At 50.8% G+C, this 568,942-nt stretch overlaps 11 protein-coding genes, 1 long non-coding RNA gene and 2 other non-coding genes across 36 annotated transcripts; 5 read left to right on the top strand and 9 right to left on the bottom strand.

Annotated features, from left to right (window-relative positions):
• The first annotated feature begins 93,625 nt into the window (after positions 1-93,625).
• On the top strand, positions 93,626-113,373 carry OPRD1 (opioid receptor delta 1). The gene is made up of 3 exons (XM_030539281.1): positions 93,626-94,145; positions 109,940-110,289; positions 112,692-113,373. The coding sequence occupies exons 1-3, from the start codon at positions 93,910-93,912 to the stop codon at positions 113,222-113,224; spliced, it is 1,119 nt and encodes a 372-aa protein (XP_030395141.1). The 5' UTR covers positions 93,626-93,909; the 3' UTR covers positions 113,225-113,373.
• Positions 113,374-179,425: 66,052 nt separating this feature from the next.
• Positions 179,426-210,866, bottom strand: RCC1 (regulator of chromosome condensation 1). Of its 9 annotated transcripts, none has more exons than XM_030539346.1 (13): positions 208,717-208,757; positions 208,279-208,312; positions 207,278-207,310; positions 206,254-206,284; positions 189,695-189,779; positions 187,840-188,027; positions 186,460-186,639; positions 186,284-186,380; positions 185,457-185,579; positions 184,485-184,640; positions 183,204-183,323; positions 182,227-182,379; positions 179,426-181,214 (listed from the first exon to the last, which is right to left on the bottom strand). In XM_030539346.1, exons 3-13 carry the CDS (start codon positions 207,286-207,288, stop codon positions 181,039-181,041), a joined length of 1,320 nt encoding a protein of 439 aa, XP_030395206.1. In that variant the 5' UTR covers positions 207,289-207,310; positions 208,279-208,312; positions 208,717-208,757; the 3' UTR covers positions 179,426-181,038. The 9 variants fall into 9 exon arrangements, 7 of the variants coding, with proteins under 7 accessions (XP_030395206.1, XP_030395207.1, XP_030395203.1 ...); XM_030539347.1 differs by having other exon boundaries at positions 207,278-207,307; positions 208,717-208,747; XM_030539343.1 differs by lacking the exon at positions 208,717-208,757 and adding an exon at positions 208,641-208,671.
• On the bottom strand, positions 206,417-206,622 carry LOC115637812. Its single transcript, XR_003997365.1, has one exon. It is a non-coding gene; the product is annotated as a small nucleolar RNA SNORA73 family (small nucleolar RNA).
• Positions 207,432-207,638, bottom strand: LOC115637811. Its single transcript, XR_003997364.1, has one exon. It is a non-coding gene; the product is annotated as a small nucleolar RNA SNORA73 family (small nucleolar RNA).
• Positions 210,867-211,019: 153 nt separating the features above from the next.
• On the bottom strand, positions 211,020-308,859 carry PHACTR4 (phosphatase and actin regulator 4). 6 transcript variants are annotated; one of them, XM_030539342.1, is made up of 15 exons: positions 308,786-308,853; positions 268,083-268,129; positions 264,905-264,975; positions 230,044-230,220; positions 229,390-229,470; positions 225,865-226,029; positions 225,378-225,746; positions 220,538-221,120; positions 219,316-219,545; positions 217,818-217,974; positions 216,216-216,271; positions 214,763-214,824; positions 213,619-213,756; positions 212,738-212,814; positions 211,020-212,048 (listed from the first exon to the last, which is right to left on the bottom strand). In XM_030539342.1, the coding sequence occupies exons 4-15, from the start codon at positions 230,189-230,191 to the stop codon at positions 212,033-212,035; spliced, it is 2,082 nt and encodes a 693-aa protein (XP_030395202.1). In that variant the 5' UTR covers positions 230,192-230,220; positions 264,905-264,975; positions 268,083-268,129; positions 308,786-308,853; the 3' UTR covers positions 211,020-212,032. The 6 variants fall into 6 exon arrangements, with proteins under 6 accessions (XP_030395202.1, XP_030395200.1, XP_030395199.1 ...); XM_030539340.1 differs by lacking the exon at positions 264,905-264,975 and adding an exon at positions 268,710-268,818 and having other exon boundaries at positions 308,786-308,847; XM_030539339.1 differs by lacking the exon at positions 264,905-264,975 and having other exon boundaries at positions 308,786-308,859.
• A 14,710-nt stretch (positions 308,860-323,569) lies between these two features.
• On the bottom strand, positions 323,570-331,127 carry LOC115637743. The gene is made up of 2 exons (XR_003997342.1): positions 327,925-331,127; positions 323,570-327,445 (listed from the first exon to the last, which is right to left on the bottom strand). It is a non-coding gene; the product is annotated as an uncharacterized LOC115637743 (long non-coding RNA).
• A 7,329-nt stretch (positions 331,128-338,456) lies between these two features.
• On the bottom strand, positions 338,457-400,562 carry LOC115637739 (protein FAM76A). Of its 6 annotated transcripts, none has more exons than XM_030539298.1 (18): positions 400,424-400,558; positions 399,882-399,946; positions 398,312-398,366; positions 397,588-397,740; positions 396,341-396,498; positions 395,056-395,142; positions 394,227-394,358; positions 387,023-387,158; positions 385,831-385,932; positions 349,854-349,919; positions 346,798-346,995; positions 345,701-345,883; positions 345,143-345,355; positions 343,843-343,993; positions 343,218-343,336; positions 342,679-342,869; positions 342,088-342,232; positions 338,457-341,553 (listed from the first exon to the last, which is right to left on the bottom strand). In XM_030539298.1, the coding sequence occupies exons 1-18, from the start codon at positions 400,502-400,504 to the stop codon at positions 341,467-341,469; spliced, it is 2,322 nt and encodes a 773-aa protein (XP_030395158.1). In that variant the 5' UTR covers positions 400,505-400,558; the 3' UTR covers positions 338,457-341,466. The 6 variants fall into 6 exon arrangements, with proteins under 6 accessions (XP_030395158.1, XP_030395159.1, XP_030395160.1 ...); XM_030539299.1 differs by having other exon boundaries at positions 345,158-345,355; XM_030539300.1 differs by lacking the exon at positions 394,227-394,358 and having other exon boundaries at positions 400,424-400,557.
• Positions 400,563-403,153: 2,591 nt separating this feature from the next.
• LOC115637740 (heat shock 70 kDa protein 1A-like) lies at positions 403,154-407,783 on the top strand. Its single transcript, XM_030539304.1, is given in 2 exon segments — positions 403,154-407,605; positions 407,608-407,783. Coding segments are annotated over 2 exon segments (1,836 nt in total). The 5' UTR covers positions 403,154-405,846; the 3' UTR covers positions 407,685-407,783.
• Positions 407,784-414,351: 6,568 nt separating this feature from the next.
• On the top strand, positions 414,352-419,094 carry IFI6 (interferon alpha inducible protein 6). Its single transcript, XM_030539309.1, has 5 exons — positions 414,352-414,494; positions 415,869-415,975; positions 417,154-417,216; positions 417,581-417,742; positions 418,283-419,094. The coding sequence occupies exons 2-5, from the start codon at positions 415,903-415,905 to the stop codon at positions 418,387-418,389; spliced, it is 405 nt and encodes a 134-aa protein (XP_030395169.1). The 5' UTR covers positions 414,352-414,494; positions 415,869-415,902; the 3' UTR covers positions 418,390-419,094.
• Positions 419,095-421,355: 2,261 nt separating this feature from the next.
• Positions 421,356-431,842, bottom strand: LOC115637741 (ryncolin-1-like). Of its 3 annotated transcripts, none has more exons than XM_030539306.1 (8): positions 431,572-431,842; positions 429,217-429,357; positions 428,163-428,216; positions 427,719-427,754; positions 426,329-426,462; positions 425,061-425,190; positions 424,192-424,326; positions 421,356-422,448 (listed from the first exon to the last, which is right to left on the bottom strand). In XM_030539306.1, the coding sequence occupies exons 1-8, from the start codon at positions 431,672-431,674 to the stop codon at positions 422,201-422,203; spliced, it is 981 nt and encodes a 326-aa protein (XP_030395166.1). In that variant the 5' UTR covers positions 431,675-431,842; the 3' UTR covers positions 421,356-422,200. The 3 variants fall into 3 exon arrangements, with proteins under 3 accessions (XP_030395166.1, XP_030395167.1, XP_030395168.1); XM_030539307.1 differs by having other exon boundaries at positions 426,329-426,456; XM_030539308.1 differs by having other exon boundaries at positions 431,695-431,841.
• Positions 431,843-436,322: 4,480 nt separating this feature from the next.
• On the bottom strand, positions 436,323-446,935 carry LOC115637747 (digestive cysteine proteinase 2-like). The gene is made up of 11 exons (XM_030539318.1): positions 446,884-446,935; positions 445,479-445,535; positions 443,907-443,999; positions 442,940-443,112; positions 442,022-442,262; positions 440,916-441,117; positions 439,933-440,126; positions 439,260-439,351; positions 438,503-438,664; positions 437,366-437,555; positions 436,323-436,510 (listed from the first exon to the last, which is right to left on the bottom strand). Exons 1-11 carry the CDS (start codon positions 446,933-446,935, stop codon positions 436,323-436,325), a joined length of 1,644 nt encoding a protein of 547 aa, XP_030395178.1.
• Positions 446,936-452,253: 5,318 nt separating this feature from the next.
• LOC115637748 (digestive cysteine proteinase 2-like) lies at positions 452,254-472,976 on the top strand. 2 transcript variants are annotated; one of them, XM_030539319.1, is made up of 13 exons: positions 452,254-452,325; positions 454,457-454,525; positions 456,345-456,404; positions 458,175-458,267; positions 459,413-459,585; positions 460,437-460,532; positions 460,980-461,220; positions 463,670-463,862; positions 464,544-464,737; positions 466,864-466,955; positions 467,667-467,828; positions 469,830-470,019; positions 472,348-472,976. In XM_030539319.1, the coding sequence occupies exons 2-13, from the start codon at positions 454,462-454,464 to the stop codon at positions 472,533-472,535; spliced, it is 1,746 nt and encodes a 581-aa protein (XP_030395179.1). In that variant the 5' UTR covers positions 452,254-452,325; positions 454,457-454,461; the 3' UTR covers positions 472,536-472,976. The 2 variants fall into 2 exon arrangements, with proteins under 2 accessions (XP_030395179.1, XP_030395180.1); XM_030539320.1 differs by lacking the exon at positions 460,437-460,532.
• A 5,558-nt stretch (positions 472,977-478,534) lies between these two features.
• Positions 478,535-496,765, bottom strand: LOC115637749 (digestive cysteine proteinase 2-like). The gene is made up of 11 exons (XM_030539321.1): positions 496,560-496,765; positions 493,761-493,820; positions 491,480-491,572; positions 490,772-490,944; positions 484,923-485,166; positions 483,363-483,558; positions 482,376-482,569; positions 481,290-481,381; positions 480,694-480,855; positions 479,918-480,107; positions 478,535-478,814 (listed from the first exon to the last, which is right to left on the bottom strand). Exons 1-11 carry the CDS (start codon positions 496,609-496,611, stop codon positions 478,627-478,629), a joined length of 1,644 nt encoding a protein of 547 aa, XP_030395181.1. The 5' UTR covers positions 496,612-496,765; the 3' UTR covers positions 478,535-478,626.
• A 10,340-nt stretch (positions 496,766-507,105) lies between these two features.
• Positions 507,106-544,020, top strand: FGR (FGR proto-oncogene, Src family tyrosine kinase). 2 transcript variants are annotated; one of them, XM_030538935.1, is made up of 13 exons: positions 507,106-507,602; positions 528,715-528,774; positions 532,735-532,998; positions 533,308-533,410; positions 533,882-533,980; positions 535,157-535,260; positions 535,611-535,760; positions 537,432-537,596; positions 539,348-539,527; positions 539,684-539,760; positions 540,010-540,163; positions 540,460-540,591; positions 541,121-544,020. In XM_030538935.1, the coding sequence occupies exons 3-13, from the start codon at positions 532,746-532,748 to the stop codon at positions 541,327-541,329; spliced, it is 1,626 nt and encodes a 541-aa protein (XP_030394795.1). In that variant the 5' UTR covers positions 507,106-507,602; positions 528,715-528,774; positions 532,735-532,745; the 3' UTR covers positions 541,330-544,020. The 2 variants fall into 2 exon arrangements, with proteins under 2 accessions (XP_030394795.1, XP_030394796.1); XM_030538936.1 differs by lacking the exon at positions 537,432-537,596 and adding an exon at positions 538,589-538,744 and having other exon boundaries at positions 507,108-507,602.
• Positions 544,021-568,942: the final 24,922 nt, after the last annotated feature.

The raw sequence follows: 568,942 nt of genomic DNA, 5'->3' as shown, positions 1-568,942 counted from the left end.
AAGGGCAGCCAGAGAGATGGGAACAGAAATCTGTGGGGGGGAAGGGGGTGGTCAGTAGGGTCAGGTGGCCTTGGAGATGAGAACATCCCTTGGATGAGTCTCGGGAGGGTGAGGATGCCCATCAGCCCAAAGACAAAAGGCTGACCCCCGCGCCCAAATCTGAGTGGGTGATGGACACTGGAAACAGCTGGGTTCAAAATGCCAAAGAACGCTGGGCTATATTTTCAGGAGGAAAGGCGGTAGATAAATGCAAGGCAATGTTAACTGCAGGCCAGATACAGCAATCAGAACTCCTGCCAACCACTTCTCAAGAGGGGGATCCTCTCCAGGTCTGTACCCACCCTTCAACTTCCCTCCCCACTGTTGGGTTTTCTGAGTATTTCACTCGGTGCCACACCCTGAAGGACTCAGTAGGTTAGAGCTTGAGAACCTCTGCTTGCTTGCTTGACATTGTAAGCACTTTGGGGCAGGGGCCATCTTTTTGTTCCATGCTGCCTGTACAGCCCAGTGGGCTCCTGGCCCATGACTGGCATTCCTAAGCTCTACTACCATAATGATTGTTTGTCCTAATTATTAGGAGTCTTTTTCATCCCCGGAGGAAGCCGATGCTTTTCTGTGACTGCAGGAGAAACGTTCAGCAAATGAAAGAGAGGCTAATAAATTCAAACAAAGGTCCATATCCACAAAGGGATTTGGGGTCCTTATGCCCATTCATTTCAGTGGCAATTAGGAGCCTAAATGTCTTTGATCTGTGCCATAGTGCGTTTCCCAGATCTTATCGGATGACACGCACTCCTGTGCCGAGGGCCAGCAAAAGACCAATGGATATGTAGGGCAGCTCTCAAAAATTATCCCGGAGTGAGATTCAGGTGATGCATAGAACTAGTGATGGATAGGGGAAAAAGCATAGAGTAAATTTCACCTACTCTGTATGGATTCAACTACGGCTGAATTTAATGGGTCAGATTCTTCTCTGTTACTTCAAATGCATCGGTGTAACTCCTCTGAAGTCCGAGGAGTCACTCTGGATTTAAATCCGCCTCATTTGGAGCATAAGTTTGTCCCATGCGTTGTATGAAAACAAAAAGTGTCACAGTTACCAAGGCTGATGTATATTTCGCTGGGCACCTATTTAAATGAATGTCTGGTATATGATGCTAGAGCACGTAAGCACAACACACCTGATCCTGACAAGGATGTAAGTCAGCGAAGTACCACTGACGCCAAGGGAAGTGTGCTGATTTACACCAGCTGAAGATCTGGCTTGTAAGGTAGTTGTCACCCTTGGTGGTGGCTTGTTTAAAGTTTGCCTGTCGCTCAGCTTTGACAGTGAAACTAGACAGGTCAGTTTCACCTTTTCATCCTGATTCCCTGTTCACTGACACCAGTGGAAATCCAAAACGATCTGATTGAAGTCAATTCGATTCTAATGTCGCACTATTTTTGACACCAGTGCAACTCCATTAACTTCAGTTACTCCTGACTTACATTTCTGTAAGAGCCTAATCCTGCTCCCATCTAAGTTAATCACAAAACTTCCATGGTGCAGCTCCAAGAGAGGAAAAATCAGACCATTATGGAGTTAAAATCAGTTTAAAGTAAGAGGAGAATTGGGCTTACTGGGCCAGATCCTCAGCTGATGTGAAGCAGTGTACTGCATGGGTTTCAGTGGAGCTATCCTAACTTACACCAGCCGAGGATCTGGCCCCACAAGAATTTGCTTGGTACGGTTGGTCTCTGAGAGTTTGGGCCTCATAGGCAGTAATGGTAAGTGCTTCTGCTAGCTTGGCTCAGCATCGCTTCGGTAGCTACTGAGTTTTGCAAGGCAATTCAGCTAGACCCACCAGGGTTCGCTGCCGTGGGCATCTCTGAAGCTCTGATGCATTCAGTGGGATGGTTTGCACATAGGACAAACTAATGGCTGTAATGAGATGGAGACATTCCGGGGGGGAAGGATAATGAGAACATCCACAGTTACCTTAGGGAGGGTCAGATATACATGATCCTCTCTAATGTACATGCCCCACTGCTGTCAGGGTACTAGCTCAGTTTCTCTGAGTGTGGATAGGGACCCCTGCTATTTATCTAGATAATATAATGAGTTGCTGTAAATCAGTGTAGCTGCCTTGGCTTCAGTGGATCTATGTCCATCTACACCAGCTGAGGATTTGGCTTAAAAAATATGACTGTGCCCTGAAGCAGCCACTGGGCGCTGTGGGGGGCCGTGCCTGCGGATGGTCAGGGTAAACAAAACATCTTGCGGCCCGCTAGCGGATTACCCTGATGGGCCGCGTGCCGAAGGTTGCCGACCCCGGCTCTGGTGGCTGGGCGTGAGCAAAGATAGGTGCCTACTACTGTTACTAGCTAATGGAGTTACTCCTTTAGCACGAATTATAGAGGGCTGTGTTGTGGGGCTGAAGTTCCTGAAGTTAAATCCCTGCTGGCACCCCATAGCGGTTGTTGTTACACTACCAAACACCCTGTTTAAGCCCATGAGTGTGCAAGGATGCTGATCTCATGTATGCACACTCATCTGGGCCAGGATCCTACAGGCAGGGGTCCAGCCGGAGTTATGGTACCACCTCTGCTCGGAGGCGTGACAAAGTGCTTGCTGGAGCCATTCAATAGAGATCTGTCCCTTTGTACCTCCCACTCTTTCAGCAACTCTGTTCCCTCTAATGAGCGCTAATAAGTATGCACAGGCCTTTTCCACTCTGCGAATAACTAATACGTTTCCCTTGAAGTACTCATTAAAGTGCAGATGAATGTACAGAGAGAGGTCAGGAAAGGTCCCTGGCACCCACTCTGGTGACTAACAGACAGATTAGCTAAATGCAGTGCATGGAACTTGCATCAGTTATGTCCTCTGTGTTCCATCTTTCAGCATAGACATAGGCGCCAACTTTGTGGGGGATCAGGGACTCGAGCACCCACGGAGAAAAAATAGGGGGTGCTCAGTATCCATGGGGCTGACTGGGGTGGCTACTGTGACAGTCTTGGGGCTGGCCATCAATCAGCTGTTCAGCAGCTGGTCCTGCGTGAACCAATCAGCTGTTGAGTGGGGCTGCCACGCCACTCAATCCTCTCTGCTCCCTCCTCTGCTCACTGCCCTTAGGGCAGGAGGGGGCAGAAAGAAGTGAGCAACAGTGGGCGGGGGGCCACTCAGGAGAGGGAGTATTGGGAGAGGGGGCGGAGCTGTATCAGGGAGAGGTGGAGCTGGGGATGGGGCCTTTGGCGAGGCCTCAGGGGAGCCAGAGTGGGGTATCCACCGGCAAAACCAAAAATCAGCACCTCTGGATGTAGATAAGTGTCCCCTTCTCGCTGCACGGACAGATGCCGTATTGTGGATGCAGCCTGATGCAGACAAAGACACCCACCCACCGTGTGCACACTGTCTTTATTCTAGTTCACTCTCATTTGATCATTTGTGGACCATCAAATAGATCTCCTGCAGACCCTGATCTCTGCATAAGCATGGCAGACACTCAGAGAAAGCCAGCGTTGAGCTGAAGACTGGAAATTCAGATACCGTGTAGTCTTGTGAAGAAACCATAAGCAGTAATATTTTGTGTGTGTGTGAGTGAACAGGGTATATAGACTCTTAGTGTTGGTGGCGTACTATATCTTGCAATGTCTATGGCGAGGATGTGTATGGGAAGGATGAGTGTGGGTCTAGACAGGACCGTGTGCATGTGTGTATAGCTAGCCATGATGACACCTGGTCATCATACTCCTGGTGAATTGATGCATTCTGTCCTGGCTATTTCAGTGCCTCTTTCTTAGCTGAAAGAAGCACATGTGGCAGGCAGATGCGGGTGTCTCTTTGGTACTCGGTTCCACAGCCAGGTGTCACCCTAGCATGCTGCATCTCTAGCACCGAAGCAGAAGGTTACATTTGAGTTAGTAACTGGGGGGAAGAAGATTGAGACCCCTTTCCAATGGGGCCAGGCTTTTATGCTTAGTTTTATGCAGTAGAGGCCTGTGCTTTTTAGATGTAAGAGTTCTAGGTTCAAATCCTGATTATGACCCAGCCCACGGGGGTCTCCACAGTAAGCATAAAAGTTACATGAAAGTAGAAGCCAGCAAAAGAATTTCGCAAACTCTACGAACAAACCAGTGTTCTCTTTTCTGAATCTTGGACGTCGCCAGCCCAGCCCCGAGTGCTCTCCTGAGCCCTGATGTTAGCACATAACAGCCAGTGTTTATTAATGGTCATAAAATCACCCAGTTGTTTCAAAAGCTGACCGTGCTCTTTATTTGCTTGGGAAGCTCTCGGCTGGCACTTGCCTGGGAGCTGTTCCATCGCTGAGCTGGCTGCTGACTGTCCCCATGGCAGGCACGTCTGTCAGCAGTTCAACACCTGTGTTTGTGACTGCCTTGCAGTTCCGCACAGCAGAGGGGGTGTGGGAGGGCTCCCAGGTGCCCTGTCTTCTGTAGAACCATGGAGGCTTTGTCATGTCCCACGAGCTGCTTGTTTCTCCTGCAGTGGGTAGATAACGGCTCTTCTTGACAAACAAGAACATGAGGAAGGATGTGGCCAGTCCCCTTGGGATCAACTCCACTGGAAGACGGGCTGGTTTCAATGAAGATCTGCAGGAAACCAGTGGTGTTTAGACTCCAAGAACCTTATGCTGAGGTAAATCAGACCATTTCCCTAGACACTAAGGAGCATTATGCAAGTGTAAAGCTGACACGAGAGTGGCATCTAGGGTGTCCAGATGTCCTGATTTTATAGGGACAGTCCCGATATTCAAGGCTTTGTCTTATATAGGCACCTATTACCCCACCACCTCCATCCTGATTTTCCCACTTGCTGTCTGGTCACGCTAGTGGCATCACCTTTTAGGCCTTTCAAGTATCAGGGGGTAGCCGTGTTAGTCTGTATCCACAAAAACAACAAGGAGTCCGGTAGCACCTTAAAGACTAAGGGATTTATTTGGGCATAAGCTTTCGTGGGTAAAAAAACCTCACTTCTTCAGATGCATCTGAAGAAGTGAGGTTTTTTATCCACAAAAGCTTATGCCCAAATAAATCCCTTAGTCTTTAAGGTGCCACTGGACTCCTTGTTACCTTTTAGGCTGTCTCCTTCCCCCTTTGCTTCTCCAAAGATTTCACTTTAATGTTGCAGGGGCCGTGCATGGATCTAAGAAAATCGAAGGCACAGAATAGTTCAGGAGTGGTGGCAGTTTCTCAAGAAGACAATATTAAAGGCAAAACTGCAGACTCTCCCAGTGTGAAGAAAAGAGAGATTCATATTGGCCTCTTACTATTCTTCCAGTCAGGAGCTCTTTACTGTCCTGAATATCAACAAGGAATCCTACAAAAAGTGGAAACATGGTTGAATTGCTCAGGAGAAGTACAAAAGAACAACACAAGTGTGTAGGGACAAAATCTGAAAGGCTAAAGCGCAAACTGAGTTACACAGAGTAGGGAACATAAGAGGCAATAAGAGGAGGCTCTTTAATTACTTTAGGAAGAAAAGAAAGATGAAGGAAAGTGGAGGCCCTCTAATTAATGGGCAAGGAGAGCTAATAACTGATGACATCAAGAAGGCTGAGGTGTTTAATGCCTATTTTGCATCAGTCTTCTCTAAAAAGGTTAATGGTGACCAAGATACTCAACACAACTAATATTAACTACAAGGGGGGAGGAATACCAACCAAAATAGGGACAGAACAGGTTAAAGAATATTTAGATAAGTTAAGTGTATTCAAGTCCGTAGGGCCTGAAGAAATTCACCCTAGGGTATTTAAGGGACTAGCTGAAGCAGTGGCAGAACTGTTGGCAATTATCTTTGAGAACTCCTGGAGGATGGGCGAGGTTCCAGAGGAGAAGGGCAAACACGGTACCTATCTTTGACAATGCGAACAAAGACAACCTGGAGAATTGGACTAGTCGGCCTAAATTCAGTACCTGGAAAGATTCTGCAACAAATGATTAAACCATCAATTTGTAAGTACCTAGAAGATAATGGGGAGATGAGACGAACCAGCATGGTTTGTCAAGAACAAATCAGGCCAAACCAGCCTAATGTCCTCTTTGACAAGGTTATTGGCCTAGTGGATAGGAGGAAAGCAGGAGGCAGGATATATCTTGATATTATTAAGGCTTATAACAGTCTCCCAAGGAAATTAGGGAATTGCAGTCTAGATGATATTACAATAAGGTGGGTGCACAACTGATTGAAAGGCCATGCTCAAAGAGAAATTGTCAGTGGTTTGCTGTCAAACTGGAAGGGTGTATTGAGTAGGGTCCTGCAGGGATCAGTTCTGAGTCTGGTTTTGTTCAATATCTATCAGTGATTTAGATAATGGCATAGAGAGTACACTTATAAAGCTTGTGGATGATACCAACCTGGGAGGGGTTGCAAGTCCTTTGGAGGATAGGATCAAAATTCAAAATGCTCTGGATAAATTGAAGAAATAGTCTGAAGTAAACAGGATGAAATTCATGAAGGACAAATGCAAAGTACTCCATTTAGGAAGGAACAATCAGTTGCACACATACGAAATGGGAATTGACTGCCTAGGAAAGAGTACTGCAGAAACGGATCTGGGGGTCATAGTGGATCACAAGCTAAATATGAGTTAACAGTGTAACACTGTCGCAAAAAACCCAAACATCATTCTGGGATGTATTAGCAGGGGTGTTGTAAGCAAGACAGAAGTAATTCTTCTACTCTTCCTGTCAGGATAGGTAAGGACTGGAATCAATTGCCTAGGGAGGTGGTGGAATCTCCATCACTGGGGATTTTAAGAGCAGGTTAGACAAACATCTGTCAGGGATGGTCTAGATAATACTTAGTCCTGCCATGAGTGCAGGGGACTGGCCTAGATAACCTCTTGCGGGTCTCTACCCAGCCCTACGATTCTATGAAAATGGGGAATAACTGGCTAGGTGGTAGTACTGCTGACAAGGATCAGAGGGTTAAAGTGATTCACAAATTGAATATGATTTAGCAATGTGATGCCATGCAAAAAAGGCTAATATCATTCTGGGGTCTATTAATAAGAGTGTTGTATGCAAGACACAGGAAGTAATTGTCCTGCTGTCCTTACAGTGGTGAGGCCTCAGCTGGATTACTGTGTCCTTTGTGGGGTGCCCTGCTATAGGAAAGAGGGGGACAAATTGGAGAGAATCCAGAGGAGAGAAACAAAAATGATAAAAGGTTTAGAAAACCTGACCATGAGGAAAGGTTAAATTACTGGGTGTGTCTTAGAGGGACCTGATAAGTATTCGCATATGACACAGGTGTCGACTTTTCAAAGTGCCAGGGGGTGCTTGACCCCCCAGCTCGGCCCCGCCCTGCCTCTTCCTACCTCCCTTTCGCCTCGTCCCTGCCTCTTCCTGCCCAGTTCCTGTCCCCTCCCCGGAGCACATTGTGTCCTTGCTCCTCCCCCCTCCCTCCCAGCCTCTTGCATGTTGCGAAACAGCTGATTGGGGTGGGTAGGTGGCTCGGGGAGGGAGAGGGAGATGCTGATCTGTGGGGTCTGCCGGTGCTAGGGGGGGAGCTGATGGGGTGCTACCGGTGGAGCACCATGGAGTCGGCACCTATGCCATATGATAAGGGCTGTTATAAAGAAGACAGAGATCAATTGTTCTCCATGTCCACTGAGGGTAGGAGAAGAAGCAATGAACTTAATCGGCATCCAGGGAGATTTAGTTTAGCTATGAGGAAAACTTTCTAACTAGAAGGGGAGTTAAGCGCTGGAATCGGCTTCCAAGGGAGGCTGTGGGATCCTGGTCACAGAAAGTTTTTAAGACCAGGTTGGACAAACACCTGTCAGGGTTGGTCTAGGTCTACATGGTCCTGCCTCATGGCAGGCAGCTGGACGTGGTGACTTCTTGAGGTCTCTTCCAGCGCGACCTTCCTATGATTGGTAGATTAATTCCCTGCATGGCTGGCTTTAAAATTCCTTTCAAATGTTTTGAAGAACAGGGGTTGCAGGCTAAGCCAGGGAGCAATAAGCTGGATGTGGTCCCCATGTGAAATGAGCAGGGGAGGGTGTCAGTGTGGTGTCGGAGGAGGGTTTGTGGGGAGGGAAGTGGTCAAGGGGACAGTCTATCATTTATATGGTAGTAGCACTTGGGAGGCCTCTTATGGGGGCGTAAAAATCCCCACAATGGACAGGAAGGGGGTAAGGAACTGTTATGGGTTCAAGCAGCCCTGCCTTGCCACACCTGCAAGGCACCTTGGGCCAGAAGGAAGGGCCTTAAAAGAGAAAAGCCCTGTTCAGTTGGTGGCTGGCAGCTCTGGTAGGAGAGCAGCCTCTGCTTGTGCAGTCATGCAGCTTGCAAGACCATAGCCTGGCTGAGTCCCTGGAGGGAAAGGGTTAGACGCTGCACGGTTCTTGCAGAACTCTTACCACTACCGGGCCTGAAAGTGCTTAACTCTGCTCTGGCCTGCAGCGGGAAAGAGAGGGTCACAGTGGACTAGTGGTGGCTGCGGTGTTCTCTCCGTGTTGTTGAATAACCCTGGGAAGAGTTGACTCTGGCAGGATGCAGCTGGAGGGCTGAGTCTCCCACCCGTGAGCCTGGGCTGACACTGAAGAACTGGAGTCTGGGTGGCGGTAAAGCTATTGTACAAATGTATTAAATGATGGCCCCTGCCCCATAGATGCCTGTAGTCTTTTAAACAGAAAGCTCTTGAGTTGATGGGGGTGACGATGTCACATTAGCTAGTCAGAAACAGAGGCGAGGTGAAGAAGGAGAGGATGAAATTGCAATGGAGGAGGCCAGCACACTCCTGTGACTCCCTCCAAAGCCCGGAGCAGGGTGAAAGCAGGGCCAAAGGTAATGAATGTGGGGAGAAGTTACTCCGAGATGGACGTTAGTTGTAGAGAGGGCCGTTATAGATGAAACACTTGCTCTGCTGCTTGTGCTATTCCCCCTCTTTGGAGAGAGAGGCTGTGCTCAGTCGCCTTCAGCCATTCTAAATTCATTGGGTCACATCCTCCGTCAGTGTAAGTTGTCATAGCTCCGTTGAAGTCAATGGAGCTCTGTTGCTTTATATCAGCTGAGAATCTGGCCTATTAACTATTGTTGTGTGTAATATGTATCGACATGTAATTAGAAAGTCAGTCAAAAAACTCCTGTGACTCGCAGTCAGACCTTAAAACAACAGCAAATATTGAAATGTTAGACCTGCTCTCCTTCCTGAGCAGCCTTGTCTTTCTGGGGACTGCTGCCGTCAGTGGGCTGGACTCTGCTCTCTGTCGTCCAGGTGTAACTCCACTGACGTTAATGGAGTTACTGTGGAATTGCACTGGGTTCAGTAAGGAAGATCATCCATGCAGCAGTTACTGCGACCTCGGTAGTTGCTAGGTCAGCTAGTGACAGCTGGTCTGATGACCACATGTTTCTCTGGCCGGAGAGTGTGACTTGATATCCTGGAGAGGGGTGTGATTGGCGTTCTGTGGGGAAAAGAGTATGACTTGACCACACTGCTTAGACAACATCCCTGCCCATGTAATTGAATAGAGCGTCTTCATAAAGCAGTTGGCCTTTTTCTAATTCACCTCCAGATTTTAAAGGCCTGATTCCCCGCCCTTCCTTTCCCAGAAGCGCCAAGTGCCTCCCCCTCCATTTGAAGTTAGGGACTCACCACCTTAGAAAATCAGGCCCTAAGTCTAATTCCAGACACTACACCCTACCTGGGAGAGGCAGGATGGTCTTGCGGTTATGGCAACACACTTCTTTTGTGAGATCTGGATTCCGACCTCATCTCTGTCATAGGCTTCCTCTGTGACTGTGACAAGTCACTGAATCTTCCATCCGTAAACTGGGGAGAACACTCCTTCCTCACCTGTCTCATCCATTCCGAAGATAAACGCTGTGGGGCAGTCCAGACACAGTCACTGCCGCCCGTCTTGGCACTACAGTGTTATAACGGGTGATAATAACACTGTGATGTCATTATCAGTGGTCTGTGAGCCCACCTTCTGTATCCAGGAGAGTGGATTATTATGATACCACAAGCAACAGACTCTGGCAGCCTTCAGTTGATGGAGCAGAAGGCTGGTCCCCAAGAAGCGGGGCTAATTTTGCACTTGTTCCTTTGCAGGCAGCAATGACGGGGAAGAAAATGCAGAAAAATGTTCTCGACGGGTTTGGCTTTCAAATGTATATTTTTCAGAAATGACTCATGCTAGTGAAAGACATCAGCCTGACGGCTCTGGAGACCTCTATCTAGCCACAGAACAAGTACAACGCCCACTAAAGCTTCTCTTTGCTTTGCCCTGGTCATATGCCTCAAGCCTGACACCAAGGAACTGCCTCTGGGAGCAAGTTCCATTTTCACGCTGACACGAGCCCCAGCATCTCTGCAGAGGCTTCCAGTCATATGAAGGTTACAAGATGGGAATGTTGTAGTGTGGTCCAGGCCAGGACTTAAGGAGACACTTTGTGGTGACACCAGGCTGTGACAGTCTGGGAGCTAGAAAGAACCAGAAGATCTCTCTCTGACCATCAGTTTCTATACAGAACCCCCTGTATATTCATTACAGCTCAGCTCTGTCTCGTCTCTTTTTCAAGGGACACAATAGACACCTTTTAGGTCTTTTTCCATCTATGACTTCTGAGCCTATAAGGTCACCCAGTCCATCTCCTGATCAAAGCAGGGTTGTTCCTTATGGTGTTTGAGTCCCGAACAATGGGTCTTCCACCGTTTGCCTTGGAACTGAACTTTGATCTCATTACTTGTGTTACAGGAGCACCATGAGGCTCTCAAACGTGATACAGGATTGTGCTAGATGCAGGCTGGGTGCAGACAAAGCTCCAAAGAATGACAGTCTCATTAGACAATAGTTGGAGGAAAGGAAGTGGTGTCATCACCATTTTACAGACTGGGAACTATGACGCAGAGTAAAGACAAAATTTTCAAAAGCGCCTAAGTCCCATTTTCAGAAGTGGCCAAGGTACTTACGAGCCTAAATCACTTAAGAGAAACATTTTCAAAAGTGACTTACTTTTCAGTGAAAGTTGACAGGACTTAAGTCACTTTTGAACATGGGACTCAAGCTGCTAAATCACTTAAGTAACGTGATCCAGGTGGGAATTGAAGCCAGCCCTCTTATGTCGGAGGCAAGTGCCTTAACCAGGTGCCCATCCTCTTTAAATACCTGCTGCCTGACGCACACTTTGACTGCAAGAGGACAACAGCATCCAAAGTCAAATCCTTCTCCACAACGGAGGCTTATGGCAGAAATAATTGAACAGTGAAGTAGCAAAATCAAAAAGCAACCTCCCCGTTTCCAAAATATGGGGAGGGAAAAAATGCTGATTTATGCCGAGGTCAGAGAACATGAAGGGTTGACGACAAAATCTGAATGGGACTGATCAGTATCTCCAAAATAGCAAGTAGATCTGGCTCCAATCTAGGACGTTCTGTGAATACTTTAAAGGAAAATGTAATGCATTTGGTGGGGAGGGCAGGGGGAAGAAATTGCACGCAAGGTTCTGAAAATTTGAGATTGTGACTGATACTCTTGCCAAAATAGCACTAGAGAAAGAGGGAAGTATAAAATTGTTTATGGAAACATATTCGTGACGGCAGGAAATGATTTCAGTGTAATCACTTTTTTGTAAATCTTTCTGTTCGAGTGAGTTCCCATCTGATTGTTCCAGATAAGAGAGAGGGAGAAAACGGCTTCTCTCCTTTTAAATAACAATGTGTCTTTGGGCACTGAGAAATTTGATAAAACATGAAAGCATCTAATAACAATGGATCTGGCAGGAAGTTTTAATCAGGTCTTGGAGAAAAATTATTGTTTCACACTTCACAAGATGAATCGGGTCTGATTTCCCTCTTCAAGATGAGTGATAAGTTTGATGTTACACTTCACGTTGGTTCCTTGCTAAACAATTTCCCTGCTAAATAGGGTCCCTAATCACCCCCCTTCCCCCCCAAAAAGCCCCATCTCACCCTTAATTGGGTACAACCTGCAGAAAACAACTCTATTTCTTGGCTTTTTATGACCAATTCTGTGCTGTCCAGAACAACAAGTCATTCAATTTAGGCATTCCGGTTGTTCATGAGCTCTCTGCTTTTAGCTTCAGATCAAACACAGCATTTCAGTCCAGTCAATTGCTACTTTATTATTCAATAAAAAACAAAAGTTCCCTTATTCTAAAGTAATGATGGTTGCAGGGTGTGAGGCTGTAGTTCGAATGGCACTGTCACTTCCATAAAGGGATGCTGAATGTGTCCAAATTATGAAGTTCCTCATGTAGAGAACAAGGATGATCTAGGGGTTATGGCACTAGCTTTGGAGTTGGGTGACCTGGCTTCAGTTCCTTGGTCTTCTTCAGACCCCTTGTGTGGCCTTGGTCAAGTCACTTAGTCGCTCTTCTGTTCCCCATCTGTACAATGGGAAGAACAGCAGTGTCTGGCCTCACAGGGGCTTGTGGGAGTGATCTATATGGAAGAGGTGGTTGTGAATGTGGTTAACCCCCATCCTACTGAGAGGATGGTTCTTGTACCAGTGTAAGACCTGGGGGAGCCCAGTTCACTTCCCTGCTATGCTGCAAATTTCATATGTGATCAGATACTCTGGTGATGGGGGAGGATCTAAGCACCTTCATAGGTTATATGCTTGTAGCTGTTTTTTCACTCACTAACAGCCGTTTAACTTCATCGACTTCCAGACCTCCAATCGGATTCTCGCTGAAGTCGATGGCTGGACTCCCAGTGGGGTGAGACCAGGTTCTGGCAGGCTATCTGCCTGTATCTGTGTTTATATGGCCCAAGGCTCCTGAGCTGGGGATGTAACAGAGTCTCATCCTCTGCAGATTGCTACAGGTCCCTCTCTTTGCCCACACACTCACCAGTGGGTTGCACAAGCACCTCACAGTCATTCACAGACTGGAGCCTCACAACCCTGCTGCATGGTTGGGAACTGCCATCCCCATTTTACAGATGGGGAAACTGAGGCACAGCATAGCATGTAACTTGCCCAGGTCACACAGGAGGTGATAGCTGATCTGCGAATTGAACCTGTATCTCCTGAGATCTAGTCCAATACCCCACCCGTTGGATGCACGCTTTCCCCTTCTCGTAGCTGGAAATGTAATGAACAATCAGATTCATGCTGAAGAAAGATGCTGGCCACTCACTGTATAGCTTTGAGTCCATCTCCTGCCAACCCTCTCCCCTTTCAATGCAGTGATCCCCACTCTCCCTTGTCTGCTGTTCCTTGCCTTTAGGGTGACCAGACAGCAAGTGTTAAAAATTGGGATGGGGTGGGGAGTAATAGGAGCCTATATAAGAAAAAGCCCCCAGAATCAGGACTGTCCCTATAAAATCGGGACATCTGGTCACCCTACTTGCCTTTCTTCTGTTGCACTGACTCAGTCCCTCTCAGACCACGTGTTTTCCCTCCCTAGGATGTGGTATTGATTTACGCATGTGGATGAGAACTGTTCTTTCTTTAGAATTGCTCTAGAACTGGATGTGATGCCTCTTATGGTGTGGCCGGCTGGCTGCTCTCCCAGATGCACAGCACCATTAGCAGGCCAGTTGTGGAGAAGAATTCATTTCCAAAGGGTCATGCTGCTAATTCAGCTGCTCTGAGGAGTCTAATCCCCCATTACACGGGCATAACCTCGCCGCTGAGCCGATCAGTCACCCTGTTAGCTGAGCACTTTGCTTCCCCCTCATCTCTGAACCACGGAGGCTCCCTCCGCATTCTTTTTGTCGCATCAGCAAATTCAGGTGCTGCCTCGTCACACCAGCATTGCACTTGTGTTAGTCCAGTAGCATGAGGCAAGGGTCCCTCTCTTTTAATCCACGGTGCAGTCTTGGGGTGCCTTTTGTCTGTCGGTCGCCACTTTGAATCCAGCGCAGAATGTGAGGCACTAGAAGTGGGCGCTATGGGATGACCCACATGAAATGCGTTGGTATGTCTCTGTGCACTCGTGAAAAGCCCCACCGTAATAGGAAGGAAATGCATTAGATTATCTTTTGTTTTAGCTTGTGAATTGTCCCTATGCTATGAGGGAAGTTTATTCCTTTTTTTTTTTTTTGTAACTTTAAAGTTTTGCCTAGAGGGGAATCCTCTGTGTTTTGAATCTGATTACCCTGTAAAATTACCTTCCATCCTGATTTTACAGAAGTGCTTCTTTTACTTTTTCTTTATTATACAGTTCTGCTTTTAAGAACTTGATTGGTTTTTAGTGTCCTAAAAACCTAAGGGCTGGTATGTGCCCACTTTGTTAACCTATTTGGTTGGTATATTATTCTCAAGCCTCCCCAGGAAAGGGGATGTAGGGGGTTGGGGGGTGTTTTGGGGGAGGTAGGGCTCCAAGTGGCCATCTCTGAATGTTTGCTTAAATCACTTGGTGGTGGCAGCGATACCAAGAGCAAGGAAGGAATTTGTGCCTTGGGGAAGTTTTTAACCTAATCTGGTAGAAATAAGCTTATGGGGTCTTTCATGCAGGTCCCCACATCTGTGCCCCAGAGTTCAGAGTAGGGAGGGAACCCTGACACCTGTCTTCTGACAGTGGCCAGTGTCAGGTGCCCCAGAGGGAATGAACAGAACAGGGAATCATCGCCCACTCCCAGCCTCTGGCTAACAGAGGCTCGGGACGCCATCCTTGGCCTTCACAACAACCTCTGGCAGAGAGTTCCACAGGTTGACTGTACAGAAGCTCCCTGGGTTACGCAAACCCTACTTACAGACATCTGCACTTACGGAAAAAGTTCAATAAGCTTTTTTTTTTTTTGCGTAATTGTTGGATATATGTTCCCAACTTACTTAAAATCCCACTTATGCAAGGAGTTCTGGAACGGAATGCTTGCGTAAGTCGGGGTGTCTGTACAGTGTGCAAACAAATACTTTCTTTGGTTTGTTTTAAACCTGCTGCCTCTTAATTTCATTTGGTGACCCCTAGTTCTTGTGTTATGAGAAGGAGTAAATATAACTTCCTTATCTACTTTCTCCACACCGGTCATGATTTTATAGACCTCTATCATATCCCCCCTTAGTTGTCTCTTTTCCAAGCTGAAAAGGCCCAATCTTATTATTCTCTCCTCATATGGAAGCTGTTCCATATCCCTAATTATTTTTGTTGCCCTTTTCTGTACTTTTTCCAATTCCAATATATTTTTTTTGAGATGGGGCAACCAGATCTGCATGCAGTATTCAAGATATGGGTGTGCTATGGATTTATATAGAGGCAATATGATATTTTCTATCTTATCATCAGTCCCTTAATGATTCCCAACATTCTGTTTGTTTTTTTGACAGTCGCAGCACATTGAGTGGATGTTTTCAGAGAACTATGGGCAATGGCTCCAAGATCTCTTTCTTCAGTGGTAATAGCTAATTTAGACCCCATCATTTTACATGTATCGTTGGGATTATGTTTTCCAATGTGCATTGCTTTACATTTATCAACATTGAATTTCACCTGCAATTTTGTTGCCCATCACCCAGTTTTGTGAGATCCCCTTGTAACTCTTCGCAGTAGCCAACCCAGCCTGACTCCAACTCTCTACCCACTAGACAACACTGTCTCTCAGGCAGGGCCGGCTTTAGGAAATGCGGGGCCCAATTCAAACAGTTTCGGCAGGGTTGACTTAAAAAAAAACATGTAAAAAAACACGTGGGGCTTGTATTCACAGGGTGGTGCTCTCAGTCTTTGGAGGCACTTCGGCGGTGGGTCCTTCACTTGCTCCAGGTCTTCAGTGGCACTGAAGGAATCGCTGTGAAGTGTCGTCGAGGACCCAGAGTAAGCAAAGGACCCACCGATGATGTGCCATCGAAGACCCGGATAGAGAAAGGACCAGCTGCTGAATTGTTGCTGAAGACCCAGAGCGCCACCAGGTGAGTAAAAATTAAAAAGCGCCTCTAGCCACGGAAGGGATTCTTACTGGGCGGGGGGCCCTCTTAGGCGCGGGGCCCGATTCAGGGGAATTGGTGGAATAGGCCTAAAGCCAGCCCTGCCTAAAGGTAGGGCAATAGGAGCTAGGGTTAGGGTTCCTATGGGTAGGGTACTTGGACCTAGGGTTCCTATGGGTAGGGTACTTGGAGCTAGGGTTAGAGTTCCTATGGGTAGGACTTCACACACTAGGGTTAGGGTTCCTAAGGGTACGGCACTTGGAGTTAGGCTTAGGATTCCTACGGGTAGCATGCCCTACTCTAGGGTTCAGGTTCCTATGGGTAGGGCACTTGGAGCTAGGGTCAGGGTTACAATGGGTAGGGCTTCCTGCCCTAAACTTAGGATTTCTAAGGGTAGGGCACTTGGAGCTAGGGTTAGGGTTCCAATGGGTAGAGCACTTGGAGATAGGGTAGGGTTCCTATGGGAAGGGCTTCCCGCCCTAGGGTTTGGGTTCCTATGGGCAGGGCTTCCCACCCTAGGGTTAGGGTTCCTATGAGTAGGGCACTTGGAGCTAGGGTTTGGGTTCCTATGGGCAGGGCTTCCCACTCTAGGGTTAGGGTTCCTATGAGTAGGGCGCTTGGAGCTAGGGTTTGGGTTCCTATGGGCAAGGCTTCCCACTCTAGAGTTAGCGTTCCTACGAGTAGGGCATGTGGACCTAGGGTCAGGGTTTCTAAGGATAGAGTGCCCCACCCTAGGGTTAGGGTTTCTATGGGAATGGCACTTGGAGCTAGGGTTAGGGTTACTATGGATAGGGCACTTGAAGCTAGGGTTATGGTTTCTATGGGTAGGGGTTCCTGCCCTAGTGTTAGGGTTCCTAAGAGTACGGCACTTGGAGCTAGGGCTAGGGTTCCTAAGGGTAGGGCACATGGAGCTAGGGTTAGGGTTCCTACGAGTAGGGCTTCTCACCCTAGGGTTAGGGTTCCTACGGATAGGGCACTTGGAGCTGGAGTTAGGGCTCCAATGGTTAGGGCACATGGGGCTAGGTTTAGGATTCCAATGGGTAGGGCACTTGGAGATAGGGTTAGGGTTCCTATGGGTAGGGCTTCCCACTCTAGGGTTAGGGTTCCTATGGGTAGGGAATTTGGAGCTAGTGTTAGGGTTACTATGGGTAGGGCACTTGGAACTAATGTTAGGGTTTCTATGGGTAGAGGTTCCTGCCCTAGGGTTAGAGTTCCAATGAGTAGGGCACTTGGAGTTAGGGTTAGGGTTCCTCTGGGTAGGGCTTCTCACCCTAGAGTTAGGGTTCCTATGGGTAGGGCACTTGGAGCTAGGGTTAGGGTTCCTATGGGTAGGGCTTCCCAACCTAGGATTAGGGTTCCTATGGGTAGGGCACTTGGAGCCAGGGTTAGGGTTCCTATGGGTAGGGCACTTGGAGCCAGGGTTAGGGTTCCTATGGGTAGGGCTTCCCACCCTACGGTTAGGGTTCGTACAGATAGGGCACTTTGAGCTAGGGTTAGGGCTCCAATGGTTAGGGCACATGGAGCTAGGTTTAGGGTTCCACTGGGTAGGGCACTAGAAGCTAGGGTTGGGTTGCTAACGGTAGGGAACTTTGAACTAGGGTTAGGGTTCCCATGGGTAGGGCACTTGGAGCTAGGGTAAGGGTTCCTATGGGTAGGGCACTTAGAGCAAGGGTTCAGGTTCCTATGGGTAGGGCTTGATGCCCTAGGTTTAGGGATCCTAGGTGTAGAGAACATGGAGCTAGAGTTCGGGTTCCTATGGCTAGGGCCTCCCACCCTAGGGTTAGAGTTCTCAAGGGTAGGGCACTTGGAGCTAGGCTAAGGGTTCCTATAGTTAGGGAGTCCCAACATATGGTTAGGGTTCCTACGGATAGGGCACTCGCAGCTAGGTTTAGGGTTCCTACTGGTAGGGCTTCCCGCACTAGAGTTCGGATTCCTATGGGTAGGGAACTTGGAGCTAGGGTTAGGGTTCCTGTGGACAGGGCACTTGAAGCTAAGGTTAGGGTTCCTATGGGTAGGGCTTCCTGCCAGAGGGTTAGGGATCCTAATGATAGGGAAATTGGGAGCTAGGGTTAGGATTCATACGAATAGGGAACCCCACCCTATAGTTTTGTTTCCTATGGTTAGGACACTTGGAACTAGGGTTAGGGTTCCTATGGGTAGGACTTCCCTCCCTAGGGTTAGGGTTCCTAAGGGAAGGGCACTTGTAGCTAGGGTTAGGGTTACTCTAGGTAGGACACTTGGAGCTAGGGTTAGGGTTCGTATGGGTAGGAAACTTGGAACTAGGGTTATGGTTCCAATGGGTAGGGCATCCCACCCTAGAGTTAGGGATCCTAACGTTAAGGCTCAAGGAGCTAGGATTAGTGTTCCTATAGGTAGGGCTTCCCGCCCTAGCGTTAGGGTTGCTATGGGTAAGGCACTTGGAGATAGGGTTTGGATTCCTATGGCTAGGGCTTCCTGCCCTAGGGTTAGGGTTCCTAAGGGTAGGGCACTTCGAGCTAGGATAAGGGTTCCTGTAGGTAGGGCTTTTGAAGGTAGGGTTAGGGTTCCGGTTTATAGGGCCTTTGAAGCTAGGGTTAGGGTTCCAGTGGGTAGGGCCCTTGGAACTAGGGCTAGGGTTCCAGTGGGTAGGGCACCTGGAGTTAGGTTTAGGGTTCCTGCGGGTAGGGCCTTTGAAGCTAGAGTTAGGTTTCGGGTGGGTAGGGCCCTTGGAGCTAGCGTTAGGGTTACAGTGGGAAGGGCCCTTGGAGCTAGCGTTAGGGTTACAGTGGGTAGGGCCCTTGGAGCTAGCGTTAGGGTTACAGTGGGTAGGGCCCTTGGAGCTGGGTTAGGGTTCCTGTGGGTAGGGCCCTTGGTTCTAGGGTTAGGGTTCTGGTGGGTAGGGCACCTGGAGCTAGCGTTAGGGTTCCTGTGGGTAGAGCACCTGGAGCTAGGATTAGGGTTCCTGTGGTTAGGGCCCTTGCAGCTTGGGTTAGGGTTCCTGTGGGTAGGGCACCTAGAGCTGGGGTTAGGGTTCCTGTGGGTAGGGTCCTTGGAGCTAGGGTTAGGGTTCCTGTGGGTAGGGCACCTAGAGCTGGGGTTAGGGTTCCTGTGGGTAGGGTCCTTAGAGCTAGGGTTAGGGTTCCTGTGGGGTAGGGCCCTTAGAGCTAGGTTTCGGGTTCCTTTGGGTAGGGCACCTGGAGCTAGGGTTAGGGTTCCTGTGGGTAGGACACCTGGAGCTAGGGTTAGGGTTCCTGTGGGTAGGCCCCTTGGAGCTAGAGTAAGGGTTCCTGTGATAGGGCACCTGGAGCTAGGGTTAGAGTTCCTGTGGGTAGGGCCCCTGGAGCTCGGGTTAGGGTTCCTGTAGGTAGGGCACTTGGAGGTAGGATTAGGGTTCCTGTGGCTTAGGCACCTGGAGCTAGGGTTAGGGATCCTGTGGGTAGGGCACTTCGAGCTAGGGTTAAGTTTCCGGTGGGCAGAGCACCTGGAGCTAAGGATAGGGTTCTGGTGGGTAGGGCCCTTGGAACTAGGCTTAGTGTTCCTGTGGGTAGGGACCTTGAAGCTAAAGTTGGGGTTCCTGTGGGTAGGGCACCTTGAGCTAGGGTTAGCGATACTGTGGGTAGGGCCCCTGGAGCTTGGGTTAGGGTTCCTGTGGGTAGGTCACCTGGATCTAAGGTTAGGATTCCTGTGACTAGAGCCCCTGAGCTAGGGTTAGGGTTCCTGTGAGTAGGTCACCTGGAGCTAGGTTTAGTGGTCCTGTGGTTAGGGCCCTTGGAGCTAGGGTGAGGGTTCCTGTGGTTAGGGCATCTGAAGCTAGGTTTATGATTCTTGTGGGTAGGGCACCTGGAACTAAGGTCAGGGTTCCTGTGGATAGGGCCCTTGGAGCTAGGGTTAGGGTTCTTGTGGGTACATCCCTTGGAGCTAGGGTTAGGGCTCCTGTGGGTAGGACCCTTGGAGCTAGGGTTAGGGCTCCTGTGGGTAGGACCCTTGGGTTAGGGTTTCTATGGGTAGATCTTGTCGCCTTAGGATTACGGTTCCTAAGAGAAGTGCACTTGTGTCTAGTTTTAACGTACCTATGTGTAGGGGTTCCCGCCCTAGGGTTAGGGTTCCTAAGGGTAGGGCACTTGGGCCTAGGGTTACGGTTCCTATTGGTAGGGCACTTGGAGCTAGAGTTAGGTTTCCAATGGGTAGCGCTTCCCGCCCAAGGTTAGGTTTCCTAAGGGTAGGGCAGTTGGACCTAGGGTTAGAGTTCCTATGGGTAGGGCTTCCCGCCCTAGGGTTTGGGTTCCTTTTCAGGGCTAGATTTCTAAAAGACCTCACCCAGTGTCTTTCACTGTTCTCAGCGTGGGCATAGCTTCTCCATTGTTCTCAATCAGAGCTTCTGGATGCTAAGCCTGTCTGAAAATTCTGTCCCAAGGGCCCACCTTGGCCAGTTATACAGTGGTGACCTGGTAACATAAATGAGCGCCAGCTAACGGGAAGTGTGGCTGTGCTGCATAAAGACAATGTCCATGGAGCTTGCCTAGATTAGAAAACATTGCACTGATTTACCAAATTAATCTTAACTATGAAATGAAGCTGTTAAGTGTGTTGGTGTTAAGTGCTTATAGCAGCCTAACTAGATAGATTTTTTAAATTGAGCTGAGGAGGGACTTTCAAAAGTTGTTTGGTGATTTAAGAGCACTGAGACTTGTACACCAACTCACTGAAGTCCTTCTGAAAATCACACCCTTTTTCCTGTGTCGGCCTTGCGAAGTCAGGTAATTTATCTTTGTCTTGAGACGCTTCCCAGAGCTGTGCTGACATCACTGATGACGCTGGTGAGGAAAATACATCAATAAATCAATGGTTAATTTCAGATAGCGTCGGAAACAGGGTTCAATCATGCACTGATGCAAACTGGGGAAGCTTCATTTACACCAATGGAGCTGTATTGATTTGGAACTGCTGAGGACCTGAACTACAGGGGGGAAGAAGAGTCAATTGTTTGCCAAGTGCAAATCAGGAAGGGAAAGAAAATGCTATTTTCAGCGTTGCAAGTGGGCATTACAAACAATGCAGAGTAAAGATGAAAATGAAAAAGCATTTAAAAAATAGCTGAGCTGCCCAGACTTCCATAAAATTCAGGGGTTTAGCTGCAATCTGAGCAATTTCCTTGATCCCTTATTGTTCAGGGAAATGATTTTAGTGGCTCAGCTGTTTTGCAGCGTCCCCCAAAACAATATAATGATCACCAAAGCCTGCCCCCTTACCAGCAGTCTGAATGTCTCTGTTTGCTTTGCTGATTAGCACTGATGCACTGTCACAGCTTTAACAACCCAATTCTGTAGTGACTATCCAAGAAAAATTCCCAGTGATTTCAAAACTCCTGCAAACCTTATACACCATAACATAAGAACACCCAACACCTTCTAGCCCAGTATCCTGTCTTCCGACAGTGGCCAATGCCAGGTGCCTCAGAGGGAATGAACAGATCAGAAAATCATCAAGTGATCCATCCCCTGTTGCCCATTCCCAGCTTCTGGCAAACAGAGGCTAGGGACACCATCCCTGCCCATCCTGGCTAATAGCCATTGATAGACCCATCCTCCATGAACTTATCTGGTTCTTTTTTGAAGCTTGTTATAGTCTTGGCCTTCACCATGTCTAGTGGCAAGGAGTTCCACAGGTTGACTGCATGAAAAGTGGGAATTCCTAAACAAAAAAACTTTGTAAACAAGGAATCCAAGTAAAAATATGTTGAAAGTGTGTTTCAGGGGAGTCCACCTCATTTCCGTCCTCCTCCTACCCTAAAAAGAATTTTATTTTGGCACCAACACTGATTTAAGCGATAGTGTGATGAAGCCACGAAACTTCACACTAGCAGAAAGAGGGTTACAGAGAGAGAGCCTATGGGCCCAGCTAGCCCAGGACTGGTATACCTGTAGCCAGTGCCAGGCCTGGAGGGGGAAGAAAAGGAGAGCGAGGGGAGCATCACTACGAGCCAGGACAGCCACCGGGGGCGCAGCGCTGTGACCCTGGGCGAGAGAGACTGTTGAGGAGACCGAGGAGCACCCAAAAGTGAGTGAACTTTGCTATTAGACTATAAGGACATTGTGGGACTAGGCCCTCTCCACCCTTACATCCACCCCGAGGGACCCGAGGCTGCAGCAGGAGGCTGCAAAAGTTCCGCAAGGGGGCGCTACTCCAGGCAAGCCCCTATGGACTGTTTGAACTAAAAGGCCACTAACCGCTGGGCTGCCTGGTCCTCCGAGACGAGCACCCTATTGCAGTTACATTCCTCAGTTACAGAGATTCCTGTGGCACCTTTAAGACTAACAGATGTATTGGAGCATAAGCTTTCATGGATGAATACCCACTTCATCAGTTTTATCCCCTAAAAAAGTGGCTCAGATGGCAAAATGTCCCTCCCGTCCTCTGCAGCGAAGGCTGAGGCAAATCATTAATTTAGCTTCTCCTCAAGGGCCTTGTCTTCCTGGAGTGCTCCTTTAGCACCTTGCCCATCCAGTAGCCCCACTGATTGTTTGGCAGGCCTCCTGCATCTGATGCACTTATAAAACTTTGCTATGAGAGAGAGAGAGAGAGATGGTGTGTGTGTGTGTGTGTGTGTGTGTACGCACACACGCACGCACTATTTATATGCCACAATGCTACTTACCACAGACATCCCCAACTTAACAATGTGTTAGTGGCTACAAAAAATATGATTAATATAGTTGAAAATCAAACTTACACCTTCTCCACCCTGACACGTCTCATTCCAATTCTATTCCTAAAAATACTCCTCTGCACAAGCAACACCTCCAGCAAAGGCAAAATGGACAACCCGCTGGTGTGGTTTAATGTGCCCTGGGATTATATTCCTTTTGAAATATTTATGACTTAATAAACAACACGTGAAAGCTGTTGATCTAAGGGACGGATGTGGCCCCCATTCCGCAGCATGGAAGTGCCTCGCAGTCTTTAACATTATCATTTTTTATATGAGAAACTGAGAAACATAGAAGCCAAGGGCTAGATTTTCAAAGGTATTTCAGTTCCTAAAGAGGCAGATAGACACCTAACTCCCACTGAAATCACCAACTCCTATGGAAACCAATGGGAGTTAAGTTGGGGTAGGATTCACAAAAGCATTGAAGTGCCTAATTCCCTAGACCACCCTTCCTCTTGATAATATTCAATTGGATTTAGGCACCTAAATAGCTTTGTCAATCACACACTAGGTGTCTATCTGCATCTTTGGACACCTAAATACATTTACAAGTCTGGCCTTAATCCACACAAGAAGCTGGTGGCAAAGCAGTGATCGGAACCCAGGTCTCCCATGTCCACCCTTCCTCTTGATAGTGTAGATTCAACAGCCTACTTCTTGCACAGAACAAAACAAGGGGCAGAGTTAAGGTTGGGTGAGTGATATAAGCCAGAGGTGATAGTGAGTGATGAGGATTTATGGGACTATAAGGAACTGGCTGGATTATGCCTGAACTGTTCAGGGGCGGTGCTTGAAAAAACGTCAGGTGGCCCCCAGTGCTTTAACTACTGTGTCCTCTTAACCTGCTCAGAGAAGATCCACATAACAAGATGGTAAGAACACCAGTGCCTTGTCTACACTTCTGAAGGGGCTGTCCAACCCTCCCGGGACTCCGAGTCCTTACTCAGGCTGCCTGCCTCAACCTTAATTACAAGGCCCAGATCTGTTAACCAAGGCTGTGAAAAGCTCCCGTGTCTCTCGATGTGGTCCAGCCATTGCAGCAGCAGGACAGAGGATCACACTGAGTGGGTTTGGGTGACATTATCGCTGGAGAAACTGCTCAGATGTTCGCCTCCATGGGAAATGGTTCTGAACAGATGCTGCTCTCTATTCCCATTTCCTGCTGAAGGGGCCCAACAGCAAATGCTCATTTCACATAAATCAAGCCAAACACTCACTGACTAATCAGCTTCTTGGAACAGTAGCAACCAACGGAAACTTGGCCTTTCTCCTTCTCCGCCCGGCCAGTGCTAGCAGCATCCATGCCGTCCAGGGCCTCCAAACCCACAACTGCCTGAACTAGACTCACAGGGGGAACCCATTGTGATGGGGTATGTAGGCCCCACACTCACCGGTGAGCTTGGTCAGCCGGTCTTGCTGCACCTGTGAGAGGTGTCAAGCCTAGACGGAGGGAGTGAAAGGGGGGAAAACCCAGGGGAAGGAGTGGACCTCTTGTGTTTACCCTTGGAAAGAAACCCTGGTCCTTTCCAGAGACTGCTGGAGTCAAAGGCTATGTGATCCTGGGATCTTCCTTGATGCTGTTAGATGCCAGCGCCTCCAGGGGCAGGTAGGTCTGCCAGGGGACTTTCGCATCTGCCTGTTCCCTTTGACTAATCTCAGGTTTCAGAGTGGTAGTGACTAATTTGTTTCCCTTTTTGGCTCTGTGGATCCTGGGAAGGGGCTGTCAGAGAGGCCTGCAGACAGGCTGAGGTGGGAGGTAGCCCAGGGAAGAAGCAGGGGGTCTGAGCAGACCTTGCTGCAGGATGCCCGGGCTGGACTCCACAGCAGAGGGAGGGCCTGAGTTCTGCAACAGGCCCACTGTGGTGCGAAGACCCCAGAGAAAAGGGGTGAAAAATCTCTTGAGTCTGAAATGGGGCTGAAGACCCAGCACGAGGCTGCTGGATAATTGTTGTGTTGGACTCTCTGTTACCCTAGAGGAAGACCTGACCAGAGGACCCAGTCATGAGAAGTAGGTGACCATTGTTGGCCTGGAGTGACTGTCGGCAAGGGGCATCAGAGAAGACCCAGCTACCCCATGCCCAGCTATGGGGGGGTGCCATAGCCGGCGAGTCTCACTTCTAGATTCTCTTTTCCCTGGAAACGAGGGCATTGCTTCAATCCTGTACAGCATGCGCCCTTCCCTCTCCGGGCTGTAATTAACACGGTGGCTTTGATGGAAGTTGCTGCTCGGTGGGATTGGTTCTGTATTAATATTCCATCAAAGTTGCCTGTTTGTCCTTCAGTATCCAAGCTAATTGCCCCGCTCTGCCTGCCAGATAAGTGGAGCTCACGCTAATGAGCGTTTATTCAGGGACACGGACACTGGCAGCGTTCTGTTCTGGGAGCTCCTTCCCCACACGATGCATCCACTGTAGCAATAACTAGGACCCCACACCTGGCCCATCACCTAATGCACCATCTGGACCAGCTTGTTTAGGAGAGCACTGTCTTTCTGCAGCTGACTGTCTTCCAGTGTGTTGCCCAGGTTGTATAAACAGCACGACCCAGGTGAAGGATGCGAGAGATTTTTAAAAAAACGTATACTGATTTTAACAAAAAGAAATTTCAAAATGGGTTACGCGACTGCAGTAAACATCGGGTGAAGTTCTGGCCCCACTGAAGTTGATGGCAAAACTCCTGCTGATTTCAAGGGGGCCAGTAGTTCACCCAGAGCTTCAGTCCCAGCTTGGGACAGTGCAGCAAGCTGCTAGCTCTAATTACAGGAGTTCCTGCTCTCTTGTAGCTTCCCAGTGCAGCCCTGGTTGGAACTCGGCCGCTGTTGAGGTCCTCAGCGAAACTGATCCAGCCAGTTATCCTCACCCGTTGGGAGGAAACAAGAATCTTTACAAAACACCAACTCCCTGCTGGAACGGATTCCATAACTCCCATGACGGTAATGCAACCTTAATAGCAATATCACAATATATACCTGGCTCTTACATAGCCCTGCTTCTCTGTAGATCTCCAAGCACTTTACGATTATGGGTGGCATTGTGGTCCTCACTGGTAAAGTGAGGCTATTTACCGCAGGCACAGTTATTCACATGTGCGAATCTTTGCAGGACCAGACCTTTAGGCTGTAAGCTCTTTGCAATAGGGTCTGCCATTTGCTATAGGTTTGTACAGCACCTAGTGCATAAGGGGACCCACCTTTTTTGGCCTCTAAGACACTATGAGAGTTTACTAATAAATAATTTTCCCACATAGCTGAGGGGGTACTTGGAGGGGAAGAATGGGGAGGGTATTGCAGGTGGTTCAGTGGGTGCATTGTCTGGGGGGTAGCTAAGGAGGGGGAACTAAGGGGGGCTTGCAAATTTGAGGAGGGTATTGCTGCTAAACAGTAGTGGGTGGGGGTCCCAGCTCAGCGAGTGGTGGCTATACAGTTGGAGGTAGGGGATAGGCTTTGGGTGGGAGCATTGTCGCAGATGGCTGGGAGAGGCTCCAGAGCTGGTAGGAGGTTGGGCCCCTTTAACTGCGAAGTCCTGGTATCTTTGTGGATCATGCTGCAGATTCACATGCATCCATTCTAACAAGCTCTCCTCTGCATTACTAATCCAGCGCTTGGGGATGGCTCACGGCAGCCGGTATCCGTTCACGGGAAGGAAAGGGGCGTGTGCTGATCAGGCAGCATTTCTGAGCTGGACACCTTGCGGGTTACTGATTACTGGCAGCATTTTGTCTCCCCGCAAGGCATAGCCCCCTTTAACACAGACCCAGCTTGAGGAGAGGACGTTGTTCAGAGAAATGCTGGTTCCCTGGAGACAGGCCTTTCTCCTCGCCCGTCTGGCGAGTTCACATCTGCGCCAGTAAGTGACATCTGCCAAGGGCAAGAGGAGGCCTTGTTCTTTGCTGGGTTAAAGCTCTTCCTTGGAAGGAAGAATCTATGGTTTCTCTGGAGTTTAATTTGCAACTAGAAAACTCCTCCTCGTCCTGCACCAACAGCAGCCTGCTTTTTTCAAACCCCCAGATCTCGGCTTGCTACCTGAAAACTGCCTCCAGGTCCCCAAGCATTCGAATCCACTGGGTTTGGCTTGAAGCCCTCAAACAAAGACAAATCAACATTCACTCATTCTTCAGCAGGAAGACTGCCTCTCCCCCAGGCCCCATGGGGGCAGGACTACTGGGTCCGCAGTGGCTGCTGCGGTCCTGATTTGAGAGTGACTGAGCAGAGCCGAGTGAGGCCTGATACAGCAGGTGGGGGCTGCTGATTGATTTCAGGGGCGTGGGGGGGAACCAGTCTCTGGAATAGCTGGGGGTAGGTCTGCAGGTCAAGAATCAGGTGCAATGACTGGAGTGTGGCCCCCCCTAATTCATAAGCTATTCATTTGAGCCATTAGGGCACTTACATCGCTGGTCTCAGAGAGTGACTCAAACTCACAGAGGGCATAATGCAGATTACCGGCTAGATTCTGTTCTCATCCATGTAAATTTAGACTAACTCCATGGGAGTCCATCAGTCCAGGGAGCTTTTCCAAGACATCAGTGACAGCAAAGCCCCCTCAGTGGGGCACCTCACTACCCTCTCGCTGGGCCTTTAAACTCTCCCCACCCCTACTAGAGCCCATTCCTCCTTAGCCGGGCACTCGGGCTGCAGCGGAGAGCTGGCGCCTGCTGAAGGGTGTGAAAAATCCACATTGCTGAGTGATGGAGTTCTACCAACTTCACCCCCCGTGTAGACAGAGCAAAGTCATTGGGAGAGCATCTCCCCAGGCCACCGCCTCTCAGAGCAGTGGGTTAACTACACTGCTGGGAGAAGTTATCCCATCGGTGCAGGAGTGTCTTCACTTCAGTGCTACAAGCTTAACTTAAGCTATGCTCACATGACATTTTAAGTGTAGACCTGCCTTTATACCGGTACAAAACACAGATTTTGTACTGGTGTAATTACTGGGGTTAGGATGTAATTATTTTTTTCTTAAAAAACTGGAATAATTATACTGTACAATCCCTAGTGTGGGCACAGTTATATCAGATGCCATATAGCTTATTCCCCTTCCCACAGCTATAGCACTATAACTGCATCTGTTCCAGGAGCAGCTCTACCACGCTACCTATATGGCCTAGTGGCTAGAGCGCTGGACCGGGACTCAGGGGACCTGGATTCCAGTCATGGTTCTGCTACTGGCCTGGTGGGTGACCTTGGGCAAGTCACTGCCCCTGCTGTGCCTCGGTTTCCCCATTTATAAAATGAGGGTAATGATACCGATTCCTTTGTAAAGTGCTTTGAGATTGTAGCAGGGTGGTCACCCCGCTCTGGCCCTGAAAGAGTTAAAAGCCTGCCCTTGGAAAGGACTGGGGCTGAAAGCGAATAAGAAGAGGCTGGGTGGCAGCCAATCAGGGCCAGGCTGGGCACTATAAAAGAGCTCCCAGGCCAGAAGGCAAACAGTTTCTCTCTAGCTTCAGAGAGAGATGGACCTAGCTGCCTGAAGGAGCAAGGGTACCTGAAGTCCAGCAGTGCTGGGGAGCTCCAGCCTGGCAACTCTGAGACTGTGGTAAAGGCCTAAGGAGATACTGGGGCTGCAGAGGCAGCTGGCCCAACCCCCTTGCCAATGATGAGTGGCCATGACAGACTGCAGTCTGCCCCAGTGAGAGGGGGCTAGATGACTACTGGCAGTAGCCACTGAGGCAAGGTGGCCATGGAGGGATTCCCCAGGGAGAGGAGACCCAGAGTGTGGGGGTATTGCTGTGGGCACCAGGGTCCAGGAGGGACATGAGAGCCTGAGGCAGGCGAGAAACCAGCCAGCAGGAGGTGCTCTGGGGCTGAAAGAGCTAATTCCCGAAGCAACTAGCAAGCAGGCACCGCCCCGGTGAGTGCTTGATCTGCTATAGAGATCTACTGATGAAAAGAGTGAAGTCTAATTTTATTAAACAAGTGCTCAAGTCCCATTGACCAACGTAGCTGATTAGGGAGGGACGTAGATCTGTGTTTAAAGTTAAACATGTACTTTGCTGCCTCAGGCCTTCAGTCCTGAGCGCTTGCTTCCTCTCCTGGCGTTCCCTGGGCATCTTCCTTGGCGTCGCTCCTGATTTGCCGCAGTGTGAAAAGAACAATCTGTCACTTTCCTGGTCTTCATTTTCAGTGCTTGTTTGGTTCACTGTTAAATGGTCTTAATCTTTTGAAGTATCAAAAGAATGGATAGCTGGGCAGGGGTGGAGCTGTGTGACTTCCAGGGCTGCAGCTGTAAATCAGGATTGAGGGGTATGGACAGAGCTAGGCGCGGGGCGCCCAGGGCTAGAATTGTGAGCAAGGCGGCAATACTGACTGTCCTTCAAACTGCAATGTTTCTCTTCTTGCACAGGTAAATGTCTCCTCCTGTCCCTACAGAAATAAACACATTCTGAAGTTTGACACATCTAGAGCTGAGAAAATAATTGAGCAGGTGCGTTTTGCCTCTTTCTGCTTGCAGAGTATCCACGAGCCGGTCACGATTTCGCTGGGTTTATTTATTAATCAAAAGAACTCAACACATCTTGTCTTGTGCAATTTATTTTAACCCCATGGGCTGCCTGTAAACGTGATTACGGGGTTAGTTGCAAGTGGAATCGGGAGTAGGAGTAGAGAGGCTATGTCATCCCGCTGTTTAGCACGACTGCTGGATATCCTGGGTCCAGTTCTGGTGCCCACAATTCAAGGACGTTGATCCACTGGAGCGGGGTCAGAGAAGAGCCACGAGAATGATTAAAGGATTGGAAAACCTGCCTTATAGTGATGGCTCGGGTTGCTCAATCTGCTTAGCTTAACAAAGAGAAGGTTAAGGGGCGCCGTGGTTACCATCTATAAGAATCTACGTGGGGAACAAATATTTAATAATGGCCCCCTTAATCTAACAGAGACAGGTCCAACCCAATCCAATGGCTGGAAGTTGAAGCTAGACAAATTCAAATGAGAAATAAGGCATGCATTTTTAATGATGAGAGTAATGAATCACTGAAACAACTTATCGCGGGTCGTGGTGGATTTTCCATCACTGATAATTTTTGAATGAAGACTGTGGGGTTTTTTGGGGGGTGAGGGTGGGGGGTGGTTAAAACTCTGCTCTAGGATTTATTGTGGGGAAGTTCTGTGGCCTGTGTTATCCTGAGAGTCAGACTAGTTTAGAGACTACAAATCCACTCAGTCCTACTTCTTGGTCAGCCAATCGCTAAGACAAACAAATTTGTTCATGTTTTACAGGAGACAATGCTGCCTGCTTCTTGTGTACAATGTCACCTGAAAGTGAGAGCAGGCGTTCACATGGCATTGTTATAGGTGGTGTCACAAGATAGTTACATGCCAGATGTGCTAAAGATTCATATGTCCCTTCATGCTTCAACCACCATTCCAGAAGACATGAGTCCATGCTGATGACGGGTTCTGCTCGACAACGATCCAAAGCAGTGTGGACCAACGTATGTTCATTTTCATCATCTGAGTCACATGCCACCAGCAGAAGGTTAGTGGTGGGGTTTTGTTTTTTGGTTGTTTGGTGGTTCAGGTTCTGTATTTAAAAAAAATCCAAAAATATTTAAGAAAGGTCAATTGGTATTCTATTGCGCAGCTGTGCAATTAAAACGGCGATTAATCATTATTACATTTTTTAATCACGATTTTTTTTGGAGTGAAGCGTGTGAGTTAACTGCGATTAATCGACAGCCCTAATATTATTATCGTGCCCAGTGATTCTCTGTCACACTCACTGCTCATTCTCTGCATCAGCATCAGCACAGCCCTACCTCTCAAGTGTCTCCCATTGGGCAGGATGCCCCCTGCATCTAGCCCCGATTTGTAAAGCTGTCACTGCAAAGTCCCAGGGTGGCTGCCCCAGGCTATCCCTGGCCAGGTGCTGGAGAGCTCTGCACAGTCTATGCGGAGGGCAGGTGGTGGGTAGGATTTCTTCCACTCCACCCTCTCCCTCACTCCTTACCCTAACCTGTGGCTGGAGCAGAAGTGGGCAGGCGGGTCATCAGGGCTGCAGAGAGATCCCAGAGCCCTGGGGAGCAGGGCCTGTGCCCTAGAGCATGCCAATGCTATGCCCTCAGGAAGCCGGTCAGGAACACCAACACCTACAGAAAGGGGCAGCCACTGCCATAGCAGGGAGAGAGACAGGCTCCTGTTCCCAAAGTTGGTCTTGTGATTCCGATGCCCCATATGGGGTTCCACCACTTCCTAGGGGAACCCCTCTGCCATCCCTGCCAGCCCCAGGGTTCCTTGTGCCATCACTGCCAGTGTGTTCAATTAAAAGAATGCGACATCCTTCATTTCGAGGTGCAGTGTGTCTCGTTGCAGTCTGCGGGGTGAGAGATATAATCATGGTAAATGCCAAGGGGCTGCGGCCCAACCTACACAGCAAGCGCCCCCTGAATCCAGCACTGGCACAGGGCTTACAGGGTCTGATTGTATGTTCAGTTTATGTCCATCTCTGGCAATGGTGCTGTGCCCCCAAAGCTTCTGATGCCCACATGATCGCTGGCAATGTAGTAGCCTTCCTTGGTACGCACCACTCAAGTAATACGTGCATCCCAAGAAAGCTGCTGAAACCGAACCAGTGCTGCTGGAAGCTGCTGCTGGATTTGCCTTCGAAGAGACTTTTTCTGGACTTGTCCTGCCACGGAATTTGTGATACAGCTGCCGACAAGGGTGAGCATCAGAAATGTCAGGTGGATGTTCTTCAGTGTGCCTCTGCACCCCCGTTTTATTTCCATACTACAAAGAGTACAGCTCCCACGCAAGCCTTCATTCTGTATTGCCCTGATTTTGAACATCCATCCCAGCCGGCTATGCTATTGAAACCGTCCCGGGTACTTTCCAAAATCCAAATCCGGGTCCGTAAGGAAGCTGCGCCACCCTCAGCACACAATAACATTGCTTGCAAAAAGTCCTCCTGTAGCAAAGCATTACCCATGCCAACTACATGCTCCAAAATTTTGCAGGGTAAGCAGTTAACCAGAAAACGAGCATTGATCAATGGCATGCTGCAGGGCACGCTTGACATGCACTGTGTGAACAATTAGCAGGCTAACCATCTTAGCACCACGGTCCAAGAGTGTAGATCATTCATAAAGTGGATGCATGGCAAACAGCCACCCAGCTCCCATCTGCTGAGCTGAAGCGGGCGCAGCTATATCTTCTCTAAGGTGAAAGAACTCAACAGCTCCTGGGTGGTTGTAGTCCATTTCTTAGTGGGCAGGAGCTTGCATCACAGAGATACTTGGTACTTTGCACCTGAGGATCTAAAAGTGCTATAGGGTTGTTAGCTGTATTTTACAGTTGGGGACACAAAGGCAGAGAGAGAGAGAGATAGTGTAGTGCTGTCTGGTCACCTAATTTGAGACCCACTGCAAGTGTGAAAAATCGGGACAAGGGGTAGGGGGTAATAGGAACCTATATAAGAAAAAGACCCAAAAATCAGGACTGTCCCTATAAAATTGGGACATCTGGTCACCCTAGTCCCAAACGTTAATAACCTATGAACCCCTTTCACTAAAATGTCATGTCTCGCAAACCCCCTCATAAAAATGAAGATTTCCAGGGATTTTCTCTTTTACCTGAGTATAAATTATAAAAGCGGTGACCTTGGAAATATAAAATTTGTTTTTATGACACGCTTATTACACACTATTATTAATTATTGATCGTTACAGTATTTTTATTACATTAGGAAAACAGCAACACTCTTCCAAGATTTCACTTTCGTGGCTTGTATCACTTTGAATAAGCCTGTTCTAAGACAAGGCTCCTATGTTTCGTCAAGGAGTGTCAGATGTGAAACAGCAGGAAGGTATTTAAGAAGCCAACTCAGAGTTTCTCCTATACAAGCATTCAGGTCTTGAGCAGTCCAGGCAAACAACGCATCTTACAACAAAGCTTAAACTTGTTCTTCAGCATAAGTTTAAAAACAAGACTAGCTGCCTATTTAATTTTAAAAGCAGCAAAAAATATCCGCCTCCCTTTCCATTTCTTATAACGTGTCTTGAAGTTTAAATCTCCGCAGTGTGATACATACTCTTGCTTTGATCTGCTTAGATCTTGGAAGTCCAGGGGCTCCAGGTTTCTGGCCCCATGCTGCCCAGGGTCCCTAGGGACAGCTCTGTCCGCCACTAGGTAATTTTTTTCCGAGAACCCCCTGTAACATTTCACAACCCCCCAGGGATTCATGAACCCCAGTTTGGGAACTACTGGTGTAATGGAAGCTTGAAATGTGATTGTCCATGCTGTCCGTGGTCTACAGTAGAAGGCTTGGTGATCCAGCAGCAAATTTCAGGCACTATGGATCCGGGCTGTATTTGAACTGGTTGGCTGGAAGGGAAAGAATCCAAATTGCTGTTAGGTGGCCATGTCCATTATCTGTTTGTAGTGAAATAAAACTGCTGGGTGAGCGAATAACCTGTAACTCCTACATTAGCAATATGAACAAACCTGTGTCGCTGGCCGGGACTGCTCCAGAGGAAGCCACCATTGCAGCGAGCAGCGTAGGGGACACAATGATTACCAGAATGTGATTGAGACATCGGTGGTGAAAGTGATAGGAAGAGGATGCTGGAAGGACACAATTCCAAATTTGCCTGTGAGGCAGCTGCCAAAAAAAAGGTGCGACCAATTCAGGCTGGGCCACGATTGCTACCAACTGTGCATTCTGCATTTGTTTGAACTGTGTAACGCAGGTGAGTGACGGCTCTCTGGAAACAGTCCAGCACACGTGCTTATGGGCTGGAAGGGCCATAGAACCAGAGGGGTCTGAGTGAATAGAGAGGACCATTTATGGACAGCAGATTCTGAAGCTTCACAGTGGAAACCCGATTCTAAGAGTTGCCTTCCCCAGTCAGGAAAAGAGAAACAATCTCATGGAGCCAATCAAACAAGAGCTGGTTTCACACAGTGCCTGGCTACATTCAATACATCATTGATGATTGACATGCTACAGCCTGAGGGCTAGACTGTGTGCTGAGCTTCTCACGAGGCACAGCGCTGATCTAGGGGCTGGTGCTATTCCTTGGTGTAAGTTAGAGCAGCCTTCCTGGCTGCTGTAACTTATGGCAGCCTTCGTAGTTGCCTATGGACTGCAGAACGATGGGGGGTGGGGATGTTGTCTGGGAGGTCAGACTCTGATCATAATAGTTCCTTCTGGTCTTAAATCAATGAGTGACTCTGCCCCGTCTCTTCCTAGCCTAACCCCCAGCCCATCCCTACACCAGGGCTCGCACAGCCCCATGTGTTTAGGAATTTTCCCAGAGGCTGCTCCTCATCCCCTTTGCTATCCCTGTTGGCTGCTGGAACAGCCCTCTGGCCTTGGAGCTGTAGCAAGAGGCAGTCTCTGCACCAAGAATTACTCCTGGAAAGCAGTGGGTTTGACTTACAATGTGAATTAATCAGGATCTGCTCGCAGGCAGTTTGCTGACATGACAAGGGGGTAGAGTTCATGGACACACTGAGGGCTTCTGAGTTATGTGCCCAACTCCCCCTGCTCCCATCTCAGAAACCAGATGAAATAAAAGCAAAATAAAAAAGAATGCCCTCTCCAAAGGAGGGGGGGGGATCAAAATTGCCGTCAATGCTAATGCAGAGTCGTAATGTACATTAGGGACTCCAGTTCTATTTAGCTGCCCATTGACACTACCCTTGGAAACCGTGATTCACACCAGCGCTTTCAAGAGCTGGTGAAGTGGGGGAGGAATTCATTTTTTTAAGAGCCAGATCTAGGAAGCACTATTCCCCCCCCCCCCACCCCATGACCATCTTTATAGCATTCAGCTGCTAAATCTTTATAAGGCAGCGTGTTTCAATGGGCAGGGCGCTGCCCAGGGGCTCGGCATTCAGCACCCACCTCTGCCGTTGACATCCTGTTACCTTGGGCAAGGCCATTCAGCCCCTTTCCCTGTCCACTCTATATTTAGTATAAGTTCTTTGGGGCATGGACTGTCCCGTATTCTGTGTATGTACAGAGCCTGGCACCAGGGGGCCCCATCTGTAACATTAACAAGTTTCAAAATAGGCATAGACATTATTTTTAAGAGACTGTTTTTTGTTTGTTTACAGTACAAATGTTCCTCCTTCCCAGATCACAGTTCTAGTTTCCTGTGCTACGGCAGGCCAGAGGCGGATTAAGGTTTCCTAGGGTCCTGGGCCAGAGCAAGTGAGGGAGCCTGAGTCCCCCATGGCCCTACCTTCACCCCTTTCTGCCCAGCAGAAGCAATCCAGGAGCTGGAGTGTCGCAGGCTCCTTAATGTAGGTTCAGTGTCCCTGGCATTTTGGCCCAGAGGCTCCTTTGCACTGCAGCCTACGTCATCGCTTATCCCTGTGCAAAGTGCGTGTGAAATGCCATCAGCTCAGCATTCACCACTCATGTCACCAGTGCTAGCATTGTACAGCCCCTTGTGGCAGTGGTTATACCAGGTAAAAGGCAGTGGAGAAGCAGGCCCCTCCTTGATCAACGCATTGACCATGATGCTGCCCAGACTCAGAGCTGGCACCTTTAGTACCCAAAGCCGGGCTCAGTTTTACGGCTGGCTCTGACGTGTGCCAGGCAGCAAGGGCTGAGGGATGCAGCCCTGCTTAATCCAGTCCGCTCTTGTCTCAGCGTGTGGTTTTGAACTGCACCAGGAATTCGCGCAGCGACAACAAAACCGCAGAGTCATCCAGGCCTGGAGATTGTTTAATATGGACATCCAAGGGTGCTGACCACTTCCAGGGCAGTCCATGCTCTGGGCCCTGTGGGATACCACATGAAGGGGCGGGCAGGCATTGTGACTTGGAGACAATGAGTTACACAAGCGTTGTTCAGCCTGTGAGTATCTGTTGGGGGTACACAGCAGCGTTATTCCTGCGGCTGGGACCCTGGTGATGGGCAGGGTTAAAACACCTAGGCTAGAGTAGGGCTGACCTGGCAGTCCCTGTAATTGCATGCAGTTGGCCATAGCTCCCAGGGTCTTTTTTCCCAAGCCCCTCCAGGCAGCAGCTACCTTTGCCAAAAATCATTCTGCAGGCTCCATGGCTCTGCATACTCATAGTAGTTGGGCACACGCTGTTGGGCATGCAAGGTTATGTGTAGGGTGACCGTATTTCCCCAAAGGAAAACGGGACACCACGTAGAGCTAGCCCAAGCCCCACCACCCCCCTCTGCATGGGGCTGACCCAAGCTGTTCACCCAAAACTGCATGGGGCTGGCATCACTGCCCGTCCATCCCCCCCTCCCTGCACAGGGCTGGTGTTGCTGGAAGTTGCTCGAGCCCTGCCTCCCAAAAAGACTGTCCTGGCCAAAATGGGACAGATGTGTGCAAAAGTCGTGATTCCAGGCTAGACATTTGCTAGTGTGAGCCAATGGCTACAGAGCCAGACTGGGAGTTATGAGACCTGTGATTGGTTCCTGAGTTGGACACATCACTATTGTTCTGTGCCTCAGTTTTCCCACAGGTAAAATGGGGGCAAATGATTCCCTTTTGGACAGAGATTTGGGGGCAAAAAGCTCCCTGTAGAAGAACTGAGTATGGAGGATGCAGAGGTTTGTTTCTGAGTTTGGTCAAAGAAGCCACTTGGCAACTCTGGGTTGGCAGGACAGAGTGCTCTATGCACAACCCATATGAGTAGCGTGGGTCTAGAGACCTTGCACAGAGTAAGAGTCTCTTCTACCCCCAACCCCCTGCTCTTTTTCCTGCCTAGAGATTTATGGCTTCTGTATTGTATTGGTATTTCAGGCCTTCCCCCCGCTCCCCGTTTGCACACAGTGCTGCTTTAAAAGAGGAGAGATTAAAAATTAATGCTGGCTCCAAAGTGTGGGCAGACCAGAAAGATGCTGCTGATGGAAGAGATCAGTGATGTCCCACGTCAATACAGGCAGAAGCCGATCTTTCTCCAGGGAGGATAGAAGGAGGAGAGGTAGCGCTACTGACACGTTATTTGCTTCACATGTTAGTTGCTGGGGCATTCAGGCAGCAACAGATCAATTCCTTTTATTCTGGGATAGGAGGGCTGGATCAATGGTGTGAACGGCTTAGGGCAAGGTGCTGATGAAAATAACAAGCAAAGGATTGGCCCTCAGGGGATGCCTCCATGTATGGGAGCTGTACTAATGGGTGACCTTCAGAGCATCTGTGTGCAAGGGTGTATACACAGTGGACAAGCATGAACTAATGAAGCATCACTTGCCCTTTGAGGTAAGCCTTGCTTTCACAGATAGGGAAACTGAGCCACAGAGAAGCCAAGGTCAGCCAGAGCTGGGAATAGCCTCCCAGAATCCGGACACACGCTCCTGCTCTAAACTCTGCACATGCTCCTTGCCCCTCTGGCAGTGTGACATGCCCAAGGGACAGTCTAGACTGGTGAACAGCTGCATCATCCCAGCACCCTAAGCTCTGTATTCTGCATACACTTTGCTGCTGTAGCCTCCAGTCTGGATGGCTCACATGCAGCCTCCAGCATGTAGGTCATTCAAAGCTATAGAATCATAGCAGATTAGGGTTGGAAGAGACCTCAGGAGGTATATATGCTCAAAGCAGGGCCAACCTCAACTAAATCATCCCAACCAGGGTTTTGTCAAGCCGGGCCTTAAAAACCTCTAAGGATGGAGATTCCAACACCTCCCTAGGGAACCCATTCCAGTGCTTCACCACCCTCCTAGTGAAATAGTATTTCCTAATATCCAACCTAGACCTCCACCACTGCAACTTGAGACCATTGCTCCTTATTCTGTCATCTGCCATCGCTGAGAACAGTCTAGATCCATCCTCTTTGGAGCCCCCCCTTCAGGTATTTGAAAGCAGCTATCAAATCCCTCCTCATTCTTCTCTTCTGCAGACTCAATAACTCCAGTTCCCTCCGCCTCTCCTCATAAGTCTTGTGCTCCAGCCCCCTAATCATTTTTGTTGTCCTCTGCTGGACTCTCTCCCCAATTTGTCCACATCACTTCTGTAGTGGGGGGACCAAAACTGGACGCCATACTTCAGGTGTGGCCTCACCAGTGCCGAATAGAGGGGAATAATCACTTCCCTTGATCTGCTGGCAATACTCTTACTAATACAGCCCAATATGCTGTTGGCCTTCGTGGCAACAAGGGCACACTGCTGATTCATATCCAGCTTCTGGTCCACTGTAATCCCCAGCTCCTTTTCTGCAGAACTGCAGCTTAGCCAGTCGGTCCCCAGCCTGTAGCAGTGCATGGGATTCTTCCCTCCTAAGTGCAGGACTCTGCACTTGTCCTTGTTGAACCTCATCAGGTTTCTTTTGGCCTAATCCTCCAATTTGTCTAGGTCACTCTGGACCTTATTCCTACCCTCCAGCATAGCTACTTCTCCCCCTCCTTTTAGTGTCATTTGTGAACCTGCTGAGGGTGCAATTAATCCCATCATCCAGATCATTAATAATGTCGAACACAACTGGCCACAGGACCGACCCTGGGGCACTCCACTTGCTACCAATACATAAACAACTGAAGCCAAACATTTGCCCCTTTCTTTTTGATTATACATAGCAAGCCAAAATCAGTGACACTACACAGATTTTCAAGTTTTAGACAGCACCATTAGATCATTGGCTGACTTCCTAGATAACCCAGGCCAGAGAATTTCAGCCAGTTAGTCCTGTAATGAGCCTAATAATAACTTCTGTTTGACTAAAACATACCAGCCAGAAAGGCATCTACTGATTGGAATCCATCACTTCCCTTGGGAGTTGGCTGCAGCGGCTAATCACCTTGTTAAAATGTTATTTTTTTGCCTCATTTCTCATTTGAATTTGTCTGAATTTGAATTCCAGCCGTTGGTTCTTGTTCTGCCTTTTCCTGCTAAATTAGAGAGCTCCTTTAGCACCCAATATTTTCTGAAGCTATGTAGATACTGTAATCCAGTCACCCCTTGATCTTCTTTTTGATCAGCTAGTCAAAAGAGGAAGAAGGAAGGCCTGGAGGAGATGGCACTGAACTAGGATCTATTCTAGAGAACATGGGTTTGACACACAGCTCTGTCATAAATTTCATGTGTCAGTTTTTGGCAAGTTGCTTAATTGCTGGGTCTCAGTTTTACAAATGAGGATAATTTGTCCCAGCTCAATGAGGGTGAGATGAGTAGAAAATCCATTACGGACTGAGAGGCACTCAGATACCAGAGTGATGAAGGGCATACGAGTCCATCGATAGAAATTCTCTGCTTCAGAGTTAGAGAGCGTAGCTACAGCCAGAAAAACATCCCATCTACATCCACCTACGCCAGCATCAGCTCTGCCAGCCTGAGTGCCTGATGTGCTTGCTTTGGCTGAACTGACACAATAGAGGGAAAATTATTAATTTAGCAGTGCTTGTCGTTTACAGGTGGAACACATAAAGATGCTCACTTAGCAGAGAAATGGAAGAGGTTTATCTCAGGAACATTTCAGGCCATTACAAAGTAATGCAGTTATGTTTTTTTCCTCCTGCAATAACAAAAGCTTATTAGTTTTATGAGGCCACAAATTATTCTCGTCCCAACAGGTAAATTGGCTACATGAAAAATATTAGTTAGCCAATTACTTTGTCCCAGAAAACTGCATAAAGGTTAATTAAGATCTATGCATTTACATGACCTCCATTACCACAGCATCAGAGCAACCTGCAGTAGGGTGACCAGACAGCAAATGTGAAAAATTGGGACGGGGTGGGGGGTATAGGAACCTATGTAAGAAAATGACCCCCAAATCGGGACTGTCCCTATAAAATCGGGACATCTGGACATCTAACCTGCAGCCATTGGTTGGGTCTTGAAATAGCCCAAAGGGGTATGACAGGATTTTTAGCCACATCTGGAAGAGGGGGAGAAGAGGCACAGAGAGATCTTGTGTCTTGCCCAGGTGCACCCATTCTTTAGAAGGCAGTCTGATGGCTGGCTTCTGTAGTGCCTGCTTGCTGGAGCGGGAAATCTGCTCCATCCAGAAACAAAGCTTACAGGACTTCATTATACTGCTGAGGTCCTTTTACCTGGGCCAAAGGGGCCAGATGGGGGTGGAAGGGGAGCTAGATCTCACCGAGAGCATCCATCGCACAGCCAGGAGTGGAACCCGGCGGTGCCACCTGTGCCTTAAACACAAGAGGGTTTTTGCTTTCATCAGACTCTATGCGGGAACATTTTTGGCTAACAAAAGCCCATGTTTCCGGCTGCTTGAAAAACGGTGACAGTTTTTTTTCATGGAACGTATAAACCTTTCCAGCATAAAAAAAAATCCGGCAGCGTGTCAAACAGCTGTCAGCCCACCCTAGTGACTGCACGCCTTGGGATCACTACGCCTTTGCCTGTAGGACAGTGGTGCGCTGTGGGGTTTTCCCCTAGGGATACGTTGAAAGTCATGCTGTAAATGTAAGCGGATTGTATTACTCTTATTATTACTCATTCATTTCTTTGTCATAACACTGGCATTTCCAGGCTTGTCAGCCAGCCTGCAGGCTGCGGGTGACAGCTGTTGGTAGCTGTAGCTCTATCGCCCGAAATGGTAGTGTCTTGGTGATTTTCTTCCAGTGTTACATGTGCAATGCAGTAAAAATCCCGCTTGCTCTGATAACCTTATGCTGATCCTGAAAGGACTGTGAAGGTTGCTGTTATCAGACTTTCAGGTCCCTGCTGTTAAATTAAAGATGAGCTCACAGATGGGGAGACGGGGCACCTTACCAGGCCTGTACTGGCCGGTCTGTTTCTGATACACCTTTGCCTCAATGAGCAGGTGCATTGTTCGGGAGTAGTGATTGATCTATCGGATCTAGTGTAGATGCGATAAAATTGATCCCCGATTGCACTCCCCATTGACTCCGGAACTCCAGCTCGCGAGAGGCGGAAGAGGAATCGATGGGGGAGCAGCAACGTATCTTTCGATTGCGTATCTTAGGTCAACCCCCTGCTAGTGTAGACCTGGGCAATGACACAGATAACCTGCCCCATCCAAACATGATGGTTTTATTGATCAGTAGTCAGGAAGTTCTCTGTTTCCTTTGGGCAAGATTTTCAAGATAGTTCAGCTCCTATTTAGGCTCCAAAAAAAGGCCACGGACCAGATCCTCTAAGGGGCTTAGGGCCATAACTCCATTGAAATCAGTCCTGCATACTCATGCATGTCAGCAGGGCTACCTGTGTGCTCCAAGTTAAGTGTTTGCCAGTTGAGGGCCCATAGACGCCGACTCCGTGGGTGCTCTGGGGCTGGAGCACCCAGGGGGAAAAATTGTTGGGTGCTGAGCACCCACTAGAAGCTCCCCCTGCCCATCGCAGGCTCCCTTTCCCCCCCCAGCTCTCAGCACTTGCGCCGCAAAACAGCTGTTTCGCATGGCTGGGAGGGAGGGTGAACATGGCGCTCGGGGGAAGAGGTGGGGAGGGGATTTGGGGAAGGGGTCCAATAGGGGCAGGGAGGGGTGGAGTGGAGGTGGGGCAAGAGCACCCACCGGCCCAGGGAAAAGTTGGCACCTATGAGGACCTTCAGGATTTTCCACAGGTCAGCCCGTTGGGTGCTCAGGTCCTTGGAAAACCCGGCCCTAAATTAAAGCTAGTCTTTTGAGTGAACATGGTCCTGCCTGTGTGTGCACCAGAGCCTTTCTGGATGTGCACCTGAGAACTTCTCTTATTCATCACTTTTCACTCTTACCTCTTTTACCTCTGCCTCCTTTTCTTTTTGGCTTGGCTCTGTTACGAGCCCAGACCTTGAACCTCCCCCTTCCTCCAAACACAACCAGCACCCGCCAAGGAGAGTATTCCCACCAGTGCAAATATCCCCAACTCACGCTGCCCTCCATCCCACCCCAAAGCTCTACTTCCTACCCCCAGCAGGGCACCTACGCCACCCCCTTGTGAGGCCGCACTTGGGCCAGCCTTGCTCTAGATGCTCACGCTGGAGAAGAGGAGAATCCAGCCCGCGATAGAGTCCCTGGGCTGGGCTATCAATTAGTTTCAGCCTAAGGGCCAGGAGGAGAAAACAACCCAAGAAGCATAGAGTAAACAATCTGTGGAGAGCGGTGAGGCATCCGGCTGAGGAGCTCGGGGATTTAATGCTTGGTTGATCGCTTCCCCTCAGCAGAACAGCATGTCATGGAAAAGGGAAACCCGGGGAGCTTGCAGTGCTGAGATCCAGTGTCTCTGGTGCATCCCACTCCCTGCCATTCACTCTGCGGATCCTGTAGCCTGCCAGTTCCCGCCGACTGGGTTTTAGCTTGGGGATGGAATTCAGCACTGGGAAAAGGGGAGGGAGCAAATGGACCCAGCTAAAGCCAGCTGCAGCGCATGGGTCCTTCACACTGCTCTGACGGCCCATGCACCTCTGGCCTGACTGGCACACCTAAAACAGTTCTAGACCTGCTTGACTCGCTCCTGATGAAGCCTCACTCCTGAGCAGCGTCGCCCAGCAGCTCTGCCAATGCACCTCAGTTCTAACCTGCAGTAGCCTCTAATATTCCATCCCAAACTTTTCAGGGTCATGCCCCCCCTTGCTCCTGCCTGTGGGCCCAGCCTCCCCGCTGGAGCAGGGCCGAGGCTTCTGGGAAGTCGGAACGTGGACAGGGGTAAGAGGGCTGAGGCTGGGGCCACAGCTGGGGGTGGGAACGGAACCCCAGATGGGGGCCAAGGCCATGAGCAGAGCCCCGGCTGGGGGCCAGGGCTGGTGCAGAACTGGGGGCAGGGCGGCAATCCCTCCCTGCCCCCCATGAGGGCTGGTCTGGGCCTCCCCCCAGAATATGCCTCCATGCCCTCCTAGGGGGGCACGCCCTACTGCTTGGGGACCTCTGCTGTAACCCCACAAGCTGTTCTGCCTGTGGACCTCAGTCCTCACCTGCAGCACCACTACCGGTGGTACACACACACAATGCTGTACACACATACAATGCTGTCCTTCTTTCATCTCTCCCCTCCCCTGCAAGCCTCCCTGCTGAATTCAGTACTCAGCCCCTACTAACTTATGAATGCTACAGTAGCATCAGTGTTGTTGATTTCAGGTACCATCATCAAGCATGGACGTCTGAATCTGCTTTCTGGCTGCTTCTAGTATTTAGCTGAATTGTACCAAGCGCAGTTCCTTCTCTTGACTGTTGTTAATTTCACCCTATTGAGGCACTATACCAGGATCGAACACTCTGTAAAAGCCCTAGTCTCACATCTCTTCTATAGCACAATGGCACTCCAATTCCCATGCCGCAACACCAGAAATGGAGTTTCCAAATCCCTGCATCCACATGACCCCTAAAACGCCAGGCACCACATCAGTTCACCTTGTCTCTGACGTGAGTTCTGTCAATATGGCAAGGAACGTTTGGGAACCAACAGCCCACCAGCAGCAGAGAGCTGAGGCTGGGACGTTAAGATCTGGCTCTGAACTTTCCCCCAGTTCAGGAATCTAGGGTGGTGTTGAAACACCTCTTTACCCACCCACCCCCATCACAAGTACAGGAAAAACTACAAAGGGCATTATTTCTTCCTACGATGTCAGGTGACATTAGTGTCGGTGACGCTAACCTTCCAGACACACACTTCCCCTCCCCAAATACACTCCAGCTCCTCTGCTGGCATAAACTGCCTGCCATAGCTCCCTTGAAGCCAACAGTTCTACACCGATTTACACCAAGGATCTAACCCCCAGGAAGTAAATTCACCCTTTTGTTCCAAATCCATTAAACGCTCAGCAGCTGCCCGTTCGCTCAGTCTAGACACGACACTCTGTTCCAGGTGGCAGCTACATGGCGGAACCAGCTGGCGGCAGCAGCTTACATGGCCATATTTTTCAGGAGATAGAGCTTTGGCTCCACGGAGCTCGGAATAATCACTGGCCTTCTAGGTTTGAGTTGCGTGCAGGATACACTTGCTGTTTGCACCAGCACAAAGCTCTTGAAGCAACACCATGGAGCTGGGGTAGAACACAACCCTTTTAAAGGAGCCTTCTGCTGGGGTTGGGGGAGAGAGAGAAAGCAGAGGAAATAGTAAATCAACAATGTTTAAGCAAAAAAATATGCCTCCCTCTGCCCACTGGGGCAGCGTTTGCAATTTTTATAAAGTGCTGGAAGCTCCAGAAAATGAAAATAAGGGCTGCTTTGCAATGTAACCGTACTCCCATTCTCCTTCTCACTCTGTGCTCAGCAGAAGAACTGGGAGGGAACTGGCTTTCCTGGCCCAGGGAAACATTGCAGATTTCAAATGTTTGCTCCATACCAAGTTGGGACAGAAATAAAAAGAAAAGAAAAAGAAAAAAAATTCAAAATCTCAACCAGTTTCATGAATTGACATAACAAAAAAATATTTAGTTGCAGGTGAAACAATTTGCTTCAATAATTTTGAACCTTATTATTATTATTTTTTTTTTGCTTTTTGACCGTGATTAGTTTAAAACATTTTTTCACTATAATTTGCTTCATTTTGAATGGGGCAGTAGGTATTTCAGAGAAACGGGCTGTTTGGCCAATTTCAAAACCTCTTTTCAAATTGTTCTGAGGCGAGACATGAGCCAAACCTCACCCTTTTCCACAACCAGTTTTGGTTTTGACGCATCAACATTTTTCAATGGGAAAACTGTTGTTGGTACAGTTGTTGGCTGCATGTGTGTTCTCTCTGTATGCTGTCCTAGCTCTGGCCAGGTAGCCGGCCCAGCAGACCTTGAAAGGCCTACCCAGAAAGACCGCGGACTCAATTCTGAAGGCGCTCGGCCACGTTTATTGCTGACAAAGCATGGTACTAGCACCCCATAGACTCTACAGGACACTAAAACATGCCCGTGACAATGGGCCAGCTCAGTCAATGGTGGGACTTTCCACTGACCCCCCAGGGCCAGACAAAGCCAGTCCTTCTGTGACCGCCCCCTCTTTAATACACTGATACAAGTAAATTACATATGACCCTTCTGATGTGGGTAGCTACTACCTGGCATCCTGTACCTGTTGGTTGGAAGAAAACATCTCCATCCATTATCCTGTCATCCTGATCTTACCTGTGGGAGGGGATCAATGTGTCCCTGTACCATCTTTGGGGAGTGTGTTTATACCAGTGGCCCCCCCAAACTGTGGGGGGCGCAGAGGAACATTCAAGGGGGCACAGAGCAGGGCACGGAGCCGCCAGCCCCCTCTCCTAAAACATGTGATCCTGTATCACCTGTACACACCCGTCTTCCAAAGAGGAAACTACCTGATGGGTCTTCTGGGCCTGGTTCCTTGTTGTGCTGCATTTTATATAGTCGGTTAGAGGTGTGCAAAGTGTAAACGACTCCAGCAGGTGCAGGGCAGCGGTGGCTCAACCCATCGTGTGCAATGGGGGTGTTGCGTGGCTTGTCTGGTTTCTGTGTGCGTGGGCAGTAGAAAAAGATGTGGGTGGGGTCTTCCAAAAGCATGGCATGGCCAATACCAAGGGCCTTCTTCAATATGCTGCATGCCAGGACCAGGGCAAAAATCAGAGCCATTTCCAGCAGCTTTTAGTGGAATCTCTTCCGCTCAGCAGCAATGACTGTTGCCAGCTTGAGTCATTGCTCCTCAGGGATGATGTGACTTGTGATGAGCTGAAAATATGACATGTTAGTGATGTTCCCTTAATAGGCATCATGTTGGTATCCTGGCACTAGTCATCCAGTACATGCACTGGGCTGTGGTGTTCAAACTCCTGGTCTTCTCTCCACAGCCCCCGGCATGCAAGTAACTCCCCGATATATTGTATGAGTGCTGCAGCCAGCCACTCTTGCATTATACTGGAGAGTGACGACAGTAAATTCCCAGTCCCTGACTTTCCCCACAAATGTCTTTTTTTTACTGCCCAGCCTTCTCCTGGGCAATATAGGTTCATATAAAGTCTGTCATTTTATTAATATAAGATGATATGCACAAATCCTGTTATGTCAAATGGAGTTTCCCAGACACTTCGATCCAAACGCACTGGTTTAAATGAAACAATAAAATAAGTTTATTAACGACCAAAGGATAGATTTTAAGTGACTACAAGTAATGAGGCATAAAAGTTGGAATTGGTTACAAGGAAATAAAAGTAAAACACAGCTAATACCTCACTTGACAAGCTAAGTGAATTCAAATCAGTCTCTCTCTCTCTCGCCACATGTTCTAGCACTCTTACTAGCTGAATTTCCTTCAGTCAGGATCCTTCCTCCACTACAATGCTGTTTCCTTTGTTCTTTGGGTGTTGTGGATGCCGTGGGTAGAGAGAAAGGGAAGAATAATTTGAGGCATCTACTCTCCCTTCTTATAGTTCTTTCTCATCTTCAGGAAGCATCTCCAGTTGAGGTTCAGGAGACATATAGTCTGTGTGGCTGGGAGCCCCAAGCTGTCAAGATGTAGATTTTTCACCCACACCCTCTTTCCTGCCGAAGAGTGGCCACTTAACCAGGTGATGGTCCATTTGATTTGTTGACCCCTGGCTGAGGCATCAGTTTGCCTTTTGTCTCTGAGAAACTGGTTTGTGGCTGCTCCCCAAACTCGGAACATGTCTTAGTAATACCATTCAGAGGAATCTTATAACTTTACGTACAATATTGCCACACATATTGTACCAAGACAATAATGATCAGCAAATTATGAGTTTTCAAATACCTCACAAGGCATACTTTGTACAAAATTTACCATAGTCCTGTAAAAGGGGTAAATATAGGGGTACAGGCTGTTACAAGGTGTCATGCTGGGAGGTGAGCTCTTTCTGGCGCTTTCATAGATTTTTAAGGCTAGATGGAACTATTAGCCCAGCTAGGCTGACTTCCTGTGGAACACAGGCAGAGAATTTCATCCACTCCCTCCTGTATTGAGCCCCATAATTTGTGTTTGCCTGATGCCTTTTCCAGAAAGGCAGCCAGTCTTGAGATGATGACTTCACCAGTTACGAATCTATCACTTCCCTTGGGAGTTTGTTCTAATGGCTAACCAGCACCTCTGTTGAAAACGTGCTCTTTGTTTCCAATCAGCCTGTGTCTGGCTTCAGCATCAGCCACTGCTTCTTGTTCTGCGTCTATCGCTTTGGCTGTGCTACCTGGTAACGGGAGCAGAGCAATTGCACTATCCAGCTGACTAGCCCCCCTTAGGCCAGAAACCCCTCATCCAAGGCAAAGATAGTACCATCTGTGAAGAGCCACACATCAGCATGGCATCACACTTGGCACCGTTGGCAGGGGAAGCAAGTACCTGCAGGAAATTTTGAAAGACATGGGTCAGTCTCCCAGGCTGAGCATGAAGACAAGAGACATCCTGGCCCTGACACATTTGTTGAACATTCACATAGGGCAGGGGTCCCCAGTGCGGTGCCTGCAGGTGCTATCGTGCCCTCTGGGGCATCTAAATGTGCCCTCGTACTGGCCGGGGGATGAGCATCTGCTGAAATGCCGCCAACAATCTATGTCATCCAAAGGCATCGCCGCTGAAACGCCACCGATTTTCAGCGGTATTTCGGAGGCGATGCCTCTGGATGACGCTACTTGGTGGCATTTCGGTGGCGACGCCAATTGATGTTGCCGCTTGTTGGTGGAATTTCAGCGGATGCGCATCTGCCACCACGGTCCTCCATGGCTCGTCATCTGGTGCCCACCAGACAAAAAATGTTGGGGACCACTGACATAGGGGACGTGTACAGTACAAACAGAGGGGGTGACTGGAGCAAGCTAGCGCCAATAACAATAGCAGTGAAGCCACGGCTACACGGGTTATTTTACAGGACCCTGGGGATGTACGCTAGTGGTTAGCCCGTGCCGTGGTAGCTCCACGGCTATTGTTATTGGTGCTAGCTAGATTGCTCCCATTGGACTCTATGGTAAAACTCCTACTGCCTGCAATGGGTGCAGAGTCTGGCCAATGCCAAGTGCCGCTGAATAGTCCACCCCGGCAATGGCTTCAAATCCTCTTAGTACAGACGGGAAAGGGGGCCTCAGGGAGCTGCCATCTGGGGCCATGGCACACAGCTTCCAAACCAGCCATGGCAGTGAAAAATAAAGCTCTTGTCCTTGGTAAAGTGTCACCTGTTGGCACATGGCCGCGGATCAGCATTTACGTTTTCCATCTCTGCCCTCTTCCCGCTTGCTGGCCATTTCACCCACTGTCTTCCCTGAAAGGCAAGTGCCACGCCAGAGCCTTTGCAGCTCACAAAGCGGGCAGGCGCTGGAGTGGAAATGAAAGGCTGGAGTTTAAACTCGGGGTGGGTGGGGAGGGTGTATATGTGTGTGTCAGAGAGAAAGTGAAGGGGAGATGAGTGTGAGTTACTAGTGGGTGTTTCTGTGAGTGTCTCTGGCTTAGTCTCTATTTCTGTGTGTGTTTTTGTGTAACTCTCAGGCTGAACGTAGATGTGTGTGTGTGTGTGTGTTGTTGACTGTGTGTATATATGCATGCGTGAGTGTGTGTGGTTGACTGTGCGTATATGCATGTGTGTGTGTGTGTGTGTGTGTGTGTGTGTGTGTGTGTGTGTGTGTGCAGGAGTGTGTGTTTGTGTGTATATGCATGCATGCATGTGTGTGTTTGTGTGTTTGTGTTGTTTGTGTGTATATGCAGGAGTGTGTGTGTGTGTTGTTGACTGTGTGTATATGCATATGTATGTGTGTGTGTGTGTGTGCACGAATGCTTGCACATACCACTGTGTGTGTTTTTGGGGTGACTGCACTGCATGCATTTATGGGCATACCTGTGTGTGTTTGTGCAGATGTGTGACTTTTGCATGCCTCTCCACACGCAGCGCTGTGTCTGTGTTCCTCAGGAGCGTTGTGATGTGCACCAGCTGCCGTGTGCTTTGTGTCTGTTTAATAGCGCAGACATGGCTAAAATACAGCATCATCATAAACAATAATCATGATAAACACTAGTAAGGCAGCGCTTGGTAATTGCAGAGCACTTCACAACACTGCTTGAATTAATCCTGTATGTCAAATCTAAGGCTCATTCCTTTCCTTGCAGTTCTTCAGCGTCACACTTAGACATGCGACTGTGCCGCTCTCCTCGCCACTTCTGTCTTAAAACCTGACAGTCTGGCCGGTGGCTGAGTTCACGGCAGCTATTAAAGTGCCAGGCTGTGATGACACCCTGTTCAGCCTTTGCCATCCCCACACCCCACCCCAAGGACAGCCATAAATATGCTACCGAGCCAGAGAAAACACGAGGTCTGTCAAGGAGCCGCTAAAGAAAGCGAGCTGGGAGAAAGGAACAAAGCAGGTAACGGCCAGGCAGAATAGCACTGAGATTGCTGCCTCTCCCACACGGTCCCTCTCCAGCCTCTGTAGTCAGGTACCTTCGCGTTGCTAGGCTACGAGTGATGGGGGATGCGGGTTCTTGTCTCAGAATCTGTCTTGGAGCCCGGACAGAGCTCGCCAGGAGGAGGGGGCGGGGGCTGAGCAGCCCACGGGTGGGTATTCCAGTTGAGACAAATGCTGACGAGAAACAGAAGGGGGAGGAGAAGGTAGAGCACAGGCCTCTTTTCAGCAAATTCAGAGGTGGGGGCAAAGTTGTGTCAACCACTAGAACATTGAGGGAGGGCAGGTAAAGAGTGTAAGACATAATAGAGCATATTGACCTAGGAAAAGTCTGATCCCCACCCCATTGCTCCTTTGCAAATGAGCCCCTTGGGTAGCGCTTGCCGTGTTCTTCAGACCAGGGCTCCTCGCTGGGTGCAGAATGGGGTTAAGGGTGACCTGGGATGAGCATAAATCTGTGTTTCCCCCACATCCTGTGGGGCAGGGGAGCTAGATTTGTCCAAGGGGGGAAGCGGGGAGAATAGGTCACTGCTGCTGCTTTTAGCCCCTTCTCCCCCCACTGGTGGTACCCAGCTCACTGCCTGCCTAGGAAGGGGGCGTGCCACAGAGAGAAGCCGGGTGTCGCCCCCCCAGGAGGGGGAAGGGAGGCAGTGCAAAGAGGACAGCCAGCTGTGCAGCATAGCAGGGTGCCCTTGCAAAGGGGATAGCTGGCGTAAGAGGGAAGACGAGCACGGGAAGAGGAGAATGGAGGAAAGAATGGACAGGAAGGACGGAGCCCTGGCCCTAAGGGACTCTGTGCTGAGGACACAAGAGAAAGGGGCATACGGGATCAGAGCAGCGATTCCTCAGCTCTCTGCACATGAGCCAGGAATCTGCAGGGCTGAGAGGAGGGGAAGCTGATATTCTTGGGGGCCTGATGGTTTGTAAGGGGGCCCGGAGCCTGGCTTCATTGGCTCTGTTTAGCCGGTCCGCCCTTTTCACCGGAGTCCGAACCCCCTCTCGGAGACCCTGAGTCCGCCCTTCTCAGAACGTGATTCACGCTGTGGAGGTCTGAGCCAGATTCACCACCAGCGTGAACTGGTGCACCCAATGCACCAGCTTATTCCAGTGGGAAGCGGGGCCAGTATGGCCTGGTGCAGCCTCACCTCCTCTACAGCAAAACAGAGCCCCTCGCGAGGGGGCTCATTCCACCCGTCCTGGCAGAACAGTCCTGCCCTCAGGGCCGGCTCCAGGCATCAGCTAAGGAAGCAGGTGCTTGGGGCAGCCAATACAAAGAGGCGGCACGTCCGGGTCTTTGGCAGGAATTCAGCGGCAGGTCCCTCAGCCCCTCTCTTCCTTTTTGAGCTGCTGCCCAAGTGCCACCGAAGAGGGAGAGAGGGAGTGAAGGATCTGCTACCGAACTGCTGCTGAAGAATGGAGCAGAGTGATTGAACTGCCGCCGAATTGCTGCCGATCTGCCTTTTTTTTTTTTCCACCACTTGGGGCAGCAGAAAATCTGGAGCCGGCCCTGCCTGCCCTGTGTGCAAAGGGTTACATGCTGGAAACTGGCCTCAGTTTCACCCCAGTCTCTGTGAGTCACTCACTTTCTTCCCAGCTGCCTGATCGCTCTCAGCTGTACCCGCCAGTCTCACAGGTCTTCGCTCGACCCTCGGTATCTGACACAGATGAAAGGAGCTGCCAGGTGGTAAAGAACGGAGGGGGGACTGTCTGCTGGATTCACTGGCAATTGTCTGGCACTGCCAGGGCCCAGGCCCCAAGAGTGCCAGTGCAGGGGGCTACTCCTATCCTAAGGAGAGGCCTGATTGTGTTCCCAGTGCAGCTTTGTGTGTACGTCATCTCTGCAGGGGAGTTCCACTCAGATGCAGCCCTCAGCTCTGAGGGAGGTGGCTGACGTTTGCTCCATGAACTGGCTGGGTTGACTGAGGTTTAACCCATTGGTGAGCGTGTGTGGCAGGTGCCCCTCCATGCCTGATACACAGAGGGCACGAGGCTTTTGCACCCACGGCTAGGGAGCCTGGGCATTTTAGTTCTGCGGGGCCTGGTGTCACAGCCTAGAAAGCAGGCGCCGTACACGCACCAGAAGTGACGCTGCTTAGGGGCATGTAGGGAAATCAAGGGACTTCACCAAGGGCTGGGAATGTCTTTGCCGAGGTCACATAAGGAGTCAGTCACATGGCCGGGGCTAGAAGCCAGGCTCCTCAGTCCTTAACTCTGACCCACAAGGCTACCCAGCCCCCTCCTGCTGATGATTAAGGAGTGTCTAGCCCGCCGTCAGCAGGCGTGACAGCAGCTCAGCTGGATGCACCTCAGTTTTACTCTAGCTTTCTCGGGTTTGGATTTCAGACACTCAGATCTCACAGTGGCAGAAATCAGACATCACTGTGAAATTTTGGCCACATCTGACCCCAAAAAACTGGCCCCTGGCTCTTTCTGGCTTTTGTTCCCACCTGGAATCAGGGGCGTGTTAGTCTCTGAACCGAGCTCCTCCAGAAACTCCAGTGGGGTGGGGGAATTTCTTTAGACCCACTTCTACAAGGAACTGAACTAGGCTCACGAAAAAACCACTAAGCTGGAAGAGAAAATGGCGCACTAGCCCATTCCCAAACCAGCCAGCCATCCTCCTCCTGCTGAGATCTACCTCTCTATGTGATGATCAGCTGAGCCTAGTCCTAAAATGTTTCCCATAAGCTTTTCTTCCCTTCCTATCCAGGCATAATTAAAAGCTACACTAGAGGAAGATCAGAGGTAGTGGGGGTGGGGGGAAGAAAAGAAACAGAAGCCTCTGGATTTAGCAGAAGGCCGAATACATAACTCGCTGTGTTTAATCTCCCCTTTCAATTCCCTTTTATATTCTCGGTGACAGAGAGACTCACTTATTAAAGATTTTTAAGAGCTAGCCACAGGCTCCGGCTGCTCACACATAATTTCTACCCATTGAATGCGAGCGAGTTTATTTTTACGTCTTTCAGAGAAGAAAGGAAGGAAAAGAGGGGGACGGGGAAGAAGACATCACCTTCTCAAATTGCCTTACTGAGACTTTCCAGAGTGATGAGAAAAGAGACGAACAGGGGGAAAGAAGGGTGGACCTTTGGAGAGCTGAAATATGGTAATTAGGAGATGGGCAAATTCGAGAGCAATCATTAGCTGTTGCTGTCTTACAGCACAGCACGCAGCAAACGTCTTTTCCCTCCCCGCCAGCCGGTGGGGCCAGTGCCTAGGCTGGTGGAAATCAGCATCATGCTGTTAACTTTGATGGAGTTACGCGCATTGACACCAATTGGGGAGCTGGCTGTGTGTGTGAATAAAGCCTCAGAGAGACCATTTTGGATTGACTGGCACTGCCCTTTCTTTGTGCGGGGAGCATGGCCTAGAGGTTAGAGCAGCAGCCTGGGCACCAGGGTTCTAGTGATTCCCAGTGTGATTGTGGACAAGTCATTTTGCCGCTTTGTGCTCCAGTTTCTTCACCTTTTCTCAACCCAGGGTAGTAAAATTGGTCCTGCCTCATCCTGTGAGCCTGAACTGACAGTTACCGAGAACCTTGGCCTAAAAGAGCTATGCCAAGGCTGCAGAGGGCTGAAGCAAGGGGTAATCCTTGCAAGCTCAGGTTTGCAAGCCTTTCCCCCTGTGTTCTAAGCCCCTGGGGGTGTTACGGCTGAGCCAGCTGGTGGAGGGGCTGTTAAAAATTTGCATCTTATTTCTAGCCTGAATTTGTCCAGCTTCCCTTTGGATCCTGGTGTACCTTTGTCTGCTGGCCTGAAGGGCCCTCGATTATCCAGTTCCCATTCCCCACATAGGTACTAGGCTCCAGTCAGCCCTTAGCCTTCTCTTTGTTAAGCTTGACAGCTTGAGCTCTTTGAGCCTTCCACGGTCAGGCCTGTTTTCCAAGCCTTTAAACAGTCTCATGGCTCTTCTCCGAACCCGCTCCAATTTCTCAATCTCCTTCCTGAACTGTGGCCACACTATTCCAGCCGCAGTCACACCCGTGCTATATACAGAGGTAGCAGAATATCTCTGCTCCTACTTGAGAGTCCCCCCCAGGAGCTCGCATTCAGCTGATTAGCCGGTGTGACCCCCCCCACCCCAAGTCCTTTTCAGAGTCACTGCTGCCCAGGAGAGCATCCCCCGTGCCTATGCTCAGTCAGCGCTTTGCAGGATCTAGCTCCATATTTTACCATTGCCTCCTCTGCTCCTTTCTTGGCTGTCTCTGTGGATTTGGTTTGCACCCTTCCCACTCTCAGCTCTGATCACTCTCTGGGTCAGATCCACAGCTGGCAAGAGTCAGCACTGAAGCCAATGGAGCTACATCCCTTTACACCAGCTGAGGATCTGGCCCTAGAATTTTCCTTCTCTTTCTTCCCTTCATGGCTTCTGTTTCCATGTGGGTGGGAGGGGTCCCCTCTGTGCCTAACAGGGCAGTACAGCGATATCCAGTCCTCGCTCTTATTTTAAAGTCCAAATGCCCCCGACCTCTTAGCCTCTCTGGGATGTTTCTGGAGCTGAGGCCCTGTTCCCTACCTACCTAGAGCTGAATCACGCTGAGGCATCGTCTTGGCACGACCCACGCCAAGCCAAGGGCCAGCAGCTACCCAAGGCAAGTCTCCTATGCACAGTGTGCTGAGTGGGCTTTAACCAAAGCAGCTTGGGGGTTCAATTCCTCACCCCAACCCCCTCCCTGGCCAAAATCCAAGGGCCTCTCGATGGGGAAAGCACAGAGGCGAGCAGAGTGGCTCAGAGGCAGCAGGTGAGCATTGCATTGAGCAGCTCTCACAGGGCGCCACCATCCCCTGACCGCATCTGTGACTCTGTCTGGCCAGGCCTGCTGCCCAAGCTCCTGCACGTTCTGGGGCCGGGAGCACGTGAGCTTCTGGAAGGGAGAGCTGCTTCGTTTTCCAGGAGGATTATTATTTTTAATGCCCATTTAACGCCAGTTACAGCATGAGAGGCAGCAGCCAGAGCTGCTACAGAGCCCCTTGGCAGCTCCCATCACGTGGTTCGCCCTGATCACCACAGGCTGCTGTATAACAGCCCATATTTCCCTGCCTCCATCCAGCAGGCTCCTCGCTAAAGCTACCAAGGCGGGGAGTGGGGCGTGCCATGTCTGAGCAGAGATTTCATCAATAAAGCCTGGTTCTTTCTCTCAAGAACCCTACATGGGGCATTGCTCAGAGGAGGGGGGGAATATCACGAGCACCTCTGATTACCCTGAGAAAGAAACCCACAGGAGCGGGGGGTGGAGGCTCAGCTGGTGTGATGCATGTGCTGTGCAGTCAAGGGATCGGACTTGGCCAAGTGAAAGCGAGTTAGAGGCTTGCTCATCTTTGTCCCTAGTGAGCATTTGCCTGCATAACAAGTGCCTCGGCCAACGTGGGCGGCTGGGTTGCTAAGGCTGGGTCTCTCTCAGCAGGAGGTGTCTGGAGTGCATTAGCAGAGCTGTGGAAGGTGCCAAGGGCTGGAATAGCAGAGGGTGCTGCAGGACGGGACCAAGGTGCATTGGCAGAGCTGGGGTTGGAGCTGGTGGGGAGGCGATCCCAAGGCTGGAATAGCAGAGTGTGCTCCAGGATGGGACCGATGTGCCCTGGGAGAGCTGGGGTCAGAGCTGGAGGGGGAATCCCATGGTTCGCTGCCAAACTGGAGGGAAAGATCTAGTGGGCTCCTGTAAGGATCAGGCCTGGGACCAGTACTGTTCAATATTTTCTTTAATGACTTGGCGAACAGAACGGACAGTGTGCTTGTGACATTGGCGGATGACACCAAGCTGGGAGGGGTTGTCAGCACTTTGGAGGACAAGGATTAGAATTCAAAATGGCCTTGACAAATGGGAGAATTGGTCAGAACTCAACAAGACGAAATTCAGTAAAGACAAATGCAAAGTACTACACAGAGGAAGGAAAAACTGAAACGCTACAAAATGGGAGGTGGCAGTACGGCTAAAAAGGATCTTGGGGTTCTAGTGGCTCACAAATTGACTTTGAGTCAACAACGTGACGACACTTGCGAAAAAGGTTAATATTCTGGTGTATACTAACAGGAGCGTCCTACATAAGACACCTCCCAGTCTATTCAGCTCTGCTGAGGGCTCAGATGAAGTAGCGTGTCCCATTCTGGGTGCCACACCTAAATGTTGATAAATTGGAGAGCGTCCAGGTTAGACAAACATCTGCCAGGGCTAGTCTAGGTTTACTTGGTCCTGCCTCAGTGCAGGGGGCTGGACTTGATGACCTTTCAAGGGTTCTTCCATCTTGACATTTCTCTGATTCGATTATTATTATTATTTATACTGTGGTAATGCCTAGAGACCACGAAGCAGAGATCAGCACCCCATGTGCTCAGAGCTGTACAAACATAACAAAAAGCTGCTCCTTGCCCCAAACAGTCTACAGTCTACGCACGAGATCATGAGACAACTTTGAGGACTGGAATAAGCAGAGGTCACAGCACCCCAGCTGGCGAACCCCTCGCCTGTGTTTTGTGATCATCATGACAAGGGTGAGTTTTAAGGAGAGATTTAAAGGACTCAGTCCTAACTGGTGTTGTACTCATCACCATGGGCTCTCAGCCCAACGAGCGTTGCGCCCACCTGTATGAGAACAGAATTTATCCAACATTGGCAATTGTTTAGTAACTACCTGCTCCTGTTTCGCCAGCAGGGGGCAGACAAGAGAATAAAACATCATCTGGAGGATATTGTATAAAAACAACTGCTGTTGTGTTTTCAAATTTCCCAGGGATCTTTTATTTTCCCTGCCTGATCAGAATATTTGAGGGTAGGTCAAATTTTTGTATTCAGACTAAATCAGCAGTATCCTATTAAAGCTCCCTCCCTGGACAGCTTTTCCTTGGTAGACAGGAGAATATATCTTAATTGTAACTCGCTCTGGCTGCCCTCATTCGCCTCTGCTTCTCTGTCAACAGATGGGCTTTTAGTGCAGATGGAAAGTTGTTCGTCTCACCATGGAACACGAGGGCCTGTGTGTGCGTGAAGCACCCTCCTCAGTTTATTCAGCCTCGCTGCTGAGCTATCTCTCTTTCCATTAGGTAGGGTCAGCGTCATTTCCCAGAGAGGCTAGAACAGGATGAGTTTCACCACATGTGGAAACAGAAAGCAGGTGGCACTGACAAGGGCTCAGGCTACGAGGACGGGCTAGGCCTGTCCTCGCGCGCGACTCAGCTAAGCAGATGCATCACATGCTGACCTACAGCATCCCCAGCTGTTCCATTCCTGAGACCCTACCCAGCTCTGCCAACACACGATCGCATTCCCGACCTCCAGCCCTCCCACTGCTATACCCATCCTGGACCTGCTCATGCGTCTCTGCAGAGCCAGCAATTCCAGTGCTCTGCAATAAAGATTCCTATGGTACAGTCAGAACAAAATGGTACTTTATATCCTGAGGCCCAGTCTAGGAAAACCAGACTTGTGTCATTCGTTGCTGGAGCAGATCTGGGCCCGTATCTCAAGAGGAAAAAGCACCAGGGACTTACAAACTCTTTGGGGCAGGGGTTATTTTCTCTGTGTATAGCCCCTGGCACAAAGCAGCCCCAATCCTGAGTGAGGCCTCTGGGTGCCACTGCAATGCTAATAGTAAGGACGATGATACTAAATACCCACTCCCTGCTGTTATATATTAGCAGCATCACCACTGCAGCTAGAGGTTGCAACTGAGATCAGAGCTGCATTGTACTAGGAGCTGTAAAAACAGAGTGAGAGACAGTCCCGGCCTCAAGGCGTTTACAGTCTAAGCAGACAAAGGGTGGGTGACAGGGAGGGTCTTTATCTCTATTTTACAAAGGGGAACGGTGGCAAGCAGGTTAAGGGTCTGATTCCCAATGAGCTCAGCTCCCATTGATTTAGGCACCGAATTGGATGGCCAGATTGTCAGAGTTTAACGCGGCAGGTTATCCTCTCTGACACTGAAACCATTCAGTGCCACATGATGGGAAAGTCAAGTGGAGGAGATGAAGCCTATCAAACACCAAACTGGGAGGATAGATGATGCCATAGTTGCCTTTATGGAGGATAATGATATGACAGGAACTGTTCGTGGGAGAACAGTGGCAGAGGGAAATGGAATCACCAGAAACCTATATAACTTCACATTTCTGTGTGGCTTAGAGTGGTATAACGTACTGTTTGAAATAAATGTTGTAAGCAAAAGACTCCAAAGTGGTGTTGACCCTGATATATCTGGAGCAATGAAACAGCTGGACAAAGCAAAGTCATACCTACAGTCTAACCGGTCAGATGAGGGATTTCAAAAATGTTCTGAAGAGTGTGCAGAAGTTGGCAGAGGAACTTCACCCTGAAGCTATTTTCCCACCCATTCAAGAATACAAGCGTCACCGAAGAAAAGACATTTTGATTATGAGGTATGGGATAATCCCATAAGAGACCCCAAACAACAATTCAAAGTTGAATTCTTTAACCAGGTGCTAGATTGTGCAACACAGTCAGTTGAAGAACGTTTCATGCAGCTCAAGGAACATAGCAGTATATTTGGGACGTGGTACAATATTCCAAAACTCCTCATTATACCTGAAGAAGACCTACACCAGCAATGCAGGGCACTAGAGACAGTGTTGCCCCATGATGACATGCGCGATATTGATGTGAGTGATTTAGGCGATGAACAGAAAGCCCTTTCAAGATACATTTCAGCAGGATCAACTCCAAAGGCTGTTCTGGAATATACACAGATAAGATGACCACCCTCTTTCCAAATGCTTTTGTTGCTCTGCTCATACTTCTAACAGAGAATGCAGCTTTTCTGATATGAAGTTAATAAAAACACATCTACGCTCCACAATGACATAGGAGAGGCTTGTTGGCCTTGCAACCATCTCAATAGAGCATGAGCTGGCCCAGACTGTGGACCTTCAGCAGGAAGCAGTGCAAATCTTTGCAACTAAGGCATGGAAAGCATCACTTTGATTATTCAACCAGATAAAAATGGCAGTTTTTACTATGCAGACAAGAAAAGTTACATTTGCTGTTCAGGTGTTTGAAAGTGAAGTGTTACTTAAAATTTTTGAACAAGGCATTTAAAGTTGTTAATTCTCCTTTACTGGGGTAGGTAGCAGAGCAGAACCATGAGAGGAGTAGAACAGGAAGAAGGCAGAATTGAGACCTTTCAAAGTTTTGGCCCAAGCGAGGGGATATGGGGGCGTCATTTGAGCTCCCTGCCTCAGGTGCCAAAATGTTGTGGGCCGGCCCTGAAGAGAAACCTTCTCAGCTCACCATTAAACAGCAGCACCAAACCCGAATTCACTTCCCCTGAGCAGACAGGAGAGAAATCCTTTTTGAGCCTTATGACATCTCTTGTTTTTTAATATTTTTCCAAGCAACTCAATTTCTTTTGGTTGCCGTCGTGGTTGGATAATGGCAACTCAGTTCACTTGTGTCCGGAGGAGGTTTTTATTAAATCCCTCATTTTATTCGCTCCTGCTCTATATTATCTAATAAAGTGCAATCTGTACCGCAGTGCAAGCACTTTATTACCGGGCAGATGGAGCTGTAAACAGCAGAGAGATGGAGGAGAGTTCTTGTACTGAGGAGTCTGTAGCATGCGTGATTTTGAACTGGCCTGTGTTTGAGGCTGACCCAATGTCCTAGTGATACCAAATGCCGAATGTCCCATGTGCAGAAGCTCGGTTGTAGATACTGCTGGGAAGGGTGCATTTGCGGTGTGGTGTTCTCACACTGGGCCAAACGCTGATCCTAGTTACGATTCAGAGGACCACCAGTGAAGTCAACAGGCTGGGTCATCAGCTAGTATAAATTGATGCAGTTTCATTGACGTTACTGGTGCTGCCTTAGTTTACACCAGGTGAGGATCTGGCACCTACAGATCTCCAATAGTACACATGAAATCAGAACCTGGCCCATTGAGTCTGAACAGAAGGGAGGAAGGAGATGTGTAAACACAATGGGTTTGATTCTCCTCTCACTCATACCAAGATAAATCCAGAGTAGCTCCATTGAACTCAGTGTAAAACTCATATAAGTGAGAGCAGAATTAGACTCAATGACAGTATCTATGGCTGGCTTTCAAGAAGAGCTTTTATATTGGGGGAAGCCATCCAACACACCACTCAAATATACAGACAGAGTCTGCTGTCTAGACAGTCTGGCTTGCTGGGCACTCTTGTAGGAGCACCAGTGATCTGTATGCTCTGTATAACCTGTATGCCCAAAAGGTCTGTTACACTCTCCCCCTTTTGTCTCCTTTCCCTCTCTGAATACCTGTGAAGTGGCTTTTCCCCCTCCCTCTCCCTCCTGGAATGCTTGTGGGATAAATGGGCTGGTTGAACAGCTGGAAGATCAGAAGAGCTCCCAGGTAGACAAGGTGTCTGGGACTCACACACCCAATGCATGGACGCTGCATGGACACTGCCCAACGTGGAGTGTGACCAACCAGATGCAGCCAAGTCATCTCTAGTCACAGGCCATGAGGAGCAGGTCCTGAAAAGGGGCAGGGGCCATGTGCTCAGCTGCGCACTCCCAAGCTTGGACCTCCCGTGAAGACCCTTCGCCCGGACCACCTGGCCAGTGGTTCGCCTCGTTGCATTCCATCGTGCCTCGGGAAGACTTACCTCATCGCACTGTCCATTGCTATTCTGTGGGACACTTACCTTGAACAATCCTGACATCTCCAGGGCCGAGCCTGCCCTGACAGCATGAGTATGCGAGTGTAAGTGTTACCCTCCCACCTCTTTTAAGCTTAGCTGCCAGTATAATAAACATGCTACTTTCTGCCAAACTCTGGTGGGTCATTAGTCCTCCCTAAGCTTACTAGCTGGCCCAATTTCGGGTAACATGCACATCACAGGGAAGGCTGGGAACTACAGCCTGGAAAACCCCCTGTCAGGGAAGGAGGCAGGTACGCAACTCTGCCCAAGGGAGATGTTGCCTGGAAAATGCCAGGTCCAGAGGAACATACAGACTGGCTCAGAGCCAAGGTCTATCTAGCCCAGTATGCTACTTCCATCGCCGGCCAACACCAGATGTCGCAGAGGAAAGTGCCAGACCCCCCACAACAGGCCGATGTGGGATAATCTGTCCCCATGAAGGTCTCGTCCTAATAGGCAGACACTGGCATGAGGATTCTGCGCCTTCTGGACTTTATGCTTCCAACCTGTCCCAACCTTCGGGAGTTGAAACCTGAGCCCCACTTGCCCCAATGTCCTGCTGACCAGGGCATGGAGCTATGTGGTCTCTGAGCTCGCTAACCCCTAACCCCTTTAGGCTTTAAAGTTAACTTTCCAATGGACCTGGAATTTGATTAGGTGGTTCCAGGACCGGCTCCTGGATTTTTGCTGCTCCCAGCAAAAAGTCTGCCACCCCAAGCTTCGAGAGTGCAACTGCTGAAGCAAAAAACAAACAAACAAACAAACCAATGGAATGCCGGCCCTGGAATTGTGCCGCCCCGAGCACGTGCTGCCTTTGCTGGTGCCTAGAGCTGGCCCTGGGTGGTTCCTTCTGTGGCTGCATTCCCAGGGTCTGATTCAATGCTCAGCACTGTCAATGAGAGACTTTCATGGAATCATAGAATCTCAGGGTTGGAAGGGACCTCAGGAGGTCATCTAGTCCAACCCACTGCTCAAAGCAGGACCAGTTCCCACTAAATCATCCCAGCCAGGGCTTTGTCAAGCCTGACCTTAAAAACCTCTCAGGATGGAGATTCCACCACCTCTCTCGGTAACCCACGCCAGTGCTTCACCACCCTCCTAGTGAAATAGTGTTTCCTAATATCCAAACTAGACCTCCCCCACTGCAGCTTGAGACCATTGCTTCTTGTTCTGTCATCTGCCACCACTGAGACCAGCTGAGCTCCATCCTCTTTGGAACCCCCTTTCAGGGGATGTTGGATCAGGTTGCTAGCTAGGAGTTGCCCAGACAGGGGCAGAGCCTCCCCCACCTTCACAGGGAGCTGTCCTGAGCTAGGGGAGTGAAGACACAAACAGGGAAATGCCCAGAGAATGTTCTTTACTGCTGCTCATGATGCTGCTGATTAATTCCCATCACTGCTGCTGGGCTGGGTATGTCTCATCCTGCACTGTGAGCCAAATGCCTCTGGGCATGAACAGACCTCAGGGACCACTAATTGGTCTAGGATGAGCACCTTCCTCACAGGGGCCCAGGACTGCAGAGACTAAGAGCTGACCCTTTGCAAGCCCAGATGCAGCGACGGTGGGAGAGGGACCCCTCTGGGCCACATGGATTGGAGCTTGCTGGGATTGTTAAAAGGAAAAACATGGGCCCTGTTAAAGCCTTGGAAGCCTTACAGGACACAGATGGAGAAGGGAGTGAGTAGGAGCTCCAGCGCGGAAAGCCTCGAAAGCAGCGGCATTCAAACACAAGCCACCCCCGCAAATAATGGCTTAGCAGGGCTCTTCATTCAGAGTTTACCAATCCTCTGATGAGCGGCTAAGGATCTGGACAGCAGACACCAGCCCTACGGAGGGAGCAGCTCGCCGAGCAGTGTCCCCCCCATGCCACAGACTGGCCTCAATCCTGCACTGCATCCTTGCGGGTGAACCCACAGCGCTGCGTATGTCCCATTGCAGGATCAGGGGCAGTGGAGCTGATGTCCCATGGGTGGGCAGTCAGTCTGCAGCAGCAGCATGGGCTAGTGGGTGCGATATTAGGCTAGACGTGAGCAGAGCTGAGTTCGGCTCCTGTTTCTACCATGGAGCTGCTGGGCGTGTCATGTCGTCTCTCTGTGCCTCTGTTTCCCCTCCTTCCTTTTGTCTAGGTAGACTGTCAGCTCTTTGGCACTGGGACAATGTTTGGACAGCTCCTAGCACAATGGCGCCCGATCGTGACAGTTCAAAGCCTCTATTCCGGGCCAGCATGGAAAGAGTTAAACCCTGTTCAATCCCTCTAGTTAATCTGGGCACATAGCTACGGCACCGGGGGATGTGGTTCTTTCACACCCCTGACTGACATTGCTATGGAGATATAACTGTCTAGCGTAGACCAGGCCTCAGACCCTACAGATCATTCTCAAGGTGAAACAGCAAAGCAGTGGCAGAGCTAGGAATTTAGTGCAAGAGCCTTGACTTCACCCCACTCCCTCCCCGCCTCCCACAGTCCTTTGCTGTAGCCGCTAGATCACTTCCCCTCCCAGTCGCATTCAGAACCCAGGAGTCCTGACTCCCAGCCCTGCTCTAACCACTAGATCACTTCCCCTCCCAGAGTCGAGTTCAGAACCCAGGAGCTCTGATTCCCACCCCTGCTCTAACCACTAGATCACTTCCCCTCCCAGTCGCGTTCAGAACCCAGGAGTCCTGACTCCCAGCCCCTGCTCTAGGGTGACCAGATGTCCCGATTTTATAGGGACAGTCCTGATTTTGGGGTCTTTTTCTTATAGAGGCTCCTATCAACCCCGTCCCAATTTTTCACATTTGCTGACTGGTCACCCTACCCTGCTCTAACCATTAGATCACTTCCCCTCCCAGAGCTGCATACAGAACCCAGGAGTCCTGACTGCCAGCCCGCTGCTCCAACCTCCGGATTACACCTCCCTTACAGCATATAATGCTTCTCCCCAGGGGATCCTGCAGGATGCTGCTGTGAGCTGCTTTGTTGCTGCAGCCGGCAGGTCTGTGTGTTCTCTGGACTCTTTTGAAGCCCCAATGAAAGACCGTCCCTACCCCAGCGAAGGCACCGCTGCCCCGCTAGGAGCCAGTCGCTCTGCAGGGTGAGCAGAGAGGGAGGACAGGCAGTGATCCCAAGGCAGGTGGCACCCTCTGTGCATCTGGAAGGGCAGCACCTCTGAGGCGACCCTATTCGCCGGCAATGTGTGAGGTGAGGGCTGCGTGAGAAAGGAGCTGTCCGTCCAAGAGCTGGGGTCTCTCTCCTGCCCAGGTGCTGCTCCTAGCAGTTATTTACCTGGGAAACCGGAGCCCAGCAGAAGTGGTCACAGGGCAGGCCTGAGGTCCAGCCCACCAGCCAGGATCGCCCCTGGCTGAATGGGCTGGAAGTAGAGCGGGCAGGATTCTGTTGTATGAATACAAAGGGGATTCGTCCTTGAGGCTGCTGGACACAGACAGGGCCGGGGTTCTCTCTGGCTATCCATCACCGCCCATGCTGCCTAGAGTCATAGGGTGACCCTAATTCCTGGCCTGGCCGCCGCAGTCATGCAAAGGGTTGAAGCCAGTGCTATATCTGGGAAGGAGGCTTGGGTGCATAGAGGGAGACAGAAGACAGGACTTCACTTCTGCGTGCTACATGAGCAAGAAGGGAAGCTGCTGTCCCGCTCCTGAATCCCAAAGAGGAGTTGGGGGCGATGGGAGAGGGCGGAGGGGGTGCATTCTGAGCCCCAGCTCCTTGGCATCAAGTTCTCTGTGTCCAGCTGCACCCGCTCAGTGGTATCTGGGCGTTCACTGGAGTATTGCACAGCCTGGCACTGATCCTGGCTCTCAAAGCCCCCAAGTGGCTCTGAGAGCCCAGTGAGTGAGGGGTGGGGGGTACCCACAAGGAAGAGCAGAAGCAGGACCATTCCAGTCGCTATGTCACCCTGGCGACAGGGAGTTGTCCTGGATCTGCCATCAGCCTGGCTGGCCCTGCTCAGAGCTTGAGTCCCCAGAACCTCGGGAAATCACTGGAGCTGTAGCAGCAGGAGGATTGATGTCCAAGCAAGAGGCCAGATGCTTGCTGGGGGAACCACCCCCCAGGCTTTATCCATGTATGATAGGACACCCACCTGGCACAGACATTGGATTGGATCAGGCTAGGCCATGTGGAGGGCCGGAGCATGACGCCAGCAACAGCGCAGGGCTGTCTCACGTTGCACAAGCTTCCAGGAGCGAGCATGCCAGGGCTGCCGGGGGGGGGCTGTCTGGGGCAAGTGGGGCGATTTGCCCCAGTCTCCGCAGGGGGCCCGCAAGCCCTGGCCCGGTGGCGCTCTGGGTCTTCGGTGGCGGGGGGCCCTTCAGTGCTGCCAAAGATGTGGCTTGACTGAAGGGCCCCCCCCCACCGAAATGCCGCTGAAGACCTGAACTGCTGCCTTGTGAGTACAAGCGCTGTAGCTCCCCCACTTTGCCCTAGGCCCCCTGAATCCTCTGGGCAGCCCTGCAGCGTGCTCGGCGCTGATGGCTGCACTCCGAGAGGGGACTCGCTGGGGCATCACGTGCCCATCTCTGGATGTGGAGACACAAGGCTGCTGCTCATGCCACTGCTGGTGGCAGGTCGGCGGGGCTGAAAATATCTCCCCTGGCTGCCCCTACTAGGCAATACTTCCCCACTTACTAGCATCTGAAACAAGGGATGGAGGGAAGAGGGGACGCAGCATCCGCGCGAGAAAACCCAGCAACAACAAACCGACACTAGATTGATAAGAAGTAACATGCCCACCCTCGTGGCATCGTTGGAGGCAGTGCTTTACCGCAGCTCCCCAGATGCCCGAGTGCACATCCAACCACTGTCAGTGAAGATCAGGCCCAGTGTGACTGGACAGTAGGCCTGGGGTGCGGCGGGGAGGTGGCTAGGTTTGCGTTTACTTCCCTTTTAAAGAAAAGATAATTTCACTGAAAACCCTACAATGTTAGGGTAACTCCTGACGGATTTTGCAAACGAAAAACAAAGAAAGAAAAAACCAGGAGGCTAAATGAGGCTGGAGAAAAGGAGTGATGTGATTGGCTCAGGAGGCTCTCCAGGCCTTGAGTCTCCAGTAGTTCATGGTGTGGTATTTCAGCATCCTCAGGAAAACTGTGTGTTGTGTGGTGAGACTATGATGCGGGGAGTGGTTAGATGTACTGATGGCTGCTTCCCCACAAAAGCCCCCTGGTCTGAGGGCAGGACCAGAGACAGGAAAACAGACAGATTCCCCCTCACGCAACCACTGCAACCCCTTGGCACAACTGCAGCACTGCAAAGGGGTGAAGGGGTCCCTACAGTGTTCCCTGGTGCAGGGGTGTTCATGACCCTACAGCCCCCTGTGACTATGGGGACATTTGGGGTGAGCGGGGGGGAGGAGGAAGAAGGAATAGTTGGAATCCTCTGCCATTTTGAGTTGCAGAGCAGCCCAGAGGCAGCTGTGGGGAAGCTGCCATAAGTTAGAGCAACCCCTAGGTGGCTCTAATGAGACGTCTACACTGCAGAGTTACCCTCAGTGATTGGCACCCAACTTAGCCTGTTAGCTCCCGAGTGATTTAGCCTGTGTCTTCACAATGAAAGCAACACCCAGGCTCTAATAACCCACCCAAGCTGGGCCAGCTAGCCTGGATTCAAAGCTCCCCCACACTCGGGTGAGAGGGCTTTGGGTGTGGAAAGCAGGCAGGTTACATGCTTCTTGGGGCAACACCCATGTAAGACTTCAGGTTAACTCTGCAGTGAAGACATATCCTGACTTATACTGGGAGTCACACTCCCCCAGAGCAGCCCAGAATCAGGAGGCAGAAAGGTGGCTCTCTCTCTCCTTTGTGCCTGACAGGCACAGTATGTACCCTGGCCGCTGGTCTGGGGGAGCCAAGGAAGATCTGGGTGCATTCACAGGTAGGGAACCCCCGTTGCTCTGAACAGAGAGCATACTCCATAAACTCCAACCTTACCCTCTTGGCCACTCTGATAACGGCACAACAGAAACTTCACCCTAAACTTCCTCCCAGTTTAGCTCTTCCTAAAGTTTTCCCATGCATGGTCCAGATCATAATTCCCTCTGCTCTTGAGAAACACCCTGACCCCTTAATAGCCTGGCTGGAGTGAACAGAATCCACCAGCTGCTATGAGTCAGTAATGATACCTCAAGCATCTGCTCACAGGATGATTCAGCAGCAAACCCATTTTTGTACAGAGGCACCTGGTGCGGATACTGCTGGAAATAGGGCAGCATATTTCAATACCCTTAAAAATGCGTGGGTGATCCTTGTCCTCAGCGAAGTAAGTGACTAAGAAATTAACAATAATGAGTTAGTCTCACAGCTTAGCTCTAAGTATGTCATAGAAACCACTCTAAGATCACAGGTTTTTCTTTATGTCTTAGCTTTGCTATGGCTCCCATTGCTACAGTCGCTGAGAAGTGTTAATTAATTTATCACAACACCCCTCTGAGGCAGGGATATCTTATTATTCCCCAATTTGCAGACAGGACTCGAGGGCAGAGAGGAATACAAATTTCAAAGACGCAGGCCGAGACCTTCGAGTGGCCAGCACCATCCCTGAAGCCTGACTTTTCAAAAGAACTCAGCTCCGGAGCTGGTTGGGGAATCAGATCTGTGGCCATGACAATTTTCAGCAAAACCAGAAAAGTTTTCCTCCAAAGTTTTGGGGTTTTAATAAAATCATTTTTCAGTTGCCAAAAGCCAAAAATATTCCTGTTTTGGAGGTGGCTGTTTGGAGGGGGGTTTTTTTGGTTTTTCAACCAAAACTTGAAGAAAGAGGGAATGTCTGTTTTTGGTAAAAAGGCTGGGAAAACCATTTTGAACTAAAACAATTCCACTCGCTTTGTTCACCTTTGCTGTGCAGGCTTCTCTGAAGAGCTCAAGACCCCAGCGTTGCTCGGCTCTCGTGAAAAGTCTGGCCTGAGATCACTTGCCTGAGATCACACAAGAATTGTGTGGCAAATTGAACCTTGAGGTCCTATGTCCAACCCTTAGCCACAGTTCTCACACAAGGAAGCAAATGGCAACTGAATTTCACCACGAATCCCGTAGCATCTTAAGGAGTCAGGAACTGACTTACAACCTATTTTTAATGGCGTAGAGAAGGGAACAAAGCTTTACAAGCTCCCCATCCCTTCCTCCTGCATCTTCCAATTCAACCACGGAGGAAGAACTCTTAGCTTTGTCCCAATGCGAAGAGTCCATATTAACAGGCTGTGTTTAAAATGACGGGATGCCATCTTAAATCCATGTCTCTCTTGGTAGAAAGAACACAGGGTTTGCTGCTAACCCCACATCCACTCCATGCAGCGCTGTGTCACCACTTTCAGAGGTTGCTGAAGCAACTACAGGCTTAGGTCTTTCAGCTCAGGTTAGTAGAGACTCATGCAGAGGTCCCAGGTTTAATCCCAGTTAAGGACAACCCAGCAAGGGGCACAGTTATGCTGAGCTGCAGCTGGTGTTTCCTTTTATTTATCCCAGCGTCTCTTTCAGTTCCCAGCATCACAGAATGGCCTGTGTTATGCAAATCTTGCTAAGTCTGGGGGCTTCTCGCAGGACATAAATCCAGACGAGTTTTGCCTTGTTTGGGCGTTGGTGACAAAGATTTCCTCAGGGAATAGACTCAAGAAGGTGGAAGAAGAAAGCAGCTAACGGGCTGAGGTGTTTATTATTATTTGTATTATCCTAGCGCCCAGAGGCCCTGGCTGAGAACACGGCCCCTAAGTGCTGACCAAACACGTCATAAACGAAGAGTCCCTGTCCCAACACTTTTCCAGTCTAACCAAACAAGAGGAAGGCTCAGCTGCTCAAATGTAGGTGCTGGATGGCTGCTGAGAGTCTGGGGCTGAGAGATTAAGTGAGATGCTGACAGTCACACGGCAGGTTGGTGCCAAAGTGGGGAATAAAAACCAGGTCCCCTACATTCCAATCCGATCTCAGTCACCCTGGCTCTCTTCTGCCTGATGGTGGATCCAGGGTGTGGATCCAGAAGACAGGTATGCAGAGGAGTTTTGACTGGCGAGCTCAACAGGCGAGAGCTACATGTTTCAGTGCATTTATGGAGCTAAAATGTGAGCTGCTTTTCCTGGCGGAGCTTAATTTATGGTGGCATTTAAAAATAAAATGAATAACAAATGGCACTACGGGCATCTCCGAGCTGCCGTTTGGCTGGCGAAACACGGCGATGTGTAAGCAGGGCCATAAATGAGGCAGCCGGCGACCAGAGGACTTGGCTTTTTCTCAAAGAAGTGCCTGGTGCTGCCTGATAAACAGCATCAGCTTAATCAAAATCAGGACTGGCCTGAGGCATCGAGGGAAGCGAGCGGACACAGTGGCTTCTCCCTTCTGCCCCAGCCCAGTCTGCGTCCAACCAGGATCCGCCAGTCTGCAGCTCGTCCTTTCATCTGCTCCGGGTTCCAGGGCTTCCACCCTTTCGTTCCAGGTGAAAAGGATCAAAAGTACAGGAAAATGAGCCTGGGCCTTGCTCAGGTAGACCCTGATGCAGCAAAGCCCATGATCTGAAGCAACTGTGGGGCCCGGTATGAGCCACAGGAAGCAGGAGAGAGATGACCAGCATACAGTTAGCTCTGAGGTAGCATGTCCAGCAGTGGAACGCAAAGCACTTTACAGACTCAGCGAGGCAAAGTGACTTGCTCAATGTCAGATTGGGAAGCACTGGCAGAGCTGGGGAAAGAAACCTGGTCCCCTGACTCCCATGCCTTCTTTCCGTCCATTGCACCACACTGCCTCTACTGAAGCCAGTGCTTTTACACTGGGTTAATTTGGCCCACTGACCACACTGGAGTCACCCCCTTGTACCAGAACAGAATCTAGCCACCTCTCACGCTGGCCTCCTTTCGTACAGGATATGCAGCATTTATCCATTACCGATCGGCCCGACTCTGTGCAGGAATAAATATATACAGGAATATGTTGATTTCTTTTTTTTTCAGACATTTCACTGACGTGATGACTCATGGGCTGTTAATGCTCATGATGTGCTCTGACTTCCACATCAGCTGCAGAGCAGGAATGCGGCTTCTCAAAGGGATGCAAAGCGGGGGGGCGGGTTGCGTGTGGTGGGGATGGGGAGAGGTGATATCTGAGTCTTCTTTTGTCCAAATCTACCTTTCAGGTGCAGCCGATAACCCCTTTCCTCACTGCCCCCAGTCCTGGAGGAGATCTGCCAAGGTCTAATCAATGTCTCATTGTGAGGAACAGAGACTAAAGAGCGGAAATCAACCCAGGGTGTCTTAAATAAATAAATAAACAGCAATAAAAAGATTCAGCTTCACATCTAGTTCCCGGCGCTCGGCCCATGTCGCGATGACATTCGTTCTCACTGTCGTTCGGGGCGGGGGGATGTCGAATTAGGCACCACCTTTTCTTCTCCTGCCGCTAAAGCTGACCTTCTTCCTGATGGGCTTACGTCCACTGCGCAGCCCACATCACAGGACAGGCACGTAGCCTGGCATAACGGGCAGCCTCTGCTTGAGAATGGCCTAGAGAGAGGCTAGCTAAGATTGAGATACTTTGTGGGCACCGCTCCCATAATAGCAGCAGGTGCTGTGTGCTGGGCTTGAGGGCTGCCAGCCACGTGTATAGAATAGTACGTCCGGCTCCAGGGGTGTTTGCAGAGCTGGGGGAGGAGGGGGCAGGATCAGAGGCTCCTGCAGGTTAAGGACTGAGCTGCATTGTCGGAGCGGCGTGGGAGCCCAGATGCTGGAGTAGGAGGGGCATTGCGGGTGAGGCCCAAGGTGCGGCGCAGGAGCTGTGTGTGGGAGTCACCTGCCCACGTTCAGCCTGGGGATCTCGTTAACGCTGTCAGTCTCACATTGTCATGAGTGCCAGGCTCAACGACAATGGAAAAGGGGAAAAAGAAAAAAAAAACCTAAACCACCCACATCTTTTCCTTACAAAGGAATGTTCCTGCCTGTCGCGTCTCCTTGGCCTCCGCTTACACTGTAAAAAACCTGATGGTCAAAACCACTCCCAGGGATTCAGCCTAGGACAGGGGTCCCAAATTGTGTCGTGTGGAACACATCTTTATAGAGAGTTTCTTGTGGACACCTCCCCTGCCATTGGTGATCGCCCAGCCCCCCACCCTTCTCCCACTGGTGATCATCCAGCCCTCCCTTCCCGCACTAGTGATCACCCAGCCCCCCCTTCTCCTATTGGTGACCACCCAGCCCCCCCTTCTCCTACTGGTAATCGCCCAGCCCCCCACTAGTGATCACCCAGATCCCACCTCTTCCCCCACTGCTGATCACCCAGCCTCTCCCTTCTTCTCCTACTGGTGATCACCCACCTTCTACTCCCCTCTCACTGGTGATTACTCAGTTCCCACCTTTTCCCCCACCACTGGTGACCACATAGACCTCTCCCGTCCAATCAGAGAGAAGGAGGACACCCCTCCCCTCCCACTGGTGTTTGTGTGATTTCCCCCTTGGTAATAGTGCAGACCCACTTCACTTCCCACTGGTGATCAAGTAACTTCCCTGTGGCAGGTCTAGCACTTCTGTATAGAGAACATTAATATTAGGAATGTATTTGCCAGCCTGCTACTGTTCCTTTGGGAGCTGATGGCAGATTCCTATTGACGTTCAGGGGAGCAGAGTCAGATCCTATGAAAGACTGAGGTGCCGGTGGAGTGCTAATCTTCTAAACGGTCTTTCTTCTGGGCTTTTTGAGTGAAATGACAAGATTTTGGTGCCCAAACCCCATTGACATTCTGGGTGCCTAACTCCCCTGGGCTCCTTTCACAATCCCAGCCAATGGCATCACATATTTCCTTCCACATCACCTTTGTCATGGGTGTTTGAGAGTCGCGACACTTAGGGCCAGATTTTTAAAGGTATTTAGGTACCTAACTCTCATGGATTTCAGTGGGCGTTTGGCACGTAAGTGCCTTTAAAAATCTACCCCTTAGGTTGTATCTGTCATTAGCTTATTGTGAGGCCTTGGCCTAGTCACTTCCCCGCCCTGGGGCCTCAGTTTCCCCATCTGTACAATGAGGCATGTTGCTGTCGCCCCTCGTAAAGCACTGGAGCCCTACAGATGCAAAGTGCTAAGTATTATTTACTATTAAACTTTCTGAGTTATCATAATCCAGTCAGATCACATAACTCATCAACCACTATGCAAATAGTTAGTTAAACTCCACTCTGAGATATCCTTCCAGCACATAACACAGGGGAAATAAAGCTGAAAAACCCTCTCCATTCAGCCAAGTACAATGGTGACGGAGAGAAGAATCTATCATAACACCGGTGCAGGAAACCTATTGTTTGTGCTCAGCCGATGAAGCACGAGGGATGAGAACTCTATCATTCAGCTGACGTGAAAACAAAATAAAAAATAAGCCTAATTTCATCCTCAAGGCTGATTTACTGGCCACGCATTGTTGGCAAGAAGAGAAAGGAATCAAAACAAGGAACCACTTATAATTTGCTGAGGATTATGTGAAAAGAGTAAGGAGGACGGCGTCGCACGAGTCAACCTCATTATTCCCTTGAAAGTCACTGGGCCTGTTCCACAGCTGGTCCATGCTGGAGGAGCTGCATGGACATCAAGGAAGCTGATTTACCCCAGCTGAGCATCGAGCCCTTTCCTTACTGATCTAGCGCCATGCCACCCAAGCACATTCTAGGGGTACAAAACGTGGGGGACAAATTCGGCTTGGAGTTCTACCAGGGCAATTTCATCCGGGCCTGATCCTGAATTTAGACTGGCGTAAATCAGGAGTAACTCAAATCAAGGGATGTTGCACAGGTCTAAATCCAGACCAAGGGAAACCAGAATTGGGCCCATGGACTTCCATGATGTCACCCTCTGAGCACAACAGGGATCTTTTCACCCACCTCTGGGGTGGGGCGTGTCAGCACACGGCAGACGCTATGCAATGATCGGGAAAGAAGTGACGAATGCCTTTGCCAGGTACGGGAATGGGGAGGTGGAATGTAATGAATCATATGGGGATGCAGAGAGGACACGTCTCTTCTTGTGAATGGTCCGCAGGTGAGTTTGCATCTTATCTGAAAAATGCTAGCCCAGACTGCGAAGCACATGGGTATGTAAGAGGATAGATAGATAGATAGATAGATAGATAGATAGCGGGTGTGTAAGAGGATAGATAAATAAATAGATAGCAGGTGTGTAAGACAATAGATAGACAGATAGAGAGAGAGAAATGATGTGTGAGAGGATAGATAGTGGATGTGTAAGAGGATAGACAGAGAGAGAGAGAGAGATGGTTTGTAAGAGGATAGATAGATAGATAGTGGGTGTGTAAGGGGATAGATAGATAGATAGATAGATGATAGATAGATAGCGGGTGTGTAAGAGGATAGATAGATAGTGGGTGTGTAAAAGGATAGATAGACAGAAAGAGAGAGATGGTTCGTAAGAGGATAGATAGATAGTGGGTGTGTAAGGGGATAGATAGATAGACAGATAGTGGGTGTGTAAGGGAATAGATAGATAGATAGATCTCCTTTCTGATTCATATATCATCACCATCAGTAAAGATTCTGGAGCCACAGCTGAGTGCTCCTGATGCATGAGGCAGACTAAAATACCGCTCCCTCTTCTGCAGCTGCCAGAAATCAGGTGTGAGGGGTTGGCCATAAGGGGAAAAAGCCCCAAACCCTTCTGGCCTGGTTGTGAAGGTGCCGAGCACAAGATGCCAATAGGAAGTCTGGGCATTAGCAGCTTGTTGTGTATTTGGTTGTCATGGGTTTTTTTCCTATGGCAGCTGAGTTCGATTATTAGGGGACAGCCCAGCCAGCTTCGGCAGGTTAGGTGAGCTCTGTATCTGTAAATAAATGGTAGTTTTGTTAGCAGTCTGCTGTCTGTCCTCAAGTGATTTCTTCCTAAACCAGCTGCCCCCAAGAATATAACAGCTCAGCTAAGCAAGGCCCTTAGGGTTCTGGCAGCTGTGACTCAGAAAACATATGGGATGAAATTTTCTGCTGGAGTCAGGGGTGAAGCTCCATTAACATCTGTGGAGTTTTGCTGATTTGCACCAGCGGGGAGCTTGCCCCCTAGGGACTGAATATGTGCTATAGAAAGGAACATTTTACCAATCAGGACCATACTCCAGGGCTCTGTTATTCCCTATAAGAAGATGCAACATCGACAAGTTCCCAGGTGGGTCTGAGAAGCCAGAGAACTTCGAGGTGCCACAGCACTTTTCAGGACAATATTTCAAAGCAGGAAGCCCCAGATGCAGGGCCCAGACCCTGCCTTTTGATGGCTGAGTGAGTCATATGATGCTGCGTGAGTGGCACATTTAATCTGTACTGCCTCAGTCCCCACTCTCCTTCCCTTGTGTGGATTTCGAAACATGCAGAGGGCTAAAGAGTGACTTGGGCTATAGATGGGCCTATATAGGGGAATAAGAAACCCCTTCTACTTCTGTTCAGCTTCCCTGCATCTTGGATCCAGCCAGGCAGGTATAAAAGGGACAACACCCACAAGTTACTTATCTGGCCCCCTTTATCATTGGATATGAGGACCTCACAATCTGCTATGTATGTACCCTCACCACACCCTTGGGAGGGAGGGCTGGGCTATTAGCCCCAGAGCACAAAAAACGAACCGAGGCACAGAAAGGCTAAATGACGTGCCCAAGGTCATGTAAAGAGTCGGTAGCGGGGCAGGGAAATGAACCCAGATCTCAGCTACAGCCCTCACCATTGAACAAGCCTTCCCCTCTTACCTGCCTACACCCTCCCCGGAGGTGGGTGGGGAATGATCACATCTCAGCACGATCTCTCTACTTTCTGAGTCCCTGCATACAGGAGGTGGGAATTTGCTGCCCATAGAGACCAGCAGCTTGATCCTGGAGTGAAGAGCCATCAGGGAGGGGACTGTGACTTCGAGGTGTCTTGGCGGCACAATGCATCACAGGGCGATTCTTGGGGTGGGGCAGCTTCCCCCTACCCTGGCACAGGGCTGTTCCTCCAGCCCATGGAAACCACCCACTCACCCCTGGACTTAGACAAGTGAGTGCTAAAACATGCTACTCATCAAGGAAATACCACCACAGAACAGTGGACATCCCAGCTTTTTGACACGTGTCCCCCCATGCTGCCAGCTATGAAATAAAGCAACCTTACCCCCTCGCGAAGCTCTGTTTCATGCTCTGCTGGGGTGGGTTTAATTACCAGCAAAGGTAAACGTGATGCTCAGCAGCCAAACGAGATGCGTAATAAACTCCCTTCTCTGGAACATTTCCACTCCGAGTCCAGCCTGGAGGAAGTTCAGCATGTAAGGGGATGAACATTTCATTGTGTTGGGATTTAATATGGCACCTGACGGCTTCACACACACGCACACGGAAGAATCCAAAGAGGAAAGAAAAAAACAAACCAACCCCATAACTGAGGCAACTGAAAAAAGATCTAATAGGTCCCTTTTGGGGAGGGGGAAGATACTCTTCCCTTTTGGGGGGGTTCGTAGCTCATCTGAGGCTGAGGCATTGCATTATAGAATGACAGTGTGACGAACTGGGACTGTTCTTGATGTGGTCTTTGAATGCTGAGTTGAGGGTGTTGGCCTGGGAGTTCGGTCTGAACTGGAAGATGGGAGACTGGCCTTGAGGGAGGATATCTGAGCATGTACATGAGAACCTAGGAAGGGGTTAGAGGCCAGGTGACACCTCTGCCAGGGAAACTAAAAAAAGGCTGAATGAGAGGCTGGGGGGAGCTTTTCAGCTTGGAAACTGGCTGGGAAATAGAGGCTGTGGCCTCTCTGGGGCCCCAGATGGACCTAACTAAAGGGGGTCCTGTTGTCTGTACCTGCAAGACCTGTTTTGGACTGTGTTCCTGTCATCTAAATAAACCTCGGTTTTACTGGCTGGCTGAGAGTCACGTCTGACTGAGAAGTGGGGGTGCAGGACCCTCTGGCTTCCCCAGGACCCCGCCTGGGTGGGCTCGCAGTGGGAAGCGCACGGAGGGGCACATGCTGAATGCTCCTAGGAGAGACCCAGGAGGTGAAGCCGTGTGAGCTTCTTGCCATGAAGACAGTCTGCTCCGAGGGAGAGGAGGCTCCCCAAAGTCCAGACTGGCTTTGTGGGGAGCAGTTTCAGAGCATCGCTCGGGGACTCTGTGACAGACAGCAACTGGCATTCCAGAGGCAATGGGCCATTTCTCCCCTGATTTACCAGCTGGGAGGATTAGAGGAAAAGAAACCGTCTGTTGACGAGTGTTGGGAAGGCAGCCCCTGCTCATCCTCCACCATCACACCTTCACTACCACCACCATACAGAGAAAGTGATAGAGTCGTAGGGCCAGACCCTCAGCTGATGCAAATCAGAGTTGTGAAGGCCAGAACAGACTGTCACAGAGGCCCCAGAATTTCACCCACTGGCTCCCACCTTGAGCTCAACAGCTGGTAGTTGAACTACAGTGTATCATAGAAGTGAATGGAGCTTCTGTGAACCTGGTTTGTGGATTCACAGGCCAGGAGGGACCAGTATGATCAACTAGCCTGAACTCCTGTGGAGAATTCCACCCACAAAACAAACCAAGTGTCAAAGCCTCCCTCTTTTGATCCAAAGGTGACATCTTCGCCATGTGGCCATGCTCAAGAGAATGGACCGTGCTCTCTGACGAAGAAGGGAGCTCTGGACACATAGCAGGCGCTGATGAGACCCTCCTTTCTGTTGCTCAGAAGTTAGTTGGCCATAACCACTGTATTAGGTCCTACCCCAAGTTGGGGGAAATCTGTGCCACTCCACCAGGGCAAAAGCCACCTGAACTGGCCCCTGGAGGCTCACCTCTGGAGAAGGGGAATTTCAGTTGATGCAGAGCTGCCATAGCAAGTCTGAGGTTTCTCCCTTCATGTGGCCAGCTGGGGAAAATGGGGCAGGGCCAGAGCTCCCTCCCTTCCAGAAATCCTCTGCTGCTGTCCTCGGACTTATCCAGCTCAGGATCAGGGAATGCGAAGGTGGGTTAAGTCATGAACTGTACCGCGAGCGCCTCAGCTGCAGCTGGGAGTGTGACTCAAGGTACGTCATCAAGCACGAAGGTGTGTGCATCTGAGGGGGGCTGGTCTGAGACCGCGTCCTGTCCCAAACACTTGGTGTGAGTGTGTCTCCATCTAGAGTCGACCGGCCATGAGTCCACGCCACAGAACTGCCTTCACCTTTGCCGGCAATTTCAACAGGGAGGCCAAGGGCTGAGGGCGCCCTGAAGGCTGAACCCCCAATCTCAGGATTGAGATATCTGCCAAGCAGCACCCACACAGAGCCTGTGTTACACACAGGCCTTCAGTTTCCAGGACGGGTCAGCCTGGTGCCTTCCACCCACAGTGAATTCCCTACCAAACATGAACGAGTTTTTGAACAGAAACCGACCTTCGCGAAGGTGGGGCAGGGGCTCGTAAACACCTAACCGGAACGATCTGAAAAGAGCCGTGTAACGCAAGTCGCTGGACATAGTTACACGGTGTTCCATAGCCAGCACGCTGCCAGGGATCCTCCAGCATTTTGTTATTATTAGGTATTTGGAGCGACTAGCGGCTTGGGGAGAGAGAATCAAAAGCACAATAGTCAATGAGACTCATGCTCCTCAACCACTTTGCTGTTTCTGCAAATCCCACCCTGGACATGTCTAGCCCTCGCAGTCGTGTAGGAAAGCTTGTCCCTGGTTTCCTATAGTCTGCCTGAGTCCACAGAGGGCCTGAAACTGTAGCTCCGAGATGTGTGAACTACCATATTCACTTCGGTGGATTGTTAACGCTGAAACCTGCTGGCCGCCCCCTAGCTGACACCAGCCCAGCAGAGGATTTTGTTTGCAAGGGCCCCTCGCTGCTACCGCTCTAGTTTGGCTGCGCTGGGGTGATGTCAGCACAGACCCCCCACATGCATGTGTTAAGTCCTCTGTTCAGTGGACGTAGAGTCCTCCCTTCTCTGAGAGGAACCCTGGTTCGCTTGAGGAAAGGCAACGGTAGTATGGGGAATTGAGGGAGGGGTCCCCAACAGACTAGCAGACAGTTCTTGCAGGGGTGACTCCTGCCACTAAAACCCCCAGGAGGCCACAGCACAGGGGCAAGGCCATGGATCTGTGCCCAGGGTCTTGGTGCGACTGAATCCGGCTTCGGAATAACGTACCAGAGAAATCTGGCCGGATGGTTTTTCCTTCCTGTCGTGACCAGAAGAGTTTGCGACGCTTCCCCGCAAGTATCTGAGCAGGTGCTGAATTTGCTGGCGAGCTGAGCACCAGCCCGGGAGGCTCAATAGCCTGCAGTCAGCATGTAGATTTATAGCACTGCCATGAGAAGGGCTAGACGCTAAACCGTGCTCCCAGAAGTCCCATTAATCACAGGGAATTAATATGGCATTAATAAAGGCTAGGGATTATATGGAAATTCATCTGCAATTCAGTATTAGCTCTCGTGTCAGGATTTTAACGTGCTGTCACCCTCCATTTAGTTAGAGGTGTCAGGCAGGCAACAGCAGTGGATATTGGTCTAGGTGAGGACATGTGTCTGGTTCTTTTCCCGACCCAATGTGTCACTTGAGCAAGTTGCTTTGCTTCCCACTCTTTGTCTGGTTTGACTGTGAGCGTTTTGGAGTAGGGACCATCTCTCACTATGAGTCTGTCCGTACAGCGCCTAGCACAATTGGGCTCTGATCTCGGATGGGGCCTCTGGGTGCTCCCATAGATGCCTGGTGCTTTCCACATTAGCCTTTTGGTAACAGAACCATCATGGGCCAAACCCATCCCCGCTGTAGCACTAGTGAAGTTACTGAGGCGCATTTGGCCCAGTGTCTGCAGGCAAATGGAGATTTAGAAGCAGATCTCTAGGCCCTCAGCTTTCCTTCTGGCACCCGCAAATAATTCTGAGGGCCAATTTCAACCTGCAGTGATTTGTGGGGGCATTTTGAAGCCATGCCGGTGTTCAAAAACACCTCCCTGCACCCAGGTCTTTAGATCTCGGCATGGCCTAAATTTGCAGTGGTTTGTACCTGCAAACCTGTTGGTGCAAAAAGTACTGAGCTGAAAATCCGAGCCTAAAGGCAGGTCTTCACTACCCGCCGGATCGGTGGGTAGTGATCGATCTATTGGGGATCGATTTATCACATCTAGTGTAGACGTGATAAAATCAATCCCCGATGGCTCTGCCGTCGACTCCGGAACTCCACCGCACGCGAGAGGCGGAAGCGGAGTCGACGGGGGAGCGGCAGCGGTCGACTCGCCGCCATCCTCACGGCCAGGTAAATCGACCTAAGATATGCCGACTTCAGAGTAGCTGAAGTTGCGTATCTTAGGTCGACTCTCCCCCACCCCCACCCGCTGTAGCTCTAGCCTTAATGAGGATGAGTTAATTCTTCATTTATTTTGACTTGTATTACAATAGTGCCTAGATGCCTCAGCTAAGCTTGAGGCCCTGTTGTGCTAGGAGCTCCAGTGGGAGACAGACAACCCCTGCCCTGGAGAGTTAGAAATCTAACTAGACCATACACTCCCCTAAAAGGGTGGAAGGGGGAACAAAGGCAAAGTGACTTGTCCAAAGTCACATAACAGGTCAGTGGCAGAGCTGAGACTTAGCTGTCAGATCCAGGAGGTGAAGCCGTGTGAGCTTCTTGCCCTGAAGACAGTCTGCTCTAAGGGAGAGGAGGCTCCTCAGAGTCCTGACTGGCTTTGTGGGGAGCAGGTCCAGAGCATCGCCCTGGGACTCCGTGACACAAGGGCACAGCCTGCCGTGCGGTGGCCACCAGTGAGCATGAACTCTAGCTAGCCTGGTACAAGAGTAACAGCCTCTGTGGGAACAGGCCACTTGTTCTTTCTGATCATGTCCAGCCTGCGGACACTGGTGCAATAGTAATGCCTGGCCTGCACTTCTGCCTGGAGGAGGATTTTGTACAGGAGTCAGCCATTCATTGTCCTCCCCGAGAGAGAGGCGAAAGCAAGCGCTGGATGTAAGCACAGCAGGAGGTTTTTAATTTGAGGTGGGCAGACTGGGAGACAAACCACACCAGTCACAATTTCACCCCCGGAGGAAGACTGGAGAAATGTAAACAAAGTCCCCAACTGGCTCAGATCCTCCCCGGGTGTAAATCAGCTCAAATCAGGTAAAGCACCTGGTGGAATCCTGCTGCCAGAGCAAGGACTGCGGGACTGATCCCACTGATTTTAAGGCATCAGCGCATGCAGAGTGTGTCCTTTGCTGTCTGATGCACCCTGTGCAACGGGGCCTCTTGGGTGAGACATGAAGAAGGTCCCAGGTCCAAAGGAAGAGGTGATGTTTATGGCAGTACAATCAAGGAAAAGAAAGTGAGAAAGGGCAGGAAGAGATGTTCCCTGGAGGGGAGGAGGGGCAGGTTATCCTACAACCTTGCACCTTACACTGCGGCATGTGATGCCAGCCCCTCGTGGACACAGGATCCTGGACTAGATGGGCCACTGGTCTGATCCAATCTGGAAATCATCACATTCTCCTATGGCTGATCCAGGGAGTGATGCTATCAAACATCCCGGAACATCACCGGAGTTTTTCTAGCCTGTTCCTTTGTGCATCGGTTGCCATCTGCCTTAATTACCCCATCTGTCTTCTCATTTAACTAATCTCTCCTCCTGTCTCTTCCACTGTCATGTTTGCTTATTATGCTTAAACTTCTATTTATAGCCTTTCCTTACAGAACCTAATGATTGGTTGAAGGACCCATCAGGAGAGATGGATTCCTAAGACCTGAAGGGGAAAGAACTGGCGGGTTTGACATGCAGCTTTCTTGTGGGTGCCACATGTGACTCCTTCCCCGCAAGAGAAGCTGCGTTTGCTGGAGGAAGGACATGCACTCATATAAAGCTCCCCCCTCTGCAGGGGGAGGATTAAAGGTTGAGCAAGCTTTCCAAGGGGCTTTTTATTTTTACATTCACTTGCTGCCACAATGAGGTTATCCCCCCCACACCTCCTTCTCCCGATGCAACCGGGCGACTGCGCTCCGCTGTGTCCAACAAGTGCATCGTTACGAAACACAACACGGTCCATTCACAGGCAAATGGGAACGCATGTGAAGAGCCTGAGACAAAGGCTGCAGCAAGATGTGTTTCACGTCCTTGCTGATGCCCTAATGAATACACGTTACCGAGAGGCACACCAGCCTCCATTATGATTTGATTAAGAGGTTACACAAGACAAGGAGATCGGACCCGTATTTGCTGCTTGGGCCTCCAGAGATGGCAGGACTGGGACCGTGGGAGGGATGTCACCCCTCCTCAAGGAGACGAGGCTGGCAGGCAGGTTAGACAAGCCTGAAGAAGCATAGAATCAGGTTCACATACAAGGTACGAGAGTCTGATTTGGTCACATGACCGAGCACTTCCTGATAGGAGTTGTCCCACCAAAGGGACCAGATCATCAGCTGGTGAACAGGCCATCGAAGCCAATGGAGCTACACAAGTTTACACCAGCTGAGGATCCAGCCCTGTGAGACTGCTTGTGGGAGTAAAGGGTCCCCGTTGGGACTGAGAGCTTGCATGTCCTGCCTCACCGTTTGGCAAACCGGGGACCCGTTCCGCAGCCCAATGCGCTCATGGGAAGGTCACGCAGTGTCTTCATGCTACAACCCAATGTCATGTCAGAGGCCCCAAAGAGGCCATGTCCCTGGGGTTGTTTGATCATTTGTACCAGTTGCTTGACGGCGCTTTGGCTTGTGATGAAATATAGTCAAGGGATCAGCATCAGTCAGATTTTTTGCTAAAAGCCAATGCGAATATAGCACAAGGAAAGGTTCAACGTGATCCCAGTCTCTGGGAAGCTGGATCATGCAGTGTGGTCACGTTCCCCTGACAGAGAAGGTGTGCTCCCAAAGCTACAGCCCTAAAACTATCTTTTGATACCCAACCTATTTACAATTAAGAGGCACTGTGTACGTCATCTGAAACTCGATTTAGCCAATCAGCTTTCCACCTTGGTTTTCAGTTATCAAGGAGAACCCCTTATCTCACTGTTCTGACCACATGCATTCCAGGTACCCAGGGGCATGAAGGCACCTGCTAGGTCTGTACTATGGTAGAACAATTATGTGTCTTGTCATCTTCCTTTGGGGCATTCCAGTGCCGGCCTGTGAGAATAACTCCCTCTTTGTTGCTAATGGCAAAGCACTCATCTGTCCTGATCTTGACAGCTTCCCTATTTGCTCAAGCCAAAATATGCTTCAGTGAATGCAAGAAATTATGGGATATTTAACATAAGTGAGCAGGGTTATAGTAAAAGCATAGGCCAATTTAGGCTATATAACTGCTATTATATTACTATTATGTGCTTAATCCATACTGATATATGTATAGTGCAAATAATACAGACTGGGAATGTGCTATACATATATGCTGACCCAGCATATATTAGCTAACAGGCTCACCAAGAGGGAAAAGCTGACATTATGGTCAGATGAACAGGGCTCGTGGTTTTACAGCCCAAAGCACTGTACAAATATTACTAACTGCTCAGACCATAGGTCAGATCCCAAGCTTCATTACATGGGTATAAATCCAAATTTACTCCACTGACTTCATGGTGTAACTGACCCCCTGTGCAGAGGAATCAAACTGTCCACCACCAAAATGCAGCAGCTGTTTATCGGAGCATGAGAATCATAGAATCATAGAATAGCAGGGTGGAAGGGACCTCAGGAGGTATCTAGTCCCACCTCCTGCTCAAAGCAGGACCAATTCCCAACTAAATCATCCCAGCTAGGGCTTTGTCAAGCCTTAAAGACCTCTAAGGATGGAGATTCCACCACCTCCCTAGGGAACCCATTCCAGTGCTTCACCACCCTCCTAGTGAAACAGTTTTTCCTAGTATCCAACCTAAACTGGATGGGTTCTCTGCCTTGCTGATCACAGCTCTCCACAGGGCTAGCCCTCCCTGATCCCACACTCAACACCACCCCCACACATGCATCATTCGAAGTCCCCCTTGGAGAGGGGAAAGTTGATTACAGACGCCCCACACTGTGCTGCTGGTCTCCCTGCTCCAAACTGGCTCCTCGTTGGCCCAGCAACCCTGTCTATATAAATTGCTCTACCCAGCTCCCCACAGGCTTGTGGAGGCATTGGCAATCTATGCTGTCCCCACCCCAAACCCTAAACAGGCTGGGCAATGGTGTCTGGAGGCTCTGGGGCCGTTGTTTATGTAGTCCAAAGAGTAGGACCCCCGAGAAGCTCAGTTTAGCATTCCAGGAGCTAGCAAACTCCAAAGTGGTAAGTGATCCAGGAGCTCAGTTCTATGGAAAGAAGTGGAGCCTGAATCTCACACCTATGAAAAGCAGGCATCAAGCGCTGCCACGTCAAATGGGCGTGTTTTACACCCACCTTGTACCAGTATAAATAACTCCACAAGGTGCAGGGCAAAAGGAGAATCAGGCCCAGTTCCTCCAACCTCCTGGCCACCTGCTCTTCCCTTGAGGTTTCCATCTATCAAGCGGGCCCATCTCTTGTTTTGCTTATGAGATCACACTCCTAAGTGGCCTGGCCACTGGCCACCTTCCCAGGGCTTTGTGCTCAATGCCACATGGAAAGCGACCCTGTGCTTCTCTGCAGCTTGTGGATTCTGTCTTTCAAGTCCCTCTGGCTTTGATCTCTTATGCGGCACTCCGTGTCTGAATGGCATTTGCTTTAGAAACCAACCACCAGGCAGACAAAGTGTGTTTACTACTATAAAGGGATCACATCATGATAGCACTTGTGTCTCTCTGTACCCAGACAACTTCCAGTTATGTTTAATGGCCACTATATCCAACTGGCTTTGGGTCGCTCTTAAAAAAGCTACATCCAGTCGGGGAGGGTCTTTCTCAGTAAAAATCTAAAGCACATCTCAGGCCAGTGGAAGAAACGGCAGCTCCCCCTGTACATACTACTGTAGCAAATTGCTACAGCTGGGTCAAAAGCTTCCTGGAAAACAACCTTGCCAGCCCAGCTTCCCAACACTTCCTTGATTAAAAGTTCCAGTAGGTGCTGAGTCACTGATGCAATGTTAAGTGAAGGTCTGGTCACTGCCAGGCTGGTACACGGGCCAATCTGCAGCTTGAGTTATTTACAGCACCTTTTGCATCTAGCAGCACAGAAAAGACACAGCCGCTGCAGCAGGTTTCAGACATTGCAGAACCGAGATTAAAGAATAAACCACCTGACGGAAATGGCAACTCCCCAGCCCACAAAACACTTCCAGCCCCTCCTGACAAATGCCTAGGGTAACACCCAGGCTCTGCAATGAAGGTAGGTCCAGGGGGGCAAGAGTGTGTGTGAATTGCTTAATCCAGGCCAGTGGTTCTCAACCTATTTACCATCTACGTGTTATGCGGCCACACAACATATATAGGCTACCTGTATGGCCCTGAGGAAGTCACGTGGGCAGCAGCTGAGTGCTGATTAGGCCGCAAGCTGCCTGTAGGTTGAGAACCACTGGTCCAGGGCAACCCCTTTGAGACCTCCTGGTACCTGCCTCCCTCAGGTCCTGCCAAGGAGACGCCTAGTTCCGGGGGCTGGTTTCTAGCTGCCAGATAGGAAGAGGAGCAGCCCTGGTGAGCCAAAAGAGCCCATCTCGCAGCCCTCGGCCCCAGTGAGCTGTGGTAGGGCTGAGCAATGGGCGCCCGTGGATCAGGGTCGGGTGTGTTGTAGCCACGGCTCGGGCCTGCTCCTGCACTACGGAGATCAACGAGGCCTTTGCCATTGACCCTGATTTCTGAGCGGGGCTGAACTGGCCTCAGAGCAGGATCCAAAGGCGCGAGGAATAAAGGTGACTATTCCCCCGCCACCCAATGAAAATTACAGCAACCCTGAGCTCCACCCCACTGTCCAGAGCCCGAAGGCTGGGTGGGCAGCCAGCAAAAGCAGGAGCTCAAAGATGTGCTGGCCATGTCCCTTTCCCCCTGACTATTCCCCCTATGCCAGCTCTATATTACCCAGGGATTCCCCTCAAGGCGAAGGAAATTCCCAGGTAGCCAGTTACGCTGGCATAGGGCCATTTTGCTCCACACTGAAGCAATGAAAAGGGGACACAGCAGATCTGAGAACTGGTCCATTGAGTTCAATAGGTGCAAGATCAGGACCTTAGTTACTTAGTTACTTATTGGGTGACCTTGGGAGAGTCATTTCGCTGCTTGGTGCCTCAGTTTCCCCATATAGCAAATGAGCTTATATACCTATTTCCTAGCACTGATGTGAGGTTTAATTAATCACTAATATACTTAGATATAGATGCTTTATAAGTACAGAGTATTATTACTGTTATTAAGATAAATTATTAAGGGCAGAGGAAATCTTTGGAGAGAAATCAACTTCCATTATGTTTCCCTCTTTATTAACATTTAGAGGTTGCTCCTGGAACTTGACTGAGATCCCTTAATGGTGTTTCTAAGCATTTTAATTAAAGCCAATAAATTTCTGGGTGGGGGGGAGAAGAGGTCTTCCCAGGGTGACATATTCTGTCTTTGTCAAACATGCAACCTTTAAATAAATCCAAGTGCCACTTTTAACAACCGAGGCCATAAATCGTTTCTGGCGTAAAAGCCTGGGCTGATCCATCACCGCTGATCAATAGAAGTTTTTTCCCTGCAGCTCCAAGACTGTCTCAGAAAACATCATTTAAGTCCAGGTGGATTTCACGCAACACAGCAGTCTGAGCACCTGTGACTCCAGAGGAAGTCAATGGGAGCTGGGAGAGTGCTCAGAGGCTATGGTTAAGAAGGCCCTATAAATATACACGATGGATGGATCAATGGATAGATAGATAATGGAAGTGTAAGACGATAGATCAGGGGTGGGCAAACTTTTTGGCCTGAGGGCCACATTGGGGTTGCAAAACTGTATGGAGGGCTGGGTAAGGAAGGCTGTGCCTCCCCAGCCTGGCCCCCACTCCCTATCAGCCCCCTCCTGCTTCCCACCCCCTGACTGCCCCTCTCAAAACCCCCAATCCATCCAACCCCCCTTCTCCTTGTACCCTGACTGCCCCCCAGCCCTTATCCACAACCTCACCCCCTGGCAGCCTCCCCAGGACTCCCACACCTATCCAACACCCCCCGTTCCCCATCCCCTGACCCCTATCCACACCCCCGCCCCCTCAAGGCCCCCCTGAGACCCCATGCCTATCCAACCCCCACATTCCCCATTCCCTGAACATCTCCCCCCAGCAGAACCTCTGCCCCATCCAACCGCCCACTGCTCCTTATCCCCTGGCTGCCCCCCAGGATCCTCCGCCCCTGGCTCCCTAACCATTCCGCTCAAAGCAGCATGTCTGGCAGTCACGCCGCCCAGCTGGAGCCAGCAGTGCTCCCCGTGTGGCAGCATGGCTGTGGGGGAGAGGGGACAGCAGGGTAGGGGCTGAGGACTAGACTTCCTGGCCGGGAGCTCAAGGGCCAGGCAGGATGGTCCCGCGGGCCGGATGTGGCCCGTGGGCCATAGTTTGCCCATCTCTGGGCTAGAGAGAGATTGGATGTGTATGAATATAGATATATGGATTTATGGATAGATCAGGCCCTCGGTGTTTTCAGCTGGACACCCAAAAACTAAGGCTCTCAAGTTGGACACTTGTGAAAAAATAGCCTCCAGGTCACACAGCAAGCCAATGGCCGAGTCTGACGGGCAGAGAACTCAGGCCTCCGGACTCCCAGTGCTAGGTTCAGGCCATTTGACCACAGCAGACATTAAGCCATAAATCGTCTGGTGATATTCACTGGGCTTGTGCAAGCTTTTAATCCATGCTTTGTTCTGTTTTCTCTTCCTGGCTCCTGCTGTGGGCTTCCCCTCTCTGAACAGGCCCTGGCTCTGTAAATCACTGTTAATTCACATATAACCTGACCCCCGAGCTCAGCCACGACACACTGGAAACGGGCCAGAATCCAAAGTCCAGATCCAAAGCACCTCATGCTTTGGAATTGTTTGGGTCCAGAGGCAAGCCTCCCAGCTGGCCCCCACGTCTCTAATGGGCCAGTGAAATCCCACAATCTCAATTCAGAGCCAAACTTCGTGACTCAGGCCCATAAACACCCATGCACTGGAATATTAGACAACAACCCTGATTCACCCTCGATTTATGCCAGTTCCCATGTAGACAACAACATGGGGACCCAGATGGCAGATCATCTGAAGCTGGTCACAGCCTCTGCCACAGAGGGCAGACAGCCCAAGAAATGGGTGGTTCTGGCTGTAAAGTGGGCACAGCCATGCCAGCCTGGATGCATTGGTTCCTACAGAGCACCCTGCCCAGCTGAAGCCACGGGAAGGCTGTTGCGTTAACATCTCCTACCTTCTCCTGAGATTGCTGCCAAGCCAGTGCAGGGAGATTCACCCTGGCCCTAGGAAGAGAAGCATCAACAGCTCACATCAATCTCTCACAGGTGCTGCTGTTGAGACAGTTTTTTCAGCCTACCCAGCACCTTAGTAACCACACGACTCGTTTACTCCAGATCCAACGTGTCAAAATCGGCAGGGTGTAAATCTTATGCCCAGTGACGGCCCTTTACATTTTTCGAGGTGCCCCAGCATGCCTACCCCATGCTGCTTCCTTGGCATGCATGCAACTCCCTTTCAGAAAAGCCCAGCACAGACAGCTGGAGTAGTCTTCAAAAATGAAAGGGCTTAGGTGAGTGGGGAAAGAGGAGTTGCCTCGTGCTGCTCTCCAGAGCAGAAATGAGAAAATAAACGCTATTGAGAAGCCGACATGAGCTTTTGGAAAGGATTCTCCCCCTTCCCCCCCCCCCCGACTTTGTATTTAATTATAAATAAAATACAGGGAGAGTTTGATAATAACGGAAGCAAATGGAATGACTTAGCATTGCTGGCTGACGATGGGTTTTCATATGGCTGTCCTTTAAATGAGTGGCTCTCCCTAAAAGGAGCAGACCGCACAGCTGCATCCCAGTGGAATCCCCTCCTGTGTGAAAAACCCTGAGTCCAAGCCTTCTGCAGCAGCTGAGTCAGTGTTGTACACAACGAGGCAGCAATTTTACAGCCTGCTATATTATCCTCCCTGGCACATTCTGCTGAGCGAATGGAAATCGCTCCCCTGGGCTGAATAAAAGGGGAGGGGGGGTTGATGCTTCACCTTCCTCTTTTTGCAGAGAAACCTCCATTAAAACCCTTGGCAGGTATAAATCAGTGCAGATCCAGTGAAGTCAACAACCCTCTCTGCTAGCAGAGGATCTGGCCCCGCTGCTTTAGAGGCCTGACCCTGCGGCCATGCACACTCTGGATTCTCACTGAAGTCATTGGAGAGGTGCCCAGCATCTTGCAGGATCAGACCCGAATGGAGTCAGTGATTCAAAGGCAGTGTGGTGCATGGTTGGGAAACAGGCCTGGGAGGTGCAAGATCTGGGATCCATCCCTGGATCTGCTTCTGAGCTGCTGTGTGAACTAGGGCACTTGGCCAGCTCTGTGCCTCTGAAAATTGGATATAATGACGTTCTCCTGCAGACAGTGCTTTGAAATCTCCGGATGGGAAAGGGCTGAGTATTATACTCAGCAAGTCATCAGTCTGCTATACAGATAAATTGCCATCAGCTGAAGCAGATGAAACAACAGCCTGGTATTTAAGGCACAGGACCGGCAGCCGGGAGGCTTTTGTGTTCTTAGCCAAGCCCTTTCATCTCTCTATGCCGCCATTTCCTCCCTAATGAAAAGGGGATGGTGATACTTACCCACCTGCTGATGGGATGTTGTGAAGCCAAATTTACACTTGCATTCCATGTGTTCTGAGCTCCTTGAAGGGGCTGTTGCTGGGGGGCAGTGTTGTCTAGTGGATAGGGCAGTGGGCTAGGAGTCAGAACAGCTTGCTTCTATTTCTGGCTTTGCCTTCTGGGGACCATGGGTAAGTCCCTTCCCCTCTTGGCAGGTTAGATCCCAAGGTCTCTGTCTCCTGCTAGGCGCATGCACAGTTCCTAGCCTAATGGAGCCTCAGGCTCGGTTGGGACATCTACACTGCAAAAAAAACAAACAAACCCCAAACCACGGCAGTGGGTCTCAGAGCTCAGGGCTCCAGATTCAGACCCGTGGGGCTTACACAACAGCACTCAAAATAGCAATGTCGGTGTTCCCGTTCATGGTGGAGCTTGGGTTCTGACGCCCCGGACTTCACAGCCGAGCAAGAACATCTACACGGCTATTTTAAGTGCTGCCGCGCAAGCCCCAGACTGTAGACCTGAGCTCTGAGATTCACGGCTGTAGGTTGGTTTTGGCAGGAGAGCTGTACCATAATGCTATTGCTAAACAAATAATAATTATAATAATTAATAATCAAAGTGCTTAGCGGTGTTATTGTGCAATGAAAATGTAACCTTCGGGTTTATTTTTTAACAATTAAGCTCCAGTAAAAGGTCAAGGAGATCTGAGAATAAGTCCCTGCAGGAAACAGCAGGAGTTATGATTACTCTTATCACTAACCATCTGCATTCAGGAGTGCCCAGAGGCCCTGGTCAAGAATGGGCTGTGGTCAGAGCTGTGTGACCAAATGGGAAGAGATGCTCCCTTTCTCAAAGGGCTTGGGATGCAGTTTAAGCATAAGACCATCAGAACGGCCAGACTGGGTCAGACCAAAGGTCCACCTAGCCCAGTATCCTGTCTTCCGACAGTGGCCAATGCCAGGTGCCCCAGAGGGAATGAACAGATAATCCCCAAGTGATCCATCCCCTGTTGCCCATTCCCAGCTTCTGAACAAACGAACAGAAACCAACATTGTTTATCTTCCACGGAGGGTCAGCTCTTGATCTGGGGAGAAGCAGAGCTCTGCCAACTGAGGCCAGCTGCAGATTTTACCCAGTGTCTATTTTCATCCTATTAAGGGGAGATGACTGTCCACCTTGCTTGATGTATACAATGGGTCAGGGCTAGCCATGCCTCTGAGCACACTCTGGTCTCTGAGTGCACCCCCTTGGGAGTCAGGTTTATGCCTTTCCTGGCTGGAATCCCCTGATCCTCCCATGCTGAGATCTAGCCCTGGGCTACAATATCTCGTGTATCCGCTGTGCTTACCCAGCAGGTCTGATTGGGTTTGGCACTTGCGGTTCTTCCCCTTGGGAGGTTGTGAGCAGTGACCATAATTGCCTTGTTAAACTGAAGCATCGTTAACTCTTCGCAGTTGGAACAAAATGTAGCAGAAGAGAAAAGGGATTTTCAAACAACAACAGGTCTCCCTGAGTGTCTGTCTCACCTGGGCTCTAACCATCCTCCTTGGGGACCCCAGTAGTGGCAACTTCCCAGATACCCCAACCTCTGGAATCTGGGTTCTCAGTCTCAACAACCCCCTTCTCTCTTCTCTGTAAAACCTCCTGGATCCTTGTCCTTCCCCACAGGCACTGAGTCGCTCGGGGCAAATGGGTCTGTCATCAAAGTGAATAGCTCTTGCATTGGCTCTCAAGGGTTTGCTTGAGAAGTGTCTATCGGGGTTAGGGTGACCAGATGGCCCAATTTTATAGGGAGAGTACCGATATTTGGGACTTTTTCTTATATAGGTGCCTATTACCCCCCACCCCCATTCTGATTTTTCACACTTGCTGTCTGGTCACCCTAATCGAGATCCACCTCCCCCTTCCTGCGTGCAAATTCACTCAATATATGCACAGACTAGACATCACAATAAACAGGTCAGCATACGGTATGCATAAACTATTACGGGCAGTTTCAAATGCATCACAGTGGGATTCAGAACACCTGCATGATGAATGCATGCTGGGAATTCAGAAGAACCTAAGATTTGGATGCTTAACTCCCTCAGGCTCCTTGGAAAATCCCATCCTAAAATATTCATCTGCAAGGGGAACAAGGCATTCTCCAGACCAGGGGGCCCCAACGCGGTTCCCGCGGGTGCCATGGCGCCCGCCGGGGCATCCACGTGCGCCCGCCTACTGGCCACCAGACAAGCAGCTGCCAAAATGGCACCGAGAAGTGCCAACGTTAAGAAGTGCTACCGCCGAAATCCTGCCGAATTGATGATGCTCCTTCACGGCGGCATTTCAGCAGCAACACCTCTTGATGTTGCCACTTCACGGCGGATTTTGGCAGCTGCTTGTCTGGCAGCTACGGTCCTCGGCAGCTAGTCGTCCAGCGCCCATCCATGGAAGAAGTTGGGGACCACTGCTCCAGACCATTGATTGCTGTGCTCTCCGTGGTACTGAAGTGAAAGGCTTAATTGCAGCAAATCTCTGAATCAGCTCTTCATAGAACATTACGCTCTGGAGGGGGAAGGTGGCTTTTTTCTCTTCAAATGGTTTTGTTTCCTTGAGACACTGGGAGATTCCCAACCTGAGATGCTTGACTGGGTGTTTTGCCTTGGGCAAAGGGCTTCACCTCTCTGTGCTTCAATTTCCTCATCTGTAAAATCGTAGGCAATCATGTTTATTTGCCCATTTCTGTAAAGCACTTGGAGATCTGCAGATGGAAAGCGCAATCGGTATGCAAAGTATATTAATTATAATGATATTACGCACCACCCCCCAAAAAAAGCTACATTATCATGTTGCAAATTAAAGCACTCAAAAGTTGGGAAACGCCAGAAGGCAACATGTACAACCTTCATTCAGCCCCTTTACATATCTGCACGGTGATATCGTCTTTAATCACCTAGCATTATTTCAGCAGGACTAATGCCTCGTTCAGCAATATTTCTTATTATCCCTCCTTTTCAACGTGCGGTCCCTGGCCTTATTTACCACACACCATCCAAACCCTGCACTGAATACAAAATGGTTAATTTCCTTCTGGGCATTTCTAGGATGGTCTTACCATAGTGTCTGAGTGCTTCACCACCCTTACTGAATGTAGACACGCAACTCCTCTGATTAAGAAGCATTCTCATCCCCATTTTACTGCGGGGAACTGAAGCACAGAGGGATTAAAGAGAAAATTCCTGAAAGCATCCACTGATTTTGGGTGCCCAACTTGAGACGTGTAGGGTCTAATTTATCAGAGTACGGAGCCTCTTGATAATATTTCATATGTTCAAAGCTCAGCTCCAATTAACATCAGTTGCACTTCTGAATTCTTAGCACTACTACAAACCTGGGCTCCATATGTCTCAAGTTGGATGCCCAGAAAATGAGGAGCATGCCATCAGTGACCCTTTTGGTTCAAGTGACGTGCCCAGCATCAAATAGAAATGCTGTGGCAGAGGCAGGGGTAGAATCCACTTATCCAGGGAAGCATTCAGTTGCCTAAGCCACAAGCTCATCCTTTCTCTTTCTGAAATCCCCTGCTTTATATGCTGCACAACTTCCAACTTCTGCAAGATATGATGCCATGGTCCTTAAGACAACAGGCTGATTTGCTCCACAACCCTGATTCATCCTCAGAGCAGGTGAACCTTGTGCACTGAATGAGGCTGGGGTCTGGTGTTAAAAATAGCATGTGATCTTGTAAGTCAAGACTGTATCATAAGGCATATGCATAAGCGGCCAAGCTAATATTGCATGGGCAAGATTTTCAGAAGATGCTTCCACTTTTGGCTGCCCAATATGACAAAACATGGAGTTGGACATGTAAAAACTGAGGTGCACAAAATCACTAGTCCCTTTTGAAAATCTTCACACACATGACTGCACTCTTGTCTTTGTTGCAAAAGGCTTCTGTGTTGATACCCTTTGTTGGCATCTGGTTTATATTCGGTTTCTGCTGTCATTAGACCACACTTGACAAAGAAAACCACACATGGCAAGCTTTCAGTGCAATCCTCCCTGGAAAGAAACCACAGATATGAAAATATCATACTCAAAATGGACCACATCCCAAAAGAATTTTTTCCTGGAGCACCTTTTCTGGCCTTCAAACCACCTCCCGGCCTTGCCAAACTTATCATCAGAAGCAAGCTTCCAACAGACCAGGACCCACCAACTCAAAGCAGCACCAGAAACTGTCAAAACAACAGATGCAAAACCTGCAGACATATTTCCACTGTTACAATGATCAACACCCCCCCACAACACACCTTTTGAGATCCATGGCTTCCACAGATGCCTATCACAACATGTGGAGTACCTCACCTAGCGCGCTAAATGCCCCAGTGACAACTATGTGGGTGAAAGCAGACAAACACTATGCTCTCAAATGAACTCACATTGCAAAATGATAAAAGACAAAAACACCATCTATGTAACACTATGACAGCAGAGGTGTTACCTACCCACTTCACCCTGAATGGTCTCCTTCAATGTGGGCCAACTCCTTATGTTTAACCATCTGTTCCACCTTGTATTTAGCAGTGGCCCTCTGGTTACCTTTCCCAGACCTGAAGTAGAGCTCTGTGTAAACTCAAAAGTTTGTTTCTTTCACCAACAGACATTCCTCCAATAAAATATATCACCTCACCCACCTTGTCTCTCTCAAAAATGTCAAAGTATCCAATAGGTTAGGACTTCGCCAACAATGTAAAAAAAAATCCTCTCTTAGCCTGTCTACTAATGAAAGCTCTGCCAAGCAGGGAGTGGGGAATCATCCCTTTATCATATTCCCCAGTTCCTTAGAGACTTTAAAAGAGATCTCATTTAGAATATGCTGTTTCATCTTGACTTTCGTGATCTGTAGGAATCTGACACTCTGGCGCCCCTTGTGGCAAGGTAGAGAGCAACCACGTCTCTTTTTCTTTTTTTAAGAATATCAGGATTGGAAGGGACCTCAGGAGATCATCTAGTTCAACCCCCCATTAAATCATCCAACAGATTTTTGCCCCTTATCCCTAAATGGCCCCCCTCAAGGACTGAGCTCACAACCCTGGGTTTAGCTGGACAATGCTCAAACCAATGAGCTATAGGCTTAAGCACACAAAATGTTACCCCTGGCTTAGCTAGATGGAAAGATAGGGAGGGTGCCTTTATGTGTGTGGGAGAGCAAAAGAAAGAGAAAAGTGCCAGGACTGTAGGAAAACGGACGTCTATCAAGGGATCTAGGCAGAGAAAAAGCTTTACAATCCTCCCCAGATGCAGTTGAGAAAGCCCTGACTGTGAGGCATGAGCAGCCGCATAGTGAGGCATGCAGAAATGAGCAGCTTGTTTCTCTGTCTCTAAGACCATTTCTTTGGGTGTGTAAAGTAAATATCCCACTGAGCAGCCACATCTGCTTCCCCTGGAGTGGGGGACGGGTGAGGAGAATGCTGCAAAAGGGAAAAAAATAAATATCCAACCCCTTATTCCCCCTCCCCTTAGGACTAGAAGGCCTAACAGCTGGTTTGTCCTGCATAGTACCGCAGGGGTCTCTTGTTTAATGAGCACACATCTTTGCACATTCTCAGCCTATGAATATGTATGGCCATTACATAACCAGTTGGGAATGGGAAAATATCCTGCCCTATTCTAGGAGCTGAGCTCTGCCTTGGGTCAAAACTGTCTCTGTTACCCCTGGCCCCTCTGCTTGGAGCAATGAGGTGGATACCTGGGGTGGGGGCAGGATCCCAGTGTCTATGAAGGGAGGTGGTTGAGGAATAGAAAGAAGGGAGAAAAATGAAGTAAAAGGTGCAAATGAAATTGACGGAGCTGAACCAGGAAACATGTGTTTGTAATTAGTGAAATAAGGATAGGCTAGGCAGGGATGTAATATAGACTCAGACAAGTCTCAGCAGGACTGTGGTGGCTGACTGGTCACTCGGCTGTGGGTGGAGGTGGCATGTTTAAATTCCCCTTTAGAGACTTAATTTCTTTTCCCAATTATGTTAAATTCCCACACATCCCTTTACACACACACACACGAGCGAGGGTATTCTGAGGCCATTTGCTGGGGCCCCGAAAAGCAGTGCTTCCTTGCATGACTCCAGCCCCACCGGATCTCAAGGAATGGAATCAATGGCTGGCGTGGGAGCCTGCAGAGCCTAGACAGGACCCATGACGTCCATCTGGGGGTGACCAGATGTCCTGATTTTATAGAGACAGTGCAGATTTTGGGGTCTTTTTCTTATCTAGGCTCCTATTACCCCCTCACCCCCATCCCGATTTTTCACACTTGCTGTCTGGTCACCCTACATCCATCCCACCTTCCCCCGTCATCCAGGGCTGGCCATGAACAAGGGACCTGATGTGCCACTGAAGCTGAACCCCTCCTTTCCCCATCGATTGCCCAGCTCAGGCGCAATTCTGGCCCCTAATAAGAACCTGTCCAACTTAGAGCTCCTTGGCTAAGCTCCAGGGGCCCCCTCCAGGGCTGGGGGGATAGGGACACTTGTTGGCAAAGGGGAAAGTTTCACCGCACATCGATCGGGTAATGGGTGGGACCATCCGCACCCCCCCCCCGCCCCGTATGGGTTTTGATTGACAGACCCGCCTTTTCGATCCCCTGCCACCACGTGGCTCCCGACGTCCGAGGGAGCTGGCAGCTTTGCCACGAAACCGCTCGCACGCCAGCGGCTGCACAGTCCCCGCTCCCCGCTCGGGAGGCGAGCCGCGGAGCCGGAGCAGCAGTAGCGGCGCGGGGCGCAGCAGAGCCGGGATCGGCGTCGGAAGCGGCAACCCCACAGCCCGAGCCCGGCTACTTGCCCCCTTTCTGCAGCCCCCCCCCTGAGGTGACAGGGGAGCCTCCGCGCCCGGAGGAGCCCGGAGTCGGATGCACTTTAAGGGGTGCGGGGGGGCCAGGCAGTAAACCCGATCCCCCCTCCTCCCTTCCCCGGCTCCGGGAGGTGGCAGCTGCTGGGAAAGTCTCGCCCCACTTTGCCCCGGCGTCATGGAGCTGTCCACACTCCCCGGTGCTGAAGCCGACTCCGGATTCGTCTTCAACAGCAGCCGCCTGCGCGACTCGCCCTGGGGTCCCTTCCCCAACCAGAGCTTCAACCACACGGGCCCGGCCGGGGCCAAGGACCCCACCTCCATCATCATCGCCATCGCCATCACCGCCCTCTACTCGGTGGTGTGCGTGGTGGGGCTGCTGGGGAACGTCCTGGTCATGTACGGCATCGTCAGGTAGGGGCAGGGCTCCCACCTGGGCCAGGTGTGCGGGGGGGGTCACCTGCACGGCTCCAGGGAGTGGGTGACACTAGGGTGACATGGCGGGACAGGCGGGACAGAAGCCGGAGTAGGTGTATGTGGCTGGATATTGTGTGTGAGAGAGGGAGGGGTTGTGTACAGAATGGTGGGTGGGTGAGTGTGCACAGAATGGCGTGGGTGGGTATGTACATAATGCTGTGTGTATGTACAGGATGGTGTGTGAGCATTTGTGTGGGTGGGTGTATAAAACCAGCATATTAGAGCATGGTGGGGTATGTGTGAAAACTCCTATTACATGGGAGAGTGAAGCCACAGTATGTGTGTAATAACAGAGAACTGTGTGTATGTCTGGGAAGCAACAGAATATTGTGTGTGAATGAAAAAAAACACGTGTGTGTGTGAGAGAGTGTATCTGTGTGTGTGCAGCAGGCCCTGGAGGGGAAGGAAGGGAAGGGGAGACTATAGAACCCCTCATGTAACTGATTCCAAATGCTACAAGTTCCTCGTTGTGATTCATACAGTGTTAGTGTTGAAAGCTATTGACAACAGAAGGGCTAAAGCTGCCCATGCTGTATGTTGAAAGAGGGGATGGTTGGAGGTTAGCAAAATGGCAATGCCATCCTAAGGTCCTGCTGTAAAAGCCAGTCCTACCAAATCAGTGCCATCAAATGTCAAGGTGATAAAATCCGTTGCTCTCAAATCTTAAAGTTGCAGAAGGAGCTGTGCATAAGAATGTGTTCGGTATAGCTGTGTGTTGAAAGCTTCGCTGATGGTTCAGAAGAGAGGGCAGAGGGCTCAAATCCTCAGCTGGCATTTACTAATGTCAATTTGTTGAAGTCAATGGAACTACTCTGCGGGTCTGGACCACTGGGCATATTTATTTCCCAGCCAGGAAAATATGACACAGCCCTAGCTCATAAATGCATTGTTATCCTAGAGGCTATGAGTCACTGCTCACATGTGTCTGTGCTGAACCTGGAAATAAGCAAGGTGCCAGTGTGGTTTTCCTTGTTATGTTTGACACAGATGAAATATACAATAGGTAGCTTTGTTAGCGGGAATTGATGTGCGCATGCAGTGAATTTCAGAATCCTCATCAGGTTACTGAGTCTCACAGCTAAGCTGCGTGCCCTGGCTGTATATTGCAGTTATCGAATAAAACACCCTACAGGTAACGGAATGGAGATTTTCCTTATCAGTGGACAATCACTCGGATGGCTGCAGATCTCAGCCTAATGATTCTGGCTTCAGGCACAATCAAATATTATCTGGATCGAGACGTGCTATTGCTCGCTATAACAGGTGAATCGCTGTGCGGTTCCCATGTCGGCGCCTGCTCCAAAGCCCGTCAGTGTCAATGGGGGTCTTTTCATTGCTTTCAGTGAGCTCCGGATCAGGCCCCTAGCCTGGCTCACCAGAATTCATAGCAAATTGGGCCCTGGAAATTTAGAGCCAGATCCTCAGCGGTTGTTGGTGTATCTGCAGTGGCTTTCCGTGGAATTACACCTGTTTATACCACCTGAGGATCTGACCCTTAGCCTGTAAAATCTCTTTTGAAATCATGTTCTCCACAGTTCTCATTCATCCTCCCATCAGGCTCATAGCACACCCTCACTCCTGCTCTGTCACAAGGCTCAGGAGTTCCGGGGTCTCCTGGATGTCCACCTCGTAATGCTAACTCCCCGTCCATTCTCTTACAGTCTCAGAGCACAAGGGGCTGTGACCACAAAATTAATGGCTTCACTCTAGGTTTCTAGCTCCTGTTGGAAGGGCAAGGACAACAATCCTGCTGCCTTGGCATAGGGAGCTTAGAAGTTCCTTTACTCAAGACAGCAATTCTGTCATCCCCTGTTTGTTCTGTAGGATGTTAGACAGTTTGCTTAAAACGAAAGCCATGTTCTTTCTGCACCCCCCACTGCTCACCATAACCCTTGTTGCACCTGATCACTGGGGCTGTCGCTCATCTGGTACCAAATTTACCTCCCTCCCACAAAAATCTCCTGGATGAGGCCTGTAAATTATTGATATTGGGCAGAATCATCATGTGTCTGTGCTGAACCTGGAAATAAACAAGGTGCCAATGTGGTTTTCCTTGTTATTTTTGACACAGATGAAATATACAATGGGTAGCTTTGTTAGCGGGAATTGATGTGCGCATGCAGTGAATTTCAGAATCCTCATCAGGTTTCAAACTTGGGGCCAGATGCTGATGGCCTTACTGAAAATATCAGTGAAGTAATGCACTCTTCAGGGCTAGGGTAGCAGCATCCAGTCCTGAGGTTATAGAAAACTCAGTATATTTTAGCAGATAAATCCTGCACTGCCTCCAACTTCTCCCTTGGCTGTTATTTATTAATTAGATTAGCTGTAGTCATATTACTGTAGCATCCAGGAGCCCTGGTCATGGAGAACAAACTGTGCAAGGTAATGTACATGTTTGCGTGTGTGTTTTCCTCATTTGAGGGGTCTTTATCTCACCTTTTAACAGTTCACTCATTCAGAACCTGGGGAGTGGTGAGTTGTGTACCTTGCTCTTATATGGGGTTTTTCATCCATGGATCTCAAAGCACTTTACCAAAGTAAGTATTAGCCCCATTTTACAGGTAGGAAAACTGAAGTACGGAGAGGTGAAATGATTTGCCTGAGGTCACACACTGATGCAGTGGCCAAACTGGGATTAGGACCCAGATCCTCAGACCCTTAGGCAAGACTGCCTCCCATTTGAGAGGCAGCCATCCGCTTGAATATTGCACTGTGCATGTTTCAGTTGCAATGTGAAACACCTACAAACCTGTCATAATTGCTCAGTCACCAGCTCCAGTATAACCAGGCCTTTGATTGGCGTGGTAAAACAATAGGACTGGGGATCAGTCTTGGGTAACCTCGGCAAGTAACTTAGAGCACAATTTTCAAACGAACGTGCCTAAGGGACTTAGAAGCCTATGTCCTTGGGACTTAGGTCCCTAAGACACTTAAGGCCAGATTTTCAAAGGTATTTAGGCGCACAAAGATACAGATAGGGGCCCAGGAGGAGTTAAATATCTGAAAATCTGGTCCTTGAAAGTGACTCTAAGGGACTGGTTTTCAGGTGCTCAGTAACCCCACCGCTGAAGAGTCTCGGGCACTTCTGAAAGGCAGGTCCAGGACCCCAGGTTGTTATCCATTTGCAAAATGGGGCAATGGGGCCGACATCACAGAACAAAACTGTGTGGCTCCAATCAATATCTGTGAAGTGCTTTGAGAGTCTTGGGGAAAAAAATTGTCTAAGTGTTGTTATCAACATTACAACATGCGCATAAGAGGCTAACGATGGGTAGCAATCAGAGGTAGGAGCTAAATGAGCTGTTTATTACGTGGGCTGTCGTAAAATGGCAGCTTTCTTCCACATTGCTTTGATTTACAATTTCCACCGCAGCTGCAGAAATTAGCAGAGATTTGTCTGGCGCCTGAGTGGGAAAATAAACCCTCTTGCTCCCCTTTCATCCCACCCACCCCGTTAGTCTGAAGTGCTCATCCTGCTGATGAATGGCAATGAATTAAAGACGCAAACTTCCAGGAAGTTAACGATTCCCATTGTTGTGGCATAAGTAGCTATTGCAAAATCTCTGGGCTTTCAGCCCCAGAGACGAAATATACCAGCAGAACCATACTCTTGCGTGCGGAGCCAAAAGCCAACCTCACAGGAATTTAGCACAACTGGGCAAGATTGAATATACTCCATCAAAATCCCAACTTGTAGCTATTTTCAGTTTTCCTCTGCCAGCACATTTGGTACATAGCAACCAGCACAACCAGGTTGGTCCAGTCCAGCTTTGGCTGTGCGGGAAATCAATGGTGTGACTCACAGAAGGTAAGTAACCACAAAACACAGACGGCATCAGGGCTGGAAGAAACTGAATGACCTGTGCATGATTCATCCTGCCCCATCCTGCTCCCATTGAACTCAATGGGGATCACAATCCAAGCAGGCCCCTTTATAGGGAGGCTTCCGTTCTGTAGTGAAATCAGATAGGTCAGTGGGGGATTCCCCCCTCCCCACCGTGTCTCAGATACAGAATTGAAAAGGATTTTTTAGGACCTGATTCTGCACCATTGGCACAGCTCACGTTGATTTCAATAGGAGCAGGCTGGGCCTGAGCCAAAGCTCTTTGAAATCCATCAAAACGCTTCCCTTTGGCTTTGACAGTAGCAAGATTGGACCTTTACTGATTAGTTTTAGGGGGCTGGGGTAGGAAATGCACAGCGACGTGAAGCCTCGACTTTTGAAAGGAAGATAAAGCACAGTATGATTCAACTGCTCAAACAGTAGCTATCGTGGTATGTTCTCCGCCGCATCTTAGCAAGTAAAACAACACAAGGATGTGCACTGGTGCCTGTATAATCTTTAGCCTGCCTGTCAGGTATTTTTAACCTTTGCAGCCTCCGCGAGCTGGCTGGATGGCTGGGAGGACAGACTGTGACTAACAGATCAAACCGGGCCTGCTCCAAAGTCTGGGGGGATTTTCCATTGCCTCCAACGGCCTTTGCATCAGGCACATACTGAAAAGCGAATTAAACCATCAAAGCTCTGCTAGAGACATATCCCATTGCAGCGTCATTGTGAAGCATGCACGTTATTGGCTTTTTAGATGCCTGCAGCTGGTTCAGGAAAGAATTGTCAGGAAGAGGCTCTTTAAAAATCCATAATTGTTACCCGCTACCTTTAAAGCTTAAAAATCCATCTATTTAGGTTCATATATGGAGCCTATTGCGGTGGTCTAATGACCAGTGGTCTGACACCCTAAGCGATTTAATCCATATGAAATAACCAATTGCCCGTTCTACGGCACCTTCAGTCCGAGGCTCTGAAAGTGCTTTGCTCAGGGGAGCGACACAATGCCCCCAGTCCCAGCCCATATGCTGAAACCAGCTGCAAAAGCGAAGACACCAGTGGCCCAACAGGAAAAAGCACGGCCCCAACCCTGCACGCCCTGGGCCATATTCAGTTTAAGTTGCGCAAGTGAAGTGGCTCCACTTCAATCAATGGAGTCACTCCAGATTTACAGTGAGGGAGCTGAGGGCAGGACCTAGCCCACGCTGTACCTGGGCTCTCTTGTTGATTTCAAAGGGAATTCCATGCATCCATGCAGGATAGGGCGCTAAAGCTGCGTCCAACATGCCATTCACATTCAAAGCTAACTTCAAAGCCGACTAAGGGGGGCTGGGGGACGATCCTGCATGCCCATGCAGATGAGAGGGTGAGGGGGCAGCAGAAAGGCAAAAAGAGCCTCTTCCCCCTTTTTCACGGCTGCGTGAAGCTCAGGAAGCAGGGAGGGCGGAACCTAGACCCAGGATGGCCAGCAGAGATAACCAATGGCAGGAAGGGGCACACACTGGACCATGTGTGAGAACGTAGCAGGAGTCACTAAGGCCTGTGCCTTGGTTGCTCTCCCAGAACCACAATCCCTGTCTCAGACCAAGTGAGGCCACTGGGTGAGGGCCCTGGCGCCTACCTTCTCCTCACACCCTCTTCCTCCCAGTCCTTAAATCAAGGGGCAGGACTGTGCTGGGATCCTAGGCCTGGCCCCAGTAGGGGGGACAGAATACAAGGGCTCTCCTCCTTTACTTACCCTCACAGGGGATGGAGCACCTTAGCCCTGGCCTCTCCTGAGCACAGCGACATATCCTCTCCAGTGCCACTGATGGCAGGAGAGTCCCAGGCTGGGGACCGTCAGGTCCATGGTGGATGCCTCCCACCCTGGGCTAACTAGCAGAGCTGCAAGGGTGGGGACACCGCCATGCAGCCTCGGGGGTCCAAAAGGCACTCTGTCAACCCGGGGTACAAAGCTCCCACTAAGCCGTTGCCCGCTGCCGCTAGAACTGACCCAAGGATCTTGCCCATCATGGATCACTCAGTGGAAAGGCTGGAACGTCTCTGCCAAGTGCAGAATCCAGTGGCCCTTGTGCAAAAGTGGAGCCCAAAAGGTCCTTTGATGAGTGATTCTTGCCCAAGATCAGAGAAATGCGTAGGGGGAGGCTGGATCTGTGACACGTGCTTCTAGCTGAATCAGTCAGGAGCACCCTTTGCTTTTTTTGTTCTGCATTTTTGCCATGACTATTTTCCTGACATCAGATCTTTAAAATACCCCTTGAAACAACTGGCAGCTGCATAACTGCCCTGGCAAATGCCCAGCATTTAACGGTACTTTCTGATATAATTGCAGAAAATTAATCTTGGCGACTTCCACTCCTGCAGGAGCCATGTGTTTCCTCTATCAGAGCCTGATGCCCAATTTGCTAAGAGAGCATGTGTGTTGCAGAGGTGGGATTCCCAGAACCACAGTGAAGGTCCTGGCAGTGTTTCTCTTTTAACCCCATATGGGCTTTCAAGGGTTTGTAACTCCTCCAACTAACCCGTAAGAAAAGGTTTCAGCCTTGGATGCACAGTTTTGAGACCGCTTTGGCCTTTTGCAAGTGGCACAAGGCTCTCAAAGGAAGAGCCGAGGAGGATCGTTTATAGTGGGGCTCCATCTGAAGTCCTTACTTAGGGTTCGATTGGGCCATTGCAGCTCAGCCCAGTGCTGGGGGCCCTGGAACACCTCCCTGAGCTTCCCAGGGTGTGGAAGAGAGAGCACATAAACTGTTGCACCCTTAGGATACCACCTGTTCCTCTCATACCCAAAGCCTCCACTAGCTGGCTCAAGGGAGCGGCAGGGCCACCCAGAGTATTCAGGGGGCCTGGAGTCTTTGGCAGCGGGGGGCCCCCACTTCAGCAGTAATTCGGTGGTGGGGATCCTTCCACTCCAGGACCCGCCACCGAAGTGCCCCAAAGACCCCCGGTGGGGGTCCCCCACCGCCAAATTGCTGCCGAAGACCCGACACTTCAGCAGCGGGTCCCGGGGCGGAAGGACCCAACACTGCCGAATTGCCGCCGAAGACCTGGAGCAGAAGAAGCTCCGAGGGCCTGGGCCCCGCGAGAATTTTCCGGGGACCCCGGAGCAAGTGAAGGACCCTGCTCCAGGGGCCCCGAAAAACTCTCGTGGGGGCCCCTGTAGGGCCCAGGGCCTGGGTCAAATTGCCCCACTTGCCCTCCCTCTGGGCGGCGCTGAGGAGCAGGGAGAGGGAAGGAAAGTTATGGCTCCGCCTACACTCTAGTTCCACCCTGTCCCCTTGGAGATTACAGCCATGGATCTGCCTACTTTCCACCCAGGTCCCCTTGGGGGTATCCCAGGGGTATTATTAGGGAACAGTCCCTCTGTTCCACACTGAATGCAGTGATGCCGCCTACGACAAACCCACGGAAGTCTAGCCAGATTCCAGCCCTTTGCTTTACTCGGCCCTTACCGGGTCTCTTACCAGCTTCCAGGAGGGTTTCTCTGAAGACAGCCCAGTCGGTCGAAATCTGCCCGGTTCGCTTGCCACCTCGTTAAATATTGAGCATTTCTAGGAGCGGGGATGCCATCCGCTTCAGAAATAGCTCCTCCTGCAGGTGTGGGTGTGGAACTAGGCACCCACCCACACATGCACACACATATGTGGCTGTGCAGAAACACGCAGACACATGCATCAATGCACAGACACACCCGGGCACACACAATACACATGTCGTCACAGCCCTGGTCAAGCTCCCTCTGCCATGTTTGGATCCCACCACTGGACCCAGGTGCTTTTGCCACCGCAGGCACGTGCTTGGTGCCCGGAACAGCCCTGACACTAATGGCCCAGTTTGCAAAGACACTCAGCAAGCCACTGAAGTCAGTGGGAGCTGCAGGTGATCGGCTCCTTTGAAAGTCAGGCCATCTCTGTATTAGCTACCCATGCTCCTTCCCCTACGACGATTCTCAGGTTGCAGGGTGCACAGAGTCTTGGGTTTAGCATACTCTGGGGGTGAGAATCAGCATCCTTGTGAATCTGACTGTGATTTGAAGAGGACGCAGTGGGACAGCCTGAAATTATTCCCCTAAAACCTCCTTGTTCGCCCCATTCTTGTATCAGCCCAGTGACAATCATCCTCCTCCGTGTCATGAAAACTGCTCCTTGTGGGTGGCCTTCGCCGCGGACCGTTTCCTGTCATTGGGTGGGCGCTTTGAGTCTGACGTGATGGACGCTAAGCCAGTTCGCCAGCTTTAAATCTCCGGTGGCAAAGAGCATCATGAGTACGTGCTCGGCAGCGGCAGCTGCTGCTCTGAGTCAGCTAAGCCAGCTGAGTCTCCCACCCAGTGACTGTGCTGCAGGACTGGCCAAAGAGCTCCTTGTGTACAGCCTCAGTGGGCTACTGATCCCCAAAGTCAATGGGAAGTCAGACGGGCCAGATAGCACAGGTTCGGGAGACGCCACTGTGTATGCCTAGTAGAAAAGACATCGACCCCAAAGGAAGCTGCAATCATGAAGGAGGCACATCCACACCTCTGCACCTGGCTCACACGGGCGGCCTGGACCCTGGGGAGACACACCGAATCCTGCACTCTCCAGAGACCACAGAGCTGCTGTGACCCTAACCCAGCCCTTCTGCAGGGGGAGGGTGGGAGAATACACAGAACAGCCTCTCCTCCAGCCTGGCCCAGGCCTCTCCTCCACCTGATGCCTCCTCTATCTCAGCTCCCTTCCTGCGGGGACAGTTTTGTGGCTGGTATAATTAGGTGGGGCTTGGTTGCGCCTGCTTACACCAGAGCTGAGTTTGGCCCAGAGTGTTTAGCAGGCTGCTCACAATTTGCAGAGATACATTGATCCCCAGGTAATGAGTCAAATAACGCGGAACAGGAAACAATAATTAACACATAGATAGAGGAAATGAAGACAAGTGTTTATAGGCATCTCCAAACACCTCAGGAATATGTAAACAGCGGCTTTCAACTTGTTTGGATTCACGTGGTACCTAGATACAGATAGAAGTTTGCCCCGGTGTCCTAGAGCAAAACATTTTCCCGACCGTCCGCTGTTGGCAAGGCTAGAGAGATGGGATAGTCTTTGTTGATTCTAGCTTCAGTTTCCACCTCTACCACAGACTGTCTGTGTGACCCTGGGGGATGTCACGTGGGGCCAGATTCTCAAGTGCTGTGCATCCACGGTTGGAGCCTGATTTTCAAAATAACCAGCCTACCTGGCTCTTAGAATCATAGAATATCAGGGTTGGAAGGGACCTCAGGAGGTATCTAGTCCAACCCCCTGCTCAAAGAAGGACCAACCCCAACTAAATCATCCCAGCCAGGGCTTTGTCAAGCCTGACCTTAAAAACCTCTAAGGAAGGAGATTCCACCACCTCCCTACGTAACCCATTCCAGTGCTTCACCACCATCCTAGTGAAAAGGTTTTTCCTAATATCCAACCTAGACCTCCCCCATTGCAACTCTTACCTAGCGCTTTTCCCCACTAACACAACCACGCCTCCTGAGTCCCAGCCCAGCACTTTATCCACTAGGCCATCCTGCCTCCAGAATAAACAGCGCCCCAGCGGTGTGGCCCAGGAGTTGAACCCGAGTCAGCTACTGGGAAAGAAGCGCTGCACCCTCCTCCAAGGGAGGAACCAAAGTAAAGCCAACCCTCTTCTCTCATTTGCACTAGTGATGTAAAGAGTTTGCTTAGGTCAACAAAGACGAATGCTTTACTCACCAGACAGCAGGCTGGGAACTTGCTGCTTTATTCCACTGCAGCCCAACAGAGCCTGGGGGAGAAGGGAGTGTTCTCACTCACACACCAGCAAGCAAGGGAAGGGTGGAGCATGGTGCCATCCCATAATGCTCTGGGGAACCCTAGCCTGACCAGTGTAGAACCACTGTCTTCCCTGGGCTTACCCCTGATTGGCACTCGTGTGCGAGAGACCAGAGCTGAGCAAAGAGGGACAGATCCTCATTTGGGAGGGACAGATCCTCTTTCTTTCACATCCAGAGTGCTAGTATTTTACCCCAGTGTTGCACAGGGGCAAACCGCCACTCAGGGCAGAGGTGGCCAGAACCGGGCCCTGTTAGTTTTTAAGCCGCAGCATTTTAAACCAAAGGTGACTTTTAGAACCGCCATTCCGAGCTGGGCTCACCTGAAGCCCTTTCGTTACTTACCTCTAAGAACAGGCACAAGCCATGCAAGAATCCTTCCTCCCACTTTGCCACTAACCTTTCACTCTAACCGGGAAGGACCACTTTCGGGAGGGGGGAGGGGCGCAGTGCTTACCTTTTCCTGTCTCTGGGCAAGCCTGAGGCTTTAATGGTGACAAAACATCCACTGATTTTCTTTCCTCCTTCCCGTGGGATTCGGCAGCCTTCCTGTTCCCTTTTTCACAGGCCTAAGTCTGTTTCATTCTGACACTTCAATCCACTGCCGATTCACTGCCTCTTTAGCCCGGCTGGTGTAGCAGCTGGAGCAGGGTTCGTGTGCCCCTCTCATAAATGCAGACTCGTTGTGATTTCCACCTGGGGGATCAGAGGAGAACCCCTGACTGGATTATCCAGCCCTCTGAGGCAGGGATATGGCCCATACTTCTGCGCTGAGTCTTTTCTGCGCTACGACAATCCTATTGATCATGGCGATTTCTCCCTTTACAGCTTACCCCTGCACTTTAAAGGCGTTGATGTGCTTGTTTGAAATGCTTTGCGTTAATCAAAGGGTTAGTTGTCTCCACACCTAGTACATGTGGGTTCATTAGAACACTCGGGGCCAAATTAATCACGGGTGTAACTCTTGGTGAACTCAGGGAAGGACCATCTGGGATTGCATGTCACGGTCCCAGGCACCTCTCAGTCTGGCAGCAAGGATGGGTGTCTACATGAGATGACACAAGTGATGTTAACGTTCTAGCTTCACAGCTCGGGTTTAATTAGTGAGGGCAGCTTTGTCTGAGCCCAGCGCAGCGGGGAGGTGCGTTGAAAAGTTGTGCTTCGCACTGGCTTGAAATGGACTTCTGTCTGGAAGATGGTTTAGGCTCCTGTTCTATATCGCCCTTAAGTGTTCGTCATCATGGGTTTGACTAGAAATAAAGGCTGCTTTGTGATTCTTCCCTACAGAGCAGCTCCTCGGTAGGCTTAGGGAGCGCCATGTTTCTTCTGTCCCACCCAAAAAGTCACATCTTTTCCCCCCTCTTGGAAACAATGGGGCACCTGACCTTCAGTCCTTGTAATTTACTAACATCAGAGGGAGTCAGCTGTTTCCAGGTACCCCGCCAGGCCATTATCTTTGAATGATATGAAATGACTTGCTTGGCCTGGGGTAATGCACAGATCAAGGAGGGTGGGACACATGGTAGCTCGGGGCATATACCGGACACAGAAAGGGTTAAAAGTGAAGTGAATGAAAGCAATCGACCTGCCATGCCTTGGGAAGTCAGCGTCCCCGAAGGAAATACTTAGTTCACTCAGGGATCTAGTCGCCTCTCCCTACGCAGAGGTATGTCCCCATCCATACTATGGGAGTGCTGGGCCTGGTGGGAAGGTAAAAAGGGTGTTTTGTGTTCCTGTACCCTCCACCCCAGGGTGTTTCAAGGGTTGACTAGCATGGCCGTGTGGTCTAGTTGTCCAACTAGCAGGCTGTGCGCTTGGATTGCCTGAGATCTAATTCAGGCTCTTCCGCTGCCCTGCCTGCCTGGCCGGTGAGCGCATCATATGGCTCCTGTGTGTAACGTCAGCAGTTCGGCCCACCTCCAAGGGGGACCGACTGATGCTCTAGAAGAGGAAAGAGCACCTCAAGGTTGAGTTATGGGATCTGTCCCTGGCTTTGCTAGACGTCCCATGTGACCTTGGGCAAGTTGCTTAATCTTCCCAGGCCTCAGTTCTCCAGCTGTGAAATAGAGATGATGCTAACACCAATGATACTTCCTTTGTGAGGTGCCTCCTTAGACTAGAAGCCCTGTGGACTCTCTCATTCAGTGTACACACAAGGGCTAGCACAATAGGGCCCTCATCTTGGCTACGGCTTCTCAGCATGACAGTGAGATTAGTTATTCATCACCATCGTCATCCCTGCCCAACTGAGGCGTTGTAGAGATTTAACGGGGGTTCTGCACTTTGAACATGGGTGAGGAGCACTCAGGATTAAGGGACGACTTTCTGATGAGAGAACACATTAGCGGCTCACCCACTGCCACAGCACACAAGTGGATCTTTTTCTGTGTGGATAAAGGAGGCTCCATAAAATACCTGCAGCCCTCCGCAGAAAGAAACTGGAGCCATTCTTGCACCCCAGGCTTGGGCCAGCTGCAACATCAAGTCCACTAGGGAAGAGTATGTAAGGAGTTACTTGCCTGTGGTGTGTCTTTGCAGCAGGAGGATACCCAGATACCAGACCCACACCACAGCCACCACATGACGGGGCCAGGCCGCCAGCCAGTTAGTCCCCAGGCTGTGGTACACATCACTAATCAGGAAAGGCAAGGGCCCTGTTGTTATTTTGAAACAGGAAGGGCAAGATGCTACCATGAAGTGTCCCTTCCATTCCACTCCTACTACCCTGGACCATCTGGCCCTCTGGTAACAGAACAAATCATGAAACATAACATACATAGCTGACCCTGCCTAAGCCTCTGGTGCCTACCTATCCATAAAACTCCATTTTCATGGTCCAGCTCATACACCTCCCAAGGTTGCAATGACCCCCTTCCTGGGCAGTCATGAGAACCGAACACCAATCACACCTCTTCTCCACTTCAAGCAGGTCTGGTTTGCAGCATGCCCCTGTGGTGAACAGACTCAACAGCTCTCAAACCAACTGGGGAAGCGAATTCCAAGGTCAAGAACACTTGGCCAAGACCAGACTGGGGCTGGTTGTAGCTCTTTCTGAACGCCGAGAGCTTCATAGATTCCACAGTTCAGAACCTTGAAGACCTTGGAATCCTTTAGAATATTCAGGGTTCTAGATTTTGCCTCATGCTGGAACCCGACCTTTTAGACCTTCTGAGGGTGGCATCCCATAATTTAAAGGGCAAAAGAAAAAAAATAATTTCATTCATGTTCTGAAAATTCTCAACGTTTCGTGAGGGACCCAGGACCTCATCCCTGGTGCCGTTATGAAAATGGCTAATTGCATTTGTTTCTACATGTTTAATATGCATTGGAACAATCTGCAACCAGGAAGGAGCGTCTTGGTGGTCAGTGCAGAATGTGGTGAGAAGGCAAAACTCTTGAGCTCTGTTCCAGGACCTGCTAGCTGTTGGCTGCATTGATTTTGTATAAACTGCTTAATCTCTCAGGCCAGAATTTTCAGAAGAGTTCAGCTCTCATTTAGGCATCTAAATAAATACCCAGATTTTAGACATCCTGAACAGTGCTTTGAAATAAGCAGCTAAATTATGCTGGCATCTCAATAAGCAGACAGGTATTCAAAAGACATCAGCACATCGGGTGCACGTTGAGTGCTGAGCACTTCTGAAAAGCTATCTGTGTACAGAAGGAGCTGCTATATACAGGGAAAACCTGACCCAGAGCTCTTCTGGAAATGTGTCCCTGTATGCCTCAGTTTTCCTGCTCTAAAATGGTTTGAAAAATCATGTTGTTCTGGGCTCTAGTACATAAAGTTTGTAAAGTCTTTGGGAAAACTTAGGTGAAAAAAAGCTACAATTGCAAAGAAATATTATTAAGCATAATGTTTCAGCATGCTAGTTCCCTTAGGTAGCTGAATGGATTTCTGCATGCAATCTGGCAGAAAACAAAACTGAGAAGAAAGAAAGAAAGAAAAGCAGCCAGCCATATGAAGAAGCTTGCCTAACTGCCTCTCTAGCTGCAGAGACAGATTAAATTGGTTTAATCTGAAACGAGGTCTTGTCTGAAAGACTTTTCATGCATTATTACCTTATCTGCCTTTGAATTCTCAAAGCAATTGCTTTTCTCGCCAATCTAGCTACAGAAATGATTATTACCTCCTTGTTCAGCTAATGGGATTAGAACCTCGGCAGGGTCTGAACTTTATTCCACTGATTCCTAATGAGAGCCCCAATTCAGCCAAGTACCTAAGTGTGGGCGTGATTTTAAGGAAACCACTTAAGCACGTATTTAAGGCTATGGGCTTGTCTACACTGGCAAGAGTAAAGTGCTGCCACGGCAGCACTTTAATGTGGCTTGTGCAGTCACAGCAGAGAGCTCCCTCAGTGCTCTAAAAAAACCACCTCCACGAGAGGCGCAGCTCCCAGCACCAGTGCACTGTCTACACTGGTGCTTTACAGCGCTGAAACTTGCTCAGCTTGGGGGGGGGGTGATTTTTCACAGTCTACACTACAAAGATAAACCGACCTATGTTACCTCTTGTCTACATTGGCAATTTACAGCGCTGCCACTTTCTTGCTTCCATCCCGGTGCTGGTAGCTACGCCCCTTGTGAAGGTTGGTTTTTTAGAGTGCTGGGGGAGAGCACTTTAGCATTGCCAGTGTAGAATAGCCCTTAGGTTGACTTACAGCCACTGCATTAATCACTGAGGTGGCTCATGTCCACATTACCTTCCTTCTCTCGGTGGTACCCATCCTCCCCAGGAGCGGTTCCACCGACTTGTCGGAGAAAAACATAGTTCTCACTCTCCGGTTAGGCGCAGCAAAGTAGATATTTTATTATCTCTAGTAATTGCATGGAGGGAAAGAGCTAAGCAGGTCTCTCTGCAGGTAAACAATCACAGCAAGCATTTATACCTATTGTTACATACAATAATGAGCAACAGCTGCATTTTGTTTATACATCGGTCATCCTGATATCTTATTTTTCTCACTTCTATTTAGACTCTAGTCTACATTCCATATTTATCTACACAAGGTCACAACAACTTCTCACACAGTTCTTTCCCACTCGCCTCACACAATCCTCGCTTCTATAAGCCTCGCTTTATTAGGGTAACAGCTGGCCTGACTCTTGCTCGCAGAAGAGACTGTTTGCGTTGAAATCCCCTTCAAATCCCTGTCAGTTCTTGCTCTACTTCCTCTGCTGAAGAGGGGCAGCGTGGAGGACTGAGCTCCAGGGATCTCAGCTCCACGCAGATCCCCACTGCTGCCCGCTGGGGTTTCTTGCCTCCAGCCGGGAGATAAAACACACAGAATTCGGCCGGCTGCCCTGTTCCAGTAGGGTTCTCAGCAGGGAGCCCAGGCAGCAGCCAGCTGAAGCCAGGAGCCTGGTTTGGAGCGGAGACCCAACAGCAGCCTGGCTGGTGAGCCAGATTTCTTGTAAATTTCACGGCTAGCGAAGCCATGAAATCGACAAGAATGACAGCCCACAGGGGATGGAAGGAAGGAAGGGTCTACACAGACGCTGCATCAGCCTAACTAATCCAACATAAGCCCTACGCCTCTCATTGAGGTGGTTTTATTATGCCAACATAGCAGGGGAGTTACATCGGCCGGAGGAGCATTTCAGTACATAAACCGCCACTGTTTTGTCAACAAAAGCCAATTTTTGTCAACAAAACTGTGTAGTGAAGACAAGGCCTTGAACTGATCCTAGATGTACCAGTGCTGAAGACTCAATCTTGCAAGGTGCTGCTCAGCAACCCTGCTGATCAGCTGTTCGGTGGGGGGTGGAAGACACTGGGGTGAGGAGGCAGAGCAGAGGCGGTAAAAGACAGAGCGAGGGTGGGGCATGTTCAGGGGAGGGGGCGGAGTGTGGGCAGGAAGAGGTGGAGCAACGGTGAGGCGGGGGGCAGAGCAGCCACCCAGATAGAAGAAAGTGGGTGCCTGTGCTCAATGGTATTTAGGGGTCTTAATCCCATTGGTTTCAATACCTAAATACCTTTGAGGATCTGGGTCTTAGGCAGTCTCCACACCACACCCATCTCGCCTTGGCACTGAATAAAACTCTGATGCGCTTTAACATTTCTCCTTCCCACTGTGCCCTCAGATACACCAAGATGAAAACGGCCACCAACATTTACATCTTCAACCTGGCCCTCGCCGACGCCCTTGCGACGAGCACGCTGCCCTTCCAGAGTGCCAAATACCTGATGGAGACCTGGCCCTTTGGGGAGCTGCTCTGCAAGGTGGTCCTCTCCATCGACTACTACAACATGTTCACCAGCATCTTCACGCTGACCATGATGAGTGTGGATCGCTACATTGCCGTCTGCCACCCGGTCAAGGCCCTGGACTTCCGCACCCCAGCCAAAGCCAAGATCATCAACGTCTGCATCTGGGTCCTCTCCTCTGTGATTGGCGTGCCCATCATGGTCATGGCTGTGACCAAGTCAAAAGGCAAGTGAACATGGGTCCCTGCTGTGATCCGTTGACGGGGGTGTACGCCAGCGCCAACCAACCCTCCTGTAACAGGAGGACTGACGCTCAGGCATCGTCTATACTTGTGTTGGCTACACACCCCGGTGAAAAAGAGGTTGCATCCTCGCTGCGGTGTGTACCCATAATGCAGCAGTGGAAGACTCTGGCCGGGGAGTGGCAGTGGTGAAAGACTCCAGCAGCAGGGAGCTCCCAGAGCCTTTTTCCTCTGCCATAGCTTTCCCCTGTGGTAGAGAAAGGCTCTGGTTGCAGCGAGGCAGCAGGACATTATACTCCATTAATAGTGCTAAAAAAGAGGTGTAGCAGGAGGCAGGGCCAGCTCCAGGCACCAGCATCCCAAGCAGGTGCTTGGGGCGGCAATCTGCAAGGGGCGGCAGCCTGTGCGTTTTTGCCCCCAAGCAGCGCGCCGAATTGCCGCTGAAGACAGAAGCTGCTGCCGAATTGCCACCGCCGCAGAAACGCACGTGCCACCCTAATGGCACATGGACTGCCTGCGCCATCAGCGGCAGCAATTTGGCACGCTGCTTGGGGCGGCAAAAACAGTAGAGCCGGCTCTGGCTGGAGGAGGCGCTGCTTGGGCATGTAGGGAGCCATTCAGGGTACATACTTAAGGCTCTGGCATGTCTGTAACTCTACTCACCTAACCAGTGCCTCACCATTTACACTGCTATCTATACCCGTGTTAGCTGGGGATACGTGTAACACACAAGTGTAGATGCAGCTTCAGGGAGGTTCAGGCTGAAAGGGAGGGATGGTGGTGCGGTGAAGGCTTTGGGCTAGGACAAAAAAGGGCTGGCTTCCAGTCTTGGCATTTCCCCAGACTCCCCCCATGCAGATCACTGAATTCCTCAGTTCCCCCCAAACCCATCCCACCGCCCCTACATGCCCTAGATCTCCCAGTGGTTCCTCCCCTGCCCTGTCTCTTAGAGAAGGTGATTAGTTCTGATCTTGAGCAGGCTGGTTAGTAGGGGGATGTCACTGTCAACGTCCATTCGGCAGCTTCTCTGCAATGAGTCCTTGGCCTCCATTCCAGAGTACAGGCATCTGCATCACAGGGATCAATGTGACGACCAGCAGTGATCAGAGGAAGGGCTTTATTGTTACACATCTGTAGAGGCTTCTGTTTAAGAATCTCAAGGCATTTATCATTTGTACGGCAGCATGGCCCAGAAGCCCCAACTCAGGATAAAGGTCCCACTGCGCAAGGTGCTGTACACACATCAAAGGAAAAGGTGACCCCTGCCCCAAAGAGCCTACAATCTATGCAAGCTTTACAAACATTAATCAGCCCTTACAGTGTAGCATGAGACAGGTAAATAGTGTTAGACTGATTTTACAGATGGGGAAACTGAGGTACCGATAGGTGAAATGTAGCCCTCCAAAACTCAGACAAGACCCACCCTGAAGTTTGGAGCAGGCGTTTGGATCTGGTTCTTTGATGCATGCCCAGATCTCATTAAAAAACTTGCCCAAGGCCATTAAATGTGTCAGTGGCAGAGTTTTGGAAAGCCCCAGTTGTAATTGCAAACAATTCTCCATTAGTTTTCATGAAGTTTACAGATCAAGTACATTCTCATCTGAACATTAACACACACTTTCGATCTAGGTAATTACAGGGATATACATAAAGTAATGCGATAGCAATCCACAGATTATAGATAAGTGAAGACAATACCATTAAAGGTTCCTTTGAACTAACACACAAGTGACCTGGCCTAATTGCATTACAATACCTTTTGACACTCCTTGGATTTCTATTAGCATATGAGTGAATTAGCCTGCAGCCCTGTCCTGAGCTGGCACCTGGGTAGACAGCATCACACCAAGTCACCAGCACTAACCACTAGGAAGCACTCCATCTCTGAAGCACTCTGTTTAGCCAGCATTAAATCAAACCAAGCGCAAATGTTAGGAATTTAGCTGGATCTGTTAGGAAACTGACAGGTGCCAAGGTTGGAAGCTGCACGCACACAGACAGAGCTATCTGCTGAAAATGGGTGCCCGGTGGGCTGCACAAAGGATTGTGGGGGTGGCAAATTTGAGACAGTCTAAGTGTTTGAATACAATAGGAGATGCAGCATGCAAATAAGGCCCTATTGTATGCAAAATCAGGCTCCTACTCTGGTGCAAATTAGGCCTGTTGAATTCAACTGCAGTTCCAATTATCCTGCAGATGTGATCCCCCTTGGTGTAGGACTGTCAGGAACATTTAATTATGTTGATGTAGAAACACGTCAGGAGTTTTAATAAGCAGAGGGGGCTATAAATGCACCCCTGGGGCAGCTGATTAAGGGGGTATTCCTCTGGCTTTGGCTCTCTCTCCCACCGATCCACCACTCTCCCTTACCCTCTCTCCCCTGCAGATGGTATTGTGCTCTGCATGCTCCAATTCCCCGAACCCGCCTTGTACTGGGACACGGTGACCAAGATCTGCGTGTTCATCTTCGCCTTCATGGTGCCTATCCTGGTCATCACCATCTGCTATGGGCTCATGATCCTTCGCCTCAAGAACGTCCGACTCCTCTCGGGCTCCAAGGAGAAGGACCGCAATCTGCGCCGCATCACCCGCATGGTACTGGTGGTGGTAGCGGCCTTCATCATCTGCTGGACGCCCATCCACATTTTCGTCATCGTCTGGACGCTGGTGGACATAGACAAGAAGAACCCCTACGTGGTGGCCAGCTTGCACTTCTGCATCGCCCTGGGTTACACCAACAGCAGCCTCAACCCCGTCCTCTACGCCTTCCTGGACGAGAACTTCAAGAGGTGCTTCCGGGAGTTCTGCCTGCCCTTCCGGTCCCGGATGGAGCAGAACAGCTTCTCCCGGGCAAGGAACACCACCCGGGAGCGCATCTCCACCTGCGCCCCTTCCGAAGTCCTCAATAAGCCAGCATGACTAGACATGGACAGCCACCAGCGGGGTTCCCGTGGCCGCAGAGGGGAGGAACTGCTCTCGGAGGTGACTCAAGTCACCACCACAGAATTCTAGTGGAGGTGGCTGGAGGCGAGCGGGCAGGGGTGGGGGACTCTTAAAAAATATATATATTTGCAAATGCTTGATTTTCCATCAAGCCACCGGGGTGATAGGGAATTGGGCAGGGAGCAGGGAGCAACAGATTCCTGGCTGAACGTTTCTAAGAACTGCAGAAAAACAAACCTCCGCATCGGATGGGGAATGAGGAGGATCCACAGGCTACAAACATGTCAGACGACCACCAAACCTGCACCACAAGGCAGCCTGGAGAGGAACAGCCCTGGAGCCCCGCCCTGCCATCACCATGGCCCCCCTGCCCCACCATGAGGAAGGGCAGGATGGGTGAATCTGCCGCTGCCTTCATGGGGGTGGGACTGCTTCTTTAGCTCTCAGACGATGTAAAAGCCCAGGTGCCCTTTGAACCCAGGTCGGCAAGATGCAAACTGCAAAGCTGCAACCCTGTGAAGTCTTGTGCTGTTGAAGCGTTGGGTTTTGTTCCCCTGACACCAGCAGGTGGCAACGGTGGAGAGAAATCTCCGCCAGCTGTGAGCAAGTGGCGCATTGCGCTCTGGGTCCCATGCAAGGTAGAACTGGGATTTTCCAGCAGCCCAGGGACTCTGGGGAGGAGCCCTGTGCTTTTTTTGTGCCTGTTCTGACCTTGTACACGGCAGGCCCCAGCACATCCTGCTGACCCTGTGCTGCTGCGCTCTGGGATGACTGCTCAGGACCACTCCCATAGGAGAGCAGAGCACACACTGACTGCCATGTCTTGTACATATGCACACTCCAACAGCCCTCGGGAGGCAATGCCTGTCCAGGGAGGCCTGGGACGTTCCTGCCCGGCGTGTGGCTACTTGTCTTGTGTGCCTGCCTCATTCCTTTCGCCACATCGTTATTACTCTGCACAGCCTTACACGATGAAAAGCAGGATCTGGAGGAGTCAGCCAACTCCCCTGCTTACACTGGCCTGGCGCAGCTCAGAGCCTCGCATACACTCGTGGTAGGTGTGCCAGGATCTGCCCGGAGAGGACACGCTCACACCAGCCCTAGCAGAGAGGCACCGTGTCATGCGTTCAGTGCCACAGTAGGAACTGAGTTTGTAGCTATACACAAGCAGCGGAAGAGGGGAGAGGGGAGATATTAAACAAACTCCCTCTTCCTGTCTCTGGGGGAGGTGAAACACTGAAGTTAAAGATCATTTCAGGACTTTTCCAAAAAGAGAACCAGGATCCCTGCTGTACCTCCGTCTCTCTCACTTCGGGCCTCTGCCAAACCCCAGTCAAGTCAATGCGAGTCTTTCCCAGGACTTCGGTGGGGTTTGGATCAGCCCTTAAAGTGGGCTAGGGGGGCCCACACTGTGGGAGAGTCATTGCTAGGCAGGCGATGGCTCTCACTTTTGCCCTCCGCAGCCAGTCTCAGGGCCCAACTCTCCAACCTGGGCCCAGAAGCTAGGGGTCGAATGGGCATTCAGGTGTCCGGGTTCCCATCCCAGGCGTCACCGTGCTGATCAGCGCATCCGCATGCAGAACTAGGGGTCTCCTAGTAGTTTGCAAATTGAGTTTCTGGTATCTTTGCAAAGCGCATTGAGATACCCTGAGCGTGACGGGCACCAGCTAAACGCTAGCTCCATTCTATGCTCTCTGTGTGCATGTGCACATTTGAATAACAGACATGGGCTCTATTGTTGGTTTTTTATTTCAGTGGCATCTAAATGCCTTATCTAGGTCATGGCCCCCATGTGCTTGGTACTGTACATTGTGCTCAAGCCACTAAATTCGGACCCAGGGCCAAATCTCAAATACGCTAGCAATCGGACACAGGATTTTTGTTCTCCCTGTTTGAAGATTATCTGCATGATTCCAGGTGGGAGCCCCTGTTTGGAGTTCATACAGCTAGACAGCATGTTGGGACGTGAACTTCTGAGCCAGGCTCAGGTCTGGTTAACAGATAAACCTTCAGAACTGGTCAGCCTAGTGGGAACTGGGCTACGATGATTTGATGGGGAGGAAAAGTGCAGGCATGTTGCAATGAGCAGAGCGGATCCAGGCCAGAGGCAGTCCAGGGGCTGCACCAGCACCGAGCACCGGATTCGGCTTGCAGCTACACTGCTATAAATCCAGCAAAGTCAACAGAGTTGTGCCATACTCACACTGGAGCGAGACAGTCCCGGGGTCTCACCCTGAAAGCTCCCCGCCTGCCAATGTGCCTTGACTCTCATCGGGGAGCACTCTCCTTTCGGGGGTGAAAGGAGCTCCGTCTCCTTAGCCCATTCAATGCCAAGGCATTGCTGCTGGGAGGGCTCCCAAGGAGACCCATCAGTGCCAGGAGAAGCGGTGGGTTTTGTGACATGTCCACCTGCCTGCTGGGAGCTGGATGGACCTGATCCCATTCATTTCACACCAGCCTGGGGACACTCAGAGAGAAGCTCCTTGTGGTCATGAGCTGTTTGGGCTGGATTGCAACTTACAGGTGAAAGGCTCATCTTCATAAAACCAGACACACATATAGGTGTGTGTGTGTGTGTGAGAGACAGAGACTTGCATATTCACGCACAGTTTGACCTGTCTTAAGTGATCAGCCAAAGGATCAGCGAAAAAAATGTGTGCTGCTTAGCAGATGTTGGTCTTTTACTACAAATCACATAGTTCTGGCAACCTAGGGCTGATGCACAACGTGGATGGCTGTCCACTGCAGCTGCTCCTATTACTATTAGGACCACAGCACCTAGCTGCCCCAGCTGAGCTCAGGGCTCCATTGGGGTAGGTGCTAAACACACACCCAGGAAGAAACCGGCCAACTCCAAAGAACTCCCAGGTGAAACAAACAAGACAGAGGAACGATGCACTATTTTCCTGGTTTCCCATGTGACACGCAGGGAGTCTGCAGTAGGATCAGCTGAGCTGCTTCACACCAGTGTCTTATTCCACAAGACTGCCCATCCTCCTTAGCGCTGGCCCCGCTTTCACGATCCATTCGAGATGGCTGCGCTCCAGCCAGTGGAAAGGTTCCAATTCAGCTATGCATCTGGAGCTGATCTTTGCGGTGCAGGCCAGTCTCTGCTATGGCGATAAAACCAGAGTGGCGTGTCCAATACATTATGCACCATAGGCTTACTCTCCCGCCGTGGGACAAGATCTGCACATTCTTTCTATAAATCAGCATAGAAAGATTAATGAAGCAGCCCAAGTCAACTTTCCTAAGCTGCCTAATTCTTAATTTAGTTTCAAAATAAGAGAGACTTTACAGTAATAATACTCTGTGCCTCAGGGGTGTTTGAAAACAGGAATTAATTACCACTATGGGAGAGAGGAGTGTGAGCCCTTTTCAACTGTTTGGGGAAACTGAGGTGCAAAGAGGCAGAATGATTTGCGTTAAGTCTGTGACCTAGCTGGGAGTCCAACCCAGGCTGCATGATGCCTTGGTATGTGCTTTAAACCACCAAACCGTCCTCTCTCTCTTACCAGACTTACAAAATAGAAATGAAATGTATTGCTGCACACACACAATTCCTGTATGTGGGTGGGTGGGTTGTATGCATTTGGGCACACACGTGTATACATGTACTTAAACAGCTCAGATTCCCTACCACTAGGAAACACTTAGCTTACAGACCAAGGCAACTGTGCAAAGAATAAATCTTTCCATCTTTGGGCTTTATCTTTGCACAGATCTGCCCCATGCATGGGCTCAGACCCAACAACTAAACAAGCGCTTAGGATCCCACCTGAGCGCCCTGTTACGATGCATAATGACAAGATGGCAAGCCGCAAGCCTTGACTAAGTAACGTGATCGATCTTCCACAATCCAGTCAGATCCAGCCACCCGGCTGGAGCCTTGAAACTCATTCGGTTCATGATCAGACCCGGGAAGTCAAGAGTGAAAAGTACCAGCTCAGCCCAGAGCAAATGGAGCCAAGACAGAAGAGATGCAGCAATGGAAGTATCCTCCGGGGGTCTGAGACTCCACTGCCATGCGCCCAGAAGCATCACATATCCATGTGGCCAGGTGCAGGTCAGTGGCGAATCAGTCCTCTAATGGCCATTAACTGCAGCAAGAGCTCATTACAGAAGCAATTCATGGGGCCTTCATGTTTCCCTGTTGGCGTTAAACCAGTTGGTGTGGATTAGCACTGCCACGATGCACTGCAGCCTCTCACCAAGCTGCTGAACCTGGTTGCCTTAATCAGTCCTAAAAGGAATGGAGAGGTTTTATAAAACGGTAATTAACAAATGAGCGAATCTGGCTGATGAGTGAAAATGACAAGCCCTGGAGACAAGAGGAAGAATGGCCACTGGCCAGTTTGTTTCCATGGCTCCCCGCTGCCCCAGCGACTCAAAGCATCTGTGTAGTGCATAGGAATTGGGTTGCACCCCTTTAAATACTTTGTGAGCCTTCTAGTGGTGCTCACTAAGTTTCAAAAAGCATCAGATCCCTGCCAGAGCAGCAGTGCGTATGTGTAGCTGGGCCTTGCTGCATGTTGTATATAGTTAGTGAACATGGGTATTCGGACCCCGCTGGGCCTATGTGGTTCCTTCACATTACACGTTGGAAGCAGCTGAGTTAGGGAGCTCCTAGATCGAGGCATTTTGAAAAGAGGAGCCAAAGATAGTCAGGAATTTTGGGGAAAAAAGTAAAGGGTAGATGACAGTTCAAAAACCACCATGAATTCCAAATTCCTTTTTTCTAAACTATACCAAGCTTCTCAGAAAAACTCTACCCCAGGAGGAGATGGGGTATGCAACGTTTCAGGATGATAGCTTTGCTTGTTGGCCACTGGATAACAACCTGCTATTGCTGCCAGCTTATGAAGCTGCTCCTTTAGCTCAAGTGCTAGAGGTCTGTGTTTTGGTGCTGAAAAGGCTTTTGTTACTCACCCACATGGAGGCCAGGGAATTTGTGACAGCAGGCAGGCAAAACCTGCCTGGGTCAGTCAAGCCCTTAAGTTTGAGCTTCACTTTAAGCTCTGCCGAAGCCAAAGTTAACTGCATTGCTGACTCGGGGCCCAGATCAGGTGGAGCATCTGTGTACAACAACCACCACTAGGGAACAACCCTACTAGATTGACTGGACGTCTTTCTAAAGGACGGGCTATAGCTCAAACAGAAGTAATGGGCCTGATGTAGGAATTAGTGGTTAAGGTTCTGTGGCCTGTATTATACAAACTAAATGATTGTGGGTGGTGCTTTCTGACCTCAGAATCTAGAAATTCAGTATTGACTCAAAATATGCTAAGCAAACCCTGTATCCTAAACAGCCTCTACTGCAGACGACTTTTATGGCCGTATTGGTAAAGACGGGTTCTTGTGTTGGAATGAGCCTCTGACAAGACTGTAGAAACATTATTTGCCTCCCAAGGACAAAGTGAGAAAAACTGACGTTTGGATCTCAGACACTCAGGGTGAACAATCTGTCTTCTCTCCCCGGGAATTGTCTCCCTGGAGCAGAAGCTGCTCTCCCTGCAGTTATGTCTGTTTCACTCCACCACCAAAAGCAGCAGCCATTTCGGTTCTTCTTGTAGGTGAGTAAGCCGTACTGCACGTGCTAGCATCTCTAATCTCCCCTGGGTCAGAGGAGCACGCCCAGGCTGTAGAGGACAGGACATCTGTCCTGGTGAACAGGACAGCACAGTGCCCCTGAAAAGTCTGGTGTCTGTCACCTCCCACGGTTCGGAGCTAGACCTGCTCATGTTTATCATCAGCAGCCTGTCAATCTTACGGAACCAGTACAGACGCTAGCAGTGAATCCACCATCTAGGAGAGCGCGAGCTGGATTCTCTTCTAGCTGCACACACTGGCAAGAAAATTGCTCCCAAGTTCTAATTGGAAAATCCTTATGGATGGAAAATCCTTATGGATCCTGTTTGCATCCTTACGGCTGTTAAAGTGGCAGGAAGGACCCCAGCTGGGTTTTTCAGAGCCCAAGTGAGGTTCGCAGGGCTGGGAATATGGCAAAAGGAAGCTCTGGGTAGGTCAGCGTGGTGGATATATTCCAGATGTCACTGTCAGAGACTAGATGGGAAACCTTATAGTCCTGCCTTGCTCACTATGATCACACTTTACAAGTTTGTAGAAACTCTTCAGATGCCTTTAAAAAGCTTCCTCCATACTCAAGGTGAGGTTGAATGAAGTAGATCATAGAATCTCTGGGTTGGAAGGGTCCTGAGGAGGTCATCTAGTCCAACCCCCTGCTCAAAGCAGAACCAATCTCTAGGCAGATTTTTGCCCCAGATCCCTAAATGGCCCCCTCAAGGATTGAGCTCACAACCGTGGGTTTAGCAGGCCAATGCTCAAACCACTGAGCTATCCCTCCCCCTCATGAGGCCAGCTGTGAGTGAAGGGGAAAGACGCAATTTTGAGCGATTTAAGAAGCCTAAATCCTCCCAACTGACTCCTGACAAAGGACGACGATTTGCGAGGGACGCTCCAAGCAAGAGACCCTGGTTTCATCTCATTGTCTGTCTATATAGGGGTCTCTCTGCCTTTGATGTGCTCTTATTCATCCTCTTACCACCAAAGGCATTTCAGTGAGCCCTGCTTCACTTTGTGAGGTCGGATCCACACGTATGATGAGCTTGAAAGTTGTCTAGTGGTTAGATCAGGTATCCGGACTCCTGGGTTCAGCTCCAGATTCTTCCACCAAGTTCATGTGTGACCTTGGGCATCTCACTGGTTTGTCTCAAACTGCGGCCCCAAAAACACATCCATCCAAAATCGTTGGTCACCCTTGAAAATGTTGGCTTTAACCTCTCTGTTTCAGTTTATCCAGGGAATATTGACCAACGTATTATGATGATAAACCTCACTTAAATCACAGCAGCAGTGTGAGGCTTACTCGGTGTTTGTCAAGTGCTTTGAGACACTTGGATGAAAGGTGAGATCTGTCTTAAATACGATGGGCCTGCTGTTCCTAGATGCTGATGGAAATCGGCACAGCTCCATTCATGTAACCCCCATACCACTAGCCAATGGAGCGATGACAGTTTACACCAGCGGATCAGCTGTTCTTTGCTTCTAGGTGATTATTAGAGAAGACAGAATGGCTCATTTCTTCCTCGTTGTAATGGCTTGTATATACGGAGAACCTACTGAGATCTGTATCTCACTCTGACACCCAAATCTCTTCCCACGTAACAGAAATCCTAGCTGGAGAGTAGCTATTTCACCAGACTGGTTGATGGGGTGGGAGCGGGGCAGTAAAGCAGACCCCTCAAAACCCAGGAAAGGCCAAGAGAAAGACTGGGAAGGGAACAGAAATTACTGTGGGTGAACACACCAGTCTTCCACCTCTGCAGCCCCTGGTTTGAATTTTTCTTGGCAGATGGAAGTAAAATCTCCAACCCGGTGTTCATCTCATCCTCTTTCTGAGTCTTATTCCCCGACAGGAAACCACAGCGCAGTTTGCCACGAGTGTCACTCTCTCTCCCCAGGAGATGCCCAGCATTGGGATGCCACAGGGTGCCGTAGGTCAGGGCTAAAATGCACAATGAAAGAGCTATGGATGGGGAGAACTTTTCAGAGCATCTGCCCAGTTTATGTCTCGCTCTGGGCACTGCGATCAGTCCCTTGCTGTTTATAAATACCCATGAGGCAACCTTTTTTTCTTCTCCTTTGGTTTGGTTGGTTGTTTTTTTTCCTCCGACCAGTCTTTATCCCTAAGGGAGGTTGTATTGGCTTTGACCCGATCACTGGCAAATATAAGACTCTTGTAATGAACCAATTTCATTTGATGCTGGTGAAATGCAATCTTGCCCAGGGTAAAGAAAAATAAACATCTGTTTGCCGTTCACTTTGAACGTGGACACAAATCATGTATTTCTGAACATTCAGGGGCCTGATCCAAAGTCGGTGAAAAACAGAGAGGAGTCTTTCAATTGACTTCAGATGCTTCTGATCAGGCCCCATTGGCACTGGCCCATGGAAGTTTTAGTTATTACTTTTTACCCCTAATCATTGAAGCAAATGGTCCCATGCGTAACATCCCTGCTTTCATTTAAAGGGGCATTGCCAATTTTCACAACACACCTAGAAATGTTTTAACTGTTTCTTGAAAACGGATTAAGCAGCTGGGTTTTTTTATTCACATATTCCCCTAGAGTGTTGAAAGCCCAAAACAACAAACAACTGTGGGTTAGTGCAAGAGAAAGAGAAACTGACTATAAACAGAAAGCAAAACTGGCATCTCTGAATTCAGAGTGATCAAATAATATTGACAATAATATTAGGATTTGGGGGTTTGTTTGCATATATTTCAGTTTTAATTATCTGATGCAGCGTTGCCAACTCTTGCAATTTTACTGCGAGTCTCACAATATTTGGTATTTTTTATTAAAGCCCCAGCTTCTGGAATCCTGTGATTAAATGAGAATCTCAGCTTTAGTTAACCAAAAAAAACCATGTTTCTACCCTTCATATTGTGGGAAAAAGCTTGAGAACATGACCCTAACAACAGAGTTTCTCCCCCCACAATGTATTTTTAATCCCAGGATTTTTAAGCAAAGCTCATGATTTTGGGGGGCTGCTGTCTATGCTGATTGACACTAGATGAGGATCTGGGCAGTAAGCAAGCCAGTGAATCATAGAATATCAGGGTTGGAAGAGACCACAGGAGGTATCTAGTCCAACCCCCTGCTCAAAGCAGGACCAATCCCCTGACAGATTTTTGCCCCAGATCCCTAAATGGGGATCATTTACACTGGGAAAAACCAGCAGGAAGTACTAAAGACAATGGGACTGCAGCAGTGAGATGTAGGTCCCACATCTGTCTGTCCAGCTGCAAACACACATGCAACTATATCAAAGACAGGCTGAAGACGGTGGGGAGCAAACAGTGGGGTTTTATATCAGCAGAGGCTGTTTGCTATCAGCACCACTTGCTTCATGTGGATTTGTACAGCGGAAATAAACAGTATTTATGGCTGTACGCAAATGTACATATCTCTGTCTCTCTTTATGGACGTCAGCTGAAATCAACCCAGCCCTGGCCCAGCTGTGCTGCCAACCTGTTCCTGGGTGCAGGAATCGGGCACCCCAAGTGAATTTTCAAGACTGCGACAGGTGTTGAATCAGTAAGGACGTAACGAGGGACCTTTGTCCTCTTTCAAGTACTTGAGCCAGTTGCTCCAGTCCTGGCCTCTGGGATGGCGGCCTTTTGGTGATGTTTCTGTAACGGACGCACATTTTTCTCTCTCTTTTTTTCTGTTTGTTTGAATAAAGTGAGTGCAGTTCCAAATCCTCCCTCGACTCCTGGGCTGATTGTCCCCTTTCAGTGCCCACTGAAAAAAGAAGGGATATTGGCTGCAGCGCAAGAGGAAGGAGAGGAGAATGAGCTCAGCACATGTGAAGGGGACGAGGTAATGCTAATCCACGTTTAGACCCATCCTCTCCTGCCTGGGCGTGAACCTCTACACTAGCACATACCTCCCTGCCCCCAGCTGGCTCTGACCCTCTCGCAGTGCCAAAGAGGGGGCTGATGTCAATCTTTACGCCAGACCAGGATTCCCCTGCACACTAAAGGAATCCTCAGCCACCCCTTTCAGGCAGATCTGGGGTCATGTAGTGTAACTCTGGCATCACAGAGTGATCCCAGCAGGGTCCGGAATCCGACCCAAAGATTCAACCGGCTTTGAGCAGCCAGTGCCCAAGCCCCCTTGCCATTCAGTTGCATCATCCTCACCAAGTCACATGGAGAGCTTGAGTCCCTGAGAAGTAGACAGGCCACCAGTGCCAAACTGGAGGGTAGCTGTAGTGGTGCAAAGCTCTCCAGACTGGGTGGACCTGGCCAGTGGAGGTTTCCCCTTGTTTAAGGGAACTCCCTAGTGGGGTAAGGCCACCATAGCAGCTCTTATGCCACCTCTCCACTGCCAGTGGGAATGGCCAGTGGAAATAGGGCAGGCCTGGGATGGTCCCAGCCCCTGCAGGTCAGAGTGGCCCCCTGGGGCAGTGTGGGGCTGGTGTAGCACACAATCCCAAGATGGATGTCCCGTCACACACAGTGAGATCAGTGAGGTATCTAGCTGCCACCAAAGGAAGCATTGTCCTCCGAAAATAACATTAACAAAAGACTGGATGCCACAGCCTGCGTGGTATGAACTCAGCGGCGCCCAGGCCAGCGTAACGTGCTTGCAAAGTGTGTAACAGCCCCATCTAGTGGCTGAGCCGCACAAAAGATACCAGCCCACTGCTGCTGCCGCCTAACAGTTACTCCTCTAACTCAAGTGGCAGAGGACTGTGTGATGGTGTAATGGGGCTTCAAACACTGCTAGCAGCTTCTTGGGGAGGCCATTATCTCAAGAGTCCAGCTTAATACTCTTGGGCTTTAATTTCAGGCTAAGGAGTCTGCGTTGGTGAATTCAGCAGCACTCTGTAGGAAAGAAAAGGAGTGGCCTGAGTCTCCAAAGCCTGGCACCTCCTACGGTCATCTGCATCTGTGCACGGGGGCTGTAAAACTCTACCTGATCGCAGGGGAAATCCTGGCCCCATTGAATCAGTTGCAAAACTCCCACTGAGCAGAGTGTGTATATTCTGACACAAGGTGCTAGGCAGCGGGGACACAGGCCCAGTGAGCGTTCGGTGTGCTCAGTGACCGCCAGGGCAGAACAAGCCTCTGAGCGTCCGTCCAGTTAGGAGGGTGCTGTGATGCAATCTACTGGAGACCACCCTGTCCCTGGGCTCTCCCACCCCCTCTGGGTGTCTCTGAGCCTATGAAACACCCAGGATCTCAGAGAATACTTGCTGCCACTGCTCCCTTGTCTACGTTCCTGTCCAACTCCCACTGGAGTCAATGAGGGTGTGATTGGGCTTTTGGGGACTGAATTTCAGAGGTGCTGAGTGACATGAGGTCCTAAGTTGGTGGCCCCTGGTGAGATCCTTTCCCAGCCCCCTCGAGTGCTCTCCTTGCAAGTGGCAGGCCTGTGCCTCCGCTTCTGTTTGGGGTGGGACCTGACATCTGCTATCCAGCTGGGTCTCTAGGTTACGTCTCCCAGGTGGCAATTCATGATACCTACCATGTCCAGCAGATGTGGCACCTAGAGATTCCCTTAATAGTTAAAATATGATTTATTTGCCAACAGGTACACAGCAGTCAGAGAAACTGATTTCAAACAAGAGACCTAGGCACATATTATTTTAAGCATGCTTTGCATTCCCCTCTGGCCCCTAGGTCGACTTCTTTCCTGGGTGCTGGCTGGTGAGTCTTGCTCACATGCTCAGGGTTTAGCTGATTGCCATATTGGGGTCAGGAAGGAATTTTCCTCCAGAGCAGATTGGCAGAGGCCCTGGAGGTTTTTCGCCTTCCTCTGCAGCGTGGGGCACGGGTCATTTGCTGGAGCATTCTCTGCACCTTGAAGTCTTTAAACCATGATTTGAGGACTTCCATAGCTCAGACATAGATTAGGGGTTTGTTACAGGAGTGGGTGGGTGAGATTCTGTGGCCTGCATTGTGCAGGAGGTCAGACTAGATGATCATAATGGTCCCTTCTGACCTTAAAGTCTATGAGTCTATGGACATGGCTTGGCCTTGGTACCCTCTGTTCTCTTAGGGACAGCCTGCTTCCCACAGACCCCGACTCTGCTGCAGCTGATGGTGGCCCTGCTATCTTTCCACTGGGTGGATCTTTTAATTGATCCGTGTCTTTCGATCTCTGGGTCACCAGCCTCTGTCATCAGGACTGGGGTCTTCTCTTCACAGCTATTAACCAGGTGATTGTGTTTGTTGGGCTGCTCCTTATCCAGGCCATTATGGGGCCTTTCTTGCTTAGTATCCTTATTGCTCCCTTTTACTCTAACTCCACCACAAGCCACCCGGCTGTCATGGTCTGGGGTGCGATCCAGACCAGTGAGGGCTTGTGTCACCACCTGCCCTGTAATCCTGAGTGCCTAAAATGTTCCACTGCTGTGGCTCCTGGCCTAGGCACCAGCAGACAAGCACGTGCTCTGATTCTGCATGTTACATCCCAGCCATACTCTGGTATCCACCGGCCTTGGTTACTACTAGCCAAGTGATCCCAACACATTCCAAGCCCCCAACTTTCCCAGAACCACATGCTTTGCAATGTCCTGCTCTCTCCCGCACCATTCGGAAGAATAATAAGATTTGTTTTCTCCTTTAAAGAGTTAATACCCAGCAGCCTGCCACATTCACTGAAGTTAACAAGCACTTCAACTCAAACACAGCATGCAGTTGCTTTAGATTAAAAGTAAAACAAGTTTACTAACAAAAGCAGATCAGATTTTAAAGTATAAGGGACAAAGTTAGCAGTTATAAGCAAATAGAAGTGAAAAAACGCTTACTAGTGACTAAGATTTAACAAAATGATAGTCCTGGCTCAGAGTCAAATTCTTTCTTACTGCATGTCCTCTCAGCAGGATGGCTGACAAGCCATATGGTCAGGATCTCCTACAAAGCTCAATTTCTTTGTCTCCTTAGATGAAAGATAACTTGGGGTTCCTTGCCGCTTTCTTTTATAGGCCAGGGGACCTTTGAAATGGATTCCTCTGAAGGTTACTCTGCGAATAAAGGTAATTCAAGCTGTGAGGAAGGAACCATGGAGTCTGGTGGTGAAGGAAGTGCTATGCTGGTTTCTTCCCCCACTGGCGTTTGCCATAACACAAATTGATCTGTTCCTGTCCTCTCCGATGCAAACAAACGGCCACTCGCCATGTGATTGCCAATTGGCTCGGATGACACCTGGCTGAAGGCGTCTGCTTCTCTTTTGTCTGGGAGAAACCCATTTACCCACTTTCCAGACTTGTCTGGGAAACACATTTATACTCCCACGTTTCCGTCACATGTGTGCAGCCCCTTGGGCATTTACCATACACGCACCACACAAGACTATTAATGATCAATGTGTTGTATATTTCCAGTGATACCTTATTTGATACACATCAGGTAGCAGTTACGACATTGGTGAGCTGGGGTACTCTGAACTGGCCAGGCCAGCCAAAGCTCCCTACCTTGTGCCACTGAGCCTCTTGCACTGGGATACCATTAGGGTCACACCATCCTAAACACAGAGGTGTGCACAATAGCATAAAAAATAATACAGCTATTTCCCAGTTCCTCACGCTGAGCGCCCATCTAGGAAAGGGACCACTCAGTGCAATACGAATCAGTCTACTCACAGGATTGCAGGATGGGAAGTTGCTGCTTTGTTTAACTGCATCCCAATGGGGGTGGGGTGGGGGAAGAAAAGCTCCCCCAAATTGCACTGGAAGTAAAGTGCAGCCTTGGTTCCAACCCACTCTACTTTGAGTAATCCACTTAGCCCTATCGTGACCACTTTACTGCACCCCAACACTCCAGCTGAAACCAACGTGAGCTGCAGGAGCCCAGCACCTCTGCAAACCAGTCCCTACATGAAACACCCCATTGTGATCGGGACTGGGAACGCCCTCCAGAACGGAGCTGGGGTTCCAGCTCAACCCGTTCCCAAGGGAAGGAAATTCAGATCCAGAGCCACGCTTGGATTTCAACAGGATTTGAGGTTCAGATCTGGGGTCTTAAGTGACATAACCCCAAGCTTGCCACCCCCCCATCCAGGGGTCAGTATGTGGAACTCCCCCAGATGTTTGTGGTTAGTAGGGGGGCAAGGTTTTGCAGAAGACTAGTTAATGTCCACACAGCACTCTGCAGACGTCAATGCCACATCAGTGCTCAGCATCCCACCCTGGGTCCCTGCTGCTAGGACGCCCCTCCTCTCACCCAGCTGGGCTTTGATTTTTTTCTTTCAGTGAGCTGGGACACTTCACCCCCTTCTCTGCGGGGATTAAAGATGAGCCCTCAACTGCATAATTAAAAAGGCTTCCATGAGAGGCTCCACACCGAGCGTTAAACAATTAAATATGATCTAATTACAGTATTACAAAGCAAACTGAGTCTCATTAGCACCTTTTGGGCGGCAATATTTATTTCCAGATGTACAGCGGGAACAGATCCCTGACTCGATTCGCTGCTTTCACACCTGTTTTAATTTGAAAAAACTTTTCGGCTTTTAGTTGCTGGCAACCAAAACAATTTTCAGTTTCTATTTTTTCAATGAAACCTGCCAAATTTTCAACAATAATGGACATATTTTTTTTTACAAAAGATGCTGTTTTGACCAAAAAAAAAAAAAATAGGAGCAGTTTTCCCTCTGCAAGCTGGGCAGTATTATAATCCCCATATTACAAGTGGGAAACTGAGGCTCAGAGACATGCCTATCATTAAACAGGAAATCTGTGAAAAAGGTAGATTTTCAACCCTAGCTCGCCTGATGGTGCTTTAACTGAAAGACCATCCTTCCAACTCTTGGCAGTTTCACACGGTATTTTCTGCAATCTCTGCTTGTCACCATCTTTATGGTCCAATTCGGTTACAATTACGACAGGGAGAAAATGTTTGTATTGGAGAGGGACATTAAGATTGGAGCTGGGACTGGACTACACTGGTCACATCCGGATTTCCCCAAATATCCTGGGTATTCAGATCGGAGAGCTTTGGTTTGGCCCATGATGGAGCTACGGAGCCAATTCCCAGCTCTGCCAGGGACTCCATGTGTGAGCTTGGGGAAGTCACTTCATCTCTCCATGCCTCCATTCCCCACCTGTAAAATGGGGACTCACACCCTTTGTCTGTATCGCTTTCCTGTGGCACTCCGTCTGCCTCTCGTGGTGACTGGAACACTGCCAGAGGTTAATGAGCCTGCTACAGCTGTCATTAGCCAAAAGCGGGGTGTCTCTGAGCTTAGGCAGTAGAGGTCCCAACATTTACATTCAGTCATCAGTTTAATCTCTGGTGCAGCCGACATCCATGGGTGCATCATTAGAAGCACCTTCATGCATTCTCCAATGCTACCCCTCGTGCTTGGAAGATGCTGCCCATGAACTTCTGCAAAGTTATTGCATTATCCTCCTTAGATTGATCCTCTGCCCCAACGCCTACAAAAAACTGGACAACAACCAGGCTGCTGGTGTGTTGAGACCACTGACCAATACTCCTTGTGCTCCCCTATCTGTCTGTCTCCACCTGTTGTCTCTTTTCTTAGACTAAGCAGTGGCAGATTAGTCACTGGACCAACGGGGAAAATGGGCTCCCCTGTACCCAGAGCCACTCCACCTGCCCGACACTCCTGCCAGGGAAATGGGGTCCGGGCACGAGGGCTTCCCCTGCTCTGCCTAGCCAGTGCTCCTGCCAGGGAAACGTGCTGGGTGGGTGGAGCAGGGGAAGCCCCCGCACCCGGATCCCGTTCCCCAGCAGGAGCATTGCGGGGGAAGACTGTACGCAGATGGGGTGGGGAGCGGCCCCCACTTGCTCTGGCCCAGGGCCCCACAAACCCCTAATCCACCTCTGACTGTAAGCTCCCTGGGGTAGGGACCATCTTTTTGTTGTGTTTGTACAGCACCTAGCACAACAGGCCTGGTCCATGACTAGGACTCCTAGCACTACAGTAATACAAATAACCCATAAGTATAAATGTCTATTTCAATTGCAAGGTCTTCGGTCTTTCACTACAGGTCTGTACCGCACTTTGCACGATGGAGTTCTGATCTCAGTCGGGGTCTCTGAGTGCTGCCATCAGATAAACACCACCACCAGTAATAATAAACAGACTCAAAGTCTGGATTTCACACCAGATCCAACTCCACCTCCCCCAGCAATTTGGCAGTTCAGCTGTGGAGTTCATTCTGAGCCCATTTCTAAAAACCAGAGATGGATACAGACCTGCCCTGCCCATCTGGATAGTTACCTTTGCACCTCTATGAACAGCCTGTTCTTAGAGCTGATGGATGTCTCTGTCACTGGCAGATTTGATCCTCGTGTCATCTGGCTGGGGATCCCCATCCCACCTACCTCCTCCCTTTGGAGGGAACAAATGTTCCAGCCAACCCAATTCATATAAACTATGTTTGCAGTGCAGTTCTCCAGAAGTTCTTTATTAACAACCTTATTACAATGCGAGAGCAGAGGAAGGCGAGAGAGAGAAGCTGGTAGTTTTAATAAACACGCCAGCTCCAGGCTTGTCAATTAAATCAGAGCATAAATGAGAGATAACACCACTTCAATATTGATGCAGACTGGTTAAATACGAACCCTTCTGGCAGAGAGCGGAGAAGATGCTGATATTTCACCTCCAACAGACACGCAGCTTGTAATTTATACGCAGGGACAGGCACATACACTGCTGGGTTGTAAACGCATAATTAAGACAGAAGATGTTGCAGGCTGGTGGGAACAGGCGGGGGCTAATGGGGCACTGCACCGCTCATTAAAAGTTCAAAGGAAAACATGGCTTAAAGCACCGACTCCTGATTAAATAATCATCCCAGATAATAATCACCAGTGTCCCTAATTGGTCTCCAATAGGAACGCGCTGCCCAATTCACAGAGGATCAATGGCTGTCAGGGAAAAAACCCTAATGGATAGAACAAAGATTCAGCTTTTCCTTTTGACACTGTCCTTTCTCAGGCTGCTGGACACAGACAAACCCTGTGTACCCCCTCTGGCTCTCCAGCTCCCAGAAGGATGGTCCCAGCCTGAGCTGCCTGGTGGCCTTTTAAATCCTGGCCTGGATTATGGATGAGATTGCAGACTACACTAAGGAGTGAAATACACCCAGCTTTTCCCAGGGTAACCTCTCTTAAAACTGTGAGGGGAAACGCCCGTCATCCCTCCCTGGGGATCCGCCACATAGCCAAAAAGCCCACCTGATTTTGGGGTTGAGGGAGTAAGGAGCATAGCCACTAAAGTCACTCTTGGAGTGGGGGGTAAAAGAGCCCTTTGATCTCTGTGTATCCAGCAGAATCCAGAGGGCAGGAACCACTCAGAGAGCCGGACACCACATCTGAGCTGAACTTTCCTGTGGAAAATGAAATTACCTTTAAAACATCTGCAACCCTTGGCTGAGGGCAGCTGTCTCAGCAGCCTATTGGCCTTTCCACACAAGTGGGCTCTGTGCAATTAGTCTTCCCACTAGGTTTACACCATTCCCTTTGTCCTCCTCGCAGATATGCAAAGCAAAAAGCCCCAGTAAGCAGGAGCATTACCACGGCCTGGGGCGATTCAGTCTGAGAGTCATACAGGGACTAAAATGATCTTCCCACAGCCTCTCTCAGGCCTTGGCTACACTTGCAGGTGTGCAGCGCTGGGCGTTAAAGCTGTCTTCATACAGCTGTGTAGGGAAAGCGCTGGAGTGTGGCCACACTGACAGCTACCAGAGCTGCAGTGTGGCCACATTTGCAGCATTTGCAGCGGTGTTGGGAGTGGTGCACTATGGGCAGCTATCCCACAGAGCACCTCGTCCCATTTTGGCGCCGTGGGTTGTGGGAAGGGGGCAGAGGGGGCGGGTCATTCAGCTTCCTGTCCCAAAGCCCCGTGATGCATCGCTTCACATCCCAGCAATCCCTGTTTTTCTGTCCACGTCTGGCGCCATCTTGACTCTCTCAACGGTTTCTGTGCAGCGCGATTTCTGTGGGAAATGGAGCCTGAACTGCTGAGGAGTATGCTGACGTGTCTCGCCAGCACAGCACGTTTGGCAGTTGAGCTATTCCTTAAGATACAACGTGATGAGGAATCTGACGATGATAGCGAGTCGCCTGACGCATATGACAGTAAATTGCTTCTGGCATTCACGGAAATGCTCAGCACCGTAGAATGCCACTTTTGGGCTCGGGAAACAAGCACTGAATGGTGGGATCACATCGTCATGGAAGCCTGGGATGACGAGCAATGGCTGCAGAACTTTCAGATGAGAAAAGCCACTTTCATGGGACTGTGTGCTGAGCTCGCCCCCACCCTGCGGCACAAGGACACGAGATTGAGAGCTGCCCTGCCAGTGGAGAAATGGATGGCTATTGCAGTCTGGAAGCTGGCAATTCCAGACAGCTATCGATCGGTCGGGAACCAGTTTGGAGTGGGAAAGTCGACCGTTGGAATCGTGTTGATGCAAGTTTGCAGGGCAATTAAGCGCATCCTGCTAAGAAGAACCATGACTCTGGGGAACTTGCAGGACACTGTGGATGGCTTTGCACAAATGGGTTTCCCTAACTGTGGAGGGGCGATAGATGGGGTGCATATTCCTATTCTGGCACCACTCTACCTAGCATCCTAGTACATTTATCAGAAGGGGTATTTCTCTATGGTTCTCCAGGCGCAGCATAGGAATAAGGTAGAGCAGTCCTAAGGCTGCTCTAATTTACACTAGTGGCCAGGCAGGCCATAGGAGAATGCCAGAATGCTTAAATCCACCTTTGCCCCCTGCCCCGTGTCAGTTTCTGTACCAAGCATAGAGACCAATGAACAGACAACGGGGCCAGTTGTCTCCAATCTCAACCTCTGAGAGCCACATTGGCATGCACTGCTGGGCTGAGGGAGCGCCGGTCCTTTTCCTTGTCTCTTTATGCCCCAAGCAGAACCCATTCCCAGCCTTAGAAGCTCCCTACACACACAGCTCCCAGCTCCGGGGCCCGATCCTTTCCCTCTCCCTGTGGCAGGCAGCATGCAGGTTCCAGCCGAGCACAGAAGGGCTCTTCCGCTGCTCTGCTTCCCCACCTCCTTCAGAGACCTTATTAGGGGAGAGGAAAAGAACATCCTCCGCCTTTAATTTCAGGCAGCTTGTCTGCCAAGAAAGTGCTTTAGAGGAGATGAAACAATCCACCAGAGAGGCAGGCGTTTGTCCTTGCCCCGATCACGGCGCATTTGTTTCATTGGCACATTAAAGCAGCAGCAGGCTTGGCTCTCAATCTATTACGGTGTCCCTTTGGCAGAACTTCTCCCCCGCCCTGCACCCACTCGCCCCACAGGGCACGGCACCTGTGCCATGCCACTGGAGCAGGGGGCCTGGAACCTGGTAAGACTCCCACGGTGAAGGCAGAGTAAGTGAAGTTCAGTAGGGCTGGATGTTCATCCCAATCGATTTTCTGTTCCTCCTTGCGTGCATTCCCCCCTGCCGATCATGCATGGGGAACAAAACCCAGCCGTCACGTTCTGCAGAGCTGCTTCCACGCTAGGAACTGTGCTGGTATCACTGTGGCCGGACGCCACGTCCATACCAAAATAGCTCAACAGATGTGAAATCTGTGTGTACAGCAGGCAAAGTGCCTTGCCAAGATTACACAGATATTCCATGGCAAAGCCAGGAATAGAAGCCAAATCCTAGCCCACTGTCATACCCGCAAGAGCAGCCCATTGATTCCAGTGAGAGTGGAGAAGACTGAGACCCATTCTGGATTTAGCCCACTGGGTAATTGCACTCAGAAGGGCCTAGCAAGAGGCATTTATAGTCACTGGTGAAACTAATACTTCCCAGCCCTGCACCTCCCAGACCTCTATATGTGGGTCTGGTTCACATCTCTTCTTCCAGCCCTACTCAATGTTTATTTTCACCCAAGTCCTCTCTTTCCACAAAGCAGCTGAAATCAGATCCCACCACCACCACTGAACCAAGAAATATTCTCCTCTCCTTGCTCAAATATCTGCTCTGTTAATCCTTATCCATTCCTGCCCCTTCCACAGCCACTAAGGTCTCCATCGGCACCACAGATTTAAGCTCACTGTCATTTTAATTTTGCTGGACAATCGTTCTCAATCGTGGGAAAGTCATAAAAATGAAAGCTTTATGCTGCCCGGCCTCTTTGTTGGCGTTGCACATGCCTACTGGCTGTTTTTTTTCCTTTCGCCTTTAAAACTGGCTTTTGTCTCATGAATCTGCAATTGTGCCGATAATAAAGTTATTTCCCTCAATGTGATGCACACATTCTCCATCCACACGCTGCAGCATGCAAGGGGCACATGTGTGTGTGTGGGACGAGCTGATGGTGTGTTTTGTGCATGGCCTCTCTTCTCTAGTCTGCCGCGGGGACTGTATTCACACCGGGTTCTTTCTTCTCTTGCACCTGGGAGGGGAGTCGAGAGAAATCTATAAATTACAGAGATGAGAGTGGAACCCTTCTGGGGCTTAGTTTAAAAAATACTGGATCTACGCAGGGTCTGTACAGGGATGTGATGGGGGTGGGGAAGGGATGAGGGGCTCCCATGGGGACGCTGACATTTCCCCATGCACGGGGGGTCTATAAATAGAATGGTTGGAAAAGCCTTTTGATCTCACAAGTGTTGTGGGGAGAGGGAATATTTAAAAGGAGCCATTGAGAGTCAGACAGGTTGACCGTACATGGGATTCTCCATTGAAAATTTCAGCCTCAGGGATAATTTTCCACCCCTCAAACGTGCCTCTGCAGTCGATCGTCCCTGCACAAGAGCGGATAAGGGCTGGAGCAGCAGGATTATTGTGGGTCTAGAATGAGGAACGGAGGCAGGTCTGAGCAGGGTTGAACGAGCAGGAGTTGCCGCAGGTTGGGGTTGAGGCACATCGGAAGAGCTATGAAGGGAAATTCGCACTAATCTCTGGCTTTAATCAGGACTATTAACCCTCCCGTTTACAAGCAACAAGTTGAAGACGGCTTTATGTCCCATGGGCCTCATTCTCCTCTCACTGACACTTGAGAAATCCAAGTGACTTTGGTGGATCCAAGCCTGATTTACATCGGCATAGTGAAAACTCAGGCCTGACTTCCAGCAGCCACAGTCGGAAGCAGGTTTTTTCAAGAGCTCAGCATGTTGGGTGCTCACTCTGAGCCCTTTGGCCAATCTGGCTCCAAGTAGCCCAATGGGAGCTGAGGAGTTTTGAAAAATCTGTCCCCAGTTACGGGTGCTGAGCACTTGAAATCATGGCTATAGACTCCAATGAAAAGAGTACACACACAGAGAATTTGATAAAAACCTGATAAATACTCTTGCTGGAAGGCTGCAGAGTAACACTACTCATTTCTTAGAATTCAGAATGACAACACACAAGAACCCAAGAACAGAGAGAAAGAAAACAGGCTGCTCCCTAAGGCAGCATGGCATGACTCACCCCCCGCCTTGCTCTTTTTCCAAACTGACTCTAACCACACACTTTCCTATAGAGCTCCTTAGCCCACAAGCATGGTCAGAAACCATCCCCCTACCCCCACCCTTAAAATGAGAGCTTGCAATTCCAACATAATTGTCAATACACCCCAAAAAGCTGTCCCCACAACTACAGCAGCCACACTCTTCACTTCAGGTCCCTGCCTCCTCTATACAGATGCCTTCCCTCTGAGCCTTTTACTTTGAAAATGTATGTGATCATTAGTGCTTGCCACTGGATCCACTATACATAGAGTCCCTTTGCAAACACAATGTGCTACTGCCGGACCTTTTGTTATGGTTTTATTTTAATAGCCCGGTTCAACTCTGGTAAAATTTAATTTGCAATTTAAATGCAAATGAGGATTTACTGAAAAGGCAACAAAATAGTTAATTTCAGCCTGTTCCTTTCGCTCTTTGGTTAATATGTCTTTGGTATTTAAGTATTTATTACTTCGACCTTTTTCATGTATAAATGTTTTTCTTCTCAGAAACAATGGCAAGAGTGCCACGGTGATGGGATTAGAGAGAGGCAGGGTTTAGATCTACAGACACTTCTGTTGTGAACGAATATTCGTCCTATTCACAGAGTGAACTGATAAAATTATATCCTGAAACGTCACCAGCGGAAGGCTGAGAGCAGCAAAGGGTTTAGGGAAGAACGGGCTCTGGAGCTGGGCTTTGCTGGCTTCCGCTGACATTTGGCTGGCAATTCTGTTCGGTGTGGGTAAGAATCTGTCCTGCAGCAGGCGCTACATGGAAAATCAACCGGAGTCTGCCAGAAGTCAGGGATGCTCCTGCTGAAATGGGAGCCCCACCCCTTTGAGACCGGCACCACAACCACAGAGGCAAAAGCAGAAAGCCCACTCCTTGTGATTCTAGCAGGCTGTCACAGCCAGGCTGCAGAAGTGTGCGCATCGGGGCAGGTTTCCTAAGCACCAGCACTCCCTGGCACCCCCAGACATGGATAAGCCAGAAGCTGGAGCTAACCAGGGTCCCATTCCAGCAAACCATTTAAGCACATGCTTAACTTTAAACCAGTGAGTCAGTCGGGGTGGGGAGCAGGTCACGCATTCTGGAAACTATGCACAAGCCAACGTGCTTTGAAGGATCCAGGGCCCAGGAGAACAGAGATCTGGATTAGGGCAACAGATGGCTCCAGGAACTAGTAATAGGATCTAGATGGTTTGAATCTGGCTCCAGTCAGAAGCACCAGAAATTTGGGTCTCAGTTTAATTGCAACTAGGCAGACAAGATCAGACCCAGGTCCATCTAGTCCAGGATACCACCTCTGATACTGGCCAGGGTCCAGCTGCTTCAGAGGAAGGTGCAAGAAACCTTGCAGTGGGCAGATATGGGGTAATTCGCCCCCCCTCCTAATCCTTAATAACTTGAGATCACTTTAAGTCCTGAATCGTGAGGTTTTACATCCCCTCCCAGAACTCTTCTGCCGTTCTAGCCCTGGATAACCCTCAGACACATCCTGACAGCCCCCTTTGCACCTGGCCAGCCCCAGCCTAGTGAAGATTGGCATCAGATTCGCATGAGTAGTTGGTGCAATTCCCAGAGCTGCCATCCTCAGTGCCAGGCGAGGAGAGGCAGTGGGAGGGTGGAGATTGAGGGAGAAAGGGGGATGGAGTTAAGCACTTTAGCTTCCTTCAATGGCGCAGAAAACATTTGAATACTTGAGCAGACTCTCTCTTGGCCGTGTCCATGTTTAAGCAGAAAAAAGGAAATATTTCAGCCAGGCTTTGAAGTCAAAGTTCATTTTTTGACGGGTGCTCCCCGCCCCTATCAGGAAGGGGCACCTCCATTACAGAAGGCTAATGAAATGCTCTGGCTAATCCCTGAAAGACCCAGGGTCAGAGGGGTTAGAAAAATAAACAACAGACCTCCCTCTCCCACCCCATGGCAGACTCCTTCTTCACACCGTTGGAGTCAGGCCACGTTTAGGCTACAGAGCCTGCCAGCCCAGCTCTGTCGTTCGTGGAGGATAGTCCCATCCATGGCTGTTAGCAAAGATGGTCAGAGACCCCACCCCGTGCTCTAGGTGACCCTAAAGCTCTGATGACTAGAAGCTCAGATTGGATGACAGCAGATGAATCAATTGATAAATTGCCCTGTTCCGTTCACTCCCTGTGACGCACCTGGCATTGGCCGCTGTCGGAAGACAGGATACTGGGCTAGACGGACCATTGGTCTGACCCAGCATGGCCGTTCTTAGGTTCAAATTAAGCAGCGACATCTGCCATTGCCATCAATGCCAGGGTAGACTGGATTTCCTGAGTCTGTGACACCTCTTTCCGCCTGGTTTAACAAAGAACAAGTATCATTTGGGGGCTGTTCAGATCCCAAGCTATTCACCACATTCGCTTTCACGGGGTGAAACATACTGATGCACTCGTCCAGCACGCCTCGTTCTGACCTTCGAATAACACAAGAGGGAAACACACACTTTCCCTCAACCCCTCTTTGCTTTATGGCTTTCCGACGGACAAAGCCGTGTTGGATCAGGCCTGGCTTTCAACCTCATGCCCAGGAGGTGTTCTGGAAACGTCCGCCAAAAACTTGCTGGTGCTGTGGGGCCCACAGAAACCTTAGGAACGGTTTGGTTGCTGGTGTGCAGAGATCACTGCCACCGTGTGGACCAACAGCCTCCCATTGTTCCTCTGTCCACCCCATGTTGGCCTGTCTGCTGTCTCGGGTCTCGTACTTCGATTGTAAGCACTTTGGGGCAGGAACTGGCTTTTGGGTCTGTGTTTGTGCAGTGCCTGGCCCAATGGGGTCGTGGTTCACGACTGGGGCTCCTAGGAACTACCATAATACACCTAAGAGCAGTGGCAGATTAGTGCATGGGACAATGGGGCCTGGCCAATTTGGAGGCCCTGGAAAAATCTCCCCCCACCATGGTCCCAGGACTGGAGGAGCTCTTGCTCTCCACTGCAGCCCCGGCAAAGAGTTTGTCTGGTCTTGGGGTCATGGGGGGGTGGGGAAAGGGGAGCAAGCCGGGGGGGCGACAGGGAAAGGGTGGAATAGGGCAGGGTCCTGGATGGAAAGGGGGCAGGGCCATGGGGGAAGGAGCAGATGGGGTGGGGCCGTGAACAGGGCCCCAGGTGGAAGGAGCAGGATGGGGACAGGGCTGTAGGCAGAAGTGGTGGGGCGGGGCCACAGTTCCGGCACTGGGGTCCCCCCTGCTTACTCTGGCCCAGGGCCCCAGGAGACCTTAATCCACTTCTACCTAAGAGCAATAAAAATATACCGCACCTAGCACATGACTGGTGCACCAGGGAACTACTGTAATACTGCAAATATACTGCGCCTAGCACAATGGAGGCCTGGCCCACGACTGAGGCTCCCAGGCACTTTGGTAATACTGCTACTGGTAATAGCCTGCATTATATTCCTAAACACCAAGCATCCAGAAGAGATATTTGCATATCTTCCTAAAGCGCTTCCTGGGCTCTCAGCATCCAGGCCATCCTGCTGGGCATTTGAGAGGATTCCAGACTCATAGCGGTGTCACATCTCCTTAATGGTCCAATTGCAACCGCGTATTTACTGCAAGGAGGGGGCTACCTAGGCTAGCGTTTCTAATGACAGGCCCGCATCCCGTGTTTTGGCAGGAGAATGGCTACTGGCCTTTAGGAAAGAAGCCAGCTTGGTAAATACAGCTGAGCAAGGAGCAGAATGTCTGCCTTGTGTCTGACTCGGCGGAAAAGGAAATGTCTCTGCCCCTTGTTAATCAATAGGTCACTCAGTCACCCCAGTAAACACAGCTGCGTAAGTGACCTTAGGGGCTGGGGCCTGGGGAAAAGCCGAGCTTTGCTGTGGATATTTGCTGCCAAATGGCAGCCAATCTGCTGCTACCAGAGGACAAATTTAAGCATCAAATTAAAAGGCCTCATTTTAAAAATCAGCACCCGCTAATATAACCCTTCAGTCTCAGTTGAGCACATTTGCTGATTGAAGCGGGGTGCGGGGTGGGGTGGGGGGAAATGATTTGCCATTGTACTGGAAGGAGAAAAAAATAGATAGATTTAGAAGCTATTCTGCACAACACGGGGGCAAACCAGGCTGCTTTAACACTGCCTTAAGACAGGAGGCGGTGGGCATGAGGGCACATGGCAAGAGCCAAATTCAGGCAGCTGCTTTAGACCAAACCTAGGGTGGCACCTATTGATCTGTCCTCCCAGGTCTCTGGGCCCATGGTGGCTTTACTCTCACCACACCCCTGGGAGGTAGGGAACAATGACCATCCTCATTGTACAAAGGGGGGAAACTAAGGCACAGACAGATTAAGGGATGCTCCAAAAAGGGGACCTAGATTCGATGTGGCAATGCCTACCGTTTCGGTACCCTGCGACCTAATATAATCCACTACCCTGCGTTAGGCACCCAGACTGTTCAATGCATGGGGTGAGTTCGGCACCTGAGAATGACCAGCATGCCGAGCAGGGAGCTGCCTAAGCCAGCCAATAGGAAATGCTGACGAGAGACGTGTGGCCTAAGCCTCAATGGAACCTCAATGGAACCTAGGCACCCACCTCTGAATCAGAGAGAGGTGCTTAGATCTGCCAGGTAACCGCAGCTGAACGCTCTCTTGGAGTGCCTAAGCCCTTCCTGAGCACGAGGTGCTGTTTGCAGAGGGAACTGCGAAGCATCATTGAGGGGCGGCAAATTGAAAACTGACACGAGGAACTCTTCTTTTCACCCAATTAGCCAGCGGCACTCATGGCCACAAGTTAGAGTTGAGGCCAATAACTTATCAGGGTTTGGCGTGAATGGGACAGGGCTATGGTTAATATGGACAAGTTGCAATAATGAGAATTAGAAACAATCCTGTAAAAATAATTCTAGGGTTTTGGAAGAGAGACAAGTTCCTTATGTTTCAAGCATACATCAACCTCCAAATAATGGGGGACAGGAAGAAACTTTCCCAGGGGCAGGTTCATAGAATCTTAGAATATCAGGGTTGGAAGGGACCTCAGGAGGTATCTAGTCCAACTCCCTGCTCAAAGCAGGACCAATTCTCAACTAAATCAGCCCAGCCAGGGCTTTGTCAAGCTTGACCTTAAAAACCTCTAAGGAAGGAGATTCCACCACCTCCCTAGGGAATCCTTTCCAGTGCTTCACCACCCTCCTAGTGAAAAGGTTTTCCTAATATCCAACTTAAATGCCCCCACTGCAACTTGAGACCATTCCTCCTTGTTCTGTCATCTGGTACCACTGAGAACAGTCTAGATCCATCCTCTTTGGAACCCCCTTGCAGGTAGTTGAAAGCAGCTATCAAATCCCCCAATATTCTTCTCTTCTGCAGACTAAACAATCCCAGTTCCTTCAGTCTCTCCTCATAAGTCATGTGCTCCAGCCCCCTAATCATTTTTGTTGCCCTCCACTGGACTCTTCCCAATTTTTCCACATCCTTCTTGTAGTGTGGGGCCCAAAACTGGACCCAGTACTCCAGATGAGGCCTCACCAATGTCAAATAGAGGGGAATTATCACATCCCTCGATCTGCTGACAATTCCCCTACTTATACAGCTCCAAATGCCATTAGCCTTCTTGGCAAAAAGGGCACACTGTCGACTCATATCCAGCTTCTCATCCACTGTAACCCCTAGATCCTTTTCTGCAGAACTGCTGCCTAGCCACAGGGTCCCTAGTCTGTAGCAGTGCATGGGATTCTTCCGTCCTAAGTGCAGGACTCTGCACTTGTCCTTGTTGAACCTCATCAGATTTCTTTTGGCCCAATCCTCTAATTTGTCTAGGTCCCTGTGTATCCTATTCCTACCCTCCAGCATATCTGCCACTCCTCCCAGTTTAGTGTCATCTGCAAACTTGCTGAGGGTGGATTCCATGCCATCCTCCATATCATTAATGAAGGTATTGAACAAAACCAGCCCCAGGACTGACCCTTGGGACACTCCGCTTGATACTGGCTGCCAACTAGACAAGGAGCCATTGATCACTACCCATTGGGCCTGACGATCTAGCCAGCTTTCTATACACCTTATATCCATTCATCCAGCCCATACTTCTTTAACTTGCCAGCAAGAATACTGCGGGAGACTGTATCAAAAGCTTTGCTAAAGTCAAGGAATAACACATCCACTGCTTTCCCCCCATGTACAGACCCAGTTATCTCATCATAGAACTCAATTAGGTTAGTCAGGCATGACTTGCCCTTGGTGAATCCATACTGACTGTTTCTGATCACTTTCGTCTCCTCTAAGTGCTTCAGAATTGATTCCTTGAGGACCTGCTCCATGATTTTTCCAGGGACTGAGGTGAGGCTGACTGGCCTGTAGTTCCCCAGATCCTCCCTCTTCCCTTGTTTAAAGATGGGCACTACATTAGCCTTTTTCAGTCATCTGGGACCTCCCCCATGCGCCATGAGTTTTCAAAGATAACGGCCAATGGCTCTGCAATTACATCTACCAACTCCTTTAGCAACCTCGGATGCAGCGCATCCAGCCCCATGGACTTGTGCTTGTCCAGCTTTTCTAAATAGTCCTGAATCACTTCTTTCTTCACAGAGGGCTGGTCACCTCCTCCCCATGCTGTGCTGCCCAGTGCAACACTCTGGGAGCTGACCTTGTTCTTGATGACAGAGGCAAAAAAAGCATTGAGTACATTAGCTTTTTCCACATCCTCTGTCACTAGGTTGCCTCCCTCATTCAGTAAGGGGCCCACACTTTCCTTGACTTTCTTCTTGTTGCTAACGTACCTGAAGAATCCCTTCCTCTTAGCATCTCTTCCTAGCTGCAACTCCAAGTGTGATCTGGCCTTCCTGATTTCACTTCTGCATGCCTGAGCAATATTTTTATACTCCTCCCTGGTCATTTGTCCAGTCTTCCACTACTTGTAAGCTTCTTTTTTATGTTTAAAATCAGCAAGGATTTCACTGTTAAGACAAGCTGGTCACCTGCCATATTTACTATTCTTTCTACACATCGGGATGGTTTGTTCCTGCAACCTCAATAAGGATTCTTTAAAATACAGCCAGCTCTCCTGGACTCCTTTCCCCCTCATGTTATTCTCCCAGGGGATCCTGCCCATTAGTTCCCTGAGGGAGTCAAAGTCTGCTTTTATGAAGTCCAGGGTCCATATTCTGCTGCTCTCCTTTCTTCCTTGTGTCAGGATCCTGAACTCGATCATCTTATGGTCACTGCCTCCCAGGTTCCCATCCACTTTTGCTTCCCCTACTAATTCTTCCCTGTTTGTGAGCAGCAGGTCAGGAAGACCTCTGCCCCTAGATGGTTCCCTCAGCACTTGCACCAGGAAATTGTCCCCTACACTTTCCAAAAACTTCCTAGATTGTCTGTGCACCGCTGTATTGCTCTCCCAGCAGATATCAGGGTGACTGAAGTCCCCCATGAGAACCAGGGCCTGTGATCTAGTAACTTCTGCTAGTTGCCAGAAGAAAGGCTCGTCCACCTCATACCCCCGGTCTGGTGGTCTATAACAGATTCCCACCATGACATCACCCTTGTTGCTCACACTTCTAACCTTAATCCAGAGACTCAGGTTTTTCTGCAGTTTCAGTCATACTGTTCTCTTACATACAATGCAACTCCTCCACCTTTTCTGCCCTGCCTGTCCTTCCCGAACAGTTTATATCCATCCATGACAGTACTCCAGTCATGTGAGTTACCTCACCAGGTCTCTGTTGTTCCAATAATGTCATAGTTCCTTGACTGTGCCAGGACTTCCAGTTCTCCCTCCTTGTTTCCCAGGCTTCTTGCATTTGTGTATAGGCACTCAAGATAACTTGCTAATCGTCCAGCTTTCTCAGAATGAGACAGGAGTCCTCCTCTCTTGCGCTCTCCTGCTCGTGCTTCCTCCCGGTATCCCATTTCCCCACTTGCCTCTGGGCTTTGGTTTTCTTCCCCCGGTGAAACCAGTTTAAAGCCCTCCTCACTAGGTTAGCCAGCCTGCTTGTGAAGATGCTTCTCCCTCTCTTCGTTAAGTGAAGCCCATCTCTGCCTGGCAGTCCTCCTACTTGGAACACCATCCCATGGTCAAAGAATCCAAAGCCTTCTCTCTGACACCACCTGGGTAGCCACTCGTTGACTTCCAGGATTCAATGGTCTCTACCCAGGCCTTTTCCTTGCACAGGGAGGATGGACGAGAACACCACTTGCGCCTCAAACGCCTTTCTCCTTCTTCCCAGAGCCACGTAGTCTGCAGTGATCTGCTCAAGGTCATTCTTGACATATCAGTGGTGCCCACATGGAAAAGCAGGAAGAGGTAGTGATCCGAGGGCTTGATGAGTCTCGGCAGTCTCTCCATCACATCGTGAATCCTAGCTCCTGGCAAGCAGCAGACCTCTCGGTTTTCTCAGTTGGGGCGGCAGATAGATGATTCAGTCCCTCTGAGGAGGGAGTCACCAACCACCACCACTCTCCTCCTTCTCTTGGGAGAGGTGGTCGTGGAACCCCCATCCCTAGGACAGTGCATCTCGTGCCTGCCAATCGGTGGAGTCTCCTTCTGCTCCCTTCCCTCAGATGTATCATCTAGTCCAGTCTCTGCATTAGTACCTGTGGAGAGAACATGAAAACAGTTGGTCACCTGTATCTCCATTGCTGGCTCCATAACTGTCCCCCGCAGGGTGTCTTGCACCTTCCTCTGAAGCAGCTGGTACTAACCATTGTTGGAGACAGGACACTGGCCTAGCTGGACTCCTTGGGCCCATATATGGCACTTCCTAGGTTCCGTGGACTAGAGCGCCATCCTATTGCTGCTCCACTCAGTAGCTTTGAGAGATGAGAGAACCACTCACCACAGCCTATAGGATCAGGTTCTCCACTGCTGCGAATCAGCCCATTTCCACTGGAGATATGTTGATCAGCACCAGCTAAGGATCTGGCCCACCGTAGTTTTGCAGACCTGGGTTATTATTTGCAGAGACGCAAACAGCAAATTCCATCTGAAATCCATGGGAGCTCCACGGGCTCAGTACCTCTGCTTCTAACTCCTATAACGCCCCTTCCAGATCAAGGATCTCAAAGCACTTTGCAAACACTCATGAACCCTCTCAACCCCATCCCTTTGACACAGTCAAGTATCAACGGTCCCATTATGCAGATGGGGAAATCAGGGCAAATGTGGATGTGGACATGCAGGAGGGCCCAATTAAGGTTGCACAGGCAAGATGGACTCTGGCATTTCCTAACTTCCGAGTGCTGGACTTTGCAACCTCAGGAATGCTCTTTTGACATAGATTGTGTGTGGGTGTAAAGTAGCTTTTGGCTCTCTACCAACTCAGGATTAATATCTGACAATCAATATTTTATAAACATTTAACAGCGTTTGTTAGCTTGTTTGTTTAGCCATTTTTAAAGGCTAATTTTCCTTTAAGGAGCTAATTACACCCAAAAGTATTGCTTGCAAAAAAGAGTATGCACGTGTGCTTTACATATGTAAAACAAGCCTACCAGACAGTAATTATCCCTGGTTTTCATTTGCAAACCCAAACTTCAGCCTCTTTGCACGTGCGCGCACACACACGCACGCACGCACACAAAATTTAGAAAATCAAGTACCCATCGTTAACAGGGATAGTGATTAACTATCAAGGGAAGAGGTAGATTCTCCATTTCTGGAGGTTTTCATATGGGGATTGGATGCCTGTCTGGAAGATAGGCTTTAGTCAGCCAAGTTACTGGACTCCATGCAAGGGTAACTGGGTGACGTTCTATGGCTTGTGTTATATAAGAGATCAGATTAAATGATTTAATGATCCCTTCCGACCTTCCTTTGACTTCAGTGCAGTTACACCCACAGAGAATTTGGCTGAATAGTGCAAATTGTATGCATGTAGATGCAACTTTAATAGAGAAAGATTATATTTATACACAGATCTAGGTATATTTTTTGCATATAATATTCATATTGTAGATCAATTACTTTTGCAGGCAATTTCTGAATCATTTTTTAATTAAGCCACCAGCTAATTAACCTTAATGTGATATTCTTAAAACATACAATTAATTATACAACTGCCTGTTCCTTTGTCTGAATCTCAAGTCTAGGCTGACTTCATAATTACATTTATATGCATATGTAAATGGTTAGCTCTAGCTTCCCTGGCGATGGCTCAGATAATTCTCTCTCTCTCCCCCCCACGGAGCTTGAAATGTATGCAGGCTCTCAGAAAACCTGGAGAGAGGGATCTTGACTCAAGAGGCATCATTTGAGAAAGCACAGATGATCATTACTGTGGCTTTGTTCACAGAGAGTGTTTTGTATGACTTGATATGTCTCTATCCTGAAGCTAATGCTGAAGCTAATGGAATCATTTCATGCTCCTCAAAGCTATAATGACCACACACCCACTCCTGTTGGGTCACTAATGCCATCACACAACAAAATGCAGGTATGACAGCTGGATCCTCTATTGCAGAGTAAGAGCTGGATGCCACAGGATATTGTGCTTGGGAGGGAATTAAAGTACTTATGACTTGTCCACATAGGGAAAATGGAACTTCAGGACTATAGAATTATAATTATAGCTATAACGACGTTGTTATAACTCCTCATGCAGACATGGTACTTCATGTACTTCTCCCCCGTAGGGTGAGGAGAACATATAACATGTGATAGATGTGTCGTCACATTGCTTAATGCATGACTGGAAGAAGTTCAGATACTATGGTGATGAGCATGGTAACAGAACCTACCTAGAATAGAATAAAAGGGACTTTATTCCAGCATAATTATACAGTATGATATTATATTATAAAACTCTGCTTTGGCATATAATTATACCACTTAAAGTTCTGCTGGTCAACTCCCCCTGAGGTACCTGTGGTGCAACAGATACAGCTAAATATAGCTAAGCGTGATTCAGAGAGATTCCTGATTTACTCTGAGGACTTCACAATCCAGGAGGGATTTATTTACCAATAGCAAGGAGCTACTGAGGGTAATAAGGAAGGGGGGGTTACTTGCCCCAAGAAATTCAAATTCAATAGGGTAAAGAACTGGTTAATGGAAGGTACAGTGGCATTAGAGTTCAAGAGTGAAATTAAGGAGTCTGATGCGCAAGGTACAACGTCAGGAAGTTGTAAGTTCCCAAGTCTGAGAGAAGATTGAAGCATCTTTAAAAGAGGCCAGAGAACTTATGCAAAGGTGCGGAAGGCCGGCTTCGCCATTGCCCTCCATCTTACACAAGCATTTACACCAAAGTGCAAAGTGAGAGAAAAACCACTAGGGAAAGGAAGTTTAATTATCTGGGAATGGTGAGCCCACACTTAGAGCAGTGAGTTCAGTTCTGGGAACCGCCATCCCAGAAGTGTGGAGTAATTGTAGGGGTCATGACCCACAGGCCTCAAACCCAGGTCCACAGGAGCAGTCGCACATCAACCCCCCACTTGGCAGCCTGCTGCAAACTGCTGACCCAGGACCCATGAAGCCCAGTCCCAGTCTGAGGTTCTGCCTCGGAGGTTCTATTGGCAGAGTCCCCGAGCAGCCAACTGGCCAATTGGTCCTACTTAAGCCAGCAACAGGAAACTGTCTGAACAACTGGGACCCTCTCTACTCTGAATTGAGTACCTTGTGCCTCCTGCTCCCCAGCTTGACTTCACAGTATCCTGACCTGGGCTGGCTCTTGACCTCTGACTTGTGGTTCTGATCTCTGGTTTGTCTCCTGCCTCTGATCCCTGATGGCCTGACTCTGGTTACCGACATGTGGTTCTGATCTCCGATTTATCTCCTGTTTGTGCTCTCACAGGGTCTCTACCCAGGCAACCCAACTCCTGTCTCATGACTGTGGACTCTGGCTCTGACCCCTAAGTCTGGCTGCCCACAACCCAGCCATGACCGACGGGAACTCAGAAGAGCAACAGAAATTCCTAAGCCTCTGAAGGGAACAATGTACGAAGAAAGATTACAAGAGCCATGGATGAGCATTTTCCTTTACTATGACGCATCATCCTGGGTAAAGTCACTCGACTGAGACTCAGGAGATTTGGGTTCCATACCAGGCTCTGCCTCAAACTCCCAGGGTGTCTGTGCTAAGACAATCATCCTTCTTCGTGCCTTTATTCTCTCATCTGTAAAATGGGGATAAGGATACTTCCTTACCTCACAAGGGTGCCAGGATCAATCATTAACACTGGGGGCTTTAAAAGTCCATTTGTATAATTGTCTCTGCATGTTTGAAGAGTAAATAACAAGAAGGGAGATGAGTTGGTAAGAGTGGTGCATGGGGTAGGGGACAATTGTGGGATATAATTAAGCAGAGTAAGATTTAGGCTGAATATCAACAACTGTCTCCTAACAGTGGTGATGATGACGACAGTGGAGAATAATCCCCCAGGGGAAGAAGTAGAAGCCTCAATAAGTCAGGCCTGGACAAAGCACTCAGAATAATGGTCCAGATCCTCATTTCTGTCCCTAAACCTCCAACTGCCAGACACTGTGACAGGACAATGGGATGGATCTCTCAAAATTGCCCTGTTCTGTTCATTCCCTCTGAAGCACCAGATAGACAGGCTACTGGGCTAGATGGACCATTGGTCTGACCCAGTGTGGCCGTTTTTATATTCTTAGCTGGCGAATATCAGCAGAGCGACACTGATTTACACTAGCAGAGGCTGCAGCCCATTTTCTGAAACAGCGCCGCGCAGGGACAGGTAAGACGACCCAAGGTCTCTTCCACTGCTAATCGTATATTTCGTTTGGGAAAATTAAAGGAAGTCACGCCCATTTGGGGTATGCTTGTAAACTTGAGTCACATTATATTACCGCTTGTTCCTCTGTTTTTGCAAAAGAAAAAAAGCTGCAACCTATTAGACAAAGAGCGTAAACATTAGAGTGGTTTGGATGGGTTTGAAATCCTGTGATGATGTGAGAGGCCAGATCGCTCTTCATGGGTCAGCGCTGTACCAGTGGCACTCATCTTCATCTGGCAAATGTCATCATTAAATCTAGGGTTAACAAAAACGTAACAATGAACAATAGTTTCCACTGCCAGCACAGCCTCAGAGCAGATTGCCTGACTGCTGGAGATGGAGAGGGAAGAGGTTGGAAGAGAGATGATGTGACTAGGAGAAAATAATTCACAGCTCACTTCTAGGAAACACTTCATTGTCTGGCTCTCTCCACCCATCAGCCACAGTTAAGGTGAACTGCACGCTTTCCCCTTAACTATTTCAGTGGTGCAGCTTCAATGCGTCTATGAACAAGGAGCCAATTGGTGCTTTTCTTTCTGTAACTTCAGCTAGTTGCATGAGACTTGGCCAAAGCAATTCCCAGATGGAGGGTTTTGCTCCGAAAACCCAGCCTGCGTTTTCCTGCCATGTTCTTGTTGGTGAAATATGCAGACGTGTAGAGAAAATACCAGAAACAGCCACGGAGGAATCTTTAAATGTACCACCTCAGTTCTTTTCTTCAACCCAATTCATTTGTTTTGCACTCAGGGGCTGCAAGAGACGTAGGTGCTGTATGTACACATAGCTGGGACTAGGGACTGCCTCTTACTAATCATCTAACAGACAAAGGCTCAGAGAAGTGGTGATATCTCCATTTTACAGAACAGGGCCCTGAATGATTAAGAGACTTACAAGATTACATAGGAAGACTTGGTTAGAGGCAACAGGACTCGAACCCCTGTCTCCCGAGCCTCCATTCAGTCTTTACACATAAATCCTCTTTCCCCAACGCATACTCCAGCCACGATATGTTGTGAAGGATGCTTGGGAAAGCCAGGCCAGTTGATTCACCAGCCAGTCTTTATTCTGAGGGTTTAACTCAGGGGTAGGCAACCTATGGCACGTGTTCTGAAGGCGGCACACTAGCTGATTTTCAGTGGCACTCACACTGCCCGGGTCCTGGCCACCAGTCCGGGAGGCTCTGCATTTTAATTTAGTTTTAAACGAAGCTTCTTGAACATTTTAAAAACCTTATTTACTTTGCATACTACAATAGTTTAGTTATATATTACAGACTTATAGAAAGAAACTGTCTAAAAACATTAAATGTATTACTGGCACGCGAAACCTTAGAGTGAATAAATATAGACTCGGCACAGCACTTCTGAAAGGTTGCCAACCCCTGGTTTAACTTATGCGTAGGCGTCACGCTGGAATTTGATTTTCATCCCATTAGAATAGCCTGCGAACCGATGTTTCTCTCCTCCGTATTGGGTAGGAAATTTATACTGTGACTCTTCAACTAGCCACGCTTCAGGACATTCAATTAAATCATTGATTTCCGAAGTCTGGAGATTTTCCTCGAAGCAGGACAACTGAGCTGCACAAAGCTGCCTGAAGGAAATCGTGAAAGATTTAGAGGCGCTTTCAGTTCATTGCAGGAAGGCAGGAATAAAATACTTGGTCAATCCCTCCAAATCATGCTTATTTCATGCGGGGAATGTAATTTTCCTGGAGATCCTTCAGGAAAATGCATGTCAAGTTCCCCTCTATCCCAAAATCTCTCATTCAAATAACACACAAAATGCTTTTATTCTACAGACAAAAGAGACTCCCAACATGATTGTTCAATCCTCCCTCAGATGCTAGAAGCCAAAAAATCACACGTTCCAAGCATCTTTTGTCTGTAAGCTAAAAGCCTATTATGTTACTTGAATAGTAGCGGATGGGGGTTTGGAGTGCAGGGACTTAATGAAGATTTTAATTGCAGATGAGGTTAGATGGGCACTGGGATAGCAACTAGGTCATAAGAGACAGCAAGTGAATGGAAAACAGTTTATAGCAGAATATTTAGTCAAATGACTGACAGCATGTTGCATGCCTCTGTTCACTCCAAAAATACTGAAAACAGCATGTGGGTCTGATTGAGGAACTGTGATACATGGCAGGGCTGCCCAGAGGGGGGGCAAGTGGGGCAATTTGCCCCAGGCCCTGGGCCCCGCAGGGGCCCCCACGAGAATATAGTATTCTCTATTATTGCAAGTTCTTTTATTGGAAGAGGGCCCCGAAATTGCTTTGTCCCAGGCCCTCTGAATCCTCTGGGCGGCCCTGATACACAGAGATCTGGAGCAATGCCTCTCCTCTCCCCAGGCCACTACATACAATCACAGCTTGAACTGGATGGATGGATTTCCCTGCAGCCTCCTAGCAGCGAAGTGTTGATACGGGCAAGAAACAGAATAGACTTGCTATGAGCAGGGTGAATGAAACCTTGTTAGGGGTTGAGTTGAAACCTTGCTGAGATTGACGGGTGTTAACGGAGGCTTCAGTTAAGGTAACTGTAAGGATAAGGTTAACCACAAGCTCCCACCTAAGGCTATGGTACCGATACAGCTGTCCTGTGCCACTGTCAGAGCGCTTCTGTAGCCACGTTATGCCGATGGGAGAGAGCTCTCCTGTTGACATCATAAAACCAGCTCAATGACACACGAGCGCGTATGCTGGCAAAACTTACATCGCTTAGGGGCCGGCAAAACTTACGTCGTGCTACTGTAGACATGGCCTAAGTCAGAAGGAGTTGTGAACTCACCCAGGAGGTCTGAGCGGAGTGGGTTTGCTAAGGCCAGCTCTACACGGAAAACTTACATCGGCATAGCGAGGTCTCTCACCAAAATGCAGACCCCTGAGAGAGATGGCTGTGCTAAACTAAACCCCAGCACAGAGAGAAAAGACAGAAATCTTCTGTCAACCTAGTTACCACCTCTCGTGGAGGCGGATTAACTACAGTGATGGGAAAACCTCTCCCATCCTGTACAACGTGCCTACACTGAAGCATTCTGGTGGCCCAGGGTAGCATACCCTGAGTGGTGTGTGCGTGGGGGGGGGCAGAGGGGATTGGGAAGACAGACCACACAGAAACGGAGTGAGAACACACGCAGCAGAAGGAGAAGCAGAGGCACAAATAAGAAAGCAAGGCAGCAGCCTATGGGTGCGGCACACGGCCCTGGAAAAGCTACTGAGCATGATTTTGGATTTGGTTGTTGGCTAAGGGGCTCGGGGCTCTAAGCTAAGAAACCGTTCCCTTTGTTCCTGGCTCCTCCTGCATTCAGGGGAAGCAGGACTTCGTACATCTCTTGCAAACCAACAAGATACCATCAAAGAAAATAAACAGCCTCCATCAATTTCTACTTCAAGCCAGGGCCCGGAATTTTGACTATAGCTGCTTGGGTCAATAAGGAGAGACACCTACATCTTCCTCTGCCACATGCTGCTCCCCACTTTGGATCTCGAGCTTGGCACACCAGGCGAGAAGGGCTCCAGCCTCAATCCAGCAAAGCACTTAGGCACCAACTGAGCTTGACGCATGTGAGTAGCCCCATTGACTACTCTTGCAACACCAGTCATCTCATATGGACAACTGAGCTTCATGATGTGCTGGATCAGATCACAGCAAAACGCACAGATGGTCTCAGTCCTGTTCCCAGCAATCCGACAGCTACATTACAAAAACACACATCCAAAGCAGCAGCCTCTCTCTGCTCCCAAGAGACAGTCCTTCCAGGTCAGGGTTACTCAGCAACCGCTCATACAACCGCTTCAGATCCTTGGAAGCCAATTTGCTGAGTGGAGAGACTATCTGGCCGGGAAAACTTGTCTCCTACTCTGTAGCCTTGGTGCATCAACAGAGCTCTAGGGACAGTCACCCGAGACAGGATATTCTCAGCACGGGTAAAATGGAACATGAAGCTATGGCAATTTCTCCCAGCTGGGGATCTGGCCAACTTTGTTTAACATCTCAGCCAAGAGACGACAGATCCGGCAGTGATGTGCAAGCCAGCTACATGCCTCCTACGCTGTCAGACATCAGTGTGGTTCTGCCATCCCTGTCTATCATGCTGTTTGCTGAAATGCCCACCTTGCTGTGTTCCTCTAGCTTACGATGGGGGTTGACCTACTGCTCTACTCCCAAGATGGAGGGCCAGTGACCTGCTTGTGTCTACCCAGAGCCACAGGAGTTAAACTCCTGCTGGCATTGGCACACACAAGCCTTCCCACTGCGTCAAAATGCAGTCCCCAAGGAAGAGGAGGCTGCAAACAATAGGAGAGCACCTGGATCCATAAACAAAAGAGCTGCCACGATTAACGCTGACCTCATCATCACAATGGACTTCAGTGAAGCTGCATTACATCAGAGGGGAAAAAATCACCATTGATCTGGACTCTTTCGGTCACATTTTGACCTCATGTCAGAGAAATGGAGAATATAATAGGCCAACTTAGCGCTCTGTGCAATTATTTAGAGTCAAGTCTGGCTCGTCTCTCACTCTCGGATTGAAAAATGAACTTTTGTTCTCTCTGAAAACAGCCATTAACTCTGCCCGGAGCAGCAGCCCCCTGTACAAAGGTCGTAATAGTGGTGACTCAGAAGCAATGCAGAGAGGACAAAGCAACAGGCAAGAAAAAGGGAGAAAATATAAATATAGGAGCCACGATCCGCCCCCGTGTCAATTAGGAAGAGTTGGGTGGTGGAATATTTGCTGCACAGAGCCAGAGGGCCTGATAAATAGAGATGGCCAGAAAAAATTTGGCTAAATCATTTTCCCTCAGAAATGTCATTTCAACCAAACTCTATTTATTGCCAAACTCTCGATTTCAACATTCCGGTTGGCTAAAAAATGTCAAAAGCAGGAAACGATTTTTCATGTTGGAAAATTTTGTTTCAGAGACATTTCAAAATGGCATTTTCAGATGAATCATCGTTTTCCATTTCCGCCCCCACGTTTATTCTATTTTTACACTATTTTAGGCCATGTCATAAGAACATAAGAAAGGGTCAGACCACATAACATAACATAAGAATGGCCTTACCGGGTCAGACCAAAGGTCCATCTAGCCCAGTATCTGCCGACAGTGGCCAATGTCAGGTGCCCCAGAGGGAGTGAACCTAACAGGCAATGATCAAGTGATCTCTCTCCTGCCATCCATCTCCATCCTCTGACAAACAGAGGCTAGGAACACCATTCCTTACCCATCCTGGCTAATAGCCATTTATGGACTTAACCACCATGAATTTATCCAGTTCCCTTTTAAACACTGTTATAGTCCTAGCCTTCACAACCTCCTCAGGCAAGGCGTTCCACAGGTTAACTGTGCACTGTGTGAGGAAGAACTTCCTTTTATTTGTTTTAAACCTGCTGCCTATTAATTTCATTTGGTGACCCCTAGTTCTTGTATTATGGGAATAAGTAAATAACTTTACCTTATTCAATTTCTCCACATCACTCATGATTTTATATACCTCTATCATATCCCCCCTTAGTCTTCTCTTTTCCACGCTGAAAAGTCCTAGCCTCTTTAATCTTTCCTCATATGAGACCTTCTCCAAACCCCTAATCGTTTTAGTTGCCTTTCTCTGAACCTTTTCTAGTGCCAGTATATCTTTTTTGAGGTGAGGAGACAACATCTATACACCGTATTCAAGATGTGGGCATACCATGGATTTATACAAGGGCAATAATATATTCTCAGTCTTATTCTCTATCCCCTTTTTAATGATTCCTAACATCCTGTTTGCTTTTTAGACCGCCTCTGCACACTGCATGGACATCAGTGGTCCATAAAGATGCTTCCAAGGGAATGAACAGAATAGGGCAATTATCGAGTGCTATTAATCGTGCAGAATATGCCATAACTTGCTGTGATATCTGATGTGGTATCATGCACCACTTCTGATATGTTATGAAATAATGGAAAACAAAACGTAATATAAAAATTTGGTGGAGGGAGGGGAAGAGACACAAAGCCACTGGAAACAGCCTCAACCCAGAAATGAAAAAAATCTAATTGTGTGGGTAATCATAGCAGTTTCATGTCATCCTAGAGGGAGTATAATATACAGGGTAATTACCATCCTTAATGATTTGCTGCTTATGTCATTGCCTGCTGCAGCTAATAAACCTCATTTATTTCCCCCTCCCCCATTTCTCAACGGATGGCATTTGCCGGGAATATTTAATCACTCCATCGTGCAACGCGTTCGCCAGAAAACTCCTGCCAGCCAAAGTTTATTAACTCCGCTGCCATGGAGGGGGTTGGAAATGGTTGCGTGGGTGGATAAGCTCTAAGGGCTCCCATGATGAACTAAGCAGCATTTGAACCGGGGGGGGGGGGTTCCCTCTATTAGAGAGGGGCCATGTGAAAAATTAAAATGTGGGCTGGGAGGCTGGGGACGGTTGGAACCTGGCCCCCATCCACCGTGGCAATGCAAAGTTAGAAATTAACCCTCCCAGGGTCACTCAAAATCAGTTGTAGGTTCTTCAGATGGGGAGGGACCGACTGGATGATGGCATTTCCAGTAAAGATCCTGAATCTTCTGAGGGGTTGAGGGATGCATTTGGGGGAGGGATTATGGGGGTAGGGGTTGCTTGTAGGGGCATGAGTGCAATTTCCACCCATTAATTCTCCGGTTATTCCTGTCATGATGTAAAATTTACCCCCGTGCAGAGCCCAGCTACCACTCAGCTCCCACAAGGTCTAGCTCTCCTTCAAGCCCAGGCCTTTGCATCAGGGTGAATTTCACCTGCGTTGCTGTTCATCATCTTTCCCCTCCCTTCAAAACACCATGATTGGCCCCCCAGCCCTTGAATGGATGGCACAGACCCACAGCGAACAGAACATTTCCCTTTCCTCAAGTAAAAGTAGTTTCACTTCACCCCCATATACACACCCCCACTCTTCCCCACTCATCCTTCTCCTGCACCCAGCGACTTCCCACAGAAGTGTCGCTCCAGCTCCCGAAACAATGAAGGCTGATTCACCAGCCACCTTCATTTTTAAACAACATGGTTTGTCCCATTGTTCTTCCAAGTCTTGTTTCCCCTCCTTCCTTAAAGAGCTTCCCCCCCCTCCCCCTCTTTTCCTTTGAACGTCAACCGAGTCTTTATTCCTCCAGGCTGCTAGCTTCCTAGATCTGTTTTATGGAGGTGTTTGATGCTTGTACCTGGAAGACATTTAAGCCGTTCTCCACCCCCTGCAGTTTAAGATCTTAAGGCCAAAGGAGATGATCCGATCTTCTGGTCTGTCCTCCTGTAAAACATAGGCCAGAGAATTTCACCCCGTTACCTCTGTAGTGAACCCAGGGCCAGCGCTTTCACTAGGCGATCGCCTAGTTCGGCAGGATTTGAGGGGTGGCATTTTGCTATCCTCAGCAGAAATTCAGCGGCGGGGGGTCCTTCTGCTCCAGGTCTTCGACAGCGGGTTCCGGAGCGAGTGAAGGACCAGCCGCTGAAGTGCCCCGAAGACACGGAGCGGAAGGATCCCCGCCGCTGAATGCTCAGAGGAGGAGTGCTGCCTCCTAGGGTGGCAAAAACCCTGGCACCGCTCCTGCGTGAACCCAGTAACTTGTGTCCCTTCCCGAAAGCCATCTACACTTGAGCTGAAGACATTAAGGAACAGAGAATCCACCGCTTCCCTTGGGTAGCTTGATTCCAATTCTGCCCATGCACCCTGACTCTGGCTGGCACTTTCTTCTGTTCTGCCCATCGGGGCCTTGTGCAACAGTTGTAATGAACTCACTTGCATCATGACCTGCAGCACCATCAGCGCTAGCTTATTTCCCCCATGCCGCGCCTTCCAGCGCTGAAATAGTGGCTAGGCAGGGATTTGCACTGAATTCACTCTCCTAGTGGAGCAAAGGCACAAGTCATTTTTACAGCAGTGTAGCTTGGCGAGGTCAACCCTCTCCCAACCAGTTGGGGTTCACCTCTGGGCTTCACAGCTAATGTTGTCTGCCCGGCATCTGGCTTGCTTCAAGCATAAACTCTCTGGCTCAGGGACTGTCTCCACCTCTCCCACATGACTGAGCACATAATCAGAGCTTAGCGATCATTCTCATCTCATGGGCTGAAACTGGGTAAAATCTGTCAGTCTAGGAATGGGAAGGATCACAGGTGATTAACTGAGACTGGACGCGCAGCTAACCCCCTTTGGGAATTCGCTGGGAGAACAAGCTGCAGGGCACAGGATTACGGTGGATGAGAACCAGGGACAGCCACAGAGACTGCTGCTTTCACTGCCCCACGCTGTGAGAAGGGTCAGCTGTCAACTGCTTTCTCTGGGAGTTCTGCAGTACCAGGCCAATGCTTCTGTGACCCCTTTGGAGCGGAGCAGCTAGCCAGACATTGGGGTTTTGTAGGCTACTGCACCTGGTTTATCAAGTCTAGTACCTCTGATGCAGCCCAAGAATGTACATTTGAAACCGTTTGGACCACGTGGTTCAGTTTTTCTCCATGTGCCTGTGTTCTGCATGCTGCTGCTGCTTCAGCCACTTCTTCACAATTATCTTGACCACAAGTTGTCAGTTACACTCAACACCGCTTAATTCAACCCTAACACCACAGTGAAACGGAGGGGCTTGGAGGTCTTAAGCCTCAGGTTTGAAAAACAGCAGCACTGACTCAGCCCTCCAGCCTTCTGAGGTAGGTAGCATCAGGTAACAGAGCAGGGATTGGCAACCTTTGGCAAGTGGCCCATCAGGGAAAGCTGCTGGCAGGCCAGGCCAGTTTGGTTACCTGCAGAGTCCGCAGGTTTGGCCGATCGCAGCTCCCACTGGCTGCTGTTCATCGTTCCAGGCACGGGGGATGCGAGAAGCGGCGGCCAGCACATCCCTCGGCCCGCACCACTTCCCGCAGCCCCCGCTGGCCTGGAGCGGCGAACCATGGCCAGTGAGAGCCACGATTGGCCAAACCTGCAGACGCTGGAGGTAAACGAACCATCCCAGCCCACCAGTGGCTTTCCCTGATGGGCTGCGTGCCAAAGGTTGCTGATTCCTGTAACAGAGTATCCCAGTCCTTCTTAAAACAGGAAGCACTCATTAAATACAACAGCCATAACTACAGGCTTACACGCAGCTCAAATCCCCGCATGGTCTCCCTGGCTCACCAGGGAGTAAATCCTGCCTGGTATTCTACACTGCACATGAGGACATCTAGTGGCTGAAAAATATATCTAGGCTAGTTCAATTTGATTTTTATTTTTAATTAAGTTTGACCAATAATATCAATATTTATTTAAAATTTTTTCTATTTTTATCCATTTCAGCTTTCATGATTTGGGGGAAGTTTGGGGGCACCAGACAATAATTCTTTAATGACAGTAGATGTTGAGATTCCAAAAGTTAAAGCTTTGTAATCATTCAAACCCCAGAATTGTCCAAATACACAAAGTCTACATGCTGAAATCAAAAACTCTGCTACCTTCCCAAACAGCCTTTTTCTCACTTCGCCTTTCTGTGAATTTCGATCATCCTAGCTGGAAATATTTTTGGCACTGCTTTGTGAGTGTACAATGAAATGTGTACAAATGTCAACATTTATCGATACAAATCGATTCCTTCCAAGCCTAAATCTATTGCAGTGTAACATTATTACATGTTGATGGTGGTTACCGGGAGTGTTGGGGGGGGCGAGATCTTTAACACAGAGGTCATTCCTAAACAGCAGGGATGTGAAAGAGCCCATACAACACACAAGCGACATTCTAGCAGCTGTTCTCCAGCTGGCTGCCCGTCACCTCCCAGAGGTGGGTGGCGTGTTCTCGGACAGCAGCGAAGGAGTGACAGGATAGTCGGTTAGCTCCTGCCCATGCTGCAGCCGGTCGCTTGGCTTTAATGCAATATGAACCCATTGTACTGAGATGGCACAGGGTCAGCTCAGCCAGGGCCAGGGCTCAGCTGCTGCTGAATTTTTCAGGACAGACGCGTTGTGGCTTATTTTGAAAAAAGTTTTAGAATAGCAGCCATGTTAGTCCATATCAGCAAAAAGAACAGGAGTACTTGTGGCACGTTAGAGACTAACAAAATTTATTTGAGCATAAGCTTTCGTGGGCTTCCGCCCACTTCATCAGATGCATAGAATGGAACATATAGTGAGGAGACATACATGTAATGGAAACCGGACAGTCTCTAAGCAAAAGAATAAAAGAGACACAAAGCTGACATCAGGAATCATAACATTCAAAAACCAGTGGGAGAACACTTCAACCTCTCTAACCACTCAGTGACAGATGTTAAGGTGGCAATTTTGCAACAGAAAAGCTTCAAAAACAGACTCCAACGAGAAACTGCTGAACTTGAATTAATATGCAAACTAGATACCATCAATTTAGGCTTGACTAGAGACTGGGAATGGCTGAGCCATCACACCCATTGAATCTATTTCCCCATGTTAAGTATCCTCCCACCTTCTTGTCAAACTGTCTGAAATGAGCCATCTTGACTATCACTAAAAATGTTTTTTTTCTCCTGCTGATAATAGCTCATCTTAATTAATTAGCCTCTTAGAGTTGGTAGGGCAACTCCCATCTTTTCATGTTCTGTATGTGTATAGATCTCCTTACTATATGATCCATTCTGTGCATCCAAGGAAGTGGGCTGTAGCCCATGAAAGCTTATGCTCAAATAAATTCATTAGTCTGTAAGGTGCCACAAGGACTCCTGTTCTTCTTATTTTGAAAAGAATCCCCAGTGGGAACCATCCACTCCTGTTCCTCCCTGCCAGCGCCCACCTCGGCCTTGCCTTCTCCTCCTGTCATTCATTCCTTCACATCCATAAATCTCTCCAAGCAGCCAGGCACGAGGGCAGACTTTAAGCCCCCCAAGGAAGATTTGTGCCCAGAAGGTGAGGGACAAGCTCCCAGAGCCGGAGGGAACAGTCCAGAGCCCTGTCAGCGAACAAAGGTCTCCATGGCACCTCTGCTGTGACCTTCAGGGGGGCAAGTTCTGTTTCAGGAGCCCCACTCTCTTCCCCTGACCTCCACCCCCGCTCTTTAAGCCACACCCCGCCAATCAAGCTAATGCTTTTACCCAAGGTGTCCTGAACGAGACAGTTACTCCACTGACCCATCCCAGGGCATCATTGTTGATTAGGGTGACCAGACAGCAAGTGTGAAAAATCAGGACGTGGGCGGAGGGTAATAGGAGCCCACATTTAAAAAAGCCCTAAAAATCAGGACATGTTCCCTTGCCCTCCTGTCCAGGCTGTGGATGCATACAGGTGGTGGCCCCTGTGCAATCTCCGGCTCCCCTCTCACCGGGAGAGACAGCGGCCGCTCACATGCCTGGGAGCCACAGAACCCAAGCACAGTGTGGGGGAAGCTGGGGGGGCACAAGCATCTGCTGCAGCCTGTAGAAGCGGGGGGGGCGGGTGCCGAGCTGCAGTCTGGGCAGGAGGGGTGGGGGAGTCATGGCTGCTCCCCGCTGGCCGTGCCACCGTCTTTGCAGGGCTGCTTTCCCCCTGCACTACACCAGCTCCTCCATGACTAGGGCTCGCTGCTGATGCTGCAAGCCAGATGCTCTGGCTCTCCGGTGCCTCTGGAAAAGAGCTCCTCCCTGCCGAGCTGCTGCAGTGGCCCAAGCCCGGCAAATCCAGCGAGTGGACTCAGGGCGGGGGCCACCGGAGTGGGGAGGGCTCCTGGGGGGGCTGTGCACCCTCCAGGGGAGTTCAGGGGGCAAAGAGGGGGGAACCTGGTCTGGGTAGCAGCCCCTGGGCAGGGCACGGCTGGCTCCTGGGGTCTAGAAAGACTCATTGAGATTTGCCCCTCAATGAACCGATGTGCGGTGGGGGGGGGGGGCACAAGGTAGAAGTTTTGCCTAGGGCGGTGGCAATTCGGCAGCAGCTTCTGTCTTCAGCCAGAAGACAGAAGCTGCGCCGTCACAGACGACTGAACATAGACGCTACCACCGAATTGCCACCACCACAGAAATGCACGTGCCGCCCTAACAGCGCACGGACTGCCCCCGTCGTCCGCGGCGGCAATTCAGTGCGCTGCTTGGGGGCAAAAACATACAGACTGCCGCCCCTTGCAGATTGCTGCCCCAAGCCCCTGCTTGGAATGCTGATGCCTGGAGCTGGCCCTGCAGGGCATACAGGGGTGGACACTGATAAGTCACTTCAGGTTAGCTCAATTTGGCTGAGTTGGGGCTGTTCCTGAGTGTGCCCCAGTCTAACCCCACATCAGAACCTGGATCCCAGCATTCGTATTCTAACAGCTTTGATTGCAGAGCAGACTGGACACCATGGTCATCAGTTTGAGATTCAGGCTGCAGCCAAGGTCATGAGTGTGTCAGATCCCCCAGCAAAATACAAGCATCTCCCGTGCGAGGTAGGAGACTGTGATGCCATGGCTGTTGGGGATTCTTTAGTGAGGCTCATGGGCGAAGGCAGAGCCTGTTTCTCTCTGTCTAACGCAGCCCCCATTGCTTAGCAACCTCACCCATGATCATCCTGTTACCCAAGGTTATCTGAACCCAAAGCTCTGGTGAACTAATTTCTGTTTTCCAGACAGTGTCAGTAAATAAGTCAGTGGGGAACGTAGCACCTCCGTCTGCTAAACGTTTACTACACATAAGTGCTTCTGCTAAAAAAAAAAAAAATCCTTGTTTTTATCAAGTACAAAGCATACATCAAAACTAGCAATAGCCTAAAAGCACCCCAAAAATAGTTACCCAAAGTCTGAGGTGGTACTGAGTGACAGTAGCTGGGTTCCAATGGCCAGCCTTGCTCCCAGCCAGTTCTTGCTTGTAGAAAATCCAAACATCAAAACGCACCCTGACAAAACTCTTATATGCACCTCAGAACAAAGCGTTCATGGTAACTTCTAATAGGCTGAGGTTTACCCTAGCAATAGCAAGAAACTCATCATTTTTACTTATCAGCAAATCAGTTTCCAACAACTTACAAACAAAGGCATCCGGAGTCAAGTCACCTTTCTATTTCCCTCCCATGGATCTCTCCTTGTTAGTAACACAATGCAGCTGTTTTTGCCTATCTAAATGAGACCAGATTTTCCTAATGCTTGTGGCATCCTTGCTTCCAAGCTTATGGGGGTTAAGTGCCCAAGATGGCTGAGAATTGTATCAAATCCAGTTCTCCCACAACAACCCCAATTCCTGACCTGGACTACCTGGAAGGGAGGGGTAATGGAGCTAGTGGCTTCTTTCACCTCCGGGGTGCCAGCTTCTAAGCCAGCCCAGGTCAGTAGGGACAGCCCAGCAGTCTCATGGATTGGGCCCACATGAAGCAAGTTTGAGGGGGGAGTCTCAGCCCAGCTCCCCAGGGGCTAACAAAGGCTATTATGGAGTTAAACTGAGGCACAGACTCCATTAGCAAGGAATGTGGAGATGAAGCCACTTATAAGCGTGCTGAGGCACAGAGTAAAGACATCAGGATTGCAGCCTCTGCTGAACCCACCAGCTGATTCCACAAGCCAAGCACAGCTCCTCAGCCCGCTGATTACATCGCCAAGGGACCCAGCGTGGCTGCATTCCAATTACTAGCGGTAAATGGCAGAGCTCAGCCAGCAACGAGACCGAAAGCATGAAGAGGAGAGATGGCGGGAGCGGCTCTCCCATCGACATCGCATTGGTGCAGCTGCGCTGATACAGCGCAGGCGGCAGGAGTGAAGCTAAGCCCAAAACGGCCCTCTCTGCACAGCGGGGATCATAGCAATGCTGTGCCTCACCGGGCGGCTGGGAATACAAGAGGAGAATTTACGACTGCGAAGTGCTGAGATGGTGCCATCTAAATACCCCAGGTAGATAGGCGCTGCAACAAACGGAATGGGTCCCACTGACTGTGTATCCCTCAGCACCAGGACACCGGTTGGGCGCAACGAAGGCTGTCAATGAGCAGAAGAAATATCAACCCTTTAGCTCTTTGACAAGCTAGAGAAAATGAGGAGACACTAGAGTGGAGAGAAAGAGCTGAACAATTAAAAAAATCTTTCTGATGCTAATTTAAAAATGCCAAGAAGAGCTGGAACCCTTCCCATCCGCCCTTAGGTTTTAAATAGACTCTGAACTGCTCAGGAAAGAGACTTTCCAAGACAACTGCTCAAGGAACAAATCTTTGCAACACGCAGCAGAAAAGCAAGTTGAATATTAGGAAGCGTGTTGGCTGCTGGATACTGATGCTTGCCATTATATTCATGAAGAAAATGTGATAACGGGTTTTTAAATTATATAATCCAACCTTCCCCTTCAAAGCTTGGGTCAACCACTACTGGATGAGGCTCCTCTTATGGGCCTCGCATTCCAACAGAATTGTCCCTCTTGCGGCTCTGGGAGTCATTGGGGACTGGAGTCCTTGAGAGCTGGAGGGAAGACTTTAGGGTTTGGGACTGGGAAACAAACCCAAATTAGAATCAGATCCCCAAGCAGATTGAGTTCTCTCGCCCCTCAATGATTCAGCATCTCCAACCAGCCCAGCTTGCAGCCGGATGTGTCACCACATGTCATCCCCACTATTGCAGGTAGGCCATGAAGTTAAGAGCCAAATATCCAATGAGCTGTGTTATAACGGAGTGTCTCTCACACACAAGTGTCCTTGATCACGGACGACATCAGCAGACCAACCAATAGGCATGAGCCTGGTCCTCAGTGACACAGGGCACAATACGTCCCTGAAACGTGAGGTCAGGCCTATCTAAAGCTTCTGAGGATGAGAGCAGAAAAGTCCCCTCACCTGCTCCAGATGGGTCTAAATATCACCATAAGCAGAGAAATTCGCTCCCATCCTAACTTTGCTTTCTTGATGATCCAGGGAAGAGTTAGTAGTAAGAAGCCCTGCTGAGGAGCTAATGAAGTGAAAAGACCGGATGGTCCTTTATCTATCACCGCGTGAAGTGTCTTACTGTGGGACTTCATGCAGGATAGCAGCAGAGAAAAGGTCCCCTGACGCTGGTTTCCTTGTTCTAGCCGCTTAGCCATCCTGCCTCTCATAAGCCACCCCCATTTAGGGCTATGCATTAGCTATTTCTTTTGTGCCATCCTGTTTATTGACAAAGAACGTTCAAATCCCGTTTCCCTAAACGCAGCAAGGCACAAGGTCTTTGCTCACACGTCCAAGCCCTGTTTCAGCCAGCACTTGGCCCAAAAGCTCCCACTAGGCTTCCCTCCGGGCCATGCTCCCCGCTCCCTTCCCAAAGTGCTTGTCCTGGCTCCATCCTTGGCTTTCTGCCAATTCTCCGTTTCTCTGCTGCGTTCCTGCTATTGTCATAGAGGCAGACACATCCCCTCCAAGCAATCCCCAAAATCCCTGCTGTTACATGCCTGTGCTTTCAGTGGAGGCTACTATTGTTCCGGCTACCTGGTTCCATGCAGGAGCTTAATTGTTTCTTGCATTTATTAATGAGGAGCAGCTGTTACAGTTGTTTCAGCGAGGTTCAGTCGAAACCATAACAACGTGATTACAATATCTCAGCATCTTGACAGATCCCCAGACAGGCACTCAACATGAATGCTTGGCCATCGCTACTCATCCAGAGAACGAGGCACAGCAATCTCATTAGCCTCGTGGGTCATGACTGAGGCACTAGTGCCTCGCCACCAGCAGATATGTTCACTGCACATGGCATTATACCACTTATGACCTCCTAACCTCACATGGGCATTACAGGGCACAGCATGCACTGCCAGCATAGAGACGATATGGGTTAGATCCCAACAGCACCACTGACTTCAGAGCCAACTTTCACTATGTGTTCTGCAATATGTATCCTCCCAGGAGCCCTGCAGACAGACACACACAGTGCAAATAGCAGATCCATCACTCTAGACTCGAGATTAGACCTGGGTTTTGCAGCTGACATTAATGGAACCAGGGTATGGCCAACGGAGGGGAGTCAATTCCCTAAATGAGTGATCCATTGGTTGCTCGTTGTGTGAGTTCATGCTTTTGATTTTTCAGAGTCCCCATGGACTTCCCTTACAAAGAACCCAATGGTCCCCTCACTGCATGAAGACTGCAGGAGTCTCACATAAAACTGTGTTGCTGCTGCACAGAGGAAGACCATGAAGGGACAGTCCCCTCCCTATCTCACCCCCAGCCCTACCTCCCTATGGTCCTGATCCAAAGCCCACTGAAGTCAAAGACTTGCAACAAACCTCAACGTGCTGAATATTGGATCCTATGGCTGCAAAGCCTGAGCTGAGATCCATGTAATCAAGGAGCACCTCTGCAACTGGAGTTGGTGGAAATGCATCATGTTCTCCATTCCTTTCAAGTTACTGGTGCCTGCTCGCACTTCCATTCTCCTCCAATCACTTCCACAAGCTCCTACCAGCCTGATAACTAGGAGCCAGGCCAAGTCAGCTCTCAGAGAAGCTGCAGCCTCCCTTCTGGCAGGCAGGGTCACATTATGCAAAGACAGGTACCAGCTCAGGCAAAATGTTTCGTTTCGCAGCTGTCAGACAGCATCAGTGACCGGCCAGCAATCACTGCACGTTCGGAAAAGGCAGCACTTTGAAAAGGCCACGACAGATCTAAATAGCATCGGTGTGTTTCCCTGCTGGCGGACTCAGGGACAATTACAGAATGAACGCAGCGAAAGAGAGGATTCACACCAACAGTTAATAGAGCCCAGTGATAATTGCTTTCCCCAGAAACGGCACCCGGGCCCAGAGGCGCAAAGGTATTTAGGTGCCTGTAGCCAAGTGAGACTCACTGCCGCGGCGCCTCCTGCTGGTTTTCTTGGGAATTAGCTCCTCCAGCAGTCGGCGCGCCCTCTGCTGGCCGATGTCTCACTTGCCTCAGGCCCCCTGTATCTCTCCTGGACCCCAGTGCCCCTTAGCTTGGGGTTCTGCCCCAGCAGTACCCCACCATGATCTGGGTCTCCCTTCCCAGGGGAACCCCCAACCCTCTCACCCACCTTGCCTCAGTGGCTACTGCCAGTCACCATCCAGCCCCCACTCCCTGGGGCAACCTGCAGTTTGTCATGGCCACTCATCATTGGCAAGGGGGGTGGGGGTCGGACCAGCTGCCTCTGCAACCCCAGTACCTTTTTGGGCCATTAACCAGGCCCGCAGCCTGGGGAGTTGCCAGGCTGGAGCTCCCCAGCTCCTCTTGCCTTTCCCCAGCCCTGCTCCATCCCGTGTACCTGAGTTCCCAGGCAGCCCGGTTCTTCTCCCTCCAAGGCTGGAGAGAAAGTCTCAGCCCCTGGCTCACAGCCTTTTATAGGGCCAACTGTGGCCTGATTGGGGCATGGCCCCAGCCCTGGCTATTTCCCCAATCAGCCTTTTCTTCTCTGCTTTCAGCCCCAGCCCTCTCCAAGGGGTGGCTTTTCACGCTTTCACAGGAGCAAGGTTACTGCCCCGCTGCAGTGCCTAACTCCCACCGTTCATTGAAACCAATGAGAGTTTAGTTCCTAAACCCCTTTGAGGACAGGCCCAAGTCCCGAAGCTCTGAGATGCCACAAGCTTCACATACTCCAGGCACCATAACCCACACGCAGTCCCAGCCCTTTAAGATTTCCTCCTCTCGTGCAGAAAGGCCCTTTGTGGACAGGAACGTGATGATATTCGATGGAGTTCACTCAGCAGAGGTGTGCGCCGTTTTTAAGGGGCCAGGAGCTTATCAAGTTAAAATTCTGTCCCAAATGAGTATTCGTTCAAGGGGAAATTTTTGGTTACACGTTTACTAGTAACATTACAGTTGTGACTCAGGGCCTTCTATTTCAGCTGAGATCTCCTTGTGCTGGGCTGATATGGACACACAGTAAGACAGTCCCTGCCCCCAAAAGAGTCTAAACACACAAGACAGACAAGGAGTGGGAGGGGAAACTGAGGCAGAGCACAGCAGTGACTTGCCCAGTCTCACAGCAGTCAGTGGCAGAGCTGGGAATAGAAGCCAGACCTCCCAACTTCTATTACAGTGCCCTACCCATTAGGCAATGCTGCCTGTATTTAGCAATAATAGTATCTTGGTCTATCTTGATGGGATGGGAAGCAAAGCTCCTTTCCAAGGAGTGATGTAGCATGGTCAGAGAAAGGGACTGGGAACTTGCCACTGACTCCCTAGTCCCCATCTGTACAATGGGGATACGACTCCCTCCATCATAAATACATTGGGGCAGGAACAGTTTCTGGCCATTTGTATGTACAGCACCGAGCACAGCGAGGCCACAATCTCAGTTGAGGCCTCTCATTGCAACTGTAAGAACAAGTGGAAAGTCTTCCTAAGACAAGCTTCAGAGATGTCCATTTAAAATGGAAACGCTGCCTGGTGCGGTTAATTCCCCGCGTGTCGATCTCCGTCATTCGAATGCTTTAAACCGCGTTTATTTTCCATCAGCCTTGAACAAGCAATGCCTGAAGAACGCCGCAGGAGAAGAATATTACAACCAGGGCCCTGTTAAATGGAGGCAGCAGAACATGCAAGGAATTATAAGCGGCAGAGCAAAAACTGATCCGCTGTGGAAGTACAGGAGCAAGGAGCGCTAAGGGAAGCATGCTTGCTGGTCACCATTTTTGAGAAGAGACGACGACAGTGAGATCATGTTTAATGAGACTCCTGGGCTCTGCAGTTCAGCTCAAAGCGATGGATGGCGCTCTGCCCTGTGCAAGGCTCCTGGGCAGCAGTTTCATTAGTGGAGCTGTTTCACAGAAGAGCCAAGTTCAGCCCCGACGTAACACATTTGGGCCGCTGAGTGAGTCTACACCAGGGATGGATTCAGCACCCAGTTTTCACTGTTCTAGCATCTGTGGATATGCCAGGCAAGAGGCCTCCTCAGAGGCAACAGGGCCTGGCCAGTCATAGCTGGGACAGGGCTAAGAGCTCCGTTGTCCCTTCACGTTCAGCTTGAGTGGCCTTTTGGGAGCCTCGTGCGTTGCCCCTGCCAACCCACCCGAGGTCCTGCATGAAGGACCTGATTCCATGCCCACTGACATCAGGGGGAGTCAAACTTGGGACTTGGATCTGGCCTTAGGTCAGCAACAGCCATCCTGGTCCATCTAAGCCAGAATCCCATCTCTGACACTGGCCGATGCCAGATGCTTCAGAAGGAGCGAAGAGAACAGAGCGATTTATCGAGTGAGCCATCCCGTGTCATCCAATCCCAGCTTCCGGCAGCTCACCTGGCAGCCTGCAGATCCCCTCCGCCGCTTTCCAGCAGCAATGCTAGAACAGGAGGAGGTTCACTTCCACCACATCAGGTCCTCCAAACTTCCTTGCGCTGATGAAGAGCTGTGTGGCCCTGATTTCCCTTTTGAAGGGAAGGGTAGAACTGAGGTGGAAGCAGCTTGCAGATGCCCACCAGCAGCCTGACTTCTCCCCCAGCAGAGCCAAAGCCAGGCTGGCCACTGGTTTGGCTAGCTCAACTGACCAAAAAAACCATGCATCACCACCCTATTATCATCAGACCAGGTAATGGAGAAGTCAGACTCATAAGGCAAAATCCTGGCTCCACTGAGGCCAGAAGACTCCATTGGTTTCAATGGCCCAGGATTTCTCCTAAAGATATTAAGGCCAGACGGGACCACTATCAACCATCTACTCTGACCTTTCCGGACAGCAAGGTTAGGAAAGTCAACACACTAAAGCTTTCTCCATTTCCAGTCACATCTTGAAGCAATTAGGTGTATTATATTTTTCTATTTTGCTGAGGAGCCTAGCTCTTTTGTAAGGCACTTTGAGATCTACTGATGAGATGCGCTTTTCAAAAGAAGGTCAGTATCACCGTCCCCATTTTACAGATGGGAAAACTGAGGCAGGGAGGGGCAGTGACTTGTCCAAGGTCACCCAGCAAGTCAGTGGCAGAGCTAGGCATAAAACTCTGGTCTCTGGAGTCCCAATCCAGTGCTCTACCCACTATCCCCACCAAAAAGCTACCAAGCCAATCCTTTTATAGCAAATTAAAATTATCTCCTTATCTAAAAATCACAGGCAAGAATGACAGGCTATTTTAGATGAACGAACAGCTTCAGATTCCCTCCCATCCCTTCCTGCCTCCGTTCTGGCGTAATTAGTGGTGGATAGGCACGCACGCACACACACACACAAAGCTTTCTTAAATTATAAAAATGAATGAGGCAGGAGCTAATTGGGGAGATAAAGATGCCTAGAATTTTGAAGCATTTCCTTTGCACTTAAAAAAAAAAAGATTAATCTTAGGAGCGGGGGTAGGAGGGAGGTGGCTTTTTTAGTCAGATTTTAGCTAATCCTCATCACAGACAGCCGTGCTTTGGTTAATTTCTTCCACTCAGTGCCAGCAACAACAAAAAATCAGGGAGAGTGAGAAGAGGTTTCGCTATCTCTTCTCCCCCTGAATCTATCTGCTCTGTAGATAAGAGGAAGAATTCAACCTATTAATTTCTCTCTACTTGGGCGAATTGATTCTTGCCACTGGACAGAGTGAGTTGACAAGGTCACCAAGTTCTCTCCTATAACCACCCGTCCCTTGGATCTCCCTGATACAGTTTAGGGCAGCAGCAAGCCCGTCCCTGGTATCAAAAGGGTTGAGAAGCTGCCCTGTAATATTCATTCACTCACATGCATTCCCGGTTAGGCCAGGCTGTGGGAATTCTTAGTGCAATTAAAGTATTAGCAGCTGTTATTTCTCATTAATCATCGTGTTAAGGCAGGGCACTGCCCACAGGGAAATCTAGTGTCAGGATGCTATATATTTTTTATACTCTGCACAGAAGATCTGTCATATGCAGCCTGAGATTTACAAAGAAAGGTTGGCTTCCAGCTGCGACTTTGCTGACAGCCTCCATGGGAGGTCGCCTAAGCTACCTTGCAATGTAATTCTGTTCTTGTGATTCCCTGCAGGAGGGCAGTGCTTGCCTGAGCACCTGGCTTCAAAGTTAAGCTCTGGATTTTTCCTCCAAATTGCTCTGAGTGGTGATGGAAGGGAAGGGAGCAGCCAGGGGGAGACCAAGCCATTCAAGCCCTGCAGAACAGGGTTTGGAAGAGATCTTGATCAGGCAGGGACATTGCATTAAACCTTGAGTAGTCAATCCTCATGTAATGCAATGGCAGAGTGTCACATCCCTGCTCTAGCAGCTGGTTTCCACCTACAGGATAACAGCCTACTACTACTACTACCACCACCACCACCACCACCAGTCAGTGAAGTGACGCAAATGGGAAAGATCTGTACTGCTGAAGGTCCCTGGTTTGAGCCCGGAAGACGACTGATGCAGGGCCAGGGTCATGTCACTTGCAACCACCACATGAGATCTACTGGGTAGAGCACTGGCCCGGGACTCGGGTGACCTGGGCTTTAGTCGCTGACCTATGGAGTGACCTTGGGCAAGTCACTTCCCTTGTCTGTAAAATGGGAATGACAATATGCTTAACGGAGGGGCTATCGAGCCTTGGGGTCAGCAGATCCAGGCCCACTTGTCCTCCAGCCAGCTGTGTGCTCATCCCATGGCATAAGGATGGGTCTCAGCTGCCAGGTCCTCTCCCATCTCAGCAGCTGAGCCCCTACAGCCACCCCTCAACACAGCAAGAATGCTTTCCCTGGTGGGCCCCGCTGCTCTCCCTGGGGTGGAGGCACGCGCCAGCTTGTCATATGTTGTTCTTTATTTGGAAACACAAGGCCTTGCGTGTGCACGACGAGTGGGCTGGCAGAAACGGAGTGAGGGGCTGGGGGCGGCAGAAGGAGAAGCCATGCAGAAGCTTCAAGCACAGTCTAGCTACAGCCCCAGTTGACAATGGGGAGTGAAAGCCGGGGAGCAGCTGCTATTGTTTCTATGTTAATATCGCTGGGTTGCTCATCCCCCTCCCCACCCTTTGTCCATGACACTAGTGCAAGCCATGCTGGGTTTGCAGCAGTCCTCACTACAGCCAGCCAGCCCCTGGGAGCTTCTCTGATCCTACAAGCCACGCAGAGGATCTGGACCCCAGGCCTTCAAATGGGGCAGCACAAGCGTCAGGATGGATGGACACAGTGCACGAGTCAGAGAACCCAGTTTGGCTCCCTGAGCATCTGGCAGCTCAACAGGGCTGGGAGGGGGAAAGCTTTTCTTCCTCTTGACTTTTCAGCGGAGTGGATTTGCTCTGGATTAATAAAGATGGAAGCCCAAGAGGCCTCGTTTTCTTCCCCACAGAGTCACTTTTCAGAGCAGAGTTGCACTTTAATGAAAGTCTATGCAGCCCTTTGATACTGTTCGTCTCTTTCAGCTCGAGAAGCCTCTTTTGCGGCTTTTGGTGGAGGATCTCGGAGGCTCCTTTTGTCTGTGCCAAACCCAAATACTGTATATTCCTTTTTAAATTCCTCCGCCCTTAAAGGGACACAGGCCTGCTCAAAGGAGCCGTTCCCTGCAAGAGGGTTCTGTGTCTCAAGGCTGCTCTGATCTTGTCTCTCGTCGCACAAGGGGAATTCCACGAGGGTTTGATGCCTTCAAGTGATGAACCATTTCCAGGGATGGGAGGGGAAGATGCCACCGATGTGGACAACCGAAATTTTCCAGTTCCCAAGTGATATCCCTCAATTAGAGCATCGGGTTCAAAATAGTGCCCCACCGCATGTAGTGTGGTCTCCTGTCCTAGAGAGTTTATAGCCTAGACCAAGGCAAAGGGTGAGATTTCCTGACTCCCAGGGCAGTGCACTATCCACTATGCAACATTGTTTCCCTTGGCTTTCCCCCCCCCCCCTTCATTCCTTTTACGCAGTGCCTCAGGACAGCTCGCGGTTGGAGCTCTCTGCTGACGCTTTTCTTGCAGGCTTTTTTAGTCAACGGATTTTAGAAAATCCTCACAGACAGCCAAGCTTTGGTTAGTTTCTTCCACTCAATGCCAGCAACAACAACAAAAATCAGGGAGAGTGAGAAGAGGTTTTGCTATCTCTTCTCCCCTGGAATTTAGCTGCTTTGCAGGTCAAACGGCGCCCGGAACAAAACTCTGCTCGAGTTAAATTGTCAGCCGGCTCTGCACTTTCCATCAACCTCCAAGCGGAGAACAGCCAATCACTGCTCACAATTACATAATGGTCAGACCGGGGTCCGCACCAGCACGGAGCTGTGATTGACAGAGCACAGGAAGCACCGAAGTTCTGATATCTCCATTTCCATAAAGATGAATGCAACACGGGCTGGCAGCAAAGGCAGGGGAGCTCTAGCTGGTTGGTATAATTGCAGTCGTAACATTATGTCCTCCTCATACATGTCATCTCACAGCACTTGCCTGATCAGCCAAGATCCTTTTTAAAACCACGGACACCAGCTCCTGTGTTTTAGGAGCACAGAGCACAAACCAATTACTCTCTCCCTTTTGCACTGGCCTGCAAAAGAGAGGGGCAAAGGAATTGATTTGCAGCAAATCAGAAGATGGTGTTGCTTCCTGCCACACTGCTGCAGGAGGTCCAGGAGTCAAATTCTGTAGCTGAGGTTTTAAAAAGACAATTTCATGACCACTAATGGGCAAATCTTCAGTTTTTTACTCAGGTAGAGCTCCCAGGGACTTCATTGGGAGTAGGGCTGGCTAAAGACATCATTTGCCTTGAATACTGTGAGCCAATGTGGTCACCCCATCTTAAAAAAAGATCTGTTGGAATTGGAAAAGGGCAGCAAAAATGATTAGGGGTATGGAACAGCTTCCGTATGAGGAGCAATTAATAAGACTGGGACTTTTCAGCTTGGAAAAGAGACAGCTATGGAGAGATATGATTGAGGTCTATAAAATCACGCCTGGCATAGAGAAAGTAGATAAGGAAGTGTTGTTAACTACTTCTCACAGCACAAGAACTAGGGGTTGCCAAAAGAAATTAATGGGCAGCAGGTTTAAAACAAATAAAAGGAAGTATTTCTTCATGCAACACACAGTCAACCTGTGGAACGCCTTGCCAAAGGATGTAGTGAAGGCCAAGACTATAACAGGGTTCAAAAAAGAACTAGATACATTCCTGGAGGGTAGGTCCATCAAGAGCTATTAGCCAGGATGGGCAGGAACGGTGTCCTGAGCCTCCGTTTTGCCAGAAGCTGGGAATGGGCGACAGGGGATGGATCACTTGATGGTTCCCTGTTCTGTTCATTCCCTCTGAGGCACCTGACATTGGCCATTGTCGGAAGACAGGATACTAGGCTAGAGGGACCCTTGGTCTAACGCAGTAGGGCCATTCGTATGTTCTTTTGATTTGGTCCAGCACTGGTAGCTAAGCGCCTGATCCAAAGCCCATTCAAGTGAATGGAAAGACTTGGATCAGGCCCTACATGAGTTAGAGAAGGAATATACTGTAGTAATAGGAAGACAAGCGGCTGAGTGTATCATTGGATTTTCAAGCTGCACTTTCATCCAGCCCACTTCAAGGCCAGGTCTGCACTGGAGGTTGGAGGTAGCAGGATAGCCCTGATCTTGCTGCACATCCACGTCAGCCATAATGCTTTGCATCCCCTCTGGGTATCTGCTTCCCCTCAGGGTACCCCTCTAGGTATCCTGCCCCCTGGGTACCTACCCTGGAGTTCCTGGCACTACTCCCTGAAGCAGTGGCTTGTGGGAGATTTCACCTTTCAAGAGCCTTCCTGGTAAGAGGGCATTATTGCAGGATAACCACGATGCTGAAGACAACTTCAGTCACTGATGTTGTCACCCGGGGTTGTCAGAACCTCTAAGGTAACTTTCACTCCAGGCAGTGTCAGGAATAAATCAACAGGAACTCAGCGATTCCGTCTGATCGAGGCGCAATGCAAGTCAGCATGCTCTTGTCTAACCCTGCAGTTTATTAGATTTAAGCACACACAGACATAAGCAACAGATTTAGAACATCCCAGATATTGAGTATTCAATGAAAAGTTAGCGCTAGCCAAACGCCTCCCTGCCAGGGAGTAAAGATGCCAGGAAAACGTCACGACCAGGATACCTCCCCAAAGTACACTCAATTATCTAAACATTTTATAACTAACTCAGTGATGGATTAACAAATTTGTCACCCCTAGGCCCTCATAAAATCCCCCCCGCCCCGCACCAGCTCACCTCTGCTCCCCAGCGGCAAGCCTGGGAGAAAGTGGGGAGCAGGGGAGTTGTGGAGCGCTCGGGGGATGGCGGAGGAGGCGTGATGATGAGCTGGGGCAGGGAGTGGTTTCCTGCCTCCCCCCTGCCCCAAGAATTACTCCTCGTGCCCGCTGGCCCCAGCTCACCTCCGTTATCCCCCAAGCGCGCTGCCACTTGCTTCTCCCTCCCTCCCAGCACTTCCGCGCAGCAAGCCTGGGAGGAAGGTGGAAGGAGGGAAGCACAGCATGCCTGGGGGAGGAGGTGGGCCAGGGATTTGGGGAAGGGGCGGAGATGGGGAGGGGTTGTGAGCATCCCTGCAAGTTTGCCACCCTAGGTCTAGGCCTTATTGGCCTAGGTGATAATACGCCGCTGAGCTAAACTTCTACAAAACATGCGGTTATACTGACCCCTAGGAAGTCACTTTTCCTAACTTCCAATACACTATTACTCAGAGGTGTCTAGACTCAAGGCTGTACAGCCACGCATCTTCCATTCTCCGTGGTTTACTTATTCTCCCCCTCTTCCCGTATGGATTAGCAAAACTGCCAGTAATTATGACCTTACTTTTGAAAGCCTGTCTCCAAATTAACCCTTAACTATGTGGGGTTCTATTTCGTTCATTCCTTGTGGTTGAGTGCACATAATATGGTTGTAAACCTTGATCACATTCTGGGGTATACACACCCCACAAATCCAGGGCAACAATGTCATAGTTCCAGGGTCCAGTGTTTTTCAGAATCCCTTTTGAGTGCACCCCTTTGGGGATAGAGCTCACTACCATCACCCCTTTCTGACAGCCGTGCAGTTCTATCACCCTGGGACTGGGTCCCCCCGCAAACACTCCTCCAATTTCTCAACCAATTAACACAACAGCTCTGACCAGGTTTGGCTTCACTCTGGGTATCTGTGACCAGAATTCCCGACCCATCCAACCCTCCCCCCACCCCCAGAACTCCCGACCCATCCAACCCTCCCCCTGTTCCCTGACTGCCCCCCAGGACTCCCATTACCACTGGCAGCACCAATTTTCTTCAACTGGGTCACAAGGAAAAAACTTTAAAAGCCAACTGCCCCAGGGTACATCAACACTGCATGGGAAACCCAGGTCTGTGGGGCATGTCTGTGAACTCAAGTGTTTCCAAGCCCGGGCATGAGCATCCACACTGCCTTGTAAGCCTGGGTTTACAATGCTGGACCCGGAACGTGGCTAAGCTGCACCATGCAGACCTGCTAACTCGGGTCTGCGGCTTGAACTTCATCCACATTGCAAAATGACAGGGCTTGGGCCTGAGCTGAAGCAGGATTTGGACTTAGACATCCCTCCCTCTCCCGGTGGGTCCAAGGACCCAGGTCCTGAGTGCTTCCTGACCTGACCCAGATGAGTGTGTGTACACGGACAATAGTGGGGAGAGGTCGGGCTCAATCATGAGTCTGAGCCCAGGTTTACAATGCAGTGTAGACACACCCTTAATTAACCACAAAGCCAGCCTGCCTGAAAGGCCTTTGCTATTTCCTACGTTAGTGAACTATTCCTACCAGTAAACTTGCTCAGCAGAACACGAGTGTGAGTTGGCCAGGGAAAGCCAAAGCAAGTTACTTAAATCACGTGAGCAAGTATTTATAGAAACCTAGTTAATTACTAGCAAGACTGAGTGGCTCCTAGAAGCCCCTGTGGTGGATTGAGACCCCATATGCCACATGCTGTACAAAATCCAGGACATTGCAATATTACAGCCTGCAACATTCCCCCCAGCATGAGTTCCGTTGAAGCTTCAGAGAAAGGAGAGCAACAGAAGCGTCAAGCTCTTTTTCAAACTGCTTTGCTGTGCCATTTGAACCAGCGCGTTTGATCTGACTTCCAGCGAGACTATCAGACACTACAGCACGAGGCTGTGGAGCATCTTTCATGCCAACGCTATCCCCCAAATGCTCTAGAGAGAGAGGTTTTAAAAAAAGAACCGAACACACAGAGAAAGAGGGAGAGACAGACCCACAGAAAGGCAGGCCCCCCAGCGAGGAGCGCGCTGGATTCAGTTACTGCTGGAAAGGAGATGGAGGGCCGATGAGGCAGAGAGAGACAGAGGAAGGTCATTCCAGGCAGCAGGAACTGCAGAGGAGAAGGCTCTTGCACCAAAGCACTGTGGTGAAATTGCAAAGCGGGAGAGCGGTGTGGTCAGAGGGAGCGCGCAGCAGAGACTCACCCAGCTTAGCTTTGGGGCCTGTCCACTGCTCCATTGTTCACGCTGTTGGGCTCCCCAGTAACTTCACATGCCACAGGACACCCCTTTTGGGGATCGGGTTTACTAACAGAAGAACCGGCCCCAGCTCTCCTCCTCTGGTCTCTGCAGGTCCTAATACACACTGGTCACCGTGTCTCAGAGCACAGGCCACAGGACTGGTATGTAGCTGGCTCACACCCTGAGGGTGGCGTTCTTAGCCCCGGCCCGGCTGGGGCTTCCCTCCCCCAGGCATCTCCCTGTTCAGAACAATTCACCCAGCCCTTCCGCTCCTGGGAGTCTCCCCTGAGCAGGCCAGGCTCTGAGTCACATGCTGCCCTCACCCCTCAGGGCTCATTGCCCTCACCTGGGGAAGCAGGCTACACCTGGCACAGGTAAGTTTGAGACCACAACCCTCTTAAAGGGACAGCTCCCCGTCACAGTGAGGAACCAGAGCGTCTCACTGAGATGCTTGCTCAGGAAGACCAGTGTAAATCGAGCAGCAATCACGGCGTGTGGCAAATCCTGTTTCAACCACCCAAACCCAGGGCATGGGCGGGAAGGTCTGGCGGGGGAGTGAGGAGGAGACGCGGTGAGGCAGGGGTGGGCGGGAAGGCCTGATGGGGAGTGAGGAGGGAATGCGGCGAGGCAGGGGTGGGCGGGAAGGTCTGGCAGGGGAGTGAGGAGGGAATGCAGCAAGGCAGGGGTGGGCGGGAAGGTCTGGCAGGGAAGTGAGGAGGGGAGGCAGCAAGGCAGGGGTGGGCGGGAAGGTTTGGCAGGGGAGTGAGGAGGGGACGTGGTGAGGCAGGGGTGTGCGGGAAGGTCTGGTGGGGAGTGAGGAGGGAATGCGGCGAGGCAGGGGTGGGCGGGAAGGTCTGGCGGGGGTGTGAGGAGGGGACACAGCAAGGCAGGGGTGGGCGGGAAGGTCTGGCGGGGGTGTGAGGAGGGGACACAGCAAGGCAGGGGTGGGCGGGAAGGTCTGGCAGGGGAGTGAGGAGGGAATGCAGCAAGGCAGGGGTGGGCGGGAAGGTCTGGCAGGAGAGTGAGGAGGGGATGTGGTGAGGCAGGGGTGTGCGGGAAGGTCTGGCGGGGGAGTGAGGAGAGGATGCGTGAGGCAGGGGTGGGCGGGAAGGTCTGGCGGGGGAGTGAGGAGGGGACACGGCAAGGCAGGGGTGGGCGGGGGAGTGAGGAGAGGATGCGGTGAGGCAGGGGTGGGCAGGAAGGTCTGGCAGGGGAATGAGGAGGGGATGTGGCAAGGCCAGGGTGGGCGGGAAGGTCTGGTGGGGGAGTGAGGAGGGGACACGGCAAGGCAGGGGTGAGTGGAAGAGTCTGGTGGGGGAATGTGGAGGGAAAGCAGGAAGGCAGGCATGGGCAGGAATGTCTAGCAGGGGAGTGAGGCAGCTTGCTGGCCGTGCCGTGGGACTGTCTGGAAGCTGGCCAGGAGGGGCAGGAGGCTGGCTGGGGCTGGCCCAGTGGCTGGGGGGGCAGCCTGGCGTGGCTGGGGTGGGCAGGTGGGTTTGGGGCTCTGCCATGCACGGGGGCGGGGCCTCAGGCAGAAGGGGTTCAGCCAATGGGCTAGCCTCCCCAAAGCAGGGGGGTCCACCCTCCACCCATGGAGTAACTTTTCTACAAACAGAACTCTGAGCAAAGGAGGGAATGACCCATCCAAGCTGTGGCCGCCTTCCAGAGGGACTTGAAAGCCTGCAAACTCAGAAACACTGTTCTGAACCTGATCTGTGGACTTTGAAATCTTACGTACGTGTCTGATCGCTTTACCATTTAACAACTCTCTTCGGGGGCTTTCTTTTTTTCCTCTTCTTTATAATAAACCTTTAGTTTCAGACACTAAAGGATTGGCCGGCAGTGTGGGATTTTGGGTAAGATCCAAATTAATATTGACCTGGGAACGTGGCTGAGCCTTTGGGGTCAGAAGAACATTTTTTATAGCGAGCAGAGTTTCAAATAACTTCTTGCTGCACTGGGCTTCGGTGCTGATCGGGAGCCAGAGACCTGGAATGTAATAGAGAGGGCTGTGTGACTTCTTTTCTTCTTCCTGATAACCGGTGGGAGCGATCAGGAGCACAGCTGGCGACTGGTTGTTGAGTCTAACTTCAGGGTTAACCACCAGTCTTTGGGAGAATCTGGAGCTGGTTCTCCTTCTCGCTCTCCTGCTCTCCTTGACCTGGGAGCCTGGGGCAGCCTGCCCTGACCTTGGCTTTTTCATAGAGGGCTGCCCCAGGCACCCCGGGTCACAGTGGGGACAGGGTGTCACAGGCTGTTGTGAGCTCACTCTGCACCAGTCCATGTCACTACGTGACGTGTCTGACAATACCCTGTTTTGGTTTTAACTTTTTTAATCACAGTGAGACAAAAAGTCCATGAAAAAGCCATTCATAAAACAGCAGCTGCAATGTGGGGGGAGGAGGGGTGGTACCCTTCAAGGACAGGAGCACCTGGGGCAAACAAAGCCATGCCCCAACATTGGGCTAAACTCTCGCGGGAACAAGCAAAGCCGGATTCAGCATCTTGGGAGTAGAGCCTAAGAATCCGCAGCCAGCTCCTGCCACCCCTGGACACATCGCTCTGCACAGCCTCTGCCGGGATCATAGGAGCACTAGGGGAGTCCCGCTCTGCTCCTAAAGCCAGGCTGTGCAGAATTGCCAACCCATACCAGCGTCACCCATAGGAGTAATTCCTCGCAGCTCTGGCCTTTGCCTCCAAGAACCCAGCTGCGTGAGCACCCCCAGGACCAGGCTGCGCCTGGAGACATGCAGATTGGCCAGCTGAGGTGCCAGCCCCAGACCGGTGCCGGCCTGAGCCTCTCTCCACACCGGCAGGTGGAGTGACAACAGCCAAACGCAACAGCTGTGAGCAGGTCCTGTAATGCTGCTGGGTGCTGCGCTCTGTTCATTTCAGTGACATGTTACCAGGACTGCTGAACATCAGAGCGCAGGGGGAATAGACATGGGGGGTGCAGACCGTGCAAGCAGCAGGTAGCCAGGGCTGGCTCCAGGCTTTTTGCCGCCTCAAGTGGGGGAGGAAAAAAAAGTCACAATCGGTGGTACTTGGGCAGCAGCTCCACCGCGCCACTTTCTTCTTTGGAGGCAGGTCCTTCTCTCTGAGAGGGACCGAAGGACCCACCACCTTGGCCACCCCAAGCACCTGCCTATTGAGCTGATGCCTGGAGCCGGCCCTGCAGGTAGCCCCCTGTGCCGGGCCGGGCCGGGCCCCCCACCATGAACCATCTCCCAAGCCATAGCAAGCCTCAGAGAATCCTGCCCTTGTCCTGGACAGAGACACCTTGAGTGCATGGCTAACGGGGACAGGGGAGGGTTTGCTGACCATGACCCTACCAGGTAGGGGAAGGCCAAGCACCCTGCCCTGCCGCCCTTCAAACAGGTCCCCAGCATAGGGAGCCCCGGAGCAAATTCCTGCCCTGCTGGAATGAGGAAAAGAGGCCACAGCTGCTGGGGGAGACCCTGGCCGACCCAGGGGGAATTTGAACCGGTGGCAGGATCGGGGAACCATGAAATCAGGGTTCTACGCCTGGCTCTGCACCTCTCTCTAGTGAGTTGCCCCATCTGGAAATATTCCCCCCCCCCTTTGCAAACCTCTGTGAGCACCTGGGATGAGCAAATTCTGTCTAAGGGCCCAGGCTGCTCATTAGCAGCAAGGGGGATGAGCCCCCGAGGAGCCCCTGGGGGCCAGGACTTGGACTTCAGGCGCTGGAGCTGGGACTCCCCACTCCTGTCTTGTTGCTGCCACCGTGTGGCCACATCCCAGAACTGCAGGGGAAGAAAGTTTCCTCCCCCCGCCAGGGTTTTTGACCCCACAGCTGTGACTCTGGTAAGGTTAGACAGAGCCGGGATGGAGGGTTTGGGGCCGCAGGCGCTGAGGTGACAGACTGAGCTGCTGCTGAGCGGGAGGAGGGTTGATTCAGCCCTGGAAAAGCCCAGACAGATTTAACAGCTTCCGCTGGCGTGAAAATTCTCATTCTGGCTGGTCTACGAAGGAAAGAAAACTCCCGGGACCAGATCCCCAGCTGGTGCAAACCAGAGCAGGTCCGTTGACTTCAGAGGAGCCACACTGATTTACACCAGCTGCAAATCTAGCCACAGAGCTTCCACGATTCAGTACCTGCCCCTTTTCATCAGCATCTCTAAGCTTAGATTCCTTGCTCCATCCACTGCTAGGCAAAGCGACTGGAGCTTAGCAGGCCTGGGGCAGGCAGCAGGAGAACCCAGCCTGCTGCTGACAGGTTTGCTGGCAACTCAGTAGCTGGGATGCCTCCCTGGGAGTCAGTTCCAGACCAATGCAGAAGCCTTTCAGATAAGGTGCAAGCCCATGCCCCTTGCCTTTCAAGAGGGGCCAGTGGCAGGCCCTGACCCACATGGCTGGGTGCTCTCCTGTGCTGTGTTCCACAACAGCTGCCTGTGGCAAGGAGATTGCTGTGTTAGGCCCAATCGCTTTAAGATTGTGCAACTCTGCGGCTGCTTTTAGTGCTTTGAGATCCCCGATGACAGAATTGCAGCTGGGCTCCCCAGCCACCTCCCATCTTCCATGACTTTTCAAAGATAATCGCCAATGGCTCAGATACCTCTCCTCAGGCAGCTCCTTGAGTATTCTAGGCTGGATTTCATCAGGCCCTGCTGATTTGAAGACATCTAACTTGTCTAAGTAATTTTTGACCTGTTCTTTCCCTCTTTTAGATTCTGATCCTACCTCATTTTTTCTGGCATTCACTATGTTAAACGTCCAGTCGCCACCAACCTTCTAGGTGAAAACCGAAACCAAGGTTTCACTGAGGCTCCTAGACATTACTGCAATACCCAACCAACCTCAAAAAAACACAGGGCCCACAACCACCTTCCTGCCATACCAGGCGTCCTGACTCCCAAGCCCCATCCTCACCTCTAGCGCACACTACTGCTCAACCCAGGGGCAGGGCGTTAGTTTGGAGAGAGACATTTCGTTCAGACCAGCTAGAAAAGACGAAAGGCGCCGCAGAAGGCTCGATTTGTGGCTGAAGGAACTAGAACCAGGCCTGGTTCTCAGCTGCATGAACAAAGATTGCACGGCAGAGTCAGAGGAGCCCTGGTACCCAGACTGTGCCGTGATGGGCTCCCTAAAGATACTCAAAGAACAGAAAATTGTTAGATGTATTGTACTGTGCTACAATTTTCAAATTTGTATTTGAAAAGCAGTTGCCCAGGGTAGTAAAACAAAGCCGAGTGCTCTAGGTTAGGTTCCCACTATTTCACAGGGCCCAAGAGAGACAGAAAAACATTCCAAACATTGAACCAAAGACCTCTCTCCTCTTCATTGATGAGCCACTCGAGGGGTTATCAAAACTCGATTTATTCCAAATGTTAAAAGTTTAGTTTCCAGCCTCTCTTCCCCATTCACCCCGCAAAATATTTTTAAATTCTTTTCTTTTAAAAAAAAATCAAAACTATTATATGAGCCACTGTACAATTTCCCTGTTCCCTCCCTGATATTGCTATAACTTAACATCGAAAACGGCTCTTTGCAGAACCGCGGTTCTTATTCAAGGTGTTCGGAATGCAGCAGCAGCAGAAGACAGAGTGGGAGAGGTGTGGCTGGCCTGGCTGATTAGACACACACGCAATCATCCAGGGTATTAAATCAGGCTGGTTACTTTGAGTGATCTAATGCATAGTTGGAACTGGATTCTCTTCCTCCTCTTCAAAGCCTATGTAGCAAATTAAAAACCTAACTGGGGAGGGTGGGGGAGACACGGAAGAGTACAAACAAAAAGCCATCAACAAAAAAAGTGTTCTCTGGCTGCAAGTCTCCAGCGATGGATACAGGGAGTGAAGACCGGCTGGTTGCAATTCTAAAAGGAGGTGTGCGTAAGAGGGAGTTAAGCCATGTGAAAATACGCCTCTTCCTAGCTCTTGTCTGCATCCGATAGGGAAATGGAACGATTTGACTAGACAAATGATTTGCTCAAAACTTCACCCACCTGTAGGGTTTAGTCTAAGGCCAACGTATTCAAATGCAAAAGTCTGGGGTTACTCCTCAAAAGTGGCCCAATCTGCAGAGGTCCTGAACGCTCCCAGCTCCTGAGGGAACTCAAGATCGCTCAGCATCTTTGCAGCTAAAAACAAGGCCAGCTACTTAGGAACTTAAACAAGGATTTCGGAGACTGACTTCAGAGACTCCCGGTTGAGGAGTCTCAATGCTCAGGTGATATTAGAAAATCTCTCAGGAGAGACCAGAATGCTTCCTCCCACCTCTGTCTGCCCTACAAACCTCCCCAGGTTAGATCCTCTGTCTCCGGACCTTACACTGCACTGAGGCATGTCTGCTGTGATCACACCGGCTAGCAATTCAAGCAAGAAGCGGAGGGGAAGAGCTGGGAGAGGGAGGACCAGCCTCAGATATCTACAATAAAAAGAGACTCGGCCAACAGATACATAAAAGTGACTCAAATCACACGAGGCCCGTGGGAGAGCTCTAAGGAAATGGGACAAGAGGAAGACAGGAGCTGGGGGATTTGGCTTTCGGTTGCTGTGGGCTTAAAAAGTTTGAGACACCCAAGTCCTGTTGCATATAAAGGAGAATGCCAGCGTGGCTGAGCCTGGAATTGTTTAAAATGGTGGGGAACCCACTTTGCCATCACGCTGGAAAATCAGCTTCGGGGGCGACCAAGCAGGGAGGAGGAAGAGGAAGAGGAGGCAGTGAGCCCTGAATATGCCAGCAAAGCTGCACGCTTCCAGAGGGGAAAGGTGTCTCTGAAAAGTCACACTCCAGCCATGCAGACTCTGCCCTGGGATTCGAGTAAGAGGCAGCCGGTGTCAGTTGGGGGGGCTTCCCCCCATAATTCTGCAGACAAATTAGAAGGTCTCAGGAAATGACCAGTCTCCCAAACCCCACCCCTGAGCCACTCGAGGGGGCGTCCCCTGCGTTACTGCTGCATCATGCTGCCTCATCAACTCTGCTCCTTGTCTCTGACTAGCAAGACGGTGTGCTGCCCCCCACTGGACACAGACAGGACAACGCGATTCTCCAGCTGCTTGCCAGTCATCTCCACGGGGCTCCAGACGTCCTCCTCTTCTCCTGTGCCCAGCTGGTAGTTGGTGCCCATTCCCCAAGCAAACGCTTGCCCTGAAAACAGACAGGGGTAGACGCTGGAGGCTGTGCTGTGTGTCCGCAGCACGGCCCACCCGACGCCGGAGGCCGTGCTGCATGCCCATAGCACGGACAGACCCAAGCAGGTCCCTGGGGCGAGATGGGGAAGTGGTTTTCGAACCCAGCACTTGCGCGGGCAGAGTGTTAGCTTCCTATGAGCACTTGTGTTGCCAGGACTCAGCCCTGTGGAAGCGCCAGGGAACGGCGAGGCAGAAACTCCAGATTCATACGGGCTTTTCGTACAGGAAGGCTCCATTTATAAACAAGTGAACCGAGGTGGTTTAATACTGCACGTGGTTAATCAATTGCCGGTGGATCCACCAGGAAGCTCAGAGCCACTTGTAACACCCAGTGCACGTGTCCAGATCTCCCACCGACCCTTTATAAACAGCCCCTTCGGAGAAAGAAATTTCTGCAGCATTTGCCCAGCTTGACCCGTAGTGCAAACGGCATGCGGTGCCCAAGTGCCCGCCTTCTGAGATTGCCACCCACCACCGGGGGATGTTCTGCAGAGGGACTGGATTGGTAACCGATATGGAGCCTTTCCCCTCTAGGTCGGTGGTTCTAATCCAGGCCAGGCAGCGACAGGGTTGTTATTAACCTCGCTGGCTGACGGCTGGGGAGCAGGGGGTCCGTAGCAATTTGACTGTCTCGGCTTCGGCTCCCTGTGTACTGGTGTCTAGTCTGCAAAGATTTGCCTTGTCCACCCTCAGCACGATGGGTCAGGATTGTGTGGATCTCCCCCCAGCTCTTCTCCTGGGGTCTCTGCAGATCAAGGCAGAGATCTTCCCTGACTAGAGGATTTTAGTCTGGGGGCTGTCACAGCCCATCGCTGCTCGCCAGCCACATAGGGACAGGTATTAGCTGCATTCCTGGCATCCGAATGGAGGCACTAACTGACCAGGCCCCATAGTCGCCCGTTACTCACATAGCCAGGCCCAACAGTCACCTGTTATTCAGAGCTATTCCCCCGAGCCCCTCCATTTACCTTCCTGAGTAACAGCATAGCCAACAGATGCCCCGCAGGCGATGGAGGAGACACTTGGCAGCTCCGGGATGGGCGTAGGCATGCTCTTCTCTTCCGCCCCTTCTCCAAGCCCTAACCGGCCATACTCTGCCCTGCCCAGGCTGTAGGCTTTCCCTGGCACAGGCGGGACACACAAGAGACACATTACTCCTCGGAAACAAAGACCATCCCAGATGCATAGAATTTACATCACTCGGGTACCTACCTCAGTCACCCCACATACATCTGGTCCCCCGCCAGCCAGATCTGGCTAATCTCAGGCATTATTCCTTCCCCGTACTGCCCCGTGTGGAACCCGGCAGCCTGCAGACCGTGCCAGGCCAGGAGCGTGCAAAATGAGCCAGGGTGAGAGACCAACACCTGCTTAGATGCCAGGGGCCAAAGCCAAGAAGTTGCTTCTGGTTCACGTATTTGCTCAGTCCCGTCCCACCCCCACTGCCAGCTAGGGAGAGACGAGCCGCATTCTTGGCTTTCTGGTTATTAGCAGCATCCAGGAGCATTTTGTGATTCTGTATTTAATAGAGACAACGTTGGGGCTGCGGCATGGTGTCCTCTCATTTACCAGAAAGGTTCCGTGGTCTAGTGTGTAGTGCACTGGACTGGCACTCTGGAGACCCGGGCTCTATCCCTGGCTCTGCCCCTGCCTGCTGGGTGACCTGGGCAAGTCACTCCCCCTCTGTGCCACAGTTTCCCCACCTGTACAATGGGGATAAGGACACTGACCTTCTTTGTAAAGCACTTGAGATCTGCAGGTGAAAAGCCAGGTGTGATTCCCATGACTCTGCTAGGCATTCACGTTCCCACCCATGGACTGTACTGAACATCCTGAGAGGCAGCCACAACCCACATGCCAGCTCAGCACAGAAAGTTGCCTGTGACCTCAGGAATGCCAAGGATCTGGGGCTCAACCGTCACCCCAATCCCAGTGCCCCATTCACCTTCCGAGTCCATGCACACCGTGTGGTGCTGGCCGCCCGAAAACCCCACCCAGGACTTGGTGGAGTTCTTGAACGACGTCAGGTTCTGGGGAGTGAAGCAGGGCTCGGTGTCCTGCGTCCCTGCAGGGGGGGCAATGAAAGCCAAGGAAGTCAGAGACAGGTGAGCAGACACCCCCCCGCCGCCCACCCTAGCCCGCAGGTCACCCCCAAGCCCACTGCAGGAGAACGAATGCACTATGTAATCCACGCTGCTTAGCCTGGACGGGGACCATCAGGAGACAATCCAAGAATGTCCCACCTGTTCTGTATCTTGCAGCCATTGTTAAAATGCACAGACCTGTGCCACGCAAACCCTCTGCTAAAAGCAATGGGCTGGTAGGGTGCTCCTGGGAGGAAGAGGGTCTTGACAAGAGCCTGGCACAGTAAGAAATCCCCAGAGAGTCACCTCCACTGCTTCCAAATACGCCCTCCTGGAGGTCTGAGGAGCTGAGAGCATCCAGGCCACGCGTGGAGTTAGCAGTGCCGGAGGCAACAACCCAACAGCTGCTTAGGAGGCTTCTCATCTACCCTGACTGTGCCACGAAGCCCGGCTTCCTAGCACGTCAGGGAGCAGGATGCAAGCAGGCACCTTGCCTTAACGGCACCTTTCTTCTGCCACCAGGACCGACCACGCACAGACGGGGCAGAGAGCTGAGCAGGGCACAGGACCTAACGACTCCGCGGGAGGGCCCAGCCACAGACACCTTCTCGCACTGAATTCAATGGGAGCTGTGGAACTGCCAGAAAATTCAGCACTTTCTCAGCGCACAGGTCCCTGCAAGGCGAAAAATCACTCGGCCCCTCTGCGCCATCAGGGGCAGGGACACAGCCCACAAGGGAGCCATTAAAGATCCCGGCAGCCCGGCCACTTTTAGAAAGCATTAAACAAAGCGAGAGCAGTGGGTGCGCCCAGCTTGCTGGGGCCCGGCTAGTTAGTTTGGAGTTTTACACTCGACTCAATGCTTGAACCCCCGTCCAGCTGGCGTAAGGGGCCGAGAGGAAGGCTAGTCTGCGGTCAAGGTGCTGGATGGGGCTTAGGAGGCCTGGATTCTTTCCCCACTCTGCTACACGCTCCTCACGCATGACCTTGGGCAAGTCGCTTCGTCTCCCTGCACCCCTACTTCCCCCTCCGTGAGACGTGGCTAGCACGCCCTTTTCCCCCTCCACCCAGGCGTGTGCCTGGAGACCGTCTCAGTGTGTGCACGTGCAGCGCCTAGCGCAGGAGCACAGACAACTCCTCACCCAGCTGGTGGTAGTTTGAGAGGCCGAAGCCGTAGACGTAGCCCTCCTGGGTGATGGCGAAGGTGAAGTACGCCCCGCAGAAGGCGTCCCGGAAGCGCACCCGGCCCTTGCCGCCTCTCCCCTTGAGAGGGACGCGCTGAGGAACGAGCAGTCGTTCTACACAGGAGACGAGAGATCAGGCTGTGGCGAGAAGAGGCAGGGAGAGTGCCCTCCCCATCTGGGGCTGGGGGGACGAGCCTGGCTGACCTTTCAAGTGCTTCACTCAGACAAGCGCAGCCTCACTCCAAGCTGGCCAGCGCCCTCTCTTGGGGCCTTATTCTCCTGGGGCTCTGTGGGGTGGAAGCCCCACCATGAGCTCATCCACCAGCACCCAGCCCTCCCCTGCCCTACACCAGGGACCTGGAGACTGAGCAACTCAAGCCGCTTGTCTAAAAAGAAACTTGGTAGCCCTTGCGGAGCCAGCGAGGGGCTGCCCCGTACCCTTTTCTCACTGTCAGAGGAGTCAGCTTGTATGAGGGAGCCTTGCCCACACAGCCCGCCCTCCAGCAGTGCCGCAAACCCACCCCCCTGCCTCTGACCTATCCTGTTTCATTGCCACAGCTGGCAAAGAGTCACTCAGCCAGCCCCCCAGCAGGACACCAGCTCATCTCCCCAGCTCGGGACCGAGCGCGCCCACCTGCTACGTGGTGGGGGTGTTGCTCCCAGGGCGGGAGGGAGCATCAGCACGGTCTGTTTTAAAAACACGCTGCGCAGCACGGTCACGTGCCAGGGAGCTTAGCTCCAGTGAAAGGACCCCGGAGACTGCAGCCCAGCCAGCTTCTGTGCCTCCCTGCCCAGCGAGCCCATGTCCCAGTCTGGCTCGGGGAGGACGTCAGTGTCTATACCCCCCCATAGCCTGTAGTGCCTTAGCCAGCACCGGCTCAAGGGGCCCCACAAGCACATATCCCCCTCGCGGCGTCACGAGCGACTCACGTAAACCTTTCCTTCCTCCCCGGTTGGCAAAGAGCTCCGGCACCCTTCCCAGCTGGCCCTGCTCGCCACAGCCACACGTGTACAAGTCCCCGTCCGCAGTCAGCAGCACCAAGTGATCATTCCCTGTGGGGATGGAGACAGGGCTAGCACCAACCTCGGGACGCTGAGCCCCTTGCGGCGTGCCGGCCGCTGGCACCCCTGCCCCAGGCCAGCAGCACAGCTGGGTAACGCTGGGAGACTGCCGGAGAACAAACCTTGCACGTAAAGCGTTTACTTGGTAAGAGCCCATGGGGTTTCATGCCCTGCACTATCTCTGGGACGGCAAGAGGACAGTTTCTACTGGTGCCGAACGCTAACTCAACATTACCAACCATGGGCGCTAAGCCACCTCTCCAATCTGATCCCATCCCAAACACTGACATTAGCTGAGTTCTAACCACCCTAAAACAGTGGCACCGGAAACATTAACACTAGAGTCACTGATCACTCCCCATCTGCGCTGCGGAAAAGTCCCTTACCTGCCCTGCCTCGGTATCCCCACCACGGAGAGGGATAATACTCCTACTCCGCAAGGATTCGTTAGTTCCCATTTGCAAATTACCTGCAGAGAGACTGCAACGAGAACTATTACTATGAACGGCCAGTCGGGGGGGTAAGAAAGGAGGCAAGCGATATGCTGGTGGAGGGGAGGGAACAGTCTTCTGCAGCTGGTAGAAAAAGATCCACTAATCTGGTTTATTCTGAGCCTGATTTTGTCCCGGCTGCCAGAGCAGGGTTAGTGGCTTGTCCATCAGCCTGAGTCACCTGTGCATCGAGCCCTCGCTCACCTGAGACTATTTTAAGGACGGGCACCCCTAGCTGCAGTGGCACCGGAAGGGCACTCTTCTTCATGGGCTCCAGCAAACCGATGACTCCATTGTTATCCTGGACGGAGAGAGAGACGTTGAGTGGCAAAGCCCGGGAAGACGCAGCAGAGCTCCCCAAGCCAGCGCGGCCCGCGTACCCGGAAAGAGCCCCAGAGGAAGACCCTGCCATCCTCCGTCAGCGCTGCTGTGTGACTGTCGCCCGCAGACACCTGCACCACCTTCTCCTGCAGCTCCACCAGCCCCGGGGTGGTCTCCGAGCCCTCCTCGGAGGTGTCACGTCCCAGGGCGCCTTCGTCGTTGCAGCCAAAGGAGTAGATCTGGAAATGGAAACATCTCACGGTGGGAAAGGGGCCCAGAACAAGGACGACAAAGCTGGTGCAGGAGAACCCACCTGGCTCTAATGACCACGCGCAGAAAGCAGCTGGTAAGGAGCCGCCAGCTCCCAGCCAAGGGGGACGTCTGCGTTATCCTCAGCTGGAGGTCACCCCTTTCATCTCAAAGCATGTTAACAGTTAGAGGCTTACAAGGAAACAGTCACTGCTGGGGGCAGGGAAGCCGACATGCCGCGGCATACTGGTGAGGAAGCAGGGGACTCTGGGCAAGCGCCCCCTCTCCTGGAAGGCATTAGGAGACCTTTAATGTCCCTGCAGGACAGAAAAGACCATGTGCTTTCCAAGATCTCACACAAGAGGATCTGCCTGGGGGGCACTGAGCCAACTCCCCTTTGATGCTCTCTGAACCCCAGACTCCGGTTACGGAGCTGCCTCGCTCTCTGGCGCAGAGCAGGCCAGCTTGCCATCGACCCACAGCAGAAGTTACACAGAGAGGCTATTAAGCAGAGAAGTCTAATTGCTGCCTTCATGGCACGTGCCCCAAACGAGGGGGAAGAGAGCTCCACCCAGCCTGGCAAGTTTCTCCCTGGCAAGAATTCATTAGATTTGGTCAATCACAAGGAAGGCAGCAATGGAACCAGATGGAGGGGACCTATGATGAAGCAGTGCTGTGCGACCACCGAGCTCTCCCGTGGCGCTGCTCACCACCGGGCCAGACATGATATGACGTTAACGGCCGGAGCTGTACAGCGACAGGTCCCCCCTGCATGGCTCACGTCGAACCCAGGAATTTTACCAACTCACAGTTCCTTTGCTGCATGCCACAATCTGCTGCTCAAAGCGAGGGACCCCAGGACAGCCCCCACCTGACACTCTAAGCATCCAGGCTCTGACCAGACACTCTGGAAGGTCAGAAGGCTGCAGAGTGAGATCACTGTAACGTGCTGGCCCTTTAATCAGAAAGGCTCTGGAACAAGGAACCTGTTTGGGGGGAGATTCCAAAGGGTTCTGACCCACGGCCAGCTGCCTCTGCATAACAAGAGTAATTAAGAGAGCGCTTACAGTCTAACATGGGAGTCAATTTGCTCAGTGAGTCACCCAACTAGGCGCCCCCTCCTCCCGTTCGATTTCATGGCCTCGCTCCTTTCCGGCGATCGGACTCGGCTAAAGCTGCCGCGTACTCACTTTGCCCGTCTCGCTCAGGCAGACGGTGTGCATCCCCCCTGCTTCTGCCTGGACGATCTTCTCGGGCAGCTGCACCAGGGCTGGCCTCTTCCTTTCCATCACATCTTCTCCCAGGCCCAGCTGCCCGACGTCCCCCTGACCCAGCGTCAGCACCAGTCCAGGCTCTGTCCGGTGTGATGAATGGCTGACTGGAGCACAGGAGACAGAGGGGGAAAGCACTTGATAAGCGAGAGGCCAGATTCACGCTCACGCAGTATCACGGCAGGCAAGATGTCTTTCCCAAAGCTCCCAGAACAAGGGGCAGGCTCAGCAGCGGACAGCTACCGCACTGGCCTTTCCACTGCAACCTGCGCTGAGCTGATGAGACGACAGTCCCAATCCAGCCCTCCATGGGGCTCCACCTACAATTCGCAGGCGCTGCAGCAGGTCAGAAGCAGGGCTGCGCATGGGGAAAGGAAGCCCAGCCCCTAGCACAAACCACACAGGAGGGTTCATATTTAAGCAGCTGCAAGCCCGGACTCGTGGGGTTCTCCTGCATCTGACTCGCTGATAAGACTTGGGCAAGTCAGCCCATGCCCTGCCTTGTTCAGAGTCACCATCCGTACAATGGGAATACAACTCCCCCTCCTCCAAGAAGGGGGGAAGGATTCAGAGCAAACTGCTTTCAGATCCTGGGGGGCAGGTGCTCTAGATGTGTTTGGGTCTTTAATATTTAATCCAGGGTTTCTCAACCTTTTCGGGCTGGCAACCGCTTATCCTACATCAACATTTTTCACAACTCTCCCCCTGCGCTTACATCTACCATTAAAGCGAGAGTCAAAAAAGACCCTAGCGATGTTAAGCCTATATCATTTCTCAGCATGCGAAGGAGGCGCTGACAAAGAATACTTGACTTTGGAGAGTCAGGCTGCGTGGGGAGTGAAATGATCTTTACTTTAGATTGTAATTTAGTCTATCGCATGCCGGAATGCAGTGAAAAAGTGAAAGCTATTCACATGTAGTTAGAGTGAAGAGTAAAGAAATCTGTCACTTCGGGGCAGCATCATTCAGCATTCTCTGTGGTCCTCAGTGTCCTCCACACAAAGGGAACTAACCAACTAGAAAGCAACAGACCCTCTAATCACAGCGTCCCAAGGCACAGCCAGAAGACACTTCTCATCCACAGAAACCTCCCAAGCATTAATTGAAAATGGGACCTTAAAAAAAAAAAATTAAAAGTCTCTCGCCATAAAGCAGAATTGCAGAGCGCAAACTCCACCCCCGCCATCCTTCCCTGTTGTTAACCTCACGCACAATACAAAAGAGAAACAACCCAAGGTGTGCAGGGAGTCGAGAGCTCTGGGAAAAGGGCAATTTACAGAACTGAACATGTCTGGAAGATGCCATTTCTGATGCTGAGCAGCAGCGAACACCCATTGAATGATAGGGAGCAAGCAGAACCAGAAAACCTGCAGAACAGGGAGAGGAAAAAGTCATTTTGGCCTTGTTCCCAATGGGATTTGTCCCAGTTGCAGCCATTGGTATTCAGCAAAATGACACAGCTGCATCTGTTCAAACTCTAGTGTAGACGGACAAAGCCACAATCTACATCCATGGAGCAGTGATCCTGGTTCCAAGCGGAGATAAACTGTCCTGGCACATATTGTGGCTTGAAGCTGTCTACCTAGGGGTCACACCAGTGTGGACACCCTGATGGCTGAAAACTGGGCAAATCCTCATTATAGACAAGGCCAAGAATCGTCAGACTGGATCAGACTGTGATCCAACTAGTCCAGGACCCCGTCTCTCACACCAGCCAGCCTCAATGTTTCAGAGGAAGGTGCAAAACCCTGAAAAAAAAAAAAAGCCACTTTACCTTTAATCTTCTTCCTCTCGGGAGACCCTTCTTCTGGTGTCGGGCTCGTCTTTGCAGCGCGCTTTCCCGGCATATTGCTGTAGAGCTAAACAATTGAAAACACTCCACGTTAAGACATTCACTAACCCAGAGTCTGGGAGAAAAGCGGGAAAATTGCACAGCACAAGCTTTGGAAGTGACATTGTTAAGTTCTCCCCAGTCCTCTCTTTTCTAAGTCACTGACGCTGGGGTTTTGCAAGCGAGATGAAAGTGAAGTGGGAGTTGGGTGTCTAACTACCTTATCCCACTGTTAAAATCCCACTGTGACATTAAAACCACCCGGAATTTTTAGACTCCAATTTACTTTTCTCCATTCTACCCACTAATCCACCTTGGTTGCAATTGTGAACTCCCAGTCATTCATCCTCATGTCAAGGCCTCTGCTGGTAGATGAGATCAATTCAAACGGTCACTCCAAAATCCAAATTCCCTGCTCGCTCAGCTTTCGCTTTCAGAGGATAATCAAAAGCTATTAGAAAGTTAAAGCCCCAAACTGTTTCATGGCTCTGTTTCCCAGAAACGCTGCTTTCTAGTCCCTCGCCACAGGAGAGGTCAGAGACACAAACTGTCCTGAGTCCTAAAAATGCCCATTAGCCCGTTACAACAGTCCATGAGATGTGAAAATCGCCATCTGAAAGCCTAAGAGGAAGATTCAGGAGGAAGGTGATGTTAAAGAACCAAACAGCCCACTACTTCAAGAGTCTACTTCTGCTTTCTAGAATCATATTTTTTGTTATAATTTTACAGCCTGATCCTACAACTCTATCTAAAAATAAGTGCAGTGGTTCTCAACTGGGGTCCAGGGGCCCCTAGGGGGCCACAAGCAGGTTTCTGGGGGTCTGCCAAAATAAATCAGAGAGCATGGCTGGCATTAGATTCACTAGGGCCCAGGGCAGAAAGCTAAAGTCCAAGTCCCACCACCCAGTACTGAAGCCAAAGCCTGAGCAACTTCGCTTCGTGGCGTGGGGCCCTAGGCACCTGCCCTGCTTGCTACCCCTTAATGCTGGCTCTGGTTTTTAATCGACTGGATATGCAGAAAAACAATTGTGGTACAGGTGGGCCCGCAGACCAAAAAGGGTTAAGAACCCCTGAGTGCAATACCACACACACAAGCAAGGGCTGTAAGAAGGAATCACTGGACTTTAACAACTTAACAAAAGCTTAACGTGACACTTCAGGATTTTAGGCCCAACATTTAGGGTGCATTTTAAAAAAAATTCAAAACAATATTTGTTGTTTAAAGAGGCCCAGGCAGAGCTGCCAACTCAAACACTGCAATATTGTGCTAGCAGTAAGAGACAAAGTGAAACTGACTAGAAACTCAAGGGAGCTTGGTTAGTCAGTTTTCATTGCCCAGGCTAAGCAAAAAGCAGAAGGTAAACAACGAATAAAGGGTGAAAAGGAGATTCAGTTTTTCCAGTATTCTTAGTTTTAACAAAGTAAGATGTTATTAGCAACACAGGTGAGAAATAGAAGGTTTCCATAATATAATGATTTTATGCTGCATCCCCTTTCATGTTTGTAAAGGGATCTGAGACCCCCAAAGTATAAGGTTATATACACAAAGTGATATACTCCAAGACACCTGCATCACCAATACAATACAGCACCATTTTAGCTTGCTTGGTGTCTTCCATGTAAAATCTGTTCTCAGTCTTACTAACCCGGCTACGTGAGTTCCATACACCACAAAAATCGTGCCACCCACTGCTGAAATGCAGCTAGATCTGGGGTGGAACGTGGCCATCATGCTTTCTCCGCAGTGACCATTATTTGAAAAAAAATTGTGCAAAAAGAAAGCAGTTCAGATGGCACGTGGAGAGGAGCAGGAGTAATCCAGGCTTCAAAGATGCAACAAGGAAGTGCAATGCAATGTGCAAGCCCTGCTACCTTTGCCCACACGCGGAGTCATGGCTGGATGACACTCAGGACTAGGCGAGGGAGGCAGCGTCTTTTACTGCACCTCACACCCCTTGTCTCGCTACTATCCTGGGATCAACAAGGCCACAACAACCCGGCCTCCAGCCCTGGCAGCGCCACCCCACAGACTCCTTTCGGGAGACACCCAGAGAATTACACACGCCCCCTCCCAACCTGCAGGAATTGGGGGCCTGATCGCCCCCCGCCCCGCTCCGCTCTGCAGGTAGTCGGGACAGGTCTGCACCCGCGGGCACCAGAGCCCGCTCCCCCCTTGCACTATTCCCCGCGCGGCGCTGCACGCCCCCCCCGGGGTTTGAAATTCCCGCGCTGACCCGGGCCCGCAGCGCCGCGCTGGAGGAGGGGGGAGGGGGCTGCGCGAGCGGCTCCCGGCGAACGTTCGGGCCGCGCGGGCTGACACTCGGCGTTCCACGCGTGGAATTTTCGGACACGGCCGCGCGCCGGCGGCCACGTGGGGCCGGCCCAGGCCTCGCCCCCCCCCCGCCGGGAAGGGGGAGCCGCAGAGCCCAGGGGCGGGGATCGGTCCATTCCCCCCCCCCCGCGCGCCGGGAGCCCCGCTTCCCCCCTGGTTACCCCGGGGGGGGAGGGGAAGCAGCACCGGGGCGCTCACCTCCCTGCTGCTCCGCCACCCCGGCTGGCCCGCTCCGTCCTCTCTGCCCCCCCACCCCCCTGCCGCCGGCGCATGCGCGAGGAGAGCCCCGGCGAGCGACAGAAAATGGTGCTAGCGACCCCTGCTGGCCAGTGCGCGGAAATGCCCCGGGGGGGGAAGTCGGGGTGCATTGGGGCCAGGGCAGGGGGGCGCGCTAACGGCCCCGGCTGCAGCGTTGGGGGGCATAAGCCATGTCAGTGGGACTCACTGGGCGGAGGCAGCTTTGCAGGCTCTGACTCTGCGCGCCCCCAATTGTGCACCTGGACCGGCAGCCAGACCCCGCGGGAGAACCGCGGACAGACCCCAGGGGCGGGATCTGCTTTGCGCAGATGCAATTGCAGCCGCGGGCAAATTCTGCGCACACGCTGAACTTTAGGGTCCGGTAGCTGAACTCCAGGGGCCTCATCACACAGCTGACATTAAGCGCATGGCCAAGTGCTGACAGGATGCACTGTGCCTGTAACCAGTAGCCACACCTGTACTGCAAAGAACTGACATTATTCAAAGGGACAGTCTTCAAGAATTACAATTTTGCTGGCTTGTGTTGCTTGTCAGCTGTTTCCCATTTTGTCACTTCTACTCAATGTCATTTCCCCAAGCCCAGTGCTGCAGTCCCCAGGGCACCAAGGCTGAAAAGGAAGGTTTCTTTTTTTAAAATGCTCCCACTGGAATTTGGAAACATTTACATTATTTTTATCACTCATAGTGCTGTAGAAATATTAACTAGTCTGCACATCTGCCTTCTATTGGCCCCAGTTTACTGAGAGCAAACTGGGCTATGGTGAGGTTAGATGATGTCCCAATGCCATTGCTAATGGCAGATCTATGAGGCATTACTGCTTCCTGTGAGGCAATCACGGACTGTCTTACTATACTACCGTGTGTTTTACACCAGTTTTGCAATGCCTGGGACTATGCTTTAGGTTGGCTACAAACAGCAATTATAATCTGTAGGCTTTAGGATTGACTCAATTGCTTTTTTTAGGACAAGTTCCTGTGCATTTGTTGCTTATGGATGACACAAGCAGAACAAGAAGTTTCCTTCCCCCTCCACACCTTTTGCAGAGCACACATTTATCCTTGGTAGCTCACACATGTAACTTTCCTAGCATAGTGGGTGCCCTATATAACATTTTCTTGTGACGGTAATTCACATTAAAAAGTCAACTCCTTTACTATTCTGGTGCAAGACAAACTATAACCCTATCCCCGCGCTGAGATCTTAAAGCATACAAATGGCATCTTGGAGGAAATCACAGTAATTTGGCTTGCAAGTTGCAATAGCCCATTTCTCTCCTAATCCTGTATAACAGTATTTTCCTGTCAGGTGGGGGAAGAGGAAAGATGTGAAACAATCAGCGTAAGCATTTATTTCACGAGTGTTCGGGGTAACTGCTCACCAGGTTTTGTGGCACAGCCTCACACTCCCCACAGCAGGCATTGCAATTTCCCATCAAGTTCCCTTAAGACTATAAAATGTAGAGCTGCATGGACAGATTTTGTATGGAATGGACTGATGCCTAGTGCTCAGAGTTGAAAACCACTAGGCCTAAACTGGCCGTGAATAAATTTAGGCTGGAAATTAAGATGTCCAACCGTCAGAGGAGAGAGGTTCTGCAGCAGCCTTCTACTAGAAGTGGGGCAAACAGCCTAACTAGTTGTAAGATAGATCTTGATAAAGTTATTACAGGGATGACGACAGGACAAAGACTGAACTCAGCGACCCAGGAGATTCCTTCCAGTCCCATGTTCCTGAGTCAAAATTCCTACCCCCTGTTGATTACTGTGGCATCGTCAAGTCATTTCTATGTCTCACTTCCCCCTAGTTCCGAAAACACGGGAACTACACGCCAGTCTCACAGGAGCGTTGTGAGGATTAACTAACTCTGGTAAAATGCCCTGAGGCCTTTGGTAAGCACTAGAACAGCCCAAAGTCATATTAGTCATAATTCAACAGAAACTCAGTATGTTCTAAAAGGCAGCACAGAGGCTGTAGCAAGGATTGTCTGAACAGGTGTTCAGGCAACATGGCTCCATAACCTATTACACACACTGCACTGCAGAGCTGAGTCATGCTTCACTTTAGGGCCCTGTTCGCAGGTCTGTTGCAAAAGGCCCTTGCTTACTTAAAGGGAAGCCATTTTAATGCTCTGGCTGGTCTGCAAATATTGAAGCAAGATGTTCACTTCTTCTCAGCCAAATAAAAGCAGCATGTCAACTGTGTTAAGGAAGCACAATCTAGGACAAGAGCCTGTTTAAACACAGATTTTGTAATGTGGATGAATTGTCAGCCCGGTTGAAAACCACTTTGCCTTACGTGATAAAGATAGCTACAGGGCAGTGTGGAGGAAATATCATGAGAAATGTTTCCTAGCCTAGGCAGAGAAAACCAGCATCAATTGTAAGCCTTTTGGGGCAGACATCATCTTTTTGGTTTGTGTTTGTACAGCCCCTAGCATCATGAGGGCCTGGTCCATAACTAGGGCATCTAGGAGGTATGGTGCTACAAACAGAAAATCATATGCATGGTTTGAGAGCAATTTAAACGCAACGAACCATGTAAAGCCTGATGCACTGAAGTGGTCTTCAACTGTTTCAGGTTTCTCCTGACAGTTCAGGTCCCCATGTAGACAGGGCCTTTCAGCCATGGGTCCATCAGCTCCAAATCCTAGACAATCACAGTAGAGAACTTCCCCCACTCTGCAGTTAACTTTTGAGAGCCTGACTCCATGGAACTGCCCTGCCCTGAAGGTTTAAAATACACTTTGATCAAGCTTTGTATTACTGCATTTGGATGCTGTCTCAAGTCTCATCCCCATCACACATTAGCTTGGTAGTGGGTACTTTTAAGACATCCAAAGGAACTAAAAGAATGCTCAGACCCACATCACCCCTGGCTCAAGCCAGTGCTTTAAGGTTCCCCTTCACCTTATAAAAGTCATTCCTCAGAACATTAGATTTAATAAATTCGGATATGCACAGCCTCGGTGATCAAAACACTAGGTCAATTTTCTGGTATATTTCACCTTGGACAATGGTACTCAGGTATCTCTACAAAATAACCAGTTTGTATTTCTGCCTCTCCTAGTAGCTTGCTAGTATCTTGGAATGTATCTTTAGCCTTGAGTGCAGCATGGATGTCTTACCAGAATGTAGCTGAACTACACTAAGCTTCTGTTCACTTCAGCTCTCCAGTTTATTCTGTGTTCCTTAACATTTAGACTGTTTTCTAAGGAATGTTTTTCCTCCTTTAAAGTCACTATCATGACAAAACCCCTGTTTTCTCTTACACACGCCACTAAAATCTCAAGCTATTAAAACTTACTTTAAAGATCTAGTTTGCACAAGTCTCATGTCATAACTACTCCTGTCACTTATGAGAAGGATGGAAATTAGTTTCCATTGCTCATATCATGCTTCAACAATCTTGTTATTCATACAGCAGGGGGATGGTCAAATCCTCACCAAAAACTATTTCATTCAAGTCATATAATGCCATAGGTATTCATGAGAGACAAGGTGGGTGAGGGAATCTTGGACCAACTTCTGTTGGTGAGAGAGACAAGTGTCTGATCAACCCAGAGCTCTTCTTCAGGTATTCATGGCATTTTACAGAGAAAAATGTAGGTCTCTGTCACAGCATTAGCAGAAATATTTTCATTAAGGTATTACTAATGCTATGTTTTGCAACAAAAAGTTGGTAAACCCTACACTCTGGGTCTGATAATGACCTCTTAAAAGCCCACCCTGGGCAACCTGGTGGCTAGGAGCCCTATTAAGGAAGTTGACAAGCAAGGTTGCTTCATAAGTCCAACAACCACATCTGCTGGAATTTTCATCAGCCACTTTGGTATCAAGGAAGCCTCAGATTGGTTTATTCAGTCCTGACGAATTGATACCACTGGAGATGAAAGAGTTAATCCCCAGCCATCCAAGGACACAGGGAGAATTCTAAGTGCATAAAGCTATTTGTATGAAACACGAGAAGTCACCAGGTGTTCCTGTGTTTCACTCTGAGTGAATGGAACATTTAACCAGTCACATCACTGAAGGACAGACCAAGATCCAAGCACCACTGTTTAAAAGATTTCAGAGTAGTAGCCGTCTTAGTCTGTATCCGCAAAAAGAACAGGAGTATACTTGGGGCACCTTAGAGACTAACACATTTATTTCAGCATAAGCTTTTGTGGGCTGTAAATTTGTTAGTCTCAAAGGTGCCCCAAGTACTCCTGTTCTTTTTACTGTTTAAAAGCAATTCGTTTATTAGCCATACCACTGAATCCCTCAGACAGTGTCCATAAGATTCTTTAGGAAGAGATATTGCAGACTTTCCTTAATACACTACACATGGGATCTTAGCCTCTCAACTTCCCACCCTCTCCTAGTACCTAAAATGCAGTATGACCTGGATTGGGGAGCCCACCGGAACATTTCTATTTCTTTCCAGTTAACATCCCTGCCATTTTTCCTGATTTACTAAAACTCTGTCTAGACTAGGAGTGTGGGTATGCTGTTCGAACACATTAGCTAGTGATCTAGAAGTCTAGTGTAGACATGGATGAGCGGCCAGCGCGCGCGCACACACAATAAATCATTTGAAAGCTTTTTATGTCTACTTTAAGATGAGGTATGACATGAAGCTGCCAAGAGGTGCCATTACTACAAAAATAACACATTAAAATGATCACTTTTAAATATTTGCAGGTTTCTGTTAGTTTAATGACTCAATGCATTACTTCAAAACATAACATTGGATTTGTGACTTTAAAGCATCTCAACAATAATTTAAAAGGTGAAATAAACTCTAATTATAAATGTGTACAGGTATCATTGACATAAAAAGAGCTGGTGACATTTCTAGTCAACATCACTATCTGGATCACCATTATGATCTCTGTGGAGAGTGCATGGGTTACTGTTAAATACTATGCACTTGGGCAATTGAGCGGCACCTTCTGTGAATGTCTTCTGAAGGATGATACTCACTGCTGGCTGAACTATGGGCCTCTTTATCTATCAGCCGAAGGACAAATTCGTGCACCAACTGGGGCACAAAAGTAGCTGATCTCTGTAAGTTACAATCACCTGTCTTTGGATAATATTCCGAGGCTTTCATTTTCGCTATTTCAGACCGAAGGATTGAAGCAGCATTATACAAAACCACTTGTTCGTTTGAAAGCTGATCATCAGGTTCACTCACTGGAAGCCCAACCAAAAACCACTCAGCTGACTTAAGGGCCTGCTTCAGGTTACTAGAAGCTTGGATAGCGTCAGCTAATGTTATCGCGCTGCATAGAACAACGGTAGACTTGCCTTGTCCGTGCTGTGCACGGAATGGAATTGCAGACCCATAGTGTTTTACTAATCTTGCCTGTAATTTGCTACTGGAATAACTTGCAGTTCTCCATAAGATCATTGTCTATCTCTTCAATCAGCTGATAAAATGCAATGTCATAAGGTGACTGCATTGTTGATTGTTTTGCTTTAAGATTGGTTTTACTCAAGTAGGAAGAAATGCATGTTGAGTGATAAACGGCCTCCTTAGCGATCAAGTTTTCCACCGATACTCTGCACAACATGTCAGCATCTCCTCTTTGAAGGGCCGCCTCCCTCAGATTGGCTGCTCTCTCAAATGTTTCTATTCTATGAAGTTTCTTGTCTCTCTCATGTGTTTTTCTCAGGCAAACAATGCAACAAGAACTAGAGGATGTGCTTATAGACTCAGATGAGCATGACGCTCTCTGATCAGATTCAGAGTCGGTTTTCCTCCCTGGGTTCAACATAACTCTGACATGTGCCAAATTCGACTTGCTTGTGTATTTCTGAAAGCAACCCCTGTGATAGAGGATTGGTGGCACAGCGTCTAAACTGGAAAACTCACCCAGTAGCCGTCAATACAATTCATCTCTCCTGGCTTCTGCTGCCAGCATCACAGAGTTCTGGCCAGCGCTGCTGGCTTTTGACAGTTTTGCATTCTTTTGATTTTCTTGACAAACAACACATTTTTCAAAATTTGTGGACAGTCTTTTTTTCTTTGATCTAAGCTTTAAGGGGCTTGTATCCTCCATTTCTTCACATACCGTAACTGCCATGTAGAGGTAAAATTCCCAAAGTATATTGTTAGCATTGCTCTCACCCTTACCACTATTTTTCATTTTCTACTAGTATACAGACTTGTGCTAACTTGGATCTAAATTAATACAAAAATTACCATTTTTGCTTAGTGAGAACTTTGACTGAAGCCCCACTGAAGCTGTGGATTGTCATCTCTAACACTAATACTGACCTGTGCATAAGTGTCACTGAATTAAAAAACTAATTTCTAGAATATTTCAAAGACTAGTACTGCATGCATATGCAACTACAGATTCAAACCTTCTGCCGTGCAGACTAGATGCTACATTGTATGCACACTGGCATACCAGTGAAGAAGCATTAAATTATGAATTCAAATATTTATATAAGACCGGCCATACTGGGTCGGACCAATGGTCCATCTATCCCAGTATCCTGTCTCTGGCAGCAGCCAGTGCCAAATGCTTTAGAGGGAATGAATAGAACAGAGCAATTTCAAGTGATTCATCATCCCCCGTCATCCAGTCCCAGCTTCTGGCAGTTTGGGATTTAGGGACACCTGAAGCATGAGGTTGTGTCCCTGACCATCTTGGATAATAGCCATTGATGGGTCTAGCCCACATTTACTTATCTGATTCTTTTTTGAACCCTGTTATACTTTTGGCCTTTACAACATCCCACAGCAATGAGTTCCACAGGTTAACTGTATGTGTGTAAAGAAGTAATTTCATTGGGTGACTCCTAGCTCTTGTGTTATGTGAAGGGGTAAATAACCCTTTCCTATTTGCTTTCTCCACATCATTCATGCTTTTATAGACCTCTAGCATATCCCCCCGACCCCTTAAACTTAGCTTTTCCAAGATGAACGGTCTGTCTTTTTAATCTCTCCTCATATGGAAACCATTCCATACCCCTAATCATTTTTGTTGCCCTCCTCTGTTTTCCAATTCTAGTATATTTTTAGTGGTGGTGTGACCAAACTACATGCAATATTCAACATATGCGAGTACTGATGGATTGATCCAATGGCATTATGGTATTATCTATCCCTTCCCTAACGATTCCCAACATTCTGTTTGCTTTTTTGACTGCCACTGCACATTGAGTAAATATTTTCAAGGAACTATCCAAGATGAGTCAAAGATCTCTCTCTTAAGTAGTAATAGCTAATTTAGACCCTATCATTTTATATGTACAGTTGGGATTATTTTGTCCAATGTGCATTACTTTGCATTTATCAACACTGTATTGCATCTGCCATTTTGTCACTCCATTTTGAGAGATTCTTTTGAAATTCTTCAGTCTGCTTTGGACTTAACTATGTTGAGTAATTTTACGTCATCTACAACTTTTGCCACGTGCCTGTTCCAAATCATTTACCAATATGCTGAACAGCACAGGTCCTGGTACAGATACCCTCTATTCATGTCTCATTGCTGAACACTGATCATTTATTCCTACCCTTTGTTTTCTTTTACTCAGTTACTGACCGGCGAGAGGTCCTTCTCATCTATCCTATAGTATTGTGGGACTGGAAGGAGTCTCAAAGGATCATCTAGTCCAGTCCCCTGCACTCAAGGGAAGATTACATAATAGCTAGACCATTCCAGACAGGTGTGTGTCTCATCTGTTCTTAAAACCCTCCAGTGATGGAGACTCCACAACCTCTCTAGGCATTTTGTTCCAGTGCTTAACCACCCTGACAGGACTGTTCCAACCTATACCCCCCTTACTGCAATTTAAAGCCCATTGATTCTTGTCCCAGCCTCAGAAATTAAGAACAATTTTTCACCTTCCTCCTTGTAACCTTTTACATACTTGAAAACTGTTATGTCCCACCTCAGTCTTCTCCTCTCCAGACTAAACCAACCTCCTTTTTCTATTTTTCCGCATAGGTTGTTTTCTAGCCCTTTAATCAGTGTTGCTGCTCTGGACTTTCTCCAGTGTGTTCACATCTTTCCTGTACTGTGGTGCAGTTTGACGATACTCCAGTAGAGGCCTCATTAGTACAGAGTAGAGCAGAAAAATTACTTGTCTTGCTTACACCACTCCTGCTGTCAAGTATCAGAGGGGGAGCCGTGTTAGTCTAGATCTGTAAAAGCAGCAAAGAATCCTGTGGCACCTTATTAGACTAACAGACGTTTTGGAGCATGAGCTTTCGTGAGTGAATACTTAGTCAGATGCACTCCTGTTGATTAATCCCAGAATGATGTTTGCTTTTTTTGTAACACTGTTATATTGATGACTGATATTTAGCTTGTGATCTACTAATAACCCCCAGGTACCTTCCCACAGTCCTCCTTACTAGGCAGTCATTTCACGTGTGTGCAATTGACAGTTCCTTTCTAAGCGGAGTACTTTGCATTTTTCCTTATTGAGTTTTATCCTATTTATTCCAGACCATTTTGATCCAAAGCACATACCCGTCCCAGTTTGGTATCATCCACAAACTTTATAAGTCTACTGTCTGCACCACTATCTAATCATTTATGAAGATATTGAATAGAACTAGATCCAGGAGCAATCCCTGTAGGACTCCACTCAATATGGCCTTCCAGCTTGACTGTGAACAACTCTTTGGGAAGTTTTCCAACCACCATATGCACCCACCTTATAGTAGCTCCATCTACACTATGCCTCCTTACTTTGCTTAAGAGTCTTTGGTGAGACCTGATCAAAGGCTTTCTGAATGTCCAAGTACACTATATCCACAGGATCACCTTTCTCCTTCAAAAAATTGTAATAGAGTGGTGAGGCATGATTTCCCTTTACAAAAGGTCTGTTGACTCTTCTCCCACATTACATGTGTACGTGTTTGACAAGTTTGGATGAAACAATGGTTAAGAACAATCTGCCTGGTACTGAAGTAAGGCTTGCTGGCCTGTAATTGCCAGGCCTGCCTCTGGAGCTTTTTTAAAAATAGACTTTACATTAACTATCCTCCAGCCATGTGGTAAAAAGGCTGATTTTAGTGATCCTTCCCTACTGACTCCTCAGTCTGGGACCATTCCTCAGATATTACCTAAAAAGGAATGGCTGGGGTGCAGGGATCGCCCCCAAATCTTCTGCAGTGAAAACCAACTAAATGTAGCTTCTCTGCAATGGTCTGGTCTTCCTTAGTACCCCCCTTTAGTGCTTCCTGCTTCTCTATTAAAAGAAACTATTTACTTCTACTCATGCACAACCTTCACTGGGGGATTGATCTAGCCAGCCAATTTCATCCAAATATAGAAAATCAGAGGTATTCACCATTTTCACTAGATATTAAGCAGCTTCATCGTTCCTGATGAAAATATCTGCCTATGCAAACCCAATAAGTCTTAATATGTTGTCACTGGATGGGTTAGACTCAAACACCACACTGCCAGGTCCACACTACAGCGTTAAATCGATTTAACGCTGTTTAAATCGATTTAACGCTGTAACCGTCCACACAACAAGGCACTTAAAATCGATTTTAAGAGGTCTTAAAATCGATTTCTGTACTCCAGCTAAACGAAAGGAGTAACCCTAAAATCGATATTACTAAATCGATTTAGGGTTAGTGTGGACAGATATCAAAGTTATTGGTCCTATTCTTTTACTGAGCTACCCAGATTGCACCGCTCCGGAAATCGATGGTACCCTGGGACCATTGACGCACACCACCGAAGTAATGTGCCCTAGTGTGGACGTGTAAAATCGATTTTATAAAACCTGTTTTATAAAATTGATTTTACTTATATCGATTTAAAGCTGTAGTGTGGACGTAGGCTAAGATGTTGCAATGAACAGTAAAAACTGTTATCAGGCCTGCTGGAAGTGTTTCTGGAACTGTGCAAAATTTGATAGTGTTGTAGCTGTGTTAGTCCCAGGATACTGAAACAAAGTGGAGGAGTTAATTTTTCTTGGACTAACTTGTTAGTGAAAGAGAGGCTTTTGAGATACACTGACCTCTTTTCAAGATAAAGAGCTCAAAAGCTGGTCTGTTTCACCATGCAGAAGTTGCACCAAGATTCTCTCATCTACCTTGTCTCAAAAATGACTCATTAAGGTACCACTGTTTCGCCTCACCTACAAGCTAACAGCACCACTGGGGGATTGGTCCTGCTTTGAGCAGGGGGTTGGGACTAGATGACCTCCTGAGGTCCCTTCCAACTCTGATATTCTGACTCTATGACAGTTCCTCATCTAAATATAAGCTTTCAAATGATATAGGATAGGGGCAAGTACATTAAATTGCACAAACAAGGCCCACTCTGCAGCACTGCCACACATCTAAAAGGCATGCACTAAGCTGAATTAAAGCCTAGGATGTGGATGTAATTAGCAATTCAACAGATTTAGGTAATACAGTCAATGGAACTTTTAGAATGTGTTATCCCATGGATTCTCAACCTTTTTCTTTCTGAGGCCCCCACAAAATGGTATAAAAACTCCACGGCCCAGCTGTGCCGCAACTGGCTTTCTGCACAAAAGAGCCAGGGCAAGCATTAAGGGGTAGCAAGCACGGCAATTGCCTGGGACCCCAACAAAGCTATGTTGCTCAGGCTTTGGCTTCAGCCCCATGCAACGAGGCTTCAGCTTTCTGCCCTCGGTCCCACCCCAATGAGTAACTAGCCCTTTTGAAACCTGCTCACGGCCCCCAGGAGGTACAGATCCCTGGTTGAGAACCACTGTGTTAGCCAGCATGTTATAAACACCACACCATAATAATCCTAGACTAGGCAAACCTGGGTTAAGTCTACACTGACAAAAATAAGACATGTGACTCACGACGAGTATCAGCAGTTTTGGAAAATGTAGTGAGAACAGGTTACAGAACGTGGTGAGATGAAATTTTACACACATTTGAGTCCTCTGTAGATCAATTTCCACCACTAATGCCACCCCCACATGTAGATCCCACTGGTATCTGTGGCAGGGTGGACTGATTTAAACAAAGGCAATTTAAAGCATGATTTAAATCACCCAGTGGAAAGCCTGTTTAAATGACTGATTTTAATCAATCTTTCCATTTGTATTTCAGTTATTTTCTAAAGAAAGTTGATATAACCATTAAAACATGTTTTCAAACTAAACAAAAAAGCCTTTACACCAGATTTGGTCCATCATTCTCATTAACTAGGAATAGTACGCTATAAGTAAACATGTATTTAAGCAATTATATAGCTTAATATTTTCAAATTTTTAGTAATTTATCGTCCATTTTTAGTACAGCAAATGGTGGGGGATATTAATTGCTTATTTACTAATTAAGTGTACAAGATTTGTGTCAAACTGCTTTAAATGGTAACTGAAATTTTAAACACAAAACAGCATGTACATTTTAGTTTTTATTAAATAAAACAAGTCCTTAATACAGTACACAACCTATTGTGCCACATCTATAAAGTTTGACCTCAGAAGCAAGGTTTTCCCGTTCCTTTCTTTACATAGGAAAGCAGCCTTTAAAAGTTTTTGATAGAAACTTATGGATTCAGTATATTTATTAAAATGTCTGAGATTATTTTAAATTTAGGGCTTAACATACTTTGTATTAAACTCAGATTTCATTTAATAGATTGAGAAATTACAATTGAAATAGAAAAGGGAATAAAAGATACTATCCATTCAAAAAAACAGGAGACCAGGGCAGGAATGTGAAGAGGAAATGCAGGGATCCTGCTGGAAAATGGATCCAAAAGAGAACTCAAATATAGAACCTGAAAGAGTGAACCCTGTTATAAGAATGGGACAAGATCCTTTTGAAGGTCACGAACCATGGAAACCCTAACATCACCTGCCAGGAGATTCCACTGCTGTAGTCTGGAGCCCAACAGCTCTGCCTTACTCTTGGGTAGTTCCAAATCCCTGACAAGGTCATTCAGTTCACCTTGTGTTATGAGGTATGGTTCAGAGGAGGAGGATGGGAGAAAATGTGGGTCCTGTGACATTGATGGTTCAGGACCAGAAGTTTCATCCTCTTCCTCATCTGACTCAAGTGAGAATGATTCTGGTGCATCAGGAACTGGCAGCCCTTCTCCGTGGGGTACTGGGCGTATAGCTGATGGAATGTTTGGATAAAGCACAGTCCACTTTTTCTTCTTCGACACACCTTTCCCAACTGGAGGCACCATGCAGAAGTAACAATTGCTGGTATGATCTGTTGGCTCTCTCCAAATCATTGGCACTGCAAAAGGCAGAGATTTCCTTTTCCTGTTCAACCACTGGCGAAGATTTGTTGCACAAGTGTTGCAGCATATGTGTGGGGCCCACCTCTTGTCCTGATCTCCAATTTTGCAGCCAAAATAAAGGTGATAGGCTTTCTTAACCATAGTGGTTATACTGCGCTTTTGTGATGCAAAAGTCACTTCGCCACAAACATAGCAGAAGTTATCTGCACTGTTCACACAAGTACGAAGCATCTCTGCTCACTTTGGCTAAACAGAAATGTGTCCCTTTGCAAAATCAAACACTGACAAATAAAAGAGCACGACACTGTATGAATTCTAGAGCTGATATAGGGCAATTTGTTCAGCAGAATGATGTAAGCTTCGTTATGATTGCATCATCCATGACTTCTAGGAATAACATGATGCAATTCATATCATGTATGATGCAATACCAGCTTCAGATTGCATCACTGTTTTGCCTAAAAAGCAAGTACTGTCCAAACCCAGTCATAGATTTATTCATAGATCCAGTCAAAGGTGTATTTTAGTCATTTCTGGTTTAAATTGAGATCCCTTCCCTTTATAACTCACTTATCCTCCGCCATTCCCAAGTCAAGGGTCGTATATACTGACCTAATAGCATATCTTGAAAACTAGAGCCAATCAACAATTTTAAGCATCATTTTCGTTCTCAGTGACCCATAATTAGTAAAGTTGGACTACATTTATTTCAGAAGCATTTTGGCTGTAGAGCAGTGTTATCCAGCCGCTTCTTCATTTTACCTGGAGAAAGAATAAAGCTAGGGGTCAGTGGTTTTGTTTTACTGGATTTTCCTAGGTATTTTAAACAAAATATCACAGTGTTAGTGAGAGACAGGACAGGGTCATGGTTAAAGCCTATGACTAATCAAGAGACCTGCCTTATTTCCCCCTCACCCCTTCCCTTCAGTATTATCAGGCTAATGTTGATTTTTCACAGAGAACGTAGCTAAGTTGAATTAAAAAATAACTACAAATCTTGATAAAAACGCAAACATGGAAGTATCAATGATTTCCAAAAAGTTATGGCTGTATTGTAGGGATGCCACTCCCTCTCACTTTGCCATGATAAGCAGATCAAATTATGACCCCCAACCCCACAGCTATGGGAGACTACTTCATAGGTGTCAAGATCCTCTCTGCTTCAGGATTCCTGTCTTCCATTGCTCTGCTGCAGTACCCAAACTAGCCAGCCTCAATCTCCTATAACTTCCAGTAGGGAAGACAAAGTCTCAAAAATGAGAGATTATTTTTTTAGGTCACCTTAATCCATCCTCAATTAATTTAAACAGCATGGGAACAAACTGAGCATATATATTCTAGTGTGCAATCAAAGCCGCGCAGTAGTGATTTATGCAAGCCCCAGATTCTCATGCTTTTCAGCAAGGCTAGTTTCTTCTAGTTTCAATTTCCTCATAGCAAGTTATAATCTACATTTGAGGACCACACCATGGTTACACAAGTTCAGGTCCAGTCTATCCCAAATGCCTTAGAAGCTACAAGTCTTGAAGGCTAACCTTCTGTTGGCTAAACAGAGTCATGTCTCTGTAGCTATCCAGAGAAATTAAACTTCTATGCTGAACTAAGATATTTTACATCTGATTCCATACAGCTCTTGATAGCTGAAAACTACAAAAAATCTACATATCTATGAACAAGTAATGGACAGTACACACTACACTCACCTTTTCAACTGATGCAACATAGCATCTGAAGCTAGAAGAAAACAAAGTTGGCAGATGAGTTGATGATTCATCCCTATAACATCATATTTCCTTACAGCTCACTGAAATGTGTTTTAACACTCATATCTACAAGCCTGGCAATAAAGAAGCTATCTAACTGATGCAATGTCTCCTGCATGGTTTATCTCCTCAGTCACAGTCCAAAGACTCAGAGAAGCAGTAGGAATATGCAGGCTGCAGACCAGAGGCCCGGCTTGATCTCCAACGTCGTGGAATGGGACTATACGTCATGGAGCCCGAAGGCCTACGCTCCCGTACGCCACACGGGCAGAGCCAAGAGAGAGCAACTTCTCCGGATACCCACGTTGGATTGAAATAATGCACTCTAGCACTGTTTTTCACTAGTCCATACACAGGTGAACTACTCACCCACTTAGCTTCCCAGATGCTAAACTTTACTGAATTCCAACCCCCCCTCAATGCAGTGGCCCCAAACGCGCAGTGCATCAGTTACTATACAGACCTTTGACCAAATGGACCACATAAAGGCTGTTTTATAAACACTGAAATGGGGTGATGTAGGTAAACCAGAATTCATATTTGGTCTATATCAAAATGGAAATTATTATGGACCAGAACAAACATCTATAGTCAGCCACTGAAAAGGCAAAGGGACTATAATATAGCTTCTAGATCTCAATTATACAAAACCATATATGCACTGGGAACACTGCTGTTGACACAAGATTTCAGATATACCACTCCATGCTCCCCCAAGTCTGATCCTGCAGACACACAACAGAATACTCCTTTGTGGTGAGAAAGTAGGATCATCACTTTTAGTTATAAGCAAGTTGAACTTTGTTATCCTTGCTCAGCCTTCTACATCTCCAGGATTCCATGTTATTTTGGGTAAACTGCGCTCCCATACAGACCCAGCCCAAGCGTGCAAGACAACAATGCTACGGAGTGGAAGGGGACCTTTACGAACACACAGGAAGTTATAAGTGATACAAGTTCTCACCTTGTGGGCATGCATGCGCTGCTTGCCAAGCTGCTGAAATAGAAGCAAACAACATGTTAGAACAACTGAGTGAATCCCTGCTCAGTCTGCCTAATGCAGTTTGATGGGATTGCAAAACATGGCTTCCCAGAGTGAAGAAGCCATCTAGGTAATGTAATGTCTCCTGCATGGTTTATCTCCTCAGTCACAGTCCGAAGACTCAGAGAAGCAGTAGGAATATGCAGGTTGCAGACCAGAGGCCCAAGCTTATTCTTCAACGTCGTGGAATGGGACTATACGTCATGGAGCCCGAAGGCCTACGCTCCCATACGCCACACGGGCAGAGCCAAGAGAGAGCAACTTCTCCGGATGCCCACGTTGGAAGGAAATAACCTAATCTAGTCCATACACAATTGAACCAGTCACCCACTTAGCCTCCCAGATGCTAAACTTGACTGAATAAAGTCGCCCAAAAAAAATGGGATGATGTAGGTGAGCTAGAATACAATGGAAATTTGTATGGACCAAAATAAACACCTATCGTCAGTCACTGAAAAGGGAAGGGACTGCTATATAGCTTCTAAATTTCAATTATTATACAAAATCATATATGCATTGAACCATAGAATATCAGGGTTGGAAGGGACCTCAGGAGGTCATCTAGTCCAACCCCCTGCTCAGAGCAGAACCGACACCAACTAAACTGAGAACACTGCTGCTGACACAAGATTTCAAATATACCACTCCATGCTCCCCGCAAAGCCTGATCCTGCAGACACACAACAGAGTGCTCTTCTATTGTGACAAAGTAGTTTCGCCACCTATCGCTTTCTAACGGGGGCGGTCCAGATTTAGTTAAACTTCGCTCCCCTTGCTGAGCCTGCTGCAGCTCCAGGATCCCATGCTACTGCGGGGAAAGCGCGCTGCCACGCAGACCCAGCCCGACGTGCAGGACAGCAATGCTGGGATGGGGGGGGGCCTCTACGGACACACAGGAAGTTATAAGGGACACGAGTCCTCACCTCGTGGGCCAGGAGCGCGCTGCCTGCGAAGCTGCTGGAACAGGAGGAAATAACCAGTTAGCACCGAGCCAGTGGAGCTCCCCCACGCCCCCGGCACAGCGCGCGGCCTCCCGCTCCCCCTGCGCAAGGCCCCCGGGCCGGGCCGAGCCCCAGGCTCCAGCCTTGCCGCCCCCGCAGGGCCCGGGGCTCCTGCGCTGCACGCGGGGCTGTCCCAAGGCCCCTGCAGGCGCCAGTCCGCCGCCCGCCCCCATCAGCGAAGCGGGCCCGCGAACAATCACGATCCCCGCCGGCCGCCGTCCACGAGCAGCCCGAACCCCCTGGCCCGGCCTCCCCTTCGCCGGGGGCGGGAAAGGAATCCTGACCCCGCTGGGCCGCCATCCCCTTCTCTCTCTCCTGCAAGGCACGCGGCTCACGCGCGCGCACCACTACCCCACCCACCTCGCTCCGAGGGAAAAGAGCGAAGAAGGCGGGGCAACGAGAATTTATAGCGCCCGGGGCACGACGGGAAGAGCTGGTCCAGAGCGCATGCGCTGCAGCGGTGAGCCGGAAATGGAGGGGGCTTGCGTCGCTCGGGGCGGGCCCAGCGCAGGTGAGCGGCAGCCTGCGGCGCGTGCGCTGCGCTATAGAGATCCGGTCGGGGGCTTTGGCTCCCTGAAGCGCATGCGTAAATCCCAGGGCGTTAGGCGGCAGACGCAGGCAGCGCCCCCTGCAGGGGCGCCCTGTCCCTGCCCGAGGCCAGCGGGGGGAGGGGCAGTGGAAGGCAGGACTACACGGGGGGGGGGGTGTCACCCTTTGCCTCAGCCAGGGGCTCCTGCAATAAACCTGTAGGTGACCAGACAGCACGTGGGGAAAATCAGGAGTGGGGGTAGGGGGGTAATAGCAGCCTACATATTAAAACAAAACCCCAATCAGGACTGTCCCTATGCAGCCGGGCCATCTGGTCACCCTAGCTGGCCTCCATGTATGGCCACCAACTCTTGCTGGTGGCCCCAGAGACTTGTCCCTCAAATAAATTAACTTTAGGACAAACATGCACCTGTGCCCAGCCAAATCACTGCAATTAGTGGGGGGGTGGGGGGGTTCCTTTTTGTGTGGACTGGAGAATAAAAATAATGCTGTGAAAAGTGAAATTTGCATGTTTGTGAGTATCACCGAGCCTGGCGACTGCCGAATGCAGCCCATGGGATTGCCCCCCGTGGCGCCGCAAGCCCCGCGCAGCTCCCTTAGGCAGCTGGCAGCACATCGCTTCGGGCCGGAGGCAGAGGGTGCCTTGCCTTGCTTCAAGGTACCCCCCCCCCCCCCGCCAGCAACTCCCATGGGCCAGGAACAGGGAACTGCGGCCAATGGGAGCTTCGTGAGAGGTAGCTGGAGGAGCAGCAGCAGTGGAGTCCTGTGTCCGCCTCCGCAACTCCAGGGGCCATGGTTCCGGCTGCTTCCTGGAGCAGCGCGGGGCCAGGAGCCTGCTCTGGCCCCGATGCGCGCCTCTGCCACCCCGGAGCTGTTCTAGGTAAGTGGCACCAGGCCGGAGCTCACACCCTGCACCCCTTGGTGACAGGAAAGGGGTGGGAAGAGGTGGTGCAGGGGCAGGGCCTCATAGAAGGGGTGGAGTGGGGGCAGGGTTGGGGGCAATGAGGCTGGGGCTGTCAGTGATGCAGCCAATGCACTAGACCTCATGTGGCCCTTGTGGTCATTTGAGTTTGAGATCTCTGCTCTTGAGGGTGGAGGGCAGCAGCCAGCTAGCACACGATCTGCTGTACAATGCAGGTGAGAGGAAATTTTGGTCAGAGGCACCAGGACAACAACATTCCTTGTCCTTACAAATAACATCCTGAGGATCTTCAGTCTAAGATGGACAGGACCTTAGTCATGGTCTCATCTGACAGACCTGCAAAGAATAAAACCACTCAGAACTTAATAGATTCTCCTCAAGAGGATAAAGGCTGTGTTGCCTAGGCTGGGATTTGAAGTAGTCCCCATTATTTCTCACCTTCCTGCTAGTGGCACAAAATGAAAGATAAGTTGTTTTGTTTACAAAAAAGTCCTAAAATACTTTTATTTAATAATTAAAATTTGTCAACAGGAAGACAGATATACAATGCAATCATTTAGTCTAGAGAGATTTTATGCATCAGGGAAGCAACCTGGAAGTACAATGCACCAGTTCCATATTGTTTTCTATAAAGGAAACTTCAATCTTTGCTTCTTGCTTGTGAATCATTGTTTTTGTGAGGGAACCCTGAAGAAACAAGAAATTATCCCCAGTGACTCCTTGCACTAGGAGTGTGATGACTGAGATGAAACAAGGATTAACTGGATCTCCTGGGGTGTGAAGGCAGCAGATGAGGGTGCCACATTACACCCTGTAGGACTGGCCCAGCAGATACTTGGCACATCATGGAAGAAGGGCAGTACCAAGAACATGAAAAGGCGTCCGCACTAGGCAGGCATACATAGGATTCATGAGAGCAGACCACTAGCATGCCAATGTCGACTGCTAGTCAGCACAAGCTGAGAGTGACCTCCAGCAAAGAGAGTGAATAAGCAACGAACAAAATACGCCAGTGATCCAACAATACAGAACCCTCCACTCCCCCGTAAAATCCCAAATCCCCCATATTCTTGAGTAACATCTCCCCCGCCTCATTCCAAGTGTTACTTCACCCCCACTGGACAAGTGCTGGGAACATCACTACAGCAGTAGCTTATGTCAGCATTATAAACATTCAGTAAGAACTGATAAGAGAACATTCTCAGAAGACTGACTGGTTTTAAGGTCACTTTTTAAAACCTCTTCCCCTCCACAGTGTAATTCTCAGAATTTCCAGTAGGTTTCGCTATGAGAATAGGAAAAGGCAAGTTTCACCCTGATTTGGGAGAGTAAAAAAAGAAAATAGAGGAAGCCACAATCAAAGAAAACTTATTACATGCCACAGCTTCCTGAAATTAAAAACAAAACTTTAAAAGGCAACCATTGTTTCCTGTGTCTGTAGCTCCTGTTAAAACAAGACTTAATTGTCTCAAGACAAAGGCTGTTAACACAGGAGCAGGTTCGTGGGTTTGGTTTTTGTAAAATAAAAAATTAAATTTACAAGATGCAGCATATGTTGTTAAGTTCTATACATTTCCCTTCCAGCGCAACATACCATTGGTCAGTAGTGATTCAGAATATTAAGTACATTAAAAAGAAGCAAGCAAAACCAAAAAAAGTCACATGTCAGTTTCCTGCCAGGACAGCATTTTAAAAAAAGGTTTCCTTTGTACACAGCAAATATACACACATGCTTCCCAGCTCTCTGGAACATCAGAGCTTAGATTATTTTTTTCCCCCTTACCAAAAAGGGAAAACCAAAAAGTTCCAACCAGTTTGTGAGGACTATTTACAGTGGAGAACAGGGCCCATCCTGCGGGAGCAATAAACAGAGCTGGGGGAGTGGTGGAAGAGCTCAGTTAACAGTGTGGTCCCCAGAAAGGTAAGCCGAGGTGCCTGGATGCCATGGGGAGTATTGCTGTATCATGCGAGGTATAGTGTTCAGTTCCAGCCTGATGGCACTCGAGATGCGTTTTTTCCAGTGAAATGCTACATTCAGATAGGATCCCCCTGCGCCCCAGCTCACAGCCCTTTTCTGGGTATGTTTTCGAGGCAAAGCTTGGATGAGCCCCAAGGTTCTCTCCCACTATATTGCCCAGGAGATGGAAATAGCATGCGCTTTCAATTCTCTCTCCTCTGGTCTGTCTCACTCCCTCTTTTGGAGGATCATGGCCGATGGAACCTAAAATAGAAGAGTAAAACCAGTGTCACACCTGGAATTTGGGTAAATTGTAAGGAAATGTTATGGATGTTAAAATATCAGGCTGTCTTTAATAAATTGGTCCCTGCACCGACGGTGTGAAATCACTGGGCTCTCAGTGATAATTTTAGAGGCACTTCACGTCCCTGCACGCCAATCCACCCCAGTGGGGACTGAGAAAGAACTTCTCCTGCACTGCCAAGCCAACACACTCCCAGCTCTAGCTTTTCATTCTCCATTCACTTCTACGCAGAGACTGGGGAGCGAGTGGGAGGCAATTGTGATGGGGTTTTCTGTAACATGGGCACCTGGCTACTTGTTTCACATACTAGTTAACAGCCAGTTAGTGGTGCATCAGCTTTTGCTCACTATTGATTTACTGGGATTTGAACCCACAATGTACAGGTGAAAGGCTCAATAACCCATTACCCAGTTTCCAGGCCCACCATTTACAGACAAGTGCACCCAAGAAGCTCCCCCACAATGGAGAAAGTGAAGATAAATGTCTGTGAAACTGCCTCTGGTTATTTCTCCCAGATGGGATTAAAGCTCATTACTCAATATTAAAGCTCAGATCTGCTCTTGGACTAAGAGGCTCAGAGCACAGCTTTATGAGCAAGACCAGAAGCAGCTATGGCCTGGATGGAGGCCTGGGGTCTTGTCTCACTCACCGTGTGAAGTGTTTGCTGTCTTCATGGACTTGCATTTCAGAGCTTTTAAACTCATTCAGTTCCTTTCGGATGGCAGCCTTCATGGAAGGGGAAATAAATCCTTTCAGCTCACCCGCACTGTATATTTCCCCCCACTGACGATTGACATAGACCCAGAACGTGCTGCATGTACAAATCTGCTTGTGGCTAGTCTGCACCATCTCAATTACTTTTAACAAACAAAATGAAGGGCACATGTAGTTTTGAAATGGACAGTACTACCCACAGCCTCCATTTCCTCGTCGTTGAAGAGGGAGCTTGCAGATAGCTGTAACCCAAGTGAGGTACTGGAGATCAAACTCAGCAGCTCCCCCATTTCTTCTTCAGCAACCCCACTCCAGACTCAGGTTAACCCAAAAATACTGGCTAATCCCCAGATGCTTGATACCGAGGCCTGCCCTGTTCCTAAGGGATGATGGTGCACGGAACTGGACTGAGACTTTCCTGCAGCGATCCTGATCAGGCCAGCCTCAGCCTGCCAAGAACATCCCCTTCTTACTTGGGTCTTCTGCTATTGGCTCCTGTCCACTCCTTCAGATCAGAGGCCAGAGCAAAAAGAGGAAGGTTGGGCTGGGAATGGGGAGAAAGCTGCATGGAGCCCAAATGGGCCGTGTGTGTAGAGAACAGGAAACTGTTGGCCTGCTGGCAGCAGGTGGGTGCTCAACAGAATGGGGCTAGGGAGGTGGGATGAGTCATTCAGGATTGGGGAAGGAGACCGGGGTCCCACCACATGGAAGAGTTGAAGCAAAAGGAAGAAGAGCAAGTTTACTTTGCTCACATCCCTGAGTGTGGGGTATCCAACCTGGGGCTCCGAGGGTTGGGAATTGTGTTCTCCCCATTACCTTGTCAGCAGGTGTGAGTTTTGTCCACGGCTTATCTGCTCTCCGGTCATAGTCCTGAGCATCTGTCACTTCCACATATTCATGAAATCTCAGGATCTTCCTAGCTTGCAGTTCAGCCACTGTAGGCCTTTGACTAAGCTGAAAGCAACAGAAGACAAGTCAGCTTCAACCGTACTTGTCACCAGTGTGAATTCTGGCCAAAGACCCCACCATTTGATCTTTATGGTGCATATAAGAGAGAGATCACTAGCCACAGATCATTGCTTGTGATGTGTGATGCAACAAAGCACCCCAGTATGGTCCTTAATGAAGAGTTAATAATTGCCTCATCAGTGACGTGAGTCTATGGTAGGATTTTATAGTGTAAAACGTGCACAGGGCCAGGATGGCATTTCAAATGAGAGCTACAGGAACAGATGGAAGGGAGACCTTGATACAGCAATTGCGAAAAATTGACTGTGTGGGATACACCCCTAACCTGATTCTAATGTGTAATTCCCCCCTACTGCCCCAGGGAATGGCAACATTCCCTCAAGTTCCATATCAATATGCTCTGTAAAAATTCCCTCCCAGCCACAAGTATGGGACGAGTTTAACCCTGTCCCTGTGGGCTAGATGCATCTGGGATCAACAGCTAATCTCGTTGGTATATGGGGGAGACAGCATTACAATCTGGGATCATGTATCCATTCCACACCCCATTCTGGAAATGGAGTCCACAATTCTTGAACCTGCCTGCCTAAAGTTAGGTTCCTAAATCCATGTCTAAAGTTCCAAATAGAAGTGACCTGTTTTTCCAGAGGTGCTGGGCACAAATCCCACTGAAGACAATGGCTAAGCAGCTGCGACTCCCATCAGTTTCTCCTAGGTATTTATTTAGGAACTTGATTTCAGGCCACTCAGTTTGAAAACCATGGCCACTGCTGTTTTAATATGGAACTCCGACACTGGAGTGATAGGTGCAGTAGGAATACCTTGACTGACCAGACCGATTCCCAGCTTGTTACAGTCAGAGGGCGCTCAGGATAACCACAGAGCAGTCTCATGACTCCCCCACCCCTCTATGTTCTCTTAGGTGCTTACTACCGCCACCATCCACAAAAGATCAGAGAGACGGGAACCACCACATGGAGCACTGCAGTACCTTTCTGGTGAGGCGGCGTTTAATCTCCCGCTTCTCAGCCTGCCGGTCAGCCTCATTTTTTTCTGGCAAGGGGGGAAAAATGTTTCATTTAAAGCAGTGTCACCACCACTCGTTGAAAACCACTGTCAAGAGCTGAACACAGAAAACCAGCTTTTCATATCAGTGGAATATCTGCATCTCCTACCGTCTGTCTGCAGCAACTGCAGGCGTGCTGAGCGCACTAGGGTCTGAATCAGACATCCTTACTCAAACAGTCCATAGACTAAGGATGGCAGAATGGGCTTTGCCTCAGGATGGTTCAGTAGCTAACCAGAACCCGCTCTGGGCTAGCAGAGGACTCTGGGTAAAATTTTCTAAAACGCCTGAGTAACTTTGGTTCCTATGGGCCTAAGTCACATTTTAAAATGGGTATTTGAAAATTCCCTCCCTTAAATCTGTTATGCCAGGGGTTCTCAAACTGGGGGTCGGGAGCTGTCAGCCTCCACCTCAAATCCCGCTTTGCCTCCAGCATTTCTAATGGTGTTAAATATATTTAAAAAAGTGTTTTTAATGTAAAAGGGGAGGTCGCACACAGAGGCTTGCTATGTGAAAGGGGTCACCGGTACAAAACTCTGAGAACCCCTGTGTTATGCTAATGGTTAAAGAGCAATACAGAGAAGGAAATTTCTGTTTAAATTCATCTCTAAGCTGACATTTTATTTTCCAGAGTTGATTTAAGTCTTGTCTCTTTTCACCATTTACACCGTTAACTCTAATTGCATTCATCATGGGCAACAAAGCTAGACAGACCGTAGTCACCTGCTGTGTTTTCTGCCATAGCATGATGCAGTGATCTGTGGGCTGCACATACTGCAGTTGAATGTTTACACCGAAGCAAAATGCTTTTTCTTTAATAACTTCACGGGAAGAAATTGTGCGTGTTATTTCACAATCCTTCAAGTGTAAATTACTTGCGTGTTCACACTATTGTCCAGGAAGCTTCAGACAGGACAGCGTTTGCTGGTGCCCCACAGAAGGGATACAAAACAGTGTATTAACCCTAGTTCAGTACAGTTTGTAAACGGGCCCAAAACTCTGCTCTAAAACTGCTGAAGGCATACGTTCTGCCCCTGCACCCCCGTGATGCTACAGCTGAGAAGCAGGGCCTTCTATTGCAGGCTTCTGGATTTCATGGCGTCCCATTTATTAATCATAATTCAAACCATTTCTACTGGGTAACAGTGTAACTGGGAAATCTACTGAAATTGTTTTTATACAGTGATTTAGCCAGGCCACAGACTGCCCTGTCACCACAGTGCCAAGCAGAGGCCCTTCTGTATTTAGCCAATTTGCCCAGGACATCTCAGTGAATCTGGAGTAAAGTGAAGCATTAAGAGGAAACTGATTAAACAAAGGGTGGAAAAACCAGCAATACTTGTAAGTGTTTGGGAGCTTTAGAGCTGCTGTTACTCACGCTGAAGTATGTTCCTTTGCTCCAGCTCTTCTGCTGTTGGTCTCTGACTTAGTCGCCTAAACAAGAGGAGGTAAAAACCGTTACACTTGCCCAGCCATATTCCTATAGGGGACACAGACGTGAACACTCATTTGGAGGCAGCAGGGAATAGAGTCAATATGATACTCACTTTAATTGTCCTGCTCCCCTTTGTCATTACTGCTCAAACCAGACAACTCTTGCCCTCCACCCATTAACACAGCTTTTCACCCAGACAGCAGAATCCACTACACTGAACTTTGCCTAAGTGGATCCTGCTGCCATGGAGCTGTCTGGGCCAGACAGCAGTGGTGTACGTAACACAGGCAGGACAAGCTGGTCAGGAAGTTGGGTGTAAATGGTCTCACAGTGTAACTTCTAATGCACCTGTATATGTTGGGTGCTTCAAACTGGTTAACTTGCACGTATGGGAGGGCTGGAGCAGAGCAGGAAGACAGCCCACGTGAGGATGTCAGATAATGCAGGGCACAGCTGCCACTCTGCAATATTTGTCACATGGAAACAGGTCACTGGTCCTTCCTTCTCCACCCCAAGGAGTGGGAGCACAATTGGGTGGTACAAGCTGATCACACACCTAGCGCACTGGTAACCAGGGGCCTATCTCCCCTGCCCCCTCGTGCTGTCTGGACGCAGCAGAACACCCACACTGGCCAGGCTGGTGATGAGTGCACAACTGCAGTCTGAAGTGGAGGATGGTGAGAAGCCACTGAAGTGGGCTAGTTTGGTTGGTCAAGTATCTGGCTGCCTCCTTTCTCTCCCTGGGGGCTGAGGTGAGGAGGTGGAACAGGGAGCAGTGAGTGGAAGCAAAGAAGCCTCTGAAGCATTTGGTATCAGCTGCTGTCAGACAGGTACTGTTACTGTGATATCGTACAGCAATTCCTGTTCTTAGAAATGCCAGCACAGCAAGGGCTGAAGCAGCCCAGAAGCATCATTGCGGGGGAATCCCAACTGGATGTGAGGGAATCCAACTCAGCTGTGGGCAGCACGAGAAGGGTTCCAGGTGTGTCCCTCCAGGGCAAGACACTTTGCAGCCCTGCTTTTAATTCACAGCCACAGAACTCCCGCTCCTCCCCAGGCCAAATTCAGCCGTGGGGTAAAGGGAGTTGTACCCTCTAACTTCCTTCAGGAAGTGCAGTACCAGCGCCATGCACAGAATGCCTACTCACAGCAAGCTAGACGATCATGCCACTTGCACCTGTTTTCCAAATTACATCTGTCAAGTTGCTCACATCACAGCTCCATGTGGCCCCTCAAACTTTGTTTTTACCAGCACACTTCAATCCAGGAAATGCGACGTCTGACAGGCTATCAGGGTAGGAAGAGTTGGCTCTTCCAACTCAAATGGCTTCCCTCCCGAACAATGGAAACTGTCCTGTGTGACATGTAAGCTGCTTGTCTTTACATTATTTCAGAGGGAAATGACACGCAAGCCTAGCACCCCAGCCCCAACGCAGCAGAGAAAAAGCCTCCTTGTTGCCACATTTCAGGCAAGCAGATTTCTTGGCTCACCCTTAGTTCTGCCAAAGATTTGAGAGAATTTTTCTTTTCCTCTGCATTTTATACCTGATCAGTGCTGTCCCAATCTGCTGCCGAATTTCATTCCACTCCTCCTTGCTCTTCCGAGGGAAAGCATTCTTCTCCTCCAGCTCCTGCTGGGTGGCCGTGGTGCCCAGTTTCATGGCCAGTGTATCTTTCCTCTTGACCTTGTTAGCTAGAGCGCCTGTGGGAAAGGGAAGAAGGGATCCTTGCATGAGTAAAGAGAGCTGTGCCCCCAAGCTGTAAAAAAGGAGCAAGGCCCACAGGCCAGCCTGGCGTCTCACACACACAATGGTCAAGTACCACAGCTCCCCTATTGGCAGGATTCAGTGTCACTAAGGCAATAGCACAGCCTGCAGCACGGTAAAAGGAGTAACGCCATCCTGGCTAGCAAGAGGGAGCTGGAAGAGTGTGTGGGTCCTATTTTGGTGGCATCTCCTGCTGGAATTTTCCCCCTCAGGCAGGGATATACACGGACTGGTTGGCAGTTAAGGTATTTGAGGAAGTGTGGGAAGGGGGAACATAACACAAGAACGGCCATACTGGGTCAGACCAATGGTCCATCTAGCCCAGTAGCCTGTGTTCTGAGGGAATGAACAGAACAGGGCAATCATCAAGTGATGCATCCTCTGTTGTCCAGTCCCAGCTTCTGGCAGTGAGAGGCTTAGGGACACCCAGAGCATGGCGTTGCATCTCTGACCATCTTGGTTAATAGCCATCGATGGACCTATCTTCCATGAACGTATCTAACGTTTTTTTTTAAATCCAGTTATTCTTTTGGCCTTCACAATATGCCCTGGCAACAAGTTCCACAGGTTGACCGTACGTTGTGTGAAGAGGATTGTTTGTTTTATACCTGCTGCCTATTAATTTCATTGGGTGACCCCTGGTTCTCGTGTTAAGTGAAGGGCTAAACACCACTTCCCTATTCACTTTCTCCAAAGCACTGGTGATTTCATAGACCCCTATCATATTCCCTCCCATATCCCTCCTTAGTTGTCTCTTTTCTAAGGTGGCCAGCCCCCGTCTTTGTAATCTCTTGTCACATAGAAGCCGTTCCATTTCCTTAATCATTTTTGTTGCCTTTTTCTGTACCTTTTCCAATTCCAAATTGTACCTTTTTTGAGAAGGGGCAACCAGAACTGCACACAGTATTCAAGGTGTGGGCGGACCATAAATTTATATAGTGGCATTATGATATTTTCTGTCTTGTTATCTATCCTTTCTTAACAGTTCCTAGCATTCTGTTAGCTTTCTTGACTACCACTGCACAGTGGGCAGAAGTTTTCAGAGAACGAGTTATGATGACTCCAAGAACTCTTTCTTGAGTGGTAACAGTCCCCATCGTTTTGTATGTACAGTGGGGATTATGTTTGCCAGCGTGCATTGCTTTAGTGTGGATACGTAGCTTGTCAGGAAGCCAAGAGGCTAACATTTTGGGACACTGTACCAACCAGACTTTTGGTTTGGCTCTTGACGTGTCTAAGTGCAGGAATAAAGCTGCCTCCCAACGGTGAAACCTTACTGTTATGGCTTTCATCTTCCTCTTCATCCTCCTCATCCTTATACAGGATGGGTCCCTCGGAGTCCGAATCACTCATCCCCTCCTCCTCCTCCTCCTCTTCCTCCTGCAGGGGCTGTGGCATTAGCCTAGGAATGACCGTGACAGAGGGTGCATCTCCAATGTAAACGTGAGGACCTGAACTCCGTTCGCCCTCCTGGTCTGCTTCCTCCTCCTCTTCATCATCATCTGGACTAACAAAACGCACACAATTATTATTTCTTTTAACAATGACAATGATTCCCTTGGAAGTCAGGGATTTGTTCCATCCCCAGCCCCAATGACAATTTAAATGGAAGCCTATCTACAGAAGGTAGGTAACTAGCGCTGTAAGCTTTTCGTAGCCAATGGCTGTTTGCTGGGGCTGCTGCCCACCCTTTTATCCCATACTCTTTTGTGGAAGCCCTGCTGAGCTACGAGCAAGAGTATTCAGACCTCCTTGCCCGCCAGTAGCACCTTCCCTCCAGGGATGTCAACGTGCTTTAAACTTTCACAAATTGCAGCAACTGAGACAGGGATTATGGGTGGGATTTCCAAATGCACTTAAGGGAGTTAGGGGGTTAAGGAGCCCAAGTCAAGACGCTTCCTTGGGTGCTTTGCTGGTAGTCCAAAACAGTGGCAGGTTGAAGGAGCTCTGCTCACAGGCCCGTGCCATAATCCCTGCCTCATCCCTCCTTCCAGAAGAGTCGGAAGGACGCCCGTAAGCACCAATTCAAGGAGATGCACTGTCTGAGGCACCTGGGGCTAACCCTTCCCTCCCCACCCCACCCCCGCATCCCCGGCCAACCCCATTTGGGGTTTCAGGGTTCAAACCTGCTGCCGAACCTAAGCAGAGTGTGTGGGGCGAGGGGTGGGGGTGGGGGGACGACTACCATATCAAATCCCAAGCAGTCTCTCTAGGTCATCAGAAACAGGTCATGGATGAATGAAGAAACTGAGGATCTCACTTTGTCTCATCAGTGCAATTAAATACCTAGATTCCTCTGAACTTTTTTTGCTTTTCCTGCCTAGGGTACCAAGGTAATCACCACTTCTCCGAACACTCAATTCCCAGGGCACTTTCCACAATCACGGGTCTTGCCCTAGGCTGTGGAGCGCAGCGTTCCCACACCAGAGTGCAGGCTGCTGTGTGCCTGGCTGCCCTCCTACCCATCAGTGCTCCCGCACGCACAGAGTCTGTACTCACACTTTCAGCATCTCGATGGTGACTGGCAGCGACCTGGCCCGGCCCAGGGTGCCGTTGTCCTCGTAAAGGCTGTCGTTTTCGAAGAGCAGCGAGTGAGCCCTGTGCGACCCCTCTGCAGGTGGGGTAACTGGCAGGGGGCTTGTCAGCGCCTGCTGGATCCGGATGTGCAGTGGGATCTGGGGCAGCCGCGTTGGCACGTGAGGTTCTCCGAACCCCTGCTCTGCCGCCCACTTGGGCACTTCCAGTGACCTGAGATCTTCCTGTGGAGGGGTCTCCTTGGGCAGTTCCAGGGAGATCTGGGGTTCCATCGCAGGGCTGGAGGCAGGCAGGGGCGTGCGCGGGGGCTCAGGAGGTACGTGGCTGGGCAATGGTGGAGAAGGCGACGGTGGCGGGTGAGACACGGTGATATGCACTGGTATCGATGCAGGACGAGTAGCTGATGCTATCCTATCGCTTGGTGGTTTCGAAGCAGCAGCTGACTCCAGTGAAGGTGCCACGTTAGATGGAATGCCTCTCTTGGGTGGTAAGGGCGGGGAAGGCTTTGATGAGCCCATACCACTGTTCACTGCTTGAGACAGTTCAGCTGGAAGAGAAGAGAGATCCCACATTTTATTAGGGCTTCGCCATAGCCCCGGACCCCTCACTCATCCACTGGCTGAGCTCAGAAAGCACTCGGAAGGCTACGGGGTCCAGTGGTTAGAAGCAGGCAGATTCTGACCCACTGAGACCATGATCAGACTGCATGACCTCCTGCAGTCTCAGCTACTCGCTCCCTAAAGCCAGATGCCAGAGGTAACTGGGTGGCAAAGCTTCGCACTTGCTCTTCTAGCTACTAAGGTAAGAAGTCAGGACAGCAGCCAAGAGTGAGCAGGCTGGAAGAGCTCCTGCTCGTCTCGTTGGCTTGGCGAGAGTGCAGCAGCAGGGCCAGCTCCAGGAAAGGCAGCATTCCTTGGGCAGGTGCAGGACATGCAGATCAGTATGCTCCTCACTTAGCACAGGAATGAATGCAACCAGGGAGCCTTGTGTCTGCATTTGCAGTCATCACCCAACAATGGAATCTGATACAACATCCCCAACAAAACCCTGGACTTTAAGCTTTTCTCTTCACATAACCCTTTTAGGGTATTGCTATTTGAAGACAAAAGTCAGTGGGACTGAAATGTTAACATGCTCACTCTCAGTTTAGCTGTCAGAACGAGCCACAGAGAACATTACTGCTAGCCACTCCTCTCCAGCATGAAAGTGCTTTCCCTACGCCATGTGGACTCAACACTGGGTCACCATAAATCCTGATACCAGCTTACTCCTCATCCACTAGTATCTAAGGCAGAGCTGACGTCATGTGTCCAGAGGGGTTTATTGGACCCATGAAATCTACAGCTGGGGAAGTCCTGTCCCAATTTGTGGGGCAGGCCTGAATTTAATGCAGGGGTCTGTGCTGTTTGATGCTGATCAAGGAGAGAACGACAAGAACAATGTGACTAGGGGAAGAGGGCTGGAGCCCAAATGTAATGTCCCCCATCCAGAAAATATAGTCTTCAGTAGTGGCTCCCAAAATTGGAGACCTCACACATGGTACATCACTTCTGTCCTACAGGAGAACACTCAGTGTTTAAAAAGGACATTGGATTCTTGCTGCAGTGCAGAGCCCTGCATGGGACTAGTGCAGAGCCCTGCAGTGGGACTGGGATCCTGTGGGTCCCACAGGACCCACTGCCATAATAGCAGGAGCAGGTGGGAGTGGGATAGTAAAGGCTCTTAGGCAGTGGTTTTTTGGCCTTTAATATTTATGCAGTAGCAGTTTCTTAGGGTTGAAAGGTCAATTTCCCTCCTACCAAACTGCTTGGAAAACGTCAGTTTTCTTTTGTGTCTGCTTGTTTTCACCGCCACAATCACATCTGTATCAACATATTCCCCAGATCTGGGGCAAGAGATACTAGTCCAGTGGTGCTGCAGAACCACAAAAGGCAGCAGGGGATGAGGAAATTGTGCTTTCTGGGAAGACTGCAGTAATACAGAAGTGGACACATTTTTCAGCTGTTTCAAATTTACAGACTTTTCCCTTACAGATTGAGGCAAGGATCCTGTCTAGTGCTGAATTTATCAGCTCCCACTGACTTCTGCTTTCAGTGCTGCTCAAAGCACCCAAGATCAGCCCCAAGAGATCAGGTTTGGTTACTAAGAGCCTGATTCTGAGGGGCCAAGTAGCCAGCACCTCCCATAAATGGGAGTTAGAAAAGCAGAGCACCCACACGCCCAGGCCCTGCTGCAAGTGTCCTGTGAATCCAATCTGTCTCCCTTCATGAGTAAGGTAAAGGGGTCACTCTCACTGGGCTAAAAATTAGTTTCACTGCACCCAGGACAGTACACACTCCTCTGACCCAACACAGAAGCCAACATATTACTCTAGTAAAGGCTAAATTTGCCACTTTCCTGTGAACGACACAGCTGCCCCTGTACCTGGCGTGGCCTTGCCAGAATCCATGCATACCCTGTGAACTGCTGGTGGGTAAAAGTTCGTTATGCATTTCCTGAGCCTATCCTGCCCTGCCGCAAAGTGTCATTTAAGAGGCCAGCGGCATAGGATGAGAAAGCAGAGATGGAAGAGATGAGTTACGTCAGCCACATTCACCTCTTTCCAGTGCGGGGCTGTTCCCTTCCACTCTGTGCTCTGTCACCTAGTCTTTATTCTGTCAATCAGTGGGGCCTCCACCAGTTCCTTTGGGAGCCTATTCCCCAATCTCACCATTGGGTAACACTTCCTGACATTCAGGCTGTATATTCCTTCGCCTAATTCAAATCCATTGTTCCTAGTTAACCTTTACTATGTGTTAAATATTTTCTTCCTCTCCTTGGCGTTTACACCATCCAAACACATGTCCCTTCAGTTTCATCCTTCAGTGAAACTATGCAGGCTGGATACTGCAGAATGGCTAACTCCAATGCTGCTTTCAATACCTTTGTATCAGGAACAACAGCATCGTGGGGAGTATTTAAATGTAGGTCTGTACAGAGTACAGTTGTGAAATCGGTCACTGTTTGGATGTGGATTCTCAACAGGCAAAGCAAGCAAAACAGGTGCAGAGCTCTTCAGCTCTACTTATATTTAACTCCTCTGACTCCCGCCACACCCTCTGCCATAGGTGTCTGAGGCCCTACCCTGGGGATAGCAACAGAATGACACTTTGCTGTCTTTCATTACCATTTTTTTCTCAGCGCTATCTGCAATTAGTGCTGGGGCATTTCAAACACCGCCCATGTTGTGTGCAAGCAGCTTAAGTAAGCAAAGAAGGTATTTCCTTGCATGCACAACAGGAACGGTCAGACTCGTTTTGTCATCCAGCAAACAGCAGTTTAATACCATGCAAAGGTCAATTGTAAAACCTGCTAGAGCAGAGAGCATCCCAGAGCAGAAAAACTCAATTATTTGGTTCCTATTTATTTTTTAGGCTGGAGAAGTAGTGTTATTTGCTTGTGGAAATGAAAGCACTGGCCTAAGCCTACTCCAGATAGTCCTGCGCTGGCTTTCTCTATACAGCTCTGCTAATGCCTCCCAAACAAGACCTGCATAAGCCCAGCCACCATTCTTGAGATGGATTCATTCCACAGCTCCGCCCTAGGGTGACCAGACAGCAAATGTGAAAAATCGGGACGGGAGTGGGGGGTAATAGGAGCCTATATAAGAAAAAGACCCAAAAATCAGGACTGTCCCTATAAAATCAGGACGTCTGGTCATCCTACTCTGCCCATACATCTCAGTCCTGATCTGTGGCACTCCCTGCTACTTCTGTCCAAAGCCTAGCAACAGAGCTGTGCACTGGTTGCGAGATGGGGATTGGCCTTTAACAGCTTCGTTCAGTTCACTTAACACATTTCTCTTGTGACTTATTCAAGACTGAACCAAGGCATCTAAGAGACCAATACTGAATACTGGGCTAACTGCATGGCAAGAAACTCCCCCCAACATGTTCTGTTAAAACAGGTTTGGAAATAGATGCATTTAATTCTTTATTTAACCAGCACTGGGAAGAATCAGCTCTTAATTTACATTTCAGTGCTCTGGAGTTTGCCAGATGAGCAGCCCTGCAGCCTGAATTTCTCCGTTTATCCACAGCAGCAAGGGGGGCATGCTTCCCCAACGACCCTGCCTTGCCAATGCACTTTGAAGAAGCACCTCAAGAAGCAAGGGGGCAGTTCAGACTCCACAGTCCACTCCGAGTCCTTTGCCTCGCTGCTGCAACTGGCAGCAATGGCACCGATCTGTGCCAAACACCACAATAATTTGTCATGTGGATATTTCCCACTGGGACTTACCAGTTCATTAGGACACCAAACGGCTGTAACCATAAACTTCCACTGATCATACAAACTGGTGATTTACAGGTGCAAGTCTTCTAAGACCCACTAACAATCCCAAGCCTTCCAGTCCAGCACAGCTGATAAGTTCCCACATTGGTTGAAGGTTAAAGACACTTTATTACAACAGTGATTTTTAATCTCAATCACTACCCTTCACAGAAAAACTAGATATTGCATCACTCGATCAGCCGCTGGATACATCGGTGCTAGGCAGATTGTTTGGTCCGTAGTGCCACTTGAAAGTAATTAACATTTGCCCTGTGCTGATGGGACCAGCACCAACAGAGCTCACCCAGTTTCCATGCCTGTCCAGTGGTCAAGCACTGAAGGTCCTTGATTGCTCACAGGCATTTGAGACATGTTATGTCTGAACACAGCAACACAAATCTTCCCTTCCAAACAGAGTTTGCAATCTCAAAGAAGGAACAAAAGAGCATCCTAGGTTTGACTGATAGCCACTTGCAAAGAGGCAGACACTTACCTATTAAAGGGTTGCTATTTCTGTTCACCGGCTTCGGGGGCGGGATGGGGGGCTGTTTGGCAGGCACCACGCTGGTTGTACTTGTGGTAGCAGTAGTGTTAGTGCTGGCAAAAGCAGGGGGCACAGTCCTGGGGGCTGGGCAAGGGGCGACTGTGGAATTAACCGTCTTTGCTATGCTGGTGGCGGCAGTAACAGTAGAGGAGGATGCAGTCCTTGTAGTGCGGCTGGCAGGGACAGGATCTCTCGCCTGCACATCACTTGCCTCCTGAGAAGAGGACGAGGGTCTTTTCGGAGGAAGCAAAGGCTGTTTGGGTGCATGCGGCTCATGAGGTGGCTCCATTTCTGAACTAGGATTGCTACTGGATGAGCCTGCAAAGTGAAACACAAAACAAGTGCTTATAGAGATTGGTGAATGAGGGGACCCAAGAGAAGAGAATTCAAAACAGATATTTCTTTGTGAGAAGCTGAAGCAAGACTGATTTCCTACCTGGTCTTTTCTTTGGTTCCTCAACTGGAACAGACTTTCTAAGACTTGATTTCTTCCCAACCTCTTCCTCCAGGTGGGCCAGGTTTGACATCCCAGAACCACCAATGGGGACTGTATGCCCGTTCTTCAATGCAGCATGGCTGAGTTTGTCTGGTTCCTTTCCATCTGTGAGGGGATGGGGGTGAGGAATGAACAGAAAACCATCAGAAAAGGCAAAAGATACTGAATACTTAGTCCTGCCATGAGAGCAGGGGGCTGGACTAGATGACCTCTTGAGGTCCCTTCCACTTCTATGATTCTATGATGTGAAGCCTGAGAAGATACACAGCTATCGGTAGGCAGTGAACTGGTAATAGATTGCCAATGATTGTCTATTTAAAAATCTGCAAGTATCCACAACACTCCTTTTACTTCTGGAATATCTGGTCCTAGAATTACTTTCTACATAAAATAGCACATGGTAACATCAGCACCAAGTTAGTTTGGAGCTCTTGATTTCAACAACAATATGCTAAAAGACAGTATAGGGCTTGATCTCCTGTAACTCTGGTTTATTCCAACAATCTGTTTATTCCCCAATCAATCTCCCATACAATGGGCTCATTTACAAAGGAACATATTTACAAGGTTCAAAGTTAAGATGCCTTCAAGGCCAGCACTATCCCATGATCAGCAGTCCAGCAGCTGTTGCAATCAAGGTCTTGTAGCCTTCTGCATCAGTTTATTTAAAGGGCTTTCTAATGAACCCCTGTACTCTGCTACATTTCAGAACTCATAATGCTGGCCAGGTTTCCACTGTATGTACAATAGATTTGTTCTGAAGACAAGAGTCATTCAGTGTTCCCAGGGCACGGATACGTTCCATACTGGTTTGTACATGGCATTCCTGCAGCATTTGCCCTGGAGAATGATGAGCAGCCCAAACCTTTGAACAATGGAGAAGAGGAGTTTCCTTAAATGAAGTCTCACCTCTCCTACCTTCCTTTTTGATTTAGGTCTAGAACGTTGTTTTCATACCCTTCGTCAACCTTAATCCTCACTACTTCTTACCATGTCTTCTAGAGCAGTGTTCCCTAAACTCTGAAAGTTGAGCATTTCTTCAGGAAAACAAAGCCAGCCACACACCGCTTCAGCCCTGCCATATAGTATTACAGACACTCTCCCCGACATAACGCTGTGCACACAAGTGCTTATGTTGGTGTAATTTATGTCACTCCGGGGGGTGATTTATTCACATCAAATGACATAAATTTTGCTGACATAAGCTGCAGTGTAGACATAACCTTAGTTGTCACCCATTTGATTGATGGGACACATTTTTTTCACTCTCAGCTATTGTTTCAAGCTCTCTGAGAGCTCAGGCAGATGTTGCTGTGTTGGTTAAATTTGCTTAAGCTTGGTCTACACTGAAAAGTTAGGGTGACACAGCTATGGTTCTTCACTGAGCATGGCTAAACCAGTGGAAGAATTCTTCCCGTCAGCCTAGCCACCACTGCTCAGAGGTGGATGACCTACGCTGATGGAAAAAGCTCTTCCATCGTCGTAGGAAGGGTCTGCAGTATGGCACTCCAGCAGCATCGCTGTGCCACTGCTGTGCTAGTAGTGCAGACATGGCCTTAGTGTTTTTATGGTTTTCTTTGCAAACATGAGACTTTCATTTTAAAACTGAAGCCAGGATTCTGGAGGACAATCCAGATGGCCACCTGACTAGTCCTTCGTGCCCTTCGTACGAGTTCCCTCACACAGGGAAACGCTGCCGTAAAATCTGCCTGTCATCTTCCTTGGACAATTCCCTAGATATTACACCCCCCTGCCCCGCTTCAGCTATTCAAACTCTCTCCTTATGCCTTCCCATATTCTCCAGGTTCTGGCATGTACAGGATGCTGCTGCTGGCTCTCTCATTCTTATCCCCAGCCATTTCAATTCCAGTGGATTTCCACAATCTAGTTCAAAATGGTCGTCTTTGCTTTAAAAGCCCTCCACGAGCTTGGGCCAGCCCGCCTCAAGGACTTTGTCTGCTGCCCCATTGTGGATAAACCACCTCTCTCTACATCTCTTCCCCACACAGCCCTCCTGCTCTGCCACAACTCCAGCTATTTTCACATCCCATCTGAACACGTCCTCGCTACCCCGGCCAGCTGCTCTCCTTTATTTGTGTTACAATTTAGAGTTTTGCCTGCACTGTTTGCAATTTGTAAGGTGAATACTAGACACAATGCAGCTGTGTAGAACTGAATTAAGGACAGCAAAGAAGTTTATAAAAATGAGCCACTGGGACCTGAATGTCAGAACCCACAAGCCAGCGGAGCGTATACAAGTGGGTAGAAACTTTTTCTGCTCTCTCCAGACCACTTATCTTTCGGATAATACACTGATCTTCTGAGTGCAGGATTTAAAACTGCGACCGATTGTAGAAACCTCCCACTGACTTGCAACAAAAATATCAGCAAGTCAGTTTCTAATTTCTGTGATTTAAAATCTGTCCGCCAGCTTGCCTGGCCCCACATTTATTTCTATCACTTTGTTTAATCTTATTGTAATTGTCTTCTCCGCTTCCTAACTCAGGTCACGTGACTGCAGCCAAAACACAAAATTCCATCTCTTAGCAACACTCCTGCATGTCACCCCCTTGTTACACTCTCCCCCTCTGCCATCTCTCTCTCTCGGGAAATTTGTATCCAGCCTATCTTTTCGCTTCCTCAGTTTCATCCATGACCTCTCATTACACACCTTTGAACACATAAAATTCCTCCCTTAACTTGGTGTTCACAAGGTTCAAATACTTGTGGACGACTTCAGTCATATTTCACCCTATTTCGCTAGAATCTTTCCTCATGGATTGTTTTAATCATTTCTTGCTGCTTTTCCTACAGTTTGGCTACAATTTTCTGACAAGGAGGAGCCCAGAAATGAATGCACCATTACAGGCCTGTCTCAGAGGCATGTGAAAGACACCTATCACCTCCTTGATGGAATGCCTCTACACAAGCAGCTTAAGAGCTGTACTGAATTTTTGTTTCCTTTCGTTTGGCCTTGCAGTCCTAGAAACAAATAAAATTCAACATTATAGATATCCTATTTCTCAATGGGGCTAGGATACAAACTGAAACATGATCAAAACAACCTGGAGCTTATAGTGAGCATGAATGTAAAGGACAGGAGCATGGAGGGATGGTACCAAAGGCTGGGCAGAGATACAAATATGACAGAGACACGACCGGGAGTGATACAGAATTCCCCTGCCGGCAGCAGACAGGAAGATGCATAAGAACACGGAACGCTTATCTTAGGAATTGCTTCCTCATCACATTGCTTTCCTAGCTAGGTGCAGGAGTCAGACAGTGAGCGTGTGCAAAGGACAGACAAGGGACCGGGGGGAGGCGGGGTGTCACGTTTAGCAAACAGCCTTTAACTTATTGTATTTTATTTTTTAAAGGTGCAATAACAAGGATGGGATTATGTCAGCAGCAGACCAGCTACACAGAACACAGATAGGTGGATGACAGGTTCATTTGCAAACTCACCCTGCTCAGGGTCTTCCAACAGAACCCCTCTTTTAACCAGCTCCTCTCTTGGCTTTCGCATAGAAATCTTTCGTTCTAAAACTGATATTAAATTGAAAAAAAGCACTCAGAAAACAGGGCAAGGGGAGAGTTTCAAAAGAATGGGGTTTTAAACGTACTGGCTCTGTGGATGAAATAAAAGTGGCTTAAGTTGCTGCATTTTGCATGGAGGAAGAAGAGGGAGGGGGTTAAAATAACCTGTCTGGGGCCTGTATTCACACACCAGAATATAGTGCTAGAGCAGTGAACAGTCATTCCTCCAACCTAAGCCTTGTTGGAGAAGTTCCTGTCAGCTAAGGAATCTTGCATCTTTAAAACTCTTCAGAATATTGTTTTCTACAGTTAAAAGATGTTTAAGCTGCAGTTTTAAGGAGCCAGTGGCTGAGGCGTCTTATCAGTGAATTTGTTGTTGCCATCACTAGCAAAGAATTAAACTTTGATCCCAAACATGCCAGCACTGGGACACAAGGCTTCAGCCAGCCTCTGCAGCTCACCCACAGCTGCTACTGTTCTGATGGCTAATTGTAAAGGATGAAACAACTTGGCATACACTTCTCCAGTGGGGAAAAGTGTTTAAACCAAACTTCAAGACCAGCACCAAGCCTGATGCTTTACCTTCTGATGTTTCCTTGAATTTGTCACTGCTTTTCTTTTTCCTCCACTTCCAAGGTTTGAAAATCTTGCCAAAGCCCGAGAACTTGCTCTTCCTCTTGGTGGGGGGTGTGGTATCTCCGGATTCCAGAACGTCAGCCCCCATCCCCATGTCAGATGGTGGATGATCCACTTCCTCAGCTACACAGAAAGAAAAAGCAAAGTCACAGGTTTATTCCAGTGAAGTCGAAATGTGAGCTCCCTCCTTTCCCACCCAGCCAGTCCCTGCCAACCCTCCTGTGGATATCGGGAAAGTGATAAGCAGTGAGTGATACAAATTCATGCAGAGGAGATGGCAAGACTCCATGCCTTCACATAACCAGTCAATACTGAACAGGAGTAGGGAAGCAATCAAGTAAAGTTTTCAGTGCTAACAGACTAAAGACATACTGCGATGTGTTAAAAATCCCTCAAGTGTAACTGTGACTTAGTTAATATTTATACAGTGCTATTATTTAGCCCTAGGAGCACGAACAAGAAGCTTTATTGCAGTCTCTGGGTCTCAGCTGGAAGCAAATGCTCCGGACACAAAGTAGTTACATGAATAAAATACCTTCTGTACTACAGCATGGCAGACTTCCATGATTGTATTTAGACAGAACCTACTGAAGTTATCAGCCCATCTCAACGGCTGTATACAATAGAACTAAGCCGGTCTGATTTCCACTCCCCGCCCCCATAACAAGCTACGGGGCCAAGAGTAATAAAAACTCAGGAAAGCAAAACAATGCAACCTTGCACTCCACCTAGTGTACTAGAATTCCCAGAAGAACGCAGCAGGAGAGGATGTACTTATGGAACATAGTTCTGTATCAAAAAAGCCTCCTTATGAGGCAAGTTGTGAAGAGTGATTGGAACACAAAACATCAAGATAGGCCAGTCACCTTTCTTGCTTGCCTGGAGTTTGCAATTTTGCTGGAACTTACTAGGGGAAGGGGGAAATAACAGCTTTGCTTCGTATTGAAGATTGCTAGTGACCCACTTCATGGGCATAATATAGAGGCTGAGAATCTCTGGTCTCTAGCTATAAGTGACTTGGGAGCACCCAAATAGCTCTACAGGACACCAGGATGGTACCCAGTATTGGGAATAGAGAGCTTTACTAAGGGCTTGTATACACTTAAAACACTACAGCACAGACCCACCTACGCTGACAGGAGGGGTTCTCCCATCAGTCTACACAATCCACCTACCAAGTTCGGTCGAGGGACGAATTCTTCTGTCAACATGGCGCTGTCTCCATGGGGACTTAGATTGGTTTAACTACACCACTCAGTGGCGTGGAGTTTTCACCCCTGTGCAGTGTAGTTATACAGACCTAATTTACTAGTGTAGACCAGGCCTAAGGCTTTTTGTAATACTAGAATGAACCGCATACCCTAATACACTGGGGACTCTATTGTGTATGCATCAAGCTATACATCACACTTGTGGGCTTTATTTTCTGAGCAATTGTAAATAAAAACACTTTGGGGAGTTTCATGCAAACTTTTTGGACACATGAAGTCCTTGAGCTATACAGTCTCAAACTAGGCTACGTGACATGTCTCCAGAAAAGGCCGCACCGCTGACCCGCGATGACAACTCACTCATCTGCTATTCACATACGGGATGCTCAAACCAAGAATCCCATCACCAAGGGCTAGAAAGTTTTAGAAAGAGCCAACTTCTAAGTCCAGCACACCCCAAATAGAGTATCATACACTTAATCATAACATTTATGTAACACCGGCCAGAAGACGTAGTACCAGATATCAGAACTTGACCTGTTTTAACAATATGTGGGAGATCAAATCTGCAGAGAAAGAGAGAAGAAAATAGGAATGGCCTGTGTGTTGTATTTCACTCGGGTTTCATTGACAGACACTTGGATCTTCACGCTATGACATTGTTCAGCAAGTATGTCTGCACTGCAGTGTGATTTACAGTTCATGTACACAGACCTGTGCTAGCTTTAATCTAGCTAACTCGCTAAAAATAGCTGCGATGACATGGCAGCAAGAACTGCATAAGCTTACGTGACCCCCTGGGTACATACTTTCCTACGTAACCTGTGGCACCGCATGCCCACTGCTATTTTTAGTGAGCTAACTAGATTAAAGCTAGCACCAGTAAGTGTGCATGGACTGCAAATCACTGCCCGCTCCACACATCCACCTGCAGTGTAGACACACTCAGAGAAAAAGATTAGGTATGCAGGAGCAACAGTCCGAATCTTTTGCTCCCCAGGCAGCTACAGGCAAAGTTACTACGTGATGCAATATTGCTCATAAAGAACAGCACTGATGGACCCCTGGTGGCCACATCTTGGGTGAAGAAGTGACAGGATGCAAAACCAGGCCTCCCCAATGGGAGAAGGGAACAACAGAAGGTGTTTTAATAACGCAGGGGGAACAGGAAGAGTTTCCAGTGAGTCCTACAGGGATTAGCAGGACTCTGTGTAAAGACAGGATGCTCTTTAATGACTGCTAATAGTGGGATAAATGATCAGAAAGCAAACTGACAAAAATAATCTGATGTGAAATGATAGAACAGGAGGAGTTTTGCATAGGAGTCAATTTCATGAAGGTCTGCGGTAGCAGTGATAGAAAAGGGGGAAAAAATCAATATAAAGGCATTTTCCAACATTTTATTGCCTGGACTAGTTGGAACGTATTTTAGAACCTGACATCCTGGGCCCAAACATGGGTCTATTTGATTTTACCTATAAGGCATGTTTCTTCCGGCTCTACAAAGATTTCTTCCTCCTGACTCACTGGAGTCCACCTTCGATGCAGTAATAATCTACCTGCTCAGTTAGAAAAGTTTGATTCACTCGGCCTCAGTGAAGAGCTGAGGCCATAGCCACAGCTAGGAGCCATTTCAGAAAGGTACGCAAATTCAAAACTTGATTCAGTTACAGAAAAAGCTGATGAATTATTGCAAGTATGTAAACAGCCTAGGGTAGTCCCACACCTGTATGAAAAGCAAGCACACAAGATACCTATTTTAGTTTAATTCATGTTCACTTGGGTTAGTCACAGGAAAATCAGACTGGACTTTTAAACTTACCACCAAAGATAGATTGCCTGGATGTTTCGAGGCAGTTTCGTCAGAGACCGAAGCATCAGTCCTGGAGCCATGAGTGTAGTTTTAAAGAGTTGCATTCACTTTGCTCAGCAGAGCGTTCTGAAAGTTCACAGGGCAAGCAGAAATTCTTGCCAGGAACAAACTGTGAATTGAATTTGGAACTGAAGTGCCATGAAGGCATTTGAGCCTATGGTGGGTGACCATCACTATACTGACGGTGCAATACCAGCATTACAGAAGACCCATGTCAAACTCATTTCAAATACATCTCCAGTCAGGACCGGTATAAGAAATGTAAGCTCAACCGCATTCTGCCTCCTGAGGTTTCAGAGTGCTGCATAAGCAAAATGGGCTCAGTTTTCTTTTAATAAGCTAACTGTCAGGTCCAGAGATTAATGAACTGAGACCATAGCTCAAAAAGCTGCAATTTCTCCACTTCCAATTAGAAGGAGGACCATATCTGTTCTCCTTCTACAACCATCTCTGGGGGCATCAGAGGGAGGGCACGGCAAAGCAAGCAGATGGACCAAAATCCTAGATGCCAACAGGATTCCAAACTTGACACTGAGCAGCCAAAAACAAGTCAGATCAGCACAAATCCAAACAGGCTTAAGCAGGGAGGTAGAATTTATCCACTATTTAATTCTGTCACATCATTCAGTTCTGGCTATCACAGATACTTTAAGTCAAATGCTACACTATTTCTCCCATCAGTGTCAGCTCACTGCATTGTACTGAGCAACCTCTCACCGAGAATTCTTGTCCGTCAGGAGACTATTTATGTCATGAGAGCAGCTCCCTTCCTCCTTTGTCTGAAACATGACTCATCATCACAAGCATCACAGGGAAATGACCACTTACACTTGGGTTTGTAAAGTGCCATGCTCCCCAATAGTGCTAATTATTAATGACTGTGAAAGGAAGAGCCTGTGCACACAGCCATTTAAAACAGCAGTCTTATGGTGCCATTATAAGCTATATTCACTTTCTTAATTCTTCATTCACATTCTTAATTACAGGGTGGATCAGATGCTGTAGACATGCGTTAGAGTGACATGTATTCCAAATAGTCCTGCTTACTCAGTGACTGTTCTATCAGTGGGTAATCCCCTGGAAGACCAAGGAAAGAATCTGGACTCATGTGAGCATTCAGTTTCAGGACAGTTCCAGTCGGTACCAGTGAACAAATTTCTGAAAATGGCACACAAGGGGAGTAGATTTTGGCACCCACTGAGTCTTCCACCACAGTTGTCTGGACAAGGTGTTTTTTCTCACAGCCTCTCCTTATTCTGCTGGTTAATGAGGTGTAGGAGGTCTGTAGGCTGTTTTATAATGATAAGTTCAAGAGAACACACCCCTCCTTATCTGAGTCATACATCTAGGAAACTGTGCTAAAGAGCTGCAATTTAGTGCTTCGGAAAAGAGATTGGGGGAAACAGGAATGGGAAATTAGGAGTGTCAACTTCTAGCAGCTCCTCCAAAGTTCTCCCCAGAGCACAGTTCTCACCCACCTGTGTGGCAAGCTCAAGCCATACATATGGGGGCAGATGCGAGACTCAGATGCAGATATCCACGGACCATTTTTGCAGAACGCGGATCAGATGTGGATACAAATTTTGTATCCATGAAGGGCTCTAAGTATCATCACTAGCCAGCCAAGACCATTTCAAATAAGAACCTCTGACACACACACACACACACTCATCCACACCCTTAGGAAGAACCTCATTTAACCAATGTTAACAAAAAGAATAACTGCATAGATCTAATGTAAAAGGGTTACTGCACTTTCTATCAAATGCTTCACGACAGATTAATACGCTATCTGGGTACAACTGCCTTGTGGTAGCAAAGCTGTTCTTTCACGCCACAACTCTGAAGAAAGCTACAACTTCAAACCAGCATGTTCTCCCACCCAAGCGTTTGTGCTGCACCTCCATTAAAAAACTAGTGTACCGTTTCAGTCACACATTTCAGACAGCTGGCCCTTCAAGTCCACATTCTCTGTTGTCTAATGCACAGTTGTGAAGGTGCTTAGGAGGATCATGTTTTAGCATTAAGAGCAATCCAAATGCCCATGTTAAAACATGGGCCAGTCTTGCCCGATGGGCACAAAGTATATTTTAACCACTTGATAGAATTCTGTTAAGGTCGAAAGCTCTAACAATTTGCTAACATGTTTAACACACACTTTGCTCCCATCACCTTTTATGCAACCGCACCCCTCCCGGTGCACTTAAACTACACTTGCAAAAGCATCCCAGGGCCTTCCTCCCTGCAACACACAAATATTTCCTGCTGGAATTTAGGACATTCCAATCTGAAGCACATTTAAAGAAAAGTAAAGACACATGAATGAGATTCTCTAAAGTTAAAAGCAATTTTGTCGAGGGCACTTGTGATGCACAGAAGAGATCACACTTTTGTTTGCACTAAAGTCCTAAAGTTCTCTTTTATTCTTGGCATTTTAAAATTGATTCAACCTTGTTTTCTCCTCCTGCATTTTGTTTAGACGCAGAAGAGCTGTGCTAAAAGAAGAAAATGCCCTAAAGCTGCCTACAGTACTTTTCATCCAACAGAAACCATGTCATTGACGGGAGCCAGCTTCTTATATATTCTTCAAGGCCTCGATTTCCTGACACACTCCAAGCTGATTGCCTCCAGCACAGTCAACTAGTGGCTTAATGATTTCCTGTAGATGTGTCATTGATTCCCAAAAAGCTTGGTGATGGAATTTCTGGGAAAGATGGCAACGTTTTTGCCTCAAGTTACCATGGAGAGTCAGATATCCTGATAGATGAAATCCCGCAACAGAGCAAGGATCTCTGGGTTTTATTAAAAATAGGCATCATCCCTCAAATGGTGTAATCTGGTCAAGCCCATTGCAACACACTTTTGTACTGCACTGCGCACCCACCTTAAAAAAAAAGGAATAGGAGAGTCTTCAAGCAAAAACCTCAACAACAGAATCCTTTGTTAGCTGACATTCATTGACCCTCTTTAAAATGGCAATGGGTACCCGGATAATCTTTTAGAACAATGGGGCGTCTGATATACAGGATGAAGAAACAGCAAAAATCACAAGCCAAGGTGAGGTAGAAAAGAGCTCTAAGCTAGGCAGACATGTTAAGCTGACATAGTTTTTAGTGATTTTTTTTAAAGCCAGTTTAATTTAGTCTCCGCACAGCCCAAACCCAGTATGTCCACTACAAATAAGGTTAAATCATGATTTTAACTTGGTTCATCAGCATAGATGGAGTCCATGCCCACATCCAACTTAGAGCTCATTGCCAGCGTACAAGGTTGAAAAACATAAGGAAATCTTCTCTAGGAATTTCACCCCAGATGTGTAAGAGTCACACTAGACTATTAAATGTTCAGGAAGTTTGATGAAGCTGAGAGAGGTTACAGGTATTTCCAGATTCCACTGAAGAAAAATGGCAACTTTAAACAGACGTTCAGAGGCAGAACAGATTGTATACTGTTTTCTCCTACCATATTTTAGATCAGTGGTTCTCAAACTTTTTTACTGGTGACCCCTTTCACATAGCAAGCCTCTGAGTGCGACCTCCCCTTATTAATTAAAGCCACTTTTTAATATATTTAACACCTTTATAAATGCTGGAGGCAAAGCGGGGTTTGGGGTGGAGGGTGACAGCGTGCGACTTCCCATGTAATTACCTTGCGACCCCCTGAGGGGTCCCTACCCCCAGTTTGAGAACCAAACAGTTTTAGATTAAATACAGAGGACATGCTCCTTCCGCCACCCATTCTGCAGAGTAGTGTGTGAAAGAGGAACAAGACAGGTGTCTCGACACCGCCTGACTGAGGGAGGCTCTCCCAGTCCATCTTTCCTCCTGCTGAAATGTTAATGCTATCCGTATTTTCTTATGACACTAGTGTTACGGGAGAGTGACAGGGTGGATGATGCAGCAGCGATGGGAGTCATAAGAACAACCAGGGTAGATGGAATGTGTTAGAATCTTGCTTTTGTTAAGAAATAACCCCAAACACGGATATCAGGATTTTATTTCGCAACACTGATGGTTTGTTTTGAGTTGGCATTGCATTTAGCCTTTCATGGATTTGTTGCTGGCGTGTACCACTTCATGCTAAAGGATTACCATTCACATAAAAGTGGTTCAATTTCTTTTTATTTACGGGAGTTACTGCAAGCAATCTACTAATCACCAGATGAGTTTCTGCTCTTAGAGAACTCCCCCAGATAACTCTATAGATTAGTCCTCTGCTTGTGAACCTCAGAGCTTGTCTACACGCAGAGTTGCAAAAATCCAATTTAAGGAGGCATTTTAAACCTATGCAAAAGGCTGTGTGGATATGTAGGTGGTACATGAGTTTTTTGTTTGGGCTGGCCACTCCCAGGAGTGCCAGAAGCTCCCTAGAATTGTGGGGTCACCTGCAACTGGATGGTGGCCCCTCTCCCGCTCTGGCCCACCCCTGCCCCACCCCAAGGACATGCCCTCGCTGCACCCCAAGATCCCGCCCCCTTTCGAGCTCTTCCACTGAGGCCCTGCCCTCACTCTGCCTCTCCCTGCTCTGCCTCTTCCTCTGCCACGGGAGGCCAGGGAGCCTTGATGCCATCACTTTTAAAAGTGGGAGGGCTATGCCCTCCCACCTTTTTTCCTGCCCTAAGGGTGAGCAACGGGGGAAGGGGCAGAGAGGAGCGAGCAGAGGGCAGGGCCTTGGGGGGGAAGAGGCAGAGCAGGGGTAGGGTCTCGCTGCAGAGTCAGGGCAGGACCACAAGGGGAGGGGTGGAGTGCGGGCAGGGTCTTGGAGGGGAGGGAAGGGCTAGGTCTGGGTGCCGGTGCCACCCACCCACCCACACACACATACACTTACTTACTTACTTACTTCTAGGGACCTTTAGCACTCCTGCTCCCTGGGTACAAAGGCAGCAGGCCGGCATACCTCCAAAGGGAGGCGACCTGCATCCAGCATTTGCCCCCTGCATGGGCAGCCTTCTTTATTTTGGGGAGTCTTAGCCTCCCCAAGCCTCCTATATGTGTTGCCCATGTGTGGATACTTATTTCAGGTTAAACCAGATATATTTCAGTTTAGCTTAAGTAGAACATTATTGAATCTAAAAATCAAAATAAGGGTCTATATGAAGATGTGCACTGCTTTACCCAAACTGGTTCACGTTTATATGTAAACAAGGCCTATTTTTTTCTTGGCATTTTGATCTTTTTCATGTCACGTTTCTTTACAGAAACCAATGCATCTTGCTCTTAATTTTCCTGGATGTGGCTCCAGCAACACTCAGTGCACTTAACCTCATATGCTCTTATTTTTTTATATGGGACTAGAAAGACGTTTTTTAAAAGCCTTAAATTTAAGGGACGTGTGTATTCATGCTGTAAGCTAAGGCCTTTGTCATCTTAATAAAAGTGTTTGAAAACTGGCTACAGCACTTATGCAGTAACTTCCTTGCTAACATCAACGACATGCATAGTTCTACTGGAACATTGAACTGCCCCACATATTGACAGAATATTAAGTACATTTGTTCCAGGAGTGGGAAGCTTTTTGACTGGCAAGAAGTCTTCTGCACCTTTGAAATCCCCAAGGAAAGTCAAGGTGGAGGAGGTAATATCTGGAATAATGGACCAACTTCTGTTAGCGAGAGAGAAGTTTTTGAGCTCTTCCTCAGATCATGCAAGAACAGGGTCACACCACCCTCTAGGTTAACATCACCCCAACACACTTGAGCAAGTCAGATTGATGGGATAACCTTCAAAGATGAACTCCCACGTGAATATAAAGCACTGCCAGCAGATTGGTCCGATGTCACACACTTTGGGACCAGATATAAACATTTCCATTATGCAGGAAAAAGAAATGACAAAGGAAAAATACATTCTGATAGCATTTTAGCCCATTCCCTATATCCACACTCCAGAAAGTCAGGCCACCCTACACAAAACATCCCAGCCTTTCACAGCCAAAAACCCCCGCAGAAGACAGGTCCCCATTTGTCATCTCTCAGTGACTCCAGAGTGAAGCCAAGTATACACCTGGAAGGCAATAGTGGGCTTACTACACTGGCAAAGCACTCCTAGTGTGGATGCCATTTACACAGGCAAAACTGCTTCTCTGGTATTGCTTATTCCCCTCCCACTCCAAGAAAAATAAGCTATACTGGCAAAACTGCTGGTATAACATCATCTCCTCTAGGGGCTTTTGCTGGTACACTGATGTCAGTCAGGGTCAGGATTACACTTCTTCACGCCCCAGACCAGCACAGCTGTTCCAGCAAAAGTTCGTTGCGTGGAACAGACCTAAGATCACTTAGTTTACAAATAAATATGCCAGTCTTGCAAAGTCACCCTGGAATCTAGGAGCCCTGTCTAGCATAGTGCCATCATTTAGTGATTTTGCAGCTAGGACTTCAGTTAACAGTTCTGTTAAGGCTTAACTGTTAAAATTAGCTACTGATGTACAAGCCAGGGTAGTATCTATCTCCCTCTGTCCTAGATGTGCTGTCTTCGAAAGTAGCAAAACTAAGTCTTTCAGGAAAGTTAGCAAATACGACTCAAAAAAAAAATAGTAGTCATCTGTTGACTATGGGGATGCCATTTTGATGCTCGCTTTGGTGTTTCTACCTTCCTATTAAATTAAAACTATATAAGAATTTGGGGGGGGGGGAGCGAGCAAGGGGGAGAAGGGGGAGGTAGGTATGTGTTTTATATATCTGAGATGTCTAGACCTTAAAAGCAATTTTCACCTTAAAAGCAACAACAGATTCCGGTCACAACACATAACTACACTTCTCCAGCCTCTTCCACCATAACAGGGCAAAGTACGGACAATGTGAGCCTTTAACTTCCCTGTCTTTTGTACATCTCTGTCCAATACCATCTTAACAGGATTTTTATTTGAAAGAACATCTTGTCTGTGTTAATAGAAGACAGCCTGCGAGAGCTGTCCCTTAAAAATTCAGGATCTATTCAATGGGTTGGTACCTTTACTCAAGCTGTGCAATAAGAGGAATCTATAGATGACGGATAATCAGGAGGAGAAGACAGATTTTGAGGGCAGGGGAAGTCAATGTCACCTTTCCTTCTCACTAAAAACTACAAAAGTTTCTGATGCCCGGGCAGCCCAGCCAAGACTGACTAGATCTGCCTTCCAACACCTCGTAAATCCAAGGGGAAGGCACTATTAATCTCCACTGACAGCAGAGAAGATTGAAGTTTTACTGCCCCCAACACCACTTATTTTTAGCAGCTCTTGAACAAGTTCGGTAAGGAGAAAAATAATCACTCTCTTAACCTAAAGCTAATTATTTCCCTACAAAGCACCAGAAATATTCAAAGTTATAAGACTGAGAAACTGATTTCATGGAAAGGGAATAAATAATTTACACTTTTGTAAAGTGCCTTCCACCTCCAAGTATCAAAGTGCTTTTTGTGAAATGCAGCAAATGCATTCGCCCTACCTCACACACAGGGAAATAAAGGCACAGAGAGCTGCAATGACTTGTCCCGGGTGTCACAGCACTCTCCCAGAGCCAGGGATCAAACCCAAGACAGACTCCTAATGCCATGCTAAATTCATTAGTCTACAGCAAAGTAATCAAATTCTGCTTTCAAAATTTGAAGTACTGGGCTGGCATTTGTGATTAATTGCCAGATATCCATAGTACATCAGGACTCATCCACTCCCTGTAGTCGGAGCATCAGTACCCCAGAATTCAAAACCACAGACGTCCCTCTGTATAAAGCAGGGAAGAAATGGCAGAACTAGAATCAAGCAGAAAGACGACTGCCAAGCCCATTTTTCAAACTATTAAAGGTGCCCCCAAAAGCTCAGTGACACCATACACAAGTTGACCATTCTGCATCATTTCCATACTGCGGCTGTATAAAATGTTTAATTGCAGTCAAATCTGGGGAATTTTCCTGGGCTCTGTAAAGCAGCGTCCCTGCACCTGACAGGCAGCAGCGAGGAAGATCGGAGATAGTTCCTTAACTAATGCAGCACAGAACCAGACTACGGTGATAAGCAAGGACAACGTGTTGCATAGTAAATAAGTTTAAACACAGCAAAGAGAGAGAGACAAAGTAATTCCCCTCTAGTTACTCGTCTCAAAGTCTGACATTTTCCCAAGTCAATTGCGATCTATGAAGGTTACACAATCCTAGCATTCCATTTCTATGTACTTCACAGCTTCACCTGCAACCCCTGCCTCAGCCCCAGCCAGAGATTGTTAGACTTCTCCTGCTCTCCATTACTCACCAAATGCAGCTTGATTTACCGGTCTCGAGAACAGTGTCTGCCCCATGCTTAGACTCTTTCCAAAGTAGCTCTCTGAAGGCGGCGCGGGGGTCGGGGGGACCACACACCACTACCCTGGGAGAGTACGTTAGCCTTTTTAAAAAGAGATAAATCCACACTGGAGGGTGGGGAAAATCCAGAGCCTTGCGAGCGGGGACTGCCAGAACTCAGGAAATGGCCTGGGTGTCAGCCAATCCACCACAGCTCCTGTTCTTCCTGTATCCCAGGCCCAGGCACTTGTGATTCTCATAAATAAGCGTCCATGCCAGCTCCCTTCAAGCAGGAATGCCTGTCATTCCAGAGTGCACTCTAGTCAGGGCTGAAGCTCAGGCAGGGGAGGAGACTGCCAACCACACTCTAGCCGCTTAGCTACGTAGTCCAAATAATCAACACCCTTTGCTCCTTACATCAAGTTTAGCAGGAACGCACCAAGAGGCTGAGAAACAGGAAGGAGGGCAGAGGGAGATTTTACCAGAGAATAGTCTGCAAACAGTATTTGTAGCCATTTCACTTCCCAATCAAAACCAACCAGATACTACAGTATACCTGGGCCTAAAAATATGAACCAAAATAAGCTCTTTGGACCCATCAAGTCCCTTTTGCTACAACAATACAGATAACTGATATTTGTACAAAAGCCTGGTATGTGATAAAATTAAAGGAGCATCAGAAGGTTAAGACCGTATTTTTAAAAAAACCTACAAATTTGTGTTACAAACATCCAGAACTAATGAATTGTAAAAATCTGAGTTTTCTTTTCATTACTTATGCTGTTTGGTTACTTTTTTGTAACTTCTGTTTGGGCAGTAAAACAAAATGAGTCTATATTCTGGTTCTCATGCACTAGAATGATGCTGTGATGTTTATGTTGCAAACACTGCAAGGGGATATTTGCATTGCAACAAAACAATCTTTCCTTTATATACATTTATATTATAACAAATATAATTGGGTTGTTTGTTTTGTAACCAAAACCTAAATGTGGGGCCTGCCTAATGTGACAGGGCCCCTTGAAAGGAATCAGCTATCACCCATAACAGGAGAGTTAAACAGAAGAATCTCCACATTTAGATTTTCTTTGCAGAAAAAGCTATGATTAATAGAAATGGAAACAATTTTTGTAAAACCCACAAAAATTCCCACATTGCAGCATCACAACAGTGAGTGGAAAGCAAAAAATGAAAACGATCTGAAATTCTCCATGGTCAAAAGGAGCGAAATGCTGAAACCAAGCAGCAGAGAATGCCATTTTTAAAATTCTGCTTTAATAATCCAAAATGACATCTGTAACATAGGTGAGGGAGTTTGTTTTAAACAGCTAATCAGACAGTGTCTCTAACGAAGTCTACTGCTGCATCGTCTTGTAATGTAGCATTCTGCTCCAAACCCACCATTATGGCCAGCCCACTGCATCACAGCTCTTCTATTTCACGGAACAGAAATCACCCGCCACAGCACTCTGCTTGACAAAGTGATCACATTTCCTAATACACGAACTGGTCACAGGCAGCCGATTCGGGAGGCCGAAGGACGTAGCCATTTTCCAAATGAGGGCTCAGTCCGTCAAACCAGTAGCTGGGTACATAATGGATATTACAGATCAAATTAGTGCATTAGATAAGAGCAGGTGTTTGCTTTGCTACCTTTGAAGGTATATTGCACCAGTGTACTGTACAATGACTAGCTGGCATGTATGTAGCTTGGAACATCCTTTATAATAAAAAGTCACTAAGTAAGTTATATTAATGCATGTGGGAAAAGGTGGTAGCATCTCTGGTGTCTATGTTGACAAGTTACCTGTGAAATCACGTGACCTGCAGATTCACTTCCCCGCCTTTAAGCACAGCTGTAAAATATGCACAAAGCAAAGTGCTCACCCTCTGCTTTACCTGTAGATGTAACGTGCTTTGCATTAAACTGTCCCTGCTGAACAAATTGTTCTTGTTTCCATGGACAGTTTCAAGGCAGCAACAAGACCAAATGGAGTAATGGATTTGCAGACACGTCTAAACGTCCCCCCACCACAGAATTGTTTCAAAATCTTGAACGCACTGTTCTTATCTTCACCCCCCACAATGCATCTTCATACTCCAATTAAACGTATCACGGTTATTCTTGCTGCTGAGTCAGACAGGATCACAAGTACTGTGTCTTTACAGAATTTTGAATTCATATTATGAGCAATTAAACTCCTCTGAATTATAAAAATTCTCCACTTCACGGAAGAGCTGTTTACTTTGAAACATGCAAAAAGCCTTTTAAATACACAGCTATGTAAAGGAGACAAAGTCCAGAGGTAACAGGACTGCATATTCTCTCTGAATCAGCAGGTGAGAGTTGTCTGGCTTGGAGAAAGGTCTGTGAAGAATATCCCCGCAGCGATGGAAAAAATGCAACAGGAACCAAACACTGATCTAGTCTCACATTAGCAAGCTGTAGGGTAGGGTTAAAAAACCAATGCTCCCTTCCCATTTGAAGCAAAATAAGAAAAGTCTGCACACTGAAGACAAAGGACAGGGCATAGCTTCAGCCTTGGTCTACAACACAAAGTTAGGCCAATGTAAGCCACCTTGCATTGACCTAACTGTGCACATGGCTACGCTTAAGTATCTCCCCCACCTATGTAAGTGCCCCACTACACCACCTCCCCAAGTGGCACTGAACCATGGTCGATGTACTGAGGTTCATGCAGTGTGACTGTTGATGCCATGTTACTTATGTCGACCCTAACAGTCCTCCAGCAGCTGTCCACAATGCCTGACATTGACTGCTCTGGTCACAACTGTGAACTCCACTGCCTGGGGCCGTGGAGACTGGAAGCTCCTTTAAAGATCATGAATTTTTTAAATGCTTTTTCCCCCGACTGCCCAGCTGGCGAGCACACCTAGATGCTCTCTCCATTGTTGTGTGCAACTGCCCAGCTGACCAAGCCTGGCTGGTGTTCAGATATGCCACAGAGCGGTTAGTCCTGGAACAAAAGCACAAGCAAGCCCGATGCAGGAGAAGGAACCTTGGGTAAGTGTGTCCATGTATTTTCCATTACAGTGGGGTACTGTACTGCCATTGCTCTATACCGTACTCAGTTTCATGCAGCTGAGCAATTCCCTCCTCATTTCCCTTGCCCATGACACAAGCACTCCTGGTGAGTAGGTGCAGCATCAACACAAGGAGCCAAGTACGCACACACATGAGCGACATGCTAACTGCAACGGCTTCACGCTGCCGTCACTTCCATCAGCAAAAGTTTGCAATTCAGACATGGTCTCAGTTATAATTACTCCTGGTGACTAAGTGGGAATTGCAAGGCTGAATTTAGTCCAATAAAGTCTCAGTGACAGGACAGCAAATGTAGCTATTGTGCAGCAACAGTCAACCTTCAAGCCTTTTTATCAACAAAACTGAGTCTAATTAAACTTCCCTGGCGCTTCCGGCAAAAGTCAACTATACAACAGTGGGGGCGGGGAGACGAAGAGAGATCTAGGTTGGAAGGGACCTCAGGAGGTATCTAGTTCAGCCCCCTGCCCAAAGCAGGACCAATCCCCAGACAGATTTTTACCCAAATTCCCTAAATGGCCCCCACAAGGATTGAACTCACAACCCTGAGTTTAGCAGGCCAATGCTCAAACCACTGAGCTATTTTTGTGCAATTCCCTAGTGTTGACGGCAGTTACAACAATATAAAGGTACCTCTATTAGCACAGCTTTTTCCATATAGTTTCTAAACCAATCTAGTTAAAATAGTACAAAAATTGCACACAGACTAGCTCCTGTAAATCATAATCAAGGAGGATGACAACACTGCTCATAGTAATGCTTCTTAGAGGGGAAGTGTTGATACCTCCTCCCAAACATAGGAGTATATTGATTACCCAGCACAGAGCTGCAGACTGTGGCTAGATGTGGGCTTTAGAGAAGTACTGAGGACATCCTCCACAGAAAGCCTTCTCTTTGGCGTTATATAAAGGAAACCACTTTGACTTGAGAACTTGGTTGTTACGTACCTCTACTTTGAGACGGGTCATAGAGTTACCTTTACAGCTTGACACTCATCATGATCACAAGCACTAGCTACTCCATGTGGACACACACATTCACACTCTAGATTCTGACTGTCATGTGAAACAGAACGGTGACTCTGAAAGTTTTGCTCCGTGATTCAGCCCTAGCAGAGTTCAAGAAGGGAGGATTGCATTACTCACTCCACACAAGCTTGAGTTGTCCATTCAAAACCAACCAGCGATACTGGCTGTTTTCCTTAAGAGCTTGTCAGCAACAACATGCCTTACAGGGAGATTAGGTAAAAAACAGGGATCTTACCCCAAGGTAAAGGTACTAATTTTTAAAAAGATAAGGAAACAATATTGGATTTATAAACATCCTTTTAGGGGAAAGATCAGTAGGGAGGAAAAGAGGGGGAAGTGATGATAACACACTGAACATATTTTAACAAAGTTTCTCTGTTTAATTCTCTCCTCTCTCACACACACGCACCTCCACCACCACCCCCGCCCTCCCCCCAATCATTGTTCACTTTAATTGAAGGATAAAGTTTTCACTGCATGCTAGACAGTCTGCAGGATTTTGTATACAGCTAGGAGATTCCATAGAAATGAATTAACTAAAAGACTCCCAGAGTGCTGAGTACCTGTAAAAGTTGCCACGGTCTCTGGGAGTCTCGGGCTCAACCTCCAGCTCCCTCGAATGTGCTAGGAAAGCCATTTGACTTGATTTCCCATTACACTTTGCACAAACATTTGGAAAAGGTATTAGCTATGACTGACCAACCAATGTAAAGTGAGTGGTTGGAAAGGTGGGTAGTAAATCTAAAAGGTCACAACAGTTAATGCAGCATGTGATCTCCTCCTCTTCTCCCAGATCACGAGAACGCTCAGCCCATTACCCTCTGTGGAAACAGAAAGAGTTTATTCACAAGTCAAGTGGCATCCCGTTTAGATTTTGGATACTTTGACCATACTTTTCTGTGCTGGAAGCACACTAGGAAGTCAGTGCGGTAAGCCAGTTACTGGTCACCTGCTTTCCTTGTAAACTTCCTATTAAATTTCCAGCTGGGAAACTCTTATTTCCTCGAGCAGTTTGCTGGCCTTGTATCCAGTGATTACTTAAGAACTCCAGCTTCTTCCTGATCTCAAACTGAAAGGCAGGAGGAGTTGTGATCGAACAAGTTGAGGATAGCCACAGTCCCGCTGCTCTCTACTTAACACATACTGGATACCAGTGCTAGGTAGGCCATACATCTAAGAATTATGCTGGTCAGGTGGCTAGAGCACCAAGGCTGCTTGCAAATCCCTGTCACAATCCCAGCTAAAATGCTTACATGACAATTCTGTGTATAGATGCCTGGGTGCCAAGTCCGTGGTTCTATGGCCATAAGCCTGTTTCTACTTAGAGAATGGGGATAAAGCTCAGAAATGCAATTCAGAATAAGAGCAGATGTTATGTGGAGTGATTCTCACATGTCTTCTTCCATTCTTCTCCAGCCATCATAGTTAAAATGTACTCAATATTTTTGATGGACAATAGACCACTCCTTCCTCAAATTTTGAGATCCAGCCGCATCTTGGCTAAGTCATGATAATTTCAAGGATTCATGACTATACTGTCTCTAGGCCACGGACTCTCCTTGGCAGAATCCAACCGCTCCTCAGAGCATTCTGATATAGTATTTACGTCAAAAGCTGACGAAAGAACAAGCAGCAGGATACATTCCAACAAAGCACCACACAAACAGCCAAGTGACAGCATGTTCTACTGACACTCAAGGTGTAGGGGGCCCATCTGTCACATTCGAGTTGCATTACTGGAGGGCACAACAAACTGGAATATGGGAACGTGTATAATTTTCAAAGAATGGAAAACTTAAAGGTAAACAACTTCTAACCCTCCCCTCCCACCCTTTTTACTCATTTAAAACCACCATCTCCTCTCTCAAAGAGCAAGAGCTGCCAGGAGCAAGATATAAGAGTGAAACCAGGAGGTCATCTAGTTCCTCCTAATGCAAACCACGGGGATGAAGGGGAATAGAAGAGAAACAGCTGTACATTCTCTTTCCTTTTAAGACCAAAATATATTCATACACCAACACTCGGCTGGCAAAATACAGGAATAATTGCTGCAAAATAGTGCGAACATGCTAAGCAGAGAGGGCTAGATCGCCAGTTTATGGTAGGCACTTTACTGAGCACAAAGTATGTGAGCCCTGTCCTGAAGAGCTTAGAGTTGAATGCAGAAAGATAGCAAAACTAAAAACAGGCTCCTTTAGCAAAGCTGCATGACCTTTCTTGCAACCTTTAGGATAGTAAAGAGACTAGTATGGCCAGGCACTAGATATGCAGAAGTTATAAAGGCTAATTATTACTAGTGATGTTTATGGCTACAATCCTTTGTAAACTTCTAAACATAGTAAAAATGTAGCTTTAACCCTAAAAGTTAGTCAGCATAAATACAGCTTGTGGCCCAACAGCTAACAAGCCTGCTCTGGCGTATCGTTCTGAAATACTTAAGATACCATCCCAACTAACTTTACTCTAGTCTGGTGCATCAAGGTGGCAAACTATCAGCTTGAGTTGAATTCCCCCCCCCCCCCCACTGCCTATGGTAACAGAGAGAAGAGTGGTGGGAAGAACTTTCTACACAACCTAAAATCTTATTTCCTAGGTTCCCCCACTTTTGCTGCAATGCCCTAGAAAGGGTCACCCCATGAAACATTACAGCATTTACTCTGCCAACTTTTAAGTGCCTTCGTTATGTGTATACCTCAGAGAAAGAAGCGCGGCTATCCCTCATTCCTAAAATTACTGAGAATTTGATATACTGAAATTACACTCTTTGTAAGTTAATAAAACATGGCAAAACAGAACCAGACAATGCGAGGGAATCTTACCATCCTTCACTTACTTGGCTCTGACTAGGGAAATGGATAAAAGCACTTTAGTTTAAACTTTTGGGGTACAACCAACTTCCACATGGCACCTGCTCGATTTTAATTGACTAGACTAGGAACCCCTTGTTAAAATGCAAGACAAGTTAGGCATAAACAGTGTCTGCTTCTGATCATTTGGGGCACATACATTTGGAAGAGAAACCAATATTCCCCACCACAGTTTCACTCTTAAAAGGAACTGCAAACAGACTTGGCTAAACTCCAGCACTTGTAAGAGTCAGAAATTCAGGGAGGAAGATACTTTTTCACCTATGTAACTCAAAACATCTCTAAACACTGAAATTTCCCAACTACAGCATAGTATTTTATATCCACAAACACAACGTTTAAAAACTTCCTTCTGTAAGTGAAGTCTGTTTTACTAGGAATCTCCACCAGCATGAAGCTAGCACGTAATTACAGGTTTGATCTCCCTGTCTATTGCACAAATATGCCTTCTGAAACAATTCATGAATAAATATTTGACTAATACAGACACTGCTCCAAAAGGAACCATTCCAGTTTATCAACTTCGTGATTCAAGTTAATACAGGTCCCACTCTATATTTACCTGAAGAACTAGATAACACTTAAGGAGATGATCTAGCCACTCAAATTAATACAGTTTATAAAACTATTGAGGACTAACTTGGATGGTGAGTGTCCAGAGCACCATACATACAAGTGTAAGAGTGATTAGTAAGACACGGTGAGGGACTCTCACTGAGAACACGGCTGCAGAGCCACCAGTCACTCCTTCCTCGCACTGTGAGGGATAAGTGTGCAGCCAAATGCCTGAATTCTGACCAATGGAGATAACTGTCAAGGATAACAAATACTATTGCGATCATTTCCTAGCTTAGGCTCAGAACTTCCCCACGTATTTTAAACTGACAGAGGCAATGTTTAGTGGCCTACACACAGCAGTGGAAGTCAAGAGCTGCTGAGTCCAACATCATCTGACACCAAATCTTCTATATCCTTTGACAAGTTACTTAGCCTAAGGTTACCCCCTGGAGAAAATCTCAGAGTGAGGACGATCAATGTGTGTCAAGCACCTTGGAGATGGAAGAATGCTATAAATGCTAAATATGATGCAGGCCTGGTTTCCACATCCAGTATTGCTTATGCATTGTGTTTGACTCATCTAGCTTCTGAAACAATGCAATGGCCATTGTTTACACTGTCAAGGCCATTCTACATAATTAAAGGAAACAGTCAAGAGATGAGATAACACTGACAGATCAGGAGATCTGACTGACTATATCATTGCGAAAGTAACAGCGGGCTACAAAGTTGCCCATTCTCCAGATGTCACCATACAGGTTTTCCCAGTAATGTCCAGTATCCTCCCCTTCCTTCCACATAAGCCTTTCCTTGTCCCCTCACAGTGGAATCTAGCACCAACCACCACAATATTGGGTACCAATAGCATCAGACCAAAATATTAGCCAAAAAGGATTCATGGAAATAGTGCAGTCCTTTCAGTCACAATCCAGAGTCACTCCTGAAGAGAGCGGACTTGGCAAAGGTTGCATATGAGGCTGAGGACAATTTCAGATCCTGCTGGCCAACAGAAGAAAAGATTCGAAGCACAGGAACTGCAGTGCTAACCCTGCTGCTGTGAACATACTTCTAAGACACTGGGCTGGACAGAGCTGTAGTGTTTGAATCCCCTTGCCTCTGCCCAATGCACCCTTTGTAGATTTTACACTTTGCTGCTACATGTCTGTGCGATACAGCAACTCACACAGAGATCACTTGCATTTGCATGTAGTGATTAATCTCCTGGGGAGCTCTGCATGACACTTTGATATGAAATACATTTTACTGTACTGTAGATAGGTTCCCCACCTTCAGATAGGTCCACAATGGACTTGCTTGGCGAGAGAGGACAGGAAGAGGTCAAGATGTTTCACGCTAATACATATTGTACAAAGCAACACTATGTTCCTTGCTCTGTCGCCCCCCTAAGGAACTCCTGTATTGGAGATCCACAATAAACTGATAGAGGAATACAACTTTGGCACAGTTAAACTAACAGGCTTACTCTTAAGGTAATTTGTTTGCTATGGCTGTTATATTTCACCTGCGGCACAGAATTTATTTAATAGGGGTACACACAGGCAGGAATCAGGCCACGTCTCTAGTGAAGTTTACATTTGGTATGCTAGAGTTTAGTCTTATTAGGCTCCCAACTAAACAGGCCGCACCCCTTGTTACATCAGCTGAGGGTGCTCTCTTGGTGAAGCTAGGAGGAGCAGAGGTGCAGCTCCAATGTTCTTCAAACATAAACTGTTGCCAGGAGTCTTGGACTGCCTCCATATGCCCCAGGGCATAAGCAGCTGAGTGGTTTGCTCCTCCTGCAGCCACACGGGAGGGCCCAAAGGCTCCCCTCAGAGAGGTCATAGCAGGGGTAGAGGTTATTCCTGTTCCATAAAGAGAAATGATCCACACGCTGGGCAATTATTGACACTGGCCCTCGTGTTCTTACAGAGCCTGGGAAAAGGCAGGGCGCAGCCGTGCTATAAATAAAAAATCATTTTCACTTAAATGTTTATAAAATCTCTATTGTAAAATCAAAAACTTTGGTACTAAAGCAAGCAGCCCTTTGTAGGGACTTTCCTGCATTTGAGGAATATTTTTGGTTGCCATACAAAACATCTGCTTGCTTACTGGGTATTCTTGTAAAGTGCCCATGATGCTGGCAGACTAGACGCCAGCTCATGCTAGAGCCCCAGGCCAATTCACCTGTGTATTAGCATAGATCAAAGTCACTGTTAAGTGTGTAAGTGTGTTGAACTGTCATGAAAACTAGCGGGATGTTATTTGCATTGTTTTCACTTATCTGTAGCATAATAATGTAGTATATGGCATTATAATGTACTAGCAAACATTTATATTGTGTATACCCCTGTAACTAACTAACTCATCAAACAAGAAAGAAGCCTTGTGGAATGCAAACGAACAGAAAAGTGCTAATTTCAAAGCAAATGGTCGTTGTGTGTGATGATCAGAGGTCCAAGACTCCAAATGCATTTCTCACTCCCAGTCATCAAAGGAAAAGCCCATGTGAATTCTAACACTGTCAGCTTTTCTTCTGCGAGAAGAAGCTAGAAAGAAGGATTCAAGGAAAGATCCTGCATCTCTGAACTGTTTGGACTCTTACAGGGAAGCGTACCAGATGCAAAGTGGAGATCCCCACAGAATCTGGGAACCCTGAAAAGACTTTTGGGAAACTGGCAGCTAATTACATCACTGCCATTATTTGCAATTACAAACGGTGACTCATCTGTACATATATTTTATCTACTTTAACCTCCCAATAACTCATTTCCTTTTCTTAGCTAATAAACCTTTAGTCAGTTTACTACAGAATTGGCTACAGCATCTCTGATGTAAGATCTAGAGTACAAACTGCTCTGAGGCAAGTTACTGGTCTCTTGGGACTGGATGCAATGTCAATGTGATATGATTTTTGGTATAAGTGACCTTTTATCACAAAGTCCATTTTGTCTGGGTGGCAAGATAGTCTGGAGGGTCTAGGGAGGACAGCCTGTGACTCCATGATAAGACTGGTATAGTGATCCAGGAGTTCACATTTGTCAATGGCTTGGTGAAATCTAATTATAGAACACACCAATTTGGGGTGTCTGCCCTGAAGAAGGCCCTCACAGTTATTAGCCACTCCAGACAGCGTGACAGTGCCATTCTACTCAAACATCACTAAAAATTTGCCTTGCACGGGGGGTTCCATTTTATTGCATCACAAGAGAACCAGCTCAGTTTAGAAGAAGAAAAAGAAGGCGGAGGGGGATTTCTAACTTCCAAAGTCAATCTACAGTCTGGTTCTTTCTGAATCTTGCTTCTTCATCACCTGTAAGATATTTTGCTGACCAAGTTCCGTCTACAGTTACATCTTTGTTACTAAGAACAGAACCAGAAGTCAGTTGGGGTTGTCCTAATGGAGGGCATAATTTGGCCATGAATCTAGAACTCCATTAAGTAATTGTAAGTAATGCATTTAGTGCCAAAGGAAATACGTGAGGAAACACAGGGAGGATGTTGCATAAGAAGGGGGTATTTTTAGTCATTCGTTGGAGTAGAATTGCAATATGAGTTTGTGGAATTTTGCAAAACTGTGTTAAAATTTTGAGCTTGTACTTTAAGGGTAAGGAATTTCATGGTGCTGCCTGCAGGTTAGGCGGCTCTGTAAGGAAGCTATGATCTGGGTCTTCAGTCAGTCAGTCGGCAAGAGCCAGCTTAGAGCAAGCTGGAGTGAGTTATGCCTCTCTGCTTTACAGAGTCTGTTTTCTCTCTGTGTGTGTTTTTGGTTCTGGTATGTTAGGGTTCTGGATTTTAAGAAATAAAGTCGTGGTACATTGCAATCTTCCAGAAAGAGTATTTATCTAATTTTGGTTTGCATGGTGTGAACATAACATAGCTCCTTGCGTCTTCCATGTTCCTGACAGCAGCACGTCCATTCCCAGCAGATAAATTTTCTCAACTCAAAAATCAGTGAAGAACTAGGCTATACAACTCATTGGGAGAATAAGCCTCTCTGTGAGGATTAGACAAACTTGACTCCAGGCTCAAGGGTGGTAGAGATAAGAAAATACAGATAGAGACACAGTGCACACACCAGACTAGGTGGAACAATCCCATTACAGAGGGCACAAGCAGTTTGCTCAATATTTCAGAGAGAGAATGGGATTAACTTCATGGTCAGCATCATTTGATCCTCCTAATTGCAGAACTTCACTCCCAAAGCCCTCATGTCACTGATTCAGTGGGGGATTCCCCCCACCCAACATGAAGCATGGGTAATTCATTAGTGTCAGCATTTTCAACTTAATTACATTCAGAGAGATATTTTCCTTTCCTCCCCAAAGCAAAATATTACCTAGTCCCTGCAATGCACTGGTACTTCAGCCCAATACAGTGTCTGTATTCCCTGCACCAAGGGACTGAGTGTCTACTTGCTTAATTAGCACTAATGGGAGTCTAAATCCCCCCATACTTTAGCATTCTCTCAGTTTGAAGGGAAGAACAATCACTTCCCATGCTGTAATATTTCCACTGCCCAGCACCTTAGATAAGCAGCTATTTAGATAAGCGCAGAGAGTAGAACATTCTGCACAGGTGCAGGGCAATGGAGGATCATGTCCATATAATTTTTAAAAAATTCTAAATAGATCATTAAAAGTAGTGGAAAGTAGAGCCCTTTATGGGTAAGATTTTAGTGAGTTTCTTCATTTTGTATTTGGTACCATGATATGGACAAAAGGAGGTGAGAAAAGACTGACAAAAGTTATGTCTTCAAACTGATTTTACACAGTTTCCTGAGGAATGCCGTTATGGGGTTCATTGAATGTCAATAACTGTGGCTTCAGTGGGTCTTTATGGATTCCCCCCCAGAAGGGGGAAAAGGCTTGCCACATGCAAAGTTAGCCGGTAACCTAAGCAGTTTCTGAAGGATTAAAGGGACAAACTTTACAAATCTGAAGAAGCCCCCTGGAATTCAAATTTAGTCTCAGAACCTGAATATCAAGAAAAGTTTCCTGACACCCCTGAAACAGACTCTCAAGGGGAGTTGAACCCACCCCATTGCTTGGAATTTAAAACCTAAATTGGACAACCCACTAAATGTTCTGTAAGAATGATCCCACATTTGCAGGTACTAGCTGATCTAATTGGGCGTTATCCATCTGTAACTTCTATGATTCCACTAACCTTGCTCCGTGTATTAATGCGTCTGGAAAGAAAAACAGTGAATGACAGGAAGCACGCTGCCCTAGCACAAAGAAAATGGAACAAAGAGCTCATTTCCATGCTTCTAATGCCCACAAAGTAAGGTTTATCTTCTTGCACTTTCAAATTCTTAGAAACGCACTGTAGAACGAGCCCTCGTTATTGACATGTCTGACGATCAGACACTGCATTGGCTGAGGTTTCCAGTAGACTGCCCTGTCAACATAATACACCTCCTAACTATGCAGGTGGGAGGAACTTTCTTGTCAGGGAAGTAGCATCTTCACTAAAGTGTGACAGCAGTGGAGCATTGTACAGGGAGGAAGGATAGCTAGCTCAGTGGTTTGAGCATTGGCCTGCTAAACCCAGGGTTGTGAGTTCAATCCCTGAGGGGGCCATTTGGGGATTTAGTTGGGGATTGGTCCTGCTTTGAGTGGGGGGTGGACAAGATGACCTTCTGATGTCCCTTCCAACCCTAATAATCTATGATTCTATAACAACACTTTCTGTAAAGCTCTCAGTTCTGATCCCACTGTCTTGTTCAACAAGCAGCCAAAAAAAAAAAAAGGATAGCACAGGTTGTTTACACTCTTCCTTTAAGCCATTCCTAAAGCAACAGCACGGAGGAAGTCTCTTTCACTTTGAAATAAACACACAAGGTAATGTTTATTGCTGCTATTAAAACATTTATCAAATTAGAGGAACCTTCAGAGAAAAATAATAAACACATCCCAAGCTCCCTCTGTGGAAGGTAACCTACCCTTTGTCAATCAGGTTACTGCACACTCATCTAATGGGGATCACTCCCTAAGCTTCCAAACCCATTCTCCTTGCCAGCTGATGACTCACTGGAAGGCGAGCCTTGCAAATTAATCCCTTATTGCAGCCACAGCACAGAAGGAGAAGGGAAAAAAAAGCCAACAAACAAAGCAAACAGTGCATGGGGCTGTTTCCTAGTCAGAGGGGGGTAACCACAGTGGAAATATAAAGGACTGAGCCTTGTTTTCTTTCTGCAAGATTTCTATTCAGAATGTGCAGGAATTATTAAATTCCGCATTTCAAAGTGCAGGGAGAAGGCTTTTGTTGTGGAGCACAACATGGATTATGCCTCCCTTGCTCTTTCGCCCCTATCCTCAAGCAATTATAACCTGCTTTCAAGCCAGATTCAAGATTTAAAACTGGCTCGCAGCCAGTAAAATTCAGCATCCGTTGCCACCATTGTTTGGCTACAACTTGACTGTAGGTTTTGTTGGTTTGGATTTATTTTTTTAAATCATGCTCCAGTTTCAGCTAAACTACTTGTTCATGGAAGATGCAACCAGGCAGATCTACAAGTAAGGGCCCTGATCTTGTAGTCTGATCCATACAGGCAGACCTTTGCACCAGTGCATCATCCCAGTGAAATCAATGGATGCTATGCAGGGTTAGGGTCTGCCTGCATGGATCAAATTCCAGAACTGAGGCCAAAGTTACCAGTTTTTCTATACTAAATCCCTGGTTTTGCAGGAATGGCTATAGTCTTTTAAGTAAACAGATTCTGAATGGAGAGTGTCTGTGACTTCACTTCTCACGACAAGGAACACAATCAGAAAAACGGCCTTAGGAGGCAGATATGAGGCAAACCTTCACCTCATTCAGCAGCTATTTTACAAAGCAAAGATGAGTCTGACTCACTGACAAGCCACTAACGGTAAAAGTAAAACCTTTCATTACAACTGAAGGAAAAAAATCAGGCAAGAAACCAGTGTTTTCTCCTCAATAAAATATACCACATTCCATTTCCACAGCCTACAAACTGCAAATTAAGTAATGTCTGCCCTCTAGTGGTCCAACTGCACAGCTACCAGCTATAAAATGCACTCAAATACACAGCAGAAAATTTCTGTACACCTAGCAAGTTAGCCTTGAGCATATTCGCAGAGACAACCACTGAATGGATGTCGCAGGCTTTAATCTAAAACAAACAGGCACCACAAGATGCTCAAGTAACTAGATCATAATATGTATCAGAGGGTAGCCGTGTTAGTCTGGATCTGTAAAAGCAGCAAAGAATCCTGTGGCACCTTATAGACTAACAGACGTTTTGGAGCACGAGCTTTCGTGGGTGAATACCCACTTCCTCAGATGCATGTCATGAGATGACATGCATCTGAGGAAGTGGGTATTCACCCACGAAAGCTCATGCTCCAAAACGTCTGTTAGTCTATAAGGTGCCACAGGATTCTTAAATCATTATATGTCACACTTAATAGTTCTGGGCTGTAAGTATTAAGGGGAGGGCCAGGCGACCAGAAACAAGGATTCTTGAATTCTTTCATAGTGTAGATTACATCATGAGGCCAGTTAGCCACCTCCTCTCCCATTCACAGGAACACGACCACCACATGGCAGTTGCGGCAATCGCTTAGCTAGAAAAGAGCATTTGCGAATGAGGTGAGTGTTTAGCTCAGCGGATTCCAAACCAGGGGTTGTGACCTCAAGCGTGACCATACCATCAACAAATGGGGTCATGAACTTGACTGAAGATACAAACCATCAGGACCTGCTCTACAATACACCATCCTCTGTACATGCAACCTGGCACACAATGCGCGCAAGGTCATGACGCAGGGAGGGTGCCGTTTTGTCCGGCACGTATTCCTGTTAGGGCTCGCACAGCACTGCCTCCAGCAGCTAGTGTAGTGATATAATAAGGAGGTTGAGGGGATCAGTAAGTCTGACAGTGGGATCATGCAGGCAAAGCTTGGGAAGCGCTATTTCAGAAAGGACTGATCAGTCTCCTTTTGCTCTTCAGTTCATTTCTACCTCCTTCTTGTAATTCACCCTTCCCTGGATTGGACGGGGAAGGTCTTGTGATTAAGGCACTGGCCTAGGACTCAGGACATCTGAATTCTGTTCCTAGCTCTGTCAGACTCCCCTGAGCAAGTCACTAAATCTCTGTGCCTCGGTTTCCCCTCTACAAGATGAGGATAGCAGTAATGATTTACCTCCCAGGGTACTGCAAGTATCCATTCAGTAATGCTTCAGATGTTTTGCTGTTATTGTGAGGAGTGCCATGGAAAAGCAGATATGTCGAATAATGCCTATTGCTGGTCCCTTCCCCCATCTTCCCCACAACTTGTCCTCTTTCCTGCACACGCAGCCCAGCTGCTGGGTTCCCTTCTCCCCTGGAACATGCTGTCCAGGTTCCTGTTTGTCCTCCCCCTGCCCCCCTGCACATGCTATCTGGTCTCCTGCTCCTCTGGGACACTGTTTACTATTCTACTATTACTACTGGTCTCCAATGCAGAGCTAACTCAGGCTCTTACTTCGGTGTTGCCTCTATCCCGGCTTCCGCTCACACTTAAAACCCTCTCACCCAACGATGGTGGTGCTTTCAATCCAGACTAGCTGGGGGTCTAGATTACAGCCCACTTTGCAGAGAGGACACAGGCAATACCACTTGAGTGCTGACAGTCCTCCAGTGCCTTCCCACAATCTCCCACCTACCTAAAAGGACAGACAAGTTCCTCCACAATTCACTGGGAAAGAATCAGAGGGATTCACCTTACCTGCATCACTGAGAACCATGAGATATGACTCAAGAAGTTCTAGCAACACACTGGAGAGTGCAGCACCAGTGAGGACAGAGTGACTTGAGTCTTGTTTTCCCGTGTCCACTTACAACCGAGCTAGGCTAACCGTGGTGCTGATCACTTAGGGTCCTCTCTGCAGTGAAGACATATCCACACAAGCCAGGACAACTTCCAGGGTAAATGTGAAATTCTGCCAAGTTAGTGCATTCAGATTCAGGGAGAGGGGAGAAATGGACAAACCCAAGCCAGTAAAGACAGCATCTAAGGGGAGCCCTCTGCAGTCCTCAACTGAGACAGACAAATGGCAGCACTTCAAGTTGAGATGAGAGGAATGTAAAAGCCTCAGTAATCATTAACCTGCTTTACACCTCAGCTCCCTTTCTGTAATTTTCAGTATCTCACAGGAGTGTTGCAAGGATGAAATCTATTCATGACAAAGGCATTCTGATACTACGGAGGAGGGTCAGATAAATACCTAGATAGGAGTCCACAAAGGATCCAGGACCCTCTTTAGTAATAAACTTTGAAGCCTAATGCCTTGAGACAGGCCAAAAGGTCATTGAATACAGTTGGATTTAATCACTCAAATGAGTATATAATTGCTTTTTAGAGAGAAATTAATAAGAAACCCTTTATTGAAGTCCAGCAACAAAAGCATCGCCTCCCATTTTCAAGGTAGTTTAGAGGACATGCTTTCTGAAGCAAGGCAGAAGCTGCCTGAATTAGACAACGGTACTCCCTACCCCGAGCGGCGATCAATGATTTTAAAATCTGTCAGTGTCATAAACATTGATTATTCTTCCTTAGGTACAGACAGACCAGTAAGAGTTTTACAGACCCAAGGAGAGTGCCAGGTGCTTTCTACAGGTTGCTTGTTATGCTGAAAAGTATTCAAGGGGCTAAAACCAGCTTCAGAAGTCAGGACCAGGGTTATACTTCAACGTGCTCTAAGAATTGATGATAAGGAAATGACAACAGGGGCAATATAATCAGAGCCGTCCCCAGCTATTTTGGTGCCCTATGCAGCCCTCTTGTGCGTGCGGGGGGGCGGGGGGGCTGGACTGTGTGGAGCCCCAACCCCAAGCCTCTGCAGGGGAACTGTGTGGAGCCCCGCCCCAGGCCTCCATGGAGGACGGGCGCTGGCCACTTCCTGCAGGAAGTGGAGTGACCTGGTCCTAGCTCGCTCTGCCCCCCAGGCTTGGGGGGAGAGGGGAACCGTCCCCCAGCATTCACCGGCGGTGCAGCCAGGGCCAGGTCACTCTACTTACCAGGTGTGAGTAGTGAGTGCAGGCCCAACCGTTTCTGGAGTCCTCAGGGGACTGGGGCAGGGAAGAACCAGAGTAGGGGCTGGAGCAGCATGCAGCAGCGCAAAGCAGCAGGAAATTTGGTGCCCCAAATTTCCTTGTGCCTTAGACAGCTGCATGCTTTGCGTATGGGTAAGGACGGCCCTGGATATAACTAAGAACAGTTAAAAACCAAGCAGAGTTCCTCACTGTGGATCAGCATTAACTCTGCAGCATGCTGGCGCCCATAACACAGCTTTGTTCAGCTGATGCTCTTCACAAAGCACCAGGGCAGTAACACTAAGGAGAGATAAAGTTCAGTTTACTTTAAAAGAAAACAGCCAGGTCTGCGTGAGTTTCGCCTCAGCCACTGTTGTGGGCCATTTAAGCACAGAGTTGCTGTGCAAAACAGCCTTTAGGAAATCAGGGAAGATGACTATTAATTTAAAAAAGTGGTACAAGATAATTCCACTTATCCGAAGCTCCCACTCACCTGCATCCAAACAGAGGTTACTCCCTCACATACGACTCACCTAACTTAGTTACCTTCCCCCATCTAAACCCTCTAGACAGGGTGGCAGTGGAACTGGAAGCCATCCAAGGAAAAAGGCAGACTTCAAAATAGAATCCAAATCTTCTGACGCCCACAATGACCTTTGCTACCGTATACCTTGTTCAAGCAAAACTAAAGGTCAGTGCCAGTATGTCCACAGCTTAGCGACTAAACCATGAAATAGCAAGTTTGGCAATGGCTACGCCGGCGCTTTACAGCGCTGCAACTTTTGCGCTCAGGGGTGTGAAAAAAACCCACCCCTGAGCACTGCAAGATACAGCGCTGTAAAGCCTCGCTGTAAACAGTGCCACAGTGCTGGGAGCGCAGCTCCCAGCACTGCAAGCTACACCCATCGAGGATGTGGAGTACATGCAGCGCTGGGAGAGCTCTCCCCCAGCGCTGGCGCTCCGACCACACTCGAAACTTCAAAGCGCTGCCGTGCAAGTGTGGCCATACCCTTTGACTTGCACTTTCTCCAGCACAGAACCATCTGTACAAACTGCTATTTGCAGACCTGGCTATGTCCTCTAACCGCTTTATCAGTCACTGGACATAGGGTACTGCAAAGTTACAAAGTCTCTAAATACTCAGCACATAACTTTGCAATTCCAGACCTGGAAAGAAAAGAAGTCAGAGTCCATACTTCAACTTGGGATTCCTTTTATTGCTGGATCAACTGACTGGTGCACGACTGATCTGATACATTTGCAAATGTGGCAAGTAGCGATGCCTTTACTGTTTCTCATCTAGCTGCCCGGAGCACACAGCCAAGACTCGTAAACAATTTCACTAAGAACTGGAATACCCATTGCAAATTTAAGAATACAAACAAAAAGCCACCAGGTTAATACATCCCATGGTACTTTGTTAACCTGACAAGTGTAGTTGATTTAATTATTTATGATAACACTTCCAAGTGTTCTCTACTGTGTTTTATTAAAAGGTCGTGATATTCTCCTCATTGGCTGCTTGCCATTCTTAAGGAGATTGGTGGGGTAAGTGGGTAACAGCTATGAAATTTACCACTGAAGTATTCTAACATTCTGATGGTTTGTCGGTTAATTTGCTTTACAGATCAAAACAGGAGATCATTCACAACAGTGGAAGGACATCTCCAGAGCTTTAGTCTAAAACTCAGAAGTGCATCTTCAGCTCTTTTGCACAAAAGCACGCAAAAGCTTTCAGACAGGTTCCCTCTAGATGTCTGTGCACAATTAGTAAAGGTCTATTCTTACGTCTACCTATAGGCAGCTGACTTCTAGTTAGACTTCTAATCATCAGAAGGGGATTCCCCACCTGGATGCTGTCTAATACAGAAATAACACTAAAGCAAGTTCAAGGAACCTCTGGTTTCCAAATCAGAAGCAGTCTGTTCATCCAAGTCCCCCGGCAAACACAAAGGGTGGAGATCAATGCACAGTGCTGTCCCCGCCCCCCCATTTATTTCCATTTTAAAGTGTAATAAGTTCATGTGAAAATAAGTTTGGGTGGCGAAAAGAGCCAGATGGATGGCCCTGGAGATGGAGGTCCTCAATTTTTCTGGAGATCAGGCGACAAGCGGCAGAAGGGCAAGTACATCCCTAGCACAATGTCCTGTTCAAAGTGCTTCAGCCCTGAACCTGCAGTGACCATCGCTGGAGCAAAGAGGAGAATACCGTCTACATGCCCAATTAAATCCTTAGACCTTTTGCCCAAGAAGGTGTCAGTTAGTGCCACTTTTCTCTGTGGTTCTTGTGGACTTCTCTCCCCACCAAATACTGGATTGACATGTCCACCTCATTTCATATAAGACCTCAGTCATCAGGTAGTACCTGTAGTCACTACTGACCTGGACTGGATTCACACTGGCAAACTATCAGTCAAGTGTTATATCCTATAAAACCACTACCCCCTCCTCTTTTTTTTAACAGCTGCTACCACAAATGGCTTCATAAGCCCATCTGAATTTTCCTTTATGTGAAGGTATATACACAAAGGAACAGCAAGAAAAGCATTGGCAGCTGCATTTAAAGTGGGGGCAGAAAACGTATTCCTATTTGCTATGTTTACCGATTTTGGTGTTTTTAGAAAAGACTTTACCTGTTCAGAGTGTTCTGTTCTATCCTACCAATCACCTGCTTTACCTGGCGACATCAAGCCTGGCAGGTGATGTTTAAAATAAGAAGCAGTGAGAAATCCCAGCGGGAAGATAACATCCATACACATACACCCCACCTCGCAACTGATGACTAGAGCATATTGAAGTAAATGTTATTTTTAGCTATCTGCAGCAGAGGCCGCTGGAACATGACTGAAGCATCTGATAGAACAGGAGTCATATCATTCTGGCCACCAGTGTGTCTTTTTTACAGAGATTATTTAGCTGAAAGACACGGTGGGTGCTGTAACAAACAGTGATTTAAAACAGTCCTCCTGGCAATCTAGTACTGAAAAACCTCATAATAGTCCTTTAATCTCAGCTTCCCTGCAGATGGGACAGTTATTAGACAATGTGGACCAGTGTTTGGAAAAGCTATCCTCCTCTGAATACACAAACACACCTTAAACAGATTCAGAAATACCATCATCCATATATATGGAATAATTATAGACCTTACTTACATGCTGCTTTTCAGGTGAGGCTCTCAAAGCACTTCAAAGTATTATCCCCATTTGTGCAGGTGAAGACAGAGGAATGAAGTAACTTGCCCAACACCACACAGGAAACCAGTGGCAGAACTAGGAACTAGACGTGGGTATCCTGACTACTAACCTCCTCCTCTCACCAGTTTATAGTGCCTCCCAGAGAATTTAAATTCCGAAAAGCAATAGAAGAGATTTACTGTACTAGTTTCCTAACTTGAGGCCATCTAGCCCAGAAGCTACAATGGAGTCTCAAATTACCCATTGGCTTGCACGGAGGAGACGGAGAGCCACTGACTACTGTGGCTGCCCCAAGCACATCTTAAAAGATGGGAGCAGTCGGAAGGAGTGGCATGGCAGGAACTGAAGGGGCTGGGGGGGGAGGCAATCCTAAATAAAGAAATAGGACAGAACAGACGTTTCCTCCGCAATATCTTCAGTGCCACCTCTGAGTAAACAAGAAGACTTCTTGGAAGAAGCTTGTGGGTATAGAAGAGTCCACCCTACCCAGCATGCATTTCTGCTTGATTAACAACAGCACAACATGACAGCATCCTAGCATGCCTCACCAATCCTGAGCACAAGATTATAGCCTGGATGGCTGGTTCACAGCCTGGATGGCTGGTAGCAATAAAATCCTTAATCGAGATCTAGCAAACCTTTCAAGCACAGCAATTCCATCAGTGGCCTCTGCTTTCAAGACAGGAGAGCTACAAAAAGGTCCTCCCAATAATTGCCAAATAAACTCCTAGTCTCAGAAAGAAGCAAAAATTCTGACATCAGAAAACCAAAGGTTTTCACAGGCAGCTGAAAGGATACAATGATGCCACCCACAAACACTTCCCCATGAAAAAAAGAGCAAATAAGCTCTGTGCAAATGTTCAAACATGGTCCGTGCAAGTGCTATTGGAAAGCTAACTAGAGGTTTGTTTCCACATTATTTCATCCCAGCACCACAGCAGAGTTTCCAAATAGCCATGGGCTTAAGTTGAGATTTCCACTGCCAAAAAGGAAACAGATGCTTAAACTATTTGCTTCGTAAGATCATGTCATGGAACTATACAGTATTGATGGGGGCATAATCATTTGGTGTCTCTGCAGTTAGCTTCTCTTAGCCTCTCTGCAGGATGTTCCAAAGTTTTTTTTTTTTCCATTTGCTGTTAGCTCAGACTTGTCATGTCACATGAGCAAATGACAAGTGACATATATCAAGCAACAGAGCTTTCCTTACAAGAGGCTCATTAAATAACAGCATTGGCCTACTAAACCCAGGGTTGTGAGTTCAGTCCTTCAATTCCCATTTAGGGAACTGGGGTAAAAATCTGTCTGGGGATTGGTCCTGCTTTGAGCAGGGGGTTGGACTAGATGACCTCCTGAGGTCCCTTCCAACCCTGATATTCTATGATTCTATACAGGTAAAATGCTAGATCTTAGTACTAGAAAAGACTCCTAAATTTAAAAAAAAACTAACACAGGATCCCAGACCAGCTAATTTAAGAGCATTCAGGAAACGATGTTATCTTTTGGGTGGGAGGGACTGGATGCTGATGTAGCGTGGGTTGGGAATGGAATAGCAGAAATATACTCTAAAAACAGAATATGGCCGCTAGCAAAACTTCACTCCCAATGTGTTGACAGGAAAGACTTGAGAAGGGAAAAAGTAAATTAGCTGACTGAGTATTCCAACAATATTTTCCTTAACAGATCACTTGCATAGGTGGGATCTCTTCAAGGCCTTGCAAAGAAGCCTTGGTCCACCGTTTCCTGTTGTGTATCACTTGTTAGCATCCATTCGCCTGCCTCAGTCATGGAGTTAAACCTGGAAACTAGCAAGCTTCCCCCAAACCCTGACACATGGAAAATGAATGCATGTATGTGCCCTGACTAGGATTTAACACCACACTAGTCATGTTGGTGCCTCAGCACCTACCCAAAACCATGTTATTTCCATCCCTGCAGATTTTTCTTCCTCTTTGGTGGGTTTCACATCACCAGTTAGTAAGAGTACCAGGAGGACTGTATATTCCTTTTCCTTTAGATCTCAGTGGAAGAGCTGAGCTCAATACTGAGGCCATGGCTACACTGGCGCTTTACAGCGCTGCAACTTTCGCGCTCAGGGGTGTGAAAAAAACACACCCCTGAGCGCTGCAAGATACAGCGCTGTAAAGCCTCAGTGTAAACAGTGCCGCAGCACTGGGAGCGCGGCTCCCAGCGCTGCAAGCTACAGCCGTAGAGGATGTGGAGTACGTGCAGCGCTGGGAGAGCTCTCTCCCAGGGCTGGTGCCGCGGCAGCACTTTGAAGTGCAAGTGTAGCCATACCCTAAAACTCCACTACAATTGTCTACAGGGGATGCGCACAATAGCCTTCACTGATGATCATAAATTAAAATCTGAAGGCAGCAGCAAATCTGTCATTTTTGATTAAACAAGGCAGCCAGCCAAAAGGAGCTTCCATCCCTCCCCATGCATGGCTAGCGAAGCCGGGTGACAAAGGAATTATGATTAATCATACAGTCCCAGTGGCCACTTGGGTGCATTGCAATGCTATTCAGAGCACACCATCATGTGCCAATACAGTCAAAACAAAAGCCAGCCATGCAGTATTGTGAAGGTGGTTAATATATGACTGGTTAAGGACAGGAATCGATCAAGTCACTAGGTTTTGAAAAAACAAAGGGAGCCAGCCTCAGCTCAGCTAGTCACACAGCTCCTCCAGTTTAAAGCTCAGCCTTACCTCCTCTCCAGTCAGTGCCAGGAATAGAACCCAGGAATCCTGAATTTAGTAGCACTTGGAGAATGAACCTCCTTAAAAGCAAGTAATTTAAACAAAAATAATAATCAAAGACCCATCTGTTTATTCTACCTCTTATTGTTTCCAGCAACGTTAACAATATAAACCAGTAGGTTTAAAGAGTCACAACAGGCTGAAACAAAATATAGCCAAGGTCCTTTTGAGCAGAAATGCAAAATATAACCATTCTCGCACTAGTATAGCGGAGTGTTCAAATGGGGGGAGGTGGGTGATTCTACATGGCTCAGGAGAATGGTAATGAGATTTAGAGCTTTCCACCTCCAGGTCACTAGAGCAGTCAAGGTCAAGAGTGAGCTAGATTGGTTGTAATCTGGTGGCTGCTTGCTGGCCTCTGTAAAATGAGTTTGAGGTCTAAGTCAATTGCCAGTGGACAGATGACGGCTTTTTTGACATGGACACAAACTAGCTGCTGGTAGTTTCAGCAGAGAGGCTCAGGATTAACAGTCTGCTTAATTGCAGCCACCCCCAGAAGAGTCACTTCAGTGCCAGCTGAGGCATACTGGAGGGGTGACAGAAACTTGCACTGCTGCTGTCTGTGCTGTGGATAAACAGAAAGATTCCATCCCCCATGGCCATCGCTCCAGCATCTATTACCAGCACTGAAGTCATTTACTTCAAAAGTTGTCAGTTACAGGTTAGTTTAACGTGGCCCAAAGCAACTTTTTTGGAGGAAAAGGGGAATAGCATGAAAAAAGCATTCATGTTAACACGCTATCACAGTGCATAGCAGTAACTTGTTACCAGGAATTTCATCATGAGCAGTTTCTATGCATATTCACTTTGGCACAGAAAGAAGGCTGTAACTGCTCCAGCCATTAGGGTCCAGCAGATCAGTTTTCCACAAAGTCCTAACTTGGCCGTCACACAAAGGTGCTGCCATTGTTGCACAAAGACAATGCCACTGTTGAACATCGCTCAATTCCCTAGTTAAGGGTGATATAATTTGTCTCTGTGAGGACGGCCCACAGGCAAGATTTGTGGTCACACAACTTTATTACTTCGCTTATGTCACAGCTCATTACAAACCGCAAGTGATCCAATAAATGGCTGGCATTTAAATGTAATTTAATTATAGAGACTTTTTAAAAAGGGACCCTTGAATATCCAGTGCCAAGCTGAGGATAATCTTTGCTATGACTTCATCTTAAATGATTCATCATTTAAAATGTTAGCTGGCAGCCATGGAATGAATTAACACCACACTTCAGTGGGATGTACGGTGAAATGCACCCAATTGTTTTTTTGTGTGTGTGAGAGAGAGATTGACTCCTTCTGATGAAGGGAAGATGAAATGTTTGCAAAAAAACAGTTTCTAGTATTTTCAGCCATTCAGAAAAAGCCATTAACGCCTTTATTCTATGCAGATCTCTACCACTTGAACTGAGGTCAAATTCAATTTGCATCACAGATTAGGTTTAACGAACATGTTGATCAGTTTGCCTGAGGAAAAGTCATGCAGTGCCTTACTCTAAAGGCCATGTCTACATCTAAAATTTTGCAGCGCTGGTTGTTACAGCTGTATTAGTACAGCTGTATAGGGCCAGCGCTGCAGAGTGGCCACACTTACAGCAACCAGCGCTGCAAGTGGTGTTAGATGTGGCCACACTGCAGCGCTGTTGGGCGGCTTCAAGGGGGGTTCCGGGACGAGAGAGCAAACCGGGAAAGGAAACCAGCTTCCCCGCGGTTTGCTCTCTCGGTCCCGGAGCCACCCAGCAAACCGTAGGGAAGGAGACCTGCTTGCTCGGGGTTCCGGGACCGAGAGAGCAAACCGGGAACGCCGCGGTTTGCTCTCTCGGTCCCGGAGCCAGCCAGCAAACCGCAGGGAAGGAGACCTGCTTGCTCGGGGTTCCGGGACCGAGAGAGCAAACCGGGAACGCCGCGGTTTGCTCTCTCGGTCCCGGAGCCACCCAGCAAACCGCAGGGAAGGAGACCTGCTTGCTCGGGGTTCCGGGACCGAGAGAGCAAACCGGAAACGCCGCGGTTTGCTCTCTCGGTCCCGGAGACAGCCAGCAAACCGCAGGGAAGGAGACCTGCTTGCTCGGGGTTCCGGGACCGAGAGAGCAAACCGGGAACGCCGCGGTTTGCTCTCGCGTTCCCGGAGCCACCCAGCAAACCGCAGGGAAGGAGACCTGCTTGCTCGGGGTTCCGGGACCGAGAGAGCAAACCGCGGCGAAGCTGGTTTCCTTTCCCGGTTTGCTCTCTCGGTCCCGGAACCCCGAGCAAGCAGGTCTCCTTCCCTGCGGTTTGCTGGGTGGCTCCGGGACCGAGAGAGCAAACCGCGGCGTTCCCGGTTTGCTCTCTCGGTCCCGGAACCCCGAGCAAGCAGGTCTCCTTCCCTGCGGTTTGCTGGGTGGCTCCGGGAACGCGAGAGCAAACCGGGAAAGGAAACCAGCTTGATTACCAGAGGCTTCCTCCTTCCACGGAGGTCAAGAAAAGCGCTGGTAACTGTCTACATTGGATTACCAGCGCTGGATCACCAGTGCTGGATCCTCTACACCCGAGACAAAACGGGAGTACGGCCAGCGCTGCAAACAGGGAGTTGCAGCGCTGGTGGTGCCCTGCAGATGTGTACACCTTCAAAGTTGCAGCGCTGTAACTCCCTCACCAGCGCTGCAACTTTCTGATGTAGACAAGCCCAAAGTCAGCTTTTTTAAATTAAAGAACCCTGCATCTTTCACATGGCAGCACCGTCTAGGGGAATAAATATGGAACTAGGAGCTACTGTTTTCTAAGCCTTGTCTTTCCATGGAACTGCAGAGTGGCTTTAGATAAGCTTCAGTTTCACCATTTGTAAAATAGTAATGGCTACTTGCCTGTAAAATGCTTTGAGGATTGCAGAATTCTCTGATTCCTCTCACCTGTGAGATCCAGAGGTTCACAGCATATTAACTGATCAGAATCTGGTCTTTGAAGTGCTTCGTAGGTGCTATACAGCATTAGTTCTTATCTTTCTGGTTGTCTTTTATCCTGCTATTTGGACATTTATTATTCAAGACCCAGAAATTAAGGAAGCATCATTTCCTTATGAAAATGTAGGAGAACCAAGGCTGAAGGAAAAAAGACCAACAAACTTGGCACAGGGATCCAGGAGAGTACTTACCAGTGTTTTCTTCCATTCCTGTGGTACGCTAGCTTTCTGAACAATTCCTGCAGAGAGAAAAAAACAAAATGTACGTGCAAGTTGATAGCAGAAAAATCCTGAGTTTTACCGAAGCCTTAGTCTACTTTAGCTGCCCTTTCAACAGTGGCTAACCAAGTCTAACCAGCAGGCAGGTAACTGAGCCCCAGGTTAGGGAATCCTATCTGGCAATTTTGGAATAAGATGGAAAGACACTGACATCCACGCCCTCAGCGCAAAAATGTGACAAGTCCTATCATGGTGAACTAATTCCAGGGAGCTTCAGATTTCAGAATGCTTTGGGTTTGAACGTTCTCTTTTGTTGCCATTCCACGCAAGTAGGCCCCACAGCACAGAATGCACATGCATCATCTCTGCTACCCACCTCAAATATTGCAAGTCAAAAGAGGAGACAGCCGTACTGGCAGGTTCTAAATCCGCCCCAGGAGAGCGCAAGTCTGGGAAACCTCCCCCTTTTAGCACTAATGCCGGAGCACTAGCCATCCCATACACAATATATTTGCACGATAAAAATGAAAGTTATTAACATCACTTTAACCTCCAAGTGCCATGCATGTGGTGTGTGTTTTGCATAGGGAAACTACTTACGCTGTGAACAGGTTAAAATCTAAAACTACAACTTCATTAACAAATAAAGCGTCAAACACTTCTTCCATGGATAAATCATGGCTGCATCCCCAAGGCAGCGTGCCTTAACCTATAAACAGAATGGATAAAAATTGACGATGTAAAAGATTAAAATTGGATCTATTTAAACTGCCTTTTTAAACAAATCTATAAAACTAAATATCAAAGTGACAATTTATGTTAAGGCCTAAAATTATAATCTATTTAAATAATTTAAATTGAATACAAAAAATGATATTAAGCAGTATGTGTTTGCTTCCAAGTTTTGAAGAAAGTCAGCCACTGAACTGGTGGAAGCCACTGGCTAAGCACCTGAAACCAGAGTTTGTTGGTATGCTAGATCAGATTTTGACAGAAGTAGCCTCTTCTGCGGGGGAAGTGGAGAGGGAGAGAATATTTTCTTCATTTCAGTTTATTCAACTAGTTCAGTTCAATAACTAGTTCATTCAAAGTTAAGGAACAAATACGGAATTGGAAAAGCAGGAAAACTTGTTTTCCTCTTCCAATCGAGGAATAAAAACAAGGTATGAGATGATGAGATGATGAGATTTACAAGTTCTAAAACCTTGAATGATATGACCAGAAACAATCAGTTCAATTCAATCCTTACAGAGAATATTTCCTTCAATAAATCAGTCAATTTTAAATGCAAAACAAGGGATTATCTTTGTTAATTTTTTTCTTATGTATCCAGCACAATTAAGGGAGTTGTATTTAATTTTTTTAAAAATCGTATTTTTCTGCATTTTAATTGTATTTGCATTTCCACCCAAATAGTGCTTGACACAAATTACAAGTAAAAAGTTACCGTAATCCAGTAAAGAAGAAATGCATCATTTACCATTCTTCTAACATAATAAAAATGGAAAAATTAAGAATCTAAATAAATGTAAATTAAGCTATATAATTGTTTAAATAACTGTAAAAATACAGCATGTCCTCCTGGTTATCAGAAAGAAGCACCAAATTTAGTGTAAGGGCAATTTTTAGTTGCAAATCAACATATTTTAGTGGTTACCAACCAGACTCAACCTTTCTTTAGGGAAAAAACCTAAAAAGTACAAGTGCAAAATATAATTAAAACTAATTTAAATCAAGGTTTTCTGCTAGCTGATTTAAGTTATGATTAAAATTAGCAACTTAGATCACTGACTTAAATCAATCCACCATGCCTATAAAAATGAGAACATTTCAATGCTTACCTAGAGAGAATGGAAAAAGGTCATGTACATAGGAAGCTTTTAGAAACCACAGGATGGTGTACTTAGCTGTGACACTGAGGCCTTGTCTACACTACAAAGTTGCAGCGCTGGTGAGGGGGTTACAGCGCTGCAACTTAGGATGTGTACACACCTGCAGGGCATTACCAGCGCTGCAACTCCCTGTTTGCAGCGCTGGCCGTACACCCGGCCGTGCCTCGGGTGTAGAGGATCCAGCGCTGGATCACCAGCGCTGGTCATCAGGTGCAGACACTCACCAGCGTTTTTGTTGACCTCCGTGGAATAAGCAGGTATCCCAGCATACCTGAGGAAGCCTCTCTGGTAATTAAGCAAACTCCACTGCCCTCCAAGCAGGTTTCCTTCCCCGCGGTGTGCTCTGGCGTTCCCCGATCCCCCCTCCAAGCAGGTCTCCTTCCCCGCGGTGTGCTCTGGCGTTCCCCGACCCCCCCTCCAAGCAGGTCTCCTTCCCCGCGGTGTGCTCTGGCGTTCCGACCCCCCCTCCAAGCAGGTCTCCTTCTCCGCAGTGTGCTCTGGCGTTCCCCGACCCCCCCTCCAAGCAGGTCTCCTTCCCCGCGGTGTGCTCTGGCGTTCCCTGACCCCCCCTCCAAGCAGGTATCCAGCCCCGCAGTGTGCTCTGGCGTTCCCCGACCCCCCCTCCAAGCAGGTCTCCTTCCCCGCAGTGTGCAACTGCGCTGCAGTGTGGCCACATCTAACACCACTTGCAGCGCTGGTTGCTGTTAAGTGTGGCCACTCTGCAGCGCTGGCCCTATACAGTTGTACTAATACAGCTGTAACAACCAGCGCTGCAAAATTGTAGATGTAGACATACCCTGAGTATGTTTCCCAGATCTGAGGAAGAGTTCTGTGTAAGCTCGAACACTTGTCTCTCTCATCAAGAGAAGTTGGTCCAATAAAAGATATTACCTCATCTACCGTGTCTCTCAAGTCTGAATTTATGGTCAAATGGCTTAAGAATTAAAAGAAATTGTGCACTATACTGGAAAACAGCTTTCTTACAGAGATTCTCTATGTTCTGAACTGAACTGCAGAGGAACTAAACAGTGCACCTTCGCTGAAGTATACTTATTTATAAAGAATCATAAACGTGCTTGGTGCTTTAGTGCAGTTTTGTTGTAGCCATGTTGGTACAACAAAAAAATATTACCTCACCCACCTTGCCTCTCTTGGTGTTTTAAAACCACGCTGAGTCCCTGTGCTGAAGAGTTTGCAGTTGCTAAGCGCAGCAGAAGCTGATGAAAACAGGGAGGGATTGAGGAAGGATGCTACTAGTGATATATGCCTTGAGGGTTACCTGGTCAGTTTAAGGTCTCCACGTACACAAGTGACTTCCTAAAGGCAGAGCTTTTTAACCTTGCAAGCTGCATCGCCACTTCAAAAACAGACTCCAACGAGAAACTGCAGAATGGGTATTAATTTGCAAACTGGACCCCATTAAATTAGGCTTGAAGAAAGACTGGGACTGGATGGGTCATTACACAAAGTAAAACCTATTTCCCCATGCTATTTTTCCCCTAGTGTTACTCGCACCTTCTTGTCAGCTGTTGGAAATGAGCCATCCTGATCATCACTACGTTTTTTTCTCCTGCTGATGATAACCCACCTTAACTGATTATTCGCGTTATAGTTAGTATGACTACATCCATTTTTTTCATGTCTTCTGCGTATATACATCTTCATCCTGTATTTTCCACTGCATGCATCCGATGAAGTGCGTTTTAGCCCACAAAAGCTTTTGCTCAAATAAGTTTGTTAGTTTCTAAGGTGCCACAAGTCCTCCTCCTTAACTATCACCACTTCACACACTCACTTCATCAATTCAATCTATGCCTTAGCACCTAGCAGCCTGAAACAGCTCTTTCAGTTCACCTTTGTTTCTGGCAGTCAGGAAGTGCTAACAGAACCGTGGCCAGGCCAGGAATGCAACGAGTTTCCCCACCTCGACAAATTCCTCAATTTTAGAATGTGTATTCAGTCTGTGCTACTATCCCAAGGTAGGGGACCAGGGTTTGAACAAACAGTTGCTAGCAGAGCTTTAAACATGGCTGAACTATACAGCCAGAACTCCTTTTGGTCAGAGAATCATGCCCTAGGCTACCAATACTTAAAGCATTCCATCCCAGCTCTGTTTAGACAGGAAAGAAAAAAAACTGTCCACAATGACCAGGGAAACCGTGCCAGAACTTTGTTTGCACAACCATGTTCTCATCATAGTGTGGATAGTGCCTGTCCCAAGCCCACCAGTCAGCACGCACAGACCCGGATCCATCAGGCCATATTAAACTTCTTTGTTTAAAACCTCTTGGCACTTCCAGCCAACGGAGTCCATTAGCATTAAAATATAAAACAAACTCCTAGCTCTATGTCATATGGCCGTCCTGGAACTTCTGAAGATAGCTTCACGATAATCCATCCGCAGGGACTAGAATGAATGCTACACACTTCTACCTATCCGAAGTAATTTTAGCTGCTTTACAAACTCCTTAACCAAAAAAACAGATCCAGCATTTTCACCTCAGAGTGCAAATCTTCAGCTAGCAAGGGCTGGATGGTGGAGGGCATTTGTAGGTCAAGTCACAGTACCTGCTGTCTCAGTAAGCCTTATAGAAAAGGGAAGTCAGGAGAGGAATGGAAACAGACACTTCAATGCTACTTTCACACAGCAGCGTCAGATTATAGCAACCCTCCAGCCACCCAGGGATTTCAATTTCATTTCCTTTTCAAGGATGTTCGCCAGAGGCTGAGCTCATTGAGTTTTGCTTACTCCAAGGTGCATACTTGGAATATTAATTCTTCCAGTCCCCTGCCCCCACTGGATGCTCCAAGAACATCTGTCTCAAAGCCTGACAGAGCACTGGGAATGAGGATTCTCCCTAGTGTAGCTCTAAAGCCCAATTCTTATAGTTATTACAGAACAGGTATAATAAAAACAGTCATATTAGGGAAATGGAATGTGATCTAATAGAGCAAGAAGCAGTGGAGTCAGGATTCCTAGATTCTACTCCTGGCTCTGTCACTCAACTGCATGATCTGGAAGTGGTCACTTGACACAGAATCATAGCATATCAGGGTTGGAAGGGACCTCAGGAGGTATCTAGTCCAACCCCCTGCTCAAAGCAGGATCAATCCCCAGACAGATTTTTGCCCCAGATCCCTAAATGGCCCCCTCAAGGATTGAACTCACAACTCTGGGTTTAGCAGGCCAATGCTCAAACCACTGAGCTATCCCTCCCCCCTGTATCTGTAGCCCTCAGAAGGACGCTGGATATTCCTGTTATCCACATAAACGTTGAAGTCCTTTTTAGAATCCTGTTACGGGCCTCAACGGCATTCTGTGGAAATGGATTCCACAAGGTGAATTGTGTTTAAGGAGTTTCCTTTTTTCAGTTTTGAATACACCATCTTCCAATTTTATCAGAAGTCCCTTGTTGCGTTATGAGACAGGGGAACAGATGTGCTGTCTTTCTTACCTATATCATTTGTTATTTTGTATACTTCCAGCAAGGAGTATGGGGAATAAAAAGGAAGAATTGAAAGTATTAGTACACAAGCTAAATAATGATTTAATTGGCATCACAGACACTTTGTGGGATAAGTCTCATGACTGGAATATTGGTATAGAGGGGTACAGCTTGAAAGGCCAATATAATACGTTATATTACATGTTAAGCCACTGGTTTCCATACAGATTTAAAATTCTGATAATTGGCTCCCCATGCAAATAGTATAATAAATATCACTTTACACCAGCAGCATAGCTACCAGTGGGCGTGGCGCAGAAGAGGAAAGTAATGAAGATTATAAAGTGGAAGGGGTTTACAATCTAAATTGTTGCTACTGTTTGGATTTTGTTAGCCTTAGGCAATGTCTATACTTTGCATCTTTTAGAGACACAGGTGCGCAGTGTAGCTGCTCTTTGTCAGCAGGGGAGAGCTCTCCTGCCAACAAAATAATCCACCCCCAAAGAGAGGCAGTAGCTTTGCTGGAAGAAGAGTTCTCCCACAGACAAAGCGTTGTTCACACCAGCACTTTTTGTCAGTAAAACTCTCATCGTTCCATGAGGGAGGGGGTTCACACCCCTGAAAAACATTTGCAGTATGCAGTAGTCTGAAAGTCCAGGTGTTTCAGTTCACTGCACAAGCTATATTTAACAAAGCCTCAACATAAAAAACAGTCATAGTCAAAAGGAAAGCATGGCACAGAATTAAACCTTAAACTTCTCATCACCAAACTAAGTAATCTTAACTCTAGACTATTTTATTCAGCTCTCGGCGTTGCAGGATTTATGGGTAGCTTTGACTCTCTCAGCTAGTTTTGCTGCTGGGGTTTTTGTTAGTTAGTTTTTAAGTCCCTTTTGAACTGTGTTTAAGAATTTGGTGCTGTGAACTGTAACAGACTAACCACCCTGGTAGTGGAAGTCCTGCATTTACCCACAAAACAGATGCCGCATGGACAATAGTGCAAGTTTCCCCACACACTGCTATTTAAATCTCTTCTAGGAGCGACCATCTACAGGAGTAAGAGGCACTTTAGTTTCCAAATTCATTTACCCCTTTGTCTCTCTGCTTGTAAGTCTCCAATTGCTGTGATAATTGTACAATGCAGATACCTGCACAAGAGAAACAGCCTGATACCCCACTTCATGTCTCAGAAACTTTTAAAGAGCTGCCAGTGGCAAGTGATCCATTTGGACAGCATCACAGATCTGCATATATAGCTTCTGAAAGATAGACATCAACCTGGACTGCTTTGAACTAGTGATGTAGACATGAAAGGCTTTTATAAATCCTTGGCAATCCCGAACCAACACATCCTTTCCAACCAATATGTTTGAAACTGTTTTTTAACATGTGGTAAAAGGATTGTTTAAATCATGGACAAAAGTGATTTCTGATGTCCTCTGACAGTCTACAAGAAACTTCAGGATAACCACACAAACAGATTTCCAAGTCACCTGACCTGCTACTGCTTTCCCTAAAAGATTGCTGTAGAAGAACCTGCAGTTAACAGGTTATTACATGTCCAAAAATAAAGACGGCATTAAGATCACATTCTTAAAGTACTTCTTTAAGTGGTGAGAAGATAAACTGTCTAAGCAGAAATTTTTAGGAAGGAAAAATATTTTACAATGGACTAGATTTTAGCTTCCTCAGCAGAGAGCTTAAAACCATATGAACAATGAAAACATAACCACCACAACACTCAAACAAAACTCTTTACATCACAAAATTATGTTTTGCAAAATGATAATTCCATAAATTAGAGGAACATAAAACAGATGGAATGAACAAGCTGGTAGCCTGCCAGCAAGGATCAGTGATTAGCACCCAAACTGGGCCACAGTCTCAAGCAGCGGAAGAAAACCTGGTTAATTAATACATTGAGGTTTATTTAAGATGCAGTCTACTATTCAACGAGTTCTGTCTGTAACCATAAAACTGCTACACAAACTAATCTCTTAGGCCTTGTAGAACATGTGAACAACTACTACCCCAAAATATTATGACATTTCTAGTGTTCTGAAGCAAGATATTTCATTGGTTTCATCTATATCCTGAAAGCTTATGGTATGCCAAAGGGAAGGGAAAGAGAAAGAATCTGTATAGTTTTTACATAATGATTCCATTCAGAAGCCCAGTTATCCTACTGTCATCCCCTCTCTTCTGCACTGTGGCACTTAGTGAAATGAACCAGCCACTTCTGATTGCCAATGACTGCCTGGCTATACTCTTAACACCAGGAAATAAATATTTCAGTGAAGCTTATTTTCCTGAAATCTATGCTGTGTCTTCCATGCCTCCCATCTTCCAAAGAGCATGAATTCACACAGCCATCTCCGGAGGTCAAGAGAGTCTGAAATCAGAAATGACATCATAGTTGCTTAGGAGGTGCCTCTGGGAAATGGAGTGTTAAGTTAGCAAGTCTCAGGAGTGCAGTTATGAACAGATATTTTTCTTAACATGGGCTCCACCGCTGAAAGGCAAGAACTCAGCTCTGCACTAGACCATGGTTTGTATATATTAATAAATACTGGAATAGTAAGCATGAAGGAGCATTATATACGAGCAGTAAATACCTAGAACTCAATTCACATTCATAAATCAGTGGAAGGGAAAAGTTACTAACTGTACCCATTCTTCTATTCTACAAAAATTCAAAACACCAAGTAGTGTCTGGAAAGTTGTTGTTTGTGGGGTTTTTAAAGAAATTTATTTACAAAGATAAGCCACAACATGAAGATTTCCTCACATCTCCTTGTCAATTGCTGGAAACGGGTCATTTTCCTTACCACTTCAAACAGTTCTTTTTCTCTCCTCCTGATAACAGCTCATCTTAACTGATCACTCTCCTTACACTGTGTATGGTAACACCCATTGTTTCATGTTCTCCATGTGTGTATTTATATCTTCCTACTGTATTTTCCACTACATGCATCGATGAAGTGGGCTGTAGCCCATGAAAGCTTATGCTCAAATAAATTTGTCAGTCTCTAAGGTGCCACAAGTACTCCTGTTCTTTTTGCGAATACAGATTAACACGGCTGCTACTCTGAAACATATTACTTCCTGTAGCACCTACCTGTTTCTGTTGGGTCCCGCATCAAATCACTGACCTAGCCTGACCCCGTTTAGTGTATAGTCTGGCCTAATCATATCACAGCATCAAGTATCACAGATACATTTTATATACAATACATATATTGATGCCTGTTTACAAGACTTCAGTACATGGGTTGATGTGTAATTCATGGGTGTGACATCACATTTGTGAATTATGAGACTGAACCAGACAATGCTGCCAAAGGCTTTGTCTAGGCCTTGTCTACACTGGCAAGTTATTCAGGAGTAAGGTCAGGTATGAATTCAAAGTGCTAGAGCTATTGCGGAATAGGAGTATCCACACACAGGGTGCTATTCCAGAATAGCTATGCTGGTCAATTTCCCCTTGTAGACAAGCCCCTAGACTGGGAGTTAAAGATGAGATGTTAGTTCATGTTTGCTGGCTTGTTCTAATTCAAACTTTCCAAAATGCTAGTCAAGCCAAGGCAAGTTGTACTTTAGTGTGTGCTAAACTGGTCAAGTTAAGGTCTACAGGGGCCTAAGCTTTAACTTGACCGGTTTAGCACACGATAATGTACAGTTTGCCTTCACTTGACTAGCTTTGTTGAAGATGTTAGATGGAGCTACCTAACACAAACAATACAACTTTAAATCCTAGTTCAAAGAAAGCCAAAGTTACCAAGACCCACCCCAGGAGGAAACAACGAGGAGACGGCATGACAGACATTAGCACAAGTGCCCAATTACACATACTTTTTTCTACATGAGCCATGAGGTAATTGTGACACTGCACCTCATATTCTTCACAGTGACATTATTCTGAGATGGTTATAGCACAATAATGATGCATTTTATGCAAGATGGGTCATGTGAGATGTCATTGGAAAAGTTATGATTTGCTGAAGATGATTTGTATGCATGTACCATTTTTGTATCTGAAGTTATGAATATTGACTCTGTATCTGTACTTCAAATGTAGTTATACCTGGGTAACGCCCACTAGACAAGACACTTTCAATCTAGATAGTGGGTGGGAAGGGCCCATTCAGGGCATTAAGTCATTAGTAAAAACAATCAGCCTTAGGAGAAGCTTATCCCCGACTTGGTGAGCCCTCCGGGGACCACTACAGACAGCCTGTAAGTAATGGCTGTTATGACTCTACAATGAAATGTGACCAGACCACATGTCTCTGGACTCCATCTTGGGATGTCAGTATTTTTCCACAAACCGGTCTGGGAACCAAGCTTGGAAACAAAGGGTTCCCGCCATATGCTAAAGCCAGGGAGTGACATCACCTGGGGTTCTTCACTCCCCACACAAGAAGACTCCTGGAAACACCTGAGGAACAAAGACTGAACTGGGGAAGTGCTGGACTCAGGCTAACGGGACTTCTAACCTGTGTATGAAACACCTGGGGATTCCAAACTGCAAAACAAGTGTAGATTGTGCCTTAAGAACATACCAGTCTGCCTGTATCATCAGTTAGGGTGAGAATCTGCTATTCATTTCCAGTCCATAACTGTATCATTTTGTTTTCAGCCAGACTAAGTTAAAGAGAGAGAGGCTGTCACAGAATCAACTTCTTCATTAGTTTTCATCTACTTTTGAATATAGCACTGGGCCCATGGCAGCTTTACTAGTCCAGAGGTGCTTTTAGCCTGTGAAACAGCAAAGGCCACTTTCACAACTCCCCAGGAGACCAAAGGCTGCATCTCATTGGCAAAATATCAGTTTTTAATGGTCACACACTTTTGAAATGGTACAAGCAGGGCCGGTGCAACCATTTAGGCAACCTAGGCAGTCACCTAGGGGACTAGGATTTGGGGGGTGGGGGGGGCATTTTCTTTGGCAGTGACCACAGCGGCTGGATCTTCGGCCTCCCTGGTCGCCGCTGGCATTTAGGCGGAGGGAGCTGGGGCAGCAGAGCGTGGCGAGGGCTGCCTGCAGCAAGTGGGGGGGGGGACGGCACGCAGGGGAACTCCCTGCCCCATCTCACCCCCGCCGCACCTCTTCCCTGAGCACACCATGGCTGCTTCACTTCCCCAGTCTCCCAGGCTTGCGGCACCAATCAGCTTAGGCACCGCAAGCCTTGGAGATGGGAGATGTGAAGCAGCGACGGCATGCTCGGGGTGGAGATGGAGCAGGGGTGAGCTGGGGCAGGGGGGGTGCCTCAGGGTGGAGAGCTGCCACAAGGAGGGCACCTCAGGGCAGAGGGGGGGAGCTGCCGTGGGAGGGGAACACCTCAGGGTAGTAGCTGCTGCGGGGGGGGGGGGGGGTGGCGCCTCAGGGCAGGGACGAGGGAGAGCACAAGGTGGAAGTTTTGCCTAGGGCGCGAAACATTCTTGCACCAGCCCTAGGTACAAGCAGCCACGATATTGACTTACTCATGTATCTGCCTTGGTATATGAAAAGGGATGGCTTGTTCGGATTCACCAGGAAGGAAAACCTCCAGCTTACAGCTGAACTCAGCCTACAATGACGTGGGGAACAGCCACAGGAAGCGTTTTTGATTGAGAGTCGCATACATCCTTTGGGCTAGTCCCGTTCACTCCTGCACTATAATGTTCACTCAAAGTGTACATAATAATAGGGCTGTGAATTTACTAACCACTCTAGCCTCAGTTCTGTGGTTTCCATTTTTGTTAAAGTCTCAGTGAAAACAGAGGGGTTAAGTGTACGTTCCAGTGCTGTGGTAGTGCCACTATAGCTATGACTGGAGAGGAGATTTCATTTGAAACCACTCTTTCCAAACTGAAACTACTCCGTTCTTCTTTTCAAGCAACATGAGGGTGGATTGTTTTGCCTTTTTTTGTTGGTTTTTTAAATGTGGCAAGAGTTACTTCAGCCATTTGAGTCACCAGAGCATTAAGAGTAAGTTGTTTCTCTCCTGCACCTGCTCAATGCATCTCAGATCATGCAGAACGGCAAGCCTGCAGATCTAGTAAGGAGAACAGAGAAGCAGGTTCCCCCTTTAAGACTCTAGCCGTGCTACTGATTTCTGTTGAGCATTAACATGGTTGACTCCAGAAGTTCATGTCCAGATACACTATGGATAATAAATGAGTAGCACTGCACCATGTGAAATTAACCCACAATTCTCTGCCTCTGGCACCAGCACCTGAGGCAAAACAGGATGCTACCAAGCTAGCCATAGCTGTACAGCATGAGAAGCCAACATGGCCACTCTAAGAAAAGAGCTACTGTGTGGACAAACTGAGCCTCATGTCAGCTGTACCTATATCAGAAAAGCACAGAAGACCCTGGTTACACTTAACAGGGTTCTATTCCTAGTGTATTCCTGTCGGTCTTGGCTACCTCTCTTCTTAAGCGACAAAGTATTGAGACCAGAAGAGAATCATAGAGTATCAGGGTGGGAAGGGACCTCAGGAGGTATCTAGTCCAACCCGCTGCTCAAAGCAGGACCAATTCCCAGCTAAATCATCCCAGCCAGGGCTTTGTCAAGCCTGACCTTAAAAACCACTAAGGAAGGAGATTCCACCACCTCCCTAGGTAACTCATTCCAACGCTTCACCACCTTCCTAGTGAAAAAGTTTTTCCTAAAATCTAACCTAAACCTCCCCCACTGCAACTTGAGTCCATTGCTTCTTGTTCTGTCATCTGGTACCAATGAGAACAGTGGTAGCAGAAGAGAATCCAGAAATGACTGCCATGCTGAGAACACCAAGCTCATGGGCAAGCTTGCCCCACACCAGATCTGAGGCTCACCTTACCCCACGGCACTCCAGAAGAGTTAAGAACTCCTTAAGTTAATGGCTGGACCAGTTAATGTTGGGTGTGCACTTGAAACTGAACCTCCAAGTCAGCCACTTGTGCTTTACCTGGAGTATGAAGAGGCTCACCCATTGATTCCATTATTGTGTCCCTGACTTCACTCTGGGATGTATAAACCCCCAGAGCACACAATCTGATAAGACCCCATGATCGAATGGTTTCCCATTCAAGTAAGTACAATGGCACCACAACAAAGTGCCCTAACTTTCTGAAGAGAAGAAAATTCAAACACAAAAAGACTGATCAATGCAGTTACAGCTGTGAATTTGAAATGTACCAAGTCAAAATGCCTCAAGTGAGCTCAGCTATTCCACATAAATCCATGCCTTAATAGTAGCCACACAGTAACCAACTGTTGGGGCCTGCGGGAACATTCATTTTTAATAATTAACTTCGGTGCTCGGAAATTGCCAATAGTTTTGTCATATTAACATAGAACCCTATGCAAAAACAAACCCTGGGTACAAGCCAGGGCATGTTAGGCAGGGCCATCCCTAGACATTTTGGTGCCCTGTGCAGCCCTCCCATGGGGGTGGGGAGGGCAGCTGGTCCCAGGCCTCTGCGGGAGGGTCAGGAGGGAAACCGTCCCCCAGCACAAGCCAGTGGAGCAGGTTGGGGCCAGGTCGCTCAACAACCCGCCACCCAATGATTGCAGGGCTGCCCCGACCCCGCATTCACAGGGCAACAGGAAGTGGAGTGACCCGAACCCTGCCTGCTCCACTCTGCTCCCCTGCTTCTCAGCCTCGGGGGGAGGGGGGAACTGCCCCCCAGCACTCACCAGCAGGGCAGCTGGGAGCTGGCAGAGAGGAGCAGGCTGGGGTTGTGTCGCTCCACTTCCCGCTGCCCGGTGAGTGCAGAGTGCGCCCGAGTCCTGCTGCAGTCCCCTAGGATGTAGCTCATGGGAAGTGGTGGAGTGGGGGTGGGGCTGGGGCAGAGCAGGGGTGGGAAGAGGGGGCTTTGGGGAACAGGCGTACCAGACCCGGCCAGGGGATCAGGCTGGTTGTTGGAGCAGCACGTAGCTGCGTAGGGCACCAAATTTCCTTGTGCTCTACACAGTTGCGTAGTTTGCGTATGGATAAGGACGGCCTTGATGTTAGGGTTTAAACCTCACTACTAAAGCAGAGTTCCAGAACCAAGCTTGGTCACTCCATTGTAGTTCTAGCATTCTCCTCACATTGTATCACAATAACTTACAGACGAGTGATTAGAGTCAAGCGCTTTAACAATGTCAAAATAGTGCCACACCAACACACAACTTAGGACTTGTCTACACTTGAAACACTACAGGGCACAGCTGCAGCTGTGTTGCTTTAACGCTTCAGCGTACAAACCACCTACACTCCAGTTGGCGTAGGGAATCCACCTCCCCAAGAGGCAGCAGCTAGGTCAATAGAACAATTCTTCTACACATGGGCTTGGGTCAGCATAACTACCTCGCTCATTGCTGTGAAAAATCCACACCCGTGAGCAACGTAGCCAGGTCAAGCTAATCTTCTAGTGTAGACCAACCCTCAGGTGTACTCGTGCACTGCAACCCTTGTGTTAAATCATCTGAATAAAGAAGGGATGAGTAGAGAAAGGGTATGGACGGAGAGCAACACCCTCAGAGTTTAATAGGTTTCGGGTCTGACTACACTCCATTCCAGGGGTCTGACTGCTGCACCAGCAGACACATCCAAGCCAGCTTTGATCTAGCTAGATCAAAGTGAGCTCTAGTAAGAGCAGCAGTGAAGTGGCGGCAGCATGGACACCAGCCCAGGCTAGGTGCTCAAGAACACGCCCAGGGTCCTGGGTGGACTTGTACAGCCTATGTTGTGGTCTGTGCTGCTAGGGCTTCGTTACTACTTTTCCTCAAGCTAGTTTTGCACTAACTAGCTCAAGTATGTCTACATATGCCCCCCACCCCAGCTGCAGTTCAGACATACTCTTAGTGAACAAGACTGTTACCAAAATCCACATGGTGCAGCCAATGGGGATGTGCAATAGTGAAAATAACCCCAAAGAAGGAACACGTTTCCTCTAATGAGAGCATATTTGTGGTTGTCAGTTCTGTGACCTAAATACAGCTGAAGCAGTCAGACTTTAAATGCCACAGTTTAGCCATTCAACCAGAAGGCTGACACCCCTTAAAGCTGTTCTGATCTTATGCAGATGAGTCTTTCAGACTGCACTGCACTGCTGAGCAGTTAGTTTTAGGAAACCACCCAAATCCCCTGCTATTTCGAACTGGAGAAAAATAGTTCCATTCTCATGCTCCCTCTACAGGCTTTGCAGAAGCCACTGATATGCTTCCAGAGCCATATGGGCCCCAATGATATTGATGCACAAAAGAGCTATGATCATTTGAAGTGCCACTAGAAACAATATTTATTACATCTTATTACACCTTCTTCATTCTTTCATGCTGCCAGTCACAATGACACCGGGATGCCTCACAATTTAAAAGCGAGAATACAAATTACAAAAATCTGCTTATATGACTAGTTCAGTAAACCATGACTGCCCCTTTTCTGCTACACAAAGGGTCGTCCACCTTAGTGATTAGTCAAAAGTCTGATTGAACAAGCAAGCCGTACATCATTACCCTTTAGGCAGGTAAACTGGTATGGACCAAGTGAGCAGGTTCAACATGTAAGGACTGATTTATCAAGAATGCCCTGTCACCAGACCTGAGAGGTGAAATCTCAGAAACCACTTTCAAAAGTGCCCAGCAAATTAACCATTGAGATGGGATATGGGGAAAGAGTCACTCTCTCTAACAGATTTTTATTTCCAAGGTCCCAGTTACATTAGTGGGCTGTGTCCCAAGACCAAATTAAAACATGGTTCAGCAGAGTCTGTTCAAACAAACCCAAATCAAGTTTTGAAAATGCAACAGGGTTGTGTTACAGCCATATAAAGTCCAGAAGATTTAGTATCACTTAAACAGGCAAGACCCATATTGAGGAACTACTACTTTGTAACTGGACCAGGGAAAACTTCTAACAAACATTCAGATTCCCCAGTTGTAAAATGAGGATAATGATCCTGACATCCTTTGTAAAGAGCTTTGAGATCTACAGATGAGAAGCACTATAGAAGAGTTAAGTTAGAGTGTAAGCTTTTTGGGGCAAGGACCATCTTTTTGTTATGTCTGTACAGCACCTAGCACAATGGGACCCTGGTCCATGACTGGGGCTCCTAGGTGCTCCAGTAGAACAAATAATATATTTATATACACTTAAGAGCTTCCTTAAGGGATACAGTATTGACCTTTTGCTGCATGAGTCTGGAAGTCAGGACTTCTGGGCTCTAGTCCCAGATCTTCCCCTGCGTGACCCTGGATGAAGTCACTTTATTTATCTGAGAATATGATTCCCATTTTACTTAACCACCTCATAAGGCAATTGGAGAGTGAGCTATATAGTGCTTAGAGATCCTGAGAAGAGTAATTAATTTAAACCCAAATATGGCAAAATAATCTTAAAGAAATGAGTGGATTAAAACTATAGCTCAGCTTTTTAACTTGCTGTCTATTCTCCTATACACGATTCTTCAATAGGCCTTTTATTCTCCTTGGATACTGTGCCCTTGGACATAAGACCAACAGCAAGTCCATAATAATAATAAATAATAAGAAAAAGAGCTCAACTGACCCATACAAGTTCTCTGTAGCAAACTTACCAACAAGGCTGAAATCTGCTCAGCAAACAAGGTCATTTTATATATGCCAGGGGCAGGGAGCGGGAACAGTTAAATGTACCCCTCCCTCACAAAATAATTTTAAAACCAGAAAGCTCAAGCTACTGTTAAGATCTTAAGTGGGGATTTGAACCACATCAATAAAACTTTAAAATGCACAAGGTATTGAAAAAAATGATCATTTTCCTCTCAGATTAAATAGTTAAGATTTGGTTTAGGACATAAACTACGTTTTTTCCTAATGTATGGTTAACATCAGTGCATACACCCATATTTCAGCACCTACATAACTGGCCTGATTTTCTGAGTTTCCAAGCACCCAAAACGTCACGGAGAGCTGCAAGTGACTATGGAAATTAAGACATTTATTTAGCTGTCTAAATATTGATACATACCTTACTTCGGAAAACCAAATCTGAAAAGTCTGATCAGTGTGTGGGCCCATAAGAGGAAAGCTGAAGTCATACTATGATGCACAGTTATCTACTGTTGGGTAAGTAAATTCATTTTGAATAAGTGAAGTAAAAGCAGGTAGCAGTCCTGCAGCAAGTAAGCCCCGTTTTTCACCACCTTCAACAGAAGGTAAGAGAGAGTTTCATTTAAGAAGAGGTGCGGATACTTTCTGGAGTGCTCCATGAGCCAGTTTTTAAAGAGATTTACTGGCTAATGCAGTGACACATTTTATACAACTCATACTCACTTTCTATTTCGGTGCTCCACATTATTAGATGCTTTAGTGATGTCCACAAAAAGCTACACAATTGGCTCTGGGTGACACTTCTAGACTCTCCATCCCCCATGCCCTGAACACCATGTTCTACGAGGGGACAGAGCTGTGACTACCTGATTTTGATGGCAGGCACAACTGGCATGGCATGCAGTGAGACCTGACAACGGTGAAGGCTGTCCAAGCAATGTGAATAAACTCTGCTAGTCACGCAGACAGCTAATCTGTCATCCCCATCTCATTTGTCCCACAACATTTAGGCACACTAAGTGCAATTTCTCACTCCCACACTCCGAGTCAGATTGCCCTCCCCCAAAGAGTACGGATGTCAAGATGAAACGTCCAGACTTTTACAGCACACATGGGCCCCTGATGGCTTTTTATGGAGAACTCAGAGCATGGATTAGCTCAGAATATTTAGATGTAGTATCTCTTATAATGAGGGACTGAAGCTGGATAGAGGATGGGCCTTGAAGAAGTTATTTGCTTAATGAACCCCCTGTACAAATTCTCTAATCTCACAGCAACCTTTTAAATTAGGTATTTATCTCCCCATTTTACAAATGATGACACTGAGGTACAACAGGTCTTAAGTAACTTGCTCAAGGTCACAGGAGTCCAATGATAGACAGCATTAGGGCTTGTCTACGCACAGAACTATTCCCAAATACCTGTGTGGGTGGATGCTCCTATCCTGGCATAAGCCTGCCTTTTTCTTGTTTAGCTTAACCCACCGAGGCAACTGGTCTCAACCCTACACCCCACACACATGGTTGAGCAATCCTGGCTACAGGGCAGTAAAAACTACAGTGCTTATATCCAGGAGTAATTTACAGTCAGTTTGCGAACATGCATTCAGTGTTGATGTAAAAACACACTTTTGGCAATGAAGACAAAGCCCCATTCTGTGCTAGTCTTAAAAAATAAAACAGGCTACAAACATAAATGAACATGCCCCCCTACAAGAGACGGTTTTGCCTCATAGCAAACACCTGTTTGCCTGTTCTATGCCTGCATCACAGACATTCCTTCAGCACAAAACCAACTGTGAACAAGTTTACTACTTAAAACAAAACTGAGGGAAGGGACTGGAGGACGGAACCAAAATACAAAGTGGCCTGGAGGAATTAGAGCAGCAGGAAGCAGGTTCAGTGCCAATAGACAGATATGTGCAAGCCAGGTAATTACAGACCAGGGAAGCCTTACTTAATTTATTGGGTAAATGCGTTCAAAAAGTCATTTAAAACAGAGCTGTAAGTCACACTTCACTGAGCATGATTTACCTCTAGTTGAGGGTATGGGATTGGTGTAGGGAAGGGCTGTCCAGGTGAGGATTTCTAGCTTAAAGGGGCACCCTATGAAAAACTGTATACACCTTAGATATTAATCCTGTATCAGCAGACCCTGCCAGCTTCCTCATTCACTCCTTTTTTGTAGCCAGCGAGTTCAATAGCTCGCTGTAATGCCATGTTTTTTAGATCCTCGTTCTCTTACAATGAGGCAGTTTTGATCCAGTGCATAAGGCACCAGAAGAAGAGCCAGGATCAGGATTCTGGTAAAATGGAGACAGTGCTTACTCACCTTTGTAAGGAGTTTTGAGACAAGTGCAATAAAAGCACTGTTAAAACATGTGAGAATGCAAACACTTTCTACAGACTTGTCTACAATTCCAGCAGTGCAACTGCATCACCGTAGCACTGAGCAAAGGTGCTACCTACACTGACTGGAATGCTTCTCCCATCGACGGAGCACTTTCTACACCAGGGGTTAGGTCAATATAACTATATTGCTCAGGGGTGTGGATTTTCCATTTATACCAACATAAATTGGTAGCCTAGAGCAAGCCTCAGAAATTCCTACCACACCCTAGGTTTTAAATTTCTTCCTGATAGAATCTGGTGATTCCTCTGTGTGCCTCAAGGCCTAATAAGAGAGAGGAATTTGAATTCCACCAGTCCTACCATCTCCCGTGTGATTCATTCCGGTTTGATGAGATTGCTAGTGTCAAGAATCCATCTATGACCTGGACTGGACTAATTAAGCACAAGATACTGAAATATGTGCAATGACAAGCCACTGAAGCGAAGAGCCAGGTTTAATTAGACAGCATCTCCAAATCCCAGTTCTACAGCCAAATCTGACAGGTGGACTGGATGGACACCCACTGTCCAGAAACCCTGTTTCACTTCCAGCAAAGCATTTCTACATCAGGGAGTGGAGGTAGAAAGCATACCTGCCAGATCCTGTCTACAATAACAGAACTGCTTTGTTAAGGGATCATTTTATAACACAGTAATTCTCCAACCATAACAACACATCTTAGACTTCCATGTAGGCCGATCAAACAATATTATAATTTTACTAATCATCCAATCTTTATCACGGTTATAATACAGCCCTGAACGGTAACTTGGGCCCATCTACTCTGGCAAGACCGTACTGTTGTCACTAGACTGAGTGGAACGTTGTGCTATAATATAATCCAAACCCCCATCATTGCAGAGCAACTCTTACTCAGGCTATGGCTATATTACATTGGTGCAATGTAGTGCACAATGGCTAACTGCATTGGTGCTGCTGTGCCACTAGCACTGCTAGTGCAGACACACTAAGCCAATAGGAGTGAGCTCTCCCACAGACTTAATTACTCCAGTCCCTGAGAGTGATGGTAGCTCTCCTACCGACATAGCACTGTCCACACCTGCGCTTAGGTCAGTGTAACTTTCATCACTCAGGGAGGTAGTTTATTCACACCCCTGAGAGCTTGTCTACGCTGCGAAGTTGTCGACAAAACCTTTGTCTTTCACAGGTACTTTAAAAAGTCCCTCTCTGCAAAAGACAAAAGTTTGGCGACGCAAGTGGCAGTGTGAACACGGCTTTGTCAGCAGGAGCGGTCCATAAAAGCTAGAGCTGAAATTGGGAAAAGTAGGAAATCCCAACAGTCCTATGTTAAGGTTACAGTAGCATATTAGCCACAGCTGGGAGCAGCTCACGTCCAGCCACAGGTTCTTTACATCTAAGTACTTACGTGCTCCCATCAATTTAGTCTGAGAATAGTAAAGGGGGAAATACGTGAGTGCAAGATATTGCAGCTCATGTTTTTCAACAGCAGGTTCCTTCAATCCATCCAAACGGATCATGAATTTTAAAAGACTAACACGGTTGCTACTCTGAAACCATGAATTTTAAGCAATCCACAAGGAGGAACTTGCTACCATCACCAATCAAAACAGTTTCCATTAACTTCCTTACTCTATGCTTCTCTACTTGCAAAGTAGTTTATGTCCTTGTAAAACCAAGAAAATGTGCCAGCCCAAGCACAAAAGACTTATACCATGCCGATTCATAATGAAAAACAATGATATTTTACTTGCCAGTCAGATGATTGTCAGCCCTTTACTATGCTGATCCATAATGAAACACAATGATATTTTACTTGCCCGTCAAAATAATATCACTCACCTTGGATGAGTGGGCGAGTAAAAGTTTGCAAAGCAATCTTATCATCACTTTCAGTCCGCAACCTGAAATCTAACTACGTTGCTAAGACACCATCTGTGCTGAATTCACACAATGTTTGAACAACACACTGCTAGAAAGGTGCAAACATGATTTCCCTGGCTAGTATAAATAAAGTCAAATGGAGATTTACAATATGGCTCACTGCAGTTCAGCCCTGTTGATACTAGCCAACAAGAGTGTTCGCCTCTTTCTATCCTGAAATATTTTTCAAAACGGATCTGGCTAGCACACTTGGAATTGAGCATAGATGGGGCTCAATAAACATCACTCCTTTTTAAATTAAGTTTCCAGAGTCTGCAAATAAAAAATTTAGACAGTCTGGTCTAAACTATGATAAGAAAACAAAGACAATGCTCTATTTATTTGTCACTCAGAGTAACAACAGGAAATTGAAGTAATCCAGGGCCTATGTTTTACCATCAAAAATTCCTTAACAGATTCAGCCTTCCAAAAGGCAAAGGACCCATTGAAAGTGGGAGGCAGTGGGAAGACACATGGGTTGAGAGTGGGGGGGAAAAACCAGTCTGTGAACCATTGTAAGAGACAGCAAACAATGCACCTTTTTCAAACATGTTCAGGAGCCCTCATGCCAACTGCTAAAAGAAAGAGTGATAAACCATTTATACAGTGAATAGCCAGGGACAGTAGCTTTATTTCCAAGAGAATATGACTGCAGCTCAGAGACACAGAAAGGATGTAAAGGCTGAATGGAAACAGGACCTCAGAAACTAAGGGTAAGTCTACACTGCAATAAAAGCCCTGAAACACTGAATCTCAGAGCCTGAGCCATTGACTTTGGGTTTGTAGGGATCAGGCTACATGGCTAAAAGTAGCAATGCAAGCGTTCGGTACTGCGCTGTGATAGCGTGTCTGGTGAAGGCATTCTAACCCGATGGAGAGAGCTCTCCCATCGGCTTAATAACGCCATCTCTGCAAGAGGCAGAAACTCTCCCACGGACACAGCGCTGTCTAAATGGGGGAGCTAAGGTTGGCACAACTACATTGCTCAGGGGTGTGGATTATTCACACCCCTGAGCAATGTAGTTATATTGAAGAAAGTATGTAGTGTAGACCAAGCCGAAGCCTCTGAAACGGCAGAGGATTAAAATGTGAACCAGACACTGGCTTTACTCTTTTATTTTTTTTTTAAAATAAGCATGTGCATGAACTATTGCTCATTAAATATGAGAAACTATTAGAATTGGATACAGCCAGGCAGAATGCTGCATACAGACTTCTTACAGACAAGCCCCCGCCCTTACTACCACAGGGTCTCTTGAGCAGAGTCAGTTAAAAGCACTGCATTATGTATTGCTTTTGGGATATGTGCAAAAGTCAGACTGCTGTCAGTGAATCCAGCCACTCAAATGTTGTAAGTGTAAGCTCAGCAATATTTACCAAGTGCCGCTCTTGGGGAGACATGCAACCATTTAAAAACAACAACGCTAGCGATTAGCCGTGTTTAATCATGAATCAGGGTGAAGAGCTCAAGACTGAATCCTCCTCCCATTGTCTCATGCAAACACCCAATCCACAGATTTATATTTAACTAGCCCACATTACCAGGGGCAAACCACATACACAGAATATCCACACTTTCAGAGTCTGGATTTTTATTATTCCCCTAAAAACTTGCACTTAGGTTTGATTAAAAGCTTTCTAGCCATTCAAGTTCAGAAGGGACTTCAGAATACCAGAGTCTAGCCTAGTGCACTGATGTCTGTAGACAGGCAGACTAAAACAAAGGTCATGCTCTCCCCACCACAACCATTCACCTCACAGAGGTGTTACTGTTGAAGTCAAATTTAATCTAGCATTCAATTGCTAACATTGTTAACCATTTCAGAATAGGTCCCTGTATCAAAAACATCCAACCCCCTTCTCCCCAAAATGACTGGAAGCCCTGGGACACCACAGTAATGAACATGGCATAACACTATCAGGAATGCGCCATGATTTTGATAGGGCATTGCTCAGAAATAAGGCTGCAGGTTTTGAATACAGAATGTTTCAGTCAACTGATTATCTTGATTACTCTGATACACTCGTTCCTGTCATTAAAAATTAGGGTTATCTAAGAAATACTTGACTTCAGACTGTAGTCTGAGGTTTCTGATGCTTTATCCAGCAACTCGATTTTTTTTTTAAGTATCCCTTGAGATTTACAATGATAAAATATAACTAAGAGGCCAAGTAAATTAGACAAAATTGTGATTCATGGAAAATCTTTCAGGATTAGTCAAAAGCCTCCTGATATATTGCTACTATGTTTGCTAATCTCCACCCAGTAAAGTAATATTACTCTATATTCTCTAGAGCAGCGGTGGGCAACCATCAGGGTAATACGCTGACGGGCCATGAGACAGTTTGTTTATATTGACTGTCCGCAGGCCTGGCCACGCGCAGCTCCCAGTGGCCACAGTTTGCCATTCCCAGCCAATGGGAGCTGCGGGAAGCAGGGGCCCGTGGGCCGCAGGTTGCCCACCACTGCTCTAGAATTTACTTGACTATAAAATGCCATACACACCAGTAGCACTACATACATTTTCCAAGTAATAAAGTAAGTACTGCTCATGCTAATTAGTGGGAAAGCTAGAAATTTCTAGCAGCATTAGGCCAAACTCTACAAACTTACATCAGTATAACTATACTGCACAGGAGCAGAGCTGAAGCGAGGCAATCACCCCGGGCCCTGCGCTTTGGGGGGCCCTGCGCATCGATAAAATCATGAGGAGGCAGGCAGGGACATAAGGCAGGAGGGCAAGCAGGATGAGGAGGCCAACAGGGAGGCGAGCGGCAGGCAGGCACGAGTAGCCCCCCATTAGACCCTCTCCTTCCCCCCAGCACCTCCTGCCCGCCGGCTGGCCCTGCTGATCAGGGCCTCCCCCTCAGCACCTACTGCCTGCCACAGATCAGATGTTTCATGGCATCAGGAGGCGCTGGAGGGAGGGGAGAAGAGATGAGCAAGGGCTCATTGTGCTCAGGGGAGGGGCGGAACTGGGGGGCGAAGAGGCGGGGCTGGGGGGAGCACCCCCTGGCAGATTAGAAGTGCTAAACTCGGCACCTATGTCCCGGGCCCTGAACCTCCCTAAGGACGGCCCTGCTCAGGAGCGTGAAAAATCCACACCCCTGAGCGAGGTAGTTATATTGACCTAACTCCTGGGGTAGACAACACTATATAATGGGAAAGCTGCTCCGTCAACATAGCTACCATCTCACATGGAGGAAAGCGCTGCAGCTGCACCACGGCAGCTTTTTAAGCGTAGACCTGCCCTTTGATATTTACATCATGAACGCAGGAAAGTTTTTGAAACATATCCCTTATAAATGTGACTCTGAGCAGCTACAAATAGGCCATAAAATACTCAAAATACTCCGCAACGAACTGGCAGGGAACTCCACCCTCTTGTTAAAGGTTTTGCTGCTACAGAAACTCTGATTAAACATGCAATGCCATGAATCACTACCTGAAACAGAGGTGCGCCTCAGTGAACAAGGAAGGACCTGAGAGTGACTGAACAACATTTCATGCATGTCAGATCTTAAATCAAATGTTCCCCCAAACAAGCTCTCCCAAGAAACGAGTGTGGTACAGCAGAGTTGTAGGGGGACTCTCTCGCAGAAAAGCAATGGAGTTTAGCACCTTAATTAGTTTTTAATATCTAACAACCAACCCAGGAACAAAAGTGCCTAAAGTCACATGCACCCACAACAATAATGCAGGAAGACTAAACAACGGAAGTAAATTTCTGTTTGCAAGCACAGTCACCTGGATTGCTAGATCTACAAGGCACTCTCTCACACCAACTCCTTTGCCACCCAGCAGCAGCCAGCACAGACACCATTATATGAGGGTGACCAGATGTCCTGTTTTTAAAGGGACAGTCCGTTTTTGGGGGACTTTTTCTTATATAAGTGCCTATTACCCGCCACTCCCGTCCCGTTTTTTCACAGTTGCTCTCTGGTAACCCTACACATATTGCTTGGAAACTAAGAGGTCTAGGTTGCTACAGAAACACCACTACTAGTAGGAGCAGTTCCAGGCACCAGCGCAGCAAGCACGTGCCGGGGCGGCCTGTCGATCGTCGTGAGGGCAGCAATCAGGCTGCCTTCAGCGGCATGCCTGCAGGAGGTCCTCCAGTCCCACAGTTTCAGCGGCGGTTACACCAAAGGCGCAGGACCAGCAGACCTCCGGTAGAAACGCTGCCAAATCCGTGTTACCAGTGGACCTCCCGCAGGCATCCCGCTGAAAGCCGCCTAACTGCCGTGCTTGGGGTGGCAAAATACACAGAGCCGCCCTTAACTAATAGCACCAAGTGTCAACACACCACAATTTCTCTTTCCTGCTTAATTCAGGCCATGTCTACACTAGAAAGTTTCACTGTCAGAATCTTTGCTGATACTTAGCTGCCAACATTACACACATGCACTTTGCTGCTTTTTCCAGTGCCACGTATCCTCACCATAAGAAACTCTGTCAGCAAAAGACACTGCGCTCTGTCGGGAGGCATTCCTGCATCCCCCACATCACTGTATGCAAAATTGCCTTAAGGGTCTTCAGTGACCATTTGCAATCAAATATGTCTGCTAGTTAATAATTTGCACAACTGCAAACATTAGAAACAGAAATTATACATTAAACTCAATGATTTTCAATACCAGGTAGTAAATATCTTTCCTTTCATACACTGGAAGCCTTTCTGCAGCTACAGTTCAGCCCTGCATGGAGATTAAATTATCAAACAGAAAAAATAAATTAATACAATCCTAAACATTTAAGGGTCCTTTACTCAGGGGTGAAAGTAACTTACAGGACTTACTGGTACTGCTGCAGTCCTGAGGTGGGCATGGCCTCATGCGGAAGAGGCGGGGACTCGAACAGAAGAGGCGGGGCCTCTCAAAATTTAAAGGCCCTGGGGCACCATCTGTGTCTGGCAGTCCCAGGGCCTTTAAATCAATCAATCAGGGGCTCCCAGCTGAAGAGGTGGCTGGGAGCCCCCTAAAGCTCAGGGGCAAATTAAAGGGCCCGGGGCTCCAGCTACCACGGGGAACCCCGAGCTTTGCCGGGCTGGGGCCAAGATTTAAAGGGCCCGGAGCTCCTGCCACTGCAGGGAGCCCCGAGCCCTTTAAAACCCAGAAACAGCCTGGCCGTTGGAGCCCCTGCCGGGATTTAAAGAGCTCTGGGCTTCCCGCAGCCGTGGGGAGCTCTGAGCCCTTTAAATCCCCACCATAGAAGCCGATGCGGTCCAGCACGGCGTACTGGCTCTTGCCGGTACGCCGGACCGGACCGACTTACTTTCACCTCTGCCTTTACTGCCATGAATCAATCTATAAGAGCTTTGAGCAAAGATCCTTTCCCACCCTTCTAACTGCCAACACAGAACTGCAGACTGGCAACTGTCCAACTCCATTTTGCCATGCCATTGGGCAAAAACATCCACAGGCAGGAGCACAATACACTTTGGTCCCACTGATGCTCAGCACGGACCAATCAAGCAAGGCAAGGGTTGAGGAGGCAGCACTCACCAAAACTTGCCAGAACAGCAGCAGCAAAGTGGGTTTTAAAAAAAGGTTTAATTTTTCCAGAGACTAACGCTCTCAAAACAAAATAAATCCTTCAAAGAAGATCATCCACAATTCATTTACTAGTTAGAAATGTTAACATAGCCAATGTTTATGCTAGAATCTTTGTTCTCTCTACCTATGTTCATCTTAAATGTTTCAATTTGAGGGGCGGGGAAAGAGATGAAATTTCTCTGCGGGTTTTTTCTCTTTTCACACGGAGATGTTAAGATTGTGCAATAAAAGTTTCACTTTGCAAGAATGTCGCTATAATTAATGAAAACCTAATGGTAAACACGTTCCCATCATGGTATGTCTCATACAGAAAGCCTCCCCAAGGCAGAGACTGAAACTATTAAACGAAGATATGTATCATGACACGGAAAGGATGATCCAAGGGAAGTAGAAAAACCAAGAATGAAACCTGACCAAATATTTAAACTGGAGAATACTAGGAAATATTTTAGAACTAAATACACGGTTATTTCAAGTTTCACAGGGATTTAAGACTTAGAATGTTAACCACTGACATTGCAAAAGCCCATGATACATACACAGTTTTATTTTCTATTCCAGTGTAAAGGCTCCAACTGAGACTGCACAGCACCTAGATGATGGGGCCCAAATATATACAGGCAGCTACTCTCTTAAGACAGGACAAGACAAGAAACAAATGCATGGGGCAAAGCGACTTGCCTCGCGTCACAGGGTATGTCGGCATCAGAACTGTTAATAGAACACAGGCCTACGGGATCCTGCAGCGTTCTTTTACTTTACTTTCCAAATCTGTGATGTGTTTGCAAAGATTATTTCCTTCCTTATGACAAGTGACACATAACAGTCAGCATGGATTTGTTAAAAACAAATTGTGTCAAACCAACTCGATAGCTTTCTTTGACAGGGTAATGTCACGGAGTGTGGGGGAGTCAAGGCCCTGCACCCCCGGCTTCCTGCGACTCACCACGACTCTCAGCCAGCCAGTAAAACAGAAGATTTATTTAGATGACAGGAGCACAGTCCAGGACAGGTCTTGCCGGTACAGATAACAGGACCCCCTTTAGTTAGGTCCATCTGGGGGCCCCAGGGAGGCCACAGCCCTGTTGGTCGGGGCATCTCTCTTTATTTGCCAGCCAGCTCCAAACCTGAAAACTCCCTTCAGCCCTCTCCTTTCTGGCCTTTTTTCCGGCTCCTCCCCCAGCCTGTGTGTCCTTTGTCCAGTTTCGCTGGGCAGAGGTGTTACCTGGCCTCCAACCCCCCTCCTGGGTTCTCAGGTTACATGCTCAGGTATCCTCCCTTCCCCAATGCAGGCAGTCCCAACAAAACTCCCCTGCCACAATCCCAGGTTAGTACTCCCCACTCAGCATTCAAAGAACACATCAAGAACATTCCCACTTTGTCACAGGTAACAAGCCTCGTGGATAGAGGGGAAGTGGTAGACGTGGTATATCTTGACTTTAGTAAAGCTTTTGACACTGTCTTGCATGACTTTCTCATAAACAAACTAGGGAAATGCAATCTAGATGGAGCTACTATAAGGAGGGTGCAAACCTGGTTGGAAAACTGTTCCCAGAGAGTAATCATCAGTGGTTCACAGTCATGCTGGAAGGGTATAATGAGTGTGGTCCCACAGAGATCGGTTCTGCATCCAGTTCTGTTCAATAACTTCATCAATGATTTAGATAATGGCATAGAGAGTGCACTGATAAAATTTGCAGACGATACCAAGTTGGGAGGGGTTGCAAGTACTTTGGAGGATAGGATTATAATTAAAAATGATCTGGACAAACTGGAGAAACAGTCAGAAGTAAATAGGATGAAATTCAATAAGAACAAATGCAAAGTACTCCATTTAGGAAGGAACAATCAGTTGCACACATACAAACTGGAAAATGACTGCCCAGGAAGGAGCACTGCAGAAAGGGATCTGCGGGTCGTAGGGGACCAGGAGCTAAATATGAGTCAACAGTGTAACACTGTTGCAAAAAAAGCAAACATCATTCTGGGATGAATTAGCAGGAGACACGAGAAGTAATTCTGCTCCACTCCATGCTGATTAGGCCTCGACTCCAGTTGCGGGTGCCACACTTCAGGAAGAACATGGACAAATTGGAGAGAGTCCAGTGAAGAGCGACAAAAATGATTAAAGGTCTAGAAAACATGACCTATGAGGGAAGATTGAAAAAAATTGGGTTTGTTCAGTCTGGAAAAGAGAAGACTGAGAGGGGACATGATAACAGTTTTCGAGTATGTAAAAGGTTGTTCCCAAGGAGGAGGAAGAAAAATTGTTTTTCTTAACCTCTGAGGTAGGACAAGAAGCAATGGGCTTAAATTGCAGCAAGGGAGGTTTAGGGTGGACATTAGGAAAAACTTCCTAACTGTCAGGGTGATTAAGCACTGGAACAAATTGCCTAGAGGTGTTGTGGAATCTCCATCATTGGAGATTTTTAAGAGCAGGTTGGACAAACACCTGTCAGGCATGGTCTAGGCCAGGGGTCGGCAACCTTTCAGAAGTGCTGTGCCGAGTCTTCATTTATTCACTCTAAGGTTCTGCATTCTGGTAAGACACTTTAACGTCTTTAGAAGGTCTCTTTCTATAACAAGGTTAAAAACAAGGTTTTAAAAAATGTTTAAGAAGCTTCATTTAAAATTAAATTAAAATGCAGAGCCCCCCGGACCGGTGGCCAGGACCTGGGCAGTGTGAGTGCCACTGAAAATCAGCTAGTGTGCCGCCTTCGGCACGCGTGCCATAGGTTGCCTATGCCTGGTCTAGATAATACTTAGCCCTGCCATGAGTGCAGGGGACTGGACTAGATGACCTCTCAAGGTCCCTTCCACTTCTAGGATTCTATGATTCGCTTTCTCTAACCAATGACTGGATTGCGCTCATAGGGTCTTTTTCAATATCTTAAAAAGCCGACTAAATATGTCACAGTGATGAAATTCACTGCTTTGTCTATATTAGTAATTATTGAAGTCCACCAGATATGTTCTGTATATGCCACATATTCTTCACAGGGAAGTGGAAACTTCAATATTCCCCAGAATAGCTGTCAGTCTTCACTAAATGCAGTATAAAAAGAGGTCGTCAGGACTGAGATATCAGATATGTACTACCAATGAATGAGCTAATTTTTCCACTTCCTCCTGATACTAGTTAGCCTGCATATTCAGCAAAAATAAGTAAGTACATATCAGACAAAAGTAACAGAATAGCACTTCTAAAGTTAATGATAAATTTACTGCAAATCCTGGAGTCAGGCCATAAAGAGCAATCAGATTGAGTTAGCAAGTATGAACTTCCCCCAAAGTAAGTCTGCTAGCATTACACGTTCTAGCCTTTGCTGCCACTCCAGCACAAAGCGCAGAAAGTTAATAAAAAAGCCAGTGGCCTGAAGCCACAGCTAATTTCAAAACTCTACTGTAAAACACAGCTGCCAAGGAAAACATTACATACATTGCTCATTGGGTAATTCCACACAGAAAGCCTGATATTACATATCTAAGGCCTCAATGAACCCACAAGAGAGTTCAGGAATCATGATTAAGCATGCCAGGTACACTGGCTTCCTCCTCATTTCACTGGCCAATATGCATTGGACCACAATATGCCAGAACCATGTTTGAAACATGTTTCAGCATCTTTTAAAGATATATTTCTAACATGACTGTGACAGTCTGTATCCCTATGTTCACCCTTTTTACAAAACTATAGTGATTTTGTACAAAGTATGCCTTGTGAGGTATCATTTCAAACCTCGTAATATGCTGACCATTATTGTCCTGATGAAATATGTGGGTCAACATTGCATGTAAAGTTATAAAACTCTACTGTATAACACTGCTGAGACATGCTCCAAATTTAGAAAAGCAGGCACAAACCAGTTCCTGAGAGACAAAAGGCAAACTGGCATCTCAGCCAAGTGTCAACAAAAATGGACTATCACCTGGTTAAGCAGCCATTCTCTGGAGGAAAAAGGGTGAGAGTGAGAAATGTACATCTTGGCAAAAAAACAGCTGGAAGTTTCCAGTCCCACAGACTTTCCATCACCTGAACCCCAGATAGAGACGATTCTCAAAGAAGAGAATTGCTATAAGGGGAGGAAACTCCCTAGATTATCCATCCCTTCATCTGTACTCATGGCACAGACAACACTTGAAAGACAAAGGAAGCATCACTGAACTGGGGAGGGATTCTGGCTGAAAGAGCTAGACAGTAAGCCTGCTAGAACATGTGGTGAGAGACTCCCCTTTTGCTTTAAATCCACTTAGTTTGTTAAGTTTGGTATTATTTTGCATTTTACCTTTTATTTCTTTGTAACCAATTCTGATGTTTATGCCTCATTACTTGTAATCACTTAAAATCTATCTTCCTGTAGTTAATAAACTTGTTTTATTGTTTTCTCTAATCCACTGTTTGTTTGAACTGAAGCGTTTGGGAAACTTCATTTGGAATAACAAGATTTGTGAATATCATTTTCTATTAATTAAATGATGGACTTGATATGAGCCTGTATTGCCAGGAGGGGCTGGGCAGTATAAGATGCACATTGCTGGGGGGAAAGTCTGGGACTCACAGTTTGCTATTGCTGCCCTGAGCACTTGTACAGTGACTTACAGGCTGGGAGTGACTTACAGGCTGAAGGTTATGTGTGGGCAGACCAGGAGTGGTAGCTTTCACAGCAAAGCAGCATAAAAGGCAACACAGCTGTTCCAGATTGTATCCTGGGCAATGTCACAATGATGTGATCCTGTCAACATGGCTGGCCAAACAATGGGCCTGATTTTACCACCACTGTCACTGATGGGACTAGACTAAGGCCCACGTTAGAAAGAGGATTTAAACACTAATTTGGCTCACAGCCCAGTATACATGAAGCTTAGGAGACCCAGAAGAACGTGGCACCTCTCATGTAGAAAAAAAGATGTGTTTCTATTTCATTCAACTATTATTTCTTTTGGCTCTGTGCAAGAATCCCTTACATGGAAGCGAAACCAAAGGGACTAACAGGATCTTTTTCACTTCTGAATCTTTCTGTGGAACACTTAATTAAACACAGTTTACAGGAGATGAAATGTGCTAACATCTATGATAGTGAGAAAACAACCTTGTTTGCAGAAGCCAGCTGGCCCATTAAGCGTATTCCAGAAATCAGCATCCTGTTATAGTTCCCAGCTGGAAATGACGGTACATCTAAAATGCAAGGCCATCCATACTTTCGCATCCCTATACTGAAACGGTGAATAGTAACTAAGATTATGTGGCCACATCCATACTTTCAGCATAGCCACGTTAGCAGCATGGCTTTAAAAAACAAGTTCATAGTTCAGGCAAAAAATGGTTTAACACTCTACCCAGACAGCAAAGAACAGTTCGAGCCTTGAAGAATAATGTTTCTCCAACCAATTTTTTACTAGTGTAACTCCAAAGCCACTATAAAATGTTCTTCCCTATAACTATACCAGCCAACCCTCAGTGTAACACAGCTTATACCAGCAAAACACTAACTGCAGCTTTGCCTGTACAGCTTACACCGGTTTGGAGAGTAAAATAAGCTATTCCAGCAAAAGCACTTTGATGTCAGCATAACTGAGTCTACACTAGGGCTTTTGCTGATACAATTCTTTGGTTTTTGTTTTCATTTATCACACTTCTAACATGTTGCTATACTGCACTAGCAAAGCTTCCTACTGCAGACCTGCTCTGACTTTCATGGAGTTGTTCCTGATTTATATCAGCAAAAGGGAGAGGAGAATCAGACACGAAAGGTAAAAATGGATTAGGAGCCTGGGTCCCATTACAAAAGTGAATTAGGCACTTAAGAGCCTAAGGCTTGGTCTACACTACCAATTTATGTCAGTATAACTACGTTGTTCAGGGGTGTGGAAAAGAGTGATGTGCTATAACCCCCAGTATAGGCAGTGCTGTCAACGGGAGGGCCTCTCCTGTCAACATAGCTACCACTCTTGGAGAGGTGGAGCACCTATGCTGATGGCAGAAGCTCCTCTCTCAGCATAGGTGGTATCTTCACTAAGCTGTACTGCAGTGCAGCTGCACCACCGCAGCGCTCTTAGGGCTTGTCTATACTGGCACTTTACAGCGCTGCAACTTTCTCGTTCAGGGGAGTGAAAAAACACCCCCGAGTGCAGGAAGTTTCAGCACTCTAACGTGCCAATATAGACAGTACAGCAGTGCTGGTGCAGCAAGCGGCAGCGCTTTCATGTTACCAGTGTAGACAAGCCCTAAGCGTACACAAGCACTTGGTCTCACTGAAAGCCAATGAGGCTGATCGGTAAACAATTCTTAACTGTGTTTCATAATCAGCATATCAAAGGCACAAATACAAAAGAGTGAAGTTAGCAAACTATTTACCCAGGCCTTTCTCCCCCACATTATGGTAGAAAGCCAAGTGGTTTTCAAAAAAACAGCAATACATTGGGTTCCTGTTTGCAAAAAAGGAATTGTTTTCACTACTGTCATCCCCTTCACATCTTTGCCACTGACGTTTTCTATCATTTCACATAAATATACCGTTCAGCTAAGAGATGAAGCATGTTCCTTAAACTAATAACATCAGGGGACAATTAGTTTCTCTAATGTGGTTTGGAAAGGGCTTGAAGTCATCTGTAAATAGATTCAAATGAGCCTTATTGTGTCAACAAAGGTTTAACTGGGTACAAAAGGTGCCTATCACCTTGGTATCCTAGAACCAATCGGGTCAAAGTAAAGTCAACAGAACGTCTATGTGCAGAACAGTATCTTTCAATTTAAAAGTATCTTGAAAAATAATCAAAAGTGTAGGGCTGGAAAAGACCTCAAGGGGTCATCTAGTCCATCCCCATTCACAAAGGCAGGACTGAAGATACCTAAACCATCCCTGACAGGTGTTTCTCTGACCTGTTCTTTAGAACCAGCAATGACCAGGATTCCACAACCTCTCTAGGTAACGTGTTCCAGTGCTCATCTGTCCTTAGAGTTTGAAAGATTTTCCTAATATCTAACTTAACTTTCCTTGTTGCAAACTTCGCTGATTACTTCTTTGCTGGTTTCTTTAAAGCTGGGTAAGTATCCATGACATAGACCCAGTAGAATAGCAGCTCCTGATTTGGATGGGGCTGCAGTAACAATAGGTCATACCGGCCATATCACTTGGCTTAGAAGCTTGCTTCCCCATCCTGGTCTCAAGCATTCCTTTGACTATTTACTCAGTCGCTTGTAAATTAATCCTCAGATACCAGGAACCAAAAAGTCAGACAAGATAGCACAGCGGCTTAATGCACAGGATAGTCAGAAAATCTGGGTTCTCTCTTTCCCAGTTCCCTATCAGCTGTCTAATTGCTACCTCCGCTTTTTATGGGAATATTTCCATGCCCCATAGGCATGGAGCAATTTATGCATGTTTTTAAAGCACTCTGATATCATCCAATTGAAGGCATTATGGAAATCCCAAATGCTTGTACATCTACATATTTTTTTACTGTGCTGAAGCCCGAGAAGCCTCTTGAGAGGGCAGCACAAAGGATTCAGACAGCAAGTTTGTGAGTAGCTGATTTAAAGGGTACTATCTGAAAAGAGTTACAAAACACTTGCATTAGAACCAATCACAAAGGTGCGACTGCTGGTCTGCCTATTCGCTGACTGACGAATGTGCGATTCCCCCAGCCTGCAGAAAAGAACTGGAACTAGTTCTCATCACAGAACACTGTCAAATCAGCAAGAACTACTAATTAACTGATAATAATAGACATCTGAAAAAGCCTTTTTCCTTGCACAAAGCCAAGCACTGAGCTGCTGCAGCCCTACAGCATTCCGTTTTCCAAGAGCTCTAAAACTCACCCACAAAAGAATCTTCTCAAAGCCACAAAAAACACACGAGGTACAGAACTGTCAGAACCTCTCTCACCACAAAGAGAAATTAGGGCCCCGATCCTATCAAATGCTGAGCACCTCTAACTAAGCGCCCTGTACTACACAGACTTCAGTGGGATCAGCAAGCACTCAGCACCTCACAGGATGAAGCCCTTAATCTCCATGAGCCATATTCAGTTTCCTAATTCACAGGACCTTCCTCTCATTGTGAACCAGTCCCTACCTATCATTTTGAAATAGATGCTTGAATACATTATCCATGTGCCCACGGGGGTGGGCAACAGCTCGCTCAGCACATGGCAGCACTTATGTCAATAACAATGAACTGTAATATCTGAACAACTTTCATCACCACATGGGTTTTCCTTGAGCACTTTTATGCTTATTGAATTAGCTGTTATAGCTAGTGAATAATAATCACTGACAAATGCCTGAAGCAACTTCAATATGTCCTATTTTTTTAATTTTATATATATATATATAAATGCCTAAATGTGTCTAAAGTAATCAAGATTGATCAAAATACAAGTGGCTTGTTTCAATACAAATTATTTGGCTCCTGAGATTATCATCAAAATAAACTGAAGATCAAATTAACCAGTGATTGAATGAAGTGGAGGGCTGTGTAATCACAGATTACTGATCCAGCAGCAGGGAAACAAGGATGCAATCACATTTTCCCCCTCTGTGTCAGTCCCTCCACACAGATCTACATTCCCACTAATGTTAGCCTCCCTTCCCTTTCCCTCTCAAGAAAGACTCAAGTCTGCTCCAGGGCTCACAGCAAATAAATCGGGTATGTCTTGATAGGGAAAGCGTGCATTCTTTTTCATCATATTAGCTCACCGTGATAGCTTGCATTTTAACAGGGCTTTTCTAACAAGTTAGAAGCTGTGTTAGACAAACATTTCAGCCTGAGAGGGGGCAGCTTAAGCAACTTTGAATATGTTAAGAAAGCCCTGCTAAGGTCTTCTCTACACAGGAAAGTTTTTTAGGTATAACCCAAGGTGTGCATTTCAACCAGTTTAGCGATATTAGTATAACTGTGCCATGTAGACACACTTATTCTGGTATAAGAGTACTTTTTATCAGTTTCAACTCTTGCTTTGGAAGGGGGTTGAGATAAACCAAAAAAAAACAAACCACCTCTCTTATACCAGAGTATAGTATATTGAGGGATAAGGAGGTGTTATATCAGTTTAGCTGTAACAGTGTAACCAAATGTTCCCATGCAGACAAGCCCCAAAATGTAGGCTATCACCTGCCACATTGAGCTAACTAAACTCAGTTAACAAGACTGAGAAATACCCATCCCCCTTTCTGTTCATCAAGACAGGGCCCCAGGAAGCTTTGCCCTTCACCACCCACTCCAAACAAACTAGAGTATATAAAGATCTACCAGTGATTAAGTCTCTGATGTTTATATTTTTAAAAGGTGAATTCAACATTCAAAATCCATGAGCTGTCTATTTTAGGAGGTTTCTGTTCACTTTCTAGAAGAGAATTAAGAATCACTTCCTCCTCTATATTTTGTTGGAGGGTTTGTTTGTTTTTTAAATGGCTGTATCTCCACATTTCTCTAAATATTTGCACAGCTGCTTTCATACCATTCAAAATAAACATTTACACTAAAAAGATAAAGTTTGAGAAAGGGAATATTTTTAAGACCTTCAATGTGGGGACTGGGAAGTGAGGTTTTTTACACAATAAAGCTTATGCCCAAATAAATCTGTTAGTCTTTAAGGTGCCACCGGACTCCTTGCTGTTAATGTAGAGACTGATCATGAGTGCCCCTGTCCCTTTCTGGGCACTACTAGAATACTTCCTACCAATGTAAGCTCATTAATACTTTTTCAACTAACATGGCAAGTCTACATATAGGCACGTCAAGACCTCACCCTCCTCCACTTGGACAAATACAATACAAGGCACTAGTGTTAAATAATTCAGTTACATAGATAAACAATAACGGGAAAGGGAAATTTAGTTGGAAGTGAGGAAACTGCATTTCAAATGAGAGCTGAAAGAAGAGAGAGCAGATCAAGCAAAGAGATACCAAAACGCGGTTCCAACCAGCAAAGTTGCACATACAATCTTGCAGACTAACATGGCTACCCCTCTGAATCTTGCAGAGAAGGCTCTTGCATGAATGCAGCAGACTAGACTAGACAATCCCTTGAGGTCTCTTCCAGTTCTGCAATTCTATGAGGACACTATAACCAATGGGGTCATACCAGGGTAGTTAAAACTGTACAACTTGTGTGTCTAGTCAAGACCTAAGTGTTTCAAACAAACAGGGAAGCTTAGCAATAAAAGCCTTGACCAAGATTTTTCTTTTTAAATGGGGTGCATAATGTTGGGGGTCTTGAACCTATATTCACAGGCACTTCGGTGGCCTGGTTTTCAAGAAGCACCAAGCAGCTCCCAACCGACTGAAAAACGGGCTACTTAGTTAAGTGCTGAAATACTAATTTAGAGTTTAGGCACAAGTGTCTGATTTTTTCCATACTGACTCTAAACAACCCGACGAGGTTCTCTCCCATCCTGGGACTGAGGAACTTGGAAAGCGAAGCACAACCGCCCAAAACTTTGGCAACACCACAAATTCTCTCCCTCCACCCCCTTGTTCCATGGTGTTGTTTACTATAAAAGAGGTTAGCATGTTAGAGAGGGAAGGCTGGAGCTCACTGGTTTAGAGAAGCAGTATATGCCATCCCTCAAAAGCCACGAACATCCAGCTTGCCACAACAGCCAGGGGATAACCCATCTCCACATGCAGTGCAGTGAAAAGCAGTGGGTTAGGGCAACATGAGAGGGGCTTTGGTTCCTGCACCCCTTTGGTCTTTGGATTTTGTCTTGATATGGAGTTAGATATTATGCATTAAGTAAAGAAAGCCCTGGAGATAAAAGGCAGCTAGGGAGGACAAGGGCAAGGGGGTGAAGTGCGGAAGACAGAAAAGGTGTCTGCATATAAAACAAGCAAGGTGGGAGAATCACAGCAGAGAATGGGGGAGCAGTTGGGATGCTTGGGGTGGGGAAGAGAGGCAAAAGGGGGCAGAGGAGAGCCAGCCCCAGACAAAAGGGGGTAAACGGAGGTCAAGGAGGGCAGCCCCAGGCAAAAAGAGGCTGAAGGACAGGGGCTGGTCATAAAATGGGGAAGGGGGAGCAGTAGGCTGAGGGACCAGGCCATAGGATGGGGAAGGGTCTCGGGGCCAAGGGAGTGGGAGCCATCCCCAGGCTGTGGGTTGGGAAAGGGTCCAGAGGGTGTGTGGAGCTAGCCCCAGGTGGGGGCAAGGGGAAGGGTTGGGGGGGGGAGCAGAGGGGTGAGGTCAAGCCATAGGATGGGGAAAGGTCCCAGGGGAGGCGGCGGTGGATTAGGAGGGTGTCAGGGGGGCAGAGGGGCCAGGCCATAGGTTGGGGAAAGGTCTGGGGGGGAGCAGAGGGAGTGGGGTATGGGAGGTGAGGAAAGGTCTTCGGCTGGCAAAAGGAGGGGAGATAGGGGGAAGGGACGCAGGGGAGATGGGGAGGGTCCTGAGGGGAACCAGAGGGGCCGGGCCGTAGGATGAGGAAGGTCTCGGTGGGGCAGGAGTGGGGTATGGGGTGTAAGGAAGGGTCTCAAGGGGGTAGAGGGAGGGGGTAGGGGGGATGGGAAGAGCCTTGGGGGGGGCAGAGGGAGGGGAGATGGGGGGAAGGTTCCTGGGGGGATGGGGAAGGTCTCGGGGGGCAGGAGGGGGTCTAGAGGGTGAGGAAGGGTCAAGGGGGGCAGAGGGAGGGAAGATAGGGCAGAAGGAGGGGGAGGAAGGGGTATGGGGGTGAGGAAGGGTCTCGGGGGCAGAGGGAGGGGGAATAGGGCAGAAGGAGGGGGAAGATCTCGGGGGGGCAGAGGGAGTGGGGTATGGGGGTGAGGAAGGGCCTCAGGGGGCAGAGAAAGGGGGGATAGGGCAGAAGGAGGGGAGGATCTCAGGGGGCAGAAGGAGGAGCAGGATCTCGGGGGGCTGAGGGAGAGGTATGGGGGTGTGAAAGGGTCTGGGGGCAGAGGGAGGGGGGATAGGGCAAAAGGAGGGGGAGGATCTCAGGGGGGCAGAAGGAGGAGTATGGGGGGTGAGGAAGGGTCTCAGGGGCAGAGGGAGGGGGAATAGGGCAGAAGGAGGGGCAGGATCTCGGGGGCAGAGGGAGGGGGAATAGGGCAGAAGGATGGGGAGGATCTCGGGGGCAGAGGAAGAGGGGATAGGGCAGAAGGAGGGCTATGGGGGGTGAGGAAGGGTCTCAGGGGGCAGAAGGAGGGGGTATAGGGCAGAGGGAGGGGGAGGATCTTGGAGGGGCAGAAGGAGGGGGTATGGGGGTGAGGAAGGGTCTCGGGGGGCAGACGGAGGGGGGATAGGGCAGAAGGAGGGGGAGGATCTCAGGGGGCAGAAGGAGGGGGAGGATCTCGGGGGGCAGAAGGAGGGGTATGGGAGTGAGGAAGGGTCTCGGGGGCAGAGGGAGGGGGATAGGGCAGAAGTAGGGGGAGGATCTCGGGGGGCAGAGGGAGGTGAATGGGGGTGAGGAAGGGTCTCAGGGGGCAGAGGGAGGGGGACGGGGCAGAAGGAGGGGGAGGATCTCGGGGGCAGAGGGAGGGGGTATGGGGGTGAGGAAGGGTCTCGGGGGCAGAAGGAGGGGGAGGATCTCGGGGGGGCAGAGGGAGGGGGTATGGGGGTGAGGAAGGGTCTCGGGGACAGAAGGAGGGGGAGGATCTCGGGGGCAGAAGGAGGTGTATGGGGGTGAGGAAGGGTCTCGGGGGGCAGAAGGAGGGGGAGGATCTCGGGGGGCAGAGGGAGATGTATGGGGGTGAGGAAGGGTCTTGGGGGCAGAGGGAGGGGGAGGATCTCGGGGGGCAGAGGGAGGGGGTATGGGGGTGAGGAAGGGTCTCGGGGGGCAGAGGGAGGGGGAGGATCTCGGGGGCAGAGGGAGGGGGTATGGGGGTGAGGAAGGGTCTCGGGGGGCAGAAGGAGGGGGAGGATCTCGGGGGGCAGAGGGAGGGGGTATGGGGGTGAGGAAGGGTCTCGGGGAGGCAGAGGGAGGAGGAGGATCTCGGGGGGCAGAGGGAGGGGTATGGGGGTGAGGAAGGGTCTCGGGGGTCAGAAGGAGGGGGAGGATCTCGGGGGGCAGAGGGAGGGGGTATGGGGGTGAGGAAGGATCTCGGGGGCAGAGGGAGGGGGTATGGGGGTGAGGAAGGGTCTCGGGGGCAGAGGGAGGGGGAGGATCTCGGGGGGCAGAGGGAGGGGTATGGGGGTGAGGAAGGGTCTCGGGGGGCAGAGGGAGGATCTCGGGGGGCAGAGGGAGGGGTATGGGGGTGAGGAAGGGTCTCGGGGGGGCAGAGGGAGGGGGAGGATCTCGGGGAGCAGAGGGAGGGGTATGGGGGTGAGGAAGGGTCTCGGGGGGGAGAGGGAGGGGGAGGATCTCGGGGGGCAGAGGGAGGGGTATGGGGGTGAGGAAGGGTCTCGGGGGGGCAGAGGGAGGGGGAGGATCTCGGGGGGCAGAGGGAGGGGGTATGGGGGTGAGGAAGGGTCTCGGGGGCAGAGGGAGGGGGAGGATCTCAGGGGCAGAGGGAGGGGTATGGGGGTGAGGAAGGGTCTCGGGGGGGCAGAAGGAGGGGGAGGATCTCGGGGGGCAGAGGGAGGGGTATGGGGGTGAGGAAGGGTCTCGGGGGGCAGAAGGAGGGGGAGGATCTCGGGGGGCAGAGGGAGGGGTATGGGGGTGAGGAAGGGTCTCGGGGGGCAGAGGGAGGGGGAGGATCTCGGGGGGCAGAGGGAGGGGTATGGGCGTGAGGAAGGGTCTCGGGGGGGCAGGGGGCAGAGGGAGGATCTCGGGGGGCAGAGGGAGGGGGAGGATCTCGGGGGGCAGAGGGAGGGGTATGGGGATGAGGAAGGATCTCGGGGAGGCAGAGGGAGGATCTCGGGGGGCAGAGGGAGGGGGTATGGGGGTGAGGAAGGGTCTCGGGGGGCAGAAGGAGGGGGAGGATCTCGGGGGGCAGAGGGAGGGGTATGGGGATGAGGAAGGGTCTCGGGGGGGCAGAGGGAGGATCTCGGGGGGCAGAGGGAGGGGGTATGGGGGTGAGGAAGGGTCTCGGGGGGCAGAAGGAGGGGGAGGATCTCGGGGGGCAGAGGGAGGGGTATGGGGTGAGGAAGGATCTCGGGGGGGGCAGAAGGAGGGGGAGGGTCTCGGGGACAGAGGGAGGGGTATGGGGGTGAGGAAGGGTCGAGGGGGCAGAGGGAGGGGGTATGGGGGTGAGGAAGGATCTCGGGGGGCAGAGGGAGGGGGTATGGGGGTGAGGAAGGGTCTCGGGGGGGCGGGGGGCAGAGGGAGGGGGAGGATCTCGGGGGGCAGAGGGAGGGGTATGGGGGTGAGGAAGGGTCTCGGGGGGCAGAGGGAGGATCTCGGGGGGCAGAGGGAGGGGTATGGGGGTGAGGAAGGGTCTCGGGCGGGCAGAGGGAGGGGGAGGATCTCGGGGGGCAGAGGGAGGGGTATGGGGGTGAGGAAGGGTCTCGGGGGGGGAGAGGGAGGGGGAGGATCTCGGGGGGCAGAGGGAGGGGTATGGGGGTGAGGAAGGGTCTCGGGGGGGCAGAGGGAGGGGGAGGATCTCGGGGGGCAGAGGGAGGGGTATGGGGGTGAGGAAGGGTCTCGGGGGGCAGAGGGAGGGGTATGGGGGTGAGGAAGGGTCTCGGGGGGGCAGAGGGAGGGGGAGGATCTCGGGTGGCAGAGGGAGGGGGTATGGGGGTGAGGAAGGGTCTCGGGGGGGGAGAGGGAGGGGGAGGGTCTCGGGGGGGCAGAGGGAGGGGTATGGGGGTGAGGAAGGGTCTCGGGGGGGCAGAGGGAGGGGGAGGATCTCGGGTGGCAGAGGGAGGGGTATGGGGGTGAGGAAGGGTCTCGGGGGGGGGAGAGGGAGGGGGAGGGTCTCGGGGGGGCAGAGGGAGGGGGAGGATCTCGGGTGGCAGAGGGAGGGGTATGGGGGTGAGGAAGGGTCGAGGGGGCAGAGGGAGGGGGGGCGAAGGTCCCGGGGGCTCCCGCCACCCCCAGCCAGGAGGGGCGCGGGGCGGCATCGCCTCACCTGGCTGGGTCCCGCCCCGGCTCCGCTCTGCCCCGCGGCAGCCCCCGGCTCGCAGAGCGCTCGGCGCGTGCCCGGAAGCCCGGCAGCTGCGGGCCCCGGGGAGGGGCGCGCGGGGCATGCCGGGACTCGTAGTCCGGGGGGCAGCGTGAGGGGGCGGGGATGTGATGGGATAGGAACTTGGGGGGATTGGTGCTGTGAGTAGGGGCGGGTTGGGCGCGGTGGCTGGGGTGGGTTGGGGAGCGGAGGAGGGGCGGTTTGGGGAGCGGGGGGTTGGGGAGCGGAGGAGGGGCAGTTTGGGGAGCAGTCAGGGTTGGGGAGCGGGGGGTGGGGTGGATTGGGGAGCGGGGGGTTGGGGAGCGGAGGAGGGGTGGATTGGGGAGCGGGGGGTTGGGGAGCGGAGGAGGGGCAGTTTGGGGAGCAGTCAGGGTTGGGGAGCGGGGGGTGGGGTGGATTGGGGAGCGGGGGGTTGGGGAGCGGAGGAGGGGCAGTTTGGGGAGCAGTCAGGGTTGGGGAGCGGAGGGTGGGGCGGTTTGGGGAGCAGAGTGTTGGGGGATTGAGGGCGGTGGCTGGGGTGGTTTGGGGAGCGGTCAGGGTTGGGGAGCAGCGGTTTGGGGAGCAGTCAGGGTTGGGGAGCGGAGGGTGGGGTTATTTGGGGTTGGAGTTGGGGTAGTTTGGAAGGCTCGGAGCTGGAGGAATTTGGAGGTCGGAGACTAATAAGCGTACTTGGCCGTAGAAAGGTTGGGATACTCTATGAATGGTGTGTGCGTAATTTGGGAAGGTTAGAGGTAGTATGAGGGGTGAGTTTGTGGAGGCCACTTGGAGGGAGTTGAAGGTAATTTGGGGAGATTATCTAATTTGGGGGTGATGTGCAGGGGAATAATTTAGGGAGTCCAGGGAGGGGGAGGAGAGGTGCACAGGGAAAGATGAGGCTTAGTACATGGAATGGGTGGCTGAGGAAGTTGCATGAGGGGTAAACATAAGGGGAAACGTGGGTATCTCATGCATGCTGTGTGCAGAGGCTGTGTCATGTCTGGCTCCTTTTAACTGAAACTGCCCATTGACCATAAGAAAGTTTTGAGAATTTCTCTAGCGGGGCATTTAAAATCATTTATACTGCCACCAAACCTCTAAATTAGTCTGTATAATTACTCAGGACAAGGAGTTGTCTTCCTTACCCTTCTGAATTAGTTTCATGAGAGTAGGTTTTGACAGAGGCTGAATCACTATTAGGCCATACCTCCCAGTTATATTCTCCTATATAATATAATCAGACACAAGGAGCAAGGGAATAGGAGATAGGTTTATTGCTACTCAAAATGAGAGCTAACTAAACACAATTGTTATTCTTACTTATTATTTGTATTATCATAGCACCATAGCACCTAGTCATGGATCAGGACCATGCTGTGCTAGGGGCTGTACAAACATGTATACAGAATAGGAGGTGGAATATTTATTGTTCAAAACATGGCATTTTTCTTTCATAGGAAATTTTGACATTCCAACACTACATTACATTCCAGATATGAACAAAATGGCAAAATATCAAAAGTCTTCATGAAATGAAAAATCCTGAAAAGTTTCACATCTGAAGCACTTAAATGGAAAAATTCAACACTATTGATTGAAACAAAATGATTCAACATTTCAAAATGACATTCTTCCTTACAGTTCTCCCGATTGGAAAAAAAAATTAAAATTCTGACAAAAATCACATCCTTTTTTGATCAGAGGAATTTTTTTCTGTGAAAATTTCAACCAGATTGATTACAGTAGGAAATACTTGTTATATGCAGGAAAAATCATGAAACGTAACTCCCAACTAACCATTTACTTGTCTAAAAACAAACTACACACAATAGCATAAATGGAGACCCTCAATCCATATAGAAGTCCTCTGGTGTGGCTAAACACAGATGAACCAATTTCCCTTAAGGTAAGTTTATTTGCTTGACTTGTACCTTGGTAATAAATTTCCTTCTGGTTGTATCACAAGAGGAGCTACACAACTCCACTCCTTTCCTAGAGGACTGCCAGCCCTTCCAAGTCCTTCCCACACAAAATCCTTCCACCACCTCTACTGTAAATTGGAGGATGTCTTCACCTGAGGGCAGCCTCCAAATAAACTCTGTCATCATGCTAATGCTTAGAGAGACAAGGTGGGTGAGGTAATATCTTTTATTGGACCAACTTCTATTGGTGAGAGAGACAAGCTTCTGAGCCACACAGAACTCTGCAGTGATAGGGGAAACCCCTTTCCAGTGCTGTATTAAATGTCTACACTACAGTGGCTTAGCCTCAATGCTGCAGCTAAATACCTTTGAGGATCTGGCCTGTGTGCCTCAGTTCCCCATGTGTAAAACTTGCCTACCTTACAGGAATCTTGTGAGGATAAATACATTCAAAGTGGTGAAGGCTTCAGATACTATGGTGATGGGAGCCAGACAAGTACTATGGATACATATCAATGAGAACATCCAGAGCTAAGTTCAATAGGATAAACAAAAGTATGATGGATATAAACCCTGCAGCCAGTTCTGCTATAGACTTTCGGTGTCACTTCATTTCTCTGTGCCTCTCTAAAATGGGGAAAATACTACATCCTTTCTTACTCTACATGTATAAGGATAGGAAGAGAATTTGAACTGCAAACTCTTTGAGGCAGGGACTCTTACAGTGTGTGTGTACAATGCCTGGTACAGTTCGCCCTGATCATCACTGGGAACTCCAGGGGTCTTGTAATACAAATAATACTAAAAATATATAGTTTCTAAAATCTGTCAGAGTTCTTATATGGCCTCAGCACTGTAGTATTTCAGACTCATAAATGTTAGTAAATTTATCCTCACAGGGCCCCTATGTGGCAAGGCAGAGCAATTATCCAGATGGGGAACTGAGGCACAGAAAAGTTACATTATTTTCCCCAGGTCACCCAGGAAGAGCCAAGAATTGAACCTAGGTCTTCAGTGCCTTGAGCACAACACCATTTTGCCTTCTTTATGAGACTTAGGTACAAAGGGTGCCTTTGAAACCACAGAGGGTCCTTTCACACTATTGATTGCTCTGCAGATTTTCATTTGATGCAGGAACAAAGGCTGTGCATGTACCAATATTTTAGTCAAGCCTGTACTCTGTGGACGTTCCCTGTCCCATGCAGTAAACGACCTGAGACTTAGGCTATATTTACACGTCGGCATGTAATGTACCTACGCTGCAGGCCTCACCCCCCTCACCAGCACGAGTATAAATAGCAGAGTAGATGATGAGGCACGGTGTAGGTGAATAAAGACATTCCTGAACCTAGGGTGGCTCTCTACGTGCCCAAACAGTGCCTACCCTGGCTACACTGCTAAATTTAGCCTGCTGCAGGAGCAGTGAAAGGCTCTGTCAGGGAGGCAATGGGAAAAGGTTTGATCCCACTACAACAGGGGTTCTCAAACTGGGGGTCGAGACCCCTCAGGGGGTCGCCAGATGTCAGCCTCCACCCCAAGCCCCACGTTCCCTCCAGCATTTATAACAGTGTTAAATATATAAAAAAGTGTTTTTAATTTATAAGGGGGGGTCACACACACACAGGCTTGCTATGTGAAAGGGGTCACCAGTACTAAAGTTTGAGAACCACTGCACTACAGGGAGCTGCTGGAACCTTTCCCCACAACAGTGAAAGACTCCAGCAGCGGGGAAAGGTTCTGGCAGTTTCCCACTGCCGAAGCCTTTGTCTGCTGCCTCCCCCCTGCCAGAGCCTTTCCCTGCCACACGGAGCTACACACCGCAGCGTGGGCGCAGCATGCTTTGCACTGCAGCATGTAACTACCCACCCTCCGCCCCGCTGCCAGAGTAGACAAGGCCTTATGAAGACCTGCTCTTCCCTGTTCTAGCTGCTTTATGGATGCAAATAGTTTGACGCTGGAAGTCCTCTGCTCTGATGGGATTCTGTCAGAGATACATTTTTGCAAGTCAGAAATGGTCTGTTCCTTGCTGATGCATAAACAAATTATTAGTGTAAAATGGGTGTGTGCATTGCTTCTGTACATTTTTTACTCTCTGCTATTTACGGCCTGTTCCTGCTACAGTAATAAATGCGCTGGTTTTCCAGCACTTTCTGTTTCCATCTGCTGTTTACTGGGCCTGGTTTACTGGGCCCCACGCCCACCAGGAACTATGGAGCACTTAAAATCCTGAAGACCCATGCTTCCCGCCACTGGAAATCTCTCTGAGAGCTTCACAGTAATGGGGCGGGGGGTGAGCTGTAGGGTTCTCTCTTGACTAGGAAAGTCATTCATCATCAAGGTGGTGCTGTAGCTTATACCCCTCTCAAGCCTTATCTGTATGCCTAGAAGCTGCAGGAATGCAGACAGAGGTGACCTCTCGGGCAGTAAGTAACCATCTTGCCTGAGGATTCAGGACAGCTTTCTCTCCAGGGTAAGTCAATGAGTAACCTGCTGCTGTTAGCAGAATTAGAGGAGCTGGGCAAACAATTTGACCTTGTTCATGCCACAGTGAGCGCTGTGGACTCCAAGGACATTAGGTTGCAGGAAGAGCAAACAAGCTGGAAGCTAAAGTAGGTGCCTCTGGGCAGGAAAGATGGGAAGCAGGTCATAGAATGCAGTCGTGAAAATAGAGAGCATGTCATACGCTATTGCACAAGCTTTGTGAAAGAAATGGCCAAGCCCTTTTGTTTTGGCTGGAATCTAGTGGGCGTCATATCAATACATATATGGATAATAATAGCCATCTAAATATGAAGGGATGAGGACAATGGCAAATACCCCACAAAGATATGCTTATTAATTCCTTGTGTGATGGTAGGACATAGAAGCCCCAATAAGGATCTCGTTGCGCTAGGTGCTGCACACACATGGTATGAAAGTCTCTTCTCCAAAGATCTTACGATCTAATTACATTAACCAGCTTTTGGGAGGAGAAACTTTTGCCAAATTCCCTCCAGTTTTCCATTGTCCTTGATAATTATCCTACTGTGGATGGTACTAAAGGACACCAGCACAGTCAGAACGCTAGCTAGGCAGTTACCAGGTGACCCAGTGTAAACGACTTCATCACCTCTGTGCCTCAGTTTTCCCATCTATAACATGGAGAGAAACTAGTGCAAGTTACAGTCATCGTGGATAGTTCTCTGAAGATGTCCACGCAGTGTGCAGAGGCGGTCAAAAAAGCAAACAGGATGTTAAGAATCATTAAAAAGGGGATAGAGAATAAGACTGAGAATATATTATTGCCCTTATAGAAATCCATGGTACGCCCACATCTCGAATACTGTGTACAGATGTGGTCTCCTCACTTCAAAAAAGATATTCTAGCGCTAGAAAAGGTTCAGAAAAGGGCAACTAAAATGATTAGGGGTTTGGAGAGGGTCCCATATGAGGAAAGATTAAAGAGGCTAGGCCTCTTCAGCTTGGAAAAGAGGAGACTAAGGGGGGATATGATAGAGGTATATAAAATCATGAGTGATGTAGAGAAAGTGGATAAGGAAAAGTTATTTACTTATTCCCATAATACAAGAACTAAGGGTCACCAAATGAAATTAATAGGTAGCAGGTTTAAAACAAATAAAAGGAAGTTCTTCTTCACACAGTGCACAGTCAACTTGTGGAACTCCTTACCTGAGGAGGTTGTGAAGGCTAGGACTATAAACAGTGTTTAAAAGGGAACTGGATAAATTCATGGTGGCTAAGTCCATAAATGGCTATTAGCCAGGATGGGTAAGGAATGGTGTCCCTGGCCTCTGTTCATCAGAGGATGGAGATGGATGGCAGGAGAGAGATCACTTGATCATTGCCTGTTAGCTTCACTCACTCTGGGGCACCTGGCATTGGCCACCGTCAGTAGACAGATACTGGGCTAGATGGACCTTTGGTCTGACCCAGTACGGCCGTTCTTATGAATGGGAGGCGCTGGGAGGGGGAGCTGATATATTACTGTGGCTCTTTGCCAATGTACATTGGTGAAGTCTGACTCCTTCTCCAGCTCAGGGTGGCCACCCCGCTGTAATTTTTTTTATTAGTTGTGTTTAGTGTTCTCAGGCAACAAGTGTTAGACTGTGCAGGAGTTTGTGAATCATTTAGAACAGCAAAGGTTCTGTGGGCACTCAGATAACCGAAGTCTCGTGGCTAAATACAATTCTTTCTTTCTTCGTTTCCATTTTATAGCCCTAAGGGGACAAATTCAGTCCAGATCTAAATTGGCTCAAATCCTTTGACGTCCCTAAAATTGCAGCTGCTCACACAACAGCCGAGTATCATTCAATATCCCTAAGGCCATGGATGTGGAGGTGGGTCAGGAAAGCTGAGCTAGAACTCAAAGGGGACCTCTGCCAAGGGGTCTGCAGAGCTGCCTGCATCACTCTGGTGAAGTCAGCGATGATGTTTCTGAGAACACCACCACAGTCTAAATACACAGAGCAATTGATCAGAATAGCGAGCGCAGAAGACACTATTCCACATTTGCTGTTCCAGAATAGCCCCCCCTGGGCACACGCTATTAAACTGCACCCATTATTCTGGAATCAAGTAATTTTTATTCTGGAATGGTGGGTCTGCCTGGAGAGATATTCCACAATCGCTATTGCACAACAGCGTATTTCACAAGAGCTATTCTGGTCAAATTCCTGTGGAGACAAACCTTAAGACTCTCTGAAGAGGGATTTAGTTTTGAGGCCAACTAAAATAAACATGGAGCCCCTCTGTGCTCCCTGCACAGATGCTTAATATTAGCCGGTCTTTACTAGTTGCTTCCTTGGTTCAGATTCAACCACAAATGATCAAATTGATGGATGTCACTAAAACTAAAGGGGGGACAAACACACAGGATGCCAGGAACAAACAGTGAAGGGGCAGGATGGAGAGATTAGAGGAGACAACAGAGGAGATACAGTCCAAAAAAAAATAGAAATAAAACAACACTGCTACAAAGTGGAAGGAGGGGAGGGGAGCAATGTAGCCTGACAACTGAGCCTGTCACATTCAAGCAAGTGCTTGTTTCCCTGGCACTGCCCTCAGATGACTTCTTTGTGTAGCCAAGTCGCTGCAGGGATGGTCTGGCATCAGGACTAGGAGATAAAGCTTTCACTAGAGGATGGGTCTGCCTTGAAAAGTGGGGCACAAAAGTCTGAGAACCACTGAGTCAGCTAAATCTTGGATGCATTCTTCAGTAGCACTAAGGACTAATTAGACGTGAACGGATCAATAACACCCATATTTTAATGTCGTGCAGGGCTCTGTGCTCCCAGTGGGTGCTTAAACAGCCGAACATTACAGCATAACAAGGTCAGGGGAACACGTCATTAAAAACCTATGACAGCTCCCGAATACCAAGTAGCGTGTACACACACACAGAGAGAGATTTATAGTAGGTCTGCCCCTCCCCAGTAAGAAATGCAAGAACAGCTGCATTGGGACTATCTGTACCGCAGCCGCAGAGGAAGTGCCACTGTTTTAGCTTCTCAAATCATAATTAGTAAGAGGCAACACAGAGGATTTCCAAGCATGTAGCAGTTAAAGGAACCGCATTGAGATCAATGACACCAAGAGGGTTAAAACCAAACACAAAGGAAGGCTAGAGTGACCAGACAGCAAATGTGAAACATTGGGATACGGGGTGAGGGGGTAATAGGAGCCCATAAAAGAAAAAGACCCCAAAATCGGGACCGTCCCTATGAACTTGGAACAGCTGGTCACCCTAAGGAAGGCAGACCCTTTCCCTTCTCATCTGTGCAAATGCAGCAGTAGCAGTTGATAAGCAAAAGTGATTAACCCGGGTGATGAGCAGTAGAGGTGAGATACCTCCAGCATCCAGCAGGTGGCGATGCTGAATCAGGAAACCAGCAACCTTGCTGGCTTGAGTTGACAGAAGCTAAATGGAAGGAAGGCAGCCAGCTGGTAATGATTTTTAACCCCAGCTAACCTGGGGATGGGGTCCAATCAAATTCCCCTTAAAGTGAATGGAAAGTTCCCCAGTGGCTTCAGTGGGAATTGAATCAAGCCCTAAGAGCGGGATTTTCAAAGTGCCTAAACAGATTAGGTGCCTAAATCCCATTTAAATCAGTGGGAGTTAGGCACTTCTGAAAAATCCCACTTATAAATCTAGACTTCAGCCCATCATCAGCTTCAGGATCAGAGCCCTCCACTCAGTCCCCTGTTTGGGTCTAATATTCATTCTGTGTGGCTTCTTTCATGAGTCCCACAGCTACCTAAGCGCAGGATTCATTTGTGATATGGAGTAGCACACAAACACTTATGTCTGTTTTCCACTACATTCTGATTGTCCTGTGTCTAGTATTTTGGATGAAAAGACATGGTAGTGAGAAAAAAGGAGGATCGCTGAGAAAAAAAAGAGCTCCACACTTTGACGTTACAAGCATTAAGTGCTAACGATATTAGTTTCACACCACTATGCCAGTTTCTTACTGGGACGGTAGTTTATTTTGCACGACCTACCTGATCCTGAGTTTCCTTAGCAAAACCATAGGGGATTTAGCAAGAAGAGTTTGCAGCTGAGTCCCTCAACTCTATTATTTTCAATTTTCTTGCAGTGATGGCACTAAAATTGCTGAGTAGGTCGAAAGGACACATATCAACATCATGTAGCCATCTGAATGCTAGACAGTGGAAATGTCACCGAAGGAATAACATGCAATACATGATAAATTATGGTCATCTCATCATGGGCTTGATGCTCCCCCGTTTCTTGAGGGCGGGATCCCCAAGAGGATGTAGGCGTTGAGATGCTGCGCAATGTAGTGTTTAATTTTTAGAAAAGAGTCACAGAAGCAGCACTGATGTCCACAAAGCTGGGTTAGGCTCCCTATACATTGAATGGGGAGAGAATGCGAGAAACAAAAGCCTGCATGGAATCACCAAGACTAGCCAGTTAGGAGATGCTGATCTCACACTGTCTGGAGTGGTTCACAACTGGGAGTGCCAACCTCAGGTGGACTGTCAAAAAGCAGGGCAGACACCCCAACCTGGATGCAGGGTCTATAATTAGGTTTCACCAGCCCAGTAATCAATGTGAACACCTGAAGCAATATAACAGTCTAACCATGGAGTCACGGACAGTCCCCTGGGGGCACTCCGGTCTATCTAGCCACCCAGGCAAGCTGCAGGTAGTGATCATTGGTTGTTATACATCAACCATCACAAAAAATTCAGGTTGCTCCCAGTCCCAAGAGACTTACCCCAGGTCAATTGGTACCTCAGATCTCACACTAAAGACAACACTTGTAACCAATCCTACAGTAAACAAGTTAAGGATTCATTAACGAGGAAAAATAAATGAGGAAGCTATTTCCAGGTTAAAGCAGGCAAACACATATACCTAACTGAGTTACAGTCTATGGTTCCAAAAGGTGACAGAGTTGTAGCAATCTGTCAGCAGTGTGAACTGACCCCGGTTGATCCTAGGGGTCTCTGCTTCTGTTTTGCAACTTCAGCCGTGTGGGAGTTCAAACAGCAAAAAAGATGAAAAAATGTTCTTGTCAGCTAGTTTTATTTCCTTCTTCCAGAATTCAGGTTGATGGGAGGAGCCCTTTCGCATGTAGTTTTCTCATGGGTTTGAAGGAACAATTAACAAATTCTTCGTATTGTGAAGTCCCACAATGGCCTTGTTAGTTTGGAATACCTTGTTGATACTTAGGACAGATGTTCTCAAACTGAGGGGCACAGAACGTATTCTGGATGAGGGGAGCGTGAAAAACTTTAGGGGGAAAAAACCCCTCACTGTTCACGTATTACCCACAGCAATGATTAGGGGTCTACTTAAATCATGGAGAAATCACACATTTTTCACGGGTTGGCCAGGGCATAAAGAGCAAATTTTGCAGCTGTATTCCTACCATTGTATATTCCATGCCACTCTTACTTCTATGCTGCTGCTGGCGGCAGCGCTGCCTTCAGAGCTGGGCATCTGGCCAGCAGCCACTATTCTCCGGCCGTCAACACTGAAGGCAGCGCAGAAGTAAGGGTGGCAATACCGCAACACCCCTCCTCCCCACAATAAGCTTATGATCTCGTTTTGGGTCAGGACCCCACGTTTGAGAAATGCTGTTCTTTACATCACAAACAAATGATCTTATCTTCAGGTAGAAGGGGATCTCCAGATAGCTGTCTCAAGCTCCCAAACCAGGATGGAATTGCTGTGCTCCGAAAAACAGACGCACCTCTCACACTAGTAACAACAGCGTGATACCAGTAAGAAGTATCTCACTTTAAATTTACATTATTGTATCCTGAATTGGCTCTGTTTGAATCAGTGCCTCACTGTTAATATTTAGGGAGAGTTGCAGGTTGATTTTTTTAAATCAGTACATGTATTTGGGTGGCGGGAGGAGGGGCATAATCTACTACAGACACAAAGAAGGGGGAGGGCGATCAACTGCGTTTGAGAACCACTGATTTAAGAGACGACCCCTCCTGACTAGGTTCACAGGTTCAGAGCAAACATTTTTACCAGTCTTAAAGCAAAAACTCTGTAGTCCAGTGATTCAAGCCCCTGCCTCCCAGGTGCATGATGCTGGCTCCAGTCCCCCCACCCCCCGGCTCCGAACCCTTCGTTCATTATCCACAGTGGAACAGCTTCAACAGGAGAGATGGAAGGAGCCGAACATCCTATAGCTCTGTATTGGGAGCATCCTTCTGAGAGGTGGGGGAGTCCCCATTCAAATCTCCCCCCACCTTTAGCAGAGAGGGGGGAATTGACCCTTGGTCTCCCATAGCCCAGGTGAAAGCTCTGAGCACTAAATTCTATGTTGGGCTTCTCCTCTGGACGGGGAATGGGACCCGATCCACTAGCCTCGGAGCACACCTACCAGGTTAGACCCCCACAGCAGAACACCTGCCTTCTCCCACTTTGTGATGTGTGGTGGGGCTTAGGCAGGAGACGAGCGGCTGGGTGCCTCGAGTGAGGCAGTGGTGCATGTGCCCAGGGACAGAAACACAAGTGTCCAGGGAACTTTCACCCTGAAAACCCAGGTGCCAAGTGAGTTTAGGCACCTCTGGGGTTCAGCAGGAGTTCTGCGGATCACAGTGGAGCCAAAGCTGGGGTTTAGGTGCCTACATCCATGGACTAGCCACCTAAGTACCCTTGTCCACTCCATTAGGCCATTCTTCAAACCATACCAGGCACTGCTCCTGGCCACCCCCAAGCATCCCCCCCCCCACACACACACATAGCGGCACAGGACAGCAGTAGCTGTGCTTCTGTTTGCCTCCTGGGCTTCCAATGCTGTGCTCAGCTTTCAACACCTTCCAGGCTGAGGGGACTTATCCCTCCGGCTAGGTTACACAAGAGGGGACATGAAATTCTTCCCTTCCCCCGGGGGGCCCTGACAGGCAGCAGCTTTCCCTGGCTCCTGGCCCTAGCCAGCCTTCCGGACTCCACCGCGAGCTCAATCTCTACTCTCCAGCCACCTTGTGCCCTCCTTTAGCTCTGGCCTTGGTGCCAGAAACCAACTTCAGGTGCCATGGAGCAGGGCTGGCTGGGCACCCAGCAGCCAATTAACCCTTTCCTGGCTCATGCGCAGTTCTAAACAATGTTTTCTTGTCTTCTATGGACTCCTTTGTCGCATATGGACAGAGCACATGTGGGACTGGCAGCATGTCCATTTTTGTCCTCGGTTATGCCAACTCCACTAATTATGCATAGTAGAACCACTCATTATAGCCATCCTCAAATCTAAGGCAGCCGTGTTATCACCGATTTCCCACAAACAGAGCACCTTCTGCCTGTCTAAGGCCCCAATCCTGCAAAGACTTAAACGCATGCTTAACTACACGCTGTGTGAGTAAACCCATTGACTGCAATACAACACTGCATGCTTACATCTGTGCAGGATCTGATCCCAAAGGGTTTCTAGGGCCTAGAGGCATAGGCTGGGATTTACAAAGGAGCCCAATTTCATAGCCCAGGTGCAGTATTTCCGCATGAAGTGTCTGGTGACTTTTCTGAGGAGTTTTTAATGTCGTAATATCCTTAAGGTGCATAGAATAGTAAACCGCAATGGCACGTGCGTGTTTATTGTGCTGCCACACACAATAGAAACTATTTAGTGACACAGCTGTGGTGCTCACTCACAGATCCAGCTCTCAAAGGATGGGGATCACGCTGATTACATAAGAAAACAGGCATATTTCTTGTACGAGGTGCAAAGGATGCTGAAAGAATGTTCTGGGGCCCTGCAGAACAATACATTCTCTCCCTGAAATAATTAAGCAATAAAACACAAGATGTGCTGCTATTTTTGGTACATGCCTGCAGCTGTGTTGGGAAATACACCTTGGATTGCTTGCGAATTGTTGATATATACCCAGTGTAAGAGTCCTTCCTAGTCAGTTCCTCTGGCGAGAAGCAGATGAAATCTTCATCTGTCATTCAGAAGCCAGATCAGTGCGATCATTTAGTCTGACCGCCTGCGTAACACAACCCTAGGCCTTCTCTGACTTGATTCCTGTTTGAACTAGAAAAAAACATCCCATCTTGAGTTAAACATTTCCAGAGATGGAGAACGCACCACAACCCTTGCTAAGTTGTTCCAATCACCTTCACCGTTAAAAAATTGCCCCTTATTTTTAGTGTGAATTTGTCTCCCTTCTAGCCATTGGTTGCAGTCAAATGCCTGCTTAATGACACTGGCGCAAAACAAGCATCAGTGCGGCACCTAGGGATGTTCTACTCACCTTTGTAATGCTGCACAACCAGGAACAGGAAGAATTTACCTCGGCTCAATTCCACTGTCTGCTAAAAATTCCTTCTGCAGTTTCATCTTGACACCATATGCTTCAGCGGAACTAGCCCAAAACTCTTGCACAGCGTCGTCGTGTGCTGTTAAAACAACTCCAGAGGCTCCACAGCAGAGGTGGACGCATCTCAGTAATGGATGAAACATTTTCTCAGTGATGGTTTGTAATTTACACATTTGTAAAGGGCTTTGGGATCTTTCAGCGTTAAAGCAGCTATTACAGATGTAATCGATTAGTACCCTTCCTACTGGCATTACTGACACTCCTAGACACACTAGACTTTTTTAGCACCATTAACTTTTTTTTTTAAAGGAAGGAAGGACAAGTGTAAGTAATTTTCACACTTCATTTAAATCATATAACGAACAGCCCCAGGGCAGGGAGGATATTGACTCTCATTGTGGTGTGAGAGAGACAATGAAAACTGTTAATAAATTATACACATTTATACTAATTGCAGATCTTGGGACGAGGCATTTATTAACGTATAATTATGGATGTTTGAAGAAAGAGATGAACTAAGCTAATAAGCAGTCAGTTAGAAGACTGCTGTGGCACCTGCTCAGTTCCAAGTTGTTTGATGCCCCAGTGCTACCCAGCCCAAAACTGGAAGACAAAGAGAAGCTGCAGAACTCCCAGCAGCCATCTCTTGGGTTCCACTAGATCATTTAACATCAGCAGAAGACACATGAACCAACGGAGTATGATATAGTCAGGCAACATCAAGGTGTGACGAAGTGGGAATGTTCTTAATGTTTTCTCTGAATACTGTGTGAGTGCCTCAGTTTCCCCTATGCATTTCTTAGGTATCCAGGTGGGGAGGAACAGGGTGTGTGATTGTTGCAGAGCCCAAGAGGGCCCCTGTGATACTGTCTACACAGATAATGGCTGACACTCTGGCTCCTGGCAACTAATGGCCTGGGTCCCTCCTCTACAAAGGTGCCAACTGAAGGTGTTGGAGAACAAAGAGATCAGGTGACCTCTTGGCCTGGGAAAGGATCAAAGGCAGAGGAGGAGCTGGAGAGCTGCAATTTGGAGCTGGTGGAGAAAATGAAGAGGAGGCCAGACAGACCTACTGGACTCCCCTAGCTCCCCTTGGGGAAATAACCCTTTATTTCCCCCTGACGAATTGTACCTGAAATGGTTACAAACAACACGAACAATCACTGCAATTGAAAACAGAGAGAAAAGAGAGAGATTTCTCTCTCTTTTACAGCAGCCGGTGGTCAATCAATTCCATCTGTTGGTACCCATGGGAGTGCCGATTTGTCTCATGCATTTGATTAGCACGAGGACACCACTCTCAGCCTGTCAGGCAGTGCTGGGGGAAGTTCACATGCATACTTTCCCCCAGGCCTTGCAAGAGGGAGCTTGCCAGTAAGAGCAGCAGCAAAGATGCAACTGAGAGAACTGGGAGCTGTCCCGGGTCTAAGCATGGCTTTGATCTTGGGAACACCCACTCGCCCCTGCTGGAGAGACCTTTGTAAATATCAGCAGGGGGACAAAATACACCGACAATATATATTTCCATACATGCTACTTAAAGGAGGCTCAATCAGAAACCTGAAGGGTTATAAATTTATCCCCATCAACTATTTCAAGCTGATAACGGTCCTTTCAGCTGACCAGGTCCCCTTCATTCAGTTCAGGGCAAAAAATCCAACTGTGAATTACTGCAGTCACAAGACAAGACACAAAAAGGACACTGCGAGTTTGATCTCCAGCCGAGATGCCTTCTGCAGGACCAGAGTTCAGCCATTTGAAATCAGCTTCTGAAACACAGAAAGATTCTAGCAGCATTATTCACATTAGACTGTTGGTGGTGTTTTCCTCCTAGGGAACTAAAGGCTTCAGCTCCTGCGTGACTGCTCAGACAGCTGCTCAATGAATCCTGTTATGGGATTCATTAAACTTTTCAAAACCAGTTCCTCAGCAGCAACATTGCAGCAAGATGTGCCATCAAGCCATTATTTTGGCCCACAGTGATGTGGAAGCTAGGCAGGCAAACAAAACAAAACACGAAAGTGCCGAATTGGTATGTACACGGTATACATACAGAGAAGTTAAATAAGAACAAAAATACTTTTGCTGAAAGATTGCAATGTAGCACTGCTTTATATCTTACCATTCTGAACAATAACATACAAGAACCCCAAATCAGAGAGAGACAAAACAGGCTGCTCCCCAAAAAATGAGAGAGACACAACTTGTCCCACTTTACTCTAAACTGGCTATCTGAAGAATTGACTCTGATCACATGCTTCCTTATAGAATCCCCTACCCTGTACGCAGGATGAGTAAAAAAATCCCTTCGGCTTTGAAGTGACAGTTTGCAATTTTTTAAAAGTTTTCTATCCACAATGCAAGCTCTCTCCACGTGCCAAGAGCCTCAGACTTCCCCTGGAGAGACACCTTCTATGCATGAGAGAGACCCTTTCAGCCCATGGCCTGTCTGCTTTGTCAAGAAGGGGCATAAATAGTATGAATTATGATGGATTCAAGTTTTGTTTTGTTTTTTTAATTTATAAAGTGTCCCAGTTACTGGGTAAACTGTGCCTTGGGCCTCTTTCAGTCCCTCTCCAGTGCACCCCTTACATGACAGGCCTGGTTTCCTCCCTCACTTTGGGTACAACCACTGTCAAGCTGGATCCCTGGCTCCCAATTGTGTTAATGACACAGAGTCAGTCTAGTTTGAGCACCACGAGGAGTTTCCCTTCGAGAGCCTGGGACATTTCCCATTTGCAGGGACCCAGAGCCAGTGTCTCCAAAACAGCCCGTTGTTCGTTCGTTTCTCAAAGGGACAATGCATTAGAGCAAAGTGCCCCTCAGCCCAGCTGAGTCCATCTCTGGCTTGTTTACAAGTCCCTGTGTCTCCCTGTTCCTCTGGGTAGCAGTCAGACGGTCAGCTTTTCTCTGACACACGCTTGGTAGCTTCTCCTAACTCCCCTCTCCTCCCATCCTATCACACTCCTCCTCTCCCTTTTCCAGTGCCTTTAGGTCTCTTTTGATCGAGGCATGGCCTTGGGAGGGGGCTGTCTTATCTTCGCCATTGCTCCTGGCCTGCAGGTTTCCGCATTTACAGCCTCCTCTGATTTAACTCCATCCTGTCTGGCCAAACACACAGAGGCCTGCACACATGATCTGAACAGTAACAGGGCTATTTCCCAGTTGGGCACATGGGGAATCTACTCGGACCATCTTTGAATGCCAGATTTTTTACCGTGGCCAAATTGGACACCTGATCACTAGCACCGAGACCGAGAATGCCGGCCTCAGCTCACGTACTCTACAGAGCCCCAGAGTGGACAATTTCAATCCACGTGTTTGAAACCATGGGAGAGGGGGGGAAAAAAAAAACAACTAACTATAGATCCTACTGTGTGGGAGGGATATAAAGGAGGGCACCAGGTACTCCTGATCTTATGAGCCATCAAGGCCTGTCTGACACCTAGTTTCCATGCTGACTGAAGGAGATTACCATGCACAGAAACAAACCATGCAAACTATTTAATGGCTATAATCCTGCAGGAGGACAAAGATGTCGAAAGATGACCTGACTCAAAGAGGATGTTGTGCACTCATTTGTTTTGCTCCCCAGGGCCTCTGAAGATCCAGCTTGTGTACAAGGCGGGGGTATCCCCCTGCGCACTTGGACGCAATAGCTAACTTATTACACACGCATGCTGGAGGATTCAAGATTGGCCTGCTATGCATTTGCTGAACTGTCACGGGGCATCAGCTGTTGTGGGTTCTCTGCTTTGCAGCCCAGCAATGTGTCATCTCTATCATCCACTGGGTGGCAGTGGCTCCCAGGCTTTATTGGGTGTTGTGGTCTGTTCGCAAAGGTTTGGTTTTGTAAAGCTATGGTCTGTTTGCCATTGATGGAAACCAGGAAAGGGCCAAGACTGACTGGAACCGATGCTAGAGAGGATAGGGGCGAGGAGCAGCACTAAAACCCTGGACGCCTCTGTGGGGCCTGGGGAACTAGCTCAATGATTGCGTTTCTTCCTGTAGTGGCTAGGAACCAGCCAGCCCTGGAGCCTGGTTGGGCTGGATGCTAAACAGACACAGGCGAGTAGCAGACCCTGCTCCAAAGAGTGAACAGTCTAAAGCCAGACGGAGCGCAGGGAGGGAACACACAGCCGAATCAGGGTGATGGTGAGAAGCTCCGCTTGTTGGGGTGGATTTCGTTAGGAGAGGATGATGAGCGATATGAGACCCACAGCTGGGAAGGGAAGGGAAGGAAATTGTAGTCAGCCTGTTTACAGTCCTTTGGCCAAGACTTTCAAAAGTGCTAGTGAGTCCAGGGCCCAACCTAAGCGCCTTTAACAAGAGCCTGATTTTCAGAGGGCAGCGGCTCAGCCCCTTCTGACAACCCCTTTAAGGCATCCCACGTTGGGCCTCCAAAAGTGGAAGCGCCCCCCCCAACCTCACAAAGGCACTTTTGAAACCTCGGGACCCGTTTCTGTTAGCACCTGTTTCACTCGGATGCCTAGTGAAGCCTTAGGCAACAGGACGTCTTGGTTAAAGACTCAGAATTCCCACCCCCTTTAACTGAGGTGGGAGAGGTTACAATACATTTCTCCAAGGCAGACCAAAAAGCCCTCCCATGAATCCAGGGGAGACGAGGTCTGACAATATTTATATTTCTGAGGTAATTAAGAAGCAAGAGAAAAAAAAACCTTTAGGATCCAGAACTGTACCCCCATAACGTACAGGGGATTGTGGGGGGAGAGATGGGGAATTTTTATACATCATCAAGAAGCAAAACAGACTTGGACAAATCATTTCCCAGCTCCGGGCCTCAGTTTCCCCATTTGTAAAACAGGGAGGATATTATTTACCCTCTTCATGAGGTTCCTGCAGCTTACAGATGAGACGTTCTGGGTAAGAATGACGTATTAGGGAGATGATCATTATTAATAAACTCAGGCACAAACCCAGTGCTTTGTAGGTCACAGCTGATCAGAGTGATGAAGATAGACAGACTATGGCCAGTCTAAAGCATCCTTTATCATGCCCATTGCAGAGTAAGCGTCACCAAACCCATTAAAACTCAGATCACCTTAAACAAGCTGCCCTCACCGCTCCCATTTCTACTTGTAACTGGAGGTCTGGGGGTTCTGTTATCTGCTCGCTGGCTCAGTGCTATCAAGTACAATTGGTGCAATGAAGTGATTTATCGCTGGGCGTTCTCGCTCCCTGCTGGGGCACAAACAAAGCTCTCTGTCTATCCCTCCTGCTACAAGCAGCTATTAAGGTATGTTTGGCTGAGCCGAGTTAGAAAAACAGGTTGGCAAATACTTGGGGGCTGTGACTCTGCTCTTCCGTGGGCTGCGCCCTGGACACTGCCTAGCCTGAACATGACAGTCCACTGGGCCCTGGCATCTGCCGAAGGAGTCCAGTCCCCCCCGTGTGGGTACGGAGTGGGGACAGCACTCTGAAGCCCTTTGCACACTTGGACAGAGGACAGGGAGAACCCTGGTGCTTCATCTACCTGTGGGATGTTCTGGCCCCACGAGGCCATCTGCCATGGGTGTGGCGCAGACCCCAGCCCCAGCTGCTTACACGAGGGCTGAACATGACCCCCTGGCTCTGACCGGCCTCTCCCTAGCTCCTTCATAGCTCCTTGTCCCCTGCATCTCCCCCACATTCTGCACATGGGGTAAGTAACACCAGAGAGCTCAGGGCAGGGAGGAATCTGTCCCTGCAGCTCACCACCTTCCACTTAGAGAAAGCCTCAGGATGGAGAGTTAATAGCAGCAGCGTTGCTAACACCAAGCATTCAAACGGCATCAATCAAAAATGACCCCATTGGCTTCCAAAGTCACGAGTGTGGCTTCGAGATGTCGGAGGAGAGTGCTACCAGTTGGCCCGCCGACCCATCGGACCCCTCGTCCCACAGTACCTGGTGACAAAGAGGAAAAGAAACCCTTTCGATTTATGTTCAGCCACCTTTCACCCAGGGCTTTCAGAGAAGTCACAAGGACGTGGCCTTCAGCCCATCATGGCCTGGTCCTGTCCCGTAAATAATTATTTCCTGCTGAGTCAGGTGATCCCACACGGCGCCCTGTCAGGCTCAGACTTAAAGGTCAGAAGGGACCATTATGATCATCTAGTCTGACCTCCTGCACAACGAAGGCCACAGAATCTCACCCACCCACTCCTGTAACAAACCCCTGACCTATGTCTGAGCTATTGAAGTCCTCAACTCGTGGTTTAAAGACCTCAAGGTGCAGAGAATCCTCCAGCAAGCGACCCCTGCCCCACGCTGCAGAGGAAGGCAACAAACCTCCAGGGCCTCTGCCAATCTGCCCTGGAGGAAAATCCCTTCCCAGCCTCAAATAGGGCGATCAGCTAAACCCTGAGCATGTGGGGAAGACTCACCTGTCCTCAGTCCCCCCAGGGCTGCGTCTCTCCCAGCTGCTAAGGTGTCATCTGAGCAAAGACAGACAAAGGCCACCAGAAGCAGTATGTTCTTATGCTGGTGCATTAGACCAAGGTTTCTCTACCTTTCCCACATTGCCCCCTGCTGCGATCCACCCCCCGGCCAGCTGGGACCCCATCTCCTATTTAGCAATATGACAAGGACTGGGCAGCAGCAACCCCCCAAACCCTTGTAGGGGTCACAACCCTAGGGTGCAGCTCCACCAGCTCTGGGCCCCAGGGAGGGGGCACACGTGGGCAGTTCCACCCCTGCAGACAGACGTGACAGCACTGGCCAGTGACTGGAGCGTGACCTTCAGCTCCGCCTGCCCCAGGGCGTGGGCTGGTCTCCTCTGCCTCGGAGTTCACGGGGCCTGGCATAGCCATCGACCTCCCTCGTTCCCACCAGCCCTGCCCGAGTCCCCACTCTAAAGGCAGCGACGCTGGCACTGTAGGAGCTGATTGGTGGGTGTTAGCGCCAGACGGGGCCTTCCTCAGCAGAGGGATAATCGCTGTGCTCTAGACTTTGGCCTTGGCAAGAGCTGGCAGCCCCATCCCTGGTTTCAGCGCAGCGGCACCTTGGATTCTCCAGTTAGCCGAGCTGTGCAATTTCTTATCAGCTGCTGAGAGTCCCAAAGGTGCCGCCTGCAGAAACAGCCTGCAAAGCTCCCTGCAGCGGCAACAAGCCCAAAAACCAGCCTCCGGCTGCATCTAGCCCCAGAGGTAGGCGGGAGGCAGTCGAGCTGCAGCTCCTCCCAGGCCATGCAGGGGCTCTGCTCTAGCCAGGTGCAATCAGAGCCAGTACTTCAAGTCTGGCCAGATTCTCCCCAGGTGAGGAAACATTTGAGGACAGCAAGATAGCAGGGCCTCCGCCCAGCCCCAGGCTTCCTTGGCGGCTAGTAACACGGCATGGCGCAAGTGGTCTCAAAAGTCTAGGATGCTGCCCAGATGCTGTGGTGATGGGCACCAAACAGATACCTGTAGTAATAAATACAAGTATTGAATTAATTGTATTAATAATAGTGTATTCAATAGGACTAGTGAGGGGAACAAGGCAGGATGGCTGCATTGGCCTGCACTCCGGGGCTGTCTCTGACTTTCCCCGGGAACGTGCTGTCAGGGTTGCCTGGCTCACTTAGATTTCGCTTGACGCAGGTGCTTGCCAGCCTGGGCACAACCCAGTTCCACCCATAGCATACAGCACCCCCTGCACCGCGGTCTCGGACAGAGCTGGGCCGTCACGCAGCTCAGAGGCCCAGTCCAACCCCACGGAAGGGCCCATATGCACTGAGAGGGGCTGGGTTTTACCCATGTCAGGTGACAAGCAGGTGGTAACTAGGTTTCTCTCTGTCTGTGATAGCCTGACCCCGGTACTGTAGTCTCCGAGCCCATCTCGATCCTGGGAGATGGGGCAGTGCTGCTAGCCTCATTTGCAGGTCAGGAATGGAGGCCCAGAGAGCTTATGGCTCAGATCTGCAAAGGGATTTAGGGTCCTGATTCCTGGGGATTTCAACAGAAGTTAGGAACCTAAATGCCTTGGGGTATCTGGGCCTCAGTGAGTCACTCCAGGGAGCCTTCGGCAGAGCAGGGACATGAATCCGGGTCTCCAATGGCCCATGCTACCATCCTCCCCCCCCAAGCCAGCCGTACTCACGTTCCCCAGCACAGTCTGAGAACGGTCTGCCCCAAGCCCGGTTTTATAACAACCTTCCTGTTCCCAGTGGTCAGGAAGGCTCAGATGGGCCTGAATCCAAGCTCTGGCCCCAAACAGCTGGGCTCTGGATCAGAACAGAGCAGCTTGTGCCCATTTTCCAGTCAGAACCCAGAAAGGTTCCCACTGCAAGGGCTTGTCTGCTTGGAAGTAAGGAACAGGATGTTAAGCATCCAGTGTAGATAGGGCATGTTGTGTTTAGTGTTACAGAAGCTGGTCATGGGTGAACCCTACCAGATCCATAGGGTAACCCCTGAGCAGATGGCATGATGTTAAACCTGACTTGTCCCTGTCCGCACCGTTAACATGACTCCTCAAGGTCGTGTTCTAACGTGACCTCATTGTCTAGCGAGGAGAAAGCGCTGGGGTACCTAGGGCCTTGCAAATGGTGCCCTTGAAAGCTACCCAGCTGACTCAAGGGTTTAGATTAGAGCCGTGGCCCTGGACAACGTATCAGCCCCTTGCTGGGAAGCAGCATCTCCTGAGCTACTCCCAGGTAGCACCAATTCCCTGGAGCACCGATGGGGCTTTAGCCTACCAGCAGCTGTGGCTTTTGCATTCCTACGTGGGCAAAGTTTTCAGTGGAGACAGACAGTTGTGCTCATGAGCAGAGCCCAGAGCCTCTGGCGAAAAGATGCTGGGTGGGGGGGTATCCCTGGCGTCAAGGATTGGCCTGGCCAGTTCTGCCAGAACATGGATCTGCAGCTTCTCCAGCTGGAGTGGGACTTCCCCAGACCCACTGTACAATCATGAGCACGGAAGGCAACCTACAACTCAGCTTCACAAGATGCCCAGAGACTCTGTTTTCACTTTAGGATAAAACAGGAATTGAACTTCCCTTGCCAGCTCAATCCATGGCCCCTCCAGTGCCCCAGCCCTGGAGGGGAACAAGCTAACAGCAGCCGAGGTGCTGGGTTCTGCAGTGTGGGAATGGGCCTGGGGGAGACTGTAGCAGAATGACATGGCTTGGCTGACCCCAACCTTGCTCTCTGACCCTTCTTCTGGCCCCTCTGAGGCCCCAGCAGTGTGGCTCTCTGCCCCCGTTAAAGGCTGAACATGCCCCCTCCCCTGCTGATCTAGGGAATGTAGGCAATTTCAGGATTCAAACCCAGCTCTCCTGCTGTGCAGCGAAGAGCTTGGGCCATGAGGCTATTGGACTTGCATGGTGGCTCCATGGCTGGACGCTCAGCTCTGAGTACCCTCTGGGAAGGAGAATAAGCCCGGGGGTGAAAATCACCCTATGGCACCCCTGCTCCATCTCAGCAGCAGACTCCTAGATTCCCAGGCCAGGAGGGACCTTCGATCTAGCCTGACCTAGTCTAGATCTTTCTAATCTTCTATCCAGTCTGACCTAGAAGATCAGATAGTCTAAATAGATCTAGTATCAGAGGAGTAGCCGTGTTAGTCTGGATCTGTAAAAGCAGCAAAGAATCCTGTGGCACCTTATAGACTAACAGACGTTTTGGAGCATGAGCTTTCGTGGGTAAATACCCACTTCGTCAGATGCACGTAGTGGAAATTTCCAGGGGCAGGTATATGTGTGTGTGTGTATATATATATATATATATATATATATATATGCAGGCAAGCTAGAGATAATGAGGTAGTTCAATCAGGGAGGATGAGGCCCTGTTCTAGTAGTTGAGGTGTGAAAACCAAGGGAGGAGAAACTGGTTTTGTAATTGGCAAGCCATTCACAGTCTTTGTTTAATCCTGAGCTGATGGTGTCAAATTTGCAGATGAACTGAAGCTCAGCAGTTTCTCTTTGAAGTCTGGTCCTGAAGTTTTTTTGCTGCAGGATGGCCACCTTAAGGTCTGCTATAGTGTGGCCAGGGAGGTTGAAGTGTTCTCCTACAGGTTTTTGTATATTGCCATTCCTAATATCTGATTTGTGTCCATTTATCCTTTTTCGTAGCAACTGTCCAGTTGGGCACAAGAAGACTGTCCAGTTAGGCACAACAGCACAAGAAGAAGAACTCCACATGGACTCCTCCTGAGGATCGAAATGACAGTCTGGACCTCTACCTTGAATGCTTCCGCCGACGTGCACAGGCAGAAATTGTAGAAAAACAACATCGCTTGCCTCATAACGTAAGTCGTGCAGAACGCAATGCCATCCACAGCCTCAGACACCACCCAGACATTATCATCAAAGAGGCTGATAAAGGGGGTGCTGTTGTCGTCATGAACAGGTCTGACTACCAAAAGGAGGCTGCCAGACAACTCTCCAACACCAAATTCTACAGGCCACTTCCCTCAGATCCCACTGAGGAATACACTAGGAAACTGCAACATCTACTCAGGACACTCCCTACACTGACACCGGAACAAATCAACATACCCTTAGAGCCCCGACCAGGGTTATTCTATCTACTACCCAAGATCCACAAATCCGGAAATCCTGGACGCCCCATCATCTCGGGCATTGGTACTCTCACTGAAGGACTGTCTGGATATGTGGACTCTCTACTCAGACCCTATGCCACCAGCACTCCCAGCTATCTCCGTGACACCACTGATTTCCTGAGGAAACTACAAAGCATTGGTGACCTTCCAGAAAACACCATCCTAGCCACTATGGATGTAGAGGCTCTCTACACAAACATCCCACACACAGATGGAATACAAGCTGTCAGGAACAGTATCCCTGATGATGCCACAGCACAACTGGCTGCTGAGCTCTGTGCCTTTATCCTCACACACAACTATTTTAAATTTGATGACAATATATATCTCCAGATCAGTGGCACCGCTATGGGCACCCGCACGGCCCCACAATATGCCAATATTTTTATGGCCGACCTGGAACAACGCTTTCTCAGCTCTCATCCACTCACGCCCCTTCTCTACCTACACTACATTGATGACATCTTCATCATCTGGACCCATGGGAAGGAGTCTCTGGAAAAATTCCACCACGATTTCAACAGCTTCCATCCCACCATCAACCTCAGCCTGGACCAGTCTACACAGGAGGTCCACTTCCTAGACACCACAGTGCAAATAAGTGATGGTCACATTACCACCACCCTATACCGAAAACCTACGGACCGCTATGCCTGCCTTCATGCCTCCAGCTTCCATCCCGGGCACATCACACGATCCATTGTCTACAGCCAACCACTGAGGTACAACCGCATCTGCTCTAACCCCTCAGACAGAGACCAACACCTACAAAATCTCCACCAAGCATTCTCAAAACTACAATACCCGCAGGAGGAAATAAGGAAACAGATCAACAGAGCCAGACGTGTACCCAGAAGCCTCCTACTGCAAGACAAACCCAAGAAAGAAACCAACAGGACTCCACTGGCCATCACATACAGTCCCCAGCTAAAAACCTCTCCAACGCACCATCAGGGACCTACAACCCATCCTGGACAATGATCCCACACTTTCACAGACCTTGGGTGGCAGGCCAGTCCTCGCCCACAGGCAACCTGCCAACCTGAAACATATTCTCACCAGCAACTGCACACTGCACCATAATAACTCTAGCTCAGGAACCAATCCATGCAACAAACCTCGATGCCAACTCTGCCCACATATCTACACCAGCGACACCATCACAGGACCTAACCAGATCAGCCACACCATCACCAGTTCATTCACCTGCACCTCCACCAATGTAATATACGCTATCATATGCCAGCAATGCCCCTCTGCTATGTACATCGGCCAAACTGGACAGTCACTACGAAAAAGGATAAATGGACACAAATCAGATATTAGGAATGGCAATATACAAAAACCTGTAGGAGAGCACTTCAACCTCCCTGGCCACACTATAGCAGACCTTAAGGTAGTCATCCTGCAGCAAAAAAAACTTCAGGACCAGACTTCAAAGAGAAACTGCTGAGCTTCAGTTCATCTGCAAATTTGACACCATCAGCTCAGGATTAAACAAAGACTGTGAATGGCTTGCCAATTACAAAACCAGTTTCTCCTCCCTTGGTTTTCACACCTCAGCTACTAGAACAGGGCCTCATAATCCCTGCATAACGCTGGCCCTAGGATGCAGGGAGGCGGAGGGAGGCCTGCGTTTCACCTGCCTTCCACAAGCAGGGCTTTCCTTGCCCTCTCCCCAGTACTGGATAGGGCCAAGCAAATCACTGAGTACAGAATCTGCAGATCAAGTTCTTTCATTGGTGGCGGGTGGGGCTTTGAACTGGGCTAACCGTGGTGGAGGCAGGCTGGGGGCATTACAGGGCCCCTTTCCCCATCAGAGGGGAGAGCCCCGAAAAGCCCTTCGAATGGATTACAACTGCCTCAGTGCTCTTCGATCCTGGGCTGATTGGTTCCTGTTACTAACACTTCTCCCCTGCTCTCTTCCACTTACGATGGTCGTTTCTGCTTTACCCCATAGTGCTGCGAGCATCCGTCCAAGTTGAGTTTGGGGCTGCTCAGCTGCACTATTCCCAAGCTGAGAATCAGTAAATCCAAGACCCTGCCTCCCTCCTCTGCTGCCGAGTGGGGAGTTGGCTTAGCCTGCAGCCCCCAGAGCGATTAAATTTATTGCTGCAGATAAAGCGGCAGAGGCGCTTGTGCCTCGGCCTCCGAGGAGCCAGGCCTGCAAAGAAGGCAGCTACTGCAGCATGGGAGTAATTGCGATCTCACCTGGCCAGATGCCACAGCAATGGGAATGGTTGGAGAACGTGGATGGAGAGAGATCAGCAGCTTGCCTAGTGTAGTTGGTGCCACGTAACTGACCTGCAAAAGGCTCCTTCCTTTTTCGCCAATCCCTGTAGAGACCCCAGGACCGACCGGGACCCTGACTTCTGGCAGGTCAGCCTGAATCCATCCCTGGCCAGACCCCACTGAAGCTGGTGCCGACTCACCAAGGTGGAATCTGGCCTTGCACTGAGCAGCCAGGTACAAGTTCACGTGCTGAAGCCAAGGAACCGCTGCTGTCTTGGGCTGAGGAGCAAGGCCAGCGTGATGGTCCAGGTCGGTTTCTAGCCCTGATGCAGGATTCCTGCTCCACCCCTGGCTGAAGTCGATCTTGGTGGAGCAGGGCTCAGGCTTGCTAAGCCAGCTGGCTGGTGCCCATGCTCTGCCCTCCTGTAGAGCAGCACCCGTGCCTCAGAGCGCTGGTGCTCACCCAGGAGCTTGGTTACAGCCTGGGGACGAAGGTCAATAGACAGCCCATTTCAGGAGGGCATTGGGGCAGCTGCAGGCGTGGAAGAGGAGCCTCGTTTGGGGTACCCATCCTGACATAGCTTGGGCCTGATTTTCAGTGGTGCTTGGCATCTGCCCCTAAAGCCAGCTGCTGCTGCGGGTGCCCCACCCCTCCAAACACCAGCCCACAAAGAGCTTCTAGTTCAGTGGTTCTCAACCTATTTACTGTTGTGGATCCCATGGGCAGCTGTCTATGTGGGACACAACCACACACCATACACACTCCCTGGGTGGCCCTGAGGATGTCACAGGGGCCACAGCTGTGTGCGGATTGGGCTGCGAGTGGCCCATGGGTCGCAGGTTGAGAACCACTGCTCTAGTTGGACAGACAGACAGAAGCATCCACCACGAGAGGGCACTTGGGAGCCAAGTCTCAGACCCCCAAAGGCTTCCAGGCACTTAACTCCCATTGAAACCAGTAGGATTTAGGTGCTGCAACACCTCTGCGGATCTGGGCCAAGCACATCAGTGGTGGAGCTTGGATCCGAAATCAAACTCCCTCACCTGTGCTCAGGCCACGCTGCTGCCCCAAAGGTGGGCTCAGGCTTTCAGATTGGTTTGTCGGGGTGCAGAGGGGATTGGGGTTCCCAGTCATCCAGGAAAGGGGGGGTTGAGGGAAGGAGAGAGAGAGAGAGACCTTCCCGTGCCCCACCCCCACTTCAAGCAAACCTTGGTTCTCACCTTGAGGGAAAAAGCTGTTAAACCAAAGGGCCAGATGGGAGCCGGTAGCAAGGCTCAGCCCACACCCGGCAGCACCCCAGCCAGGGACTCCGTGCAAAGATTGAGGAGAAGCCACTGCAGATAACTGTGCAAACTGTCCTTCACCGGGAGCTGTTATCATGCCAGGAGTGGGAGAGGCAGAGAGAAAAGGCAGCCAAGGTGGCCTTGAGCTCTCGCCTGGAATAAACAAGCAGTCCTGTCCCCACCCAGCTGGCTGGCTAGGGGAACTGGCTCAGGGCCCTATCACAGCCCCAGAACCTTCAGCTAGCTCAGCATGGCCCCACCCTTGGGCCCGGCTCAGCAGAGCCTCTGCCGAGGTCACAGCTCCGGGGTTAGCCCCACCACACTGCAATGCTGCTGCCCTGGTTGTCCCCAGCGATGCTCACACTTGAGCTGAGCAGCGGGATGAAGGGTCCCTCGCGCTGACATGGCCGGGGTCCCAGAGGGGACAATGCAGGGGGAGGGGGAGTCCCAGCAAGTTGGAGGAGATGCCATAGCAAAGTCCTGAGTCTCAGAGCTTAGGAGTGGAGTGGGGCAGGAACCAGCTTTCCCATCCCCCACAACGTTCCCATTCTCCATGAGGAGAAAACCGAGACCCTTCAAATGTGTGTGGAAAGAGAACAGCCCCAGAGCAGCCAGGAGCCCTGTGGTTAGGGAAGAGGAGCTGCTCTGGGGTCCCACTCTCTCCCCTCTACCAGAAACTCCACCTTGGACCTGAGAAACATGTTTCATCCAGACAAACCCTTTCCCACAAAAAGGGTCAGTCTCAACTTATCAGAAATCCCTGACCAAACCTCCAGTCCTGCTCCGTTCTTGTGGCTAGAAGCTGGGGATGATGCTTGTCCCTAGGAGCCAGGTTTTACCTAGTTGCAATTAAGCAGAAATATTTATTGACTGAGAGGCAGCGTGGTCTAGGGGACACAGAACCACTCCGGGACTCCAGAGATCTGGATTTGTTCCCGGCTCTGCCAGTGACTGATTGTATGACCATAGGCAAGTCACTTCACCTGCCTCCATTTCCCCACCCACCCTTTGGCCGTTTAGGTTGTGATCACGTTGGGGCAGCTGCTGTGTATTCTGTGCACATGGAGCACCAGGCACTCTAGGTCCTGCGTGCAGCTGTGGTCTCTGTTACTGGGAAGCCAGTGATATTTAATAAACCTCCAGGGTGATAGGGCCCCAGAGCTTGGGACAATGCCTGACCGTGCATTTAAAAACCACAGCACCAGCATGGATCCCAGACACAAAACCCTCAGACTCCAGCACTGCCAGACTGTTTCCCCCACCCAGCTGATCCTCAGTCACATAATGCCGCAGCTTGAGACCCCTCCCCACAGCCCTACCCCCTGGCAGCTCAGACCAATAGGTTTTGCAGCATACCTGGAAAGTCAAGACTCCAAGCTTGGGTGGTGGAGTATCCGCACCTCAGAGAGGCTCCAGCAAGCCCCCTTCCCTTTTGATTCAACAGGTCGCTTATGATACAGGGAGAAAGGCAGGTCCCAAGGCAGTTAAGGCTGCACATTTCACCTCCTTAACTTCCTCTTGCAGTTCCAAATTAGCTTCTTCAAGTCCTGTGGCCTGGTACCGCTGTGCCCCATTCATTAGTGGTCATGTTTCGCCCTGGCCTTTGCAGAGGGGAAGAGGGTGCTACATGGGTCCTGAAGCCCCCCAACCCTCAGAGGGGCTGGAGTCACATAACAGCTTGCAGGGGGTGATGGGGTCAGACACAGCATTCAGCGCTGCTCTTATCAGCGGCTGGCAGCTGAGCCCTTGCACACAGCTGTGGGCATGCTGCTCATCGCTGATAAAAGCTGTTATCCTAGAGATGCTGGCAAAGTCCCGGTCAGCAAACAGCCTCTCAGTCCAGGAGCTGCAGAAAGTCTCAGCAGCTTGGTTCTTTAAGCCCGTTCCCTAGTGCCAAGCCTTTCCCACCCTCTGCAGATACCTGCTTCCTTACACAGTGGGTTGAAGGGGGTAGGCACAGATCTCGCCCTCGCCAGGAGGGACGCTCCAAGAAGGGGATGCTGCTCCAGCTTGAGCCTCCCCCAATCCCAGGCAGGGCTGGGAGCACGGCCTGACCTGTTCTGAGGCAAGTTGGCTTTTGAATTTTACAACCACGAGAAGCCCTATTGCCGGACCTCAATGAATGTTGCACCCTTACCCTATACAAGACCACATGCTTAACAGAGCTTGACTGTTTCGCTCCACTGGGCCTTGGGCAGATCCCACCTGACTCAGAGGGCTTAAGGCATGGGAGCGGGGGCTCGTTGGCTTTTGATCAGATGTGTGGCACCTCCTCCCGGTCCCTCCCGCCCCAGACAAGCGCATAGGCACATGCAAATTTCCAATTTGGCTCCTGCGAACAGGTTATGCCCAGGAATTCGAAAGTTGCTGTGTCTGACCACTCAGGCCAGCGATGGAGACAAAATTCAAAAGGCAGTAGGAACTGGAGTGAAACAAACTCACTTAATATTCCCCTGAACACTCCTGTCTTGTTAGGCCGTGGGCTCTTTAGGGCAGGGACTGTGTCCCGATCCTGCTTTCAGCTGCCACAGCACCACTAATCATGGAAAGGCTTTGGCTTTGCTCAGCCGAAGCTTGTGCTGGTGGGTAGTTAGCTGTCTGCAGAGGGCTGGCATGTGGCTCGGTCCCTGTGCTTGGGACACGACTGACCTGAGCGCTCAGCTCCTGTTTTAGGAGCCTTCACAAGTGGCCAGATTTTGCAGCATGCACGGAACAACGGTCACGGCCTAGTGTGGGCTCTCTGCCCTGGGGGGAATTTCACTCTCCAGGAAGGCAGAGCAGACCCACTGCAGCTCGAGTTTGTTTCAGATGCAGGCGCGTGATTCAAAGCAGAGTGCCCAGGGAAGGAAATTAACAGGCATTTGGAAAAAAAAAGTCAACTTTATTTCTCATCAAAACAGAATTGGCAACAAAGTCACAACAAATCAGCCTTTTCACCCCCACTGGGGAGGAAACCCCTCCAAACCCAATAACTTACACAGAATTACAGTTCTGCAACTGGTCCTTCACCGCAGTGACACGCAGGGCTGTCAGTTCCAAACACTAGTCACTCCAGGGAAGGAGGATACGGCTGCCGACTGGCAAAGCTCACACAGTGGGCATTTCACAGTGACCTGCACGAGTGTGAAATGCTGTGGCACATCTGGATAAAGCTACAAACATTGCTTCACCCCTTCCCCCGCCCACCCCAAAGTAACATACACTGTAGTCTCACATCCCTCCCTACCTGCATACGGGACTGGCCAACTTCCCAAACACCAATGGAGACTGCTGTCCAGACCTTAACCTGTGCAAACCTGCCGGCAGGGCAAGAGCATTTCACCTCGCACGCGGGCACGGGAAAGAGAAGCCGGCTTGACAGAGCAGGGGCAGCCCACCTCAAACAGCACTAACTGTCTTTTGAATTCACAGGGCATCAGCTGCCATAACGTGCAGTGCGACAGTGGGGGGAGAGAGCGTTGGCTACAAGGTCCCAGGCTTGTGAAAAGGGATTGCCTGTAGCCAGAGAAAAAGGAGACACCCACACCATTCTGCACTGCAAGAGCAAGGAGCATGTGTGTGTGCAAAGAAAACCAAAAACCAAAGCCACATACAGCCCAGTCTGTTCGTACACAAACCCAGCTTTACAATGGAGTGTATATATTATACACATGTGCACTGTACCCCAAGAGTGCGTGCACATAGTCCTTGCTTTACAATGCAGCATGGATAACATGCGATATCCTGCACCATGTAATGCTGCCCACAAAAAAGGAATGTGACCAGAGAAGAACTGCCCCTGGGCAGAAAAAGTGGGTCGTAAGTTTCAATTGCTCCATGCCTGGTTCTAAGTGGACATCACCCCAGAAGCATTTGTCCTCTTTGCAGCCTCTCTTCCAGCGGCTGACAAATCAGGCTAATTTTGTTTGTGTTTCTAGCTAATCGAAATACTGACAGCAATTAAGAAACCCTGAAAATCCCCACCCAGTTTGACTCCTGCAACGAATGGCTGGTTCTGGTGTGCAGTCCAAAGTGGAGCTGCTCGCAGCCGTCCTGGATGGACTCAAGAGGCAAAGGGTCCCTCTTTTTTTGGCAAGAGGAGGGAAATTCGCTGATGTGCAAAGGTTCTAGCATTCGGCCGATACACCACTTATGTCCTGTTTCAGAACACAGGGCAGTAAGTGGGACATAGGCCTCACTGAGGCCTAAGCAGTGCTGTGGGGTGAATTTACCCTCAGGGCCTCTCGACTGTCCAAGAACAGACATGGGTCACTGTGCAAAGCAGACCAAACAATGGGCACAAAGAAAGAGGCCTCGGTCAGAAAGCGGCACACGGTGTTTGCTCCCCACCTCCAGCACAGACACCGCCTGCGTCCTAGGACCTCAGAGCAAGGGCTATTTCTGAGATGAGACTTTTCAACAGGACAGAGGACAGGGTGCCTGACATGGGAGGGACGTAGGTAATGCGGAGGCTGAAACGCAGGACGCTTGAGAGAGGGGACGGAGGTGGGTGGGATGAGCCGATGAGGCTGGTTTCAGGATGAAGCCAGGAACAAGCAGCAAGAGATGAAGCGAGCAACCTCCAAGTTTGCTTCACAGTTTCGAACCTCCGTGCGTGGCTAGGGCGGTTGGAAGCGGGAGGGACACGTTCTGGGAGGGTTTCACCATTTAGCTCTCTGCACACACGGCAGACAAGTCCCTCCCTCCCTCCCTCCCTCCCCCCCCACACACTCTGTGCAGAGCTACACACACCACGGACCATGAGGGCACAGGATACGTGCAAGACAAAACATGCCCAGGGGCGTCCAGGTTGCTGTTTCTACTGGGCACTTCCAAGCCCTGAACTGGAGACCCCTGTGGGTTCCTCAGGGGCTCTCCCCCAGGTACTGACAGCTGGAGCTTCTGGCTCAAACTCTACTGCCCAGGCAGAGAGGCTCAAACTCAGCGCATGGCCCGACTGGGGTGTGTACAGAGCTGAGCACTGCGCAAGAGGCTGTGGGCTTCAGGTTACCCTACCAGGGCAAGAGCCTGCAGCCCTTTGAGGCAGGGGCTGTGCAGAACAGCCCCACAGACGGGGCATTCCACTCGTGCCCCGACCTCCCTCCATCCACAGCCCAGAGCCGGCCAGTGGAGCAGCCTGGGGCAGAGCTCTGGAGAGCAGGAGCAGTGGGCACTAAACGTAGTGTGGTGGCCGTGGCAGCATCATGGGACTGAGGGAAATTTGTGCCCTTGGCTCTCCCCACCGGGCCCTGTGTGAGATGGCCAGTGCCCAGCAGGATTGCTCCCAGTCTTACGGCAACACACGTGGAGAGGCCAGGCTGGGCCATGGGGACAGGGAGAAGAGATGCACATTCGTGGGAGCTGGGATACCCTGTCAGCAGAGAGCTCTTTGGTATGAGGCCAGGCCCTTCCCTCAGCAGCCCCAGACAGGGCAGCGCACTTCTCTGCTGTCCATTGCACTAGTCACCAGCCTCAGGACAGTCGTGCCCAGCACAGAGGGGGTAGCAGCAGCCAGCAAGGGAGGGAGCTCAGTCTGATTTTGTTACACGCTAACACTATAAAGGCACGTCCGCTTCGAGGCAGCGGCAAGAGTCCCGCTGTGGAGCCTGGCCCTCGCTGGTGGCCCGGATGACAGGCCCCAGGACGGCCCCTGCCGGGCAGCATCCACAGGAACACTGGGCATGGCAGAGGTGGTTCTTCATTACACAGGGAAGGGGTTGAGCTGTCTGGTGTCTAACGACCCCGGAGAGAGTGTGGGGGAGAAGCCCCCCCCAGCCCATTGCTCCAGAGGGCCCAGAGTATTTCCCAACGGATCCCAAACCCACGTCGGTGAAGCCAGGCTCCCCCGCAGCGAGGGGCGTCCCTGGCAGGGCATGGGGAGCGCAGCTCCCTCAGGTCATGTAGCGGGTGATGGCTCTCAGCGCATACAGCAGGGCCGCCTGCATCCGGGCCTCCAGCAGAAGCAGGTTCACGTGCACCTGGAACGGAAGGAGAGGGCACTGAGGGGGAGACGGGGGCGAGGGGAAGTCAGGATCCGTCAGGGCCTGGGGAGAGCCTAGGCTGCAGAAAAGGAGGATCCCCTCTCCCCACAGTGTAGGACGGCACAATGGTCCTGGTGCATTCTGGGTTCTCCCCGCACACCTTCCCCCCTAAAGCCGCAAGCATCAGCCACTGGGTCAGGCTAGGCAGAGGGATCACTGCTAGGATCTGGGGAGATGTTTCAGCAGCGACCCCCACCATGCCAGAGCCACAACAGTGAGGCAAGATGAGCACAGGGGCCTGGGCCAGTGCTAGCCTACTGGGGGCTCCAAGCAGGAATAATTTCAGGTCCTCCCCCGCCCGACTAATAATTAACAGGGGCCCCCATTGAGCTGCTCGGGGCCCCAGCAATTGCCCAGCATGGGCCCTGCCTGGGACCAGCGCGGCCGTGACAAGCTGCTCTGCTCTGTCGCTCCACTTCAGTGCCTAGCCCTGCTCCTGGTGTCAGGGCTGGGGGTGGCGAGGGGACGCACCTTCTCGGAGTGCTTGAAGCGTCTCCAGAAGTGGGTGTACATCCGCTTGGTGGCTCTCTCTGGGTAGCAGGCCACGGTTTTGATGTAGACTTTTAAGCTGCGTTCCAGGAGCTGGTTCACCTCCCCGTAGTCATAGTCGTCGTATCTAGGAGGGGAGGGAGAACCCACTTTACCCTGACGGGAGACCAGGGCCTCAGCCCAGCTCCTCCTCCCTCCCTCCCCTCCGGCAGCCCTGGCACCTGAACTCCCCTCCCCGTCACAACGGGTCTGCGGCCTGACCGGCAGAGACAGGGCCTATGAGTGAGCTGACCCCAGGCAGGACACGGACACGGACACGGACACACACGTAACTGGACCGAGACCCCCAGCTTCCTGCGGATGGGCAGGGCTTTGGTCACGGCTGCCCACTGGCCGGACTCAAACCAGGCCCCAAAGCCTGTTCCCAGGGACCCTCAGATAATAGCTCAGCTGGAGGATCTAGACGAGGGGCCTGGGGCAACCAAGGAAAGAGGGGAGGGGAGAAATGGGTGTGTCTGAGGGCACCAGACACGCCCAGGGCACCATGGGCTCAGGGGGTCCCCAGTTACCTACCTGATGCCGAAGACACAGTGAACGTAATTCCAGATGGCCCTGCGGAGCATGGTGGTGTCCACCCCACTGTGCATGGCAATGGTGTTGTAGGTGAGGTTATAGACCACCTGGAACTTCTCGTCCAGCAGCTGCCCCATGTCGGGGTACAGGCGGTTAATCAGTGAGTAGCCATGGTCTTCCCAGGAGTAATCCTGCCAGGAGAAGGATGCTGGGACAGAGGCTCCAAAACCCCAACGGGAGCAAAGGGCCTGGCCCAGTACCCCATCCACAGGAGTGGGAGCCTCTCTGCAGACTTGAGGTCAGGCCTCCGGAGAAAATATGAGCCTGGGGCATAGGACACAGCCCCCTGGAAAGGGACCGGCTGGTGATGGCTAACACAGGGCCAGGCCCACAGCCCTCAATGGGATTAGAGGCCCCTCAGACTGTCCTGCTGCACCTGCCCACCTCTGACTTTGCACACCACATGTCTGGCTCCGAGCCTCTCCTCTCCCCACGGCCGCCGGCGGCTGTATCAGGGGAGCGCAGCCCACAGAAGGTACCTGAGCTCGGAAGGTGGGTGGGGCCTGCTCTCCTTTCCTAGTGAAATCCTTGTATCCAAACTCCGGATCCTCCACGAAGCACAGGACATTGGGAGGCAGCGTGTGCTCAGCAATGTCGACTGGACAGAAGACAAAAGCCCACAGGGACGTTAGCGCCTATCGCTGCCCTGTGGCAAAGAGCCACTCAAGAAACCCCTGAGCCACCTTCCACGTTACTCCTGAGCTGAGTCACCGGCAGGGTCCTCTGCAGAGCAAACCTGCTGCCATGATCTGCCCTAATGGGAGGTGCAATTAATGCAAACCGCACTGTTTACCAACTACCCGTGAGATAATTACATCCGACAGCAGGAATCCATGACAGCCCTTCCCTGCTCAGGGAGCAGAGAAAATGTAGAGGGAGCCACTGGCAGTCTCCCCAGGGAGGACTCCTTCCCTCCCCCCTCTCCCAACAGCATCTGAGCATCATACAGCAGCACCACCACCATGGCAGAGAGGCCTTGTCCGTCCTACCCCTCAAGATAAGCCAGTGACAGGCTACAGCCCATACCGAAGAGCCACCGAAAGCCTTTGGACCTGGTTGAGACATGTGCCTCTGCCTCTCGCCCGCCCCATCCTCCCTCCTCACCTGAGGGGGCCACGAGCAAGCTCTCCGTCTTCTCCAGCTCGAAGCGGGTTTCCATCTCCTCCTGCGTGACCCCCTCCTCCTCCAGCTGGCACTCCTGAAGCAGCTTCATCCTCGCCATCAGCACCTCCACCTCCTGCATGGCATCTCTGCCCTGGGCACGGAGAGAAAGCGAGCGGGCAGAGTCAGCACCAACAGCGGTTGGGAGACGGATGCAGCCAACTTCATTCCAAGCACAAAACACCCTCTTTATCTAGGTGCAGAGAGGAGCCCTTGGAGGGACCATATACCTGTTATCCAGAGCAATCAGCTGCTGGCAATGGGACATTTTCTGGGGCTTTGTTCATCCCTATCGTGTGATGCCAAGCTAGCACTTTGTCCAACACACTTCAGGTACGACCCGGGGCCCGGTGCCTCTATCTATTGTGGGCTAGATTCTGTGCTACACCCCTAAGGAGACACTGCAGAGAAGGGATAAGTCACCTTTACACCTCCCAGATTCGACTCCAGTGCCTGGTGCAGCTGCCAGTGTCACTTAGAGCAGCCCCAGGGCTGCTCTAATGTATGGTTTGCCTCCCCAAGCTGCTTACGGGTTGCTGAACCACCCTGAATAGCTGCAGTGCACAAGGTTCCAGCCACTTCATCTTCTCACTAAGCTCCACTCCCACTCCACACCCACACTGTGAGGAAGGCACGGTGGATGGCAGCCCTCAGATGCTCCTCTCTGGGGCTGTAAGAAGCCACATCAGCAAAGCAGGCACTGCAGCTGGATCAGAGCTAGCGTGACCGTTAGCCTGCTGCAATCTCAGCAGGAATGGAGGAGCACCTGCTCTCCTGGGGTTTGGTTGGGGAAGGGTTTACAGGGCTGCAGATTTAACCCCCTCCCTGGTAGTTGTTCACACCAGGCTCTGGAACTAACTGCTGTGACCAGCACATGGAAAGCCTGGTAGCTGACTGGCCGAGCTCCTAACCCATCCACCCCATGACAAGACCACCAGACGGAACCAGGAAACACCTCCAGATTTTCTATGTCATAACAGCCTGGACCAGTCCCACTGTTTCAGTGGCCTGGAGACAACGAACAGCGTGTTACCGAATGGAGGAACCTAGAGCGATTCCCAGGATGTCAAGCTCCAGGCCAGCGTGCTGAGATCAGGGAGGGGTGGGAGGAAAGACACAGACCCCTTCCCTAATCCCTAGCGTTCTGCAACCTCCATCCCAGCTCTGTCACAGCTGGGTGGATGGCACTACTGGACGCCAGCTATGCCTGAACAGGAAGGATGCTCGAGGGCCCCGGACTTACGCTGGAGCCACTCACTCCGTCCTCGGAGGCAGGGCTGCTGTCGCAGCTGCGTGGTGAAGGCGGCTGGAAGGCATGCCCACCCTCCTGGTCGGTCTCCAGGTTGATGCCACAGCCGAACACGAAGGAGGCGAGCGAGTGGTAGTGTGTGAGGAGCACCAGGGCCTGGATGAGCTCTGCCAGGGACCAACTGTTCTCGCCCGTCTTCAGGAGGGCCTGAAATATGCGCACACATTCCCAGGTCAGCTCTTCCCCAGAGAGGATGCATGCGGTGAGTAGATCCCCCTCCCCCAACAGACCCAGTGTGGGGCAGGTAGAGGGGAGCAGCACACAGACCACTGCAGATCCTCAGCCCCCTTGTGCCCTGTGCCTGTGATTCTGTGACCAAAGGTGCTGACACAAGGGGGGGGGGAGGAAGGAGAGTGACCGAAAGGGCCTTCAGAAGGGTGGCGCCCCCCTATTCTTCCCCACTCTCCCTATGAGCAGAGACAAGAGGGAAAAGGAGCCCCCCAGGTTGCTTATTGCTGGGCAGACCACAGCTCCCCCGCCCCGGGCACTCACCTCTATGTGCTCCTTGGTGATGAGCCAGGGCCGGTGAGCCAGGATCTTGTTGATTTCGTTGAGGTTCCTCAGTTTCTGGGGGGCACAGTGCAGGCCTTGGAGCCAGCCGGGATTCCCACCCACCTTCAGGAACTCCGCCACGTGGAAGCCAACCAGGTAGGAACACTGGTGCCTGGCCGCTGCCTGGGGGTGAGGGCAGAAGAGACAGCGACTATGGTAAGGACATTTGAGATAGGAGACAGCACATCACCTAGCCGGTTCTCCCCCGACCCAGGTCAGCCCAGGGCATTTCCCTGCTGCACAGTCTCCAGGGCCGCGCGTCCCCAAGCCCGGGATATGGGATGGACTGGGGGACACGGACAGACCTCAGCTGTTCTCCAGCTTCTCAGCTGTCTTTTTAATGACAGGAAAAGTTGGTCTCTAGCTGCTCTGCTCTAGAAACCCTTCTAAACATGATCCAGCTGTAACAGACCCGGGGGCATCGGCCACGAGCCTGAAAGGACAGCGCTGAGGTATGAGCTGCCCCGTTCTTTTCACTGGGTGCCAACTCGGATGCCTGCAATGCTTTGCATGCCAACACCATTAATGACGTGAGTGCTCAAGGCAGGGAGATCAGATTAGGATGATCCCCATCAGTGTTGTCCTGAACAGGGGCTGCTCCTCAAGGGCTAGCCAGAGGCTGGGGTGGGTAGGTGTATCCGTTACTATGGAGAGGCCTCTAGCAATAGGACGGGGCTGCAGGGAGAACAGAATTTGTGTCCTGAGGGTGGGCTCAGCTTTCAGGGATTTGGGAACGACACACGAGTGCTTTGGCCAGCGGAGTCTTTATACGGACTCAGGCCAAGGCAGTTCTGATGCTTCCCCGAGTCTCTTTCCCCACCCCCAGGAGACCCCAGCCGCAGCCCAATCCATGTCACTCTTAGCAAGTTGTTCCTGATATGCAGACTTACCGCTGCTCAGTTCTACCCCCCTGCTCCCAATTCCGCGCCCTAAAGCGCCATGAACTGTTCTCCTACAGGCAGTCAGATGCTCATCCATTCCCCACAGCGCCCTGGCCCACAGGACCCGAGTGCCCACCTCCCGCCAGAGGCGCTTACCATGATGGCGATGTAGTGGCGCTTGTGGTAAGGCAGGGGCCCATCCAGGTGCAGCAGCAGGTACTGTGTCTTCCAGAAACTGGCCAGGTATTCCGGGTGCAGCCCCATCACCATGGTGATGTTACCCACCCTGCCCGTGGAGACGAAGGCCTCGATGAAGAGCTGCCGCTGGGCCCTCTCCGTGCCCTCCTGCAGGATCTGCGGGGAGAGAGATGCTGAGAATGCAACTGCCCCAGGAGGCTCCCAGCCCCATCTCTCATGGGACACAATGGGGGTCAGACAGGCGACGGCCCCAACCCAAGTGCTAACAGCACAAGCTTCCCAGCTGACCATCCAGGCCTGTCCGCAAAGGGCACCACTTGCACCAGGGTCATTTCAACACACCGATTGCCCCCAACCCTCCAGCCACCCGACAGCCGGCAGGGACAGGAGTTCAGGAGGTCTGGGCTACAGGGAACAATGGCTTTGTTTTGGGGCTTTTCCGTAACAAGCATGGAGAACAATGCTCTGCACAGAGTAATGCCACTTAGCTTTTAGTGAGCGCTAGGGATTACACAAGAAGCTCCTTTTATCTACACGCCTAGAGGCGCGTTACAATTGGGAGGCCACAGAGCCCCCCAGGAGGTCAGGACCAGTCACCCCCATATTAGACAAGAGGGTAAAGTACGTGCTTAGAGTCCTGCCAAATCAGCTGTGGCAGTGCTGGGAAGGGACCCTACAAAGCTGGGAGGAATGAATACCCTTTTATTGCAAGCTCCCTGGGGCACAGACTCTCTTGGTATGTTTGTACTGCACCTAGCATAACGAGGGCCTGGTCCAGGGCTGTGGTTTCTAGGTTCAATACAAACATGGACTAATAATAGCCAAAGGCAGCAGAGTCTGAGGGCAGAACCAGGCCCCAGGAACTGCCCAGCTCAGGCACCCATGCTGTGCGCCCTGGAGCAAGCCTATTGCCCAGCTCGCCTCTCTGTTGCCTGTAGGCACCGGGGGCTGCAAGCAGGGAACGCCCTGCAGACCCCAGCTATCAGCACTGGCTGCTGATCAATCATTAACAGTGGGATTGCCCCACCTCTCGGGGCTCCCCAGGGCTTTGGAGAGGAACCAATAGAAACCCTGCTCAAGAAGGGCTCGATCTGTTTCCTGCAGCAGACCTGGCGCCCCGCCAGCTGATGCAACAGGTCTGTTTGTTCAAGCTACCCTCCACATGCCGTCTCCTCCCCCGCCACACCCCCCAGCACAGGGCAGGCCCGGTTACAACAACAAGAGAGCCCTGATAAGGAGTGGTGGGTGCCCAACTCCACACCCTGACGTCAGTGGTAGAAGAAACTGTCTGTGCAGCCAGCCCGGGAACACAGCGATCCGGCTGCTGGCCAGCCAGGGCTCGACAGGCCTGCTGGGAGGTGCCGAGGTGCCCGGGTGGAATCAGCAGGAGGTGGCTACCTGCCCAGAGGGCACCAGAAACAGAGCAGATCTCAGTCTCATAGCAGGGCAATTAGGTGCTGTTTAATCACCGTCCTTGGGCCCCTGCCCCGGGCTAGAAAGGTGGATGATGTAATCAGATGGGCACGAACAGGCTGGGCTGCAATTAGCTCATTGTTTGTGAGCAGTGCGGCGAAGGTCGCTGGGCAAACCAAATAATGATGACAGCAGTGATACGGAAAGCCCCTGTCTTGCTGCACGGAGCCAAGGGAAGCAAGCACCCAGCTCTTCTGAAGGGCCCGTGAGCACACCCAGGGGCCAGGCAACCCCCTTTGCCTAGAGCAGTAGTTCTCAACCAGGGATCCGGGGCCCCCTAAGGGGTCTCGAGCAGGTTTCGGGGGGCCTCCACACAGGGCCTGCATTAGACTCATTGGGGCCTAGGGCAGAAAGCCGAAGCCCCACTGCACAGGGTGAAGCCCAGGGCCCTGAGCCTCCCTATCTGGGGCAGAAGCCGAAGTCTGAGCAGTGTAGCTTTGTGGGAGCCCCGGTGGAAAGGGGCCCTGGACAACTGCCCTGCTTGCTACCCCCTAACACCGGCCCTGGCTTTTATATGCAGAAAACCAGCGGTTGTGGCACAGATGGACCGTGGAGTTTTTAGAACATCTTGGGGGGGCCTCAGAAAGACGTTGAGAACCCCTAGCCTAGAGGATTTGACAAGCCCCTCACTCCTTAACTGGGCACAGTCACCTGACTAGAGTGACACCTCGCTGTACCTGCCATCTGGGGATCAAGGGACACAGCCCTGTTTCTATCCGAGGTTCAGAGGAGCAGTGAATGCAGAGGGAGGCCGTGAGAGGAATCCGGGTCACAACTCAGACCCCTGCCCAGCCACTAGACTGTGCTGTTTCCCCTGGAGACGTTTCTGACCAAGATCCTCCCCTCCTGTGGCCTCCCCACATGGGAGGGTGGGGGTGGGGGAGAGAAGAAATCTTTCTTCTCTGGCATAGGATCCTAGGCAGGTCTCCATCTTTTAGGAGAAGCCCCATGCAACCTGCTGAGAGCCAGAGGCCACGGAGGCCAGCACTCTTCTGCGCCGAGCACACAGCCAGATCTCTATCCCTATGCAGCTGGCATGCAAGAACCTCTCCTCCCGGCCTGCCCGGGGCCTTCTTTTGCCATGCACCAGGGCTGCGCCTTGCTGCTTCCTCACCACCCTTACCCGACTCTCACCATCGCATGCGCTGGAGCAGCTCGATCACAAGCATGACAGGCCATGGTGGGACGGGTGGGCAGAAAGCAAACAAAGGGGAATCTTATACCACCTCCCCGCAATGGCTCCCGTTCCAATCTATGGTGCAGCCAGGTATTCCCACCAGCACTGATCCACAAGGACAGACTCCTTCCCAATCCTCTTCCATGCTGCTCAGCTGGTTGGAGTGCCGAGGTGGATCAAACAGAGATCCTCCCGCACACACTAAGTAGTCAGACAGTTCACTTCTCCCATAGCTCTCCCACCCTGGCAAATAGGGGCTGGAAATCAGACCTCCAGTCTCCCCTGGGGCCCCAGCCCCAAAGAGTGGGGAACACATCTTCCACCAGGAGCCTCAGAGAGAAATCAATTTGCCCCTGTATCCTACCTCCTCCACGGGGATGAAGGAACTCGGGCCTCTTCCCAGCTGCCGGGGGAGTTTTATTCCTCTGTCCTAGGAAAGAAAAAAAAAATAGCAATAACTTTAAGACATTGCCCAGTGTGGCGTTGAAAGAAATTGGGGCTGTCCCAATCCTGCCAGAGTAAGAACGGCTTGCCTTCCCTCCAGAGGAGGGACAAATCAGAGCTGGTGTCACGTCTCCAGGTGAAGGCAGAGGGACAGGAAGGGGTGACTCATGCAGTTACCTCATCAGACAACTCCCCGAAGTAGCCAGGTATTCGGAGCTGCTCTGTCTGTGCACCCTCCTCCAAACAAGCCTGCAGCAATTCCATGTGAACCAAGGGTGCTGCAACTTACCAGCCACACGCCCACATGATGCCTCTGGCCAGGAGGCGGAAGAGAACCTTTTAAATGTGATAGAATTGCTTCAAGGGATATCCCCTAGCAGGGCTGGTGCAGCTAACGGGCACTTGTGCTGCCTGATGAAACAGCATGGCTCTATTACATAGAAAGCTTCACTTCACACAGCTAGTCTGACGCCAGGACAGCTTCTATTGCATTTCACCTTTCAGTGAGCAGGAGGGGTTTTTTTGTTCGTTGGAAAGCAGTGTTAAACACCTCCCCCCCCGCCCCGCAATTTTTGGATACACAGAAGGGAATGTAAAGGTGGAAGATTATACTGTAGCAGCCACTTCAGCTGGGGGATGGAGATTCAGCGTCAAGTTTCTGAACACATGACTACGCAAATGCAAAGAGCAGAATGGCATTACAAGATGCCCTTTGCTCACTTGAGCCGTCCAGCAGTTTTAATTATTTATGCTGTGTTGGGTCTTGCGTTACTTGGAGCACCCTGTGGTTGGGGGGATGGAGGGGAGGGAAATCAAGGCACTGAGACGTGCTAGCAGAGACAGCTTTAATGTGGGTTCAAACGCACCCACAGAACAGTTCATGTCTGGGCTGACAGCGGGTGGCACTGCAACCTGGCATGCAGGGTCAGACCACCACTCAGGTTTGGCACCTGCCATTGATGGTGGAACTCGCCAGACCCAGATCCTGCCATCAATCTTTGCCGACAAGTGGGGAGAACACATGTATGTTGCTTCTGAATTACGTGGGCCAGCGCTGAGGGAAGCATGTCTCACTCAATAAGAGTGAGGGTGGTTTAAGTTGTCTGGAGGAGGGTTTGGGTGTGAGCACCAAATGCACACGAATACAGATTCCCCACCCAAATGGGCTAGGAGCCCTCAATGAATGGAACACCCCAGAAAATGAATCCCCCCCAAACATAACCAAAGAGCAATTAGACTGAAACAGCCAAACGACCACAAGCCAGGCAATGCAGAAGTCCAAATTCCCCACCCTAATGCCCTGAAGGTCACACCCTGGGGCCATTCTGGGCCCAGCGGGAGCAAACTCTAATGCCACAGGGCCCTCAGACAACCCCCAGGCAGCTAGCTTTGAATGGTTCCAGGCATCAGCTGCAGTAGCTGGGGATGCTTTAGATATTAAAGAACCACAGGGAGTGAATGCTTTTGCATGGGAAGGAGAAACGGGGAGGGTGGGATGCATAGCTGCAGAGGGCACTGGTGTATTCCAAACAAATTCTTCTTCTCAGTCCCTAAAGCTTCTTTTCAAGAGGGGTTCCCTCCAGTTGTACACAGAGGTAAATGCTCTGGGGCAGGGGGGACTGCTGCCTTTGCCCTCCAGGGGTGTGTGCGGGAGGGGTAGGTGTTTGTGAGCAGGATCAGGATGGCCCATTCAGCACCTAGTGGCTCCATTCCACTGCCTCAGTGGCATTACTGGAGTGACACTCACTCCACAAGATCCCAAACTGTACACAGACATCACCCCTAAAATGCAGCCACTTCTGGGGTGGAGGATAGTATGCCACACAGTGCACGGGGAAAAAAAGGAGGAACAAGCCTTAAGCAAGAACTCATCGGCGAAGCCCTTCAACTTTGCGAAGATCTTTAAGCCCTGATATCAACCAGACAAACTCAGGTTCAGGTCTCTTCCCACATACAGTAAACTGCACTGTATCCAATTGTCCTCCCCCCCCACCCCCCCGCCCTCCAGAGGGCAAAGACCCTGAGATCTGAAACTGTGGCTCAAGGATCTCCAACAAGGGGAACACATCCCAAGCACATAAGGTGACTGTCCCTGCCTTGCTGCACAGAGCCCTTCCAAAGACTTGGTGCAGACGTTCCAGAATTAGCCACAAACTTCACCATTTGGCGTAAAGCTCCACCCGGTTGCAGACACTTGTGCCACTGAGTTGAACCCACTGCGACAGCAGCAGGTGGGAGGGGATTTAAAATTTAAAAGGCAATTTTCTGAAGCTGGAGGAGAGCGAGGGCATTGGCAAAGGGTGAGGGAGAAGCCAAGACCTAGAGATGTCAAGGAGGGCGGCTCATTTAAAGCTGCCTCACATGCAACACGCTGATGAACTCTCTGCTCTATGGTACTTTTGTTCCCATGCTTCTCTCTTTTGTATTTCATTCAGTTCAGCCGGTGAAACTTGACTTGCTCATTTCTCTTTCACACAAGAGCATCTTATTCTTGTACCAAATTTCAATACCTAGCGGGAAATGCGTTGCTTGGATCACAACAGCACCTGGAGGTACCAGCCGAAATCAAAGCTCTACTGCTATGAGGTACAGACCAGGTGAGGGGCAGGCCCTACCCCAAAGTGCTCGCAGCCTAACAGAGGACAGGGAGTATCATCATCTGCATGAAATGGGGAGTATTTTACAGATGGGGAACTGATCAGTGACGAGACAGTCCACAAACTCCTGATTCCCAGAGCCTTAACCAACAGAGAGGAATATTTTTCTTTAAACCCAAGAATATTTTTCTTTAAACCCCTTTGACTGAGTTCCTTGAGGAGGGAACTGTTTTGTACCAGGATTCTGCATAGTACTTAGCAAGGAACTGATCCGCCCCGTGGTAAAGTCACCCCAAATTCCTACCGCCCCCTGAGGAGATGGGACATATTGCCTTTGGAACCACAGCTTCAAATCTCTGTCTTCAGCCTTTTAAAGGAAAAATTGCTTTAAGGCCAGGGCATAAAAACCAAACATCAGAAATCACAAAAATGTTGGGCTGGAGGAGTCCATCCCCCCTGTCCTGATACAGGACCACGGATAGATCAGGTGCTTGTCCAACCTGTCCTTAAGGACAGGGATTCCAGAACCTCCCTAGGTAACCTGCTCCAGCGCTGAGCCAGCCGTACAGCATCAGAGCATGATTGGTGGATGACATGCTCAGTGCGGAACAGGCACAAAGGATCACAGAATTAGAAGGGACCGCAAGGGTCATCGAGTCTAACTCCCAATCGGATCATATCTACACACGGAACATGGCCCCCCCACCCTCCAGACAGTTCAAATGCACATGGGCCATGCACATGACATTTGCTACTTGTTAAGACCATTTGAGAGCGATACATAAAGGCTCCTTTGAACCAGGCCTAGCGGGGGAGGACGGGACAGACACGACAACGAGGGACAGAATGAAAGGGTTCATGAGCTTCCACCTCCAGACACAGGCGACTGCTAGCGGACACTGCCCAGGATGGACCCAAGCCAAGCCCTTGCTGAGAGGCACATGCTAGGTGCTTTTGCAGGCTAACTGTTGCTCTCCCTCACCCCTTGCAGATGCACAAGTAACAGCTCAGAGGGACTCGGTGGTTTCCCTGTTAAGTCCAATGACAGGAACAGGCATCGAGCAGCTAGAGGAGGAAGCAGACAGGCTGGGCCAAGAGGGAACTAGACCACATTGTGACACCTAACTGAACCAGGTTGCTGGTTGTCACCAGACATTCGAGTCAGCCAATCACACCAGGCTGTCACCCCAGCCTACCCGGGTTACTAAAGTTCACGGTGACATTACCTGCTGCGGCAGCAATCTTGCCTAGCAGACTCTAGGATTAAAAACAAGACTGGAGAACCTGCGTTAGCCAAGGGTATGGGCTGGAGGGGTAAAGGGCCACATAACCCAGGGACTTGGGATAGCTAGAGCCAGCTTTAAAAGAGACCTGTGGAAGTGTAGAGGATAGGAGAAGGGAAGGGAACTGGACTTGTTTCCTGTATAGTGGACACACTGAAAGAGAGAAAAAACCCTGCTCATTTTTTCCACATTGGAAATTCACCTCTCGTCTACCCTCGAGGTTCTATGTGGATCACAGAACTCATGGAGTTCTCCCATGTCACAAAGGACTGAAAGCTGGGGCAGAAGAGAAGATTTTATTCAAAAATTATTAAACTGTGAGTAGCGGGCACAGGTAAGTGGGAACCCCCACCATTGGGTAACTCCCATGCCCAGATAATGCCCAGGGGAAAAGGCTGTCTGGGAAAGATTCAACATCCCTGCCCGTTCTCTAAAGGGAACAGTTCACAAAACTCCTCTTCAAACAAACACACATGCACTCACCCACCTCTGCAGCAACACTGGCCAACTCTGATATTTCTAAGGCAAACGGCACACAGAAAAAAACAGTAGCCACACACCACCCCAGTCAGGCACCTTTAGACAAAGCGAGCAGAACGAAGCAAGGGTGTAAACACACCTTGGGCAACAAACTCCATTACTTCAAATGCCCATCAGCAAGAGTCTCTCCTGCCCTCCACCAAAGAGCGAAGGGTTGCTCCCAAACACAGCTTGGCCAGCTTTGTGTTTATTTCTAGAGGAAACAGGTTCTCATGAAGGGCCTGAATCTGTTTGGGAGACAGACTAAGTGTCCCAAGAGGGTTCTGCCACAGTCCTGCTGGGTGCCCTTGGGCAAGTCACTTCTACTGTTGTGCCTCAGTTTCCCCATCTGTAAAATGGGGGAAATGACACTGATCTTTGTAAAGCATTTCAAGATCGATTGATGAAAAGCACTACTGAAGAGCTAAGTGTGATTAGTATCCATCCCTTCATGTTTATCATTCAACCGTGTATTCCTGTCAATTTACATTTCTTTCCATGTAGTCACCCAATTTCTGCTGAAGTTCATTATGCTCAGTTTCTCCCGCTTACCTGTAAGCTCACTCACCATTCTTCAGACTCTTCTCACACCATTTCCTCCAAGGGAGGGTTTCATACTGGGGATTTTTGCACTAGTGTAGCTGTAACAGCATAAGCCACCCCAATACAAGCCACACCAGTCTAGCCTAACCTGGGTAGTTACACCAGTGCAAAAGTCCCAGTGCAAACAAGTCCTTAAATTATTCCTTATTTCCCTTTGCTTGAATTCAGCAAAGTACATAATCCCACGATTTCCATGGACTGCTTGGGGACGTAAAGTAAAGTGCATGCTCAAGAGGATCACTGAAACGGAGGCCTTAGTTCCGATCTGCCCCACATCCTCATACAGATCATGCTTATAAACTGTAGTTAGCTGAAGTCCTCTTCCCACATCTCCTCCCCAATCATCTACAAACCCCTCAATACCTCTTCTGATCTTTTGTTGATCAATAGCTACACACTAGAGTGATATGAGAAACATCTAATGCACCTGTTTCTCTACAAACTAGTTCTTTAAAAAACAAAACCAAAAAAACCCTGTCCACTTTGGTCATGGAAACCAATCCTGGTAGCAATAAGCAGGTGCCAGTTAGCATAGTTGATCCAACGTGGTCAGTATGACTGAATAGTTCTGGGAGATTAGAATATAAGAATGGCCATACTGGGTCAGACCAAAGGTCTGTCCAGACCAGTATCCTGTCTTCTGACAGGGGCCAATGCCAGGTGCCCCAGGAAGGATGAACAGAACAGGGAATCATTGAGTGATCCACCCCATCACCCATTCCCAGCTTCTGGCAAACAGTGGCTAGGGACACCATCCCTGCCCATCCTGGCTAATAGGCTTATCCTGGCTTATGATTCTGGGACTTTTTAAAAAAATTATCCTAACTGATGCAATGGGCCCACAGGGAAACAGATGCCACTTAGTGATCTCTGCCAATCCTGGTTCTTCAAGAATCCAAGGCAGCCAGGTTTACATCAGTCCATTCCAAGGTATGGGTTGCCACATGCTCAGGGAAGAGTCTGGCAGGAGCTCATGTCTGCAGCAAAGCAAGAGTGCCAATCAAATTACAGCACTTCCTTGACAAACAGGAAGTTACATGGTGGGGCTGGCATGTCTCACTCTCCTGGCAGGAAGGAATGTTGGCAGTTTTCTGAATGCCCGGAGCACCACTAGTTGCACATCAGCAGCTGGAGACAGACAAGTTAAAAAGGGCAATGGGGGACGAGGGGGCGATCAGTGTCTCTATGGTCCAAAGGACAACTGGGCTAGTCAGAAGCAACCAAGGGAGTTAGTTAGGCCTCCAAATCCCACTGAATTCCAGGGGGAGCTGGGCACCTGATCCCCGAGGTGCCCATGGAAAATCCCAGCAAAGTCAGAAACACACAGCAAGCTCCTGCCCTTCCCAGCATGATCCCCAAAACCAGCTCGCTCAGGCAAAAAGGGAAGGGGAAAGAGCCAAGAACACCCTGGGGAAGGATTAAACCCTTCTGTAGTCACCAAGAGCCCACCAGAGACACTCTGTGCACCCCCTTTCCCCTGCCAGGAGCAATCCACTCTGGAGGTATTCCTCAGCTGTAAGCCAAAAGCCTTTATATACAGTGAGATCTGCTCCAGTGACCCTACCTCCAAGAAGCATCCCATTAAATACTCTTTGGCTCACCCACCAATGACCAACCTGTCCTAGGCAGCTAATTTTTCTTTTGCCGCTTAAGACCCTATCTTCCGAAATCACTGTTATATTCCCAACTCCCTCCTGCGGCCCAGCCAGACAGACACTCCCCCCCCCCCCCTTCGAGGGCCCCCCAAGTCAGTCCTGATACTCTCATTCAGCAGCAGTTCCCTTATGGGCTGCCTGTCCCTTCTTCCTTCCCTATTTACAAGGCTGCCTCTGCACCTGGCTGGTGTACGTTACAAACAAACAAGCAGGTTTCCTGTGATGCAATTCACCCTGCATGTTTCACCCCAGGAGGTGTTGACACCCAGTCAGAAGTGCCAGATGGCTCTTCAAAAGGAGAACATTCTGATAGCATGTAACAAAATACCTTGAAGAACCAATGGGTAATCAGCTGTACTTATTTTAACTACTCTCCACCAGTGATGTCAGCACAATCCTCTTCTACCCTCCCCCCTTGACTAGTCACCTGTAAGGTGCATTGTAGTCACTGTTCAGACACGCTGAGCATGGAGATTTGTTCGGCTCACTGCAGATCATGTGTTTATTAATAATTTGGTGCATTATGGGTTCCCTTTGGCCAGTTAATCCTCACACCACCCTCTAATGCATTACCCCTGTTCGACAAAAAGGGAAGCTGAGGAATGGAGCCACCTTCCTGATTCGCCTGAGGAAACAAGAAGAAGCTTATGCCAGGTCTTTTGATTTCCAGAGGTCTGTGCTTTAATGACTTGGGGGCATGGATGAGTTCCATCCTCCACTGAAAGATCTCGCTCGGCTGCTCCTGGAGACAAGGACACCTAGCAACAAGTGCTAACGGTCTGACTGAGGGTGGGAACTCTGGTGCCACTTGGTGAACTGTGGGGTGCCAGCCCTGCCAAAGCTTAGCCAGGTACCAGCAAAGAGCATGCCTGATAAGGACATCAAAAGATTAAGCAAACAGAATTACTGCCTGTACCAGAAAGCCAGTTTATTATCTATGGCTCTGTTTATACAAAAAAAGGATCCCAACACGTTTCAAAGCCAGTTACCAACTATACAGGCAAAGGCAAATGAACAGCATCCGGATGGAATCTGGCGAGGCTAGGAGGACAGTGATAGGAAAGTCAGGGCTAATCTACTCTAGAAATGCTACCTCCCTGCAGCTACTGTAGCACATGTGGTGAAGACACTCTGCTGACAGGAGGAGCTCTCTTGTTGGCATAATAAATCCACCTCCGACAGGTGGTAGCTGTGTTGGCGGGAAAGCTCTCCCATCCAAACCGTGCTTAGGTGAGAGTCGCTGGGAGGGAGGCGGGGGGTATTCACACTCCTGAGTGATGCAAGCTATTCCGAAGTCAGTGGTAGACTTGGCCTCAGACACAGTGATGAATTGGATGGAACATCAGACAACCTCTTGACACTTTTTGTGAAGTGGTGAGGAAGTGTCCTTGCTGTATCCCAGCTCTGACTATTGTACTCCGCCTCCCTAAAAATTCCCCCCTTTCCATTTCAACTGGCTACAGTATTCTTTGGTTGTAGGCCCTGAACCACTACCTGTCAGTGTGCACGCAGCTGCGTTCCAACCCAGAGGTGGCTGCATCTTCATGTGGGTGAAGTGAAACCCACAGATCCTGTACTCACTGTGCCAGCACGTTTGGGCAGCCTAGTTCCTGTCCATGAACCTCAATGCACCTCTCAAAATGAGAGGTGCTCTGAAAGTGCAGTATCATGGATGGGGACTGAAGAAGTTCATGATGGCTTCACCGTATTTGAGGAGCACAGAACTCAGCCCCTCCTACCCTTAACAGTTGAGATGAAAGGCATCTCTTTTGAGTGCAGCAGCACATGGCCTGAGATAGACAGCTAAGGCAGTTCTGATCCCAACCTGCAGAGATCCCATGACACTAACAGTTTACACTGCGTCTCATTCATTGCTACGTATTCATTATTTAAAGATTCCTATACAGTTTTTCCTATCTTGTGCCCTCACATCGTGTGGGGGTTTTTTTTGATGTAGGTTCTTCACTGCTGAACAGAGGTTTCCAGCTGCATTTGCTTTCTAGGATCAACACTCTATGTTATTACTTAAAAGCTACAGTGTATTAATCTGGGGACAAAACTACCAGGACAGCTTCTGAGGTGGGAACCCCAATCCCCCTATGTCGGGAGTAGAGCTGATTGGGGTGGGACGGGGGAAGGGAGAGGCAAATATGCAAAATATCCAGGGGAAAGTGTCCCGTATTTTTTATAAAATAGTATTTACCCCCTCCATTTAAATGTCACACTCTGAAATTCAAAAGATTTCAAGCCTGGAAAGATGGAGAACAACGTGACAAGGTTTTTGCTAAAGCTTTGAAATTCCCACAATTTGAACAGGTCTAGGGTTGGTGCACTGGCCCTTTAATGCGAGGAAGGATGCTAGCCTCTAGAGGGGGAAGGCATGTGGTGGGCCACCCCATCGGGACTGGCAGATTCAGAGTTGCATTAGTATTGTTAAGATGAAGCATCCTCTAGTAATTGAGACACTATGCTGAACATACAGAATCCTCTGTTCCATTCCCACCTCTGTCACCAGCTTGCTCTGCAGTCTTGGGGGAAATCAGGATGGCCTCAGTTCCTCTGATTCTCAGCCCCCCCCCCCCACCCCGATCATCCTCATCTGCAGAAAAGGGTAACACCTTGCAGGGATGTCTGTGAGAAGAATCAGTGGTTCTCAAACTCGTATTGGTGTACCACTTTCACACAGCACGCCTATGAGTGCGATCCCCCCCCCCCCTTATAAATAAAAAAAATGTGTTTTTTAATTTAACACCATTATAAAAGCTGGAGGTGTAGTGGGGCTTGGTGGTGGAGGCTGACAGCCCACAACCCCCCACGTAATACCTTCTGTGACCCCCTGAGGGGTCACGACCCCCAGTTTGAGAACCCCTCTGTAGTGTAGCTGTAGCCTTGTGGGTTCCAGGATATTAGAGAGACCAGCTGAGTGAGAGAATCTCTTTTATAGGACCAACTTCTGTTGGTGAGAGCTTTCAAGCCGTACAGCTCTTCTTCAGGGCTGGGAAAGGTATTCCAAGTGTCACAGCGAAATGCAAAATGGAACAGACTGTTTAGTGTAAGTAGTTAGCATATATTCTAAGGAACCACTGGATTTATGGCTTATTACAACAATCTGTAACCTACTAACCCCCCCTCTTTTCTCCTATGACTGCAGAGGTGTTAATGGACTGCTCTAAATTGAATCATCCCTTACAATGTGTTTAGCACAAGTAGTTTGCGCAATCTGTTCCACCTTGCATTTAGCTGTGATACTGAGAGTACCTTTCGCAGACCTGACTAAGAGCTCTGTATAAGCTTAAAAGCTCGTCTCTCACCAACAAAAGTTGGTCCAGCAAAAGATAATCATCTCACCCACCTGGTCTCTCCCGGCAGTTCTAAAGCACTTTGCAACCCCGACCCATCCCCTTTTCCATTCATGTCCCCTCTCTCTTCACTTTTCTTTTCCACTTAGCTCATCCCCTCCTACCTAACTACCTTAAAAAACAAAACCTATGGAATTAACATACAATTTCTGCCATGACATTGTTCCCTCTGCTTGTGTGTTCTACCTTTTCCCCCACCCTGGTTCTGTCTAGTATATTTACATTGTAAATGCTTCCAGACAAGGACTGTCTGTGACTCTGTACAGCACCTAGCACAATGGCTGATCCTTAGGCACTGCCCAATTAACATGATTAATAATAAAGCCTTAGCAGTACCAAATACAGAGCACTTCAGGCTCTGACATGGTGGTTGTTCCTCTATACCACTCCCAAATCCCAACCCATTTGTGGACTAGCACCAAATTTCAAGCTCCCCCATAAATGAAACTATTTTGAATACTCCCTAGCAGAGGTCAGGGAAGAGAAAGCTTGTATTCTTGCTCACCCCCATCCGGGTCTACATGAGACACAACCGTTTTCTGCACAATGAAGTTCTGTTCACAAGATGATTCAGTTCTGCCATCTTCTAAAACAAGCACAGTGCCTGAAAATAACCAAGGTCTCTATGTAACTACTGGACCTTGTTAGTGAGGCAAGACTGTTAAAAGCCCTGTGCCAAGAATCACTGGACTGGCACTTGGGAAACTTGGGTACTGTGCCATCTATTCCCTGCTCTGGCACCAACCTGCTGTGATCCCATTCTATGCCTCAGTTTCCCCATCCCAGCTTCTGTCATCTTTTTAGGCTATTATTCCTGCCACACAGAGCTTGCCTCAAACAACTGAGCCCCCCAGGCGCCCAGATGGGGCCAAACAGTTAAGAGTGCATGGAAACCGGTAGAGAAATTGCATAGGGCTCATCAACCCAGTCTATTCTATTCGCCCTTCTATCTGCACCTGCCTCTTCCCCATGTTTATTTCCCCTGGAAAAAAGATTTTAATTTACTTCTCTCCTCAGACAAACTGAGAGCTGCCCCCCTCTTTCATCCACCAAAAGGTCTGAGGGCCCTCAAACTCACCCCCACCCCCTCCCCAAGAAAGCTTTTAGTTACTGTATTGTCCTCAGCACCCTGCAAGGCACAAAGCCAGGTTTAACTTCTTGGAGCAGTCTCTGCACAATTCCAAGCAGGTGGGCCCCTCGCCTTAGCAAAAGGAGCTAAGTGAATGTGGAGGGCTCTGCCCGCCTGCACTTGGCCCACTGAATGTGGCCACTGAAGATGGCAGCTGTGGCCTTAAGATAGTAAAAATCCCTGCCCAAGAGCCAAGTGGGTACATTTTAGAAAGGGCCATTTCGCACCCAAGGAGGTTGAGAATCACGATTCAGAATTTAGCCATTTAGAGTCAAAGGAGGTTTCCATAACCCAGGGCTCAGCAGACTCAACTTCACATCTTTGAAGGGGGGGAAAAAGATGGGGCAGAGGGGGTCCTTTTCTTAAACTGGAGTTAAGGCTGGAGGCTCAAAAAAATTACTGTGAGCCCTGCCAGGCTTTTCAAAGTGGCCCAGCTGTATTAAAGCCAGGAAATCCAAAACAATTCAAATAAAATATTAGAACATAGAACTGGTGTCGGGAAAAACTCCTCTGGGAAGGGAAGGTAGGGTTAGCTGCTTTTTAATTCTGCTTCTACTTATCGGTCAACTATAGAAGGGGCTGTTCTCTCAGCAGTCAGGAAGAGTGATTCTTAAACGTGGTCTCCAGCCCCCCGATCTGTTGCCACATTGGCTAACCACCCATCCCCCCACCCTCCTAACGTGAGGCTTCTTGGTTAGCCCCTTTGGGGCATGCCCGTACTTGCGCCCTCTTCGCCAGACAGCAAGTCAAATGGAAACTTTGATTTGCCTCCAAAGAACGAGAGAAGTCGAGAGAGACAGACTTCAGCCGGCTACACATGCGAGACACGACAAAGTTGTTTGCCCAGCGGATCTAGGATTCATCACTGCAGGTAATGCGCCCATATTCGTCACTGGTTCGCCAACCTCACGCCCCTCTTGCATCCCCCGTCCACTAGCTGATGCAACTGGGGTAAAACGTATTATGTCATGTCAGAATTGTTACAGAATCCCTGACGCAACCGGGCTGGACCTGGAGCGCCCCCCTCCCCAAATCATTAAGACTGGAAAAGTAAACAGCCCCTAAGTTACAGACCAGGGCAGCAAAGGAGAGAAGGACACTGGAAAACGATCACAAAGGCCCTTCCCAGTCCCGGGGAAAAAAATGGGGTATTCCCCCTCCCATTACCTCTTTATTCCTCAAATCGCCACACTGCTCGCAGGGTAAATAACCCTTGATATCCGTGCAGCCGCAGCCATCGGAGCCTGCAACAATCATGGTGCTGCTCGGCGGGGGGGCGAGGCTCGGCAGGGTGGGGGAGACGTGCTGCGCGCGGGGCTCGGTCCACGGCTCCGGTTATCTGTCCGGGGGGCGAAGGTGCATAGCGGATCGGGCAGCCCGCGGAGGCGTCAGTGTCACGGCAGCAGGTCGGTGTCCCGGGGTTCTAGGGCCGAACGTCCGAACGCCGCAGGGTTCTGGAACGTCCGGGCGCATCCGCGTTCTAGAACGCCCCAGGGCTCAGCAAGAACCCGCCGGACCGCACGTAGCACTGACCCGCGGATCAGGCGCGCCCCCCGCCCCAGCTGCTCTCTCATAAAGCTCGAGGCGGGCGGAACGGCAGCCGGCTCTGCCCGCGGACCCAATCGCCTTGCAGGAGGAGGAGCCTCCTCCAGAGCCAGGACTCAGCCCCCTAAACTTCTCCTCCAATAGGAAAGGACAGAGCCGCTTGGGCTTTCGGGAATGCTAGTTTCAAGCGCTGTTTACTACTTTGGGGCAGAGCAGACCTGCTTGGAAGAGAAGTGGGTGCAAATGTTGCTGTTACTGAGGGCTGAACGCTGCCATTTGAAGAAAGAACAGGAGTACTTGTGGCACCTTAGAGACTAACAAATTTATTTCAGCATGAGCTTTCGTGAGCTACAGCCCACTTCATCGGATGCATAGAACGGAACACACATCCGAAGAAGTGAGCTGTAGCTCACGAAAGCTCATGCTGAAATAAATTTGTTAGTCTCTAAGGTGCCACAAGTACTCCTGTTCTTTTTGCGGATACAGACTAACACGTCTGCTACTCTGAAAGCTGCCATTTGAATGCAACAAAGACACGCATCGGATTGTGCCGCCCTCATCACGGGATTTCTTAGTTTTCTTTGGAGAAATACACTGACGTAAAACTTGATTCTCCTGGCGGGGAGCGGGGGGTGGAGTGGATGAGAGGAGATTAGAGAGGAACAAGGAAGGAAAAAAGCCCTTACCACTGAAAGTATTTATAAAAGGTCCCTCTCGTAAGGTGCATTCCTGTTCCTGAGATCAAAATCTAGCCACCTGCCTATGTACAGACCTTAAAGTGGTTTGAAAAACAGTGTGTGTGGGAGGGATGTCAAAACTGGGAGCAGCAGAGTTGGTAAAACTGCTTGACGTGACCTGAATAGATTTTTAAATATATTTTTTGGCCTGATCTGTGACCTCTTGTAACTGTCCCCGCACTTTGAGCATCCACCACATCCCCCCTTCTAAGACTGATGGAGCTATCTAAAGATAACAAGTATGAACGGCCAGACTGGGTCAGACCAAAGGTTAATATAGTCCAGTATCCTGTCTTCCAACAGTGGCCAATGCCAGGTGCCCGTGGGTGGTGCATGAACTGGCTGGGGAGGCTAGCCCTCAGCCCTGCCCCTTCCATCCAAGGTCATGCCCCTTCTACACCCCTTGGAACCCAGAGCCCCTCTACGGCCCCTACCACAGGCTGGCTAGTGCCTGCAGCCCCCCCAGCCCTGGAGGGCCAGCAGGAAGAGCATGCAGCGCCATTGCAGCCCCCTAGCCCCAGGAAGGCCAGTGGCACCGACAAAGTGGTGCCCTGAGGGCAAAGTGTGGGTGGGGCCATACCGGGCTGTTCGGGGAGGCACAGTCTCCCCTACCCGCTGCCCATGCAGGTGCCCCAGAGGGAATGAACAGAACAGAATCATCAAGTGATCCATCCCCTGTCGCCCATTCCCAACTTCTGGCAAAACACAATCTGAATTCACATGTTAAAGGCTAATAAACGAAACCCATGCCTTAGCCAAATAAACCTGCCAAACACAGAGAGGAAAATCAAAACAACCTCTAAATAAATAAAGGAAATAACTCTAAACAAACAACAAGGGCCCGACTCCTCTCTCCAATGCATGGGTGTAATTCAGCCACATTCAGGGTCAGCAATTTTGTGGAAGTCACAAACAAGCCAGGTTCCTAGTCTGAAGGCCTGACTGGCCTTTAGGTGGGGACAGAAAATAGCTTGATCAACAAATTTTTTTCAATAGTACATTTTTCTTGGATGGTGCAAAACCACTGATCAGGAGAAAAACAACACAGGGCTAAAGAAAGGTGATGACGGGAGTTCAAAGATTAGCTCTCTTTAAAGAACATTTGTTCCCTGCAGGTTCAGAGGGCTGACGCTGGATCACAAACTCCTCCGGCCTAAGGGATTTCTGAATATGCAGAGAAGAAATTGGCACATCGGTGTCCTGCGCCCATTCATCATTGCCCTTGTGCTGTCATTTACACTACTGCAAAGTGGATGTAAAATGCTACAAAATTAGAACACCATTTCCACTCACTTTTACACGCGTGTATATGACAACACCAGGTGTAGGGCAATGGAGAATCAGGCCCATTATATATGAAAAGGAACTCAAGGCCCACAAGATTAACATTCACACATACCGGGCCTGATTCTCCTCTCACATCAGTTTACACCAGCGTGGAGTAAGGCCTTATCTACGCTTAACCCTTCTAGAGCATAGCTTTGTCAGTCAGGGGTGTGAAAAAACCCACTCCTCCTAGTGACACACTTGTGCTGACAAAATGCCCAGTGTAGGTGCAGTGACACTGACAGAATAGTGCTGCTGCGTCAGCACAATTGATGCTGTTCACAGAGGTAATGGCACAGTGTGGAGGGGATAACAAATAAGGATTATGGGGTTGAGCAGAGAGGAGGAGGGGAAACCAGGACTGGAATAAAAAGGGGAGCTACAAGTCAGAGTCCTGGGTTCACCTCTCCCCATAGCTTCCCCTGCTATCCTACGTCCCATTCATACTAAGTTGTATGGTTTTTTGATGTATCCACTAGAGACTGGGTGGCGATCACCCCATTCCTGGTCCTTTATATTTGTCTTAGACATGGCTTATTATTCCCTACATTAGGGCACAGATTCTGATAAGCAACACACAAGGCCAGACAACTGGCCGTGTTATTAATGGAGCTACGCCGGAGATGAACTCAGTCCATCATTTCATCGAACAATCAATCAGAAAGCGCAGTCCCAAATTCTGCTCTCAGCTACCCTGGTTCAGCCCCTATTGATTTCCACCCTCATTGATTTGAATAACAATCACCACATTTCTACCAAAAAAAGAGCCCCAGACAATAGTGCCGAGAACAATCTGCTTCGGTGTCAAGAGCCACACATGGCAAAGTCCAGAAAACAGAAGTAGCTGCACAAACACGTCTGTATTTGCCTGGCAACAGCCTCCTCCTGCTCCAATCCAGAACGCCTGCCAGTTAGGTGAAAATTCTTTGCCCCTTGGCTGAGTGGTACTTCCAAGTACAGCCAATGGATGGGCAGCTCAACAAGGGACGGCGGAGCGTGGTTGGCTGAAGACTGCAGGCCGCTCAGCCAGTCCTGCAAGGAGCACAACAAAGGGAAAAGAGGAAGCTTGCAGTTGCAGCTTATACAGTCAAACTGATTTTTTCCCTCTGGCTGGTAAAGCCCCACACGCAACTAGTGTTATTTTTAGCAGCGTTTTGCAATGGCAGCTTACTGCAAAACTCTGGCTTGACAAGTTCTGGGTCCTTTAACCATCCTTTGTGCAAAGAGACCCCCGTTTGCCCCCATTCCCTTCAGACCTGTGCACACTGCAGCTCAAATCATTGCAGCAAGGTTCGCATCCTTGACCACATGATCAGTGTGGTCAGGGAGGCCAGATTCTTCTCTCTCTTGTGAATCCATCAGGTCCAACTCCTCCCATGTTACTCTAGGGTTTAAAACTCTGGAGAGGCCAAACAGCGGGGCAAGAGCCTTTTTAACTTGCTTTTTTTAAATTGCATGTGACGTGAGATGAAGACAAGCCCAAGACCCAGACCCAAATCCTCCTGAACTCTAGGGAAGGCTGGGCCTGGCCCTATAATGGTTCCAAATCAGAACCAGAGCTTCCTATCTCTCAGCTTGGACTTATCTCTCAGTCTCAAATCAGAACCAAAAAATATGAACAGATCAAGCCTTGGCAAAAATTTGGGTTGAACCTGGAATTCCAAGGCAAACCACAGTGCAGCCTCCATCTCTCCAGATAGCAATGCTCTCAGCAGAGGCAAAGCATCGATCCATGAGCAAATTCAGAAACTCTTTCTCCCCTGCTTCACATCCTGCCTCGTCATTTACACCTGGACAGAGAAGGTGTAAAGTTCACCACTCATTCACACCAATGGTGCCGTTGCACACTCACTTTTCACAGGGTGAATGGCAATGTGAGGTGGCAAGGCAGGAAATCAGCTTCCCTCATAAGTCAGGAGTCAGCAGGGTGACGTTGGCGCAAGGGAGACCAGAACCATCTCAAAACACTGGCTCTAAACCAGTTCTTTCCCCTTAAAGCCTCCACCAGCTCACAGCGATTCACCCCCTCCAGCACACTGCAAGGCTGTATGTACGTGCAGCAAAAGCAAAGGGATGGAGCAGCTTCTCCCAGGTTCATTAACCCCAGCGCAGGGTCAGAGGAGGAGCCTTGCATGGCTGGTGTGACCAGCTTGGCTGTTTGTCAGAAGCCCAGGAGTGACAGATGCCTTGAGAAGCAGCTGGGCTTTGGGGGACGTTGAGGTAATTAGCACTGGGACGGAGCGCTAGGGACTCTTGTATACCCGGTGACTTGGACAAAGCCCCGAGCAGCAGCAGGTCGGGATGCAGCCTGCTCCCTGAGCTGCTTCTCCTTTTAGCCTGGTTAATGAGAGCATGTATCTCCATTATTATCCCAGCACAGCCTCCTGGGTCCCAGAAGCTGTTACCAAGAGGGGAAAAGGGCAAGCTTCCCCTTTGATTGGCTGGCTCCCAAAGTCCTCTCTCTCTCCCAAGCAGCCCACTAACACGCTTGTCTGGGACCGTGTCCCTGTGTCACATCATTTCCCCTAGCAAGCAGAGCACACCCCCTAACCCTCTCCTCCCAATACGCCCACCCCCAGCTACCAACAAGCCCAAGAGGGAGGATGTTGGAAAAAGGAAAACATTAAAAAAGGGAAGAAAGAGCACCCAGGGATCTACAGGTTAGCCTCACTTCAGTCCCCGGCAAAATCATGGAGCAGGTCCTCGAGGAATCCATTTTGAAGCACTTGGAGGAGAGGAAGGTGATCAGGAACAGTCAACATGGATTCACCAAGGGCAAGTCATGCCTGACCAACCTGATTGCCTTCTATGACAAGATAACTGGCTCTGTGGATATGGGAAAAGCAGTGGATGTGATATATCTTGACTTTAGCAAAGCTTTGATATGGTCCTCCAACAGTATTCTTGCCAAAAAGTTAAAGAAGTATGGGCTGGATGAATGGACTATAAGGTGGACAGAAAGCTGGCTAGATTGTCGGGCTCAACGGGTAGTGATCAACGGCTCCATGTCTAGTTGGCAGCCGGTATCAACTGGAGTGCCCCAAGGGTCGGTCCTGGGGCCGGTTGTGTTCAACATTATTAATGATCTGGATGATGGGGTTAATTGCACCCTCAGCAAGTTCACAGTTGACACTAAGATGGCAGAAGAGGTAGATATGCTGGAGGCTAGGGATAGGGTCCAGAGTGACCTAGACAAATTGGAGGATTGGGCCAAAAGAAATCTGATGAGGTTCAACAAGGACAAGTGCACTTAGGGAGGAAGAATCCCATGCACTGCTATAGACTGGGGACCGACTGGCTAAGTGGCAGTTCTTCAGAAAAGGACCTGGGATTACAGTGGACGAGAAGCTGGATATGAGTCAGCAGTGGTGCCCTTGTTGCCAAGAAGACCAAACAGCATATTGGGTTGTATTAGTAAGATCATTGCCAGCCAGGGGAGGCTCTAGCTTTTTTGCTGCCCCAAGCACGGCAAGCAGGCTGCCTTCGGCAGCATGCCTGCGGGAGGTCGGCCGGTCCCGTGGCTTCAGCATACCTGCCGCCGAATTGCCGCCGAATCCGCTGGACCAGTGGACCTCCCACAGGCAAGCTGCCAAAGGCAGCCTGACTGCCGCTCTCTCAGGGACTGGCAGGGCGCCCTCTGCGGCTTGCCGCCCCAGGCACGGGCTTGGAACCCTGGTGCCTGGAGCCGCCGCTGTTGGCAGCGGATCGAGGGAAGTTATTATTCCCCTCTATTCGGCACTGGTGAGGCCACACCTGGAGTCTTGTGTCCAGTTTTGGTCCTCCCACTACAGAGGGATGTGGACAAATTGGAGAGAGGTCCAGCGGAGGACAATGAAATGATTAGGGGGCTGGGGCATATGACTTACGAGGAGAGGCTGAGGGAACTGGGATTATTTAGTCTGCAGAAGAGTGAGGGGGGATTTGATAGCTGCTTTCAACTACCTGAAGGGGGATTCCAAAGAGGATGGAGCTCGGCTGTTCTCAGTGGTGGCAGATGACAGAACAAGGAGCAATGGTCTCAAGTTGCAATGAGGGAGATCCAGGTTGGATATTAAGAAACATTATTTCACTAGGAGGATGGTGAAGCACTGGAATGGGTTACCTAGGGAGGTGGTGGAATCTCCATCCTTAGAGGTTTTTAAGGCCCGGCTTGACAAAGCCCTGGCTGGGATGATTTAGTTGCTGTTGGTCCTGCTTTTAACAGGGGATTGGACTAGATGACCTCCTGAGGTCTCTTCCAACCCTGATCGTCTATGATTCTACATGTGGTCTAGTGACTAGAGGACAGGACTCTTGGGTTCCATTCTTGACTCTGCTACTGACTTGCTGTGTGGCCTTGCACAAGTCACTTGCCTTTCTGTGACTCAGCTTCCCTCTCTATGAAATGGGGGTGGTAACCCTTTGCCACACCCAGAGCAGATTGGGCTGTGAAGCATCATTCATGAATGTTTGCAAACCACAGAGCCTCTGGTGGAAGGTGCTACAGGAGGGCAGCATGTTGTCATGACATGCTACTTCCTCAGGCAAGGTCCCAAAGCCCACAATCCACATGCTAGTAAAGCCATGCTAGCCAACAGCAGCAGTAGGGGATGTTCTGGCACGTGGGAAAACCCGCTCCTCCTATGGAAAAAGCCCCAGGATCATTAACATCCTCACAGAGCAGACAAGACATTGCATTTTGACAATTCACTGCAAATACCCCCAGCGGAAGCACACCCACCCACACACAAAGCCATCTGCCACACAAGTATGATCAGGCTGATTTGACCCACTGGCTCCAAGGAGTCTGGGTATTTCAAGCCTGAGGCTTAGGCTGCTAAGCCACCCCATCTCTAGCAGTACACTATGTGCAGAGGTGGGAGCAGATAGGCCGATTGCTGCCAGCTTTCACCTGTGCCTGGAAACGCACGGACCTGCATGCCACCTGAAGATCAAGAAGAGATATGTTGCCATGCCCACCTGCAAACGCAAGGGCTGCTGTTATCCAAGGCCACAAACCATGAATTTGCTCTAATTTAACCTGTCGGCCTTGAGCCTAACTCTGCTCTCACTTACGCCAGTGTAAATCAGGAGTAACTCCACTGAAATCAATGGAGTTGGCCCAGTGTAAACAGAATGGAAGATCAGAATCAGGATCTTGGTCTCACTTTACTCTTTGCTCCCTCTTTGGGCCTGAAGCCTGCCTGCTCTCCTCCCCGTCCTTCTCACACCACACCTCCAATGTTTCATACACTGATCATCTTGGTTCAAGAGCCTTCTCCTCAGCAACTGCAGCTGCCTAGAACAGTGCATCCTGTTTGAAAAGGTTTCTTTCCTCCCAATCACTCAGGCATCTCTATGGCCTTCAATAATATTGATCTCTGGCTCCTTGTCTATTCCTATCCCCTTCTTTATCCATCTCTTAGTGGCTTTAGGACCAAGTGCACAGGCAAGTCCCAGAAGTGCATGTGCACTCTTAGCTGCAGCCCTCCAGCTGATCATAACCCTCTCACTGTTACCTTCTACCCTCCTGCTTGCTTATTGCAGCCACCTGTTAGACTCTAAGCAGTTTGGGGGCAGGGACCATTTTTGTTATGTGTGCGTACAGCACCTAGCACACTGGGGCGGGGGCCTCCAGTACTACTGCCATACAAATTATAATTCATCTTCATCATCTCCTGCATGGACTCCTCCTGACCACTGAGGAGGTGCAGTGCCATCATGCTCCTTCTCTTGGGAAGGGGCATGCAGATGGAGAAATGACAAGCTGGCACTGATCGGTTCAACTCCCTGCCCCCACACCAGTAGCAAATTTAGCAGGAGAAGCAGGGCAGATCCTGCAGGTTCTTTCCCTCCTAAGCCACCACCTGATACAGGGCTCCAGGCTTGGCTGAGGAATTGCACGGCACGTGCAGGAGAGCAGGCCTTGGGTTGTAGGAGGCCAGGCAAGATTGCCTGCAAATGCTTTCCAGGTGATGACGACACAGGTTCTTGTTTCATTCCCCCACTAGGGTTTCTGTTGAGACAGGCACAAAAATCCAGCCAGGAGGCAGAAGAGGCAGCCTGAGATCCCTACAAGAGGCCTCTAAACCTCCCTGATTTGGTTGATTGACCTCTCAGGCTGCTGTGGCAACAGCTGCCCTTACCTCCCATCGGTGGGTCAAGGTGTGATGGTGCCTCACACTCAGAACCTGACTCAGTGATGCTCTGTGTCCTGCTCTCCTTGGCGGACAGCATGTGACCAGCCTCTGTGCCTGCCTTTCAGAGCACCGCTGTGCGGTTCTGTCCCACCATGAGACCATGTCTCACTACATAGTGCTAGGCAGTCTGCTCAACATTGACCATCGCTTTGTGTCCGACAGAGCGAGAGAGGTTTGTATGGATATACTGAAAGATCCAACAGGCTCTTGCCTGCTCTGTCATTGGCTCTCCTGTGCTCCCAGTTGCCGAGGGGGTCCAGGCACAGAGTGTAGACATGTGGAAAGTGTAATACAATAGAGTAATAATTAACGACCATTTGCTAAGCCGCCCTTTCAGGGGAAGAGAATTTTTGATGTGTGGTACATTTTGCACTGCTTTACAGAGCCGGTGTCATTAGCTAACAGGCCAGCGGGGTGGCTATACTCCCAGCATCAGGTATGGGCCATCTAGACTCGCTGGAACCACGGGTTCAAATGATGCCGCCAGGGGTCGACTCAGCCTTTCGTCTGGTAACGGCTGCTAAGTGGAGTCATGCGGAGTTCACTGTGCGCATGGGATTTTCCAGGTGCTGCCTTCAAACCCAAGTCCCACCTAGGGTGACCAGATGTCCAATTTTATAGGGACAGTGTGATATTTGGGGCTTTTTCTTATATAGGTGCCATTTACCCCTCACCCCATCCCGATTTTTCACACTTGCTATCTGGTCACCCTAGTCCCAACCCCCACCCATCTGGACAATATAGATCCTGTGAGGTTTCTGATCAGAGCAGGGAGGTTTCCTCTGGGGGTTTGGCCAGAATTTTACCCTGCCCATTTTTCTGTGCTCTGGCTGTGGCTTTTCACCCCAGAGCTGGCTGCACTTCCATGGTGGGTGAAGGGATTCTTTGCTGCAGAGGGACAGAGTGGGCCCAGCTGTCTCGTCAAGGTGGAGAGGGGAGGACATAAGCGTTCTGACTGTGGGTGCGGTGCCCAGGCAGGCAAATGACACATGGGGAGGATGGTCTGTGCTGCAACTCCAATGTGCCTGGGGACACAGGGGCCTAGTGGTTGATTTCAGGGGATTGGCTCAGTTACCGGCTCAGGCTATGCCTTACTGGGTCACAGAGTGACAGTGTGAAATAAATTAATCGCTATTAATCACACTGTTCAACAATAGAATACTATTTTAAATATTTTTGGATGTTTACTACATTTTCAAATGTATTAATTTCAATTACAACACAGAATATGAAGTGTACAGTGCTCACTTTATATTTTTGATTATAAATATTGCACTGTAAAAATCAAAATTGTTTTTCAATTCACTTCATACAAGTAGTGTAGTGCGATCTCTTTATCGTGAAAGTTGAACTTACAAATATAGAATTAGGTACAAAAAATACATTCAAAAAGAAAACAGAGCCTACAAGTCTATTCAGTCCTACTTCTTGGTCAGCCAATCACTCAGGCAAACAAGGTTGGTTACACTTTGCAGGAAATAATACTGCCTGCTTCTTGTTTACAATGTCACTTGAAATTGAGAACAGGCATTCGTATGGAACTCTTGTAGCCAGCGTTGCAAGATATTTACGTGCCAGATGCGCTAAAGATTCAGATGTCCCTGCATGCTTCAACCACCATTCCAGAGGACATGCTTCCATGCTGATGATGGGTTTTGCCTGATAACGATCCAAAGCAGAGCAGACCGACGCATGTTCATTTTCATCATCTGAGTCAGATGCCACCAGAAGAAGGTTGATTTTCTTTTTTGATGGTTTGGATTCCGTAGTGTGACAAAGTTCCTCCTCTACCTTGGTGGGTCCTGCGCTTATTGGCAGATTTGCTCACCTCAGTGATCTTCCCCACAGTCTGGATCAACTCCTCCTGTGTCTGATCAGGAGTTGGGAGGTTTGGGGGGAACCCGGGCCCACCCTCTACTCCAGGTTGCAGCCCAGGGCCCTGTGGATTGTAGCTGCCTATAGTGCCTCTTGTAACAGTTGCATGACAGCTACAACTCCCTGGGCTAATTCCCCATGGCCTCCTCCAAACACTTTCTTTATCCTCACCACAGGACCTTCCTCCTGGTGTCTGATAAGGCTTGTACTCCGTAGTCCTCCAGCAGCACACCCTCTCACTCTCAGCTCCTTGTGCCTCTTGCTCCCAGCTCCTCACAAACACTTACTCTCCTCTAGTTCCTCCCTCCCTGACTGGCGTGAGCTCCTTTTTAAACCCAGGTGCCCTGATTAGCCTGCCTTGATTGGCTGCAGGTGTTCTAATCAGCCTGTCTGCCTTAATTGGTTCTAGCAGGTTCCTGATTACTCTAGTGCAGCCCCTGCTCTAGTCACTCAGGGAACAGAAAACTACTCAGCCAGTGACTAGTATATTTGCCCTCTACCAGACTCCTGTACCACACCGGCCTGGGTCTGTCACAGTAGTTTCTGCATCAGAGTGTTGCTCTTTTAAAACTTCTGAGAGCATACTCCACACCTCGTCCCTCTCAGATTTTGGAAGGCACTTCAGATTCTTAAACCTTGGGTTGAGTGCTGTTGCTAATTTTAGAAATCTCACATCACTACCTTCTTTGCAGTTTGTCAAATCTGCTGTGAAAGTGTTCTTAAAACGAACATGTGTTGTGTCATCATCCAAAATTGCTATAACATGAAATATATGCAGAATGTGGGTAAAATAGAGCAGGAGACATACAATTCTCCCCCCAAGAAGTACAGTCACAAATGTAATTGATGCATTATTTTTTTAATGAGCATCATCAGCATGGAAGCATGTCCTCTGGAATGGTGGCCGAAGCATGAAGGGGCACACGAATGTTTAGCATATCTGGCATGTAAATACCTTGCAACACTGGCTACAAAAGTGCCATGCGAATGCCTGTTCTCACTTTCAGGTGACATTGTAAATAAGAAGCAGGCAGCAGTATCTCCCATCAATGTAAACAAACTTGTTTATCTTCATGATTGGCAGAATAAGAAGTAGGACCGAGTGGACTTGTAGGCTCTAAAGTTTTACACTATTTTGTTTTTGAGTGCAGTTATGTAGCCAAAAAAAAAAAAATCTGCATTGCAAATTTCACTTTCACAAGAAGAGATTGCACTTCAGTACTTTTATGAGGTGAACTGAAAAATACTATTTCTTTTGTTATTTTTACAATGCATATATTTGTAATAAAAAATAAGAAGAAATAATAAGAAAAAGTGAGCACTATGCACTTTGTGTTCTGTGTTATAATTGAAATCAATATCGAAAATGTAGAAAAACATCCAAAAATATTTACTAAATTTCAACTGGTATTCTATTGTTATAAGTGCGATTAATCACGATTAATTTTTTTGAGTTAATTGCATGAGATAACTGCGATTAATTGACAGCCCTAGAAATAATACGCATTGATATGTGCAGCACATGGCCCATTCCCATGTGCCCTGAAATCCAGGAAATGCATCCCCATTCAAGCATGAAACTGATTTGTTTGCTTGTTCCATAAGTGTTTACAAAACTCAACCCCATGGAAGTGAAACTGTCATTCATTGTTAGAATAGTACAAGCAGGCCTCTGCCAAGATCTGGCCTCCTCTGTGCTATGTGCTGTACCAAGTATCTCCCCTGAAGAGCTTACAATCTAATTAGACAAGACAGGAAAAGAATGGGAAGGGAAACTGAGGCACAGAGCGGGGAAGTGACTTGCCCACAAAGACAGAATAGGTCAATGGTCAGCCCAGGAAAATAACCCAAGTGTCTTTGTGCCTGATTCACTAGTTCAAAGGACCCATCACTTAATAACATATCCCATTTACAAAGCCTCTTTTATCCTGATGAATATTGAAACACATTCTAGAGTTCCACTTCACCCAGCAGTGAAGTGCAACCACCTCTGGGGCAGAACGCACCAGTTGTTTAACAGCGTACAAAAACATTATGCAACCATTTAGAACAAGAAGCAAAGGTCAACACTGGTGATTTAATTCAGCAGAGATACTTGCAGACAACACAAGCTATTTGAGACAAAAATATCTAATCACAAAATGTTGAGGCAAATGCCAGGAGAGACCGGCCCTCTTTGAGGCAGCTGCTCAGAGCCTATAATAGTCCTGAAAAGACAAGCTGCATGCATACAATTGCCTACAGAGAAGAGCTTATTACACAAGAGCCAAAACATAAACTACTGCCGCACCCCCCTCCCCGCACCCATTAGCAGAGAGGCAGGACAGATTGAGCAAGGCCGGCCTGTAGCACATGTGAGCAATAAACTCAGCAATAAGGAGTGGCACCAGACACCCCCACCTCCCACCGCTCCTTAGCCTCTGGTGATCCATCCACAGCCAATTAGAGGCATAAAATCAGTCACTTGCAATCTCAGCACTTTTCCCAGGCTGTTTGTGTCGCTTCCTCCCATCTACCAGCTGCTCTGGGCCCTCGGCAGCTTTGCCTGACTCACTCCCTTTGCTCTTTGCTTTACAGCAATGCTGACAACCTTGGCAAAGGCCCGATCCAACCTCCCTTGCCAGCCAGTAACAGAGACCAACATGCAGGCTGCACATTCTGGTGCTCAGGATGGCGACCCACAGGGCAGCAATTCTGGGCCTCTTCTATCACTAAAGCATTGACTCATTCATCCCCCCACAACTCCCTTTCTATGGCATCATTACCCCATGCTACAGAGGGATACAGCCTTTCACCTGGCTGTCCATCTGCTTTGCCCTCTGCTGTACAGCACGATGGGCACTCACAGAAACGGACCAACAATGACACAAGGGCAATCCCAAGACTCTGGCTTCCTCTGGATGAAGGGTGGCAGTGGTTTATTCTCCTGGCTGACAGGATGGGGCCAACCATGGGGGTGGGTTTGGGCATGGGACACGGCCATGTCCACCAGGAATGGGAATTTTTGTGCATGGGCTGCTTAGCCCTGGTGTAGCCCTGGTGCCCTTTGTGGGTGGCGTGTATAACCCTGACTCAGCTGCCTGCTTGGCATTCTTTCCCCTGGTGTAGAAGTTGGTATCCAATGCAGTACTGCAGTTCCACTGGAGCCTGCCTGCCTGGACCCTTACTTGGGCAGTCTGCAGCATCTGGGAGCCTCTCTCTGTGACCTCACTAAACAGACAGCTCCAAGAGATCCTGAAGGAGCAGCACCAACCCGATGGAGACCCGATGGTGGAGACCCGATGGTGCTTCCGGCTCCCCCTCCATTGGCCCATTCTGGAGAGGGCAGGCACTTTGAATGCAGTTCAGCAGCGCCTGCCCCAGGGCATCCACTGCTTCTTGTCTGGTCCCCTCTCCTCTGCTGTACAGCCCCACCCATCTTCCAGTATCCAGATCCTTCGGTGCCACCACTTCCTGCTTTCCTAAGGGTGGGGCATTGGGCTCAGCGGTGGCACCTTCCACAGCATCTCTAGCAGGAGGCACATCAGCGTCTGCCACGGTGGCACACGACCATCACCACGGGGAAGCAAACGGGATCTTAAAGACACCAAGGCACAGGGAAGATACAAAGTAGCTCCTCTGTTACTTGGGTGATTCACACTCCAGTACTGCCTGTGGCCTTTCCTCCACCCCCACAAGGAGTTTCCAAATCTGCAGCTCTTGGTCCCACTTCCTTATAACAGACCAAGCCTGTCCAGCTGCCCTTTGCTCAGCACATCAGCCAGCTGGTTAGGATGCCGCAGCCGAGACACAGTCCTTCCTCAGCTCTGCAAGAGATGTGTTGTGCGCTCTGCAAAGCAGACAGATAGACCCAAGTCAGGCTGGGCAGGCTGCGAAAGCGTCTCTGGCTGATGCGATCTTATCGCCCCCCTGTCCATCTGGTAAGCTAATTGGAGCCAAAGCTGCAGCTGCACAGGTAAAAGGAGTCCCTGCAGTAATAGTGCAGGTGCCTTCAGGGACTTGTAGTTCTCTTTGTGCAGCACATTCATAGAGTGGGGAAGCGGACGTTCCAGCATCCTCAGAAGACGCCGTGGTGGGGAGACAATCACTCTCAGAGTAATGTCTCCCCTCTTCCTCAGCAATCAGTCATGCCTCAAAGCAAAAAGGGCTAATGTAATCCATGGCTGTATAAACAGGGGACTAGTGAGTCGGTCCAGCATTGGGATTTTAGCCTGTCTATGGCACTGGTGAGACTCAGACTGGAATACTGCACAGAGTTCTGGTGACCACAGTTTAAAACGGATTGACAAGGGTGCAGTGAAGAGCCAGAAAAATGATTTGAGGGTTGGAGAACATGTGAAGCATTGATGGAGCCATTAAAAGAGGCACATGAAAAGATGCAGCTTTACAGAAGCACAAAATGTACCCGAGGCTGCACAACATGCTTAGGCAGGAGTTAATACCAATTACCCTGTTTTCAGACATGCCAGGCTCTTACATTTCTAACTGGAGTCCAGTGGAGCTGCAGATGCTCAGCATATTTGAAAATCAGACCCTCGGGCTTAGCAATATTAGGGATTTTACAGGTGTGTAACTACACTAATGTATGACATGCATCTGACGAAGTGAATATTCACCCACAAAAGCTCATGCTCCAAAACGTCTGTTAGTCTATAAGGTGCCACAGGGTTCTTTGCTGCTTTTACATTAATGTAGCTGCGCCAGCAGGAACCCCTAGTGTAGACAGTCTACAGATGTTTACACTGATGAAAAATCCCTAAGATAAGGCCAGTGTTGGAGCTTTAAGCAGCAGCTAGAGAAAGGCTGACCATGTGCTCTTGACGTGTAACTGCTGGTCCTTATGTTGGTAAGCACAATGGAAAGTATTCCTGATGCTGCAGACCTTTCGCATGGACCTTCTGAAGCAAGAGATTTCCTTTGAGAAAAGGCGCCTTGGCTAAGAAATAGCTGGGGGTCAGCAAGAAAGGTTCCCTCATGTCACTAGAAGGGTAAGGCACCCACATAGGAGCAGTAGGTCTCATTATTGACTGATGGCATACTACTAGAAAGTGACTTACAGATCAAAAGGCAGGAATGGACATCAAGACATTAATGAGTAAATGGGACTGGGAACCAGGACTCTAATGTTTCATTCCAATGTCTCATTCTGTGGGCCTGGGGCAAATCTCTTCACCTCTCTGTCCTTCCCTTTCCCAACCTGTAAAATGAAGATAATGCTTACCTACCTCTTGGATGAGTTATAAAGCGTAATTAACTGAAGCTTGTAAAATGTTCTGAGATCCTAGGTTAAAAAGGCAAAGTAGCCCCAATCTGTTGACCTTCAGGGCAAGTTGCAAAATCCATCTGTTTGCTTGGACTTTTAGGCAGTGCTCCAGGAATGGGAGGGAGGAGTTTTGTTTTCTGCTTGAAATTACCAGGGGATGGAGCTAATTTACTTTTACTGTGAGCAAAAGCTGTTGTGCTGCTAGGTGGTTATTCATGTGTGCAGGCTGCAGTTCCACCTAATTGCCAGGGTGCGCAGAGTTACAGCCAGGACATTTTGTATTTAAAAGTAAATAATTATTAATAAATAATAATCTGGCATAGTTCATCAGATGATCTCAGAGTGCTATACAAAACAGGAAAATATTATCCATCTTACAGATGGGAAAACTGAGGCACTGGGGGGTAGGCAGAGTGACTTGTCACGCAGAAGGGTAATAGCAGAGCCATGAGTAGAAACAATGTCTCCAGAGTCCTAGTCCAGTGCTCTATCCACTAAGCTACACTACCTCCCTTGCATCTGACAAAGTGAGTATTCACCCACGAAAGCTTATGCTCCAACACCTCTGTTAGTCTGTAAGGTGCTACAGGACTCTGTCGCTTTTTACAGCTCCAGACTAACATGGCTACTACTCTAATACTTGACTACCTCCCTTACACATCTATATACAATTGCAGTGGGACTTTCGATTGAAGCTGGAGTTCATTCAGGCATCATATACAAAGCAATGCAATACACCCGTTAATGGTGAGAGCAGTGCCCTCTCTCTCTCGGTTATTACAGAGGGTGTCCACTCTTCTCTCCTTCCTTATTTGTTTCTGGAGAGGGTAACTCTGCTTGAGAGCTTTTTAATTTTGTTTTTAGGGGAGCAAGGGACAATTGTTTGCAAATGCTTGTAATTTTCTACCAAAAAAAATTGAAGAATCTTTTCATAAAGCTTTGAAATAAAACCAACTCGTACTATAAAGGTGTAATTATGAACCCTAAATCTGTTTTGACTAGTGATTACATAGTTTTGGAGAAGGAAGTATCGGCTAGTAGCAGGGAGCTATTAAATTCTTATTCAATCTGTGGGTGGAAATTTCAGAAGTGCCGAAGACTTCGGAGGATAGGTCCCAAGAAATTCGCACTCTGTGGGATAGCTGACAGCAAAGTCACTATAGGGAGCAGTGGCCCAGATGCCGCTGCAGTGTTGCTAGTGCAGATGCTCGATGGCAACAGGAGAGAGTTCTCCTGCCAGCATACTAAATCCACCTCTGCGACAGTGCTGTACACCGGTGCTTAGGTCAGTGTGACTTACATTGCTCAGTGGGGTGGCTTTTTCACACCCCCGAGCAACACAAGTTACACTAACATAAGTGCTAGTATTTACAAGCCCTATGTCTTTATACGCTGAAAGGCAAGATGGCCATTTTGAAAGGGAGTGCTTGTCTAGGGATCAGAGCAATGGATCGGAACTCAGGAATCCTGCATTTTAATTTCCAGCTCTGCCACTGACTTTCCATGTAGCTTTGAGCAAATGAATTCACCTACCAATTTTCCTAGCTGCTGTAAAGTGGGGATAACATGGGTACAGACAGAGATAAAATAATGTTTACACAGAACTTAGACAGAACCATATAAATGGTAAGTGTTATTGCTGTATTGTGGTTTTCTTTTGCTTGTGTCATCCTTAATATAGAACCACCCAACAATTAGTCCCTGGGCATAAACTACCTTCTGTCTCCAGATTTAAAGGGACCTTCAGCCAGCTTAGAGCACTGGAGCTCCAGCAAAACAAGATACAACAATCTTGATATTTTTCAGTTGAAAAACATGTAAGTTTAAAAAAGAAACCCAATCCCGTCAGGACTTCTATAAACATTTAGGAGGGGAAAACTGAGCATGTGTCCAATTTCTCCCCCTCCCCCACCAGCAAGTCACACTAATGTTTGAAAAGGGCTTTGAGACCTGACAGCTGCCATAAAGAAAACACACGTTTTCCTTTCACTAAGGTTGGTGGACTATGGCCAAGGGCTTTAGGATGCAATCAATGTTGCCCATTCTGGGGTTCAGAAGATGTGATGGCAACTGCTTCTGAACAATAATATTAGACCAGGCTGTGGTGCTTTGGACCAAGCCACCTTCAATTTATTTTTAAATATATTTAAATTCATATGGTCAATATCTCTTTTTTTCCATCAGACTCTTTTGCATGTACCTCCTAAAAGCCAGGGCTGGTCAAAAGTTTTCGTTAAAACTGTTTGACAGAAAATTGGATTTTAGCTTCAACGAAACATTGCACTTAACATTCCTGCTTTCTGCAGAGACCAAAAAAAAAAGGATTTTTCTTTGAAAAACAAAATCCAAACCCTAAAATATTTGATTTGGAAATGTTGTGGGAATGGCTCAAGGTGATTGCTTCATGTCCCCATTATTTACAGGCTAGGCTCTGTGGCCAGACTACACCTCCCATGTGCACCGCCTTCCCTCTCTAAGAGCAGGCTATCACCCATCATGGATGTCCAGTCTATAGAGGGGAATACAGGCATGGGACGCTCACACAACTCCCATGATGCACTAAGACAGCATTTCCAAATTGAAAATGTTCAGTTGTCAGATTAAATTTAGTTGAACTGGAATTTACCCTGACCAAAACTCTATTTTTTCAACCAGCCCTACTAACAGAGGATCTAGGGGAGAGGCACAAATGGCCGTTAAGCATCTGCCATTGTACCTCGAAAAAATCTACCCTTTAGTCTTTTTTCTTATCGAGCGCTGTTCCCTGTGTTGTTTTGGTTCATGAAGCAATTCTAGTTGGAGAAGCAAAATGAACGAGGATCTTCTTGTCTGGCACATCCGGGATACATTTGAAGCGTGTGGATGCGACTGGTTAAGTGACAATGATTCTTGCAACAGTCTTAGCTATGAGAACTTAAAAGATATAAACAAAAATACAAGAAAGCCGAAATAAAGAAAATGCTGTTCATTTCTCCACACACACTACACCCACGACCAGCACCACTAAACCATTGTGCTTCAAGTGCACAGCCAGGATTCAGCAGACAAATCAGTGCCAGGTCAGAGCTAAGGATGCCTTTTAGGGATTCAGCCCCAAAAAGGCAAACAGAAAATATCACACAGCTCATGAGGATTTTGTTTAAAACACTTTTAACGTTTGTCGGAGTTTTGTACAAATCAAAGCATCCCTTTAAAATCTCCATTATTACAAACATACAAAGAAACAACATTATTACTACAAAACATCAGCGACTCGGTTGCATGATCAATGTGTCACTATAAAAAAAAAAACCAACATTGTATATACAAGGCCCTTCCTCCTCTATTATTATTTCTGTGTCCTGAGGGAAGCTAAGAAGCAAAGCCCCCATTTTAAAAAAAAATCCTATTGATACATTTCAGACTTTTTGTAAAAATATGTGAAGTATAAAATTAGATGGGTTTTTTTTCCAGCTGTCACACTCTGGCTGAGTGCAATGATTTCTTAGCATCCTAAAGTCTTTTTAAAAACCAAAACCGCATGGCAGTATCTGATGCTTCAATGTGCTCTTCCATGCTCAAAGCTAACAACGTCTGAAAAGTGCCATTGAATAAATTCATCTTAATAAAAAAAACAAACCCTGCAACTCTCTACTTAAAAAAGATTAATAAAAACTCAGCTAGAGCAGCTAGCCCTGTCTCAAAGGGTCAGTGTCTCATCTCTTTCCATTTGATGCCTGTCTACATTAAGGTAGTTTCTTTCCCCTACTCCCCTGAGGTAGGGTCTCCAACTCCTGAGCACTCTCTCCACCTTGTGTGAATAGGGCTGGCCACCGGGATTCCATGGAGTAACCTGGCCTGGAACCTGCTGACTTGAGAGCCCATCTGCACGTTTCCCCCTAACGGCTGAGTGTTTTTTATCCCCCTCTAAGAGATGCCCTGAGGGCAGGGCTCAGACAGCTGCAGAGCTCAGCTCTCCTCTAATGAGGGTGGGTTAGGAGTACACATTCCAGCTGACCTTTCTGGAGCTGTTTATGGCCTCTTTGCTTCTGAAGTCAGACTGTTTCTGCAAAGCAGAGAACCTTCTCAGCTCTTTTATCCTGCTGGCTTTTGTTGGGAATGGAGGTTGGGGGCTTCTCTGCCCAGCACCCACGAAGCACTTCCTACTTTGTCTCATTACTGACCTGACTGAACTCCCTTCTTGTAACCAGCCTCATCCTACATCTGACGTCAGTGAAGTGGGGTGGAGAGGAGAAGATGTAAAAGGATCAACTTGATCCAGGACTGGGGAGGGGAGAGCGTGTCTAAGACAGCCTCAAGCTCTCCTTCTGCCTTTACTGCAGTGCCAGAGAAGTTAGATTAGCCCAAGCCACTAACTAGAGCCCCACAGGGCCACCATATGGTTATGCACAATTATTCTGTAAGACTCTCAAACCAAAGGTGATCAAAACAGGCAGTTAGGTTTGCCAAGCCAATATTTAAAAAACCCAAGATAAATCTCTACTCCGGATTTTGGAACAGTTTTTGAAAGATAGATAACTGTTCCAGGCAGATCAGCATGCTGCCCCGCTTTCTCTCTGGGGAAGGCGATTTCAGAGCTTCCCTTCAAAGGAGGCACAAAACACTTGAAAATAAAGCTCTGACCATGCCCCCAAAACTCTTGGCAAGCCTGAAAAACAGGCAACAATGGATTGTGCCTCAGCCCAGCAGATTTTAAACTGCAGAGACGGGTCTCCAACATAACAGGATCCCTGTTTTCTAATGTATGAAGTGGCAGTGGTAATACCTGTTCCCAAACAAGTCTCTTCTGGAGACCATTAGTTCCAGGGCCTGGGGGACAGCAAGATGTGTGGGTACACCGCTCCCCGTGGATCACTATACTATATAACAGTATTCAACATATTGAAACCAGACACACTCAAACATGCTGTCGAAGGCAACAGACACCAGGCATTCCATCGAGTCCATAGCGATAGGATAGAAACAAGACTGAGGTTTGGATTCCAGCCGAACAGACAGGCCTCCTGGATTAATGCTGGGGAAGCTCCCAGTTTGTTTTAGGGGGAGGTTATTGCCCCTGACTTCTCAGGCTTTTTGCCCTTGGATAGGGCAGCTGCTTGCTTCAGGAGTTCTCTGTTCTTGGCCTGGAAACATAGTGAAAATGGGTATTTTAATGGCATGGATCATTGTTATCCAAGAACTACCTGGACAGGCATAGCTGGCTTCCTGGATGCAGACCAAAAGGGATGTAGAAGTTGCTGTACTGGATCACACCAGCAAGTCCAGTATTCCATTTCCACCAGCTGGCAACACCTGATGCCGCAGAGGCAGTCCAATGCCAATGTACCTGACCAATCTAAATGGGAAGGGGGGGGAATTCCTTGCCAAGTGCTGCAGGCAGCCAGCTTTCATCACAAAGCACAACAGATGACATGATTTTTCATTAGATAAGATAGGGAGGGACCTTTCAATTCCATGGGGAGTTGCCTGGGAAGCTTCCCTTTCTTTCCCCCATCCCTTTCATTTTTTATTTGTGAGAAGTGCTGAAATAACAGCTCTGGAGACCAAAGTCCACAGAACAAGGTGCAGGATGGGTAGTGGCAGTGCAAGCTCCCCCCACATAGAACCCCCAATCCTCTTCAACTCTGACCAGTTCTAGTGGTGAGTGGCTCGATCGGTATTCCTGGCCAGTTTCATTCTCGGCCTCTTTAGCAGGGCTGCCAAAGTTACCAGGAAGCATTACTGCATTGGTGATTTCTGTGACATGAATCCAGGTCTCAGTGAACAAGAGACAAGACAGATGATTCCTCATCAATCACCAAACAGCCAGCGGGTAACAACTTTCAGTCACTGCTAACTTAGACTGGATTCAAACCAGGCAACTAGAAGTGAAAGGCTCCATTGTATTACTACGAAGCCTCTGTACTACCTCTCTCCAAACTCTTTGGCCTTCTGCTTATCTTGTTGATACAGCACAAGCTAATGACAGGTTTCTGTATGCAAAAGCAGACATGGCGGTTCTGGTTCAGTTTGCAAACTGCATTGAGTGGGCATGCTGGGTGCTAGAATGACCCTTGCCTACAGCTGAGAACTTGTGTGAGCCAAGTCTCCAGCTGCCTTGGGCAGATGGATCACAAACAAGAGAATGGATGCTACAGTATGCAGGGCTGGAGTGGAAAGGAATTTCCTCTGCCTCCTTCAGCTTTTAAGAACAGAGGCATCTACACAAATCTGAGCTCCCCCATAAAAAACAGGACATTACACACACAAAAAAAATCTTAAAAGAGTGAATCTTATGAAAGCTTCCAGATGCCTGCTATACACTGCCACCGTCTGAACATTTATTTTGGAATCATTGGAGAAAAATAGTTTCCAAAACCTCTGCCAATGTTAGCTGAAGTTTTCCCTCAGACACTGGAAAGACCAAGTTCTGGGCTGTTTCATTTAGAGCTAAGTATAAAACACACACACCCAGGAATGACAGGTGCATGAGGGCAAGCCAGTTCAGTTATTTGATTCTTCTTTTATTTTAAAATAGAGCAAGTTTGGTGCTATTGAAAGGTGTTGTATTGACAACTTTGGAGACTGAAGTCCTCTCATCAGCCACAGAACATGTACAGTACAGCTGCGGCAGTACCAGTTTCTCCACACGGTGCCCAACAGATGTGCTTCTGCCCTGATCTGAAGGGACCGTCTCAAGAGATAAAAGGAAGTTCGGTGCCCTTGGCTTCTCTGCTGAGACTGCCAACAAAGGCATCCAGTTTGTGTCAACATTTGTTTACAAGGAACTGGAATGAGAATATCAACTCACTCTACACAGGCCACTTAACAGCCTGCAAAGGGGAACAATTTTGGGTCACTTTGGAAAATTCAAGCAGACAACGTAAGATATCATGGGCTCTGACTCCCATTTCCAGCCCCACAAGCCATCCAGTCTCCTAATTTTTCAGTTCTAAAAGGTGTCTCAACCCCATCCATAACATGACTGCTCAAAGCCTGGGATAGTCTTAGACAACTTATGAAGCTGCATAGTGGACAGGAACTCACAAGCACTGATAGATTTCTGACAGCAACTGTAACCTACAAAAACCTGTCCTACCCTAATAATTAACTTGGGCGTGTGGTGATGGGGAAAGAACATTTTCTGCTGTGTCTTATCCGCACCTTTGTTTTTTTTCCCTTCATTGCTAGAGCGTTAGCTGATTGTAAACGCCAGACAGAGTAATTAAGGAGATGAACTTTGCACTCCATATATGATTTCTTTCTTTTAACCAATTCCCTGTTGACCTACTGCAGACGAGAATCTACCCCGCTGATATACACTGTTTTCATGGCCTGACCAAAAAAAAAAATAAAAAATGGACATTTCCTATAAGCTCACGGACCTCTTTACAATGATATCTATTTAGTCCAACAAAAAGAACGACCCTTTGTTTGTTAGGCTTTGTTCTCCTTGGCTACTGAGCTAATAAATCAAATCAGGAGCTTGGTGGTGCAGTGGGTGGACAAATAGGCCTTACAGTCTTGACATCTGGCTTCAAGCTTGACTTTGGTAGCAAGTAAGATGTGTTTCATGGTTCCCATCCAGTTTGCAGAGGATACAACCATACAATACAAAAAAACTGAGCCCAGGAAGAGAATAGCAAGGGGGACTATAAGGATTCCGATGCACTGGCAGAACACAGCGGGGGCCAAGTCCTATTCTAACAGGCAGTATTTCACGTCAGGATTGAAAGGCATTAGCAGAGCTGTGTGAGTGGAAGCCTGAGAAGTGTCTGATCTACGTAGTGTTCTCAGTCACTCCTGCAAAGATCACAACTCAACAAATTAGTATAGAAATGCCATCACCTGTAACTGCTCCATGACTTCCTTGTGTGTCTTCTCCATTTGGTTCATTTTTGCCCTCATCTGGGATTCCTGGTACTGCAGGTCGGCCTTTAGCTCTGTGATCTAAGGAGAAACAAGCAAGCAGCTTTTGGATGAGTGAGGAGAAAAGGGACTGTTCAGATTCCTTCACTCTGAACAGATGCCCTGCCCTGGAAAATGTCTCTGTAGAAGCCACCTGGAGAAAGGAACATGTTCAGAGAGGCACCATGTGGGTTAACAATGAGATCCTGTAGGCTAAGGAGGGTTCAGAACATTTACTGCCCAACTGCAGGCCAGAGGATTTGCACCAAGAGCTGAGGCTGATACCAAAGGTGGGACCCAGGCAGGACCCCAGCATGGGTGCATCTTCCGTAACCTCAGTGCAATCAACTTTCAGAGGGGCTGACTTCTGATAGCTCGTATTCATTTTTGCCCTGCTGGGCATCAGTAGGCCACTAACCATTCTGTGCCTCAGTTTCTCTCTCTGTCAAATGGAGATAACGATACTTACTCACTTGAGAACGGGATTTCTGGGAGTGGATTAATTAACATTTGTAGCGTGCTAAGTAAGGTATGACTATTATTTAGCAATACTTTGAGTCAGTAAGATGATTCTCACACCATGCTGTGAAAGCAGCCAGAGCTGAGGTGCATCAGCAGAGCTGCCTGGGACTCAGGATTGCCAAAGTAGGGGTACCACAAGTGGGGAGTGAGGCTTGTCTGAGCATTGCCTGCTCTCCCTATGCAAAGAGAGGAGCTATGGGCTTTCTTGGACTCAACCCCACATGCAATCTACCTGCCTAGTACCATTACTTGGACTGCAGCAGTGGTTAGGCACTGGCTGCACATAAGGCTGGGCATACTGAGATAACAAGGCAAAGGAAAAAGGGGTAATGTTCACTGTGTGGCAGTGGATGGTCACAATTTGATCCTCTCTGCAATCCTGGCCCACCCACTTCCAAACAGCCAGAAAGCCACCTTCCTTCCTGCCACAGTGCCTGGCTCTTTAACCCTGGAAATTAACCAGCTTGCAGACAACACCCATTTGAGAGTTCGCTGGTTTCCACAAGGCTAACAAGACAGACACTGTACAAATGTGCAAGGTAAAGACCTTTAAGTAAGTTGTTCATAATTCCCTGTACAGTTTGTGTGTGGAAGCGGTCCAGGGCTGTACCTTCTTCTCTTTCTCCAAGATCATCTGATCCTTCTGGTGCAGCATCTTTTTCAGAGTGGCCACTTCTTCCTTCAGCTGGGCAATAATAACGAAATGGTCCGTGCCAGGGGAGTCCAGGGCGAGGTCTGGAGAAAAGCTGAAAGAGAGAGAAGGGAAAGAATCTCATCACACACCCTTCTACTCACCAGTACATGGAAGCCCTTTCACAGATGACATTGTGACATCTGAATAACCTCATCCATTCAAAGGCTACATTAGGTACCTATGACCTTGTAACCAGACATCATGGGAATTCAGAGATAGTCACATGGCATGATGGCTGATGTCCTGATATGCAATACAATTTGTATCTTGACGAGTTTAATATTAAGTGTTCAGTAAGAAAGGATGGGGGACTGTTAGGAATGTTATCAACCACTAGCCACTGTCTGAGACTACCTTTACTTGCATGGAGACAATCCATTTTCAAACCAAGAGGTGTGGAAAAGCAATGAATGAATTAATGAAACTTTATGCAATCACCTAGGAACCCTCTTTAGGTCACAGGGAATCCATGCGGGGGGGGGGGGAACGTTTCACTAAATGCAAATCAGGACCCTGGTAAACAATGGAACAAGAAAAAGAAACAAATTAACCCTCTAACTTAAACAAACAATAGAAAGAACTCACAGAGGTTACAGCCAAAGTTATCTCGGGGAAACAGGAAGAGATGCACTAGGCTTTTTTATTTTGATTCCAGCCATGGCACAATGATTTGGGAAAAAGCTTCATTACCACATCAAAGGACTATTCAGGAAGAGAGGAGGAGTGAAGGGAAGATATACACATCTTTCTGGGATACCACTCACACGCTGTCAGACACTATGAATCTAACCGGCTGGCTGGCAACTTGTTTGAGTGAGAGGCACACACTCCCCATCTCTGGTAAAGCAGGAAGTCTCCCTATGAACTACCAATGTTCTGTGCAGCTAAATTTATTATGGTGTGTATTGGAATAATGCCTAGGAGCCCCAGTCGTGGACCAGACCCCCCGTTGTGCTAGGCGCTGTACGAACACAGAACAAAGAGATGGTCCCTGCCACAAGTATCTACCTAGCCACCATCTTCTGTTCTGTTTAGTCTTGTCTTTACAATATGTCTAACAGTTACCCTTTGGTGCTACGGAATAGCGTTTCCCAATATTATATGCTATTGCTGCTGTACAAATTATTTGAAAATTAATAATAAATATTGCAAGTATCTCACCTGGACCATATATTTGGACTGTGCATTCAGACCAAGTACTGGTAGAGTCTAAGGCAAATACAGTGTGGCCTAGTACCCTGAAGGCCAAGGATCACCAAACTATAAATGTAACTGTTACTGACTCAGTCTGTGGCCTGAGACAAGTTACGTCACCTGTCCCTCAGTCTCCCCCATCTGTAAAATAGGAATAAGAATATTTGCTGCCTGCCTCCCAAGGGAGTTTCTGCAGTACTATGAAAAGACAGAATCTAACTGGACATACTTTGAATGATGGGACAGGATCTCTGGGACATGATGGAGAAAGGCTTTTCCTCCCTTATGTGGTGTGGTGGAGAAGGGTCCCTATTAGGAATCCAAGGGGAGAAATTCAATGAATGGAGTTGTGCAGGTCATAAGAGTAACAGGACAGCCTTGCTGGGATGGGAAAGAAATCCTGACCAGGGAGGAAAGGGAAGTTTAATACTGCAGGTCTGTGGGGGTTTATCTGCATTAGAGAGTCTTATTGTCATAGAACACATTAACTAACACGATGTTGAATGCTTGGTCTAGACAAGATGTATTTAACTGCATGTCAGCTGGCTGGGGCTAACCCTATGGTGGAACCCATAATGTCACACATAGCCAATCTTTGTCTATACTGAGCATTTAACATCGTGTTAGTTAATACGTGTTCCAGCACAATGTAATTTCTGAGTATAGAGATGGCTCTTGCACACGCAGTAGAGGAGACTCCCTGTTCTTAAAACTGCTCGCCTATCGACCGTTGTAGGCAGCCATCCCAAACGAGAACCTGCATCCCATAACATGGTAACGGGCTACTTCTCTGCAATGCGCCACCCAGGTACCAGATTGGAGCGAGGGAAGCAAAGCAGCCTCCAGCACTTTTATACACATGCACAATGCAGTAATGTCACTCTGAGCATCTCCACTCTCTGAACAAGAGCTTCAGAGCTCCACACACCACATAGACATGCTGGGGGAGAGAGGGAGCAGAGGAGAGCAAAAACTAAGATACTCTCTGTGGAGGGAGAGCCAAGTTTCTTCCCTGAATTGCCAGTTTACAAGCAAGTCCTTGCCTATCATACTCCATTCCTTGGCCACGAGGGGCTCATGGAATCTTAGAACAGCAGGACTGGAAGGGACCTTGAGAGGTCATCAAGTGCAGCCCCCTGTTCTGAGGCAGGAGCAAGGAAACATAAACCATCCCGAAAGATCGAACCTGATCTTTAAAGTGTCCGATGACAAAGATTCCACAACCTCTTTCAGAAGTCTATTCCAGTGCTTAACTATCCTTATCACTACAAAGTTTTTCCTAATATCTCACCTTAATCTCCCTTGCTGTGGATTAAGCCCATTACTTTTTGTCCTACCTTCAGTGGACCTGGAGAACTATTTTTATAACAGCCCTTAACATATTTGAAGACCGTTTTCAGATCCCCCTTTAGTCTTCTTTTCTCAAGACTAAACATGCTCAATTTTTTTTAACCTTTTCTCACAGGTCAGGTTTTTTAAACCTCTTATCGTTTTTGTTCCTCTCCTCTGGACTCTCTCCTGTTTGTCCACATCTTTCCCAAAGTGTGGCACCTAGAAACAGACAGAGTGCTCCAGCTGAGGTCTCACCAGCGCTGAGTTGAGTGGGACAATTACCTCCCATGTCTTACATACAATACTCCTGTTAATACACCCCAGAATAATATTAGCATTTTTCACAGCCGCATCACATTGTTGACTCATTCATTTTGTGAGCCACTATAATTGCTGAATCCTTTTCAGCAGTACTACCACCGACCCGGTTATTCCCCATTTTGTAATTGTGCATCTCATTTTTTCTTCCTCAGAGTACTACTTTGCGCTGGTCTTTATGGAATTTCATCTTATTGATTTCAGACCAACTCTCCAACTTGTCAAAGTAATTTTGAATTCTAATCCAGTCCTCCAAAGCGCTTACAACCTCTCCCAGTTTAGTGCCATCTGTACATTTTATCCATACTCCATTATCCAAGTCATTAATGAAAATATTGACTAGTACCAGACCTATGACAGACCCTTGCAGGACCCCACTAAATACATTCTCCCAGTTTGATAGCGAACCACTTCCAACTACTCTTTGAGCACAGCCTTTCAACCGTGTAACCACCTTATAGTAACTACATCTAGACCACTACCCTAGTTTGTGTGTGATAATGTCATGTGGGACTATGTCAAAAGCCTCATTAAAATCAAGATATATCACATTACTGCTTCCCTCCATCCACTAGGCCAATAACTCTGACAAAGAAGGAAATGTGGTTGATATGGCATGATTTTCTCTTGACAAATCCACGCTGGCTGCTCCTTATCGACCTATTATCCTCTAGGGGCTTGCAAACTGATTGTTTAATAATTTATTGCAGTATTGTTTCAGATATTGAAGTTAGGCTGACCGGTCTATAATTCCCTGGTCTTTGTTCCCCTTTTTAAAGATAGGTTCTATGTTTGCCCTTCTCCAGTCCTCTGGGACCTCATCTGTCCTCCAGGAGTTCTTAAAGATAATCACTAACGGTTCCAAGTTTGTTTCATGAATCCTGCTGTAGCCCAAGGTAATAAATATTGCCAGGAGATTCAGGCTTCCCATGGCCACCCACTCAGGAAATGCTGCACTCCCTGGTTTGCTCCTGTGCAAGAGTACTTATTAAGGCAGAAGAGGAGACTGGAAGAAAGACCCATCTGCCCCCTGAGGTTCTCATCCTATTGCAGCATTAACAAATATTGGCAAGTCACAAGTAAAGACGGAGGACCCAAACTGAAAAAGAGCCTCAACCAGCCTTGAGTTTGGTGCCTAGAAACAGACAGTGGGGGGTAATTATGCAGGTGCAAACTGGGAGTATATTTCAGAGTGGCCGGGCATCTGCCTACCTGATCTGTGTGCACAATCAGGTACTCAGAGGTCCAACTGCTGTAACATGCCTCTGCAATTACTTCAAGGTGAAAAAAAAATCAGAGGGTACTTTTTTAAAGCCATGTCAATAAGAGAAGGGGTTTTTTCCGTCTTGAGTGAATCTCAAACTCTGATGTCAAGTTAGGACTGGAAGCTACAAAATTAGCTACAAAATTAGAAATAAAACTGAAAAACAAACACCCACTTTTTTGTAAAAAAGTGCCTCTTAAGAAGTTCAACCAAAATATACCCGACATATACAAACTGTGGTACAATGATCCCTGCACACTTTAGGGAAGGCCCAATTCTGGGGTTGACACTCCTTTCCTATAACTAATGCCTTTCTCAGGGATGATGTTTCAGTTGTTTGGAGACATTGCTACTAAAGTCAGGCTGGTTTAAAGGGACGTAGTCAAGGTCAACATTCAAATTACACTAAAAATAACTTAGACATTTCCTCCGAACTATGAAAAATCTGCCTAAACAAATATTTTCTAAATGGAAATAGTAGCTTGGTCTAAGGTTGAACTAACTACATCAAAGCAGAAGCAGTTCATCCCAAATCACCCTCTCCATGCCTGCAAACTGAGTACTTTAAGTATAAGCATAGAAATTTTGTTCATATGGGAATATTGTTATTTAATAGCATTTGCTGCTCAGTATTCCCTCAGGACAATATGGGTGAACGTATTTGTGTCTTAGAACTCACCTACAAGGAGCAGATAGATGTTTTTCTGATCTTTCTCTGCTAAAGAGATGGCCTAGGGGTGGCCAGCAGACTAGCTTTTCACGTCCTGGAACTGGACTCTGTCGGTGGTCACAAGTGAAAGGAGTGTTGGTGTATTAACCTAATCCACTGTGAACATTTGTCTATAGCGTAAGATCACATTGAGACAGATATGGCAATTTCATGCAATATCTTTGAAAAACCTTATTGAATTAAGTTTAAATCACTTGGGAGTCCATTGTATTAAAGGCAAAGATGATGTATTATCGTGGGCTGGGACTGCATGTAACCTCTCTTGGGGAAAGAGATGATGTGAACCCTAGGAACGTTATGAACTTCAAAAGACTGTCAAAAGTCCTTGTCAAGACAATACAAAGTGTCAAGCAGTTTGCCAGGGGAATCTCTAGCGGGAGATGAATGCAAATTCCCCACCACCACAGTGCAAAACCCCAGCCTTTTAAAGCTAGGCCCCAGCAGACGATTACTGTCTGCTGATCACCTTTTCCCAGAGTCTCAAGATCAAAGGCCCAAGGAAAGGACAGACTAAACTATTCACGAGTGTGCTAGTTCTGAGCTAAGGCTGTCATCAACTTGTAACCATGGGGAAAACTCTTACCAGAGACTCTGCTGGAGCTAGGGAGTGATCTACGGTAAGCTCATTAGCATGCATGTAGGTTTTTTTATTGTTCTAAGTGTGTTTTCTCTGTAATGTTTTCACCTTCGAGCAAAATGCAGATGATGACCTGGTTAGGCAGTCTGGCTTCCTGGGGATATCAGAGTGAAGGCAGGGAACTGTGCAGCCTGGCAAAACCCAGTCAGAAAGGAGAAAGACATGGGTCTCTGCCCAAGGGAGGTGAGAGCTGTGGAGTTGGGAGCCTAGAGTGGGTGCTCTTAAGGAACCATGGAGGGGGAATACAGGTGCAATTGACCTGAACCATGACACATTTGGTACCTCTATTCAGGAGAAGCTATGGGCTGGGTGCAGCAGGCCAGGATTGAGGTGCTCTGGCACACCTGTTTGAGATGGCTCAGGATTGGACTAGCAACAGGTGCTCAAGTCAAGGTGGGGAACACACCATCAGAGCTCTTTGGGACCCATGAGTGGAAGAGACTGAGATCCCCTGGCAGAGTTGTGGGACTCGGGAAGGTTGGATTTGCTTCAGGACAGTGTTGAGTTGCTCTGACAGAGCTGGGTGGTGACGATACCTAACTTCAGCCTGCGCTACGCCCAGTTCTTGCTAGTGCGGTGAGCCTCTCCACACAGTAGAATTCACCCCCCCAAATTAACCATCAATACTCCAGAATGAGACTTTTTACATCTACAAGGAATTACAGCCCCAGGATTAAACTACACTAGCCACTAAGTGTTACTGTTGCCATACAGAAACAGAGTCATATTTAAAATGGCTGCAACTTATGTCTTGGACAACACAGAGCCCATTGCTGGAGCTTAGGAGCAGTAGTTATAATTACGTATAACTTATTAATGGGATTTCCCTAAAACTAGAGTAAGTGTGTGGTGAGGATCATAGCCTACCAGGGCTTTAAAGTGAGAACAAGATATGGTACAAGAGTAAACTGAAATGAAGTAATTTGAATTATTTATCGTTTGCTACATTTTTTTTTTAAATGGATTAGGACATGGAGCCTTTTTGCTTCCAGGTAACTTGTGAGCAAGCCCTGTTACCAGCTAATGGCTGCTAGATAGTTTATGTGAAATGAATTAAAGGAGCTCACTCCAGTTCCTAGCGAGCAGGTATTTTAAAAGTTCTACCATCACAGGTGGCACTGTCCTACAACACAGTTGGCAGACTCAGCAGAGGTGCCAAAGATGGAATAGAGCACCCTAGAGGTCAAGGTTGAGGTGTATTGGTAGAGGGCAGCTTGCGGCGCTACTGCTTGTGCTGTACCTGCTCTGGCCAGGGGGAGGTGGTGTTCAATCTCCAGTCAATCCGCATTAAACTCAGTTTAAAGAACTGTGCAACAGCTACACCCTAAAGAATTCTTTAAACTCAGTTTCATGCTTTGGCATTTCTTACATCAATAGCCACAGACAACAGGCTAACAGGTGTCCTTAGGACAGAGGTGATTTGGAGTTAAATGATGAACAATTGAGAAGGATGGTGAGCGCTTTTTCAGTGACTTCAACAGCCTTAATAAGACTCTCCAGCACTAATGAACCTATGCTGAGCTCTATGTTCCCAATTCAATGCAGTTTGGAAGAAGAGCCATCGATAGGGACAGTTTCCACATGTGAGACAATTCCCAGGGCAGGAGGGCAACCGGGGGTGGGAGAAAACGATAGGTGATCTCACTTCAGGACGTCAGTGCCTTGAGAAACAGGATAATGATGGGCACCGGGACTCTGTTGGGAAGCAGCCCACTGCACCAACACGGACGGGGCACTCTGGGTAGGGGGGCAAAGCATCTCGGGAGAGGAAGGAACGCTGAGAATCAGAGAGGAAAGGGAGGAATGAAAATATGCATGTACAAGAGTGTAAAAAAAAAATCCATCTCACTCTCTCCTTATACAGCTAGTGAGGTCCGTTCTGCGGCTTCTGCTGCATGCAAGCTCTGATGTCAATGGGAGCTGCACGCATATAGCAGTGGCACAATCGGATCCACTGTGTTCAGAGGAAGCTGTCTATCACTTTCCCTCCCCCAGGACAGGGGGGAGATAAGATTTCTATCTATAGTCTCTCATCTAATGATTGTCTCCCTGCATTCTATTCTTTATTCTGACTGCAGCCTAGCTTTTATTCTAACAGATACCGTTCTAGCCCAGGAGACCCCAAATTGCAGACCAGAGCCCCATCATGCAGCCTGTGGCCACCCTCCCCCTGTCACTGCAGGGTGAGGATAAAGCTGATCCAGGCTGCAGGTTGTAATTGCTGGTGAACTCAACCAATAAGCAGTTTCTAGTAGGTACAAACACGGGGCATCTTTTGATTGTCAAGCATACATTTAGGTGCCAGGTAGGCTTGGCCTGTGGGGTCCCAGAAAGCTGCTAATGCAGCCCTTGCAGTCCCAATGTTTGAGAGCCCCATTCTATCATATAAGCATCCTGCTAGTTGCACTGAATTCTCTCTTACACAAACTTAAATGAGACCACCCACTGGCATCTTCCCCAACCAACTGGCTCACCTGTCACCGTTGGCTGATATGGCCTCAAACTTGGGTTTCTTCTTTGGAATTTCGTTCTGAATAGAGGAGGTGGATAAGGTTTTCTGGCTATGAAGGAAAAACAATGAAGATACATGTCAGAACCTAAAAGGCCTGTGAATCAGAGACTGTCTGGAAACAAGAAAGAGGCACAGATAAATATAGACTCATAGACTTTAAGGTCAGAAGGGACCGTTATGATCATCTAGTCTGTCCTCCTGCAGGCCACAGAATCTCACCCACTCACTCCTGTAACAAACCCCTAACCTATGTCTGAGTTATTGAAGTCATCAAATTGTGGTTTGAAGACCTAAAGCTGCAGAGAATCCTCCAGCAAGTGACCCGTGCCCCACACTGCAGAGGAAGGCGAAAAACCTCCAGGGCCTCTGCCATTATCATCTCCCACTAAAGCACACCCACACAACAAGCTTAGAGAGAAGAGCGCGCCAAGCACAGCAATGGCCAGATAAAAGATCATTCCTTAAAGAGAAACTAGAGTTTATTTTATACAATGTGCCAATCAAACCTCTAGGCACATGACCATTCTATGTTCAAAACCATATATTTTAAAATAAATCTAAGTTGACCCAAAATCAACAAGAACTGTAATAGACTCTGCAATACACAGAAAAGGATATCTTCCCCAATCAGCGCATCCCAAGTCCCCACTGAGAATGCACATCTGGGGGCTGCTGCTGAGGTAAACTAGGGAACATCACCAAGAGTCTCCTAGGAGATCTCAGCTGCAGTGTTTGATCTGAATCAGTCAATTCTGAATGCTGGGGAAACATGTCTAGTGGTCAAGTCAGGAGTCCAAGCTCTGCCAACTGATTTGCTGTGTCATCTGGGACAAGTCATTTCACTTTTTTCTACCCTAGTTTCGGTCACCTGGAAGAGCAAGGCTACTGAATGAGTTAATGCACTTCTGTCATTCATTTGACAAATGCAGTTTAGCTTTCATTATTTGAGAAAACAGCATAATGTCAGTAAATATTCTATAAAACAGATCTCACTACAGAGTTGTCACATTATCAGGAGTTTAGGTCAGAACTACTGGGTCTGCATAGTCATCAAGTCAGAATTATCTAGGCTTTACGAAAAAAGAGCATAACAATGTTAAAAGTCACCACGGTTACGCTGTAGTGAGGTTCAAGACACTTCTCCCACTTCTGTTGGAAGTGGGTCTGATGAGTTTGAAACACTCAGCCCTCCAGTGGGAGGAAAGTGCTAGAATGGAGCAAATATGCAGCATTTACATGCAAGTTACCTGTTGTAGTGGCTGCCACTGCTGAGCCTGCTGAACTGCTCCTTCTCTTGCAGGCTCGTCCGCGAAGAGCTGCTTAGATGTTTGCGTTGCTCTTTGGTTTTCTGTAGGACCCGTTTGTAGGACAATGTACACAGCCAGCACAGCAGCTTCCCATCCACCTGAAAGGCAAGGTAGGAGTCAGAGGATTTTATCTTGCTTCCTCCCCACATCCCAAGCACAGAGTAGACAAGTAGCCTGATGGCAACTTCAGATCAACCATCCTCAGGATTTACAGACACAAGGTATGCAGTCTCAAACAACACACAAGCAGTGACTCGAGGGGTCCCTGATGTGATTAGAAAGGGTGTTGACTGCATTCACCCACTGTCACTGCGGCCAGCAGAGTCACAGTGATAAAAACTTGGCATAGCTACCATCTGTTCTGAACTGACACTTCCTGGCTTGTTTATATCGCATGTTCCCCATGACATTATAGAGTATGAAATCACATCCTGTGCAGTTTATGTTTTTATAAACACAAAGCTCAACACCTGGACCTCCAAGGCACATGCTTTGGGAAACCCGAACATGAATACTCTATGCCAGTGGTTTTCAACCTTTTTTCATTTATGGACCCCTAAAAAAATTTGAACGGAGGTGCGGATCCCTTTGGAAATCTTAAGACATATTCTGCAGACACCCAGGGGTCCGCAGACCCCACAAGCTGAGAACCACTGTCCTATGATAACAATTACCTTTTGTGGATCCCTTAAGGACTAGACATGGTCTGCCAACACCAACAGGTCCACGGACCACCAGTTGAAAACTATTGCTCTAAAGGGCCTTTGTCCAGATGGTGGGAACTATTTATATAGCATCCAAAACTGTAGGCCAGGGGCTCATGTTAAATCCACAAAGACTTATGCATATGCTTAACTTTGGGACAATTCACAGTATGTACAGTTCCCTTTACCTCTACCATCCATTCTGGAGTGGAGTCCCTTTTCACTTGTGTGAGCATCTACACTCAGTCCAGTTCAGAATAAGACCTGATCAGGGAACTACAGTGCAGAAAATATAAAGTAATCCAATGAACTTAGTATTTAACGTCTCTCATAATACATGTCAATTCTTGAGCTGGCCAGAAAATACTTTATAGCTGACATGTTACTGTTGCTGAAATCCTGTGACTCTGTGCAGAAGATGAACAGTCTATTACTGTGGTTAGCTTTTTCACCTGTCCATCCCCATTTTACATAGAAACTCACCTTCTTTCTATCATCCTTCCTGTCGAATGCACACTGTTGCTTGCACTGTTCACAGGAGAGGGGTGGCCCATACTTCTTCTCTGAGTTCGTACAGCGCTGGCACTTGTTGCCAATAAATGCTGCTATTACGTTGCAGTACTGGCATGGTTTTGGCTTTAAAAAGGAAGACAGATGCTGTACAGGTTAGCAATGCTTTGTAAATACATGGCACACGTGCATTTTTCTATCACTCAAACGCTCTCATCTTCATAGTGACCCAAGAATTGTACATGTATCTAGATAAGCCAGTGATCAGGCATCCAAACTAACTGCAGTATATGCCATTGGCCAGGATACCTGAACTTACACCAACTTCTGCATAAAGTGCCATGGGATCTTTAATGACAAGTGGTCAGGACCTAAGCTTCAAACCTCATCTTAAAGGGAAGAAATGTTTATTCCAGTTTCCTGGTCAAATCTGAACTTAGGTGATCACATTTTGTCTTCCCCAAATCCCCCATTTAGTTTCAACTGGATATGGGATAGGTCACTTGCTGTCCTAAACTCATGTGAAGTATTGCCATTCACCATAAAAAAGTGTCTTATGTTTCACCCAAAAGGACACTGCATTTCAGTAGTGGGTGAGGTAACCGCTATGCAGACAGGCTGTAACACACTTTCGGACGAAAGACAATGGAAATAGCCTTATAATTATGAGGTGGACGGGAGAGTCCCCGGCACTTACCGTTCCATAGAGCTTCACGTTCTGAGCACATTTCTTGCATATTGTGTTGGTTTTGCTATTAAAACAAAAGATTAAGAAAACTCAAGAATGAAGTATAACTGTGCCAGCAAAATCTGGGTACAGATTAAGCCCTCTGCGCTTGAGAGCTAAGTTTCCCCTAACCATACAACTCTCCCGACAGGATATTTGTATTCATGTTCACTAAGTGGCTTTTATATAAAATGTATTTGCTATCCCTGCTTGGGTATTCTTGAAATATAGCATTTTCATAAGGCAGCTCCTTTAATTAAATTAAGGCCTCAGCCTTTAATTTCAACACATATTTGCTCACTTGGGTTCTGGTAACCAACAAAACAAGTTAGCTGGTCACCAGCTAATCTGCTGCGGACATTTATCCAGCATTAAACCACATGACTTAGCACTAGTGATAATCTCAGTATTGGAGAGGGCAAGCACTGGAATAGCAGGGTTGATGCAGATCAGGACTGAGATTCATTGACCTCTATATGCAGGATGGAAAACAGGGAACCACCTTGCACAGTGCCTGCATGAAATATGCTCAACGGCTGCTGGGATCGTTGGTCCCTCCTCTTCATATATTTACAAAAATGAAATTAAAACCAAGCAGAAAACCATATTTACTGCTGCAAATGCAGAAGGACAAGACAGGTATTTACGCTACAGCATAGAGAATAAGGATCATTTCTGCATGCCAAAACACAGAAGGGGAACAGCTTCCACGAGCACCCAGGCACATCACTGAAAGATACAGCCGAGCCCCACCCAGGAAGAAATGCCACACATCATGCTGCAAAATCAAGAGCACAGAATGTGTCTGCCTGACAGAGATTGAGACTATGATTAGAGCCTCATCAAGAGGCACAATACTGGCCCGTACAAGCACTCAAATGACGTATGACAGAGTGCTGGATCACTGAAGGCACAACACAAGGGGCATAACAAGGATTTCAAAGAATGGGCTGCTGTAACCAAATGGCATATGGGTTATGGATACAAAGAATCACCAGTGGAAGGACAGGAATTTAGTGTCGGGAACATTTTACAACAGAAAAACATGAGCGGAAAGGATGGCTCAGGCTTTAGGTAACAGGATATGACCTTTAGGTGGCCAGTTCATAAACGGCATAGGCCTCTAGTTACCCAAAGCTATTACCAACTGATGGTTACTCATTGGCTTATGTGAAATTAGTTTGGTGGCTCTCAGTCTTGTTCCCACATTATAAACCCTGCCCCAGTTGGCACTAACATACCATGTTTACTTTCTCAGCAGAACTCTCAAGGCCACCAAACTGTCTCCTTAATCTTTCTGGGGGGTATCTAAAGATCAGGATTAAGTTACTTTAGTGGGCCAGCGTGTGTGAAGCTTGTACCGGTACTGCTTCTGCTGCACATGTTTCCAGAGCTGTCAATAAATGCTAAATTCACACATAGAAAAAGGGACCTTGTTGAGAGAATCAAGATGCTGAAGTGAGACTATTTTGGATATGTATTAAAGAAGCAGATGCCAACTATTTTTTCCTGTCCAGTTTTAAGCTTCGCAGAAATTTACCTTTCCTGTTGGAATTCGGTCCTACAGTAAGTGCATTTGACAATGGGATGCGCAATTCGACACTCCTGCAGCAAAAAGCAGAGTTAGTGCTTCTACCACACACTTTCCCCGAAGACTCAACAATCTCCTCCGCCCCCAGCAACACAACAGCTTGGACAAAGCAGAGGTATTCTTCACGGCAATGGTCATGGACCAGTCATCCTGCAATCATTCCTCCCAGGCCCCCCCCACTCCTCCTAGGGCCCTCCCCCACGGGGCCCAACCCCCTACTCCTCCCAGCGGCCCCATCCCCCCACTCCTCCTAGGGCCCTCCATTCTCCCAGGACCCCTGCACTCCTTCCCGTGGGCCCCAACCCCCCACTCCCCCAAGGGGCCCCATCCCCCCACTCCTCCCAGGGCCCTCCATTCTCCCAGGACCCCTGCACTCCTTCCCGTGGGCCCCAACCTCCCACTCCTCCCCGGGGCCCCAACCCCCAAGGGGTCCCCTCCCCCCAAGGGGCCCCCTCCCCCCACTCCTCCCCGGGGCCCCCCGCGCCCCGGACCTTGCAGAGCTGCTGCCCCTGGCTCAGCGCCTCGAAGGAGAAGCGCTGGTGGCACTTGGTACAAGCGTAAAGCGCCGCCATCCCGCCGCCCTCCCTGACAGGCGCAGCCTAACCCGGGACGGGCAGTCGGGCAGCCGCGAGGCGGGGCTGCTACATCCGTCGCCGCCATTGGCTCTCACTAACGTCGCTCATCGGGGCGGCGCGCGGGCTGATGCCGTCTCGCGGCTCCCATTGGTTTCCCGGAGTGCCACTCGTGTGCGAGAGGGCGGGGCAGGTCGAGGTCCTTCGGGTTGGGTAGAGCGGGAGTGTTTACGTCACCGGGGAGGTCTGCCATCCGGGGTGTGGATGGCGCGGTGACGTCATCCCATGCGCGTCCCGGGGGCTCCCTCCAGCTTCCGGCAGCTCGCGCGAGGGGCGGAGGCCTCGCAGAGGCGGAAGTGTCCCAGAAGCCCCCGCGTGCGCGATGGTTACCCGGAAGCGAAGTGGGGAAGCTCAGTTAGAATGAGTGAAGGCTGCTTAGCTGGGTCTGCAGGCTTCCGGGGGGGGGCCGGATGTGGGGGGGATGGTAGATGGGGGAAGGGGCCGGATGTGGGGGGAGCAGGAGCGGGAGGGTAGATGGGGAGGAAGAGGGGAGCAGGTGGGGGGCCTTAGGGAGGGGGTAGGTTTGAGGGAGGGTGCACAGGTGGAGGTGGGCAAATGGGGGGGAGGAGGAAGAGGGGAGCAGATGAGGAAGGAGGAGTTGGGGGTAGATGGGGGGACGAGAAGAGGAAGAGGGGAGCAGATGAGGAAGGAGGAGGTGGGGGTAGATGGGGAAGTGGACTTGGGGGTAGATGGGACGAAAAGAGGAAGAGGGGAGCAGATGAGGAAGGAGGAGGTGGGGGGTAGATGGGGAAGTGGACTTGGGGGTAGATGGGGGGACGAGAAGAGGAAGAGGGGAGCAGATGAGGAAGGAGGAGGTGGGGGTAGATGGGGGAAGTGGACTTGGGGGTAGATGGGGGACGAGAAGAGGAAGAGGGGAGCAGATGAGGATGGAGGAGGTGGGGGGAGGTGGACTTGGGGATAAATGTGGGGTAGGAGACACACAGGGTGGGGTTTGAAGTGCTACCATAATTCAGGCAGTACCACTGGAGTCGTGATGGGGAGAGCTGTGTGAGAGACAGTGTGGACGGAGACCTGGGGGCAGAGGAGAGGAGGTTGATGGATGTAGTAGATACAAAAAGGCGGAAGGAAAGTGGGTCTGAGAAAAAGAGAAGGGAGAAAGAGAGGCAGGATTCTGCGTGTGAAAACCCCTGAGTCTTTGGCTTTCTTTGTGATGGGAATTCCAGCAATTGATGGCTGTCTGCCAGTGATTTGAGCATTGGCCTGCTAAACTCAGGGTTGTGAGAATCCTTGAGGGGGCCATTTAGGGATCTGGGGCAAAAAGCTGTCTGAGGATTGGTCCTGCTTTGAACAGGGGGTAGGACTAGATACCTCATGAGGTCCCTTCTAGTCAGGGCCGGCTTTAGGCCTATTCCACCAATTCCCCGGAATCGGGCCCTGCACCAAAGAGGGCCCCACGCCCAGTGAGAATCCCTTCCCTGGCTAGTGGCACCTTTTTAATGTTTACTCACCTGACGGCGCTTCAGGTCTTCAGTGGCACTTCGGCGGTGGGTCCTTCATTGCCACTGAAGACCTGGAGCGAGTGAAGCACGTGCTGCTGAAGGCTTGATGCACCACCCAGTGAGTACAAGCCCCCTGTGTTTTTTTTACGTGTTTTTTTTAATTATTATTTTTTAAAGTCATCCCTGCTGGGGCCCCGTCGAAACTGTTTGAATTGGACCTCGCACTTCCTAAAGCCGGCCCTGCTTCTAGCCCTGATCTATGATTCTAAGAAAGTAGTTGCACATCTGCCAGCCTGAAACATAGACAAAGCAAGCTGCACTTTGCCACTGGTGTGAAGTCTGGGTAAGAAGACTCAGCATTGCAAATTGCAGCTTTCTTTGTGTGCACTAAAAGTTTGGAGAGGTTGTAGCTTTGTCAGTTGCTGGGGAATCAGGACATATTTCTAATATAGTAAGGCCTTAGAAATTCTCATTACTGGAGCAATACAAGGACAAATCATTACAATGCATAAATACTTTTAATTTAATAATAAAAATTAACCAGCAAGAAGCTGCCATTTGATGGACGTAGATCAGGTGTTGTGAATTTAAATTTGGCCCCAAATATATTTTTTTCAGAAGAAAGCTTTTATAAAACTGAAAGAACAGTAGACAAGCTTCTCATTTTAAGACTTCAGAGAAAGCAGTTTTTAAACTAATAGACATTCCCTGTAGTGTTTGAAAGCTAAAATTTTACACCACTTAATAACCTGAAAGTGAAACTGGTTTAATTGATTATCATTGCCCTCCCTGACAGAAATATAAATACCAAAGTGCCATTTAGGTTGGATTTTAAAAATTCTTTCTGAGGATCTAAAGCAGGGGTAGGCAACCTATGGCACGGGTGCCAAAGTCGGCACGTGAGCTGATTTTCAGTGGCACTCACACTGCCTGGGTCCTGGCCACCAGTCCGGGGGCTCTGCATTTTAATTTAATTTTAAATGAAGCTTCTTAAACATTTTAAAAGCCTTATTTACTTTACATACAACAGTATTTTAGTTATATATTATAGACTTATAGAAAGAGACTTTCTAAAAACATTAAAATGTATTACTGGCACGCAAAATCTTAAATTAGAGTGAATCAATGAAGACTTGGCACACCACTTCTGAAAGGTTGCCAACCCCTGATCTAAAGTATGATGAGTAACATCTGTAAAAAAATGACTTATGATCATATTGACAACGCACAATACTTTTGTCTGATTCTTGGGTGCCAAATTTCAAGTTTGCACATAACTGCATAATTTCCTACTGCTCTCCATCCCAGTGAGGGATACCTGCAACTTTTGGAGAACTGAGATTTCACTACACTTTATAAAATACTAGTAAACGTTCTTTAGCACATTTTATGGAAGTAGCGAAAATTAAATTTGAGGGCCTCACTGCAATGCTCTGATCTTGAATCTTCCCTATGAAGGAGTGGGGAGAAACTGTTGTGATTTAGGCTGTATCTACACTGCCGCTTTCAGCGCTAAAACTTTTGTCATTCAGGTAAAGCTACACCGCTCATTCGGGGTGAGTTTTTTTTTTATTGCTGGGAGAGATCTCCCCTGACGATGAAGCGTGTCTACACTGCCCACATCACAGTGCAGCTGCGGCCGCGCAAGTGGGTAGCGTTGACATACTCTGTGGGAAATGGGTGTGCAGATTAGGGAGCTCCTGCTGTATTTAACTATCTCAATGGCTAGTTTAACTACCAGATAAGTAGGCAGTGTGTTGCTTTACAGAGAATGATAGAGCTTGCCTGGAGTCTCTTGACTTTGAAAGGTTACAATCATGGCTAAAACAAGAGACAGAGCAGAGATATCTTAAAAGATTGGCAGAGGAAGCTGAAGATAATGATATTATTCCAACTCCTCACTGATAAACACAGTTACTCCCTGTAGGGAGCAGGGGTTCGTGCAGATGTAAGGGAACATGACTGTCCAGTTTGCTGGAACATGGCACTACCTGCAAAAAAGTAAAGACCAAAACTGCCTTGATGCAAGGAATAAAGGACTTGACTAGAAAAGTTGATGGCAATACAGGATGAGGTCTGCCAAACCTCATGAGTTGGCTAAGGAAATCGGTGTCCTGTTCTTTGCCAAGTTATTTGAGCATCAGCCTGTGTCACAGCTGCTATCATCACTAAGGAAAAATGTTTGATCAGCTGAATGGCAGTGTTCACAGAGGTGCTATGCTGCTGCCGGAAATTCAATAAGAAGCGCTCAGAAGTGCCTGTGCTTCACAGGTCTCCCAGTACAACTCCACAAGTAGAATATTCAGGCTCGTTTATTATCTTGCAGAACCTGGTAGGCTTGTTTCAGATCTCCCCAGGACGGCCAGCTTGCAGCAGTGGATGGCTTGGACGTTGGATGAATGAACTGTTTGGTCCTTATTGGAGCCAAAATTGGTGAGTGGATGGCTCAAATGACATATGAAAAATGGAACTGGATTGGAACCAATATCAATCTGAAAGTGAAAGGCTCTGTAATTCATTTCCCTCAAACGCCCACAAGCCAGCCAGCCTTCCTAAACTGGGGCCAGATTGGAACTGGTGTTGTAATAACCCTGTATTCCATGCCATAGAATCTGTTTTTGGAAGTTTATGACCAACAGCTTGGAGAGTAAATAGTTTGGAGGTTCGGGGAGTACAAGTTGCCAAAGAAAACTTGAGTCAGCTTCCATTCCCTTTCACATTGTAGGGTTTTTCAATAGCCCGTCAGTTGCTTCTGTAAGTTCTATGAACAGATATTTCCAGTTTCTGACTCTCCTTGTGTCCAGTGCTCTGTGAATAATTAACTTGTTTTTTTGCAAGTCATAAAAAATGTGTCCCAGAGATCATCATCCAATGCTGAAATGCAGCCATCTCTGGGCTGAGGCATGGTAGCTGTTAACCACACAGCAAAGCTGCACAAAGATCACTCACCCAGCAAAAGTGCAACTGCTCCTAGGGTGGGGCATGGCATGATGTGCAACAGTTTAGTGCAAGAAGAAAACCCAATCCAGTTGAAATCTAAGGAGACAGAAGGGAGTTAGCTAGTTTGGGTTAGACACATTAGCAAACTCCATCATCCTAATATTCTGACCTCCAGACTGGAATGTGTTTGGTTCAAAAGATGCCATGGCATTTCCCCCAAGAGTATGAGCATTAAAATCCTAGGTCAAGACTTTGAAAATTGAGCAGTGAGGTGCCCAACTTGAGGAACCTTAAAGGGGCCTGGTTTTCAGAAAGTGCTGAGCCACCTGCTTATGATGTGATTCTTTGATCTACACATTCCAATCTGGGGGCTAGTCTCAATTTATTTCTGGATGTTTTCTGGAAGGCTGGTCTTGCTGTTAAGGCATTAAGTTAGGATTTAGGGACTTGAGCAACCCACTTTCCCACCTCATCATGATCATACGGCAACCCCCATGATGGAATGGTTAAGATAATCAAGAGAACCCTCCACGGAGAGTAAAGTGGACATAGCTTCTGCTGTTATTGGCTGAAGGCCTTCAACTGTATTGTGACATGTCTGTTGTGAGGTCATCAAGGTGTATGCAGGGGCTTCAGACTGCATTGATCAAGAGAGGCAGCAGGAGGAACAGCTGCCACTTCCAGCACAGCTGAGTGAGAGGGGACCCGGGGAATGGGGTACCACCAGCCCTGTTGAGGAGAACCTGATGCGCTGATGAGGTTACTTGCCCTGTTGAGGGAAACCTGAATCAAAGAAGGGCTGACCATCAGCTCTGCTGAGGGGAATTTTATGAGAGGTTACCAGCCTATGAAGAGAATCCCTCTCAGGCAGAGTGTAACATCATGGAGAAGAATTCACCGAAGCCTGCTCTGAAACACCCAGCAATTGGTATTGACTTGGGCACCACTAAATCCTGCGTGGGCCTCTTCCGAGATGGCAAGGTGGAAATAATTGTCAGCAACCAGGGCATCCGTACCACACCCAGCTGCGTGGCCTTCACTGAGACAGGGAGGTTGATAGGGGATGAGGCAAAGAACCAGGCAGCCCTTAACTCTCCTAACATCATATTCAGTGCCAAGCGCTTGATTGGCCGAACATCTGAAGACCCTGTTGTGCAGGCAGATGCGGAGTTCTGGCCCTTCCAGATAGTGAAAGCTGAAGGAAAGCCCCAGGTGCAGGTGTCCTACAAGGGAAAGGAGAAGGTTTTCTACCCAGAGGAGATTTCTGCCATGGTGCTGGGTAAATTGAAGGAGATGGCTGAGGACTACCTGGGCCACCCCCTCACCCATGCCATTATTACTGTGCCAGCCCACTTCAATGACTCTCAGCGCCAGGCCACAAAAGACGCTGGTACGATCGCTGGCCTCAATGTGCTGAGGATCCTCAGTGAGACTACAGCTGCTGCCCTGGCCTACAGCCTAGACAATCCTAGCAATGGAGGACACAACGTGCTTATCTTTGACCTGGGTGGAGGAACCTTCAGTGTCTCCGTCCTCACCATTGATGGGGGTATCCTCGAGGTGAAGGCTACCTCTGGGGACACCCATCTGGGAGGGGATGATTTTGACAACTGCCTGGTGAGCTTCTTCATAGACGAATTCCTAAAGAAACATCAGGAGAACATCAGCAAGGACAGGAGGGCTGTGTGGAGGCTCAGGAGGGCTTGCGAGGCAGCCAAATGCACACTGTCCTCCAACATCAAAGCCAGTATCGACTTGTACTGCCTGTACAAAGGGATCGATTTCCATGCAGACATCACCCGGGCCCAGTTCGAGGAGCTGTGTGCTGACCTCTTCCGAGGGACCCTGAAGCCCGTGGAGAGGGCGCTGCAGGATGCAAAGCTGAGCCAGGCCCAGATCCATGATGTTGTCCTGGTGGGCGCCTCCACCCGCATCCCCAAGATCCAGGAACTGCTGCAGGATTTCTTTGGTGGCCGGCAGCTAAACAAAAGCCTCAACCTGGATGAAGCTGTTGCCTATGGGGCAGCAGTTCAAGCTGCCATCCTGATCGGAGAGAGGTCAGAGGTCACTAGGGGCTTGCTTGCCCTGGATGTGGTGTCCATGTCTCTGGGGATTGAGACGGACGCAGGGAAAATGCACACTCTGATCAGACGCAACACTGCCATGCCCGCGGTGGTAACTCGGACCTTCACCACCTTTGATGACCATCAGCCTGACCTGCTCATCCGTGCCTATGAGGGGGAGAGAGCTACTGCCAAGGAGAACCACCTGCTTGGCCGTTTCCTTTTGAAGGGCATTTCTCCCGCCCCCCGTGGCATGGTCTTGGTGGAGGCGACCTTCTATATTAACGCAGATGGCATCCTAACTGTGTTTGCCCTGGACAAAGTTGCCGGCAATGCCAATCCCATCACTGTGGATGCCAACAAGGGGCGACTGAGCAGAGAGGAGATACAGAGGTTAGCGGCAGAGGCTGAGAAATACCGAGCTGAGGATAGGGCACAGAAATGGAAATTGGCCACTAAGAACTACCTTCAGTCCTGCGCTTTCAGTATGAAGCGGACCTCTGAAGATATCCTTAACTACTTCACCTTGCAGGCCAAGAAGAAGGTGATGGAGAAATGTCAGCTGGCCTTCTCTTGGCTGAGTCCAACTGGATGGCTGAAGAGGAGGAGATCAGGCCCTATGAAAATGGTCTCGGGGAACTCCCTCCCAGGACTTAAACGCCTCAGTAACAGCACCGCGGGCATCAACAGAACAAAACCAAACAAGTTTGTGGTCACCACTTGCAGCTTGACTTTCCAGTTTACCCAAACTACCACTGTGATCTACCCATAGGAAGTCCTAGCAGGGACCAGGGATGCTAGGCTTGCTGGTTGCTGTTGATTTACCTGGATTTACCATCTTATATAGCCAATTCATAAATGGGAACTTTCCATGAATAACAGCCATCGGCCTCAATAAATTCTGCCTCTCATACATGTCTGTACAGGTGCATTTACTAATTACTGGGCAAATAGCACGCTCCATGAAGTGTATGCCACAGCTGTATTCGGGCTGCAATGTTTAAAGAAACCTAAGAGAGTTAGGTGCCAAATCCCATTGAACTTCACTGGGAGTTGGGCACTTAATTTCCTTAAACTCCTTCCAAAATACTAGCCTTGGCATCACAGTCTGCCAGTTGTAGAGGGACTTTTGAACAGGTTTGTGTGTTTAATGTAGAACCTATAGAAAATGTCTCCTTTCCAAGGATAACCTAGAAATGTCCGAATTTTAGGGAGAGATTCTAGTCTGTTATGCTAGGGTAAATCTGAAGTGACTCCATTGAACCTAGCAGAGTAAGGAGCAGATTCTGATCTCAGTTACACTGGAGTAAATCTGAAGTGACTCCATTGAACCTAGCAGAGTAAGGAGCAGATTCTGATCTCAGTTACACTGGGGTAAATCTGGAGTAAACTCCAGTTAAGTCAAAATAGTCACAATGAAGATTGTGATCTGCTGTCCAGATGTAAATCTCTATTGGCTCTGGAGATACGTATCTTTTCAGATATATCCCCTCTTACTTGTCTCCTCTGTAATCTAAACAGCCTGTGTCATTTATAAACTGATTGAGTCTGTCCGTGTCTCTAAAACAATTCCTTAGCTACTTGCCTTTGGATCTCTTCAGTTTCTTCTATAATATGCCAAAATTACTAGATCCCAAGAAAATATTTGCTAATAAAAAAAATCCACAAAACTTGTCAACTCACCCGTGTGCTCTGTGACAAATATAAAACTCATACGTTCAAAGAAGGGTCAAGATCCTCTAAAAGCCAAAATTGTTTTTTAGTGACTGCAGTCCAGGGAATAAGAGATCTGGAAATCTGGGTTCCCAACATACTTTGCAAATTCAGCCTGCACTCTGCATTATTCCTGCAGAGCTTTCATTGCTCTCTGTAGAACATGACTTCAAGCTATCTTCTTGCTGGGAGTGAGGGAAGAGCTCATCTCCGAATCATCACAGCAAATGGTAAAATAACCTAAAGCAGTCTAAGAGCGAGTGAAACAAGACAAGGAAATGCTGTGCTGCCCTCTGCTGAGTGGAATCCTAACACCTAAAGAAGATCCATCTCTCAAATGGTGAAGGCCTGTTCTTTAAAGGAGGAGGATGGGCTGAGGAATGACCCTGGTGTCGTCAGCTCTAAATGACAGCCCTCTACTGCTTGAGCTACATGACCGTTCTTATAGCTGGTAAAAATAGAAGGTCATATAGGCCTTATCAGTGCCCAAGTTGTACTATACCCATGCAGTTAAAATGATATAATCCCTGCTCACCTCCAGTGTGGATGCAGTTATACCAGCTTAAAGATGTCATACTAATAAGAGTTTATTCCTGTTCGGGAAGAGGAATACTGTTCTGGTAGAAGTACACTTATGCCTGCTTCTACACTAGAGGTTGTACTGATAGAACGATCAGTTAAAAAACATACCTCTAACCAGCTAAATACAAAAATTGTTTAGACCAGGCCTTAGTCTCTCTCTGGGGCCATTTGATCTGGTGTCCAGGAGGACACAGGACAGGTTATGGGCTAATGCAGAGATGAGAGCTAGTTCAGGGTTCTTGATGGAGACAAGGGGCTGGGATACTTCCATCCAGAGATTAACGTCAGAAGAAAGGCAGGTCTTTCTCCATGAAGAAGAGGAAAGGAGTCAGCTGTCACAGTTCCTGAGATAACCTGCACCTGTGATTGGAACAGAGCAGATAACTGATTTTTTTAGTTTGGGATTTGAACCAAAAAATCCAGGTGAGGGGGGAAAAAAAAATTGGTTTGCTTTGAACCTTTTTCATTTAGGGTGTTTTTCACCCTTTTAAAAAATTTCTTTAAAAAAAAAATCTGAATTTCAAAACAAAGCACTGTTTTGAAATTCAAAGTGGCAACATTTAGTTTTAAAATGGCAGAAATAAACCATTTAGACATTTTTAGCTCTTTTCCGGCCAAAACTATTTGCTGAATTCAACCTGAATTTGTGATGAGTTTCAGTGGCCTAAAAATGTATTTTTTGGTGTATTTACTGTTCATTGAAAATGTAATCTACTTCTGACCCCTTTATGGCCTCCTTGAGGGCTGTGATGCTGGCAGACCAGGTCATGTCAGAGGGTAGTGAGGCCAATTCACATTTGTATTAATATAGATCAAAGTGATTGTTAAATGGGTAAATGTATAGGGTCTTTAAACTTCATGAAAACGAGGGGAATGTTACCTGCATTGTTTCCACTTATCTGTATCCTGTTGCAATGCAATAACAAACATTTACACTGCGTATACCCCGTAGCTAAATAACCCAACGAATGCAAATGAAGGAGAGGCTAATTTCAAAGCAAGTGGCCACTGTGTGTGATGACCCGAAGTTAGAGACTCTTAACTGCATTCCTCACTCACCTTTGTTAAAGGAAAAACCACATGGGTAGTGTCGCTGTCAGCTTGTTTTCTGTGAGTAAAAGCTTTAAAGATGGATTCTTGGAAAGATCCTTCAGCTCTGGCCCGTAGGGACTCTTACAGGGAAGTGTACGAGATAAAAGGCGGAGATCCCCAGAGAGAGTCTGGGTACCCTGACCAGACTCTTGAGAAACTGGCGGTTTATTACATCACTGCCATCATTTGGAATTATGAACGGGCACTCATCTGTACATATATTTTACCCATTTTAACCTCTCAATAATGCTCATTTCTTTTTCTTAGCTAATAAATCTTTAGTTAGTTTACTACAGAATTGACTATTAGCTTTGTCTTTGGTGTATGTTCTGAGTACCAGTTCTAGGGTAAGTAACTGGTCTCTTGGGATTCAGAGCAACTTGATGTGGTGTGAATTTCGGTTTAAGTGACCTTTATCACTAAGTTCGGTTTGTCTGGGTGATGAGAGGCTGGACAATCAAGGAGACAGTCTGTGATTCCATGCTAAGACGGATCGTGATCCAGGAGCTGACGTGTTAGTAGTTTGGTGAAATCTGATTATAAAACACACCACCAGGTAGGGGTGTCTGCCGCCTTTTCTGACAGTCTGCCCAAAGGTCAGCACTCACAGTTGTGAGCCACTCGAGACAGCGTGACAAGGGTGTCCCATTTAGTCCTCAGGCCTCTAGCCATCACCTTTTTCCAGATGTAATCGTGCAATCCACTCCCTCCAGATGGAGCATGTAGATTGCGGAAACCTGCAATTCACTATAATGACCTCAACAGGCCTGAACTCCTGCAGTCCCATTCTCTCAGGGGCAGTCACAAGGTCAGCCAGGGACCAGCCAGCTCTCCTAGAACAAAGTACTGTTTATTCAGAAGCATTTCAGAGAAAGGAGATGATTTCAGAGAAAACATACCAGGAAACCAAGCACTTATTTGCAGGTCTAGCCTACCAGGCTGTGGCACATCTTCCCCCGGGGATTAAAATACTTCAGACCCTTTCTGCAGGGTCTGTCTCTCTTGATCACAATTTCATGCTGGTCCTTAGCTCGTATCTGAGAGTCACCCCTCTGTCTGCGTCAGGGTGGTGGTTTTATACCATTTTCAGTTCTTTGTTTGCCAGGCTGCTTGAGCGAGGTCAAAACAGTCCTTGCAGCTTTGCCAGGACCAAACTTCGCCAGACTTGTAACTTGCCTTCGGGATTGGCATTATTCTTCCACTCTCCCCACCCCCTCGGGAAACCTTGTAACTCCCCCATTGAATCAGGAATCTAATCACTAGCCAATAAAGATACATGTAACATCAAGTTGATGCAATAGATTTTGATGATTCTGTGTGTTCATAGTATCTGTCACATCAGGCCATGGCTGTGCACAAGCACCACATGTCCATCCCAGACCAGCTGAATCTGGACCTGGCTGGTTTGGAGTTGTCTTGGGGTGGTTCAGTTGTGTGGAACCCACCACGTGCCTCCATGTCTCAGTCTCTTACAGTCCACAGGTGCAATGAAGCCAGGTGGAAAAGAGCTGGGATCCAGGGTCAGGAGAGAATCATAGATGACCGTGTAGCACTGGATGGGACAGCAATAGGTCATCAAATCCATCCTCCTGCACTCAAGGAAGCACTATGTCAGGGCTGCCCAGGGCGGGGGGGGGGGAGTGGGGCAATTTGCCCTGGGCCCCGTGAGCCCTGGCCTGGTGGCAATCCAGCTTTGGCCTGCATTTCGGCGGCCGGGGACCCTTCAATCACTCAGGGTCTTCGGCAGCATTTCGGCGGCGGGGGGCCCTTCAGTGCTGCTGAAGACACGGAGCGAGTGAAGACCTCCCCCCCGCCGCCGAAATGCTACTGAAGACCCAGGGCTGCCCAGAGGATTCAGGGGGCTTGGTGCAAAGCGGGGGAGCTGCGGTGCCTGTGCTCACCTGGCGGCGACCCATCCCCAACAGGTGACCCATCTTAAAAACCTCCAACGATGGAGACTCCAAAAACTCTCGGCAATTTATTCCAGTGCTTAGCCACCCTACGAGAGCTTACAGCAGCACAGCTCGATGTCCAGTCTCCGGTCACCGGACAAAAAGGGGGGGTTAGTGGGTTACCGATTGCTGTAATAAACCAGGAGTAGGTAACCTGTAGCACGAGTGCCGAGGGCGGCACGCGAGCTGATTTTCAGTGGCACTCGCAGTGCCTGGGTCCTGTCCACCGGTCTGGGGGGCTCTGCTTTTCAATGTAATTTTAAATGAAGCTTCTTAAACATTTTATTTACTTGACATACAATAATAATTTAGTTATATATTATAGGCTTATAGAAAGAGACCTTCTAAAAACATTAGAATGTATTACTGGCATGCAAAACCTTAAGTTAGCGTGAATAAATGAAGACTCAGCACAGTACTTCTGAAAGGTGCCAAAGCAGGGGATAGCTGAGTGGTTTGAGCATTGGCCTGCTAAACCCAGGGTTGTGAGTTCAATCCCTGAGGGGGCCATTTAGGTAACTGGGGTAAAAATCTGTCTGGGGATTGGTCCTGCTTTGAGCAGGGGGTAGGACTAGAGGGCCTCCTAAGGTCCCTTCCAACCTTGGTATACTATGACCCCTGTAATAAAGGACAAAAGTCACCTGTGTCAATAATAAAAAGAACAGGAGTACTTGTGGCACCTTAGAGACTAACAAATTTATTTCAGCATGAGCTTTCGTGAGCTACAGCTCACTTCTTCAGATGCAATAATGTCATCTGATACCTGTGGAAAAGAAAAGCCATTAGTTAAAGTGACCCTGCAGCCAATGTTCTCTCTAATTTGTCCCATCCTTGTGTGGAATGAATGTTATGTGCACCAATATGGAGGTGATGTGTAGTGGGGGTAGGGCCAAGGGGTGTGGGAGGAAGCTTAGGGTAGGGGGATGAGGACTCTGGCTGGGGATGCAGGCTCTGGGGTGGGGCTGGGGATGAGGGGTTTGGGGTGCAGGCTGCCTGGGGCTACAGCGGGGAGAGAGGACTGCCTCCAGCCCTCTCCCCAGCCGCAGGAGCCTGTGGGAGAGGCATCTCTCCTCCCTGTGCTGCTGCCCCGGGGCTGGGGGAGTTGCCGAAACTCGGCACGCCCTAAGCTCGCCTCTCACCCCACGCCCTTGAGTGCAGTGTGCGTGGCTGCACACCTTAGAGGGAACGTAGCCTGCAGCGATAGCATGATGGGCTGCCTGTGCATCATCCCAGCAACTCCATATCACAGGAATGGTTTTAGGGTGACCAACTGTCCTGATTTTATAGGGACAGTCCAGATTTTGGGGTCTTTTTCTTATATAGGCTCCTATTACCCCCCACCTCCTGTCCCGATTTTTCACATTTGCTGTCTGGTCACATTACGCTGTTTACAAGTATCACAATGATTCCCCCCCCACACACCATACACACACTGCAGATTCCCCCAGAAGCTCGTCTGCAGAGACAGCTGAGTGCTGCTGCCGCTGTTTTGGAGAAGGGAGGCTCCCAGCTGCCAACACTGGGGCTGGAGGGGCAGCTCCCACTGCTGAGTGGGGACTCGGGGAGGCAGCTTTTGCACCCATTTGAGCAGCTGTGGGCAGAGCCACCATCCCCACTGTTGTTAGGGTGTCCAGCTCCGGGAGGGGATGGACTGTCATGTGAGCAAATATACTGATGTGGGAGGGTAAAAGTTTGCAGGATCTGGTGCAAAAGGGGGAAGTGGAAGTACCAAAAGTGCTGCCAAGTACAAAGGGAACAAACTGGAAGTAATGGGGGTGGGGGGAGATGTTCTCTCCCAGTGCTAGAGACCGTGGCTTGTACCATAGGAGGTAAAATGTTTGTAAGTAGACATGTGCTTTTTAAATGGGTGAGGTCCCTTTAAGCATAAGTTTCAGTTTCCTGGACTCGTTTATTTCCTTCTAGCGGAAAGTGAAGAACCTGTCGAGGAGAGAAACGAAACTGGGGGGACATGAAACAAACAGCACCAGAGGAAGAGCTTGGGCGAAGGGGTGGAGCAAAGAGATGAGGATATAAAGGGGCAGCTGGCTGGCTTGGGTCCTCTAGCAGCTGCATCCTGATCTGCAGGGAGGCAGCTTGTCCTTGGCTCCACTGGGTACAGCTGTGCAAGGTAAAAAGGAGGCGCAAGCTCTCTGCTCAGTAACGGGGTAAATGCAAGGTCATTGCATGGAGCTGGAGAGAGGGACTCTGGACTGAGAAGAGAATTGAGGATTTTAAACTCGTAGGAGTGACATCTGGAGTTGGGAAGGAATTTTCCCCTGGGTCAGGTTGGCAGAGACCCTGGGATTTTTTTTTTTTTGCCTTCCTCTGCAGCATGCGGCACGGGTCACTTGCAGGTTCAAACTTGTGTAACTGGTGGATTCTCTGTAACTTGAACTTTTAAAATCATGATTTGAGGACTTCAATAACACAGCCAGAGGTTGGGGGATCTGGTCCATTACAGGAGTGGGTGGGTGAGGTTTTGTCGCCTGCAATGTGCTGGAGGTCAGACCAGATAAGTGGTTCTCAAATAGGGGTATTGGTGCCCCTGGGGTACTTGAGGTATTCCAGGGGGCACTCAATCATCTAGGGGGATGCAGCCTCCAGGGCAGAGGTGGGTAAACTTTTTGGGCTGAGGGCCACATCTCGGTGGGGAAATTGTATGCAGGGTCAGGACAGGGGCTTGGGGTGCATGAGGGATGTGGGGTGTGGGAGGGGGTGCTGTGTGCAGGAAGGGGCTCAGGGCAAGGGATTGGGGCAGAGGGGTATGGGGTGTCTGAAGGGGCTCAGGGAAGGGGGTGCAGGTGGAGTGCAGGAGGGGGCTCAGGGCAGGGTTTGGGTGCAGGAGGGGTGTAGGGTGTATGAAGGGGCTTAGGGCAGGGAGTTGGGGTGCACAAGGGGGCTCAGGTAGTGGGGGTGCAGGAGGGGTGCAGGTGCAAGAAGGGGCTCAGGGCAGGGGGTTGGGGTGCGTGAGGGAGTGCAGGATGTGGGAGGGGGTGCAGTGTGCAGGAAGGGGCTCAGGGCAAGGGATTGGGGCAGAGGAGGGGTGTGGGATGCACAAGGGGGCTCAGGAGGTCCACCGGAGCCGCGGGACCAGCGGACCCTCTGCAGGCACGCCTGCGGGAGGTCCACCGGAGCCACGGGACCGGCGAGCGGCAGAGCGCTCCCCGCAGCATGCCACCGTGCTTGGAGCGGCGAAATGGCTAGAGCCGGCCCTGCTGATCATGATAGTCCCTTCGGACCCTAAAGTCTATGAGACATGAGTCTGGCTCATAATGCCCAGCCCCAAATCCTGGGGAATGGACAGCTTGTTCTTCCTATGTGTTTGTGGTACCTTCTGTGGAATACCCTTGTGAGAGCTTGGGAACCCTTTGGGGAAGGCTAGCGTTTACCTGTCATCTCTAGCAGAGGGCAGTTGTGCGCACACACGCCTCCCTCCCCCCATAGACTGGCAGCAGCGGAATGATAACAGGGTGGAGGGCTGGTGTCACTTTTGTACCTGCAGGTGCCTAGCAGGAAGAAAACCCCCCTCGGGCACCATGTGGCGACAATCCCAGCTTCTCTTCCTGCTGTGTCTGGTTCTGTCCAGTGGCTCTGCTGACCGGTTGAGAGGTACGTTTTGTTTTGCTTATTTCCATTGGCCCCCAAAATCAAAATCCGCTTGGTGGGGGGGCCAGGTGCTACATGGACAGACAGCACTGGGGACTGCGCCGCTTCTGCTTTCTCCTCGCCATGGGCAACGGCATTGATGGCACAGAGGAAGCTCTGCCATCGCCCTACCCTGGAAGTCAGTCCCCATGGCCTGTGCTGTCCTTGCTCCCTTCCCTGCAGACCCCTGCACGCCCACATGTGTGCAATGGATGCTTGTGTGATAGGCACCGTCGTCGCTATAGCATCATAGGCTTGCATGGTGTCTTAGAAGTGGCCTAGCAGCACTTGAAGCCTTAACTAGAGCCCCATGACGGCTTCTCTTCTCGGGAACTCCCAACTTCTTGAGAGTTTCGAGACCTGGCCTCTGCCCAAAAATTTGTTTTGCTTGGTTTTTTTTAAATGGTTTTTCTTTGGTGACAAATCACAGCTCGTCTCCTTCTGAGCACAAGAAGGGTGGGGGAAATACTCTTGTGACCTTTCTTTAGAGCATTGAAACCCAGGGCATAAAATGCAGAACTCTGAGACCTGATCCTGCCGGAGAATTGCTGCACCCATGTGGATCCTCGCGCTGGATCAGGCCCTGGGTGTGGAACTAGTTCTCGCTTAGATGCACTTCTGGGTGTTCCAGAGAAACCTGGCTTTGATTGGACCAGTGTGGCAAGTACAGAAACATGAGCAGAGGGAATTGTCACACAGATAAGGGGTGGGGGGAGCTGTCCGATACTGTGGTGTTTGTGGTATTAAAGGCTGTGTTGTGATAAATATGCATAAGAGTTACAGGTCCTGAGCCCAACTTTAACTGCAGCCTTTTCTGGCTGGAAGGCCTGATCTGGGTGCTGACCTATCACTGCTTCATTCAGGAAAACATGGAGATGACGTCCCTGCCTCTTATAGTTTATAATCTAGGGCACTTCCTTCTGCACCCAGAGAAGTCACCAGGGGCGCGGCATGGGTGTCGGTGTTCCCCTGCATGGATCCAACTGCAGGATTGTGGCCTAAACGAGCCTCTCTTCCCCCTGCCAGAATCCCTTCTGATTTTGTATGTGCAAAAATAAAAACCAGTGCCCCCCCCCCGCCATGCCCTCTCTAACCCACAAGCCCCAGTAATGCTTAAACTGTTTCTCTGTCATTCTCTTTAGATGATGAAGAGGAGGATGGCTGCACACTAATAGATGCTCTCCCATACATGGTCGTGGGAGGAGGTGGGTTATTAATGCCCCTCCCCAATGGAGGCCGGGGGCAAGGGAGGGAGAAGGCAGAGGAAAAGTGCATGACCCCGGAGCAGTCCCATCCATACAGCCCAGGGTAACAGTAGATGGTTTTGTACCAGGGTGAGCGTGTGTGTGCTGAGTTTATTCGTTCTCACAGCACAAGGTGAGGATGGGAGGGGAGAGCAGGTGAAGTCTAATGCTGCAGACGGTCCTTAACATACTATATGACCCCGTGTCAACCAAACAGGGCCTTCCTCCTCTGCGGTGAACGCCTCGCTCGGGCTGGGTGGTTTGTGCTTCGAAAGGGGGCTGAAACAGAAATGCCTCTGATCTAATCTGTCTCTCTGTGCCCTAGCTGCTCTGATGTATGCAGGACCAGCTGTGCTGGCTACGTTGGGGTTCCAGGCCACCGGCATAGCAGCCGGCTCCGTGGGTTCCTGGTTGATGAGCTGGTCTGCCATAAGTTCGGGAGGCGGCGTGCCTGCAGGGGGAGTCGTGGCCACGCTCCAGAGCCTCGGTAGGTGGGACGTGCCCCATGCAGGGAACACTTCAAACCCCGCGTGGGCTTTTAAAGAGCTTATTCTCCTTTCGTTTGCCTCTTTCACTCAGGATCGCTAGGATGGGGGGTGGTTTGGAAGAAGAGCAGGGGGCTGGGAGTCATGGCCCTTGGGGGAGGCGGGGGGGCTTTTAGTACTAGAGGTCCCAACTGAGACCAAACGCCCCTCTTGCTACGTGCAGCACCGGTATGGTGAGAGAACCCCTGCCCCGGGGAGTTACCATTCTAAATAGCCAAGGCAGAGGGTGGGAGGGCAGCAGAGACAGAGTGGCAGTCACTTGCCCCAGGTCATGTACAGCGGAGCCAGGAACAGAAACCAGGAGTCATGATGCCCGCTCGTGAAACAGGTGAGGTCAGATTGGGACCCTGTGACTCTCCCTTTATCGACAGAGCCCAGGCCGGCTTCTGTCCTGGATAGTGTGGATGTTGGATCTGTTCCCTGTTCGCCGCCGGATTGACTGGGGTCTGCGCTGGCTATTCACTAGCCTGTGTTCCTTCCAGGGGCCCAAGCAGGCAGCGTGGCCTGGGGGTCGATCGGCTCCAGGCTGGGCTACACTGCCCACCAGAACTTCATCTGCGGCAAGAAGCAGAGGTCCAAGAAGCAGTAATCGCCCTCCCCTCGCAGCTCTCCTCTCGCTGGTTGTTGGGAAAGCTCCCTCTGGGCTCGCCACACCGAGCCTGGACATGGGCGTGGTTTGACTTCTGTATTTGGGGGAAGGGGTGTGATGTAATTCTCAAGCGGTTTGCTCTAATTCCTACTGAAATCAATAGACGCGTTTGGCCAGGTCTACACTACCCATTTACTGCGGTATAACTATGTCCCTCGGGTGTGAAACATCCACACGCCTGAGCAACACAGCTATACCAACCCCCCAGTGGGGTGTCTGGACGCAGGAGAGATCTGGATGCATAGGGGCTTGTTGGGGGATTCCTGGTGCAGAGGAAATGGGATTCTGTGGGGAGGGGGTCCAGGTGAAGGTAGTTGGGGCACAGCAGGGTGGGTCTGGGTTTGGGGGCGCATCTGAATGCATGGGGGTTGGGTGGACCAGGGGAGGGCAGCTCCTTGCACAGTGACCCTTTCCCCCCCAACCCCCCATGGAGTGATGGGGGGTGGGGAAGCAGCTTTGGAGGGAGGGGGTTGCCAGAGGTGGTTGGTGCAACCATTAAATGGTTCCCTGAAGAAAGTGCCGGAACAGTGTGTGGCTATGGAGTTTAACCTTTCTGGGCTGGGGAGTGGGAGACAGGCCAGCAGCCTACAAGAGGCTGCAGAGGAAAAATTAAAACAAAAATAAAACCATGTTTGCAGACAGGAATCTGGATAGTTGTGCTGATTGACCACACGGTGCATGTCCATCATTCACCAGGCCGGCAGCAGCATGAATGACAGCGGAAGTGCCCAGGGCTTCCTGCGTCACACGGTTCCTGTGGTGCTCTAAACAGTGCATGATGGAGCGGCTGCTTGGCAATAATGAGTGCGCCGTGCACCAGGCTTCTTCCCCTGGAGTGCACCCCTCACCCCCAGCTCAACAGCAATCCTCTCTCCCCAGCCCCCACCCAGCTGGTCTGCCTGGCTCTGTCTCCTCAGGGAAGAGGACTAGTCACTGCTCTTCTGTTCTCCCCTTCAACACAGCCCTGTCCCTGTAGGGGAAACTGACCAGCACAGGCAAGTGCCCTGTGTCACCCGCTCACGCCCACCCCAAGTTCCTCTGTGCCCACCCAAGGCAGGGTGGTAGCAACTCCTCCCCTGGTGCCTTGTACCTGCGGATCAGTGTCACTTTCATCACATGGGGCTGGGGACCCAGCTCCTGGCATCACTTCTCCCTTCCACAATGTTCCTACACGGGGAGGAAGTAGGAGGCAACTTGGCCTCGTATAGTGTAGGGGGGCACTGCCCCCCCAACCTCCACCCACACTTCCTACCCTATGAGCCTGGGCCCTTATTGGGGGCACCAGTGTGGCACTTCAGGTGATTCCATTTTTGTTCGTAGCTACTCCAGGGCAGGATCACTGCCTGCCTGTCTGTCGCTCCCACTGGAGTGGCTAATACTCCTTGTCCCCGGTGCCTGCAGCCCCTAGACATGCACAGGGTCTTACATGAGTTTCAGTGCAAGACTGCGTGGACCCACTCCACATAACAGGAGTGGTGGCCCATACATCCTGTGTGAGTGCCTGTTCTCTGGCCTGGCCACTGAACTGTTCATGTCCCGACCCTTCAGCAGCCAAAGGGCACCAGCAATCATGAGCCCAATCCTGCAGGCCTCGTGGGCCACCCTCCTTCGGCAGCCAATCAATGCAACAGCAGCACCCCCCGCTTTGCTCTGATGGGAGGAGCAAGGGACGGAGTGAAGGGACCACACACCAGATAAACCCTGCTGATGGCTGCCTTTAGAAACCAGAGTGCAATCTAGATAGAGAAATGAGTCATTCACCTGGCAAGCTCCAGCATCTTGGGAGTTCTCCGGGGTCTTCGCTTTCTGTAATGAGACTGTATCGCCTTTGTTCTGCAGTGCCCCACCCGTGTTTTCTGACCACTGCAGGAGCTCGGGCAGCCGGTGAAGGCTGGTGTTTACCGTGCAACTCCCTGCAAGGCATTGAGTGATTGCCCAAGGTCCTGTGCGAGACCGGGCGGAACTGCTACACGAGTGAATGCTCCAAAGATCCTTCATACCGTTTCGGTTTCCATGGAAAACGGATAGTGATTCCTAGGAGGAGTACAAAGCTCAATCCCCCCCGAGGACTGATGTAGCAATGTAGCATAGCTTGTTTAATTAGATGAGCTAGTAAGAGACGCTGAACATCACTGCTCCATCAGCTGCCTCTTTTTGTGGCACCTCCCCCATCCTCGATCCCTCTCCTTTCAAATGATAAACCCCCACGCGTAGGGCTTATGGGCAGGACTGCTGTCAGTTATGCCGCTGTAACTCTGGTGTTACACCGTTCTAGCAGATGAGAATCTGGCCCCTTGTTTGCACCTGTTGTCAGGAAAGCAGCAAGCCTCCAGTGTGTGAATGCTGCCCAGTGGACCCTCCAAAATCCCTGCAATCCTAATGATCGATATTGCCTCGTTGTTTACTTCTACCTACTCTCCCATCTATTGTCTCTTGTCTTAAACGTAGATTGGAAACCCCTGAGGACAGGGACTTGTCTTTTCTTGTTTGTTCGGTGCCCGGCACAGCAGGGTCATGGCATGTGGCTGGGGCTCGTAGACGCTACAACGAATGATGTGACGCCTGCTGGTTGCAGTCAAACGTTTTCTCCCATAAAATAATCTGAGATGCGGTTGGGGGTTTAAGATAGAGCCAGTTCGATGGCGTTCATCCTTTCGGTCTTATTCTGCATGTGCATTGGGGGTGCTTATAGCAAGACCTTCTCTAGGGAGATTCCTAGCCCGTTCTGCATTCGGGACCCTAGAAATCAGCGAGGCTGGAAAAGGCTTTCATAGCTCTCTTTTCTTCCTCCTAGCCTGAGCAGTGCCACATAGAAACAACATGCAGGCTTACCTAATGTAAACCAGGCTGGGTCTCAATCTCCAAATCTTTTGCAGAAGGCCTGAATAAAGCTTTGGGTGAAAACGTGTTCTAAACATCGTAGGTGCTTTATTTTACAAAGAATAAGAAAAGAGAAATACCAACCTATCCGCAAATCACCATGGGGCGCAGGCTGGTTGGGTCAGTTCTCAAGCTCTGAGCACCCTCCACGGGGGCCAGACCCTTGAGATGTCAGCTGCTCCCTCTGCAATTCGTGTGGCCAGACTTTGCACGGAGGTCTCTTGAAAATCTGACCCCAATGGTGGAGGCTGAGCCCTGCTGAAAACTGGCTATTGGAGATGGTAAAATACCAGCTTGGGGTCCTCAAAAGGGCCTTCGCTGCGGTAGCTTGGCCTTCAGACAGAGTATAGCTTGACTTGGAGGGAATTACTTTGCCACATGGGCCGTGTTTAATAACGTAACACTTTGCATTTCTGTAGCAACCCCCACCCTAGGATCTCAGAGCCCTTTGTGTATTATACTGAGCTGTGAGATGGGCCAGTAGTTTCACCTGCATTTTACAGCAGGGGGAAACTGAGGCAGAGAGAGGGGCAGCAAGTCAGTGGGAAAAGAGGCCAGAAGTCTTGACTCCCAGCTCATCTTTCCCAGAGCAGGGGGTTAAGTAAGTAGAGCGCTCATTGGTCCCTCCAAGGAAAAGAAGGAGCTGAGTAGGGGTGTGTGCTCTCCTGCTTTAGCCCCTGGGGGATACCGCCTGCAGGGCTAGCACCTGGAGAGGAGATTGAATTGCAGGCTGCTGTACCACAGCAGCACGCGATATTCTGGCTAATGGCAAGTTCCCCATTTACTAACCCCGCAAAAGGGCTGTTCAGTCAGTAGGTCCCTGGGGAAGGTTCCCTGTAGCATCAGTAGAGCCCCCAGAGAGAGAGGCTGCCTACTGGGGCCGTATTTTCATGTCCACGTATTTGTAAGAGTAGTGGTGCCCCTTCCCGGTGGACCAGTTGATCCCATTGGCGTAGGAGCTGTGTTCACCTTTGAGGTACAGCCCGTTGAGGTTGGAGGAGTGGCACTGCCCATACCACCAGCCGCCTTTGTACAGGATGGCACAGCTGCCCCCAAAGGTGTCGTGGTCTTTGTCCCGCGTGGAGAACCCCAGCCGGTTGTGGCCCGAGAGAGAATCTCCTGCAAAAGGAGGAAGGGAAATTCACACAGGGCTTGGCCTGCAGCATCTTCATTCCATGCCAAACTCACAGCCTTCGCATGAGGGCAAAGGCTTTCCCCAGTTGGAGTCATAACAAAGCACCTTGCCTCTAGGTCACCACTTCAAATCCCACCCCTGTCTCTTTGCATATTATCATTCATTAATAGACAGTATCATGTCTGGGGCCCTGATTTCCACCTTGCACAGTCATTCACACTTGTGCAAAGACTCACACCGGTCTGATCTGGTAGTGGTTTGGTGTAAACACTGACCCAAGGTGCAGGGACAATGGAGAATAAGGCCCTAGTCCTGTAGTCCTCCCCCTGGTGTGAAATGAGTTTGGTGGGTCTCAGGAGACAGGCGGTGCCCGTACACCACTGGAGCCCCCAGCCCCACTCACACCCTGGCTGGAACTAGCACCGGCCCAATAACATTTACTAGATGAATTTTGCTATGTTTTCCAGATAGTCACCTAGAAATTCCCCTTCCTCCCCCAGTTCTAACTGGAAACTCTCAGCAGAGAAGCCAAGGCCTGAGCAGCCCGTGGACACTGGGCTGCCTTCCCACTTCTAGGGCTGGTCCCTCCAGGTCTTGGCTGAGGCACTTTGGACATGCAGTGGGGAGGGGGGATGCGCCTGCAGACCCCGCCCCAACGAGACCTGGTGTGTAGACATGCTGGGGCTCTTCACCGGTGCTAACAGAGTCAGAGTGGAGGGCTGAGGAATCCTAGCCCTGCCTCCCCACCTTGTGCAGCTGGATTTTATCCTTGGGAATCACCAGTGGTGGCTTTCCTATGTGATAACCCCCCAGCAGCCTATCCCCACTTGAGGCGTCTCCCCCAGCCAGGTGGGGAAGGTGCTGGGCCTCGCCAGGTATCCTTGTGATCGAGAAATTCAGTCGGTAGCTTACAAACTCAGGGGATGTCAGCACGGCAGCTGGGCGCTGTGATTCCCGGCACAGGTAGAGGCACGCTGGCTTTGCTTGAGGTCGCACACTAGAAGTAGCCGTGTGGCCACGGCAGCCCAGCCAGTGGCTCAGGCCACACGCCTAGTATGTACCCCGCAGCCGCAGTGTGGGCATACCCTGCGCCCTCAACTTCGTAAAGTTTCACCAATGGTCATGCAGGCGAGGAGAAGGGAGGGCGCTGACAGGATCCAGCGAGAGTGGTTCCCCCACCCAGCTTTGCTAATGGGATCCTGACCTGCACATACCCTCCTCCAGGGCTGGGCTCCCCCAGCCAGCCCTGCAAACACACCTCAGGCCTGTAGCAGCCCCTTCTGCCCGACAGCTGTTACTGCTCCTCTCCCACGGTTCGGTGGGGCGGCTGCTATTGCTTTTTCTGTGACTTGCTCGGTTACCCTTGTCCCTAATGCTCTGACATTGTGTCTTGGGACGACTGCAAGCTTGAGGACAGATCCTCAGCAGCCCTTACTCCAGTCTTACGCCAGGGAAAGGCTTCCCCTTGGTGACTAGCTAGCCTCATGCAACTAAGCCTTCCCCGTCTGAAGATCTGGGCTCCGCCACCAGAGAGGCCACAGGTCTGAGGGCCTCAACCCTGCATTAGAGGTTAAAGCTGCTACCGCGAGCTGAAACGCTGTGGCACAGCTGCCAGCCTCTGCTCAGGTGGGGCCGAGGCGTGTAATAGCGAAGGGGGTGCCGCCAGCTGGCCCCCGCTCACCCTGCAGCGGCAGGCAGGCCCAAGTGGAAATCGCTCGGTAACTCACCCATGGTGCCATCCGAGTAGGAGCCCAAGGCGAGCGTGTAGTTTTCCCTTTCGCTGAACATCTTGAAGCTGCTGTACTTGGCAAACGTGCTGGACTCATTGAAGTCCCTGGCCTCAATCCGTAGCTGGTAGGTCCCTGACGTCAAAAGGACAGCAAGGCATCAAAGTCCCAGCATTGCTGGAGAGAGCGGCTGTGGCCCCAGACCAACACAGGAGCTAGGATCGCCGTGGGAAGATGCAGGCCCCCTGCAGGTTAGGGGCAGCCTGGGGACACAAGGATGGGAAACCCCAGAGGAGGTGGAGGTGGGAGTCTCCCCTGGGCCCGTGCATTAGGGTGCTTTACAGAAGGGACTAGGGGCCGTGATGCCATGGTGGGGAACCAAGCCCAGGAAGCACCCGTGTCTGAAAAGGCTGTGGATTTTCATGATCACACCAGCTCTGAGCCATCTCCTTTTGGAGCTCACTAGCTACCACCAAGCTCTGTTTGGGGTTAACCCTTTCTAGGAGCCCTCCCCAGCATGCTTTGTGGCTAGCTGGCCCTTTAAACTCGGGGGCAGACAAGCCGTTCGAGCCTGGACTTCTCTTCTTTCCAGAGGGGGATTTGGTAGCGGCCTGTCCCAGGAGGAGGGTACGTGCTGTGTTTGCACTTACAGCCAAACTGAACTGGCTGCATGGGTAGCAGCGAGCAAGTTGCTGCGTTGGTTTCAAAGCTGATCAGGAAAAGTCAGTGTTAACTCCCTGGGCCAGATCCTGATCCCTGCTATGCTTGGGTAGATCTGGGGTAGCTCTGCTAAAGTCAGTGATTTTACACCTCAGTCCAGCCTTCCCCTGCTGTTCCCTTCCCAGCTGGGTGGCGAGAAGTCTCCTTACCAGTGTTGGTGAGAAGGTGGATGTTGTCGTTGCCCAGCCAGAACTCCGATGCTTGGTTCCCAAAGCCTCTCTTGTAGGCCTCCCAGCCCCGATAGAAATCCACCGACCCATCCTGGCGCCGCTGGAACACCTGGAAGGCAAGGGGCAGGTCACACCCAAACTCAGCGAGCCCTGGGGAGCTGGGCAAGACCCAATGCTGCTGCTGAAGCTGCAGGTGGGGGGGGGGTCTCCCAGTGAGTCCAATGTCCACCCTTCAGAGGATCTCAGGGAACAGCGAACAGCCATCTCCCCACTGAAGGATCTTACATGGTGCCTACTGCCAAGGGGCACCAGCTGGGACCGGCCCCTAGACTTCCCTCACTACAGACACAGGGCTGTGGCTTGAGGTAAAGGACTAGCACCCAGCGGCTCTTATAGCATCCTTAACAACCAGCTTTTCAAAGCACTGAGTAGCTGGGAGGGGAGCAGGGAGCTCACCCTTGCTCTGGGGGAAAGGAGACTAATGAGCTCCCCTGGGCTTGTTCAGCCCTTAACGAGGCGCATCTGTTAGGTTTGCTCTGCCTGGAGGGGGCAGGTGGGAGCTTAGAAAGGGAAAACAGGGCCCTGGAAGGGGTGGTGACCAGGGCGAAGGCTGCTATGCCCTCGAGAGTGCTGACCACGCAGACAGATCACCCAAGCGGGAGGCAGGCTCTGGCCTCACTGCCCCTGCTGTTGCATGAACCAGCTGTCAAACGAGGTGCCCCAAGCTGGAGTGAGACCTTAACTGAAGACAGCTGATAAGCCAAGTCCCAAAGGGCTGGCTGCAGAAAGACTGCTGAAGAGACAGGCCATCTTTCTGCTCTCTGATTCCCTTTCCCGGCAAGGGAAAGAGGGAGACAAGGCCCACCCTCTTGTTTGTTCTGTCTGGAGAACCCCTCGTGCACTGCAGACAGTGGGAGGATGTTATCAAGAACATGGCCTGGGCTCTGGTGAGGACTCTGGGGAGTCTCAGCCCCCCCATCCGCAACTGCTAAGGCGCTGAGCAACTTGGCAAGATTGGCTACCTGGTGCCTACATGAGAGACAAGCTCTTCTGAAAATCTGACCTGAACTCCCCTAACCGGGACCTGCAGCAGAGTCTTCAACCTGGTGTGTGGACTGGTCACTAGAGGGGCCACAGACCCACTCTGTGCAATGGGGGGGTGGTAACACCAAATAGATGGAGGAATGTGTGGGGAGGTGTATTTCCTCCTGCATCCCCTGCCCTGCTTGAGGGCTAGAAGAACTCACCAGCCAGCCCCCGCCATCCGTTTCCATGTCACAGAAGACGGTCAGCGTTCTCCCTGGTTCGGGGTGGATGGTGTACCAGCCGCTCAGCCCCTCACCCTGCTCCAGCAGCTCCTTGCAGTTCCTGGCACCTACCCCTCAGGAGAAACACCAGTTGGGTGAGTTCGTTATGGCCAAGGCAGTTAGCAATGTGCGATCCAACACAGGGGTTGGGATGGGAGTGGGGGTCCCACAGCACCAGCCACTCTGTCTTGGATGACCCGGGAGCTGGGCAGGACCCAGTTCTGCCACTGGAGCTGTGGGGGATCTCCCAGTGAGTCCAGTGTCCATCCCTCAGATGATCTCAGTGAACAGCAAACAGCTGTCTCTCCACTGAGGGGTCTTATGTGGTGCCTGCTGTCTACCCTGAGCAGTGGGAAGAATGAATGACATTGGCTTTCACAGCCATCTGCTGGCTGACTGATAAACACACCCCGGTCAGGGACTTTCAGCGCTGGGCAACTGATTTTTCTGTTCACTGGCTGAAAATGAAAAATGTCAGAAACTTTCTGGCAAATCGAAAAGTCAAAGAAATGTTCGGTTTGGATTGAACAGAAGGTTTGTTTGGATTTGATGCTGCGTTGTTGAGGCCGTGGTGGTCCCGTGTTTAGAGTTTGACCATTTTGAAACGTTAGGCTGTTCTGAATAAAACGAAAGGAAATCTGGAAACAAAAACGGCAGTGTGAATCAAAAAATCCGAGCGTTCCTTTAGAAAGAGTCAAAATGACATGTGGTGTGGGGGTGGGGAGGTTGACTGAAATAATTCGGCAAAAGCAACAACAATTCTGGAAACACTTTGGTGTCCCCGAAGCTGCATTTTTCATAGAAAAGGCAGTTGCCCGGCTGTAACTCAGAGCTAGGCCCTGGCTGTGAGGGCTTGGGATATACAGTAGCGGGGAGGGTTCTCTCCAGCTGGACTAAATGAACACCTGAGGGTGAAATCAGAACTGCAGGTGGTGAGGGTAGAGTGAGGAATGAACTAGCTGCTGCCTGGCTGTTTCATGCTGGAGCTGATGGTAGATGCATTTGAGGGGCCTTAACTGAGGTTTAATGGTGCTCTGGGTCTCTGATGCTAGAGAAAAGGAAGGAAAATGGTCTTAGCTGGGGTAGCTGTGTTTGGTGGGGCCTTGGGACATTGTTTGGGGGAGGCTGGACTCTCACTTGGTTGGTGGCTTCACTTCATGCTATTAAATTGCAGCTAATGGAGTTACTCCCTTAGCTGGGGTGGTAGCATCCTGTGCTTTTGGTGTGGGAGGTCCCAGGTTCGATTCCCTATGGACAGCCTGTGGCATCTGTGTGTTCACAGCCATGTTGGTGCGCGAGGGTAGGGTTTGAGGCTGAGGAAGGCGTGTACCTTGCTGCTGAGAGCTGGCAGAACTGCTGGCTTCTCCTGAAAGAAGAGAGAGAGAGTCATTGGTGAGATGGGTGCATCCAACAGCTGGGCAGTCAGGGGAGGGCAGAGACTGCCACGTGCTCTGGAGAACAGTGGCGCTCAAATGTCACCTCGGGGTGGTGAAAGGGCCTTGCAGGGGTTGCTAGCAGCAGTGTGGACCTCTGTGAGGCCAGGCTTTCACCCCCAGCTGTTAAGTCCTTCTCCCCATGTAAATGTCTCTTCTCCAGAGCAGAGGCAGGGAAGGTGACTAGCCCTGGGAATGCAGCACTCAGACCTGTTTGCAGGCAAGAGTCTAGATGTGTCAAGAGAGTCAGCAGGGTGCAGCCAGGGGATAGAGCACTGAGGCCTCCCGAGGGGCCCAATCCTGCATCCCATCCTCCCCCCACAGAGTCCCATCAGAGTTACCTTTGTCTCCTTTGGGTCCAGCCTTCCCCATTGCCCCAGGGGAGCCCTTCTCACCTGAAGAAAGAGATCAGAGGCATGGACCTTGTTCCCTTTATTGTGCCTTTAGCGCTACCTATAACAGCGTATAAGAGCCAGGTGATGCAGACGGGGAGCTAGGGGTGAGGAGCAGGCTGGATGGAGATTTCTAAGGGGATGCAGAACCTTTTGCTTCTAGGTCCTGGGTTCAAATTCAGCCCTAGTGGGTATCATTTATTGGCTCGGGTGAAATGAATGAGCAGCTCAGTCCAGTTCCCGGTGGACGGGGGTGTCCGTGCTAGAAAAAATACCAGAGGCCAAGGATTGGGCAGGCCAAGGTGCCACATCTCTCACCCCCAGCTAGTCTCTGTGTTCGTGGTTCACTCGCTCACGGAAGGGAGGAAGGGAAATTGTGTCAGCGTTTTAGTGGCAGAGACGACCAGCCAAGATTTGCTGGGCACAGACTCCTCGCCAGCTCTCTGACATTTCTGCTGCACATTATCCTGTCCCCACTGCCTCTCTGGTCCAGGCACAGTGTAGGCTCTTGGGGGCAGGGACTGTCTGGACAGCCCCCAGCCCCCTCCTGCTCTGACAAGCCTGAGAGCGCAGACTGCACTGCAGAACTCAAACCTGGATTCTGCAAACCTGTCTGAAACTTTCCCTGCCCGTGCCAAAATATAACCCCAATCTAAAAGCTGCTTTCTGTGGCCAGGCCTGCTGAGCTCCTCTGTCCAGCCGCTCAGCCTCCCCGGTGCGTGTCCCTGAGGAGTTCTCTGTTCTGGTGCAGAGCGCTAGGGCTGTGAGCGTCCTCAAAGCAGTGTCCTGCTGACCTCCCCGGAGGTGATCCCCTGCTCTCCATTCTTCTCCTTAACACTCTGCTCCGCAGCCTCTCTGAGCCTGTGCCGTACCTGTCGGGTGAGTTAGTGCTAAGCATTCACACAGAGTCTGCCTGTCTCTTTGTCTTGCCTGGGTACAGATGTCTGTCTGGGCTGCTTTATATTGAGGCTGTGATTGCCGAGTTCTGATAGCATCCTCTCACCTGGGGGCCCTTGAGGGCCTAGATCTCCTTTAGCCCCAAGTAGGCCATTTGTCCCCGGCATGCCTGGCATTCCTGGGATCCCTGGCTGGCCCTGGAAAAAGATCTTCTTGTCCGCTCCGCACTGGGATAATTCCTTCAGCTCTGAAAGAGGCAGAGAAGCAGGCTGCAGTGAGGAGAGCAGGCACGCAGTGTGGTGGTGTCCTGAAGGTATTGATAACAGCACAGCATGGAGCCAGGAAGGGACCAGGGGAAAGGCTCACGCACCTGGGGGGATGCTGAAACTGCAGGATCGCGTTTAGCCACTAGGTGTAACTGGGGCTGGTACCCGGCAGACCTGGTCGCGTACTCATCTCTTGTCTCTCTCCATAATGGAAGCGCTGTAGCCCACTGCCCGTCCATATCTGGTACCACAGCCTGACCTGCTAGAAGCAGCCCTGCGACCTCCCATGTACAAGGAGTACGTGACACTGGGATTTGGCAGGAAGCGTGAAGGGCCAAACTGAACAGTCAGGGCTGGGGTGTCTGCCCAGGTCTCTGCCCTCGTTGGCTAAGGGATGTAGTTGGCCATGGTGACTGGAAGGAAGCAGCTTGATCAGGAGGCCAAGAGTGAGATTCCCCACAACCCCACACACTAAGACTAGAATTAAACATCCCCAGACTGAAGGGACAAAAAGCACTTGGCAAATGTGGATAAATTAAACCTGAACTCCCAGCATGCAGATTGGGGAAACTGAGGCACACGGAGGCTAAGTGCCTGGCACCAGATGACACAACAGACCGGTGGTGGAGCCAGGAATCAATCCTAGTTCTTCTGACTCCCACTCTGTGCTTTCACCCCTAGGTATCACCCTGCTCATCTGATATGGACAGCATATTGAGAAGCAGGGGTGGGATTGGGGGACAATCTGCCCATTTTAAAGTAATAATTAAAGCCTGTACTGGGGGAGGGGAGAGAGCTGGAGCTCGCTGGAAAGTGGAGATGGGCTCATCACAACACCCCTGCCTATTTTCTGAGCCCCCAAAGACATTCTAGGCATCTCTCCAGCCAAGTCATGAGACTTTCCCTGCCCCAGTGGGTTCCCAAGTGATATTTAACAGTATCGAACAGGTGAAGGTCCTAACTAGACTAAGAAGGAGTGTGGGAGGGGGGGAGTGAGAAGCAGGACAAACATGGCTGGGTTGCTGTCACCTGGTGACATGATCAATATATCTGTGCTCCTTGGATCTGTGGGGTGGTGGGGATGGGCAAGTGTTGAGGAGAAGGGAGACAGGCTGAGGAGGATGAGGCTGGTGTCTGACTTCAAGGAGAGCAGTATCATTAGCCACATTTGGCAGATGGGGAAACCGAGGCACACAGTGATTCAGTGACTTGTCCAGGGCCATACAGAGAGTCAGAGGCTAGAGCTGGAATGGTCCAGATGCCCTGCTTCATCCTCTGCCTGTTAGACCACAGTGACCACAGTTGATACTTTCTTAGGGTGACCAGATGTCCCGATTTTATAGAGACAGTCCTGATTTTGGGGGCTTTGTCTTATATAGGCTCCTATTACCCCCCATCCCCGTCCTGATTTTTCATACTCGCCGTCTGATCAGCCTGTACTTTCTAGACAGGACACTTAACCTCTGGGTTCACTCCTCAGTTCCTTGCTATCAAGTTCAAAACGTTCCCCACACATCGCTCCAAGGAATTGTTTCCTGGGCAGCGTCTCTGCGCACCCCAGACAGAGCCCACACCCCCCCCCCGGGTCTGCTAGCTGCTCGGCACCCGCAGCAGGGAACCCAGCCCACGGTGCTACCTCGGGATTAGTTGCCGGCTAGGAGAGGCTGACAGTCGGACGCGGAGGTGAGCCCTGCTAAACCCAGCCATGCATGAACCTCTGCTCCAGCTAAGGTTGGGATTGCTTCAGTCAGCTCCCCCCACCATCACTGGGGCTATGGGTGTCTCTCCCTGCCTTCCCCCACCCATGGGGCTGCAGGTGTCTCCTCCTGCTTCCCCCACCCATGGAGCTCCCCGCCTCCTTACCATTATTCTGATCCAAACCCCTCTCGGGTATGGCCCTTTCTATGGACTCCAAGGGGCTTTGCCTCACCTTTCTGGGCAGGGAAGCATCCTGCCTGTCCGGCGGGGAGCTCCTGAGAGATGCGGCTGCCCCAGCAATGTCCCACTGCGGCTCCTCCTCAGAGCCTGCTCCCTGCCACAGCCCATGAGCGTTGGACTGAGTTTGGCCCCCAGTTTGTAGAACAAAACCCCACAAAGGGATCCCCAAGGGTGCTGAGTACCCCCTGCCCCCACTGACTTCAATGGGTGCTGCAGGGTCTCAGCTCTGCCCTGGATTCAGCACCCCAGCTACTCACGTGCACAGCAGCCGGACTCTGTCTCCTGGGCAAAGCCTGCCCTGGGGCCCGGGGCAGCCAGCAGGAATGCCAGGGCGAGGAGAAGGCCCATGCAAGACTTCATCTTGTTCCCCACGTCCTTACCCCTCGGGATGCCTCTCTGATCCGGGACTGCTCTGCTGCCTTTCCTGGCTAGGAGACCGTAGGACAGCCAACCCCCTGTGTTGCGTAATGCCTGTTCTGCCCAGGGGCCAGTCTTCCTCAGTGAGCGTGTGGCGCAAGAGTTGGGCTCAGTGGTTCCTGGTAGCTACAGATAAGGCTTACTTCCTGGAGCCAAACACATGCCCATGGGTGGTGTGTGATATCTTGCTATCAGGGAGCCTCTGTTTGGGCTTTCGGCCCAACTAAATCCCCTCTGCTGTTTCAGGCAGCTGGAGGGTTCTTCTGAACTTCCTGTCCTGAGTTGTTATGTGGTGCTGATCATGCTGCTGAACAGCTGCTGCACTCCACCCTAGAGGTGGCTGCATTCTGGTGGTTGGTTAGTTCGTTCCTGTTTGAAAGGCAGCCTGGCTCGCAAGAATGAGGTCAGGACTGGGTGCCCCAGAGCACCTGAATGCTAATCTTGTCTCTGCCACTGACCCACTCAGAGGCCTTGGGCGTCTCTCTTTCCCCATCTGTGAAATGGGTAACATGTGCTTTCCTGCCATCCTCCCTCTCAAAGCTGCTGTGAAATGGATGGTTCGCCGGGGTGTGTTAATATTACATTTCTATGGTGCCTTTCGTTCCCAAGGACAGCATCTGTCTATCTAACATCTGGAACTTGTAAAGAACATTTCACTACAGCCTTGGCCTTGGCAAACCACATAGACAGGTGCCCCTTCACACAGCCCATGCAGCCACCTCTGGGGTGGAACGTGGTGGCTGTTTAACAGCGCAGAACAATCTACAGCGCACTTTAGGACAGGAAGTAAAGGAAATCTCGTGTCCAACTGACATGCCAAGGAATATTTTAGGGGAGCAGACTTGAAATGGGTCAGAACACCAAGCTTAACACCCCCAGCCCTGCAGAAAGTGCCATTGGACCTGGAATGACCACGCAGATCCAGGACCCCAGGTGACTGGCTCAGCACCAAGGGAAAAGGGAAGAGCAGCACCCACACCACTAACCCCACCCCGCTTGCAGCACTGGGGTTTCCTTGAAGTCTGATTAAGCACTGACACAGCCTGGAATGTGCTAGGAGCTGTACAAATACTCAGCCGAGCTCCCAGCCTGACGGGACGTGGCTCCGGGTTCACACCTCTCCAGTGATGGCGGCGGGAGCATAAGGAGCCCTTCAGCTTCGGGGATCATTCCCCTCCCTGCGGAGTTCTGCAGCGCTGTGGGGTTCGCGGAGTTATTGATGCTGCACCAGGATTGAGCTTCCAGAACAGAGGGAGGGCGGAGGAGGAGCTGCCGGGGAGAAAATGCCACCAGCCAGTTGGTGGGGAATCGGGGGGGCCGGGGGGTTGCCTTAGCTCACAGTGCGGAGGGGTCTTTAGCTGCCCTCTGGCACAATCGAGGCAGCCCTGTCTGGGGCCGGAGGGGAGCAGGCTTTCATCTTGCTCTTGGTCCCAGCAGCGTAAATCATAAGCCCGCTCCATTAAAGTGCCTGGAGTGACACCGGTGCAAAGCCCATGCAAGGGGGATCAGAATCAGGCCCACGTCGGCAGCCTCCTTCCAAGGTTCTGGTGCTGTCCCCTTCCTCGAGGTGTCAGTGCCGGCAGGAGAAGCTTGTCTAGGAGCCCTGGGTAGCGCTGCCCTTCTCCCCAGGGCTCACCTGCCGCAGAGGCGAATGCTCAGCTCAGCTGTGCCTGTTCACTTTCGTTCCAGGAAAAGAGATAGTGACTCGAGGGTGCCTGCTCACGAGCAGCCTCTCCGAAGAAAATGAAAGTGCGTCTCAGAGCGGCTTCTGGCCCGGGAAAAGCATCACTGCCCCCCACGTGGATCAAAATCCCCCTGCTGCCCCCTCACACCCTGCCGGAGGGTCTGAAACAAAACCAGAGTAGGCAGCTGGCTCCCGCTGCAGCTACTTCTCCTCCGAGCCAGCACAATATCTATTACTCCAGCCAGAGTGTCCCACTGGGAACGTTAACCAAGCCTGAGAAATCTCATCAGCTGTAAGCTCCAATTTACAGATGGGTAAACTGAGGCCTGGGGTGCTGATGTGGTTTACGCAGAGTCCTGGCATGCGTCAGTGGCAGAGGTGGGAGTAGAGGCCCAAGCTTCTGCATGATGCTGCCCAATTACCACTGTACCACCGCGGTCACTGGTGCTAAGCTGTGACCTGCCCACTGATGCGCTGGGAAAACCCCATGCACTCCCCACTTCCTCCTCCTAGATGCCTCTTGCTGTTTTGTTCTTTCTTACTCCATTGATATGATTGCAACACCCCTGTACAGCTGGGCTGGGGTGGATCCCTGACTGTCTGTTCCCACTGAACAAACACTGAATTTCTCTGTTTTTCCAAGAGCAGCAGCAATTGGCCGAGTCTGGCTGCTTTTTTGTTTTGCTCACTTGTGCATGCACCGGCCTTAACGTCCATCAGGGCATTTTGGGGACTAGGGGGGGCAGGGGGGCTCTGGGGCGGACTCCTCGATGCAGCTTACTGGTTTTCTCGCTCCCGTCGCAGAACGCTACGGCCTGTGCTCACACCGTTCCTTTGTTACTGGAAATATGTCAGCAATGCTGCATGGCAAAGTTGGGCCGGGGCAAAGTTCAGGGGCTGGGCGCAAACAGAAATCTGTAAAAGCAGCAAAGAGTCCCATGGCACCTTATAGACTAACAGACATATTTGAGCATGAGTTTTCATGGGTGAATCCCCACTTCATCAGAAATCTTTGTGTCCTGAGCCAGGGCAGGCCAGAGGAGACTGGAAGGGAATTGGGTTTTTGTTCCCTTGTTAGGGGAGCTGTATGCAAAGTTCTGGTCAGCCCCAGCTCAGGTATAAGCCAGCCACTGGTGGGCTGAGGTTTGGGTGATGTTCATCACACCAGTGGCACCACACACCCACCCCCATGGCAGGTAGAGCCGGGGCAGGAGTAGTTTTGGGAGAACCAGAATGTTCTTGGGATGTTTATTCGGTTGCTCCTTGAATTGATAAGTGGTGGGCTTTCCTCCAGGTGAACCCAGGCTGTACCTGCTCTGCCGGTGTGTTCCTGGGAGCGTTGCTCTTTGCCCGCACTATTGTGGTGGACACCTGATCCCCCACCCAGCCCTCTCCTTCAGCCCCAGCCCAGGAAGTCCTCTTAACTCTGGAAATTTTCCTTGAACCCAAAATCACAGGCCCGTGTCTGACCAGGCCCCCACTGGCCATTTCACCCCTGGATGCAGGTGTCCCTCCACCCTGTGTCCAAGGGGTTCCCTGGAGGGAAGAACACCCCCGAGTGATGCAGTGCCTATACCCAGGGGGTGATGGCAGGCCCACCCCACCCAAGGCAGAACAGGTTGTTAGCACAATTAACCTGATAGGTGGCAACAGGGTCTGGGAGCAAGCAGGCATAGGGTCCGGACCCGGCGCAATAGGCTGGCCCAGGATTCCACAGCAGGCTGTCCGGAGTGGCGTGAGGACAGCTGATCCAGGAGGACTTTGGTACCCTGGAAGGGGAGGACGATAGTGGCCCAGCCAGAGGGCTGAACCACAAAGAGGGGGCATCCTGAGTTCTAGGGCTGAGGGGCACGCTGCAAAGAAGGGGGTGGCAGACTGGAGTGGAGCTAATCCCCAGATGCGGCCACAAGGAGGTGAGTGAACCCTGTGGCACAAGGACGGAACCTCTGTGGGTGTAAACTGGCACAGCTCCGCTGCTGGCCCTGGAGCAATCCTGACTCACGCCAGCCCGGGGCATGCAGCTGTTCGGACTCTCCACTGAACTACAGCACCCCCTCCCCGCTGAGTGAGTCTGGCTGGTAGCAGGAGCCAGGCTGGTTGAGCCATGGGCGAGGGCAGTGCTGGGTCGAGGAGCCCTGCGCTGCCAGGCCTTTCCCCTCACCCCTCCCATGGAGAGGCACCCGCAGCATTGTAGGAACGCTGAGTTTTGAGAGGTGCTACGTGCCCTGCCTTGTGACTGCCCCCAGCAGGAGGGGGGCCCTGCTCCGCTCCCTGGGGCAGAGTCAGGCAGCAGTGAGGGCAAGACACAGCCAAACCCTGCTTCCCCCAGCTCCCCCACCCACCCCCAAACACACAGACACGGCAAACTTCTCCCCTAGAGTTTATTGTCCTGGTGCTCTCCATGCATCCAGCAGCCTTCTGCTGCGCAGTGTAGCAGAGACGCCAGCTGTGCTGGCATCTAGCCCCATCACTCAGTAGCAGCCATGCTTAGCTCTCCCTCTGCCCCCAGCGTCTGTGGCTTGCCCTCCACCCACTCACCGCTTGACACGCTATAAGCACGGTGACTGTGGCAGGTGTCCGTGATGCACAGACACACATCAGCACAGTCCCTGCCTTGTGGAGCATCTGTTCCAAGGTGGTGCGAGGTGCAGGGGGCCCCTCAGCTTGGAGACCACCCAGCCTCTCACAGGGCCTTAAGGGAATCAGCTGAAGGTATGTGGGTATTAAAGCAACACTCCAGGAGTGATCTGCCCCAGCCAGAGAGTTGCTGTCAGGCCTCTGAGCGGTTCAGGTAACTGGAGTCTAGTGAGAGTTCAGCCAGAGACAGCTGAGTGGGTCTCTCTCCCCAGGGCTAGCTGGTCTCTCAGGCAAGGCTGGGGGAACAGGCCCTGCATGCAGCGTCCACGCTCAGGCCAGGATGGGGTACGTTGCCGCCGTCATCACCCCGCAGTTGTTGTCCCGCATGGACATGAGGATGTAGCCGGCATTACCCCAATAGGTGGACCAGGAGTTTTTGATGAGCCAGTAGCTCTCCCCTTGCAGGACTCCGTAGCCTACGGCGAGCACCGCGTGGTCCAGCTCTGTGCTCTTGTTTCCTAGGAGAAAGGAGAGGAGACTTAGCCTCCTTCTGTTGGGAGGTGAGAGACTGGGCTGTGGGATCCTGCCTGCAGGAGGCCAGCAGGCCATGCCCTGTGCAGAGGTACCTCCCTACATGTCTTCCTATATTCATCGTATGACTGCCTTACAGGAGTTAGTGTTGAGTGGGAGGGAAGGTCAATGCCACCCAGGAACAAGGGCTGCCCAATGAATTAAAAAAGGAAACATTTTATAACATGCTTTTTAATGCCATGCCTAATTAGCCTGCAGAACTCATTGCCACAGGATATCCCGGAGGCCAGGAGTTTAGCAAGAGTTCACAGATTGGACATAGAGAAGGAACATCCCCAGTTAGGTTAGGCAGGATAAAAGATAAGAGTTCTGAATCCTCCTGCATTAGGGCAGTAGGCAGTCACGTTCTGTATGGGGCTAGCGTAAAAGCTCCCCCCATGGGTAGGTTGTTCCATGAGGAGTTTCTTGTTCCTCCCTCTGAAGCAGGTGGGGGGGGATGGGACTGTAGCCTTTGTTTTTATTGAAAGTTAGTTTTAGTGATGTTATGTTGCACCCTCGAGGACCTGGCCCTGGCGGCTCCAGTCACAGTTCAGCAGAGTTACCCCTGTTAGATCTGGAGCTCACAGGAACACATGGAGGCCAAGGGAAGTAACACAATCACAAGGCTGTGTGATGTTATGATTAATTAACAGGATCCATCCTAGACGAGATGCACCACGGGTCTGATCGAGCTGTGGTGGGAATCAATGCAGCTGCTTCTGCCCGCAGGGAACCTGGCTTTGTCCAATTCGAGACAAGCAAAGTCCTCCCCCAGCAGAGCCCCGGCGCACCCCCAGACTCACCGCAGGCAGGTTCATAGTAGACACCGTTGGCATAGAAGGCAAAGGACTTGGGGGAGGCGTCGATGTTCACGGCCACCGGCCCGTGCTTGTAGAGCGCCGCTTTCAGGGCGGTGACGTTCCCGGGGTCTACATTGATGTAGCCAGCGACCTTGGCTATGAGCTCAGACTGGTTGTAGTGGCAGTACCCATTCTGGAGGGGAAAGACCGGTGCGAGAACTGGGTGACATGGTTACTGCAGCCAAATCCAGAGCCCTGCCCTTCAGCCAGACGCCTGCATGGCACCATCTAGATATCATGGCAGAGCAGACAAGGCAGGCTAAGGAGGAACTTTCACTGGTCCTGCCGGAGAAACACTAAACCCAAATCTCTCCCATCCTGCATCAGGGGTTTGGGTCTACACAGGCCCCTTCCAGCCCCTGCCAGGGTTAGGATGAGTCAGTGACAGCAGTCACGCAGGCTCTGACCACACACAGCCATCATCTCCTCAAGTTCAATGGAGCGGCTCACGCGGGAGAAGTCCCGCTCTTGCACGAGGGGCTGCAGGGTGGGAGTGCCAGCCTTGCCGCTCTCCTGTCTGGGTACCGACGCAGCCCCCGGCACTGTGACATTTCAGTCAGCCTGGGACGCAGGGCAGAGCTGAGTCCATTGAATGAGCACAGAGCTGAGGCAGGGAAGGAGGGCGGCGGTCTGGAGGTGCTCAGCACCTCCGTCTGCACTGGATGGCAGGGGACTCTGCAGCTGCTCAGCACCAGGGCCGGATTTACACCTTACGCACCCCTAAGCACAGCATCTTCAGCACCACCACCCCCGCCTACCGCTCCCCTGTGTGTTGCCCCCAGTTTTACAGAGGCAAGGCACACCTAGGCACGGGCCTGCTGTGCCTAATGGAAATCCGGCCCTGCTCAGTCCACCTGGGGGCAAGCTGCCTGGGGTCACAGAGGTAGCCTGATTTAACCACAAGGCCGTCTTGCCTCTGACAGGCCTGGCAGTGTCTGAAGTGGCCCCAGATAGGGTACGAAGCACCCTCAACCCCCCATGGAGACAGCAGGCACGAGGGTGCCCAGTGCCCCGAAGCCCTTCCCAGAATCTTCCCCCAAACGGCTCTGGGCTCTCCTCCGACGCCGGCCCAGCGCTCACCTGGCCCATGTACGGCCCGTAGGACTCGGTGCTGGCGATGCCACCGTGCTTCTTGATCCACTCGTATGCCTGCCACTCCTCGCCGCCATCGCAGGCGTGGTTCCCGAAGCCCCAGGAGCAGTCGATCAGGACTTGCTGGGACAGCGGGGTCAGCACTCCAGTCTGGGGGGCAACCGGGAGAAAGTCAGGGTCCCGGCCGAGATATCCAGCGTCCCAGTAATGCACAAAGCCCAGAGGAGATGGGGGTTGGGGCTCCCCCCCAACCCCCGGCTCACAGAGGGGTTAGTTGTCTCCCTCCTCCAGCCAAAAGAACCAAAGGTTCCATCTGGGCACTGCCTCCACCCAGGGCCTGCGCATGGGGGGAGGGGGGTCACTGGAGTGTGCCCGTCTGCCCACTGTCCCATTCAAGGATGATTCTCCCCCCCCAATTGCTTCCTCTCCCCAGTAAGGGGTGGCCTCCACTTCCCAGGCATGTTGTGTCTAGCAGGACCAGACACACCATGCTCCACATCTAGTAGCTCCTCTTGATCAGGTGCCAGAGGTCACCCGTGGCATGGAGCAAGGCCATGTTCCCCTTCAGGGCTCCAACCTCAACTACCAGGCCCGTGCAGCTCGGCCAGAGGGGTGGATTCTCCAGCCCAGAGGATCCAGACTAGTGGCAGGAGCCTGAGAAGTGGGTGTGGGCTCCGATACCCCAGCCTGCCTCGGAGACTCTGCACTGCTCCTCCCTAGATACGCAAGGCAGCTGGGCTCTCACCTTGAGGAACAGGGCCCCCTCCATCGCCCCGGTGGTAGCAAAGCTCCAGCAGGAGCCACACACGGCCTGGTCCTTCACTGGGGTCACGGCGCCTGGGGAGGGAGAGGTTACAGGGCAGGGGCGTTTGCAGTGAGGTAATTTGGGGTTTTTCATGTTTCCCACATTCTTCCATGGGAAAGTGGCCATTTTGCGGGAAAGTTCCTTTTCGCAGAGAGTAACTGACCCCACTTTGGCCCTTTGTGGGGCTTGAACCTGGGACCCTCAGAGCTTAAAACAGCCACCGCTACTGCCTGAGCTAAAAGACATGCTCCATTAGGTGGAGGCCGTGTGAGACTCAAACCCTCTTCTATGGCCCAGTTGCTAGAGAGAGACATAGGCCCGTGCCCTTAGTCTGGGTGTCGCTAGGTCTGGTCAGGAGGAGGTAGGGAACCCTATGGCGCGTCGCTAGAGAGAGACATAGGCCTGTGCCCTTAGTTTGGGTTATGCTAGCTCTGGTCAGGAGGAGGCAGGGAACTCTCAGTGCCTCAGAGCTAGTTTTCTCTGGGACCTGTTTCCCTTCTTAGCCTGTCCTATGCAGCGGCTCCAGATGAAAGCCCCGTAGGCATCGCTTGGACTCCCTGCTACACCACTGCCAGGTTACCATGAGAGGCAGAGCCTGGCCTGTCTCGCTCACCGTACAGCCTCCAGTCCAGGCTCTCTGGTAGGACGAGGCTCTTGTATGCTTCGGACGGGAACGGCTGCCCATTGTTGGGGGCCCCACTCTTTAGTCGCCCCCGCAGCACGGCCATCTCCTCTGGGGTGCGGTCGGCCAGGTGGTTCAGCACCAGCTTGTAGGGCAGGTTGGCCCGATTCTTGGAGTGGATGTACCTGGGAGGGGATGGATGATGTTAAGAGAGGGAGAGCCAGGCAGCAGGCAGCAGCACTGGCTTGTGGCCACCCTCCCAGCAGCCAGTAACCCCAAAAACCAAAAATCATCATGGGCATGGGAGGCTCCTAGCCATGCCAGGGCGCATGGGAGAAGCAATCCCAGAAGAAGCCACCTCCTCCTCCCACCTGCTGAGGGTAGCTGATTGGAGACCCCTAGCCTGAAGCCTGGAGAAGCTCAGCCCTGTAACGAAAGGGAAGGGCCTGGGACAGTATCTGGGTCAGGTTCCATGGGCCATGATGCAGACCCTCTAAGCTGCTCTTGGGTAGGGGGGGAATGTCATGCAAGAGACTCAGCCTGCCTCACTTCTAGTGGTCTAGGGAGTTCCCTCAGCTTGGGGCTGCCCCACATGTGGTGAGAGAGGCCAGGGGTTTGCAGCCAAACTTTCCAACCCCAACCCCTGGATTTTTTTGGGTGCCCAGCTGGAGACACTTGGGGCTGGATTTTCAGCGGGGGCCGAGAGTCCCGAACTCTCGAACTGTGCACCCAAAGAACAGCAACCAAAAATCACAGTCATGCTGTGTCCTGGGTTCGTTCCAGGCATACAACATGAGGGCACATCAAGAGAGTACCCCAGCACAGCCCCACACAGGCCAGGCAGGAGTCTCTTCCATGGTTATTAGAAGACATTTCTATCAAGCAACCAGTTTTTTGCTTCATTGAGAAACATTCCTTGAGATGTTTAAAAAAACCCTCTTGTTCCTCCTTGCCGTTCTCAGATAGCCCCGTACCTCATGTTGTGGATGAAGGTACGTTTCCTGTGTTCCATCTCCTTCTCGGTGCGGTACGTTTTCCTGAACTTCTCCCTGTAGTGGTGGAACAGCCGGTGATGGACTCTGTCTGTTTCTCTAATTCTCCCGACAAATTCCTGCATTGGATTGGCCAGGATCTGATGCTCCGGCCCTGCGCCGGGCCAGTGCTCGCATTTTAGACCTAGAAAGGACAGAAGCAGAAACAACGGTTATGGACAAGTTTGTGGCAGGCACAGATTATCCCTGGAGCAGACTGGCAGGGCAGAGGTTATCAAGAGCAGGATTGACTGTATCTGATCATAGAAGATCAGGGTTGGAAGGGACCTCAGGAGGTCATCTAGTCCAACTCGCTGCTTAAAGCAGGACCAACACCAACTAAATCATCCCAGCCAGGGCTTTGTCAAGCCAGGCCTTAAAAACTTTTAAGGATGGGGATTCCATCACCTCCCTAGATGACCCATTCCAGCGCTTCACCACCCTTCTAGTGAAAAAGTTTTTCCTAATATCCAACCTAAACCTCCCCCATGGCAACTTGAGACCATATCTCCTTGTTCTGTCATCGGGTACCACTGGGAACAGTCAAGATCCCTCCTCTTTGGAACCCCCTTTCAGGTAGTTGAACGCAGCTATCAAATCCCCCCTCACTCTTCTCTTCTGCAGACTAAATAACCCCAGTTCCCTCAGCCTCTCCTCGTAAGTCATGTGCCCCAGCCCCCTAATCATTTTCGTTGCCCTCCGCTGGACACTCTCTCTGTCCAATCATAGATCAAGCTGCATCTTCACAAGTTCACTTCTAGCTGCAGTATAAAGTTGTGGTTGGCCTATAGGCAGAGAGTAGGCCAGATTGTGCTGGTACATGGCTGTTAATCTGGAGTAATTCCCTTAGAGTTGTGGGGGGAGGGGAGGGTTACATCAATGTTCACCAAACCCTTTGCCTGGTGTTGGCCTGCGGCGTGGCTGGGTATTGCTGTAGCCAGAAGCGCACGCATGGTATGGAGGGGATGGGCAGTGTCTCACCTGGATCTACAGTCCCATGCTGCAGTGATGGGTGGGGTGGCGGAAGCCCAGGGCAGCAGTGCGCTTACCGTGTGGGAGGCTGAAGACCTCGGCCGGGTAGCTGCGGGCAAAGCCGCTGTAGTCGATCTCGTACTTGTCGTAGTGGGAGCCCAGCAGGCTGTTGAAGCCCCGCATCTCGTAGTGGACGGGCACGGGGCCGTCGGCGGAGCTGGCCACCCACAGGGTGTAGACGTTCTTCTTCCGGCCCCAGTAGGACACGCTCTGCAGCACGGTGCAGAGCTGCCCTTTGTAGGACTCCTCCCGCACGGGCTGGGGAGGCAGCGAGGCATTAGGGGCGGTGTTTCCGGATGAGGCGGGACAGCTAACTGCCGGAGCAAGAGATCCTACACGGTGCACACGCGAGGCGCTGCCCGCGGCGTCCTGGCCAGCAGCTGTGTGCACTCTGAGCCGCAGGACTGAGGCTCCCTGTACAGCAGTCACCCAAGCTCACGCCTCGGGGCTGGCAGTCTAGACCCCCCCTCTTGTGGGGACATTCTCCCCAGGGGCACACAAAGGGGGAAGTCCCGATCCCCCTTCAGCTGATTAACCCGGGCCCGTGCTCAGGGTGTACAGGGGGATGGGGGCAGGCTTCCCCGGACCCCTTTCCACTTGCGCACCCATGGGAGGGACAGTTTGACCCACAGCCAGCCCTGGCACGAGCTCCGCCGACTTGAGTGGCAATGCACCATGCTTAGGGCAGGGCTGGATTTGGCCCTGGGCTTGTCACATCGCTGCCAGGGGAAGAGGTGTGCTGGCGCTATTACCCATCATGCACTAGTCTGCCGCAGAGCCCCATGGCGCGTGTGCCAATGGCCCTGTGCTATGGAGCAGGGCGAGGTAGCTAAAGGGTCTCCTCGGGGGGCAGGGGAAAGGAGACCCCATTCGCCAAGCAGGATGCCTGGCATCCGGGGCCCTTCTTTGGCAGGTCCCGTGAGACATGGGCTCACCTTGAAGCCGTCCAGGCGGGGGAAGACGCTCTGCGGGCTGATGAGATCCCCGGCCGTGCCATTGACCCGGAAGCACTTCCGAACATTCACCTGGGTTTCTGTGGTTTCTGGGGTCACCTTGAAACTGGCGCCGAATGGCTGCACAGAGCCAAGCTGGTACGTGATCACTTGGCCTGCAGGGACGCGCCCAGGGCAAGCAGTTACCACAGAGGGCTACAGCAGTGCTGCGGGCGCCCACGCCCTCCCTGAGGGCAATGGGAAGCATAACAGAGGCAAGCGTCACTCTGTGCTGAGCGACAGGCGTTTGGGAGACGAGGGCCATGCCGGGGGCTAGAGGTAGCCCCAGCATTCACTGCAGTGGGACTAGTGGGACTCCCCCAAGCTGCTAAGTAGGAGTAAATGGGGTGCTCAAGGGTGCTCCCCTCCTGCTCAGCACTCGTTCGCCAATGGTGCTGCCCTGGTGTGCTGCTGGCAGGCATGGAGAGGAGAAGCCGGCTTGCTGGACAGGGGAGGGTGGCCAGTTTAGTTGAAGCAGCTGTGACCTGAAGCCATTAACCACCTTTTAGCAAAGAATCACAGAATAAACTAGAGTTATGGGCCTAATCGCAAGCATCCTGGCTTGGATTTCCCTCTCTGCCACCCCCGGGCTTCACTGGGGGGCTGCCTGCGTCAGGACCTCAGCTCTGGTAACATGCTGGGGCCAGATCCTAAGCTCCTTGCTACACCCCAGAAGCTCAGTTTATCGGCACCACAGAACTTAAACTGATCTCGTCGTAGCCTGCAGGGCCGTGGCCCAGACGCTGCCTCTCCAGGCGTGCTGAGACAGAGACCCATCCACAGCACTAGCTGCACTCAGAGGAGAGAGCCTGGCCGTGCAGCCAGACATGGGTAATCTATTCACTGTGTGTAAGGGGAAAAGGACGCTGCCTCCCTGGACCGCTACCCCAACAGTATCCAGGTGACCTACCGTGGTAGTACTGGATGCGGCTCTGGCCTCCGCTCAGGTTGTACCAGGCTTCGAAGGGCTCATTGATTTCAGCATAGGGCAGGCTGATAACCCCTGCAAGACACAAGGTGACAGGAGCCAGGTTAGCCTGTCCCATAGAGACCGAGGGACCAAGTCATATCTCTAGTTAATCGCTTTAGCGATGGTGTGCCAGCCTCGTCCATACAGTCAGACAGCGCTCCCCAGCTGCAGGACCAATGCAGGGGCAGCTAAGAGCAACCCACCTGCTGATTTTAAACACAGGAGCCTAATCCTGAGCCCCAGCTCACCCTGTACCCAGGCAAACTCTCCCTGAAGGTATAAAAGCCAAGTAAGGGGTTGGCCCAATGTTCTCTAAGCTGGTTTTGTGGTTCAGCATTTGCACAGCAAATCATTAAGGGCTGCGAATTCACGACAGAGTGGGGTTGGGGGGAATGGGGCAGCACAGAGGTAAATTTCAGTTGCCAGAGACATCCTTTCTAGTGAGAGCTTGTTGGGAGGGGGCCCAGGGTCCTTGCCCAGCTAGGAGGAGGTTGTAAGTTCGTCTCAATAGGGGTCCTGTCCAAACCACTCCCGAGGCGAAAAAGCTCATTTTGCCAGGGTCCAAAAGGGGCTAGAGGTGGGGACGGGGGGGATCTAAGGTTGTTTCAAGATGTCGTTGAACTAGATTACATGCACCTCCTTCCTAGTGCACTGAGAAATGGGAGTGGAAGGCTCCTCTCTCGGCCCCCAAAGAGCTGTACTGCAGTGCATAATGTTTGCAGTCCTGGAAACCAAACTGATGAGAACAGGGTGGAGGGAACACACCAGCCTTCTCCTGCCTTTGTGGCACTTGAGCTTGCAGCTCTGAGTGTGCAAGGTGATATCTCGGCTTCTACAGAATTACTTTCCTCCCTGCTCTTTGGAATCTTACACGGGAGTGTGGCATTCAAACACAGACCTTCGCCAGACCCCTGCAAATACAGGAGGTGCAACCGTCTTTCAAAATATACAGCTGGAACAAACCTGGACAACAGTATTCTAACAGGGCCTTAAAGCTGCACTCCTTTGCATTGTGTGGCTGGGGGATCTGATTTGAATCCGAGACCCAGCTCTGCAGCTTTGGTGGCTGGAACACATCCCAGACCTGGAGGGGACTGATTTCTCAAGCCAAATATGTCTAACAGCTCAAGAGAAGAGCTAACCCCCTCCCCACCCAACCCTTGCACCCAGATGCCAGGCTAAACTTGACTTGGAGCCGAGCCCCACTTCTGCCCTGCGAAAGTACTTTGGGCCACATTTTCAAAGGTATTTAGGTGCCCACAGCTGCAGATAAGCACCTCACTAGCTCCCATTGATTTCCAGGGGGAGTTAGGTACCCAACCTAAGGCAGCCTCTATTTGCATTAAATACTTGTGAAAATCTGTCCCTTGGTGATTCTACAGCACGTTCCAGCCAGGATCTCCAAGCACTTTGCAAATGCTAATTAAGCCTCAGAACTCCCACCCTTAAGACACCAACTCCCTGGGACAGCCCCCAGAACACACAGGGTTAAGCCCACTCCTGGAGCATTACCTGTAACATGATAGACATCTCCGAACTTGGGGATAGGCTGCAGGTTGCCCTCAGCTCCTGGAAGAGAAGGGTCATCTTATTACCCTTACTGGCAGCCACTTCATTCCCCACCAAGACCAGCCCAGGGGAGCTGAAAGGACACGAAGCCTGCACAGCTTTGTGGGGGCCGTGCACGGTATCTATCCCAGCCCAGTGCAAGGAGCAGTCCAGCTGGCAGGGAGTTAGACATCTGAGTAGCTCATCACCTGAGGTGACCCATTAACAAGCTCTTGACTCCCTGAGAATCCCAAGCTGGGGATGTGACCTCCTGAAACGATTCCCAGATGCCTGGGGCTCACACGCAGGCTGGAACAAGGTTTATAGTGGGGGTGCTGAAGGCAGAAGCCAGGGATTTGGGTTGTTATTACTACTTCAAGCCGGGGGTGCAGCAGCACGCCCTAGTTCCAGCATCTATGCACACAGACAAGGGAAGAGAAGATGAGCGTGGCCCGGCCAGGGTGCTAGAGTTGTGTAGGAGCGCTCCCTCCCCCCAAAGCAGTGCAGGGGCTAGACCCCAGAATTAATGACTCTACACACCATGCCATGCCTGCTGGTCCCACTCCCCCAGACCAAGTCACCGGTCCTGGTGATCATGCACACTTGAAACTCCCAGAGAGTCCAGGGTGTGGGCTAAGTCCTTGGCTACCCTTGGTGGATAGAGGCTGCTTCACGTCAGCACTCACTGTCCCAGCAAGCAATTGCACCTCCCGTGGATGGGAATATCTCTGCCCAGGTCAGAATGAGGGAGGCCCCAGAGACTCCCTGGATTTTCAGTTCCTACCCCCTGCTCCCCTCCTTTCTGCAGGGGAAAACTCCCACCACACCCTGAGTGTCACTGGCCCCAGGGCAGGCTATGGCCCTCAGAGAAGAGACAGAACTTGGTGGGCCTGGCTATAAAGGGGGATTCTTTACAGAGGCTGCTGGAGGCAGACAGCCCCCATAGGGCTCACAGCCGCTAGCTGCCAGCCTGACGCAGCCCCCAGGCTGCCTCCCTCAGTTGGGGCCTGGCCTCTGGAGTCATGGAAAGGACAGCAAGCACCGTGAACAATGCAATATTATAATAGGAGATATACCAATCTCCTAGAGCTGGAAGGGACATTGAAAGATCATTGAGTCCAGCCCCCTGCCTTCACTAGCAGGACCAGTACTGATTTTTGCCTCAGATCCCTAAGTGGCCCCCTCAAGGATTGAGCTCACAACCCCGGGTTTAGCAGGCCAATGCTCAAACCACTGAACTATCCTTCCCCGCTTTCTTGGACCAAGCACTCCGGGGTTAGGCTAGATAGCCCAGTACCACACTCCTGGTGCCTTTTCAATAGCCTCCAAAGTACAAGGTGGGGCGGGATTAACAGGGAAATAAACTCACCTGAGCAACAGCTCCACCACAGGAGAATCAGCATCCACCCGAAGATCGCCATGGGTGCAGCACATGCGGCCAGGCACTCTCCTGCTCCCGCTTTGCAAGCCAAACCTCCCAGAAGCCCCCTAAAAAAGAGGCTGGATGTAAATCACCGGGACTCTGTCAACCAATGGGAAAAGTCGGCCCTGCCACATGGGTGGGTTAAAGAAATGCTGCTGAATTCAAGAATTGAGAAGGGGCAGGGCCTGGTCCTTTCTTTGCACCCAGCCTATTGGCTGCTGCAGGTCCAGCGTTTGAAGCAGCGGCTCAGCATGTGCCCATGGAAAGACAATCACTACAGGACAGATCAAGGCCAAAAGAAGCCGTCCCTGGGCTGGGGAGTGGTGTGTGTGGGGATGGATGACTCGAAGACCTTGGAAACGTCCATTCGCGGGGACGAACAGGCTCTAGAAATTGGTCATGCTCGAGTCTCTGCAATCTGCGCCGCACATTCTGGATCTCACCGTGCAGATCTCACTTGCCCAGTGTTTCCATACTACAGTGATGGGCGTCAGTCACAGGGCGATGCTCTAGAACTACTCCCTACGAAGCCAGGCAGGACTCTGGGGGAGCCTCCTCTCTGGGAGCAGACTGTCTCCAGAGCAAGAAGCTCACACAGCTTCCACCTTCCTGGGTCTGACCTCGGAGCATTCAGCATCCTCTGTCCCTCCGTGCGCTTCCCACAGCGAGTCTGCCCAGGCGGGGTCCTGGAGAAGCCAGTGGGCACCCCAGTTCTGCAGTTGTGACTCTCAGCCAGCCAGTGAAAAAGAAGGTTTATTAGATGACAGGAACACAGTCCAAAACAGAGCTTGTCGGTACAGAGATCAGGACCCCTTAGACGGGTTCATCTTGGGGCCAGGGAGGCCAGAGCCCCATCTGGCCCCCACTCCATTTCCCCAGCCAGCTCCAAACTGAAACTCTCCAGCCCCTCCTCTGGTCTTTGTCTCTTTCCCTGGGCCAGGAGGTCACCTGGTCTCTTTGTGCTCCAACACCTTCAGTTGGCACCTTTGTAGGGGAGGGACCCAGGCCATCAGTTGCCAGGAGACAGGGTGTCAGCCATTCTCTGTGCAGACAGCGTCACACTGGCCCTCTAGGACTCTGTAACAATCATGCACCCTTATCCCACCACCTAGATACTTAAGAACTGCATAGGGGAAACTGAGGCACTCACACAGTATTCAGAGAAACCATTAAGAACATTCCCACTTGGTCACAGTGTCGGAGACAAATAGATTGTTGTGTCACCCCAGGCTATTGCTCCTTCAAGACCCCCAACTCATTTCTTTCTTCCACACAATTTGTTTCCATCTGCTGCTGGAACCAGCAGTTGAGGAGAATGCGATTTGTCCTTCTGCAGCCTGGGCTTACCCATCTCTCTAGGCATTAACAGCAGACATTTTGGGGATATGAGTTGGGGTGAGGGGGGCAACTTGAGACACCATAGATTTTCTGAGGTGCTAGGCATCTGAAGTCAGCTTGGGGGCACCCAAAATTGGTGGCCCCCTTTGGCAATTTGGCTCCGTGCTGTATGTGGGGTCCAAAACAGGATGCCAAGAATCTCTGTAGAATCATCCAGGCTGATCCCCATGCCCCATGAACCCTGATCTTGGAGAGATGCTGAATGCTTTGTGTCTGACTCATCCCTGAGCTTTCAGTTCGTGGCAACAGCTGGTCTAATTCTAATAAAGAATGCAGAAAAAGGAAAATGCTTAATAACTAATTCTCAGGTAGCCTTCGCTCCCTCCACTTGCTACAGATGGTTTCCATGCCAAGGCCACTGGCAAGCACTTTCTCTGCCAGCTGAATCAGTATGTTCCTCAGAACCCCAAACATAGAAGATAAGAACTCTGCTCTTTCCGCCAGATCCGCCCAGCTCATGCTTATGCTCAGAATTAATTCAGGCCAAATTCTGCTCTGTTTCCCAGGTGTAAAGCTGGTGTGATTCCGCTGAGGTCCATGGAAATACTTGGCCTTTACAGCAATGCGAGTGAAAGCGGAAATTTGAGCTGTTGATTTTAAGAGCATCCTCAGGAATTAATACTGATATATTTGCATTGTGGGAGCATCTGGCCATCAGCCAAGAACCCGGCCCCGTTGTGCTAGGCCCCGTAAAGACAGTTCATTTCCCAAAGAGCTTAGGATCTAAGTTCAAGGCAAGAGACAACTAGCCGAGAGGGGGAATAGATGCCCAGATTCTTCAGTAACTGATTTGATGCCATGAAGCCTCTCACACCAGCCACAGGATCTGAGTCCAGGTCACCTTGTCTCTGGCAGCCAGGAAGCTGCAGGGACTCATTGCATTAGCACATGCAGGTCATTTCCCTGGAAGGTGGTTGTCAGGGCTGCTCAAGAGGACGGGCGCCGATGGAGTCAGGCTCTTCCGTTCGTTAATTGGAAGGGCTAAAATATCTGCTGAGCCTCATAGCAATAAACCCTCCGAGCATTTCCGGCGAAGTGCTACGCTAGTGGTGTATCACCAGGAACCGCTCTGGGCAAAGTCAAGGGCACGAGGAACAGCAGGAGCTGCCCCCGGCAGTGGTGCTTGGGGATCGCAAGGCAAGAGACTGACGCAGGGGAGAACGGGGCCAAAGGTGCAGCTGGCCTCGCTGAAAGGCAGCCCCTATCTGTGCAGCTGTCACGGGTTGTTGCTATTGCAGTGGCCAGCGGGGGATTCTGTAGTCACAACACCATTGCCAGAGTCCAGTGTCGGACGGTCTAGAGGAACAATGGGAATATAGGCCAGAGGTTGGAGTCTTCTTCCACATGGTATGTTAATGAGCCTCAGCAAAATTCATTCTGGATTATTTTTTCCACTCACAGTTCCAGCTCCTAGAAAACAGAGAAAGAAAAGACCTTTCAGGTCCCCGGGCTACCCTCTGGCCCAGGCCTTTTCCTTAAAGTTTATTTTCTAGCATGTTATTCTATCTAGTTTGAAAAGTTTTGCTGCCCAAAGATTTCCCAGAAGTTCCCATTGCAGAGGTATCCATTTCGGACTGAGGGGGTGGTGAGGGGAGCTGAACTGAGGGATGGAGGGGGGAGCTGAACTCGGGGAGGGGGAAACAGGGGCCGAAATGGGAGGGGCTGGGCAGATCTGGGGATGGGGAATGGGCTGAGCAGATGGGAGACTGGGGGATAGATTGAGGTGGAGGTTGGGGACAAGATTAATTGCGGGGCAGGGGGGTGGGCAGATGTGGGGCTGAGAACTCCTGCAGTGGAGGCCGAAATTCCCTTCCCTGGTAAGTTTAGCAACACTAATTGTTCTCAGGGAAAATTGGAACCACCAATCCCCCCACAGTATCATCTTTAAAAATCTCATGCTCGTTTGGGCCAATGTCATGATTTTTGATCCCTGGAGGTTAGCAGTGGCAAAGCAAATGGGTTACCAGAGCGCCGCCCTCAGCTGTCCCTGCCAGCTTGGGCTGAAATTCTCTCCAACCTGGGTGAGAGGCTCGTTGGTGTGGATGGAAGGGGGATGAGGCAACCCCGGGAGCAGAGTCCGGGCTAACTCTCGAACCTAAGTCCAGTTTTCAAAAGTCACCCAGGAGGGTCAATCAGAGATAGGCTCCTAAGTCACCCTGGAACATGACACTCTGGCTCCTCATTCCCCTGGGTGAAATTCTCTGGACACTGGATCCGCCCCTCCCTGGTGGCTCCTGGCAGCAATTTGCTCAGCGGCCCAGCCCGTGGGGCGATTCCACCAGACAGGGCCAGGTGGCATATGATCCAGAATGATTTGTTTCCCTTACAGGTGTCTACTGTCAGGACTGGGCAGAGACATTCCCAGCAGGCCCCTTTCTGGATGGACCAGCTCCTTTCCAGCATGGTCGGTTCAATGCAGGACACTTGAATCACCTAGAGAAGACCACACACACACACACTCACACACATACACACGCTCTCTCTCTTTGCGAGGCTTATCCTCTCCAGAAGGGGGCAGTGCGCCTCCCCATTTTTGCCCCTTTCTCTAAGAGAGAAATGAAGTCCAGTGGTTAGAGCAGGGGAGCACTCGTGGGTCAGAACCTCTAAGTGTTTTTGTCAGATTCCTGGCTACTGACAGGTTCTCGAACCCTTTGCTTCTGCTATAGAAGTGCTGGGAGCAAAGCATCTGACCCTTCCGAGTCATATTGTAAAGAAGCAGGCAAGAGGGTAATCAGATTGATGGGACTCTAAGCCTCTAAGCCCTGCTCCAATGTTTCCTCCAGCCCCACATGTGGCGTCTGAGTCCCTCTGGGCATTCCCAGCTCTTCCCCGGGGTCTCTAAGTAACATTAGCTGCTCCCCTTAGTTTCCCATGAGACCTCATTCCCCAGGCCAGGCTGGGAGGCACTCAGCATCCTGGGGCCTGCTCCAGCCTTGGCAGCCAGGTTTTGGGTTCCTGAGATTGCTCCTCCCCTGGGGCCCCGGCAGGGTTAAATGGTTCCAGATTCCTCCTATCTTCACAGCCCATCCACATGGAGATCCTCTCATAGGACAGGAATCAGGACCTCTCTTCACCTGCTCCGTGGGGCCCAGGTGCCCACATCCTGCCTCCTAGTATGAGTGAAATGGCACATGGAACCCCAAGCAAACCTCGGACCAGGCTGGGGACACCAAACTGTGAATATCCCCATCCTGGCAGGACCATGGCGTGGCACTGAGATCCCGGCTGGATAGATACAGGGATGGGTGCAGCTCTGGCCAACACACAGCTACACACAGCTCATCTGGTAGCTGGAACAGGAGGGCTGCAGCTAGCATTTGTGGGTTTTCTTTCTGGCTCTGGGGTGGGCATGAGGTGTAAAGGTTAGAGCAGGGGGGTCTGGGAGTCAGGACTCCTGGGTTCTTTTTGCTTGAAAAATTGTCAGTTGGCTCTAGGAAATATTATTATCCCAGAGGATGGGCACTTTTAGCACCATCCAGCTGGGATCTCAAAGCATCTGAGCTTCTAAACCTCCCCGGGGAGAGGAGGGTTCCTGTCCCCCGGCGCAGATGGAGAAAAGTGGCAGAACAAAAGAGAATGGGGGAGTCGTAACTCCCAGCTTCCCCCTCCTCCCGCTCCACCCTACTCCCCTCTCTGAGCTGTGATAGAACCCAGGAGTCCTGACTCCCAGCACCCCCACTCTAACCCGCTAGACTTCCCCCCTCCTGGAAGTGGGCATGAAACTCAGGAATCCAGACTCCCAGTCATTCTAACCATTGAACCTTAGTGCCATCTAAACAGCAAGTATGTTGCTGTTAAAAGCCCGGAAGTTTCTATCATGGTTCCTTTTCCTCTCCTGAGCCACCAGCCACTCACAGTGCTGAGGCTATTGCCACAGATATAGATGAATATGATTACTTGTAATCTGCCTGAACCGCACTGTCCTGCTGGTTAGTGTCAGTGATGGGATCAGAGCACATTCCCAACTGCTAACCCAGACCCAGGGCCCAGGTAAGAGCCACTCATCTTTATTTGGGGACAAAAACCATGTCTGAGGACAATGATTCTTTGATTCTCTAAATCACCAAAAGTAGGTGAAATGGTGCTAAGTTATTGTTCGTGCAGCTCCGACTGAGATCAGGGCCCCATTGTGCCAGTCCCTGCCCCATCTGAGACCAGGGCCCTGTTTTGCCAGGCTCTGACCAGACACACAGTGAGAGACGGTCCCTACCCTAAAGAGCTTAAAATTGAAGTAGACATAAGGGGAAACTGAGGCACAGAGCAGGGACACAATGTGCCCACTCTGTAGGGCAGATCCAGGAGCCATGAGTCCCAGTGCAGTGTTTTAGCCACGGGACCACACTGTCTCATAGTAACTTGTGCTAGCAGTGATAAGACACTGCGGGCTTCCCAAACACAGTGTGAGACAGCCTCTGCCCAAAAGAATCCCAGTGTAAATTATGGGTATGGGGACTGAAAACTGCAGGGGAACAGCTTTCTGAGCAGGTAAACAGCTGGCACGCCCCACCCCGGAGGTGGCTGTTGTTCTCTACTGATTGAAATGATCAACCAATAGGAAGTTGTCAAGTGATATGAGGTCCTGTAGGATAGATTCAGAACATGTTTGATTAAATGACTGTGTAGAGAGGGAACATGGTGTTTTAATTAGAGCAGAGGGATCTGGGAGTCAGGACTCCTGGGTTCTTTTCTTTGTTCTAGGAGAGGGGTGGGGGTGAAGAGTCAGGACCCTTGGGATCTAGCCTTGTCTGTAGGAGCAGGGAATCAGGACTCCTGGGTTCTATTAATAGATTTGGGAGGGGAAATTTATTTTCAGACATACCCTGGCCATCAGAGCCTTGCTGGCTAGTTCCCCATTGCCCTGAAATGATGTGCTCAGAATGGTGTGATTACACCAGATATTGGTTCGCTGGCTGTAATCAGGGTATGGACGGAAATAGAGACAGAGAAGAGACCCAGATAAACAATCTGGTTATGGGTGCAAAAGGAGCTGAAGACGGTTCCTTATTCCCAGTTCCTTATCCGTGGTACCAGCTCTTTTTTTGTGGGAGCAGCTCCTTATTCATGGCTCCCAGTTCCTTAGTCACAGGCCCAAACGATTTACAAATACAGCCGCGTAAGAGAACATTTCTAGAGATTTCATCAAACCATATGATTGAATGAGACAAAAATTTAAATGACTAATTACTTAATTATGTATGAACGACATACTCAGGTGAAGCGCTGGGTTTTTGTGGCTTGTCCGTGACCGAATAAAGCGCGAGTCACCCCAAATGAGACGTCCCTGCGGCCATCAGGCTCTTCCGAAGGAGCTGGGAATTGCCACTGTCAGAGTGGTCCTAGTGTAGAAGGGGCCTTAGGGAGCACTGTGCTGCAGAGAGTGGGATAGGGGCTCAGTAGGGGGCACTCTCCACTCACAGGCTGTGTTTGTCCCAAAGTGGCACTAGGGGGAGGGGAGTGGGGACAGGAGCTCGGTATGGGGTCCTCCCCTTGCAGGCAGCGTGGCCCCAATGCCCCAGCATGGCGCTAGGGGGCGCTGTGCTGAAGCGAGCAGGGCAGGGGGCTCAGTAGGGGGTGCTCTCCCCTTATGTGTGGTACTTTCTATGAGGACACTGCCCCCTTGTGGCTGTCATACCCCAGTGGCTCTTTCCCAAGCAGTCAGGATGTCCCTAGAGTCCCAGTCACATCCCAATGTGGTTAATTCCCTTCCGCCTCCCTAACACGCCTGGCAATGTCAGCTCCACACAGGATCCTTCCTGTGGTTCTGCCCTGAAAATGCCATCCATGTTGCTACAAGCTGTCAAGCAGCCGACATGCCCCGCCCCAGAGGTGGCTGCATTTCATCCGTGAGGGCATAACCATGCACAAGCAGCCTGCAAAGCATGCTGGGATGGAAATGCAACCGCTCCTTGCTCTGTCAGGCAGTCCACTGAGCTGTGTTCCCTTCCTGGCTTAGAAAATGCTTTACAAAGGGCCCTAGGCGTAGAATACCTGGTCCTGATGCTGGCTAGAGACGATGCAGCAGATTCTGTGGCCAGATGCCGATGGAAATGCAGGGACCAGATGTGCTTCCCCAGAGAGATGATTCATGGGATTAATTCCTGGCCCTTTTTCCCACTCCCAGACCTGATGGAAACTCTCTTCTGGAAGAAAATGGCCTCTCTTCTGTTGCCTGCCTTTTGCCTTTTGAGCGGTGAGTATTCGCACACATGTGCACGCGCACACCTGCCATCCTCAGAGCCGGTCTTCACTGCAAAACGAAAGGCGTGTTCTCAACGGGGCTGCACTAAGTCAGGTTAAAATAGCAACCACTCGGGTTAGCAGCTCCAGTGAAAGCCGCTAGGTCAACCTGGACTTGAACTCGAGTTAAAACCCGAGCGGCTGTGTCCGCACTGCTCTTTTAGCCCCAGTTAAGATCACCCCTCTTGTTATTGCAGAGTTATCCTGGACTAGCCTCGCCTGTGCGGAGCATCCGCACTGCGAAGCGCTACCCGTGCCAGATCTGTGTTGCTGCACCCACAATGGTGTGATGGTAGCCCAGGAACTGAGATGGGTTTTCGGGGGTGTCACGGAGTCCCCAGGCAATGCTCTGGCCTGCTCCCCACAAAGCCAGTCAGGATTTTGGGGACCCTCCTCTCCTTTGGAGCAGACGATCTCCAGGGCAAGAAACTCACACGGCTTCCACCTTCCTGGGTCTGACGTTGGAGCATTCAGCATCCTCTGTCCCTCCGTGCGCTTCCCACAGCGAGTCCACCCAGGTGGGGTCCTGGGGAAACCACAGGGTCCTGCACCCCCACTTCGCAGTCAGACATGACTCTTAGCCAGCCAGTAACACAGAAGTTTATTAGATAACAGGAACATGGTCTAAAACAGAGCTTGTAGGTACAGAGAACAGGACCCCTCAGCTGGCTCCATCCTGGGGGGCAGCGAGCCAGACACCCACGTCTGCCCTCACTCCCCATCCCCAGCCAGCTCCAAACTGAAACCCCCTCCAGCCCCTCCTCCTCTGGATTTTGTCCCTTTTCCGGGCCAGGAGGTCACCTGATTCCTTTGTTCTCCGACACCTTTAGCATCCCCTTGCACGGGGGAAGGGCCCCAGCCATTAACTGCCAGGAGACCATGTGTCGGCCATTTATGTGCACTGACCCTTTGCTCTGCCACACTCTCACCCCCTAGAGACTTAAGAAATGCATGGGGGAAACTGAGGCACCCACATAGTATTCAGAGGAAACATTAAGAACAGTTCCCACTTCACAGGGGGGTATCCCTAAGCCCCTCGTTTTCAGGGTGTATTTGGTTTGAAATCACCTGGTAGTGTTTATTCCTAAATGTAAATAATGGGTGAAAATTGGTGAAAAATTGAAAAGGGCCGGCAGGAGGTGGGGGGTGCGGGGGTGCTCAGTACTGACAGGGGTGGGAGCGGGGGTGGGAGTTACTCATGACGTAGCCGTTGGACAGCTGTCAGCCTGTCTCGCTCCCCCAATGTGCAGAGGAAGGGAATGGGGGGGCTGCATTGAAGGCGCTAGCAGGGGATGCGTCCTCTCCTGACTCTATTGGCCCTTCAGCGCGGCCCCAGCCACTTCCCCAGCGAAAAATTCCCTGGTCCCCAAAATTTGAGTGAAAATTAGTAGAATCCAAATTGAGGCTTTTTCAAAACCATGGGAGTTTTAGGGGGGAAATCAGCAAATGCTGAAAACAAAGGGCTCTGAGTGTAACCAAACCCATCTTGGGTTGGCACAACTCTTCTTCCCCATTCCTGGTAGGGCCCCAGTTCAGCAAGGTGTTTAAGCACATGCCGGACATTAAGCCCCCGAGTACCCTCAGTGGGATTTCCATAGGATTGTGCGATTAAAAACCCGCTCTTCCTTAAGAGCCTTGCTGAACTCTAGGTAGCTGGGTAGCTGATTGCAATGCATCTAGTCTGGAAAGGTTCCCTGTCTCCTAGCCTCTTTGGCTGGATTTGGGGAGGGAAGTGTCCGATGCCGAGAAATCAGCTGAGCGTTGTTTTACAGGAGCCGGGTGTACAGCCGGATGGGCGGTCCCTGATTTTGGCAACGTCTACCATGTCTCAGGTGAGCGGGCTGGGTACTCAATGGTCGGGGTCTGTATTGCAGCCTGCTCTCCCTCCGGCAGACGGCTGTGGTGTGTGCACCTCATCGTGACACCTCGACCGCGGAAACAGCGCTGCCCTGGCCTCTGGTAGGAAACACTCAGGATAATCCCGAGCCCTGATCTGGCACCTCTGATCCAGAAACCGTAAGGTGCTGCACTTGCTGAATTAAACTGCTCAGCTGCTCTGGTAAGTAGGGAGCCAGGCTTGTCTCCACTTAGCAGATGGGAAAACTGAGCACCAGAGGTTATCGTTTGTATAGTGCCACAAACATGCAGGCCCCACGGCTTGGAGCCCAACAGGCCTTAATGTTACTCAGAGAGATTGAAAATGCCCCTTATAAACACAGCTAGTGTCCTCCAGCAATCTCCCCTCCCCCCAGATCCGGCAGCACTGCCCTGGCCAAAGGGAATGTTTTGGACCATCACGGTTGTACTTAATGGAGACCAGTTGATCACCTCTTAGCACTGAAACTCTTCTTCAGACATAGTGGGAGGACAGATCTTGTGCCTAACGCCCTGGGCTGGGAGTCAGGAGTTGTAGGTTCAATTGTGGCTCTCTCTGTGTGACCTTGGGCAAGTCGCTGTGTCACTCTGTGCCTCGGTTTCCCCATCTGTGAAACAGGGATGATGGTACTTTCCAGAGGGGTTGTGAGAATGAATCCATTGCTGTTTTTAGTTGAGATTCTATGGGACAGGGGCCTCACGTACCTAGGGTACAGGCCAGGATGGCCCATGGACAGCAGGCCCGTGCTGCTGCGGCGACCCTGCTGTTTTCAGTACACGCACCCCATCGAAGCTGGCATGTGTACACATACTCTGAGCCAGCTGGGGGATGAATTGGCCCTCCGTGCAAGTTAGAGCAGCCTTGTGGCTGCTGTGACTTTCATCAGCTAAAACTGCCTCCCATCCACCAGAAATCAGTGAGTGCGTCATGCTCTACCCCCATTCTCTCCCTGCTCCCAACCAGCCCTGTGCCTGAATGGGGGGTGGCGGAGCCAGGAGGGACTGCCAGTCCAGGGTTCCCCCTCACCCAGGGAATCCTCAGCTGCTCCTTGGGGGGCAGCTTTAGGGTACCTTTGCGCCACACTGGCTCTGGATCACTCATTAAATTAACATTGTAGCTGGCATGAGTAAAACTTCCCCCTTGTCTGTTCTCTCTGATGCGGGCACCCATTGGCCAGAGTCCAAACAGGGTCACTGACACAACCGGCCTCTGGAGGGCACAAGGAGGGAATCTCCGCAAAGGATCTTCCTAGCCAGAGGTTCTGGGATGGGAGGGAGCGGCAGTGCCGCGGATAGTGAAGTGGCTTGGCCTAATTTCCTCTCCGTTAGGCCAGGCTGCTCGGTGGCTGCTTTCGCTGTGGTATTGCAAAGCATTTTCCGAGGGGGGTGCATGGAGCTGTCTGGGTGTCGAGCCATAGCTCAGGGCACAGGGAGCAGCTGGGCGCACAAATCTGCGTCTCTGGGAGCTCTCGCCGACGCAGGCCGGACTCCTCTGGGTGTGAAATGGCGCAGAATGGGAATTCTGACCTGGGTTAATTTCCAGTACGGGGAGCTGGCCCCGGTACCCTTGGTGTGCCCAGAGCCCAGCATCGCATGTGGCTTGAATCAGGCACGTCTGAGCTCATCCTGCGTCTGTACGATGAGTCCACACTAGAGACTGGGCCTCGTCCCTCTGTCTCTGTGGCACAGACTCGGGCTAACCCGGCTCCTGTTCTGGTGGCCTGCAGGGGTTATCGACCTGCCGTTCGCTGAAATCCAGGAGCCCTTTGAAGCCTGGTACAACCTGTCGGGAGGGAAGAGCCGGATCCAGTACTACCACGGTAGGCGTGCTGGGCACCTGGTCTCTCTCTGCTCCTCACAATGTGGCAGGTTCAGGTCCCACCGTTGGGGCCAAACTCAGAGGTGACGTATTGAATGCTGTAAAAGACCCCCAGGAACACCCCCCCCCAGCCTGACATGCCCCCGCATCCCAATCCACAAACGAGATGAGCGACTTGCTGGACTTGGGGCCTGATCCGGAGCCCAGCGGGAGCCCATCCGTTTACTTCGCTGCGCTTTGGGTCGGAGAAGCCTCGGAGCAGTGGGGGAAGGAATGGGCTAGAGGAGAGGGACCCTTCATTCCAGCAGCTGCTCGGTGTTCCCTTGGCTCCCTTTTCTCCTGGCCCCCTCGAGGGGTAAGCAGGAGTCCCCTCCATGCAGAGGGCCGAGTGCAAGGGGGGCAGTGCATGCTCCACCTCTGCAAATGGGCTTGAGCTGGAGCGGGTACAGCCTAGGTGGTACAGGGCTGAAAGTTGCTCCAAGTGGGTCAGTTGCAGGGGCACCAGACCGGGGAGGGGGGAGCACGGGGCCATGCCCTCCCCCTTTTTACTGGCCATATGGGGGAGGGGGCAAAAATGAACAAGCGGGGCGTGGGGGGAGGGAGAAGAGGTGGCACTGGAATGGGGCCTCAGAAGGGGAATGGTCGGTGTGGGAGTGGGGTCTTGGAGGACGGTGGGGTCAGGGCCATGGTTCAGGTGCCTATGCCCCTCCCACACCTCCTAACTCTTCCCTCTTGCTGCACAGCAGGGGTAGCCGGGGGGGAGGCGCTAGGTGCCGCTCTCTGGCAGGGAAACACCCAGCTCTCCATGGCCTGGTGCTCAGCCCTCGCTAGGCCATCGCGTTCCCTCGGCTGTTTGGCTGGCATGGCTGGGTGCCGGGACACAGCCAATCATGGCTATGGACTGGCTGCAGGGAGTTCAGCGTCACACCAGCTCCGAGGGCTGCTCTCCCACCTCCCTGGGATCTGCCCCAGGTGGGTCTGAAAAGCTACGGACAGTGACACTTCTCAGCTTGACCTTCGGTCCCGTTCCCTCTTCTTAGTCTGCCCAGGGAGAGGCTGAGACCCCGGTGGTTTCTCCCCTTCCCTTGCCTGAGGCTGGGCCCATGAAATGTCTTGCCCTTCCCACATCTCTTTCCTGCCTCCTAGGGCAAGTGGTCACCTTCCAGTACGGGGCAGAGAGGCCGTTTGGTGCCCTCTACAAGATCACCCCAGAGACCACGGAGCTGGAGCTGAACATCCGGAAGTGCTTCCGGATCAGCGGCAGCCCTGGGAAGCGCGTCTATCCACAGAGTGTCTTCCCCAGGCTGGACGGTTTCAAGGTGAGGCCTGGCAAAAGGCAGGAGGAAACGCCAGTAGGTCAGGTCTTTGGTTCACAGTGAATGGATTCCTTTGGTCTGGGTGGCTTGCTGGTTTAGCTGGGCACCCCCTACCCTGCCAAGGCATCTTGTAGGAAATGGAGTCTCCCCAAAGCCCGCTAGACCCGGGTAAGTCTGAACGAGGAACTCTCCTATGTCCATTTCCTGGGGGCAGGAGACAAGCCTGGATCTAGTCACTCCAGCGCTCCCAGTATCCTTTGCCACGGTCCTGCCTTAAGGGAGAGGCATGGAGGGGCTGACACCTGGCATTCCCCTAGCGCACCTGGGTGGAAAGCAGCTTCTCAGTTGCTGCTGCGGCTCCTTTAGGGAATGCATGGCCCTGAATCAGGCAGGAGGGAAAGACTGAGCCGCATTCCTCCAAGCGCCGCAGCTGCTGGTGAAATAAAATTCCACCCACGCTAGCCACTCTCTGGAGGGTCGGTTCCGCCTGGTCTGGAAGCCGAGGGCACAGCAGGCAGTGCATTTGCAACGTCCAGCCCACATATGGGCAGGGCTGGCAGCTCCTCTGTTGGTGCCAGGGCTAGATCTGCTGCAGGTCGGGAGATGCATTGGCAGAGCCGTGCACCATGCCCGGCTGCAGCCAGAGTTCTGTATGTCAGGCACCCAGCACTGAAGGCACTGAAGCCTTTCAAAAAGCATAAAGCTGGAGTTTTGGGGAATAAATACGGGGACATTTAAGAAACATGTTTTCTGAAAGAAGATAAACAGGCTACAGTTTGGGGAGCTGGGAGCCTTATCCAGTGACTGTGAGTAGTTATCATAACATTGTCCAAGGATTGTGGCTTTATACACAGCTATATACAAACAAGTATCTGGATGCTTACTGCAAGAGGCGCTGCTGTTTGGAAGCACACCATTTCTTCACTTGCGGCTCCAGGAAACTGAGGCAGGTCCTGAAATCATTCTGCACATTCAGTTTTCATTTTTGAAATAGGAACAAATGTGTGCTTTGGTTTTGCCACCCTTCCTTCTGCGCTGCCTTCGGCGCTGGGCAGCTGGAGAGCGGTGGCTGGTTGGTCAGCCGCCCAGCACTGAAGGCAGCGCCGCGGCCAGCAGCAGCACAGAAGGAAGCGTGGCAGTGCTGCCTTCAGAGCTGGGCGGCTGGAGAGCCACAGCTGCGGTACCCGCCCTCCCCCACCAGCTTCCCCTCTCCCCAGTAGTGTCCTCTAGTTGGAAACTTGAAACATGGAAATCCTAACAAAGGATCTAAAGGCGATCACAGTATTTTTTGTGATCTCGCGACCCTCCCTACAATAGCCTTGTGACCCTCTTTGGGGTCAGGACCCCCAGTTTGAGAAACACGACTCTAATGTCACCTCCCCTTGGTGCCTCTCCAGCCCGTGTGGGAGGAGTCCTACAAAGGGCAGCTCTGCACCGTGTGGCAGAACGTGTCCTACTGGGGCCAGAAGAAGAACGTCTACACTCTGTGGGTGGCCAGCTCCGCTGATGGCCCCGTGCCTGTCCACTACGAGATGAGGGGCTTCAACAGCCTGCTGGGCTCCCACTACGACAAGTACGAGATCAACTACAGCGGCTTCACCCACAGCTACCCGGCTGGGGTCTTGGACCTCCCAAGCGGTAAGTGGCAGTTCCTCCTCCGCCCTCCGTGGTGGGGAAATGCTCATCTGTCCCCGGAGCTCCTGAGCCTGAGCAGGGAGGTACGTGACCCGAGTCCGGTGGGGACCCAGTGCTGGGATCTCCGAGCCAGGAGGCTGCCAGACGAAGCCACAAAACATGCGCAGGAGCTGAGATGGGAACATGAGCCCACTCGCGTCACTCCTGCAGGCCAAGGGAAACCATTGCAGTGTAGTGAGTCTGTCAGGAGTGGCCAAGTCTCCACGTGATCCTGTTGGCTGCTGCTAAATCTCCATGTGTTTGCATTGATCCGAGACATGGAAACATACGACTGGTTAATCCTTTCACAGCGTGTGCCCCAGCTAAGGCTGGTACCAGCAGATCCAGGCCCCCCTGAGGAGCCATTCAGCCCAACACTCCCACACACCCACCTTCCCCATACAGCTATGCCCTGCCAGGTGAGTGGGAGCAGGGCGGGCCCTTGGTCCAGGGCTCTGTCCATTTACCCTAGAGATCAGATGAGTCCCTGTGACAATGCGGTTCTGGTGGGACCCAACCGAGAGTGCCAGTTCAGGACCAATTGCTCAAACGGGGCAGTCACAGCCCAAGGCTGGGGTTTTTCCACCTCTAAGGCAAACCAAACCAGCCAAAGAGGACCCTGGTTTCACCCCACTGGCTAACCACAAGTCACACAAGCAATTTCCTTAGACACTCCAGTCTCCCAGTATCACCACCAGTCCCACTCGTCCTGGGGATGAATGGTTATGAAAACCAACACCCCAATAAAAGAAAAAAGTTCTCTCGATCCCAAAGGACCAAGCCCTAGACCCAGGTCAATATACACATCAGATCTTACCCACAAATCACGCTGTTGCCAATCCTTTAGAATCTAAAATCTAAAGGTTTATTCATAAAGGGAAAAAGGTAGAGATGAGAGCTAGAATTGGTTAAATGGAATCAATTACATACAGTAATGGCAAAGTTCTTAGTTGAGGCTTGCAGCAGTAATGGAGTAAACTGCAGGTTCAAATCAAGTCTCTGGAACATCCCCAGCCGGGATGGGTCATCAGTCCCTTGTGTAGAGCTTCAGCCTGTAGCAAAGTCCCTCCAGAGGTAAGAAGCAGGATTGAAGACCAGATGGAGATGAGGCATCAGCCTTATATAGGCTCTTCCAGGTGTAAGAACACTTCTTTGTTCTTACTGTGGAAAATTACAGCAAAATGGAGTCTGGAGTCACATGGGCAAGTTCCTGCACACTTTGCTGAGTTACAAGGCGTATCTGCCTCCTCTCAATGGGTCAGTTGTGTAGCTGATGGTCTTTAATGGACCATCAAGCAGGCTTGGCAGAGCCAACACCCACCTGTCTGGGATTTTTCCCAGAAATACAGCACCAATTTGAAATACAGACAGTATATAGCCAATACCCATAACTTCAACTACAAAATGATACAGACATACAGACCACATAATCATAACCAGTAGCCCATAACCTGGTCTTAGACACCTTATATGACCCGCTTTACATAAGATTTGGTGCCACTACAGGACCTTGGTTGCAACCTATGTTCTATATGGTCCCAGTTTATATCAATAATGTCACAGTCCCACTAGAATGATGGTGTCACTCTGGATTTGTGCCAGTTTGGCCCTGTGTGTTGGGGCAAGAGCGGATGGAGGTTTCCTGTTAAGCAGACCCTGAAATGTGGCCCAGGCAGTGCTCAGATAAAGGCAGGGGGATCCGGATTCACACCGATGAGCAGTAATCTTCACACTGGCATGTCCAGGAACCCGGTACAGAGGGGGCCTGGTGCCTTGTTGATCCCCTGCAGATGCGTTGGCTGAACCGGTCCTCATGGACCAAAGCTGGCATGCTGGCATGCTGCGGCGCTTCTCTGGTGGAGCTCATTCTGGGTAGGGAACAAAGGGTTTGTTTCAAACTGACGCTCCATGCATTCTTGGCCCGGGACTGCACCTGTCTAGGACACGGAAAGCAGCCGCTGGCTTGAATATGCCACTACGCTCATTCCCTGCTCTGACAGGCACGTGTTTCGCCCAGCTGCCAATGTCCTAGCCCTGCCACGAAGGCTTTGGTGGGCAGGCCCATGCTGTGCCTGTCCCAGGGGATACACCCTGGCTAGCAAAAACTACAGCGGGAAACGGGGCATGGCTCCCTCACCCATGTGCGTGGGAGCCTTCATTCCCTTCCAAACTGTGCTAGCAGGATAGGGTCCTCACCTTCCTCAGACACCAGTGCATGGCGCTGGGGGCGCCGTGTTTCTTGGGGATGGATCCTGGGGTGTGGCATGAAGCTATGGGGCCTGGTGAGGATGCAGCTGGGTTGTGGGATCTGAGATATTGCATGCAGGGGGTGGTACAGAGACCGGGGGATTGCCGGGAGTGTCTGTGAGCAATGGCTTTCTGGCATGTGCTGTAACCTCCGGCTCTGTCCTAGGCATGGAGTGCGAGTTTCCTCCGGGAGACGGAGTGGAGCATCGTATCCTCGCCAACCCCATGTGGGATTTCGTGGGCAGGCAGGCGGATCGAGGCCGTCAGCTGTTTCATCACTACCGGCGGGAGTACAGGAAGGAGTACGGCAGCAGGAAGGAGCTTGAGCACAGGGCACAAACGTTTGTTCACAACATGAGGTGCAGGAGCTGGGATGTTGGGGCGAGGCGGTTGGGCTCCTGGACTGCTGAGCTGGTTTTCAGGGAGGGGGCTGGGAATGGTGGGGGGTGGGGAATGCGTCATCCCGGATTAGCCTTGTTCCTCTGACCCGGCCTGGATGTGCTGAAGAGTCAGGCCAGCCCCGAGCGACACAGGATGAATTTGATCCTGGCCTCTTCCCATAATGTCAGTGTTGGGCCGATGCCAGCGCGTGAAACCTCGTCTTGCTCCCGGCCCTTGATGGGTTAGAAAAAGACTCTCCGGGACTCCACCCCTCTCCCCTGCGTCACTTTTTCTGAGAACTCACAGAGAACTGAGAAGGCCAGAAACAGCTGGGCCCCCCGTGCTCCCCACTCCTAACTAGAATGAAGGCTCCCCCCGTTCACCCTTCTGGCAGTGTAAATGGGGCGGAAATGCGAATCAGGCCCTGAGTCTCTAGCCATCAATCAGCTGTTGGCTTCGTAGGGAGAGGGGAGGAGATGCATGTCCTGGGAGATGACTGCTCTGTGCTCCAGCTGTCACTTGACCTAGCACCAAACTGCGGTTATTTGAGTGCATGTGTGTGAGGAGCTGCTGCAGGGCTGTGCCTGGGTCCACCAGGGCTGCCCACCAGCCAGAGCTGCTCGGCTCCCCCTCTCTTCACATCATCCATCCCCTCCCAGGTTCGTCCACTCCAAAAATCGGGCCAACCTGCCCTACAAGCTGGCGCTGAACCACCTGGCCGACCGCACCCCGGAGGAAATGGCCGTGCTGCGGGGGCGGCTGCAGGACCAAACTCCCCACAATGGACAGCCGTTCCCACTGGCACCATATGCTGGCATCATCCTGCCTGAGAGCCTGGACTGGAGGCTGTATGGTGAGGAAGGCCACCTGCCTCAGCATTGTCCACACATCCCCGGGGCTGCTTCACTCCCCGGCTGGCTCCAAAGTCCTTGTTCTCCTGCAGTCCCCTGACAAGTGGGAAACACCCTCTGCCTCCAGGCAATGGTGAAATGCAGCCCGTAGGCCTGCCAGAGCCTGGGGCGGTTCCCTGCTTCATACCCACCTTTCAGCTGTCATCCTGTTAGATGGGGCCTGAATGGAGCTTGAGAGAGGGGGACTGTCCTCTTTAAAGGGCTAGGGGTCAGTCGGGCCCTGTTCCGTGGCGTGTCCCTCTAGGGTTCGTGGGACTCCTTGGGTGGATGAAGCCCTAAGGAAAGGTCAATGCAGGTGCTGGAGGAGAAGAAGATGGTCCCAGGGGAATAGTCTGTCTCTTTACGGGCCCAGGACCTGGAGCCTTGGAGGGAAGTAGGGACATGGGCAGGGCTTCCCTCTCGCAGCCAACCCGGATGAGCCCTGGGAAGGAAGGCAGGATATCTGCTCCCTCTTCTGTCTCCCAGCGGGAGAGACACCAGCTTGGGGAAGCAGGGCTGCCTGCCTGCTTGCTGACCTCTCCCTGCTCAGGGAGGAAGAGGGCTAAGCCAGTGGATCTCAAACCCCTTCCACACAGCAAGCCTCTGAGTGCAACCCCCCTTAGAAATTAAAAACACTTCTTATATATTTAACACCATTATAAATGCTGGCTGCAAAGCAGGGTTCAGGGGTGGAGAGGCTGACAGCTCGTGACCCTCCACTAAATAATCTCACAACCCCCTGAGGGGTCACGACCTCTAGTTTGAGAACCCCCGGGCTAAGTGAAGAGGGGCCCAGTTAGGAGAAGCTGCTGTAGGCTGAACCAGCACAGCCCCAGAGAGGAGGACTGGGGAGAAGAGGGGTGTGGCTTGTAGGGCTCCTGAGGGTGGTAAATCAGAGCCCACGAAGGGGGGAGCCAGTGCTCAGCGCTCAGCTCCGGGAGTCAGTTAATGCAGAGAGCCCGGCAGGTGCCCACAGGGCTCCTCCAGGAACAAGTTGTTCTCCCGTAACTCGACAGAGGGGGGCAGCGCTGAGCATCACGCCCAGCTCCCAACACTGGGGAATAGGGGGGCGAATTCCCAGGTCAGCGCGGTGCGGAGAAGAGACAGGCTGGGGGGCCCTTTCCGTCCATTCCCATGATGGCGTCAGACTAACCAGCGCTGGCCGGGCCGGGGAGACAAAGCCTGAATTCAGAGAGGAAGCCCCTGGGGCGGGTTGCTTTAATTCACACCCTCCTGCTAGCTGCCTTTACTGCTGTGCCCCCCTCTCTGCCAGCCGCTTGGCATGTAGGTTACCCCAGCATAGGCTGTTGGATGCCACAGCACGTGGGTAAGTGTCTGACGGGCAGGGTGTACATGGGCTGGGGGGGTAGGGGTATGGCTACCCACCAGCTGGGGTGTAGACATAACCTGGGCTGGCAAAGCATAGCTAGCAGTGTCACGGCAGAAGGCACTAGCCACCCTGGTCGGATCCCGTTTGAGACCCTAGGTATGTTCTTGCAAGGCTGGCACCTCCTGCCGCTTGTCCTACTGTGCCGGCACTGCTGGGTTTATCAGGTTAGCTGGATCCAAGCTAGCGAGGGTGTGTCTCCTCGAGGTGGAAATGACCCCCTCCCCAGCTCCAGGGTCCATGTATCCCGAGCCGTCACTCCCGCACCGAGGGGGCCAGAAGGTGTAATCGACGCCAGCTTAGACTCCGTTCTGACTTTGGCCTCACACTAGAAAACCCCCGACTCCAGCAGGGCGAGTGATAGCTTGGTACCAGGAGCGTGATGGAAACTGGACTCTTCCTTCATGCTCATGACCCACCGAGTCACGTGTGTGGGCCTCTGCTCTCTGACGAGATGGCCCAAAAGTTTGCTGCTTGCCCTTCATGCTGCATTTCTTCAGGGTATCGAGGCACCTGGGCTAGGGGAGAAGGGCGAGTGACAATTGCCAAGGGAAAAGGAGGGTGAAGAACGACCATCTCGTGGTAAAGAGGCCACATGGCTGGTAACTCCAGGTGTTCAGGGGCCAGGGAGATCAGAGAGCTGAAACGTGGAAGGTCTGAGTTCTCTACTGCATGGGGATCATTTCTTATTCTCTCCCCCAGGTGCAGTGACCCCCGTGAAGGACCAGGCCCTGTGCGGCTCCTGCTGGAGCTTTGCGGCTGCGGGAGGATTAGAAGGTGCCCTGTTCCTCAAGGTAACAGCCCGTCTGCCTCGTCACACCGGCAGATTGTACGAACAGGGATCACAGCACAGGGTGGCACAGCCAAGACATCCCCCATTGTGGGTCTTTCAACTCTCATATGTATTATGGTAGCCCCGAGATGTTGCAGCTGAGATCACAGCCCTGTTGTGCTGGGAGCTGTACACACACACAATCAGAGACAGCTTACACTCTGTAAGAAGTGTTAGTATGGCTGTCCCCCTGGAACAGGTGGGGAAGTGGTGTACAGAGAGATGAAGTGACTTCCAGGGCCATGCAATGAGCCAGGCATCAAACCCAGACCCCCCGTGGGCCCAGCCAGTGCCTTAACCACAAGACACGGCCTCCCTTCCCTTTGCCGAAAGCCTCCAGAGCAGATTAGTCTCAGTTACTGACTGGAGAGTCCCTGCTCTCAGCCCCACGGCTGTAACTCTGCCTGGAGTCCTGCCCCAGTTGCTCCTCAGCTCGAGCAGTTCTGGCTGGCTGCACCAGCTTCGTTGACTGGATGATGCTCACCTGAGACACAGCTCCCGCGGTCCATGTGTCCCCGCCCAGGGATGGAGGGAGAGCGTGGAAGGGGGGATGTAGTATCTCCCTGGACATGTTCTTGGTGATGTGTGTGATGTGTCAGCCTTTACATAAAGGGGACGGTGAAGTTTAAGTTTGAGTTCTCTGTGCCCAGCCCTGCCCTCCTCTCCTCCCCAGACCGGAGTGCTGACCCCCCTGTCTCAGCAAGCCCTGATCGACTGTTCCTGGGGCTTCGGGAACCACGGCTGCGATGGCGGCCTTCCTTGGCGGGCCTTTAAATGGGTCAGGAAGCACGGCGGCATCCCAAGTGCCGAGGCCTACGGGCCGTACAGGGGCCAGGTGAGTCGGGCTGTTCTTCCAGGCACCTGCTAGGGGAGCCGCGGAGAGACCTTGTTTGACCTGCTGGTGCAGCGTGCCCTTGGGCCGCATGGGGGTGCGACGCGGAGAGCCCCGGGGAAGTGCCGCTGGCAGCTGAACTGCGGGCTCCCTTGGCAAAGGGCTGGGGCTGCTGATGTGAGAGCTTGGTGCAGGGCCCAGCAAAGATGGAAGTGGCCTGGGATGGGATCCTGGGAGCAGCTGATTCCCCCTCCTTCCCCCCTCCACCCCACAGCGTGTCTATTGTGCAGCTGGTGAGTCTTAGGCATGGTCCTGGCTCCTCCCCTGACATCAGACAATGGATATTGTGAGCTTCTGCTCCCCAGCCTCCAGTGCTCTGATGCGGCCAGACGGGGCGAAATCCATCCCTCCATGTACCGTGCAGGGCCCTGGCATGAGATGAGTCTCCAGCATACCCTAGATGTTAGCGGGGTCAGGCAGAGGTTCACACCTTTGGGTGGATACCAGTGCCCAGTGCCCAGGCTAGGCACTGGAATAGCAGGTGATGAGGCCAGTCAACATCTAGCTAGAATGGACTCCTAGTGGCTGAATTTCCTGGTGCTCCTTGTGGATCCTGCACCACTGAAGCCAACGGGAGATTTATCATTGATTTCAGCGAGGGCAGGATGTGGTCCAGAACTAGCGGTCTGAATTCTGAAGGTATCTGTGGAGTGAATGGGCCACTCAGCGCTGGGGCTGCAGGAGGAGAGGGAGGCTGCAGGGCCAGTCTTGCTAATGTTCCAAGGACCCCAGTCCGTCGTGCTGCAACGTACCATGTTCTCCTACCTCTGATCCTTGACATTATAACCAGTTTTAGACAATGCACCGGGGCTTTGATTTTACATGGAAGGTGCTCCGATCCAACAGCGATGGGCAGTGGTATAAAACCCTTGGAGGAACAATTGCTTCTGAAGATCTTGAAATCTCCCCTCACTGCAGAATTCTCATCCCTGTTAGAGAAATCTCAGATCCAAGCAAACCTACCTGCTCCACTCAGCTTTGAGTCCCACGAGTGTTTCTTCTCCACGGTTCCCACTTAGTGCTGTAACCCTCGGTACAGCCCCTATGCAACGCCTGGCCCCCGAGGGGTTTTCGTTAAAAGAGGAGAGGGGACTTGTAAGGCTCAAACCCAGGTCTGCAGAGTGCCAGGGAACTGGTGCGGCTGTCAGCAGCATTGCAATGAATGAACCCTGGGAGAACAAGCACACAGGAAGTGCCGTGCACGCAGACCCAAATGCAGCACCCACCATCACTTCTGATTGGTCCACATGCCCTATTTAAGCATGGAGGGCATTCCAGGAAGCTGCCCGTGGCTTATTGCCACCACAGGCCCTGCTCTGGTCCCTGATTTCGACGTAACGCCAACAGACCCCGGTCGTCGGCAGGTGGGATCGAACCTGGGGCCTCTGGAGCTTAGTGGAGGAGCCTCGACTGCATGAGCTATAAGCAGAGAATCTGTTAGCTAACACTGTTGAGCAGATTCATTTTCTCTCTCTCTCTGAGTGGTCTCGGTGCCACTACGTGGGACAGAACACCCCACCCAGGAGGCGCGTGGTTACATGGATCTTGGCTCTGTTCTTTGGCTCTGACCCCTGGCTTGAGCCCTGAGTCCCACCAAGCCTTCCTCCTGGTCCTGCCGGCTAGGCCAGACCACCCATGTCCCAGCTATGCCAGAGCTTAACAGATGCACCGAATCCTTCTCCTTGTCTTGCGACGAATGGGCCGGCCCAGCTGCCAGAACTGCTGCTGGTTCTCCCTGGGCTGAGCAGGCAGGAGAGGGCTGAGTTTGCTGGCTGGCTGAGTCTGAGCTGGTGGCGTGTCACGGATCAGCTGGCATCCTCTGGCTCTTATCCAGGCTTGGCCGCAGTGAGGGGGTGGCTGGAGGTTGCTCTGTGAGCATTCTGGCTGGATGGGGACACTCAAACCCTACCGCTGTTAAACTCCCATGTCCCGCCTGCCTCCTAGAACGGATACTGCCACTACAACTCGTCTGAGCTCCTCGCCAACATCAGAGGCCATGTCAACATCCCGGCCGGCGACGTCGCCACTCTGAGAGCCGCCATCTTCAAGAATGGCCCCGTGGCCGTCAGCATTGACGCCTCTGCCAAGTCATTCATATTTTACTCCAATGGCATCTACTACGAACCCCAGTGTGGTGAGTCCAGCCCTGCCGCCCGCACGGCGCTCCTGGAGGGATGAGGTTGCATGGCTAGCAGGGGAGGCTGTGTCCTGGTGATCCTTTACCAGGGGCTGCTGGATCCCAGATTGCTCAGGAGACAGGGTGGCCATGCCCCGCCATGGGCCAGGAGAGTCCCAGGCTGTTCTGTTCCATCCAGGGTTTCTCTGCTGGCTCCAGCAACATGGGCCAGGTGGGCTCTGGTGTGTCACATTGCTCTCTGTACTTGGGCACCCCCTTCCTGTCCCGGTGCCACCGGGAAAATCGTCAGGGGCTGTACGTGGCTGCCAGCCTGGGGGTGCTGGTTCCTACGGAGCCACCTCCGTGCATGGCAGGAAATTCCCCAGGATGAAGAGGGCCCAAACAGCACAGACCTGGACTGGCCCCCAATCACTTCCAGGCACTCCAGCTGAGATCCTAGAAACCCCTCACGGGGCTGGGCATCCCATTCTGGGGTGCAATCCAGCCCAACGAAGGGTTGCATCACCCCCTGCCCTGCAACCGTGGGCGCCTCACATTGCTTTGGGGTGGTAGCTCCCAACCAGGGCTGCTGACAAACAGATTGAGTGTCCGTGTACAGCTGCAGCTTTGGTCCAGCAGCCTGTCAGCAACATTCCAGCCACGCTCTGGCTTCCACCAGCCTGGTTACTGCTCACGGGGTGACCCCAATGCACTCTCAGTTCCAGGTTTTCCCCAAAACTTGTGTTCTGCACTGCCCAGCCCTTTCCTGGACGGGTCAGCTATTACCGGTCCCCAAGGGGTCAATATTCAACAATTTGCTACTTTCACTGGAGTTACCAAATGGTTTGGTTTAAACACAGCCCTGGATTAATTTAGTTTAAAAATAAAATGTTTATTTAATTATGAAGAGGGAGGTTTTGAGTGAGCGCAAAGCAAAGGTATGAAAGTCAGACATGGTTAATAGAGAAATAAAGCTAAACCACTTTCTGGTAGCTACCACTTTGCCAGCGAGGCTCGGTTCAAGGTAAAATCCTCACGACAGGTTCCCAGCGACAACGCTGACCAAATTCTCAGGTCAGGAGCTCCCCCAAAGTCAAAAGGCAGGTTCCTTTGTCATCTCAGATGTGTGTGAGAGAGGGAGAGATCCCTGGGGTGTTTTCGCCCCGCGTTTTCGCAATCCGTTCACCCTCCAGAGTGGCTTCTTTTGAGGTTTCCCCCTCAAAGCCACGTTTATTCACACAGTAAAGAAGGTGGCATGGGATCTGCTGGTGAAGGTGGCCCCTTCTCCCCTGTGCAGGCTGAAATGCAGACTTGCTGTGTCTCCAGCCCCAGGACCCTGTTCACTACTTACCTGTAAATGGAGGTGAACCCACATTGCTTTGTTTAGGCTCGACATGCTTAACAACTCTTGCCTACGCAGGGCTGGGGGTGGGGGTGAGGTTGAACATATGCTCACATCCTGCAGGGGGGATTCATAACTTTACACAGAATGTTGCTGCATATTTTTCCCCGTGATGTTATTGACCAGCAAGTTGTTAGTTTTCAGATGAGACCTCACAGGGCATATTTGGTATAAAGACAATCACAACAGTGTGTCGGGGTGGGGGCAGGGAATACAGCGGTGCTTTCGGTCACAGTGGGCCCCTGCTTCCCTGGCCTGGCACCCCAGGATTCCTGCCTCCTTTCCACTCCCAATCATGCACCTCCCCAACCCCCAACGACAGGTGGTGCCTTCTCTGGCTTGGAGAATCCCTGATAAGTGGAACAATGCTCTGGGGGTCTTCCAGTGCAATGCACCAGCCCCCTATGCTGAGCTCGGCAAGAGCTTTGCCCGGGCTCTGCCACCAGGTGGCGATCACAGTCCATCCTAGATGCCCCAAATAACTTCCCCGGGCAGACCTTGGCTAGCCGGGCGGCTGATACCGCCCCTCCCTCTTGGCACAGCCCCATGCAGAATAGACTTCACTGTACAACTCTCCAAGCTGCCTGCGGGAGGGCATTTGATTCACACCGAGGAGGAAGCTACGTCTGGAGAGAGTCCCAGCCCGCAGCAGCTGATGCAGAAACGATTCAGTGGGGCGCTCTGGGCTGGGTTAGGCGGGAGGTCAGACTAGATGGGTGCAATGGTCTCTACGGGCCTTAGTATCCAAGGATCTGCTCCCATGGGGAGTTCTCGCTCGCGATCACTCCAGGGCTGCCGTGGCTGAGGCTGTTTCTCTGCATGAGACTTGTCATTTGGCCTCCTGGGAATGCAAGAGCCCAGATGCCAGGGGGGAGGCTAACTGCAGCGGGGTTAAGAGAAGCATGAGAAACTCCTTTGCTAGTCTCCTTTCCTCTCGGCCGTAGGGAATACCAGCAGCAGCTTGAATCACGCGGTGCTCGCCGTGGGCTACGGGGTCCTGCAAGGGGACAGCTATTGGCTCATCAAAAACTCCTGGTCCACTTACTGGGGTAACGATGGCTACATCCTCATGTCCATGCAGGACAACAACTGCGGGGTGGCGACCGCTGCAACATACCCGGTCCTGGCTTGATCTCCTGGGTCAGAGGGAAGCGAGCTGGCTTCGGGCTGCTGATCCTTAGCAGTCTGCCGGACTTGCTTGTTATCTGTGGTTGCTTGTGCTCTGGACAGGACCAAGTGGGGCTGGCTTAGCGCCTGATGCCGCGTGGGCCTAGGTGTGACACTGCAGTCTATATAATTTTATAAAAATATGCTAATGAGGGAATATAATGTAACTGGAATATGCTTCGTGCAGAAGGTCTTTTGTAAGGTGTAATTACAAAGTTTATAATCTACTGAGTGTGATCATCCTCTTTGTATAAATGTACCACTCTTGTATCTGAAACTAGAAATATGAACTATAACTCTGAGGGCCTCTTGTAACTATGCCAAGTGTGGGCCGTTAATGGTGGTTTGGAATCTTGATGACTCCCATTAACCAGGACAATTGTCTGCAAATGGGTGTTTTACCTGTAAGTCTTCCTGTACACCTGTGTGCTGGCAAGTGGGCAATGAAGTCTTGCAGTGACATGTGATCATGTCACCTGAACTAAAATCCATCTTTAACCTGGTGTCTTTCCATTGAGAAGGAGGGAGTGGGAACCCAGAGAGGGACAAAGGATTCCCGCCCTATGCAAAAGATATATAGAGGAGTGGAACAGAACAAAGGGGAGAGAGGAGAGGAGCCATCATGAGGAATCCCCTAGCTACCACCTGAGCTGGAACAAGAGCTGTACCTGGAGAAAGAATTGTGTCCAGGCCTGGAAGGGGTCCAGTCTGAGGAAAAAACTTACTGAAGCATCTCTGAGGGTGAGATTATCTGTATTCAGTTTGATTAGACATAGATTTGCGCATTTTATTTTGCTTGGTGACTTACTTTGTTCCATCTGTTTCTACTTGGAACCACTTAAATCCGACTTTCAGTATTTAATAAAATCACGTTTTACTTACTAATTAACTCAGAGTATGTATTAATACCTGGGGGAGCAAACAACTGTGCATATCTCTCTAGCAGTGTTATAGAGGGCCAACAATTTATGAGTTTACCCTGCATAAGCTTTATACAGGTAAAACGGATTTGGGTTTAGACCCCATTGGGAATTGGGCATCTGAGTGTTAAAGACAAGCACACTTCTGTTAGCTGCTTTCAGGTAAACCTGCAGCTTTGGGGCAAGTAATTCAGACCCTGGGTCTGTGCTGGAGCAGACTGCCGTGGCTGGCCAAGCAAGACAGGATGCTGGAGTCCTGAGCTGGCAGGGAAAGCAGGAGCAGAAGCAGTCTTGGCACATCGAGTGACAGCTCCCAAGAGCATTTCTGAGATCCAACCCATCACACTAGGCACTTGCTCGTTCATGCTGAGTGCCCAAAAAATCCCAGGGAAGCCAAATGGGAGCTGAGGGCAACGAGGGCCTCCTGAGGCTGCTCAGCAGGGTCAGCCCCCTCTCGCTGGGGCGGTTTTCAGCCCAGCCCAGCCCTGGGCGTGCTGCAATATGAGGTGTGACTGCAAGCCCAGGTAGTCAAACCCGAGCGAAGTTGGATCTAGCTAGACGCAGCCTCAGCGAGCCTTGATCTAGCGAGATCAAAGCCGGCTCGAGTAACATCGCCAGTGTCGCCACGCTGAGTGCCGGGGGCCAGCCTCCCGAGGACCCTCCCTGGGTACCGACTCCAGCAGCCAGCTTGTGCTGCCGCCCACGTGGCTGCTGTTACTCAAACTGGCTTTGATCTAGCTCAATCAAAGCTAGCTGGGCTCTGCCTACAGGTGTGGCACGTTCCCCTCCAGCACTCACATGCGAAGAGCCCTTTGTGGATCTTTGAGATGCTTTAGGTACAGAGCATTCCTGGCACCGGAGAAGTCAGACCAGCTGCTGTGGGCAGGGGGAGCCCTAGTTCCGGCTGGGAACTGAAAGGACAGGTTCTCTGTATGAGGCTCCAGCCCCTCTTCCCCTGCCTCCCTGTAGTTGGCTACTAGGCTGGTGAATTACAGGAACTAGGGCAATTCCCAGGCCTGCAGCTGGCAAAGAGAAACAGCTGATGCAACTGATTCTGCTCCTGTCAATAAACTCGCTGGTAAAGGCACAAAGTATTCTGGTCTTTGGAGAGTTGTGCATTTTCTGGGGTCTCCCAACAATGGAGTGGGGTGGAAAACCCAGCTAGGCTGGTGTGGTCACCAGGGAAAGCATAAATGACCCCTCTTGTAAGCCAGGCCACCTGGATTCCCCTAGCTGCAGGCCCCCCTCTGTGCTGTGTGACTCTGCTCCTGAGCCTCCACTCTTGCGTAAAAGAGAGAAGGATCATGCCAGCCCCTGTGGTTGTGAAGAAAACCGTAGATGCAAACAGAGTGTAATGGCTGAGTCATCGTCTTCCTGAGTCTGCAGGGAGCCTGAAATGAGAGTTTTGTTGTATGAGAACTGCCCTGTTCTGCTCAGTTAGTTAACTCTGAACCCTAGTGATATTCCTTTAAACATCAGCATTGTTATTTCTCTCCCTGCTGATCATCCAAGCCAAAGAGTCCGGCTAATGTGCCTTACCCTTTATCCCAAACTGTCCCTCTGCATCTTCTCGGGGGCCAGAAGTCTCCAACTGCTCTGGATCCAGATGCCAAAACCTCCGGCTTCCTCCGTGATGAGCTAGGGAGGCTGCCCAGAGGGGTCCTGCTCTTTGTGTCTGTGGGGAGGGTCAGCACTGATGTGGGGCTGCTAGCCACTGCGTCCTGTCAGGATGCACACGCTGCTGCCAGAGGAGACAGTGTAGCCTCCAGAGATAGGAAGGCTCCTTCTTCCAGCAGTGCAGGGGCTGGATGGAGGGGGACCAGAGACTAGGACTCCAAGTGCAGGGGGAGGGATAGCTCAGTGGTTTGAGCATTGGCCTGTTAAACCCAGGGTTGTGAGTTCAGCCCTTGAGGGGGCCATTTGGGGAACTGGGGCAAAAAATCTGTCTGGGGATTTGCCCTGCTTTGAGCAGGGGGTTGGACTAGATACCTCCTGAGGTCCCTTCCAATTCTATGTGCAGTGGCCCTGAACTGTGACATGCTGTAGTGACCCTGAGAAGGGAATGACTCACACCCAGCCCTGCAGTGGATTGAGTGGACCTTGACAGTCTCCCAGCTGAGCACTGCCTCAGCCAGCTGCTGCTGGATGTGATGGGGCACAACACACAGGCTTGCCAGCCTGGTGCACCCCTGCCCTTTCTGTGGGACCTGGGAGTTTGGCTGCTTTCTACATCCTCAGCTACTGAGCCTGTTGTTTTCTTCTGAGTTGGGCCCCCTGCAGCCACCCCCTTCCCCCGTGGGCCCTGGCTAGCTGCCCTTGTGCAGGCCAGCAAGTTCCAGAGTCTCTCTCTGCAGGGTTTCCCCATGCAGCCTCCCAATGGGCAGGCAGAGCTGTGATCCCAGCCTAGAGAACGGCCTTGGGATCCCCCCCATCCTGCAGCAGCATCACGTCTTAGGCGAGGTCAGTTCTGGTTCTTCTAGGAATCCCTCACTGTGCACGGTGCCCTCGGCTATTGGGATGCAGGTGGCTAGGGGATGATGTTCTAGATATATGAGGAGGAGTGCACCTAGAACCCAGTCATTGGGGTGACTAGCAGGAATGCAGAGCTCTTAGCCTGGCACCTACACAACACGGACCACAGACCCCAGGAGCATTGTTGTCCAGCTCATGAGTTTCCCCACGGAAGTGACCCTGGCCAAGGGGAAGCCACTTCCAGAAGTCCTGCCTTCCTGCTCACATCCCGCGGCCGGCCACTGCTCCAGCTGGCTGGCTCTGACCCAGCGTGCCCGCTTGTCATGCTCGTTGCTGGCATGGCAATGGCAAAGACCCGGTGCCTGCTGTGTCTGTTACTTAGCGACCCTCTGTCGCCATGGTAGTACCGGAGCTGCTGGGCTGGAAGCAGCACATAGGCCTGGGCTGGTCTAACCTGGGCTTCTTGCTCTCCTGTGAGCCCTGCAAGCCTCTGTTGCAGCTCCAGTAACAGGAATGCTGTGGCTGCCTGTTGTGACCCCTCCCTCCCCGCAGCAGCGCAGAACTGGGCTGCAGAGTCCTGGCCATGAGGCAAGCAACACACCAGGCCAACACCAGCACACGGCTGTGTGGAGCTCACGCAATCCCCCACTGCTGCAGCCCCGCCACGCCCGTCGCTGCTTTGGAGGAACCTGAAGGCGTGTCCCCTGCCTGCTGGGGCCCGCACAATGGGCTGGGTGCAGCCACCTCCTCCTGACTGTGTCTTGGTCCTTATGCAAACGCCCCAGGCCAGGTTCCCCTGCAGACACCGGGCAACACTAGCTCTTAGCATGCCCGAGCAGCAACCTAGCGGCTAGGTCTGCACCGCAGAGCGAACTCAGGCAATTCACGCTCACGTGGACTCCTCCTGGGTCAGCCTGAGCCAGGGAGCGCGGCCACGGAGCGCGTGTGCAAGCCACTGAGGCATCGTGCTAACACGAGCTGTAGCTACACCCCCAGAGGGTGAGTTCTCGTGCGTGGACAGGACTCGAGTTAGGGGCGGCACCCGCATGCACGGCAGCGAAGACAAGCCCTGAGAGTCTGGTCAGCTTCTCAAGGGCTGTTTGCAGGCCTAGCGAGGCCTGGCGGACCCACCATGCTGGATCAGCCTCTAGGCGCTCCCAGGCCAGGATTCGGTCTCCAGCAGGGGCCAGCCCCTCAGAGGAAGGTGTAAGAACTGCGGAGCAACAGCTGTGGGAGAACCTGACCGCAGTAGGTCTCTCCCTGACCTTGATCACCTAGAAGCCGACTCCAGCCCAGAAACACAAGCTTTTGTTCCCCTTCCGCTGTCAGTGTTGGGGCCATCACATTGTCACACATCTGCCCTCCGCAGGATGCCTGTTCTCTGACCTCTCCCAGCTGCCTGGCAGCAGCCCCGTGTTCTCCTAGGACACCCTCCCGCTAAGCCTTGGAGGGATGAAGCTAGTTTGCCAGGCCGAAGGCCACAGCTGGGTCTGCTCCCCCAAGCCAGGCTGGAGAGGCCTCGTTGGAGCTGCCCCAGGATGGGAGCTCAGTTCCAGGGAAAGGGGCAGCTGCTCCCCACACACATTGGGGCAACTTGAGTCTAAAGAGCTGCCCCACCTCCTGCTGCCTCCTCTCTCAGCGGGGGAAAGGCTCCCTTCAAACCCCAGCTGTCAGCCTAGAGGAGGGAAGCCCACAGCAGGCTGGTGGGGCTGGGCCCCAGATGAATGGGTGGCACTTGGAGACTTCTCACCATGGCTTGGCAGCAGGGAGGGGCACCCATGCTGCCCAACCGTGAGCTCCACTGGAGCTAGGCAGGGAGGGGCCTGGGCAGAAGGTCTGAGCTCACTGGCTGGCTGGCCCCAGAGAGGAAACGAAGATCAGCTGCTAACTGGAGTCAGCTGCCCCTGGCCTGGCCATTCTCAGAGCAAGTGGGATTCCCAGCACTGGCAGGAAGCCACCTGTCAAGCAGTGAGGACCCCTGCATGCCCCCGGGGGCCATGCCAGCACCAGGAGAGTAGCTGCACTGCCGGGGAGCCCAGCTGGCTGCAAAGAGCCACCGCTGCCAGGTCCTGAGGGAGAAGGAGGTTTGCTTTGGGGGTGAAGAGGAATATGATCCACCTGATGGCTTAGGAAAGGGGCCGGGGCAGTGTGCACGGGATGTCCTGCCCCTGACAGCCATGGTCAGGAGCACGCACAGAGCAGTGTGAAGCCAAACTGTGCACTTTAATTCCTGCACCTGGTTTAAAAGAGAGACAGCACTTCCCCAGGGACTTTATTGCCAGCAGCTGGGTGAGCAACATCCGCTGCATCCCTGTGGGCTTCTTTGGGCTGCTCGGTAGCCAGGCTGCCATCCTTGGGGGCAGTACAGGCAGCCCCCTTTTTCACACCTCTCCCCCTCCCCAAATTGCCATCCCCCCCTTGATTCCTATGGTATGTTCCCACCGTCCTCCCCCTGAGTGCTGCTTTCCTTTTGCCGCGAGGTTCCGAGGAACTGATTTGCCACCGACGAGGGCTGAGGCAGGGGGACTGTATACATTCGGTTCTCCAGTGGGTGTCTCTGCTAGGATGAAATCCACACCGGCCTGCAAAACAACAGCCCTGGCCTGGTAACCCTTGTAGGTGGGGCGAGGATGGCGTGGGTGAGCCCTGTTTTGGCGCCGGGGCTCACTCCAGGATGGGGTAGGTGGCATCCGTGGCTACCCCGCAGTTGTTGTCTTTCATGGACATGAGGATGTAGCCGTTGTTACCCCAGTAGGTGGACCAGGAGTTCTTCACCAGCCAGTACAGCTCCCCTTGGAGCACGCCGTAGCCGACAGCCAAGACTGCGTGGTCCAAGTTACCTGTCTGGTTACCTAGAGGGGCCAAAATAAATATGTAACCGATGGCACGGCACTGCTAGCCAGCTCCTTAGTGATAGAACCAGGGCCTCACTTCTCATCCACACGTCTCAGAGCACTTTGCAGCAGTGGATAAGTGTTGTCATCCCCCAGGTAAACTGAGACTCTGGGTTTACATAACGAGCCCAAAATCACCTAGCAAATGAACAGCAGAGCTGGGACTAGAAACCAGGAGTCCTGGCTCCCCGTCCAGTGCTCTGTCTTCTACCCTGCCCTGCCGTTCGTGCTCCTCGTTAGCCGTTTCTGACCGTAGAGTCAACGGCAGGATTCTGAGCAGTGGCTCCAAGCTTCATAGATGCCATTCTGCAGCCTGGTAAGCAGGCAGCAAATCCGCTGGGTTTCATTCCAGATGCTCCTTTTGGAGACTGAACCTGTAACCCTCCCAGCCATCGGGCCTCCCCCCAGCCCCAAGGGAAACCCCCACATCTTGCTGAACTGGCTGGTTTGTCTGGTCTGAATGTATGTGTGATGGAGTAGGGGCTGTCTGTGTGGGGGATGGGAGAGCAGGGGATGTCTTTAGGTGAGGGACAGGATCTTTAAACCTGTAACCTGAGCCAGGTAGGAGGGAGGGGGTTAGCACCTTGGCCTGGGAAGCTGGACAACGGCTGGAGGAGGGGCAGTTCAGTTTCGGTTTTGGGCTGGGTGAGGGGAATTCAGGGGATCCTATGCTGGACCCAAGCGGCCTGAACCCCGAGAAAGACTCGATTGAGGGGTCCTGACTGTGCCTGCAAGCTCTGCTGTAACCTGCATTCCTGTTGTCCAATAAACCTTCTGTTTTACTGGCTGGCTGGGAGTCACTGTGGGTCCCAGGAAGAGGGGTGCAGAACCGGACTCCCCCACACTCCATGACAGTATGCAGCTGGGAAAGGAGACGCGGGCTGCCCCCTAGCATCAGATCCCCTGCAACGCATTGGTCAAGCTGCAGGGGCTCCACATTGTCAGGCGAGTCATCGTGTAGTAGCGTCCCAGCATTGCCGGACCTGGCCATCAGCAGCCAACTGCCCAGGGCCAGCCAAAGCCACCCCAGGAGCCGATCGGCCGGGCCCAGCTGCACTCACCACACTTGGGTTCATAGTAGACGCCGTTGGAGTAGAAGGAGAAGGACCGCTGGGAGGCGTCGATGCTGATGGCCACGGGGCCGTTCTTGTAGATGGCGGCTTTCAGGGCCGTGATGTTACCCGAGGTGACGTTGACGTAGCCTTTCATTTTGCCCACCAGTTCAGACTTGTTGTAGTGGCACAATCCGTTCTGCGACACGGACGAAGGAGATGACAGCCGCTCTCCTCCACCCCCACACGCGCGAGCCAGGCCGGCGGCCCCGGGAGTGGGGGAGCCATCAGCGTCTCTGGCTGCTGGAGTGTCCAGTCTATGCTTTAATGCCCCTATTTCCTTTCTGTGACCCCAATCAGCACTATGCCCCAGTGCCTTCCCCCAACACCCCGCATAGGCAGGGGAATCTCACCCCCATTGCACAGCCAGGGAAACTGAGGCACAGAGTGAGGAAAGTGACTTGCCAGGTCTTCCAAGTCCCAGGCTAATGCTTTACCAGGGCCATACAGCTGTAATTGGGGCCAGCAAGGGCATGTCAGCAGTCCCAGTGGCTGCTTCCCATGTGGATGCTGCACCCTGGTCACTGACTCTGAGCGGGGTCGCTGGAGCGGCCCCATGGGATAGAGCCCAAAAGCCTCTAGAGGTCTCGGCCCTGCTGGAGGCAGAAGCTCCCTCTTCGTGGCAACCTGCTTTTGGCTCACAGCCCTGGAACACACCGGGGAGGTTGAGCGGGACCAGAGCTCCCGTGCCAATGGAGCCGCTCCATGGGCACCTCTGCGCTCACCTGGCCTTTGTACGGCCCATAGGAATCGGTGCTGGCGATGCCGCCGTGCTTCTTGATCCACTCGTATGCGCTCCACTCCTCGCCACCGTCGCAGCCGTAGTTCCCAAAGCCCCAGGAGCAGTCGATCAGGACTTGCTGGGACAGCGGGGTCATCACTCCAGTCTGGAGAGGGAGGAAACCCAGGTCCTCAGGTGCAAAGCCACAGCCAGGTGGCTGGCTCAGGAGCGACGAGCCTCGAGGGGGGTGTTCTCAGCTCCACCATCCCCACCTCCAGCTAGTCTTGAGTGACGGCTGGGCCTACGCCGGGGGGTCACCACAATATCCCTGGATCTACCTAATTCCTCACAAAGACCATTCCCACCCCTCCAGCTGCTGGAGTGTCCCCAATCCCCTCCCCACCCTTGTTCCGGGGCTGTCCAGCGTTCTCGGGGCAGGGCTCTGGTAGCTGCAGAGCGGCTCCTGCATTCCCAAACCAAGCCCTGGTGTGGCCGCACCATCCCACTGGGGAGCTGGCAGGGCTGCCTGTGACACGTAGGCACGCAGCTCGTGCCCTCAGCAGAGCAGGCAATCTCGTCGGGAGGCGGGTGGGCTCTCACCTTGAGGAACAGGGCCCCCTCCATCGCCCCGGTGGTAGCAAAGCTCCAGCAGGAGCCGCACACGGCCTGGTCCTTCACTGGGGTCACCGCACCTGGGAAGGGAGGGAGCGAGGGGTCAGGGACTGAGACATATTAGCCAGGTGCCTCCGGGAATCTCAACTACCTGAAGGGGGGTTCCAAAGAGGATGGAGCTTGGCTGTTCTCAGTGGTGATAGATGACAGAACAAGGAGCAATGGTCTCAAGTTGCAGTGGGGGAGGTCTATGTTGGATATTAGGAAACACTATTTCACTAGGAGGGTGGTGAAGCACTGGAATGGGTTCCCTAGGGAGGTGGTGGAATCTCCATCCTTAGAGGTTTTTAAGGTCAACCTTGACAAAGCCCTGGCTGGCATGATTTAGTTGGGATTGGTCCTGCGTTGAGCAGGGGGTTGGACTAGATACCTCCTGAGGTCCCTTCCCACCCTGACAGTCTATGAATGGATCACGGGGTCACCCCCAGTCTGTTCAGCTAATGGGGCTGCAGCTTCTGGATGGCAGCACTACTGCAGTAAGACCAGCTTTGGCATCATTCGTTCCTCATTAATCCCTCCCGGAGGCATTCAGTCTGGTGCTAGCCCTGGGCCAGCCTGCTTGTCTCTCCCAGAGCTTGTCCGAACAGCACTGCATGGATCTCTGGGCAACAATGGGATGCCAACCACTCCAGCCTGCAAGGCCGATGCCCTCAGAAACACCCTGGATTTTTTTTTCAGAGGCCTCTGATTTTTGGAGTCTCAACTCACGACCCATCAGGCCAGGCTTCCAGACAGCGCTGTGTGATTCCAGCTCCTATTGACTTCCACAGCAGCGGGGGCGGGGCACTTCACACCCAGGACGTATAGACCCTCGAGGTCCCACATTGGGCACCCAAACATGGAAGCAACCCAGTGCTCAAAAGTTTAGTAGTGTCCACAGCCCCTCAAGAGTTCGAGCCCTATGAGCAGCAGTGGGGTCCCTGTGCCAATGGGGTGGGGAAAGGGAGACAGGAAGAAATGATCCACCTGGATGGGGCTTTCTGCCCAGAAGCAGCCCTATAAGCACCCACTCACCGTACAACCTCCAGTCCAGGATCTCAGGCAGGATGAGGCCAGTGTACATCTCCGACGGGAACGGCTGCCCGTTATTGGGGGCCCCGCTCTTTAGCCGCCCCCGCAGCACAGCCATCTCCTCCGGGGTGCGGTCGGCCAGGTGGTTCAGCGCCAGCTTGTAGGACAAGTTGGCCCGATTCTTGGAGTGGACGAACCTGAGAGGGGATGGACGCCATGGTGAGAGGGGGGGCTGGGCTGCTCTGGCTTCTGGGCGCTGCTCTGCCCACCAGGCACAGAGAGCTCCTGCTGCCGCTCTACAGGCCTGGCGAAGGAATCTCTACCCACTGGGCACACCCACAGCGTCCCCCCCTGCGCAGCAAGCAGATGAATCCTTAGAGCACTGGTGCAGCCAGGTGGCTTCAGGGATGCCCGGTGCACACAGGCTGTGACCCGGGAGGGCTCTGTGTGTTGGGGACGGAGGAACCAAGTGATGCCAGCCAGAAAGGAAGTCAACAGACCAGCTCCCGCTTGCAGCGTAGACACACCCCAGGGGGAGCTGAGATTGCAGCTCCTGGCAGCAGACCCAAGGGAGCGCTGCTGGAGCCAGAGCAAAGCTAGTTGCAGCGTGGCCGCAGCAGCACGGGCGGTGACCCGCGCTGGCCTCAAGGCTGCAGCCCCACGAGGACGCTGGGCACGCAGTCGAGCGGCCAGCGCGTCTGTCCACCCTGCTGGAGCTAGCTCTGAGCTAGCCAGAGAGCTTAGCTTGGGGATGTCCCCGCGAGCTGCGGTCACGCCCCCTGCCTGCAGGGGAGACGTTCCCCCAGGCCCTGTGGGGGAGAAGCCTCAGACTCTGTTCTCCAGCCAAGGCGGAGTCACCTCCCAGCTCCCTGAGGGAACCCTCCAGCCTCCCTGACCCGGCAGAGATGCCATTTCCTTCAGCACATGATGCACCAGCTCTCTCCTCCTCAATGACCCCGGAGCCCCCGCTGCCCCCGGGGAGCCCCGTACCTCATGTTGTGGGTGAAGGTGTGCTGCCTGTGCTCCATCTCCTGCTCGCTGTCGTAGCTCTTCCCGAACGTCTGCCGGTAGTGGTGGAACACCTGGTGGGACCGGTCCTCCTGCTGCCCCACAAAGTCCTGCATGGGGTTGGCCAGGATCCAGCGCTCTGCTCCCAACCCAGGGAGCTCCCCACAGGACTTCGTTCCTAGGGCACAAGCACAGGCAGCCGTCACCCCAAGACTCCCCACCACCCAGTCAGGTGCAACCCGTACAAGAGGCTTCAGTGATTGCTCTGATGCCTGCAGGGGCGGGTGGACCAAAGCTCTCCCAGCTGCCCAAGCTGCATGGGGCTTTGCCTCTTTGCATGACGCTTTTCCCATGGACTGCTCCTCACTCCCTTTGAAAATGCAGCTCAGCAGGGCTGGCTCAGATGAGGCTGCAGGCCCCCACCCCTCACCAATGGGTAGTGCCACGTTCACTGCTCAGGGCCCAGTGGGGAGCAGGCAACCAGAGCTCCACAGTGATAATTAGATCCCCTCCTCACCTCGCCCCAGACTCCCGTCACATCCACATGCTGGTTCGGCCTCTCATGGGCCTAACCAACTTCCCATTCTCCACCCAGGGGGGTGCAATTTGCCCCGGGCCCCGCAGGGTCCCCACAAGCCGGGGCCCTGAGAGCCCTGACCCGGCGGCAGTCCAGGTCTTCTGCAGCATTTAGGCAGCGGGGGGCCCTTCAGTGCTGCCAAAGATGCGGAGTAACTGAAGGGCCCCCACCGCCGAAGACCCAGACCACCACCAGTTGAGTACAAGCACCGCAGCTCCCCCGCTTTGCCCCAGGTGCCCTGAATCCTTTGGGCAGCCCTGGCCTCAGGGTTTGATGCAAAGAGAAGACGTTGGCATGGACACTCGGCAGGGGATCTTGGCCCTTCCAGAAGCCACGAGCCATGCTATGCCAGCAGGGCTTCCACAGAACCGGGCTACCTCACAGAGAGGCCTGGATCAGCTGTGAACCTTATCACCTGGCTTAGCTGCTGGGACCCCAGCCAGCCACCGGTGGAAACATCTGAAAGTGGGCAGCAGTCCCCAGCCCGATATTGTCTCCGACATTTCTACAGCCCACGTGACTAAGCCGCCTTTGCTCGATGTCTGTCTGGAGCCAGAGATGGGCGAGGGCGGGGGCTGGTTGCCCTGCCCCACCCCTGAGTGCCTCTGTCGAAATAATTTCACTGCTGCTTCTGGGCACCTCCTGAAACTGACATCAGGCTCTCCCAGGGCAACAGGTCGTAGGGGGCCGCCCACCACTTCCTGGGCTCCTTGAGGTCAATTCCCAATTCTGCCACCGATGACCTCGGGCAGGCCACTCGCTGTGCCTCGGTTCCTAATCCTCCGCTCGGATCCCTTCCTCCCCCTTTGTCTACGTGCCCGTCAGGGCCGGGCGGGTGTCTGCACATGTCTCGGTGCAGCCCCTAGCTCCCATTTGAGCGTTAGCGCAGTACAGAGAAGAGGCTTGGCTCGTGCTGGGATAAATGCTGGCCCAGGGATAAAGACGGCCCCCCAGGCCCTCCTTACTGTTGGTGGGGAGGTTGAAGACAGAGGCCGGGTAGCTGTGGGTGAAGTCGCTGTAGTCAATCTCGTACTTGTCGTAGTGGGATCCCAGCACGCTGTTGTAACCCCGCATCTCGTAGTGGATGGGGGTCCAGCCGCAGCTGGTGTTAGTCACCCACAGGGTGTAGAGGTTCTTCTTCTTGCCCCAGTTGGACACGTCCTGCCACACGCTGCAGTACTGCCCTTTGAAGTACTCCTCCCGCAGGAACTGGGGAGGCAATGCAGGGGAGCTGCAGTTAGGCCCGGGGGTTCTGTCCAGCGCTCTGCTGGTGGCACTGACCCACGCTGCCCACAGCCCCTCTTTCCCGCCCCGAGGCAGCTGGTGCCTTGTCTTAGGGGATGCCGCCTGGCACACAGAGGTTGTGGGGCTAGGCATCAGCTGCAGACCCAGGCTTGTCTCATCTTCTTGCCCCGTCCCTGGAGAGGGTAGTGTAATTAGGCCCTTTGGGCGCAGGGATTGTCTCTTGTTTGGTGTTTGTCCAGCGCCTAGCGCAGCTGGGGCCTGGTCTGTTGGTGGAGCTCCTAGGTCAGCTGGTACCATCCTACATAATAAATAATTTCTCTAGGTCACCCAGAGCGTTTCCTGCATCTGCATCCTTCAGTCATGGAGCTAAAAACTCCTCAGCCACCACCAGAAAAGTCCTTCTGGCTTCCAAGATCCCCAGGGCGACCCCTCCCCCATCTTTCCTTCCAACCCAGTCCTCCCTTGTCTACCTCTGGCTATGCCCTCCGCAAGCTGCCTCCTCCCTTCTCACAGGCTCAGCAGCCATCTCCCATGTCCTCTCTGCTGCTGGCTAGCAGCGCCAGTTCTTCAGACTGCGTGTTGATGGGCCTGCCTCTAAGTGAAGCTCTAGTCTTGAGTGATGCAAAGGCCAACATCGGGGAGTACCCTGTCCCCTGGCTCTCCGTGTTCCCCTGGCAAATTCAGACCATTTGCAAACCAGACGATTTCTTACTGCCAACCCTGGGATCTGAGAGTCAAGCTGAGTCCTTTCCTTCTGCAGCGTCAGCCCAATCATAAGGATCCTGCCCCCAATGGATAGCTGGGTGACCCCCTGGGGATTGCGCAGGTGGAACCTGGAATTTAGTTCATAATGCTGTCAATGCACGAGACAGCACAGAATCCGGCTCCTTCTCCTAGAGCTGGGCTGGCTCTGCAGAGCTTGCAGGCCATGAAAGTGGCTTTGGGTCATTCAACGTGGCCTCTGAATATATACAGTGAGCAACTGTGTTATTGGCCCTGGTATTCCCGAAGCACCCAGTGGCTCCAGTCAAGCTTCAGGGCCCCCCTGCGCACATCACAAGGAGACGGGTCTCGCTCGAAAGAACTCCCAGTCTGAATACAGGTACAGAGAAGGACTACTAGGATGATCCGAGGAATGGGTCATGTCCTATAAAAGAAGACTCAAGGAGCTTGGCTTGTTTAGCCTAACCAAAAGAAGGCTGAGGGGAGATATGATCGCTCTTTATAAATATATCAGAGGGATAAATACCAGGGAGGGAGAGGAATTATTTAAGCTTAGTACCAATCTGGACACAAGAACAAATGGATATAAACTGGCCATCAGAAAGTTTAGACTTGAAATTAGATGAAGGTTTCTAACCATCAGAGGAGTGAAGTTCTGGAACAGCCTTCCAAGGGGAGCAGTGGGGGCAAAAGACATATCTGGCTTCAAGACTAAGCTTGATAAGTTTATGGAGGGGATGGTATGATGGGATAGCCTAATTTTGGCAGTTAATTGATCTTTGACTTTTAGCGGTAAATATGCCCAATGGTCTGTGATGGGCTGTCAGATGGGGTGGGAGCTGAGTTACTACAGAGAATTCTTTTCTGGGTGCAGGCAGGTGAGTCTTGCCCACATGCTCAGGGTTTAGCTGATCACCATATTGGGGTCGGGAAGGAATTTTCCTCCGGGGCAGATTGGCAGAGGCCTTGGAGGTTTTTCACCTTCCTCTTCAGCGTGGGGCATGAGTCACTTGCTGGAGGATTCTCTGCACCTTGAGGTCTTCAAACCACAATTTGAGGACTTCAATAACTCAGACAGAGGTTAGGAATTTGTTACAGGAGTGGGTGGGTGAGATTCTGTGGCCTGCGTTGTGCAGGAGGTCAGACGAGATGATAATAATAGTCCCTTCTAACCTTAAAGTCTATGAGTCTATGAGTACGAGCTTGAATCTTTTCATAGCCCCATTCCCCAGAGAGCTGCGTTAGGCACGTAGCAGTATATCCATGAGTTTTCCCCAGACGCCCAGGCCTTTTAAACAGCCACTGCCAAATTATCATCCGGGAGACTCATAGACTCATAGACTCTAGGACTGGAAGGGACCTCGACAGGTCATCGAGTCCAGTCCCCTGCCCTCATGGCAGGACCAAATACTGTCTAGACCATCCCTGATAGACATTTATCTAACCTACTCTTAAATATCTCCAGAGATGGAGATTCCACAACTTCCCTAGGCAATCTATTCCAGTGTTTAACTACCCTGATAGTTAGGAACTTTTTCCTAATGTCCAACCTAAATCTCCCTTGCTGCAGTTTAAGCCCATTGCTTCTTGTTCTATCATTGGAGGCTAAGGTGAACAAGTTTTCTCCCTTCTCCTGATGACACCCTTTTAGATACCTGAAAACTGCTATCATGTCCCCTCTCAGTCTTCTCTTTTCCAAACTAAACAAACCCAATTCCTTCAGCCTTCCTTCATAGGTCATGTTCTCAAGACCTGTAATCATTCTTGTTGCTCTTCTCTGGACCCTCTCCAATTTCTCCACATCTTTCTTGAAATGCAGTGCCCAGAACTGGACACAATACTCCAGTTGAGGCCTAACCAACGCAGAGTAAAGCGGAAGAATGACTTCTCGTGTCTTGTTTACAACACACCTGTTAATGCATCCCAGAATCACGTTTGCTTTTTTTGCAACAGTATCACACTGTTGACTCATATTAAGCTTGTGGTCTACTATGACCCCTAGATCTCTTTCTGCCGTACTCCTTCCTAGACAGTCTCTTCCCATTCTGTATGTGTGAAACTGATTGTTCCTTCCTAGGTGGAGCACTTTGCATTTATCTTTATTGAACTTCATCCTGTTTACCTCAGACCATTTCTCCAATTTGTCCAGATCATTTTGAATTTTGACCCTGTCCTCCAGAGCAGTTGCAATCCCTCCCAGTTTGGTATCGTCCGCAAACTTAATAAGCGTACTTTCTATGCCAACATCTAAATCGTTGATGAAGATATTGAACAGAACCGGTCCCAAAACAGACCCCTGCGGAACCCCACTTGTTATACCTTTCCAGCAGGATTGGGAGCCATTAACAACTACTCTCTGAGTACGGTTATCCAGCCAGTTATGCACCCACCTTATAGTAGCCCCATCTAAATTGTACTTTCCTAGTTTATCTATAAGAATATCATGCGAGACTGTATCAAATGCCTTACTAAAGTCTAGGTATATCACATCCACCGGTTCTCCCTTATCCACAAGGCTCGTTATCCTATCAAAGAATGCTATCAGATTAGTTTGACACGATTTGTTCTTTACAAATCCATGCTGGTTATTCCCTTTCACCTTACCACCTTCCAAGTGTTTGCAGATGATTTCTTTGATTACCTGCTCCATTATCTTCCCTGGCACAGAAGTTAAACTAACTGGTCTGTAGTTTCCTGGGTTGTTTTTATTTCCCTTTTTATAGATGGGCACTATATTTGCCCCCTTCCAGTCTTCTGGAATCTCCCCCGTCTCCCATGATTTCCCAAAGATAATAGCTAGAGGCTCAGATACCTCTTCTATTAACTCCTTGAGTATTCTAGGATGCATTTCATCAGGCCCTGGTGACTTGCAGGCATCTAACTTTTCTAAGTGATTTTTTACTTGCTCTTATTTTATTTTCTCTTCTAAACCTACCCTCTTCCAGTAAGCATTCACTATACTAGACATTCCTTCAGACTTCTCAGTGAAGACTGAAACAAAGAAGTCATTAAGCATCTCTGCCATTTCCAAGTCTCCCGTTACTGTTTCCCCCTCCTCATTGAGCAGTGGGCCTACCCTGTCCTTGGTCTTCCTCTTGTTTCTAATGTATTGATAAAAAGTCTTCTTGTTTCCCTTTATTCCCATAGCTAGTTTGAGTTCATTTTGTGCCTTTGCTTTTCTAATCTTGCCTCTGCATTCCTGTTTTCATTCAGAGATTTCTGTTTTCATTCAGAGTCCAGGATGCGTGAAAGCAACTTTGCCCAACTCCCACAATGGGGATCTCTCAGTAGCAGGCAGCTGAGTCACCACACAGGCTCGCCCAAGCTGCCACCTCATTGCAGTAAGGACTAGTTGCAACAAATCTCCCAGGGTTGGAAAGGGAGAAGAGATTCTCGACGAGTACTGGTTCCTCCTTCCCTCTGCAGAGTCTGGCTGGCCAGGCAATCCCCCTGCTCGGATTGGGGCCGTCCATCTCTGACATTGCTAACAACCACACTGGGCGCCTTGGCTTCCTGTGCTATTTTTGTGCTGCTTAGACACGGGGCTTCCCCAGAGGGCATGGAACTGGTTCTGCCGGCTCTTATGCTTCCTGGCTCTCAGCAGGGTACAGAGAGAAGTGGGCAGAGTGTAAAACATGCCACCAATCTCTACCTGGAATTTCCCCAGGGATATTCAGCTAGGGTTAGAGCAGTCCCAAGGCTGCTCTAAACTGCTCCAAGTATTAGGAGAGAGAATTGAGGAGCTGTGACGAACTGGGAATATTCTTAATGTTTTCTCTGCATACTGTGTTGGTGCCTCAGTGTCCCCATGGCAGTTCTTAAGTATCTGGCAGAGCAAAGGGCCAGTGCACCTAAATGCCTGGCACTCTGTCTCCTAGCAACTGATGGCCTGGGCCCCTTCCTGCAAAGGTGCCAACTGAAGGTGTTGGAGACAAAGAGATCAGGTGACCTCCTGGCCCGGGAAAGGAGCTGAGCAGAGAGGAGGGGCTGGAGGGGGTTGTTAGTCGGGAGCTGGCTGGGGTCGAGGAGTGAAGTGCAGACGTGGGGGGTCTGGCTCACTGCCCCCAGAATGGACCCGGCCGAGGGGTCCGGTTCCCTGTACCTACAAGCTCTGTTTTAGACCCTGTTCCTGTCATAGAATAAATCTCTGTTTTACTGGCTGGCTGAGAGTCACATCTGACTGCAAAGTGGGGGTGCAGGACCCTGTGGCTTCCCCAGGACCCCACTGGGGTGGGCTCACTGTCGGAAGCACATGGAGGGGCAGAGGATGCTGAATGCTCCAAGGAGAGACCCAGGAGGTGAAGACGTGTGAGCTTCTTGCCCTGAACAAGTCTGCTCCAAGGGAGAGGAGGCTCCCCAAAGTCCTGCCTGGCTTTGTGGGGAGCAGTTCCAGAGCATCGCCCGGTGACTCCGTGACAGGAGGCGTAACAGTGCATCTTCCCAGCTGGGGACCTGGGAAGCTACACAAGGTGTGTGCATGCACCTTCACCAGCCAGGAGAGGCCAGGAAGAACACTGAAAGACACAGGGACTCAAGCAAGGAGATAGAGACTTGGCATTTACCCATAAGCTATTGAACATCTGTCTGCGGCTTCCCACATACGTGTAAGGAGGAGGCCTGCAGGCATCGGCAGGCCAACTGTCAGGTCTGTCTACAATGCCACACGGACTGGAGATTGGAATGGGGCTAACGGTTCTCCCAGCTACAGTGAACCCAATCGCTGCTCTGACCCGGCCAAGCTGCTGTCAGTCTGGGTCTGAGTCACGCCGGCTGAGGGTCTGGCCCAGTGCCTGGTGTCCTGCGCTCCTCCCCCATCCTGCCCAGCTCCCTGGCGGAAGGGGCTCACCTTGAAGCCACGTGTGTGGGGAAAGACGCTCTGCGGCTTGACGAGCTTCTCTTTCGTGCCATTGAGCCGGAAGCACTTCTCGACGTTCACCTCCGTCTCAGTAGTTTCCGGTGTAATCTTGTAGCTGGTACCGTATGGCTTCACCGATCCCAGCTGGTAAGTTATCACCTGCCCTGCAAGGTAGGAAAGGAAAATAGAGGCAGTCAGTTTCTACACAGGGCTGCTCTTAAGCGTTCTCCACCCTCCTCCCACAGAGCACCGACTAGGGGGGTGGGATCCTGCTTCCCCTCCAGGTCAGGAGATGCCATGCTGCCCTGAGTTACGGGCAGGTTGTTGGATCTGGGAGAGCCAGGCACGGCATGCAGGCGACAATAGGAAATGTCACTCGAGGACCCTGTACTTCCACTGTATCATCCTCAGTACGTGACATCCACATTGCTGTCCAAATCCACCCAGTTGTCCAAGCAGAGGCAACCCGTGCCTGACCGATAGCGGGACGGAGCTGTCCATCTGCAACAGTTCTCAGCCTCGACTTCTTCGCCAATGGCCGCAACTCCTGAGCTAACCCAGCCAGCCCCTTGCACGAGCAGGAGATGGTGTCACCCCAGACTTGGCATATGACTCGTTCTGCCCATAGGCACATCCTCCTCTACAGACCCACAGGAGACTCTCTCTAGTCCTCCTTCCACAAGTACCCTGGCAGCTTACCGTGGTAGTACTGGATCCGGCTCTTTGCTCCGCTCAGGTTGTACCAGGCTTCGAAGGGCTCCTCGATTTCGGCGTACGGCAGGCTGATGACTCCTGCAGCGCACAAGGGACAGGTTAGACAGTGTCTTTTGCTTGGCATCGGGGGGCAACAAGGCCACAGGCGTAGTTAGCAGAGATTCCCCAGGAGAATGCACACTTCTAACCAGCCCCTTTAGCTGCCACGGGTGACAAGGGGGAGCCTGTCGCACTGATGTACAGCTCGAAAGCACAGGCATGGCACCTACCTTTGGGGCTCTCCGGATGAGGCGCCTGGAGGGAGCTTAGCAGAAAGTGCTGGGCTCTGGAAGGTGCAGAACTGTTCTCCCATGTGGTCGAGAATTGCCATAAATCAGTGCAAGCCTCTGACCAGCTGTCCCCACTGCCCTAAGCCAGTGGTCCCCAAACTGTCAGGTGCACCCGCCTGGGGGTGCGCGGAGGAATGTTCAGGGGGCATGTGGCAGGGCCCAAGCCATCCCCCTTAGGGGGCAGGGAGGGAGCACCAGGCCACCCAACCCCGCTCTGCCCCCAGACCAGTTTCAACGCCAGCCACAACTCCGTGCCACCCCCAGCCCATCTCTTCCCTCTCCACTTCTAGCCCCAGCTCCCCACCTCCCCAGTTCTGCCCCCAACTCCACCTTCAGCCCCTGCTGCTCTGCTGAGGAAGCCTTGGCTGTGCAGTAATGGGGTGGGGGACAGATTCCGTTACTGTGAAGGGAGGGTGCGACAGGAAACATTTGGGCACCACTGCCCTAGGCTATGGTGGGTGAATTTGCCAGCTCACCCAGAGGAAGCTCCTATGCTCCAAATACGTTCGGTATATGGCTACGCTTTGAGCTGGAGGAGAAATCCTCGGGCTAGCTCTGACCTCGGGCGCTGAAACCAGAGCACAGCTGCAGCACGGGCGAGTGTGCCGCTCTGGGGAGGTGCCTGCTTCAGCTGGGTTTATTTCGGAGAACCTGGGAAGGAGACTAGGGGGCTCTGATCTGGGGCTGAGCATTTCCTGACAGCCCTGGAGCCGGCTCTCACCCCCTGGGGTTCAGAGACAGCCCTGGGCTAAGCTGTCTATGGAGCCAAGCTCATTCCTGCCAGCGATGGATGGTTCCTAGGGGCTCTGTTGGCCACTCAATTTCCTCCACGCCCAGCACAACGCAGAATCCTGGACATGGATTACGCAAAGACCAGGCCTTGAACCCAGGCTAAGCGACCATTAGAGAGGCTCCTCCAGTGCTGCCAGTTCACACCCTTGGTTTCTTGGGCTTGTAATTGCTGCGAGAATTTAGCCAGAGCAAGCACTCTGTGCGAGGCTCGTGCTGGGGCCGGGGGTGAGTGGTGCGTGTGTCAAAAGGCCAGGCTCTGTCGTTGGAGGGATAAGCATAGGAAGCCAGACAGTAAAGTGCAGCTTTGTTGCTGAGGAGGGTTTGTGCAGGCAACCTGCGGCCCGCGCAGCCGGCTTGCCAAAAGCTGCGCCATTGTTTCATCCCGGCAGAAAGCTGCAGACTCTCCTCAGAGGGCTCGGTCTCAGGACATTCTTCTGCAGTGAGTCTAGAACAATCATTATCATTCTTTGGTTTGGCGATAGCACACCCACAGTGTATTGGGCACTGGCCCCACAGAGCCAGGAAAACACAGTCCCTGCCCCAGGACTTTCCAGTCTGAGGAGACCGGCCAAACTGGAAGCCTGCAGGAGAGGAACGCGGGCCCAGATCCTCAGACGTAGTTAGGTTCCTGCTGTCCATTGGAAGTTCGGAGCGCAAATATCTCGGAGGACGTGGCCCCCAGCACTCCGGAGCCTGGCTGGGTGCCAAGCTCTGGTTGCTAGGGGAGCTGGGAGTTGATGGAGTTACTGGGTCTAGCTTTCCTTTAGTTTTTTTTTTTTTTTCTGGGAAGGGCAGATCAGATCCAAGGCCTCAATTAACCTCAGCAGCAATTAGTCCTCCACAGCTTTGCACAACTGCACTGGGCACACCCATGGCTCTGCCGGGTTGGGCGGAGGCTGAGGTGCTTCTCGGATGCCAGCCAACGTGGGCTCCCGGAGAGCTTTGTGGCGGACAGAGTAGACTGCAGAGCAGGACTCCGGTCCTAAGGCCTATCCCCGGCTTCTGGCTCTGGGGAGCGGCACACTTCAGTCTCTCTCTCTCTCTCTCTCTCTCTCTCTCACACACACACACACACACACACACACACACAGAGAGCGAGCAGGTTGCTGCCCATCCAACCCTGAGTTGTACAGAGAAAATGTTACCTTTGACATGGTAGATATCTCCAAATTCAGGGATTTTGCTTAAAAGTTTGCAGCGTTTTCCTGAAAGAAAAGAAAGACAGAGGTACGGAGCTGTCCCTGGCCTGCTAACACAGCCACCATGTTCCCTCTGTTGGAGGGCTCCAGTTACACCTGAGGGCCAGTTTCAGACCTGGGGCAGGTGGGTGCAATGCCATGGACTTCAGTGGAGTTGCACCTGTTTACAACAGCTCTTGGCTCTAGAAATGGCTGCCAGGGTTTGCACGGGGCACTCACTCCAGCGAGGGCGGGTAAGATCGAGGTGGCCCTGGGCCATGTCCTGTAGTGGTGAGAGCAACCTGAAATCGAGGCACTGAGATGCAATGGTGAGGTACGTAACTGAGCTGTCTGAGCTGCATGGGTATCAGCACACCGTCTCCCAAAGCCTGGTCCCAGAGTACACTGGGATGTCAGGTTGGGTACCTGGGGGGGATGTTCCCAGAACCCTTCACTTGGCACTTGCCCCCCGCATGCTCGCCCTCTCTCGGGAACAGGCGACTGCTGCCAGGTCTGCCACCACCTCACGGCAGTTGGGAAACGCTAGCGTCCGCCGGGGGTGTGCAGATCGCATGTCCCGGAGGCAGGCCCTGTCAGTCACACAAGGTGAGACGGGACCGCCGGGGTCAGGCAGATGGCTACGCAGGCTCCTTTGGAAAACCTCCAGCGAGGACACTTCCACAACCGCCCAAGGCGTCGGTTCCGCTGTCCTTGCACTTCGGAAGCGTTGCCTGAGATTTTAATCCAAACCTGCTCTGCTGTAGTTTGAACCTATCACCTCTTGTCCTGCCCTCTGTGGCAAGAGAGAACAACTTTCCTCCATCTATTTTCATGGTGGCCTTTCAAATATTTGAAGACCGCTCTCATGTCCCCCTTTTACGCTCCTCTTTTCCAAACTAAACATGCCCCGTTCCTTCAGCCTTTGCTCAGGTGCCTTATTCCATCCCTTCCGTCAGCTTCCTCGCTTGCCTCTGGATCCTCGCCAGCTTCTCTCCATACTGCTTGGCGGATCAAAAAAGATTTGGCCAAGATTTCCCCAGGGGAGTGCCTGATGCCACGCTCCCTACATGCATACTTAGGCACCTACATAAATGGGTTTGGGTCTCAAAAGTGACGAGTGCCCACCAGTTTCCACTGGCCACGCTGGGCTAGGGTGACCAGACAGCAAGTGTGACAAATCGGGATGGGGGTGGGGGGTAATAGGAGCCTATGTAAGAAAAAGCTCCAAAAATCAGGACTGTCCCTATAAAATCAGGACATCTGGTCACCCTACGCTGGGCGGTGCCAGGTTGCATTAGAGGGGCTGGCAAGGTGTGGGCCCATGGCCTAAGCCGTTGCCCTGTGAGTTGCACAGGTCAGGATTTGATCCTCATAGTTTAAGACACATCATATGCTTCCCCTCCTTTACCCCACGGGATGTGGGCGTGCAGGCAGGATCTCTGCTCCCCAACAGTTTGGCTGGGGTTTAGTCATCAGCCACAGGCTAAAAAGCCAACACACCCTGTGTTTTAAGGAGCTCATCTTTTCCCTCATGTCAGCATCTTCCTTGGAGGGGGACAGGTCCTTAAATTGGAAGGGTAACTGCAGCCTGTCTGAACACAACGCTCCCCATTTGCAGAGCATGCCATGGTGCTCTCTGCTCCCTCCACCCTTTGGTCCCCGAAAGGAGGCTGGGGAGCCGAGAGGAAAGGCAGCTGCACATGGCCCAGAGAAGATGTCCCATGGCCCACTGCGCTTCTCTGGGTAAGAGCAGTGCCTAGGGGCTAGCACATCACACAGGACCCAGGCCTCTGTTAGAGCGTGCAAAGCCCGAAGAAGGAAGCTGCCTTTCCCCTGACGCCCCTCCCTGGCGGTGATGCTGGGCAGGGCGGGTAGCAGGTGGCCTATGTACCACTTTTGCCAGTTTCAGGCCAGTTCTGCACAAAGGACTTGGCCGGGGTCGGGGCTGCTGCACACCCTGAGAGAGTCCCAGATCAGACGCCGAGGGAGCACCGTAGGAGCGCCAGCGTTGCCGCAGCTAATGCCAGGCTGAAGCGCAGTGTCAGGGCAAGCTGCTGCTGGGCTGCAGAGCAGGTGCTGCCCGGAAGAGAGGTGCCAGCTCACGCCCAGAGAGAGCCCGGCCACCCAGGTTTGCCTTTAGCTTCTAAAAGCGAGACTCTTGGATTCCCCCTGGAACATTTCACGGCAGTCCCTGCTCCCATGCCTAACTCAGCCCCCTCTGCCCCTACACAGCTGCCCCCCGCCTGAATGTTCCCGCTACTCCAGCGCCACTGCACGGGGCATAAGGCTGAGGATTATCCAGGTGGTCGCTTGCAGGAGCCAGTGGCCCCGCGTGAGAACTAACCATCCAGTCCAGCTTGTCTGGCCACATTTCACTGGGCAGAGCCAAGCGTCCCAGCTCCTCTGCCCCATCGAGCTGAGGATCTCCAAACACTTCACAGATACTTGTGAGCAGAGCCGCACACCCTGGCGTGGAAGATCAGTATGGTTCTCTCCTGGGGAAACTGAGGTCCAGAAAGGGGAAGTGACTTCCCAGAGGTCACAGAGGAAGCCTCAGTCTCAATCCTGTGCCCTAAGCACACCCCCATCCTCCCTTCCAAGCAGGCAGAGGAGAGGCCCTCAGGTAGCCCTACAGGTTCCCCTGCTTCCATCACCTGTTGCCTTCCATCTGCTCCCACTTGGCAGGGAGCAACCGTTCATCCCTCGGGGCTGCAGCAGCTCCACTCTCCCCAGCTCCGGCTCAGCCGGCTGTGGAGACAGACTCACCTGCGACCAAGCTCCACAGTGCGAAGAGCAGAGCCCACTGGAGTGCCCCCATCCTTGCAACTCCCTGCTCCACCTGCCCTGGGCTGCAGCCGTCTGAGCAGCAACTCCTAGCACCCCCTTTACACGGTGCAGGCAAGCCCAGGATCTCGGGGAGCCAATGGCCACAGCCAGGCCCTGCCCAGAGGAGGGGAAGGAGCCTGAGCCAGTCTTTGCAAACAGCTCATTTGCTGGTGCCTCCAGTGCTGGGAAGGGTGGATTGGGCAAAAGAGGGAGGAGTGAGGAGGTGAAATGAAAGAGTGAGAGTGGATCCTGGCTCAGGCAGGGAGAAGAGCAGAGGCATGACTGGGGAGCAGCGAGCAGAGGAAATGAGTGTTCAGTGCTGCAAGGGGCAATGGGTGCAAGGGTGGGAGGGGGAGTCAGAGCAGGGGTGGCAGGGCCCAACCTGGTGGTGGGGCAGCCCTGCTAAGGACAGGCCTGGCAATGCTTTTTCAAGATTTAACTTGCTTACTCGGTTTAGCAACCGCGTTGTGACCACGGGGAGCGGGGCTGCAGGTCAGGCCTGAGGGGCGTTGGCAGAGCTGTGTGGGCCCAGGACTGGAATAGCAAGGGGCTGAGGAGCAGAAGCGAGGGGCGGGAGGAAGCCAAGGAGGCTGTGTATCAAGTCCAAAATTCCAGGTGTCTCCTGCAGCCCTGTGAAGCCTTTCCTGCCTCTGAGCTGAGCCAGGCGTCGCTTACAGCAGGCTCATTTTGGCATGTGGGCCGGTCGGCTCCAGAGTCAGTCAGCCCGGCCCCTAGAGCCTGGGTCAGACTGACTCACACCTGGGCCCTTCAAGCTGCTTTTTCAGCCAGCCTCGATCTGTCACGAAGGTCTTCGCCCCCTACCCCCCCCGGTCAGAATTTCACCTGCTACGTCAGGTGTTCAAGCCCCTCTCTGGGGTCTGGGTGAAGGTGACGCGACTCATTCTGGGGGGTGACTTTAATGCGAAGTAAAACTAGTTGAGACCTTAGATGATTAATGTGGCCCCTAAAGGCAACGGGCCTGGCCCAGAACAAGGACCCCCCAAGGCAAGACTAGGCAGGCTAGGGAAGGGTCCCAGGGGGCTGCACCGTGTGCCAAGGAGACTGGGAGAGAGCAGAGCACTCAGCAGAGACGGTAGCTCCCCCTTCTGAGCCTGCAACAAGGCACTTGTCCTCCCCGCGTGTGAAGGGCCTAGGCTGCCTGCTCTGGGAACGTAGCTCCCGCAAGACCAGCCGGTGGGAATCTTGGTGCCAGGGAGAACCTGTGACTGAGGAATCAGGCAGGACTATCGAGTCTGACTCTGTGTAGGAGAGACCAGAGATGGACGCTCCAGAGACTGGCAAAGGGGAAAGAGCAGAGGCCCAGGGGAGCCTGGTGGCCTGTGCAGAGCTGGGCAGGACCCAGACCCGCAGGGGGCCAGGGTGGGGAGAGGCATCACAGCCCTGAGATCAGGGTGATGGGTGTGTCCCGTGAAAGGGCCAGAAAGGACGAAAAAGACCTAATGCTGCTTTGTGTTAATAGACCAGGAGGGCACCTGACATTGGCATGTCAGCTGTGTGGGGTCTGCGTGACGGTCGTCAACTGAGCTAGGGACCTGGCTTCACAAATGAGCTTATCCCTCCCCAAGGCTAGGGGCCAGGACTGAAGTAGGGACGGCAGGAGTCACTGCAGCTGGAAGTAAAGAGCCAGGCTCACCTCCTCTATGGCTGGGGTACGCACAACACGCACTGGCCTGAGGCTCACATTCCTGTGCCCAGCTGGAGGGAAACTGAGGCACAGTAGCACATCCAGACCCAGAGGGGAGAATAGCCAGTTGCTCTCTTCTGATTGGGTGGACACAGCAATTCCTCCAGTGATGTCAGAATGTCAGCCAATTGCTTCTGTCTGTCTCTGGGTGTGGGAGTGAGGGCCGTCCCTCCATGGCTCTGTCCCCCCTTGGCTGTGCCGGCTGGGTACCACCTCCCCAGCAGCTCATGGCCTCTGAAGGTAGCCGTGCCCCTTGGTGAATGTGCCAGCTTCTGTCTGGGTCTGAATCGGGACCCCTGCAAAACCCCTCTGCAGCACCCCCATCCCCAGATCCACCTGGGAGCAGCCATATCCCCTGCTGCCTTATGGAACCCTCGCTGGGCGTGCCAGGCTGGCTGTGAGTGACCCCATGAAGCTGAACGTCCCATGGCTCCCTGCTGAACTCCCAAAGACCTTTCAGTCCCTTAAACCCTGCTGCCGCGCACCACAGATCCCACGGCTCTGGTGCCAGAACTCCGCTGGGAGGCGGTTAGTGCAACAGCAATCTTGCCTTGTGACTCCTCGCTGACACGCCAGTCCTGACCCAGACTGCAGCCCCTCGGCACTCCAGTGCAGGGCGATCATCACCACAGCCGAGGCAGCTGATGCTGAATGAGGAAGCCGGGCCAGCCTCGGCCCGGTCTGTCATGCAAGTGTCTGAAGTGGAAATGCAGCCTCCTCTCTACAATCTTGTGCAGAGCAGCCCGTGGTGACTGGGTCACTGATAAGATGTTGCAAGTAATTAGTTGGGTTCCGGCTTGCTGCATGCTTCCCCGGCACAGAGGGCAGGGCAGGGCAGGCTCAGGGCCCTGGGCATTCCAGCATCCAAATGCCTTCCACAGTGCATCCTGTGAGGTTTCCAGCCTGGCGGGATCTCTCAACTCCTGCCGCAGAGCCACTCCCACAGTGCCCTGCGCTGCCGCCGGGAGGTTTGGGAGGCAGCCGTTGGGTGTGGGATGGAGTTAGGAGAACTGGCTGACCCAGTGCACCTGCAAGGCCGGTGGCGTCTCATCCCCACTAGGTGTGGTGGACAGCACCAGTCTGACCCAGAACAGAGCAAAATCCTGGTTCCCTGTTGTTGCAATCTGCTTGTGCGAGGCCTGGAGCAGCTGTGTGAGGAGCCAAGCCATTGCACAGCTGCAGGCTCAAGGCCTAACCTTCTGCAAGACTTGTTCACCCAGCGTGGCCAATGATCGCCCCCTTCCCCCACCTCCCCATGGCTTCCCTGCCACAGCAGATCGCAGGCTGCCTGCAAGTGGATGTCGCAATGCACCCCAGCTGTTAACTCAGTTGCAACACAAGCTCCTTCCTGTGTGAATGAAGGTCCAGCCCCTTCCTGTTGTGTGACATGAGGCAGAAGGGATCTCTCCTGTGTGACCCACTGCGGAGCACCAGGCCTGCTAAAATGTCACCAGCTGCTGAACTTGGGGGCTATGCTGAGGCCGGTCCTGCTTTGCCCATTCCACCACGGCTCACGGGTCCACTGCTGAGCAAAGAGATTCAATGCATCGCCGGGCATCGGTGGCAGCTGGTCTCTCCCACTCAGGGTGTGTAGTTGGAATGAACTGACCTGTGCTGCTATGCAAGAGCTCGTACCAGATGATCTCATGGGTTCTTCTAGCCACTCTGATGTCCATCTTACGTTTATTATCAGGCCTTCCAATCCCAATGGGCTTTCTAAATCCGGACCAAGGTTTTTAACCCCCGAGGCCTAAACTCAGGCTCCTTGTTCCCTGTTGAGGCCACTGGGTAAGTGGTCTGATTTGCAAAGGTGCTGCATACCCTTCAGCTCCTACCACCGTCAACTTGCCCTTCAGGGCATGCAGCATTTTGGGGTTTGCTAAAGCACCCAGGGGAATCAGGCACCTCCAAGATTTTCAACCTTGACTAACTTCAGGGGCCTCAGCTTCTGGGCTCCCAGCTGGACACCCTTTCCAGGGGGCTGATTTTTCAGATGGTGCTTTCTGGAAATCCAGGTCCCTTTACAGTGACTCAGGGTGGGACCCAGAAATTTAGGCACCCCCCACAAATCACAAGTCACGTCTGAAATGCTTGGCCTCAAGGTCCTTTGCACATCCCAGCCCCTTGGTATACGCGGACACAGCACCACTGCGATGCAGCCACCTCGGGGTGGAGAGTGGCAGCCAAGCACAACAAGGGACAGGACACAGAGGTAGTGGGCTGGATACACAGGAAGCAGAACAGGGAGGGGAATGCAGACGCTGATGATCCATAAATGCTGTCTGAGTGGGTACTCGGCGTGAACCTTAAGCTACCCCTATAGGCAGGAGGGCTACGAGGTGGTCTCAGAATCCCTCACTGTGAGGTCGTGAGGCATCAGCAGCACTGAGACTCTGCCATACAGGTCTTTAAAACACACCCCTAAAAATAACCACCAGGCGTGCAAAAAATAGCACCTGATTTGTGCTGAAAATACCCCGGCGCCTTGTGCTCTGGTCCCAGAGGCTGGATCATCTCTGCAGGCAGGGAGACAGCGGCCAGAATCGGGCTGGGGGAGGGGATGTAGATAGCACTGGTTGCTTGTTGGTGCTATTTTGAAGCTGGAAATGTGGTAAGTGCTAGCAGCATTTTTAGGCTGATCAACAGCAGGTTTCTCTCCCCAACTCGCCCGAAAACAGAATCGGGGACTTGGTTTGTTCACACTGCAGGAAACGGCTGTTTTGCAATGATTGCTCTCCATGTACCCCCATTCCCTCTCCGAGGGCTCGGGGTGCTGGGCAGGGAGGCCTGGCCTGGGGTGGGCAGCCCCTGCCTGTTGGTTCCGTCAAGTCACAAGGCCTAAGCCCTCTCCTACACAACTAAAGTTGCCCAGCCTGGCCCAGCTGCCAATCTTCCTGAGTTTTCATGCCGACTCCATGGTTCCCAGGCCCCCAGGTGTTTTTAAAGGGAGTTTAGCACATCTGGAAGGGATCAGCTGGACCGAGCAGGGCAGGCAGCTTTGCCCATGTTGTCCTGCCAGTAGGTCTCCGCCCTGCCCTGGAGGTGCCGCCTCTAGGGATAAACAGAGTTTGGTCTCTGGGCCCCGTTCAGTCCCTGGCCTCTGTGACGAACTAGGAATGTTCTTAATGTTCCCTGTGAATACTGGGGGGGGCCTCAGTTTCTGGCCAACCCTCTGTCACCTGGCAACTAATGGCCAGGCCCTTCCCCCCTGCAAGGGGATGCTAAAGGTATGGGAGAACAAAGAGGTCAGGTGACCTCCTGGCCCAGGAAAGGAGGTGGGGCTGGAGGGGTTTTGGGAGTCTGGAGCTGGCTGGGGACGAGGAGTGAAGTGCAGACGTGGGTGTCTGGCTCACTGTCCCCCAGAATGGACCCGGCCGAGGGGTCCCGTTCTCTGTACCTACAAGCTCTGTTTTAGACTGTGTTCCTGTCATCGAATAAACCTCTGTTTTACTGGCTGCCTAAGAGTCACGTCTGACTGAAAAGTGGGGGTGCAGGACCCTGTGCCTTCCCCAGGACCCCGCTGGGGCGGGCTCGCGTGGGAAGCGCATGGAGGGGCACATGCTGAATGCTCCAAGGAGAGACCCAGGAGGTGAAGCCATGTGAGCTTGTTGCCCTGCAGACAGTCTGCTCCGAGGGAGAGGAGGCTCCCCAACGTCCTGACTAACTTTGTGGGGAGCAGTTCCAGAGCATCGCCCAGGGACTCTGTGACAGCCTCTTGGCTCTAGCTGCCAGCTGGGAGGCTGATTTGAGCACACGAAGCTCAAGCTGTCGTCTAGTAGAACTGATCTGAGATCTCTGACTTGCTCCGGAGACCTAGTCCTGAGCCCTCCCTGCCTCTCCCAACTCAGCACTTTCTGAAGTGCCCTTTTCCGAGGGCAGCTTTGCACATCTCCTCCTCCGAAGTCTCCGTGCTCCCGGTCCACTTGCAGGTTCCTTTTCGAAGCCCAGCTCTGTCCGCATGCTGGACTGTATCCTGCTGGGTGGCAGAGCGCTGGCCCGTCCCCTGACCCCTCTGCTGCCCCTCTGCTCTGGCCCGAGCCACGCGCTGACGGTCTCGGGCTGAGCCCTGTTATTCTCCAGCTTCAGAGGTGTTTCCCCATGGACCGAACCGAAACATCCCCTGCACCCAAGAACATGGGCTGACATCAGGAGCATGCTGCTGGCCAAACAGTGCACCTCACTGACCCTCATTACCCCACTGCTGGCAGGATAAGCATTCGGATTATTCTCCCAGTGCATCCACAGCCGGTCAGTTCTGTTACCCATCCGCGTGTGGGTAAAAGGAGGTGTAAGGGAGTCTAACTCACCCGTCACCCCATAGTGTTCCTGAGCTGTGCCAGTCATCCCCTCCCTGTACAGTCTACAGGGGGTTGGGTGTCGTTTTGCCTCTGCTACAGTCGGAGTTTAAAAAATCTCTCCAGGGCGAGGTGCTCTGTCGTAGGGTGATGTGGGGTGATTCCCGAGTGCCTGGGTTGCAAAGGGCTTTGGGATCCTTTCTTATGAATGCTGAGTTAGGAGCGATTGTCATCAGTAATTATTAGTAGCCATCAAGAGGCAGCAGCTGAATTCAGGAGAAAGGATGGCCCAGTGGTTAGTGCTTTCACCTGGGACTCTAGTGACCTGGGTTCAGTTCCCAGCTTTGCTGCTGACCTTGGGCAAGTCGCTTAGTTGCTCTATGCCTCCATTTCCTTAGTTGTGACCTGAAGCTACTAGCACACAAGGGTGTAGTGAAACTGAATATATTTAAGCATCTGAGGCACCCCATTGCTGCAGTAATAGGGAGCAGATAAGGACCTAGTATAGATCAGGGTGCTAGGTGCTATATGTGTCTATAGTAAGCACCCCTGCTCCAAACTGCTGACAATATAAATAGGCCAGACAGACAAAAAGCAGGAGGGGAAACTGAGGCAGGGAGAAGTGACTTGCCCAAGGTCACTCAGCTAGTCAGTAGCAGGGAATAGGACTCAGGTGTCCTGACACCCAGTGCAGTGGGGTCACACTGCCTCTGATTCTTTTGTAACTCAGGAGTGGCTCCCTTAAAGTCAACAGGGGTCAGACAGGTGTTTCCACTCTGTTTCCCCCATTGATTCTATTAGTGAATGAAACAAACAGCCCCCAGCTGGGACAGGGGAGGAGCACCAGGGCTCAGGCATCCTCCACGACTGCACCTGGTGCAGGCAGGCGAGGGCACCTGCTCAGAGTTCACCTTTCCCCTAGGTGGGCAGTGTTCATCTGCAAGATCAAAGCCCCCCCCCCCCCCCCCAGCTGTCAGCAGAGTCCAGAGTTCTTTCCAAGAGGGAGCCTGGTGAGTCCGGCTGCGGGGTTACGCACCAGCCACCTCTTTCAGTTACCCATCCCAGACAAGCATTTTGAATCTCGCCCTGCTGCAGGGCTGCAAGGGGAAAGCCCCCCTTTCCCTTAACCCCCTTCTCCCCAAAACAGACCCTTCCAGAGTTTTCCCTGGACTATCCCACAAGGCACTATGAGTTTGGAGCAAGCCGAGGGAAGGGGCAGCCCCTGGGGCCGGGTGGGACAGCTGCCCCTTCCCTGGCTCTGCAGTTCACAACGGAGCCGGGCTGCCTTCGAGTTAACACAGCTCCAAGCAGTGTGACCACCTGCCTGGATTTTCACATGGGCCCAGGCCATTGGGCAATGCTGCAGAGAGGGGACCTCACGGGCTCCACCCACGGCCCCCCGCCATGCACTTCTCTGGGGGCGTGTTTCTTACTGCTTAGAGCGTAAGCCCCGGGGGTAGGGCCCTTCTTTCTGAGCTGTGTTTTGTGCAGCGCCTGGTGAAATGGGGTCTTGGTTCATGACGGGAATGCCTAGGAGCTACCATTATACATCTAATAGCAATAAAAATGTACAGCACCTGGCACAAGGGGGCCTGGTCCATGACTGGCGCTCCTAAGCATTACAGCGATAACGTTCCCAAAGGAAGAGTCCCTGCCCCAAACAGCTGCCAATCTCATAGACAAGACAGAGAAAGAGTAAGAAGGGAAACCGAGGCACAGAAGAGGGATGTGACTTGCCCAAGGTCACTCAGCTAGCCAATGGCAGAGTAGGGAATAGGACCAGGGTGTCCTGACACCCAGTGCAGTTGGGGGGTCACACCTGCCTCTGATGGTTTTCTAATGGCCCGATTCTCCTTGCAACTCGAGAATGGCTCCCCAAAAGCCAGCAGGGTCTCCCCTCTGAGTCTGATGTTGGCCTTTAAGACCCTTTGGATAGATGGGGGCAGGAGGGGGCTGTCAAGGGAGCCACTGGAGATCTGCATTCCTTATTTTAGAGGCTGAGATTGCTAATGTTGGGGTCCTTGGGGCATGTCTATGTTGGGGGTGTCGTCAGGTCTAAGACTGGGGCTTCCTGGATGGGAGCTGTTTGCTGCAGTGAAGCCCGGGGCTCCAGTCTTAGCGTTTTTTATGGTTTTCTCCATCATCCAGGTGTCAGCCCTGTGGGAGACAGAGCTGGGCCTGGTGAATGCCTGAGTGGGACACAGCCAGGTTGAACCTTGGTGCTGCGGGGAGCACTGGTGGTAATTCAGCAGGTGGTGCCCTTCCCCTCCTGGCAGGTACTGAACTGTCCAGGGGCTGCTGTGCAAAAAAAGTGGGGGGCACTTGCACTCATCAACCCCCCCCGAGGCACTTCCTGCAGAGGTGTGAAGCTGGTCAGAGCTGTGGTTGGGTAACCTCCTGCCTTCCCACTGCTGTCTTGGCTAAGGAAATCCTTTTGCACTTCCCCTCCAGAGATAACCATTGCCTGGCTGCTCACACAGAGCGGCTGCATTCCACCCCAGAGGTGGCTGCAGCACAGAGATGGGCAACGGCTTCCTTCAGAGGCTGCCTACAAAGAGGTTTGAGATTCTTCTGGAGGAAAGATGCAATACTGACTTGCGATGGTTTTATTGTGCAACGAAGGTCGTTTTCCATGCCCTCTCTGAGTATCGCCCCACCCCCACTGTGCCAAAAACCCGCCCTAGGAGCTGCATCCTGTAAGTCCCCTTAAACAGTGAGTAAGCTTTGCACAGCCTCTCTCCGGGGCGGGGGGAGGAGAGAATTTCACCCTCCATTCAGTTTTGAATCAGTTCCCTTCCCCCCCACCTCCCATATTTCTTTGGGGGAAAGATACCCCATTTCCAGAGGGGGAGGGGAAGAATTGCATTAGTGTTTGGGAGTGGTCTGCACTGGTTGTTATGGACTTTGGGTTGTGTCAGAAATATAGGGGGAAGGGTAGCAACCTTTATGTATGCAGTAGCATAAAATCCCACCTCTGACACCATATCAGGGTTCTCCCCCACTCTCTGAAGCAGTACAGCTGCCAAGGAGGGATTTTATGCTACTACATACATAAAGGTTGCTACCCTTCCCCCTATATTTATGATAGGTTGGCTTTAATGAGTTTAGCTCCAGATGTTCAAAGGTATTTAGGCTCCTAGCTTCCACTGAAATCTGGGCCTTAGTGCTCATGACAGAAGCTGGACTGAAATCCACTGCAGAAGTACAGTTCATTACCTGCAGGATTAGAGATGAACAAAATGTTTCTAGGGAAACTTCTTTGGGGGGCAAAAAATGCAGATTCGGTGACTCCAAAACATTTCATGAATTTGGGTCGGTTTTGCCAAATTGTTTTGGTTGGGAAAAAAATAAAAAAACAAATTCAGGAAATATCGAAACATTTTGATTCCAGGTGACTTTGTGCTTTGAAATGTCCTTCAATTTTACAGCTGATGGTTGAAAATGCTCAAAATCCAAACAAAATGTTTCATTTCGCATCCAGCAAAATATTTTGTATGACCTGAGTTGACATTTTTTTTTCTACTCTTTCATTTGCCAAAAATCTCCAACACTTTTGATTTTGATTCAGCCTGAAACTTTTTTTTTTAAAGTATTTTGGAATTGCAAGTGAACCAAGAGCTCTGTTATTCATCCAGCTCTCTACAGGACGGGCACCGCACCTGGACAAGCTCCCGCCAGGTGCTGCTCCTGACTCTTGCAACTCAAAACTGTGCCAGTGGCACATCCTCTACCAACAAGTGGAGGGGGCCCGTAGCTCTTTCAGCCTGTACTCTCACCAGGGGTCAAGCCGGGTGGGTTGGGCACGGACTCGGGAATCATGGGGGTCGCTGACCTGCTCGGCAATCTTAGGGGAGTCACTTCGCCTCTCAGCCACTAACTAGCTGGCATTAGGAAGGACCCTGTGAGGGGGTTATTTCACATTTGCTCATTGTGGGGTTTCTTGCAGCTCATACTAGAGAAAAGCAACCGGGCTACAGAGTTGGATCCTACCTAACTCCCATTGAAATCAGTGGGATATTTGAACGCATTTGAAATCAATGGGAGTTAGAGGCCTGGATCCCTTCGAGAAGCTGGGCCGCTGCCTAGGTGCCCAGAGGTCGCATTAACAGGTGGTACTAGGCCAGGGGTAGGCAACCTATGGCACGCGTGCTGAAGGCGGCACACGAGCTGATTTTCAGTGGCACTCACACTACGCAGGTCCTGGCCACAGGTCCGGGGGGCTCTGCATTTTAATTTAATTTTAAATAAAGCTTCTAAAAACATTAAAATGTATGACTGGCACACGAAACCTTAAATTCGAGTGAACGAAGGAAGCCTGGCTCAGCACTTCTACAAGGTTGCTGACCCCTCGACTAGGCTTTCCTCAGCCCCCCTCCTCCAGATTCATTTTTGACATAGCCACACCCTGGACTGGTTTGATTGGCAGGCGCTCCCCCCGCCCCCACTGGCTGTGGCCAATACCCAGAGCTAGGTAGCCCCAAGCCCCTTCTCCCGCAGCAGATCCCGAGAGGGGGCCGGGTCTGCGGGACCCTAGAGCTGCAGGTCAGGGCCCAGGGAGATGTGGGGGAGGAGGGGGTCGGTAGCTCTGCAATCTCCCCCTGTCCTGGGCAGCCCGGTGCTGCGGGATTGATTGGGGTGGGGGGTGCTCTCTCAACCCCCCCCCCCCGGGGACGCTCCGGATTGGCAGGACCCCAGGCCGCGGCAATCAATGAGTGGACCTGGGCGGCGGGGTCTCTGGCACCAGCTGATGGGGATTTGCTGGGACCTGTGAGCGCCCAGCGCAGCTCTCTGGGGCTCCCGCTCGCACAATGAACCCTTGCTAAGGGGCGGGGGGGCAGAAGGGGGCCGGCTGAGGGCTGGGCACCAGGGAGAAGAACCGGAGCGACAGGGAAACACGCAGGCACCCACCGGCGCGCTGTGCCCTGCCCGCCCCTCTGCCAGGGGCCAGCTCAGCCCCGAGCCCGCAGGCTGGAGCCGCGCAAGGTGAGGGGCGCTGGGGAGGGGTGCAGGGCCGAGGGGGCGTACCGGGGGATGGGGGCGCTGGGGGGGGCGTACCGGGGGATGGGGGCGCTGGGGGGGGCGCACCGGGGAATGGGGGCGCTGGGGAAGGGTGCAGGGCCGAGGGGAAGCGCCGGGGGGCGGGGGCGCTGGGGAGGGGCACACCGGGGGGCGCTGGGGAGGGGTGCAGGGCCGAGGGGGCGCGCCGGGGGGCGGGGGCGCTGGGGAGGGGCGCACTGGGGGCGCTGGGGAGGGGTGCAGGGCCGAGGGGGCGCGCCGGGGGGCGGGGGCGCTGGAGAGGGGCGCACCAGGGGGGCGGGGGCGCTGGGGAGGGGTGCAGGGCCGAGGGGGCGCGGCGCGTGTTTGAATCCAGCCAGCTGGGGAAGGGGGTCGCTCTGATTCCCCGCACATGGTGTGTGAGGGGGGGCGGGTCTGTCTGAATCCCCCTCTGCCGGGCATCCCGCTCCGGGAGCTGCGGTGCGATGGGGGGCGGATGGAGTGGGGGAGGGATGAGGATCGCTGTTGGGGGGCTGATGTCTCCACCTTCTCCAGGGGGCTGCCGCCCCTCTGCCCGAGGCGCCCCTCTCGCTCGTGGCTGCGGGGAAGGAAGGCAGGCGACCTCCTTGCAAGCCAGGGGGCTCCCCAGGTGAAACAAGCCAGGCTCGCTTCATTCCTGCCCCCCTCGTGTAAATCCGGCGTAACCCTCCCTGCCCCCCCGCGCGATTGGCCCAGAGGGGAGCGAAGCCCCCGCTCCGCTTTGCTGGGCATTAAGCGGCGGCAGCAACAGAAGCGGGTTGCACAAGCAAACGGGTTTGTTTTCCTGCCTGCTCTGGACCTGGCGGGGTGGCTGAAGAGGGTGTCCCTTTCCTGCCAGCCTTTAGTCGGGTGGCAGCCTCTTGTATCTGGCTGTGCCCGGGGCAGGGGCCGGGGACACCCCTCTAGTCCTCACAGTTCAGATGATTTTGCCTTGGGGGGGTTGTATCTTTCTCCCTCTCCCCCCAGGAAAATGCTTGCGTGGGAACCCTCCAGTCCCCAGCCACTGAGACACCTGGTCCTTGGAACCAACCCTGCGCACCACTGTCCCCTGGCCGAGTGGGTGGGGTGGGGTGGCGTGGGAGCCGCATCCCAAGGGCCCCCACTGGGGATGCTGACTTCGTGTCTGGGAAAGGGGCCTTCAGCCCAGTCTCTGGTCCCCTTTTTTCTGAGTTTATTTCTCTGTGCTAACTCCTGGCCCAGGAACTGGCAGCTTCCTGCCTAAGCCCCCCGCCTGTGGGGAAGGGGTCTCGCTTCCCCTCCCAGCTCTGGGACGGGTTCTGGATTGTATTTGTGTGTCCCCCCTGCTCCCCTAGCCCGATTTCCTCCTCCTTCGCAGCCCCTCAGATCCGGGAATTGCTCTTCTTCCAGCGGAAATCCTGCGTTTCCCAGCCAGCAGGCAGGGCTAGGGATGAGGAGGGAGGGTGGCAAGAGATTACCATGGCTACCCCTATAATGAGCTTTTCCTTTAGGCCGTTACTAATAGTGCACTTCCTCTTTCTTGTGGGAAGGGTGTGCGCCTGTGGATTAGTCTGTGTCACGGGGCCCAGATCAGACGCCCAGAGCCAAGGGCTGAAGTTGGCAAGGGTCCAGTGCTGACTTTTGGGGACCAAGGCTGGTCCCTTTTGCAGCTGCTCTGGTCATACGCCGGCGTACGTCTGATCAGACCCCCAGGGGAGGGCCGTGGTCCTGGGGATGAAAGACTGGACGCCACCCTGCCCTTGTCCCCTTCGCCCGCAGAAGGGGCGCTCCTTTGAGCCAATGGGCTTGTGGTGACTCGGGGTTGCAGCACAGGGAAGGGTTGTTGGCAGCGTCGAGGATGGAAGGAGGCCTTTGGCCCCTCCGATACACTAGGGTAACCCCATTGACTCTGCTGGAGTCACTCTGTTTACACTGCAGCCACTCCCTGCCTGTTTAGGGACAGGTGCAGCAGCAGGGTGAGCTTCTGGCTGCCTGACCTGAGCCGAATGCCCTCCAGGAGCGCCGAGGGGGGGTGTCCCTGTGACCCATTTGCTCCTTGGCTTCTCTGCTCAGGCTGCGGGCAAAAGCTGCAGGTGATGCCAGGCCAAGGGTGGGACCTGCCGCCACCTTTCCTATAGAGGTCATGGCACAGCTGTGGGGTGGTGACAGCCGGCTGGGTCGGAGAGGTAAAGCCTGAGGCCAGGGCTGGGATGGCAAATCCTGGCCGTGGGGAGCCCCTCTGCCCATTAGTAAAGCTCTAACTTATTTCCACTCCTCTTTGGGCCAACCTCTCCTTTCCTGGGTTTCACCCATGCCTTTCACTGGACCCGTTGCTCATTCAATTTGCTGCTGTTTTGAATGAACTCCTGCCTCGCTCAAAAATCCTTATCCCTGTTCCCCCTGGCATCTTCCCCTGCCTCACGCCCACAACAGAGCGTCTGTGGACTAATAGATGGGTGGCTAGCACTTCCCTGCTGACCGGAACAGGCTGGCAGAGTCTGCTTGAAACCTCCCACCTGGTAGCAGGTGCCCTTCTGGCTGATGAAGGGCAGAGTGGGTAGTGGAGACTCACCGGAGCAAATTCCTCATTCGTGCCTGCAGATCTAAGGGGGATGGTAGCACATGGGGGCTCCATCTGAGACTGAGCCCCCTTTGTGTCAGATGCACAGAGACAGATGCCAGAGAGCTCGCCGTCTAAACAAGCCAAGAGTGGAAGAAAGGTAACATCTTCCCATTTTGCAGATCAGGTGCTGAGGCCTAGAGCGATTCCCTCACTTAGTCAGGATCACGCATGAAGTCCTTGGTGGAGCAGGGAACTCGCCCCAGATCTCTTGCATCCCAATCCAGTCCCTATCTCCTGTCCAAGGGGTTCTCTACAGAGATGATCCAGGGTGTGGGCTGAGCACTCTGGAGGGAGGAACTCCAGGAGCAACCAAGTGGAGGGTGAAGGTTTAAGTGGAACTTTGTTACCTTGCTGATAATTTCTTTTTGTTGTTGCTTTTGCTGTAAGGTCTTAGGACCCTGTCAGGGATCGGGGTTCTGATGTGTTAGGCGGTTGCAAACAAGTAAGAAAAAGACAGTCCCTGCCCCCAGAGAGCTCACAATCTAAGATTTAGTGAATATGCAACAGGTGACTAACTAGAGGGTGGCAGGACAAGCTAACAACAAAGGTGGGTGCATGAATCATGGCGATCACACAGATCGATCCCCAGGGAAGGGGTAATTGTGATACTCTGATATTCTGAGCATGGTGCAAGAATCTAGATAGAACAGAATCACACATTGACTTGGACCAGAGGGGGAAAAACACCTTCTGAGAGCAGGGAGCTCCGAGCGCTTTATGGACATTCAGTGAAGGAGCCATGCAGGCCCCTCTGAGAGCGGGGTGTGCAGGGATTATTGAATCCATTTCATGGGTGGTGGGGAACAAGTCTCTGAAGTTGAGTGATTTGCCTAAAGTCACCCAGTAAGCTGCTGTTAGAGATTGGAGCAGAACCCAGGAGTCCTGACTCCCCGTCTCCTGCCCTAACCACTAGGCCTGCCCCAATCTCAAGGAAGGGATTGCTGCCTTCTACATAAAGGCCTCTGTCCCACATCTCGTCCTCAGCCACAGCCCCTCTGGACTTTGGGGTGAGTTTAGCCTGGACTGGGTGCTCAGGGCCAGGTGTGGTGTGAGTTCCTGAGGGCAGTGAGGTGATGGGAAGCCCAGCAGTTCTCCTGCCTTCAAGGAGCAGTGGGCTTTAGCAAGACCATGGCTTCCTTCCCATTTCGGGGAAACCGTCGGCTTCCTTAGATGAGTCCCAGACACGGCCAGCCCAGACTTCGGGGTGGTCTGGATTCAAACTCTGCTGTCTCAGATCTGCTAAAACTAAGAATCCATTCACAAGGCAGGATGGTGCGATTGCTTTGGGTCAGTCAGGGGGCAGGCTGGAGGGTTAGGCAGCAGAAAAAGCATTTGTGGGCTCTGCTGAGCTGCGGTGTGTCGCACGAGTGCGTTGTATTTATATGGGGGAGGGGAAGAACGGAAGTAGCTGTGTGCACACAACTCGCTAAGCGCAGTGCTGGGTCCTAGGCTTCTACCATGCAGTTTAGCTGGGACAAGGGAAAGAAAGCTTGGGCTGGCCTGTAAAACTCCCTGCGTGGTGTGTTTCTCTGAGTTTATTTCTCAAGCGTTGATTCTCCCCCACCTTTGATGATTTGGGGGCAATTTCCCCCTTCTTTTCCTCATGGGTAAATGCTGAGTCCCGCCCACCTGTAGATCTGAACTCGGAGCTCGTGCCAGTAGCCCACTCCCAGCCCCGAGGCTCGTGCTGAGAGGGGTCTTCAGGAATGAGGCCGTGACAGACTGTCCCTGCATGCACCGGCAGGGAATGTTGTACATGTGTGACTGGCCTCCCCCAGTGCGCACCTAGACATTTCCCTACAGCAAGACGCAGGCTCTGAAGGAGCATTCGTTTCTGTGCAGCGACCCTGTGGTTCCATCGCTGGCCGGGACTGAACCTGGTACGTCTGAACCACACTCTGCTACATTAACACCCGCGCTTAACAGCAGGGCCTGACATAACGCAGCAGTGCAGTGACGGTAACAGGCAGCCCTCCCTGGTGTGCCATGTTCATGGACCTCGCCAGGGTGTTTAGGAGCAAGGGGGAAGCGAGAGGCAGGGAGTGGGTCCAGCTTTTCTTCTCCCTGTTCCTAGCACACACAGAGAGGTGATCGTGGGGTGACCAGATAGCAAGTGTGAAAAATCGTTACAGGCATTGGGGGGGTAATAGGTGCCTATGTAAGAAAAAGCTCCAAAAATCGGGACTGTCCCTATAAAATCGGGACATCTGGTCACCCTAGGTGATCATCTCCCCCAGGGGCTGGAGGTTGCATTTCCATCTCCTGGGGAATGAAGAGCAGCCCATGAGAAGGAATCCCTGGTAAAACCGTGGCTTGGCCCTAGATGTCTCCTCCGTAGCAGGCCGGGGAAATGGGAGATCAGTGCAGCTTTTGTGGCTGGACAACCCTTGGGTCTGTCTGTCTGGGGATTTTCAGCAAGAGGCCGAAGGGTGCAAGATGGGCACATGCCCACGAGGGACCAGCTGGAGATCCAGTGACCACAGTGGCTGTCTGATGGCAGAGGATGTTGTCACTATAGGCTGGGTTCAGCCTGGGACACCTGGCGGCAGGAGACGTACCCCTGCCCTCAAGTCATGCAAGCCCTGCAGGAAAGGACCTGGTCTGGTCTCCAGCCTGCTGCTCCCTTGGTTACGGGATGGATGTATCTGCCCTTGCGGCCTGAGCCACTGGCCAGATCTATATGCTGGAATCATCTGGGGCACCAGCCTCTCATGTGCTGACCACACAGGGTGATGCTTTTCCATTTCTCTCGCTAACTATTTAACATAACACACACTTTCCATGTGGCTGCGTCCACCCACCCAGACAGCTGTCGAATGTGTTCTGAACATGGCAGCAGGGGCTGTGAAGAATGGAGAAACGCGTCCTTGATGCCAGGAAGGAAACCCTAACGACTATTCCCAAAGCCCCGTAATTTTCCCTGGCTGCCCTGGAAAGGGGAGGGTAACTGCTGGTCACCATGTGACCTCAGCCAAGTCGTCTATTTGCCATGCCTTATTTTCCCCAGGGGACTAGTGATCGCACCCACCTCTCGCTCCATTCAGCCTTTGAGACTGGATGTCGCAAGGTAATTTACCCTTTCAAAAGTCTGGGCCGTGGAGATCCACGGCTGGGCTGGGGGGCGATAGGGAGCCTGGTGGGCTCTGAGTTGAGCAGTGACACGGCTCCCGTACGCATCGGTGTTCTGGGTTCCTCTTGGCCCGGATGTGACTGCATGTGGCGAGGCAGGCGTGGGTTGTGTGTGGGGCGATAATGCTGTCATGGGGCTGTTTGTTGGGGCTGGGGCCGGGGGTGTGCTCTGGGCATTGGGTAACGTGTGTGCAGCATGTTGATTTCAGCCTGTGGGTTTTATTGCGTGATCTTTCTCCCCCGCCCTGCCCTGCGGTGGTGCTTGCATACCTGGCGGCACCAGCCGCCTATCCAGATCCAAATGCTGCAGGCTATGCGGGGAGGGGGCTGTGGGGGAGGGGAGTCCTGCCAGCACCGCGCCCTCTCCACCCCCCAAAGCGTGGCACAATCCCTCCTGCTCTTGCATTGACTTTTGGTGGTGGTGCGCTGGTGTGACTGACAGGAGCGTTTGGCCCTATCTGCCCTGGTAGCGTGAGGCCTGGGCTGATGCTAGCCAGACTCCAGCCCCCCGACGACCTGGGCCGCCAGACTGATGCGCTTTCCGTGCGGCGAGTTCTCTGTGCGTGGTTCCCCTCCAGGGTCCCCCCACATATCCCCTTCCCTACCCCTGCTCCACTTTGTGCAGGGAGCCCCATAGCTACTCAGCCAGCTGAACTCCTGGGGGTGCAGGGTGGGGCTCTCCTGCTGTTTTCCCCATCTCCATTGTCAGCTCCTGCCTCCCCCTGGCTGGCCAAGAGGTAGCAGGGCGGCTCTGTTCCCAGGGGTCTGGGGCAGATGGGCCTTGAGTGTCAGCTTCTGTGGCTGGAAAACAAAGACGAACCAGCCTAGGGGAGAGGTGCACCCCAGAGCCCTCTTGGTTCCTCAAGAGTCGCTCCCCCCCCCCCCCCAATGCTACGTGGAAGGGCTTTCTGGCCCAGGAGGGCTGGATCTCAACTTAGCCCTGCGTCCAGCCCTCCACCCGCAACCCAAGCTGTGATCTCCCCTTAAGCACCTCTCTTCTCTCCACCCCCCTTCAGAGCTCGGCTCTCAAGGCAGCCCTGGGATTCCCCTCTTTGGGTGGCTCTGAAGCCCTCCCTCCCCCACCCCTTTACCGGTTCCCACCCAGCTTCCTCCATGAGCTGAGCATGCTGGACCGGAATGGTGTGGCTTCCTCTCTGTCCCATGGTGCTGCAGTGCCTGTGCCTGCCCCCACTGTGCTGCGGACCCACTTTCACTTCGTGTGCCTCTTTTCACTGGGAGGTGACTGGTCCCTCGCCTACAAACCCCCTCCTCCCCCCCACAAGCATCTCCTCTTGAGCCAGCCGTGGAATCAGCTCAGTCCTGTCTACCCTGGCCCTTGTGCTGTTTCTGGTCACCCTGGGTCACCAATCCTCATGGCTGAGTGGAGGGGAATGCACTAGTGTCTTTGTGCGCCCCTGCCCCAGAGAGGGAGGCTGTCTCTGTACCCAGAGGCACAGCTCACAGGCCAAAACCTTCCCACCCCAGGTCTGCTCCAGCTCCCAGGCAGCTCTCCTGTTGTGGAGCAAGGAGTTCAGTTTGCACAGACTCACTAGGCTCTCCCCCCTCTCCACTGTGTCCCTCCCCCCACCTCACCCCTTTCTGGGTAAGCCAGCGGGATCGCCAGCGTGTCACTGAGGGCTGGCCCTGGCCTGCTGCGGCCTCAGGCAGCATGGTGCATTCTGGGGCCGTGCCGCCTGGTGTGACGTGCTAGGCAACTGGGGCAGTGCGCTGCGGCTGAGGATGCGATGAGATGTTCCGTAAGGGGCAAGAATGGTGCATTACGGATGGAGGGGAAGCCTGGTGCTCTTCAATGCCCCCCATTCTAACCCTGTGCTTATACCCTTCCTGTACCCCGAGTAGCCCTGGAATAGTCCTTGCCCTGAAGTCACGGGGCACTGGGGGAAGCATCTCCTTGAATTATTGTCCTGCTGCTTCCCCCCAAGAGAATGGAGCTTGGTGAGTATTTTGCACGGAGGAGACGACACTCAGCCGGCAGCTTCTGGGGAGCTCGGCACCCGGCACCCCGCCTTTCTCACAGCACTACACTCTCAACTTCACACTCAGCTCACAGAGCCAGCGTGCAACTGTGGGAGGTGAGACCTGCTGGAGTTGTGACAGCTCCCCTCCCGGCCAGCTCTCTGCGGAGCAGGCTGCCTGCGTGCACAGATTGCAGCCTGAGCTGCCATCTCCGCTCAGGATGCTGGAGCGGTTCCCGAGAGCTGCCTCTCTGGCTGGCCGCGCACCTGTCTGAGAGCTCAGCCAGCTCCTTCCTCCTGCCCTGGAAGCAGAGCTGCAAGTCAGCCAGCCCCCTTCATCCCCTAAGCAGGAAACGAGCTGCTTTGCCCACCCTACAACCACCGCTGTCACGTGTGGGTAAGTGTCACTGGTCAGCATTCAAGCGCTGGAAGGCAGGTCTTGCAGGGAGCCCGCAGATTCCTGTCTGAGAAGGAGACAAAGATCATAAACGCGTCCCATTTTAAAAAGGTCATGTGCCTGGGGCCGTGCACAGAAATACCCAGTGTCTGCCTGCAAAGACACAGTTAGCTTCCGAACCAGAGTAAGCGCTTTGGAGCAGGGGCCATCTCTTTGCTCTGTTTTGTACAGCACCTAGCACAACGGGGGGGCTGGTCTGTGACTGGGGCTCCTAGGCGTTACTGTAAGCATGGATAAATAACAATATTTGCATGTCCGTCTGCAAATCGTGACCCCAGAACAGAACTCTCAAAGCATTAACTCATGCTCACAGCTCTCCAAAACATCATTAACCCAGCAGGGTGGGGAAACTGAGGCAAGGATTTGCAGTAACCTGTCCAGTGTCACCTAGCAGGTCAGTGTCAGAGCTGGGATTAGAACCCGGTAGTACCCAGTCCGCTGGTGTCAATTTGGAGCCACTTCACTGACTTTTGGTGACGTCACGCTGTGCCTAGACCAACATCACTAAGAAGTATTTGTTCTAGTGATTCCAGGAGTGTGAGCTGGGGGCTGGGAATCAGAACTCCTGAGTTCTTGTCCTAATTCTGCAACTCATTTGAGGAAGTCACTTATGCCAAGTTGTTTTGACAGCGTCTGTGGGTGCCCTGGTTGTTTGTGGGTTCCCAACTTTCGGTTGTAGGTTTTTGGAGTCAGCAGCATGTCAAGGTCTAAAAGTCACTGCTAGATCCTCTCTTAAAGAGACACTGTGTCAGGAAGTTTAGGTTCACGCATCTGTTAAGGCTTTTTGTTTCTTGCTTGTATGTTACCTTTGATATGTTAGGAATGTTGTGTGTGACCAGCCCTGCTTTAATGGAGGGTCACCCTGGAGGTTTCAGAGCCGAGTTCTCCTACCTTAATTGAAGAAAGAGGGAGTGATGAGTCTTTACCAAAGATGTGCTTTTTGCCAAAGCAGCAAAGAATCCTGTGGCACCTTATAGACTAACAGACGTTTTGGAGCATGAGCTTTCGTGGGTGAATACCCACTTCCTCAGATGCCAAGTGTGTGTTAGACGGAGTTAAATGGATACTTTAGCCTTATCTTGTAGTAATGAAAACCCAAGTCCAATGCATGAGAACTGGAAAAGGAAACTGACTAGAAATTGACTATAAAGAAAGCTGAAAGTGACTAGGCTACTTTCGCTGTGGGAGGTGTCATTACTGGTAATGTAGCAGCTGAAATGTGAGATTTTAAAAATCTATATTACTGTTAGCCTACCAGTGCCCTCTTTTGAAATTACAGAGAGGCAATGTCCTTATTTCCCCTCCACACCGTGTGGCTACGCTGAAACATATAAAGATAATGCTGTTTGTCTCAGAACATGCCATGAACTACACAGAATATTCAGCATCCATACCATGCAGCCATCTCTGGGGTGGAGGACAGCCACTGAACATTATGTGGTAATAAGTGGAGGAGAAATCGAATTCAGGACGTTGGGATTTTAAAATCCACGCAGGGCAGACAAGACCTCTATTTTTGATAGCTGCTTTCAACTAACTGCAAGGTGATTCCAAAGAGGATGGATCTAGACTATTCTCAGTGGTGGCAGATGACAGAACAAGGAGCAATGGTCTCAAGTTGAAGTCGGGGAGGTTTAGGTTGGATATTAGGAAAAACTTTTTCACTAGGAGGGTGGTGAAGCACTGGAAAGGGTTCCCTAGGGAGGTAGTGGAATCTCCTTCCTTAGAGATTTTTAAGGTCAGGCTTGACAAAGCCCTGGCTGGGATGATTTAGTTGGGAATTGGCCCTGCCTTGAGCAGGGGGTTGGACTAGATGCCTCCTGAGGTCCCTTCCCACCCTGATATTCTATGAAAAGACGGCCCCTTGCAATGTGTGGAACTCAAGTTATCTACCCTATAAGGAGGAAAGGCTGAGTTTACCCTGCTGCAGTTTGAAGCTGTATTCCAAGAAGTGGCTTGAGGACGGAACACAATTGGGTGTGTTGTGGGCAGCGCACTGCATTGTGTGTGTGTGTGTGTGTGTGTGTGTGTGTGTGTGTGTGTGTGTGTGCGCGAGGTCTCTTCCCCAGTGATCAGCGCTCTTCTCTGATTGAACCGTAGCTGCTTAATTCCCCTGTACTCTGCCTTTTTGCTGCGGGGCTCAGGACCGCTTTTCCCAATGAATAAAATAATCAAAGCGAAGAGAACAGTGGGACTGGGTTGGTGATGGACTACGCAGGGCTTTTCATGCCCGCCTGACTGGTTCCAATCCAGTGGTGGTGATGTGGCAGGTGCGTCTCAGCGCAGGTCCCTGGACGAATGGCCAATGTACGTGCTACAAAAGGTGCAGGTGCGGCCCTGAGGCCGAGACGGGGATGGGCTGGAGGGTGAACGCTCTGCTCTCACCCCTGTGGGCTGTCCCTCTAGGTCATGTTGACAATGGCTTGTGCCGACTGAGCCAGCACAGGGGCTGCCTTCTGCTCGGTGACACATCTCACCGTGGGGCTCTGGCTTCCACGGGAGTGAGACCCGCCGACTGCTCTCTCACGTGCCACTGAGCAGTTACCCAGTGGTGTCGGCTTATAGCAATGGCTGAACTGGTTTGCAATCAGCGGCCTTGAGCTGGAAGGCTCTGCCTCCCGTCCCTGGAACAGTCGCCCTTGGGATGCGGAGGAAGGCAGAGCACCAGCCTTGTCCTCGTTGGCCTGGAAGCCCCTGGCATGCTGCGCTGGGGGGGAGCTGGGTGCATGAGGATTAGCCACAGGCCCGGGCTGCCTCTTTGTGGCTACTGCACCCCGGTCAACCCCTAGGCTGAGCAGCCCTTCCCTGGCCATTGTGCGAGGCAGTGCCCATGACATACTGTGGCTATGCAGCCCCCACCAGGGACAGCAAGCCTGCTGGGATCCATCAAAGGGGAGTACGGTGGGGGGGGGAGGGGGCATGGAAGTCAGGCCCTCCTCCTGTCATGGCTGCAGGCGAACAATAGGCTCTGGTGCCGGCTATTTCAAGCCTTCTGGTGCTTTCGCTAGGATTCCAATTACTGTTACCTTAATTACTGGGCAAGCCCAGCCGTTGGCAGTGGGATTAGCAGCGTGTGGAGGGGCCGTGACGGCAGGATGCGCTGTCAGCCACAGCGCTTGGCAGAGCCAGAGTCCGAGAAGTGATTTCTGTCTCCCTGCAAGACGTGCCTCTGCGGGGTGTCCTCTCCTATGGCACGGCAGGACTGGAGCGCGGCATACTCTGTGCATAGCAATCCCCATCCGTCAGCGTGATGCCACAGGCCAGCAGGGCCCTCCCTTCTCTTCTCCTCTCCTCACAGCAGGGGCTGGGGGAAGAGGATCTAATTTACCTTCCAGCTGGCGTGTGTCGCTTTCAAAGCGGGAGGTGAGATTTCCTTGCCTGGCCCATGAATGTGTCCGAAAGCTTCGTGACCTAGAGCAGAGATGGCCGGGAGCCGGGGGCTGCTTAGCAAGAACCGGGCCCAATTGATGTGCGAGAGCCCAGTAGGGCTCCACCAGGCTTAGAAACTCCTGCTATTTCCCAGGTATCAGAACCCGAAATCACCCTGAGCCCAGGCAGGAAAAGAAACCTTGATGGGCTATTTACCAGTCACACTGAGATGCTTTCACCAGTGTCCTGCTCCAGATCCTCTGGCGAGAAAGATGCTTCTGGCCCAGAAAGGTGAGAGAGCAACTGGCCAGAGGTTGCTCCAGGCCAATGTGCAGGAAACTCCCTGGTCAGCTCCCAGTCCTGGCACCCTGAGGCTAATGGCCTGATCCTTGCAATGCATGTGGTGTAGGGGGTACGGCTCTGTCCGTGTAAGGAGCAGCGTGGGTAAGGTGGCTGACCCGAGGCCCTGAGCAGCAGGGTAGGGGGCGTGAGCACAGCTGATAATGGGGCAGTCGGGATTTAAAGGGAAAGATGTGAACGAGCGGGATCGGCCGCAGAGAAAGCCGCAAAGGTGTGGAGATGGCTTCAAAGGGGGCACCATCTGCATCGGTGCACAGACGAACTGCAGCTAACCTGCTTCTTGTCGCTCTTGGCAGTTCTCGAGCTAAATGGTGTTGGGCTGGGAGGTCTCCCAGTAGAACTCAAGGTCATCTAGGAAGTGTTGGTGACTCAGCCCACAGCACGCCCCTCTCCTCCCCCCAGCCTCTCCTGGACCAGTGCCTGCGTAGGATGCTCTTCTGCCCTTACAAGTCAGGGTCTTACCGATCGGATCTAAACAAAGGTCCTAGATGTTGGGAAAAGCTCCTGGCCTCTTCCCCACAGAAGGGCACTTGTCCTGGCCCCACAGGGGCAGCGGTAATGACCTGAGTGCCCAAGTGGGGAAATAATTCTACCCTTTCCCGCTGTTGGGTGAAGAACAGGATGGTGGAGGTGACTCGCCTAGGAAGGGCTGCGGCTTACCTGCCAGGCAGCAAAGCCCTGTAGGAACCGCGGCCTCCAGGGAACCCATCGCGTGCGTGACACAGAGTAGAGTCTGCCCCTCGGCCTGCAAAGCCCTCTTGGGTCCGCCTGGCTGTATAATGACCGGTCCTATTGTATATGTTCATTCATCCCATAGTTCTGCCCTGGAATAGGGCTGTCACTTGGATCCTGTGGTAGTGGGCACCTTAGAAACACCAGAGCTAGTTACTGTGGGCTGCATAGCGCTGAAGATGGTGTGGGTTGGGGGTGGGTTATGATCTGTCTGACAGTAAAGCTCACACTCCAGCTGAGATCAGGGCCCACTGGCTGAGTGCTCAGTGGACACACTGGGGACATCTGCAGTGGAGCTGGAGGTGGAATTTCCAGCTCACGTACCCCCACTAGCGCACGGCAACAGGAGTAACAGGACGGGCTAGCAGCCCAAGCAGGTCCCCAGGGATTCAGATGGGACTGTACTAGGCCTACTGCGGCTACGCTGCTATTTTTAGCACCCCAGCTCATTCAGAGCTAGCAAGGGTATGTCTGTGGGAGCTGGTACAGCTGCCTCTGGCTCCCGTGCGGACACAGCCATAGCAAGAGGGAGACTCTCCTCCCTGAAGAGTTTGATGTCTGCACTGCAATAAAAGGCCCACGGCATTCAGACGATCCCCGCGGGCTAGGTGTGGGGGAACAGACCGGTCTGGGGCTGGTGTGACAGGCAGCCGTCTACAGCGGGCACAGAGCCACAGGCGCAGGTTTCATCCCTGCCCAGTGACCGGAGCCGGCTGTGTGAGGAGAGGATGCTGATAGGGGGGCGCAGTGGGGAGGTCTAGCTCTGGCTGCACTCGTGTGGTGGGGGAGGGTTTGGGGGGGCTGTGGCGGGCGAGGGGAAGGGCCTGGGGCTGTGGTTGGCCAGGCCGGGGGCACTGGAGCTGCTGCTTGCAATGCCCTGTCCCAGCTCAGGTAGCTTGGAGGGTTACTCCACGCAAGGATTTCTTACATGAGTTTTTCCCCAGCCCAACCACAGCCAGTTTCTTGTTCCTCTTCTCAGCCTTTCTGTCTCACTGCCCCTGACAGGTGGGGAGACCAGGTTCCCTTCCCCGGCTCAGCTGCCGGAACTGAACACTGTGGGGGTGGGGGGATCCAGCCGGCTTGCCCCAGAGGGGCCCTCCCCAACAATGGGTGCTCCTGTACAGTGAGTCTGGCAGCAGGCCAGCCCTGCGCTGGCACAGCTGGGGGCAGGCACATGAGGACAGACAGCATCTTCACCGCTAATAGCGGCCCTTGTGCAGCTCCTGGGACCGGCTCCCTCTTACATATTCATGGCAGGCTGGGTGGGGGGCTACCTTAGCAGCGGAGACTTTCACTGCCTGTGGGCAGGAGGCCCAAGGCGGCAGAGTGGACAGGGGGCACAGGGCAGTGGTGGGGCACAGGGTGGGCAGGGGGCACAGGTCTTTCCCCCAGCACAGGATGGGCCTTTACTATAACAATTCCCTGCATCTTAGACAAGATGCTATGAACCAGGTGGGGGCTGATGGCGGGGGGGGGGGTTCTCTCTTCCCTCTCCTGTCATTCCCCCCCCCCCAACTTTCTGCCTCTGTAATTGCTGCATCTGAGAAGAGCTTGTTGGGGAGATGTCTGGTCTCTTTTGCCTCCCCCACAAAAAAGTAAATTCCCCCCCTCCCTGCCCAGCCGCTGCCATGGAGAAGTGGGGTAATATACAGAGGAGGGAAGGAGCCCCCCCATCTTATTTGGGAGCTGGCTGGAGAGCATGAGTCTAAAGAGGCAGAGATGCTGAGGCTCGCGTCCCCTGTACCGAGACACCCTCTCTGCATGGGGTGCAGCAGCTAGGGGCTCCTTTTGTCCCTAATCCAGGGTAGCATCGAGCCTGGGATTACTTGGGTGACAGGTTCAGAGGTAACTCGTCCTTCCTTCTTGCAGCGTGGGTGAACAGTGCTCGGCATGAGCCCTTGGGAATCCAGGCCCCATCTGCTAACGACCCCTGGCCCTTCTCAGTAGGGGCTTGAACTCTCCCTCCTGGCAGTGCTGGACTGTGGGCAGGTGCCTGCCATCTTCCACCACTGAAGGGGCTGCATTTCAGAGGGCCTGTCAGTGTATTCTCTACAAAGCCGTTCTGGATTCCTGGGGTAATACAGACGTGTCATGTCTCACTACTATTCACTCAGGAGGCCTGGGTTCTCTTCTCAGCTCTGACATGGCCCTGCTGCGTCACCTTGGACAAGTCACAACCCTGCTGTGTGCCTCAGTTTCCCCTCTCTCACCTCTTGTCTGTCTAGATCATAAGCTCTTGAGGGCAGGGACTGTCTCTTAATGTGTGTAGTGGGACCCTGATCTCAGGGGGCGTCTCCAGGCACTTCTGTAATACACCTAATAGTAACACTCTGGAGGGCAATGTGCTAGGATAGTGGAGAGTCGTGCCCCATGTGTTGCTGTTTGCCACCTTCTTGCTGTGCCTCTGGGCTCACGTCCAGCACCCTCTTGGTGAGGCAGCGGCTTCTCCCAGCCAGGATCCAGCCCAGGTGGTTTTGCAGTGGATGAGACGCAGTACAAGGGAGGCCTTTGACCACTATGATAATGGAGAGGGGAAGTGTCCACACTGCAGAGTGCTGTGTGGGAGGGAAGTCTCCTGTAGACGGGGCCAGAAGAGTTCAGCCTAACCTGCGAGAGGGCCCTTTCTCCCAAGAAGCAGTCCCAGCCCCTCTGCAGGCAGCAATGCAGAGAGCGTTCTGAGGGGGAAGAAAGGGGAAAGAAATTTCAGCATCTCCCTTCCTGCTTCACCTGCCTGGGAACATCCCTGTGCGAGGAGCAGGTTCACCATAACCCCAGGTGCAGCTTCTGTATCTCGCAGCGTCAGGCCGATTAGCTGCGCCTTCTCTTCCTCTTCCATTCTGAGAACACACGCTGGGCAGCCTGCCGCCCCGGCCATGCAGAAGTGGGAGCCGGAATAAACTGGCGGTTAGTTCTAGGGGGGCTTCCCCACACCGCTGCACCACGGGGACAGGGAAAGCGCCTGCCTCGGCTGAGTGACCTGAGCGAGGGGCTAGCTGTGAGCACAGCCACAGGGCGAGTCCTGTCGGGTCAGCTGTGTTGGTTTAGCTTCCTCCACCACCACAAGGGATGTTCTCTGTGCTTGGGGGGGTGGGCCCCTTCTTTTTCACCCGTGAGGGGTGTCCAAATTCCCCCAGATCTCAAGGGCCGAAATGGAGCCTTGGGATCATGGAGTCTGACCACCACCAGAACACGAGCCGAAGGACTGCCCTGAATGGACTCCTGTTCGAATGAGAGCAGATCTTTTAGACAAACGTCCCATCCTGGTTTAAAAATGGCTAGCGAGGGCGAATCCACCCATTGGAAAGCCAGGCCAGTGGATAGATACACTGTTAAAACACGTATGCCTTGTTTCCCATCTGAATCTGGCTTCAGCTTCCAGCCACTCTCTTTTCAGACCTTTGGCTGCAGACAGGAGAGCCCCTTATCAAATCTTTTCCCCCTACTCCTTACCTGTCTCTTTGTTAAACAACGTAGCTTGAACTCCTTAAAGCGATTGCTATAACAGTTCTCCTGGCGCTCCTCTGAACCCACTCCCATGGATCGTTTTTGGATCCAGATCATTTGATTCAGGCCCACTTCAGATTCCAGCCATACCATGTTCCTCCTCAACACTGCCTGTCCTAGCCGAGGAGGGCTGGATTGGACTCGGTTAAGAGATGCCCCGTACAACAGGCTGCCGTTGACATGTTCTAGGCGTGGGGAATGGGTTGTGTCTAAATGTGGAGCTGGCTCTGGCCAAACCCCTATGTGGGGGATGGTGCTTTCATTCCCATGTTCAGGGGATGTAGTGACTGCACAGGGCCAGGCAATAGAGACTCGGATGCCAAAGGCTCGCAGAGAGGCTTCCTGGCCTCAGGGGAGTGGGCGGCATGGGAGGGCGTGCCTGGGAATTGGGGTGGGATCATCCTGGAATATGTTGCTGGCATAGGTTGAGGTTGGGCAGAGTGCAAGGAGCTGGAATTGGGACCCAGCTGCAGGGGGTGGGGCGGCAGAAAGAGATTGCTTCACCCATCATGGAAATGCAGCCAGCTCTAGGGTGGAGCACGGCAGTTGTTTAACAACATGCAGCAATGCTGCGCAACAACTCAGGCCCGGAAACGAAAGTGAGGGTCAGACCCGGCAGCACTGAACGTCTCAGCTGGAGTTCTGCCAGGGCAGCCCCTGTCTTGTGAAAGGGGGCATGGGGTCATTTCCCACCATAGGCAGCAAGTGGGACCGGGTGGTGACTCTCATTTCATGTTGCAATCCCTGATTTCCCCAGGGCACAGTCTGGGTTGCTCCCAGTTCCTTCCTGTAAGGCTGATTGGTGGTGACTTCTCTGTAGAGATTGGGAACATGCAAAGTGCGTGGGGAGGGGCTGGGGAATGGAGAAGTGCACTCGCCATGTGAGTAGGGGAGAGCCACCCCCGAGGTTGCTGCCCCTTCATGTGTCGCTTCACTAGCCTTGGTGCAGTGACGCTAGGGATCCATCCGGCCCTGGGAGCTGATCCTCACCAGACAGCTGATGCGTGGTTCCAGGTGAGGAGATGGCTGGTTAATGCCCAAGAGTCTGAGATCTCAGCCTGGGGATGCCTCTGCCCTTCTTAGTTGGCTGTTGCTCCCTGTAAGGGATTCAGAGACGCCGATTTCAGTAAAGAGGACGGCTGGATGGCTCTGGGACTTGGAATGGGCTATGGGGGACCCTTTGCCCTGGCATCACCCAGCTGGGCTAGTTAGATCACCAAAGCCGAGGCTGTTTGGTGGCCGGGGTGCAGTGAGTTTGGTGGGACATGGTGTGGTTCTTCCTGTCACCACCTGCTGCTCCCCCAGCGCTGGGCCGAGGGTTGTTTTGGCCGCTGCTCTCGGATGAGACCTGGCCATGCTGGAGCATGTTATCAGGGCGGCCGGGGGAGAAGCTTGACCTGCTCGTGTTGCTGGTGGCTACTCTGCTGGCCGTCATCCTGGGGAGTGAACTCAAGACCTGCAGTGTTAAGGCACGATGCCCATTTCAAGCGTATTTAACGTTCGTAGCCTGCAAGTACCTGGTGGCCCCAAGCAAATCCCGGCCACGTTGTGCTAGGCGCTGGACAGACAGAGGGCGAGAGAGGCTCTCCATGGGCAAGATGGGAGCAGGAGAAACAGAGGCATGGAGGGAGGAAGTGATGTGCCAAGGGCAGAGCTGGGAGCCTGAGCCCCACTCCTATGCCCCGGCCTCGAAACTCCACTGCTTGATGTACACAAAGCCTGTACCCTGTACTTAACACCCCGTCATCCTCGCGCTTGGCTCCCATGCGGTACAATCAGCATCACCCCGTGGCCAACGCGCCATCGCCAGGGCCCCCTTAATGCGTTAGGAACATGGGCTGCCTCATTGCATCAAAACCAGTCCAGTGCGGCTTGGCTTGGGTGTCAGATTCGTTGTTACTATAATGACTGTAGACAGACAACGCCTCAGACTGGGGTGTAGCTCGGGGTGGGGTCGGGAGGGAAGACTTTGTTTTGCGACCTCTGAGTTTGCATTTTGTGTGTGTGGAGTTTTTGTGGAGCAGGAGACAGGGTGTGGTCCAGGCCGACGAGGGGGCAGGGAGAGCCGGTACCAATTACCAGGGCACGGCGGTCCGGAAGGGGGCCTGGCTTCCCCGGCTTCGTTGGCCTTGTTTAGGCGATCCGCCTTTGCTGGGGGGCCTGAAAATATGTTTCCACCGGGGCCCGAAGCCACTCTTGGCGGCCCTGGGTGTAGATCCTGTGTATTTCAGCCCCTAAAGATGGCACCTGGGGAAACGCCACCTCTCTCCACTTCTCTCTTGCAGCTCTTCCAGTCTACCCAGTGCTGCGGTTCTTGAGGTGTCCCTGTGCTGCCTGCTGGGTGCTGCAGACACATGGGCCACCTGCTAAAGAATCTGTTTGGCTGGCAGCCTGGGCAAGGCCAGCTTGTAAAGGGTTAAAGAGCTCTGGGGGGCAGGGGGGCTCGGCTGGTCCCGACCCAAATAAAGGCTTCCCATCCCTCTTGGAGCTGCCGTGAAAGGCATGGTGCGTCCTTGAGCTGGGGCCATTGTCTCTCACTCCTTTTGTGCTCAGCCACCCTCCATGGAAAGTCATTTCACAGCCCAGTTGTCAGGAGATGAGGATGCAGGGAGACGGCCGTGTGGCTGGAATTCAGTCAGGACACTGAGGCAGATGGCTACTAACATGCTGGCTTGGGAGGAGTGTTCTGTCCTGGCTGCTGAGTCTGGGGGGGGGACAGGACATTAGCCATGTCCCTGCTGCTGGGATGGGGGCACTGGGCTTGGGTCACAAGGTCTCCTGTAAGGTATTGTATACAAAGTGATAACACGCTGGTCCTGAAAGCACTGCATGGTGTGTGTATGAAGAGTTATAAATATGATCTAGAAAATTGTGTTTGTGTTTGACAAGCAGTGCATAACCCAGCCTGCCCTAGACAGAGGAATGTGTATTTGCTTGTCCAGCCAGCCTGGTCATCAGGCAAAGATCACAAAGTTACATTTACATGCAAGGTAAACGAAGTCCTCAGGAAAGCAAGTGGGTGAAAAGGGACCACATAACAATCTCGGGGATGGAAGCTGCACCCCCAGGAAGTCTTCCTGTCTCTTGATGGAGGGTCAGTGTCCTTAGGGAAGCAAAGATGAGAAGAGTCATGCATCTTTCAGGTGATCAAAGAGACCAGCCTTGGGATGCTGCAAAGGTGGATCCTGGCTGGGAGAACCAGTCACACTGGTGAAGCTGCTGTAAGTAAGGAAACCATCTGGAACGAGACTGAGAGCTGATGAAGTTTTAGTTTTTAGAAGTGTATTTTTTATTTTTGGTTGCTTGAAGTCCTTTCTGGCTTTATTCCTTGTACTTGGTATCACTTGATCCTGTGTCCTGCTGTTAAATAAACTTGTTTTGCTTTTACTGTTCAGTGCCGTGATGGAAAGGCAGGGCACTGAACAGGGCATGTTAACCTAGGGTGACCAGATGTTAAGGAGAAAATATCAGGACTGCTGCAGGGGGTTTGTGTAGATTTTTTCTATTTATTTATTTATTTATATTTTTACACTCACCCATCCAGGAGTTCAGCAATTCGACGGAGAGCCAGTCGCGGATGGTCTTCGATGGTATTTTGGCAGCAGGTAATAAACCTTGCCACCAAAGACAGACGCATCTGCCGCCAAAATACTGCTGAAGACCATCTGCAACTGAAGGACTCTCTGCCAAATTGCCGCCGAAGATCCCGAAACAAAATATCGGGATAAATGGCATCCCGACCGTACTCTGGTCGGGACGCAGGACAAACTCCTCAAACGGTACAGTCCCGATTTTATCGGGATGTCTGGTCACCCTATGTTAACCCCAGTTAACAGGCCACAGGGTATTGCCTCTTTAAAGGAGCAACACACGTAATAACTTCTGGGAGTGTTCAGGAGGCGAGGGGGCTGGGTGTCTCCGGGGAACTCGGGAGTTGGGACTTGCTGTTTGTTACCAGGTTTGGATTGGCCGGGTCCTGGCGAGTTAGCTGGCAAAGCAGGCGAGCCGGAGGGGGGTTGTCACACAGCTTAGCAATAGCAAAACTCTCCTTTGCTGAGGGGATGGCAGTAATTTACAATTCTGGGAACCCCAACAGATCATCACAAAGGGGTGCCGTGGTATGTGGGTGTCCCCCTGTGTGTGCGTACATGCGTGTATTTCTGTTGGCCTTTCCCCACCTCCTGCAAAGGTTTTAACCCGTTTTCCCATTGGATACGGTTTATTCCACTTTGTACCTTTTATTAAACATAAATTACCCCAGTGCCGCCAAGAAAACCCCCACCTCCATACTCTCCCCAAACGCCACTCTACGGTGAGCGTTTCAATAGGGTTGAGGCTCCCAACTCTCACAGCCTAGGGGAGTTGAGTGCACCACACCCATTCAATGCTTTTTGAAAATCCCACCCTCGGTCTCTACCCAGTGCCTGGCCCATGACAGCAGGACCAGCTTTTGATAGGGTGTCCCGGGGAGGCGCTTCTGCCTAGGAATGGCTTGCGGGGGTGTTGGGGGTCCGTCAGATGGCAGGGCTGAGGAGCAGCATGAGGCAAGGGAGGGTTCATAATGCCATTTCAGGGGCACAGTGGTTTACTCCCAGTTGGACACGAGGTTGGGAAAAGAACCCAGGAGTCCTGAGTGTCGGGCTCATCCACTAGACCTCGCTCCCCTCCCTGAGCTGGGATTGGAACCCAGGGGAGGCCTGATTCCCCACCCCTTGCAGCCCTGTGAGCTAAGCGGCAGGAGGGGGCAAGCGTAGCGGCCTGGGTAGATGGCGTTACTGTCTGAAGGCTAGGAATGAACGACCCACGTGAGCAAGCCCACTGGGAGGGTGAAGGGTGCGAAGTTAGGCCCTGCTCTGGGATGGCCTGTCATCAGCTGGATCACGGAGGTGGTTGTGGGGGGGAGTTGTCCTATGGGATCTTACCACCTCTCTCCATCTCTCTTGTGTCCTCCAGGTGTGAGTCTCCTCGGGCAGGTAACATGGAGCAGCTAAACTGACCTGAGGAGCCGTCCCAGTGAGTGTCAATGGGGGTGGGGGGGCAGTGAGGGAGAGGCGGTCACATTGGTGAGGCAATGGAAAGGTTTTGCGCCTTGGGAGTTGTTTCCCCCTCATGCAGAACCTGGGCTTCCCTACCCAACTAAGGCAGAGCAAATGCAGAGCCCCTGGGAGAGGGAGAGGGCAGTGTGTTGCTCCCTGCGACGTTCTGCGCCTGCTTGGAACCACCGAAGTCCAGACAGGCTCTAAAGGTACAACCCTCCCACTCCCCTACAGCACAGCACAGCACACCGGACAGCCCCACGACCTCCTCCAGTCCCTGCAGGAGGTTTTTATCATCCCCCTCTCTGGCTGGGGAGTTAGCTGGAGCCTGCTGCAGAGTGTTTCGGTGAGTGGGTCAATGGCCTAGAGGGCAGGAGCTGGCTAGCAAGGGCTGCTGCTGCGGCCCTGAGTCTGTGCGTGGGCAGGATTTATAGACTCATAAACTTTAAGGTCAGAAGGGACCATTATGATCATCTCGTCTGACCTCCTGCACAAGGCAGGCCACAGAATCTCACCCACCCACCCACTCCTGTAACAAACCCCTAACCTGTTTCTGAGTTATTGAAGTCCTCAAATTGTGGTTTGAAGACCTCATGCTTCAGAGAATCTTCCAGCAAGTGACCCGTGCCCCATGCTGCAGAGGAAGGTGAAAAACCTCCAGGGCCTCTGCCAATCTGCCCTGGAGGAAAATTCCTTCCCGACCCCAGATATGGCGATCAGCTAAACCCTGAGCATGTGGGCAAGACTCACCAGCCAGACACACAGGAAAGAATTCTCTGTAGTAACTCAGCTCCCACCCCACCTAACATCCCATCCCAGACCACTGGACATATTTACCTGCTGATGATAATCAAAGATCGATAGCCTAATTTTGGCAATTAATTTGGCAATCCCATCATACCATCCCCTCCATAAACTTATCAAGATTAGTCTTGAAGACAGGTATGTCTTTTGCCCCCACTGCTCCCCTTGGAAGGCTGGTCCAGAACTTCACTCCTCTGGTGGTTAGAAACCTTCATCTAATTTCAAGTCTAAACTTCCTGATGGCCAGTTTATATCCATTTGTTCTTGTGTCCAGATTGGTACTAAGCTTAAATAATTCCTCTCCCTCCCTGGTATTTATCCCTCTGATATATTTATAAAGAGCAATCGGATCCCCCCCTCAGCCTTCACAGTGGATCTCTTCTCTCTCGCTGGCTTCAACGGGGCTTGGAATTTCCTCCTCCTCTCCCCACCCCCCCATCTCTCTGCCGTCCGTCTAACCCAGGGCTGCCAGTGGCAGGTGTCTGGGATGGCTCTGTCGCTTTCAATTAAGAGACACCAGGCTGCGCGCCCCCTGCATCCAACGATCTCCTGCCGCCATCGCCACCACTCAGGACACCATGTAGTGGTGCTCTCGGAGAAGAAACTGATGTGGGGGGCAGGGGGAGACACAGCCATGTTCCCTCTTCTTCCTCCCAAAGCAGGGAAAATAACAAATCATGCGCCGGGCCAGACGGAGCCCCCGCTCCAGCCAGCACTCCCCTGCACCCCCACCCCCAGGGATCCCTCCTGCCAGGTCCCCGTCAGCCATGCCATCAAGGCCCTAGGATTTGCCACCCCATCTTGGTCATGCGGGCCCGAGCACTGGGCCTTTCTCCAGCATGCCCAGGGCTCAAGCTAGGGCAGGCCACAGTGGGGCCCAGCAGCTGAGAGGTGTCTCCTCCCCCGGGAGCCCACTCCAGTGCAGCTGAGTGAGAAGGAAGCTGAGTCGCACATTGAGTGAAACACGGACGAAGCAGGGAGGTCCTGGTCCCTCCTGAGTGTGTGGGCCTAAGGCGCCGGGCCCAGAGGACGATGCTACTTCAGCCAAGCTTGTTGCTGTGCTGCACGTGGGCTGGCTGTGACGTGACGCTCTTGCACGGAGCACCAGGCACGGGGATGTGGAGAGGCTGGGGAGGGAATGAGCCATGCCGGGTGCTAAGATGCCTACTGCATACTATCGGGTACAGCCAGCGTGAGCGTCTGCTTCCCCTTCAGCGCCACCTCAGCTGGACGCAGGAGAAGGGCGGGGTCCTGCTTCCTTTGAAGGTGAATGGCACAGCCCTTCCTGAGTTCCATGGGGACACGACGAGCTTGTTCCGCAAGGCAGAGCGTCCCCAGGCAGGCAGCGTCTCTAGATCTGACCCTGGGTCATGCCCCTGCCCGAGGCATGCATTGCTGCCCGCGTGGCACAGGCTGTCGACTCGCGCAGGGAGCTCTCTGCCCAGCTCCTGCCTCTGAAGCTGCTTTCCAGCTGATCTGGCCAGCAGAGAACCCCACTGCAGAGTCCAGACCCCCCTCTGGGGTGGAACTGGGCCCATCTGTGCTAGGAGCCGGGCCTGCGCTAGCCACGCTGGGGAGACTTTCCAGAAATGTCCCCCATGTAGACGAGGCCTCGGTGCTGATCTCAGCCCAGCCCGTGTGGTTAAAACCGAGCAGGCCCTTGGCAGCCACCCAGCAGCAGAGGAGCCCCCGATTCGACGCAGGCTGGGAGCTGCAGCCTGACCACAGCTGCGCAGGGCTCTTCCTGTTTCTGTGGCTCCAGGGAAGGACTCTCAGCTGAGCCTGCAGACGCTGCAGAAGCCAAGTCAATATCTGCGTCGTTCTAGCAACGCTCCTCGTTTCTGGCCTGCATCCCCTCGGCACCCTTCAGGCTCCCCGTGCCTGCCTCTGCCCATGGGTCTCAGGCCTGGCCTGGCACAGTTCTCCTCATGCACCCACCGCCTCTCCTTCCCCCAGGCATGAGTCCGCCCACGCCTGACGTGCTGCTCCAGTGTGTCCATGCTCCTCATTCGTGCCCTATGTGGGAGGGAGCTGAGCCCCTCAAACGCCTCTGACTGGGGACTTGGGCCGGATCTGCAGCTGGTGCAAACTGCCGTCAGTGCTGATCTGCACCAGCCCGTCCCTACCCTTCGCCTTCTCCAGTGCAAAGTCCTGCAGAAGGGAGAGTGACTAGCAGGGGCCGGTGACAAGCTGAGACCCTGGGAGCCACTCGCCTTGAGCAGCAGGGATCTTACCAGCCTTCCTGGGAATCCACCAGAATCCCCCCACCTTTGCCACAGCTCCAGCAGGGCTCGGGGGAGGAGTGAATCTTTGCCCACTCTGCCAGCCCCATCACTAGTGTACCTGGGCACCAACCATGATGTTTTCCACCCCCAGCCTATTAGCTCCAGCTTCATGGATTAAAGGCACCTGGCCTGGCCTCCCACAGCCCAGCTCCCTGCCCCTGCCGGCCGGACTCCTGTGCCCTCCCTAACCCCCTGGCAGCTGGGCACACCTCTGTCCCCCTCCTCCTACAGCTTGACCCACTGACCTTATTGCCAGGCAACCGGCATGTGGCAGATGGCGAGAGAAGGAAGCGGAGTTTTGACAGCTGGGGAGGAGGGTGAAGTCAGTGCGCGCCCCATATCCACCCCCCCGCCAATGGAGCTGTGTGGTCACACATGTGCCATCATACGCAGCCAGACACACGCACTCCCCGGCGGGAGAGGCACCAAGTTGCAGTCATGTGCAAGGAAGAGGCGGGTGGGGCCCGAGTACATGGACCGTTGCTCTGATGCAGCGCTGCAGGAAGGTGGGGCTCTCTGGCTGGGTGCATCTAGTGGGGCAGGGGCAGGAAGGGTGCAACGGTTTGCTTTGGCGGGGAGCAGTGGGGTGGGCTGCTGGGGGGATGGACCCACCAAGCTGCTGGCCAGCGGTCAAGTTCCCGGGCTGGGAGGGAGGGATCAGTCAAGTTCCCGGGCTGGGAGGATCATTGTTCTGCTCCATGTGATGGGTCCGTTCCAGTCCAGCAGTGCACAGGAGTCACTGATGGGCAGCAGTGCACAGTCCGTGGCGTGTGCTAGCAGAGTTCCTGGAGGAAGGGCAGGGTCTTTTCGCCCCGCGTCTGACCCCACACTCACTCCTCTCCCTGCAGGCTTGCCCAGAATGGGCTGTGTGTATTGCAAGGAGAAGGGGTCGAATAAAGGCCAGACGGAGAACGTCGATGGCATGACCGGCTCGGCATCGAAATCCTGCTACGGCCCTGACCCGACCCAGCAGAATCCCACCAGCAGCTTCACCCCCATCCCTGACTTTAACAACTTCCACAGCACACCCGCCAGCACCGCCGGCGCCCCCTTCATGGGCCCCAGCCTCTATCCCAACAGCACCTTGCACATGCGTGGAGGGGGGATCACAGGTCAGTCTCCGTGGTGCCCCTGCAGTGGGGCTCTAGTGGATGGAGCACTGGGCTGGGAGTCAGGAGACCTGGGTTCTATTCCCTGGCCTGGCCCAGTCACTTCCATGCCCTGTGCCTCAGTTTCCCTGCTCACCCTGCATCTATCAGACTGTGAGCTCTTCAGGGCAGGGACAGTCTGTGCAGTGCCTGGCGTGACTTGACCTCAAGCCGTGACTGTAATACGCAGAGTGATGGTGGCAGCTCGCAGAAGCCTGCCAGGCTTGCCTGCCCATGGCAGATTCCTCACTGCCCTGTCCCTGTGTCTCGCAGGCGGGGGGGTGACCCTTTTCATTGCCTTGTACGATTACGAAGCCCGGACGGAGGATGACCTGACATTCCTGAAGGGGGAGAAATTCCACATTATCAACAATACGTGAGTGTCCCATTCAAGGCTGGGCCCCTCCCTTCCAGGAACGCTCCCTCCCGCCCCTGCCACAAAGTACAAATGCACCCGGGTCTGATGCTAGCTGGGGCTCCCTGCCCCACACGGCCCTGCTCCGAGAGCAGCTTGGCTGGGGGATTTCACAGCCCGTTGGCATTTGCACCACAAGCCCATCCAACCAGCTAGGCCGAGTTAAACCCACTGGGGACCGGGCAGGGGGCCTGAGCCTGTTGCTTGCTGCGGAAGACCTTGCTCCCAGGTCTAAGCTGGCTGGCACTGGTGGGGCAGGCTGGGAGCAGCTGAGGAGTGGCTCCTCCTCTGCCATTAATGTTGGATGCCACGTGCCGTGGGAGTGGGACAGAGGGGCTCAGCGGGGGTCTCCACAGCGGGGGCTGTGTGCCTGCTGTCGCGGGGGATGGGGCTTCCTCGCAGACTCTCACTCTGTCTCTTTTGGTTCCACAGCGAGGGCGACTGGTGGGAGGCGAGGTCCCTGAGCACAGGGGCCACGGGCTATGTCCCCAGCAACTACGTGGCCCCGGTGGACTCCATCCAGGCGGAAGAGTGAGTGGGGCAACCCTGGGCTGACTGGGGAACGGAGCTCGATTGACCGCTGGCTGGGGGCAGAGGAGGGAGCCAGTGATCCAGGGACATCCAAGACATGCTCCATCCCCCACAGCACCCTTGGGTTAATACAGACCCCTAGCCAATCCCTTCCCGGCCCCCAACACACACACACGATCTGTACCAAGGCACCCCAGCTCTAGGAATCGCCTCTCAATATCAGACCAGCTGGGGGACACAGTGGTAATCTGCTTCCAGCAGTGCCTGATGCTTCAGGAGGTGAAATCTCCCAGGATGCACCTCGCTGGCAAGTGGGAGGAGTGTTTCCTTCCTGACCCCTGTAACATCATCTGATGCCCTGGAGCATGAGAGTGGATTACCCCTAGCTTAGCCTAGATAAATATTCCTGTAGTACCTTCTGCTCCCAGATCCCCAACTGCATTGCACCCATTAGTAAATTCATCCCCACAGCCCTGCTGGGAGGTAGGTAAGGTTTATTATCCCCTGTTTGCAGAAGGGAAAATTGAGGTAGAGAGAAGATAAAAGGCTTCCATCCTGTGATCGGGCACCTGAACTATTTAGCGGCAGGGACCAACATTGAAAAAATGTGGCCTCAGCGACTTGCCCAAGGTCACTCGGAGGGACGGAGCCAGGAATAGAACTCAGGAGTCCTGACTCCCTGATTTTTGTTCTAAGTCTCAAACATACTGCCCCATCCACTACCTCCTGTGCCTGTGTGTACATCAGCTGCCTAGCTACCATATTCTGACGTATATTTCAATTGCACCTAGGGGCCCCAGCTGAGATTAAGGCCCTGCTGTGCAGGGCGCTGTATGTACCGAAGTAAGAGAGCGCCCCGCCCCAGAGAAGCTGCAGTCTAACTAGAGAGACAAAGGCTAGGAGAACAGATGCTGCATTCTCCCCATTTTACAGATGGGAGACTGAGGCTCCGGGAGAGTGGGTGATCTTCCCAAGTGCTCTCAGGAAGCCAGGAGCCAAGCTAGCTCTCTGAGTCTCAGGGCTTGGCCTTTCCCTGACCCTGTGTCTTCGTTTGAGAGTCCCAAATCCTTCCCTCTCCTTTCTGGATGCCCACGGCAGGTGGGGTGTAGGTGAGCCGTGGCTGCCAGGTACCCCTGGCATGTTACTAACCGTCCCTCTCCTTGCCCTCCACACCAGGTGGTACTTTGGGAAGATGGGGCGAAAGGACGCTGAGAGGCAGCTTCTGTGCCAGGGCAACCTCCGAGGGACCTTCCTCATCCGGGAGAGCGAGACCACCAAAGGTAGCGGCCGCACCCCTTATCATCTTGGGGGGTGTGTGTGTCTGGGAAAGGCAGCAGGGGCCAGGATCTTTCCCCACATCTGCCTCCACACCAGCAGCCAGCCAGCTCCGATAACTGGCGTGACAGTGGGGGGGATGTGCTTCCCAGCACGCAGCAGCAACCCAGGCCTGGCGCAGAGATTCCTCTCTTCCCTCCCGACCCCGCATGCCTGAGGAATAGCCCCCATCTGAATCCCCCGTGGCTCTCCCATACAGTAGCACAGTGCCCCCTGCTGGTGTCCACTAGCTGCTCCCACCAGGCACCCTGCCTGTGTCTGTCTCCGGCCCAATCCCTTTGCTGTCGCTCCCCAGGTGCCTATTCCCTGTCCATCCGGGACTGCGACGAGACTAAGGGCGACCACGTGAAGCACTATAAGATCCGGAAGCTGGATAACGGGGGCTATTACATCACCACGCGGGCCCAGTTCGAGACTATCCAGGAGCTGGTCCAGCATTACAGAGGTAAGTGGGGGGGCAAGCCAGGGCCAGGCAGGGATGGCAGCAGAGGGAGTGTGGTGTGGAGAGATGGGTTCGGTCCTGGAGCCCACAGGGCCTAGGGGAGTTGAGGGCGTCAGTTGTGGTGCTGGCCTGTGCAGACCGAAGTAGGGATCTGGGTGAGCTGGAGGGTGCCTACTGCGCGTCTTGGAGATGCCGTTGGCCTTTCTGCCCCCTGCCCTGAAATCCACTGGCCTGACACCTTCGCCCCAGCCCTTGAGAGAAGCCCCCAGATCTGAGCCGGAGGGAATTTCAGCCTGTGGCAGCTGCAGAAGCAGGGGCTTTGGCTGAGTGGGGTGGAGATGCTCCTGAGCTGCCCCAGAGCGGGGACTCCGGGAGATGTCTCCTTCCTGCGCGGGATGAGCCCTTGGGGAACCTGTGCCTGGGTTGACGAGCCTCTGCTAATTCCTTGTGCTGCAAAGGAAACTCGCCCCGGCTGGAGCTGCTGAGTTCACGCTCACCACAGCCCCTCTCCTCCCATCGTGCCTGCCTCCTTATCTAGCAGCATCCCCCCGCCCCCTGGCATCCTGTGCCAGCCATATCTGCTGAGGGGGGGGCTCCTTTGGTCACTGCCCTCCACCCCACCCCAACACTGATCACAGATGCCAGCCCGTGGGAGCAATGCACGGACCGAGGGGGTCAGACCAATGAGGGCTCTCCAGCAACTGCGCACTGGCTGGGAGACGGCCGAGCTCCGCACTCGCCGTTCGGTGCTGGCCAACGTGCCAGGTCCAGGACGGCTGGGAAACCCACTGCTCGGGGCCGGGCCGCCCAGGGAGTCAGGCCGGTCTCAGACTGGGGCAGCGCAAGCTTAGCAGGCCCCACTGAGGGGTAGAACAGAGCTCCGGCAGGCTCCTCCCCAGGACTCGCACTCAGCTGAACTCCTGTGTGATCCTCCCAATTGCAAAGCCCAGGCATGACTCCTTAGGGGATCCCCTGCAATGAGCCCCACACCTGCTGCTGCTGCTCCTGCAGCACAGGCCTGCTGCCCTGTGAGCAGGGCCCCGGCGTGACCCCCCGTGTGGGGCAGGTGAGAGGCGTGGCTGTCCTGACTCCCGTGTGGGGCAGGTGAGAGGCGTGGCTGTCCTGACCCCCCATGTGGGGCAGGTGAGAGGCGTGGCTGTCCTGACCCCCGTGTGGGGCAGGTGAGAGGCATGGCTGTCCTGACCCCCCGTGTGGGGCAGGTGAGAGGCGTGGCTGTCCTGACCCCCGTGTGGGGCAGGTGAGAGGCGTGGCTGTCCTGACCCCCCATGTGGGGCAGGTGAGAGGCGTGGCTGTCCTGACCCCCGTGTGGGGCAGGTGAGAGGCATGGCTGTCCTGACCCCCCGTGTGGGGCAGGTGAGAGGCGTGGCTGTCCTGACCCCCGTGTGGGGCAGGTGAGAGGCGTGGCTGTCCTGACCCCCCGTGTGGGGCAGGTGAGAGGCGTGGCTGTCCTGACCCCCGTGTGGGGCAGGTGAGAGGCGTGGCTGTCCTGACCCCCCGTGTGGGGCAGGTGAGAGGCGTGGCTGTCCTGACCCCTGGGGCTGGCAGGGATGTGTTTTCTCTCTCCCTGCCCTCGAGTGCCTCATCTCTCCGTCTGTGCTCTCACTCTTTCTCTCTTTCTCCTCGCTCCCTCCTTCCCTCGGCTCTGTCCACAAGAGCGAGCTGCAGGCCTGTGCTGCCGCCTGGCCGTGCCGTGCCACAAGGGGATGCCCAAGCTGGCAGACCTGTCTGTCAAAACCAAAGACGTGTGGGAGATCCCGCGAGAGTCGCTGCAGTTGATCAAGAAGCTGGGCAATGGGCAGTTTGGGGAAGTGTGGATGGGTAGGACTCTCCAGGCGAGCGGGGGGGCTGAGCCAGGAGGGGAGGGGAGAACCCCAGGCCTGCAACCAACCAGGGCGAGGGGAGGCACCCCAAAGACTGGATCCATCCAGGGCATCCTAGAGACACAGGAGGAAGAGACAGGGCTGCTTGTTGGCGTGAGACTTCATGAGCTATCTGCAGGGTCTCCTGGTTAGCAATCTCGGCAGGACTAACTGAGCCCTGGGGACTGAAATCCCTTCTCACCGCTCGGGCGGGCTGGCCAGGCCAGGGCGCGGGGGCACCACTTCTTTGCTGTGGATGCTTGGGGGGGCTTCCCTCCCCAGACTCTCTCCAGCACGAGCGTCTCGCTCGCGCACACGGGAATTGGCTCAAGGAAACATGCTGCTGAAAGCCATCAGGGGAGTTGCCCTTGGATCCAGCCTAGTGCCACCCTTCCCCTGCTGGTGGGGAGCACCCGATCGCCTGCTCTGGGTTGCTCTCTGCTGGCTCTAGGGCCTGGGACAGCAATCTGTGGAGAGAGGGAAGAAATCAATCAATTAATCCAGACTCAGCCTGGCCTCCAAGCCAGCTGCATGGCACTGCCATTTGCTCCTGGTTCTGCCCCACTGATCAGCCAGACCTGGCAGCCAGTAACTCCTCTCTATGCACCTGTCCGGAAGGTGGGTCTGAGCAGCCATAACTGATCTGTCCTCTTGTCGGGGAGGTGGGGACTGCAGGGCAGATCCAGGCCGGACCCGTGTACCCACGGGGAGACCCTGCCCTGGCAGGACAAACCCACCCCTGCTATGATCCTACACGTTGCATCCCGGGAATGCAGGTGAACAGCGCCAGCTGGTGGACAAGTCAGCCGGGGCCAAGGCAGGCGATCAGTCAGAGCCTGGGCTCCCCTCCTCCGCCTCTCAGCCCTTGTGCATGTGCATGCCGAATTCATCCCATTCTCCACTCCCCCCTTCCTCTCTCCCGCCTCCTCCCCGTCATCCCATCCCCTGCAGAGTTCAATGACGGTCTGTGCCATCTACTAACCCGGGTATGCCCCAATATGAAGCCTCAGACTATGAGCCTGTCTAAAGACGCCTGGGAAATAACACGGGAGTCCGTAAGCTTGGACAAGAAGCTTGGCATGGGCTGTTTTGGAGATGTCTGGATGGGTAAGGCGGGCACCTTGCAGCGGGAGGACGGGGATGGGGCCAGAGGCTGGTTATTGCAGGGCTGGGAGAGGCCGGGGGGAGGGGGAGTGATTCCATCTGGTCCCCACCAGACCCACGGTGGGGCACGACTGAAGGTCTCCTCCCGTCAGATGTGGGGAGGGGGTCTCAGAGAAGCCTCTCTGAACTTTTCCAGCCCATATGGGAGTGGGGGAAGGGAATTTGCCCCATTCCAAGTGGGGCTCCTACACTGGGGGGAAGCCTCTGTGGGGTGACTTTTGCCCCCCATCCCTGAAATGGGGTGAGACATGGGCACCCATGGCCTGTCCTGTGATGGGCGGGGGCATGAGACACAGGAATCCCTTGCCCATCCCATGTTGGGGGGCGGTGCTGATCTGGGGGTCTCTGCAGGGAAGGGGTGCAAATGACTGAGGGTCTGCTATGTACCCTGGGAGTGACGAAGATTTCTCTGCTGGGCTCTTCATCCTGGAGGCATCCCTCCCCCCCCCCCCCACCCAAGCTGGCACTGACTGACCCCCACCTGCATTGCCATTGCCGGTCGGGGCGGGCGCGCCGTGACGCTGTCCCTCTTCCCGCTGGCTCCAGGCACGTGGAACAGCACCACCAAGGTGGCAGTGAAGACGCTGAAGCCGGGCACCATGTCCCCTGAGGCCTTCCTGGAGGAGGCCCAGATCATGAAGCTGCTCCGGCATGACAAACTGGTGCAGCTGTACGCCGTGGTGTCGGAGGAGCCCATCTACATCGTCACCGAGTTCATGAGCCAGGGTGAGAGCATTGGCGGGGGGGGGCATTGGCAGATTGGCTTCCTACCCCAGCTGTGTCTGCACCAGGGCAAGGGACTTGGCGAACACCGACTTCTAGCTGGGGGTTGGGGGCAGGCCTGGAGGCTCACGTCCTGATGCTCCCTCTCCCCTCCCCCAGGGAGCTTGCTGGATTTCCTGAAGGATGGGGATGGCCGGTTCCTGAAGCTGCCCCAGCTGGTGGACATGGCAGCCCAGGTACAGGGGATGGGTCCTGGTGGGGGTGGGAAGCGGGAATCGCCAGGGCTGGAGATCCAACATCTGGCCAGGTCTCGTCTGGGAGGGGGCTCCTTGCAACCTGCCCAGGCCAGCCGCGTCCTGAGTGGGGAGGGGCTGGGACTAACCCCCAGGAGGTGACGGGGGGTCTGCATCCCAGTCAGGCTGGGCGGGGGCGGGGGGGGCTTGCCCAGGGCACCAGCGTTCTCACCACACACTCCCCGCCCGCAGATCTCGGCTGGCATGGCCTACATTGAGCGGATGAACTACATCCACCGGGACTTGCGTGCCGCCAACATCCTGGTGGGTGACAACCTGGTGTGTAAGATCGCGGACTTCGGCCTGGCCCGCCTCATCGAGGACAATGAGTACACGGCGCGCCAAGGTGGGCCTGGCTGCGAGGGGGCAGGGCTCTTGGGCTGTGCCCAGGGCTGGGAGTGGTTGGGTTCCCCTCTGCCCCAGATGGACCATGGGGCAGAGTGACCTCCCCAACCCCATCCTCCCGCAGCACCCATGTGCCAACACTGGGGGAGGCGAAGGGGCCACGGATCCCCCGCTGGCGTTGGATCTGAGGAGCTCTGCACCCTAGCTGGTGGCGGCATGCTGCCCCAGGGGAGCCTGCCCCTGCGATGGTCTCATCCCCTGCCCCTGCCCCATCTCATCCACCTCGCCTCCTCCCAGGTGCCAAGTTCCCCATCAAGTGGACAGCCCCGGAGGCTGCTCTCTATGGGAGGTTCACTATCAAGTCGGACGTGTGGTCCTTCGGCATCCTCCTGACCGAGCTCGTCACCAAGGGCCGCGTGCCCTACCCAGGTATGGCTGTCTGGCATCAAGAGGCAGCCACTGGCTCTGCCCCCTCTTGCTGGTGTTGTTCGTTAGTGGGGGCTGTGGGGACTTGTGCTGGTCCAGGGGAGGGAGCAGGGTCTAGTGGTTAGAGCAGCAGTCTAGGCATTGGGTCTATTCCCAAGTGGGAGGAGTGGTGGTTAGCGGGGTCTATGACTGGCTCTGCCACTGGCCTGTGGAGTGACCCTGGGCAACTCACAGCCCCACTCTGTGCCTCAGTTTCCCCATCTGTAAAAGGGGATAATGCTGCTGACTCTGTTGGGAAGTGCCTGGAGAGCTGCTGATGAGAAGCGCTATAGAGGAACCAGGCAGCATTATCAGCGGTTAGAGCAGTGGGGCCTGCCAGTCAGGACTCCTGGGTTCTCTTCCCATCGCTGACACTACCGACGTGACCACTTCCCTCACGCCTCAGCAGGGTGGGGCTATACCACGTCCCTCCCTCCCCTAGGAAATCCCCATCATTAATGCCCACAACTCAGCCGCTGTCCTTGTTGCTCAGGCATGAATAACCGGGAGGTGCTGGAGCAGGTGGAGCGGGGGTACCGCATGCAGTGCCCCAGCAGCTGCCCCCAATCCCTGCACGAGTTGATGGTGCAGTGCTGGAAGAAGGAGCCCGAGGAGCGCCCCACTTTCGAATACCTCCAGTCCTTCCTGGAAGACTATTTCACTGCCACAGAGCCTCAGTACCAGCCGGGGGACAACCAGTGAGCCCCACTCTCTGAGCCAACCGGCCATGCCCAGGGGCCCTTCTCTGCAGCGGCTGCACCGGGCCAGGACTTCCCAGGTGGCACTAGGCCAGGACTCACCATGCCAGCCAGCCGTGCCCAGGCGGCACCAGGCAAGGACTTCCCTCTTTGGACAATCTGGGCCAGACCCTTTTTTTATAGCCCCCTTTTGGGGGTTTTGTTACTTTCCTGCCATCTGCGCTCCCCTCGCTCTGCCCCGGGGCGGATGGTGCTTTGCACATTTGCCTCCTATTCTAATGAGGATCCCAGCCCAGGGCCATTCTTGAGGAGGTGGGGAGCTGAGTGAGGCTGCCCTGCAGCCCCCTTGTTGCTCCCCCATGGAGAAATCTCCCCCCCCCCCCATTTCCAGCTGCCTTCAACACCTAGCTCTTAATGCAAGAGGTTTGTTTTTTTTTCCCTGGGAAGCAATGAGGCCATGCTGCCCGCAGGGGCCAGAGGCCAGCCCAGCCTGCAGACATTGGCCCCCTGAGCTTGGAGGGATGCTCTCAATGTGGGGGCACTGGGTTTCGGAGGTGGCAGTGGCCGGGCCTGCTGCGCCTCAGTGGCCTTGGACAGGGCTGGGTCAGGGCCATCGTCCTCCAACTGGATTGCAGCAGCTTTGGAGTGTGTCTGTCAGGTCATTCTCTCCTGGGGCTGATGTCTGCGCCCTGTCTCCAGCCCCCCAACTCTTCAGCGTCAGACATGTGTTGTCCCGCTCCGCCCGCCTGGCTCTGGCCAGCTGCTGGTGGCGCCAACTCCAGGAGGGGGGCACCATCTGCCACAAATGCCTGGGGCAGAGGAGGGGTCTTTGCTTCCCATGGCCTGGGCACCCCACAGCACCCCAAACTGAGTCAAAGACCTTGCCGAAGCTCTCCACCTGCCATGCAAGGCTTGGATGGAGGCTGGGAGAGGGGATGTGTGGAAGGTAACCGGTTCCCCCCCTTGCAGCCCAGGCAGGTACCCTTACCCCCAGGGGGTGGGGACAGGTGGGTGGGGGTCCTTCCATCTCTAGGAGCCCCCATCTCACTCGGGGGCTAGGGCAGGCTGTTGCCCAGCTTGTGCCACCACGGCGAGCCCCTCGCTGCCAGTCCTATCGTGCTGTGGAACCTGTGGGGGCAGAAGCCCATTGCTGGCCACTCCCCCAGGGAGTCTTCAAGCCTCCTTGGGTAGCATTACAAAGCCTGGGGGTCAGGAAGTGTCTCCAGGTGGAGGCAGCACCCCACCCCCAGCTCATCTAATCATCTCTTGTGGCAGGGACTAGCACGGCACACCCCCCCCCGCCACCGTTGGAGTACCTGAGGCCAGGGGCACACTCCGGACTATTGGGGTGCGTGGATGTAGAGCCACCCTGGCGTGGCCCCCGTCCTGTGCGTCTGCCCAGGGGGCCTGCACTGGGGTCCCATGGGGCAGCCAGCTAGCACATTGGAAGGACGGGGCGGAGCGGAGGGGTGACCCAGCTGCCGATTTCTTTGCTGAGAAGCTTGGCCCTTTGCTTGTTCCCCAGCTCCCAGGCAGTCCCTAACGGACAGATGGAAGCCAAGCCTCATGTCTTCTCTGCCCTAGCACAGCCGGGGAGGGGGGGAACTAGATGCTCCCATCTCCATTCCCCCCGTGTGGCCCCCAGTTGAGCATTGCTGCCCTGAGGCCTGTGATGTGGCTCGGCCCTGGCGATTGCACCAACAGGGGGCGCGCCCCTCCCGCCCGTGAGCCCCTGGGGCCTTGCACCCTTTTGTATGTGACTTTCCGCCAAGCTGTTCGTTTATTTATAAAACTTTAACAAATCCCTTTGCCCTCCTCTCGGGGAGGAGCGGGTCCCAGTCCTCCCTGGGGCTCAGGGAGCCAGCTGGGAAATGTGTGTGGGGGGATATTCTATGTTTTTCCTCTCTTTCCCAGTTTGTAATTCTTGCTTTTGTTTCTTTTTCTTAGCCAGAACCAAATTGTTAAAGCCATAAACTGCTGCCCAGGGGAGGGGAGCAGGCAGTGCCAAATGCTTCTTAAACTGGGGGGAACAACCCCAAGGCTGGGCTGGGGGGATGCCTGATTTAGCCTTGTGGGGGGCAGATGTATGTCCCCCCTAGGAATCCCAGGCCCTGTTCCTACTGGAAGGCACTCGGGCAGGGAGGTCATTTCCCCCTCGGCGAGCCCAGCCCCTGCATCTCATGCTAAGGGTGGAGTAAGGCTCCACTCTGGACCAGCCTCGGTGGAGGGGTTGGGGGACAGGAGCAGAATGTGAATGCGATTGGTGCGGGGGAAAGTGCCACCCACTCGGCCTGAGTCTCAGAGAGGCCAAGCTCCCGCAGCTCCCCCATTGAGCCAGGGCTGCATCCAGGGTGTGGAGCCCCTCTGAGCCAGGCACCGTGGTACTGGAGCCCTCTTTATTCCAGGGCATAATTTATAACCGTTAACTTTAATTCTCCTTTGACAACGTCCAGCAGAGGGGTCTGACCTTGCTCCTACAGCCAGCCGAGGGGGCTTGCTCCCTGCCGCTGCGGGCTCTGGTCCTTGACTGGGAGATGGACACAGGGCCACGGGCCAGCCTTTGGCCCGTCCGCCCAGCTACAGCACAGAGCGTTCGAGGCCGCGCCTGCCTGTGGGAGTTCTGCCGAGGCTCCCTGCCCATGCTGCGATGGTTTTTTTTAAAATTGATCTGTAAATAAAGAGAAATAAACCTTTCTAACAAGCAGGGGCATGGTGTGGTTCCCTGGGGTACCTGCAGGCATACAGCGCTGCTGGGGTTTGGAGTGGGGAGCTCAGCCCACACGAGTTAAAGGACCAGGCTGTCGGCTCTAGGGGCTCAGGGTTAAATCCGAGATTAAAATAGGTTGTGTTGGAGGAAAGGGATTCTGGCCTAAACCAGGCCCCTCCCCCTCCCCGGGAGGCTCCAGGCTGGAATAGGGAGGAGAGCTGGGGGTCCTGGTCGAGCTGGGGAGGGAAGCCCGGGGCTGCTGGCTGGCAGGCCCCATGGACGTTGACAGAAGCAGCACGCAGATGCAGACCCAGCTGGAATTGCAGAGGCTGGGTGTGTGGCAATGCGGGTCTGAACTCCCCCCTCTGCCACAGGCTCCCGGTCCCCTTGCCCAAGGCCCAGAGCAGCAGGCCCGTCCCTTTGCGGTAAGGGAACAGCTTGCAGGAGGCTCTGCGCCCAGACTGGCACAATTCACTGCACCGGTGAGAGGGAAGCTGGGAGCGAGATGGTCCCAGCTCCTGGCCTTTCCCCCTCCTAGCCGCAGCTCCCCCCACCAGCTCCTCCGCTGTGCGCTGGCACCGGCTGCAGTTGCTGAGGAACAGGCCCTAAAGCTGCTCTCGCCTCCCCCCAACTGCCAGGGTGTTAAAATCCTCCCTAAAATCCATCTGTGGAGAGGCCATTTGGTACAGAGCCGCTTCCCAGGAGCCGAGATTAACACCAGTCCTGGCTGGAGAGACAGCTGGGCTTTGTTGCTGGGGGGGGCAGTTCTCAGGCTAGAATACAAATGGCTAGAGCCCCAGGTGAGAGCGGTGGGGGCTGGCGAAGGGAAAAGCTGGCCCCATGCAAACAGCTGGGCCACGTGGCTCCTAGCAGGCCCAGATGTGGCAGAGCATGTTCCGTGCAGTCAGCTAACACCCCCGGAGCCCCACGCCTGCCCAATGACGCATGCACACACACTGTCAGGCAGGCTGGTTGGCCGCTCTACCAGGGCTTCCGTGCTCCCAGCCAGAACCCTCCGCCTGCCCTGCTGAGCCCAGGGCTTTGCACAGTGAACACAGATTTATGCCCACTGGGCCGACGGAGGCCGAGCCCCAGCAGCCTCTCTTCTGGCGGGAGTCAAGCCTGCAGCAGAGAACGGCCCCTGTGCAACGCACACTCGTGTGTGTTTGTGCCGGTGGGGGGGAGAGTTGGGGATGGCTACAGCCCCCCCACCTGTATGGCAGGAGGCTCCCCCTAGTGGCCCTACTCAGATTTGCACCATAAAAGCTGTTTTTTTAGCTGCCTCCTGCCACGGAGCAGCTGCTCGGTGTCTTTGCTATGGAAGGAAGGGAGGAAGTTCTAATCCTTGGAACTGCACAGCCATCTTGTGGGGGGAGCTGTGCAGGCCCGGGGCTGAGCAAACAAGGCCCCCTATAAATAACTCTCCTTGTGACCGCGGGGCCTCAGACAGGGTCTGGCATTCAAAAGCACCCCTGGAAACGGCAGGTTTATCAGAGACAGGGCTAAGGGGCAGCAAATTCGACAGCCTAGGGGTCATCCTCAGCACGGGCAGCCTCCTGCTGACCTGAGCTGTTAAGCTGGGATGTCTAAAAGACAGGATCTCAGCTAGCCACAGCATGGATTGATCCCTCCATTGCCCCTCTCTCCGGCTACATGCTGTACGCCCTTCCCAGCAGCTCTCTGCCACAGTCCTTTCCCTATTATGCCTCCGCCTACCCACTGTTTCCCTGTCCCCTGCAGCACCCGCCCCAGGGGAAGGGTCATGGAGGCAAAACACAGTAGGAAGCTGCAGGGCAGGGAGGGACACGACTGTGCCTTCCAGGCGGTTGGGTTAGCTCCGTGAGGGAGCTGGCTGCAGTTTGCTGATGCAGAGCGGGCCCGAAGGGGGCTGCTCCCCGGTTGGAAGCTCTGAAGAGCCAGAGGGTGTCAAGGACAGGGTAAGGGAAGCGCTAACGAATGCTGGTGCTTAGCAGTGACACCAGATTCAGGCCCTGATCCTGCCCCCGGGCCCAGGCCAGGGCTCTGCCCCAGCCTATGCGCTCGCTCTGGAATCACTGGCCCTGCTTAGACGGCGATTCAAGGTGGGATGGTCGCTGGCCGCTGCAGACACAGCCCCTGCCCTACCACGGGTTACGCCGGCTCCCCCAAGGGCTCTAAGGGGATCACATGGCATGAGTTAACACCCGTCTCATCCACACTAGGCTTCACAGCCCTGTTTACTGCCACACGCTGACACCACGTCTTAAGGCCTCTCTGGACAAGGCCTGTGGGCTCGGTGCTGCTCCCCACATGAGGCTTCCTGCCGTGGTCTCGATTAATTCGTGGACAGATTAATTCCTGATCTGCCTGCAAGGTCACAAGCTGGGGGGGAGCAGCACCAGCACCACCCGGAAACAGCTGCTCGCTGCCAGGGCATCCTGCAGGCTCTGCGCTGCTCCTCTCCGGGGGTGAGTCAGCCTATGAGTCTGGGCAGGACAGGGCAGGGGGAATATTTCTGGGTTTATTGGGCAGGGGGAGCAGGCCTGGGGCGTGTCCATTGAGTGGAGAAGGTGTGTCTGGTAACCAGGCCTGGTGGGGAGGATTGAAAAGGCTGAGACGCGTCACCTTCCATGGGGTGGCAGCATTTGTTACCGTTCAGCGAAGGGGCCCTAGGTCCCCCGGCTTGAGGTTGGAGGGGAAAGGGTTAACCTGCTGTGCACCAGGCCTGGCTGCAGGGCAGTGCAGGGCCCAGCTGTGGCCCGTTAATTAATTCCCCAGCACAGGAGCAAAGGGTGCATCTGGCAGGACCAGCTGGGGGCGGGGGCTCTGGAGCGAGCTTGGCTGGCCATGGGGGTCGCTGTCTGGAGAAGGCCCAGTGGGACTTTGACCTGGTTTTCAGTGCCTGTGCAGCTCTCAGCCTTCAATAGAAACCCCAGGCCCCAGCTCTGAACCGAGCAGGAATCAGGATCTTGTTCTGGTTTCTTTACACTGAAATGCACCTCTTTGACCCCTTGGCAGCCCGGACGCCTCCTGGGTGGGGTGTTCTGGCCCAGCTAGTGGCACCAAGACCACTTAGAGAAAGTTCAATGAGTCTGCTCTACGGCCTGAGCTAGCAGCCAGCTGGCTTTCAGCTCAGCGGAAGAGGCTCATAAACTAAGCTCCAGAGGTCCCAGGTTCAATGCTGATGACCAGGCTCTATCGTTCTGCTTGGTCAACCCAGCTCTGAGCTGCTAGCCACCTCCTCCCTGATCAGAAAGAGTTAGGAAAAGCCTTGAGGGCCACCCTGGTCATCGCGGGTGGTGAGAATACGGGCACAGACGAGACTCCCATAGGGTGTAAGCAGTGGGCACCGATTCACCCATACACCTCAGGTAACCCTGAAAAGTGTCCCAATGGGAGACCTCCTAGGAGTAACTGAGTAAAATGGGCTCCAATGCTCTTGTAGAGAGGGGACGCCTGCCTCCCCACGTTCCTGCTGGGGCAGCTGTTTCCGCCGCCCCTTGAGCACATGGCTGCTGTTCCTAGGGGCATTGCTGCGGTGCTGGGCTGGGAATCTCTGGCCTGGGAGACGCCTGGTATGGCTGAGCACAGCTGCTCAGGTGATCTCGGCCTCTCCCCCCCCCCCGGCTGCCCAACCCCTCTGGTGAGCAGGTGCCCCCAGAGCAGCGTGTCCCCTGGGCTGTGCTTGGCAAACAGACTTCCCCTGAACCTGCCTGTGTTTCGCCCGCCTGCTTTCTGCCTGGTGGCAGCAGCGTAGCCGTGAGTTAGTGCAGGCAGGAGAGTGTGCCAACCAGCCTGCTTTGCGCTGCAAAAGCCCAGGGGCAAAAGGCACTGGGAGTGGCCCGGGAGAGACATGAAATCCCTGCAGCTTCCCAGCCTCAGCCCCTGCTTGACAGCTCTGCCGCAGCCTCGCTACCTGCTTTCCGCCCAGCTCCCCAGGGCCAGCGCTGCCCAGGCAGGCTCCTAAAGCACCCAAGGGCAGCGCCTCGGTGTTGGAACCAGGGCACCACCTGGAGACAAGGGGTCTGGGCTAGGAAAGCAGCTTGTCTTGCAAGGACAACTCGAAGGACTGCCCCGGCCCATGGCAGCTGTGGCCGTAGGAGTGAGGGGAATGGGCTGGCAAAGCCCGATGTGCCAGCTTTGCTGAGGGGCTGCAGTGCAGCAAACACACACACACACACACAAGCACACATCCATGCAGACACAATCCTGTGTACATGCCTGCAGGCTCTCTCAGAAGATGTGTAAGCACAAGTGTGCACGAAGACACACACACTGGGGTTCTGACGTGCATCTCCCCACACTGCTGTACCTCCCTGCATACACGACGTGAGCACACAGAGGTACTGTTGTTGTTCCTGGCTTGCTGAGGGCCAGGAGTGTACGTGGAGCATTAGGATACACATAGGGACACGTGGGGCCCTGTGGGAAAGAGCTTCTCATCCACATTGTGCATACAGCTGTGTGCCTGCCTCTGAGCAATCGTCACCATAGACGCACATGGTTATGGGCATGTGCAATATACAGGGGCAGTCACATATTACATGTGTGCACAGACACATTGCACAGATGCGTGCTGCACTCTCACGGCATAGAGGTGAAGAGCCACATATCCATACCCTGTGCATGTGTGCAGAGAAAGGAAGTGCACAAGCACATATCGTGTACATGCAAACACATGCACTCGCACAGTACACATGCGCGCACACACACACCGTGCATGAGACTGTACGTAGATGTGCGTACATGCCTATGTTCACCATGTGCACGAGTGCCCAGGTGTGCATGCACACTCATGCATGCTCACACGTCTCTTGCACACATCCCCATCAGTGCACGCATTGCACGGGCTGCCACTGGTCTCCAGCCCCTGCTTGCTGACCCAGAGAATCGCCGTGTGCCCTCCTGGGATCCCTGTCAGACAGAGCGCCCCCCACTTCAGCAGCTCTTCCAGAGGGTGAGATCACCCATCCTAGGGGCATTGCAGATCCAGGAGACTGTCAGTTCTCCCTGCCAACTCTGCCTGCGGCTCCCCCCACCCCCCGCAGCCCACACTGCAGCTGCCCCCCCCTCCCCTTCAGAATTCTGCACAGCCAAATCCTTGGCCTCTCATCACCTCCTGGAAGAACAAAGAGAACCTTTGACCTCTCTGCTCCCCCCCATCACCCCCGGAGGGAGGGAGTGGGCATGCAGCCATTCTGGGCTCAGCCCTGCTGTTTGAAGTCTCAAACAGGCTCGGATGCTTAATTGCACCTGGCGGTTTCCTGTTGCACGGAGGAATTTATAGAGCAGGGTTGGCTTCCAGGGTAGGGGGCAGAGAAAATTGATGTTCCCATCTGTACCCCGGCCAGGCAGCCATTTAGGGCACCTGTAAAGAGGGGCCGTAAAGAGAGGCAGATGGGAAGGAGGGAGCAGGGCTCAGGCAGCAGATGGATGATGAGGGGGAAGGCTCCTCCGGCTGCATGCCAGGCCTGCGTGCTGTCTGCGCATGGGTCCACCATGCCCTGCAATCACAGGTCCTGGCTGGGTTTGCCTGCCCAGCCCAGGCAGGACCCTGCCCTATGGTGCAGCTTGCAGGGCTCTTGTGAATTCTTCCCATCTACGGGGCAGCTGCTCCCTTGGGAGACTGTTTCCCAGCCCCATAGATCCCAGGGGCAGGGGAGCACTCCAGCCAGCAATGGCTTTGTCGGAACTCCTCCAGAGCCCAGATGCGAGGGGGGAGGTGGAAACAGGGGTTCAGGCTGGGCCCATCACCCTAAATTCAGCCTGCATTTCCATTGGTCAGTTTCAGCCTCTTCCTTCTAGTTCTGCCCCCGCCATGGGGAGAGATCGGGGGAGACAAAGCCTGGGGCAGCATTGTAACAGCATAGCCTAATAGTGAAGTAAGGGGTGGTTATACTGTCCTCACCCTGGTCTTGCTGACTCCTCCTAGTTCAGCCTCTCTGTCCCCGGTGGCTGTGTGGCCGTGTCCAGCAAAGCAGAGGGGCTTCGGGATCCCAAGGTGGGAGGGGCAGGCTGCAAGGAGATTGGACGGGCCAGGCCGTCAGGACTGTCCCTGTTCAGATCTCACTCCTGTCAGCAATGACCAAGACCCATGGCCCAGCTAGCTGGTGGCTCGTCGGCAGCCCACGTGCAATCCTAGAATTATAGCACCCTAGGGCTTTCATGAGCCTCCACCCTCAGCGTGATGTCAGCCCCCGGCAGCATGGGGTTCCCTGCTCACAGCAGGAGAGTCTCTCCTTCCCCCTGGAGAGGCAGTGTCATCAGGGCCTCCCCCCTACCCCCCGGCCGGTACTTACCCAAGCAGCTGGGGTGGTGTTTGCATCCCTCCCCCGGGGCAGCAGGGTTTGGGGTTAATGCCCAGTTGGATGCAGGCAGCAGTCCACACCTCTGACTCCCCTAGATGCAGCTGGAGGGTTAGAAATCTTAGCGCTTGTCTACACAGGAGAAACGTACTGATGCTACTAGACCTGTGTAGTTAGACCAGATTAGTTCAACTGGATTCAGCCCCACTGGGGCCATTCTCATTTGGCATCACGGTGGCTTTAATTTGGGTCGGCGTAAGGGTATGTCTACACTACAAACGCAGTTGTAATGCTGGAGTATAGGCACTTGAAGGCCTTGCATATCATGCTAAACAGGACGGTGGAAACATCCTCAGATTTATATTCATCGGGTCGCAAATTTTTGGTTTTCTTAATCAAATTTAATTCTTTTATCATTTGGCATAATAATTTATGTGCCGGATCAGCAGGTATTACCCGAGGTGGGGGAATTAATTTGGAAACGGTGCCTCCAGATTTTTTAACAATGCGGCTACTTTCTCTCCAAAGTTGAGAGGGATCTGCAGCACCGAGGTTTTCCACAGTCTCCGTGCACTGAGGCTGCAGGGAACAATCGGCTGGCTGACACCTAAAGCTCGGGTGGCACCGAAGGAGGCATCCCATATCTGCCAGGGATAATGGTACAGTATAACCTTTTAGAGTTTTGCCCGAGCCAAGAGAACAGATCCATTCTATTTTTGAATTAGTCGAATTTTGGCTAGCAAGAAGGTGAAACTGCAAATGTTGGAACTGTTCAGTTTCATTATCTGCGCGATTTGCAGTGTGCCACGGGCATGGCCCAACCTCCGTGCATCCTGTTCGTGACGCCATGTAGATTGCCACGTACTTTTAGGGGCGAAAGAAAAATGCAGAGCTGTTATTTACCAGGCTGCACATGGCAATAGACTGTATAGGTAAGGGATGCAAGGAGGGTCTGGGTCACGATGCAAACTGCAGGCACGCACACAACTAAATTTAATTAATTAAAAGTTTTATTGGGGATAGTTACAAGGGGTAGGGGAGCAGTGTATGATTAGCTAATAGGGTTAATGGAACTTAAAACATACAATGGCTAAAGTATTTACTATTAAACAATATTTATAAACAAAGATGCAGTAAACAATATTTATAAACACAGATGCAGCATTTAGTAATAACCAATACTTACGAATACAAACCAACTCATAACGACCGGCAAACGTAGAAACTCTGCTTAAAACACGTGAGCTGAGAGAGGCTTCGAGGTGATCAGGCTCGGTTACGGGTGTGTACAAGGTACACAGGATTCGTTTTTCTTTCTCCTCTTCTGCCTGCACATGGCAGACCAGCCTAAAATACTCACTATGACATCATAGAAGTGTCATAGGGGACGGGGCCCAAAAACTGTGTGTGTTCGTTTCTGATTGGTAAAAGCAAAGTTTACACCAAGTAGGGGAGCAGGTGCCTGAAAGTCTGGCTTCGCCCCCAAAAGGTGAGGAAATCCATATAGTTCAGAATGTCTTTAACACTGACTGACAAAGGAAGAGGCCAGGGCAATACCGGTATGGGCATCTTTAGGATGCAGACAGGAACTTATCTTAACAAGTATGTCTACACTACAAACGCAGTTGTAATGCTGGAGTATAGGCACTTTCTGCAGGGCTTTTCCTTTGCTGTAGTAAACCCAGCTATCCGAGAGGCGGGAGCGAGGGTCAGCAGAAGAATCCTATCAGCTGAGCTGCGTCTACACTGGGGTCAGGCCTAACTCGCTTTGGAAGTAACTACACCACTTATGGCCACTTTTATTCCAAATGAGCAGGCCCACAGAGGGGGTTAATCTGGTTTAACTAATCCAGTTTAAATGCACACTTTTCATTAATCTGGATTAATTTTTCCTGGGCAGACAAACCCTTAATCCGGGGGCAGTCACATGACTCCGGGAGCTGGGGCCCCGTGATGTCTGTGCCTCCACCCTGCCCTGAAGCAGCACTCTTTGGTTGCCTAGATGCCTTTCTTAGCACAGAGGCCGCAGGTGGCTGGGCCATACAGACCAAACTCTTCTCTTCCCCTTGCAAGGTGCCAGGCTGCGAAGAATCAGACCCAAGTTGTGGGGCGGGGGGGGGGCACTCAGCACCTTGGAGGCCGAGCCCATAAGCGCACACTTCAGTGCGAACTGCACAGCACAAAGGGGAACACCTGGATTATTATGGTTCTGTATTGCAGTAGTGGCTAGGGGCCCCCAGCCCTGCTGTGCCAGGTGCTGTACACCCATAGTCCTAGAGATGGCCCCTGCCACACAGAGCTTCTCCCCAAACTATGAGAGGAGAGACTACACGTCCCTAACCAGGTTGGGGGCTGAGTGCTCCCACCATGCAGGCTCCAGGAAATTCAGTGGGCATTTCTGGAGTCCCTGGAGAAATTGCAGGATGGGACGTTGCCAGTAGCTGAAATCTCGCTGCAGCCTCCCCCTGGCATTTGTGGTCACAGCCTGAGGCACTGAGGGATCTCTGGGGTGGTCCAAAAGGAGCTGAACCAGAAAGGCTGGTTAGTTACAGCTTATCTAGATTCCGGCAAGAGGGACCAGTCGGCACAGATGCCCAGGCTTAGCTCAATTGCATTTCTGCTTTGCAGTTCTACTTCTAGGGCCGGATCCTGCTCTCCCTCGCAGCAGGCTGGATTCACCGTGACTCCACTGGCGTTGGTGACGCATGCAGAGTCGTACCCTGCCTGCGACAGAAAGCTGAATCTGACCCCCGCTTTCCAGGGGCTGTCAGCTCGGCACCTTTGCCCAGGTGAAATTCACTTAACAGGGATAGAAATGCAAATCCATGAAATAGCCTTGCTGGGAGGAGGAATGCGACTAGCCTAGCTGGGAGGAGGAATGCTAGCTAGCTCTGGGCTATCTGCACACGCATGGCCCCCACTTACTTCAGCCAGTGTAAATCTCCATGTGGACGCTCTGCTTTCAGCTGGGGCAGTTTGTTTCCATTTAGCTTCACCCTGCTCCCGCTGGCCGAAGCTGACCTCCAGCAAGCACGAAATCTGAGCCTCCACACAGGGGTTTGCACCGATTGAACGGGACTAGTTTAAAATCGCACCTCTCGGAACATCAGCGCCAGCAGACGAGCCCTGGGTACAAGCACATGAACTCTCCTGAGGAAGGTGGGTAAGTGTGGGGCTCAGGTTCCTGGGTCTGCTGCAGACTCCCTTGGTCTGTCTTGTCTATTTAAACTGCACAGGGCAGGGCTACATATGTACCACACCTAGCACAAGGCCCCGACCTCGGTCGTCACCCACTAGGCGCTACTGTTCCAGAGGCAGCAACGGGAGCGACATCAAGCACGAAAATAGCACCCGGCAGAGCGGTTAGCAGGTGTGGGGGACACACCTTGACCTTGCTCTCGGACAGCCCCCTGAGAACATGTGACTGCCCCGCAGTTCCCACGCACACAGCCTGCCATCTATTCTGCCCACGCCAAATGGGCTGTGGTGGCAGGAGGATCTGTGCCATCTCCAGGCCCCTCTGCCTGCCAGCCACTGCTGCAATGCCGACCTGCTGCCGCCATCCCTGGCGCACGGCCTGCACCCTGCTCGTTCCCAGTCCCTGAGAGAGGCAGGAGCAGATCAAAGGGTTTGGCTTAATCACGTGGAACTGGCCTGGCCTCCCGCCCTGCCCCCGGACCAGACTGCACAGGAGCGCTGCTGTTTGGGGGATTGATTTTCTGTTAATGACAGGCCCACTGGCTGGGGCTGGAGGCTGGAGCTGTGAAATCGAACGCGGTTAGCTGCTTTTCCAGAAGGACACTGCAGGGAACAGGCTGCTGTTTGCTTCCATTCCCCACATCCCCAGGGGCAACCCTCGCGCCTGATCAAAAGCATTGCACGCTCTCCAGCTTTCTCAGAAAGCCTCTCTTGGGGCATCCGGTCCAACCCTCTGCATCAGGGAGAGGGGACCCTGAGCTCCGCTCCCCGCCACTCTCGGAGAAGGGAGCGAGATCTAGCGGTTAGAGCAGCAGGATTGGGACTCAGGAGGGCCGGATACTATTCCTGGATTCATCATGTGACATAGGCCAGCCGCTTCCTCTGCCATCTGCAAAGCTGGGGGAGGGCAGGGGGGAGGGAGGATGGAGCCTTATCTGCCTAGCAGAGGGAGCTGTCAGAGTTCATTTGTCAATATTTACCAAGCTCTTTGAGATCCTGGTGCATCTGAACCCCTGATGGACATGGGAAGCCCTCAGCCCCTTCCCTGGAGGGCGCTCCGCCCGACTCCGAGTGCCATGGCTCCTGTCTGCTCCATGTGCAATGCCATCCTCTGGCCATCCCAGGGTGGGGTGCTGGGATGCTGAGGACAAAGGCTCTGTCGACTGGCCAGCGCCCTGCTCTGTGCATTCCCTAGGAGAGACCCTCTCCCTCCTCTCGCTGAAACGGCCTGGCTCCAGGAGAGCATCTTCCCTCTACCTCCCACCACCGCTCTCCACATGGCTTCTCTTCCAGTTAATACTCCCCTCCCTTTGATCTGGCCAGTAGTGAGTTAGCCTTCCCCCGTGTGTGTGTTTTGCCCTTTACAGGAAGGCCCCATCTACACTAAGGAAGGAAAGCCTGCATCAGACTGAGGACAGTGAGTCTGGGTGGGGATCGGTTGTAGAAGTGGCCACAGAAAAAGGCCCATCTCTTGCAACACCCTCCGTAAGCGCTGAGGTTACATCTAGACCTGGCCTGGGTCAGCGGGCGCAGGCTCCAGGGCTGAAAAACAACCGTGTAGACATTCTGAGCTCTGGGACCTTGCAAGGGGAGAAGGTCCCAGAGCAGGGGCCCCAGCCCATACCCCGTGATCCTGAGTCAGCTGGCCTGGGTCTTTTATCCCTGAGCGATGACTTTTGAGCAGCCCCTGGCACAGCTGTGGCTGTGAAGCCCCCTCTGCGCCAGGGTACTGCCGCCGTTTGGCTTGGACTTGCTTCCAGCAAAGCAAACCTGGGCGTCAGGCTGAGCGGGGGCTAGGGCGACCCCCTTGCTGAGTGGAAATAAGGGGAAAGCGCATGGAAAATAAGAGACATGGCTTTATTTTAAGGGGCGTTTTAGAGAAACCCCATTTCCCATGGTGTATCGTGGATTTTTCTTTCAAGTGGCCATTTCCACTGCCCTTCTCAAGAGCGTCAATTGACCATTTGAAATGGTGTTTCCTGTCCGCTTTAAAACACGGGCAGGGGGCCAGGTCAATGCCAGCCAGCACCAAGCAATGGCAAAGGGTCCTCCCACAATGCACCAGTCACTGTGGAGACAGCTGGGCGAAGTCTCCCAGAGTCCAGTGCTCCCAGGAGCTGTGGGGAAGGAACCCAGGGAGCTGTGCGGCTGCCAGGGGGGAGCATGGGGCTAATGGGGTAAAGCCGCATAGCCTGCCATGGAATGTATAGAGCCTCATCTTACCATGGCCACTAAGGGGTTAACAGATGGGCTAGCTGCCTCGACAGCTGTGGCTAATTGCTGGCCCAGCCAGAGCAAGGGGGATCAGAAGGCTGCAGATCAAAGGGGGAGGCCTGAGGAACTCCTGAAGCAGCAGAGTGGTAAGAAGTGGTCTAGGAAGTTGGACAGCTGAGAAAGTGAGTCTGGAAAACGGAGGGTGGGAAGCAGGCAGGGACTGTGAGGAACCTGGTCCTAGCTGCTTAATGCAGGGTGTGGGCTGGAACCCAGAGGACCGGCTGGGGTCCCCTGCCATCCCTAGCAAAGGAGGGTAGTAAAACCCCTTGGAGCAAAGAAGGCAGGACTCTGGGGGGGGCTGGGGCTGTCGACCCTTTGCTAGGGGCATTGGATTCCTGGTCTCTTCCTGGCCCCAGAAGGGGAGGTACCATAACTAACTTGGCTGGAGTCATAAGAGAAAGGCCACCTGGCATGAAGCTAAATGACTGTTGGTGGGAGAAACCGAGGCAGAGTCACCAGCGCCATGAAAGGGCACTTGCTGGCAAAGGCAATCCTGGACACCCCTCTAATTAGCCATTAGCGGCTCCCTCATGCAGGCGAGGTCTATGGGCTGGCTGCTGACCTCAGGCAGGGATGTAAACCTGAGATACACAAATAAGCAACCCACAGAGGAAGCATGAGCCAGCCCCTACCCACAGCACATCAGGAAGTAACCTTCCTTGGGGACAGAGTGTCCCAGAATTGCAGGGAGAATTTTCTTGCACCGTTCTCTGAAGCAGCTGGCACCGGGCACTGCTGAGGGCTGGCTGCCGGATGGATCATTGAGCTGATGTCGCCTGGCACTGCCTGTAGTCTGAAGGCTTTCCAGACACAGCGGGGCGGAGGCAAGTGTCCCCAAGAGAGCTCCCCATGAAGCCAGCCCAGCCCTGAGCCAATGCACTTTGAACCTCAGGGCAGTGGGCAAGGACAATCCAGCTCATCTCAGCTGCCTTAGTGGGACAGAGGGCATGAGTCCAGCAAGCCACGCAGGCCTAGGGGCTGAAAGGTTTTCTAGCGGGGGCCTTTGGGGATATGTGCGGATGCAGCCTCGGGAGCCACTGAGCAGCTACAGCCTCGTACAGGGACCTAATCCAGTGTTTCTCCAGGACATCCTGCTGTTTTTCTGTGCCACTGGCAATTAGACACTTCAAACCCCTGTCGCCGATGCTTGGGGCAAGGCCCCTGCTCAAGCCATCTTCCCTCTCCATCTCCAAGGGGAGGGGAAAACTCCCTTCCCTGCCAGCCGTTTTCCATGCAACAAGTGTCTGAACGCCAAAGAATTCTCCATTCTGGGACCCCTCTCTTAGAGGGACCTTTCCCGGCATGTGCTTCTGCCAGCTGGCCCTTTAAATCTGGGGTGGGGGCTGGGGCCCAACCAGCTGCCGCCCTACGGGGGGTTCCTTTGCATCTGGCTGCTGCAGGCCCTGCAGCCCAGCAGGTGAGGATCCTCAGCGCCCCCTCCTCTCTTTTCCCCTTCCCCTTTTCCCAGAGGCACAGCTTGTTCCATTGCCAGCCCGTGAATGCCGGGGGGTTAACTCTGCCCTCGCTCACACCTGGCTGATCCCTATGAATCAGGGCAGAGAGGCAGAGTTAATTCTGGGCCCCTGGTTACCAGGCAGATTGAGAGATGGGGACAGACTTCCAAGTGCTCCGCCCCTGGATTTTCAACAGAGCTCAGGGGACGCAGCATTTGTGGCTTGGCCCTAAATGGGGAGGGATTCCAGGAGATCGGTCACACTGCCTGGGAGGGCTGGAGGGAGCCCTGGGGGGTAGATGAGAGGGAATAAATATTGCAGCACCCCGCAGAACACACTGCCGTGGGTGGGAAGGGAGCAGGGGGTGCCACAAACCAGGAGGGAGCGGAGCTGCTTGGGCTTCTCATTAATTTCATCCCGTGGAAGGGGAAGGCTGGCTCCTGGGCCTGTCGGGGAGATCAGTAACACCAGGGGACAGTCTGGAGGAACCTTCACGGGGGAAACGAGAAACCAGAGTGGCTAAAGAGCTAGAAAATATACCTAAGGGAGCGGCCCTGCGTTGGCCCCTGGGGCAGGGGCTTGGGGAGGTGGAGGAGGTTTCTATGTTCACTCTCACGTCTAGGAGAGGCGAATTTAGCTGCTGCATGGTTGTGCTGTGAAAGTGGGTGATTATAACAGTAGCACCTAGAGGGCCCACCCCGAGCAGGACTGTCCTGTGCTAGGGGCTGTACAGCGGGTGACTCGCTGAGCTTGCAAAGGGGAATGGGGTGGAGAAAAGGATTATTATCCCAGTGCACTGGTGGGGGACTGAGGCCCAGAGTGACCCAGGGGCATGCAGGGAGACTGGGATAGAGTCAAATATTCAACCTCCGGCTCCTCCATTTTTAGCTTGCTGCTTGAACCCCGAGGCCGCCCTGCCTCTCTGCACAGGGTAATCGGCATGACACCAGTTCCCCAGTCCCCAGGGGCTTTCACCCCTCGCTTGAATTCATTTGTGGGTAGAGCTGGTATAACTGAGGCCAGGGCCGCCTAGAGGATTTGGGGGCCTGGAGCAAAGCGGGGGAGCTGCGGCGCTTGTACTCACCTGGCGGTGGTCCGGGTCTTCGGCGGCATTTCGGTGGCACTGAAGGGCCTCCCGCTGCTGAAATGTTGCCGAAGACCTGGACCACCGCCAGGACAGGGCTCGCAGGGCCCCTGCAGGGCAAGGGTCCTGGGGCAAATTGCCCCACTTGCCCCCACCCCACCCCAGGCAGCCCTGACTGAGAGAAGAATTTATCCCAGAGCAGTAACCTGGCTGAAAGTCAGGCTAAGAAGGCAGCATGTGCCTAGGTCCCTACCCCCTCCTCCAGGCCTGGGCCCCCTCCCCTGACTGCCAAATACTTTTGCCAGGAGGATCTCTCTGGGGTCCCTCCCAAGCACACACTCCCCCTCGACACCGGAGACGGAATCGGTGAGAGATTCCTCAAAGAGCTTTTTACTGAAAGGCTCTTTCTTTGCTCCTGGAGGAAGGCAGAAAGGGAGGAACGGAGCTGGGAGGAGGGGAGAGAAAACCCAGAAAGGCGGGAAGCCAGGAAGAGGGGCTGCTGGAGGAAAAGATGAATGAACTTGGTCAATCCAGCGCTTTGGTGCTGCGGGTGGAGGGGCTGGGGGAACCAGGTTGTTTTTCTCCCCTAGCACAGGCTTAATGCCGCCCCCCTCTCCAGCTCTGCCGCTGAAGCCAGGGGGAGGGGACGGGAGGCTATTTTTGGCTTAGTCGTAGCTTTCTGGGATCTGTAGTCTGGTGTGGGTCTGAGCTGGGGGCCGTGTCAGTGAGTTGGCTGCATGGCTAATGCAGCCTCCCTGTCTGCTCCTGGCTCCCTGGAGGAGGCTCCTGGTGGGCTGCACGTTTCCTGAGCCCCTGTCGAGGGCGCCGTTGGCTGGCGGTTCCAGTTGTATTTCCATCTGCTTGTTCCAACACCAGAGCTCGGGCTGACCAGTGCGTGGGGTGCTCTCTAGCTGGTGGTGGGCTCGGCCACCAGGCCAGGTTACCCGGGGGAATGCTGATACCTTGCTAATGCAGGGGCTGCACACAGTGGGAGGGTGCATTCATCCCCCTCAAGATGTTGGGCCACAGAAGAGGGTGGAGTCTACTACTGCTGCTAGCTAGGGGGCTTGGTTTAGTAGCTTCCCATGGTAGCAGCTTCTGCCTTTAGTTCTGAAGAGTCCCAGGTTCAAGGCCCCAGTGGGGTTAGTTTTGTCGGCGACAGCTCTGGGGAAGGCGGCGTCTCTAACCAGCCGTGCTGACACCACAGGAGATGGTGGTGTAAGCTAGCTACCTGGGTCAGGGCAAATGACTCGGAGGGAGGGAAGTGGTGATGCCAGGCCGAGCCTGCGGTCCTTCCCCTTAACAGACTGTTGCCCCGCTTCTAGGGAGCAGGCTGGTGTCTCTTGCTTCCTAAAACTGTGTGTCAGGGCCCAGGACAAATGATGGAGGGGATGTCCCAGGCGCTGAGTGCTCCTTCCCCAACTCTGCCAACTTGGGTGTCTCTCGCCGGGGTGATCGGCTGATGGCCCAGCTCCTAGCCTGTCCTGGCGGGCGAGGTGCGGATCCGAGAGACAAGGCTGAGTTGGAAGGAGCACCCCAGGGATGTTGGGCTGAGGCTGCCGGACGCAGACAGACCCTGTGGTTCTCTCTGGCTCCTGGATGAACAGGCTGCGCTGCCTGGCATCCCCCAGTGGGATCCTCTGAAGTGCTGGTGTGGACGCCACGCTCGGGGACGGGCTGCTGAGCACCGCCCCGGTGCTTGGAATGGAGGAGCCCTGGGAATCCCTGTGAGCAAGGCCCCGCTGCAATCTGTCCCTGGCCCTGCTGTGTCTCTCACCAGGACACATGAGAATCCCTGTTATAGAAGGGCCCTCTCCCCGTCTTCCTGGTACCCTGGCCCCCAATCTCTATGGCTCTTATTTATGGTTCTCTTCTAAGTTCTTCCCCAGACTCACAGGGTGACCTGGGGCCAGCCACTTAGGACCAGATTTTGAAAGGTATAGTACCTAAATCCTACTGAAATCAATGGGAGTTAGGTGCCTAAATCCCTTTGAGAAGCTGTGCCTTAGCCGTTCCTCTGGGCCTGGGTTCCCCATCTGTAAAGGGGGGGTGATGCCCACCTCCCTGGGGGCTGGGAAGCTAGCTGCAGCGAAATGTTCAAAGTGCTTTGGGATCTTGGTGGACATTGCCACGGATGCCCAGAATATGGCTGCTGTCCTGGAGCAAATGGGGGACGGGCCCTGCTGGGTCTGTGCCAGGCAGGCAGTGCTGCAGTTGGGTGCACTCTGTGCTATCAGAGGGCCATGCTGCTCACATCACGTGAGATGTCTGCTAAGGCCTGAAAAATCTCTTGCCACAGTTACAGGCCCAGCCCCAGGGCTCTGTATTGGTTAAATAATCCCTCAGCTCCTCTCTGCCCCCTAAGTTTTCCAGCACCACCTGCTGCTGCATGGCACAAAGACCCGGCATAGCCAAACTTGCCACCGGGAGCCAGGAGACCTAATGAACAGGGGACACCGGAAGCGCCAGGCATGTCCCCCAGGGCTTGGCAAGGAGCAGTGGCTCACCAGATCTGCTACCCATTTATGGATACAGCTCCCTGTGCTGTAGCCTGAGCTCTCAGGGGGCGCGGGCCTCCAGGGAGGATAGCAGCCGGTTGCATAGTCAGGTGGCAGAGGGGCACCTGTATGTGACATCTCCATCTTTACTAGTTACAAGGTGCTAGACAAACCTCCCCCACTGAGCTTACGATGCAAAAACCAAAGAGGAAACTGAGGCATAGACTTGCCCAAGGTCACCAGCAGAAGAGCGTCCGGTCTCCTGCCTCTGAACCAGGGCTATGGAGCAGGGGGCCTGATGCGGGGGAGTGAGAGAGACCAGCATGGACTGGAACAACATGCTGCAAACCTCACACTTAGGCTTTTGATTTCCCTTCTGCTTTCATTAAAGTCTAATCTGCAGCGCAGCCGCCAGGCCACACTTGGGAAGGGAAGGGAGGCCCGGTAATGAGGCTCAGAAGCCGAGTCCCCAGGTCTGGCTCCGTGTGTGTGGCTCATCCTGTGTCTGCGAGGCTGTCACCGCGTCACGCTGGGGATTAGTCACTCGGCGGTGCCGGAGGGGCTTGCCTGCCTCACTAACGGTAATAGGGAGTGAAGTGAGGAGCCGCTGCAGACAAGGGTGGCTTCTGCAGGGCTCTGGGAGGGCGCGTGGCCCTGGCTGAAAGCCCCACCAGCATGGGTAACACAGTTACTGGGGCAGAGGGAAACTCCCTGGCGAGGTGTGTGACTGAGTGTTCCCAATCCCCTCCGCCGGGCCCTATCCCCAGACCTGTCTCAGCAGGCAGCAGCCAGCTGAGCTCCATGGGCAGGAGTGAATGTGTGGGATGAAGGGTTCAGAGGTGCATGCAAAGGCAACTGTGGGGAAGGCCTGGGTAATTCTATGAGCAGGGAGGGAGCCACTCTCAGGCTTCAGGGCATCCAGCTCCTGCTCCCTGGGTCAGGAAGGAACGCCGCTTCCCCCAGCCACAGCACGGTGTATCTAGTCAGCTGCAAGAGGCTGTTTTGCCTTCCCTTCATGTCTCCTTGGCTGCCGCCAGAGGCAGGACTCTCGGGGGGCAGAGGCCCTGCCTGATCACCAGCACTCTCGTGATTAACCCCCTGCTCAGGTTGCCCACAGGAGGGGTGCTGAGGAGTGACAGCTGGAAGGGGTTGCTGAAAGGCCCTGTTCTACCATTTCTCAATGGGCATCAGTCTGAGCCGGACTGGCAAAGGATACAGGCCGGAAGGGAGAATTTTCCCCACGGCCGAGTGGGTGAGAGGTAGATCTGGCAGTTGTGATGCCTCCCCTGTGGGGGGTGGATGGATGGGGGCAAAGGGAGCAGGAATCCAACTAAAATAGCCGCTGGCACCAGCCTGTGCTGGTGTGGGGCGGGGAGCTCTGCTGACCCTGGCCAAAGAAGATCTAAGGCATTTTGCCAGCACGAATGACCTTTCCTGCCACCCTCCCTTCCACAGGACCAGCCTGCAGATCCACCCATCTGCGTGGGTATGAGCTGCACCCCTCCGGTAATGGGCTCCTACACTCCCATGTGCTCAGAGACTTGCAGGCAAGCCGTATGCGGCGGTCCGCGCTACGCGCCCCGGGACAGCTGGGAGTGAGCTGTGATGGAACGCACTCTGCTCTGACATATGCCGGCAACAATGCAACCTGGAAAAGCAGCCTGTGTCAGAGGGCAGAAATAACCTGCTCCCCGGGGAGCAGGCCGGGAGGGTCAGTTAATTAAGGAGTCTGCAGATTTTGATCCGGCCACGCCGGAGAGCTTGGCAAGACCTCGCAGGCAGCCCGGTGCATGTGGAACATACAGACTTGGGTCTCGGCCAGGAAGGCAGAGCCCCCCAATGGCAGGTTTAAAATGCATTACCTCTGCAGCTCTGTGTTCCGTGCTGCGTTTGATCAATTAGCTGCTCTTCTGGGAAAGCGGCAGGTCTGGGGAGGTGGTACTGCAGTGCGGGCGCTGGACACCTTCCCTCCCATACAGCTAGACTCGCCTACGGATGAGCCTGCAAAAACAAGCCCCTGCTCCTGGTCTGGGCCTCCCAGCATGGCTGTGACACACAGCCCCCGCATCAGGGCACCGGTGTGCTGGAGGCTGGGAGGGACGGTCCCTGTTCGCCATCTAAGGAGTCAGGAGAAGCACAAGGCGGGAGAAAGGAACTTTTAACAAAGGGGAAATGGAGCCCCAGAGGGAATCAGAGACTTGCCACTGCTGGGGTTTGAGCCCGGATCTCCTGAGTCATTTCCCCCACCCCAACTCATGCCAGCTTTAACCACTAGGCCATCCTCTTTCTCATGGGCCCCAGTGCGCCCGTTTCTCCTTTCAACAGCTGCTGCTGCTCCCAGGCACTCGCCCCGCGGGTCTGGCCTTGCTCTCAAAGGAGGTGGGAGCCTTTCCCCCTGCACAGCAGGGTGCAGAGCAGCAGGGTTTAAAGGCAAATGGGGCCTGTGGGCTCAGTGAAGGGATTTGCACGTTAAGGAGCTTGATGAATTATTGAAAAGCATCCGTGATGCCTCGCTCCTCCAAACCCCATTAGTGTGTGTGGGCGCCGTTGCAACGCATACGGGTGAGGGGGTGAGAGAGAGGAGCACGGCCTTCTTTCCCCCAGCGCCAGCCCACTGAGGGAGGACTCCGGGCAGCGCTCTGGTGGGGGCGTAGAGCTGGGCTTGGGGGCAGGGGATGGGGGTTTGCCCTCCTGACATGGTTGATGGTCGCTCTGCCAACCCACCCCTTGGCATCTGGTCACCTCTGTATCGTCACCATTTGGAACTCCTCCCCTTCCCCCCTGGGAAGTGTCAGCTGGCACCAGCCTGTAGTTTTATGGCACCCTGTGTGTTGTACAATGCAGCGTTCGAGAAAGCAGCCAGTGGAAGTGATTAGAACTACAGGAAGGATCCCCAGTGAAAGAGCCGGGCCATTCGGTTTCGAGGGGAGCCGAATGAGTAGGGATAATGAGTCCTATGGAGGAGGTAACTCGGGCACTCCTATTTACCCGCTCAGACTGCAGGAACAAGGGGATGCCCAATGACGCATGTGTTGCCTTTTCATCTCATAAAAGGGAATTGTTTGTTTTGACCTGATTAGCTTGTGGAACTCCCAACCACATGATAACGGTGAGCACGGAATTTAGGTTTCAAGAAAGGATTAACCCATTTCTCTGGCTGAGAATAGCTGCAGTTGCATTAGTTAGGGGAAAATATGTAAGGCACAAACACTCATGCTTCAGGGCTTAAGGTGATCACCATGGGCCTGAGATCAGGAAGGAACTTCCTCCAGGTGCAAGTTATTCTATAGTAAGTGGAGGTCCCTCTGAAGCAGCTGGGATCAGTCATAGCAATGGGGGTGGGATGCATACCAGGCTTGATGAACCATTGGTCTCAGCTGGGAGGCCAATTCCTGTGTTCCTATAATTTAAGAAATATAACCTCATGTGGTCTCCTCTACCAGTCCCTTCCTCTGCCTGAAACCACCAGAAAGGTCTGGTTATTAATGTCCTAACATCCTTTTATTCTGCTGACACCAGATGGAATTTCCCAATTTGACTCCTAGCCCAGACACAAGTGTTGGCTTAGCCGCCACTGCCGGCTTCTAGGGGCACCAGGAGAAGCTGTTTCCCTCTGTACTGCTCCAGACAGCACAGGGAGGAAGGTGCAAAGCTGGGCCATCCCCATGCAGAAAGGATAATGCGCCAGCGGGCCTGATTCAGATCTGATGCTCACTCTGTCGCGTGCCGTGGTGTTACTCCTGATTTACACCAGCGCGTCTCTGCTGGCTGCTTATACGCTCTCCCAGAGGCACTCGGATTTCTCTCACACTCGCTGGCACTCGTTGGGTGAACCCACACCCCTCTGTGACACCCGGAGCCCAGCGATGCTGCCAGATGTCCAGCTCTGGACGGTGCAGGGATTGCGTTGCCATGGCCCTCCTGGGAATTGATTCAAACCGACCACAGCGATTTCCTGCTTTTCAGACTTGTAGGCTGCCACAAAGGTCTGCAATAACTCAGTTAAAATCCGGCCTCCTCTGAGGATGATTTTTGCTCTAAAACCCTTCCTGTGCCCCTGACCATAGAAACCTAGCTTCTGCCCCCTGCTCTGACCCCGCTCGTGATTAGACGCAAGTTGGAACAAAATAAGTTTACAGCCACATCGCTGCAAAGGAAGTGTGCATCTCAGGAGGCCACTCCAGCAAGCCTGCCTTTAAATAGAAGATGAATACAGTGCATAGGGATGTGTACCTTCTCGCCTGTTCACCCTGTGCATGGCATAGCCAGGCTAAACGCTAGGCCGCAGGACAGCCTGCCATTCCAGCCTGATTTTCTAGGGTTTCCTTTCAGGTTTACAGGTGGAAGGGTCCCTACCGTGCCAGTAAAGATGAAACGAAAAGCCTGGATCCTATGCAAAAGTTCAGCGGGCGACAGACCTGGGCCCAAACCCAGGCGCAGAGGAGGGCCAAGCCAGCCACGAGATGGCAGCGTAACCCCGCATTCAGGCTGCTGAGGCAGCACCAGTCTGGGAGGGAGAAAAAAGGCTCCTGGGCAAGTTGAGTTCCCGTTAGCCCCTGGTGCGTCTCCGGGAAGATCAGCGGGGAGCCGGGCCCCCATGTGAACAGTGACTGATGGGATGCAGGTGCCGGTGGGCATGCCCCTCTTTGCAGGCGATGGCGGTTTTGGCATGCACTCGTGCGCGTTGGGTCGTGCCCTGCCGTCGACGGAAGCGCTCAAAGCCTCGCGTGTGGGAACTGACCCTGGTTCGCCAGCTCCGCCTGCCTGAGCCCCGAGCGATTCAACATGCACAGGCCCCCAGGACTGTGCGTCACTAGATTTGCCCCTGGCAGGGAATGGACCCATCCAGGCGCTGTCCGTCAGGTCCGCCTAGACCTATCTGAACCAGGGCCTGGCTCTGGCCGACGCTGGATCTCACCCAGCTATCCCTTCTCTCTAGAGCAGAGCAAATCGGGACCTCAACAGCCGTGGCCTGGAGATGTTTGGCTCTATGTCCAAGATGCAGGACTGCAGCCTCTGTCTAATGGGAATGGACGAGGCTACGGGGTGGAGCCGGGCTCAGGACCGCAGACTGTGTGAGTGCCCTCGGGCGATGCAGTCACTGGTGTAAGTGGGAGTGTTGGCTCAAAAGCCAATGTGGATGATCAGGACAGGCACCCACTCAGGACTGAGGCTTGAGTGGGGATTTGGGCAGCTCAGACCCTTTTGATTGTTTGCCAGCAGGGAGCTGAATGCAGCAATGGCACCCGCAGCCCCGTGGTTTTAGGAGAGAGGCTCTGTTCTTCTCTAGCCCCTTTCACCCCATGAGCTCGGCGCCCTTCACACGTAGTAATGAATTAACCTGGGTCTGGTGACTCAACGTGATTATCCCCATTTTGCACAGGGAAACTGGGTAACCAAGAGGTGATGTGACTTGCCCGAGCAAGTCGGTGGCAGAGTTGGGAAGAGAACCCAGGAGTCCGGACTCGGAGTCAGTGTGTGCTCTAAGCAGGGTCTCTTGCTTTAACTGTGTGTGTGTCTCTAGGTATAGGCTGATGCCTGGGCCAAAAGCCATTATGTGGTGAAATTCAATCCAGGGGCTTGGGGATGGAATGAGCTCAAGTGGTCTATATTGATTCTCAGTCCTCTCAGATTGAGTTACAGCCTTAGGAATGGCTCAGGGCCCGTGCATTGTTATTCACAATCGGAGAGGCGCGCGTATAAATATTCAGCTAGGATTAATTGCTTCTGGAACAGAGACCAATGCAGATGGCATGGCAGAACAGGGCCTCCAGAACTAGGACTCTCAGTCCGGTTATAAAGTGGTAACTGCCACCAGCACCCCCATGACATCTGTATGTGCGGTCACGAGCATTGCATGGGATGTGTAGACCAACAGAAAGCAGGGGAGGAAAGGAGATGTCCTGTCAAAGGCAATGGGAATTTTGCTACCGGTTTTAAAGCGGAGCGAGGGGATGCGGCAGGTCCTACCCATCTCCTTTTAATTCCATGGGGCTTTGGGCTCGGTTGAGATGTATTTTTTTTATGATAACTATAGAGATGAACTTCAAACCCGACACAGGACTCGAACAGTTTTAAGCAGCTCATTGATTAATACGTGACCGTTCAATGCTGTGGATTAAATTAATAAATCTTTTTAATTTAAACCTATGCCACTTGCAATGTAATGTTTCCTGTACCGTCTCCCGGGGGGGAGAATCTGCTCCTTTTCTCTGCCTCAAGAGCGTGTGCATTTACACCAAAAGAGGCAAGATTACTGCTAGGTAATATCCTATAAGATCAGAGTATGTGGATCCTTCTGGATTTTGATCAGTGACTAAAAAATAGCAGAAAATTCAAGGCTGACCTCATGGGCTAAATGATAAAAACAGCCTCTCCTGTGCTCACTCAAACATCACGGGTCGCGTGCATGTGCAAATTCTATCAATGAGCCAGGTGGAGGGCGCCCATCCGGTTTGCAGCTGCAAAGTCTAATATCGTGCTGCTCTCTGCATCATCTGCTTACCTACCAGTCCCCGGCAGACCCACTGATGTCCCTGAGATCAATGGGGTGAGTGCAATGAAGAGGACTTAGTCTTACGTGTTTGTTCATACCCAAATATTAATTAGAATTAAATATACAATAAGCACCCTAGAAGTGTATGTGTAGGTGATATATCCCGATGGTACATTTTCTGTTTCATCTGCCCCTATGTGTTACTTCATTGATGACTCACGTGTGATTAAAATTCTAGTGATATTCCCAATCCTCTGGAGTTAACCCCTCACTCATCACTCAGGAAAATAAAATGTCATAACAAACATCAGTCATATTATGTATTTTAATTGTATTGTAGCGATGAGCCTATGTGAAATTAACAATGAGCGAGTGCTTTGAGATCCTTGGAGAGACGGGCCTATAGAAATGCAAATTAGTATTTAGAGGCGGAGATGCAGGGGGCAGGACACTGGACTGAAGGCTTGGCTACACTGGCGCTTTACAGCGCTGCAACTTTCTCGCTCAGGGGTGTGAAAAAACACCCCTGAGCGCAGCAAGTTACAGCGCTGCAAAGCACCAGTGTAAATAGTGCCCCAGCGCTGTAAGCCAATCCCCATGGGGAGGTGGAGTACCTGCAGCACTGGGAGAGAGCTTTCCCAGCGCTGGCGCCGCGACCACACTCACTCTTCAAAGCGCGGCTGCGGGAGCGTTCCTGTGGTAGCGCTGTACAGCTGCAAGTGTAGCCATACCCAGAGGGACAGGAGACCTGAATTTTACCCCCAACCCTGCTACTGACCTGCTGTATGACCTAGGGAAAATCACCTCCCTGCTCTATGGGGAAAGAAAGTATTTTTTCACACAACGCACAGTCAACCTGTGGAACTCCTTGCCAGAGGATGTTGTGAAGGCCAGAACTATAACAGGCTTCAAAAAAGAACTAGATACGTTCATGGAGGGTAGGTCCATCAGTGGCTATTAGCCAGGATGGGCAGGGATGGTGTCCCTGGTCTCTGTTTGCCAGAAGCTGAGAATGGGCGACAGGGGATGGACACTTGATGATTCTCTGTCCTGTTCATTCACTCTGGTGCACCTGGCACTGGCCACTGTGGGAAGACAGGACACTGGGCTAAATGGACCTTTGGTCTGACCCAGTCTGGCCATGCTTAGCTTCTGTTTTCCCTCCTGTTTTGACTGTAATCTCTTAGAGGCAGGGGCTGTCTCTTGCTACATGTCCACACAGTGCCGAGCACGGAGTGGTACCAATCTTAGTCAAGACTTCTGAGCATTACCATGATTCCAGTGATGCTAATGCAATTCCTAGGGCTGTCGATCCCTCACCATGTTTTACGTGAACAAAATAGAAAGTGAGAAATGGTCATGCTATTTCCTAGCACTTAAGGCGCAGCGTTGGATTTTGCACATGCAATTTTACCATGCATATTTGAAGTGTGTGTATGTGTGTGTTGACTGGATATATGAGGAATATTTCACCAAGATTCACTTTGTATACAAGCCTGTACTGCCAACTCCAAACGCTCAAAAATCACGTCAGGGCCCCAAGCACCATGAGATTGGCTTAAAAAGCAGCAGACTCTTTCAAGAGAATTCAGCTGGGGCTCTTTCCGTTTGCCTTCTGGTTT

This window comes from Gopherus evgoodei, chromosome 20 (genome assembly GCF_007399415.2).
Source record: "Gopherus evgoodei ecotype Sinaloan lineage chromosome 20, rGopEvg1_v1.p, whole genome shotgun sequence".
Classification (NCBI taxonomy): Eukaryota; Metazoa; Chordata; order Testudines; family Testudinidae; genus Gopherus; species Gopherus evgoodei.
Note: the sequence above shows the minus strand (reverse complement) of the source record. Positions and strands in the feature narration are given on the sequence as shown.

What these genes read in the sequence shown, in the direction of transcription:
- LOC115637739 (XM_030539298.1), bottom strand. Translation starts at nt 400,504, where the DNA reads ATGGCGGCGCTTTACGCTTGTACCAAGTGCCACCAGCGCTTCTCCTTC. An exon ending in AGTGGCAGCCACTACAACAG is followed by an intron (nt 395,143 to 396,340) that starts GTAACTTGCATG and finishes TTTCCTTCATAG; the next exon opens with CCAGAAAACCTTATCCACCT. An exon ending in ACGGAGTGAGTGGCTCCAGC is followed by an intron (nt 343,994 to 345,142) that starts GTAAGTCCGGGG and finishes CTCCGTGCCCAG; the next exon opens with GGCAGAGATGCCATGCAGGA.
- RCC1 (XM_030539343.1), bottom strand. An exon ending in ATGTTGCATCAGTTGAAAAG is followed by an intron (nt 189,780 to 206,253) that starts GTGAGTGTAGTG and finishes TCAATTGTTTAG; the next exon opens with CTCTACAGCAATATGCCGGG. An exon ending in GGTGTGCATGGACTCGGAAG is followed by an intron (nt 182,380 to 183,203) that starts GTGAATGGGGCA and finishes CGCCTGTGCCAG; the next exon opens with GGAAAGCCTACAGCCTGGGC.
- OPRD1 (XM_030539281.1), top strand. Translation starts at nt 93,910, where the DNA reads ATGGAGCTGTCCACACTCCCCGGTGCTGAAGCCGACTCCGGATTCGTC. An exon ending in GTCATGTACGGCATCGTCAG is followed by an intron (nt 94,146 to 109,939) that starts GTAGGGGCAGGG and finishes CTGTGCCCTCAG; the next exon opens with ATACACCAAGATGAAAACGG. An exon ending in GGCTGTGACCAAGTCAAAAG is followed by an intron (nt 110,290 to 112,691) that starts GCAAGTGAACAT and finishes TCTCCCCTGCAG; the next exon opens with ATGGTATTGTGCTCTGCATG.
- LOC115637741 (XM_030539306.1), bottom strand. Translation starts at nt 431,674, where the DNA reads ATGAAGTCTTGCATGGGCCTTCTCCTCGCCCTGGCATTCCTGCTGGCT. An exon ending in TGGACCCAAAGGAGACAAAG is followed by an intron (nt 427,755 to 428,162) that starts GTAACTCTGATG and finishes CTCTTCTTTCAG; the next exon opens with GAGAAGCCAGCAGTTCTGCC. An exon ending in CTACTCGGATGGCACCATGG is followed by an intron (nt 422,449 to 424,191) that starts GTGAGTTACCGA and finishes CTCCTTTTGCAG; the next exon opens with GAGATTCTCTCTCGGGCCAC.
- LOC115637748 (XM_030539319.1), top strand. Translation starts at nt 454,462, where the DNA reads ATGGAAACTCTCTTCTGGAAGAAAATGGCCTCTCTTCTGTTGCCTGCC. An exon ending in CCGGATCCAGTACTACCACG is followed by an intron (nt 458,268 to 459,412) that starts GTAGGCGTGCTG and finishes CCTGCCTCCTAG; the next exon opens with GGCAAGTGGTCACCTTCCAG. An exon ending in CCAGGCTGGACGGTTTCAAG is followed by an intron (nt 459,586 to 460,436) that starts GTGAGGCCTGGC and finishes CTTTATACACAG; the next exon opens with CTATATACAAACAAGTATCT.
- LOC115637749 (XM_030539321.1), bottom strand. Translation starts at nt 496,611, where the DNA reads ATGGGGGCACTCCAGTGGGCTCTGCTCTTCGCACTGTGGAGCTTGGTC. An exon ending in ACTGTGGAGCTTGGTCGCAG is followed by an intron (nt 493,821 to 496,559) that starts GTGAGTCTGTCT and finishes CTTTTCTTTCAG; the next exon opens with GAAAACGCTGCAAACTTTTA. An exon ending in CTACTATGAACCCAAGTGTG is followed by an intron (nt 478,815 to 479,917) that starts GTGAGTGCAGCT and finishes TGGCCCCTCTAG; the next exon opens with GTAACCAGACAGGTAACTTG.
- FGR (XM_030538935.1), top strand. Translation starts at nt 532,746, where the DNA reads ATGGGCTGTGTGTATTGCAAGGAGAAGGGGTCGAATAAAGGCCAGACG. An exon ending in GTTTGGGGAAGTGTGGATGG is followed by an intron (nt 537,597 to 539,347) that starts GTAGGACTCTCC and finishes CGCTGGCTCCAG; the next exon opens with GCACGTGGAACAGCACCACC. An exon ending in GGGCCGCGTGCCCTACCCAG is followed by an intron (nt 540,592 to 541,120) that starts GTATGGCTGTCT and finishes CTTGTTGCTCAG; the next exon opens with GCATGAATAACCGGGAGGTG.
- IFI6 (XM_030539309.1), top strand. Translation starts at nt 415,903, where the DNA reads ATGTGGCGACAATCCCAGCTTCTCTTCCTGCTGTGTCTGGTTCTGTCC. An exon ending in ATACATGGTCGTGGGAGGAG is followed by an intron (nt 417,217 to 417,580) that starts GTGGGTTATTAA and finishes TCTGTGCCCTAG; the next exon opens with CTGCTCTGATGTATGCAGGA. An exon ending in GGCCACGCTCCAGAGCCTCG is followed by an intron (nt 417,743 to 418,282) that starts GTAGGTGGGACG and finishes TGTTCCTTCCAG; the next exon opens with GGGCCCAAGCAGGCAGCGTG.
- PHACTR4 (XM_030539338.1), bottom strand. Translation starts at nt 241,453, where the DNA reads ATGGGGCAGACACTGTTCTCGAGACCGGTAAATCAAGCTGCATTTG. An exon ending in GGAAGATGAAAGCCATAACA is followed by an intron (nt 217,975 to 219,315) that starts GTAAGGTTTCAC and finishes CCTTTCCCACAG; the next exon opens with GCGCTCTAGCTAACAAGGTC. An exon ending in AACTCACACCTGCTGACAAG is followed by an intron (nt 212,815 to 213,618) that starts GTAATGGGGAGA and finishes CCTTCCATGAAG; the next exon opens with GCTGCCATCCGAAAGGAACT.
- LOC115637747 (XM_030539318.1), bottom strand. Translation starts at nt 446,935, where the DNA reads ATGGCGATCTTCGGGTGGATGCTGATTCTCCTGTGGTGGAGCTGTTGC. An exon ending in GTGGTGGAGCTGTTGCTCAG is followed by an intron (nt 445,536 to 446,883) that starts GTGAGTTTATTT and finishes CTTCTCTTCCAG; the next exon opens with GAGCTGAGGGCAACCTGCAG. An exon ending in CTACTATGAACCTGCCTGCG is followed by an intron (nt 436,511 to 437,365) that starts GTGAGTCTGGGG and finishes CCTTTCTCCTAG; the next exon opens with GAAACAAGAGCACAGAGCTG.